The sequence below is a fragment of the Cynocephalus volans genome, chromosome 1, assembly GCF_027409185.1.
Source record: "Cynocephalus volans isolate mCynVol1 chromosome 1, mCynVol1.pri, whole genome shotgun sequence".
Lineage (NCBI taxonomy): Eukaryota > Metazoa > Chordata > Mammalia > Dermoptera > Cynocephalidae > Cynocephalus > Cynocephalus volans.
Window position 1 is genome coordinate 57265105 of NC_084460.1, and position 553903 is coordinate 57819007.

Sequence of the window (553903 nt, forward strand, 5' to 3'; positions counted from 1 at the left end):
CAGTCCCTCCTTGCTCCAGAGCTCCCCCCACCCAATCCCATGTCCATCCCTTTCCCTTCCCAGGTGCTGAACCTCAGTACACACCCTGCACCCCAACCTCTGTCTCAGGCCTGCCCTGAGAACTGGCTCAGGATGCTTTTACAGGAGGCAGCCTCGGTGGGGTCAGCCAAGTGCCCCTACTCCTTGCAGGGTCCCAGACCTGGCCTGCCACAGGCTGGCCCCCAGGGCTGGCTGGCCTTGCCTTTGGGCTCACGGGCTCTGCCCAGTGTCCACACCCAGCGAGGGCCAATGTCACCTGACCTGAACTGGCTGAGGAAGGGCCCAGCTGGACAGAGGTGCAGGATCAGTGTGAATGAAGAGTGGAATCAAACAGCCTGAGTGTTTACTTCTTAAATGCATGATGGGTTCTCGAATATGCAAGAGAAACAGCAGCCCCCACCCCTCCCAGGAAGTGCAGCTCCAAGCTAGAGAGAGGAACGTCCGTCCTGAGCGTCCCCAAGTCTCAGAAGTGCCCTCAGCAGCCCTGGGCTTTCTTCTGTGATGACCGAGGCCCCTCCTCCATCCTGCTGGTGAAGAGGCTCTGCATCGGGGGTGTGGGCTCTGTGGCTTCTCCCCTGCTCCCCCCACCCCAAGCTATCCAAGCCTGAGCCGGCCAGGGAGGCCCCAGAAGGGGCGGGGCCTCAGTCCTACTGGGAAGCAGGTACTGCCATGCAGCTGTGTCAGGGGCCATCCCAGGGGCCCGGCACTGTTTGTGAGCCCACAGGAAGGAGGAGCTGCCACAGCCCCAGGGGCAGAACAGCCCAGGCAGTGAGGCACAGGAGGACAACTGTGCCACACACACACCCCTCCTGGGAAACTGCGGAGGCACCTCACTCTCTGCTCCCCACCAGGAGGCAGGACCTGGCTCTTACTTCCCCACCCCCACAGCCCAAGGTACCATGGTTCCCTCCAGCCAGGGCCTTTGCACTCTGTTCCTGCCGCCATAGCACCTCCCTCCTGTGGTGCTGAGAGTGCATTTACCCAGCCTCTGCGTCCTTAGCTTCTTGAGGAGAGAGCTGGGACTGGGTAAGCCAGCTAACCTACTGCTGCACATAGGCCTCACACTATGAATGCAGAGATGAGTCCAGCCCAACAGCAACAGGCCAGAGCCAGCCTCCAGCCCTGCGTCCCCCCCAGCAGAAGCCCTGGCAACCCCCCGCCCCTATGCCAGCCCCATTCTCCAGGGCAGCCCCCAAATCCTGGCTCTCTCTGCTCATGGGATGGGTCTGCTGCAGGGGCCTGAACCTGCTGTCCTCCAACCTCCACCCACCCTGGGGTAGTGCTCTGCATCCTGCCCAGGCCCCAGGGGTGGCACCAGCCCTCACCCCACCCAGCTGTGCCCCTGCTCAATAACCCCCAAGCTCAGGATTCAGAGCAGGCACCTCACTACCTCACATACAGGGCAGCTGGGCTCCTGAGCCCTCACCCCACTCCAAGTTTTCTCCCAAGTTTGTTGTGCTCCAGGTCCTGGGCAGGCCCCTCAAGCTAGTCCTCTGGCCCTCGGCCTTGACACCACAGTCTGTTTGAAGCCTGTATGAGGGGCTATCCCAGGAGACGTCCACAAACTCAGCGCTGGGCCCACACAGGTGCAAGAGCCAAGGGGAGGGGCGGAGCCTGCAGCACAGGTGTAAGACAAGTTCCAGATTCCTGGGGCCAGCTGGACTGAACAATCTGCCCACATCTCCCACTGCAGGTCCTGCCACTGCCCCACCTCTGTCCTGGGCCCACCGGCCTCCTTGCCCAACAGCATCAAGCACCGTGTCTCAAGGTGCCTGCAAGTACCATTCCCTCTGCCGGGAAGGGCTCGGCTGCCCCTCCCCTACCCTCCTTCCTCAGATCTCAGCTTAAACTTTCTAACCCCAACCACTCCCGTCAGCCTCTGGACTGACCCCTCCGCTGGAAGGCAGCTCTTGTCTAGTTCACCACATGACACCCTGTGCCTGTCCCAGCTGTTTGCACACAGCAGCTCCTCGACAAACTTGTGCAATTAATAAACAGACAGAAAGGGGCAGAGTCCAAGTCAGAGCCATCCCTACGTCTGGGGGGCACGGAGCGCCCCTCCTAGTCTCGCTCAAGGGCCCCTCCCAGCTTCCCTGCCCAGCTCTGGGTCCTCTGAGCACCTCATGAAGGCCAGGTCCGGTGTTGTTGGCCTCAGTCTCCCAAACAGCACTCATCACAACACTGCCACCCCAGTCACCTTCATGAATCACGAAACACCAAACCCAGTCACACTGCAAACCCACCAGGGGCTGTCCTCCAGACTGAGCTGCCCCCACGGATCTCCCCAGACCCTTTCAACTGCCAGGGCCTGAATTTCCCGAATGGCTGGCTGACCTCCCCCTCCAGGTGGTGAGAGTTGGGGCTTGGGGCCTGTGTGAAGAGGAGAAAGCTAATTTCCACCTGGGAAAGGAAGCCAGGCGCCTCCTCCTGACTCACAAGCAAGAGGTGTGGCAGGCCATCCCCAGGCACCTGACAGGAACATACTGGGGTTCTCCCAAACAGAAGTTCTTGAGCAGTGGGACCCAGCCTCTGCCTCCAGCTACTGGAGACTCATCCCCAAACAGCAGCCCTTTACCCCCCACCCACCCAAATAAGTCTCCCTCTCCCCCTGCACCCCCCACCCTCCCACAAGCCCCTGCCAGCAGCAGGTTTCAGGCTGGGGCTGGGGAGGCAGACGCAGGTTCCAGTGCCACGAGAGCTGCGAGGGGAACATGCGCGGGTTCCCCGGCTGCCCGCAGGCTGTAAAGCCCTTGAAGGGCCAGGCTGCAGGGCTCCAGGCACATAGCAGCTCAGGGTACCATCCAGTGTCCACAGCTGGGGCAGGAGAATGCCGCTGGGGCCCTCTTCGGTCTAGAGGGAGGCACCCAGGAGACACAAGCAGACGATCCCCCACCAGTCCCGGCTGAGGGTGGGATTGACCCCATCCAGACCCCAGTCCGCGGAGGGGGGCACTGTGAGACAGCAGTTCCAGAACGGGCTGGAAGTGCAGGGCCCGCCATCCGGCGCACCCGCTGGAAAGTACAGGGCAAACTGGACCAGGCAGGGCCCCTGTCCTGAGGGTGGTCTGGGCCCCAGGGGAGGGGTCACAGGCCTGGCTCCAGGACCCGAGCGCGGGGCCTTTTAACCACTCCGATCCCAGGCCAGGCTGGAGAGCGCTTCCTGGGACGACCCAAGCGGACAAACACCACGGGACAGAGCCGGACTGCAGGAGTCGGGCGAGGTGGGCGGTGGAGGGGGAGGGACCTAGGCGGGGAGGGGCGGGCCTAGCAGGGCTGAGGGCGGGGCCGACGCATCCGCCCCCGTGACGTAGAGCGGCCCCGCGGTATAAGTGGGCGCGTCTGCGCGTGCGCGTCCGTCGCAGCGCGGCCTTTCGCGGTCTCCCGTGGAAATGGGCTCCGTGGCCTAGCGTCTCGGCCCCTGTCCCGCCAGCGGTGATCGCGCGCCGAAGCCGTCGAGGGGTCGCCGCCGAGGTGAGCGCCCGGGCCGGTGCGCGGGTGGGGACGAGCGGGCCCGAGTGGGCGGTGGGCAGGAAGCGGTGGCCCCACGCGCGCCGGCCGGACGGGGGTCCGGGGATCCGGTGGGGGCGCGGGCCGGGGTCCCGGAGGGCTCCTCCAGGGCCGGTGGCCCGGCACGGCTCCGGCCCGGTTCCTGGCGCCCAGGCCGGGCCCGCGCACAAAGCGCCTTTGTTCCGCCCGCGCGGCCGGTTCAGGCTGGTTGGAGCCGCCCGCACGGCGAAGGCGTGCCCGAGAGCCCCGCCCCGGCTCGGTAGTCACACCCGCTGGGCGCCTGGGCCGGGCGGCCTCGGACGGGGGAGCAGCCCAGTGACCCCGGGGCCGCGCGCACCGCGCAGGTGTCCGCAGCACGCAGGCAGGAGCATGGCAGCCATCCCCTCCAGCGGCTCGCTCGTGGCCACTCACGACTACTACCGGCGCCGCCTGGGCTCCGCTTCTAGCAGCAGCTCCTGCGGAAGCGCTGAATGCCCTGGGGAGGCCCTCCCCCACCACCCGGGTGAGTGCAGGGTCCCCCTCGCCCGGAGAACCGCGAGTCCCACGGGGAGCGCAGCCGCGTGACCCACTTTGCCCCTCTCAGGTCTCCCCAAGGCCGACCCCGGTCACTGGTGGGCAAGCTTCTTTTTCGGGAAGTCCACGCTCCCGTTCATGGCCACGGTGCTGGAGTCCCCAGAGCACTCGGAGTCCCCCCAGGCCTCCAGCAGCATGATCACCTGTGGCGTGGTTCGCGAAGCCACGAGGACGCAGCGCGGGGACCAGCCCAGCAGATCCAGTGCTGGGCCCCCGTCCTGACCAGTGCCAGGCTTCCGGAGCGCTCGGCCGGCAAAGCCCCTCCCCGCCTACCCCCCCAGCCCCGCCCCGTAGACTAGGCAGGCGCAGTAAGCGAAGCACTGGGTTTTTTGTACCAAAACAATGCCAAAAAGGAAGGGGAGAGAGCTCCCTTCTGTGCTCCAGGCCACACGCCAGCTTTCCACACACCCGAGACTGCCTTGCACCACGTGGAAAATAAACTCCAAGCAGCCAGCAGCGCCTCCGTGGTGTGTGGGTGAAATATGTGGTCCCAGGGGTCTGTTTGAGAAATTACTGAACTCCCTTCAACCTCCTTCCTTCCTGGTTGGGGGGCTGGCCCTGCTCCCAGGCCACCTCTGAGACGTGGCCCAGGTTTATGAGGGTCGAGCTGTTCCATGCCAGCAAGACCCAGCCCAAGAAGGGTGGGGTGCCTTTCTGCCTCTGGGGAGCCTTGGCCAGCGGGCAGTCCTGGATCTGGACAAGGAGACCTCCAGGGCAGCCACCCACCAGGCGGGGTCCCCTACCCTGGCCTGGAGTGAAAGGAAGCTGGGCCTCTTAGACTCAGGCCCGGCCCTGTGGCCACAGAGGGCTGCTGAGACTCTGGCTGTGAGCTTGGGAGCCTCAGTGGGAGGGACCTGCTGCAGCTTAAAGGTCAGAGGGCATGGAAGCTGGGGAGAGTGGTTCCATCCTCCTGGCCTGGTGCAGGGAGGCTTGGAGCCCAGGGTGGAGGTGGGGGCTCAGTTGGTCCCCTGGTGTAGGCATCCTTAACCAAAGCAAGGGTGGAGTCAACTCACTGTGTCCGCACGCCTCACACGTGACCAGCCGAGATGGACTCAGGTTTCTTGGGGGGCAGCTTGGCGAGGGGTGGGAGTCAAAGAGATGGGTGGCAGTTTGGTGTGAGGTCAGGAACACAGTGGGTAGAGGGGACTCCTCTCCTGCCACCCCACCCCCATTCTGCTCTATAAATAACCGTAAGAGTCCACTGGAAGACATCTGTGTGGCTTGTGGCCCTGTTGGCTGAGCTTCCGTCCTGCCTGACCTCAGGTTGTGCAGACAGTCTGCAGGGTGGGGCAGGCTCCCAAGCCAGGCAGCCAGTGCTGCAGCCGGGTGGGGCAGCTTTTTCCCACTTTGGATGAGCTCAGGACGGGGAGGGTGTCCCAAAGTGTTGTCTGAGCCCACTCAGTCTTTCTAGTCACAGTGTCCAGACAAGAGCTGTGGAACCCCTGGAGGCAGCTGCCAATGTTTGTGGCAGGAGGCTGGGGACTGCCTCCTGGGCCCTGGACAACAGCAGCAAAGCTCCATTGCCTGTGGGCCCCTCCCTGCCTGTCTTCCTGAGGAGACCCCAGACACAACTGTGAAGCCTGGAGAACTGGCAGGGGCCTGGTGGTGAAGGAAGAGCCCCGCCAAAGCTCAGTTCCCACCATGCACAGCCCCGGAGAGGTCTCAGCCCTCATCCTGACTGAGCTGGTGTGCTAGTGTTGGGTCCACCCTGTTTGGAAAGAGGGACAGCCCTGGCAGCTGGAGGATTCTGGAGTTGGGATCAGTTGGGGAGGGTTGGCACCTTCCATGAGCTGGTGTCTCCAAAGGGGTAGTTGGGAGTAAGGAGACAGCTTTGCCCCAGACTGCAGCGGTCATGTGATGTGGTCTCAATGTTCGTCCCCTCCAAAGCTCATGGGGGAGTGGGATCCCCAGTGTAGCGGTGTTGAAAGGTGGGGCCTGTTGTAGGTAATTGCCTCATGAGGGCCTTGCCCTTATGAATGGGTGTGGATTGGTGGCTTTATAAGCCCTCACTGTGGGGGCCGGCCCGTGGCTCACTCGGGAGAGTGTGGTGCTGATAACACCAAGGCCACGGGTTCGGATCCCATATAGGGATGGCTGGTTAGCTCACTGGGTGAGCGTGGTGCTGACAACACCAAGTCAAGGGTTAAGATCCCCTTACCGGTCATCTTTTTTTTAAAAAAAAAAAAAAAAAAAAAGCCCTCACTGTGTGATACTCTGTGTCTCCACGGGACTCTAGAAAATCTTCACTGAGAAGAAAGCCCTCATCAGATGCACCCCTCAACCTCGGACTTCCCAGCCTCCAAAACTGTAAGAAATAAACCTTGTCTTTATAAATTACCCATTTTCTGTTGTAAGCAACAGAAAATGACTAATACAGTGAGCTTCCCCCTGCCTCGGGACAGGGCAAGGCCCATGGCCAGCGCTGGCTCCCCTGGGAGAGTCCAGAATGTGGAGGCTAGCCTGGCACTGGGAACTGAACCTTTGTCAACTTCTCTGCTGGGGAGAAATGTCAACTTCTCTGCTGGGGAGAAAAAGTATCTTTTCTTCACTTGTCGCAAGCTTCATGGCTGAGACCCGTGTAGCAAAAGGCAGGTTAACAAGAGGGTGGGTCTTTCCCTCCCAGCCCACTCAGGCTTACGTGCTAATCTCTTGTGGAAACACCCTCAGAGACACACCGGAAAATAATGCTTTCCCAGGTTTCTGTATATTCCTTCCTCTAATCAAGTTAACACCTGAAATTAACCATTGCACCACATGTGCGAGGTGCCCGGTCAGTTTTTCTCAGTGGGCTGTAGTAGCTCCATAAAGTCAACCTTGGTTCCTTAAAGTTACCTGGTCATACCTGAAAATGGGACAATACAGCTGAAGCCTGGGTAATATACCCAGTGTTACCAATTGTGTCCTACAACTAGGAGAACAAGTTCTTTAAATTTTATGGAATTAACTGTATTGCCATAAAAATAACACTAATAGTTTCTGAAGTCTGCAGTAATCAGCTAGGGAGAAAAAGACATGTTTCATTTCATCTTTGTTCACAAAGTTGTATTTTACCAAATCGTTGTAAGCTATTTATTTTCTTTTAAAAAGAGGAAAGTGAAAGTGAGCCAAAACGCCGGGTACTGATCAAGCTTCGTTAAAGGAAAAGAACCTGCTGGGCTGCGCTCAAAATGGAGGGCAGCAACCGTCGTCGGGGTGGGAGAGCTTATATGGGCTGGAGGGCACCAAGGGCTGGCTGAAGCAGTGAGGGAGGGGCATCGCGCCCATGCGGAAGCTAAAGGGTTTCTATTTGGCAGAACTCATGAGGCTTCTCCTAAAGGGAAGGGGATAGGGATTGGTGGCCATTTTGTGCTTGGCCTTGCCTAAAATGGTGCTGGTTATGTTCAAGATCTATCAGAAAGGTTTTCTTAAATCTGGAAACTAAAACACCGAAGAACCAGCAATGCTTGAAACAAAGTCGTATTTGTTCTCATCAGTTCATTCAGTCCCGTGTGATTAATTGTTGCTCTGGTGGACCTTGGGATGGCAGTTTCATGAACCCAACAGTTTCTCTGCTAGAGTTCTGGAAATTTTTCCCAGTCAAGTGGCACAATCTTAAAATCATCAGAAACCTGTGTTCCAGAGTACTTGTCAGAGTCTTCTCCATGGATCTCCTTGAAGAATTCTGGAATGTAGCTGATTGCAGATGCCTTCAGAAAATCGAAATAAAGGGGCTGGCTGGTTAGCTCGCTTGGTTAGAGCATGGTGTTGGTAACACCAAGGTCAAAGGTTCAGATCCCCTTACTGGCCAGCTGCCAAAAAGAAAAAAACCAATAACTGAATTGCAAAAGACTTGAAATAGCCATGGTTAAGGATATGAGAGTTCATTATATTAATGACACACTTGAGAGGGAAATTGGTTATTTCTGTGACATACAACATTTTAACATAACCAAAATCGTGGCTGATAGCATTATACCAGGACATATCAGATTTCTAGGAATTTCAAAGTTTGTGCAATGCTCATGTTAATAACATGCCCATAAATATAACCTGAAGAAGGTTAACACCACTTTCTATTTAACAGTGGTTCCCATATAACTTATCAAATAAGCCAAATTTAACATCTGTCTTTTACAAGCTGAGAGACAAATTCTTTTGAGATATTCCATGGGCCCTTTTGAAAACTCCCAAAGTTATTTCAAGGTCAAAAAGAGTTAATTTAGAATTTGATTTTTTGCCAAAAATGTCAAAAGGTTTAAACACTTGATTAAATATAATCTTATCTATTTAGTCAAAGTGACAAAAGATTTTTGAAGGCAAGTACAGAAGTTACATGGCTGTAAACAAAACTTTGCTCTTTTAGTGTGGAGAAGACACACATTTCTTAACTGATAAGACGACAATGTGACACGCGAGAAATCATCTTACAGCATGAGGCGGTCGCATCCCTGGGTCCATTACTTCAAAGAAAGCCTTTCATGACATCAGATTCTAGTTTCACATCAGTGTGCTGCAACATTAAAGCTAATATTTTCAAAGAACCTTATAAATGAACCCTCCCAGTCTTAGCCAGCTCTGACTACACAGGGTAAAATCACTCTTCCACAAACCTTTTACAATCTTTTCTTCAAATATCCGTCATCCTTTTTTTTTTCTTCCTGCATTTTTTTTCCCTCATTCTGGAACAACCAGTCATTCTGCTTTAGTACAGAATTAGTCTCTTTTCCTTAACAAAAAACACAACCTTCATACCTTAAGTTTCCTTACTAAAAATATAATTTTCTTTGCATGCTTTGCATACAGATTTATTTCCTTATTTCTAATAGTTTTAATTACATATATTAATTACAATTTTTAACCATTAGTAACTTTAATTTCTAGTATAAACTAGGAAATAAGCAATTGTGAGTTGTGTGTCATACCAGCATTCTGCCAGTGATCAGCATTTCGTAGTTTCTGCCAAAACACCTCCCCTAGTGCAGGTTCTCATGTTTATTAACAGTTCCAAGTGTAGTTTTCCTACACCATATAAAAGCAAGATGCCCAATGTATGTAGACTTAAATTTATGCTTAGTAATTAATATTTCATTATTTTATCTTACTTAGAAATGACCCAGACATTTAATGAATCTATTACGTAATATAACAATAATTTTTAAGGTTGCAAGTAACCAAAAAGATTTTGGAAGCTGTTTTTTTCCACTGCTTGGCCATCAGTTTTTTGTTTCTGTTTTTGTTTTTTTGTATTTAATTTTTACTTTTTTAATTGGCATGTAATAGTTGTACATATATATGGCATATAATTTGATATTTGGATGGAAACTTAGGTAGACATTTTATAAAACAATTCAACTTTTACACCACTTATATTTACCTAATTCACTTGTTTTTAACAATTATACTTGGACTGCTCGTGCACATTTCATGAGGCATTAGACAAAGCTAACCATTATCTTATTTTTCTTGTTGACAAATCACGCAAGTATGAAGAATATCACAGAAGCAAAGAAATTAAAAAGATAAAAATGGTTATTTTCCCTCCCTATTCTTTCCTGCAACAGACATGCACTGACAATTCGTTTTTACTGTGCATTCTGCCCTTGTGTTGGATTTATAGTTTTATGACCTTAAACATCTAATAGAGGTAACATAAGCTTGCTTGACTGTTAAACCCTGGAAGGAAAAAAATATGTATCTGCATTGTATCTAATGCTGACAATTCTGAAGACACTCCTGTTTTTATTTTACCAACAATCTTAAAACTAGTTGTTATTTGTCAAAAATATCCCAGATTACATGAACTTTTAAAAAAATTTGGTTTATTTTCTGTATTTCCGAGAGTTTTAGGAATACTCAGTTTATATAAGCGTTCATATATCTCTAAGCCAATCTGAACAGAACTCCTTTAAGGGACTTTATAAATTAATTTGGTAATACCATCAGGAGGTAGAAGAATATCATGTAAACAAAGTATATATTTACATAAACATAACAGGCACAAACAGACCTTATAGCTTTTTTTATAAAAATTTATCAGTAAAACCTAGTAATACAAACTCAGTGGTTTATCTCCACCTATATTTTTATCCAAATCATGTTTCCAGCAAAAATGGGACAAGTTAAGATTACCCACATATGCATGCTGACAATCAATCATGTGAAAATTGGGGGGAAAAAAGATTACCCATTCAGATGGCTAAAGCTTTTTTCTGATACTTGTGGAAAAGTCTTCTAAGTTGTTTTGATTTGCCCAATTTCCAAATAGTTTCTTTTTTCCTTCTGATGACAGTTGTCTCCCACAAGATAACTATTAGGTTCTAGAGGAGACGGTAGAAATTTTATATCTCAAAGGCACAGAGAAAGCAAGCTGTCTCAGGAAGTTTGGGGGCACATTTGCCTGTCACTAGAGCTCATCCCACAGAGGCGAGTGGCAAGGAGCTGGCTGGCATTGTCATTCAGTCCACTTCCAATTCACCTTTTTCATTTCCAGCTGCAAGGGTTGCTTCCGGGGGACCTTGAGTCCTTTGAGAGCAGGGCACTAAAGTTCAGGTGCCTGGGACATTCGGGCACGGTGGACAGAGGGGGAGGCTGGGGCTTGAAGGACATGTGGAGGGTTCACAGGAACCGGAGAGAATGTCAAAGGTGGCAAAGGAGGAGCAGGTGGAAAGGGAGGTCCAACAAGGAGGGGTGGACGGGTGAGCAGGGGTTTGAGGAGGGTTTCCTTGGCTGAGAAGTTCCCGTGGGAGAAGCAGGGTCTTACAACACATTCAGCCTGAAATCAACTTCCAGTGAAGCTGCCTTCTGACCATAGAGCTCCTTAAAAACCTTTCAAATACCCTGTTGTCAGGTTTCAGTTGAAACAGATGATAAATGTGATTCCTGGCAGGACAGAACTCCTTTCACACGACTCAGAACCCAAACCAATAGGCCCTTTGACAACCACAGACAGAGGAGAGGCAGCCCCTGGGATCTGGAACCCCTCCCCAGGACAGCCAAAAGAAGGAAAAGACCTTCATTGCCAGAAGCGGGTAAGAGTCCTTTCCAGGATGAACCAACCAGCAGAGGCTGACTCTACAAAAGCCCCTTAGCATGGAGACTTCTGACTACAAACTCCTTGGAGAGCCGGTGCTGTGGGACAGGAAAACACGGGGCTCCTGGCCTCTGCTGCTGGTGGCCAGTGCAGGCTGACACCTGCTCCCAGCTGGCAGAGACCAGAGATATTCTTGCTGGTCAGAAGCAAAGCTCCCAGGATAAACTGTGACAAACAGGAAAGACAGCTGTCCCGGGAGGGAGAGCATCAATGAGAACCCAAAACTGAATTTTCGCAAGAGTCACAGCCCAAACAACGTGCTCCTGCTGACATAAATTTGGAAAAGGAGACAAGTTTTTACCTTTCACTCCAATGGGCACTGCAGAGGGATCCAGGAGCTCTGACCGTGGTGAGAATGCTCACTTCTCTCTGGCTTTCGGTCAGTTGTCCCAGGATCTCATCTGCAGGCTCCAGAGCGAGTGGGGTGTCTCAGCTGCCCCTCACTGGGAGCCAGGATCGGGGCGGAGGGGGAGAAAAAGTATCTTTTCCTCACCCATCACAAGCTTCATGGTTGAGACCCCTGTAATAAAAGAGAGATGAACAAGAGGAAAGCATACAGATTTATTTAATGCAAGTTTTACATGATACGGGAGCCTGATGACCCAGGGACATGGAACGTGTATCTTCACAGGCAGTGGTGCCGGGTGTGACAAGAAGAGAAGGGTGCGATCTGATTGTGACAAGTGGGGTCTCAGCAAGGCTTGGTTGTTCAGTCTTCTTGGCATCCCCATGTGACATTCCTTCCCTCTGGGTACAGGGCAGGACACCTGTCACATGAGGGTCTTCAGCAGAGAAGGGAAAGAGAAGGTCAGAGTGACCTTCCTAGGATTTATGGCCTGTGGCAGGGAGGACGTACAAGGGGCAGGGGAGAGTGGCCTTCCCACTTCTGCTGTCTTCTCAGTGTGCCATGTCCCCTGCATACTTCCTGCACTCCATCCAGCGGAGGCACTGGCCCTGGATCCAAGGTCCAGTATTGCCTCCGCAGGCCCCTCCTCTGCAGGGCCCAGCCATGCCACCACTGTGGCCGCTTAGAGCGGGTTCTCGTACATGGTGAAGCTGGACAGCCTCTCCCGCAGGGCTCTGAAGCAAGGCCTCTGCTCAGGGTCCCTGGACCAGCAGGAGAGCATCACCTTGCGCACACTGGGCGGGCACTCCGGGGGGCAGGGCATGCGGTAGCCAGCGTCCACCCTCAGGAAGGCCTCGTGGTTGGACATGCCTGCAGTGGGTAGGAGGAAAGGATCTGGAAGGTCAGCACCCGCCTGCCCACCCTCCACCCAAGGAGGCCACCTGCTGCCACCATGCCCTTGGTGTTCCCCAGCATGCTGTCTGCTTCTAAGGCCCTCCCTCTGGGCAGCGGCTCCAGGAGGCAGCCCAGGGGTGGACATTCCTGCACTCCCAGTGAGTGGTGCAGGTATGGGGTCCAGGCCCCTGGAGGCTACCCAGGACCTACCCTGACCCCACCTCCTCCACCCTGCCCACTGTTGGAGCACTGTGGGGCCGGTACCTGGGTAGGGCATCTGACCCCTGCTAAAAATCTCATGGAGGAGAATCCCGAAGGACCAGATGTCAGATTTGGTGGAGTAATGCCCTCGGGAGAGCGCCTCGGGGGCCGTCCACTTGTAGGGGATGTTGTGGTCATGGGAAAGGTAAATGTCCTCCTGCAATCACACAGGCACTGGCAGGCCATGGCGCACCCCTCCCTCACAGCATGGGCAGGCTTGGGAGCACGGTTTGTGTGGGCAAGGGTGTGGCCACACTGCCTGGAATGTGGGCTTTGGTGACCCACGGTGTGACCCCCTGGTGGCCATCCTGTTGCCAGTGCTGCTGGGCCAGCGGCTTGGGCCCAGGTGCCAGAAGCGCTGCTGTCCCTGGGATTCTGGGGAGTGTGGGGTGAGAGGACAGGCAGGTGACAGAGCTGCGAAGTGCAGATGCGGGGAGCATGAGGCCCCTGGGTCACGTCAGAGGGGCCCGAGCTAGGCCAGCGTGGGCGTGGACCGGCAGCAGCTGCATGGACAGAGCCCAGCCCCACCTGCCGCCCTGTCAGCCTCCAGGCACTCGACGCCCAGAGTGTACTCACTGCAGCTTCCCATCTCTTGCCCCCACCCACACTGGGTCCCAGAGGGTGGGAAGCTGTATCTTGCCCACAGCTGAATCCCCAGCTCCATGCACAGAGGAAGCCCTGCACCCTCCGCCTCCAGCCTGCCAGGGCCCTACCTTGATGAGCCTGGCTAGCCCGAAGTCCCCGACTTTGCAGATGTTGTTTTCACCCACAAGGATGTTCCTGGCCGCCAGGTCCCGGTGGATGTAATTCTGTGACTCCAGATAGCACATGCCCTCAGCCACCTGCGAAGCAATGTCCACCAGCTCCGAAACGGGCAGCGCTTTCTTGTCAGACTCTGCAGAGCAAGTGGAGGCCAGAGTCAGCTGCCGAGGCAGCTACCAGCAGGCAGGCTCTGGCTCCTCAGCTTGCAGGAGGGCTGGGGCAGAGAACAGTGGACTGGCCACAGCCTTCTGAAAGGCAATTCTGTATCAATAGTCTAAGAGCGGTGCGCCCGTATAGACCCTGTGCCCCAGCAGTTCCCCTTCTGGGAATCTGCAGTAAAGCTACAGGAGCTCAGACAAAGGTATGACTAGATGTGTGTCACGGCATTATTCACACTTTGAAACTCTGAAAAGGTTTAGCAACAGGAGAATGGCTAAAGAGCTGCAGCTTGTCTGCATGGTAGTGTGTATGAGACAAATTTCATTTCTTAAGAACGTTCAACAACATGGAAATTGCAGTGATCAAGCTTATTATGTGAAAAACGTAGGATATACACAATGTTGCATTCAGAGTGTTCCAGATGCTAGTGATGAAGTAGCATCTAAAACAGCTAGATAAACAGCTCTATCCCTAGGTACGTACACATGCTTACTGGCTGTCATTCATCCTATACTGCAACATTCATTCCCACTTTAGCATCTCTGGAAGTAGACTGAGCATCTCGATTAACTGGCAGCGACTGTCTGGTGTTGGTGTGAAAGTAAATAGTGGAGCTTCTTAGAGAGAAGTCTCTGAGTGGACGAGATGCATTGTGTGTACGTCTGCATGTGTTATGGTGTGTGTGCATGTGTCGGCATGCACGTGTATAAGTTGGTGTTTATGTGTGCAGGCGTGTGTGTGTGCATGTGTCCATGAGTAGGTGTGTGTGAGTGTACAGGCGTGTGCTCTGCAGACGTGGCTCATGGGCATGTCGAGGTGTGTGCATGCTCAAGTGCTGTGGGAGGGATGTGTGTGCTAGGGGTAGAGCACAGCTGAGGGCTGAGGCAGTCTGCAGGCTGCTGCACTGCCCCCGCCTTTTCACAAAGTGGCCTTATCCACTGCAGGTGCAGGAATTCTGAGTGGGTTTTCATTTGCACTTATCTGTATTTTCTCAAATTTTCACAATGAGCAGATGGTAGGTTTAACATACCCTAAGTCACTTCTTAAATGGACACGGTGGCAGGCACATCCGAGAGTTGCCTGGCTATCTTGCGCGTGGTCAGGGGTTTCTCTGTGGGGGTCTCCCCGTGCCTCCTGCAAGCCTGGGCCACTCTTCCCCCAGGTCAGGAGCTGCGCACCCTTACCCACTCACCCCGCAGCAGCTCGAGCAGGCTCCCCTCAGGCATGAGCTCTGTAATGATGTACACGGGGTCCCCCACGGACACAACTGCATACAGTGCCAGGATGTGTTTGTGACGCAGCGTCTTCATGGCCTGGATCTCCGACTGGAGCATGTGCTGGTGCAGGAGGTTGTCTGCCGGGAACAGGCAGCTCGTGGTGCAGCCTCTGGCCCCAGTGCCTCAAGGAGAAAGCCAGTCCCTGGGCCCCCCACACCAGCTGCTCAGGAAACATGGTGTCCTGCCCAGGGTGGGGGCCAGAGCCATGCAGCCCACTCCCCCACACCCCAGCCCCCAGCCCCAGTGTGTACATGGGGTTCTGCCGTGCCTGCTATCTGCTCTCACCACACCCCACTGTCAAACGCCTCCTGAGCCAGAGCTTCAGAGCAGGTACATCTGCCCCCCACTGTCTTCCTGCCCCCTGAACCCCTGATTCCTGTCCTGTGACATCTAGACCTCTGGGGGGGCCCAGGTGACTAGGTGAAACTTTTCAAGTTTCCAGTGATCTATCTATTTTAATGGCTTTCCATTAGGTTGAGAATTTAAAATTTCCTTTTGAAATAAATGCATTTAGGTAAAAACAGATGAAACTGAAAGAAAACTACTCCCTCGGTGCTGCTGTAGGTGCCATGTGGGGTGCTTGGGGGTCCCACCCTCAAGCAGGGTGAGACCAGAAGTCCCTGTGGCCAGCTGGTGCATGGTCAAGTGGAGCCCCCGACCTGGGCCACTCACCTCGGGAAATCACCTTAATGGCCACTCGGACCTGGTCTTTCCAGAGCCCTTCGAAGACCTCTCCAAAGTAGCCAGACCCCAGCTTCCTGCAGAGTGTGAACTCCTCCCTTGGCCTTTCCCAGTCGTCCCAGTGGGGAAGGGGCTCGGGCTCATGCTGGAAAGACAGGCGGGGATCACAGGGCAGGGAGAGGATATGGACCCCCACACCCCTGCCCAACCTTTAGGAAGTGCGGAGCCTTGATTTATCCTCAAATCCAAGGCCGTGTTCATCTTGGGAGGGCCCAAGTGTCCCCCATGTGGCAGGTCTCTCCTGGAGCTGCCCCCAGCCTCTGTCCCCTGCCATGTCCTGTGCACAAACACCACTCTCATCGCCTGCTCTGGGCCAGTGACTCCCATGCGGGGCTCCATGTTTGCAGGGCATGTGATCCTTGTCCCCAGGCTCTAGCTGGTCCAGAGAGACCCGGAGCCTGACCTCTCCCAACCAGGGTAGGAGAGAAGCCCAGCCTAGAGGGGCAGGTCTACTGGCCCACCAAGCCCCCACCCCGTTCTGTAGAACCGTGGCTTCCCTCCCAGCGGGTCAGCAGGTCAGGACCTGCACCCATGCGCCCGGCCAACCACTCCCAGCAGGAGACATCCGCCTGTGCATGCACCACCCTGCCTGACCCGGAGCGACCTGCCATGAACGGGCGAGCGTCTGGGGCGGCCCTACCTTCTGACAGGGTGCGGTCAGCTGCAGGCCGTGGGACAGGCTCTGGGCCTTGTGGTACTCCACGAGCTCGGGCAGGCTGCGGAAGGACACCGCCTGATTGAGGTGCAGCCGGTCCCCACGTCGCCAGATCTTGTAGTGCCGCACGGCCTGCGTGTCCCGCACTGGGGGCGGAGTGGACAGAAGAAAACTCACCCCGGGCTCCTGCACCTTGCCCCCGCGGCCACACCTGCTCGGAGTGCCTGGGTCCCAACCGTTGCTGTTGGAGCTTCCTGGGACAAGGCCTGCCATCCCAGGGACCTGCCACTCTGAGGTCAAGCGGCAGAGCCCTTCTCTGCTCACAGCACACCCCCAGGTGCAGGGTCATGGGCAGGATGGGACACCTGCGGGGTCCCTCACAGGTAGTCAGTGCTTCCCAGGACAGCATGAGCAAGCTGGCAGGACAGGACCTCAGAGAACCCCTTCCCCTCCCAGAGAGAAGCTCACAGCCCAGGGAGGTTCCTGCCATATGACTGCTCCCAACAGCGAGCCAGACCCGGGCCCAGGGACAAGCTGCCTGTGCCCACTTGGGGGAGGAAGGTGTCAGAGCTCCCTGGAGAAGAGCCAGATGTCACAGCCAGAGGGAGGCCGGGCTCACCACATGGCCAGGAGAGTTCAGGGACAAGGAGCCCGGCAAACACAGTATAGGCGAGGGGGAGTGCAGGGAGGCTGTACCCGAGAGCACGTAGTCAGCACCCGGCTTCCCGCTGACCCTGATCAGGAAGGCACCTGTCACGTTGCCCTCAGCCTGTAGCCGGTGCTGAGCTTCCGAGCGGGAGATGCAGCCGAAGAACCACCTGCCAAGGAGGGGCGGCCTGAGCCTGCACTGACCCTGACCCCACAGCTAACCCCCACCCCGCCATTCCTACCTGCCACCTCAAGCCCCCAGCCCTGACTCAGCTGCCCTGCAATTCTGTCCCTGACCCAGAGGCCCCTTCTCTGCCCATCACAGACCCTGAATGTTCCAGATGGCCAGTTCCAAACACCAGGAAAGGCCCTAGTGACCCACCCATCTTGGGCAACCCTGTCTGTGAGTCAGATCCCCCCAGGACATGCAGTCCAATCATGCAGATATGCACCCCCCAAAACCTCTGGTGTGACATTCCGGGACCAGGGCAAACACACCTACCCTATGCTGAGGGACTTGGGCTGGAAAGGGCGTCTGAGTAGCAGGGCTCTGGGTGCTGCCTCTGCACACTCATAGATGTGCACACGCACATGCGTGTGCACACAGCCACTCCCATGCATGCACTCACGCACGGACATGCACTGATGCACACACACCCACTTGCACAACATACTTGCACAGGCACACACACGCTCACGTGTGCATCCACACATGCACACACGTGTGCTCATGCTGCACACATTTTCACACATGCACACATGTGTACTTGTGTGTGCACACGAGTGTGCACACAGCGATGAACACTTGTGCACTCACGTATCCACACTGCACACATTCACACACATGCACACATGTGTACTCAGGTGTACACACTCGTGTGTGCATGCGCAGTGATGCACACTTGAACACTTGTGCACTCACAGCACACACACGCACGAGCACACATGCACACATGTAGCACTGGCACACACGGGCTCCCAGCTCAAGGACGTGGATGAGCCTGGACTGTGGATGCAGAGTGGGGCCTGCAGACTCTCCAGGTGACTTGTGCCCTGCCCCTGGTGTGTCTCTGACTTCCTCAGACGCTGTTGGCACACGACCCTACACAGAAGACCACTGCTAGCACAGAGCCCGTGGGGGTCCACCCCCTCTACAATCCCCCACCACGCCTCCAACCACCCTGCCTCCTCCTCCACCCTCATGTGTGCTGGGTTCTCAGGGCTTTGCACCTGCCATTTGGGCCACCTGGGACCTGGCAGCCGTCTGTACGCCCTGTTGCACCCTGCTCCGGCCCCGTCATGGGACCCTGCCTCCACAACTGCCCGTCCACAGCTTCACCTGCCCGCTGGTCTCCTCCCTCCAGGTGGTGACCACAAACACGTTCCTGACACCCCACACAGCAGGTGCTCGACCAGCACTAGTGAGTGATGAGAAAGACAGGGACCTCGTGAGCACAGGCAATGGGGATCCCTCCCTCTGGGCCTTTCCCAGCCCAAGCTCAGAGCAGCCGCAGGTGCTGGGGTCCTCAGGTGGCCATGGACACACCCATGCTAGCTGCCCCTCTAGTCCTTGCAGACCTCAGGGCTGCCACTGTGAAAGTGACAGGAACAGCCATGGGGGTGGCCAGGGGTGACAGGCAGGGATGCCAGGGGGATGCCCACCACAGTGACTGGCTCAGCCAACTCCCTGCATCCACCTCCGGGACAGGCGTGTCCCCGTGGCCTTCCCACTCCCTTAACTAGGTTGCACATCTGGTTTCGGCTGTTTGGAAAGTAAGCAAGCTTCACTCCCACACAGACCTTGTCACTGACAGCCTGCCCCTGGAAGCCCACACAGGACCCTTCTGTCCTTTCTAAGTACTGGCAGAGCCACACCCATGATCAGAAAGTGACTGTGGGTGAGTACAGGGGAGGGTTCCATGTCCTCCAAGGCCCCCACCCCAGATGACACAGTGACAGCCCAGTCAGCGCTCCTGGGTGCTGGGATGGTGGGTCCAGAGACAGGACCAAGCTGGATGCCCAGCATTGACAGAAGGCACAGGGAGATGGAGCCAGGGGTCCCTGCCCTCCTGGGGCTCCTGGAAGCCAGCCTGCAGGCCTGTGGAGATCTCAGGGCCCCAGGATACTCACGGCTCTGACTCGACAGTCTCCTTCTCAGCCAGGTAGTTGTGGGGCACATAACCTTCAGCTAGAGCCTGGCCCGCTGCATCCAGCAGGGTGGCCCACCACCACTGCTCTTCCTTCCTGGCCACGTGGAAGAGGTCCCCTGCCTGGAAGCTCAGCTCCTCATCCGTCCGGGCCGTGAAGTCCCAGAGGCCCACATACTTGGGGCCCGGGTGAGCCTGGCCCCGGGACGCCATGGCGGGCACAGTGGCAGGACTGGGCTGTAGGCCCACTGTGGGCTCTTGAGGCAGGGAGGGTGGGCGGGGCGTCCCTGACGGGCCATCACCCATTTCCTCATGATGAGGAGGCAGCCAGGCCAGCCACACCCAGCACCCATCAGGAATGCCTCTGCGCAGCCTCCCGAGAACACCCCAGCAGAGCCCCCACGGTCCTCACGTCCCCCGGGGCCAAGCCACGCCGGGACTCACGCCCAGCTATTATGGAAACCTGCTGGCCAAGCAGCCACATGCCAGACCCACGCCTGGGGGAACAGGGAGGAACAGGTGGGCACTCAGGTGTAAGGAGAACCCAAGGGCCCCCCCTTGGAGTGGGTCTTGGAGCCAGAGGAGGAGGGGAGGGGAGAGATGCACCTCTGAGGTCCCTTCCAAACCTCAGAGGCACTGGAGGATGAGCTGAGCAGGCGCCTGGTACACGCAGAGCAGAGCGCATACAGTGCTGCCCCAAGACGGTCCCCTCCACCTGCCCAGTACCTCCCCTCACCCACGGAGCCCACTCCCGTATGCTGAGCAATGCCGGAAGCTACAGTGGCCATGCTGGCAGGACCTGCCCTCAGGAAGGGGTTGGGGGTACAGATCATGACATGAGATCACATCTTGATGCCCGTCTGCCCTGGAGGGGCCACCACAGAACAGCCTGCTGAACCCCTACCCGGCCCAGGGCAGCCAGAGAGACCAACAGGGAGGGCCGGGGACCTGGGTGGTAAGGGCAGCAACACCAAGTAAACATGCCAGGAGAACTTCCTGGAAGAGGCGGTCCCAAGGGTCACAGGGGATCTCTTAGGAGGCGGGAGCCAGAGGGGACGCAGCCAGGCTCCTCTGGAGGTGACCCTTGGCTGAGGAAGCAGGCACAGCCCTCCCTGGCATGGACACGAGGGGGCGCTCCATGGACTATGTTCAGTGGCCTGGAAGCACAGGCACCACCAGGCCCCCTGCAGCCTCCACCTCCTTCCTCCCGCCCTCCAGGGCCCCCAGGGCCCCAGCTCCTTCTAGCTTGCCTCCCACCCCTCCCCCACCCATCCCTAGCAAGCCCCCATTGCGACCTTCCCCCAGCCTTTGCCCCACCTGCCCTCACCCCACCCCCACTCCCACTCCCAGTAAACCCATCCGAGACTCAGCCCAACTCCCTCTCCCTGACCACCTGCCCACATTCTGCTTACCCCGCAGTGCCCACCCAGGGAGCTCCTGCCCAGGGGCCTGGAAAGGGGCAGACCAGGGAAGGACAGATGACCTGGGGAAAATCGCATGCTAAACTCTGCTTATCCAAACTTTCTTTTTATTGAAAAGAGAGAAAATGGCACTGTCCTTCACTCCATTTCGAGATTAAGAACAGGAACATGGATTATTCAACAAGCTCATAAATGTTCTGGACAGCCCAGCTCTGTTCTGACCAAGGTGGGGAAGGGACAACAGAAGGAGCTGCATAGAGGTCAGAGGTCAGAGGTGGGGGCTGGGGGAGGGGAAGCTGGGCGTTGGGTTGGTCAGTGTCTGTCAGGCCCAGGGGGCTCCATAGCAACCCCCATCACCACCATGCCCCACCTGCCACTGCCCCCTCCTCCTTCACCCTCCAGCCTTGGGCCTCTGGCCCCAACCTGTGTCCAGGGGGCCTTGGCGCATCGCTGGGTGCAGACATGAGGGAGGTTCTGTCTCAGCCACACCAGGAAATGGGAAAGTCCCCAGCCCGGCCCCTCCCAGAGACCCAGGAGCTCCAAACCGGTGGGACAGGTGCTGATGCGTGGCCCAGGAATGCGCTGGTGCCCCAGACAGGCAGGCCTGCTTCTGCAGCCTGGTCACCTCTAATCCCAGCATATTCCCTCCCACCTGGGCCAGCAGTGCCCATCTCAGCTCAGACTCAGGAAGCACAGAGCCCCCAGAGGGTACAGACGATGAGGCTGCTTCTCCGTTTGCTGGGGAAGCACCCAGAACTGGCCTCGCCTTCCTGGGCCGGGTGCTGGAACCAGCCCCTCCTCTGGGCTCTCTCAGGACACAGTGGGACATCAGGGCCTGAAGGCCAAGGCAGAGGTGTAGCCCAGCTGGCTGGGGCCCCAAGAGGTTTGGCCCAAACCCCCTTGCACACCAGCCATGGGGGTCGGTGCCAGCCCGCAGCCTGGTGTCCAAGGCTCTAAGGGCCTCCTGCCCGCTCTTGGCTCTGTCTTGAGAGGTGGCCAGGCTGATCTAGGTCCACAGAGGGCCCGTCTCCACTGCTCCCCTGCTCATGCTGCCCCGGCCTGTGGTGTCCCTTCCACCGCCCCCTCCACAGAGCCCCCATGGCACCAGCCCTGCACAGCTTCTGTTCTCTGAGACTCTGAGCATCCTCTTCCCTACCTGGCGGGTCACTGTGCACTCGGGGGTCCCATTTCCAGCTCCCACAGGAAGGCCTGTGGTCAGTGGCGATTAGCTCGTTGGCCTCCGCAGGTGCAGAGCTGACCCTAAGCTCCATTCCCTCTAGGGGATGCTGCCAGAGGTGGCCCAAGCCCAGGACACAGCTTCCAATCTGGGGCTCCCAGGAGAGTTGGGGCAGGGTCTCAGAAACCCAAAGGCAGGCCCCACCAGTCCCTGTGTGCCTGCCCTGGTTCACCCCCAGCCCCCTTGCCCTCAATTTGTCTCTTAGTGACTGAACTGGGCTTGGGAACGGGGTCAACTGTGCAAGTCTTTGCCCAGCTCCTCACTTGGTGGCCTCCCGAGTGTTCATGTCTGGACTTGTGAACGTTCTGCTTATCCCATGCTTTCTCCCAGAGAGCTTGTTGTCATCCAGTTGCCAGCACACCTCAGCACCTATCCCCCACCTCCACCCCCGACCCCCGACCCTGCGCACCCAGGAGACTCTGCCTCCCTGACCACTGCCCACTCTGAGAATGACCTCACAGTTCACCGCCCTGGCCGGGCCTCCCCACGGCCTGTCCAAACCCCTCCCTCTTCACACCCAGCCTGTCCACTCCATTCAGCCCAGGAGCTCCTGCAGCCTGGCCAGGTCCTGCCCCCACCCCAGGGGACACGCTGCATCTGTGTCCCCTGTTCTGGGCACCGTGATGCCTGGGGTGGAGGCCTGGCCCATGTGGGGTCAGCTCTAGCCAGTGGACTGCCCCCATCAGCTCCAATGCCTGGTTCTGGGTTCAGGGGATGAGCAGTGTGTGAGTGTCTATGTGTTTGAGCCAGTCAGTACCCAGTTATCAGGTGTCACGTGCATGCATGCATGGGTTTGTGCCTGTGGAGAGGCAGAAGATGGTGCTGTCCCCATGTGCACAGCACCTTGATGCCCGGGGTCTGCCTGGGAGCCACAGCACTGGCTGCTTCAACAAACCCCCAGTGAGACTTCAGAGAAAACAGGGCCTCTCACTCTAGACCCTGGGAGGGAGTCAGCAGGCCCAGGGCAGCAGGTGCAGGCACAGAGGCCTCTCTGCCCAGCGTCTTCCTGAAGTTCCACCAGTCTCTCTCAAGATGCCAGGGACACGGGTCACATGGGGCAGAGGACATCAGCCCATTCCACTAGTGGGGTGAGTGTCTGTGGCAAATGAACACAGTCTGCGTGTGTCTGAGTGTGTGCACGTGCATGTACATGTCAGCCAGCATCAGTGTGTGAGGCCCACAGCCAGAGGCTCCATGGGCTGGTGCGGTTCCCAGCTGTACCTTCATGTTGATGGTAATCGTTGTCCTGGGGGCGTCACCCTGCAGGGAGGAGCAGCCGGCCCACAGCCTAGCGCCCAGAGCCCTGGGTCACATGAGGCTGAGGTGGAGGCGCCTGTGCACGGCACCCAGCCTCTCCTGGAGCATGGCAAAGGTGGGCCGCTCCTCAGGGCTGCCCTTCCAGCACTCCAGCATGAGCGCATAGACCTCCGCAGGGCAGGCAGCCGGGCGTGGCAGCCGGTACCCTCGAGCGATCTGCTGCAGTGTCTCGTGGTTGGTCATTCCTGGGGAGGGGGCCAGTGAGAGGAGCCAGGTGGGCACTGCCTCAATTCTGCCTGGGGGTCGCCATGGAGACTTCCCAGCCCCAGCCTCCTGCATCACTGCTCTGCCCTTGGCCAGTGGGTGGCCTTGAGGCCTGGAGCCCTCTCCGGAGTCAGCCATAACCAGAGCAGGCTGGGCCTCCTCCCTCAGACTAAACTTCCCCACAAGGCCTTGCCTCCTCTCTCAGATCAGCTGCCCAGGGCAGGTGTGCCTGCTTCCTTGGCTGCTTTGTGACCCACCTTCGTAGGGACACTGGCCGTAGGTGAAGACCTCATAGAGCAGCACACCGAAGGACCAGGCATCTGACTTCTGAGAGAAGATGTGGTAATTGGCCGCTTCGGGCGCCGTCCACTTGACAGGGATCTTGGAGCCGCTGCTCGGGGAGTAGATGTCATCCTGGGTAGGGGGAAGCCAGCGGTGGGCAGGGAGCAAGTGGTGCCACCTGCCTGTCCCTGCCACCCCAGGGTTAGGGCCTGGAGCTCCACTGACCTTGAGCAGCCTGGCCAGGCCAAAGTCGGCCACCTTGCAGGCGAGGTTGTCACCCACAAGCACATTCCTGGCAGCCAGGTCCCGGTGCACAATGCGCCGCTGCTCCAGGTAGCCCATGCCCTCGGCCACCTGGCAGGCAAAGCTCAGCAGCAGAGGCAGGCTCAGGGCCTGGCCTGCAGGGCCTGTGGGGTGGATGTGGCTCAGAGGCCATGCATGACAGGGCAGGAGCCTTACGGGGCAGGGGCGCCTGCACGGGTCAGCTCACCTCTGTGCCTGTCTACTCATCTCTGAGGTTGGGGGAGGACAGCACCATCCCCTAAGGCCGCAGGGGCAACAAGAGGGACAGGAAGAGGGTCCTGTATCTACCAGGGATCACTCAGTGGCTACTCGGGCCCCCAACAGAGAACAGGTGCATGGAAGGGCCAGAGGGGGAAGGGACCCCCCAGCTGGACTCCAGCCCCGCCCTGGAACTGCAAGGCTCTGACTGTCCCTCAGTAAGCCCAGGCCTGGCCCGGACCCCAGGCTCCAAACAGGGACAGTGCCTGCAGCCTGGGCCATCTCCAAAGACCCTCGAGGGCTGACCGGGCAGGCCAGCAGGCAGGGCACTCACTGCCCAGGTAGGCCTGCAGGCTGCCCTTGCTCATGAGCTCCGTGACGATGTACACAGGCTCCCCTGCTGAGCACACTGCGTGCAGCCGGATGAGCCGCTGGTGCTGCAGGCTCTTCAGCGTCTGGATCTCCTTGGCGAGGTCGGCGAGCTTCATGTCGGCTGTGGGAGAGGGCACCACTTGAGGACCCGTCCACCACCTGCTGTCCCCGCCCCCTGGCCAAGGCAAGGCCTCACCTGATTTGATGACCTTGACTGCCACAGGCACGGAGCCCAGCCACAGGCCTTCCCACACCTCCCCGAAGTAGCCTTCACCCAGCTTCCTGTGAAGGGCAAACTCGGAGCGTGGCCGTTCCCACTGGTCCTGCCCCGGGGGCTTCTGCGGGAAGGGGGTGTTTAGTGCCTGCCAGCTGCTCCCCAGGAAGCAGAAACGGACAGGAAGGCTGGGAGGGTGACCCACCCTTCAGGAAGCCTGGCCAGTGTTCAGGAGCTAACTGCTTCAGGCACCTAAGTAGCACCTGTGCCCGAGACAGACATCAGTCCACAAACACTCATTACTGCCCTTGGCTAGGCTGTCATTATGAGACCAGAGAAACCAGGTTGCTGCCTTGGCCCTGGGCAGGATGGCTCATCAGGGACAGTCCTGGAGATTCTGCAGCTCTAGTCCAGGTGCAGCATCGAAGGGTCAGCATCTCCTCCCACAGCTTCTGCCCTTGGGTCCCGGGACAGCTGTGGGTTCCTTCCTCAGCCAGCCCCTGCCCCTCTCCCTGCCGTCCAGGAATCCCCAGCATCCTTTCTCCACTAGCCTTAGAGAAGGAGATAAAACACCTGTTGCAAGCAGAGTCTGGCCCTGGGTCAGGGCCCAAACCAGCTGGAGAAATCACTGGGACGCTCCAGTGCTCCCAGCTATGGGCAGCACCAGAAGCCAGCTGCTTGTCTGACTCCCCCAGTGACTCTGAGACAGGGTCCTGAGGTAGCACCCAAATATAGGTGTCTCAGGCCTGGCGTGGGGCAGCCTGGCAGGTGGTAGGGGACCTGCAGGGGCCCACCTGGGGTGTGCAGGGCTGCAGCAGTGGGTTTCGGATCAGCTTCCAGTTTGCCTTGTAATAGTCGAGCAGCTCCTCCAGGCTGGGGAAGAGCCGGCCCTTCTGCAGGTATAGGCTGCCGTCAGCCACCGTGGAGATGCGGTAGTGGCAGACTTTGGCCCGGGTGCGGACTAGGGGGTGCAGAGATGGAGACCCCTGCCTCAACTGCAGCCTGCCCCAGACCCTCCCACCACCCTGATAGATGATGGGCACACCCCACCTGAGGGGCCTGGTTCAGCTCCATTCTCAGAGTCCCTGAGAGGGCCAGACCTGTTGGAGGGGGGTATGGGTGTGGGCAGCTGAAGGCCAGGGGGGGCGCACAAGAGGGGTCCAGTGTGCACAGAGTAGGCGCTTAATACATACTTGTTGAGTGAATGAGTCCATGACTAAGTGAATGAATGAAGGAAGAAGGAAGGAAGAAGGAAGGAAGGAAGGTATGAGTGAAAGAGTGAGTGAGTAAATGGGTGAGTGAATGAGTAAATGAGTGAATGAGTGAGTGAGTGAGCGAGTGAATGAAAGAGTGAGTGAATGAGTGAGTGAGTGATTGAGTGAATGAGTGACTGAGTGAATAAGCGAGTGAGCAGTCAAGCAAGTGCAGGGGACTTGGTGCTGCCCAGGGACCACCCCCCCAAGGTCAAGGGTGACTGGCCTGGTTGGTGCTAGGCAAGATGCCCCACTGGAGGGACATAGGCTTGAGGGTCACCCACGTACCTGACAGTGAGTAATTGCCAAGGCTGCTCTCGCTGGGCCGGATGAGGAAGGCCCCTGGTGCATTTTCGGGGGATAGGAGCAGCTGCTGGGCCTGGGCCCGGCTGATCCCACTGAAGTACCAGCTGCAAACGGCAGGCACAGCAGTCATCTCCAGGTCCAGCACTGGGCGGCCCTGGCAAGCATCAGGCTCCATGCAGGGGGCCAAGCCCCAGCTGTCTCACCATTTCTCGGGGAGGAGGTATACCCAGTGCCCGACACTGGGGTCCCAACCCAGGGTCATCACATGCCCCAGCCCACACTGGCCCTTGCCTCCTGCTGGGGAGGCTGAGGAGCAGGACTGCTAGAGCCAGCACCGAGCTGACTTGGCCACCATCAGGCAACCTGTGCTCTGCTCCCCGCAGCTGAGACTGTCCACTCACCTGGATCACAGGCTCCCTGTCAGCCCTGCTGCTAAGTGCCTCCAGTTCCCTGCTTATAAAGTGACCGCAGGCCCCGCCCCAGGCGAGCAATTAGCCCTGACCGCAGGCCAAGCAGCCAAACCTGAAGTTTTGCGGAGTCCCTGCAGGTGTCCAGGGGGAACAAGGGGCCCTGGCGAGTGGCCTGGGGGCACTCACTGGGCTGTAGAGGACCACAGGTGCTGCCTGGTTGGGCACAGCCCACCTGACCAAACAAGGCTCAGTGATGGAGCAGCCAGGAAGTCCCGGGGGAGGCAATCTGGGCCAGGCTGGTCAGGAGGGCAGGAGAGGCAGACAATGGGGACCATGGGGGAGAGGGGTGCTGGGGCAAGGCCTGAAGCATCCTTCATCCCTCTCTGAAGGACTGTGCCTAGAGCAGATGGCCCGAGCTCCCTGGCCCTCTGTCTACAGAGACGCTCCCTCTGCAAAGCCACTCAGAGCACCAGGGGGCAAGGGGGCTCCTAAGTTCTCATTCCTCTGATTCCTAGATAGGAGGAGCCCACACCTGAGGGTCCAGGTGGGCGGTCCACTGTGCCTCACCAGGTACAGCTCCCTGGCTCCACTCATTCTTGGAGCCAGAGACATCCCTGGAAGGAAGACCAGAAAGCTCCGGCCCCACACGCTGGCAGGTGTCTTTGCTCCCCGAGGCCCAGGCTCCATCCTAACTCAGCTTCCTCCTAGATCCTCCCATTTCCATGACTTTCCAGGGACTCAGCAGCACCAGAAGCCACAGCTGTGAGCACAGCCCCTCACCCACCCAGATGAGGCAGCACAGCTGAGCAGGGTGGAGCGGGCTCTCGGTTCTGGGACCACCTGGGGGGGCGGGATCAGGAGGGACCCTGGTGGGCTCCAGTATGACACTGAGGGAGTCAGCTCAAGAAAAGGGGCTGGACAGGCGGCAGGGGCACAGGACAGGGCCTCGTGGGAGTGGGGTAGACAGGCCTGTGCTCCACCCTGGGGAGCTCAGGGACGATGGGGGAGTAGAAACTGACAAGGTCCTGGCTGGAGACAGGGAGCTGAGCCCTGAGAGACAGGAGGTAAGGTCAGAGGGCAGCTGGATGTAGGGAGCGTCAAGGACATGGCCAGTGCTGGGCTGGGTCACCAGGTGGACTTGGGCCCCCTGAGACGAGACCAGGCTGGGCAGCAGGCTCGGGGGAAGGCCACAGACTTGCTTTGGGAGCCAAGATACAGCTTCATGAGGCTGCCCCATTCTATCCATGGAATGCCTCACTGGGCAGCCAGGGCCCCTGTCTTCTGGGGTCACTGCAGGGAAACACGACCCTCTCATGTGTGAAGGGGCTCTGGGGTCCCTTCCCAGGATAGCACAGCTTTGGGGAAGGAGGAAAAGTGGGGTCTCCCCAGCACACACCCAGCCCTCCCCTGGAGCCCCACATCAGGGCCTAGAGGGAGGCGGGCTGGCCCTGTGCACATCTGAGCTGGGGGATGTGGCTGGGGTCTCACCCTGGGGCATGGGGCCAAGTGTCTGGGGCTAATGACACTATGTATATGGTCAGCCCTTTCATCTCCAGCAAGGCAAACAGTCATTAGTTCTCCTGTGAGCAGCCCTGCCCTCCCCACTGCCTTGTCCTGCCCTGCCAGCAAACGGCCTCCAGGAGCTGCTCGAGGGGTCTGCCCTGCACACCTGGGGTGACTGTGAACCCCTTCCCCATCAGAATGGCTACTGCAGCCACCTATTGTTCAGAGCAAGCCAGGCAGGCATGAGGGGAGGGCCTAGAGCTCCTCAGAAGGCACTTTCCTGTGACTCTGGCTTCACCCACCACATGCAACCGCCCAGGAGACCGTGTGAGTGCCAAGGAGAGGCTGGAGGTGACCCTGAGCAATGCTGAGATACTGTTCTGTAGAGGACAGGCCAGGATGCAGGCCTGACCCAGCTGGGCACAGGACCAGGAGCAGCTGCCTGAGCAGCCCCACTGGGCAGCCAGAGCTGGCTTTTACTGCACCCATTCCCCAGCCAGCTTCTGGCCTATTCCTGCCCAGCATGCTTCCCGCCACACGACACCTCCCAGAATGCTGGTGCTGAAGGAGGCACTTCTGCCCCCAAGGTCCCCCCAGCTGGGCCAGGATCTGCCCTGTCTTGACAACAGGGATTCTAAGAGCCATGAAAACCGGGCTGACCAACGACATTTAGGGAAAAGGCAGGCAGGGGCCACGTCCCAGGATTTGGGGTCAGAGGCTTGAGGTGTCCAGCACCTTGCAGCAGGGCCCACTTGGAGCTGGCACACAGGGGTACCCAGCATGTGCCTGGGCCAAAAGGTCATCTCCTCTGAAGAGCCTCTCAGGAGAGCCTCTGCCCTCTGTCATCTTTCCTCCATGATTGCAAGCTGTTGTGGAAACAGCCTGGCAGCCATGTGGCCACTCTCTGCCTGCGGACTGCCCCAGCCCCGGGGGCCCCAGGTACTCCGGTGGGAACGGGTGGGTTCCCCCCACCTGTGCCCACTCTCCAACTAAGCCCTTTGGGAGCAATCCCGCAGGCCAAGGCCACATCTGCCCTACGCCTGGACCCAGCTGGGCATGGCTGGATGAATACAGATAGGTGAGTGGGGCAGGTGAACACACTGCTCTGATCTGGCTTATCACCCCTGCCCTCCAAGACCCCAGACCCTGCTCTCCAAGCAATGACCACTCAGTGAACACTGTGGCCTGAATCCCTGTGGGAGAGTGGGAGGGCCTGGCCAGCCAGGCAGGGTCCTGGAATGACCACCATGCTGGGTGCCTGGTGCATCCAGTGGACTGGCCCCTGGACCTGACCACTCCTGTGGGAGTCTTGGCCACTCCGCATGTGGCTTTCCCCTCCCTCTGTGCAGTGTCTGGGTGCAGTGTCCTGTCACTGAAAGAAGGGACACATGAGTGAACCGACATGGACATGCAATCCCTGACCCAAAACCCTGCCTATCCCTGACTCCCCAGCCCTGAGAGCGGCACACTCCAGAGGCCGAGATACTCACGGCTGATCTGAGAGCGTCTCAGGGGTGGCCTCGGCTACGCAGGTGACGGGCACGAGCCCAGTGCTGGGCCGGCCCGAGAGCCTGCGGGCCAGGATGTAGTCGCCCTCCTCCCTGAGGCCGCAGAGCCTGTCCCCTCGGCTGACGCTCAGCTCCTCAGCGTCCCGTGCACTGAAGTCGTGGAGTACACGGAGCAGCTGCGGCGGTGGCGTGGGGCAGCCGGGCTCGGCAGCTGGGGCCGGGCACCCGGGTGGGCCATCGTCCGGCTGGCCCACCGGCCAGAGCTTGTCCCAGAAGAAAGCCAGGAAGGTCAGCCGCGTCCTGAGGAAGGGCTCCATGCCCCCAGGGGACGCCGGGCTGCGCTGCCCGCAAAGGTGCACGGGGAGCCGAGGACTGCGCCAGGAGGAGCCGGGGCTGGGGACGCCCCACAAATGCGAATGCGGGGGAGAAACTGGAAGGGCCGGTAGGACGGCCGGTGTCGGAGAGCTCCCTGTGCGGCGTCCCCACCTGGCACAGGGGTGGCAGGTGACGCCGACCCCCGCAGCCACTCCAGAGGGCCCCTCCCCCGGGCGCACACACACACACACACACCCCCCCCCCGCCTGCTTCCCCGGCTGGCGCTCACCTGGCAGCAGCCCTTGGTCCCGGCCACAGCGACAGCCCCTCCTCTGTCCACCTGCAGGGTCTTCTCCGCGGCCAGAGCAGCCTGGGGACGGGGCAGGAACGGCTCCCGGGAGGGCGTGCTCGGCCCTGCGGCAGGGAGACCAAGCGCACTGGCGCGCGGAGTCCAGCGTGGGCAGCGCTGGCAGCGGCCGTCGAGCAGGGAGCTGCTGTGTATGGAACACGGCCTGGTTATTTAAATGCTATCAGATCCTTTAACAACACAAAACCCGCATGCAGGGCAAACCCCACCATGTGCTGGGAGCCAGTGAGGCTCACACTACAGGAGAGGAGCTCCAGGAACCCTGGTTTTCACGCAGTGAAATGCACTCCCTGTGCCAGGCCCGCAGAGCACAGACAGGTGCACAATGATGATGGGATGTTGCTTCTGAGCCACTCCACAGCCACTGTAGGGAGGAGGCCCCAGCTCAGGGATATAAACTGGGAGGTCAGCATGCAGGGCTGGGTCCGCACCCGCTCCTCAGTCCTCTCCCTCAACAGCACTCGCAGGCGGAAGCAGACTCCACCTGCCACCCAGGTGAGCCCCTAACTTGGGGCGGGGGTGGCAGGTGGCTCCCATCTGCAGGCTCCTCCTCCCAGTGTTCACCCCTGCCCCAGGCCCTTTAGCCTGAGTGGCCTTTACTGAGCTCCACACCCCATTTATGATCACTGCAGACCCTTCCTTCACATCTCACACCCATCAATGCCTGAACGTCATGGTTTGTGGTTGAACGTGACCATCAAACAGGTTTGACCATCATTCAACCAATGAAAAGCCACTTGTAACACCAAAGTAAACGGTTTGGATCCCCTTACAGGCCAGATGCAGAAAAAAAAAAAAAAAAGCCACTTGCCCACTGATAGAATTTGGATGCATTGCTCCCCCAAAGCTCATGCCAAAATCTGATCCCTAATGTATCAGGAGCTGTTTAGGTCATAGGGTGCGGATCTCTCAGGAATAGATTAATACCAGGGGTGGGGGGTGGGCAGGTGGTGAGTTCTCTATTAGGTCTCATGAGAGCTGGTTGTTTAAAGGACCCTGGCACCTCTCCCTTGCCCCTTGCTCCTTCTTGCCATGTGATCTGCTTATACCCACCGGCTGCCCTGCCATTTTCTGCCACGAGTAGAAGCAGCCTGAGTGAGACCCATGCCAGATGCAGCTCTCCCAGAATTGTGAGACAAATAAACCTCTGTTCTTTATAAATTACCCCATCCCAGGTGTTCTGTTAATAAGCAGCAGAAATGGACTAATACACCTTCCTGTTCTTGAGCTGCAGTTCGACTTCTCCCTGACAGGCATCTGTGGGAGCGGGGCGTGAACTGCACTGTGACAGCGATGCCATGGGCTGGTCCTCTCTGGCCCTCTCTGTCAGAGGACAGCAGGTAATGGCCACTCTCCTGACAGGCTAGAGCCCACTAGGCTTGGGGCAGGCTCTGTGTGATTGGGACTCATCCTGCTGGGGGACAGTGATCTTCAGAAAAAGATAACCACAGATAGAAGTTAGGGAGGCTCTGGAGGGGCCCTGAAGTCTGTGCCCCACCACTGCATGTGGGGAGCTGAACCCTTGACCTAAAAATTTAACTTTTAAAAAATTAGATGGGAAATAATAGAAAAAAGGGGTGGGACCAGGGAGAGGGCAGAGGTGCAGGACATACCGGGCCCTGGAAAAGGAGGGGGTGCTGATCTGCCCCCACCCCCTTCTCTGCGGGTGGGCTGCAGGGCTTGGGGGAAGGGTCTTCCTTCTGCTGCTTTTTTTATCCACCCCCTTCCCAGGTGCCACCTCCCCACTCCACCCTCAGACAGCACCCCCTTCTCCAAATAACCCCGCTCTCCTCCCTCAGACCCCTGAATAAAAAGAACAATAACAGTAGCTGGCATTTATTGAGTTAGAGCCCAGGCACGGAGAGCAGGGCAAAGACAGCCCCTGGCTCCCTCACCAGGCCCAGCATCCTGGGCAGGGAGGGTGGGCTGGGCACAGCCAGGGTAGGACCTGGAAGAATCCGGCTACAGGACAGACTGGGAGGAGCTCGGGGGCAAACACCCGGTCCTGGAAAAGGCCCCGCCCTGACCTCCGTGGGGGTAGCGAGAGGGACAAGAGGGGGCGTTTCCTCTCTCCTCTCTCCTCCCTCCTCCCCACGGCCAGGCAAGGAGCCCCTGGGGTGTCTGGGACTGACCCGGAGCTGGCTGCGGTGGTGGAGGGCTGGGTGGCGACCCCAGAGGTCGTGAGAGGGACGGGAGGGCCCAAGAACTCCTTCGATGGACTCTGGAGCTGTGGAGACCCCGTTTATCCAGACCCGGATCGGGGCAAGAGCCTGGGCAGGCCCCGGGTGGGGGGAGGATCTCCGCGTCCTGCGCACAGGGAGCTGCCCGCTCGCTAGGGTGACACCCACTACCAGTTCACCGGTCACCCCCAGAGGCGCGGGGAAGCGCTGTGCCCGCAGGACGCCTCCGGGACGGGTCCCTGCGCAGAGGGGCCGCGCACCCCGTCAACACTTCTCGGCGGACCTGCGTCGAGCCCGGCTCTCGGCACAGCCACCCGTGGCGGCTCCCAGGCAGGGCGCGGGGCCCGGGACCAGAGACGAGAGCCCGACGGCGCGACGTCTCCGGGCACCCCTCCCAACTCCGGCCGGGCCGGGCGTCACAATGGCCCACGGTCCCCGTGGCAACCGCTTGGGCGCCGCCGCGCGCTCAGCTCTGGGCACGGAGGACCTCAGGCTTCACTGCGCTGCGAGCAGTTACGTGCGCCGGGGCCGGGGCGGCGGGAGGCGGCAACGGGGCTCAGAGCGGCCCTTCACCCGCAGTTCACAGCCAGCCTCTCTGTGCTTTTCCAACCGGGCAACACCCTGACCCCAGCAGAGGCAAGCTTGCCCTCCATTGGAGAAGGCCACGTGTCTCCAGCCAGAGCAGGACACAGTCAGGGGCCCTGGGGTCCTGGTCTCAGCATACTCCTCACCGCAGACACCTCTCTGCTGTCCCCAGGGGCCTATTCTGGGCCCCTGCCCCCAAAAGGTCAAGGGTTGGCCTCTCAGGAGTGAGGCAGACTTGGGTCCCAACTTTAACACATACATACTTGTGTGGCCTTGGTTAAGTCACTCAATCTCTCAATTCTCTAACTTATCCAATCTCCTCCTCCCCTCACCCCGTGTTGCTGTGGCAACCTGAGATCCAGGGTCTGCCTCACCTCCCTGGAGGTCCTGCAGCAGCCAGGGACACTAGCCCTTCCCCAGGGAGCCCCGGCAGCAGGGCCAAGCCTGCTCCAGCCAAGCCTGGGACAACAGCCACACCCAGCCGTGGGGGGGGGGGCAGCCCCTCCCACTGACCCCAGAGCTGGGAGCCTGAATCTGGGGAGGAGGGAGGAGGGTCAGCTCTGGGGTCAACAACTGGGCTCAAACCCTGGAAGAAGTGCAGGTCAGCATGCTGTCTAGCCTCAGGCTCACCACCTGTGAGAATGGTGGTGGGATCTTCATGTGGCTTTTCTTGTGGGGTCAGTGAGCCCATCTCCCACAGTGGGGCTCGGTAAGTAGGAGCTATGTGACACATTTCTTGGAGCTGAGGCTGGGCCACCCTCCTCCCACGCTGGCCGGACACCAACCGGCCTTGTCTGGGTGGGCCCTGTCCCTCTGCTCTGCAACTGCGGTGAGGTCTGGAGGGTCCCCAGGCAGAATCCTTGGGGGGTGCAATCCACAAATATCCTCCAGGGGGGTCCTATGCTGCTTGGGGACACACTGAATCCTCTCCACAGTCCAAGGGGCACCAGCCCTCTCCAGGCCACACAGCTGGTCAGTGACTGGGGTTTCTGTCCAGGCCATTCTGGCCCCCAGCCACTGTCTTGGCCCTATCCTGTCTCATCACAGCAAATGACAACTTGGACCCTCGGCAGAGGTTTTTTGCCCCTCAACATCCACTTTTGTCCAGATCATCAGCCTGCCCATCTGGCCCTCCTTGCAACCTCTTGCCAGAGAGATGTGCCCCCAAGGAGAGGACAGAAGGCCCAGCACTGGGCAGTGGGCCTGAAGCCACCCCACACGCTGCCCCGAGTGTGTCCATGGTGGGTGGCAGGGGCCAGCCTGACATGCAGCTCACACCCAGCCTTTCACCCCCAGCTCCCAGACAATGAACTTCCAGGTGACAGGCCTGGGCCTGGACAAGATGAAGCTGGACAGTTCTCAGTCTTTCCTGGACCGGGAGGTGACAGAGGAGATGGAGGAGATGGAGGGTCAGCAGCTGCTGGAGCCGGAAGCTTGGAGGACCTACATGGAGCACCGCAACACGCTGCGTGAGTTCCTGACTTCGGACCTGAGCCGCCAGCTGCTCAAGCGCCACCATGCCCGCATGCAGCTGCTCAAGAAGTGCTCCTACTACATCGAGGTCCTGCCCAAGCACCTGGCCCTGGGCGACCAGAACCCACTGGTGCTGCCCAACACCATGCTCCAGCTCATCGACCCCTGGAAGTTTCAGCGGATGAAGAAGGTGGGCACAGCACAGACTAAGATCCAGCTCCTGTTGCTCGGGGACCTGCTAGAGCAGCTGGACCGCGGCCACGCCGAGCTGGATGCCATGCTTGAGTCGCCTGACCCACGGCCCTTCCTGGCTGGCTGGGGGCTGGTGGAGCAGCAGCTGGCAGACTTGTCGGCTATCATGGACAACTTCCTGACCATGATGGTGCCCGGGCGACTGCACATCAAGCACCGTCTTGTGTCCGACATCAGTGCCACCAAGATCCCGCACATCAGGCTCATGCTGAGCACCAAGATGCCGGTCATGTTTGACCGAAAGGAGTCAGTGGCCCACCAGGACAGGGTCAGCTTGCGCTGGTTTGTCACCATCCAGCCGGTGGCGCTGGAGCCGTTTGAGCTGCGCTTCAAGCTGCTGGACCCACAGACACAGCAGGAACGCATGCAGTGTGGCATCATCCCTGTGGCCACCTGCACCTTTGACATCTGCAACCTGCTACCCAATCGCTACTACAAGTTCACCATCAAGAGAGCTGAGAGCTACACGCTGGTGTATGAGCCCTGGCGGGATAGCCTCACCCTGCAGACTAAGCCGGGGGTCCCTGAAGTGCCCAACCCCAGTCGGCTGGGTAAGCCCAACCCACCCCTGACCATACCTTCTGACAGATGATTTTCTAATATTTATCCACTAATAAAGAGGAATATAAACATATGCACAGAATTAAAGAAACAAACCTACTTACATTTTCAAGGCAGCAGCAGACAGACACACGGGTGTCTTTCCTGACTCGGCCCTGCCCACCCACAGGCCCCAGGAGCTCCTCTGCTCCTGCTCTTTTCCAGGGGGAGCCCCAGGCTGGACCTTCCAGGACAGATGACCCTTGGAGCCAGAAGCACCAGCCCTTGGCACCTGGTTGTCACTCCAGTGAGGAGTGCTGCTGCAAAGGGCTCTGCCACCTCAGCCCCAGCCCCTCCCACACCATCATCATCAGGCTCTGACTGTCTTTACCTGCCTCCTAGGCTGGGTGCTCCCTGAGGGGGATGACACTCCAGGGTCCTGTCCAGCACCCCCAGCTTCGTTGGAGCCAGGGTACCCGAGGCCCCGAGAACATTTTATTTTTAAAATAAACAAAAGATAAGTCTTGTCTTCCCCCCAAGAGAAGATGAAGTTCATCGGCACCCCCATTCGAAGGTGGGTGAGGATCCAAGGCAGGGAGCCTCCCTGAGATGCCAGCCAGTGCCACGGCTCCCATTTGGAGGCCATCCCTCCAGCCATTGAGCCTCCTCTCCAGCTGCTGGTGGTCCAGCCCCATGGGGGTGACCAGCCCCCTTACTGCTGCCTGGGGACCCTGGTCGTGTGACTTCCTGCATGTTGCCCTTGGTGATGGCGAGGTGGATGCAGGCTGCTTGGCCGTTTCCAGGTTGAGGGACAGCAACTTGTACCCTGGCCAAGGCAGGGGAGGGCTGGCACAGGGAAAGGGCCCAGAGGCGCCCCAGCACACCCACGTCCAGCTCCCTGTCCACTACCATGTGCGCCACGGTGGTCAATGGATGGCAGGACCTCTCAGATGATAAGGTCTGGTGGGGAAAGGGTAGTCAGGGACAGGGAACCCCTCCGCCATTGATGGGGGGTTGGAGAGAGGCATGCGGTTTCCAACTGTGTCAGGAAGGCCCCACACCCTTCCCCCCAGCCATGGTGGGCTCAGCCTGGGTGGAGGTTCCCCTCCCATGCTCCTCCAGCCGCTGACCCCTTGGGCGCTCCTGCGTGCCATTCAAGGGGTAAAACCAGGCTGTCACACTCTTGTGATCATGTGGCTGTGGGGGATTCGTTCCTGGGCATCCCACAAGATAGGGCAATCCTAGGGGCTCAGGTGGAATCGTCATGTGCCTTGGAGATCACATGCCTGTGTGTGTGCATGTGTGTGTTGGAGGTGAGGAGAGGTGGCAGAAAAAGCCAGGGAACCAGGAATTGGGTTCGTGCTGGGTCACATCTACCCCACCAAGAAGGGGCAGACTGGGGTAGAGGTTTGCCAAGGGAGGTGCACATGGGTTTGGGTCATGTTGCACCGACTGGTGGACTAACCGGGTCCTGGCGCCTCCGGCCCCCAGCCATGCCTCGCACCCTCCCATCAGCAGGCCCAGGAGGCCATGGCACGGAGGCCGGCTACAGGGGGGTGAGACTGTAGGTCCCCGGCTCCTCCCCACCCCCCGCCCCTCTCCACCGCGGCCCTTCTTCTCAGAAGTCCTCCCTGACTCCAGGCTGGTGGGGTCGCGACTCCCCCCTGCCTAGGGGCACGGCTCATCCACAATTACAGCACATTCCCTACAAGTCCCTATGCTCTTCTAGACAGTGCCCCTCTGGCTCACTATGGAGGCCACTGCGCGCTGGCCAGGGCCCTGCCGTGCGCTTCCTGCGCACTGCAGTGCTGTGGCACTGGACACTCGGCCACAAACAAGCCAAACGCTGGGAGCACCCAAGTCCCAAGCCAACCTGGAGGGGCAGTGTGGTGCCCAAGGGTCCTGGGGAGTAATTTCAGACCTGCGACCAGTCAGGACATCGAGGCAGGCAGCCTCGGGGATGCTGGACTTGCCCCACAGGCTGCCTTTGGGCTAGCTCAGCCTGGGGACAGAGCACAGTTGGCTGGGTGCAGCCAAGGCACCTGGACCCTGCTCCCCAGCCGCAGCGCGTCCTTGCCAAGCCGCCCACCCAGCTTCCTGCATCCTGGCACACACCCACTTCCAGCCGCACATCCTATGAAAGAGAGTAAGGCCTGTGAACCAAACTGACTCCATTTTCCCTGCAGAGGACACTTTTGTTACTTTTCCACTCCTCAGTCATGAGACCCCTCAGGGCAAATGATTACCCCATGGGCTGCCCAGATAAAACAGACTGAGATAAGAGAGGAAACAGACCATTTACTGAGTTGCAAAACCACAATAATTGTAAAAGTTACAGACTAACCTCCCCAAGGCTTGTTTACAATAATTGTAAAAGTTACAGACTAACCTTAAGACGCCTTTAGGAATTCCCACCTGTGCACAAAGCATCAAGGTGAGTGCTACAATAACCCTCCTGGGGTGACAATGATGAACACCACTGCCTACTGAGCATGCACCCATGACGCAACCAGGAAGAACAGAACGGACCACCTCCAGTGACGCTGGCCTGCCACCCTTTAACTCCTTTCCCTATAAAAGACCCTGAACAGTTCCCCTTGGGGGGCTAGCTTTACTGTCACTTACCCTCCTTATGCATAAGTTTATCTCCTCTTTTAATAAAGCATTGCTTGCTTTACTGTTGGGTACATTGTTCATTTCTATGACTTTGGAATCCGAGAGCCTAATTTAATCACTGGTAAAAATTGGAAAGCTTTGGGCACTGGAGAGGACTCTAGCTGCAACAGGCAAGTGGCCACTGGGACTATTTTGCTCCCATGTCTCTACTGCTGGTAGATCTCTCCTGGAGTCCCCGGCCTAAATTCTGACAAGGCAATGCTTTATTCTCTTTACCTTTCTCTGATTTTCTGAGCCCTCTTCTGTTTGGTTGGATTGTATCCACGTCTGTATAGGTGCACCATGGAGGGCTCCTGGCTATGCTTTGTTTTTCCGATTTAAATCTAGTCGATACTTTTCTTCTTTATGCTGAAAACAGTGGGGAGAACTGCTTTTATCAATTACTATAAATGGAATGGGTTGGTCCCGCCGATTAGAATTAGGCTAAACTGGACCCCACTGCTCCTCTTTTCTCTTTGTTTGCTTGGTTAGACATTTAGTTGAGTACCAGGAATCTGAATAAACCTTTCAATCCTTGCATCAGCTTTTGGACTTTCAGATCATTTGTTTAAGGCGAGAGGGCAAGCCGAGCCTGACCTGTCGGTAACACCTATACCATCAGCCATGGAATGGGGTGCTGCCATGCCTCTCCACACACTCCTGCGTCCAGCATGCTGTCCACAGCCAGCCTCAGCCTCAGCTGCCACTTCCCAAGCCAGACAAAAATCACCCCTTTTTGATCTCCAGCCAGCATTCAAAAGACTCAAAAAGAAAAGCTTTCAGAGTAGTCCTAATAATTAAGTTGATTCCAAACATATCATGTAGAGCCAAAAAAGAGATTAAAAAAATAATTGGAATGCAGAAATCCAATTTGTAAAAAAGTCAGCATCACCAGGCAGAGGGGTCTGCAGGAGGCCACAGGTGGCAGCCCCTCCTGGCGTAAACAACTTGTTTGCAGCATCGCTCAGGGCTCTCCCAGGCCGCAGGGAGGGTAGAACCATACTGAGATGAGAGAGCTCAGCTTTTCCCAGATGAGAAAGTTCAGCTTCCGAGCGGCCCCTGAGGCCCAGATCTGGGGAATGCACAGCGCAGGCGGGATGCAGGAGGCGGGGAGGCGGGGCCCCGCAGGAGCACTGCACAGCAGGCTCCTCACATCTTCACATTCCTGGAGCAGGGGCGAGGCCAGGCTGTGGGGGCATCCACTTTGGTTCTGACCTTCCCCTGCTTGGTAGGCGGCCCCTAAAGGACACGGGGCAGTGGTGGCAGAGAAGGCGGCTCTCTCTTCAAGGGAGGTCTCCTTGCTCTGAATGTGGGCTGAGGTTCCTGTTCCAGTTTTAAAACACTGGCTCTTAAATTATTTAAAAATAGAAAATAAAGCTGAACTCCACGGATGGCTCCAGTGTGATTACAGAAGGCATCCAAAGATCGAAGAGCAGTCTCAATGGGGAGACTCCTTCCTGGACCCAAAACTTCCCAGAGACAGCAGAACATTCTCATGCTGGTCCAGAGGAAGCCTCAGCCACCCTGAGGCTTCCCTGTCACCAAATGTCCCAGGAAAAGCAGCACAGCCGGGAGCAAATGGGATTCACCCCAACCCTTTCTTCTTCCTCCAAAGTTTACCCACAAAGAAGTGGGTCACTGCCCACCCTAGGGCCAAAACCAAGAAGGCTGCTCCTGCCTGAGGCCAGCCTCTGCGCCCTACCCAGGCAGGCAGATGAGAGTGGCAGCTGACGGCCTGAGGTGGTCAACAAGGCACGTGGGTGTCTGCTGAGTGGCCCCCCGAGCCAATGGCAGAGGAGGGCTTGGGACTTTCCCTTCACGGTCCTGGCACCTTGAGGGCTGTGGGCGGGTGTGGAGGGGTCTTCAGGAAGACAAGGCTGGCCTCCTCTGGACCCGCACCTGGCCAGCAGGCACAAGGCTCTTCTGGGCCTCACAAAAGTCCAGGAGACGACTCCAGAGAGGACAGCAGCGGAGGAGGAAGTGGTCTCCTGTGAGGGGCAGGAGTCAGAGGGGCTCCCAAGTCCCAACCCGAGAAGATCCCCCCACCCACAGAGAGAAGCCCTGCCCCCAGCCACAGCTCTCACCGATCAGGCAGAGCCCCTCCTGGGCCCGGGTCATGGCCACGTTCACTTGGTTGGGGTCCACGATGAAGCCCAGAAACTTCTTGAGCCAGCTCTTGGTCGGCCGCTGGTCCATGTCACTCTTGGGGCAGGTACGGACGGTGCTTACCAGCACATAGCGCCACTCACTCCCTGGGGAGGTGGGGAGATGAGGCCCTGCAGTCGAGCTAACCCCACCCTCCTGACCCCCGTCCACGTGAGCCCCTCCCCCAAAGCCAGCCTCACCCTGGCTCTTGGTGATGGAGGACACAGTCACTCCAGTGATGCCCTCCCGCAAGAGGCCCTTGCTGATCTCGGTGGCCTGTGCATTGTAAGGTGTTAGGATGGCGATGTCCCTGGGGTCCACTGTCCTGCCTAGGATCAGCTGCTTGGTGATTCGGACCTGAGGGGCCAAGGAAGGCAGGTGAAACAGATATTGGTGCCTGTCCTGGGGAGCCTTCTTGTTCCCTCAGTGCCTCTACCACCTCCTCCAGGAAGCCCTCCCTGACCCGTGGGGTCCCAGGGAGGGTCTCACTGACACTCACCACCTCTGCCACCTCCTCCTGGTTGGCCTTGGAGTTCTCGTTCCCTTCATCTGTGGACACGAGCAGGCTCTGCTCATGGCCCTGCACATGGCCAAAGATGACTGGGCAGCTCTCCTTGCCAGCATGGCCTAGAACACTGGGTGGCTGCTTCAGGCCCTGCCAGGTCTTCAGCTTCCTCTCATAGAACTCCATGGAGGGGAAGGCACAGATGCCCTCGTGCTGTGGAGCAAGGACATGAGCCAGGGGGAGGGCCAATCTCATCGCCTGCCTTGGGCTGGTGCATCTCTAGCCCTCCATGGACACTCCCTGCCCCCAGCACACCTTGGGCTGAAGAAACTGAGACTGGGGCAGGCTTACCATGCGGTACTGTGTGTCCAGCATGTAGGCATCCCTGTGGTACCGCTCGAAGAGAGACCGGTCCAGCCCCAGGTTCTGCAGCTGCTCGTTCTTGATCACAGGCCGCAGCTGCTTGTGGTCACCGAGGAGAACCACCTGGAAAGACAAGAAAGCATGGCCCTGACACCCCTGGACCCAGAGGCATCCCAGCCCCTCAGCCATCTCTGAAACGCATCACTCAGCTCTGCACAATCCCAGCTCCCAGGTGGGGGGCTGCATCCACGGATAGCTGCCTGGGTCCCAGCTCACAGCTGCTGTCACCTACCTTCTTGGCCTGGGAGAAGCGCACCAGAGGGATGAGGGTTTCAGGCTCTGTGGCCATGGCTGCCTCGTCAATGAGGATCTGCTGGACATCCAGCTTTCTGAGGCTTGCCAATGCCGCACAGGAGCACGTGCACAGGATGACCGTGTGCCGATCCAGCTCAAACTTCCGTGCCTTCCCCACCATAATCCTGTACAAGATGAGGTCCTCCATAGAGAAGATTTCCTCCTTCTGAAGCCGGGCATCAAACTCCTTGATGTGTTTCGAGTATGGGTTGGAGGGCTGTCGGATCCGGTGGTGCAGGCTGATGCTCCTGGGCAGTGTGTGGCGGGGGGGGGTGGGTTATAGCCACAGTAAACCCCCATCCCAGGCAGGACCCACTGGACAGTGACAAGACCTCAGGCCTCTCCCCCCACCCACCAACAGAAGACAGACAGCCTGCACCTGAGGGCCTGGTTGGGCCTCCCCTCCTGAGGTGTCTTCCTGGGCAGGCCCCGGCTGCCCACACCTGGCACTGGGAACTCAGTGGCCTCAGCCTGTTCGCTGTACACACGGAGTGGCTTCAGTTCCTCCCTCCTGCACAGGAGCAGTCCTGAGGTAGGTGGGGGCATGAATGACTGTCCCTCTGTGCCCTGCATCCCCACACAATCCCCATGTGGCAGCCTCAGCAGACCTGCCATGACGTCCACCGACTTGTTGGAGGGTCCGCAGTACAGGATGCAGGGCCCCCGCAGCTGCTGCTCTCCATCAGGGGCACTGCTGGGCTGCACCTGCTCCTGGTTTGACTTGTGGAACCAGAATATGATGTGGAGGCCCACGACCGTCTTCCCTGTGCCTGTGGCCAGAGAACAGGGTGAATGAGCCCACCCCCACAGCCCATCTTGCCGGGGATGGCATGTGGCTCCCCCGCACATGGGCCCCACCTGGGGGGCCCTGGATGATGGTGAATGGCTTCTCCAGTGCCTCCTTGATGGCCCCATTCTGGCTGGGATTCAGCTTGTGGCATCCTCCAGGGATGTCGTAGGCTTCTCGCTCCAGGAACCTGCGGGGAGTCACTGGAGGGGTGGGGGGCAGGCCACCCTGAGCACGTGGGATGGGGGCAAGAGGGAAAGCTGGTGGGAGTGGCGCAGACCTACCTCTGCAGAGCAGCTGCTGGGGCACAGGCTGGCCCAGGGCAATGCTGAGGACCAGCGGGGACACCCCCTCCAGCTCGCGCACAGCTTCTTCCTTGCGGCTGGGGTGAAGACAGACAGGGAAGTAAGCAGCACTCTCCCAGGGAAGGGGCTGCTGCCCCACGGGCCACCCCTGCCCAGAAAAGCAGAGCCCTGGGGCCCTGTGAAAGCCACTCACAGGTCGGGAAGCTGCTTGGGCAGCACCTCCACAGTGAACTCGGTGCCGAGCCTCAGCACCTCTTCCGGAACCTTCTCCGTGGCCATGTGGTGGATGAAGAAGCACACCTGACTGAGGGCCTCCTGCTGCTCTGTCTGGCCCTCCTGGTCCCCGTGCTCTGTAACCCCGTGGGCCACCCAGGTATACGTGCTGGGGTCGATGCTCAGGAAGGGGCGGAGGCTGCTGGGCCCACAGGGCTGGCTGGCTGGGGGGGCCGGCAGCCCCTCGAGCCGGATGCAGAGGTAGCAGCTTCTGAAGTTGATGTTGATGCACTTTTCCTGGAGAAAAGTGGAGTCCAGATGGAAGGCACCCTGCAGCTGTCCCTGCGGCGTCCTCTCCGCATCCCAAGAAATCCTCACATGCTGCAGCGTGATGGAATCATTCTTGGTGACCGTGTTGGTGACCGACTCCAGGGCACAGAACGGCTCCCACACGTGGGCATACTCGTCCACATCGCGGTACTGGTCCCGCGACGCCTGGTGTGCGTGGCATGAAAAGCAGTCACCAGGCCTCCCCACATGCTCCAGGCAGAGGCTAAGGCCAGGCACCACAGTCCACAGCTGCAGGGTTGGCACCAGGAAGCCATGCTGCAGGCTGGCGCTGAGCTGCACCTGCAGCGTGTCCCCCCTGCCCAGCTCCTGGACCACCTCCAGGAAGTGGCCGCAGTGGCTCTGCCGCACCTGTGCCAGCTCCCGCCTCTGCGGCTCTCTCTCACCCTGCTCCTGGATAAGGGCAGCTGCCTCTGGCCAGCGCTCCTCCTGCACCAGCTCCAGCAGCTGTCTCCACAGGGCTGCGTCCATGGTCCTGGCATGTGGGTCGAACACGGTGCCAGGCAGCAGGGAGGGCAATTTGGATGCCTGCACTGAGTAGATGCGGCGGCGCCACACAAGCTGCAGGCCTGGCCGGCTCACCAGGGCACGGGGGTGTTCAGCCAGCTGCAGAAAGCGGTAATGGACAGGGCAGGGGTCAGGCAGGGTCTCTCGGTTGGCAGGGAAGAGCAGCTTAAAGCAGCGGGTGCCCATCTCCACGTCCACCACGAAGCCCAGCTTGTCACGAGGCTGGGCCTTGAGCTGTGTGGCCAGGTGCAGGCTGTAAGCCTGCCGCTGATAGCTCTGGGCACGTGCAAGCTGGCGGCTGAAGTCCTGGCAGAGCCCCTCAATGTCCCTGGCAGAGTACGCAGAGCCCCCTTGGCCTAGTGCCAGTAGGATCTGCCGCTGCAGGACCACGTCCAGGTACCTGCGGATGGGTGAGGTTGCCCACGTGTACCAGTCCACCCTCAGCGAGTAGTGGCCAACCAGCTGCCTCTCACCCTGGCCAGAGCAGCCAAAAACTGCGCGGGTCAGGGCCTTTCGGAAGTCGAGGCTCGCAGGAGCCAGTGAGGGGTGCATGTCATCCGTGGTGACCAGGTCCACCATCTGGTCATAGTCGTGGGTGCGGGCAGCAACCTGGACGTGTCTCCACAGGGAGCCCAGCACACGCAGCTTTGTGTCGGGGGGGCCAACACCTGTGTAGCCACGCAGGTGGTGACGAAGGTGCAGCGACAGGGGCACCAGTTCCCTGTGCTTCTCACACACGGCCGTAAGCTGGTGGCCACTTGGTGGTGGCTGCCACCTCAGCGGTGTGACTGTGCGCGTGTATTCACTGCCCAGCAGGAATCCAGCCACGAGGCTGTTGAACTGGACCATGTACTCTTTGACCATGGCGTGCGCTGCACGGAAGCCCAGAGCACTGTCCTCATCCGGCTGCTCGTAGTGGCAGGCAGCCTGCAGGCGGCGCCGGCGCAGTACCCGGGAGAGGTAGTAGGCAGCCGCGATGCAGGCCTCCACAGAGTCCAGGCCAGCAGGCAGAGTGAGGCCGCCCCCTGGGTACCCCTTGATCATCTCCTCAGCCTCCTCATAGGACAGCTGGTGGTCAGAGCAGACTATGGAAGGTGCAAAGCGCAGGCTCTTGAGCTGGTCGCTGCCCTTCTCCACAGTGAGCAAGAGGGAGATGGTGAAGCGGTCCTGGCCGGGCAGGAGGCTGAGTGCATCCCGGCAGAGACTGGCTGGCAGCATAGGCACTGGCTCCCTGTCGGGGGCATAGAAGGCAGTACCCAGCTTGCGGGCCTCCACGTCCAGCGTCCCATCCCTGGGCACGAAGCTGGCCACGTCAGTGATGTGCACTGCCACCTCGTACCTAGGGCCCAGGTCCCGGACACTGAGAGCATCGTCCAGGTTACGGGTGCCCTGTGGGTCCACTGTGAAGGTCAGGAAGCTGCGGAAGTCTTCTCGGTGGCCGGGAGCCTGGCCAAGCTCTGCACGGTATTTCTGCAGCACCTTGGAGACAGAGGCTGGGTCTGGCAGGGGGTGACTCAGGCCGTACTCCAGGTCAAGGACCCGGAGGCCCTGCTCCCAGGTGCTGGCTTCAGGCAGCACCTCCAGGATGATGCCCAGGGGATAATAGAAGCACTCCCGCCACAGGACGATGCGGACCCAGAAGAGCCGGTTGCGCCGGCTGTCAGCTGTGAGCCTCTCGTATCTCACGCGCTGCACCCGGCCCTGGCAGAAGCAGTGGATGGGAACCTGCAGGGGGTCCTTCATCTCAGCCACAAAGATCTTGGTCACGGAGAAATCAATGGGGATCATGATTCGGGGGTCCCAATCATCCATCCGGCACACGAATGCCAGCTCCCGCTTCCTCCGCTTCAGTATGCCCAGCACGCGGCCCTGCAGCCGTCCCGCTGGGCCCCTGTCGCTCGTGGCTCTGCTGAGGACCTGCACCAGCACCTCGTCCCCAGTGAAGGCCATCCCGCAGTTCAGGCGGCCCCTGACCTGGATGGGGCCAGAGCCTGCGTCATCCAGCGGGACGGCCAGCGCCCGCTCGAAGGTTTCCTGTGTGAAGGCGCAGCGGCGGTACACCTCAGGCTCTTTACGCAGCAGCTGCTTTAGCACAACTGAGGGCCGGCTTGTGTACTGCCGGGCCTGCTGCGGGGACTCGAGCCTGGTGACAGTGTCCAGCAGCCCGTCCTCCCCCACAGTCACCGTCACCTTCTTGCTCTCATCCAGAAGCTCCTGCAGGATGGCATCATCGGCATTGAGCTCCCCATCCGAAGGCCAGAAGTCAGACTCCAAGTCCTCGGGGTCCTCAGGCTCCCCACCCTCTGTGGTGGTTGCTCCAGGCTCCAGGTTCTCGTGGGCAGTGCCCTGCTTCGTGGGGTTCTCTGCTGAGGCTGCTTCCCCCGCCTCCATCTGCACTCGGGCTGCCTCCCTTGTTGCTTGGCCCCCCACAGCCATGTCCCCTGCCTCTGTCTTCACTGTGACTGTGACCCCCCGGTCTACAGCCTCCGGCAGGACCTTCATCACAGCTGTGTGCTCCGGGGCCGGGCCCCTTGCGGCCTCCTCTGGGGCAGCGTCCCGAGACGCTGCCACACATCCCTCCTCTATGACGGCTGGGGGCTGCTGGCCACCGCCCCAGTGGTGCCAGCGCTGCCTCTGGGCCACGCCCTGCTCAATCTGCTCTAGTGACAGGCCCTCGGGGCAGACGCTGTGGTGCTCCACGCACTCACGGATGAAGCTCTTCCAGAGCTTGCTGCAGGCCCCGAAGGAGCAGAGGACCACGGCGTCCCCCACAGCCACCAGCTGGGACTGGGCACGGGTCAGGACTGTGTTGAGCACCCGGGCGTCTGTGAAGAACTCCACGGTTGGTGCCCCAGGGCTGAGCAGGCTGTCGTGGTTGTGGACGGTGCTCAGCACCACAACCCGGAACTCCCGCCCTGGCAGTGTCTCAAAGCTGCCCACAGACACCTCGCCCAGGTGCTTCCTCCTCAGCTCCTGCCGCAGCGCCCTGACCTGGGGACACAGCATAGGCCTGGGATGAGAGGCAGCACACGGAGTGATTGTGCCCCCAGACAAGGGGGTGATGCCCCCACCAAGCCCTGCAGCCAAACGCGTGGCTCAAGCCCCACATCAGCCCTGCAAGGAGAATACTGCTGCCCCCTCTTGCAGATGGGGAAACTGAGGCAGAGGAGGCCAATGGAGGGCTCATGGGTCCATTAGCTCCTGAGTTTCCCTGGCAGAGGTTAGCAAGGCTGTCACGGGGGGCTCACCTGGGCACCGTGGGAGACAGCACAGATGTGTCTCTGCTCCCGGACGCCCCAGCAGTGGGGCCAGGTGTTGTAGACCTCCTGTACTTTCTCCACAACCTGGGAGATCTCAGCCAGGTTGAGCCAGGACGTCATGGACATGTCCCGCTCAGGGCTGCCAGCCACATGGCAGAACATGAGTGGGTAGTGTCGGGGGTGGCGTGGGACCTTGCCACTGGCTTGGATGGGGGTGCCCTTGGCCATGTAGAAGTGGCGCGAAACGAAGCTGATGATGGCCTCAGTGCAGCGGTAGTTCTCATGGAAGATAAGGCGGCTCTGCTGGGCAACCTCGTGCACCTCCTGCTGGTAGTGCAGGAAGAGGCGGTAAAGCAGCGTGTGCTGGGCTGCCTTGCCCCTGGCCACACTGAAGAGCCGGGGCGTGACCTGCATGTGATCGCCCGCCAGCACCACGCGGGTGCCGGGTGAGGCATAGCCCAGGGGGGTGAGGGCCTCGCACTCCAGCATCTGGGCCGCCTCATCAATGAGGATGTGTGAAAAGAAGCCAGGGGGCACCCTGAGCTCGCGGGCCTGGGAGGTGGTGGTGACCACCACACGGTGCTGCTCCAGCTCTGCCCCTGTTGGTGGGCGGAAGGCACGGCGGTCCTCAGTCAGGCAGCAGTACCGTAGTGTGGTGGGGTCCGTCTGGCTTGGTGGGCGGTCCGTGTACATCACCCGGAGCGGAGCCGCCTCAGGGTGGCCGCTGCTGACATAGCTGTGGAAATACTCCTGGATGTAGATGTCGGCGGCACTGTGGAGGGAGAAGGTCGTGTGGACAGACAGATCAAACAAGGGGCAGATGCCTTGAGGTCAGAGCCTGATGGAGAGGACTGAGGACAGCACAGAGAGCCTTGTGGTCAGGGAGGGCTCCTCAGAGGAGGTGCAGGAGCTGGCCACAGGGAGAGGTAGGGAAGGCACAGCAGAGGCCATGGCCCAAGGCAGCGCAGGGTTGCCAGAGGCTGGAGTTGACCTCAGATACAGCTCCCAGACAGCTGTGAGCAAGCAGGCAGCAGGCGCTGGAGCGTCAACCCTTGGGAACAGAGTCTAGCAGCAAGAGGCCAGGGAAGAGCTGTTGGCTCACTCAGGCAGACCACGCCCTTGCCCCTGCCAGCCCCTCAGCTGCAGAGACCTGCCCACCTGGCCCAGGGATATGAGGCCACTGTCCTGCGCTCTTCCCCCCACCCCTGTCCTGGGCAGGGTACATCAAATGATGCTGGGGAACTAAGAAAACCACACTGGCCAAAGAGGAACTTTCTGATTGAGACAAAACTCTGTGCTTCTATAAAAAACAAAAAAAGGAAACTTGCCCCAGGAAATGCTGGGGGAGGGGGTCCCAAGCCACACCCCTCCCACCACTTTCTGCTTGGTCCAGGGACTCTGTGGAGGCCCCCACAGCCCTCAACCCAAACAACAGACACATCCCCCCAGGGTGCCCCAAACTGGGCTTGGTAAAATCTGGGGCTGACCGGCTGTCGGGGGAGTCCCTACAAGAGTCAGAGGACTGGGACATGCCCTGGACAGCAGCTACCTGCCGTGTGGACTGGGAGCCAGAGGCCACAGGCGGGGGTATGGGCTCACCTGTTGGTGTGTGTGCAGATGAGCACCTTGGTGTGGGGATGCCGGATGACCTCCAGGGAGGCCATGGCCAGTGTGTAGGTCTTGCCAGTGCCAAAAGGGCCATAGATGAGCAGTGGGGGCACGAGCTTCGCGCCCCCAGGGCTGCCCCCGGCAATGAGAGCCATGGCCAGCTTCTGCTTGCGGTTTCCACGTAGCGAGGGCAAGACAGGCCGAGGGCGGGGCAGGGCACAGGTGGGCAAGTCAGGCACCACCAGTCTCTCCTCGGGCAGCCTGTCCACTGCCTGGTGCCAGAAGCAGAAGGTCAGCGGGTCAATCTGGAACTGCACCTCCAAGCTGGGGCTGGCCTCGGGCTGCAGCCCCAGGGCCCGGCAGCAGTTGGCCGGCAGCAGCAGCCACAGCACCTGCTCTGAGCTGGCCCGTGTCTCCAGCTGCACCTCGAACACTGTGTTGTCAGGCGCGGGCACAGGGGCCACGAGCGCTGTGCTGACCGCCCGGCTCAGCAGGTAGCCCTGGTTTGTGTCCGGTGTCATGGAGGAGGGGATAGGGACCTCAGCATAGAGGGCTCCTGGAGGCGCAAAGAGCATGCCCAGGGCTGGTGTCTGCAGTGCCGTCTTCAGGGACACCTGGCCCCGCAAGGCCAGCCTGGCAGGAGGACCTGGGTCAGCTCACAGGGGCCACAGCCAACAGACCTGGCTCCAAGTGCACAGTCCCAGCCACCCCCGCCCATGCCTGCCTGCCTGCCCCCACTCACTGGGCTACCAGCTTCTGCTGAGCTGCCTCCTCCTCAAAGAGAAACTGGTGCAGCCTCTGCCGGTAGTTGGTGCGAGAGATGGGGCCTGAGGCCAGGCCACTACGGCCAAACTCCAGGGCCAGGGCGGGAGCCTTGTACTTGGCCATCAGGGCAGCCTGTTCAGCTGTCCGCTGCACACCAGGCACCACGCGGCGGTTGCCAATGTGCCAGCACTCCGGCTCCTCGGGGTGGCTATGCACAGGCCTCCCCCAGGTCCCTGGGGAGTGTGCTTGGCACAGTTGCAGCCCCAGCTTCCGAAGCAGCGCTGGCCGGCGGCCAAAGTCGAAGACCACCCACTGCTCGAAGGTGCCGAAGGAGTGGGTCTGCACCTGCACCCCTACCTGGAAGTTGGCCGGGGAATTGGGCACACAGAAGCGTTTCCCCTCTGCATAGAGCCGGCCTGGTGGGAGGCAGTGGGCCACCAGCCAGAAGTCTGCTCCTGGCTCCTGCTTGAGTAGGGCCACATGTAACAGGGAGTCCTGGGACAGAAGACTGGGTGGTGAGGGGGGCCCCGGACCCTGTCCCACCCATCAGGGCCCAGGATGATGCCTCTCCCCACCCCTGGAGAGGCAGCTTGAGCGGAACAGCCAAGCTGCAGGGCTTGGACTCCGGCCCCCTACTTTCTGGGTGTGTGACCCAAGCAGGTGGCTCGGCTTTTCTGAACTTCAGTTTCCTCCTCTACAAAGTGCGGTTGGTGAACCTGCCTGAGACCCTGCGGATGCTGAGTGGGGCCAAGTGGAGCCGAGAGGTGACCAGCCTCTTCACCCACTCTACCCACTCTCCAGGTACCAGACACTCCATAAAGTAACCTAGAGTTGGGTGCTCTCATGATCAACATTTGCAGGGAGGAAACTGAGGCAGAGAGACCAAGGGACTAGCCTCAGGTCACACAGACACTGAAAAGCAGTGACCCAGCATTGGCTCCAGATCCCAGCACTCCGCATCAGTCTGAACTGTGGTCCTTGCTCTCCCAGGCACCCCTCCACTTGGGACAGGGGCTGGCCAGCAAGTCCGGAGACCTCGGGGGCTGTGCTAACCCTCACCTCAGAGTGGATGGTGAATGTCCAGCTGTGCTGGGTCTTCTTCTCCCGGCCCTGATGCACCAGGGGCTGGTTGCAGGTGATGGATACCCTATCGATGGTCTCTGCCAGCTGCACAGGAAGCCAAGCCTTCAGCAAGATGGGCCGGACCTGCTCCCCTGCTCCCCCACCCACTCAAGGGGCCTGCACTCACCACCCAGGCCTTGCTGCTGCTGCACTGGTACTCGGCCAGCAGCCGCTCCTGGTAGGGCACCAGCCCATCGTGCCAGGCTGCCTGCTTCCGCAGCTCTAGGGCCTGCACCCTCTGGACCCATTCCTCCAGCTCCTGTGTCGAGTGTGCCTTGGTGCAGACATCCCCATACTCACAGAGGTCAGGCCTGGGGGGTGGGGAGGTCAGCAGGGCCACGCAGAGGTGCAGCCACCATGGCAGGCTCGGAGGCTGGAACCCCCTTGGCCCAGTACTGGCCTGCATGTGGGTGCAGGAATAGATTGCAGGACAGGGGCACGTGGGGGCAGGGACTTCATCTGTCCAGTCTACTCCCATGTCCCCAAGACAAGGCCTGGCACAAGCAGTGCCAACAAAAGACCTTCCTCTCCCAGGTCCTCAGAGGCTGCCGTGGTGTCAGCCAGCCAGGCAGAGGGGACTGCAGGTAGCAGGGAGGCCCCAGACCCACTGAACCCTGGAGTCCCTGATTCTGGCTGATGATGGGTTCATCCCCCAGCCCAAGCTCCAGTTGCACCCATCCTTACCTTGGGCAGAGCTCAAACTTGGAGAGCCCCATGGGTGGGGAGCGGTGCTCCCAGGGCACAGCCTGGTCAAAGGCCACCATCTGTGCATGCTCCAGTGATGAACAGTGGTTCTCAAAGGCCTCCTGAGAGCCGCAGGTGACCAGGCAGGCCTGGCAGTACAGCTGGACCCTGGGGGGCTGGCCACGGGGGACTGTGCACCGGTCCCCCCTGAGGGCAGGGGGCGTGAGCAGGTCCCCCCGCTGGAGCCCACCCAGCCGCTCGGCCTTCCACACAGCCATCTCCACAGCACTGTGTGCATACTGGCAGCAGGCTGCCCCGTGCCGGCAGGGACGCCCGCACCCCACGAACATGCAGTAGGCCAGCCGGTGGCCACACCGCGGCTGTGGCCGCACCTCCACCACCTGGTGCTGGCGGCGGCCCTCAGATCTCACATGGGTCAGCAGTGAGGGGCAGGGTCCGTGCTTGGGGCACCGCCCCTGGGGGTCCACGGGGCACAGCTGTGGGGGGCAGTGCCTGAAGCAGTGGGAGCAGAGCAACTGGAAGTGACCGCCAAACTCAGCAAGGATGGCATTGGCCGCCTCCCCTGGCCCAGCCTGGGCCCCCCCGCCCTGCACAGCGGCCTTCAGCCACAGGCGCTGGAGGTTGTGCTTGCGCTCAAAGGTCCAGACCAGCGCCTCCTCGCGACTGCGAGCAAAGGTACACTGATTTCGGTGGCGCCAGCAGCCACGCCCGGGTCTGTAGTAGGGACAGACCTCATAGCGCGAGGGCCTTGGGAAGCTGGGCCGGCAGCCCACCTTGCGCCAGACCTTACTCTTGGGGGCATGTTTGAAGCGGGCCAGCAGGATCTCCTGGGGGCAGCTGTGTGCCACCCCATGTAGGATGTAGGTGCTCTCATTGAGGCGCTGGGTGCAGAGGGAGCAGCCCAGACACAGGTCCAGCTGGGCGCACAGCCTGTCCAGAGGTGGCCCCTTGGTGGCCTTGGGGCTGGTGGGCAACAGGCGGGACCCTGGGGGTGCCATCTCTGACGCTGGCCTGGCGCTGTGAGGCGGTGTCTGAGGCTCCTGGGCTCAGCTGGTCTGCTGGGACTGCTGACCCACGGTGAGAAGTCTGGGACAGGAAGAGCAAGGTCAGGCAGAGGCCAGGAGGAACATCTCTCCCTCCCCCAGGCACCTGCCCATCAGATGCCCAAGAGCAGCAGCACCTGGACCTGGCCAAAGCCCCTCCTCTTCTGAAGGGTATCAGTGCTGCATGTGGGAGAGAGGCCGGGCAGAAGCCCTCACAGGGTGGTTCCTCTGGGCCCCTTGCCCGCCCCCCGTGGTCCTGGGCAGTCACAGGCCCCCCAGCACCCCTTTTTATCTGAGAAGGCAGCTGGCTCCTAGGAACAGTGCACCCCACACTCGGATTGGGTAGGGGTGGATCCCAGAGGGGGCAGGGCACATCAGAGCTCCGGCCCTGGTCGCTGGGAAGAAATGGGGATGCTGATGGCCGGGAGGGTTCTAGCTGGTCCTGGCCCCAGCTGGGATGGGGAAGGGACAGCTCCCTGCAAACACGAATGACCGGCCGGGTCTAAAGGGAACTTTCAGGGGAACTCTGGGAGCTACACAGAGATGAGTTTCAAGAGGAAATCACTGGAGCTCAGCCCTGAGTCTGAGAGCCCCGCCCCCACCCGCACTTTAACTGGGAACTTCTGAGTCCAGGTCCAGAAAGGTGGCAGACCCGGGTCCCAAAGCCGGCGGCTGCGGCCAGTGAGGACCCCAGGAAAGGGCTCCGGGCTCGGGCTGGGAGACACCGGGAGGGGCACTGAGGTGGCAGGCAGCCGGCCCGGCCTGTCCGCGCCGCCCGGGGGTCCCTGGGCTTCCGGGCCTCCCCTCGCACTCCTCTCGCCCAGCGGGGCGCCGCCCCCACCCCCACGCCCCGCCCGCCGGGGTCTCCGGGCCCCGTCCCCGCCACCCTGCCCGCCGGGGTCCCCGGGCCCCGTCCCGCCGCCGGCGCTCACCCCGCGCGCAGCCCGGCCGCCGCCCCGTCTGGCGATCACTTTCGATTCTGCCCCTGGGGCGACTCGAGCTCTGACGCCCGATCGCGGAAATTACCTCACCCCCCCGCCCCGCCCCACCTCCGCCCCCTGCCCCGACAGGGCCCCGGCGCCGCCCCTGAGTGACGGCCGAGCCCCCGCCACGGCGCGGAGGGCACCCCGAGGTCCCCAGAGGTCGACCCCGCGCGGGATTCAAACCCGGCCCTGCCCGGCCCCGGCCCGCAGAGATGCCAGCGGGTGTGGGGGCGACCCCGGGCGACTGCTGAAGGCGCCCAACCCTGGGAAGGGGCAGGCTCCAAGGATTGTATCCAAGCCCTCGGAATGCACCAAAGAGGTTTGTACTGTGCCAGAGCCCAGAAAAGGTGAGGAAACCCCGAGACCCCACCAGCTCCTCGCCTCACTCGCGTGACCTCGACTTGGCTGTGGGTGCTACCATAGGCCCCACCAAGACACTGTGGTCACCCCAGGCTGATCCCTTGCTTAGCCACAGCCTTGGCTCTCACACTCCGCACCATCCCCTCCACACTGAAAAGGGCTGAACTGAGTGACCAACTTGATTATGGTGGGAGTGGCTGAGTGTGGTGTCCAGGGCCGGGTCATCAAAGACACCTCGGCCTCCATTTGCTCTCCCAGACCCTCACTCCGGGGGATGCTCAAGCAGCCCCATGGGGAGGCCCGTGCCTGTGGGGTCAGGTCTTCTGCCAGCCCCAGCCCCAGCTTGACTGCTGTGCCACTCCAGGCCATGAGGTCATAAAGTTTTGGGTTGATTTGTTACACATCAATAGACAATGATACACCACATCTGTCTCAACCCAAACTCAGCCTCCTGTTGGGAGGGGTGATGGTGGGAGCACCCTATCTAAGTTGGGAAACCCACTAGGTACCCATCGATAATCTCACCACGAGCCTCCACACACAAACATCAAAATAGAGGACCTAATAGAAGAAGAGATTCCATAAATAACAGCAGCAGCAAGCAACCTAGGGGTAAGCTTAACAAGAAATGCACCAGAAAATAGAAATGTTCCTGAGAGACGCAACAGAACACTGTCAAGAGTGGCGTGGAATGCTGCACGCTGGGACAGGGAGGTTTAGCATTACATCGAGACGTCAGTTCTTCCTGAATGTACCTATGAATTTAACACAGTCCCGGTGAAGGTACTAAGAGTAATCAGGGGTGGGATAAACAATCTGCTTAAGGTTCCTTTGGAAAAGTATAGCGTAAACAAGCAAGAATGGTCAGGAAAGTTATTAAAAACAAGAGCAATGGGAGAACTGGTCCTGCTACATTCTAATGCACATTGTAAAGCTACTCAGATTAAGTCTGAGCACAAATGGATGAGCAGACCAAGGGAGAGTCCAGAGCAGACTGAAATGCACTCAGAAGTCTAGTATGTCATGAAAGATGGCATTTCAGATCACCAGAGAAAGATGGCTCATTCAACAAACTTTGTTAGAACATCTGGTTAGATCTCTACTCAACACCTTACAACAAAATAAAATAGCAGATAGATCAAAGATTTAAACAGGAAAAAATTAATAAATCAGCCATAGAGATACTAGAAGAAACCAAGGTAGGATGTGTTTATTAGTCATCCTGGAGTGGGGAACCCATTCCAGGTGAAACCCAGCTCCAGCACAGGGTGCCCTGGAGCCGGCTCGAGCCTTCTCAGAGCTTGATGATTCAGGTTGCAGCTCGAAAAGGCCAGGAGTGCCATGCCATTCACAGCACGGATGGCGACAACGCCAGCAATGGGCATTCTTTTCTTCTCAGAGAACCAGTTGTTAAACAATTACCAGCGCACCACTGATAAATTCAACGACACATAAATAAAACGATTTTACAGGAGAAAAAAGAAAAACCTTCAACAGAGTCAAAAGCCAAACAGAAACTGAAAAAAGAAAATGCAGCTCACACCACACCTGAAAATCCAATCTCTCTAATGTATATTTTAAAGATCTTACAAACTAAGAAAAAGACCCACAATCTAAGAGGAAAATAGGCAAAGGACGTGAACCAATTTTCCACCAAAAAAGGACACAGAAATTGCACTAAATGCAGTGAAAATGTTCGACCTCACTCTGAGGCAAAAGCAGACTGAAGCTGCATGGTAACATGTTCCACCTTTCCCACAGTAAAGGCTGCCTCCATTCCAATCGCAACAGACCGGGCCCCCCATGCCTACCATAGAAAGGAGGCGTCTCAGATACTCTGGAATGGAGGTTTCTTCCAAGATGCCTTGCTAAAAAGAAAACCAAGGTGCACACAATGCACCTGGACTAAAAAAAGAACAAAAAATACCTAAAGTACGAAATGCTGTTTCAGAAAGGGGAAGTGAGCTGCATGCAGGAGGGAGACTTCCTGTTTTCACTCTACCCTATGCACCTTTGATTTTTGTACCAAGCGCATATCATCCTTTCTCAGACATAAATGAAACTGAGTACGAACCGTGGAGCCTTGCACAGAGTGGCCTGGGAGTGCCGTGGGAGTTCTCCAGCCCCTCTCCAGTGGCACTCACACTGGAGCAACATCCCCTTCACTCTGGCCTCCAGATCATGTAAGTGCTGATGGCACTTCATCATCCAGCCCAGACTCTTCCCTGGGCCCCAGATGCCCACATCCCTCGGCCTCTGCAGCATCTTCTCTTGAGTGTCAAGTGGGCATCTCACCCTCTGCTGACCTGAACCTCTCTCCTCCTGCTCCCCCAACAGCCTCCTTGTTCCAGCAAAGGGACAAGACCATCCTCCAGGAGCCCAGGCTGCAAGGAAGCAGCCTGGACTGTTCCTCACACCCTACATCCAACCATCAGCAAATGCTGTCACTCAAAATCAAAGGTGAGCCATAACCCAGGGACTCCCTCCAAGCCTAGAATCCTATAGCAGAATGCCTAGAGTCCCTGCTCCCACACTTCTCCCCATTATGAACACAGAAGTCCTTTTAAAACTGCTCAGGGGCCGAGCCCGTGGCGCACTCGGTAGAGTGCAGCGCTGAGGGCGCTGCGACGCTCCCGCCGCGGGTTCGGATCCTATATAGAAATGACCGGTGCGCTCACTGGCTGAGTGCCGGTCACGAAAAAGACAAAAAAAAAAAAAAAAAACTGCTCAGGAATGAATACCGACTAATATGTGCAGAGGGAAGATGTCTAGAAAGGGACGATGTTTGCAATCACTGTAGTAATAGATCAGACACCGCCTGAGCCAAGCGATCAGAGCTCACATCACCAGATAAAACTGACCTCTCCAGCCCCCAATACGAGGCCCCCAGGAAGTCACAACCTCTCCTGTGGTTCCTGCCAGAAATTCAGGACCTCAACCCAATCATGAGGAAACAGCACACGGAGCCAAAGTGGGGAGCACAGGGGCCTTAGACTATGAAAACACACATATATGTATGAAGTTATTGAACAGTTAGCAGGATTTTAACACAGGCCAGGTATCAGCAATATTGTGTCAATGTCAAATTTCCCGATGTAGTCATTGACAGTGCCCGTGTTCTTAGGAAACATACACTTAAGTGTTAAGGGGAAAGGGGCCTGATGTCTTATTCTCCAACAGTTCAGGAATAAAGGTATATGTATGTATATAATAAAGCATATAGGGAAAAGTGTAAGCAATTTGTGAATCTAGACAGAGTATATAGTTCTTTGTACTATTTTTGCAACTTTTGTGTAATTTTGTTTAAATTATATCACACCAAAAAGTAAACAAACTATCTGCCAACACGCCCCCAGCTTCATCTTATCTGTGGAACCAGGCCGTCCTCATCCACATTCCCAGTCTTGCCTCGCCCTCTGCTGCCAGTGCCAGCGCCTGAACCCGGCAGAAAAGCCCGAACACCCTCCCCAGCATCCCTGCACAGTGTGGAGGTCCCCACGGCTGGGGGGCCCGGCTTCAGTTTACCTGTGACAGCAGCAGCTCGTGTCCACTCCACTGAGTCCTAGCGGCCTCTGGTTACGACCCACCTAGGCAGAACTTAACACCCTGCTCCCAGCCCTCTCAGGGCCCCCCCGGCCCCCTCCTCATCCCGGCCCAGGAGTGAAGGAAGTGACTGAGTGGGAGGGTGGGGATGGGCTGGGGCGAATTCTAGTCTCAGCAGTGTCCCGGGAGGGTCCTAGCTTAGCCCTGGGGGGAAGGGCACAGCAGTCCTTCCTTCTGAGCTGTGGGGAGAGGTGTGGGGGCCGCATCTCCACCGGCAGAGGGACCAGCTGGGGATCTGAGGGGGGTTTGCCCCAGGATCTACACCCCCTTGGTCCCCCCAGCTGTGCTCTCCCTCTGCCCTCACCATAGTGTCTCTGTGCCACCCCACTGACCACCTCACCCCCACCCTGGACTCTGAACCCTTCCTGGAGCTCTCAGACTAGACCTGGAGCAGGAGGCCTGGGGGATGGGAGTTACAGAGCTGGGGGGAACCCAGGTGAAGATTTAAAAGATGACCCCAATAGGGTCCTGGCCCACTGCCCTTCTCTGTCTGTCCCTCCCCCACTGCCCTGAAACTTGACCCCACTTGAGGTCCCCTCGTGGGATGTCCCCAGGTACCCACAGCCCCTTGGTGGCCCTCTCTAATCATTCTGGGTTCCCCCACCCCCACCCCCCCATCCCCTGTGTGGCCAACTTTCAGATGACTAGGGGGAGGGGCCACATTCCAGGGGAGGGGCCACACCCCGGATGAGGAAGGGCAGGGAGGATTTGCAGTGGTCCCAACAGAGTGGGGGAGCCTCCTGCTGGGGCTGGGGTGTTGTGGTCTGCAGCTGGTGCAGACCCCGCCTGGCCACTCTGATCACTCTGTCCCTGCCGAGCCCGTGTGCTCCACTGGGCAAGGCGGCAAAGGCTCAGAGCACACGGCGGCCCTCGGGCCAGCACCCTTTCCACCCCAGCGACCTGGAAACAGAGATATGGCCCGCCCCGAATGGCGAGAGATCCAAGTCCACACTTCTGGCCTCCAAGTCTCACCCTTCACCGTGCAGCCCGCCCTTCACCTCCCAGGGAAAGTCCACTTGCCACAACGCCTGGGACTGGAGCCTCCAGGACCTGCTGCAATAGATGGGGCTGGCTGGGGATCTGGGGAAAGTCCCTCTCCTGCAATCCAGAATATGCAGAACACAGCCACAAATGTCAGGACAGACCTGGACGGATGGACAGAAAGCCCAGCAGCCCCACATGTGCAATTGGCTGATCTTCATCAAGGCCCCAGACAAGGAGGGAGAGTCTCCAACACAGGTGCTGGGACAACTGAGTAAACAAGGAGAAGGGGAAACTCAATCCCCTGTCACTCAGCACACGACAGATGGACCACCTTCACATTAGAGTTCAACTCTAACACTTCTCGAAGAAAACATAGGAGAAACCTTCACATCCTTGGGGCAGACAAATATTCCTTCAAAAGGACATGAGGGGCTGGTCAGGTAGCTCCTTGATTAGAGCGCAGTGTTATAACACCAAAGTCAGGGGTTCGGATCCCCATACCAGCCAGCCACCAGAAAAATAATAAATAAAAATAAAAGAACATGAAAAGCACTAAAATAAAGCAAAAAATTGATAAGCTAGGTTTCATGAATGTCAAAAATGTCTGCTCTTCAAAAAGACACCAGAGAGAAACATGAAAAAGGAAGCCACTGACAGAGAGAAAATATATTCAAAACACACATACAGGATGACCTGTGTGCAGATCTATTAAAAAATCTTAAAACCCAAAAATTAAAAGTGCAGTTTTTAAAAATGAACAAAATATTTGAACAGACACTTCACACAAGAAAATATATAAATGACCAAAGGCACGTGAAAACAGGTCAGCGTCAAGTCATCAGGGAAGTGCAAATTGAAACCCAATGAGATGTCATTTCACACCTGCGCGACGAGGAGCCCAGAGGCTAGAGACATCACAGGTCAGGGGACGTGGAGCAACTGGAGCTCCCAACAGTGCTGGGGCACACAAATGCCTGATGTGGACGAGCAAGGACTCTCCTTCACGCTGGTGGGAACGCGGAACGGTGCAGGCACTTTCTTACAAAACTAAACATACTCTCACTGTAGGACCCAGCAATCGTGCTCCTAGAATTGACCCAAAGGAGCTGAGAACCTTTGTCCACACAAGACCTGCACACATGTTCACAGCAGCTTTATTCATAATTGCCCAGACCTGGAAGCCACCATGATGTCCTTCAGGAGGTGAATGGATAAACTGCAACCCATCCAGACATGGGATGTTACTCAGTGCTCCACCATCTGTGGAGCCCTCCCGAGCAAGGGCGGTGGGCTGTTCCCTGCTCCTGTGTCCTTAGCCATGAGTGCTGGAGCCTGCCCCTGGGGACGTCACGAAATGGGTACAAGAGGTAGGCTTGAATCTTGCGGCCTGTGAACCCCATAACAAGATGTGTTCAGAGTGGACAGTGTCCCAGGGGATGTTAATGAGGGGTACAGCCCTCTCCAGGGGTGCAGGGGAACTGAGGCCATGTCAGCACTTGCACGACTGAGAGAGACCACAAGGTAGAGAATGGGGAGTAGGACAGAAGTGGGCTGGAGGCCAGAGCCAGGAACAAGGTGGGGGACAGGCACAGGAGGAGGGTGTACGGCAGAGGTAAGGCTGCAGGAAGATGGTGATGCCTCCCAGGGACTGGAACAAGGGCAAGGGGAGAAAAGCAGCGATTCTGTCCTGGACCCACCAAACCATGAGTGTGCACAGGGAGGGGGGCCGATGTGTGTTGGTTCTTTACTGCAATGGAATACATGCCTGGAAAGCACCCACATCAGAAGGGTGGGCTTCCAGAGCGGACCCTTGTAACAAGCACTCAGACCGAGGTGGAGCACGTCCTTAACCCAGCACTCCCTGCACCCCTCCAGGACCCCCCAAGGGGAACTGGTGCCCTTTCAAAGAACACGTCACTCCACCTCGTGGAAAGTGCCAAGCTTTCCTAGTGGGGGTCATGCGGCGAGGACCTCTGCGTCTGCCTCTTCTGCTCAGCAGAGTGTCTGGAGGCTCCCCTGCGACTGGGCGTGCGCCAGGCCCTACAGCCCTGGGGAGGGGGCAGCACTGGTAAGAGAAGGATCTAGAACGGCGCCCCAGTGGGGGAGGGGCCAGCATGAATGTGAGGGTTTGCGAGCTCCCAACCAAAGGCACAGGCCCCACTGGTGGGTGCGCCTCTGACTCCAGCCTTGGATCAAGGCTCAACTTAGATCCTCCAGTGATTCGCAGGACACTTTTGAAACCCTCACCAGGAACTGAACTCGCCGGTGCCTCCATCCTGAACTCCAGCCTCTAGCCCGAGGAGTAAGTCTGTCGACTACGAGCCACCCAATCTGTGCAGTTTTGTTACAGCAGCCGTGAGCCACATGCCAGGCCTCCCGAACACTCCGCATCACAAGTCCTGCAAATGGCACCTGGCGCTATCAGGAGAAGTTTTGGCCTTGGGACACCCTGAAGGGTCCAGGGCCCGATCACCGCTTACAAGGACGAAGCTGCGGGTGCAATGAGGACCTGGAGCAGTGAGCCTGCACTGTCTGCTGCGGGTGAGGCTCTCACAAATCTAATTCGATTCTCTCCACAGACTTTCATTACCAGAGAGACACACAAATTATGAAAAATGTTTTTTATTTCAAATTGAAGTACCAAGCAGATACTTGAAAACAACATACAAAGTAGAACCCAGCCACTGGCCTTCCCCAGATACCGAGCAGGCACCAAGAGAGGTTCTCGCCCTTCTACAAACCCAAATCCAACCCCATCTTCACAGAAAACCACACTAAAGGCAGCCATGAAAACCCGCATCCTGTAGGTGGAGGGTGGTGTGCTGGGGCAGGTGCTGGCGACGGCCTCCTGACGAGAGGCAGGCAGCTCCTTGAGGAGGGGTGGCCACCGGCCTCCTGCCCCACTCCAGGCCCGGAGCCCTGCCAGGAGCAGCTTCAGAGGCTGAGCTGGCGGCAGTGCCCGAGAGCAGCCTCAGGGGGGCACTGAGAATGGCCTCCCACCGGCAGAATGAGGGGCTGAGAATTATTTCTGAAGCTGGTTTGTACTGCCCTGAACCTAACTTTATCTTCCAGCATCTCGGTGCCTAAGGGGCAGGGGCAGAAAAGGTCCCACCCATGTTCTTAAAAAGAAAGAAAACCAACCCACAACCACTTTTAGTTCATTTCACCAAGCGGCTGTAAAGGCAGAAAGCGCATTCGACTTTCACAAATAAAAGCCTCCAAAGGTCACTGGTTCCCAGGCTAGAAGCAGTTTTATTAGTGACAGTTTTGAATACGGTCAAGCTGGTGGGGAGGCGCCGCAGGGCCAGCTAGGCAGCGCCCATACCTCCTGGCCCCCCTTGTGCCCGCAGGGTCACGCTGCCGCAAGTAACAGACTCACACCACAATAAAAATGAGTTTTAAAAAAGGAGTATGTACGCAAACAAATAAAGTAAACACGCTGAAACCAGCTGACTCATGACAACAGCCAACAGAAATGTAACAGAAGAAAAAAAAAGGACAGAACTCCAGTAGCTCGACATGGGGCAGGGGGAGACGGGACAGGCCCTGTCCCAACAAAGGAGCTGAGGTAGGGCCTGGGGCACTTGATGGATGGAAGGATGGACAGCTGGATGGACGACCAGTTCCCTCAGACCAGTGGAGTGAGACAGCAGCCCCCTCCTGCTGCGGAGTCTTGGGAGAAGGGACTTCGGCTGGCAATACACTGGCAGGAAGGTCTGGGGATGGCTGGCCTGTTAGGATCGTCTGGGACACACCCTGCTGGAGGCTGCAAGAGGCCTGGGCTCAATGTCCCCTCAGAAGTCAGCCTGGAGGGCAGCCCCCACCAGGTCTTCCTTGGGACTCTAAAACCAAATCTGCAAACAACCTATGGACACAGCCTCTCATGGAGCATCATGGTCCCTCCTGCACCAGCTTGTCCTGGGCAGCCTCCCCAAATGTCCTGGGATCTCCCTGGGGACAGGGACCACCGAGTGTGGCCAGAGGGTACAGATCCACCTTGCAGGGGGCACGTGAGGGGTCCACCAGCAGGCAGCACACAGGGGCCACATGGGGGGATGCGCCACCCAGGACCTTCAGCCCCTGGTCAGTTGCATTTGCAGGAGCTCCAGAACCCACCCCCAGAGCCAACTGGGAGGCCTAGGCACTCTCCACTGTTTTGGTTGAAAATGCTATAAATGTGACTCTTCCTAGAAGCCTACTAAGCAATACACTTAAAACACCTGTAGCACACATTCCATGGCACCTGGACCACCCCTGGTGTGTGCAGCCCCTCAGCCACCTGAGCACCTGCTGGGGGTGAGGGGAGGATGGGGCCTGCCCAGGGTCTACAGCCCAAGCTCCAGGTGCATGTCCCCACACAGGCAGGAGAACAGGGCGCCAGCCACACTAAACCTACAGAAAACTGTGGGAAGAAACCAAATCCATAGGATCCATGGGTTTCCACACTTGGGTACGGTTCCCAAGACATGTGTTAGTAACGTCCTCCCCAAGCAGGCTCAGACCCTGTGAGGGTCCCAGGGGATCCCAGACTCCGAGACCTCAGTGACTCAGCCCCACCCACTTTAGCAGGCCCAAGGTCCAGGAGCACCTGGCTGGGCTCTGGCAGCACCAGCCCATGCTCAGCTCCCTGCCACCAGCTGCACCCCGGCCACCGCCTGCCATCATCCATCTGGCTCCTGATCAAGGCCCAATGTGTAAACAGTATCAATAAGCAACAGATGGAAAAATATATTTCCCAGAGAAAAGGGAGAGGAAGTTTAGAACCTGAAGACCGACTTTCTAGGTTGCTGTCCCTTCTTCTGTTTTGATTCGTCCTGATGATTCCTCTCTTTGGTTCAGCAGCCTACATGACCCGCCTGCACCGAGCCAGCCCTGCGGCCTGTGCCATGCTCCCCACCTGCTGGGGCTGAGGAGAGGCAGCTAGCCCTGTCCACCCCCGAGGGGCCGTGCCCTCCTCACCAGCTACTTCTGCTCATGGTCCTCTGTCACGGCGGCCACCTCAATGGTGGCTGTGTGCTCCTCAGACCCCGTGGTGGCCCCCGTGGGCACTGTCACAATGGTGCTGCCCCCAGGTGATGCCTGGGCCACGTTCTGCAGGGTGGGGCCCAGGCCAGGCAGGGTGAGCAGCTGCAGTGGGCTGACCACCTTGAGCACTGTGCTGCCATCCTGCATGGCGGCTGTGCTCAGGACTGTGAGGCTTGACGCGTCCGGGTGGATCTCCACTGTGCTGGGGAAGGTGGAGCCTGAGGAGGCCAGGACCGTGTAGCCCCCAAGCAGCGGGGAGGCCGGCGAGCTGGCGGGAGGAGCCTGAGGGGAGCCCTTGCTCAGGATGGTGGACGGCAGTGGGGACACCATTTTGCTGAGTGGCACGCTGGTCAGCTGGGAGACAGGCAGGCCCGGGCCTAGGGCAATCTGGGCAGACTGGGTTAGCACCTGTGAGGCAACGGCAGCTGGTCCAGATGTGGCTCGCGCGAGCCGGGGTCGCTTCATGGGGGGCGGGAGGGAGACGGGGGTCAGCGTCATGAGCACGTTGCTGAGGTGCTGGGACTTGTGCTTGAGTTCCTTAGCCCGGCGGCGGTGTTCGTCACACTGCTGCTCCAGAGCTGCAGGCGAGCAGGGACAGAGAGCGTCACTGCTGAGAATGTGGGCAGGCAGGCACACCACTGGGCAGGCCACTGCAGTGGCAGCCCAGGTTAGCCTGCCTGACAGAACCGAGCCAGATGACCACGTGGCCACCCGCCAAAGGTGAGGTCGGTGGGAGGCAGCCCTCAGATGACCCATGGCCCGGAGGGGGAACACACTGTCTGCCAGACCCTCCCCATCTCTCAGACAACCCACTACCCGGAGGAGGAACACGCCATCTTGCCAGACCCTCCCCATTCATTTTAACATACTGATTTTAAGATAGTCCCTCCAAAACTTACTCCCCACTGTCACTGTTGAGGGTGGGAAATCCTATTATGGTAACTGAAAGGTAGGGACTTGAACAGGTGATTGGATTGTCAGACCTCGCTACAGTGAATGGGTTAATAATGGTGGTCAGGGGCATGGTTCTGAGGGCTTGAAAAAGAACACGTGAGGAACTATTGCTCCACCATATTCACCATGTGACACCCTGAGTCACTGTAGTCACCACCAGGACAAGACTCGCACAAGATGTGTTCCCTGGACTTTGGACTGGCCAGCCTCCAAAACTATAAGCAATAAATTTTATTTTCTTTATAAGTTACCCAGTTCTGAGTGTTTTGTTATAAGCAACAGAAATAGACTAATACAGAAAATGGATAACAGAGAAGTGGGGTGTTGCTTATAACAAATACTTGAAAACATGGAAGCAGCTTTGGAATTGGGTAATAGGCAAAGGCTGGAGGAATTTGAAGGTACAGGCTAGAAAAGGCCCAGTTGCTGGTGGGAGTTTAGAAAACAAGAAAACCAGGGGAAGTTTGAAATGTTTTAGAGACTGGTTAGATGGTGGGGAGAAGAATGCTTATGGAAATATGGACAGTAAAGACCACTCAAAGGAGGTCTCAGATGTAAATGAGAAGGGACTTACTGGAAACTGTGACAAAGATCAATCTTGCTGTGAACTGACAAGGAACTTGGCTGCATTGTGTCCATGCCCTAAGACTTTACGGAAGTTGGAAATTAAGAGTTGTGAGCCAGAGTATTTGGCAGAAGAAATTTCTAAGCAGCAAAGCATTCAGAAAGCTGCATGGCTACGTGTAACAGCCTGTTCTGAGTTATGGCTGCAAAGGCATGACATAAAGCCAGAATCTAAAAGAAAAGCAGAGTGTAAAGATTTTGAAGATTTGCAGGCTGGCCATGTGGTAGAGAAGCAGAGAGCATTTTCAGGAGAAAAATGCAGTGGTGTTAAGAAGATTAGCACAAAAGACAGAGATTATCAAGAGAAGGAAGAAAGGCCCTGAAGGCATTGCAGAAGCCCCAAGGGCCAGCCCTTCCATTCCAGGCCCAGAGGCCCAGGGCCACCTCAGGATGCTGCTTCCTGTGCTGCTGCTGCTCATGCCGCACGTGCCTCACATGCCTTGGCTAAATTGGCCTCAGGCATGGCTGGACCTGCAGCTTTGGAAAATACAAGCCGGAAGCCTTGGTGGTGTCCATTTGGTGTTAGGTCTGCAGGCTCATAGAATGCCAGAGCTTTGAAGGCTTGGGAGCCTCTACCCTGCTTTCAAAGGATGTATGGAAAAGTCTAGGGGCCCATGAAGGGATGTGTCACAGAGGCGGATTCACTAGAGCAATGCCGAGGAAACATGGGATCAGAGTTGCAGCAGAAAAACCTCAACAGTGCCATGTCTAATGGAGCCATGAGAGCAGGGCCACCATGGAGACCTCAGACCTCTGGAGCTACCAGAGTGGGACAGCAGCCTGGGAAAGCTGAAATGTGTCCTGAAACCAGGAAAGTCATAAGAGCGGAGCTGCCCAAAGACTTGGGGACTCAACTCCTGCACCAGCATGTAGAGGATGTTGAACATGGAGTCAAGGTACATGATTCTTCAGCTTTAAGATTCAATGCCTGCCCTGCTGAGTTTTGCACTTGTTTAGGACCTGTTACACCTTTCTTTTGGCTTGTTTCTCCCTTCTTGAATGGAATATGTACCCTATGCTTGTCCCACCACCATTGTATCTTGGAAGTAGATAACTACTTTTGATTTCACAGATGGGACTTTGAACTTTGGGCTTTTGAGTAGAAACAAGACTTTGGGGATGAAATGAATATATTTGTATGGGGGCCAGGAGCAGAATGCCTTGGGTTGAGTGTCCCCCCCAAAACTTGATCCCCACCGTAACTGTTGAGGGTAGGAAATCCTATTACGGTAATTGAAAGGTGGGGCCTTGAAGAGGCAATTAGATTATAGGACCACGCTGTAGTGAATGGATTAATAACAGTTGTCATGGGTGCGGTTCTGAGGGCTTTAAAACGAGAGTACATGAGGAACTATCTCTCTGCTCCACCATATTTGCCATGTGATACCCTGAGTCGCTGTAGTCACCACCAGGACAAGGCCCTCACCAGATGTGTTCCCTGGACTTTGGACTTGCCAACCTCTGAAACTGTAAGCAATAAATTTCATTTTCTTTATGAATTACCCAGTTCTGAGTATTGTGTTCCAAGCAGCAGAAACTGACTAATATACTAGAGAAAGTTGCTCTTGTGATATATGAAGACAAAAATAGGCCAAAGCAGCACATACATAAAGCATGCTTTAAACACGCACACACAGTGAACACACCATGAGTACAAACTCCATTTGTACTCATAAAAATTTGCAGGCTGGCCATATGGTAGAGAAGCAGAGAGCATTTTCAGGAGAAAAATGCAGTGGTGTTAAGAAGATTAGCACAAAAGAGATTATCAAGAGAAGGAGGAAAGGTCCCTGAAGGCATTGCAGAAGCCCCTGCGGCCAGCCCTTCCATTCCAGGCCCAGAGGCCCAGGGCCACCTCATTGCCCTTTCTGAAAGACCATGCAGAAAGGGCACCTGGTCACAGAGACAGGCTCAAGCTCTGGTGGGGTCAGGGCTGGCTGTTTTCACTTCTCTGTCACTGTTTCGTAAATAACTTCCTTTTTCATGATAGAAAAACCTGTAAGCAGAAGTGACGTGTGCTCTGCAGGAGGGCAACATCTGATTGTAGTCACCAGGTTTTACTGTCTTTTCCTGGCTGAAACCTGTGTCCTCCCTCCCTGGGTGCAGGAGAAGGAGTTTCTGTCTGTGGCTGTGGCTCAGGGATGTGTGTGTGGACACAGCCCAGCAAGGCAAGCCACGGACTACCTGCCAGGTCCCGAGCATACTGCTCCCGTGAGCGGTCCATCTGGCACTTGTGGCTGGCCAGCACTTTCTTCACCAGGTCCAGCATGCCGAAGTTCTGCACGATGTTGTTGAGGAGGACAGCATCTTAAGGGCAAGGGGCACACATGGTGAGGACCCCTGGGGCTGGTTGCAGCAGCCAGGGGGAACCTGGAAATCCCGCAAACGACCACCACCAGAAGCCCAGCATTAGCCTCTGTCCATGGCATGGAAGGGCCTGGGGGAACAGGGCCCACCCCGCAACCCTGCAGATGCTGCTGGCTCAGCAGACACAGACCCCTCACCTCGCAGCTGCAGGGGGGGATCCTGGACTCGCTGCTGCAGGCCTTTCATGGTCTCCACCAGCTCCTGGTGGAACTCTTGGACGACCTCATCCAGCAGGCCGGCATCTTTCAGCCCCCGCCAGAAGGCAAACGTGTCATCTGCGAGGGAGGGACAGGGCTCAGTGGGCAGAGGCTGCCCACGGTGGGGAGGGCAGAGCACAGTGCGAGTTCATGCTCAGGAAGGTCAGCCGCACCGGGCACTGTGTGGGGCCTGCCTCAACCCAGCCATGGCCATGGCGCCAGCGTCCACTGGGTCAGCTGCTGAGCTCACTGCCCAGTGCCCAGGATGGCAGTGGCCAGAGCTCGAGATCAGGTGGACGGCTTCTCCCCACTACCACCTTCTCTGCGAGGACCCCGCCACCCAGCCCCACACTCATGCGAAGCCCATAAGGAGGGATCCACACCTCCGACAGCCGTGGTCCAGTCACCAGGGTCCTCACAGGTCTCGATGGTGATGGTAGCGGGAGACCCATTCACTGCAACCCAGACAGAAGCACAGTGAGCACCCGGACGGGTGCCCCGCCAGTCCTCCTCACACCAGCTCTGAGTCTCTCTTTTTCATCCACTTTCACAAAATTGACAAGCACTATACATACTGGTTCAGCCAAAGGATCACTTGCCTTGCATTTTAAGTTTTTTTAAAATCACGGACATCTTCAGATAGGAGCTAAACAACAGACACCCTCCAATGACTGCAGACTGTAACCAACTGTAACTGTGTGGCAGCAGCAGCTGCAGCGGGCCGGGCCAGGACGGGCCATGCTGTCCTTGAGGCAGGTGGCCCCGCACACCTACCGTCGGCCGCGGCAGGTGTGAGCGGGATGTACTCAGCCGAGGTTGGGCTGCTCAGGGACACGCGTGCTCCCGAGAGGTCAATCTTGGTGCTGCGGCAGGTGTTGGAGCAGACCTTATCATGCTGGTAGAAGTCCAGCTCCCCAGAGTCCATGATCTTCCTGAGACAGAGAATGGAGACAGAGCACCCCTGGTAAGACCCGGGCCCAGACACCTTGTCTACCCACCCTGAATCGGGCTGCCCACCTGCGTGGGAGGCAGGTCCCAGCAGCAGTGCTAACCAAGGCTAGGCTCCTGTGCAGTGGGAGTAGGCTACCCTCAGCACAATGCTCTGAGTGTGGGGACTGGCTGCAGATGAAGCAACCACCCCAGGCTGTCATGTGGCTGTTCTGTCCACAGGAAGGAGAAAGAGAGCACTGGCCAGCAGGTGACCTGGAGACGCCTGGCTGACAGTGTGGGATGTCCTGCCAGCCCAGCCCCAGGGGAGCAGGCCCACAGTTCACAAAGGACATCACAGCGCACCTATACCATGTGTGACCCAGGTCTGAGCAGAGAGGCGAGACGCATTCCCAGGAGAAGACTGGCCTCTTTGGAAGGCACAGAACAGCCAAGGAGAACGAAAGAAACCCAGGAGGGCGCTGGGATCCATGGTCACTCCCCATCACCACCTTTACCTGCCAACACCTGCTGCTCCTAGGACCCTCCTCTGCTGCCTCTCCTGGAGGTCCTGGATCTAAGTCCAAGGTGTCTCAGCCATCCCGCCTCCACCATAAAGAAGTCAGAGGCTCCAGTGCCACTCAGCCTTTGGGCAGCACTGACCTCAGGCCCAGGTTGGGCTGGGCTCTCACTCAGCTCACAACGTACCTCCCCTGGGTGGGGTTCTCCACAGCTATGCCACTAGCCATGTCAAGAAAATCAGAGACTAGCTCAGCAGGATGGGCCCGAGAGCTGTGGAAAAGGACCCAGGCTGGTCACTCCCAGGCCCCAAGCTCTGCCTCTGGTGGTGCCAAGCAGCACACCTGCTCGGGAACCCAGGTGGAGACCGGGCCGCCGTGACCTGTCCCACGGCGACTGCACCTTCCAGGCACATGACCAAGACTGGCTCACAGTTTATGAAGAAAGCAAACCACATGTGGTCATTCACCAGCCACGCATGTACTCCACATTAGTAACAGTAATGAAAAACTCAAAGATAAAGAATAATGTCGTTATGCTACAAGACTAAACCTGCCAACTGCCTGGTGAACAAACACAAGATTATGCCTTTAAGTCTTCCACAGAGAAGAATCGGTGGGAACTAAAATGAGATTTGACAAAAAATTCTAGAAGTCCCACAGTGTCACTGCTGGTAGGGGTGTAGGGTGTGAGTAGGTGTGGCCACACGCCACATCTAAAATGAGTCTCCTCTTCAAAATCCAAAACCAAAGGAGAAAGCAGCAGCCGCGGAGCCCCCGCCCCCGGGAGGGCCCACCTGAGCATGATGCCATTCATACGGATGGCTCTCTTCCAGTCCTTCAGCGTGGACTTCCCCGCCAGGTGCACGAATTCCTTCGGGCTGATCACATGCTCATCATACTGTGGAGGGAAGCACAACCATGTGGGGCCGGGCCCAGTGGGACAAGACGCCCCCTCCTGCCCGACCCCCCAGCCACAGAAATGCTACTAAACACTAGGGTAAAACAAGTGGCTGCAGCAGGAGCCGGCTCTCTACCTGTGGGCCTGAGACTCAACTGCTGCCACTGGCTATGGGGGACTGCACGCCCGGCAGTGGCCCCACAGCCACGCCTTGTGTGCTGGGGTCGCTCACACCATGCAGAAAGCGGGATAGTGCTCTCTCCCTGCAGACCTTCCTAAGGGCAGTTTATTCCAGTACTACATACACATATTATTTCATAAAACAGCAAAAGGCACAAGCTTATAGACTGACCTGTGAACAGCGCCCAGCCCAGCCTGCTCCTAATGCCACCTTCCACACACAGGAAGCACACAGCACCCTGCTCTGCTCTGACACACATATGCATCCATTTCAAAGCCAGAGGAACCCCCCAATTTCCTGGGTGTCTGCACTCTCTCTCTCATTGCCCCAAGCCACAGACAAGAATACTGCATCCAGCAAGCCCCCCATATGCCCATGACCAGCTGATCAGGGAGACCAGGTGGGCGGAGTCTAGAATACCCCCCAGCCACTGCCTGCGCCTAGTAGGAAACCCATACCTACCAGCCTTGGCTGCCCTTCATCCACCTCTGGCCATTGTCACTGCCCAGCTGGCCTGCATGCACCAAGACAACTGAGCTGCACCTGCAGGCCTGTCCCCACACCTTGGGCATCTGCCCGGCCCGCTGTCTTCCATCACTGCCTTCGTGTGGGCCAAAGGGTCCTCCTGCCACCTCAGACTTCTCTCTCCTCGTCAGGAAGGTGCACCCTCCACTCTCTCAAGTGCACATCTGGGCTGTCGGACTCCAGAGCTCACGTGAGCCCCACCTGATCCTGCCACGGCCCTGTGTGTTGTCTTTAGAACAGCCCAGGACGTCACCATCAGGGACTCACCCTTCTCTCTTTCCACCCTCACACCGCAACACTTCTACCTGGAAACTTTCCCTCTTCCTGGCATATTCAGAATTCCTCTAGTGATGATGTGCTGGTGGCAAACTCAGTTTTGTCTAAAACTGTCTTTATGTCTTTATTTCACTCTAATTTTTACAGATGACATCATTCTGCACAGTTACTCGCGGCACAGTGAGGACCTCTGGCTCCCGCGCTGCCATCAGGACTTGGCTGCTGGTGGGATTCTTGCTCCTGAGCAATCAGTCTCTGCTCTCCGGCTGTTTTTAGCATCTTCCTCATCCTTGCTGTTCTGGATTTTCATTATGATGTTATTTATAGTGAATTTCTTTTTTATTTCTAATTTTCAATTTTGATATAATTTCAAACTTACAGAATAATTGCAAGAATATTCCAAGGAGCTCCATGATGCTCCTTTTTCAGATTCACCAACTGTTTACATTTGGCCCCTCCGCTCCCTTGCCCTTCATTCATGTGTGCATGCACGTGCAAGTGAGCCTCTCTTCTGAACTGCTGAGTGTGAGGTGGAGACAGCAGGCCCCTTTACCCCTAAGTACTTGTACATATTTCCCAAGAACAAGGTCCTCTCACAGCACCACAGCATGATTACCATCAATGTACTATCTAATCCACAGTGCACATTCGACCTCACGGACTATCCCAAGGTTAGTCTTCATCACTGTCATTCTGTCGCGGGACCCAGCCCTCACCTGCTGCGTGCACGTGTGTCTCCTGGACTCCTGCAGTAGGAATAGCCTCTCGGCCTTTCTTTGTCTTCCTCGGCCTTGACTTGTTTTAAACACATGGGTTGGGTATTTTATAACTGTCTCTCAATTCATGTCTGATGCTTTCTCACGAGTAGAGTTGAGCTAAGAATTTTTGGCAGCAATACCACAGAATTCCTGCCCATTCTATCAGGAGGCACGAGACAGAGGATTCACAACATCAGTAATTGGCTGAGGTGGCACATGCCTGGTGTTCCTGTGCTTGCAATTTCCTCTGTGATGAACACGTAAGCAGTGGGGGCACGTGAGGCTGGGTTAACATCCTGCCCCCCCCCCACTTCCCACGCCTGTCCTCCCCTCCTGCCTTCCACGTGGATCAGCTGGCACTGCAACATAAGAGCTCCACTTCTCCCTGCACATTTATTTAACCTAGGTGAGTGACATGAAATACTTGGCAACGAACAGGGACTCGACTTTCATTTTACCATGAGGAGGTTAGTCTCTCTCCGCTCTGCTATTTTCACAATGTGATACCTGCCACCACCATCACCAACACCAAGACCCTCACCAGATGAGTTCTCTGGATTTTGGACTTCGGACTTCCCAGCCTCCAAAACAGTAAGCAGTAAATTTCATTTTCTTCATAAACCACCCAGTTCCGTGTACTTTGTTATAAGCAACAGAAACAGACTAATATAGTCCATGACTGTCACTTTTCTAATGTTAGATTGTCCCAGATGGAGGCAGTGGAAGTCTTTCCTGCCTGGGGCCTGCCATGCTCATGGCCCGAGGACTCTGTCCTTCCTTGGTTATGAAGTCCTCAGCCTCTCTGTCCTTTCCTCCCAGAACTCAATAGATGTGTTGCACTGTCTTTTTTGTTTCTGTGGACTATATTCTGGATAATTTCTTTAGTTCTATCTTCAGCTCACTGCCTCTTCAGCTATGTCTACCCTGCTATAAAAACTACCCACTAATATCAACTTTCAATTCAACTTTTCGTTTCTGATTATGCTGCTGTTAAATCTCCTCACACTTCACTCATGTTCAGGCATCTCTTTTATTTCTTGAGATGAATTAAATGCCATTATTTTACATCCTGTGTCTTGACACTCCAGTGCTCAAGGTCCTGGGGGGCTCTTCTGTCTGCTGCTTCCTTGTGTGGACAGTGTGCCTGCTGGTTCTACCATGAGCTCCTCCTTTCCTTACAACTTTGTCCGTGGAAATTACTTGAAACTTGGGATAAAGGTGAATCCCTCCAGAAAGGATGTTTTCATCTGCTTCTATTGGCCCTGGCAGAATTGCCAGTCAGGAGCCTCACACAACTGCACTCTCAGCTTGGGCTTTCAGGTCACACAGGCCATGCACAAATCCTCAAGAAGGTGTTCCTCCTCAACTCAGCACTATGGCTGGAGGCAAGAAGTCTCCTTGCTCAGGGGAGAGCGTTTGTGTTATTAGTAGTTTACCCCTGGAGATACCAGCGTTGGAGGGACAATCCCCACACCCAACACACACACCTTGGGGAAGCCCCAGCCTCCTCTTCTATCTCCGCCCTGGCGAGGCTGAGCGACGTGGCAGGGTAGAAGCTCATTCGGGCTACACCTGCCTCGCCAGTCCCACCCCTCCTTGGGCCCTGCGCCTGGCACTTCCTCCTTTTTTTCCAGTTTAAGGTGGCAGCTAGAAGATGCTTTATGAACATGTCTTCACTGGCATTCACAGCTATTTCCAGCACAGCTGGGTCTGGCCCCTAATCTGCCACGTTGCCAGGAAGAGAACACCTCTCCCATTTATCTTACCCTTCACCACTAAATGAGTCTTTTCCAAGCGTACCCGTCGTTCAACCTGCAAGGAAAGCCAGCTCCTCCATGCAGTCACAGTGCTCTGCACATGAGCACAGCCCTCTGCAGTCTGCCCCCGCGGCTTCACACCAGTAACAGGGGCACCTCCCTCTGAGGGCTTTCCTGTCGTGCCCAAGCTCGAATCCTGTCTGTCCCTGAAGCCTCCTCTGTTCCCAGGCACATGGGACCCTGTCTCCTTGAATGCCCTCATTACAGCCATTGCCCCCCAGAGCAGGTGCTGCACTGCAGCCCCCACACAGGTCAGACGCCTCACCTGAACACACTTCACATTGATGCCAGGGCACACGAACTTCCTCCAGATCAGGTTGGCTCTGCTGTCTCCACAGGTGATGGGGTACACAATCTCAGCCTCCAGGCTCTCCCCCTCGTCAGCCACCTTCACTTCTCAGGGGCATGTGAACAAGGAAAGGGTGAAGACAGAAAATCAGTCATAGACTCCTGCAAATGCAAGGAGAACAGCCACCAACCTGGAAACCAAAAATTAAGATCCAGGAAGGCCCAAGACAAAGCCAAGGAGAGTGGAACAGGCAGGGTGTTCTCACCAGTCCTTAGTGTGGGCTTCAGGTAAATTCACAAAGTAGATTTGATTGACTATGGTAATATTAATATAATTCCATTAAACTATGGGTGAACTGAAGAGAAATTTAAGAGAATAAAATCAAACTTTACTTGAAACCATTCTAGGAAAGCTTAAGGTTTTAAAGATTCTAGGTCCTTTAATCTTAGGCAACAGAAAAATCCCAAAGGTGTTACAAAAAGTGTTTAGTGCCATTCACTGATAGTTAAGTAAACAGGTACAGGCAGAACAGCAGGTACAGAGACAAAAGCAAACAAAATCATATAGATGAGGCTGCACAATTTGGGGCTAACCTGCTTCCCCCAGGCAGGGCTGTCATTACAAACCCAGGACGGGCTCCTGGGTGGGCCCTGGAGCCTGGCCCTACTCTCCTGAGGGCATGCGGCTAGAACAGCCCGTGTAGGGCCTCAGTTACTCCCACACCATGACCCATCCTTGCAGCAGTAGGAGGGCAGGCCCCCCACTCGAGGCAGCTTCCTACCTAGCACGGCTTCCTTGAGATGAGAGGAGGCTGTGAAGGCAGCGGCCGCTGCGGCCGCCGCACTTTCTGTTTCCATGTTGTCTTCGGTGAGGTCACCCCTGGTAAACAGAGAAAGCATCAGGGTCCAGCACCCATTCTGTGGCACCCAGCATATGGCAAGCCTTCCCAGTGACACGGCTCTTCGCATGCCTGCTGCTCTAACTTACTCAGACACGGCCTGGCCGCGCCAGACAGGGGACCGTGTACGCACAGCCACATTGCTGCCTCATGAGGGCACAGTTCTCTGTTTTGTTTGCGGCTGTGTTTCTGGAGTCTGAACAGCACTCGCAAGTGAAACCAGCATGATGGATGTGTGGAAGCAACAGATGCTCAGCGGGAATCCTAAACCTCCATTTTGGTCTTGAATAAAGTTTTTTATTTCCATTATAATGACTTCATATGGTTAAAGAAACCATCAGAAAACATGAAATTTTAGGAAGAAAATTCACCATGGCCTAACCTCATCCTATACCAATAAATTATAGACAAATCAAAATGTAAAGGTAAAAGGTGAAATCATAAAAGAATTAAAAGGAAAAAAGAGAGAATTATTTTTTTTCTAGTTTCAAAGTGATAAAGGGTTTTCTTACATGATACAATACCTAGAAATATGGCTGGCCAGTTAGCTCAGTTGGTTAGGGTGCAGCCTTATAACACCAAGATAACTGGTTCTGATCCCCATACTGGCCAGCTGCCAGAAAAAAAAAAAAAAACCTGGAGGGGGGGAACCCTAGAAATAGTGATTTGCCTCAAAAAAATAAAAGTAAAGACTTTTAATATAGAGGAAAAAAACATCATAAATAATTTTTTTAAGAAAGAAAGAAAGAACTTGGGGAAATGTCTACAGCATATATAAGACAAATGGCTATTTTCCTGATATTGTGTGAAGATGTCCCACAGAGCAACCAAACAACTCAACAGGAAAACAGGTGAAGACCACGACCAGAAGCCTTGGAGAAATCTGTAAAGGCGCCTCATTACACATAGGAAAGGCAAATAAAAATTACAGTGAGACACCACAGTCACACACATGGTCCACAAGATGGACACACATACAGACGAACATCTGTATGTGACAGTGCCCTGCAGGGACGCAGGGAGTCTCCTGCTTTGTTGGCAAAACCTATGAGGAGGCTAATCTACCTACAGCCTAGGAGGCACGTGCCTTTGGCCCAGCACCCCCACTTCTAGGATCAATCCTGCAGACTCCACCACAGCTCTCAGGGAGATGTTACCTAACTGACATGTGCAGTTCAAACTTCATTTGAAAAACTTCGGCTTAAAGTGAGAGACTGCACACTGTTGTCTCTCAGTAAAGTGCTCCTGTCTTCCCATCAACACAGGCAGAGCCATGGGCAGGAGACTCCCCTTCCAGACCTCAAAAGTGAAGAGCAATCCCAAGTTCCTCCCCAAACAGATGTCCGGAAAGGAAATCAGTGCCCACAAAGTAATCAACTAGCTTCTGCTTCCCCTTTCTCTAAAAACATGTAGCAAAAGTGAATCTCAACTTCCAGCTGGCAGGATAATAGGTGTAATTCCCCACAAAAAAAGAAGAGGATCTTCAGGTCCTTGGAGATAAACCAGCCTCAGGTGCCGCCTCAGAGGAGAAGGTGCACGTGGCCTCTCTTTTCCTGCACAAGCCTCCAAGCGGCAAGGGCGGTGCCTGGGCATCCTACAAGGCAGCCATGGACTGGAAAACGTCTTCTGATCCTGTTGTGCCCGGCTTGACTTTGGGCCAACCTTCTGACCAGCATTGACTAACAGGATGTGCCAGGCCCTGTGAGGCCTCGCAGCTCCCTCTCTGCTGCTGGAGCCCCTACCTGGAGGACATCCCCAGCAGGCCAGAGCAGAGGCCCAGCTAACCCAGCACACCACAGGAAGTGGCGCCGTCTGCTGCTTCCAGCCACCAAGCTGTGTGGTAGTTTGTTATTATGCAGCAAGTGTGACAAACACTGAAACGGTGCCACAAGTGGGGGCTGCTATCACAAAACCTAGACACAGGGGCTAACTCTGGCACCAGGAGAAGGCGGAGGGATGGCTGCAGGGCCACACACGCGGTCACTGAACTGACAGAAAACATGCCTGATGAACCTGTGCATCTCAAGAGAGAACTTGAGGCAGAATGCAGGAAGTGCCGGGCCGGCCTGTGGCTCACTCAGGAGAGTGTGGTGCTGAGAACACCAAGGCCCCGGGTTCGGATCCTATATAGGGATAGCCGGTTAGCTCACTGGTTGAGCGTGGTGCTGACAACACCAAGCCAAGGGTTGAGATCCCCTTACCGGTCATCATTAAAAAAAAAAAAAAAAAAAAAGAATGCAGGAAGTGCCGAGTGGCTTCTTTCATGTCAGATGACTGTCCTCCTGAACAAAGAAGATACAGGGGTTCCGGTGTCACGCCATCTCATGTCTCCAGCTCCTCAGCTGGCAAAAGATTCTCAAAGTAAGAAACGGCTTCGGGTAGAGACCAAATCAAGGGTGTGACTGTGAGATCCTCTGCTGAAACCTCAGCAAGTGCTGAGGCCATGTCTGGCCAAAGGGCTCCTAACAATCTTCAGGGCCCTGCCCCAAAAGCAGAGAGGCCCATCCCAAGGACTGGTGATGTGGCTGCTAAGCAGGACTGTCCACCTGGGGCCTGTCCTATCTGGCCTACACTGAGTGTTGGTGGCAGGGTGGCAGGATGGCAGGGTGGCAGGGCAGAAGGGCGGCAAATGGCTCTCAGCTTCAGTTCTTGGGTCTTGGATCACATGATGCTACACGCACACCCAGACCTGGCCACAAGGTTTTATCACTCTTTCCATCAAGAGACAGTCTTCATTCCATCTTTGACCCTGTGCTTGGTCATGAGACGGGAGGCAAGTTTTTCTCTGGAACTCTGAGAGGACCAGGTAAAGAAGCCCAGGACGCCTAGTCAGAAGACAAGAGACCTGGCAGAGCGAAGGCACACCATCAGCTGAGGCCACCAGGACCACCAGCCTGTCGACCCCCAGACACATGACTGGGGCCATCAAGGCCATTGGCCTGTCAATGCCCAGACACGTGACTGAGCCACCTGGGCCACTGGCCTGTTGGCGCCCAGCCACGTGACTGAGGCCACCAGGACCAACTGGCCCTAGCTGTGCCATCAGCTGGCCAGGCGAGCCCAGACCAGCAGATCCAGCAGCCAACTGATGTAACTGTAAGAAATAGTAAATGTCTTCAGCTACTGAGGTTTGGAGTGGTTCCTTACACAGCAAAAGAGACGGACACGATAATAAACAAGGCAGGTGGGGAACTGACCTACTGTTTCCTCTCTACTTCCCACTTTTCTTAAAACAGAGTTAGCTTGAGTTGTAGAATGTGAGCAAACTTATCCCAGAAAAACACGCATATTTAGTGCTGCTAAAGCAAAGCTAACCCACAGCAGCCACCTTCCGCAGTAGAGACAGAAAACAAAGGCAGCCTCGTAGACACCAGATTCAGGGGATTGCGCCAGCCAATGCTCCTGTGTCTGTCACTGTCACCAGCTGGCAAGACAGCCCCCGGGGACAGCTCTGAGCTCACAACTGTGTAAGCAAATAACAGCCCAGGGAAGAAAGTTTCCGGGAGACTTTTATTACTAAAATGTCTTTGTTTTTCAGTAAAAATGTATTTAATGTTGAAACCTACACATTTAAACGGGTAACAATGGTATCCTGATGCCCGTGAGTTTTCATGTGGACCTCTGGGGGTGTGCGAGTCTGAAGTGTGGGTACCTACACAGGAGGACAGCGAAGCCAGGGAGCAGGGAAGATGACTGCTGGGGTGAGGGGATCCCACACGACGTGAAAATCGCCCTGCATTGGTTGGATTAGTAAAACATCCCTTCTGTGGGACAGACCCAGCTTCATTTAGAATTGACCCCAGGCATCAAGCAGTTGCCATAGCAACCTTGACCCTGTGAAACCCAGTGAGGTGTCTGCAGGAACCCAGCCTAGTCTCATTACGCCAATTTATGAAAAAGAGACTTTTCTAAGTGAGAGACCAAAGGGTTGTATGAGGACCAGATGTAATAGATCCTGGTTTGGACAAACTAGCTGTAAAAGTCACTTTGGTGACATGGAGAAATCTAAGTTTGAACTGAATTAGAAGAGGTGAAAATTTAACAACATGGAAAGATAAGAGATCATTACGTAAAACCAAATCAGAATAAAAGCAGCATGCATGGTATGGTATGACCTCCTGGAGGGGTGTGAGGGCTTCTGGGATGCAGAAACATCCCATTTCTTTTTTTTTTAAATGATGACCGGTAAGGGGATCTTAACCCTTGACTTGGTGTTGTCAGCACTATGCTCTCCCAAGTGAGCTAACTGGCCATCCCTATATAGGGATCCGAACCCATGGTCTTGGTGTCAGCAGCACCACACTCTCTCAAGTGAGCCATGGCCTGGCCTGAAACGTCCCATTTCAATGGCCCCTGTTCATGTCATGCTAACTCATTAAGCTGGACATGTGTTCCTCGGACACTTTTCTATCTGCACATTACATTCAGTAATAAAAAGCTTTAAAGAAGGAAGAAGTCATATATTTGTGTGTGACCAGAATACCCAGAAGGGCCTGTTCTTGGGCATGAGCAGGGCATCTCTGGGCAACAGCAGCCTGGTCTCTTTTTGTTTCTGCTCACCAGTACTTTATAATTTTCTACAATATGTATTTTGTAAAAATAAATGAGTTATTTTAATTTTTTAAAAACTTATTGTAAACTTCCCAGTAAAATGGCAAATTAAACATACACATCTAATTCTGTCCTAACCCTAACCCATTAAAACAACAAAGGGAGCAATTCTCAAAGTGCAAGCCCAGGAGCACATGAGCGGGAGACATCTCAGCAACGGGCTTTCGAAACCAGGGTAAACAGCACGCACTGCCATGGTTCTCACTGAGGAACGGAAGCTGGCCCCGGGACAAGATGACCACAGACTCCATTTATACCCCAAATCCTCAGATCCTGGGAACTGAGCACCAGCTACCTCTGCAAGCAGGAATGACAGGAACCAAAGTGAGACTCGGCTGCAAGCTAGGGAGTGAGAAGCAGTTCCATCCCCAGATGCCCTGCCCCCACCCGCAGCCCCACCTGAGAGGTAGAAGCAGGCCCCCTGCCCACAGGATCCCAGGCATAGCTGGGCACAGGCACCATCCTGAAAGGGGAGCCATGTATGGACTGAACTGTGTCACCCCCAAAGTTCATATGTTGAAGGCCTGATCTCCAATGTGACTGTATTTGGAGATAGGGCTTCAGAAGATAATTAAGGTAACACAAGGTCTTGAGGGTTGGGCCCTAATCCAATAAGAAGCAGAAGCCATCTCTCCCTGCTCTCCCTTTCTGCCACAGCAAGAAGCTGGCCATCTGGAAGCCAGAAAGAGAGCCCTCCCCAAAACTAAACCCTGCCGGACTTTGACCTTGGACTTTCCAGGCTCCAGACTGTAATAAAATAAATTTCTGCTGTTTAAGCCCCCAGTCCATGGTCCTTTGTCAGGGCAGCCGGAGTCGACTAAGACACATATTCTCTAGGGAATCTGACCGGCCCAAGAAGAAAGACCTAGAGATTATGATACTGAAGGTTCCCAGTGAAGGGCTGAATCACAACCCCCACAGCAGTGGCCCACAACATTGGCTCCAACTGGGAAGACTCCAATGCAGGGCTGACCCACCCAGGGGCTCCTTCTACCCAGCACCTGGGTGGGTGATGCAGCAGCTGGGCTCAGCAGAGACCAGAGCATCTCCAGGAGGTGTGGCGTGGGCTCCTCACAGCATCCCGGGCACCAGGAGGAAGCCGTGTGGCCCTTTCTGACCAAGTGTCACACTGTATTCCTGGCAGGCTGCCCCAAATCTAAAGGGACTTGGGCACTGCAGAGCACATGGGATGGGAGATGGTGGAAAACACCATCTGCCAACAACACATACGCAGAAAACATCTAAGATGTGCACCGAGATCCTGACAAAGACCAAAGGAGGATTTAAGTGGGAAAATCCAGTTGGAATGTCCTACTCAGAAACTCCTGTCTTTCCACAGACATGGATGGCCCTGTGCTCTGCCAAGGGAGCAAGGGGACCACACACATCGAGCCAGGAAACCACCAGCCTCTACATGTCAAGTCCAGTATCTACACCCCAAAGCAAAGGAAAGAAGGAGCCCTGAGGCCGGTCTGCCCGCGCAGCAGCTACCAGCAAACCATGCCCCTTCAGAAGAAGATGAAGCATCACCCACAGCCTGCAGCTGGGTCCTCCTGACCTGCTTCTCTTCACCCTCTCTACTCACAGAGACTCTTGAGTCCATCTTAGAATAATTATAAGTAAAGAAAACCTTGAAGCTTGCCCCTACACTTGTAATGCCAGCCGTTCCAAGCATGACCCACCCCGAGCCCCTGACGTGACCCTCAGCAGGGCCAAGGCTCAGTCCTCACCCGTGAGGGGCCAAATTGGTCGTCACCAACACAGTCTTCACCTCCTCGACACCACCGCCGTCCACTGCGGTGTCCGGAGTTGTCACGACCACCACCTCCTCCATGTGGACGCTCACATCCGGGGTCGCCATGGTGCAGCTACGGGGACACCCGGGCCAGCGGCCTCACTCCTCCAGGGTCCCAAATCCTGGATGAAACAAGCCAGAGTCCAAGGTTACCGGGTGGTCTCCACGTCTGCACAACAGAACCGTCAGCAGATGGCACCTCTGAGTGTCTCAAAGATCCCTCTAAATCCCAAACTATCCCTTTCTGACGAGAAGGGCTACTCCGGGCACTGGTTCTGAAGGTGGCACAAGCACAATCCACCTGTCCTTCCCCCTGAATGAGCCAAAGTCCCTGAGCAGAACGCACGGAGCTGCTCACTCCCTGAGGCAGCACAGCAGCAGGACAAGGGAGACAAGGACTGCAGGTACAACCTCTCTGCAGGTGAGTTTCCTGGTGCTCACTTTTTCCCCCCGTATACCCTGGTCTAAAATTGAAAGGCAGCCCAAATACCAGAACTGAGGACCAGGTGCAGATAGAAAGCACTCATGGAGAAGTGCTCTCTCTGGTCTGGGGAAAGGGAAGGGAAACCCACTCAAGACAGGGAGAGGCAGATGCTCTGGTGTTTTTAATGACCATTTCCATCTTTGCTGACTCTGCCCTCCAGCAAGCCCAAGCCCCTGCTAAAACCCTGCCATAGTGGCAATGGCCCAGCAGGCTCCTAAACTTGAGGGAGGGGATCTTCCTCCAGACCAGAGGAATGGGGGTCCTAAGAGCATAAGCAGTCCCTGTTGTTCTCTTGCACTCCGTCCTCTTCACTTGGCCCAGGGCACTCAGTCCCAAGATGTCACAGCACAGAGGGGACACAAAAGCCCCTGGTTTCCAGGAAAGGGCAAGGGAGGAGCCCTGGAGGCAGAGCACCAGGGAGACTGCAGAGAGGAGAGAGGTGCAGATGGGACCACACACAGCCATATATGAACACCGGGGTCACCCCAAGACAGCCCATGTGCAGACCTGACCCTAAAGGCAAACCAAAGATTCTGAGAGCTGACCTACAGGGTAGACCACCACTCAGGTCTCAGACTGCCCCAGACGGCACCTACAGGGCAGATCCAAAGAGCACTGCCAAGGGTGTGAAAGCTGAACTGACCACAGGAAGAAGGCTTCTAAACTGGCAACCTGAACCCAACCAGGTCACCTTCCTCCTGTAACAAAGACGTTTACATTCTCTGTGAGACTTAGACAAGACCCAGAGTCTTATTACACAGTATTCAAAGTGTCCAAAATATTTGACATGTAAAGAGCCAAGAAAGTCTGATTAATTTTCAAGGGAAAAAACAATCAATAGAAGCCCATTCCAAGAGGACCACTGGAACCAACAGAGATCTTAAGGTAGCTACTATTCCATGCTTCAAGAGTGAGGCCAGACACTCCTGAGCCAAATGGAAAGAAAGTTATAATCAAATGGACATTTGGGAATTAAAAAATATAATAACCAAAGTAAATGGTTCACTGGACGGGCTCCATGGCAGAATGATGATGACAGAGGAAGGGGCCCATGAGTTCAAAGTCCTGAACAGCAGAAAGAAGGCTGGAAAAACAAAATGAACAGAGCCCCAGGGGACGCACAACAGCACTGACAAGCTGAGCATTTGTGTTCCTAGAGTCCCAGAAGGACAGGAAGAAAATACTGAAAAAGCATCTGAAGAAATCATAGCCATACACTTCCCATTTTTCCCCCTCACTTCCCAAATTTATTGAAAGACATAAACATACACATTCAAGAAGTTTGGCAAACCTCAAACAGGATAAACTCAAATCCATGCCCAAGTTACAAACAAAGTGCTAAAACCAAAAGCAAAGTAAAAACTCTCAAAATAGTCAGATAAAAAATTCTCAGGGGCCAGGAGGCAGGGGTGACATTTTTAATGTGCCAAAAGAAAATAATTGTTAACCCAAGATTCCACAACCAGCAAAAAGACCCTATAGAAATGAAGGCAAATAAAGACATTTTCAGACAAAGGACAATTAAAAGTGCTGGTCACAAGCAGACTCGCTGTGAAAGAAACGCAAAGGGAAGGGACATTGTACCAGAGGGAGACCCAGAACTTCAGAATACAAACAAGAGCAACCAGAGTGGTCAACATCATAAACTATTCCCCTCTTGGGTTCTTTAAATATATATAACAGCTGAAAGCAAAAATCTTAACACTGCCTGATGAGGTTTTCAGTACATGTGGACATATAGCAGCTGCAACACAACAGGGTGACAGAGTCTGTGTGGTGGCATGGCTGCCACACCCATGGGAAGTGGCACAATATTGTTCTACATAGGCTGTGAAAACTTAAGTCCTTCAGTAGGTAAGTGGATAAACTGACAGCTTACATTCCAGACAATGGAAAATTATTCAGAGACAAAGTCCTGGAGGAATCTTAAATGCATATTACTAAGTGAAAGAGGTCAATCGAAAAAGGCCGCATGCTGTACGATTCACTGTATGACATTCTGGGAAAGGCACAACTATAGAGATGGTAAAAAGATCACAGGTTGCCAGCAGTTGAAAGAAGAGATGGATGAATAGGCAGAGCACAGGGGACTTTTAGGGCAGTAAAACTATGCTGTATGATACTGTAACAGTGGATACAGATACATTCGTCCAAACCCCCAGAATGTACAACACCAACAGTGAACCCTAATGCAAACTTTGGACTTTGGTGATTATGATGTGTCAATAGGGGTCATGAGTTGCAACAAACGCACACTCCTCAGGACACTGCCCATAGGGAAGGCTGGAGAAAACAGGCATGGGAACTCTGTGCACTTTCAGCTCAATTTTGCTGTGATCTACAATTTCTCTAAAAAATGAAGTATACTGATTTTTTTAAATTAGGCATATGTATTATAATGGATGAATAAAGAACATAACAGAGAGTGAAAAGACAAGCTACAGACTGGAAGAAAATACTTGCAAACCACATGTGCAACAAAGAACTTGCATCCAAGAACAACACAAAGAACAACCATAAGAAAACAAACCACCCAATTTTTAAGAGGGCCAAAAGATGTGAGTGGATGCCTCACCAAAGACGACAAAGGATGGGGACAAGCACATGAGAAGATGCTATACACCACCTAACCCACGGGGAATGCCAGCTGGAGACTCATGATGTACTACTACACATCTTTTGGTACGGCTTGTAAAAAGTCACTGCAAAAACCTGACAACACCCAGTGCTGCGAGGAGGCAGAGCGACTGGAACTGACACACACTGCTGGCAGAATGCAAAACCTGCGTCTAAGGGCCGGTCCATGGCTCACTCAGGAGAGTGTGGTGCTGATAACACCAAGGCCACGGGTTCAGATCCTACATAGGGATGGCCAGTTAGCTCATTGGCTGAGCGTGGTGCTGACAACACCAAGCCAAGGGTTAAGATCCCCTTACCGGTCATCTTAAAAAAAAAAACAACTTACAGCTACTCTGGAAAAGTTCAGTTGTTTCTTATAAAGTTAAACGTGCTCTCACAATATGACCCAGCTAAATCCCACTCCAAAACATGCACCCCAAAGAAACGAAATCCCACTCCTAAACATGCACCCCAAAGAAACAAAATCCCACTCCTAAATATGCACCCTAGAGAAATGAAAACTTACGTTTGCTTGAAAACTTGTACAAATTTTTATTCACACTTGTCAACTGGAAATAACCCAAATGCTGTTCAACAGGTGAATGAATAAACGAACCACAGTACGTCCGCAAGACAACACAATTCAGCAATAGAAAGGCACAAACCGCCAACATGCACAACCTCTTGACTCTTCAGAAAATATGCTGACTGGAAAAAGTCAATTCCAAATGTTATATACTGTAGGAGTTCACTTACATGATATATATATACACATTTTTTTTTTTTGGCTGGCCAGTACTGGCATCTGAACCCTTGACCTTGGTGTTACAACACCACACTCTAACCAGCAGAGCTAACTGGCCAGCTGTCTGATATTTTCAAAAAGACAAAACGGTAGTGAAAGGGAACACATCAGTGCATGCCAGTGGTTGGGGGAGGAGGACGTGACCATCAAAGGACAGCATAGGGGAGATTTTGAGAGAGATGGAATGTCCTGTATTCTGAATGTTGGGGAAGTTATTCAAATGCATACGTGTTATAATTTATAGAACTGTACGCCAAAAAAAAAAAAAGTCATTTTCACCATTTATAAATCTTTTAAAAAACTAAATTGGCAAAAAAAATGCTATTGCACCCTCATATATATAGTTAATTGATTTTAAGTAAGGGTACCAAGACCATTCAATGGGAAATGGGAAGTCTTTTCAAACTATGGTGCTGGGGCCGAGCCCGTGGCACACTCGGGAGAGTGCGGCGCTGGGAGCGCTGCGACGCTCCCAGCGCGGGTTCGGATCCTATATAGGAATGGCCGGTGCACTCACTGGCTGAGTCCCGGTCACGAAAAAGACCAAAAAAAAAAAAAAAAAAAAACTATGGTGCTGGACAACTAGATACCCACATGCAAAAGAATAAAGCTGAATTCTTACCTCACACCATATGCAAAAATTAACTCAGAATGGATCAAAGACCAAAACCTAAGAGCTAAAACATAAAACACTTACAAGAAAACATGGAGGAAAATCTTCATGACACTGCATTTGACAATGATTTCTTGGATATAACACCAAACGTACAGGCAACAAAAGAAAACACAGAGAAACTGGACTCGTCAAAATCAAAAACTTCTATGCATCAAAGGACACTATCAAGAGAGTGAAAGACAACCCACAGAATGAGAGAAAATATCTGCCAGTCATACATCTATCTACTAGGGGATTAATATCCAAAACAATAAAGAACTCCTACAACAACAAGAAAAACAACCCAATTTATAACATGGGCAAAGGACTCGGAATAGGCATTTCTCCAAAAAATATATGTGAATGGCCAACAGATACGTGAAAACATGTTCAGCATCACTAGTCATTAGGGAAATGCAATTTATTAGCGCCACGCTCTAACCGGCTGAGCTAACCGGCCTCTCACTTGCAATTTAAAACTACAATGAGATGCCACCTTACATCCTAGAATGTGAAAATAAGCGTTGTGGATGGAGAGATGCTGGAGCCCTCGTGCACTGTCAGTAGACAAGTAAAACGGTGCAGCTGCTACGGAACAGTCTGTTCCTCAGAAAGCTAAACACAGAGTTCTTATTTGATCCAGCAATTCCACTTCTAGGTATAGGCCCAAAATAACTGAAAGTAGGGACTAAAACAGATACTTGCTCACTAGTGTTGGTAACAGCACTGTTACCCATACGCCCATCAGCAGATGAACAGATAAATGGATATAATCTATCCATACAGTGGAATATTACTCAGCCTTAAAAAGGAATAAAATTCTGACACTGCTACAACAGGGATGAACCTTGAAAGCATTATGCTAAGTAAAAAAAGCCAGACACAAAAGGACAAATACTGTATGATTCCACTTAAATGAAGTACCCAGAATAGTCAAATCCATAGAGACAGAAAGTACACTAGAAGTTATCAGGTGCTAGGGGAAGGGGGAAGGAGAATTAGCATTTAATGGGCACAGAATTTGTTTGGCATGATAAACAACTTCTGGAAATGGATAGTGGTGATGGTTGAACAACACTATTAATATACTTAATACTACTGAATCATACACTTAAAAACGGTTAAAATGATAAAATTTATGTTAAGTATATCTTACCACAATAAAAAAACGTTTTAATGCTATCACAACAGCATGACTTATTAGGACTAGATACAGGCTAGAAAAGTAGAGAATATAAAAAATTTCTAAAAAGAAAAACTTTCAGAACTTCTTTTACATCATAGTAATTGTTAACATGTGTGTGATGTCACCTGTGTCTAGTACTGCACCAATTAGTGTACCCAAGGGCAGGAGCCAGGTCCATGGTGCCCTGGCACACACGGGTGCCCTCCACACCTGAGTGAAGCCGGAGGGAGCTCCCAGGGGACAGCGCCCACACCCCAGCCTGGCCTGGCCATTAAGCCTTCAATGCCAGAACCAGCCCAAACTGAACAACCAATCACAAAATGTGCCCTCAAGGGCTCAAGGCTTTTGCTAAGTCACTCTCAACGTACAATATCTAGCACTTGGACATTTTTAGGAATGTCTGTGAGGGGAGAGGAGCAATATGCAGGAGAACACAAGTCTTCAGACCCTCCATTCCACTTACACACCCTTCGTCCTGGTGCTCCAAGGACCTGTAGGCCCCACTTCTTCCTAATTGTGAATGGATCTCCAAACACCAAGATAAAGGGCCACAGGCAAGATAAACCAGAGAAGGGAAGTGCTATGACTTCCAGGGCCACCAATAGCAAGTGACAGTCAGTCTCTGAAGCAACCCCTGACCTAGAGATCCAAGGAGCCCAGAAATGTAGGTGATCTGAACAGGATGGAGTTGGAAGAGGAGGGGGTGGGGGTGAATACTTTCAAGGAAACGCATTCTCAAGGAAAAAAAAGAGGAAATCTTATGGAGCTGGGAGCCCCTTGCGGAAAGACCAGGTGTTCCTGGGGCCAACAGTGAGCAAGGTCTAATCCACGATGTGGTGAGAATGAGCTCTGGAGGGGAGAACTTGGGTAAGCTGAGGTAAGAAGAAAAAGCCGAGAGAACATTCCAGAGCCAAGAGAACATTCAATTAGGAAAGACACATTAATTTTACTGCAGAGAACACAATAAAAGGATAAGTGGAATACTATATCTAAACACAAGAACTAAAGATTAGATGCTAGGGACAAGAAAATACTCCCATTTTCCTGATTTAGGAGGGTATGGAAAATGAGCAATGGAAGGAAAAGGAATTATAAAAAAAAAAAGAAAGAAAAAAATCAGGAAAAAATATTCTAAAAATTCAGAATGTCCTCAAACATAAGAAACCATTTACGGGGCCGGCCCGTGGCTCACTCGGGAGAGCGCGGTGCTGATAACACCAAGGCCCCGGGTTCGGATCCCATATACGGATGGCCGGTTCGCTCACTGGCTGAGCGTGGTGCTGACAACACCAAGTCAAGGGTTAAGATCCCCTTACCGGTCATCTTTTAAAAAAAAAAAAAAAAAAAAAAAGAGAGAAACCATTTACTATCACTCTAATTTAAATCTAACAGTAGGGGGCTGGCCAGTGAGCTCAGGTGGCTACAGCGCAGCCTTACAACATCAAGGTCACGGGTTCCAAGCTTTAGACAAACATGTCCCTCTTTTTATGAGGGTAAGCCCACCAGGGGCAATGAAAGTCATACTTCAGGGGCTGGCCCGTGGCTCACTTGGGAGAGTGTGGTGCTGATAACACCAAGGCCACGGGTTCGGATCCCTATATAGGGATGGCCAGTTAGTTCACTTGGGAGAGCACAGTGCTGACAACACCAAGTCAAGGGTTAAGATCCCCTTACCAGCCATCTTTAAAAAAAAAAAAAAGTCATACTTCAACCAAAAGCTGCAAAAAGGCAGGCATCTACCCTATAACTGTCCTCACCCAAATCTTCAAAACCTTGCAGAACCTGAAGTGTAAATGCACGAAGCTGAATGCCAGCCTCTCCACGGCAGTGGCACTGAATGTTCAGGGAACACACACGAGATACTTCATGGAAAATTGTTCAAGTCTTTGATACGATTACGTCCAGACACAGACCATGCCCTACAGCGATTATGCACATTCTCTGCTGTGGGAGCCCCCCACCCACCCAAGGGGAGCCAGAGCACACTCTAGGCAGTCCCGAAGCTGAGGTCCAAACCCACTCTGATCCCAAGGCTTGGGTTCCTTACTAGTATTAATCAAACACCGAAATAATCTTGAGGTAAATATGAGAGGAAGAAAAAAATATATATATATATATTTTTGGTGGCTGGCCAGTAAGGGGACAGATTTTTTTAAAATAGCATTCTTGGGCATAAATACACAAAAACAATACTAAAAATGTTAGTGTGCTGTCCATCAGTACATCAGATTCCAAGATGTGGCTCTCCATGTCTTCTGGACAAATGGAAAATACTCTACTCTGATAAAAAGACCACTGGAAACAGCAGAGGTCACAAACCACTGGCCCAGGGTGGTTTCCATAGTGTCTGAAAAAAATTTAATTAGTTCATAAACTCAAATTTCCAGCTTCTCTTGAAAAACATCAGAAGAGGTAAGCCCTGGAGGTGTCCCCGGCAACCAGGCCGCCACATCCCGCCCAATGTTAAGCACGCGGCCCCTGTGCACGTCCCACTGTCTTCTGGCTCCGAAGACATTTGAGCAGCTTCCCTCCCCAGTACGGGTGTAAAGTGGGTTATTCAGGCCTGAGCGTGGGTTCGCCAATGTTCTAAACTCACAGAAGCACTCACATGCTTGCATCTGAACACACACCCGCCCTCAGTATGTCTCCTCAAGAAGTTTTAAGACACTGTCTATGAAGAAACGATTTCTGAACCATCAGTCAGCTTTATTTACCTTGTTCTATTTGGGCTTTACTTAATTAACTTGATTTTAACTTTAATGAAACTGATGTAAGTGCAACTGTATTTGAAGTGTTAGCAAAAAGTCAATCAACTAAATTAATGATAAAGCTAGCCCAAGTATGTCACAAGTCACTAGTGACAAAGGGCCCAAATTTCTGCAGCTCCCACCTACGGGTGCAACAGGACAGGTTTCACCAGGAGGCTAAATTAACACAGCTCCTGCCGGTGGACCCTGCAAATGGGGGTCCGCATCAACACGGTTGCCTCCGATGGGTCTGTGCTGACCTCCCATGGGTCCCTATTGATGCCTCCATGGGTCCCTATCGACGCCCCCCCCGCCGTGGGTCCCTATCCATGAGTTGCGTCCCCCCCCCCGTGGGTCCCTATCGATGCCCCCACCTGCGTGGGTCCCTATCCGTGAGTTGCGTCCCCCCGTGGGTCCCTATCGATGCCCCCACACGTGTGGGTCCCTATCCATGAATTGCGTCCCCCCGTGGGTCCCTGTCGACACCCCCCACGAGGACGCCCGCGCCCGCCCGCGGCGCCAAGATGGAGGCAGGAAGCGTCGCGGCCTTCGCGCGCCCGCCCGCCGCCCTCGCTCGCCCGCCTGACGCGGCCCGCGCCGACGCCGCCGCCGCCCTCGCGCGCCGCCGCCCCTCCCCCGCCTCCCCTCCCCCCGCCGTAACGTCCTGACGCTCCGCAGGGACCCCTGACTGGACGGCGGCGCGCGAGTGGAGCGGGCCTCGCCGCGGGGGGGCCGCGGGCGCCGCTTACCTGGGGCCGCGCCGGGCCTGCTCAGGCGCCAGGCGGGGGCGGCGGCGGCGGGGGCGGTGGGGGCGGCGGCCGCGGGCTTCGTTCCTTGTTGGGGATTCGGCGGCGGCGGCGGCGGCGCGGGCGCGCGCTTCCTAGTGACGCCGGCGGCGAGGGCGCGCACGCACGGGGCCGGGAGGGCCCGGCGACATATTTGGCGCTCAGTGGAGAGGAAGGCGGTGCCGTGAAGGAAGGCCCGGTAGGTCGCGGCGCGCGTGCGCGGACGAGCTGGCGCGGGCTTGGGCGGGGGCGCGCGGCGAGTGGCAGATAGGTTCCGCCTCACATGGTCTCGGCGTTCCTACTCCGAGCGCGACCGTCCTTTATTTTGTGCAGTGAATTTGGGAAGGGCTCTGAGGCTTGTCACTGCTGATCTGCACAGTGCCCCGCGGGCTCATCTGAGCTGTGCTGTAGCCACGAGCCACGTGGTGGCTGAAATGTACGCCAATGAAAAGCAGACACCTTCAGCCCCTCCGTTGTCACTGGGTCCCGAGAGCCTCACACAGGTAGCTTAGGGTGCTCAGAATTGCTCCTTTTTAAGGTACGAAAGGCTGGAACGTGAAGTCCTTGGATTTTGCTCTACGTAGAAAGCTAATCCTCACGGGGCAGACGTGTATTGAACTCCTTCTACCGACGGAGATGATGGTCGTGACCTTGGCCCTCCCCTCCCTGCTGGATCCCCCCTCGCCCGTGCGGTGGCTGAGACTGTCCGAGACTACAAGAAGACTGCGGGCTGTCAGGACGGTCAGTTCCCTGAGCTCTGAAATGTGGTCATCACCATTGCTCTTGCTGTTAGCAGCTGCCAGAGAGAACTAGGGAGTCGGATAAAAGGCTGCGGATCCCTGAGTGCCCCCACTCAGGGTGACAAAGTCGTCAGAAAGTAGGTAACTAAGGCTTGTTTAGGACGCAGCGGTGAACTTGTGGTCACGCTCCAGGAGGAAGGCCTCCGCAGGACATTTCCCAGAACAGAAGATTCCAAGCCTGTATTAACTTTCTGTTGCTGCCAAAAAATTACCTGAAACTCAGTGGCTTAAAAATAAAAATTTATTCTCTTACTGTTCTGTAGGTCAGAAGTCTAGCCTGTCTCACTGGGCTAAAATCCGAGTGTGGACAGAGCTGTTCCCTTCTGGAGGCTCTAGGGAGAATCCCTTTCCTGCCTTTCCAGCCTGTAGAGCTGCCCACAGCCCTTGACTCTTGGCCCCTCCCCCACCTTCAAAGCCAGCGATGGTGGGGAGTCTTTCTCACTGTTCAGTGTGACACAGTGATGGTGGGGAGTCTTTCTCACCCTGTTCAATCACGACACTCGTGATTACATTGGGCCCATCTGGATAATCTAGGATAATCTCCCTGCTTTAAAGTCGGCTGACTAGGAACCTTCATTCCATCTACCACCTTCATTCCTCTTTTCCATGTAACCAAGCACATCCACAGTTTCAATGGACTAGGACGTGGACATCTTGGGGGCACTTATTCTGCCCTTCACGATATTTATTAACTATGAAGGGAAAGATAGTAATTTTAAAGTGGAGAAACCAGGTCCACGTCACTAGTAATAACACATGCTGACATCAGGAACCCTGTGAAGTCGTCCATGAGAAGGAAGCATCATATCTCTGGTACTCTCACCAAGAATGCTTAACTCCAGTCCAATCATGAGAAAACATCAGACACAAATTGAGGAACATCTGGCAAAATAAGTGGTCAATGCCCTTCAAAAGTACAAGATCATAAAAGACAGAAAGGCTGAGGAACAGTCAAACACTGGAGGAAACTAAGGAGACGTGACAAGTGCGATGTGAGATCCCGGACATGTCCATGAGGAAACTGGAGAAATTGCGTACGGTCTTTGGCTCAGTTAATAGTAGTGTACCAATGTTAATTTCCTGGCTTCAACAATTGTGCTGTGGTCTTGTAAGATGTCAACATTAGAGGAGGATGGGTGAAGGGTTTATGGCAACACTCAGTATCTGTCTGTTTTCTGTTACATATAATGTAACAGAATACCTGACACTGTAATTTATAAAGAAATGAATTTTATTTCTTACAGTTTTGAATGCTGGGAAGTCCAAAATATAGGGGTGCATCTCGTGGGGGTCTTCTTCTTGGTGGGGCTCTCAGCACAGCCCCAGGTGATGCCAGCAGACATACATCAAGGTGGCAGGGGCTGGGTATGAGCCCTCTAACATGCTCATGCACTCTCCTTATAAAGCCACCAGCACCACTCCCTGATGATTCGTCAATCCTAGATTGGATTAATCATCCGGAAGGTAAGGTCCTCATGATCCAATCACCTCTTAAAGTCCCCACATTTCAACTACTGTATTGGAAATTAAGTTCCAACATGAGCTTTGGAAGGGATAAACATTCAGACCACAGAACCCTCCCTACTATTTTTGCAACTTTTCTGTAAGTCTAAAATTAGTTTAAAATAAAAAGTTAAAAAGCATATATTTAACGAGCACCTGTGCCAGGTATGGGGACTTCAGGTAAACATAAGAGAAATCCCCAGCCTTCTGGAGCCAACTAAGCATGTCAGGGAGTGACCTAGAGCTAGGCAGGGGTGGGGGTGTGGAGGGGAAGAAGTGTAGACTGAGCAGTCTGGAAAGGCCTCACCAAGAAAGTGGCACTTGAGGAAAGCCCTGGAGATTGTGAGCAATCTGGGGTGAAGACGAAACCCAGTCCCAGCCCTGGTTTCCCCACTTGCCCTCTGCAAGCCTTATCAACAGGTCTTTATGGGTCCCCCACCCATACAAACTGGAAAGCCCTCTGGGAAAGTTTACAGGTTGCATCAAGACAAGCCCCCAGGATGACCACGCCTGTCCACTGGCCCAGAATTTAGGAATCTACATCACCTGGGATGGTTTTGGCTGCAAGTAATGGAAAGTTTCACCTCAAACTAGATTAAACACAGGAAATGTTTCATGTCCCATGATGGGGGGCGATTAGAGGCAGGTGAAGGCCTTGTGGCAGCAGCACCAGGTCCTGCTGTTGTCTTGGCATCATCCTGGGAGCCACCCACCGTCAGTGATGACAGGCAGCTGTCCCAGGCAGGCACGCGTGCGCAAACACACGCACCCGGCCTCCCCCTTGGGGTGTATTGGCAGGACTGGGTCATATACTCATTTCTAAACAAGTCACTTCCAAGCAGCCAGATGGGCACTGTGGTTCACAGAGTTGGTGCTGGAGTTGGCTGTGCCCAGTCTCAGGGAGGAGCAGATGCTGGAAGGCAGCCCACAGTCCACTTAGTGGTGACACACCTGTTAGCGTAGAGAGGTGTTCCCTACAGTGTCTTTGTAAGAATAAAAAATTGGAAACAACACAAATGTCCGATAAGGGGGGACTGAGTAAATTCTAGCACAGTGTGACCCATGGACTCTGGGGTTTCCAAGACCCTGTTGGGGGATACCGTGACCTATCTGCCTTTTGCACTGTGATACCACTGCCCTGGTGGTGCAAACACTGGGTGGGGACACCACGGCAGCTCCATGTGGACCAGGCTGACCCAGCAATACTGTTCGCCTGTTCTCCAGCACCCCCAGGGAAAGGGAAAGGCATTTTACCTTAGAATGTCATTGATTAAACTGTCAGACTCACTAATTTTATTAAATCCCAAGCCCTTTGCTGTATATGGAAATTGGATGGGTATCTCAAGAATTGTTTGAGCTGCAGGCCAAACCAACCACTGTGACCGTGGAACCTATTTTTACTTGAAAGAAAGATTAGCAAACTCTGGTTATTCAGACTTCAGCATTTGGCAGACATTTTCTTATTTTTTCCCCCGTATATTTACTTTTTATTGAATTTGTTACTGTTACAGAGTTCTTGCACTACCAAACCACGCCTGAGAATTCAAGGAAACGGTACTCTGGACAGCCTCATCCACCCATCATACAGTACACTAAAACTTGATTCATGTGTATTTTGATAATTTCACAATCTTTTAAAAAGTTATAACAAGAGTTGGAGTTTAAATCTGCTGCAGGTCTTCAGATTTCTAGCACAGTATGCCAGTAAGTAACACCTCCACGCGTTCATCTTAGTTCATTCCTCAATAACATAACCCCCTATATAAGGTCTTGCTGAAAAAAAAAATGCATACTTTTCAGGGAAAATATGTGGCTCAAGGTCCAAGAGATTATTTGTAAGGTTTTTTGTTCCCAAATACAGTTTTCAGTTTAACCAGGACTCCCATTGTTTCTCTTTCAATCATCCCACCTCTCCTTAGCTGGCCCAGCTATCTACCCACATACATCAGAAGTTAGGCCACCCACCTGGCAGACACTTTCTTAAAAAGTGAATCTCAGTTTGTGACATAAAAAGAAATACTGTTTAATTGGCCTTCACCCGCCTCCTGGCACAGGCCTCCTAAAGCCCTGGAATTTCCCAAGTGATGGGGGTGTCTTTGTTATGCATAAGGGGCCTCAGCTCCTCACGCCTGACTTCATGCTAATGTAGTGACTCAAGAGGACCCTTGCCAGCCTCAGGATGGGATTGGTCACCAGAAGGACCTGGAGATTAGAGGATGGAACTTTCAGCCCCTCCCACTGCAACATCCGGGAATGGGTGGGGCTGGAGATTGAGCTCTATAAAAACTCTCGAACCAGGGCTTTGGAGCGCTTCTGGGCTGCTGAGCACCTTTGGGCTGCAGATCGCACCCAGGAGCTGGGAAGCATCTCACTCCCGTGCCTTTCCTGCACCCCTCTCCCACTGGCCTCTTCCTGAGCTGCACCCTTCGTAATTAATAAGCCGGCAAGCATAACTGAAGTATTTTCTTTAGTTCCATGAGCCCTTTTAGCAAGTTATCAAACCAGAGCAGGATGCTGTGGAAACCCCTGATTTACATCCAGTCGGTCAGAACTATGGGTGGCTCTGGACATTGGGACTGGCTTCTGAAGAGTGGGCAGGTTTGTAGGATTGAGCCTTTTTAACTGGTGGGATGTGACACCAACTCCAAGTAGATAGTCTCAGAATTTAATTGAATTACTGGACACCCACTTAGTGTTCAGAGAATTGGAGAACTGGTTACTGATGTGAAAAAACACCACATATTTGGTGTCAGGGGAATAATAAAAAGCCCTCATACTTCAAGGAAGGCAACTGACTGTATTCGTTATCAATGATGAAATTTGAGCTTTCAAGTAAAAATTAAAATTCCGCCATCATGAACTTGAAGGCTTCCCAGTGTTTTGTATTTGGGTTGGTGCAGATATTAACAACGTTCCAAAAAAAAAAAATTGTGATGAAATGTGTGGACATTTGGAAGTTCTGCTTAACTCAGAGTGAACCATAGTTTTCTGAATGACCGCCACATGGCATTACAAAACCACATGTGGGTGAAAGGTGCATTCAAAGCACAAGACGGACCCATGGACTTTAACGTGACAGTGTGTGAAAAGTTCACTGATGCAGTGTCAGATTCACACCTCAACCAGCTTTGAGAACTACCCTCATCAGGATTTGGTTTAATATTAAAGAGCGAGCTGTTAGGGCCAGCCTGTGACTGACTTGGGAGAGTGTGGTGCTGATAACACCAAGGCCACTGGTTCGGATCCCTGTATAGGGATGGCCGGTTAGCTCACTTGAGAGAGCGTGGTGCCGACAACACGAGGTCAAGGGTTAAGATCCCCTTACCAGTCATCTTTTAAAAAAAATAAAGAGCTAGATGTTAAACTCTCTTTCCTTTTCCAGCTACATATCTATGTGAGGCCAGATTTTTTTTATATACTTCAACCATTCTCACTAATTTCCTTTAAATATCATTTTTTCATTTAAAAATGTTATTTATGTTAACATGTGATGTGTGTATTATTTTTTAATTATCTTTTTTGAAATCTCTCTGTTTTAATTTTTTTTGCTGGCTGGTACAAGGATTGAACCCCTGGACCTTGGTGTTATCAGTACCACACACTAACCCACCGAGCTACCCAGCCAGCTCTCTCAGTTTTAATTTTTATTTTTTAATTTTAATTTTAATTTTTAAATTTTTTTAAAAGATGACCGGTAAGGGGATCTTAACCCTTGACTTGGTGTTGTCAGCACCAAGCTCACCCAGTGAGCTAACTGGCCATCCCTATATGGGATCCGAACCCGTGGCCTTGGTGTTATCAGCACCACACTCTCCCGAGTGAGCCACGGGCCGGCCCCAGTTTTAATTTTTAACGTGGTAATGACCCATACAACCCAGATAAACAAAAGTCCTTGGGGTCAGCCATAAGTTTTTAAGATTGTTAGTTCATGAAACCAAAAAGTTTGAGAAATTTTCTCAAAAGTTTGAGTTTTCCTCAAAAGTTCTAGTACATCCATAAAATAGATGATATGCAACCCATTAAAGAGATGTCTCTGAAGACAGAAATGCTGACAGCTGACCACTGTGTCCAGTTCTCAGAAGTCTGAACACTCACCCACTTCAGCACCACAGACGGACGGAATCTTCTCCACGTGGAAGGATGTACATCATCAGGATTTTTGTCTATAATTTACAGTGAACGTGTATTACATTTGTAACTAGAAAAAAGGTTAATGTAATAAAATAATGCCTACTTGTTTTCCTCATAGTGGACACAGTGAAGATTAAAACACATCTGAGGGGTCGGCCCGTGGCTCACCTCTACACAGCCTCACCTCCTGTTGTATGACAGGGCTGGGGGAGGTCCTGGCTGGTCAGGGCTCTGTACAGAGACCCCACCTGCTTTGCTGGAAACCCCTGTTTTGGGGAGACCCCCATGGCAGCCCCAGACACCAAGAGAGCACCAGCTGTGTCCAGAAAACACAGAGCCTGTGTCCATTTTTTGCTGCTATAGAGGAATATCACAGACTGGGTAATTTACACAGAACAGACATTTATTTCTCACAGTTCTAGAGGCTGGAAGTCTGGGATCAAGGTGCCAACAGGTGATGAGAAAGACAGACAGACAGAGACACAGCCCACTCCCACGAGCCCCTTCCATAGCAGTGTCAATCACCCTTGAGGGCAGGGCCCACACCACCCAACACCTCCCAAAAGGCACCACCCCTACCCCCACTGCACCAGGTATCAAGTTTCCAACACATGCATTTTGGGGTACACGTTCAGACCACAGCACTCTAGTCAAAGCTTTTGACATGGTTTTAAAATATGTCCACATGACCACAGAGGAGTCTACAAAAGTAAATAAATAAAGTCCACAAAGTCTTTGATGTCCCTCCTCTTGGCAGGTGGAGGGTGGGCATCCCCGGTGGCTTCCTGTGCCACTCCGAGGCTAATTTGCGCATCTTTCCTCTTCTCTCTCGATGGCTCACTCTGGGGAGCCAGCACCACGTCATGAGCCGTGGAGAAGGTCCATGCACCGAGGGACTGAGGCCTCTGCTGACAGCAGTGTGAGGGAGGCTTCCGGGAAGGGATCCTCCAGCCCCTATCCAGCCTTCAGATGACCGGAGCCTCTGCCAACGTCCTGACTGCAGCCTCCTGAGAGACCCCACACCAGAACCACCCAGTTCCTGAACTCCTGACTTGCAGAAACTGGAGATACAGCTGTTTCCAGCTACTGCCTGGATGATTACTCACATGGCAATAGATGCCCAGCACAGCTCTGAGTGGACTCCCAGCATGAGTCTCACCTTTGCTTTTCCTTGCTAAGAAAACGTCTGATCAGGCTGTGAAGGGTTCCCCATCCCCACCCTACGCTGAGGCTCTGCATGGTGACTGTCTCAAACACCTTCTGCCCCTACCTGCCCTAAAAATCAAGCCCTGGCCTGTGACCAACAGCCTGGTCTTGTGGGGATGCTAGGGCCCATGTGTACTTACATGTGGGGTGCACACGTCTGCGTGCCCAGAATACAGACATACAGAACTCACGCCTTATAAAAACATTTTCAACATGTGTCCCTTCTCCCTGCCCTGCTTTTCTCTCCTGCAGATTTCTGACACCTCTGTGTCTTCGCAGGCTGAGTGTCCTGGGTTCTGCTTACTCCCCTCTCCCTGGACAGGAAGTCGGGATGGTGAGCATGCCTTTGAGCCTGGGAATGTCACTGGGACTGCCCCAAGAGAGGAGAGAGTGGGGTCTCCCTGGGTCATGGGGAGCAGCACCTTTCCAGTGCCTGGACTTGACTTGGGCATGCGGCCTGAGCATGGGCAGTGTGGACATCCACGACCAAACATGCCACCCGCCCAGCAGTGGAGTCCCGCCAAGCGCCCCCAAGTGGCATGTCCACCAACGTGAGTCAGAGCATCTCCTTGTTCTTTTAGTTACTCCAGGCCCCCATCCTGGGTCCAGACGTGCACCCGTGAGCAGTCGGCTGCCAAATGGTGCATGGGAACAAGTCCCCAGGGGTCTTGTGGCTCCCTGCAGCCCTGAGGCTCAAGCCTCAGACTCAGACTTGTCAGGCTGGAGGGTCCTGGGCCAACAGGAAGCTCCTGAGAAGGCCCAGCGCCCAGAGGGAGAGCAGGGAGGGCCCCACACAGCGGCCAGACCCAGGCCAGCCGCACCCACGCCCCTGCCCCCACCTCCCACAGACCCTTTGGGCTCCAGAGAGGAAAGTGGGCTTGTGTGTCCTCTACGTGCTCATTTCTTAAAATGGCCCCTGCCATTAGAATGATTCATGATGGTGCTGATAAAGTCAAGATATAACCGTCTCTGGTCAGAGAAGCACGTGGAGCACACATCACTCATGCAGTGCACTCAAGCCGTTCCCGACCCATGGGTGCACGACACACATTGGGACAGTTCAACCATCTCTTAAACACAGATTTTTTTCTTTAATTGTTCATTTGGTTTAATTTTTAAGCTCACTGACTACGAGGACGAGGTGGGTGCATGTTTCACTAGGCTGCTGCTAGGGGAGAGCTGCTAGCCTTGAGGAGTCTGACCAGCAGCTCGCTTTTTGCTTTCCTTTCTGAGTCCCACAAAAGTCACATGTGGGCACCGCTGGGTTCCATTCTGGCTTGTTGCTCCCTCTGGAGGCTGTCTTGGTGGGGACCAAGAGAGAGGACAGTGGCTCCTACTTCCCCTGCACCCACTGCAGAGGATCAGCATCCACCCACACTCTTAGCTTGCCCTGTTGGACCACTGGCAGTGCCCCTCCATGGCATTTTGCAGGACAGAAGCTGAGGGCATGGGGGGCTGCAGCGACCTGGTTTTGGGGACCCGGCTCTGGGTCATGAGAGAACCTGGAATCTGCCCTGCTCACACATTACACCAAGTACACAGTCAGCAGGGACCCTGCCCCCGCACTCAGCTGTGGGGTGGGGCTGCCCTAGAGAAAAATAGGGGATGCTACAGTGGCAAAAAGACATGGCCCCTCCCATGTCCAGGCAGGTGACCATCCTCAAAGGGTGGCACTGGGGCTCTGGAGACACTCAGGGCTGAGGGAGGGGAAGGGACCCAGCCTAGAGGGTTGCCGGCAGGAGAGATCTAGAGCCAGGCCTCCCATCCCCAGGCCCCTCTAGCAAGGAGTTCCACCAATGGATCAGGTGGGAGGTGGGGTGGGGGCCGGCTTGAGAACCCAGCTTCCTGTCCTTCCAACATTTGAATCTGCAGGCAGCTGGTCCTGTGGAATACCCCCTTGGGGCTCCCCAGGAGGACTTGTGCCTGCCACCCACTCACACCTGGCGACACCTGCCTGGGGGCTGGCCTGAAAGCCCAGTAGCCAGGAGGTTTGTTCTACTAGAGAGGGCATGGGAGTGGCCAATACTCCAAAGGGCGCTACCAGACAGGGTCCTTCCCGGCATGTGCAAAGCGCTGAGCCGGGAGAGGCGGCAGCAGCTGTCCATGCTGCACACAACCCTCTCACCTCCGCTGCCTGCTCATGGGTCCCTGGTGGAGAATGCCCACTCCCAGCAGGCTCAGGCAGGCCCAGGGTGCCCACCTCAGGCAAGGTGGTCTCAGAGGACGCCTGTGCAACTGCATTAAAGAGTGCTGCAGCCCCCATCCACCCGCCAGTTCCAAAAAACTCTGCTGCACACACAGGATCCCAGGGCTTGCCACAGTTACAGGGACTTTGCCCCCACAACGCCCAGTGATCCTCCTCCACCCAATTATTTCTCCTTCACTCCCCCCAGCCCCCTCCTCACGGAAAGGCAGGTGCTGTTGCCTTTGCCTGTGGGCTGCAGGGAGCTGGTTCAGAGGACGTGGGGACAAGGTGCAGACAAGGTGCCACCGCTGCTGGGTTTATTAAGGTCACCACCACATCCTCCTGGTGTTTGAACTGAGGGACCCACAGTCCCGGGGCCCGGCCAGGAAAAGACCTCAGTCAGTGACCCGCCACAGGGGCTGGACAGCTCAGAGTGCGGAAGGAAAGCGTGAAGCTGGGGGAGCGGGAGAGGGGCGGGGCGGGAACGAAGCTGTATCTAGACAGAGCAGAACAGACAAAACCAAAACCAAATGAGCTCGCGCCTGGGATCCGGGTGCGCCGTGTCCACAGCCCCTCAGCCGGACATCTCCTCCCGCTGCTCCTTGTTCCTGCGCACCTCGGCCGCGTGCAGCTCCTGCGGGGACAGGCGGGCGGGGGCGCGCGGGCGCCTCAAAGTGTGGCCCAAGCGTGCGACGGGGTCTCCCTAACCCAAACCAGAACCCGAGACCTTGTGACTCAGGGAATTTTGGGGTGTGCACGCAGACCGGAGCTGGGGGCAGTGGAGACCGCGCCCACGGGGCTCCGGACAAGGCAGGGCCTCGCCTCACCCCAGGTGCCACGAACAGGACAGTGAGTCACTGCAGGGGGCGGGAGCGCGGGAGGCGCGGTGGGCAGGGGCCGGCGAAGGATGGGCTCCCGGGAGCCTCCCTCGCCCCAGCCTAAAGCAGCCAAATCCCCTTCTAGCTAGTACCCGGGACGCGCCTCCTTCAGAACCCTTCAAAATTAACGAGTTTACCGCTTATTATTGCCGCTATTGACTGTGTCGCACCAGGACCAGATTCGGGAGCTGACTCGTGCAATAAATGCTGGGTGAGTGACCCCCGCCTCCCTGCCGACCCCGCCCTGCCCCCGCCCCCGCTTGCCCCGGCCCCGCCCTGGCGCACCTTCTCGCGCAGCCGCTCGCGCAGCGCCGCCAGGTGCGCCTCGCGGATCTCCCTACTGAGCTCCATCTTGTGGTTGAGCTTCTCCTCCGCCAAGCGGCTGAAATTGCTGCTTCCCGCCAGCGCCTTGTGCAGCACCTCGCGCTCGTGCTCTCGCCGCTCCGCCAGCTGCTTCAGCACCTGCGCCTCCTGCGTCTGCGCGGGCCGGCGGACGCGGTGAGCGACCCCCGCCCGCCCGCCAGGCGTCCCAGCCTGCCCCGCGTCGGTGGGTGTCTGAACACCCGGGAACTGTCCTGGAACAACCTCGACCGTCGCCGGGCCCGGGGTCAGGGCATCCCGCTTCTGCCGCAGAGGCTCGCTCTGCCTCTCACCCTGCCCTCCTGCCCACTGGACACGTGTCCTCAGAGAGCTCGGGCCTACGCTGTCCTGCCGTCAGGGAGGGTGACCACCTGGTCCCAGTTTGCCGGGGTTTACCGGGCCTCGGCCCTGAAAGGTCCACTTGCCCGGAGACCCTCAGTCCCAGACAAACCTGAGGTGGCTGACCCTTCGCACCTGTCCTTGGCCCTCAGGCTGCCCCCTCCTCGCTAAGCTTAGAGCGCCTGTGCGGCAGGGCCGCCCCTGTCCTGTTCGTGGCCTTCCAAGGCCCAGGAGACGTTGACAGGGCGCAGCAAATCCTAAACTCGTGGGCTGCAGGTGCTCGATACACACTGGGTTCTCAGCTACCAAGCGGGTGCTCAGGGGCGTGAGGGGTTCCCCAAGGCTGCTGGTGCCGCACTGCCTGGCCCTGCTAAGGGAGGAGCTGCCTGGAGGCCCTTGGGAGGAGAGCAGGAAGATGCTAGGCTCCCATGAGCAATCTGAGTGGCTGCTGGGCCCTCACCATGTCCCAGTCGCCACGAGTTAACCCTGCAAACCTAGGGCCCCACGTGTCACTGGGACCTGCCCAATGGGCCTGGCTCCAGGACAGACTCCCCAGAGCACGTTGTTCTCTCTGTGTGTTTGTCTCAAAAGGCCTGGTGTGGGGGGAAGGGGAGGGAAGGGGGCCTGGAGCCCGTACCTAGTTTTCCCAGGGTCCTTTGGAGTTCCTGAGCACGTCCCAGCTGAGGGTCCTCAGATGTGAAGCCCTTCTTCCTCACCCCCCTGCCCAGGAAAAGGACACCAGCCCCAGCCTCACGTCCCCACGGCCCCTCTTGGGACCACACCATGAGCCCTTGCTGGCCGCGACCAAGGGTGCCACGCCCCTCCCAAAGGTGTCGGGATCCTTTTTCCTCTCCATCAAATTTCCATCTCTCAAGAGGAGGTCTGTCATGAGGACTTTCCCACCCAGGCCGATGCCCTGACCAAGCAGGGGGGTTGGAACACCTTGTGCTTCTGGGGCCCTGGCCACCTTCGTCAGGACTCCTGGGCTCGGGAGGGTCTCCTTGCCTTCCTCCGCTCCTCCGCTGCCTCCAGCCGCTTCTGCAGCTCCTCCAGGGAGGCATCCTTCCTCTTGGGTGGGGAGGAGAGCACAGGGCTCTCTGGGGACAGGTCAGAAGGGGACTTGAGGATAACCTCGAAGCTCTGTCCAGAGGCCCGTTTGTCCAGATGCTTCACCTCCATGTCTGCAGGGTAAAACCAGACAGGGCTCAGGAGGCTGGCCGGGGTCGGGGATGGGGGGTGCTGAGTGGGAAGGTGTGCTGCTCCTGAGGGACTCAGGCCTGAGCCCCAGGACTGCCTCCCCCCCAGGTCCTCCCTTCCCAGAAGCTGGGGTAGGCAGGCACACTCACCCCCATACTGGTAGATGGTCTTGGGGTGCGGCTGCGAGTAGAAGCAGGAGCAGATGAGTGACAGCACAGACAGCTCCTTCATCTTCTCCTTGTAGGCTGCGGGTGTGAGCCAAGGTGAGCAGGCCAGTCCTGCCCAGCCTCCCCTCCCCGTGGCTGCCTCTGCCTGTCTCCCTGGGAGACACAGAACTCTTTTCTGGGTTTCTATGTCTCTGACTCTCTACATCTCCTCTCCTCTGGCTCCAGATTCAGGCTCTGTCTTCCCTGGTGTGTCTCCCTGCATAGTTCTCTCTGAGCCTGTCTTTCTTTCTCCACCCTCTGCTGCCCTTTTCTCTGTCTTGGCATTTCTATTTATCTCTGCTCTGTCTCTGTCTTTTGTTCTGTGTGGTTCTCCCTGCCTGCTGTGGCCCGAATGTTTGTGTCCCCCCAAAATTCATATATTGAGATCCTGACCCCCAAGGTGATGGTATTAGGAAGTGGGGCCTTTGGGAGGTGATGAAGTCATGAGTGTGGAGCCTCATCAATGGGATTAGTGCCCTTATAAAAGGGACCCCAGAGAGCTTCCCCCACCCTTTCCGACATGTGAGGACACAGTTGGAAGATGGCTGCCTATCCACATAGCAGGATGTGAGACCTCACCAGACATCACATCAGCCAGCACCCTGATCATGGACTTCCAGCCTCCAGAACTGTGACAGGGAGAGATTTCTGTTGTTTACACACAGTCTAAGGAATTTTGTCATAGTAGTCAGAACAGACTAAGATTCTGCCTCCGTCTGGGCCTCTGTTCATCCCTCTCCACCATCTTTGTATCTCTCTGTGTCTCTGGGGGTGTCCCTCTGACCCTGTCCCTCTGTGTGTATCTCTCTGTGGTTCTTGGTCACTGTGTATCTTTCTGATTCTCACTTTCCTCTGCCCCCATGTACTCCCTTTCCCCTCCTTCCTCATTTTCCCCCATTCTGTGGCTCAGGTGGACAAAATTAGCCACCACCCTCCTGACTGGGACAAGCACAAATGTGAAGCCTCTGTGGGCAGCATTTGGCTGAGCTTTAAACTTGGGTCTTGGATGGACCCTCCTTGTTCCTCCCCATTTACACTGGTGGTAGTGTGGCCATCCCGGAATGAAACCAGGCCCTCACCGGGCACATACTCGCTGCCCATCCCAGGCCAGGCTTGGGCCCAGACACAACCAAGGACAAGAGAAGACAGCTGTCCACTCAGCACCACAGCTCGCCTACCTGCCAGTGTCCTTGCTGCCCAACTGGAAAAGGAGGTAATCCTGCTACTATGGCCCTGAGCCTTGTCAGGGGAAGGGAAGATGCCCGCTCTCAGAACGGAAGTGATTTAGTTATTTTTGGTCTGTTCACGGTAAGCCACACACTGCAGTAGACACATTGGCCGGTTGTTGCACTAGTGAGTAACAATCCTACGAGCCCAATAGTCACCCCTATGCAGCAGGGACTATGCTGGGGCTCAGGTCACTGGGGTGACATGACCAGTGTTCCTCAAAGTGCAATCCTGAAGACCAGGAGGCTCTGAGACCTGTGCGCCTGCCTCCTCTCTGGAGGAGCCGGCATGGGTCTCCAAGGAGCCACACCACCAAGAGGAAGTTCTGCTTCCTTGAAGGGAGAAGCATGCACAGTACCCACCAGCATCCTTCTGGGGCAAACAAGAACTGGACAAGCTGCCCAGATGGACAAGGAACCTTTTGTTTTAGACAAGATTTAAAATGTTTTTAAAAATTTTTTATGTTTAAAGTTGACTTGGCATGTAATTGAGAAAACCGTCGATATAAAACCATCACAGCACAGAAATTAACAAGCCTTTCATGGCAAGCTGGGCCCTCACGTGACCAGAGCAGAGAATGGTCTTATTTGATATAAATTTCCTGATGACCCAGACTCCTCTGAGGAGAGCAACACAGAGCTCAGGAGGCTGTACAAAGGGGCAGAAAGGCACCCAGGGTCGGCAAGCACAAGGGGGAGCCTTGGAGGCACCACACCTACGGGGGTAGGCATTGTCTTCAGGAGGCTGAGGAGGGAGGAGGTGAGAGGATCAGGTGGGGGCAGGCCTCAATGGGGACTTTGGCCTGACTTGTCAAGTTTTACTTTTTTCAAGAGCAAAATCTACTCATGTATTATTTGTATTATTAGAAGTTAATTTTTAAAAGGAGGCAGGGGCTATATCCCAGGATATGTGGTGAGGGAGTTGGAGGGTTACAAGCAGTAGTAGTTGGAGGGTTCAGTAGTAGTAGGCCAGGAGCATCTGGGACATGTGGTGGAGCTGGGCAGGTGGCCAGACCTGTGGTCAGGAGGAGCAAGAGAGTCTGAGCTAGGGTGGGACAGATATGGGTCCCGGAAGGCCAGGAAGGAGCAGACTCAGCCAGTACCCACCTCCCTGCCAACAGACCCCAGACCCCCAACCCTGACCTTTCAGATCATCCTTCCTCATCGTACATCAAAAACCCTGAAGGGGGACTGACCATTAGTTCAGTTGGTTAGAACGTGGTGTTGTAACACCAAGGTCAAGGGCTTGGATCCCCATACTGGCCAGCTGCCAAAACAAACAAAAACAAGCCCTAAAGGGGTTTACCATACAGCCTTACTGGCCAGGATCCAGGGGCTTGACAGCTGCACCAAGCCCTGCTCTGCCTTCCACAGGAGAAAGAGCCACAGGTTCATACAGAGGAAGGACAAGTATAAGGACAAACGCCAGGGAGGCTCCCATCAAATAACCATCACCTCAGCACATGGGGCAGCTGGCAGCAATTCAGGGGGGAGGATGGTGAGCAGGGGCAGGTAGGAGCATCTGCACGCTCAGGAAAGGGGAAAGGGATGGGGGCTGGTGACATAGGCCAAAGTTCTCACAGGTCATGGCTCTGCCCGGTGAACAAGTGTCTGACTGGGAAGTAAGGGACTGTGTCCTGTGGCTGTAAACACAGACACAGCTCAGCATCTGATGGTCATGGAGATTCCCCAGTTTGAGGAGCTTCCTTCCCAGAAGAGTGGTCTTCAAGGAGCCAATGGGACAGGGCACCTGCAGACAGCCCAGCCTTCCAAAGTCATCTCCAGGAAGGGAGCCCATGGCGGGCACCGGAGGGCACCAAGGACCTACAGCCCAGCCTCAGTGTGGGTCTGGGGCAGCAGCTGGACAGAGCAGCCCCCAGGTGCGGAGGAGAGTCCCATTCTGCCCAGAGCCTGTCCCAGCATCTCTGCGGGCGTCAGGGGGAGGGGGCGGATGAAGCCCAGATGGACAAGACTGCCAGATAAGGTGTGTCAGTGACGCACGCGGTCCCCTCCTGGACGGGTGCAGAGGTCATCTCGAGCCTCCAAGGCCCCTGGGCCTGCGGGGCGGGACACGCGTGGGTGGGTGGGGTTTCGCGCCGAAGGGTGTGCTTGAGGGAAAACCCGGTTGGCGAGGGAGGGCGGACCGCGGCGACCCGCCCCCAGGGTGGGCTGGTGCGGGTTTGGACAGCGGGGCGGACGAGAAGCGGGTGGGAGGCCGCCGGTCCTGCAGTCGCCGGCGCCCCGCGCAGATGTGAAGCTGGTCCCGCGCGGCAGCACGGAGCGGAGCGTCCGCGGGAGGGGGTCACCCGCCAGCTCACCCGCGCCCGGTGACCGCCCTGTGCGGTGCCTGTTCCTCCGCCAGAGCCCCGCGCCTGACGCAGGCCAGGAGGCCCCGGAGGGAGCTTTTTTCTAGGGCGGTGGGTCAGAGACGGGACAGATCCCCCCGCCTCCGGTTCCTGGGAAGGTTTGGAAACGGCAGCAGCCCCTCCCCCATCCAAGCCCCGCAGCGCGAAGGGCGGTCGGTGGCTCTTCTGGCCAGAGCAGGTGGCCCCTGCGTCGCAGAGGGTGGTCCCGAGCCTTCCGCAGTGCGGGGCAGGGAGGGTGGCGACGCGAGGTGCGGGCGAAGCCCCACTCTCTCTAGGCTCGAGCCGGTTCTGGCCTCCCTCCCCGAGGCTAGGGGCTCCCGCAGAGGGTCCCACCCTCTCGCCGGCGAAGGCGCAGTTGGACCAGGATCCAAGGTCGCCGGGAATCTCAGGGGACCCCCGCCCGCATGTGAGGGGCTGCGCCCCCGCGCCCGACGTCCCCACCCCGGGCCGGTCCCTGCCGCCGGCCCACACCAGCCCCCCCCCCCCCCCCCCCCCCCCCCGGCGCCGCCTCCTGCCTTGTGGAGGCCAGTTTCCCAGATGCCCGGCTCCTGCGGGTTCGGCCCAGCCTCGCAACGTGCAAGGTCCGCGACGGGAAAACGGAGTCCGCAACCGGCCCCTGCGTCGGTAGCGGCCAGACAATGGCCTCTGCTCGGACCCGCCGCCGCCCCGGGCGCCTACCGGACACGGTGCTGGCCATGGTGCTGGCGGCGGCGGCTGCGGAGGCCGGAGGGACGCGGGCGGCGGCTGGCGGCTGGAGCTGCAGTCGGCGAATGCTGCAGTGCCAGTGCCGGGGAAGGGAGGGCGGGAGGGCGGGCGGGAGAGAGAGGAGGGGAGAGAGGAGAGAGGGAGGGGAGAGAGAAGAGAGGGGAGAGAGAAGAGAGGGGAGAGGGAGGGGAGGGAGGGGAGAGAGGGGAGAGGGAGGGGAGAGAGGGAAGAGAAGGGAGAGGGAGGGGAGAGGGGGGAGGGGGAGGGGTGAGAGGAGAGGGGGTGAGGGGAGAGGGGGGGGAGAGGGGCTGGAGGGGAGAGGAGAGAGGGAGGGAGGGGAGAGGGAGGGAGGAGGGAGAAAGAGGGAGGAAGAGAGACAGAGGAGATGATAGAGAAGGAGGGGAGAGAAGGGAAGCCCCTTGCAGAGGCAGGGGCTGCAGCCCTGGGGGAGGGGAGGGGGGGGAAGGCAGCCAGCTGCAACAAGGTGCCCATCCTCCAGTCACTCACAGCATGGACCCACAGCTCCCCCAGCTTGGCTTTGCATGGCTTTGTGGGATGGTGGAGATAAGCCCCCATTCTCCAGGGCAGGTGCAGTAAGGGCAAGGCAGGAGGGGCAGTTCCCACTGTGGAGGGGCGGGGGTTTGCAGAGCTCTTCACTGAGGCAGCTGGAGGCTGGGATGGCACCTACTGTGTCCAGGTCTATGTTGAGAGTTATGGGCCACAGGGGATGGGCGCTGGCCTAGAAGGCCTGGGATGGGCACCTCCTCTGAGGGTGAGGTTACAACAGGGCTTTGAGGTAAGGGAGAGGCAGGTTCCAACCTCAGCTCTGACATTCACTTGCTGTGTAACCAAGGGCAAGTTTCTAACTTCTCTGGGCCTGTTTCTTGGGTGTAAGGTGTGACACTGATGCTAGTCCTGGATGATGGAGGGGAGGGAGAGGTGCCAGAGCTGAGTGTGTGCACTTAGTGACTGGGGGCCAACTGTCCTGTCTGCCCTTCTCCTCTTAACCCCCAATGGGAGAGCCTGGCAGGCAGATGAAGTGTCATTCCTGTTTTAGGAATGGAGCCACTGAGAGGGAGAGGAGCAGTGCTTGCTCCACAAGCAACTGAGTCATAGGGCCAGGAATCAAGCTCTAGGAACCTCAGGAGACTTGCACAGAGATGAGGCAGGCACAGAAAGACAAAAGTCAGGGACAAGGGCCGGCCAGTCAGCTCAGCTGGTCAGAGCATGGGGCTGACAACACCAAGGCCAAGGATTCGATCCCTGTACTGGCCAGCTGTCAACAAACAAGTTAGGGACAAGCCTAAGGACCAGAGGTCAGCCTGGAGCAGGCCTAGCAGAGGGGTCAAGAGCACCCCATGTCCAGACACATTCTAAGCTGGCTCTGGAGAGTCTGCCCCCCTGGTGTGCACGACTGGGATTGTGACTATGGTGGATTTGATGCCTGGGATTAGGTTACATTGTGTGGCACAGCAGACCTTAAGACAGGAATATCATCAGGTAGAGCTGACACAATAAAGGGGGGGAGGTGTTTTGTTTTTTAAAAAGATGACCAGTAAGGGGATCTTAATCCTTGACTTGGTGTTGTCAGCACCACGCTCTCCCAAGTGAGCTAACTGGCCATCCCTATATAGGGATCCGAACCCGTAGCCTTGGTGTTATCAGCACCACACTCCCAATTCAGCCATGGGCTGGCCCCCTGACTTATTATGTTTAAAAACAGAGTTTTCTCTGGATGGTTGAATTTGGAGTGATTCAAAGCAAGGAAGGTTCTCCGTGGTTGAGATGAGGGAACCACATGGCCAGGGTCTGAGAGCTGCTCTCAGCCATCATCCAGCAAGACAATGGGACCATGGTCCTACAGCCATAAGGAAGTAAGTTCTGCCAACAAGAAGAATGTGCTTGGAAGCAGGTTTATCCACAGAGCCTCCAGATGAGAATTCAGCCAGCTGACAAGTTGGTTTCAGTCTTGGGATACTGAGAACTGTGAGTGAATAAATGTGGATTTTTTTTTTTTTTTTTAAAGATGACCAGTAAGGGGATCTTAACCCTTGACTTGGTGTTGTCAGCACCACGCTCAGCCAGTGAGCGAACAAGCCATCTGTATATGGGATCCGAACCCGGGGCCTTGGTGTTATCAGCACCGCACTCTCCCGAGTGAGCCACGGGCCGGCCCAAATGTGGATTGTTTTAAGCTGAGTTTGTGGCATTTTGTTATGCAGCCATGTCAGACTAATACAAACACACACAGAAGTGTTGGCCCCCAGGCCCATTCACAGGAGCTCAGCCCTGGGAAAGGGTAGGAAGGCAGAAGAAGCATACAGAGTTGTTCACAACACTGGTGCTTATCCATGACCTCTGTGTTGGTCACCGCACCTTAGACGTGGATTGTTAGGGTCCTACAGATGGACTCCAGCTCCAGGTGCTGGAACCCAGGTGCTAGGATCAAGAGGAGTATTCCCCCCTGATACACTCACAGTCTTCTCATGTGGATGGGGTGGGACTCACCAGGCAAGCTCAGGGGACTCATTGTGACTTTGGGCACATCTTCTATGAGCTTCCAAGTCCTTGTCTAGACCACAGGGACCCGCTGTGTGGGAAGCCCCTGGTGTAGTGCCAGGAACACAGTAGGTGCACACAATTAGTGCACACAGGAGGCAAACAGAGTAGGGCTACTGAATGTTTGCCCAATAGGTTACCAGGCCTTGGAGCAGATTTTGACTTCTCACTGAGGTCAACTGCAGGAAGTCTGTGAGCAGCCATTTCAAAGATGTTTCACAAACTGAGATTTTGCATATCAGACCTCCACACTGATCTCCAGAAACTAACTCTGGCTTTTCCTAGGAGGAGTCCTGTACCTTGGCAGGATGCTCAGTCATCCAACATACATCTGTCAAGCACCTATGTACATCAGGGCCAGGATACATCGGTGACAAGAAGAAAACGGCAGGGGTACAGATGTTCCTGACAGCTCCAGGCCAGAATTAGTTCTCCTATGGTAACCGGCAACCAATAGGCACCAGAGCAGACTCAGAGCTGCCCAGCTCTCACCAAGTCCCTTCCACTATAGTCCTATGCAACTCTCATGAGACCATCCCCCCTCCCCCCACCAGGCAGGCACTATTTCATTCCTGGATGGAGCAGGGGCCTTTGGACCTGCCTCTTCTCCTTGCTCCAGCCTCAGTGGCTACTTTGAACTCCTCACACACTGGAGGGTCTATTACTTGTGAGTTGCTGCTTATGCTTTCCCAACCCTATTCCCAGATCAATCTGCAGGGCAGCCTTCTCTGGCCTCTAGACAAGGTCAGGTCCTCTACCCATTACTTCCTTCCTTGTACTCATTGTGGTTTGTAACACAATCTCGTGTGTGACTGCTTAACATCTGCCCTGTGGGCCAGATGGCATTCTGTCCACAGCAGGAATCCCACAAAGCCTGCCAGAGCAGATGCTCAATTCAGGTTTGTGTCTTGATCAAGATCCCTGTCTGCTGAGTGAGGCTTGCTATGGTCGGCCTTGGTTCCCCCCATCCCTCCCGCCCCCCATCTCTCAGGGTTACATTACTAGGATGGCATTTATATAATTCACAGGAGTCTGAGCAGGCCACATTAGAGCCCCCATCCGTGACGTGGGGCCATAATTGCCTGTTACCCAAGCAGCACACGAGTCATTTCAGGCTCTCAGGGACCTTAGCTCCAGTTTTGGCCCAGGAAGTCCAAGTCTCAGTATCCTGGCCTCCCCTTCCTTGGGCTTCTGGGGGGATGAACTGCATCTCTCAGGAGATGGGGGGTGTGGAGGTGAGGCGGGGACTGCTGGCTCCTCTGAGGGTTTGGGGCCATCTGTGAATCATTTTGTGCTTCGTTTTCTTGCATGTAAAGTGTGGAAAATCAAAGAACTTATCTCAGAGGTCATTAGGAGGAAAAATGTCAGTGCATACATGGATGGTACTGAAACCTGTGCCTGATGCCCACTCAACAAGTATGCGAGGCTGGGTCCTTTGTCTTCTCCAACTCCCTGCCGAGAGCCTAAGATAGACGCCTTCCAGTTCCTTCCCTGGAACAGGCGCGTGGGGGTGGATGCCAGCTTGTACCAGGGGCTTCACACACACAAGCATGGCACACGTGCCGTCAGCAGAAAACGTCTGGACACTAAGTAGAACCGAGGAGAGGCTCAGGAACAAGCACTGCCTGCTGCCCTAGGCCCTCACTGCAGCGTCAACTTCTTCCTGGTGACCTTGGGACATGCTGGGGTCATCTGCTGAGGCACACATCTCTGACCACTGGCTGACCCCACAGAACTGTGCAGACCCCTCTCTCCTGGCGTCCCCCTGTTGACTGTCAGCTGGTGCTAGGTGCTGGGGACTCAGAGGGCCCGCCCTGGCCAGTGGGGACGCTGGCCGGGAAAGAGGCTGGACTGAGGGGACAGTAAAGAGAGGAGGCGGTGAGGGCGCTCAGGAGCCACTGTGGATTTTAAGGAAAGCGATCGGCTCGAAGTCGAGCCGTGAAAAGATGCCTCTGGGTGTTGCGAACAGAGAGGGGGGAGCCTCGGGAAAGCGAGGAGCCTGTGCAGGAGTCCGGCAACGGAGGTGGCGTGGCCTGGGGGTTGCTAGTGGCATGTAGACCCTGGTGGGGATGACGACTTGAGAGAGGGCGGGACCCCAGTTTTCTGCCTGCGGGCGACGGACGTGCGGGTCACTGGGCTCAACGGAAGAGGCCGGGACGGTGCCCGGCACAGGACTACTAGGCGCCGCGCGGCAGCCGGACCCCTCGGCCGGGGAACGGTTTCCGCAGGGAGCACCGCGCCGCGGACCGGAAGTGGGGGCGGAAGTGCGACGCGTTCGGCGCCGGCTGCGCGCCCCAGCCCGCCAAGTCCGAGCTGCTGGTACTTCCGCGGAGACACGTGAGCCGAGAGGCGCGGGGACGCTGCGGTTGGCTCTTCGTCTAGACACTGAGGCCTAGAGCAGTCGAGTGAGTCGCCGGGGGCCGCGTTGATTGGCGTCCCGGGACGCCCTCTAGCCACGTCAGCCGCACCTGGTCGCCCACCTGGGCGCGGCGGGGAGCGGAGGGTTGTAGCCGGGTCCGGGAGTTCTGGAGCCCGGCCTGTCGCGCTCCAGTGCGCTTGGAGCTTGCGGACTGCACTTGCTGCTCTGGCAGCCGGGCGTCGCTGGAGGGCGAGGCAGGGCCCGCTCAGTGGGGACGCAGCAGGCTTCTCCAGGGGAGGGACATCCTGAGGTGACCGGTACAGTGGCCTGGTACCCCGGAAAGGCTGGCTGCAAACAGAGTCTTGTTGTCTTCCCCGTGTCTGTGCCAGACAGAACAACCTTTTGTGCCATTACCACACGCCAGCATCACTTACTGGAGCGGCTGAGACCCTGAGATGTGCAAAGGCGTTTTGTCACACGGACCCAATCCTCTGTGCCCTCCTGAGAACACGCTGATATGCCCAAGATAATTCTGAATGGTGTGACGGTGGACTTCCCTTTCCAGCCGTACAGATGCCAGCAGGAATACATGACCAAGGTCCTGGAATGTCTGCAGAAGGTAAAGGGGCAGACCCTGAGGGATTGGTACTGGGGGATGGGTCAGCATGGGTGGAGCTTCAGCAGGGGCCTAATGTACTGCGACCTTCCCGCCCATTCCAGCCTGGCCCTGCTGCGTGAATGGCAGTGTTCTGTCATAAATAGGGCTGATGTTCTTGGTGGGGTAGGAGAGACAATAAACAAGCAAACAAAAAAGATAATTCCAAATAGTGGCAGGCTTGGGAGTGCCATGGGGGCCTGCCTCTCTGAGGAAGTGGCGTTTGACCGATACTGTTTGACGAGCAGTGGCCGCCATTTGAAGGTCTGGAGGAAACGTGGCCATGTAGAGGGTCAAACTGGTGTCCAGCCCTCACTTAGGAAGGTCTTTGGCGCTCAGGGTAGTGCAGGGAGGTGGAAGGGCAGGGTAGGTTTCTTTCTACTGGGTGTTGAGGTGCCCTCTTATACTCTGCTCACTACCCCGCCCCCCCCACCCAGTTCCCCAGTTAGGCTCACATCTGAGACCTTGTATGTAGGACATCAGGTTTCATTCAGATGGAATAGTGCAAAAGCCTGGATTTAGAACTACAGAACAATTTCCTATTTTGAGACTTGGCACCTAATTAGTCATCTTGCTGTTTATATTAGGCTGAAAAATACTGTCACATTTTGGGTAATGCTCTGCAAATTGATTGCTAATGAGGGCTGAATTAATCTACACCTTTTGGGTTGGGGATGGACTTATCCATGGTTCCATGAGGCCTTTGCCATCTGACGGTGGGCTATGCATCTGAGGAGAACTGTCTCTCACTGGTTGTCGGGGCTTGCCTTGGGGCGGGTTTTGTGGCCTCACTTGTCTCCCTGCTTCCCCATGACCCCTGTTCCCGATCCTGTTCAGAAGGTGAATGGCATTTTGGAGAGCCCCACAGGCACAGGCAAGACGCTGTGCCTCCTCTGTGCCACGCTGGCCTGGAGGGAGCACCTCCGAGACACCATCTCTGCCCGCAAGATTGCCGAGAGAGTGCAAGGGGAACTTTTCCATGATCAGGCTTTGTCATCCTGGGGGAATGCTGCTGCTGATGGAGACCCCATAGGTGACCCTACTTCCCAGGCCTCTCCAGGCCTTGTATAGGGTGGTCGGGAGGGTATGGGGCTAGGGCAAGTACACCTGGGCTTCTTCCATCTCTCGAGCAGAGCTGAACAAGGAGAATTTTGTAGCTGCCAAATCATTTGTCAACATCCTGGGTATAAACCTAGGGTTGGGGCTTTTTTGCTGAATTAGGACACAGCAGATACCCACTTAACCCATTTCTGGTGCTGCGTGTGTTAAACACGTACATGGGGACGTTGTCTCAGAGCCATGACCTGTTGTGTTTCCTCGTGCCCGGCAGCTTGCTATGCAGACATTCCAAAGATCATTTACGCCTCCAGGACCCACTCGCAGCTCACGCAGGTCATCAGCGAGCTTCGGAGCACCTCCTACCGGTGGGTTGCACAGGTTCATCCTGCCTCAGGGTTGTGTGGTGGTGTCAGGTGAGGGCTGGGCTGTCTCCGGTGCCCATTAGTTGCGAGAAAGCAGCTTCCAATGTACATGTTGACCTTGGGCTGGCACCCTGAGCCCCTTGCAGGTGCTGTGTGCCATCTGTGGCGTGGGTCAGTATTGGCCATTTATGCAGTCTTGCATGTGAAGGGGGAGGAGGCTCTGCCCCTCATCAGAGCCCAGCAGAATCTCGGTGTCCCACCCTGGCTCCTGTGAGTGGAGGATGGACAGCGGGGTCACTGGAAGCTCTCTCAGTCCCTTCTGTCCAGTTTCCCCTGGCTTGCCGCCTTGTTCTCTCCCTTGGTCCACTCCCTCTGGTCACTCATGCTGCTGGACTGCACCATGGGCTGTCGGTTGGAGGCAGCTCCTCCTCAACCCCACGGTTCTTTCTTTGACCAGGCCCAAGGTGTGTGTGCTGGGCTCCCGGGAGCAGCTGTGCATCCACCCTGAGGTGAAGAAGCAGGGGAGCAACCACATGCAGGTGGGCTCCTGGGGCACCCCCCCCGCCTCCTGATTCTGCTGGGTGGGTCCTGCTGGTCTGTTGGAGCCCCTGGCTGTGCTCCAGCAGATGCTGACCCCTGACCCCATGCCCCCTGCTGGGGTGGGCTAGGGTTTAAAGTGTACCTGGGGGGCAGTGGGAGAGGAGGGGGAGGGGCAGAGTTTGGCCCTTTCTTGGCCTCTGCTCCAGCCTTGCTCTCCGCCCTTCCTCTTGCAGATCCACCTGTGCCGCAAGAAGGTGGCGAGTCACTCCTGTCATTTCTACAACAATGTGGAGGGTAAGAGCTGCTCGTTAAAGCTGCTGCCGCCAGTCAGCTCACTGTGGGCTTGGGATGCGGCGCACATGACCTCTTAGGGCTGAGCTCGGGGCGCCACAACCTCCTTGCTCTTGTCCTGTGTGGCGCCATTGAGGCTAAGTGTTCATGTGCTGTCTTCTGTGCTATAGCCTGCCAGCAAAGCTGGCCCTCGCTCAGCGTCTAGGAACTTGGATTTTGTGAGGGCTCCCACCATTTCCCGACAGAAGGGGTTCTCTGCGCCTGAACCATTTGTGCAAACAATGGGTTTATGATGAACACCTGCTATCTCTTCTGGGAGGCTAGGATTTGGGTGCATGCCTGGCAGTGGGTGCCTTTATGACCAGCCCCCAATAAAAACCTGGTGCTGAGTCTCCAGCGAGTTTCCTGGCTGACAGCAATCCACACCTGTTGTCACAGCTCATGGCAGGGGATGAAGCCCGTCCTGTAAGACTCACTGGGAGGCTCTGGAAGCCGCGTTTGTTCTCCCTTGACTTCACCCCCTGCGTTTTTTCTCTTTGCTGACTCAGCTGTGTGTCCTTCTGTTGTGATAAGTTACAGCTGTGCGTGCAGCTCTGTGCTGAGTCCTGGGGGTAGTAGCCTAGGGATGCCCACAGCTGTCTCAGCCAGAGATGGGGTGAGTGAGTGAGCATGGGGTTAGTGACAACAGCTTGCCCAGGTGACTGCAGGTGCCCACGGCCTGTGAAGAGCCCCAGGTCGGGGGCTGGCACCAGTGTCCTTCCTCTAAATCTCTGCTATTCACCCACATGCTACCCGTCATGTCTGTCAGAGAGTTCTGGGGCTCATCACAGATGCCCAGAGACAATAGCAGGGGGCACTTCTTTGCAGTGTGGTCCTCATGGTTTCCTGTAATCTGAGGGGTTGCACATATGCAGTCAGGGTTGCCTGGCTAAGAGTACAAGCTTCTGTGGGATCAGGATTAGCTGTTTTCTTCCTCAGGGTTGGGATTATGATTCTAACTCAGAGCACAAGGGCTCAGGTGACACGGCCTAGAGCACTTGGTGGTTTGCTGTCTGCTCTGAAATTTGTTGAGTGCCCAAAGCACCAGAGCTGAGGCCCCTGGAGCTGCCAGTGGTGCCCTGCCAGAGGCCTGAGCTGCAGGTCCCCCACAACCCAGCACCAGTTCCCTGACCCTTGGAGAGATGGAGTGGAGCATGGCCCTGCAGTAAGGACCCCATCTTGCCAGGAGAATGTTCTTCATTGCTCTCTTGTCTGCTGTGTTTTTTGGTCTGGCAGCACTGAGCACTCTCAGTCACCTTGATATGTAATTGTCCAGGCCTGCCGGCTGGCCCTGAGAGGGACTCTGTGCCTGTGGTATGCCCCCAGGTGCCCTGATGGTAGCTGCCCCCTCTGATCTCAGAGATGTCTAGAGGCTATGTGCCAGAGGACCTTGGGGCAGCACCCATGGAAGGGCTCCAGCCAGCTTTCCACAGCTGCCTGTGGGTCAGCACTCTGGGGGCTCATTCCCTCTGCCACCCCCTCCTGCATAGGGTCCTGAGCAGAGAGTAGCTGGGAGTCCAGGGGAGGGGCTGGGAGCCAAGGGGAACTTTTGGCCCACAGCTGTGGAGGCCCCTGCACTGGAGACCCCATCCTAACTGCCCCAGGCTCTTTGTGGCAGGGGAAGGAGCCATCCCAACTGGCCTGGTGGCCCTGGCTCCATCTGTCTGCTCCACCAGAGCTGTAGGCTCAGTCCTAGAAGCCACAGACCAGAGACCAGCCCACCCTCTGTGGCTCTGGCTCTCTCGCTGCCCAGCCTGCTGGGGGGTCACCTAAATGTGAACCCGGGCATCTTTGCTGTGTCTGTCCCCTGGACAGGCTTGAGGGGGTCTCCAGCACCTGCTCAGCCCTGCCATCTTTGGAGTGGGCTGCAGCCCAAGAAGGGGTCCGAGAGGAAGGGGAGGCGTTTGTGTGGGCAAATGAGAGAGTGGAGAGCTGGAACCCTGCCTAGCCTGCACCCTCTAAGACCCGGGGGGTGGGGGTGGGGTAACAACAGCACAGGGCAGTGTGCTGATTGGCTGATCTGTTGCTATGGTGCTGCTGAGGCAGGAGCCTTTCCTGGGGGCATTTTGGGGTTGGGTCACCACTGGCATGTGTGTGTGTGCACATGTGCACGTTCTGGTCTCTGCCACTAAGGGTTAGGCCTCATCCCTGCTGCTGAGGGGGTCCGGCACCTGCTGGGGGTGGACACAAGCAGCCACTTGGAGCCAGGAGCTGGAGGGAGGCCCCATTTCCACATGTGGCTACCCTGAGACTCTGGGATGCTTGTCAGGAGAGGTCCCTGGTCTTGCTTGCTAGGGCATGGGGCCTGGGAGTTGCTCCCCAAGCAGCTCCCCAAGGATTTCCTATGGCTCCACTTTGGGGGCCTGTGCCCTGGGGGTGGGGAGAGGCAGAACAGCCCCTCTTCCACAAATCACTGAGGTTCTTCCTGCCCTGTGCCTCACAGCCAGCATGGGTGTCACCTCTCCCCCAGAGTGACAGAGATGCAAAGGATTACTCAAAGCCCATTTCTTCTGATCAGTGAGAGGCCCGAAAACAGTTACCCCCAGGCATAATTCTTTCAAGAGAAGAAAGATCCCAGGAATAGCCCCGAATCATGTTCTCTCTTCGTTTTTATTCTCCAGGCAAGAAAGTTACAGAAAAGGAACACAGGTGGTTACAAAAAGAACAGTAAGATATTTGTCATAGCAACAGTCATTAGGTTTAGCTGCACCAAGGATATCTGCCCTTAGAGCCAGCAATTTTGCTGTGTTACAATTCTTTATCTACAACAGAGACTTTAGCCCAGGGAAAGCGTTCTGTCTTTCCCAAGCTTAACACTTCTATGTGCAATACCAAAAAGTCAGGCTCTGTGAAATACATGTGCTTATAAATGTTGGTATTCTCCACACATGGGTGGTGCCTGTTCTAAGGCTGCCATCCTGGGGAAGGGGATGGGCCCCCACTAGGATTGAGGGGCAGGGTAGGTTCTGCCTCTGGTGCCCCTTCCTGCCCTCTGCCTGCCTGTGCCCTGCCTCAGGTCCTGGCTGTCCTTTAGGTGGAAACTCTGGGTCTGTCTTAATTGGTGGAGAAGCTGAGCAAGAGAAGGTAGCACTAATCACAGGACAGGCTTCTCCAGGGGCTTATGGGAGATGCTTTTGGGCTTGTGGCAGAGTCGGGGGTTGTCCACAGGAGGGCTGGGTGTGGTGACCACTCCTGTCCTGTCATGGGGCTGTCTAGGGGTGAATAGGATGCTCGAGACCCTCAGAGACGGTCTTGGCATTTGTCTCCGTGACTGACCCACAGCCTCAGGCCAGTGCCTGCCTTCTTGGATACAGAGCAGGGCTCCTTGAGATCACTTTGGATAGGGGCCTCCCCTGGGGACCTGAGACCCACCAGGCAGGGATCTCTAGTGAGTCCTCCACACTGTCCACTGTGTAGGAGCCATTCTGTCCTGGGTGTCCCCTGGGGCCTAGGGAGACTCAGTGGGTCTCCAGGGTGTGTGTTTATTCCTGCCTCATATCTGCAGAGAAAAGCCTGGAGCAGGAGCTGGCCACCCCCATCCTGGACATTGAGGACCTTGTCAAGAGCGGGAGCAAGCACAAGTGAGAGCCCTCCTGGCATGGTGGCTGCTGCTGTCCCTTCCACAGCCAGACTCTCCCATGATGTGTAGAGGCGTGGATGTATTACTTTCCTTTTCCCTTTTTGAATTATGAAACTAACAGTTTTTTAGGAAGCCGTTCTGAGGAACGTAAAGTAGAAAATGAAGCCGCCTTCTCCTTCCCTGGCCCCCAGTCCACTCCCAGCTGGCCACTGAGCAGTGTGGACGGGCGCTTGCTGGTGTTCCGTGCAAGTGCAAAAGCATGCACACAGTCTTGCTTGTGCTGCTCATTCTCTGCGGAACTCTTCTTCACTGCTGTGTCTTGGACAGCTTCTCACATTGCTGCTTGTAGCCTGGCCTCATTCCTTCTGAGGACAGCAAGTCTGTCAACCTCTGACAGCTTCAGGGATTCAAATTGTGATAAGGCTTTCTTACCCCTAGGGGAAGAAGTTCTGCATTTTCTTGTATTCCTGTATTGTTTTTGTTTTTGATGACCTCTATCCAGGAAGAGGGCTGGGTGTTTTGTTTTCATGGTTTAAATAGGTGATGCGTCCACCCAGTTGAAAATCCACATGGCTCCTCACCCACTGAGGCCCCACATGCAGAACAAGGCTCCTCCCCAGTCAGAGGACACGGCTGCCCCTCTCACACATCCCCTGCCTAGGGTGCTTATGGAGTCTTCTCTCCCTCTCCTCCCAGAGTGTGCCCTTACTACCTTTCTCGGAACTTGAAGCAGCAAGCCGACATCATCTTTATGCCGTACAATTACTTGTTGGATGCCAAGGTGAGGACTCAGCCTGTGCATCTGGCGATTCCTGACATACAGGGGGTGTCCCTGGGCTTGGGAGGAAGGGGCCTTCTGAGCCTTTGTATGTTCAGGGCCTCAGAGTAGCAGGCATGGGCAGGAGGAGGGAGGACCTGCCTCCATCACTGGTCAGGGTGTCAGGACCCGGCCAGATGCAGCTGTGAGAGCCCACGGTTGGTGATCTGAGCAACCTGGGAGTGAGCAGGCTGGTGGAAGAGAAGAGGCCACTGGGCTGTGGCCAGCAGCCAGGATTTGGCTTGGTCCTGACAGTTGGGCTCAGCTTCTTTCTTTCGTAACAGACTGTGGGAGGGGTTTCTTTTCTCGTACAGGTCTGTCTGCACATCTTTTTGTGCCTCTCTCCTTTTATTTAACACAGGTGGGATTGTGCTCCATGTGTTTAGCAACTTGTACTTTTGCATAGTAATGACATGGTGGAGATCTTCCTTTCTGGGTCCCTTTGTTTATTCATTCGTTATCTCAAGGCCCCCCCCCCCCCCCCCCCCCGTGCTGGGCACTGTCCTAGGTGCAGCAGTGGAGAAAAGAGGCATTGCTTGCATTGGATCTCTGATTCCAGGGAGAGGTAGACGAGAGAGAAAGTGTGTGAGCTGATGACACTCCAGGGCTGTGGGGGAAAGTGGAGCAGAGAGAGAGGGTGGAGACAGAGCTGGAATGGGCAGGGAGGGGGCGAGGGGAGTGGTGGGGCAGAGGGGAGGGCAGGCCGCTGGGAGGGATTTGAGGCACGCAGAGCTGCTGCAGTTCTCTAACTCAGTGCTTTCCATGCTGGCTGCTGTGGGAGCCACCTGGAGAGAACACAGGCTGGGGCCCGCGTGGGAACCACAACATCACAACTAATAAGCTGATTTTAACATTTACACGGAAATGCAAAAGGTCAAAGAGTGAGACAGCTTTGAAGAACACAGTTGGAGCACTTATCCCTCCTCATTTGGAGACTTAGCACGAAGCCTCGGTGGGGGAGGCAGTGTGCTCTGGCTAAAGACAGACACACAGACTGGCAGAGCAGACAGTGAGTCCAGACAGACCTGCACACAGGCAATACTTGGTTTTCGAGAAATATGCCAAGGTAATTCAGTGGGGAAAGGAGAGTTGCTTTTGTTTTTTTCAAAAAATCGTGCTGGAATAGCTGGATATCCATTTGGAAAGCAATGAATCTTAGCTATTATTTATTTATTTATTTATTTATTTCAAAGATGACCGGTAAGGGGATCTTAACCCTTGACTTGGTGTTGTCAGCACCACGCTCAGCCAGTGAGCGAACCGGCCATCCGTATATGGGATCCGAACCTGGGGCCTTGGTGTTATCAGCACCGCACTCTCCCGAGTGAGCCACGGGGCGGCCCCCTTAGCTATTATTTAAATGTAAAAGCTGAAACTAAGAGTTCTAGAAGGAAATGTGGGGGGAGGTCTTTGCAACTGTGGGGTAGGCTGAGATTTCTTAGCTACACACAAAGTACTAGCCATAAAGACAAAATAAGAAATTGGACTTCACAAAAATTTAAAATCTCAGCTCTTTGAAATGGTTAGGAAAATTAAGAAAATTAAAAGGCAAGTCACAGGGAGACTTTCAAAGGGCACCACTGGGAGATCCCCAGGACGGAAGATTGCCAGTTCTGCATGTGGGAAGGTGCCCAACCTCACTGGTCATTGGGAAAATGCAGATTAAAACCACAGGGAAATAATACTGCATTCCCTTAGAAAGTCGTAAAATAGCAAAATGAGGATGTGGCATGGCTGGAAGACTTATCTGCTGCGATGGACATAAAATGGTGCAGCTGCTCTGCAGACAGGCACGCACCAGATAGCCCAGCTGAGAGGAGGGAAAACCGTGTCCAAAGGCTTGTGTGTGCACATTCACCGGAGCTTCATTTACAGTTGCCAAAACCTGGAAGCAAGCTGTGTGTCCATCAGCTGGTGAACAGGCAAATCATGGGATAGTTGGTCTCTGAATCAGTGGCTTCCACATCCCAGAATTTAGCCGTGGACCGAAATATTTGGGAAAAAAAACAATAAAAGATAATACAGATTTTTAAAAATTACAGCTTAACAGCTGTTTACATAGCATTTACATTGTATTAGGGATTATAAGTAATCTAGTGATGATTTAAAGTATGCAGGAGGATGTGCATAGGTTATATGCGAATACTACGCCATTTCATATCAGGGTCTTGAGCATCTGTATTTTGATATGCTCGGGAGGTCCTGGCACCAGTCCTCCATGGATGCTGAGGGACGACTGTGTGTCCATAAAGCAGAACACTACCGACAGGAACGATGAGTGGCCAGGTCCCACAGCGTGGAGTGGATGAGTCTCAGACGTGCTAACCCATAGACGCCGACACGGGACGACCTACTATTTGATTCCATTTATGTGAAAAGGCAGGTGAGGTATGGAGGCTACACAAGGCACACGCGTCAGAACTCAGCTGTACACTTAAAGTGGTCATTTACTGTGTGAACATTAATCTTCAAGTTCAGTTATTTAAGAAGAATACCAATGCTGGACCCAAAGACTGCTTCCATCATGCTCAGGGGATAGGGCCTGGGCGCTGGGTTTTTTAATCTCCCCAAGTGTGCACTGAGGCAGAGAACTGCTGGGTTGGACCTACTTGGCTCCTCCCCTTCTGTAGCTGCCTGGCTGCTGTGGCCTGCGACTCCTACACCTTCCTTGGCCATGGTGTTGACCATGGCCCAGGCCCCTTTGTGCCATGTGTGAACGTTTCCCCAGGACAGACACCTTACATCAAGCTGCTGGTTTAGGTTAGGTAGACATTGCTGAGTTGCATCTAAAACCAGCCTTGACCAGTTGCTGCTCCTGATGGTCAGGTGTGAGAGGGCCTTTTACCTTGTCTTCAGCAGCAGTGTTTGCAGTCAGTGCTTGCAACATTTGCTGCCTGCTGTGTGCCTCGTGTCCCTCTCTTCCCGGCCTCTGTGAGCCTGCGCTCTCAGTGGGCCCTGTCCGCTCAGCTCCAGCCCTTTGTCTCTTCCCTTCTTCCTTGTAGAGTCGCAGGGCACACAACATTGACCTGAAGGGGATGGTTGTGATCTTTGACGAAGCTCACAACGTGGTGAGTCTCCACTGGCCTTGGTCCTAAACGCCTCCCATTTCTCCTGGCTGCTTTGTGGAGGAGCTCTGTCCAAACCCCAGTCCCCAGGCTGTCAGGACTGCACATAGCTGGTGCTCCTGCTGCTCCCTCCCGACCCCTACTGTGGTCGAGGTGGGCCAAGCATGTACCCCTCAGGCACAGGGTGCGCATGCTAGCTCCTGACACGTGAGCCTGGCCTGGGGCTGTCTCTGCACTTCGCTTCTGTGCCAGAACAGCAGCAGCCCCTTGTCTTCCTGTAGTATCTCTGCCCTGCAGTATCTCTGCCCTACAGTATCTCTGTCCTTCAGGCCCCTTGGCCTGAGCCTTGGGAGGGCTGCTAGGCAGAGAGCCACTTGCCCTGGTGGTCACAGCAGCAGGAGCAGCTTGCAGAGCTCCTCCTGGCTCCGGTCATCCCTTGTCACCAGCACTCCCCCATGACCCCAGTCCTGACTCTGTGGCCACTCTTCAGGGCTGAACATTTCCAGGAATGGGTGGGAGGACGGCTCCTTGGACCAGCCACACCCAGCCACCCTGGACTGCAGCGAGCACCCTCAGCCCCAACTTGGTTCCAGGCAGTTGTTCCATGGGGGATGGCGGACCTGTGTGCCAGGCCCTCTGACTTGAAAAGCCAGAAACCTAGATTTTTTTTTTTTTTTTTTTTTTTTTTTTTTAAATTTTTTTTTATTTAAAAGATGACCGGTAAGGGGATCTTAACCCTTGACTTGGTGTTGTCAGCACCACACTCAGCCAGTGAGCGAACCGGCCATCCGTATATGGGATCCGAACCCGTGGCCTTGGTGTTATCAGCACCGCACTCTCCCGAGTGAGCCACGGGCCGGCCCCAGAAACCTAGATTTTAATGGGAAATTTTCTAATTATGAAGTGTTGGCAACTCAAGTAAAATAATTGTTAAATATTTGTGTGGGCCACAGTCATCTTTGGACCAGCTTGTGACATGTCCTTAGAGATCCCGGTTGGGGCTTTGGGCACCTGGTGCTCAGCTTCCTGTACCTTCTGCACCCTCCACCCTCACCCTGTTCCTGCTTCCTGGAGCCCCTTGCTCTTGCCCTGCACTGCCGTGACCCACGTGCTTGGGCTCACAGGAGAAGATGTGTGAGGAGTCGGCATCCTTCGATCTGACCCCCCATGACATGGCTTTGGGGCTGGATGTCATAGACCAGCTTTTGGAGGAGCAGACCAAGGTGGTGCAGCAGGGTGAGCCCTGCCCAGCGTTCAGTGCGGACTGCACCAGCTCAGGTGAGTTTACAGCTGGGAACCAAAAACACCAACTGAGAGATGGCATCTCATCCACCCAGTGGCCAGAGCTGCTTTGAGGTTGGAGCCTGCAGGCTGCTGTGTGTGGCCTGCCGGGTGCCTTCTGTTGAGATCGGCGTAGGACAGCATCAGCTTCTCTAAGGCTTCTCAGGGTCAGGATCCCATAGAACAAGGAGAGTGGTATCATCCAGTAGTTCTGGCATTTTCCAAGACCCTATGTCCTTTCCCAGCCTTTGTTTACTTGCCTTCTACTGTGTAAGATTGGAAAACCAAATTTATTCACTGTAAGGGCATTTTCCAGTGACCTATGAATCCACTACTGTGTATAACTTGCTGTTCCATGGATTCTTTCCAGTTTGTGTGTGTAAGCATGTTATGCAGCGTGATCATGGCATACATAGAAACCTTTTGTGGACGTGTCCATATTTCTGCGTGGTTTCTGTTAACAGCTGACTAGGAGTCCTTCTTTGCTCAACCAGACCACATTTTAATAGATACTTAACTGGTTGTGGGATTTTAACGTTTGTAGGCAGTGCTGTGTGGGTGTCTTGAGACATTCTGCTGTGTCCTCTGCTGGGATGTGGGGGTCTCAGTGTGAGTAGCCTCAGCATCCCTTGTTTTTCTTTAACATCATACATGTGAACAGACTCCTCAGGGAGGCAGAGGCCCCTGTGGTGGGACCCCTCCTCGCCCTCCTCTCCCAGGGTCCCCCAGCCCTCCTTTGATGATTCACATGTCTGTGTTGATAGAGAGGGTTTGTAAACCTGGTGTTTGTTTGTTTAGCACAGAAGTTCTCAAGCATTTTGGCTTCAAGACCCCTTTACATTCATAAAAATTATTGAACTTTGTTTTTGCAAGTTATGTCTGTTGACAGTTACGGTACTAGAAATGAAAACACGAGGACTGGCCGGTTAGCTCAGTTGGTTAGAGTGTGCTGCTGATAAAAAAAATGAAAACAGAAATTTAAAAATGTCTGCTCATTTAAATAAACCACTACATGTCAGATTAGTTTCCCAGGGCTGCCATAACAAAGTACCACAAACTGGGTGCCTCAGAAGAGCAGAGGCCCCAAGTCCAGATGCAGGGCTGCCTGGGTGAGCTCAGTTGGTTGGAGCCTGGTGTTATAACACCAAGGTCAAGGGTTCAGCTGCCAGCTGCCAACCAAACAAAACCAGATCAGATGGCCACAGGGTTGCTCCTGCTGGGGGATCTGGGGGAGACTTGTACCTTGCCTCGTCCAGCTCCCGACAGCTCCAGTCTCTGCTTCCATCTTCACATGGTCTTCTCTCCTTTGCGTCTGTGCCCAAATTTCCTTTTCTTATAAGGACGCCACTCATTGGGTTTAGGGCCACCCTGATCCACTATGACCTCACCTTAACTTGATTACATCTACAAAGACTCTGTGTTCCAAATAAAGTTACACTGACAGGTACCAGAGGTTACAATTTGAATGTATGTTTTTGGTACAATTCAACCCATAACACATGTTAACATAAAAAACATTATTCCTGAAAAACATTTTATAAATGAGGAGTGGCATTGTCTTACAGTTTTGCAAGTCTTTTTTAATATGTGTCTTAGTAAAAACAGTGGGATTCTCATAACTCTCTCTGCTTTTGATCTGATGCAGTATCATGAAGTGTATTAGTTTCTACAGCTGCTGTAACAAACCACCACAGACGTCATGGCTTAGAGCAACACAGGTTTTTATCTTAAAGTTCTCAGAAGTCCAGAAAGGGCCGTCAGGCTGCGCTGCTTCTGGAGGCTCCAGGGGCATCGTTTCCTTGCCTTTTCCAGCATCTGCGGGCTGCTGTGTCCCTCGGCTTGTGACCCCATGTCCTTCTTGCTCATCTTTCCAGGCTCATTGCTCCTTCTCTGCCTCTTTCCACCTACAAAGGCCCTTGTGATTCTGTTTAGGGCCCACCCAAATAACCCAGGAAAGTCTCCCAGTCTTGAGATCCTCGACTTAATCACATCCATAGAGTCCCTTTTTCCATGTCAGGTGACATATTCACAGGCTCAGGGATAAGGATGTGGACATCTTTGGAGGCCAGGATTCTGCTTCTCACATGTAGCCTCTGGAAAATGTATATTCATGAGAGAATAAGAGGGAAAAGGTCAAATAATTTATGATGATTATTAAAAGTAGCATAGTATCATGAAAATAGGTTTGGCCTTGCAGACCTATTGAGAGGGTCCCAGGGCCACACTTGAAGAGCCGCTGGTTTGATGGGAGGGTCAGATCACAGTGTTGCTCTGAGCTTAGTCTGTCCTGGTGGGGCCTCCCTCTCGTCCTCTGCCACACATGGAGGAGCCATCATTTGCTGAACTGTTTCCAGTGAGTGGATCTCTAATGAATCAGGGCCACAGTCAACACCTAAGTACCTGCCTGCATCTCTGAGTAAATAGGTGAGCTTGTCCAGGACACGTGGCTACCTAGACATGGATTGAACATCTGTACTGTTCAGGGAGTAAGGACAAGAGAAAGTATGTGTTCAGTTCAGACGCACTTTTTCCCTGAATATTTTCAGTGTGCAGCTGTTCAGCTCCAGGGATGTGGAACCCACTGGGACAGCGTGCCAGCTGTGCTTGTGCTGTGATTGTTCTGTATGGTGTGCTAGCTGTGCTTGTTCTGTGCTGTGGTCTTCTTCCCTAGGGACTCCTGTTTTCTGTGTGTTGTGCCTCCTCTAACTGAGTTCAGAGCTTGTCACTCTCTCAAACCCTTTTTGTCTCTTCATTTGTCTTTGATTTATAAAAGGTTCCCCATCACCTTTTTCTCTTAAGGCACTGTTTGTGGCATGTGTCTGGTTTTTTTTCTTCCAATTTAATCTTCATTTTTAAAATACTTTTTTGTTTTCCTTCTAATTCTGTAGAGTTCTGTCACTTTTTCTGAGTTTTAAAAATATGACTTATGTTGGTTTTTGTCTTATATACCTTTCTCCTAATGTCTCTTAGCTTATCTGAAATGTTTATTTTTTATGAAAGTTTACTTTGTAATAATTTCAAACTCATAGGTGATGTGCTAGTATAAAGAACTCCTTTTTATTCTTTTTTTTTTTTTTTTCTTTTTTTTAAAAGATGACCGGTAAGGGGATCTTAACCCTTGACTTGCTGTTGTCAGCACCACGCTCTCCCAAGTGAGCTAACCGGCCATCCCTATATACGATCCGAACCCGTGGCCTTGGTGTTATCAGCACCACACTCTACCGAGTGAGCCACGAGGCCGGCCCCCTTTTTATTCTTTAGCCAGGTTCCCACTTGTTAGCATTTTTTTATTAGCATATTCACTGTTACAAATCATACTTGTTCTTTATGCCCCTTATCCAATCTTTCCACTTCCCCCTCTAATAAACATAGATTTGTTCTCTCCCTCTGAAGGATTACCTGTTTCTCTGTTGGTTTGTTGCCTGGATGATCTGTCCAGTACTGAGACAGGTGTGATCAAGTCATCCCATTATCATAAAGCAGATTTTTCTATCACTCTGGAGTGTACTTTGTGGGCTCTTCTTTTTTTTTTTGGTTTCCGCCGGTGCCTCTCCTTATGTCAGTGCAGTTGAGAGTCTGGCGTGCCATCTGCACGGTGGCTATGACTGCTGCTATAGAGACCAGCTGCTTTTGAGGCAGCTGAGGCAGCTGTGGTGGGCTGCCCTTGAGGAGATGGTGTTTCTGGTGTGCTCTTCACCTGGCTGCTGCTGGGCTCGGTTTCCCCTGGCTCCCGCCTTAGGGCCCCGGTTTGTTAGCATTTTAAAGACTTTAACAACTCCACTTGCTAACACCTTGCTTATTCTTCTTTCTGTTGAGAAAGATTATTTCTTTTTCTGAGTCCTTCAGAGGAGGTTCCAGAGGGACCTGTATCTTAGTGTGCATTTCCTGAGAATGGGACACTCTCATTTGTAACTGCAGTATGATGATCAAATTGGAAGATTAACATTGACACTATATTGACAGACCTCATTAAAATTGTTCCACCTGTCGTCATTGTAGCCAAAAATGTGACAGAATAAAACATTCTGTCTGAGAACGGTCTGCTGTCATCTGTCCTTAATCTCAGGACTGTCATCTGGGACAGTGTCTCAGATTTGCCTTTTGTGGCCTCGATATTTTTGAAGAGAAAGGCTAGTTATTTTTTTGACTGCCCTGCAAGCCAAAAACCAACATCTGGGCTCTAGTTAGTGCCGTTATTTCTTAGACTTTTTTCAGTCCGCATTCCTTCGCATCTGCTTTTGAGACTGGCCTGTGTGCTTGGTCTGCTGTTGCGCCTGGGGTCCCCAAGGAGCTGCCTGTCCTGTCTCTGCAGTCTACTTTCTCTGTTTTCAGGCTGGACAACTTCATAAATCTGTCCTTGGGGTTATGTGGCTTCCTCTGTCACTGCCGTTCTACTATTGAGCCCATTCACTGAGTTTTTTATTTTGGCTGTTGTGTTTTTAGTTCTGAATTTCCACTTGGTTCTTCTTTACGTATTCTATAAACCTGAGGTTTTTCTTTAAAACCCTTCTCAGATGATTCCACCATCTGTGTCATCTTGGTGTTGGCATCTGTTGATTGTCATTTCTCTTTCAAATTCAGCTCTTCCTGTGATTTCTATTTGTTTGTTTTCATGACAGGTAATTTGGGTTGCATTTGGAGTACTTTGTTATGCGACTCTGATTCCTTTTTTTAAAAAAGATTACCAGTAAGGGGATCTTAACCATTGACTTGGTGTTGTCAGCACCAGGCACTCCCCAAGTGAGCTAACCGGCCATCCCTATATGGGATCCGAACCCATGGCCTTGGTGTTATCAGTACCACACTCTCCCGAGTGAGCCACAGGCCAGCCCCCGACTCTGATTCCTTTTTAAATCTGTTTTAGCAGGTGGTCTGCCTGTGTAGATTCAGATGCACACCCTGGCCCTCTCTGGTGGGCTGTGGTTTAAATGTCATCTTGGTCTTCAGAGCCATTGTGGAGCTGCTCTTCCTGGCTGTAGTGGATTGAATTATGTTCCCCAAAACTCACTGAAGCTTGAATTGTGTCCCCCAAGTTTTATGTTCTAGAAACTTGGCCCCCACTGTGACTGTTAGGAGGGTGGGAAATCCTGTTACGGTGATTGAAGGGTGGAGCCTCGAAGAGGTGATTGGATTGTGGGACCGTGCAGTAGTGAATGGATTGAAAATCGTGGTCAGGGGCGTGTTTCTGAGGGCTTTAAAGGAAGAGAGAGGAGAGTCTGTCTCTTTCTCTGCTCCACTATTTTGCAATGTGATACCCTGCCATTACTGTTACTACCACCAGGACCCTTGTTAGATGTATTCCATGGACCATGAACCGCCCAGCCTCCCAAACTGTAAACAAACAAATTTTGTTTCTTTATAAATCACCTAGTTCTGTGTATTTTGTTATAAGCAGCAGAAATGGACTAATACAGTGGCCCACCTGTGTGCTGCCCAGAGACCAGTCTGCTGTCCAGGCAGTATCCCCACTGGGCACCTCAGGGGGAGACGGAGGGGCCCAGGACTTTATACAGATAAAGAGTCCCTTGCTCCACCCTCCCCCAGACCCCCATGCAACTGTCCAGTTGGGAGTGGGTGGCTGCCTCTCTCCTGACTTTGGCTGAGTGCAAGGTGGGGGTGACCGGCCGGGCTCCCTCCTGCCATCTCTAGTTGCCGTTCATTGGGCAGGAGGACACCGCCCTTTGCTGATGTTTGCTTAATGTCGGTGGGTTGGTCGGTGCCTGATGGGGCAGGGGTGGCCTGCACGTTCCTCATGGTGTTCACCTGGAGTAGGGTGGATGTGATAAGAGCTCTGTCCAGCAGGGCTGTCCTCTTCCTGGTCTTTCAGCTAGAGAGAATGGGCTTTTCGTGGGGCTGTTTTTGGTTTGTGCGTCTTAGTGTTTCTAGGTTGCGAGGACCCCTCCGTAGCACAGAGGCCAGGTTATATAGTGTGCAGAAAACAGCACCCAACACCCACCCAGGGCCACCTTCTCTCCATCATTCAGCATCTTCTGTCAGTTGCTTTATGGGCAGGTTTTTTGTTGTAGTAATTAGTGGGAGAAATACAATGGGATGTGCTTCCTCCGTCTTGTTGGGGACTGGAATTCCAGTTTTTATCCCCATCCCGTTCTTTTCCTTACATTTTATTTATTAAAGAACCCAGGCCATTTAATCCGAGGAGTCTGAATCTTGCTGGTGTGTACCCGTGGTGTCATCCAGCACATTCTCTGAGTCTCCTGCCTGGCTGAGCCGGACTCAGGCTCGGTCAGACCCTATCTGGGGCTCAGCGTGTGGCTTTCATCCCTTCTCATAGTCATGTCATTGCTGCTCAGTGCCTAGGTCCATTTACTGTCAGAGGATTGCAAGACAGCGATGTGCTAGCTCTGTTGTCCAATTCGTCAGCAGGAGTAATGTTATAAAGACACACTTCCCCTCCTCAGCTATGTGGTGACACCACTCATGTAGGAAAAGCAGGATAAATCCTCGATTTTTTTCTCCCTTTATGTTCTCAGTTTTCAAATTTGGCCATGTGAATCTGTTTCCAGCTTTCTTGTCAACTTCAGGAGCGGAACAGTTTTAAAAAATATCATCAGTGAAGGGCCGGCCTGTGGCTCACTTGGGAGAGTGGTGCTGATAACACCAAGGCCCCGGGTTTGGATCCCATATAGGGATGGCTGGTTTGCTCACTAGCTGAGCGTGGTGCTGACAACACCAAGTCGAGGGTTAAGATCCCCTTACCAGTCATCTTAAAAAAAAAAAAAAGAAAAAGAAAAATATCATCAGTGAATACATGTATTTAAGTATGTTTGCTTGGTCTCAATCCGTTGTCAATCTCATTGTCCTGTCTTCAGGTGCTTTCATGCTGGCTCCGCATTCTTCTGACATAGCCCCAGTAGTTGTGGATGGCTCCTCGCCTCTGGGTGGCAGGACATTCCACACTCACGATCACACTGTTTCTGTGCCTCCTCAGTGGACAGAGCTAGGAAGTGCGTTCATGTGCATGGACATGTTTGTGTGTGTATTTCTGCAGAGAGAACACCTCTTTAGCTCATGCTGCTGTTTCTAGTTCAAGTTTGGGCTGCAGGATCTCACGTGGCCTCTTCTCACATCTGTTCTGCACACTGGGAATCCTGGTACTCAGGGCACAGCTGGTGGAATTAGGATGGCCCACAGCTGTGTGTCTGCTGCTTTTTTCTCACCCAGGGCTGAACATAGAGCCAGAAGACCTTGTGAAGCTGAAGAGTAAGTGCTGTCCTTCCTCCTCCTCATGGCAGGGTGAGGCCTGCCCTGACACTCCCTTGCCCTGCAGTGATCCTGCTTCACCTGGAGGAGGCCATTGATGCTGTCGAGCTGCCCAGAGAGGACAGTGGCATCACCAAGCCAGGGAGGTGAGGGACAGGGAGCTGACCCCTTGACCCCAGGCCCCGCCTGAGCTAGAGACAGAGTCTTCACACATCAGTGAGAGCTGTTTTCAATTTTCAAGACCCAGGAGGGCTGCCAGCCTTTTATTTGGTCCTTGAGAACATTGGGAGCAACTGCGCACACTACCACACATGGAGCTGCTGAAGCACTCTCTGGAGGCTCCCCTCCAGGCCTTTCCTTTACCCTGGCCCAGCCCGTTTGCAGCAAAGGTCCTATTAGAGCAGGACCTTCTTGTTACGGGTCAGTGTGGTCACCCATCCACCCTGGGGCTCCAGGGACCAGCATGTTCTGAATGTTCCGCAGGCCTCCAGTCTTTGCAGCCACTGGGGCAGCAGTACTTGTCTGTCTTATAGGCAGATGTGGGGTTTTGGCTGGAGCTGTGTAGTAGCTGTGCTCGGTGCACATCCCATGGCCATGCTGGGACACAGGCTCAGGTCTGGTGAGGGCAGAGCATGTTCCGGGGGGCCTGGGCTTCCTGCCTGCTCCCCGAGCCTGTCTGCTTCTGAGCTCTGACCTTTGCAGGGCTCTCAGGGGTTTCCAAATGGAGTCGAGCTCCTCAGCCTACGCCTGCACCATACACCCAACCCCACCCACAGCCCCCATAGGGCCCACCATAGCTTCTACCGCCCACCCCATCTCTTTCCAGTGCTTTTGGGGACCCTGCCCAGAGCTACAGCCTCCAGGAAGCCCCTGACGCTCACCTCCAGACCCTGGCCCTCCCCTCTGGCCTGTGGCCCCTCACCCTACTGCTCCCATTTCCTTGGGATGTGGCACTCATGCCGGACCTTTCTCTTCTCCCCCTGGGAGGCACCTGAGGGCAAAGGCTCCTCCCTTCAGGTTCAGCCTCCCCTGGAGGGTTGAGTTTGTTTCTCAGTGAAGGAGACTTAAAGCCGTTCGCCTTAGCTTCCCAGAGCCGCAGCCTAGTCCCCTGCCAGGCTCAAGCTTGTTTCCCCTCCTTTGCAGCTACATCTTCGAGCTATTTGCCAAAGCCCAGATAACATTTCAGACTAAGGGCTGCCTGCTGGACTCGCTGGACCAGATCATCCAGCACCTTGCGGGACGTGAGTCTCCCAGCCCGCTGTGTAGGGAGGGTCCGGCCAGTGGTCTCTGATGCAGACACAGCAGGAGTTGAGGGTCTGCTCCATGTCCACCGTCAGCTGTCAGCAGGAGTGTGACCCACAGAGCCTCCCCTTTCTGTTTGGGACATTAAGGCATCAGTGCTGTTTGTCCTACTGTTGTGCTCTTCCGTGGAGCATGTTCTGGCCTTGCTGTCAGCAGCTTCTCACGTAGCTCTGTCATTAGTCCCTTTAGGGAGGGCCACAAGTGGCCCATGTGGGTTCAGTTCAGTGAGCTGTGGGCCCTGCCAGCATCTCCCTCACCCCGCCAGAGCCTTGCTTCCTCGCAGGGTGTTCCCATGTGGTGGTGTCCCCACGGCTGCTCTGCAGAACCTGCTTCTGCTGAGCAAGGTCTCGGGGAGTGTGAGGTGCAGGACCCAGCAGGGTCTTTGCTGTGCTCCTGGATACTGGGGAAGGGTGCTGCCACACTTACTTGACCACAGAGCCTATCTTTGAGCTCCACTGACCCCTTGGAGACTCCGTCCCCATTTGGCTTCTCCCCGGCAGGCTGGGAAGAGCAGGCCAGCTGCCCTCCCGTAGCACATCCCACACCCAACGCTGGGGGCCTCCCTGCTGCCGTGCGGGTGTCAGCCCCTGCTGCCCTTTCAGGTGCTGGAGTGTTCACCAACACAGCTGGATTGCAGAAGCTCGCAGACATCATCCAGGTAGGCCAGCCTGGGGCTCTGCTCATCCCCTTACCTGATGGAAGATGGGCAGGTGGCTCCATTTCCTGCTGTACTTCTTACTGATTCTAGACTCAGGGACAGGACAACAGCCCCTACACCATGTGTCCAATTAGCAAACCCTTAGGGCTGTTTCCTCTCACCCTAGATACAAACTACTGGCCTGTCAGGGAGGAGTGGCCAGTCATGCCCAGAGGGCCGGGTGGGGACCCCACTCTTCAAAGGCAGGCCCAGCAGCTCCTGCTACCTCTCAGAGGAGTAGTCTGGGGACACCTGCTCAGGGGAAAGACAGATGGGAGCCCTGTTCTGTGAGCCTACCACAGAGAGATGACACCCTACCACAGAGAGATGACACCGACTCTCCCCCTCCCCAGCCACGTTCTGCCCAGCAGCACCCCATGTGACGTTCTGCTGTCGTCCTTAGGCCCAGCTGAGCTGAGCTGAGCTGAGCTGTAGATGAGCCGGGGCCTGTTTTCCCTGGTGGGAGAGCTGCCTGGCGGGGCAGTTGGGACCAGCACGCTTTTTCAGGTGTTCTGGGCAAGGTCTTGCTCTCTAGAGTCTGCTAGTTCTTTCAGAAGCCGACCCTCAGGAGCCCTGATTGTGGGGCTTTGGTTCTTGGGGCACTGGAGGCCCTGGGGTGCTGTGCAAGGTCTTCTGCCACCCTGCACCTCCCAAGCCACTTGAGGTCACGGCAAGCACAAGAAGACTGCTCAGTGTCTGGTCCCTGGTCCTGGGCACTGCTCGTGCTTGGGGAGGCCAGCCATGTTCATGGTGCAGCTGCTGTGTCTGTGCTGCTGGGCTTAGAGCTGTGGCCCCAGGAGAACCAGCACTGAGCAGGGGCAGACCTGGAGTGTGGCAGGGGGGTGGGCAGGAAGGCGGCTGGACAGGGCTCAGGCCTGCCTCCCCCATGGCCAGCTCTGACAGGTGGTGTCACAGCCTCAGTTTCCTTCTCTGTGAAGGGGGGATTGGGCCAGAAAGATAGCACTACCAACGCTATGCTGGTGGGGCTGGGCTTTGTCCTCCCGGCACTTCTCCAAAGGCTCAGTGGGCATCTTGGGCACAACTGCTGGCCATCTGGGCAGCGAAGACCCCTCTGTCTGTGGCTCCTGGTTGCCCACAGCAAGGCTGCTATGCCATCCTCCTGGGGGTGTTTTTGGCCCCTAGAACAGGAGGCTCTGCTCCAGGAAGGCCCGCCTTCCCTCTGGTCTCCTGATCAGTCACTGTGGTTGAGCAGGCCAGTGTGTCAGGAGCAGCTCCAGGGAATCCACTCTTTCCCTTCCCTGGCAATCTGGCCAGCTCAGCCATGGCCCATAGCCAGGTGAGGCGAGCCCTGTAGCTCCCAGGACTGGAGGATGGGTACAAGCTAGGCCGGCACCCTCCCCCTGGAGTGCGGTTCTCTAGGCTCCCGTGGATGGGGAGGTTTGTCCCTCCTCCACACTCTCCGGATCCCAAATATCACTCACCCCTTAGTTTGGAATTTCCTTTGGCTGATGCTCTAAGGAGCTCCTGGCAGACGACTCGGCCCCCTGACCAGCCCTGGGGTATGCTTGGCCAGATTGGAGCTGGCGTGTTCCTTTGGCAGGAAGGTGTGGGACTGAGCAGTCATCACACAGCTGCTTCCTGAGTACTGCAGGCATCCGGTGCTCCTCTTGGAACATGGGCATGCTGGGCACATGCGGCCTGTCCTCAGAGCTGGGAGACCACGGGCCACCCCCAAGTGGAATGGGCACAGATGGCCCCAGGATGAGGATCTGGCAATGTGCAGTTGAACTGAAGGCGACCCTGGAGGCACAGGAAGGGGTGGGGGCCTGAGACGAGGAGTGTAGGTACATTGATGGTGCCTTAGCACAGCGCCCGCTTGTGGCAGTGGAATCCAGTTCCTGTTATCCAGTCCCTGCAGGCCAGTACTTTGGTAAAATGCCAAGCCTCGTGTTTGGACAATGAAAACAGCTCTAGAAGTTTCTCCTGTGCTTACATCATGGACTGCACCATCTGAGGCACATACCTCCACACATAGACTATGCACATGCACACGCATACACAAATCCATGAATGTACCCACACGTGTGTGCTTGCAAAAACAGGGTGTGTTGCAGGCATGTCACAGGTGTGTCGCAGGCATGCAATCAGGCATCCTTCCGTCAGGCGTCCTCCAATCTGGGCCTCCTCTCATCGGGCAGCCTCAGCTGTGTGTCTGGTTCTCGAGTTTGCTTTCCCACCGGACAGTGCATGGGGAAATCTCTAGATCCAGGTGGCATCTCTAAGTCTCTGTGTTCTTTTAACTGAAGTGTGGTCTGCAGTTTGGGCATTACCTAGTTTGCTTCTCTGTTTTCCCGTGGGTCAGTCATTTCTCACTGTTCCCAGTGGTGCCTCCTTGAGCCCGCAACAGTTGTCTCTCCACTGGAGCTGCTGTGCCTGTCACCAGGCTCTGATGTCAGCGCCTTTGGTGGCTGAGCTGTTCTGCTGAGTGGAATGCACACCCCCTGTTGCGAGTGTCTTGTGCATGTTCTCTGCTCCTGTGTGGTTCCTTGTCTGTGGACTGTCTCCATGTGCCCGTCCTGGTGCACGAGGTATCCTTTCCCTGTGGACTTGCAGGGCTTCTTCATCAACCCACACGCAGTGCCCATGTCTCTACTCCTCCCTTGCTCGTCTTTGTCCACTTTTGTGATGGGCTCAGTGAGCAGAGGTTTCCTTGTGTTGGGACGCCTTATCGTGCAGGCTCATGCCTCCTGGCCCAGATGACAGTGGCTCTCAGCCTGCTCTGTGGAGTCAGGCCACTAACTCACCTGGAGGGGAAGGCAGAGGTTGACTTGTCTCCCACAACAAGCAGGTGCACGCATCCTGGCCGAGGTGGCCTTGGAGTGCTGATGCCATGCTGCAGTGGTCTCACTGCATGTTTTTGTTTGCTGTAGCTTTGTGGTAAGTCTTGATGTTGGCCAGAACAAATTCCTCCTCATTGTTCCTTTTAAACTTGACGTTTTCTCCACCAGGTGAGTTGTGGAGTTGGCTTGTTTGCTCCTTTAAGAATCCTGCTGTGATTTTGATTGGGATGTGCTGAATTTTCTAGATAATTTTGGGGCCCGGGGTCACAGAGGTGAGGCCCTGGAGGCCTGCTGCACTCGCTGGGTCTCCCAGAGAGGAGGGGATGGGCAGGCGAGTTCCTGCCCTTGGCGTGGGCTGTGCGAGGGGACATTGTGGGTCAGATGATCCAGATGATGCTCCTGAGTGTGACTCTGCAGAAGAGCAGGCAGCGTCCAGTGCTCTTGTGTGCTGGGCCAGGGTCTCTTGGTTTCCCTGGGCACACCCTGGGCCTGCTGTGCCTCAGGCTCCTGACATGGTATATGCCTTCTCTGACTTTCAGATCGTGTTCAGTGTGGACCCCGCCGGGGATGGCCCCAGTTCTTTGGCAGGGCTGGGGGTCTCTCAGTCCTATAAGGTAGGGACACAGCAGGACCAGGGGTCTCACAGTCCTATGAGGTAGGGGCGTTGGGGGGCGGGGGTCTCCCAGACCTATGAGGTAGGGGTGTGTGGAGGGGTGGAGGTCCCACAGTCCTATGAGATAGGGGCACAGGCTGGGGCTCTTACCGTCATGGGGGGTGGTTCCTTCAGGACATGCGTGGGGCAAGGGGACACCTGTCCACACTCACCCCTCCAGGTGCATATTCACCCTGACACCAGTCCCCGTAGGACGGCTCAGCGGTCAGATGTGTGGAGTGTCTCTGCAGCCAGAAAGCAAGGTACAGGGCCTGGGGGCTGAGACATACTCCCTGCCTGACCTCTATATGGCACCTGGCACCCCCACGCTGCGGCCCAGCGGTGGGTCTCCCATGCTGTGGGCCCGGCCGCCTCCTGTGTCCAGCCCTCTCCAGGGCTACTTCCTCACTCCCCTTTGAGAGTCAGAGTTACTAGAACTGGAGAGACCTTGGAGAAGGCCTGATGGCTCTGTGACCTGCCCAGAGTCACCCTGTGGGTGGTGGCAGAGTCAGGCATGCCAGGCCTCCCTGCCCCACTGGATACTCACTCACACCAAGGTGGGTCAGTGTGGACCTGCACGGCGAGGCACGGCTTTCATTCCCCTCTCAAACCAGTGCCTGGCTAGGCCTTCCAGACTCTGCCCTGTGCTGCTGGGAGACCACTCCCCAGGCCTCAGGGCTGCATCTGAAGGGCAGGCTGTCTGACTCTGCTGCCCGAAGACCCACAGTGCATGCAGGCCTCACCCCTGCCTCGTCCCCATACCTCCTTGGTGTCATATGCGTCTCATGTCTGGAGTTGGGGCTGCTGGGCTATTGAGGGTGGTCTGTGAGTGCCCCTCGGCTTGGTGTCCCTGGGCTCGGTGATGGGCACTGCAGTTCTTGGTATGCAGCACCCCCCCCTCCCACCCCACCCCACCCCACCCCACCCCACCCCACCCCACCCCCCAACCCACCCCCAGCGCCCTGCACAGCATCCAGGTCTGTGCCTCTCCTGCATTTCCCTGCGAGGCCTTGCGTCTGGCTTCTGCCCTGCCTTCTTGGTGAGTGCTTTGCCTCGAGTTGCCGTCTGATTCATGGCCCTATGGCAGGAGGCTGCCCAGCAGAAGCAGCCCCTGTGCAGCATATGCAGATCAGGGAGAGGAGGGCTGGGGACATGGCCGGGGGCCCAGTGTGGCCTCTCCCGGCAGGAGACCAGTGCCACCTCACCAGCATTTGTGCCTGCGGTGGCCAGAGCATTAAGGGGGAGCTCAGGTACTGAGGGGCTGAGATGTGGTAACCCTTTTCTTCCATCTGCCTCTGAAACCATGTGACTTCTCGGAAGTGGCTGCTCTCTGGGTTGAGTATTTATGAGAATCTAGTTCATGGAGGTGGACTCCCCCAACTCCACCCTTGGCAGCAGCAGGAGGTGGTCTCCCCAGCACGGGGCAGATTTGATCCCTGTGAGCGTGGAACAGCTTGGCTGCAGAGAATGGTTTTGCCTATTTGAGGAATAAGCCGTCATCCCTGCTGACCCTAGTCTTTACTTTAGAGTCAAATTTAACGTCATGCTATTTGTGCTGTTTTAATTTCCACAGCTTCTGGAGGCCACTGGGAGTGAGTGGGAGGCAGGCGTGCCCCGGCCCCTCCCACGGCTGCCCTCAGCCAGCAGCCAGGCACTTCCAAGAACAAGGCTGCTTGGTCCTTGCTGACCTTTCTTTTTCCAGAGAGAGCATCTGGGAGCTCACACTTCCTCTCGTAACCTGCACGTGGAATGTCAGGAGGTGGATGCTGCCTCCTTCCTGTGCGCTTTTGGCAGCAGGGGCTTCGTGCCGAGCCACACGTCACATTTCCTCAGACGTTTGAGGCTGGGGCTGGTTTTGGCTGACCTCCCTCGAGCTGTCCCCAGTGTCCTCCCCGGGGGCCTGCCTCCTGTTACTGGGCCCCCGAGGGAGGCCCCAGCAGAGCTCAGCTGAGGGCAGGCCCCTTGTTCTGACACTGCGTGTGCCAGGCCATGCAGCTGTGGGTGGTTCATTCAGGTCCCCATGTCCACTCCTCATACCCCGTCTCCCCTGCCAGGGAAGGTGCTCAGCTACTGGTGCCTCAGCCCCGGCCACAGCATGCGCGAGCTGACCCGCCTGGGCGTCCGCACCCTCATCCTTACCAGCGGTACACTGGCCCCTGTGTCCTCCTTCGCCCTGGAGATGCAGATGTACGGGCTGCCCTGCCCAGAGGCTGGAGCGCTGGTGATGCCAGTGGGGTGGGGGTGGGGGTGCTGGTCTGGGCGCCAGGGGTCCCTGTGAGCCTTGTGTGGCCACTCACTGTCCACTCCTCTGCCCTCCCACAGCCCATTCCCAGTCTGCCTGGAGAACCCACATGTCATCGACAAGCACCAGATCTGGGTGGGGGTTGTCCCTAGAGGCCCCGACAGAGCTCAGCTGAGCTCTGCATTTGACAAGCGGTAAGGGTCCTGCTCTCTGGGCCTAGCCAGGCAAGGCAGCAGGGAGTGGGGTCTGAGCCCTGTGACCCTCACGGCAGCGGCCTCCCTGGCTTGCAGGTTTTCCGAGGAGTGCTTGTCCTCCCTGGGGAAGGCTCTGGGTAAGTACCGCTGCACACAGAATCTGTGGCCCTCGGGAAGCCCTTGCCCCTGGCTGTCCCCATCCTGGGCCTCCCACCCAATTCTGCGGGTGGAACCAGTATGCCCAGCCCCTGTCCAAAAGCTGGCACGGGCCTCTCTGGATGTCCAGCCACCACCCTGACCACGCCACTGCGCTTCCAGGCAACATCGCCCGCGTGGTGCCCCATGGGCTGCTGGTCTTCTTCCCTTCCTACCCTGTCATGGAGAAGAGCCTGGAGTTCTGGCGGGTTCGTCACCCGTGTGTCTTCTTGTGGGGTGGGAGGGAAGCCCCCCAAAAGGCCAAGAGTCTGGGCTGGGTAGGCAGGGCAGGGCACAAAAGGCTGTGGACACAGACCCTGGCCTGCCCAAGACTGACGGGTGGAGTGAACTGCTACCTCCTCTCACAGGCCCACGACCTGGCCAGGAGGCTGGAGGCACTGAAGCCGCTATTTGTGGAGCCCAGAGGCAAAGGCAGCTTCTCAGAGGTGCGCTCGGCCAGGGCCCTGGGCCTGCTGGTCACCCTGCCTCTGCTGCCCCTCACGGCCTCCCTGAGGTTGGCTGCTGGCCCTGACTGGGGGCTCTGGCTGGGTCCAGCTGCCTCTTCAGGGTCCCATGCTTTCTTCCTGCCCTGGGTGTGTTGCCTCTTAGAAAGCAGCTGACACACACCGTTTGGGTGGGTGACTCTAGCAGCCAGCCCTTGTATCTGAGGCGCTGGGGGTGACCTTGGCTCTGGGCTCCCTGTGCTTTCTGGGAAACACTGAGAAGTTGGGCCAAGGACATGGCTGAGGCTTGGGCTGACCAGCCTCTCCCTCCAGGTCATCGATGAATACTACAAGAGAGTGGTTTCCCCGGAGTCCAGCGGGGCCACCTTCCTGGCAGTGTGCCGGGGCAAGGTGAGCCTCTGCGTGTCATCCCCACACCTGGCAGTCTTTCCCTCGTGGGAGCCCCCTCCGTCAGGCCCCACATCCAACAGACACAGATTGGGAGGGAGCCACACTGCTGGCCCTCCTGGGCCTGGGACTTGCTTGTGGACCAAGCACAGGCAGGATGGAGGAGGCCCTGACCATGGGGAGCTGGTTGTGGGGTTCTGGTAGCTGTGGGCCCCAGGTGGCGGACCTGACCCAAGGATGGAGCTCCTCCCCCACAGCTGGGGTATGTGGCTATGAGGGTCAGGTCCCTGGGCTTGGGTGGAGGCAGGAAGGGCAGAAAGCCCACTTCCCCTGACAGCTCCCTGGCCTGCCCCCCAGGCCAGCGAGGGGCTGGACTTCTCAGATGCAAATGGCCGCGGTGTGGTTGTCACGGGCCTTCCTTACCCACCCCGCATGGACCCCCGGGTTGTCCTTAAAATGCAATTCCTGGACGAGATGAAGGGCCAGAGCAGGGATGGAGGCCAGGTGAGACACCACAGGGTCGGGGCTGGGGGCCAGGTGAGAGACCATGGGGGTGGGGGCTGGGGCAGGGAGACCAGGTGACCAAGCCCCTGTCCCCCACAGTTCCTCTCTGGGCAGGAGTGGTACCGGCAGCAGGCGTCCAGGGCTGTGAACCAGGCCATCGGGCGGGTGATCCGGCACCGCCACGACTACGGGGCTGTCTTCCTCTGTGACCACAGGTGCGTGGCATCAGGTGCAGGAGGCAGGGCTCCACATGGTCACCTCCACATCTCCCACTGTACCCTTGGACCCTCCTTCCACATGTGGGGCCCCGTCACCCAGCAGCCTTTGGCCCCATGGGGTCACAGCGTGGGGCTCCTGCCCATGGACGCTAGTTCTTCACTTTAGTGAACTGGGGACACGGAGCTGATGGTCACACCCTCTCTCCAGGTTTGCCTACGCCGATGCCAGAGCCCAGCTGCCCTCCTGGGTGCGTCCCTACGTCAAGGTGTATGACAACTTTGGCCACGTCATCCGAGATGTGGCCCAGTTCTTCCGTGTCGCTCAGAAAACTGTGAGTTCCCAGTGCCCACCTGGCCATGCCGTGACTCCCTGGTCAGGGAGGTGTGTGGGGCTCTCCCCTGAGGAGCCACTGAAACAGGCAGGGCCCCCCACCCTGTGATTCTGCAGATGCCTGTGCCAGCCCCCCGGGCAGCAGCCCTGAGTCTGGGTGAGGGAGAAGGTGCTGTTGGGGTGGCCGCCTGTCCTGCCTCCCTCCTCTCCACCAGGAAAGCCAAGAGTCTGGACCTGCACATCCCCAGCTTGAAGCAGAAGCCCTCAGGTGCGTGTGTGCAGGGCAGAGCTTGCCTGGCACCATGGGTTGCCTCCTGGTGTCTGGGACGCCCCAGTGGACTCTGCTGCCAATACCATAACTTTGTTCCTGTAGGATCACCAGCTGCCAGGGACTCCGAGAGCAGCCTGTGCGTGGAGTATGAGCAGGAGCTGGTCCTCGCCCAGCGGAGGCCTGCAGGGCTACTGGCTGCCCTGGAGCACAGCGAGCAGCGGGCTGCGCGGCCTGGGGATGAAGCCCGTCCGGGCGAGGAGGAGGTGCAGGGGCCTGGGATGGATACCTCAGGCACCTCCCCACTCAGCCCTGTAAATCCCCTCCTGGGCAGACGGGATCTCAGTACCTCCTGGCTGTGTGTGTGCCCTATGCCCTGCCTGGCGCTTTGCTGGTGCCCCCCACAATACTGGTTCTCTGGTGGGTCAGCTTGGCACAGTTCACTTGAGGTCTGGTTCCTGCTGCGCCTAAGACTGGTCTTTCTCCAGACCCAGGGTGTAGGGGGAGCTCGAGTTCCTTCTCCCCTGGGGCCTGTGCCCAGAGCCCATAGTGTCCTGGGCCTGACCTGAAACCTCCTCCCTGCTTCCCACCTTCCCTCCCACTCCTGCCCCACAGCCCCCGGAGTGAGCCCCAGGTGCAGACAGCAGGCATCTTTTGTCTCCTTTCCTTTCCATCAGCCCCAGTTAGAAAACTGTTTTACCTGAACCCGCCCTTACATGCTACTGCCTGCAAGCCATGAGGGTATGTGGCTTGACTTAAGAAAGGGGCTGAGTCGCAGCACAGCCACCAGGGCTCAGGCATGACTCGCACTCCTGGGACCTCTGTCCATGCTGCGGTTAGGGCTCCTTGGGGCCCCCAAAGGTGTGGGTCAGGACCACGGCTGTGTCCTCTGCAGGTACACAGTTGCTCCACGCCGTCCTGCCAGAATGAGAAGAGGCTGGTGGGTGAGCAGAGAGGAGGAAGGAAGAAGGTCAGGCTGGTGAGCTGCCCGGTGCGTGAGCCGTCCCGCAGCCTGCTCTGGCTACCACAGACACCCCAGGAACTGATGCCTTGGGCGGCCATGATGTTGATGTGGTCCGAGGGGCTCCAATTTGCAGCTCTGTCCATAGGAGTCTTGAGAGCCCCTCTGCCTTCCCAGGTGGAATCTGGCCCTTGCCCATGGGCATATTTGGTTTGGGACCTGCATCTGCCCATAGCTCCCACAGCTGTGGTAGGCAGAGTGTGGACACTGACCTGTCCTGTGTGAGGAGAAACAGTGTGTTCCCAGCCTCAGATAAAGGCAGCAGAGTCACAACCTGAGCCAGGAAGCCCCTTGCCTGCTGGAAAGTCCCAAGTGTGGTTGCCTTTGTCCATGTCCCTTGGCTTCTGGGAAGAACTGGGCAGTGCCCAGGGAGGACTGGTGCTGTCAGGAAATGGGCTGGCTGCCAAGGAGCCTGTGAGCACAAGGGTGGGGGTACCTGGACTACCTTTGTATTGGTTTCCCTGTGCCCCTGCTGGTCTGGGCTGTGCAGGAGAGGGGGTGTGGCACGTTGAGAAGCCCCTCACTATGAGCCAATGTCCTCGTGTGTCGGCTGCAGTTATACCTGCTGTGGGGCAGGGAGCTGGCAGAGAGCACACTGGCTCTGCTCCTTTGCTGCTCTCAGGACTTTGGTGAGCAGAGCGTGGCTGTCCTAAACCAAGGCCAGGCGTCGATCCCCTGCTGCCTCTCCTGATGGCCTTCACTGTGAGCTGTGACCCTAGACAGGCCTGGCCCAGCTGTGCCCTGAGACTGGGGCTTGCTTCTCCCACAGCTCCTCCCTGCTCTCCACCCAGCCAGCCAGTCTCACAGGCAGCATTCCCTCTGCGGCAACCCTGTCTCAGGGATCCCTGGCCATGGCTGTTGCTGCCCTAGGGACTGGGAGGGATAGGACTGGCCCTGATGGGGCCTTGGCCATGTGCCTAGCAGGAGGAGCCAGCAGCCAGTGCACAGGAAGGCAGAGCCAAGCAGTTCATGGTGGCTGTGAAGCAGGCGCTGAGCCAGGCCAGCTTCAGCACCTTCACCCGGGCCCTGCAGGACTACAAGGGCTCTGATGACTTCGCGGCCCTGGTGGCATGCCTCAGCCCCCTCTTTGCCGAGGACCCCAAGAAGCACAGCCTTCTCCGAGGTGCCCTGCACAGGCCACCCACCCAGGGTAGCACCACAGCTGTGGGGTGGGGCTACGAGGACAGCTGGGCAGGGCCCCCAGGGCTCAAGGTTGTTCCTATTCCCTAGAAAAGGTGCTTGGTGGGCAACCCATGGTCCCCAGAGCCCCCAGCCCAGCAGCCATAGCGGGTAGAGCCCACAGGCCCAGACACCTCTCCCTGACAGGCTTCTACCAGTTTGTGCGGCCCCACCACAAGCAGCAGTTTGAGGAGGTCTGCTTCCAGTTGACCGGCCAAGGCTGTGGTTACCAGCCTGAGCACAGCCTCCCCAACAGGCAGCGGGCAGAGCCAGGCCTGGACCCCCTCGGTGAGTGGGGCCTAGGCAGAACCCTCAAACTCAGACCCGGAGGGTAGGGTGGCACCTGGTGTCCCTAGGGTGGTGGGGGTGGGCATCCCCAGGCCCCTGCTTGGCCTAGCCTCCCTGTTCCTGCGTGGGAGTTGATAGGGGTCTCCATAGGGTAGCACCACTGTGGGGAGAGCCCTGCCCCTGTTGTGCAAAGACCCCTGGTCCCTCCACCTCACCAGCACACACAGTCCTGGGACCAGGCCTGCCAGGAGAGTCCTGCATCTGGCTGGTCAAGTGCACATGCCAGGGGCCTGCCCCCTCTGTCTTTTTTACTGATGCAGTGGAGTCTTGTCACCTCCAGAGGTGGGCGCTCCTGCTCCTGTGCATGTTAATGAACAGACCACTGTAGGGATTACTCGAGTTCAGTATCCCTCTGGGTGACCCAACTTGTCAGGAAGACTCCCCCATCCCCTTTTGGGCTCAGTACCCAATGGGGTGTCCTTATGTCTGCAACTCCATGACTCAGCTCCTAAGCAGTGCTTCAGCCTGCCTCCACTATCCCAGCTCCCCCAGCTAAGGGATGAAGCCCTGCCCTGCCTCCCCCCACCCCAGGAGGACAGTCAGGGGTTGGCCCTGCTATACCTTAGCTACCCCAGTGCCCCTGCCCTGGTCTGAGAAGGGTTGTGATGCCCAGTCTCCCTCTACCAGACCTTCCTCCTCAGGATTGACTGTGTCTTCTGTTCCCATATTTTTTCAGGAAAGGAGCCTGACCCCAAGCTGACCTTGCCCAAGGGCACAGCCAGGCAGTTGGACCCCAGAGAACACCTGAACCAGGGTGGGCCCCACCTGTCCACTAGGCCACCCCTTGCAGGTACCTGGCTCCTGAGCTGTGGGGCCTGCAGACCTGGGTGGGGTCCTCAGTCCTTGAAGAGTCTCATGCTTCACAGTTTGGCCTGAGAGGCTTCCGGCAAGTGCCACCAACAGAGCTGAGGACCATTGTGGGAAGGGGTCTCCTAGGGGAAGGGGAGGCAGAGGTGGGCAGGACTCTCTAGGCTCCTAGGCCCCCAGTGTAGCCTCCAAGCCATGCTACCTCTGTACCAGGGGATTCCAACAGCTGTCCACAAGTGGAGTCCGGAGCCTTTGGAGCAGAAAAGCAGAGCCAGCCTGCTGTGAGTGCCTACCTGGCGGACGCCCGCAGAGCCCTGGGGCCCAACGGCTGTGGCCAGCTTTTGGCTGCACTGACAGCCTACAAACAGGACGACAATCTTGACAAGGTCCTGGCTGTGGTGGCTGCGCTGACCACTGCAAGGCCTGAAGACTTCCCCCTGCTGCAGAGCAAGTGGCCCTGAGGTGGAGGGCAGTAGGGTGGAGGGCAGGGTGGGGATTGAGCCAGGTGTGAGCGAACCTTCCTGCAGGGTTCAGGATGTTCGTGCGTCAGCACCACAAGCAGCGCTTTCTGCAGACCTGCACAGACCTGACAGGTCTGCCCGCCCTGGGCACCGAGCTGCTAGGATCCCGGGTGGAGAGCCCCACCAGACCTCCCAAGCTCACCTGCGGGGCTCCCCCACCAGGTAGGGGTCCCTGCCTGGGTGCTCCCCCCACCCCTGCCCTGTCACCTCTGAGCCCCATGCAGTCCCAGGCATGGGGAGCAGAGAAGCACCAGGAGCCCCTAGAACTCACTCCTCTATCTCCAGGCCCATTACAATCACAGAGACCTGAGAAGACCCAGAGCAAGATCTCATCCTTTCTTAGACAGCAGCCAGCCAGGGGTGTAGGGGCCAGCAGTGCTGCTGCAGGGCCTAGCTGGCCCCTTGGGCCTCCCCATGGGCATGCACAGTCTAAGTGGGGTGAGTCTTTCATGGTAGGGCTGCAAGGACTGTTGGGGGTGGGGGCACACCGAGCTGCAGTCTGGCGAGCTCACGTGGGCCCCTTGCAGCAGGCTTTGCGTGCCGGGGCTGTGGGGCGGAGGACACAGTGCCCTTCCAGTGCCCCTCCTGCGACTTCCACCGCTGCTGGGCCTGCTGGCGACGGCACCTCCAGGTTGGCGCCCAGCCCCCAACAGTCCTGCTGGGCGTCGGTGGCCAGCAGGCATGTGCAGCAGCCTGGGTGTCTCCACAGGCCTCTAGGACGTGCCCAGCTTGCCATGCCACCTCCAGGAAGCAGAGCCTCAAGCAGGTCTTCTGGCCAGAGCCCCAGTGAGCATCTGTGGAGACACTCAAGACACTATGAGGTCTGCAGAGGCTGAGGTTGCCCCTGACATGGCTTGAACGCTTGCCTGTCCAGCCTGGTGTGGGTCAAGAGCCTACCCAACAGGGAGGCCAGATGGTGCCCAGGCCCACCACAGGCCTCATATGGGCAGGGCCATGGTTTGTCCCTGAAGCTGTAGTGGCATCTGGGCCTGTTTGTGAGGAGCCAAAGCCACGTGGGGTCTGGGTTGGGTCTGTTAGAAGGTGCTTCCCCAGAACTTCCCCTGGCTGCCCCAGGGACATCTTGGCAGAGCCCTCAGCCAGGAAGGAGGGGCCTGCCTGACCAGTGCACCTGTTTTCAGTCTGGTGATGGGGTTCTAATAAAGCTGCTGGCAGTGTCAAGGATGGTGTCTGCATGACCTGGGCTGGTGGTGGGGTTGGAGGGTGCCTGGAGAGACAGGACATGAGCCAAGGGTCCCCTTCCTGTCCCCATCTGGAAGTGGCCATGTCACTGGGGAGGGAGGAGTTCCTGCAGGGGTGTCGTCAGGCTGGTCCTCCCCCTGCCCATGTAGGACGCTGCCTGGCAGCCAGGGTGGGGCCATGCAGGTGTCCTGCTCTCCACACTCTGGTGAGGACCATGTAGGAACCAGAGGGGCATGTGCCTGCTGTGTCCTGGAGAGCAGAGAGGAGGGGCAACTGAACCATACCACCTGCTGCTGCTGCTGCCGAGCTCACGCAGTGTCTGTTCAGAGCCGCAGGGGGTGGGGGGAGGTGGACCGAGTTACTGGCCCAATTTGAACCCTGAGCAAGGAGACCCCACCTCCCCCAGCCCGGTACCAGGCACCCCCAGCCAGAACATGCAGTGCCAGCCATGCCCACCGGGCACCTCCACCCACAGCTCCAGCTCAGAGGGCCAACTGCCACAACCCTGGGCCTGGCTCTCAATGTGCAGCTCTTTCCACAGCTCCCTGTGCACCAGCTTCCCACTTGGCACTTAGGGGCCAGATGGGCCAAGTGAGAGTAGTAGGGAGCAAGGTCAGCCTGCACCCGTTCCCAGCCCACAGGCATGAGACATGCCAGCTGGCCTCTGGGAAGGGCGTACAGATGCTTTGTGGAGGCTCCCCCAGGGGTGGCTGAGGGTCAGGATCCAAGCCAGGATGGAGCCTCACCTGGTGAGCCCTGGGAAGGCATCTTCAGCACACCCCTACCCCTCCCAGCTGCCTGAGGAAGGAGATCCTACTTTCTTTGACACTGGGAAACTGAGGCCCAGAGTTTAGTTTTCAAGAGGTCACACAGAAGTGGCAAACCTTATCCCTGGGCCTCCCTTGCCTCTCCCAGCCCAGCTCCTCTGACACAGGCTGCTCCCACCCCAGGGCCTTTGTGCTGGTCCTCTGGCCTGAGCACCTTTTCTGGGCAGCTGTCCAAGCCCACGTCCCACCGCTATGCTGCACTCCACACAGCTCACATCTCTCCTATGTGTTCAGTGCACAGGATTCCTCTTCTGTTCCATGAGCTCCCCAGGGCCCAGAAAGCAGGGCATCTGGTCCCCACCAATGACTGTGGGAGCAATGACCCTACCCCCACCTTGCCCTGACCCTCCTGTGGGACGAGGAGTGTGAGCACGCAGCCCTCAACTTTGTCATCTTCCAGGATCTCTCCTTCAAGAGACTGCAGCAGGCCCTGGTGGGCTCCGTTGCCACTGAGGGAGGGCTGCATGGCCTTGCAACTGAAGCTGCAGTAGCAGTTCAGAGCTCTGAGAGGCACGAGATGGGGTGTTGCCTGCAGCCAGGACACTAAGGCCAAAGTGCAGAGTCCGCGCACACTCTCTTCCTGTGTGCTGAGCACACATGCCCTGCCTCACCCCACTTATTCTGCAGCCCTCCCACCACCAGCATGGGCATCATCCCCAGCTACACCAAAGGAGCCTTTTTCTGTTTCTTATGAAGCTGTTTCATAAAACTGGTTGTGCCCCTGTCGCCTGTCTGCTGAGGGAGCAGGGACACCTCGGTGGGAAGCCTGGCCTGCTCCGCCCAGGTACTCCCACCTGAGGGTCACTGGGGACGGTCAGTGGGTAGCAGGTGCGGCAGAACACTGGGCAGTGCTCCCAGAGGCCCCCTGCCTGCTGTGCAATGGGGTCAGAGATGCCCAAAGCTCATTCATGCCCCCCATCCCATTCTTTGTGGTTAGGATGGTGTGGAGGGAAAGTCAGGACCAGGGAGGGTCTCACTGTGCTTGACCAGTAGTGGAGGCCCAGCTGGGACAAGGCAGCCTTAGCCTATCCCTGTCCCCTTCACTCTGTCCCCCTTTTGAGTTCTTCCAACTCCCAACTCACAGGGGATTTCCCTAGAGGAGACCAGCTGAAGACCTTCCCCAGGTCCTGGGGCATCCTGTGTTTTGTGGGAAGCATGGCTTTTCCCTTCTGGTGCAGCTCTGAAGCCTCTGGGCCCATCCACCACATCCTAGGGGGCTGGCTCTGCCACCGTCCCCTCCAGTGTAGCTGGAGGCCCTGGAAACCAACCTACAGGACATGCACAAGGTGCTCCCAGGCATGAGGAGGGCACACCTATAGCTGGACACATCCAGCCCCTCTCTCCCCAACTCATGTCCCTTCCCAGCAACTCCCAGGCCCTTGGGGATGGTCTGGTGTGATGTAACCCTAGGATGTGGAGCCACCAGGTCCCTGGGCTGTGACCAGGCCACTTCCCACATCCCCAGGAAGGCAGTGCCTGGACAGAGCCTGGCTCCAGACCTGCCTGGAGAGCTCCTGCCTCTCACCTGCCCACCAGCCGCTTGGGAGTCCAGGATGGCAGCTTTGTGCTGCAGCACTGCCTGCCCAGACAGTGGGGACTCAGCCTCAGGCCACCTGGAGACCCGGATGGACTGGAGCCACTCAGGTGGTCTTTATTTTGCCCACACTCACCCTAGCCACCACGTGACACAGGCAGCCCCCCGCCCATGGCCACTACAGGCAGAGCACTTGGCGAGGACCTGGGTGCTGCCAGGTCCAGTTGGAGCAAAGGGAAGGGCCTCTGCTCCCAGGAAAGGGTGTTCTGGATGCCTTGTCCCCAGACACAAAGGGCGTGGGGTTGGGGGGAGGGCTAGGGCACCTCTGGGGACCCCACAATCACCACCCAGCTGGGAATGCAGGCCCAGCAGCACGTCACTGACACGAGCCCCATGGGGACCCAGCCTGTCTTCCCCTACACCCCATGCCCAGGCCCTTCCAGTGGGGCCCAGGGCACAGCCTGAGCTGGCTCTGTCCCCACAACCACCCCCCAATCTGCCTGGGGGTGAGGGGTTAAAATAAAACACCCACCCTGGTACAACCTCCATGTCAGTTACCCACTCCCTTGGGGATTAAAACAAGGTGCTATTGGGCCAGTGTGTGCATGTGAGGGCATGGGTAGGGTTCCCTAGCCCTGTCCCAAGGCTGCATCAGAACCCAGGCCCCCCATCTTTGGGGACACAGGCCAGGTCTTCAAGGGGGAGAGACCAGTCCCCAGACCACCACTAAGATCACAGGAGGCAGAGGCCAGCCAAGGTCACACCGGCCTCTGTTGGCAAGCTGGACAGGGCAGCTCCAAGAGCTGAAGCTTCGACACTCCGGAAATCCCCATTTCCAGCCAGGTCCCCTTCAGGCCCCACTTTAAGACTGGCCCCCAGGGCAGACCTGGAGTTGGGCAAGCCCCTGTGCAGAGTGGCTGGCCCAGCTGTCCTGGCAGAAGCCTCTGGGTGCCAACACTTTTCCAGATACAGATAAAAGTTTGTCTTAGAGAAAACACAAAGCAAGTAAAAAACCAAAGGGCAAAGCAAATCCAGCCCCAGGCTTGGTGGCGCAGGAACCAGCAGGGTGCGCATTCCCCCAGCACCAGGGATGAGCCATCCAAGGCAGCTGGGTGGCGCGCTTACGTGATGTCCCTCTGACGCGGTGGCCGGTGGACATTCCGCACGACACACTTCACCATCCACTCGATGCCCTCACGCACCCCTTTGCTGTGGAGACAGGTGTGAGTGAGGCAGGGCCAGCCTGGGTCCCCAAGATCCCCACAGGGCGAGGGCCACTCACCCCGTGAGGGCAGAGCAGGCCTGGGTCAGGCAGTCTCGCCTGCCGATCTTGCAGGTGCAGTCACTGAATGCAGTCTTGATGTCAGGGATGGAGAGGCAAGTCTGGGGGAGGCAAGGCCGTGAGGAGCAGCCCCCTTGCCCTGGCCCCAACCTGCCTGCTGACCCTTTGCCCCAGGAAATGGCTCAGGACAGAGCTCAACCAGGGTTCCAGTGTCTCTCACACTGAGGTCACAGTGGTCATGACACCAAGCTCTGCCTGCCAGCCCACACACAGCTGGTGGTACCCAGGGATGACTTCAGACATCCACCCAAGGCCCCAACGAGGGTACCACCCAGGAACCTGGCATCACAGGAAATGGGCCACGGACAGGGATCCCTGAGCTCCAAGTTGGGGAGCTGAGGGCCAAGGCCTGGGTTGTGGAGGACACACCTGGTGGCCTGTCGTGTGGCTGGTGTGAGGAAGGGTGGGACACAGTGGAGACAGTGATGGGGGGGAGGGTCTAGAGTCATGTGGCTGCTCTGCTCACAGACCCCTGCCCAGCCCTCACAAAGCAGTCCTCCTCCACCCCTTTCCCTCTGAGGGAAGACCCCTACCCTGTACCAGATGGCCCTCTGGTCAGTGGCTTCAGGACAGAAGGGCAAGGATCACAGAAAGAGGCCCGTAGGGAAACGAGGGGGTGGGCCTGCAGGACAGGGGGACCAGAGCCTCCCCAGGTTAGACAGGCAGTGAAGATTTACACTAGCCCTCTGGACACCCCACAGCCACCATGGCCACAGCAGCTTCTGTGCTGTGCCCCCCAAGGGGGGTGGCAGCGTCACCTTGGAAGGATGGCCCCCAGGTTCTGGGGGACGGGGTTAGCACAGATACTGCCCCAGAATGCAGCAGAGATAGGTCAGGGCCAGAGCCATCCTCCACAGGAGGCAACAGCTTCTCCAAGTGCAGCTTTCATTGCCCCCCCCCCCCAACTCCTGGGACAGGGCACGGCTGCCCCCAGAGGGAGAGAAGGCACCCACCCCACAGCCTCCAGCCCTCCCTCGGGGAGAATGGGTGAGGCGTGGCTGCTGCCCTCAAGGGGAGAGGAACCACGTACGGAAGCTGGAGGTCCTGGGGCTGCCAGTGGGGCAGGTACTGGGCTTGGGGGGTCCAAGGCATGTGCACACCACATGCACCAGGGGACACACGTCTGTGGGGACTCAGGGACTCTGGGTATGGGGCTTACCTCCACATCCTGCTTGTTGGCCAACACCAGGATGGGGACACCGTCCAGTGCCTCGCTTGTGACCACCTTCTCTGAGGAGGGTGGGAGAGGTGGGCCTGGCACCACGTACCCTCATCTGTGACCCACCCTGCTAAGGGCCCCACAAGCACAGGCACTTCTGACCAGTCACTGGGTGAGCTTCAGACATAAGCAAGGTCCAAATCAGACCCGACTATTCCTCCCAGCCCTGCCCCAACGCCCACACTGCCCACACCTCCTGGGCCTCACTCACCAAATGCTTGCTTGGACTCTGACAGCCTCTCCTCATCGGTGGAGTCAATGACGTAGATAACACCGTGGCACTCTGCATAGTACTAGAAGGAAGAGGCGGAGCTGGGGCTAGAGCCACCAACCACCCTGCCAAGGGCCAGCTCGGCCAGAACACTTACGTCCCAGCCACTGTGAGAGGCCCACAACAGGAAGGGGTGGGCAGATCTTGCTGACCCTGGCAGGAGGGGTCTGCCCCTTCAAGGCAATCTCCCCTACCCACTCCTGCTCCCAAGAACCCGCCTTCATCCCTTGGCCTGAGGGCAATCAGAGAGACAAAACAGAGGTTGGGGGATGGAGGGACCCAGACCACAGCCTAGTCCCCATGGGGGATGTGCTTGTGCAAGGCAAGGTGCAGCTGCATGAACAGCGGGCTACTGACCAGCCACTGAGAGGCCATGGAGTGCAAGGCCAGCACCACCTACAAAGCAGGCCTGTCCCCATTAGGGTAGGGTGATGATCACTGGGGACAGGCAGGCACAGGAGGTACAGACCCACATGGCCATGGCACAAAACCAAGCCAAGGACTTGGTGAGTACATTTCTGTCAAAGGACACAGTTTGCGGGCCGACCCCGTGGCGCACTCGGGAGAGTGCGGCACTGGGAGCACAGTGGTGCTCCTGCCGCGGGTTCGGATCCTATATAAGGATGGCCAGTGCGCTCACTGGCTGAGTGCAGTGTAGCCGGTCACAAAAAGACAAAAAAAAAACAAAAAAAAAAAAAAACAAAGGACACAGTTTGCATCCATGTCTGCCACTTCGCCTTGGTGCTATGCCAGCTCTCCTGCCTGGCACCAGGACATTCTGCCACCTGGACAGGACAAGCCAGTGGTTGGTGTGAGGTGAGACACATTCACCCCCAAAGGTGTAAGACAACCAGGGAGGAAAAGCCCGCAAGCTTCACAAAGTCCTAGGGTATAAGGAACAGGCGGTTCCAGGAGCCCCCACCCCAGTTCCAGACGAGCTACTGCATCTGCACTTCCTGTAGAGCAGAAGGAAGCCCAACGCCAGGCTTCCTCCTGGGCTCCACAGGCAGCGAGTCTCACACACACAACTCCTCTGGCCTAGAGACGGGTCTGGTGCACAGGCTGCATCTCCAGGAGGGGCTGGGAAGTGGGCTGGCTGAGACCCAGGAATTGGCAGGAGTTGAGGATTTACAACAAGCTCAGTGAGAGAATCCCCACGTGGCCGCTGTGGCCCTGACTAGGCCCTGGCAGAGACAGGTGCTGGGCCATGGGACCAGTGGCCACGGTTGCCCATCACACCTACCAGGCACAAGGTGGACAGCCCAGCAGTGGCCACAGTGAGACAGGAGTGGCTACAGAGGCTGTGTGAGCAGGACCAGGAGGCTCCAGACCCCAATGGAGGGGTCTCACCTGTGGCCACGTGGGGGGTCATGCACAACCAGTAGAAAGAGGGAAAAGCCCAAGCATGGCTCACAGTGCATGGGTGGGCCAGCCAAAGGTGGAGAGCAGCTGCCCTAGTCTCTCTCAGGCATGGCTTTGAGGGACAGAGGTCAGGGAAGGTCCTCCCTGGGCACAGCATCAGGTAGCCCGCCTGGTCCTGCTTGTGTGTGAAGTGGTGGCCTGAGGCTGGCACATGTACAGGCCTGGTCAGCAGCACGGGCACCAGGATGCCTGAGGTGGACATGAGCGGTGGACGTGGAGAGTGAAAGCCTTAGTTCCCATCTCAAGGCCCACCAGCACACGTGCTGGGGACAAAGAGACCTGTTGGCCCAACATGGTAATGCAGTGCTGGACGGTGGGAGAGCTCAGGCCTAACGGAGTGCTGGAGCTGCTACCCAATGCCCGCCCAACAGCAGCAGCATGCCTGAGCCTGCCAGGGCACTGCCCCCCCAGGAGAGCAGGGGGCCTGGGTGTGAGTGCATCTCCCCAGCAACAACAGGAGCTCCCCAGAGGTGAGGTGCTATCTGTGATCCGACACATCGTCCTATTGGCCTAGGAGACTCACGTCACAGTGAGGTACCCATGGGCTACCTTCACGGCATGTACCCCCTGGGGCAGCTAGGCCAGGGGTCCTAGGACTCTCCCAACTGGAGAACTTTCTGTCCTTACGAGTGACCCACAGTGGTCTCTGCTGCCTCCAAACTCTGGGCTCAGCAGGACTGGGAGTCCTGGTCACCAAATGAGCATACACCCAGCAAACCCGCTGAACCACAAACCACACTGCCTCAAGGAGCCCACCAAGATGGCACCTGGGGAGGCTTGACCGCCAGGAGGAGGCTACAGCCTGGCAGGAGTGGCAGCAAAGCAGAGGGGTGGGCAAGGGTGTGGCAGCCCCAAGGCTGGCTGCAGGTGGGTGCAGCCACCAGCTCACCTCTCTCTTCCAGTTTCCCCTTAGGAGAGGCTCCAGGACTAGGAGAAGCACAGATGGGCTGTGGCCAACACAGGTCGTAGTGTGACCTTGCTGCCTAGTGACAGGAACTGCACCCAGTGGACAGCCTTGCAGTGGCTCCCATGGGACCCATTTTGGCTGCAAAGAGCCACCTGCCCAGGGCAGCCCATGCTGATGACCCACCAAGCAGCAGCAAGAAGCCCTGGCCAGCTTGGCCTGACATGGTACAGCTGTGACCAGCAATTCTCCACTGCTTCCCACTGGGCTGGCCACGGCCCCACTGACCTCACCACCCAAGCTTACCTCTCCCCCTTCCCTGTTTTACATCCTCCCCACTGCCTTCCTGGGGCTGATCCTCAATAAGCAGCCAGTACGCCAACCTCTGTCTCAGCATCTGTGCTTGAGACCTGGGCTGTGACAAGAATGCCATATCTGCATCTGGTGTTTGGATAAGCACACCCTAACTTGGCTCATATCAGAGTGGCCTGGGGCAGACACTGCCCACCTGGCTTCAGAGCAGGAGGGGACACTTTGGTGGGGCCCAGGAAAGGGCAAGTGGGGTCAAAAGAGAAATCAGGATCTGGGCACTCAGTTCTAAGCACAAGCAGCAGCAAGCATCAGGACAGCCAAGACATCTGTCCCCAGCACTGGGCTGCACCAAACCCATTGTACCAATCTGTGGGTGAGGGAGCTCCCAGGGGGAAGGGGTTGGGTCTGTCCTGCTCAGTGCTGCACCCAGTGCCTGCCACAGGCTGAGCTGGAGACAGGTGCCAGACTGGGGTGTGTGGGGGTTTGTGGGGCCTCAGAAATGCCCAAAGCTTATGTCAAAAGAGGAGGCATTTGCTGTCCCCATGATGGGGAAGAGGCCACCATGAGGAAGGGGTGCTAAGCTAGAACTGAGAGTGACCCATCAGAGACACATGCCCTGAGCCTTCCCCACACCAGATTTTTGCCATTTTTGTCTGCGTCCTGTGGTAATCAGCAGTAAAACCTCTAAGCCAAAAGGAAACAAGTGTGTCCTCACTTTTGGGGGAGAGTCCCCCACTTTTTCTCTTATCTTGATCAAGAAACACAGAGTAACTTGACCTGTGTTTTTTCCTGCAGGCTTGAGCCCAAGCCAGGGCTTTGAACATTCCCAGGCAGTCATAAAGACGTTCAGACTGTTCCCCCAAACACTAGAGAAAAAAAACAGTCCCAGCTCTGAGCCATGTTCCTTACTCCCTCCTATGAACTCCACACCCTGACCCCCTTGCTGCAGACACAGCTAGACAGAACAGCCCTTTCTCTCACGGTCTGACACGCTGAGGCACTCTGTATGTAAGCTCCCCTGATAAATGCTTTCGACTGATCACCCTGGCTTTTAACACTTTGGAATCCTGGGACAGTTGGGAGCACTCCCTTGTGGGAATTCTTTGTCATTGCTTTTGGGGCGACTCCAGCTGCAGGCCTGGCTGGGATGAACCAGGGAGTGACAGGAAGCTGGGACAGAATCAGGGAGAAAAACCTCAAGAACAAGGTGGGCAATGGAAATGGCACAGGGGGCAGGTGGTGCCAGCCAGGGGGCACACATGGCATCTCTTACCTTGTCCCACAAAGACTGCAGTTCTTCCTGCCCCCCTAAGTCCCAAAACATGAGACGAGCCTTTCCCACGTCCACAGTGCCGACTGGGGAGAGTAGAGAACAGGCAAGGATCATGACACTGGTCCTTGACACACCAAGCCCCGCTCTCCCAGGGGATGGAACCAACCACGTGGTGCTACTCCAAAGGGGCTTGAGCAGAAGCCTGACACACAGGGCTGTGGACAGTGCAGCAGCCTCTGGGGCACCGCTTACTGTTTAGACCCACGGTGGTGGTGATTTTGGTCAGGCTCATTCCCTTGTAGTTCTTGTTAAACCGGGTTTTCGACTGCTCCAGGAAGGTCTGGGGAGAGGGAGGGATGTGTGAGAAAGGGCGCGGTTTCCAGTGTGTTCCCCAAATATCCCTTCTTGGGCCTGTTCCTTAAAAAACCAAATAGCATTATCTTGCTCTTGGAAAAGCTGGTGGCGATGCCCTCCGCTCGCAGGAGGGGTCTGGATTCCGCCCGGGTGCTCAGTATGCAGCCGGCGATACACGACCAGAAGGGGACCAGAAGGGTACCGGGGGGGAGGGCGGGGTTCTGCGAGGGAACAGCACGCACCGTCTTCCCGGCATTGTCCAGGCCCAGGATCAGGATGCAATACTCGTCCTTCTGGAACATGTACTTGTACAGGCCCGACAGCAGCGTGTACATCCTGCCGGGCACCCGCGGGCCGTCACGGCAAAGCCGCGAGCGCCCGCCCGCGCCCCGGCTCCCTGTCCCCTCCCCGTCGCTCTCTGAGCCCCTGTGCTCGGGCCGGGGCCGTGCGCCTCCGGGACACCAGCCAGCTGCCAGCCCCGGCCCGCCCTCCTGCCCCTGGAGACCCCGCGGCGTCCTCGGAGAGAGGGGGGGCGCGGGGACGGCGGCGGCGCGGAGCTCCCGGTCCAGGCCCCGACCCGCCCGCCCCTCGCCGCGTCCGCCGGGAACCGACGCTGACCAGACCCGCGCCCCGGGCCCACCTGCGCCCGCCCGGGCCTCGGAGCCTCCGCGCTCCTGACCCCACCAATCCCGCACGGACCCCGCGCAGCGCCTGACGGGACGCCGGCCGCAGGCGCAGAGCGGAGCGGCGTCCCTGCAGCCCCTGCGCCGGGCACTTCCGGCGGCAGCGGCGCGAGGCCGGAAGGCGGCGCCGGGCCGCTCTAGCCGGCGAGGTCGCGGGCTCTATGGCGGCGGTGGAGGGGGAAGCGCGTAAAGGCGGGGACGCGGCCCGGGGTCGCTGAGGCCGGGCTGAGGGCCCCCGACGCGGGAGCGGCGGCGGCTGTCGGGAGCATCTGCGGGCCCGCAGGGATGGACGAGGAGAGTCTGGAGGCGGCCCTGCGGGCCTACCGCGCGCAGCTGCGGCAGGTGGAGCAGGCGCTGGGCGCCGGCCGGAGCTCCTCGGAGCAGGAGGACCTTCTCCAGCTGCGCGGCGACCTGCGGGAGCTGATTGGGCTCACTGAGGCCAGCCTGCGGGCCGCGCGCAGGAGCCGGCTGCTGGCCGCGCCGGGCTCGGGAGAGGCCGAGGGCGCAGGGGCGCCGGCGCCCGCGGGTGGAGGCCTGGCGGAGGAAGCGGTGGAGGGCGGCGGCGGCGACGACGACGACAGCGACGACGACGACGAGGGGCAGCTGAGCGGGACCAAGGTGAACGCCCCCTACTACAGCTCGTGGGGCACTCTCGAGTACCACAACGCCATGGTGGTGGGCGCCGCCGAGGCGCAGGACGGGTCGGCGGGCGTCCGCGTGCTCTACCTGTACCCCACGCACAGGTCCCTGAAGCCCTGCCCGTTCTTCCTTGAGGGCAGGTGCCGCTTCAAGGAGAGCTGCAGGTAAGGCCGGGCTCGCTGCGGTGCTACTCGGGGTTTCTTGGGTGGCTCAGCAAGTACGGAAAGACTTCTGTGGAAAAGACGCACCAGAGTGCAGCTTTTAAAAATCGATTTTTTGGGGGGCCGGCCGGTGGCTCACTCGGGAGAGTGCGGTGCTGATAACACCAAGGCCCCGGGTTCGGATCCCATATACGGATGGCCGGTTCGCTCACTGGCTGAGCGTGGTCCAAGTCAAGGGTTAAGATCCCCTTACCGGTCATCTTTAAAAAAAATAAAATAAAATAAAAATAAAAATAAAAATCGATTTTTTTGCGGAAACTTGCGGACCTATTGAGGCCTGTCATCCGGCTTCGTCATTTACCAACACTCTGCCGAATTTGTTCACCTCTCCTCATCCTACTCCCCCCCCGACTATTTTAAAGTAAATTCCAGAAATTACTGGTGTTTTCCACCTATAAATACTTCAGGATGCTTCTCTAATCTAACTAATGCGGATGTTATTTAAAAAGTAACCTGCGTGCCATGACAGTCCATCGGTATTGGTGGGGGGATTCGTTCCCGGACCCCCGCAGATACCAAAATCTGCAGTGGCTCGCGTCCCTTACATATGTCTAACAAGTTCATTCATATTCAAGTGTCCACAATTGCTGCCATGATGTCTTTTTTTCCTTAAGTGCATAGCTTTATTTTTGCTCCTTTTGTCTCTGGTTTATTTCACTTCACATAATGTTTCAAGGGTTCATCTGTGTTTCAGCATGTATCATAATTTTGTTACTTTTTATGGCTGAGTAACATTCCATTGTACGGCTATGCCTCCATTGGGTTATCTGTTCATCTGGTGATGGACACTTTGATTGTTTCCACCTTTTGGCTGCTGTGAGTAATTCCGCCCTGAAATTGGCTGAGTCCTTGTTTTCAGTTCTTTTGGGTATATACCTAGGAGTAGAATTGCTAGGTCGCAGCTGCCAAACTGTTTTCCACAAGCGACTGCACTGTTTTACATTGCCACCAGCCATGCGCAAGGGTTCCAATTTGTCCACATCCTCACCAACACTTGTTATTTTCCATTTTTTTGATAATAGTCATCCCAATGAGTCCGTACTGTTAATTTCATTGTGGTTTTGATTTCCATTTTACTTTATTATTATTATTTTATCAGTACCACTTTCTGGCTGCTTAGCTCACTCTTAGTGAGCCCTACATTTTCTTGAAGAGTAATGATGTTGAGCATCTTTTTGTGGGCTTATTGACCGTTTGTATGTCTTTTGAGAAATAGCTTTTCAAATCGTTTGCCCATTTTTGATTTGGTTTGTTTGTTTTTCGTTGTTGAGTTGTAGGGGTTATTTATGTATTCTGGAAGTTAATCCCTTATGAGATATATGATTTGCAAATATTTTCTCCCATTCTTTGGGTTGTCTTTTCATTCTCTGTATGGTGTCCTTTGATACACAAATGTTTTTAGTTTTTTTTTTTTTTTTTTAGTTTAACAGACATTTATTCCTTCAGTTGAACAACACAATTTTTTTTTTTTTTTCAGTAGAAAGGAATTTAGGTCTCAAGGTTTTATGAACCCGCTACAAATATTTTCTGGATATCAACTAACAAGAGCCTTTTGAAACCCTCAGAGAAAATAGGAGAAAAACTGGTTCAGGGAAACCAAAAAATTTGAAAGAACTGGGGCAATTCCTCTTCTGTATTTTCTTCACACTCAAATTCACCCTGGGAAACAGTAGCCTTGTCTACCTGAAGACATGATGAAAACATAACTGCAACAAAATGCGGTGGTATGCCTAAAGTTAAGGTGGGCACACAATTGACGGCCAAATTGTGGAATAGTAAGGATTTTGATGGTTTGATCAGGGATGTGAAAAATAACCAGACAACACATAAAGGTTAGACTGGAAACCATGAACTTGTGTTGACACCAACTATGACTTCTTAGTAGCCTTATGGGAGTGAATAAAGTGGGCTGGCCCAAGATGATTTGTAAGAATGACTGGACTGAGCAATGTTTACCCAACCACAGTTTCTCCCCTAATGTGGTTAGAGGATTCATAAAGGTCACAAATTAGTATTACAGATAAGTATTCAAGAATCTTGTTTAAAGCTGACTTCTAACCTCACACACTTGAAAGTTACTTATTAACGGCTACTGGCACTGATTACTAGCTTACAAACCTTAAGGTAAATAATTCCTACTTATCTAATGCTTAATTTCCATTAGCTTCAACATATATCAGTGTAAATACCACTACTGAGTACTATGCATTTAATTCAGGATTCTAGATTCCATGGAGTCAGGAGATTGAACCAGGAGCTTTTACTTTTTGTGTGAACTTAAATGGTACTGTGGAGACTGAGACAATTTGTTTAGGTTAATCCAGATTTGTTTCATTTATGAGAAGCCTCTTGCAACAGGTTTATTCAATCCTGAAAATGGTAGCATTTTAGAAACTTTTCCTTTCAGTTGCACAAAAGAACACTGGGTTAAATCTAAAACTGTGGGGTCCACTTTCCTACCTATGACCACGACATAAGGCTAGGATATCCTCACCCTACAAATTTCCAAGCTAAATCCAACTTTAAAAGTTTGTACTTGGGCCGAGCCCGTGGCGCACTTGGTAGAGTGCTGCGCTGGGAGCGTGGCAACGCTCCCGCCGCGGGTTCGGATCCTATATAGGACTGACCAGTGCACTCACTGGCTGAGTGCCGGTCACGAAAAAACGACAAAAAAAAAAAAAAAAAAAAGTTTGTACTTGCCAAACTCCTAAACACCATCTACTTGAAAAGTAAACCAGAAGAACACTGCATCACTCCAATAAAGCTGAAGGTTTTATCACATGCACCGAACAAATCTACAGGGCTAGTTTCAGCACTCCTCTTTAAAGAATTTATTTTACACCTATTATACCACATAGCATGTTTTAAACACTGACATATAACTCCCCAATAAGTTAAAGCAAAGACAAAAGTTTCTTATTAGAAACAAGATACACCATCACTTATAGTCTTCAAACATTATTGCACTTTAACTTTCATAATTTGACAAAGCATTCATGAAAAAATCTGCAGACTAGTTTTGACAAATAACACCTTTTAAGCAGACATGACTGTCCTAAATTGTTTATTAGGTATGAATTTTACAAGCATTACTTATGTTAGCGGTAACGGTGCAGCTGGAGAGTATTGCGCCTTCTCCAAGCTGCACGGCGAGAACCACCAATAGTGTGGTGGAACTTGTGGCCCTTTCCAAGGCCACGACTTTTAAATGTTTTTAGTTTTGATGAAGTCCAACTTACCTATTGTTTCTTTTGTTATCTGTGTTTTTGTTGTCAAACATGAGAAACCATTGCCTCATCCAAAGTTATGAAGATTTTCACCTGTTTTCTTCTAAGAGGTCTATAGTTTTAGCTCTTAAATTTAACTCTTTGATCCATTTTGAATTAATTTGTGTAATGATGTTAGGCAAGGGTACAACTTCATTTTTCGAAGGTGGATTTCTAGTTTTCCCAGCCCTTTCCCCAATGAATCATCTTGTCTCTCTTGTTGAAAATCAATTGACCATAAATGTGAGGGTTTATTTCTGAGTTTTCTGTTCTGTCCCATTGGTCTGTGTGTCTGTCTTTATGCCAGTACCACAATGGCTGTTTTTTTGTTTTTGTGCTGGCTGTCTAGTACAGCATCCCACTGTTTTCATTTCTGTAGCTTTGTAGTAAGTTTTGAAATCAAGAAGTGGTAGTTTTCCAACATTTCCTCTTCTCTTTTAAGATTGTTTTGGGTTTCAGGGTCCCTTGCAATTCCATATGAATTTTAGGATCAGCTTGTCCATTTCTTCATAGAAGGCAGTTGGAATTATGATAGGGATTACACAGAATGTGTAGATCAGTTTGGGGCACACTGCCATCTCAGCAATATTAAGTCTTCTATTTCATGAATGCAAATGTCTTTCCATTTATTTAGGTCTTTTTTGATTTCAACAATGGTTTGTAGTGTATAAGTCTTGTACATTCTTGGTTAAATTTATTCCCAAGTATTTTATACTTTTTGATGTTATTGTAAATGGAATTGTTTTTCTTAACTACGTTTTCAGATTGATCAGTGCTAGTGTATGTTGTATGCTGATATTGTATGCTTTGTGGAATTTGTTTATTACCTATAACAGGATTTTTTTGTGGATTATTTAGGATTTTTATATATATATGATCATGTCATCTGCGAGAAGAGATAATTTTAGTTCTTTGTTTCTAATTTAGATGGCTTTTTTTTTCTTGCTTACTCGCCCTCACTAAAACTTCTAGTACAATGTTGAATTAAAGTGGCAAGAGCCGATATCTTATCTTGTTCCTGATCTGAGGGGGAATGCTTTCAGTCTTTCGACCATTGAGTATGATGTTACTAGTGGGTTTTTTGTAGATGCTCTTTATCAAATTGAGGAGGTTCCTGTCTATTCCTAGTTTATTGAGTATTTTTATCATGAAAGGGTGTTGGATTTTTTCAAATGCTTTTTTGCGTTGGTTGAGATGATCATGTGTGTTTTTCTCTTCATTCTGTTAATAGGGTGTATCACACTGATTGATTTTCCTATGTTGAACCACCCTTGCATTCCTGGTATAAATTACGTTTAGTCATGATATATGCCTTAGTCCGTTTTGTGTGGCTGTAAGAGAGTACTTGAGACTGGGTGTTCTATAAAGAAAAGAGGTTTATTTGGTTCATAATTCTTGTGGCTGGAAAGTCAAAGATTGGGCAGCAGCATCTGGCAAGTACTTCAGCCTGCTTCAATAAGGGGAGCAGATGTGTGCAAAGAGATCACATGGCAAGAGAAGAAGCAAGAAAGAGAAACCGAGGAGGCCAGACTCTTTTTAAAACAACCTGCTCTTGAGAGAACTAATCTATCCTGTGAGACCTAGAATTCACTCATACCTGTCAAGGGCATTAATCTATTCATGAGGGATCCACACCTTCATGATCCAGACACCTCCCACAAGGCCTTATCTCCCAATACTGCCACATTGGGAATCAAATTTCAACATGAGTTTTGGCGGGGACAAAACACATCCAAAGCATAGCCGTGTATGATCCTTATAATATGCTGCTTGATTCAGTTTGCTAGTATTTTGTTGAGAGTATTTGCATCTATAATCATAAGGGATACTGGTCTGTAGTTGTTTTGTTTTTCTTCCTTTGGATAGATTTGTCTAACTTTGGTGTCAGGGTAATACTGGCTCGCAGAATGAGTTAGGAAGTGTTCTCTATTTTTTGGAAAGAATTTGAGAAGGATTGGTGTTAATTTTTCTTCAAAGTTTGATAGAATTCACCAGTGAAACCATCCGGTCCTGGACTTTTTTATTGTGGAAAGTTTTCTGATTACTGACTCAATTTCTTTATTTGTTTTAGGTCTTTTTAGATTTTCTGTTTCTTCTTGAGTCAGTTTTGGTAGTTTATTATCTAGGAATTTATCCATTCTGTGTAGGTCACCTAATTTGTTGGCATACTGTTGTTCATAGTATTCTCTTATAATCCTGCTTATTTCCATAGGGTCAGTAGTAATGTCTTCATTTTCTCTCCTGATTTCAGTAATTTCAGTCTTTTCTTTTTTCTTTGTCAGTCTAGCTAAAGGTTTGTCATTTTTGTTTATCTTTTTTGTTACTGTTGATTCTCTATTGTTTTTCTATTCTCTGTTTCATTTCTTTCCAGTCTAACCTTTGTTTCCTTCCTTATGCTAGCTTTGGGTTTAGTTTACTCTTTGTTTTCTAATTCCTAACTGTACAGTTAAGTTACTGACTTAAGAACTTTCTTTTTTTTAATGTAGGCATTATAGCTATAAATTTTCCTTCATAGCTGGCTGGTTAGCTCAGTTGATTAGAGCATGGTGCTGACAACACCAAGGTCTGGGTTTGATCCCTGTACCAGCCAGCAAAAAAGAAATAACACTAAATTTTACAAAATAATAGATCTCCCTCCAAACACTGCTTTTAATGCATCCCATAAGTTTTGATGTTGTGTTTTCATTTTCATTGATCTCAAAGTATTTTCTAATCTCCGTCCTGATTGCTCTTTGACCCATTAGTTGTTTAAGATTGTGTTGCTCACTTTCGACATATCTGTAAATTTTCCAGATTTCCTTTTATTATTGATTTCTAATTTCATTTCATTGTAGTTAGAAATTTACTGAGACTTGTTTTTGTGGCCCAACATATGATCTGTCCTGGAGAATGTACCGTGTGCACTTGAGAAGAATGTATATTCTGATCTTGTTATGAGAACTTTTATAGATATCTAATTGGTTCATACTGTTGTTCAAATCCTCTATTTCCTTATTGATCTTTTATTTGGTTGGTCTATCCATTATTGAAAGTGTGGTACTGAAGTATCTGTTATTGTAGAAATGTCTATTTTATCCTTCAATTCTCTCAGTTTTTGCTTCATATATTTTTGGAGCTCTGTTTTAGGTGTAAGTTTATAATTGCTATATCTGCTTGATAGATTGACTCTTTGATCATTATATTATGTCCTTTTTGTCTTTTGTAACAGTTCTTGACTATTTTGTCTGATTTTAGTATAGCCATCCCAGATCTCTTTAGATCACTATGCGTGGAATGTCTTTCCTTTTACTTTCAACTTATTGTCTCTGTGTAAAATGAGTCTCTTATAGGTAGCATAGAGTTGGATATATATATTTTTTTAATCCATTCTTCCAATCTCAGCCTTTTAATTGGAGAGTTTAGTCCATTTACAGCTAAAGTAATTACTGATAAGGATTTACTTCTGTCATTTTACTATTTGTTTTCTATATGTCATATCTTTTTTATTTCTTATGTCCTCCATTAGTGCATTCTTTGTTTACTTTTTCTAGTATGCATTTTGATTTCCTTCTCTTTTTCTTTTCTGCATATTTTTTAGTTATTTTCTTAATGGTTACCTTGGGGATATGATTAACATTTAAATTTATAACAATGTAGTTTGAATCAATACCAATTTAGCTTTAATAGTACACAAAACTCTTCTATGTAGCTCTTCCTCCTTATATTGTTACTGTTAAAAATTACATCCTTATACATTGTGCATCCAGAAATATTGATTATGATCATTGCTTTTCCGCACTTTTCTTTTAAATCATACAGGAAAGAGAGATAAGTTATAAACCAAAAATATAATAATACTGGCTTTTATATTTACTTATGAACACTAGTTACCTTTACCAGTGCTCATATCACCACTTGAGCTACTGTCTAGTGTTCTTTTGTTTCAACTTGCAGAACTCCCTTTAGCATTTCTTGTAGGGCAGGTCTACTACTTATGAACTCCCTTAGCTTTTGTTTATACAGGAATGTCTTGATTTTTCCATCATTTTTGAAGGATAGTCTTGCCAGATATGGAATTCTTGGATGACAGGGGTTTTTTTCTTTCAGGACTGTACATGTCTTCCCACTGCCTTCTGTCCTCAATAGTTTTTGATGAGAAATTGTCTGTTATCTTTTTTATTTTTATTTTTTCCTGGCTGCTGGCCTGTACAGGTATTGAAACCTGGGCTTTGGTGTTATCAGCACCATTGGCTGTTAATCTTACTGAAGATCCTTTGTACATGACAAGTTACTTCTCTCTTGCTACTTTAAAGATTCTCTGTCTCTGGGTTTCAATAGTTCGAATATAATGTGTTTCAGTGTGGATCTCTCTGAATTTATATGACTTGGAATTTGTTGACTTCTTGGATGTGTAGATTAATGTCTTTTATCAAATTTTGAAAGCTTTGAAGGCCAGGTGAGGCCGCAGCAGACATGGAGGCCTAGCACCTGGGTGGCATGTGGCCCCCAGAGTCCGTCCTCCCCATTAGGCAACGAGCAGCCAAAGGGAAGGGACAGCCAGACAGGCAGGAAGCTGCAGCTTAAAAGGGCAGCCCGCATTAGGTCTCTTCTCCCTCCATCATAGGGCCTTCAAGTGCACCTCTCTCGCAGCCCACACGCACCTTGCCTCCACCCACCGCCAAGTACTGCCGCCTGGTTAAAGTGCTGATTCTATCACAGGCCTGCCCGCCACCCTGGGCTAGGTGGCCACCAATTCAGCAGTGCTGCTGGGCTGGGCCCACAGGCAGACTGAGGCCAGTGCCCCACAGCTGGTTCTTGTGCCACCCGCCAGCACCACTACAGCAAGGCTGTGGCCAACCATGAGGACAGCCCCAACTTCTTCAAGGTGGTGGAGGGCTTCTTTGACTGTAGTGCCAGCATCATGGAGGACAAGTTGGTGGAGGACCTAAAGACCCAAGAGAGTGAGAAGCCAAAGCAGAACTGAGTGTGCAGCATCCTGCGGATCATCAAGCCCTGCAGTCATGTGCTGAGCCTCTTCTTTCCCATCTGGTGTGACGACAGCTCCTGGGAGGTCATTGAGGGCTACCAGGCCCAGCACAGCCAGCACTGCAGGCCCTGCAAGGGAGGTGTCCATTACAGCACCAATGTGAGTGTAGATGAAGTAAAAGCTTTGGCTTCTCTGATGACGTGTAAGTGTGCAGTGGTTGTTGTGCCATTTGGGAGTGCTAAAGCCACTGTTAGATCAATCCCAAAACTATACTGACAGCAAATTGGAAAGGATCACCAGGAGGTTCACCATGGAACTAACAAAGAAGGGTTTTATTGGTCCAGGCATTGATGTGTCTGCCCCAGACATGCGCACAGGCCAGTGAGAGATGTCCTGGATCACTGACACCTGTGCTAGCACCAAAGGGCACTATGATATTAATGAACATGCCTGCATTACTGGCAAACCCATCAGTCAAGGAGGCATCCATGGACACATCTCTGCTACTGGCTGTGGTGTTTACCATGGAATAGAAAACTTCATCAATGAAACTTTTTACATAAGCATTTTAGGAGTGACACTGGCTTTTGGAGAGAGAACATTTGCTGTTCAGGAGTTTGGTGATGTAGTCCTGCACTCCATGAGATATTTACATCATTTTGGTGCTAAATGTGTTGGTGTTGCTGAATCTGATGGGAACATATGGAATCTAGATGGTATCGACCCAAAGGAACTATATGACTTCAAATTGCAACATGTATCAATTTTAGGCTACCCCAAGGCAAGGATCTATGAAGGAAGCATCTTGAAGGCCAACTGTGATATACTGATCCCTGCTGCCAGCGAGAAGCAGTTGACCAAATCCAGTGCACCCAGGATCATTGCTGAAGGTGTCAGGGGCCAACAACTCCAGAAACTGGTAAGATTTTCCTGGAAAGAAACATGTGGTTGTTCCAGATCTCTACTTGAATGCTGGAGGAGTGACAGTGGCTTACTTTGAGTAGCTAAAGAATCTAAATCATGTCAGCTACAGCCGTTTGACCTTCAGATGTGAAAGGGATTCTAACTACCACTTGCTCATGTCTGTTCAAGAGAGTTTAGAAAGAGAATTTGGAAACTGCAGTGGAACTGTGTCCATTGTACACACAGCAGAGTTCCAGGACAAGATGTCAGGTGCATCTGAGAAAGACATCATGCACTCTGGCTTAGCTTACATGATAGAGCATTCCGCTGGGCAAACTATGCATGCAGCCATGAAGTATAACCCGGGATTGGACCTGAGAGCAGCTGCCTATGTCAGTGCCATCAAGAAAGTTTTCGAAGCGTACGATGAAGCCAGCGTGACCTTCACGTAGATGCATCACACAGTGTACGGTGAAGCCAGCATGACCTTCACGTAGATGGATCTTGACTTCCTCACTACTCTCTTCATCTGTAACTTCTGCAGGCCTGTCACAAGTTTACATGTAACCAAAGAACTCTCTCTCATGCCTCATTACATACAGACACTGTTCTCAGCAAGTCAGTCCATATCCACCCCATAAGAAAGAAATTAAGGTTAGAGGATCATGTATGAGCTGATGAGTGTGAAAGTAGAAATCACCTAGGCCAGAGAGCCACTTGGGTATTTTGCCTTTAAATGAAAAGGCTCTTCCCAGCAGTCAGTGCTGTTGCGAGGGAAGGCTCAGTCAGGAGCAGCAGTTACTTGCTTCTTTTGCTCTGGACAAATCTGGGACATGCTGTGACTTTGACACATTTAAATAATAGATGTGTGGCTGTTATGGCCAACGTCCGACGGGTAAAAGAAATTTGCCCACGAGAACCGTGTAATAGGAAAAGGAAAAGAGTTTATTTCTGGCAGCCAGGGCTAGGCAGGCCAATCGAGGAGCGCAGCCCCGAGTTGAAACCTCTCGCAGCTTTTAGTTTTAGCTAGGCGGGAATTTTTCGCACCTGACACAATCTAGCCAATGCAAGCAAGCCAGCGATACATAAGCTAATTTTTGTGGGTAGCCCTGTAGCCCCTCCCCACCCTAGATTCCCCATAGGGACTTTTCAGGCTAAAATGGCAGAGCCACCTAAAATGGCATTGGACATGCTACTCTGTTTATTCCCCCATTTATTTTAGCAAGCGACTTGTACAGAAGCAGAATGCATATGTTAAGGTCAGTAGGGGTTGGGGCGTCCCTTAACATGGCATTTTCAAAAGGTGGCATGATCCACAAATGAGTTATTGGTATTTTACAACAGCAAAATAACTACATTTTACAGATTGCAAACAAAAATAAAAGCTGTTTGTTTTTATGCATTTTATTCTTTTGGGGTAAAATAAGTACATGCTGCTGTAATAAAATTGCCTTTAATCACTTAACAAGCCTGACCTTGATTCAAGCAGTGAATGCCTATAAACATGATGAAACAAGTTGTATTTTTATAACATAATATAGTATCATTTATAGCTTATCAGTCATGTATTGTTCAGCAAAAATAAAAAGCCTGGTGGAGAATTAAGTTATATTCAGACCTGCAAATCATGGAGGCTATTTTTGTTAAGACTGTGTGGATTTTGCTAACTGTAATTATGACACACAACCTAAAGAATGCAGTATCCTCCTTATGTTAATTAATTGTTCTTCTCTTTTGAATACCTATAGTGTTGACTAATTGAACAATAATTCAAGTAAAGTGTCCCAGAAAGAAGCCCCTTGGGTTCCCTGTTTGGAGTCTGGCTGACTCTGAGTATTACCAATGGCCCAGACCTGACCTGACTCCTCTCCTCTCAGAGGCTTTACATCCAGCACCCAGCTAACAGTAGGCTGGAAAACAACTGTGGGTTGACTATTTTGTTTGGGAGTTATTTGGCCAGGCCCTTTTGAACAATAGTGTCCCAATGAAGTACTAGGTATTATTTATGTAAGAATGAAGAATGGGGTTTTTTTGGTTTTGTTTTTTAAACAGTACCCTTTCAGAAATTTCTGACTACTTTGTAACTGCATGACTTGGCCTGGTGATAAAAGCTGTTATTAAAAGTCTACTTTTTTAAAAAACAACACATTCAGAAAGTTTCCACCATTATTCTTTATATCTTCAAATACGATTTCTGTCCCTTTCTCTTTGTCCTCTACTTCTGGAACTCTTGCTGTGCATGCTACTAGTGTGCCTGCTGGTGTACCACAGGTCCTGCAAGCTCGCTGTATTGTTCCTCATTCTTTTCTGTTTTTCATTTGGATTAATTCATTTGACCTGTGTTCAAGTTCACTGTTTCTTCTGCATGCTCAGTCTGCTGTTGAACCCCTCTGATGAGTTTTTTCATTTCAGTTATTATACTGTTTAGATTCAGAATTTCTATTTGGTTCATTTTTATAATATGTATTACTTCATAAATATTCTGTGTTTGTTTAGACATTGTTCTTCTGTTTTCCTGTAGTTCATTATCCATGGCTTCCTTTAGTTTTCTGAGTATGCTTAAGACAGTTAACTTAAAGTCTTTGTCTAGTAGGTCAAATGTCTGGGCTCCTTCAGGAAAAGTTCTATTAATTTATTTCCAATGAATGGACATACTCTCTTGTTTCTTGCATGCCTTGTATTATTTTATTGGAACCTGGACAATTTGAATATTATAATGTGGTTTCTCTGAAAATCAGATTCTCCTCCCTCCCAAAGTGGTTGTAATTTTTCATTTATGTAGCCACTTGTCTAACCTACTTTTGTGAAGTCTGTATTCTGTCATGTGTGCTCATTGAAGTCTCTGTTCTGTTAGGTTAGTGGTCGGCTAGTGTTTGTTGTGGGTTTTGTTTGTTTTTTTTCTCAGTTGGCTGGCTGGTACAGGGATCAAACCCCAGACCTTGGTGTTATCAGCACCACGCTCTAACCAACTGAGATGACTAGCCTCAGCTAATGATTTGACAAAGATTTCCTTAAATGTCTGGAGTCAAAAATTTTAAAAAGTAAAGACCCTTCCATTCTTTGCACATGGCTCTACACTGGGCCCTCCTTTGTTGCCTAGCCAGGCGGTTTGGAATTCGTTCTCAGCTTTCACTTCCTGCCTATGTGGAGGCTAGAGATAAGCCAGCAGTGAAAGTTCAGGGTCTTCCCAGGTGCTTCTGAGCCCGTGTCTGGCCCTGGGTGTGTACATGGTCTTCTGGATTTCCAGTTGTACACAGGAGCTTTCCAAAGCCCTGTTCCCCCACATGACTCTTTCCCTAGCCTCTTCCTTCCTAGCTTCTCTGTCTGTTGCTGCTTGCTCCATCTGTTATCTCTGCTCCAGGCAGCTTCTGGTAGTACATGCCTTTAAATGTTTTTAATAAATACTACTTCAGAAGCTGCCCCGGCCCTGAGAGAGTTTCAAGGAGATGAAGCCAAGGCAGCCCTTGAGTCGACCCTTGGAGCCACCGGGAAGGTTACAGTATACAACTTGGGAAAAGTCTGTGTCATCCCCTCTGATACCAGCATCCCACATCAGGAACAACAGGTGGCCACTTTGTGGGGAATAGCAGATGGTAGTCAGATAAGCATAAACTGTTGTAACACTCTGTCACTGAAATTTAGCAGATTCCTACCTCATTAAACATTGATCTAGGGCCAGCCCATGGCTCACTTGGGAGAGTGTGGTGCTGATAACACCGGGGCCACGGGTTCAGATCCCTATATAGGGATGGCCAGTTAGCTCACTTCAGAGAGTGTAGTGCTAATAACACCAAGTCAAGGGTTAAGATCCCCTTACCGGTCATCTTTTAAATAAATGAATGAATGAATGAATGAATGAATCAATCAATCAATCAAACAAACATCTGATTGTTAGATTCCAGAGTTATGAAGAAGTTGATTATGATAGCTTTTGACAGATTAATTGTTGCTTCAGTGGAGAGACAGATCCTTGGAGATTCTCCACCATTCTAGTGATGTCTATCTGTGTTGTTGAGTTTTTAACTGTGCTTTTTAATCTTAGTTTCTTAGTGGTTGCTTTGGGGGTTGCAGTATGTGTCTTTAGCTTATCACAATGTACATCAGATTAATAAGACTGACTTAATTCTTTATGGCAGTTTTTCTGTGACATTTCTCCATTTCTCCCTCCGCCTTTTTGCTTTACTGTCATACATGTTACATCCGTGTATGTTATAAAGTCAACTGTTCAATTTTGTAATTATTGCTTCAAACATATTTCTTAAAGTAAAAAAGAAGAGACACACACACACATGCGTCTTTTTTATCACCAGTGTGTTTGCTGTGGCTGGTGTTTGCTCTTCTCACCTGTGCACTCGAGGCACTGTCTGGTGGGATCCATCTCCTCTGAGGGGCTTCCTGCACAGCTTCTTATGGGGCAGGGCTGGGGCAGCAAGTCCAGTGTGTTTGTCTCGGAATGTCTTCATTTCATCTTCATATCTGAAGGATAGTTTTATTGATACAGAATTCTTGATTGACAGTTGTTGTTTTTTTTCAGCAATTCAAAATGTCACCACACTGCCTTCTGGGCTCTGTTGTTTCCCCTGAGAAATCGTGTGTCAATCAAATTGTCATTCTTTTGAAATAAAGTTTGGTTTTTTTTTCTTGCTGATTTCAAAATGTTCTCTTTGTCTTTGGCCTTTAGTAGTTTGTGATGTATCTCCCTGTGGATCTCTTTGCATGTATCCTGTTTGGGCTTCAGTAAGCTTCTTGGATCTGTAGATTAATGTTTTGTTTTACCAAATTTGGAATTTTCACCCATTATTTGATCAAAATTTTTTTCTGTTTCTCTCTCATCTCCTTTTGGGTCTCCCACTGCATTGTTGGTGTGCTTGATGTTGTCATGTAGGTCTCTGAGGCTCTGTTCGTTTTTTCCCCCCAGTCTTTTTTTTCTTTATTCTTCAGATTAGGTAATTCCTATTGATTTTTTTCCTCTATCATCTCACATCTGCTGAGTTCATGTAGTGATTTTTTTTTTTTTTTTAAATAGGCTTTATTTTAGAGCAGTTTTTGGTTCTCGGCAAAATTAAGTGGAAGGTACAGAGATTTTCCGTATACCCCTGGCCTCACACATGCACAGCCAACCCCCCAATGCTATCACTCTTTTGCACTGGAGGGCACATTTGTTACAATTGATGAACCTACATTGACACGTCGTTGTCACCCAGAGTCCATAGCTGACTTTAGAGTTCGCTGTTGGTGTCATGTATGGTATGGGTTTTGATGAGCGTATGAGGACATGTATCCTCTATCGCAGTACCATGCAGAGCACCTTCACCTCCTAAAAATCTTCTGTGCTCCACCTGCTCATCTCCCCTCCCTCTTACATCTAGTGAATTTCCTTTCACTGATGGCACTTTTCAACTCTGGAATTTCCAGTTGATTCCTTTTATATAATTTCTACCTCTTTTTAAGATTTCCTGTTTCTCAAGCCATTATTGTATTTTTGTATAATTCTTTGAACACACTTATAGTAGTTGCTTTGAAGTCTTTACTAAATTCAACATCTGGCCCATTCAGAGTTAGATTCTATCAACTGCTTTTCTCCATAAATATGGATCACACTTTATCCTGTTTGTTTGCCTGTCTTATAATATTTGTTGAAAACTAGACGTTTCAGATGATATATTTTATATCTGGATTCTGAATTGTTTTCTTCTGTTTTTTTGCTTTTTTTTTTTTTTTTGTCTTTTTCGTGACCGGCACTCAGCCAGTGAGTGCACCGGCCATTCCTATATAGGATCCGAACCAACGGCGGGAGCGTAGCCGCGCTCCCAGCGCCGCACTCTCCCGAGTGCGCCACGGGCTCGGCCCCTGTTTTTTTGCTTTATTCTAACTAAGTTTTCTGGACTTAAACTGCAAAATCTTTCTCCCCCCACAGTGTGCAGCTTCTGTTATTTCTGCTCAGATTTTTAAATTCATTTTTATTTTTTAGCCTGGCTTCCTCATGGTTGCTTCTGTGTCTGCATAGCTTAGTGGTCAGCCAGTGATTTAGGATAAGGACGTGCTCAAATACTTCTAGCCCAGAAGGCCCTCCCCACTGTTGGCCAGTCGAGCCGAATGACTTAGAGAGCACATTCCAAGCCCAGCAGTCCCACTCTCTGCCTTCACTTTCCCTTGGAATCTCTTGGAGCTCTGAACACATGCATCAGTTTCCTGTGGAGCCAGAGATGGGAGTGAGCTGAGCCCTTCCGTGGCTCGCTCATTCTCCAGGTGTCCCTATTAAATATCTGCTGTCCCATGCTTACCCACCCCACTGGGATCTAACCTGAGATGATCAGAGTTGTCAGTTTTCTCCATCAATTTTTATCTAGTTCACCACTTTTAGCTACAAGGCTCTGGGTTTTGCCCTCTACCCTAGTCCACCCTCTCTGCTGCTGGTTTTTACAGCAGCCTTGAGCTAGGAAAGCTCTCGTGCTGCCTGACCAGGGGTGAGGCAGGGCATCTCCTGGTGAGAAGGCATCTCCTGGACCAGAAGGCTGCTCTGGTCCATACCTGAGCAGTTGTCAAGAATAACTCTTCTCAAGTGTGTTGTCTGCTTTGGTCAGTTTCCAGAACTCTGAATTGGCAAGTTTTGACAGTTCTGTCCAGTTTTAGAGTTGTTTTCCTGTGGGGATGATTCAACCACCTCTACCTAGCCAGAGCTAGAACTCAGAACCTTCTTTATAGTTCTGAATTGCCATTTTCAGGTTTAAGTCTTCACATTCTGGAATGTATTTCTGTAAATGTAGGCCATTGAGTTGGGGCCTATATGAAAGCCCCCTTTTTCCTTACAAAGCCCGCAGTTCCTCCCCCGGCTCACCTGCGAGGCTTCCTCTGTCATTTGTGCAGGGAGCTCTTCCTGCCTGCTCTCCTTTCTTCCGTGGGTCGGTGTGCCCATTCTCTTAGTTTTACATTCATTTTATGGATATGCCATTAATTTAACTACTCTCCGTGGTTGGAAACTTATGTTATCGTCAAGTTTCTCATATTTTAACATCCTTGTGGCTAAATCTTGGCCTACGTATTACTTCTTCAAGATCACGTCCTAGAAGCACTTGCTTCTGTTACGGTTTCAGATGTTGAAGATTCCTCCAGAAAGGTTTGATTAATTGATGCTCCATGTGTGTTGCAGGGATGTTTAATTGAACTCACCTGTGGGTTTGGGCCTTCCCTTTTGAAACACATTCTTTTCATCCTCAGTAGAATGGAACTGTCCAGCCACAGTCTCCGCTGCAGTGCACTTGGGGCGCTGGCAGTCACTAGCAGCACCTGTGTGCTGTCTGGAACCCTGGCCTGGGGAAGCACCTGAGGCCGTCTTTGCCTGCCAAGGGAGATTACCAAAACTCCTGCCTAGGAGAAGAGCCCCGGCTCCATGTCGTGGAGTAAATGCCAGTCCTCAGTCGGTCTTGTGGGTTAAAACGATTTCCTTTTTAAAATGATGGCACGGGAGCAGTAGGGGTGGTTAGTCTCTTCATGTCTTTATTTGGCAAAGTTAAAGGTCACAGTCCGACGTCTGTCCCCACATTTCCTCTTCGTTCTCTCTTTCTCTGTCTCAGTTTTGGTTTTAACTTTACTGGTTCACTGATATCTGAAAGTCAAGGCACCACTGTTACGGCTGTGCTCTCCTAGTTGATGTGGGGAGGACTGTCCTGTGAGCACACACACACCCCAGCACATCTGCCTTTATTGCCTGTTGTGTCTGGGGCTTGGTGTCTGGTGGAGAAGTGGTGGGACGCTGTGATCACAAGGTCGCCTGCCATGTTGTTACTGCAGCCCAGAAAGTAGTGAGCAACAGGAGACGTCTTCTCATAGTAACCAAGCCCATCCTGAGAGAGAATAAGTGTGTGTGTGTGTGTGTGTGTGCGCGTGCGTGCACGTATGTGTGTATGCATATATGTGTGCGTGTTTGTGTGTGTGGTGTGTGTATGTGCATGTGCCATATGTGTAGGCATATGTGTGTGTGCATGTGTGTTTAGTGTCTATGTGAGTATGTGTGTGTCAGAATATGTGTGTATCTGTTGTGAGAGAGAAAGAGACAGTGTGTATGTGTACATGCTTTTGTGTGTACATTTCCCTGCTGTTCTCCTTTCAGGGCAGTGCCTGGGCAGGTGGGCTCAGTGCTCCTGGGTTTACTTGCCCCTGGTGGGCCATGTCTGAGCCTCTGTCCCCTGTGGCCCTCTCTGCAGGTTCTCCCATGGGCAGGTGGTCTCTGTGGATGAGCTACGCCCCTTCCAAGACCCAGACCTGAGCTCCCTGCAGGCTGGCTCTGCATGTCTGGCCAAGCACCAGGATGGCCTCTGGCACCCAGCGCGGATCACTGGTGAGGCTGGCCGTGGAGGCCTCCCTGGTGGATTTTACTGAACCACAGGGCCCTTCCTGACTGGTGGCACCTCCCCATCCAGGCTGCTGACCTGAAGCCCGTCTCTGTCCTCCCCTCCCAGATGTGGACAGCGGCTACTACACAGTCAAGTTTGACTCGCTGCTGCTGAAGGAGGCCGTGGTAGAGGGGGACAGCATCCTGCCACCCCTGCGTACAGAGGCTGCAGAGTCCTCCGACTCAGACAGTAGTGATACGGGTGATGCCAGCTATGCCCGAGGTATGACTGCAGCAAGGTGGCTGTGCCCAGGGGGAAGGGGGTGACGAGACAGCGTGTGCAGGGCCTGGGGTAGGTCTGAGACCCAGAGAAGCAGGGACCCGGCCTTTGTTTTCAAGGAGTGTATGCGCAACAGTGACAGTCTCACTGATGTGAGGCCATGGCTGTCCATGGTGGGGAGGAGTCACTGATGTCACAGCTGCCCAGGAAGTCACAGGGAGTGCCCAGCTGACTGGGTGTGGCATGCAGAAAGGGGCCGCTGCTTCAAATGGCCTCCCAGACTTGGGGTCTGGGTGCCTTGGTGGATAGGGGTGGAAGGGATTCTGGCAGGCAGAGAGTGTGTCCAGACAGCCAGGGCAGAAGTTTTAGGAAGGGGAACTGGGGGCAGTGGTCAGCTCTTCAGAGGGTCTGTCAGGATGAAGATGGAGAGGTATCCCTAGGGATCTGTTGTACGAGTTGGTGGTTTCTGAAGCCCCATGTCCATGGTGATGGGGGGGTGAGCCAAGGGAGTAAAGTTGGCGACACAGCCTGATGAAAATGGAGAGGAGAGAGGCAGGGGCTGTGGAGAAGGGGCCATGCAATGGCCAGGTCGCCACCCCGAGGTGTGAGAGGGCTGGAGCCGACTGCCCATTGCCATGTGCCCACAATAGACCTGGGCGGCCAGGAGAGAACCCAGGGTGTGGGGAGTTGGGGCCCTGCCCAGGAGCTGAGCTCAGGGCGCTACATGGAGTCCTCTGGCCTGGCCAAGTCACTGTCCTCTCTCTCTCGCAGTGGTGGAATCAGGCACTGTGGACACCAATACCTGCAGCTCTGCCTTCGCTGGCTGGGAGGTTCACACTCGGGGCATCGGCTCCAGACTCCTCGCCAAGATGGGCTATGAGTTTGGCAAGGGTGAGTGCATGTGCCCAGAGAGGAGAGGGGCCATCCAGAAGCAGCAGTGCCAACCCTGTGTGTTCCGTAGGTCTGGGCCGGCATGCAGAAGGCCGGGTGGAGCCCATTCATGCCGTGGTGCTGCCACGAGGAAAGTCACTGGACCAGTGCGCGGAGATTCTGCAGAAGAGAGCCAGGGGCAGCAAGGCTGGCGCCAGCAGGACCCCAAAGTGCTTGGGAAAAGGGCACAGGCCTGGGGGCCGCCTGCCCCCTAAGAACATGTTTGACTTCCTGAATGAGAAGCTGCAAGGCCAGACTCCTAGGGCCCTGGAGGCTGGGGTGGCTGCCCCAGGGAGGAGGGGCAAGGACATGTACCATGCCAGCAAGAGTGCCAGGCGGGCCCTGAGCCTGCAGCTCCTTCAGACCGGGCAGAAAATCGAGCAGACCCAGCGGGACATCCGCAACATCCAGGAGGCCCTTGCCCGCAATGCTGGCCGGTAAGTGTGGAGCCTAACTCAGGACAGAGGGTGGCCTGGGGTGACCATGCCCACAGGGCGCATGCGGGAGGTCACCTGACCCAAGAGTGGTGGGCTAAGTCTAAGGAGGATCTAGACGTTGGAGGATGGGCAGTGGCCACAGCAACCTGGGGGCTTGGTGGCAGTGGCCCAGAAGCCCACACTGACTGGCAGACCCCTCCCTAGGCACAGTGTGGCAGCAGCTCAGCTGGAGGAGAAGCTGGCGGGAGCCCAGCGGCAGCTGGGGCAGCTCCAGGCTCAGGAGGCAGGCCTGCAGCAGGAGCAGAGGAAGGCGGACACCCACAAGAAGATGACTGAGTTCTAGAGTCCCCATGCACACCGTGGACGGGGTCCTGGGACCCCAGCTGCCCTTGGGAAGACCAGCTGCTGCCCTGAACCTAGGGCGCCACCTAAAGAGGGGCCAGCCACTCCCAGGCTAGCCCCCTCAGCCTTTGTGCTGGCCTGGGGCGTGTGCACACAGCTGAGTGGACATGGGGCTGCAGGGTCACTTCCAGACACTTTCTTACCCACCAAGTCCACTTGCCCGTGTCTGGGGCATCTCCTCAGCAAGGACATTAAAATGATTTCGTCGCAGTGTCATTCCATGGAGACTTGGCTCGCTGCGGGGTCTCTGGGTAGAGCGGGATTGCGGCTGTGGCAATAGATGGGCCTTGCTGGATGGGGCCTGTGTGAGGCCACTGCTCCTTCCCAGTGCTGGAGGGCACAGGAGGACCAGCATTCTCCCTTCTCTCCCTCCTGACGGGCTGGTCAGAGCCCAGTGTGCCCTCATGTTGCCTGACACCCACAAACGGGCGGAGCTCGGTGCTGCTTAGGTGGCTCAGACTGTCGTGGGAGGAGCCCTTGTTAGTGAGGCAGGCAGACCTGGCTGGGTGAATCTGGGGGTTCGGCGCCAGTCCTTGGCAGCCGCTGACTATCCAGTTTGCCTGCTCGACCATCCTCATCGTATGCGTCCTTCTCGTGTGTGGAGGGCATAAGTTGGGTGCTCATAACGGTCTCGTCTAGACCTCGGGCGGTGCTGCAGTCAGTGGGTGAGGTTTCACTGGTGGCTGCAGTGGCAGCGGTTGCTGGGGAGGTGCTCCCAGACGTGGGGGCAGGAAGTGAGGTGGGGAGCTCTGCTGAGAACTGCACAGACACCTTCCTGGTCTGCGCTAGACAGGGCTGAAGAGGAGCCCTTGGCCTGTGGCCTCGGTAAGTGACTCTTCGGTCTCTGCCTGGGCAGTGCCCCAAACCCCTTGGTGCCCTCCTGGAGGCAGTGGAGGGCTGGGGTCTCAGGCCTAATCCCTGCTGGGTCAGGCCATTGGAACCTGGGTGTGGTGGAGTTAGCCTGGGCTCTCTTGTGAGAAGCACTCTTCCTGGATCTGGGCAGACTGGCCCCGACTTCCAGGAGACCACCCCCTCACCCCCTAACTCCTGCCTCCTGCCATACTGTGCCAATTGTGGGCCCCCACCCCCAGTAGCTCTGCTAAGACCCCAGGAAGGGGACAACTCCTATGGCAGAGACAGTCGGGAGGGAGAGGAGAAGTGGGGGAGTCAGTGCCCAAAACAGGGCCCTTCTGCGTGCTGACCCTGCCCTTCCAGCTCCTCAGGGGGGTGGACTCTGTAGTGAGTGGCCTGGGGGCATTACCTGCGAAAAATGGGTCACACCTTGAACAGGGGGTGGCTTCTGGTGAGGTCCGTGGCCCGTTGTTCACAGGCCCAGCGGTTTCCCTGGGTTTTGGGTTTGGGCTGCAGTGACCACAGTGGGACCTCAGCCAGGCAGTGCTGCCTGGCCCCTCCTCACTGGCCACGCTTGGCCATTACCACAGTCACCCTCGCTGACTTGGATGGGGCCAGGCAGAGCACACCTCCACCACACTTGCCTCACCAGGAGTCCTAGCCAGGGGCAGGAAGGTGGGCGCCTCTGTGGGAGTGAGGGCTGGGGTGCCTTGGGGTTTCCTGTGTGCTGAGTCAGAGCCAGAGGGGAGGAGCCCTCCAACAGGGTGAGGTGTGAAAGTCAGACTGCCAGGTAGGTACCTGATCCCCTCAGCCAGACCCCAGTGCCCCTCCCTCTTCTGCCCCCAGGCCCTGGCTGCACAGGATGGGGCCACAGGTGCCCTTGGCCCCTCCTGCTCTTTGGGTCCTAGGGTTCTTCACCCTGCTCCTCTGGCTGTGGGCGCTGTGCACAGCCTGCCACAGGTACGTCCATCCCAGCCATTGCGGGGCCTGAGTGGGGAGGGGCTCCAGGCAGGTGCATGCCCCTAGCACTGCACGTGCTTCTGCACTGGGCCTTGGACCAGGAGCTGATTGCCCCTGCTCCCCAGCTCTGCCCCCCTGCCCTGATGACACTCTTGCCCCCAGGAAGCGGGAGCAGAGGCAGTGGACCAGGCCGCAGGGCAGTGAGAGGCATGCACAAGTGGTGAGTGCCAGGCTGTCCTCGGGGCCTGGGCGGGGCTGGCAAGGGACCGACCAGCCTTCCTTGCCCCCAGTCACCGCTGAGACAGACCTACCTATGCTCCCTCAGCAAGTCGGACACCAGACTGCACGAGCTGCACCGGGGCCCACGCAGCTGCAGAGGTGGGCAGAGCAGGGGAGAGTGGGGTGGGGAGGCGGGGCTTGCTATCCGGTACCCCAACCCTCATGGCCAGACCTGCTCCTGGCTCCTGAGTCACTTCTGCCCTGACCCTGCCCCCAGCCCCGCGGCCTGCCAGCATGGATCTCCTGCACCCACACTGGCTGGAGGTGTCCAGGGACACGACCAGACCACAGGCGGGACCCTCCGCCTTCCCACAGCAGGAGCTGCCCTGGGCCCCGCCTGCTGACACCGCCACTACGCCCTCCGTTGGCCCCGAGGCCACCTATTCCAACGTGGGGCTGGCTACAATCCCCAGGGCCAGCCTGGCAGCCAGCCCTGTGGTGTGGGCAGGGGCTTGGCTGACCAGCGGCTGTGCTGGGCCTGGGGCCAGACCCGTAGTGGCTGAGTATGCCTGCATCCAGAAGCTCAAGGGGACAGATCGGTGCCCCCAAGAACCACACCAGGGAAAGACTGAGATGACGCCAGCTGCTCAGGTAAACTGGACTAGGGTAGGACATGGCACGTGGGGCTTGGCAGATCTTTGACAGGTTGGATGGTGCTGACCCCTCCCTGGGTGGTCTTTCTCTCTCCAGGTAGACATCTTGTACTCCAGGGTCTGCAAGCCTAAAAGGAGGAACCCAGAACTCACCATGGACCAGCCAGACCCCAGTGGCAGGGGAGCAATTCTGGCCCCAGAGAGTCTCTTGGCCCATGAGGCCCTCCCGCTCAGGGGCCAAGGCATGAACAACGGCCCCCTGGAAAATGTGTATGAGAGCATCCGGGAGATGGGGTTCCCTGAGAGCCTAGAGCCTCCTAGCTCTGTTAGTATGAGCGGACATATTCAGGGCATCAAGCCCCCCCATCGCCTTCCACCTGTCTCCACCTAGGGATGGGTTGGAGACCCTTCCCTGCTCTGAACACTCAAGTACAAATGTTCCTTTCTCCGGAGTAAGGCGTACCCTCTCCGCACCGCTGACAGCGTAGATCCCAGATCCCAGGACTGCCAGCCTATGAGGTCCTGGCAACAGCAGTGGCCAACCTCCCCGGGTTCTAGAGAAGGCCCGCATCTAAATAAATCCCCATGGCAGGAAGATGAACACGTCTACCCTTCTTGAAAGCTAGGGGGGTTGGGGTCGGGGTGGAGAGTTGTCTGGAAGGATCAGAGACCCCCTTTTGGCCTTGGGAGCGGGCCTGGGCCCTGTCACGTGAGGCCATGCCCCAGCCGGGGCTGGTGGGGCCATGAACTCAGTGATGGGGAGGGCGGAAGGCAGCGCTTGTGGCGGTGGTTTCCAGGCCGAGCCGGTCCCGGCAGGCAGTGCAGCCCGCCGGCAGGGTGGCCCCCACGGGGTGGGACTTGGACCCTGAACTCCACGGGAGGGCTCCACCACCCAGTCCCTGCGTGTTACGTAAGGGGTGGAGAGGTGGGTCTTCGTGCGTGAAAGAGTAACATGCTGCTGGGAGACGCGCCAAAGAGCGCGGCCCCGTCCCAGGTTCCGGCAGCCCCGCCAGCACGCCTCGAGGGAAGCCGGCCCTCCGCGAGGGCGGGAACACGCGGGCGACCGGGGCTGGGCGGGGACGAGGGGCAGTCAGCGAGCGGTGGCACCGGGACTGGGCCGGCTTCGCCCCCCTCGCCGCGCGGGAGCGACCCTGGAGGGGGCGGGGCCGCGGGACGCAAACCAATGGGCGCGCGCGCCGGGGCCGGGGCGGGGCCGCAGATCGCGGGCCAATGGGCGGGGGGGGCCGCGCGGAGGGGGCGTGGCCGGCCGGCAGCCTCCGGGCGGCGCGGCGCGGGCGGCGGCCGGATCCGGGGTGGGGGTCGGCGGCCCGCCCAGCCCGGCCCGGCCCGGGGCCGCGTCCCAAGAGCCCGCCCTCGCCGCTGCAGCCTGGGCGTCCGGCCGGCCGGCCATGGAGGCCGAGCGCCCCCCCGCGCCGGGCCCGGGCTGCGAGCGTCCCCCGCCCCGCGCCGCCGGCCTCGACCCCGCGGCTGCGCCCGCCCCGGACGCCCGGACGCCGCGAGCCGAGGCGCCGTGGCTGCGTGCCCAGGGCCAGGGCCCGCGCTCCGCGCCTGTGACAGGGCCCGCGCCGCCGCAGGTACCGAGCCCGTGGCCGACGAAGTTCCTCCCGCCGCAAAGATGGCGTCGGGCCCCGCGCCTCGGGCCGGGCGGGGGCGGGGACGGGGGACCGCGTCCGAGGTCCCGGGGCAGGCGGGAGCGGGGGGCCGCGTCCGAGGTCCCGGGGCAGGCGGGAGCGGGGGGCCGCGTCCGAGGTCCCGGGGTTGGGTTGGCCGCCCGGGAGTGCTTCCCGCTGCGGGCCGGGGGCGGGGCCGCGCGTCCACACCGGCCGCAGCCGGTTCGGAGCGGGCCTAGGGGAGGCCGGGCCCGGCCACCTCCGCTGAGCCCGCCCCATCCGCAGGAGCCGCCGCCGCGGGCCGCCGGCCGGGGCGCCCCGGGGGCGGGGGCGGGGCTCCTGACGCCGTCGGCGCACATCCCGGTGCCAGCGCAGAGGTGAGCGGGGCCGCCTCCCCTGGCCAGGTGGGCGTGTGCGCACGTGCGTCGGTGGGTGGGGCGCGGAGACGTGCCTGCCCGCCCCTTTCCAAGGGAGGCCTAGGAGGAGGGCAGGTCGGGGTCCCGAACCTCGAGCTGCGCGGCTCTCTGGGGGTGGGGCAGAAGTGTTAAACGTGCTTGGGTCCCAGACCGCCCGCCCCATCCCGGGGGCCAGAGCGCAGGGTTGAGAGGGGGTGGCTGTCAGTGTCCGCGCAGAAGAGACTGCGCAGTCGGCGTGGGAAGTCCCTGAGGCTTCTGACCGCTCGTTTCTCCTCCCCACCCCTGCCGTGCTCTGAGCCTCGGGCTGACCGCGCGGGCAGGGGCGGGTTCTGGTCCGGCCCGCTGAGACCTGGGGACCCGCTTGTGCTTCAAGCCCAATCTCCCCCCGGCTGCTGCCGACTGCTGGCAGCTCCCGCCCTCCCAGGCCTGGCTCTAGGCCTGCAGCTGCCGTTGCACAACCCTGGTTAACGTGTGATGGGGGGAGGGCTGGGCCAGGCCCGGCCCGGCCCCACCGGTGGGGCCTCAGACCCCTGTTCAGCACGAAGGTCTGAGTGAACTACGGTGGAACAAAGGCCGGGTTGTAGAGAACTCAGGCTTCAAGGAGACCCCGGCTCTGTTCCTGGTGGTTCCTGGCGATTTTCGGCTCTGCAACCCGAGCTGGGGGTGGAGCCAGGCCTCCCGCCCAGCGCACCAAGGGTGAGGCAGCCTGGTGTGTGCACACGTGCCCAGGCCTGCACGTGTATGCTGGTCCAGGGGAGGGGCCTAGAGCACTAGCCGGGCCCCACCTGCACCCTGCCTCCATCTCCTCCAGAGCCAACCCAGGAAAAGCCCGGTTGGACGAAGTCATGGCGGCCGCAGCTCTTACAAGCCTGTCCACCAGTCCTCTCCTGCTGGGGGCCCCGGCTGCAGCCTTCAGCCCAGGTGAGACAGCGGTCTGTGCTCAGAAGTATGGCTGGGGGCAGGACCCAGGACCGCTGTTCCCTCTGGACCCTACAGTCACCCAACCTCTCTGGGACAAGCCGAGCCCTCGGGCTTTCCAAACATGCCTCTTGAGTTCTCTTTCTACAATGGACGTTTGGTGCTGGCCAGTTAGCTCAGTTGGTTAGAGCATGGTGCTCATAACACCAAGATCCAGGGTTTGATCCCTGTACTGACCAGCTGCAAAAAAATAAAAAGTAAAATAAATCAAATGGATATCTGGATCCTCCGTGCTCCTCACTGAGGCCAAGCTGTGGTGCCCCAGGCCTTCCAGCCCCACTTGGCTGGCCACACTGCCCCAGCACCACCTCCCCAATTCCCTCACTACCCCCCGCTGGCCCCACATGGAATGTGTGTCTACCCTTTCCTGTGTAGGGAAGGCTTCTCCCCAAGGCCTCCAGGCCGATTCTTTCTGGCCAAAACCTCTTCCAAGAGGCTCTCTGCCTCCCAAGCTCACCTGGGAACAGATGATCAGGTGGCAGCTCAGAGATAGGAGCTCACTGGGGTCAGCAGGCCGCAGTTTCTGCAGAGCAGCTTGAGCCTGCCCAAGGTCCTGAGCATGGTATGTCCCCACAGAGTCCAGTCTGGCGCCCTGGAAGGAGGCCCTGGTGCAGCCACCAGGCAGCTACAGCAGCAGCAGCAACAGTGGAGACTGGGGCTGGGACCTGGCCAGTGACCAGTCCTCTCCGTCCACCCCATCGCCCCCGCTGCCCCCTGAGGCAGCCCAGTTTCTGTTTGGGGAGCCAGCCCTGAGGAAAAGGAAGGTGAGCTTGGAGACAGCTCTCTGGGGGGTGGGAAGGATTCAGGCAGCTGATCCTGACCACTGGTCCCTGTCACCCCAGAGCTCAGTCCAGGTCATGTTCCAGTGTCTGTGGAAGAGCTGTGGGAAGGTGCTGAGCACAGCGTCTGGGATGCAGAGACACATCCGCCTGGTGCACCTGGGGTGCGGTGGGGCCTGGGGGCTGGGCCGGGGTGGGAGTGGGCCAGGCCACCTCTTCGGGTCTCAGCAGCTGTGTCCTCAGCAGGAGGCAGGCAGACACAGAACAGAGCGATGGTGAGGAAGACTTCTACTATACAGAGCTGGACGTTAGTGTGGACACTCTGACCGATGGGCTATCCAGCCTGACTCCGGTGTCCCCCATGGCCTCTGTGCCACCCGCTTTCCCCCGCCTGGAGCTGCCAGAGCTGCTGGAGCCCTCAGCCCTGCCCAGCCTGCTACGACCACTGGCCCTGCCCCCGTCCCCCATGCTGAGCTCTGTGGCTCCCCCTCGGGCATGCCACAATGACCATGCCTACCAGGTGGGTGGGGCCACAGGTGGCAGCTGGGGACTGAGCTCAGGGTGCTCTGGAGGAGAGTGAAGTCTTGGCTGTGTCTCCCCCCAGGGCTGCCTGCCACCCACCCGCCTGGAGCCACAGGCCACAGAGGTCAGAGCCAACCTGAGGTGCGTGTGACAGGAGGGGCTGGGGCAGGTGCCAGGCAGGAAGGGTCCTGGCCCAACAATGCCCCATGTCCCCTGTGTATCCCCCAGGAAGCCCCGTGGTGATGCCAAGAAGTGCAGGAAGGTGTACGGCATGGACCGTCGGGACCTTTGGTGCACGGCCTGCCGCTGGAAGAAAGCCTGCCAGCGGTTCCTGGACTGAGCCCACCCACCGGTGCTGACACCTGGCTTCTAGGGCTTTTTAAAGGAGAAAATAAGCTACCACCTCTCCTTCCCCCACCCCTTTATCCCCAGTGTGGGGCTAAAGCAGCTCTGGGAGAGCCCCAGGGCCTAGCCTCTCCCAGCTGCAGGGTCTACTTTTTAAGGGGGGAGGTGGGAGTTGGTGACCCTGAACCCCCACAGGTGGGGGTAGGAGGTCCCACCACTCAAAGTGCCTCTGAAGAAACCAGCTTTTTGCACTAAAGCCAAACCACAGCGCTGCCCCTGGTCCCTGGGGTGGCTGCCCTCCCTGCCTGTCGGCCCCTGGATTTGCCAAGGATGTTGACAGGCCCAGCTGCAGGGGCCAGTCTGCAATGCACTTTGAGGGGTGTCGGGGAGGGGACTCCCCTGCTCGCACTTAATGCGATGGTTTGAGGGCCCTGGGGCTGATATGTTACCATGTTTGCAAAGCTCAGGTGTCTCACGTCTGGGCCATGCCAGGCGAGGAGAAAAATTAAAGACTTGGGGTTTTTCCAGAAGCTGCGTCTGCTGTCTGGGGGGAAGGCCATGGGACTGGGCCCTTTGGTGGGAGGCTGGCAGCAAGCCACAGAGGGCTGGGTGGTCACCCCCTGGCTACCTCCACCCAGGGTGAGGCTGGGGGAGGGGACAGTCTGAAACATACAAGAGGCATCTGCTTGGAGCAGCAATTTTCCAATTTATTGAAAGTGATCACTTTGCAAGAATGTCTAAGCTAATCCCGTCACAGAAAGGAAACCAGCAGGCAGGCCCAGAGTACGCCTAGGCAGACTAGAAACCGCGAGACCCACTATAGAGAAGGTAATGTTTACCTGTCCTGTGGCTACAGAGAAGCAGGACAACAGAGCCGTGACTTCCCACCAACTGATTACAAAAAGTCTCCTCCCCCAGATAATAAACACATCTCCAATAACAAGCACAGGTTTATAATAATTAATATAAAGCCAATATAATATAGATTATTTCCAGAAAAAACTCAACAGTCTTCAAACACTGCCCTTTTTTTTTTTTTTTTTTTTTTTTTGTCTGTTTTTCTTGACAGGTTGAAAGCATGTTGAAAAAAATAAATATTTAAGAAAAGCACACACACAGCACCCTCACTACAAGTAGTTCTAAAAGGGTCGCATACAAAACACAATATAGGATCTAAAAAATAAAAATCACCATTAAATATGGCTTTCTTAAGAGTTGCACGTGTCACAAAATGAGCTAAAATAAGATTATCTCTCATAATATTGCAAAAAGTTCCAGTTTTTGCATTTTCTTAGAGTTTTCTTTTTTAAAAAGGAAGATGTGCAAAGTTGGAAGCAGTAAGCTGTGTCCTTTAAGTCAGGTCCCTATTGAGTCCTGGCAGTCAGTGTCTGTTTCCCCAAACCCAGAGAGTCCAAATATACAACCTGGTCAGGATCCAGAGCTTGATACAAAAAATCATGTGGTTTCCCTGCCCCCACCCCTCCAAATACCACCCCCGACAATGGACTGTGTTCCACTCTGGTGCTGCAAACACCAAGATACAGACAGACACAAACAAAAACGTGAAATGCAATTTACACATATTTTCTTCTTCATAAAAAAATATTTATTAGTTTGAACACTGATTTAAAAAAAAAGTCACATTAAAAAAAAAACCTTTCATGACGTGTCCTTTCCCTCCATGCCTCCTGAGTGATGGATGTGTTTGTCTGGATCTGAAACTACAGTCTCCAAGCGAGAGTAACAAACCTGCCACACAGCAAACTCGGGGAAGGTGGTGGGAGAGGAATTGGGACCTTGGTTTTCCAGTACAGTATTGGTTTTAAGGAAGGAGATGCCTCTGTGGCACCGACAGGGGACCCCCAAAAAGGTCAGCAAAGGCAGTAAGAACTGGAAGCTGGCGGTCAGAAAGAGCAAGATGTCCTGAGTGCGGAGGCAGAGGTGCCATTTGGGGGAGGTGGCCTGGGGGTCCTAGGCAGGATGGCCTGAGAGGTGGGGATTGGTACAAAACTCAGAGACACGTGTTGGTAGCAAAGGTCTGTCTGGTTGGCTGCCAAGCGCATTTTATAAGAAAGTAGGTCTGTTTAGAAAAGGGGTTTAAAAAGTGGGGGGAGGTACAAAGTTCTGAGAGCCCTCAAAGGGGCCCGAGCAGGGGTGGAGGCTCGGCTGCAACTCAGGGCACTGCCCACTGGAGCCGCCCCAGAGCCCACCTGCCACAATGAGAGTGGGCAGTGAGCTTGCCCCACTGCTGTCCCCACACTCGTGTGGAGGGGCATCTGGCCCTCTTGCTTCTAAGGACTCCCGCTTTGAGGTGCTCATGGACCCCCAGCTGACGGGGTGTGCAGGAAGACTGCCAAGAGCACCCGCTTGTAACGGGTGGAAGTGGGGGCTAATATATTTATTTATTTATTTATTTTAAGATGACCAGTAAGGGGATCTTAACCCTTGACTTGGTGTTGTCAGCACCAGGCTCTCCCAAGTGAGCTCACCGGCCATCCCTATATAGGGATCCGAACCGTGGCCTTGGTGTTATCAGCACCACACTCCCAAGTGAGCCACGGGCTGGCCCGCGGGGGCTGATTTAAACAAACAAAAACAAAAGCTGTGACTTCTCCCGTGTGGCACAGGACCTGCAGGACAGCACGGCCCTGGTCCCCCAGGCAGCAGCCGGTCAGGGAAGCTGGTACTCGGGGTGCATTATCAGGGGACAGTGCTTCACACAATGCCTGAACCTCAGTTACACTTCTGTGGGCTTTTCCTTTTTCCCCTAGAAAGGGTAGACGTGACCATAGAAAAGCTGGTAAATGCCACTCTGGTTGACAGCCTGGAAAGAGAAAATAAAAGCTGTCCCTCGGCTGGATACTAAAGCTTCGCACCCCATGGAGTCCTTGCATGGGGGGGGGGGGTCCCCGAGGGAGGGTGGAGGTCAGCCCACTTCCACCTCTCATGTGGAAGCACAACACCCAAAGTGCGTAGTGCCGGTGGGCTTGTACCAGAAAGAGGCAGTGACAGAAGGAATGTCTTCGCATCAAGTGCTGTCAAAGACAGCCCCGGCAAAGAAGAGGACAGGCTAGCACGCTGGCCGGCAGGTGAGAGTCTGGGCAGCCTGCCTGCCCCGGACCCTCAAAGCCAGGCAGTGCGCTTTCACTTGGAGGAAAGGAACATGTCGTGAGCTCCTTTGGAAATACGGCAAGATGGCTGGACAACGACAAAGGAAAAACAACCCTACATAATTGTATCAAGTGAGAAAATAATGCCAAAGTAATTTTATGTAACTACCTCGATATGTCTCTGACTACTTATCAGTTTGTTTGCCCCTCAGGTGTAAGCAGTGCGCAGCAGTTAGGAACTCCCACCTCCAGTGTTTAGCAGCAGCAACGGCTGGGGCCCGGCTCCAGCCCGGCCCAGGAGGGTCAGCAGGTATGGCCGGGCTGGGCCGTGGGCATGGAGAGATGGGTGGAGCCCAAGCAGACAAGGCGGCCGAGGTTCTCCAAGGAAGTGCACACAGAACAGGAAGCTGAGGCCTCGCCAAGAACACCCGGTGTGAGCCTGCAGTGGGGAACATGGGGGGCCAAGGCCTGCGAGGAGCCCAGCCACCTCAGCCCCAGCTGGGCTGCTTCCACCTGAAGATAGCACCTGGGGCTCTCAGCTCCAGTGGGGGTTCTGTAGCTGTGTTGTGTTAAGCACCAAAGCCCAGAGGTAAGAGGGTTGCAGGACTTGCCATGCACTGGACCTGTGTTCTACAGGCTACCACAGGACAGCAGGAGCCAATGAGGGCAAAGGGCCACTGCGGTGGCCACAGGCAGTGACCTGGCTGCTGAGGGGGAGGAGGGATGGGGAAGGCAAGAGGGTGGGCTTGAGCAGTGCCCATGGCTGCACCAGGTGCACACAAAACACCCAAAACATACTCAGACCTGTGGCCTCGGGGCCACACTTGTTGACCTTGACCTGGTCACTGGACTGTCATCCCAAGTCAGGGAAGCCGCAGGGAGCTCCTTCGATGTCCTGAAGGAAGCGCCCCAGGTACAGCTTGGCCCCGCCCACACATCTGCAGGCACCTGCTGAGGACTTGGGAGCACATGCTCTTACTTTGCTCAAACCCACCCTGTGCCCACCTCACAACTTTGCATTTGGTCCCCGCTGGGGTTGCGCCTGCCTCTTGGCCCACAGGGCTGGTTTCTGGGGAGGGGGAGGCAGAATATGGGGGGACCTGAAAGAGGGGCTGTGAGAGGGGTCAGCATGGCTCTGTCCCCAGGTGACTGCAGAACCAGTGAGATGCACACACAGGTGCACAAGGCGATGTGGCCACCACCGCCCTGGACGGGTGGGGCCCTAAGAGATCCAGGTAAAGTCCTTGTCGGGTTCCCCTGCGGGGCTGCGGGGCCCCTGTGGTGAGTCCTCATCATCCTTATCATCCCCCAGCAGCACATCCTCCTGGGCCAGGCCCACATCGTCCTTCCACTTGGCCATGTCCTCGTCCTCGTCCTCTCCCAGCTCTTCCTCGCCCTCCCCTCGGGGGTCGTCGGGGTCCTCCAGGTAGGGCCCATCGCCAGGGAACAGCGCCTCTGGGGAGCCCTCGCCGGTGCCACCACCACGGTCCAGCGGCCCCATGCCACGTCCGGCACAGTCAGCACACACACCGTGGCGCCGAGAGCCATGCCTGATGCCCACGCTGGCGGCGGACATGAACACGCGGCTGCACACCTTGCACACGTACTTCTTGTCCTTGCTGTGCACCTGGGGGACAGGGCAGTCAGTGAGGGGTGAGGTCCCCTCAGGGTGAAGATGGGTCTAGTCACTGCCAGGCCCTGCAGGGGCATCCAGGAGGGACAGCCTCATGGCAGGGACCTGGGGGTGACAGGTCTGCCCATACCCCTGAGCCCTGGCTGTGGGGACCCTGCCCAGAGCCTGCATGGCAGATGCACCACAACATAGCCCTGTCCCCAGGGGATGCTGGGCCCTAAGGGTAGCAGTCTCCTCTCCCCCAGCCCTCTAGCCCCTAGCTGGGCCAGGTCTTGGCTTTGTCCAAACCCCCCTGACAGACTGGGCTGAGGGATCACCTCTCTGGACAGGAGCTCACTGAGCACCTCCCATGCCCGGGCCCCAGACGTTCACCCTGTGCAGAGCCAGAGGGAGCTGGCACGGCTGCCGGGCGGAGGCAGAGATGTGAGAAGACAGAGCCGGCTCTGGCCTGGGTCCTCGGGGTAGGCGATGGGGAGCCCCAATCTGCCTTCTGGGAAGCCCAGTCCAAGTGGCATCTCAGTGGGGGGCAGGAAGGGAGCCACGGGCAGAGAATGGTGGACGGAGAGGTGCTGGGAAGGAGTCCAGGAGGACGCAGAGCTGGGTGGGGGCAGGGGCGGCCCACACCCCGGCCTGGCTGCTGTGCGTGCTCCTCAGCCTCCTGCCCCCATGTGCTTGTAGATGGAAAGGGGCAAGCCTCCCACTCTCAGGATGTTTTGAGGTCAACTGAGATAGGCAAGGAGAGAGATTAGCAATTAGGGTCAGAGGAGGAGGTGTGCAGCCAGAGAGGGACGCAGCGGTGGCCCTCGGCCAGTGCTGTGCCCGGCAGGGAGAAGGAGCTGCATCGGGAGAGGGGCTTCAGGTGGGCAAGACACAAAGGTGACACACTCCTGGGGGGTCATCATCATAAACATACTACCCATCTACATCATGAGAGGAAGGGTTTCCTCTGTCCCTGCAAAGACTTCCTGGCAGGTGGTCATGGTGGCTGCCTCCTCGCCGTCCTCGGCTTCCCAAACTCATGGGCCCAAAGACCAAGAATGGCCCATCCTCTCCTTTCAAACCTGCCCTCCTCAAAGGCAGGGTTGCCACTAACTTCCACAAAACCGTGAACCATGAAGACCTAACTACTCAAATGTCTGCTGATAGAGCGTCTTCAGGACAATTTGTGAGGTTGGCAGCATGGCCTGGGATAGGTTGTCGTGTGGGGGATGTGAGGCTTTTGCAGACAGCTGGTGGCCCTCGGAGCTGGGGCACCACCGCCAAAGGCTTCCTTGAAAGTCCAAATGCACTAATTCTAGGAATACAGCCAGACAACTTGGTATCCAGGACCATTCCTTTGGGCTTTTTGGTTTGTTTGCTTTTCTATATTTTACACCCAAGGCTTTCCCCTACCCTCCTTCCAACAAAAGAACAAAAATTCAAGACCAAGACACAGTGGAAATTGTGTCCCCAACAGTGCTGATCTGGCACAAGCAGGCACAGGGAGAGCTGGAGTGAAGCCAGTGTGCCCACCGAGACTCCCCTCGGCCTGGGGCTCCCATGTGAGTGGAAGGCTGTGCCAGGACACTGGGGGAGGTGGCAAGGGGTGTCTCAGGGAGCCATAGGCGCCTCTCGGCCGGGAGCAGGTCAAGCACTGGTCCAAACAGACAAATGCTCTGGAAGGAAGTGAGGAAAGGATACTGGGTGCCATGGCAATCTGTCCCCAAGCCCTGGTGTGGTTCTGGAGCACAGTGCCAGCACGCACAGACCCTCAGCCCTGGCCACCACAGTGGAGCCTGTGCCCAGCTGCTCTGCCCCGAGCGGACGCATGGAGGGGCCAGGAAGAAGAATCGTCAGTGCCCACAAATGCTGGGTGGTGAAACTGGAGGTCTGGCCAGGCCAGTCAGCCGCAAAGCTGCCTTCCAAGGCACGGTCAGGGACCCCAGAGAAATTAAGGGGGAGGTCTACTTCCAGATCCCCTTCTCCAAAAAAGGCAAGCCCCCATACATTTTAAGTAAATCTTTCAAGGAATTATGAGCTCCCGTGAAGCCCAGGATAAAGATCCCAGCCCTACCCAAGGTGAGCCAGCAGGCAGCGACCTTGAAGTTCAAGCAGGAGGTTCATTTCCTAAAACATACATTCACTGAAACAGTGCAGTTTTGCTAAAGACATAACAACTCATGTTGCTTAAATGTTTCAGCACCTATTAGTGTAAGAAACAAGATATTCTCTTTGAACAGGAAAACGTAGGCATACAGGTATGTATCCCTCTGAGTTTTTATGAGTCATTTTGTGAGGTAAGTCTTGGTGGCTTACTAACTGGATTAAGCAAAACCAAACGCACAACCAGAGAAAACGAGGATCTAAACCAGCTCCCCGAGACCTGAGCAGCTTTGAGTGGACGTGGGTCTGCCCCCACTGTGGCCCCAGGGCCCCTCTAAGGTCTCCTCCTCCTCATGTCTCCCACCTTGCAGGGAACACCCAGGAAGGCCAGAGCCAGCCCAGAGCACCGTGCTCCGCCTGGCTCCCATGTCCACCCTGAGACACAGGCATCCCCTCAGCCAGGCCCAAGGTCCCAGCCAAATCCAGGTCTCAGTCACCTTCCAGGGAGCTCCCTGAGGCGTCTTTACCTTGAAGCAGTACCAGACACTGGGCTGGAAAATCAGAAACAAACCGAACCTACGAGTGTAAAGGATGAACTGGAGGACCCCACAAAAAGTCAAACCTGAACTGGACCCTGGAAGTGGAGGGTGGGAGGCCCGGCTGGCAGGCTCTGGTCACTGCACGGAGGGCCACCCATCAAGAGCCAGCCCACCCCCCACGACATGGCCCCTCCAGACCTCTCTCACCTCCTGGTGGGTTTGCCCGTAAAGGTCAGTGTGTTATCGGGGGAGGGAAAGGTCACGTAGACAAGCCGGTGCACCCAGCTCCCACCCCGAAGACAGCTGCTGACACTCCTGAGATTCCTGAACTCACAGCACTGCCCCAGCAACCCTCCCCAGCCCACACCCCACAACCAGGGCCGCCTCCACCACCTGTCCTCAAGCAGCTAAAAGCCCAAGCCCGCCACGGCCCTGCACCCCACCCCTCAGCATGCTGTCCTGTGGCTCCCCCAGCTTTCAGGGGCTCGTGGGTCTGGGTGGTCCTTTTCACCCTCCAAGCAGTCTGTGCTCCATCTGGCCTTGCTGTTTATCTCACCCATCTGGGACGTGCTCTCCCTGCTTTCTCTAGCAAATCTGCCTCCTTGTTTCCGGGAGAACTTTTCTCTGTCATTTCTTCACCAAGCACATTCATCCATCCAACATCCGTCACCCCACGACTACCCGCCAGGTGCTGAGCTCCAGGCTGGGCATGGTGGGCACAGACAGATCGTCAGACACAGAGACCAGGGTCACCACCCGGATACAGGGTGGGGCGAGGGACCTGGGGGTGGCGGAGAGCTTGGGGGGGTCCAAGCAGAGGCCTGGCTGGAGCAAGGAGGCCAGGAGGTGGGCAGAGTGGCAGAGCAGGGCGGAGGCCCCTGTGCTGACGCCTCTCATTGCCTTGCCCGCTGCAGAGCAGACCCCATTTCTGGGGTGCCCTGGCATTCCTCACCTCCCAACAAGGGCCCGCCGCCCAGAGCGCAGAGCTGGCCCCAGGCCGCCTGCCCCCACCACAGCGCTCACCAGCGTGTGCCGCTTCATGTGCTCGCGCCGTGTGAACTTCTTCCCGCAGATCTCGCAGGGGTAGGGCCGCTCCCCGGTGTGCGAGCGCATGTGCCGCTTCAGGATGCACTGGTGCATGGCTGAGAAGCTGCAGTACGGGCACTTGAACTTCTTCCTGATCACTGTGAACTCGTTCACTGAAAGACAGAGACCGCAGGGCATCAGGGTGGCCGGCCCCTCCACCCTCTGCACAGACTGGCCACCCGCTGTCACACGGAGCAGCCTTGGGGAGCACGGGCAAAGCCGAGGGGCTGGCCCAGGCCCAGGGTCATCTCTCCACGGAGGACGGATCAGAGCCCCGGCAAGAGGAGGGCAGCAGGGGTGGGACAGCCATCCTGCACACATGTTCTCTGTTCAAATCCTCCCTTCTTCCCACAGACCTCCCCAGAGTGCCAGGTGAGGCACAGCCCGGGCAGTGTTGGATCACACAGCACCTCCCTGGGATGCAGACAAGAAAATAAACACCACCCAGCAGCCAGGCCCAGGAGCGCACAGAGGCACAGGAGGAGCAGGGACTCGAGGTCCTGGGCCCTTCTCACTGGATGGAACTGGCAAGTCTGTTGGAAAAATAACCAATGGGCCAATAGTAGAGACCCCTCCCCACCGTCTCTCTGAAGTGTGCCCTGGAGCCGGCCTCAAACACTTGAAGGCCCCCCAGTGGTCCCTAGTGCCATTCTGCTGCTCTGGCCCCCACCACAGGAGTATCGGACTTGGAAATGGCACCAACCAGACAGCACCAGGCAGCAACACCAAGGGCACTGGCCCCTGTTACCACAGGTCCTGGTGATGTCAGTGAGACCCTCTGCCAGATCTACTAAGAGCCCTGTGCACACTCATGTGCTGAGAGTTCTTTTACTCCAGAACTGCCAGCACCCCACAATAGCCAGACAGTACCGGGCGAGCATCAGGCCGGCAAACACGAGCACTAGGAACGGGACAATCGTCCTGCCAGTCCTGGAGCAGCCCTCAGAGACAGAGGGATGCCTCACACCCCAGGATGGCGTGTGTGCCAAGCCGGGCTGTGCGGGCGTTGTGACAGCACACAACCGGGGCCACTGCCCAGAGCCTGGCCGCCCATGCACCTTACTGTATCTGGCACGTGAAAGGGACTCCAAGTCCTTACTGAGAGCCAAGGACACAGCTCCCCAAGGCTTCTCCCTCCCAGGCCCCTTCATAAGAAGTAAACGATTTCCTTACATTGGGAGCTTTTAGCTTGTGTGCGCACTGGCCTATGGCAGGGAGCTGGGGATGGGGGCCTGGAGGGTGGCAGATGGAGAGGCTGAGACAACCACGGTTAACAACCTAACATCTGTTTTTTGGGTCTCTCTTCTCTGCATAAACATATATATATATACATTTACAGAACTGGAATTGTAATATATACACTGTTGGATAGAACATCTTCCACCTAACATACTGTGACCACCTTTTAATGCTGATTTTTAACTCTACAGCTTTCAAATGTTGAATACGCCATAATTAGTGAGTAGAGGTACTACTGTTGTACACCTAGGTTGTTTCCTTTTTTACCCTTGGGAACAATGCTTCATGAGGTTCCTTCAGGGGGATCTTTGTACCCATCTGTTACTTCCTGAAGACAGATTCTGAGACGTGGGACATGACACTGCTCTCTTGACTAGTTGTCCCCATATGCCACCCCTGTATCTGGGCCAGGGCCTGGTGCAGGGCAGGTCTGCTGAGGCTGTGCAGCACCCGCAGATGGGCACATCCCCACGGCAAGGCCCTCCCAAAAGGCAGGCCCAACTGAGGAAGTTCGGTGTTTGCTGGGAATATCCACTTTGTTAAACTGTAGCTCGTCTGTGTAGCCAAGACAGGAAAACCCCTGTCTCGAGCAGGAACACGGACATATGACAGGCAGCCTCTGACCAACGGGGAACACAGCACAGCTGGCAGCTCCCGAGAAGGAGGACCTTGGCTCTCCCCTGCCTTTCCCCTGACAACCGGACCCTGTGCCCCTGACCCAGTCTCTGTGAATTATGCAACACACCTGTGGCTCCTCCTCCCTGCCTCGCCACCCACCACGACAGCCACCTCCCATCACCACCCCAACAGAGCAAATGCTCCACACACTATAAGGCGGAAAAGGAGAATGAGGAAATGAGTTTTAGATTATTTTCTTTCAAGAAACCTTTTTAAGACGTATTCAGTTTGTATTCCGCTTCTAGAAAAGCGAAAAATAAAAATTCAAATTATCCTATGTTTAGCTTTCTCTATTTAATAATTCAGGCCCCATGTTAAATAAATACTTATCTCTGCACGGAAATGCTGTAATTTTTCCCCTAGAAAAACAATTTAGAACAGATGTGAGCATGACTCATTAATAAGCGCACCCTAGAGACTCAGCTGCAGGTGGTCCTCTTACAACCTGCGCTGTCCGAAGTCACCCTGTGAGGATACATTCTGGTATTTTCTTCATGTATTATCTTCCTGTCACTGCCATAGCAAAGATCACAAACTGGGTGTCTCGAAACAACATAAGTTCTCCTCATGATTCTGGAGGTCAGAGGTCTCAGATCCAGATGTGGCAGGGCCACGTTCCCTCCAGAGGCTCCAGGGGAGGATTCCTCCGGCCTCTTCTAGATCCTGGTGGCTCCAGGGTCCCTGAGCTTGTGGCTGCATCACTCCAGTCTCCGCCTCCATCTTCACGTGGCTTCTCCTGTGTGTGTGTGTCTTCTCTTCTGTCTCTTATAAGACACGGGTCATTGGATTTAGGGCTCATCTGGATAATCCAGGATGTTCTCATTTTGAGATTCTTAATTTAATCACATCTGCAAAGGAAATAGGGTCGCCTTCATAGGTCCTGAGGCTTGGGACATAGACATATGTTTTGGGGGTCACCATTCAACCCATCACATTTAATCAACAGTACTGCAATTGCTGAGGGAAATTTTCATTGGCCATTATTATCAAAATAATTTCTTATGGGCCGGCCCGTGGCTCACTCGGGAGAGTGTGGTGCTGAGAACACCAAGGCCACGGGTTCGGATCCCATATACGGATGGCCGGTTCGCTCACTGGCTGAGCGTGGTGCTCACAACACCAAGTCAAGGGTTAAGATCCCCTTACCGGTCATCTTTTTAAAAAAAAAAAAATAATAATAATAATAATTTCTTATTGGAAACAACTACCATCTTCTATAATTCATTTGTGATTTATGGTCTATATATCTCGAAAAATTTTTCAACATCACAGTTTCATTCTCAAAAACACTAACAAAGCTTTAGAAGTCCACACGGTGAAAGAGTAATTGAAATACATTAAAAAGCAAATTAAATTGGAAAAGATACTTGCCAAACTGTCCTAAAAAACTGAACCTTTAGGCCTAGAATCAAGTGTTCTCAGGAGGAACGAAGCGGGTTTCCCAAGTGAACAGCAGAGAAGAAAGTTACAGAGGCTGGGGTCGGATTATCTAAAGTACGAAGCTCAGCGATGCTTGGCTACTATTCTACAGAAACGTGTCCACACTACTGTTCACAACTCAAACAATCACGGACAGGCACACGCCCCACCTTCACCCTGCCCTGAAGTCGGCTCCACAGCCACGTGTCCTCAACCTTTCCTCTGTCCCCACACTGCACACTTCTGACTGTGGGAGAATAGGACCTGTCATAAATAGCCTCTATACAAGTGAACACTCCGGACCTTTTCATGGCAGTGCTGAAGACAGCCAGAAACCACCAGTGAGTCAAATGGGACTGCAGGTTGGTGGATGTGGCGTAGAGAGAGGCAGGTTCCTGCAGGACAGCATGCCCACGCCACTTCCAGAGTCTTCAGTCATGTAGCCATCCTGGATATTTAATTCTTCGTCTGACTGTAATTTTCGTTGGCTTGTTTGGCAGCTGGTGGGTACGGGGATCTGACCCCAGTGTCATCAGCTCCACGCTCTAAACAACTGAGCTAACTGGCCAACCTGTGATGATAATTTTCAAAAGACTGTACTTCCACTGCATTGCAGAAATGGGTCCAAACATGAATCATACTTTGCTTTTCCATTTACAGATTTATAAGGCTGTCACTTATTTTGTGTTAGAATATGATGAAATTATGATGTGTCCACATTATCTTCGAAAAGGTTTTTTGAAACCTTACATAAAGTGTACATATCTTAAGCTCAATGAATTTTCATCTATGTATCAATCCTCAGACCACCACTCACATCAAGACGTTGCACACGTGCCCTGCCTTGGGAGCTCCCCTTGGCCCCTCCCAGTCAACCCCCCAGGGCAGTGACTGCCCTGCCCTACGTGACCACACGTCCACTCTGCTGCTCTGGGGCTTCTCGTGTGTGGGATCACGTGCTTGTGTCTGGCTTTATTCATTGATATCAGCCTGCGAAAGTCACCCACGCCCGCCGCTGCCTGGAGCAGGGTTTGTTCCTGTCTGTCGCTGCATCACATCATAGTCCACTGCACAGCTGAACCACCCAAGCTGCTGCGCAGACTGCAGTCGGGACAGCAGTACTCGTACAGCTGTCAGTGTCTTCTGGTGGACGTATGCTCTCACTTGTGTTGGACATACACGCAAGACAGATCACAGGGTATTTGTATGTGTAGCTTTAGCAGATACTGCCAAATAGTTTTCCAAAGGTTTATGATTCATCTAAATTAATTTTTGTGCTTGGTGAGAGGTAGGGTTCAAGATTCATTTTTTCTCCATGTGGATGTCCAACTCACTCAGCACCATATGTTGCAAAGAGCATCTGCTCCCACTGCCTTGCAGAGGTGACACTGTGGCATGTCAGGTGGCCACACATGTCAGTGTCTGCCGCTGGACCCTTTGTTCCAGTCTGCTTGTCTGTTCTTGCACCAATACCACACGGCTCAACTCTGCAGCTCTAGAAGCCTTGATATCTGCTTATGTCAACCTCCAGCCCTCTCCTTCTTTTTCAAGATCATCTCAGCTGTGTTAACCAGGGCTTTTATTTTCTGTGTCCTGATGCTTTGACTTCTGGGGCCTTGCTAAGCCTGGAAGGACGGCCCCTCCCAAGGCTAGTCAATCCTTAAAGACAGTAAAGTTCTGGCCTGTAAGCCCACCTTCATACACAAACCAAACTACCCAGAGCACACCCCCCACCACCTCCTCTGTGGGGCTGTCACACTCAGGGTCACTGTCCACCTGCCCTGATCACCCCAGGGCTGGGAGCCAGATAACCAGGGACAGCCGCTATGTCCCAGAGCCCACTGAGGTTATTCAAACCAGCCAGTGCTAGGCTTGCTCCCCCCTTGCCTGGTTCTCCCCGCAAAGACCACTTTGAAGCTCTTACCCACATTCCCTCCCCCTCTGGCCGACCCTGGTGCTTCCCTGGGTGACACCCGTGGCATGGTGTGCCTCCTATTTCTTGGGACCACTACTTGTAGTGAAACTTCTTCCTTCACTACAGGCATTTCTGTTTGCGTGTCTTACCACACCTGATTAAAACAAATCCCAGGTGCCCTTAGATCACTGTCCTAAATCCTTTGCATTTCCAAACATATTTAGAAGGAGTTAGTCAATTTACAAACACACACACATGCACGCACACACACACACACACACACACACACACACACACACACACACTCCTCCCTGCTGGAAATTTAATAGGGATTGCATGGAATCCATATATTAATTTGAGGAGATTTGATATCTTAGTGATACTTTATTTATTTATTTAGGCAGCTGGCCAGTATGGGGATCCAAATCCTCAACAATGGTGTTATAACACTACGCTCTAACCAACTGGGCTCACCGGCCAGCACCTATCAGTATTGAATCTTCTATTCCATGAACATAGTATATCCCCCTCCATTTACTTCCATCTCCTTTTGCAGTTCTCTGTGTGAAGGTCTTACACATTTTTTGTTTGATTTATTCCTAGGCATTTGATGTCCTATAAATGGGACTTTATTTGTTTATTGCTAATGTGTACAAATACAACTGACTTTTGTATATTAGCTCCATATCTAGAAACCATTAGAAATCTAATGGTTTCTAGATTCTTTTGGATGTTCTAGAAACATAACTATGTCTTCTGCAAATAATGGCAGTTTTACTCAATCCTGACCAATCTTTTCTCCAATCATTTCTTTTTATTACTTTAGTGCACTGCTTAGGATAAGGGGTCGGACTAGGGCGGGGCAAAGGCGGCATCTGCCAGAAGACCTAAGAAGGCACCAGCTCTTGGGCACTCACCCCATGCACACACAGCCCCAGCAAGGATTCCCCCATCCAAGCTGAATTAAATGGTGATGGGGGAGGCAGCTTTGTTTTGTTCCCAAACTCAGAGGCAAAGTAGTCATTATTTCACTATTAACCATGATGTTAACTACTATTTTTGCATATACCTTTTTATCAGATTAAGGACATTTCTACTCCAAATTTGCTGAGAATTTTCATCATAAATGCTACTGAATTTTATCAGTGTTTTCTGTATCCATCAAGGTGATCATAGGGGTTTTTCTCCTTTCCTCTGCTAATGTGGTGAATTGCACAGATTGATTTCCAAATGCTTAGCCTTGAGTTCCTGGAATACGCCAGCCTGACCATGAGGTACAGCTCTTCCTCTTTACCGTTGGATTCAGTTTGCTGAAATTTACTTCAACAGTCGTGCCTCCTATGCTCTCAGTTACAACGCCTGTAGTTTTCCTTTCTTGCCGTGCCTTGTCAGGTTTTGGGATTAAGTTTATGCCAGCCTCATCCAGAAGCTTGGAGAATGCCCCTTTTTCTAGTCTCTGGGAGGGTATGTGTACTGTTGGCGTTACTTCTTCTGTTAATGCTTAAAGAACTCACAAGTGAAGCCACTGGACCCTGGTGCTTTCTCTGTGGGGAGATTTTTAAATTATTAATTCAATTTCCTCAGTAGATCATAGAACTCTTGAGCTCTTCTCTTCCTTTTTGCTTCAGTTTTGGTAAATTGTGCTTTTCGAGGAATTTACCCATTTCCTACAAATAGTCGAATGTATTGACATAAAGTTGTCTGTAATATTCTCTTATTATCTTCCCAATAATCTGTAGGATCTGTAGTAATGATCTCATTTTTAACTATCACTGGTGATTAGCACTTCTTATTGGCCTCTTTTGAAGGAGCTTACCAGTTTTAGTAATCTCTTCGCACACTGGCTTTTGGTGTCATTTGTTTTTCTTACATCTTCTTTGTGCACCTGCATCCTCTTTCACTGGTATCATGCTCTTCCTCCTACTTTCTTTAGGTTAGTTTGCTACTCTTTTTCTCACTTCTTAACATAGAAATTTGGAACCTTTCTTATTTCTTAATAAGTACAATTAGAGAAATACACTTCCCATAAACGCTGCTTTAGATGTGGCCTACACATTTTGATATGGTCTATTTTCACTATCATTCAGTTCAAAATATCTTATAATTTTCCACTATGACTCATTCTTTGATTCATGGATTATGTATGTTGCTTGACTTACAATCATTTGGGGGACAGTCTAGATTTCTAATTTCAGTTTGCCAAGGTCAAAGAACATACTCTGCACAATTTCAGTCCTTTGATATTTGCTGGGCCTGTTTTATGGCCCTGGTTGGTCTATTTTGGTAAATGTGTCTTGTGCATTTGGAATAGCCTGCGCTTGTTTGGCATAATGTTCAAACTGGGCTAATTATGTGGTTACAGACCAGTACCTCTGTGAACACAGAAGTAAGACTTGTAAGCAAAATATTAGCAAGTAGAATGCAAAGACACAGAAAAAGAGTAACAGCTTATGACCAGACGCATTTATTCTAGGAACTCAAGGTTAATCTCACACCTGAAAATTGTGTTCAAATCTTCTCTGTCCTCATCGAGATGTTGTTTGCTGTTCTCTCAATTACTGAGAGAAGAGTTTTTAAAATCCCCAATTATAACTGTGAACTTATCGATCTCTCCCTTCAGTTCTGCCAACTTTCATGTCACATGTTTTAAAGCTGAGCTACTGGAAGCATGTGCATCAGGACTGGGGCACTGTGAATTGACCCTTGGATCGTTATGCAATCCCCCCGAGTAATACTTCTTAAAGCTTACTTTGATATTAATATTGCTGTACTGACTTTCTTTAGCTTAGTGCTTGCTTTATCTTTTTCTATCTTTTTGCTTTAAACCTTTCTGTATCCTTATCTACAAAGTATGTCATTTATTTATTATTTATTTATTTATTTATTTTAAAAAGATGTCTGGTAAGGGGATCTCAACCCTTGGCTTGGTGTTGTCACCACCACGCTCAGCCAGTGAGCCAACCGGCCATCCCTATATAGGATCCGAACTTGTGGCCTTGGTGTTATCAGCACAGCACTCCCCCGAGTGAGCCATAGGCCGGCCCCAAAGTATGTCATTTATAAAAGGCAAATAGTTTTATTTTAAATCAGGCTGACAATTTTTTTTATAGGAGCATTTAGTTCATTTATCATAATGTAAGTTTTAAAAATTTTTTTGGATAGCTTATTTATTCTTTATTTTTTTATGAGGAATAAAGTTTATTGAATACAAAGAATTCACAACATATTTCTGTAGGGTAATCAATTGAGTCATCATATTTGTATATGACATTGTTCCAGATGCAAGGGGAGACACTGCTGTTGATTGTTGAGAAAGAGAAAGTAACAGGATAACCAGACAGACATTTTTCTCAGACTTGCTCTTTTCTCAGGACTACTATACCACACCTTTTCTTCTCTGAGGGGATTTGGCACATGTTCTCTATTGTGTCTCAGATTGATTGCTTTGAGGTTTCTCTTCCAGAGAGTGGAGCTTGGTGGTCAGTGTTTTGCTGCATTGGTCTACCTCCTCAAGAACTTTCCTAACCACTGTGGGTTTGCTGTGCTCTGTTGCATGCCTGGTTGTGGAGTGGCCTGCGGCCCCCATCTCAGGACCCCCAGCGGCAGCAGCAGCCTATGATGTAATTATTGATATAGCCGGGCTTAGTCTACCATCTTGCTATTTGTGTTCTGTTTGTCCTTTGTGTCTTTTGTTCCTTATCCCTCCTTTCTTGCCTTTTCTCAAATTAATCAAGTACTATTTCCTTTTTTCTCTTCAGTAAGCCTTTGAATTACACATTATTTTACTATTTCAGTCACTTTTAATTGTGACTACACAAAGAACGAAGACCCGTGCAGCAGCAACCTCACCTGACCTCCATGCTGTCAGTGCTGTGTCTACTTCTGCTTACATCTAAAAATCTCACAAAAAATTATCATGTCGCTTGAAGCAGTCAAGATTCTTTCACGTTACTCACCCCTTCGCCCTCTCTGGTGCTTTTTTTTTTTTTTTTTGTCTTTTTGTGACCGGTAAGGGGATCACAACCCTTGGTGTGGTGTCGCCCGCACCGCGCTCAGCCAGTGAGCGCACCGGCCATTCCTATATAGGATCCGAACCCGCGGCGGGAGCGCCGCTGCGCTCCCAAGCGCTGCACTCTCCCGAGTGCGCCACGGGCCGGCCTCTCTGGTGCTTTTTACCCCTTTCTGCAGTTCTGTGCTTCCACCTGGGTACATCCTCTTCCGCCTGAAGGACCTGCTCCAGCACTTCTTGCCCCCTGGCGAGACACTTCCTTGGTTTTGTCTGTCTGTCTGCATGGCAATGAGCTGCACACAGCCTTGGGTTGCGGAGAACATCTTTGCTGGATGTGGAGCCCCGGGCTGGCCGTGTTCCCCTCCAGCGACCCAGGGACACCACCCACTGTCTTCCAGCCCCTGTCAATTCTGTCGAGAAGTCAGCTGTTGGTCTTCTCGTTGCTCTTCCGGAAGGAAAGTCTTTTGTCTCGGGCTGCTTTTAAGATTTTTTTCTTTTTATCCTTGGTTTTCAACAGTTTGACTAGAATGTGCCCAGAGGTTGTTTGCTGTTGTTGTTGTGGATGTATTTTGTTTTGTTTTGACGTTCATTCTGCTTAGGGTTTCCTGAGCTTCCTGAATCTGTTATCTTTCATCAACTTTGGAAAATTCTCAGCGACTGTCTCTTCAGATGTTGCTTCTGTTCCTCCTTCTCTCCCCTCCCCTTCTGGAAGCCCAATTACACATACATCAAACATTTTCTTTTCTTTTCTTTTGGTGGCTGGCTGGCATGGGGATCTGAACCCTTGCCCTTGGCGTTCTCAACACTGTGCCCTACTGAGTGAGCTGACCAGCGAGCCCACATTAAATATCGTCACTGTGATCCATGTGTCTCTTTGTTTTTTTCCCTATTCTTTGTTTTATTCTTTGAGTTTCAGCATGGATATTTTCCATTGACCTGTTTTCCAGTTGACTAACTCCACCTTCTGTTATGTCCAGACTGCTATTAAACTATCTAATAAATTCTCAGTTTCAGACACTGTATTTTCAGTTCCAAAATGTTCACTTGACTTTTTATAGATTCCAATTCTCTTGAAATTCTCTATCTTTTAATCTATCTTATCCACCATTTCTGCCATTTTTTTGAATATGTTAGTCGTAGATATGAGGGTACTTTGAAAAATTCATGGAAAAATAGAATTAAAAGACAATATGAATTTTGCATGAACTTTTTGAAGTACCCATGTACCTTCAAGTCCCTGTCTGATAGCTGCAACATCCGTCTGTTCTTCCTGGCTGGTTTCAGTCATCTGGTCCCGTTATTTGGCACACACTGTAACTTTCTATTAGACACTAGACACAGTGAATAAAAAAGCAGGGCATGCTGGATGACATCATCCTTTCCCAAAGAGAGTTAAGGTTGTGTTTTTGTCTCTGGCAAGCCGACAGATTCTGGAGAATTACCTTGATCCTGGGAAGCTTCCTTTTAGCTTTTAGGGATGTTCTGATTCAGTTTCGGTTCGACTACTAAGAAGTGAATCTTACTTCAGGCATGGCCTCTCTGGGGTCTCACCGGAGAGCCCAGGTGTCTCCCTAATCCTTCCACCTTGCCTGGTCTTGGCTTCCAGCTTGTGTCCCAGCCCTGTACTCCTGTGGAAAACCACCACACAACACGGCCTCCCAGGCTGTGTCCTGCTGGGGTTCTCGGTGTGTTACTCTGCTTGTGCATGTGGCTTAGAGGCTGAGGGGGCTTGTATATGGGTCTGGGGGCTCCTTTCCCCTCATTTCTTCCTTTTATGGACTTGGCCCCTCAAGTCCCAACTACTTTAGCTGCCCCGAAGAGCAACCTCTGTCTCCATAGCATAAAAACACGGCTGCTTTCTACTTAGGCTCTCTTTCCTGCCCTGATGTTTGGGAAACCTGCCAGAGGTACACCCGGGGAGAAGAATGGCCCGTTATGTGCCCCTCCAGCCTCTCAGGGGCTGCAGCCCTTCAAGTGCTGCCGCACTGGCTGCCTTCCAGGAGGGGTGTGTGTGTGCACGTGTGTGCGTGCGTGCGTGTGTGTGTGTGTGTGTTGTGGTTTTCTGTTTTGGTTTTTCTTGGTTTTTCAGATCGTTTTTGCCTGGAGAATAAGTACAATACAAGCTAGTCATGGCTGAAACTGGAAGTTCAAAAAGTTTTCTTGAAAAGTTTTCTTTAAAACAAATTAATGCCTATTTTATTAGCACCTGACAAATTGCCATACTGACAATGACCAAGATTGCATTATATATATTTTAAGTACAGTCTAAATTAATAAGTCAATATTCCCCAAGTGAGTGGAAGTCTTAACATCTATAAACCCACACACACGGCTACTGTGCTGACTGGTACCTAAGTCTGCGAGGCCAGCCATTCACATTTTGTGGAAATCGTAAGTATGCCAAGAGCCCGAAAGGAATTTGTAAACATGGAGCAAGTTTTGTGGTAGTAAATAGAACTATAGAAAAAAACCAACCTTTTATTATTGAAATTCCATTTTCAAGAAAAGTTAATGTTAAATATTGATAAATTAAAAACAAGGAAACTCTTTCAAATCAATTCCTGAGCCACAATATTTCAATGAAAAATTCAATAAAATATAAGAGATGAAATATCTAAATGAACTTGCTGAAAATCTAGTATGTTGGATGGCTGCACAGTTGTAGCAGAAGCATTAGATGTGATTTTTTTTTTTTTTTTTTTTTAAAAGATGACCGGTAAGGGGATCTTAACCCTTGACTTGGTGTTGTGAGCACCACGCTCAGCCAGTGAGCGAACCGGCCATCCGTATATGGGATCCGAACCCGGGGCCTTGGTGTTATCAGCACCGCACTCTCCCGAGTGAGCCACGGGCCGGCCCGGAGAAGCATTAGATGTAAGAATGAAATCAGGCCACTATCTACCCTAGAAACATTTCTCACGTCCTTTATCACTCTACCATCCATCGCAAACCTGTTTCTTTTAGTTATATGGAAGCTGTCTAAAACTTTTACATTGTTTTCAAAAGTCAACCAAACCCTTTCAGCAGAGCAGCACCGAGGGAACTCCACAGCGCAGGTCCCCTTGCTGGTCACCCACAACCAACCATGCCCTACACCTGGGAAACAAGAGGCCAGTTAGCCACCAGCCTCTGACGGCACGTCAAGAGTTATTCCCTCTTTTTTTTTTTTTTTTTTTTTGTCTTTTTCGTGACTGGCACTCAGTCAGTGAGTGCACCGGCCATTCCTATATAGGATCCGAACCCGCGGCGGGAGCATCACCGCGCTCCCAGCGCTGCACTCTCCCGAGTGCGCCACGGGCTTGGCCCAAGAGTTATTCCCTCTTGATGGCACGCAGCACCCTGGCCTGTGGACTCTGAGCCTCCATGTGGGAGAATCTCCCAGCCATGCTGTCCCAGTGTTTCTTCTGTCATCGTGTGCCAGGTTTAACACATAACATCTGACACCCAACAGCCTTCCTTTTCTCTAGAAATGACATTCAAACTCAAGAAGGCATTTACATGAAATAACGAGGCACCTGCCATCTCAGAAGGGGTGACCTACATGGTCTGGTCTCTTAGACCATGCAACACCACCAGGGCACGATCACCTTTGTGATAACATCCTGAGCCGCTCTAAAAACCCGACTCCCTCCATCTTCAGAAACGCATGTCACGATCACAGAGACTTGCACAGCTGGGCAGGTGCGGGTAGACTGGACTGGTCACGCTGAAGGTGGGGACAGCCTGTAAAGGAGGTGGGGGCTGCTGTCAGACAGACAGGGAGGGGTCTTCCTGCCTGGATGCAACTTCCCCCAGACACCTGCCCATGCTGCTGGAAGGCACATCTGTTTATTCCAGAACCTGGAATGCAGAAGCCTGTTTCCTTCCTGAGCCCACTTGGCATGGGGAAGACCCTGCCCTGGGTTCCTGGGGCCCACCAAGTGCACAACCACCTGCTCTGATAAACAACCTGACATTGCACCCAGTACATCCGACAAGGTGGGCAACAACAAACACCCAGTGTCCTTTCTGAAAAGAAGCAGGTTTTATCAGTTCAGCATCAGCACCCAGAGGCATGTTCATGAGCAGGACGCACACCACCAAGGACGTCTTGGCCGGGCTTCGTCCTTACACTGTTTAGAAAGTAAGTGGGTCAGAGCTATTCGGCTCCAGTTCCCATGGCTGGTGGCATGTCCTGCCCCTGTGCTCCTCCTCTGCCCCCACGTGAGACAATCCTGAATGATCCTGGTCACCTTGACACTGGAGGTTCGCCTGCCCCACCTGTCCACCAGCTGGGCATTGAGAGGCTTTCACCTGGCAGCCAGCGGAGGATTCGAGAAGTGGCCACTGTTGAGGCACATGCTGACACCCCGTCCCAGCTCCCCACAGGCTGTCCCTCCCTGACATGGCTTTGCAGTCACCTAGTCTCCCTGCCTGCTGCACACACATGCCAGCTCCTGTACCCGGGTGGCTGTACGCAGGTGGCCACCTGAGTCACCTAGTCTCCCTGCCTGCTGCACACACATGCCAGTTCCTGTACCCGGGTGGCTGTACGCAGGTGGCCACCTGGACCCCCACCAGCACGCTGGCTGCAGCAGGGAGGCAGATAAGAACGTCTGTTCCAGCCCACAGACATGGGCATGCCTCAGGCCTGTCCTGCCTCGAAGTCATCACGTGCTGGAGGCTCTCTGCTTCCACAGGACATTTTCTTCATGGGGCTTGTTTGCCCACTTCAGGGTGAAGCCGTCAGCACCTGAGGAGCTCTGGGAGAGTCCATCCATCTGGGCAAGCCTGTGGGAGGGATGCCGGCCACCCAGGGTTCTGGAAGATGGCTCCTCGGGTGTCCTGAACGCGCCAAGGCCCCTGCAGAAACCCACCCAGGTGCCGACTTGAGCCAACTCCAGAGAGGACCGCTCAGTCCAGTCTCCAGGTCACGAGAGGTGTCGATCTAGAACCAGAGACAGACAAGTTACAGACCATGAGGACTGATGAACTCAGACAAGACATTTAGAGCTGAGACACTCTGTCACCTCTTACTCACCTGGGGTCCCTGTCCAGTCACTACAAAGACTACCCGTCACTGGCCATCTGGAAAGGAAGGCTACTGTTAATTCTCAATGAACGGACACTCAAAAGAAAAATCTGCATTAACAGAACACCAACACCCTCCACCAAAACTATCCTGTTAGAATGGACTCACAAAGGAACAGCATTGAATTAATTTCAAAATCCAAAATATGTGGTTAAGCTCTTAAAGAAATTATTTTCTTCAGAAGGCAAATAATCCTAACAGACCTTTCCTTATGTAAGTGACCCCTGCGACCTCAGGAGCAGGAAGGAGAGCCCGTTTTCCATCTGCTCTGGGTGGGAGTGGCGGTCAGAAAAATGCCATAACCCTGGACACAGCTCAGGGTTAAGAATTGAGTGTTTTTGACCTACTGCTATACGAGTCAAATGTCTTCATGTTAGGAAATTATTTCTAAAAAAATTTCGGAGAAGTATTTTAATTTAAATGTAAAAACCCACTTAACTTCATACAACACGTTGCTGAGGGAGGGAAACAGTTGTGACTGCAGAAGCTAACAGCTGCACTAACCAAAAATGGGCTTTCTCTGCACCTGGCTGAGCCAAGTGTGCAGGAGAGGCTGCCTGGAAGCAGAGCCCTAAGTCCTCAAGACGAGGCTCCTACTGAGCCCATAGGACACATCGAGCGCACAGGGTGCTGCAGCGCTGCGCCCAGTTGGGACCTGCTCACTGGACAGGCAGCGCCACCCTCGAGTGTTGGTCTGGGCGCCCTGGGACACGGCCAGCCGCCCTCAGGTCTTACCTGGGCTGGGGGAGGCAGTGCCGGCTCCATGGGCTCAGTCTGGTGATTCACCAGAAACCATCCTGTGGCTGTGGGTGGGAAGGAGGGTGGATGGGCTTCCACCCTGCTATTGGCTTCCCCCAGAGTGACCCGGGCCCTGGGAACACAGGAAAGGAGTCTCACCCACGTGAACGAGCCCAGCTGTGGGTTTAGAGACTTCCAGAAGTGCCATCCATCTGCTGTGGTGCACAACCGGCCAGTGACGGTGCCAGGGCCTTGTTGGAAGCAGTCTTGTGGGTACTTTCACCAGCTGGTCAACCCCAAACACCAGGGGTCTCTGCATGTGACTTGTCTGGGGTGAGGGGTCTCTCCCAGGACCAACATCATTTCAACAGAGGGTTTCAGCAAAGAAACCTGGAGCATGCACACCCTGGACTTGAGAAACGACCTTCTGACAAGATGTGTCAGCCTGCCTGTGTACCTACAAGTGCAGGAATATCTCCACACAATGCTCTTTAGTAGAAAATTGTTTAAAATTCCGGTATCAAGTTAAGGGCCCTGATCCATTTTTTTAAACACCATCAGGATATACTCTTTAAATCTCAACCCAACAAAAACAAGCTGCGACCATTCTCCACAAAATGCCTCCTGGATGTCTGGCCGGGCCTGCGGTTTAAGGGTCGGGAAGAGGAAGCCCTCGTTGTCCAGCTGCTCTGTGGGCCCCATCACCAACTTTACCAACAGACGTGGACACTAAGAAGCCACCCCCAGGTCCCTTGATCTTTTCCTCCCCTTAACGAATGGAGTGAACTTGGCATGTTCTTCCATCGAGACACGGCAGCACTGCCCATAACTGTTAGAGGAATCATTGGCTGTTTTCCAAAAACAGTGACAACGGCCAACATGCCACCATACTCGGGAGTGACGCTTGTAACATTTCTGGTTACCGTGGATGTTGAGATGGTGTCACAGTCATATGAGGGACTCATCCTCCTGGACCCACCGTCAGCTGGTTTTGTCTTCAGTTTGTCCACATGAGATCAAAGCTACGGTGTTCTTATGGTATTTTCATGTGTCAAGGTCCCGGGCACATGAATGGACACCCACAAGACAACTCACAACACAGAGCCCTGTTCTGAATTAAAAATGATTCTTTTCATGGTTTCTATGCAGTGAACAATGGCTGTCAACAGGTAGGATGTCAGCCACCTGCTGAGAAAGTGACAGAGTAAAGGACAGTCAATCCTGACTGAGTCAAGAGGAGAAGCATGAGAAGGACTCGTGCGGCAAAACCAGTTAGAAGACTGATGACCTCGTGATGAAACCACCACCTGTCGACTTAGTGACCAAGCCAATATTATCAGTCCTATGAAAACAAGGAAACAATTTCAGTTTGACTGGAATGTTCCAGAACCATCCAGAAAGGACCTCTGAGCATCGGCTGTTCTGTGCTGTTTGTGCACTGCCTGTCAATGGTTCTCTGGATTTAAAAATTTGCAATTACTATCCCATTCTTCTGCAAAATTGCCATGATCAGAGCACGATACACAACCACGGTGCATTCAGGACCATGGAGAGTCAGGTCGGGACGGGATCCAGACACGGCACAGCATGCACAAAGACACACACGTCCACTGGGGTGTGTGCCCCACAGGCACCCCAGAGGTCGTGTTAACAAAAGGCTCAGTGCCAGAAAAAGCTCATCACTAACAACCACATGTGGAGGTCACCGGTCACAACACAAAGCAGAGCCCAGACACAGCGGCCAGGGCACCCTGCATCCCCAGGCCCTAAAACCACGGTGCAGGGGATGAGCTTCCTCCCGTGGCCACCTCTTCAGAGCTGGCCGGAGCTGAAGCATGCGACCCCTCTGCCACTTCCGCTCCCCAGTGAAGGGCGGCGAAGCTTCTGCCCAGGTGTGAGGCCATCTTTCCTTTCTTCAAACATGTTTAGGGTCTCCCAGGTGCACAGCACAATCATTCTAGAGGAGGAAACAGCGTAGGACGGCCCCTCCATGTGCCCAGGGCTTGGGGCACATTTCCAGAACTGCAAGGTAAGGTGGGAGGACCACAACATTTTGGGAAATAAAGGTTTTTTTCTCAGTATTTCCATTCTTAGTTTTAGTGTATGCCCAGAAACAGGCAGACATCACTTAGCATGTCAGAAAATAATGTTTTAAAATAATCCATTCCACCACCACGTTCTACGCCCCTCTGCACACCGGGTGGGTGTCCACCTGCTGGGCAGGTGTCTCGGTCTTCTGCACACAGTCCAGTCAACTAGCTCACAGCCCAACCCGCGAAGGATCCTGCCAACTTCTAAACCCAATCTACGGAAAACGAAAGAGCAAATTTCTTACGAGAAAAGTGAAACGTTTAGATATTAAATACAAGGAGGTTAAAACGTAACAGAAATACCAAAATACCAAATCCACTAGCTGACTTTGCCGGGAATTAGTCGCAGGTGCACCAAGACTAGAACGAGGTGGGATTTTATTTCCCGGCTGTCAGTTATGTCTGCACAGGGCGGAGAACCGGCCGGGGGGCCTCACGCTGTGCCACGAGCACGCCGGGAGAGCGGGGCAGCCACCCTAACTCCAACTCCAGATTCAAACATGCTCAGCACACAGCGACTCACACTGAAAAGTCCGCCAAGCAAGGCCCCATCCTAGGGGTGCCGCCACCCCCACCACCTCGCTCAGGCGGTACCACCTATGGCAAGGGGGATGGGGGGGCCCCCATTTTCCAAATGAGGCCTAAAGATGTCTTCAAAAGTGTGCCCAGCGTCAAATGGCTTGTCACTGCCTGTGAAACAGCCAGGGGTCTGACTTCGTGGCCAAGTCCTATCAACTGGCAGTGGCTCCTAATCAGGAACATGGAAATAAAGGGAGCAGAGCCATTACTTTCCACTTTCAGTCTTTATTGGCCATAAATGATGTGCATCACTATCACCCCAATATAAAAACTACAAGGATATTACAAGAATATTTTAGTGCCCACAAAAACAAAGTTGTACAAATATTATTTTTTAAAGCAGAGTAAAAATCAAAACAAAGACATAATTCCCAAAGCTCCAACATGAAGATGAGTGGTGGCAAGTTTCCTTTACTTCATTCCATGGAACTCAGGAAACAATGTCCACCGCACTCATGACACATGCTCGGACCCTGAACCACCGGGGATGGGGCACCTCTCACACCCCCAGAACTCAGCACCTCCAGTTTGGGGGCACCCACACCTCCCTGACAGAGAGAAACAGGGTCTCGTCTCAGTCTCTCTCAGCCATGCCAAGCACCAGATAAACACAAAGTGCCAGAGCCGAGGTTGGTACCCTGGGCATGGGGTGGTCAGTGGCCTCCCCAACAGCACAGGTGGCTGCCACAGCCACACAGGCACTGTGACCAGGCAAAGCAGCTCGCATTGGGGCTGGCACCCACTGGGTCTTTAACTGTGAAAGCAAAATCCCTCCTGACTCACCAGGGAAGGAGGCCAGGGTAAGCCTGCTGCCCAGAGGCGGAACCTTTAGGCACAGCTTGGGTTGGTCTGTCATTTGTAATTAAGCTGGAGACATTTAAGTTTAGACACAACACCCAACTCCTTAAAAATTCACATGTGACCAGCATCTCCTAGTGCACACGACATGGACGCATGTCTGATTTCGGCTTTCCTTCCCACCTCTCCCACGAAAATGAGTCGTGCACAGAACAGGCACAGAGGGGCCAGCAGAGGGAGCCCGAGCCCATCCTTTCCACCCAAGGACCCTCTGTTGCCTTCTGCGCCATCCCTCGATGACTCACACAGAGCTCCCGGTCTCCAGTCTGTTTATCACTCGTGTGCACTTCTAAGCCTGGAATGAACGAAGCGTTCCAACAAGCACGTGGCTGTCTCCCTTCCCACATCCCTGTCAGCCACACAACTCCCTCCTGACACTGTAATGCACATGGCCGGCCGGCACCAGGTGGCCTGAGAGGCCAGTCCAAGCTGTGACGTGGACTCACCACCTCCCAGAAAAAGGGAGGTCAGAAGGCAGCCACTATCCATGGCCGATCCTCCTGAATGATGGGCCACACCCCCGTCCTCCACCCCATCTCAGTCTGAGACTCGCAACTCTGAACCGTCACCATCAAACCAAAGCAAAGCAGCACACGGGGTCTGCACTTACGAGACAGCGAGTGGGCACCTTTGGGCAGGTACTCAAACAGCAGGGAGCCGTCATCCCCGAGCACGTCGGCCTTGAGAGACAGCAGGCTGTTCTTACTCATGAGCGCCGCCCGCAGGTTGGCCACTGCAGTCACCTGCTGGAGCGTGTCCTCCTTCTCCGGGGTGAGGGGCGGGCCCAGGTAGCTGGCTTCTCCTCCCAGGATACCCTCGTCGACATGTGTGTAGAGCTCGGCCCTCTCCCCTCGGCTGTCCGAGCTGCTGGCTTCGGTGACAGTCAGGTCTGCATCTGGCGGCAGAGGAGACACTGGTCAGAAAATGCCCAGGTTGTTTCAAGACTCTCCAAGTGGGAAATGAGATAGATTTAGGAGGAGGGCAGTGAGCTTCCTGACAACCCAGCTGCTTCCTGTGGAGTGACACAGAGTCCAATCCAGTCCAGGAGCCAGCACGCCTGCCCAGAGTGCCACAGCAGCCTCAGTGTCTGTCCCAGGAACCCAGACCCCTGCTACCCCCAGGACAGCAGCAGAGTCACAGCAAGGTCTCAGGTGGGAGCCCAACTCAGAACAATGGGGGCGGGGGTCACCCACCCTGGATGAGGGACAAAAGCCCTGGTGCCAGGTTCTGCTCCAGGGCTGAGGACATGAGGGGCCACGGTGTTTCCGTTTCTCAGAGAAGAGGAGGCACTCAAAATGGATCAGTTACCGACCTAAACATTAGAGCTAAAACCATAAAACGTTTATAAGGAAATCATGATCTCAGAAGTGGCAGGGGGTTCTTAGATATGACACCAAAAGCACAACAAAATAGAGAAATGGGACATTATCAAAATTAAAAACATCTATGCTTCAAAGGACACTATCAAGAAAGTGAGAAGACAACCCACAGAATCGAAGAAAATACTTGCCAGTCATATATCTGATCAGGAACCCCACCCAGACTACACAGGAACCCTACAACTCCACAGTGAAGACACCAACTACCCAATTTAAAACTGGGCAAAAGAGGGCCGGCCCGTGGCTCACTTGGGAGAGCGTGGTGCTGACAACACCAAGTCAAGGGTTAAGATCCCCTCACCGGTCATCTTTAAAAAAAAAAAAAAATGGGCAAAAGATCCGGCTAGACATTTGTCCAAAGAAGATGTAGAGACAGCCAACAAGCGCGTGAAGAGATGCTCAGCGTCATCAGTCCTCGGGCAATGCATATCAAACCACAGCAAGACACCGTGTCACACCCCCTAGGACAGTTCGAACCCAAAAGTCAGAGGGTAACAATGTCGGCAAGAATGTGAGAAAATTAAAACCCTCGTAGCTGCCGGCAAGAGTGTAAAATGGTACAGCTGCTGCAGAAGAGTGTGGCCATTCCTCAAAAGGTCAGGTGCAGTTACCAGACGGCCTGGCAATTCCACTCGCAGGAATGTACCCAAGGGAAATGAAAACAGACATCCGCCCAAAAGTCTACATATGAATGTTCATAGCCACATCATCACAACAGTTAAGAAGTGGAACCCAAACATCCATCTAGCAACGAATGGACACACAAAATGCGGTTATCGTTCAGCTATGTACGGAAATGAAGCAATGACACCTGCTGCCCCAAAGACGAACCTTGAAAACATGCCCAGCGAAAGAAGCCAGACACAGAAGACCACATGTCATGTCATTCCGTTTCCACTAAATGTCCAGAACAGGCAAATCCACAGAGACAGAGTAGACTAGTGGCTGCCAGTGAGAGGGGAGAGAGTGGGTCTCGGGGGTGATAGCTGAGGGCGCAGGGTTTCCTTTTGATGTGATGAAAACGTTTTAAAACTGACTGTAGTGACAGCTGCACAACTCTGAATAATACTAAAAAACCTCTGGATTGTACATTTTGAACATGTGAATTATCTTTCAATAAAACTTACTTAAGGGGCCGGCCCGTGGCTCACTCGGGAGAGTGTGGTGCTGATAACACCAAGGCCCCGGGTTCGGATCCCATATAGGGATGGCTGGTTCGCTCACTGGGTGAGTGTGGTGCTGACAACACCAAGTCAAGGGTTAAGATCCCCTTACCGGTCATCTTTAAAAAAAAAAAAAAAGGGCCGAGCCCGTGGCGCACTTGGTAGGGTGCTGCGCTGGGAGCGCGGCGACGCTCCCGCCGCGGGTTCGGATCCTATATGGGACTGACCGGTGCACTCACTGGCTGAGTGCCGGTCACGAAAAAAAAACGACAAAAAAAAAAAAACTTACTTAAGAAAACAGAGGCAATGACCTTGAATCGTTATAACTACTATTGAGTGTCCAGGGTCATGCTGGGGTGGGCCAAGGCTTGAATGAGAAGCCAGGGAGACACACGGGGAACAAAAACACCCCGGCTGGGCCGAGCCCGTGGCGCACTCGGGAGAGTGCTGCGCTGGGAGCGCGGCGACGCTCCCGCCGCGGGTTCGGATCCTATATGGGAATGGCCAGTGCACTCACTGGCTGAGTGCCGGTCACGAAAAAGACAAAAAAAAAAAAAAAAAAAACACCCCGGCATGTGCTGACGCCTGCAGACCCAGGCGCAGAAAGGGAGAGCTGCTGCCCTGTGATGGTGGCCCTGAGCGTGGGGAAACTCGAGGAGCAAAACAGAAACATTGGGGACTCGCCCGCCAGTGTGTGGCTGACCAGGGACGGAGCCGTGCGCAGGCTGTGCGCTGGTCATCCTAGAAAAGGGGGTGCTGGGGAAGGCAGAGGGTGCAGGAGGAAGCTGGGCTGGTCCCACGAGGGTGACAGAGCCTGTCAGAGGGAGGAGGTGGAGCCAGCCCAGGCAAGGACAGCAGCTCAGGCTTCAATCCTACGTGAGAAGGTGGAGACAGCCAGCCCCTGGGCCTTCGATGTGATGTTATAAAATGTCCTCAAAAATCGTGCCCGAAACTGGTCTCAGCTCCACAGCAGGCCTCTGTGAATTGAAATTATGATCTGGGGACATTAAAAACCAGGAGAAAAATTCTGAATGGCCTTGCAGAGGAGGAGTTAGCGGTGCTCTGACTTCTTTGGGCATGATGCACTTTAGAACTACCACCCTGGCAAGAGACAACTGGGGGTCTGGGCAAAGGTTGCACAACCTCTGGATGCGGGGACCCTGGATCACAGTGGAAGCTTTCAGACCCTTCAGACACTCTAGTCCCTCGAGGCTGCAAATGCCTGATGCCACTCCCCCGACACAGTTCCATCCTGCCAGGACTCCTCTCCTGAACCAAACCCCAGAAATGATTTGCCACCATGGGGGAGAAGACTGCACTAGCCTGAACACGGAGCATCCTGGAAGGTGGCCTGGGCCGCTCTTCCATTGTGAAAGCACCGAGCCAGACCGGAGTCGGGCCGAGAAACAGCCACATGCGGCATCCAGACTGCGGGGTGGGTACCATTCAAGGCTCCACGCAGGTGGGTCTCAGCATAGGTGCAGGGCGTGGGAGATGGGCTGCCTCCTCCCTCGCAGGTCTGGAGCCAAAGTGTGGCCATCACCCAGGGGACGCAGCTCAGTGAAGACGAGGATGGAGGGCAACGCCTGCCCCAGGCCCCCCACAAAGTGCATGGTGAGTACCAAGAGAGAGATGCCCAAGAGCCCAAGAGGGGACACCGGGGGGACGACTTCTAAGGGCCCTTGGGCAGGTGTTGGGTGGGCTCCGAGGTGGGGGGCCATCGGTGCAGAGCCAGGCACAGCCAACCCAAGCCCTGGACAGCGCAGGCAGGAAAGCTGGGGGCCTTGGGGCTGCACATTCCTGAGACTAAACCATGAGGGGAGGGGGCACCAGAGTTGCGCACAGGAAGGTAAGGGGACCTGTGAGGCCATAAGAAAGAGGCTGGGGAAGAAACTGGGTATCCCCACCCCTGCCACGCAGGACAGGCATGACCTGCACGTGTCCTGGGGCCACTCGACATCCAGCCTGGGAGTCGGCTGGCTGCACACAGAAATTAACTGAAACCCAACCGCTTTGTGATACGCCTTCAGGCTTGCCAGGATTGTTGTGGCTACTTCTGACTTCTTTTGGAGGCTTCTGAAGGATATTTCCTGTTTTTTCAAACTATATGCCTTTTTATATTTTTCTGCCAATTTCTCAATAGTATATCCGTATTTATTTTGCATTTCTAGCAATTAACTATACAGATTAAATCAAAACTTAAATTACGGCTCTGTCTTAGTCTGCTCAGACTGTCGTAACAATGCCACAGACAGGCAGCTTAAACAACACAAGTTTATTTCTCATACTTCTGGAGACTGGAAAGTCCAAGATCAAGGTGCCAGCAGATCTGGTGCCCTGGCTCACAGACACCACCTTCTGGAGTGAGCTCACACGGCCTTTTCTCGGTGTGCACGAGCAGAGAAAGACAGCCCTGACATCTCTTCTTATGAGGACACCAGTCCTGTCGGATCAGGGTCCCACCCTTGTGACCTCATTTAACCTTAATTACCTCCTTAAAGGCCCCTCTCCAAATGCAGGGGGCTACACTGGGGATTAGGGTGTAAACATATGTATTTGGGGAAACACAAACATTCAGTCCATAACAGGCTTAAAACTAAAAAGCATTGGATTTTAAAACCAAATTTTTAATTTAAATTACATTAACAATTTAAGTTAAAAAGCATATTGAAGAAATCAAAAACAGAAATCAGCTGGGATCTATGGATTGAGCGTCCAGGGGAGATGGATCTGCTGTAGGTGGTGACGAAGGCGCCCAGGCAGGAGCGCCACGCCGCCCGCGGTCTGCACCCAAAGCCGCTAGCACTAGCCAAAAAGACGAAATCATGAAGAGGATTGCAAAACACATTGGCCAACCGCCCTGAGACAAAACAGGCTGAGTGCCAGAAGGTCCACCATGTGTAGGGTGACATTAAAGGGATTTTTAAAATCTCCTTAACTGAAAAATTCCCAAATGAATATTTAAGATTCAGAAAAGTTACCATTATTATTGAAAACCAAAACCAAACATGCCAGTAAAATTGTCACAACCACCTTCAACAAATCTGTAACTTTAATACATTCAAAGAATTGGCACTTGAGCAAACTCCGGTGAGTTTCAGTGGTGTGACTTAAAGCCCAGAGCAGAGTTTTGTGATAAAATGGATAGAAGTGTCCCCAAGATTCTGTGCTCCCTCTGCAATGAAACAAGAGTGATCCATGTTCCCCAGCCCTAAATTAATCAAACACATCACAAATTTATTAGTCTATCTAATTTATTATAAGGTTAAAACCATTATTAAGAAATCTTTAGAGAAATAAAGAAGGAAACAAGGAAACAAGCTGAACAGTCCTGAGAGCCACCACCACCCTGGGCAGGTGTTCCTAAGCCCTGCCAGCGAGCGCTCAGGAGACAGCAGCAATGTCTGCAGGTTTGGGGTGAAGCGGCGGCTCCCCACTCTCATGGATAAGGTTTCTTCCGTCCTTTCAAAAGAGGCAGCAAAAGCCCCATCCATGATAACAAAACCAGCATAGGATTTCTGATAGGATTTATTTTTAGAAACAGAAGGGACAGGACACTCACAAAATGACAGGTGGTATGTGAACCTGTCCATAGAGTGGAGCGAACAGCAGAGGACATCCTATGGCTCAGGCCTTAGGCCCTACCAGGGTGGTGAGTGGCACGTAAAACCACACCCCACTGTGTGGTACTGAGAGGTGGGGCACTTGGAGAAGTGATTAAGTTATGAGGGGACGTCCTTGGGAAGAGGATTCGAATCAGCCCTTCACATCTGTGGGTTCTGCATCTGTGGATTCAGCCAACCACAAACCAAAAATATCCTGAAAAAAACTGCATCTGTATTGAACATGTACAGACTATTTTTTCCTGTCATTATTCCCTAGATAGTACAGTGTAACAACTACCTACATCACACTTACACTGTATTAGGTATCATAAGTAATCTGGAGATGATTTAAAGTATACAGGAAGATGTACATAGGTTATATGCGAATGCTGCATCATATCATATCAGGCACTGAGCCTCCATGGGTTTTGTTATAAGGCTGTGCTCTAGCCACCTGAACTAACTGGCCAGCTCTCATCCCTGGATTTTGGTGTCCTCAGGAATTCCTGGATCCGATTCCCCACAGATACTGAGGGATGGCTGAAGTGCCCTTACAAAAGAGGCTTCGGAGAGCTGCCTGGCCCTCCATCTCCTCTGCCAAGTGAAGCAGAGAGCAGCCCTCAACAGACACCAGCCCCACCGGCGTCCTGATCTTGGGCTTCCCACCCTCCAGAACTGTGAACAAGAAATGTCTGTTTATAAAATACCCAGTCTAAGCGACTTTGTTATAGCATCCCAAACAGACTATGATGGCTAGTCTTTGGGGAATTTATTACCCTTCCAACAAGGAAGGGAAGGAACACAGTGCCCAGGTGGGCATGTGTCTGAGGCTGAGGCTGTCCCCAGCTCCACCCTGCCCTGGCTAGGACACAGACAGAGCCCAGGCCCCGTGGGAAGGGCCCTTCACAGACAGGCACAGTGAAGGCAGGCCTGGCTGCTGCAAGCTCACAGTGAGGCTTCACTAGACCACGGCTGGAGTTCAGAAAGAGAGACTGAAGAACCGTTATGACAAAAATGAAATTCCACAAACAGAATAGGCAGCTGATTTTTACATTACAATATTTACATTACAACTAATCCACGTGTAGAGTTTGACGTTGTGTAAGATCACAGAATGTGCTTTTACTGTTGTTATGGAAAAGCTAAAACCATTCAAAATATTCAAGGAGGCATGTAGCAGATACAGCAATTCTATCAACCAGTAGTAACAACAGCTGTTTTTAAACAACTTAACATTTAGAGGTTAAAGCGAAGAACCTAACTCCAAGCAGATCCCAGGTGGCAGGTGTCCACTGCAGGATCCAGCCCTCCTCAAGGACCAAGCCTGAGGCGGGTGCTGTCCTCACAGGCCTGGGAGCCACGAGGAGAACTCAGCTCTGCAGCTCCCAGAATGTTGTCTCCAGCCCTGCTTCATTCAGCCAGCGTGACAAACACCGGACCCCACTCTCCCCAGAAAACAGCTCCAATGGAAGTACAACATTTCTGGAGTGTGGAGGCCCCAAGGGCCACCTGTGTGAGCCTTCAGAGCTGACCCTGGCACACAGAAAACTTCACGAAGCTGCCGGAGCTGAGCCATGCTGCCCAGCGAAGAGACTGAAAGCCTCACTCACCTGCCCATGTTTTGGCTCTGAACAGACTTAGACTTGGTGACTTAGGAAGAAAACTTTAGTGATGATGCTAAAAAATATAACAAACTGAGTGGCAAATGGGGTGTGAAGTCGGTTTTGTGAGGACATTGCTGGTGGCTCCAAGACCTCACTGATCCTTCCAGCAGCTCCGCCTGCTGTCTCCCTCCACACGGCCACTTCCTCCACACAAACATCACCGGCAGCATGACTAAGCATGACCGAGCCCCACTGACAGTGGCAGGTGGTCCTGGGTGGGGACAGTCTCAGAGACACCCCAACCCCCATGCTCAGCTCTCTCTGTAAAGGAAGGTTCTGGAATAAACACCACATTGAGGAGGTCAAGTGCCTAATGCAGGCCACCTGCCGCCAGCAGGGCTGGCCCGGGTCCAGTGAGCATCTCACAGGACCCAGCGTAACATCATTTACAAAATGCTCATCCACATGCCAAATGTGTAGGCCCATGTCGCAAAAATGGGTTGGGTTCCAAAACTCCCAGATACGTTGGTAGTTTAGAATGTTCTCTCTGTCCTGAACCACTGCACACACTCGCGCGCACACACACTCCCACACACACGCCGCCCTCTCTGGGACCCCAGGCACGTCTGGCAGTGCTTGGCCCTCCTGGCCCCACTCCCCCTCTGCTCCTGACAGGCCACACCATCTGTGTTCAGTGTCATCCCTCCCCCAGGGTGGGGACAGCTCTTTGCCGAGTTTTTCCAGGGTTCGGTGGAGGCATCACTGTGCATCCCAAGTGCCTGGATCATGGTGAGGTCCTCGCAAACAGTTTTTGAATGAATCGTTGAGCAGAAGGGAGTGAAGGAGAAGCCCTCACGCCAGGCCTCTCTGCCCAGAGAACCTTGAGGTTACTCTGAAGTCAGGGGCCTTAGACAGCTTCTCACCTAAAAAGCAAAACAGCCAAACACAGGTTCAGTGTTTCTGCTCATCTTACCTTTGAGGGAGAAGGCACCCCGTTGTGCCATTTTGAATTTCTAAGTATATGAACCACAGTTGTCACAGCTTGACAGGAAGGCTCCTGCCGGGCAGTTCTGGGGATCCCAAGAACATGTAAGCCTGGCCTCTGAACGCCCCTGACCTCCCCAGGGTACCCCAGGACACCCCTGCTGGGGTCCCTGTGCCTGGCTCTTCTTTTGCTCCCTGATGTTGCTCTAGCCATGTTTTTCTGCTTTTGTGAGGGTCTTCTTGCCCTAGGAGATTAGGGAGGGACCCCCATGCCCTCTGGCTTCCTCTCCAGGCTCCCTGGGGCCATGCCCACAGCAGGGCAGATGGGGTCCCCCCATAAGAAAGCGTCATTCCAGCCATGCTCAAGAGGGGATGCTGCAGGCGGGTGAGAGCAGACACCCTCCTCTGGACAGAAGAGAAAATGAGACTGTTTGCAATAAGACAGGAAGGCCGTGCTCCTGAGGGGCTCCCACTGTGGAATCTGGGGCATTTCACACATGCTTGTGACAGCCAGAAATGACCACACACCACTGTCCACAGCAATGGAAACAGGCACCGAAGTCACCTGCTGATACAGACTTTTTAAATAAACTAAGTAAACAGGATTAAAAATATCGAAACCTAACTGTAAAGGGCTAAACGTTAAATATAAAGATTGATTCTAGAGTAGAAACGTATGCTCTTTCCCTCTTCTTCTAAGTGATACATTCTAACATTTTGAAAATCTATCTCCCTTAAAATCTTTGGCTGAAAAGATATAATTAAAGTAAGCAGAATTTTAAAAGATTAAACTAGATCATGCCGTGTTGGTTGCAAAGTGAGGTATAAATAAATTATGGAACAGGAAAGGCAACGTTAAAGCTGAGAGAGAGACTTGTGGGCTGGAGGAGCTGAGACCACTCAGCTGTCACCAAGCGGGGGACAGAAAAGCAGGAGGGAACCAGGGTGTGTGGGGATGGGGGAGACAGCCTGGTCTAAAGCAGGCATTCAGATTATAGGATCTCTCAAAATCTTCACTCTACAATTATCAAAAATGCCTGCAGTGCGTTTGAGAGCATTTCTGCAGAGTCCACGGGCTCACACACCCAACAGGCCGTCCGGGTACAAACACTAGCACAACAAAACCTCTGGAGCACTCCCGACGAGTAGAGACTGGGAGAACTCTGGACGCAGTGTTCGCCCACAGACTCTGTGCCTCTCCCGTGGCCACAGCTCATGCCACACCTCATCCTAAATTTTATAAGCTATTTATGCACCACCTTTCACTACACCTCAGGACCCATGCAAAATAAGGCTTAAGAAACATAATTATGTAGAAAAATGCTTACAGATGTATTTTGTCTAAAATTTTACCTTCTTGCTGTATAAGTGGTTAAAATTTATTCTTTATTTCTAAAGTGTCATGTTTCCTTATCCAAGCTAAAATCAAGTTTCCTCATTTACTATAGCTTTCAAAGGGTTTTCTCATCAGATAAGAGATTCTCTTTCGTTTTGAGTATGCATGCATATAGTTAGTTAGTTAGCCAGGTAATTCAATGGGTGAAACACAGGTTTTTTGGCAAGTGGTGATGGATCAACTGGACAACCAAATGCAAAGAGTGAACCTGACCTGCCAGCCCGCTTGATGAGAGTGAAGTGTTATAACACCAAGGTCAAGGGTTCGGATCCCCGTTCTGGCCAGCCGCCAAAAAAAAAAAAGTGAACCTCAATCCAACCTCACACCACATACAAAACCCACCTTGAATCATAGATCTGCATGTTACATGGAAATCTATAAAAGCTCTAGGAAAAAAGCAGAGAAGAAATTCTTTGTAACCTTCAGCCAAGATTTCTTAGCCAGGACCCCAAAAGCATGAACAATAAAAGAGAAAAAAGTTGACAAATTGAACATCACCAAAATTTTAAATATATGCTCCTCAAAAGACACTGTGAAATGAAAAATGAGCCAAAGACAGAGAAAATATTTGCAAGACATATACCTGAAGAAGGATTTGTAACCGGAATATATAAAGAATTCTCACAATTCAGTAGTAAAAAGTGAGCCAAAGATTTGAATAGATGCTTCCCAAAGAAGGGGGTGGACGGTGAGCAGGCACATGAAAAGACGCTCAGCACCATAAACTGAAACGATTACACCCAATTAAAACATGGCTAACAGGTGCGAACAGACGAGCAGCTAGCACACGCGAGAAGGACCGCAACACCCCTCACCAAATAAATGCCAATCAAAATCCAAAAAGAGGTGCCCTCTGCACCATCCAGAATGGGTGAAACTTAAAAGAGGAACAGCAGGCACTGGCGAGGACGTGGAGCACGTGCGCCACACACACCGCCAGTGTCATCACACACCCACTTAGGAAGACCACCAGGCAGTTCCTTGTAAAGTGAAGTGTGCCCCACCCCATGACCCAGCAATCCCACTCCCAAATATTTACCTAAGAGGAATTGAAATATGCCCCCCCCCACAGACTTGCACAGCAGTGTTCACAGCAGCCTCATTCCTAACAGCCCCAAACTGGAAACATCCCAAATGCCCATCAACAGGTGAATAAACAAGCAAGTTGTGTCTCAGCCCAACACAAGAATATGACCCAGCAGTAAAAAGAACGATTTACTGATGCGTGCAATAACATGCCTGGACCTCGAAAACATGTTGGGAGTTACAGATATGGAGGACAGATAGGAGGAGGTTAAGGATGGGGGAGTCCACCTGGGGGTCCTCGTGGGGACGGAGCTGGTCAGTACCTTGGCTGAGATAATGGCTAAACAAATCTGCACAGGTGATAAAAATGCATAAAATTGATCACAAACAAATAACAGTGGAGAAATCTGAATAAGGTCAGCAGACTGTATCGATCTCAGTATCTTGGTTGTGACATGGACCATAATTTGCAGGGCGTTACCACTGGGGAAGCTGCATAAAGCACACCTGCGTGTGAAGCTCCATATCTCAAAGTAGAAAAAGAAAAAAAGGTTGAATAAAATGAGCCAGATGCAAGAGTGCACCCACTGGTGACGTGGACTGGGAGTGACTGTCTCTGGCACAGGGAACTGCAGGTGATGGAAATGGTCTCTATCTCGATCACAGGGGTGCATGTTTTTGTCAAAGCTCATCAAACGCCACAAGAGTGGTTAAAATGTAAAAGGCAACACACAAGACCACTCCCATTCTCAGCTGGGGAGCAGGATGGTGCAACCCCCTGGAAAAGTTTCCTATAAATCTCACACACCCCTTCCCTAGGACCCAACCTCTCCACTCCTAGTATCTACTAAAAGAGATGAAAACATGCATCCATGAGACAGGCTTGCCACATGTTCACAGGAGCTTTATCCATAATAGCAAAAACAACCTGGATGCCTATTGACGCAAGACTGGAATACTACGCAAGAGTGAAAAAGGCACAGGCTACAGGTAGCTGCAGCAGCACCCATCAGCCACAGACATGCCGCTGCACGAGAGAAACCTCATGCAAAAGAGGGCATGCGGTGCGACTTCACTTGGATGACGTGCTGAACGGCAAAATCAATCTATGACGGAAAAAGTAAGGTTGGGGTCATGGGGGGTGGGAGGGTGGCAACTGGCTGGAGGCCTGAGTGGCTTCCCGAGAGAACGTCCTGACCTTGGTGGGGTTTAGGTGTGCTCATTCACCAAAACTCACCAAAAGCTACACTTGAGATCGGTGCACTTCTTAGTATGTAAATTGCACCTAATATGTAAACACATTGAACTCTAATGAATGATACACCTGCTGAATGAAGTTTTAGGATAAAGTATACTGACATCTACCACTTACTCTGAAATATATTGAAAAGTAAGATGGGTTCTTGGGTGATTAGATGGATAAATATGTAATAAAACAAATATAACAAAATGTTAACAACTGCAGAATCGAGGCAGCAGGCACGTTCACTGTTTCATTTTTTTCAACTTTTCTCTAAGAGTATTTTCCCAAAACAATGTTAGCAGTAGAAACAAAAAACTATTTCAAAGTGTACATTTGAAATCTGTGCAGTTTATTGTAGGTATATTATTCCTCAAAAATAGAAAAGAGAAATGCTAATTTTCACCAAAAAAGACCTCTTATTACATGCACACCCCACGTGGTAAGCTGCTGATGTCACCCCTGGAGATGCCCACACCCTCATCCCCAAGCCTGTGAATATGTCACCGAACATGGAAAAAGGGACCCTGTGGATGTGATTAAGTCAAGGATCTTGAGACTGGGAGACTGTCCTGGGTTATTTGGGTGGGCCCTAAACAGAATCACAAGGGCCTTTGTAGGTGGAAGGAGGAGGGGCCTGGAAAGAGGAGCAAGAACAACACAGGACCACGAGCCGAGGGACGCAGTGGCCCCTAGACGCTGGAAAAGGCAAGGAAACGATGCCCCCAGAGCCTCCAGAAGCGGTGCAGCCTGCCAGCCCTTTCTGGATTTCTGAGAACTGTAAGATAAAAACCTGTGTTGCTCTAAGCCACGAAGTCTGCTGTGGTTTGTTATGGCAGATGTAGAAACTAATACACATTGTGACCTAGAAACATCTTGAGGTGTCTGCCAAGAATAGACACACCCAGAAGCACCAAAAGACAGGCATGGCGGGTCCGAGCAGCACTAGTCATAGCGGCCCAAACCATGCACATCAGGACGAGGAAGGAAGGGTGCGTTCGCCCCACGGAACCTCACGCGGAAGCAGCAGCAGGCACAATGGGGACACACCAGAGACTCACTGGTTTAAACATTCAGATGCAGGCAAAAGCACCTGGGTCAGAAAAAAGGCCCACATCAGGGCGGGAGTCACCTCCAGGAGGTGTCCCCAGGATGGACGTGAGCGGCTCTGGGCACTAGTCATGATCTCTTAACAACCTGAGCAGTTGAGATTTTTCCACTTTGGTGCTGTGTACGTTACACCTCAATTTAAAAAGTATTTGCAAAAAGTGGTGGCAGGGTGGGGGGGCCCCCAGAGCCTCAGCCAGGACCCCCCACTCCCACCCTGATGACCACATCCAACCCAGCGAAGACCACCGAGCCGCTGCTGAAAGTGCCCTGGGTTGGGGGGGCGGGGGCATGAGGGCCTCAGCCACGCCCCTCCAACGTCCACATCCAGCCCCTCCATGACTGAGCTGCCACCGGAAGCCCCCTGGGCTTCCCTGCAGAAATGAGGAGGGGGCCACAGGCCTCGACCTTGCTCCCCCCAGCACCCTAACTCCCTCCCCTTTCCCTCTCTTCCTCCTCTTCAACTGGTCTGCAACACACCTTAGAATGTAAAATAATAGTAATAATTAATTAACTAATTAAAAAAGAAAAGAAGAAAGTGGTGGCACATAAGTTTTCAAATGAACACTTAAAAATTACCACTAATTTAAATGTCAGTTTACAAGCTACGTTCTCTAAGTACTTTTTCAATCTGAATTATTACAAATTATACAAAATTCAAAGAGAAAACCCACCATCCTGACTGAAAATTCCAACCTGACCAAGCCTCCCTTTCCTGCGAGGCTTGGGGTGCCTCATCATGGCTGCCACACAGACCAGGTGGGCTGGGTTCTGTCCCTGCTCCGGAGAACAGAAACCCTCAAGTTCAGATCACAACAGGGTACAGAAAGATGGCTGCACATCTGTGAACCTCACGAGGAGCAGTGGCACGCACGCAGTATGGTCACCAATGACACTCAGTGCCATAGCAGGGGAAGGAACCAGCACACGTGACACTGGAGCAGAAGGGAGCTCCTTCCTTCAGGACCCCCACCGACAAGGTTTGCCTGGACACCCATGATGGCTCACACCATCTACAAAACTGCATCCCAGCAAAAAATGAACTATCAAAATAACCCGCCACAAAAAAGTGTCGTGCAACCCAATTGGCACTCCACTGAAATCACCTTCCTTGCCCCATGTTAGGTCCTGAGCTGAGCTATGGGATGAGGTTTGCTCCGCTCACTGGGCATCCTGGAAGCATGTCCATCTGTCCATCCTTCCTTCCTTCCGCTCGAACCTGGCCCAGCCCCACACACAGCTGCCTGTCCATCACCCCAGGCCAAGCTCAAATCCAGCTGCTGGAGCTGCGGATGGCTGGGCCTTCCTGGGTGGGGCATGACGGTGGCATGCCCCCAAGTTGACCAAGTGCCCCCAGTGAATGCACAAGCCACTCGGCAGTGCCTACCTCAGTTTCCTCTTCTTGAAGGATGGGAAGGCTGGGTTGGGTATCTTAAGAGCCCTTCAAGGGCTCACCATTTATGAATTCAATTTCTAGAAAATCCAATGGCAAAAGACATTTCCATCTGTGTGGTAACGAGGCTAGTCTATGCCTGAACTCAATCCAGGGCAGCAAATTCCAGAAGCACAGCCTCGGGTCATGCACTGGTCAGTCAGAGCTGCAAAAGCGGAAGAGTACGGGCACAAGTCCCCCACCCCAGGTGAAAAGTTGCTTCTTGCTTACAGGGGATGTCAGAAGGTCTGTCCTGGATCCTGGGCTCAGACTGCTACAGGACTGGCCTGTCTGGCTCCCACATCAACAGTGCTATTCCCTCCTGAACCGGCATGAAGATATGCCGCACTTTCCCACGGCTGTTGCCTCAGGCAGAGCCCTATTTCTTTTTTTTTTTTTTTTGACCGGTAAGGGGATAGCAACCTTCAGCTTAGTGTCGTCCGCACCACTTTCAGCCAGTGAAGCTCACCGGCCATCCGTATATAGGATCCGAACCCGCGGCCTCAGTGCTAACAGCACCACACTCACCCGAGTGAGCCACGGGACCGGCCTCAGAGCCCTATTTCTCCACATCCTCAACAAAATAGTTCCTCTGAAGAGTGTGGCTGTCTGTGTCCAGGTCACCAGCTGCCTCCCTAACAGATGGCAATGTGGTCCAATCAGAACCAACTCTGGGTAATTCCAGTTGACTCAGGGTGTGGAGAGGGATCCCGGTCCAGCCCCACAACTGACAGAAGCACCTGATGTCTTTTCTTTCAAACCTTCCACCCAAAAAATACAAAGGCCATAGTAAGCACAACGGTTTTCTCTAACAGGGGTGATTGAATCTGCCATGCTCTTGGAATGACAGCCATGGAATGACAGCCGTGAAAAGGCAGCCTCTTCCACAAACACTGCTCAGGGAGCTCGAGTGTGTGGGGACCTTCGAGTTCTCTCGGCTACGGGGAGGACTAAATTCTCCTGTCCACAATCAGATCACAGGACTCCACGTGAGTTAACCCACAGACACCTCACAAGGTCACGGCTTCCACACACAAGTCCTTTCATGCTCACATGTGATCCAGGATGCCTAAGACAGTCCAGGAGGGGATGGTTCCACTTCCCCACCTTTGTGGAGAGGGGGAAGGGGACACCAGGAGGTGACACCAGCCTCCACTCTCTCTGCTGTCAGCTCCTACTTCATCCTCAGGGATGAGCTCCTACGGGCTGAGAACAGCTGCTCTCAGGTCATAGGAAGAGAAACTTTGGGTCCTGGCAAAGGCAGGCTGAGCCCAGTCCAGGGAGCTGTGGAGGAGCCCCCACGCTTAGAGATGGCACCACCCACGCCCCTTCCCAAGCAGGAAGGAGGCTTCCAAGGCACGGATGGTGCTGGAGCCTGCAGAGACCGTCCGTCGTCTCCCAACTGGAGCTGTTCTGTGGTCCCAAAATGTCATAAAAATCCCAATATGTCAAGTTCCACCCTTACCAAACTGAAGTACAAACATTCACAAAACCCACAAACTTTATTCTAGCTACAGAGCTTTATTCTTGCAGAACCTTCCAGGGTTGTGTGTGGGACATTTGGTTGGCGCACCTGGGCTGCTCCTTTACCAGCTTCTGAACTAGGAGCTACAAATCTGCCACATCAGACCTTCATCAACAACTTGGCCACCTCACTGGCCTCCCGCTCAGATGAGGGGGGTCGACCGGAGTCTGGGGAGGCTGAGGATAGTTACCCCATAACATAACTGCACACAACGAATGCGCACATTTTAATGCTCGGGAAGTAAACTTCAATGGACACTGTTTCTTGGAAGCTGCTGACTTAGAATGGGATTCAACTTTTTCATGGAAAATCGCTCTTAAAAGCTAAAAGGCCCAGGGTCAGCATGAGCCAAGGGGGGGACACACAGAGGGGACAGGGCAGGCAGCCCCTGACAAGGGGCCAGGCATCCAAGCGACTGTGTTGAACACTCCAAATGAGCACAGTAACCGCCTGACATTTTTCTTTTTTTAATTATTAGCACCGCACTCTCCCGAGTGAGCCACGGGCCGGCCCCATTTTTCTTTTTTTAGAAAAGGGCTTTTTCTCCTGTAAATGGGACAAGAATAAAACATACTCTTCTCTAAGATGTAACAAATCTTAAATGAAAACAAGCTGACCACCATCGAGGATGACAATTTACATTTCCAAATCCCGGTCTGAGGGCCAGGTAGAGGACGGAGGCACGGGGGATAACCGGCCACCATAACTCGGGCAGAATTCGTCCTAGGCACGAGCCGGCCACCTCACGTCCTGTGTCTAAGCAGCTCAGAATAATCCAACAGAAGTGCTTCACAGTTGCCTTGGTAACCCAAAGGATTTAAGACTAACAAAAGTACACAGCCGAAATCACTTGTTGGATTCTAAAAACACCTTCTGCTCGACAACTGCATTTAAAACATTCAACCCACAGGCTTAAGGAGCTATTTCTTAATATGCTATCAACTCCCATAACATAAAGGCCTCCAGCGTTGTCACTGCTGGGTGACTTATGGACAAGGTGTCCTGGGACCGTCTGCACCGATGACCAGGACCCTCCCACCATCTGCAAACGTCAGAATGCACTGGATGAAGCCTTGTATTCCCCAGGGACCACTGCTTTTCAGGTTTTAGTCGGAGCTGGCGAGAGATTATAAACAAAGTGATGAGCAGACAGAGACTACTGTCTTGTGAGCCTCTCTGTACTGACAACTAGCAGGGAATAAACGATTTTTCTATCAACTCAGAAAAATCTGATTTAGTTGAGTTAAACTCCAATGGTTGGGGGGGTTGCCCCCAGAGGACATCTGATAATGTCTGGAGACATTTCTGGTTGTCATGACTGGGGACAGGCGCTACTGGATCGAGTGGGTGCAGGCCAGGTATGCTGCCACCACCCTACGGTGCCCAGGATGGCCCCACCACAGAGAATGACCCTGCCAAGATTGAGAAATCCTGAGTTAAACCAACTTTTACTGAACACCCAGGAGTCTGGCCCTGCACTCGGTTCTGAGGACACAGAGTAACAATGAAAATGAGGATAAATAATAAAAGCGACAGTGTATCACAGCAGAAAGGTGGCTCCCAGGGGAGGTGGAGCAGACCGGGAGGAACTATTTATGGATACAGTGTTTCAGTTTGGGATGATGTAGGGTTCTGGAAATGGACAGCAGGATGGTTGCACACAACATGAATGCATTTAATGCCAGTAGATTACACACTTAAAAATGGTTAAAATGGTGAAATTTACATTGTATATATTTTCCCACAATCATAAAAGCTACAGTGTATCCAGGCTTCACTTTCCTCACTAGCCGGCAGCCTTACCACGGTACCTCCCTAACCCACTCACTCCCAGCCCGGTGAGATCCCTCAGCTAAGGAAGAGGAGCTGGGGTCACCGAGGGGGGCCCCCACCCTGCCCCAAGAACCCCAAGAAGCCTTCTAGGCAGGGGAGCAACCAGCCCTCCCCCATCGAGCACACAGGCATGCTGTGCATTTCTGACATTTTTCAGGGCCTATGACCCCACGGTGTGCTGCCTTGTATCCAGCTCTGTCTGGTGGATTTCTAACCTTCATCCTGGAGGGGCCTCCCCACGGAGGGCACTTGCTAAGAGGCCACCATCCCTGCTCTGATCAAATACCCTTCCTTGCCCTGGGCTGCACCAGCAGGGGGCAGGGGTAAGCTCATGCTCGCCTGCCACTAGGAAGGACACCCCATAGGCATAAGTGTTACTATGTGCTCAGCACTGGCAATAGCACCTGGTATTTGATAAACAATTTATGAGTTTCGTGTCTGTCTCCCAGACTAGTAAGTATCATTCAGGTCCTGAGGATCAGCTTCAACAAAGCTGAGCTTACAGCCCCTTGCAACGAACACTGTGAATTAAATGTGGTACCCAAAGAGAGACCCTCTGCATTGTGCGGGAACGGTCCATGGCTATAAGAAAAAAACACCATCTATTGGATTGAACTACTGGAACCCACACTTACTAGCAAAGAGGAAATACTCGTCCCCTTGCGGAAGAGGCTGCATTATGGTAGCTCCTTAAGTCATCTCAGGTCAAGCTGAGGTACCAAGAGCAGAACACACTCATGTGACATTTCGTTCCACAGTCACGACAACTACAATACGAGAGGAAGAAGGCCACGAGATGGAAAATCTGGAGCTGACGGCCACTCTGGTGAACGGCCAGCTTAGTTACCCCAGCCAGTGCACGTGTGAGAGAGATAAGACCCTGCACGCTGAACCTCACCCCACACCTAGGGCTGAAGGCCTTCCCTTGGGGATCACCCCGCCCCCAGCTCAAGTCCCCTTGGCTTCAGAGGAGCCCCACCCAGCGGCCTCTGTGTGGGTAATGCCAGTGCTGTGCTGATGGGGACAGACATGCAGGCCGAGGAGTTGCTCTGGCCTTTGAGATGCATTGGTCACAATCCCTGAGGTCACACCAATTGACTGGGAAAGGCAGTGACCACAGAAAGCCACCAGTGTGAGCCTGAAAAAGCGCCATGCCATCCACACAGTGAACAGCCACCAGGCCACTGACACACAGTGACCGGAGAGGCTGAGCCCCACCCATAACAAACAAAAGGCTTACTTGTGTCTCGGCTGCTGAATGGCCACCCCGGTGCTGGAAGGAACGAGGGCACCGGGGAGCTGGCCCGGCTGTCGTCCTCCACCTGCTGAGTGATGTGACGGACAGTCTCTTTGTTTTTCCGATTCTTCCTTCGGCCCGTGGGCTGCCAGCTGTCTGTGGCACCCTGCTCTGAGAAAGAGTTCCGTATCGCACAGTCCTTGGCAGAAGGCAGCTCACCCCCTCCGTAGTGGGACGGTGAAATCTTTTCCTCCTTGATGTGCAAAGACCCGTAGCCCATGTCCCCAGGCCACGGCGACTGTGAAGAAACATCATCGGAGCCATCGGCCTTGGGCTCCTGATCCTCCTTCCCGTAGCTGCTCCCTCCTTCATGGCAGCTGGCGATGGCCGAGTCTCCGGAAGAATTGGCGGGACTCGTGCGCCGCGCCAACCACGGAGAGATGCTCCTTCCAGCCATCACAGCCGAGATCAGCGCTTCCGTGCTGCTGCTGGATGAGGCCCCGATCTCGAACTCCGCAAGTTCGTCGGAGGCATCCGATTTGATGCTGATGTCCAGTGCGGCCTTGATAAAGTCGTGGCATGCCTGCACGATGTCCGTCATTTGCAGGAAGCTGGCAGCGGACATCACCTCGATGACGTTCCTGCTGGTGAGGGCCAGGTGGGCAGAATACATGAAGTCGATGATGGCCTTGAAGCCCTGGGCAGTGACGATGTCCAAGTGGGTGACTGTGGCCTGGTCAGATGTCTTCTGCACCTGGCAGTAGAGCGTCTTGAAGTAGCGGCTGCTCCCAAGCAGGACGTTCTTGTGGGCCTTGAAGACCTTGCCCTCCACAACGACACAGGCATCACACAGCACTCCGTGCTGCCTCTGCTCGTTGAGCTCACGCAGCAGGTGCCGGTAGTGGGATGCGATCTCCATATCTTCCTTTCGGTTGTTCATTGGGGAATCCTGGTGGTGCCTCTTCTACAGACTCTGCAGGGGTGAGAATGGAAGAGTTACCCACACGCTCAATGTAGACAGATGCTGTCAAAAGCAGCTCAGGCGGGCGCGATGTGGAGGCGCTACCTCACGCACAGCCCCTGCAGGGCATATGCCATGCGGGGACCCCAGCCGTGAGCCAGGACTGAGTGGACACGAGGGGAGAACTGCCCACAGCATTAGTGCATCCGCAGGACCAGAGCACAGGTGTGCAGACACACCTGTGCCTTCACCTGCACAGGGCAGCAAATGCTGAGAGGGGTCCACGTGTCCCCGGATGGGCGTCTGAGGTGAATTTCCAGGCTGGAGACTAACCATGGCCATAAAGGGCAACAGGTCTGGAATAGGATCCTACACACAGCTATGAACATATGCCAGAAACAGTGAAAACACTGTCAATAGGTGAAGCAACTTCTTACCCAAAATGAAAACCGAGGTCAAATAACCCATGCTGTGACTTCCATCCCTCACACTCGAGGAAACATCCTTTAAAGAAATTAAAAAATAAAACTTCCTGTGCAGAGAAACCACAGAGCAATATGAACTTAAAGCAGACATGCGCAGCTTTACCCCTAAATATTTCCAGAAATCTGAGCTCAAACCTGCTCCACAGGCAGGGAGATTCTGGCTTATTGCTGGAACCACCTCAGCCCTGAGAGGTTTCCTGTGCCCGTGGAGCCTACGAGAAGCCATCAGAATCTCCCTGTCACTCCCATGTCAAGAGGCCCTGCTTTGTAGAACCTTAGGAGACCCTCCCCAGAGTTTCTCCTTAGACCCAGTTTTCATGACCGTTCTGCCTCATTTGTTTCTTATTGCTGCCTATATTCCTTTCCTAGGGCTGCCATAACAAAGGACCAGAGTCGGGGGATTAAACAACAGAAATGTATTCCCTCACAGTTCTGGAGGCTGGAAGTCTGAAACCGAGATGTGAGCAGAGATGGGAAGGCCCTGTTCCAGGCCTCTCCCACTTCTGAGGTGGCCGGAGATCACTGGGGTCTGTGTGGAGGCATCCCCATGACCTCTGCCTTCGTCTTCAAGTGGCATTCTCACTGTGTGTGTGTGTGTGTGTCCAAATTTCCCCTTTTTACAAGGACACCAGTCATATTGGGATTAAGGGCCCACCCCAATGACCTCATCTTAACTAACTGCATTTGCAATAACCTTATTCCAAATATAGTCACACTCCCAGGTACTGAAGGTTAGGACTCCAGCATGTGAATTCCTGGGGGACATGTTCTACCCGTAACACTGCCTGAGATAAAGCCATCAGAGCTGGACCTTTCCACATCACTAACTCCATTTCTCCAGCTGATCATCAAGCAGTGGCGCTCACCTGACATGCCAAAATGTGCTTAATTAGAGGAAAACCACACTGGTCAAACGTAGGGACAGTCGTGTCCTTCCCTCGAGGGGCCATCCCAAACTGCTGAATGCAGCCCCCTGGAGGACAGGCTGGGGCTTAGCTGGTTCTACCTGGTGCCCTTCTCCACAGACTCAGTCTGTTACCACACACACCTTCCTCCAGTCATCACAGAACACGTTCAAAAGTCACCTGAGATCTTTAACACTCCCTCAGGAGAAAAGCGGTCCCTCTGGGCTTTCAAGGCAGAAAAGCATAAAAGGCTCTCATTCCCTACCTCCCACTCCGACTGCCAGGGCCACTATCCCACCTTTGAGGTGGGAATTTCCTAGGCTCTCTTGCAGCTGGGACCCATGTGGCAGCTCGTTCCAGGAAGGCTGGCCACCCCTGATCCCCACCAGCTTCCTCCCAGCCAGGGCAACATGGTGTGAAGGCAGACATGACACGCTGGCCTCAAGACCCTGTGACGTCCTGCTAAATGAGCCCCTTCACCTTGATTGAGCGCCTCCTGCAGCCAGGAGCTGTTGAGGCACTGAGGCTGTAGCCAAGAACAGAGACCCCTGCCCCACCCCAGACCGGCCCCCAGACTCGAAGGCTGGAGGTAAACACACGACTTCTGCTGTGTGTCAGCCCTGCTGTGTGGTGTGCATGGCTGAGCTGGCCACGAATATGGGCCACCAGTAAAGAGAAAAATGAATAATGCTCAGAACAGATTGTGGAGTTGGGGGCGGGGGTCGTAGCTCACAGACGACACCAGCAGTCCCCCATCTTGAGTGTATCAGGGCCCTGTACGGTGGGTTGTGACCCGGGGTGCTAACCCTCATTCCAGAGGGTCTGATTTGAGAAGACAGAGACAGGGACAGGCGTTTCCACTAGCTGTAGCCTTGTTCCTCACATGTGGCTTGACAGCCCTCAGATTAACTGGACTGAGGGACTTTAACACACCTCATATCCAGGAAACGATCATTTAAACTCAAAGGATCTGTTTAATTCCTGGAGTCCACTCAAGCGACACCTGGTTGCTGGCCCTGTGATGGGAACCCTCACAAGCTTCGGGCACTGTTTCCAAACTAGAAAGTTGTGTGTTTCATCATCTGATTCCTGCATGAATAAGATGTCCCTCTACTCACTGGGAAAACAGACCCTTCAGGAATTAGGGAGAACGAGGAAAGGGACGGAAAAGGCCAGGGATGTTTTACAGGAGCAACAACTACCTCATGGGGCTTACCTTTCTCAAATGAGTTCAGCTTAAATCCAAAGTTCTGAAACAAGCTGTTATTTAATCAGGGCAGCTCAAAATCAGTTATGTACTCACAGAGGTTTTATAGCAAGAAAAACAATAAAATTTTCATTTAGGAAAAAAGTTAGTTGAACACCAAAAAGAAAAAAAGTGACAATCTTTAAAAGAGATTAGTCAGCTATGGAAATATCAAGGGTACACACAACCTCTCCATGCTGGGGAAGTTTTAGGAGACTGTGTGGTGATCTCCCAGCATCACACAATGTTCACGGTGTCACATCAGCCTCGTTGTGGCAGAAGACTGCCCAACGGCCTACTTCCCAGCTGTGACCCTAAAAATGGAAGCACCCTCACGACTTGGCGAGTCATCCCAGGTAATGCCGTACAAGTAGGAGGCAGACGACACTAACGCACCTTGCAACAGGTTCTTGTAGGAAGACGGCAGAGCCTCTGCCTTGCCCTGGTGGAGTGTCCCACCTGATCGAGACATGCCTGCTCACGGGACACACACCTGTGGACCGACCACCTTTTCTTCATCTCTGCATTACCTGAGCAACTTACACAGGATCACAGGGCACTCTCATGCATTCAAAGGGCACGTGTAGCACCTCCTGTGAGTGAGGGGCCCTTTCAGAGAGGAGCTTACAATCCACGAACGGACACAGACATCAAATCACTGTAAGGGAAGGTGCTGGAGAGGAGGCCAAGGCGGCCGGCAGGGGCCTGCTGCTGCACTGACGTTGACCGCACGAAAGCTGTGCAGATGCCGTCTCAAAGGTACCTCCTCCTCTCCACTGTTCTTCCCAAAAGCCTTTTCTGGTTTTTTTTCTGTAGGTTCTCTAGTATCTGTTTTATTTATAGCTCACCAATTTCAACAGATTCACTTATGAAACAGGCTTCGGCATAACCACATTGGCTGCCAAGACAACTTGAATCCACCACATCCCAGAAACAAACTCCAAAAGTCGTGTCACCCCCAACTGTGTTGGGGAGCACAGGGACTTGCTAATCACTCTGCCCCAGCCAGGGACAACCAGTCACACAACAGACAATGCAGTTGGTCGAACAGCACAGACAATGGGATGGTGGCTGCAGCCTGTCCCACCAGGGCCAGCCACCTGCCTGACACTTCTGCTTCTGTTTCAAATCCCAGCAGTCACCAGGAAAGACAGACGTCATCTCCACACTGCATGCTCAGAAACTGAAGCTGAAGGATACTGAGGGCTTGCTCACGGCCTCAGACTAGTGCATGTTGAGTTCAAAACCAAGCCTGCACATCCAGCTCCACAGCCCAGGGCTTCCGCACACCTCGCGATCCTGTCCTGGCACCAAGGACCGACATCATACCCAGTCTGCCAACTCCCCAGCTCAGCCTCTGGGCAGCAGGCCATACACCCCCGTGTCCAGAGAGGAAGCCACCTGCAAACCTGATCACTCTGCTCTGAGTGACGAGTCACCTTTATCAAGTCAACTAATTAATAGCACCAAGCACTCGGCATCCCAGCCACTAGCTTCATCTTAGTAGTAACAGCACATTCCAAAAGCTTCCTTCAACCAGCAACCTTCAGGTAAAGGGATATCAACAGAAAGCTATTTTTTAAAATTATAAGCAGAAGCTATACTATTGAAGACGTAAATTTGTTATTCACTCCAGCTCTTTCATGGGGCTATTAATGCTTCATGGGTAAAGGCCAAATAAATCACCATGTCTTAAAATGCACAAGAACCATGAAATCTGAAGACTGCTATGAATATATTTCATTTGCTATACCGTGTGTTCAAAATGTTAATTTAGGGAGCAGAATGGGGTTATTTTTTTCCCTTTGTCCCTAAGGAGTTCTACCAGGAAGGCTATTTGTTCTAATAAAAGGGTAAAATACTGGATGTAATCTAGATCTTGTGTTTGTGACGTTACCAAACAGACGGACGTCAGCTCTGTGCAGGGCACACGCAGGGCACGCGGCTGTCCCTGGCTCAGTGTGCAGCGACCGCGGCCTTGGGGAGCCCCCTGCTGGCCCGGCCATGCAATGGCGCCGCGGTCAAGAAAAGCCCCACTCGGCTCTGCAAAGACTTCTCGGGGTAAACGTCCCTGCCGAACGTCAGCTCAAAATACTTCACCACATTCAGACGTTTTTACCTCTGACTTGTAACTTCTGCATTTCACTTAGACTTAATTTAAACACTTTATTTAAATGTTTGCTTAAAATGTAATCTAACAGACAAATCATTATTTTATTTTTATTTTTTTTTTATTTTTATTTTTTTTTTCCGTGACCGGCACTCAGCCAGTGAGTGCACCGGTCAGTCCTATATAGGATCCGAACCCGCGGCGGGAGCGTTGCCGCGCTGCCAGCGCAGCACTCTACCAAGTGCGCCACGGGCTCGGCCCCAAATCATTATTTTAAATTGGAAGCGAGATGCCCCTAGCTCTAAGCCCAAACCATTCTGCTCCTGGTCGCCAGGAGCCAAACAGCTCCCGGCAGGTCCGGAGGGCTCCTGGGCAGTGGGGAAACCACGGCAGAGGCCAAGGCCAAGTTTAACTCGACAAGTCTAAAGATTGCTTCATAATTATTTTGGTGAAATTTTTCAAATGGGCAAATATTTTGAACAGACACATCACAAAGAATATACATCAATGCTAAACACAGACAGAGGCTCAGCTTCTTCAGCCATCAGGGAGATACAAACAAAAACCACACGAGATGCCCCTGCACGCCCATGAGAATGGCTGAAGTTAAAAAGAACAACCACACCAGGTGTTGGCGAGGATATAGGGAAGCTGGCACCCTCGTGCATGGCTGGCAGGGATGCAAACAGGCAGACACTCTGGAAAACAGTCTGGCAGCATCTTCAGAAGTTAAACGCCATGTGATCCACCAATTCAAATTCTAGGCACCTACTCAAGAGAAGTGAAAACATACCTCCACATACAGACTCATGCACAAAACTTCACAACAGCTTCATTCAAAACAGTCAAATTCTGAGGGCCGGCCCGTGGCTCACTTGGGAGAGCGTGGTGCTGACAACACCAAGTCGAGGGTTAAGATCCCCTTACCGGTCATCTTTAAAAAAAAAAAAAAAAAAAAAAAAAACAGTCAAATTCTGGAAACAACCTAAATACGCATCAGCAAGTAAACAGATGAATACAGTGTGGTAAATCCAAACGACAGGACACTGCTCGGCCATGAGGAGGAACCCACAGGCTCCTCACCCTGAAGTACCTTCCTCTGCAATGCCCCCCGACCCTGTAATGCCACCTGCCCGCAACAACATGGGCGGATCTCAAAATAATTATGCCGACTGAACGAAGCCAGACACAACGAGAATGCGCAATTCCCGTTATATGAAACTCCAGAAAATGGAAACTAATCTGTGGTGACGGGAGGCAGGTCAGGTGCCTGGAGCCGGGAGGGACAACAAACAGGCTCAGAAACTTGTGGTGAGGGGACGCACTGCACCTCGATGTGACTGTTGGTGTCACAGAGCACACAAACTCATCCAGCAGTCCTCTTTAAACAAGTGCACAGTGCTATATGTAAAATACACCTCAACAAAGTTGATTAAAATTGACTTTTAAGGAATATTCTTGTTCGAATGTCATCCTGCACTTATCTGTCCAAGGAACTCATTGCCATTTGTTATGGGTTGAATTGTGCCCCCCCAAAAAAATTCATGTTGAAGTCCTATATCTCAGTACCTCAGAATGTGACCTTATTTGGACACAGGTCGTTGTGGATATGATTTGTTAAGATGAGGTCATTAGGGTAGGCCCCTGATCCAACGTGATTGGTGCCCTTACAGAACGAGCACCCACCAAGGCCAGGAGGGGCCTGGAGCAGATGCTTCCAGCACCTTCTAAGGGGCAGGCACTGCCAACACCTTGGTCTCAGACTTCCAGCCTCCAGAACCGTGAGAATCAATTCCTGTCATTTAAGTCGTTCAGTTTGTGGTCTTTGTTATGGCAGCCCCAGGAGACTCGCACACCAAGGAGCAGCCTGGCCACAGGAGCCACAAAGACACACACGTACATGGGGCAGTGCTCACTCTCACTCAGAAAAACCCTTCTAGCCAGCTCTGTGTGTCCCACGGAACCAGGCAGCCCTTGACCACCTGACATCACTTCCACACACTGAGGTGTTTAGATGTTTCCCCTCTTCTGAAAAATTCAAGGTTAAGACACAGACAATGTGAAATTATTGTATAAATTAAATTTTGTACACATCATATTATTATTGTTCACGGTGATTTCTTAAAATTTAAAAAGGAGCTACTAACTGGAAAGAAATACACCAAAAAATGTTAACCGATGTCATCATTAGACGCTGAGGTGGGGTGGTATTATCCAAGTTTTCTCTGGTGGGAAGAAATTGGCACAGGTGCCTGGTAGAGAACTTCAGGCGAGATCTTCTGATGACGTGAGCCTGTGGCCGACCACCCGCCCTGCCCTGGATCTGCAGGCTCAGCACCCAGCCCCTCCCCGCCTGCCCGCCCACCCACCCGCCTTTCTCAGTTCCTTCACCTCCACCCCGGCCTTGGCACGCCTGGGCTGCTGCCACCTCCTCGGCCTTCCCAGGCCTGCCTAATGTCACTTCCCTCTGTGTGGTGCATCCCCCCCAGACCACATACCTCAGTCCCCAGCGCCCACGCAGCAGGATTGCAACAGAAACGTGCCAAACAGGCCAGAGCCAGATGACTCCAGAGGCACAAAGGGTGCTGTGGGGGCACAGGGAGGGGGCAAGGACCAGCCCACAGTCAAGGTGGCAGATGGCCTCTGAAGGAGCCCATCCCTGGGGTTCATGGTCTCTGGTCACACAGAGCCTGAGCCTGTACATAAGAAGCACAGCTCTTCAGCTGGACAGTGTGGAGAGAAAAAGGCCCAGCTGCCCCAGTGTCCCAGCCAACCCGGTCAAGGTGCCAGACCACTGAGTAACCCACCCTGGCCACCCCAGCCCTGCCCTCCCAAGGACTCAGGGCAGAAGAGCTGTCTGGCTGAGCCCAGATTCAGAGCCTGGAGAGAGATTGAAGTGGCTGCTTTAGCCCCTGTGTTTTAGGATGGTTTGGACAGTGGCAAGAGATGGAGGTGGTCAAGCACATGGCCCTTGGAGGAAAGTCTGGCAAGAATGAGCAGGAACTGGTGGGAAATGGGCTGGAGAAGCGTCTGCGGACGGCACATCCTGAGGATGAGACCCTGTGTCCAGCCATGTGCTGGGTGGGTGAGGGCTTTGCAGCCTCAGAGAGGCTGGGGCACCCAGGAGTCCACAGGGGCAGCCACCATCAAGGGGTCCTGGGTGCCCTGACTTAGGTTCTGGAATGTGGGGGAGGGACCCAGGATCCCGGGAACAAGACTCAGGCAAAGAAGAGGACAGAGAAGGACCAACCCAGGAGGAAAGGCCAGGCCCAGAGCCACAGGAGAGCCAAGGCCCCTGTGCCTGGCGAGGCTTGGGAACTTCCAGCCTCTTTGCCTCGGCTGCTGGGAAGTTGGTCAGGGAATTTCTTTGTTCCATGGGGTGGGGGAAAGAAAGGGGAAGAGGCCACTGTCTGTGCTGCATGCTCCGAGACGCCTCCTTTGGACTGGAATCTGCCTCTGGGCCGACCTTTCACCTCCAAACCACACTTGATTTTTATAGGCAGCTAAACTCCTACTGGCTCACTTAGGCTACGGACAAGGAGGTATCTGGCCATACGTTTTAACAGGCCAGATTCTGCCAGAGATGAAGAGCCCTCCTCCTCTAGGAAGCCCTTCTGGGTGCCCTGGTGGGCACAGCCACATTCCTCATGCTGGCAGCACACATGGCATCTACACTACCCAGTGCACTGCCCTGCCCTCCGCTGAGTCTGGGGTCCTCTTGGCCCAAGGACCACAATTCAATGCGAGACAGGCTCCCCACATACCCCTGGGGTCAGCAAAACTGTAGTTCCTTTTTCACATTAAACCTGCAATATTGAAACTTTACATTTTTTTTTTTTTTTTTTTTAAGATGACCGGTAAGGGGATCTTAACCCTTGACTTGGTGTGGTCAGCACCACGCTCACCCAGTGAGCGAACCGGCCATCCGTATATGGGATCCGAACCCGGGGCCTTGGTGTTATTAGCACCGCACTCTCCCGAGTGAGCCAGTGAGCCACGGGCCGGCCCTAAACTTTACATTTTTAACTCAAATAAATATTTCCAAAATGTCCATGTTCCGTGCTAACAGAAGTAAAATGAGATGGGAAATTCCTGATCCTGGGTGGTGGGCTTGAAGGTGTGAGGCCTCAGGATGATGTGAAGATTCAGGGAAGCGGTGGAGGTGCTCCAGGTCGCAGTACGGAGCGTGAGACCACAGCACGCAGCCAAGACTGCATCGGTCACAGCCGGCGTTCAGCAGCAGTCACTGGCTGCCACAGGTCAGACTGAGCCCCCAAAAAGGCACACTGAAGCCCTAACCCCTAGTATCTGTGAATGTGACCTTTGTAACCAAGTCAAGATGAGGTCATTAGGGTGGATCCTAACCCACTGTGACTGGTGTCCTTATGAGAGGGGAATCTGGACACACAGATGCCCAGAAGGAAGAGGACACAGGGAGAAGAAGGAGGCGGATGCATGACCACAGAGGCAGGGACTAGAGCCACGCAGCCACCAGCCCAGGGATGCCTGGAGCCACCAGGAGCTGGAAGAGGCTGGAAGGACCCTCCCCAGAGCCCTAGAAGGGAGTGGCCCTGCCCACCTTGATCTCAGGCTTCTGGCCTCCAGAGCTGGGAGAGGATGACCTGCTGTAAGCAACCCTCTTTATGGCACTTTGTCACAGCGGCCCTAGGAAATTCACACACAGCCACATATCAACCTTTATAAAAATTATAAAAATTATGACTTTCTTAGAAAGAAAGCTGAAACAAGGCAAGAAAACTATTTCTGTACATTTTAAGTCTGAGATATGCTGTAACTTGAAATGTCCCGACCATCAAGAAAAAAACAAAACAAAACAGAACCTAAGTAAGAAAGTTATAATACTGGCTTAAATACGGGCAACGCCATGCTCTCAGGGAATATGATGGGATCTTTTTTCCTTAAGTTTTCATTTTGAAACACTTTCCAAATTATGGCAAGACTGTGAGAATGACTCCGAGAGCTCCCCCATGTCCCTCACCCAGATACACTGTTTTTCAACATTTTGTCACATTTGTTTCCATCCAGCAACGTGACAGTGATGGAATAAAGATCAGTCAGAGCAGTCCCTTTTTCCTAGATGTGGTACTGCTTGAAAACCAGAGAAGCCACATATGAATGCGGGTTTGGTTTGTGAACGGCAGTTGTGGGTCTGCACGGCCCTGAGCAGGGTTTGCTCTGGAGTCCAACAGCTGGCCTGGCTCCGTGTTCCCAAGTCCCCGCTGTGTCTCCCGACATGGGCACAGACCCCTGAGCTGGTAAACGCTCATCAGAGCTGGATAAATGGATGGACGGTGGATGCACAGATGTTGAAGGAATGATCAGCAATCCTGCATGCAGCGAAGGCTCCACACAGATGAATCGGTTGTCACCACTCAGCTGCCTCTCACTGATGTGTCCTCGGTTTCCTCCACCTACATGGACATCGACACAGACTGATGAGCTGCTCACATGGCCCCACAGAGCGAGCGCAGCAGCAGCTAGGGGCCAGGCTGGCTGTGGGATGGTGGAGGCCGGGAGCACCTGGTGGGGTCACGGCCGGGGGGGAGTCAGCCCGACCAGCCCGGGGGCTTGGGGCGCAGGAGAGAGAGGCCAGGGCCTCGTCCCCGGGCAGGGCCCAGCTCAGGGCAGGGCCACCGCCTCACAGTGCAGTCCCTGCCTCGCTGCTGCTGAGACCTGAGCTCCTCCCACGTGAGACGGAGCTGCTCCCAGTGAGGGCACCCTCCATCCGGAGCTGGGCTGGGACAGGCTCCAGGGCCACAGGAAGAAATAAAACATGGTGATTCATGAGAGAAGAGCTGGGAGTGGCCAACAGCAGTGGGCTCGGGGCTCGTCAGGGCAGGGTGGCCTGATGCTGAGGCCATAGGGTGACCGGGGCTCTCCAGGTCTCCTTATTAGTGCCATGGGGCACTGAAGCATGTGTGGAGTGTAACTGAAATGGGCACTAATGTGTGAGATCTGCCCAAGTGGAGCACAATTGTCCATGGCCCTGGGTGGCCACCCACACTGGGCCTCTCCTGGCGGCTTTGCTGTTCGTCCTCTTGGGAATTGTGTTTGTGGGCTCCATAGCGCTGGCTGGCATGGTGGGCCCCAAGCCTCCCTGCACCCCACTGTCATGATCAAAGGAGCAACAAAGTCCACCACAGGGTCTGAGCCTCCCAGCCCATGACACAGGCATGATCCCCTTCAGCCAGTCTCAGCAAATCTACCCAGTGCTCTGCTTCAGAGCCTGGATAGGTGGAGGGGACACTTGGGGACCCCTGGGCTGACAAAGGCATTGCACAGTCCTGGCCAGGGTATGCTGGACACATCCCATAGTCTCCTCACTTCTGTTAAAATCAAAGTTAATCCCGACACTGCCAGTTTAGCTAACCTTGATGTCAAAACTTTAAAGGGCTCTGGGCAAGGCCTAAAATAAGCCAAGTGAAAAGTACTAAACTCTGAAGACAGATTTCAAAGAAAAATCTGGGGCCGGCCCGTAGCTGACTCAGGAGAGTGTGGTGCTGATAACACCAAGGCCCCGGGTTTGGACCCCATATAGGGATGGCCGGTTTAGCTCACTGGGTGAGCGTGGTGCTGACAACACCAAGTCAAGGGTTAAGATCCCCTTTCCGGGCATCTTTAAAAAAAAAAAAAAAAAAAGAAAGAAAGAAAGAAAAATCTGAATATATGAGGTTGGCAAAAATTAATGTAAAGTCCTAAGTGCCCAGAGATGGTGGAGATGCACCAGGCCCTCCTGGAACCCAGCAAGACACAGACACATTTGCATCTCTGACCCGCTAATTCTACTTTGGGACCCTACCACAAGGAAATAACCCAAAAAGCTAATCTGTTCCAAGACGTCCCTAGCACTGCTACGTCCGATAGTGAAAAGTAAGAAACAACCCAACTGCCTGACAGAAAAGGACAAGACTGAGATGTTGATTGAGTTAAACCCAACTGCAGATGCATTACACGTGCCACTCACGCTGACACCAGAGGTCATCAGAAAGCAGACGGAGGTGTCCACCCAGAGCCAACCCTGCGTGGGAAGACACCACTGTCCGGCACGAACCCGTGCAAAGTCTGCCTCTCCTCCTCTTCTCCCAGAGGAACCAGAGAGCAGTGGGCTGGAAAGTGCCACAGGGAGCCTGTGCTTAGACCTGCTCTGCTCCAGCTTCTCACAAACTTTCCCAACAGGAAGGTGAGCAGTCTGTCTCCTCAGGTCCCAGAGCCCAGAGGAGGGGCAGGGACCCCACAGCCTGCCACATGAGTGGGATGTAGGCCGTGGTCTCACCTGGAACCTTGGAGCTGCTCTGGGGTAGGGTCTCCCCTAGCTGGCCTTTGGCCCCTGCCCCTCCCCTCCCAGAGAAGCTGCCAAAGCCCAAGCCCCACCCACCCACCCGATGACATCTCAGAGCAGAAGGAAATTCCTCTGCAGGGTAGTGGACAGCTCTCACAGGGCACAATCATCACTTTTTCTGATTAATGCCAGGGAGCCCACCATGCCGAATGCTACAGGCAGAGGCAGAGTGCCAGGGAACATCAGGCTGGCCAGGAAGGGAAAGTGCATGGGACAGACCAGGGCCAGCATCACCACAGGTCACCTTCTGGGCCCCCTAAGTCCCTCACATAGGCTGAGGCTGGGCCAGCAGACGCTGACCCTAACCACTCCAGGACCCGGCAGGGATCCGCACTTACTAGGTCCGGCTCTGAGCTGGGCAGTGGGCACGCAGCAGCAAGGACAGTCAGAGGAGACAGACCACAAACAATCCTGCAGCCCACGCACCCACTTACGGACGAGCTCCACCCCTGCTCAGAGGAGAGTGACAGCTGCCTCATTGGCATGGTACACGTGAGGACTTCGGGGCACTCAGCAGGTGAGTTCACACCAGGCCACGTGAACAAGCCCACTTTCCTCCCCTACAGTGCCTACAGAACTCCAGCGTTTTCCTCATGAGACAAAAATTCTAGAATCAGGCCCCATATCACTACATAGTACATCCACTCTCACTTTTCCAGAGGGACCAGCTCACGTATCTCTCAGGCCCAGGGGTTTGCTATGAATAAAAATGATTTATCTAGGAGAAAAAAACTACAGTAAGAATAGCTCTTGACTCCAAACAAACTGAAAAGCACACATTAAAATATTCAAAAGAAATGACCCTGCAGATATCAAAATAAGGTTTCGGTACTGACCCACCAAAGTGGCAATCTTTTTGTTATAAAACCTCTCACTAAGGGCCGGCCCGTGGCTCACTTGGGAGAGTGTGGTGCTGATAACACCAAGGCCACGGGTTCGGATCCTATATAGGGATGGCCGGTTAGCTCACTTGGGAGAGCCTGGTGCTGACAACACCAAGTCAAGGGTTAAGATCCCCTTACCGGTCATCTTTAAAAAAAAAAAAAAAAAACCTCTCACTAAGAGAAAAACTACAAATTCGGGCAAAATTACACATCTACTTTTCCCACATAAAAAAAGAGAAGCAAAGGTAAATTTAACTTGCGTTTTTAGTAAAAACTACATGAAAACCAATTTAAAATAAGAGAACTGAGACATTTCTGTTAGGTTAAAAAACTCCACAAGATGTTTCTACACTTTATTAACCAATTAATTTAAATCAAACTTATTTTGAAAAATCCATACATCTCCTTAACAAAAGGCGCACACATCTTTAAAATCAGGCACCAAAATATAGAAACTACTAGTGCTTTAAAATACATTGAGCTGGAAATTCCAACATAAACATCTCTGTCACACATCAGTAAGTACCCCTCCCCCAGCACCTGCCCGGAAAGGTGAGTCCCAGCCCACTGGCCTCTACCTGCTTCTACCAGCCCAGCCCACTGGCCTCTACCTGCTTCTACCAGCCGGGGGAAGGGCACTAGTTCAAGGTCACAGGATTGCAACCAGCCAGTCTACCACAGAGGAAATTCTACAGGACCAACAACTCGAATTCTTCAACAAATAAAAGGCATAAAACAAAGAGGGGACTTTCACAGAATGAATGAGATTTCAGAGAGTGGCCACCCACGTGTAGAGAGGGGGCCTGTCCCAACCTTGATTCAAATAAACCAACAATGAAAACACATAAGACAGTCTAGGAACACCGGGCCTGGCTGGGCATTAGGGACATTAAGAAAGTATTTGGTGCCTAATTGTACATGTCAGCCATACACAGTAGACACTTGAAGGCAAAACTAAATGTCTGAGATGGGCTTTAAAGTACTAGAGAGAAGAGAAAAATGAGGGCAAAAAAATGACACAAGAATGGAGCAACGAGAGTTGTTGCAGCTGGGCAGCAAGGACGTTCTCTAATTTTGTGCTTATTTTGTATATGTTCAAAACTTAGTCTTAGCTTCCAGTCAAGATGGCGGAATAAACTGTCCCCAGCATCACTCTCTCCCACAAATCAACCAATTTACAACTATAAAAAAGCAACAACAGCCAAGCCGGAGCTGCTAGGGCTCAGGGGAAGAGGAGGGGAGACCCATGGAGTGCTTGAATGCAGGAGAACACATGATGAGAGAAAGAAAAAACCACTCAGACCATTTCGTGCTGCAGCTGCTTTAAGGCTGGAGCTGCTGAGCGCACAGAGCAGGAGCCGGCAAAAGCCACAGCTGTGCCCTTCCAATGAAGTCACATGGAGACTGCAGGGGAGAAGAGGGCCTTGGTGGCCCCAGGACAGCAAAGCCACTAATAGGGTTCCCATGGACCCACATAGGAATGAGGAGCCAGAACAACTGAAAAAGGAGCTACTCAGAGGCCAGTGAGTCATGCAAAGGACCGGTGCATGGCCCATCCCATGGGAAGTGTTTGCAGTATGGGTGGTGGAGGAGATGGGCCCGCCAGGAAAACACTGGGGCATGGCAAGGACAGGTGACTGGCACCCCAGTCAGCAAAGGAACACTCAGAGGAGACTGGTCAGGAATGCAGAATTGCATGGGGAGCAGTTTGACGAAAAGACTCAGGCCCAGATCAGAGTTTCTACACAACCCAGGTGCACCAGGTCTCTGGAGAGGCATTAGTTCCTATAAGGTCAACCATTAAACCCTGAGCTGCACAAAAAGACTTCCCTAGGGAATCAGCAGCAAAGCAGCAATTTAGCTCAACCACAGAGCTCAAATGCTGGTCCCCACAGGAAGTCCCCCCATTTTAGAAGTAAGCAAAGGACAAAAAATTAGTTCTGGCCCAGGCACACCACCAGCGCCTTCAGCCTACCTGGGGACCTGAGGCATGGATCTGGGGATGGACTCCCCTCCCACAACCAGGCACACCACCAGCACCAAGGAGCATGCCAAAAACATCACCTCCATGCGGTGGCCCACCACAGCCACCACAATAACCATGGCTGCTGCAAAAGTGGCTAGATGCCACAACCACCGCACAGATGGTCTGCCAGCCGCTGGAGTGCATTGACACAGGAGAGTCACCAGCAGAGACCAAAGAAAAGAAGAGGATGTCTCTCTCCACAAAGCCCATTTCAGAGTGATAGAATCAGCATCTGCTCTATGATAATACGGGGGGACCTGATCACACCTCTCAGCATTGGACAGATCATCTTGACAACAAATCAACAGAGTAACCAATATTCTTTCAGAAGGAGAGAAGAAATCTAGGGTAATTAGAGGGGAGAGGGAGAGGGGGATGGGGAGAGATTGGACAAGGGGCATAAAGAATAAGTAGGATTTGTAACAACATATATGCTAGTGATATTGATTTGATCAACATATGTCAACATTGAACCCCCAAAACATGTATAATCAATTATGATTCAATAAAAATTTAAAAAAACAAAAACTTAATTTTAAAAAATCTGACTAGGTGATAAAGGAAGGACAAAACTTTCACAAAATTGGGAACATGCGTAATCAAGCGGCACAACTGCGCAAGAGGGAGTCACGTGTGGTGTCTGATCCTACAGACTGTCAGACTGTGGTTCCAATCCCATCCTGTCTGCAGAGGGATCTGCCTCACCATGCCCCAGGTGGGGGCTGCTGTTCGTGGGTAACCCTGAGGGGCAGCAACCCCTGCCCTCCCAAGAAGGCTGCCCCCCAAGGCTTCAGGTGTCTGGGACCGCCATTTCCACATCCCTCCATGGCTGTGGCAGGCACTGAGAATGCTCTTCATCGAAATGGAGAGTGTCAGACCCACCACTTAAGGACAGGCTGTGACGCGTTAAAGAAACCAAAGTCTTCTCAGTGTTGATGACCATATTTCAGCGGTTGCTATCTTCTGCATTTTCCTGCGTCTTGCTGGACGTGTTAGAAAAGGCCAAGACACTAGGTCTGAGCTGGTGGGACAAGTGGGTGCAGGTACAATCAGTTATGCAAACAGGGTTGTCCAGATGAGGGGCCTCAGATTCTGCTGTGGACAGGGGCAGACACCAACAGCCATGATAACTCAGCTGCCCCCAACTGCCCACCTGGATGCCCCCTTCTCTGCTCACCGCCTCCCAAAAGTGCCTGATCCCTTGTCCCTCCCCAACCCCCTCCCCGCACCTGTCTCTACAGCAGGCTCATTGACAGTCAAGACGCTTGATGCCTCTCTCTCTTTGCAAACACCCTGCCCCTGCCCAGACGCTGGACCCAGTGGAGAAAGGGCTTTGTTCACTGCTGCATCCCCAGGCCAAGAGCCCTGCCTGCCACAGGCTCAGGCTGCAAGCAGGTTTGCTGGGCTATCAGTTAACATGGTGGTTACTGGCCACCTCTGCTGTGAATAGGAACACCATCAGGACACAGAAGCCATGAGAGGTCACAGCTGGTGATGCTCAGGGAAGCCTTGATAAATTCTGGGGTTGGGAGCATCTGTGCACAACGTGTCATGACAACGTAAGCTCTGCCGTATTAGGGGCTGAATCGTGTATGCCAAAGTCCTGACCCCCAGTACCTGCACATGCAACCTTGTCTGGAAATAGTCTTTGCAGACATAACCAAATTAATATTAGCTCATGGTGGATTAGGGTGGGCCCTAACCCAACATTACTGGTGTCCTTAAAAAAAGAGGGAAATTTGGACACAGACACACATAGGGGAGAAGACCACATAAAGACAGAGGCAGAAGCTGGAGTAACATGTCACAAGCCAAGGACTGCTGTCAATACCTGAAGCTAATAGAGGCAGGAAGGACCCTCCCCTATAGCCCTGGGAGGGAGCAAGGCCCTGCCTGCACCTTGATGTTGGACCCCCAGCCTCTAGAACTGAGGGAGTTAAATCTCTGTTGTTTTCAGGCCACCCAGTCTGTGGAACTTTGTTATAGGAGCCACAGAAAACTCACAAAGCAGAAACCTAACTCACACCTATTGCTCCCCAACTGGATGACAGGAAAGGCCACCTGAGATGGGCGTTAGTGGTTTTTATCCAGGACTCACACAGTCCCATCCACCAGTGCCCTCACATTCCAGTTCAATAGCTCTGTGGTAGGGCTGGAAGGTGCATCTCCATGAGGCTCTGCGAGTCTGTGGTGAGAGTCACTGAGCAGTCCACCCTTTCACCTGACAGGTGTAGCGTGTGCTGCCCAAAGCCATGTGGGAGAGCATGTGGCAAAGTTACTCGCAACCCAGAGTCAGGGCCCAGTGGCCCTTGTCCCTGCCCTGGGTCAAGTCATGGTCCCCTTCCTGGTGGGCTGCACAGGCCTTTGTAAGGAGCCAGACACAGTGCCCAGGCCACTCTGGAGGTAGCTCTGCAGAGGAAGGGCGGGCCCTGTCCCCTCCTAGACCCCAGAGGGATATTCTGCACGCCATGGCAACACCAATGATGGCTTCTGGCCAACTCATGGGCAAATCTCTACCTATTTTAACAGTTCTGTGTTTACTTTAGAGAGTATCAAGAAAAATACAGCTAAGAAAAAAAAGAAAAGAAAAATGTAACTAAAATATCAAACTCATGATTTCATGGATAGTCTTCCTTTTTAAGCGAAAATCAGTTCAAGTAAAAGTGAGAGCGTTATAAACTATATTAAGCAAACCTAGGTAGCACACAGGTAAGGTGACAGGTGAGACTGCACCCTAAAGAGCAAGATGTTTATGGGCCTCTGAGGAAAATGAGGTAACTGAGTACATCCCGGTGTTGAGCTGGCCACCGCCAACCAGAGCAAAGGTGCACTTCATGGCATGGACTCTTCCTGACCTCCTGCTGGGGCTTGGAAGTGCCCTGGGCACAGCTGGAGGCTCAGGCATTTGAGAACATCCACAGATCTGCTCCTTCGTGAGAACTCTGCCTTGGTCACCCAATGCGGCCTCCTGCAGGGAGGTTTTACATGGCATGAGGCCTCTTTGAGACCAGAAGCTCAGGGTAGGATCTCAGGCCAAAGTGCACAGTTTCTTTGAATGGGTAATAACCACACACAAGTCCAGTCTAAATATAAGGACCACCTTAGAAGCTGAGCATCTCTGGTCTACAACTGACCAGGACGGTTCCCCTTGAATCCTCCATGGGCCTGCAGACTCTGCACTGAAATCGCAGACATTGGAACCTCCCACCATCCCTTCACCCAGTGTCGCAGACAACTTCCACCACACTGGAAAATGCAAAATAGCAAAAGAAACCCCAAGGGCAAGCCAGAAGGGGGGAAGAAGCAAAGGCATTAAAAAAACCACCTTCCGACCTCCCAATGTTCGCTACATCGTCCAATCAAATTCAGTGAGCACATGTGGAAACGCCTTTAACTAAATGATACTGATGTCAAAGACACTGTCACCTTTTCCTGCTTGTCCTCATCTCCTTCTGCCAATAACGTGAGAAAAACAACTGGAAATGTCAAAATGAACCCAGCACTGAAAACCATTCCGTTCAGCAGCACCTGGGCCCTTCATGGCATTTATGTTTAATAGTGTGCCTGCTGATGATTTCTGAAAGGACCATTTGTTTGTTCTTCAAAACATCCTGAGGTCGAAGAAAAGAAGTCTTCACACAAAGTAAAATAAAACACTACAGGTATGTTCCTATGTCACCACAGGCAATGGGACATAACCATCTCATCACAGGAAAACACACAAATTTCCTACTTAGGAAGTTACGCATGTACAACCAAAAAAGAAAGCAAAAGTGACAGAACATAATAAACAGCACACTTTCAGTAATATAAAGGTGAACAGAAATAATTTAAAGTGCACTTCGGACAAGCACCTCAGCTGCTATTTGACAAGCACCCGTGTGGATTCAAATATACAGATTCGCTCAGTCTTCCTTATGAAATCAAAAAGTTTAAATGGACACACAGTCAGTGATAGTCACTTCAAATCACAGGAAATAGCCCCTTTGTGCTTTTACTGAAAGTTCCCAGAACACGAGACCATTCTGCAGCCTCCGCCCAAGGTCTCACCAATCAGGACCCAGTCCCTCACTCAGGACACTGCAAGAACAAACACCTTTAACATCCTCTTATCTGAGAAGGTTTTTACAGGAAAAATCACCACCTGTAACTTTTACTCAATGGTGAATCTTTACTATTAACATTTTAGAAACAGATGAACACAGCTCTGACCAAGTGGAATGGACTCACATCTGAAGCAGGAGGAGAACTTTAAATGCATGTACACCGCCAGCCAGCAAAGCCTTGCTCAGAGTGGCGTGTGTCAGTGGGACCAGAGGCAGCCAGGAGGGCAGGACACAGCGAGAGCACGTGCCCTGCCTTCTGAGTCTGGACGTCCTGAAATAACCCCCAAAACATCGATCAGTGCACCTAACCTCTTTCTGCGTGACACAGATCCCAAAGGAGAATTTGGTGAAAGCTTCGGACACTCCCCAGAGCGGACATGTGCACACAAGTGCAAAGCTGGGCCTTGGATTTGAGGGGTCTTGGGCCCCAAGAGAAGAATGCAGATGCCATTTTATATTTTAAGAGCTGTGGGGTCCCTGACCAGCCACCACGCCTGGACTCAGTCCCACAGGGGGTCAGCAGCTTCCTCGCCCTCCCATACCTGGGTTTGAAGAGGCACCTGTGGGAGGACAGAGTATCAAGTCAATGGCTGCTGCTGAGGAAAGTCAGCAGCAACACCCCCCTCTTCCCCAACCGCCACGAGCGTGGAACACAGCCCAGCCTGCGAGCACAAAAGGTGAGGGAGTGGAACTTCGGGTGCCTGAGGACCCTCGGCTAGAACAAAAGACGACACGCAATACTGCATCCTCGACACACTCCCCAGAACAGCTCTTCTTGTTTCCACGGATCCCATCCCTTCTCCTCTGTCCTGATCCTGTCCTGGCCTTAGTCCTCTCGGGACTTCATGACGTTTGGCCAGCAAGACTGCTTCATTTTCTGCTGGCAAGAGGAGATGCCAACCAGGAAAGGGGCCCCTCTAAAGGGCTAATGTGAATGGCCAAATTACATTTGAAAAGGGGGCGTTTTGAGTGTGGAGGGTAGGTTTTAGGTGGCACGAGGCCTCTTTAGAGACGAGAGGCTCAGGGTAGGGTCTCAGGCCAAAGTGCACAGTTTCTTTGAATGGGTAATGACCACACACATGTCCAGTCTAAACATCAGGACCACCTTAGAGTCTCTGATCTACAACTGATCAGGCGGGTTCCCCTTGAATCCTCCGTTGGCCTGCAGACTTTGTACTGAAACTGGAGAGTGAAGAACGGGCTGAAGAGGCAGCCTCACCTGGCAATCGTCGCCTTCTCTAGCCAGGTCGTTCTCTATCTCTAAATGAACTGAGTAATTTCTTTTTCAAAAATTCCTAAGCTGGCTTTGAACTACCTAAGTAAAAGCATACTGCCGTTCACAAACTTCAGTACTTTAAATGGGACAAGAAAACAAAACAAACCTATTTTAAGATTCAAATAGGGCTGCCCCAAGACAGGAAAGGCTGCAGACTGCATGGTCTTCAAAGCTCATCTTAGATGAGCATCTGGTAAACCCACGCAGGTGGCGCTGTCCTGTCATGCCACACAAATTCTGACCACTCTTCCTCCTTCCTCCCGTCTCAGGGTCTGGAGGACAACCCAGTGGTCATAACCCCACCAAAAACTACAAACACTCAAGGACACCTGCCATTTTCCTCCCTGGTTCTACTGGGTGCCCTCGAGGATGGCATCTTCAACCACCCCATCCACTCGTCTTGCCACAATCAACACGCCTCTCTCACCCCCAGCTCCCTGGGCCGGTCTTCCCCACTCTGCCCCATAGCCCTGCATGCTGTCCCTCCAACAAGAATGGCCTTGCTCTGCTTCTCAACCTCTGCGAGCGGCTGGCTGCAGTTGATAGGAGGACTCTGTGTATGTCTCTAGACGCCTATCTGTCTGCCTGTGGCCCTCCACAACCCAGAAACCAAGCTATGGGTGTTCACCTTTCCCCATAGCTCAGGGAAGCACTGATCTCTGCAACTTTCTGTGGGATTGTTTCAGGGAAGTAAGTCGGTTGGGAAAGCTGCAGTCAATGCTGCAGACAGGTGAGCGCTTAGTGGGAAGACTTCCTGGTCTTCTGCCCAGCTGAGAGCCACGGCCTTGCTCTCCGTGCCCCCACAGATACGCATAACTGAACACTAAGAATGGACAGAGTCAAAGATTGCAGGTCAGACCCTCTGTCTGCCAGGTGACCCACACTAAGAAGGTGACCTGCCCAGGTGTATGCACCTTTCTCAGAGGCAGCTCTGAATACTTGAGATTCTTTGCTCCTCTATATGTAGTCCAAGAGGCAGAGATACCTCTTTACAAATCTCTCCACAGAAGAGCACTATGGGGACCTCATGTGCACATGGCATGTGGCAAAGGGAAGATTTTCTATTATGTGCAAGATCTCTCACTTTGCCATTGAAAGGAGAGAGATGAAGTGACAGGGAAACAAAAATGTCTTACACCCGAAAAGCCTCTGTACCCCATGCAAATGTGACACTGTCCAACTTTTATGTAAATGAAGATATTTTCAAAAATCTATCATTCACACACATAGGTGTATCTTCTCCATCTGCTGGGCAACTGGAAATGACAAGACGTTAGAAAGTTAGAGGCGCCACTTGGCTGGGAGGGAAAGCAGGAGAAACGGGAGGACACCTGGGGGCATGGACATGCAATGAAGGGTGTCAGGAGAAGAATGGCCTCCCAGATGACTTTTCCAAAAAGACAATGAGTGTTCTCTGAGTGTGGGTTCCCTGGCAGGGGCTGTGTGTGCTGAAACAAATGTTTCGCCAGGAGCAAACTGAAACTGTAATCAATTCTCATGCCCACCCCAGAACCGATCAGCTCCCAGACCTCCCTCCCTGCCCAGCCCTGCCCCGTGGCTGCGATCCCTGTCTGCAAAGCAGAGGGTAGAGTATGATTCGCTCTACAAATACTGGATGCTGCCAATCCAGGCACCACGGGTCCGGTGCTGGGGTGGGAGGTCTCACTGTGGACACCCTTCCACTTAGGTCACCTTGAGAGACTCAGATGCCCCCTCCCCACCCAGCAACCCATACTCTGTCCCCCCCCAAGCTCTCAGGCCCCATTTCTCACTAGCCTCTGTTACCACACCAGGTCACATCAGCGGTTCCTGTGTGCCCTCTGACCCATCCAACAGACCACCGGCCCCTTTGCGGGAACTCTGTCCTCAACCTGGCTTAAACACTCGTCCACAACAGGTCCTCAATTATGCTAAAGAATGGTCATGAACAAGAAACCCGAGAATGTCTCTCTAATATAACTCAAATAACACACGTGTCAAACACAAACACTTTGTAAATGCTGTTGAAAAATATACTAATGTTTTACAACTTTCTATTCTAAAGTACCTAGGACAGTAATTTTTTAATCCAAATAATGATGTTTAAAAATGCTTAGTAATTTTAAAATCTAAATTACAGTTAAATGGCACTGTTGATATTCAACTATTCAACAGAAAACTTTGCATAGATCATACTTCAGCCAAATTTGACGGTCTCACTAGTTTTAACCCTTTAATAGAAGAACTTTTTAGTTTGTTAGAAAAGGTTCTTTTTCCCAACCATAAACAATACCGCAGGGCACATTCTGTCATGACAGGCAAGCAGAGCGCCAAGCCTGAGTATGTATGTGGAAGGCAACAGAAAGGGAGACACCCTTGATCCATGATCTGAGACCCCTGCACTCCACACAAGTCCACGGCCAACACTGGCTACATCAAAGCCAGAGCCACAAGCAGAGAACAACAGGACCACAACTGGGACTTAAACAAGTCTGCAGTCTCAACAGAGATTTTTAATCATCCATTTATCCTTAGGGGTCAGGCCATTCAAGCAACCTTGTAGCAACAAGAATAATCTTTTCTCCCCAGGGCAGGGGACAGATTCCCAGGGTAGTTCTCAACAGTCTACCATCACTCAAGACACTTTAAGGTAAACTACGTTAAGTCAGAAGAAAAAGCCTGCTTTTTTATGAGTGTGAGTTTGGCCAGAACATGAAGCCCTCAGAACAGGGACACAGCCGTGGCAGATGCTATGACACTGCACATGGGCAGCAGGAGGAGCAGAGGTCTCTGGAACTCTCCTCCCATGTTAACACACCACAAAAGTAATGCAGTATGAGGAATGAGCCCACGTTCACCAGCTCATGGCGCCTTCTAAATGCCATGCACTAAATGGGTCTCCTCCGTGCTCAGAGGCTGGTCCAAGACCTCTGCTAGAGAACAGGGCATGGGAGCTGCACAGCTGTCCCAGAAACACAGACCACAGGGACAAAGTGCCCCAATTTCCCTTAATTTGAAAAACCCCACATAAGGACAATGTTGGAAAGTTCACTCAGTTAAAATTTAATTTGGTTTAACAGTATTTGTAAATAATACACTGTCCGACAATAACAGAGTGCCCACACTCCAGGGCAGTTGCTCTAAACCATTGGAGCAGTTTCCCGTTTCACGGCATTCACCTCATGACTTCTGTGCTACTGTGTAGCCGAGGGGCTCAGGAAGTCACCAGGGCAAGTGGTCAGCCTGATCCTGGTATAACTGAAGTGGGGACACAGAGCAGCCAAGGGGGCTGTGCCCTGCGGGTTACAGTCCACCAGCCCTGAACACAGAAATGAGGAGGGACTGAGGTCTGAGCACAGGAGCAACTTATTTCACACACAAAACAGCTAAACCTAAACAGAAATTATCTCATCTAAGCAAAACAAAATTCTTACATCCAGGATGATGTCAGGGAGAGGCTTAAATTAAATGTTGTCCCCAGGCTGGCCTGAAGGAAGGGCTGAATTTTGGATTTCTAAATATCCCACAGTGAGTGCATTTCCCCACTCCAAAGAAAACTCTCACAATAACCCTCACCCCTCTTCCCTGCGTTAAAGGATATGAAAATAACTACTAGCCTTTTAGGGGACACAGTGTTTAAGTCCCTGCTTAAATATGCACTAATTTCTGCCTAAGTGATCCCCTCCTTTGCTTAATTCTTTCTGCTATAACAAGGCTGAGGTGCCCCAAAGTTTTCAGTTCAAACTATCTAATACTGTTATAAAATATATCGTGGCAGGATTCTACTATAACAAAACACTATCGTTCGCTTCATTACTCATGCGAAAAATCCTCCTTTTGATGAACAAACGACTTTCCGCTTTCACAGAGTGGAAGTATTGCCTCGCACGGGCGACGTGGGGCCAGCAACAGAGACGCATCCACAAGTCTGTTACCCGCACGGGAAGTTAGCCTCGATGTTAAATCCAGTGATACAATTGATACAATTAAATACAACTGATACAATTAAAATGCACAGGTGCCTGCACCCAGCCCGCTTGCTGACCGCCTTCCCTAGTTAGCATTTCTCTAAACAATGCTGGTAACAGTCTTGCCACTGTGACCCGCGCCAAGTGCATCGCTGAGACTGCAGCACGGGGAGCGGGAGGAAATTCTCTGCGAATCTCAAACTTTCTTTTGTTTATATTTCTTCGGTATCAGAAAATCTGTGTCTTCACCCCATTTGATATGTCCCCGGGCACCACAGCATGCGGCTCGTTAACCCCACAGACAGTGAGTTTGTCAGCGCGGCTGGGGAGCCCCACCAGCCAGAGCCTCCGCGGCGCAGAAAATCCCATTTGCCACCGGGATTGAGTTGTCAGGCACCGACTCGCGACCCGGCGGGGCTGACGCGTCTGTTGACGGAGAAACAAAGACGCGGCTGGCGACGGACCCGCTGCCCGGTGCCCCGCACCCGGGTCACAGCGACGAGCGCGGAGGCCGGACCCGCGCGCTCCAGGGAGGCCACAGCCCCGGCCCTCGGGGACCGCCGCGCCCACCTCCCGCAGCTGCGACTCGGGCGACCTCGGCGCGGGCGGGTCCGGGGCGGGGCGGGGGCGGCGGGGGGCGCCGGGACGCCCCCGTTCTGCCTCCCGGGGCCGGGCGTTGACGCAGCAGAAATTACCAGCTGGAAAATTCCCCTTGCGGAGGGGACGGGGGAGGGACCGCGGCGGCGGCGGCAGGGGTAGCGGGAGGTGCCGGGGGCCGGGCCGGGGCCGCACCGCCGCCGCCGCGCGCAGCCGGAGGGACCCCGCGCCCCGCCCGCCCATGCCACCGGGCTCAGGGACCGGCGGGGCCGTGGTCTGCGCGGCTGCCGCGGAGCCGCCACCGGGCGCCGGGAGCCCCGGGAGGGCGCCCCCGCCGGGCGGGGCGGGGCGCGGGGCGGGGGCGCGCCCGGCCCGAGCGGCCCCGGCGGAGCGGCCCCGGCCCCGGCCCGGGCCCCGCCGACGCGATGCGCCGCGACGCGCCGGCCGGCCGGGCCGCGCGGACAATGAGCCGGCGCCGCTTACCTGTGACCCCATGGGGCGCCGGCGAGCGCGGGCGCCGCGGCCGCCGGACCGGCGCGGGTGATCGCCGCCGCCGCCGCCGCCGCCGCCGCCGCCGGGCGGGCGCTGCGTCCGGGCGGGTCCGAGCTGCGCGCTCGCCGCGACCGCGGGTCGGTCCGTCCGTCCGTCCGGCTGGCGCGCGCCCCCGCGCCCGCTCCCGCCCCGCGGCCCCCGCCGCCCGCGCGCGCCCCGCCCGCGGACCCCGACCCCGCCCCCCCGGCGCGCGCCCTGCCGCCGCTGATTGGCCCGCGCCCCGCCCCGCCCACGGCCACCTCCCCGGGCCCCGCCCCCACCTCCCGGGCCCCGCCCCTCGCCCGGCCCGGGCCCGCGCGCCGCCGCGGGGCGGGAGGGGGCCGCGGCGGGGTCGGTTCTCCTGCGGCGCCCCCGGGGGCGGTCGGACGGCGGAAGTGCGGGCTGGAGCTCGCTGGGCATTGTGGGAAGCCCCCTCCCCTGGGCTGGACGGGGACGGGGGCGACGCTGTGTGGGGTGCCCGGGCTCCGGCGCCCCTTCCCCGCGGGTGTCCAGCGGCTCTGAGAGCGCCCCGATGGGAGAGGCGGGCCCGGAGACGGCACCGCCGCCCCTCCCGGATTGTGAACCCTGGCAGTGGCCACGCGCCTGTTCCTCGGGGGCGTGCGGGTCCCCGGTCGCAGCTGTCCCCGCGCCCCGACGCGCCGTTGCGCTGCGCGCGTCTGGCGAACTTAGCGAGTACTCAGCTCGTTCAGGCGGCTCCGAGGGCCGCGCGCTGTGCAGCCGAAAGGCGCTCCAGAGGCTGTCCAGGGGCCCTGGCCCGGCGCCTTCGGGGAACCTCGGCGCACCTTGGTGCGCGGGCCACGTGGCGGTGCACGCCTCTGGGGCTTGGATTTGGCAACTCGGAGCCCCGGCGGCCGCGCGTCGGTCCTTCCCGTGATATCGTCTGCCCCGTGGGGGCGCGGGACTCCGGGAAGGGGCGGGAAGCAAGCGACCCGGGCCTTGCCCCGCACCCCCGCCCGCCCGCGGTCGCCGTTCGTGCTGCCCCGGGCGCGGCGGCTGGAAGGGAGGTGAGCTGTGGCCAGCCCGCCGATGGGGAGGCGCCCCAGCCCTCCGCGTCCTGCCTCCCCGCCGGCTGGCGCCTCGGCATTCCTCGGGAGGTGGGAGGCGGCGGGCCGCTAGGATGCTTTCTCGGGACGTGTAAGGAGGCATTCACAGGCGGCAGTGGGAGGGAACGCTCCTTGAGTGAACAAGGGCAAGGCGAGGTCTGCCGGCGAACCATGCAAGCCTCAGACGCTCCCTCAAGGCTGGCCGGTTCCCGGAAACGGCTATGCAGACCCCCGCCCCATTCCTTTGGAGTCCACCCCGCCGGCCGACAATGCCTTTCTCCTGGAGGACCCTCTTGGTCACATCCCCTGGTCTAAAGCAACAGGCCCAAGTGTCCCTGGCCCTCGGGAGGTGGTGGCTGGGCACAGCTACCTGAGGAGCGGCTGCCTCTAGGCCTCCAGGAGGGTCTGGCTGGTCACAAGAGTCCCCTGGCCCAGCCAAACCAGGGAGGACCAGAGCCCTGAGCCTTGCCCCAGAGACCTCAGAGAGAGCCCTCAGATGGCAGGGTGAGATGGCAGGACGCCCCCACCCCCAGACACCAGCGAGGGGAAAGGAGTTAATGGTACGCCCTGTTCATTGTCCATCCGGGAATGGAGAGCTGCAAACACTGCCTCACCAGAGCTCACAGTGGTGCTCACTCATTGCTCAGGAGGCTTGCCCATGAGAACCAAGCCTCCCTGGCACCGCCACCAGGCCCGAGCCACCTGCCAGGCCAGGGCTGCTCCTGTGGGCAGAAGTTCTCGCTGAGTTTAGAAGCCCCCTGTCTCCAGTAGCACTACTAGTGACTGATGACCAAGACTCCTGTCTTTTCTGTTCCAAGAACCAACAGAAGGTCGAGCCATCTTCACTGGAGATGAAGCCAATACATCAAAAATGCAGAACCAAGAACAATCCCCGAAAGACAGAGACAGAGCCCTGGATTAAGCTGTGTCTAAAGCCCACCCTACCGCCAGACCATTATTGATCTGTGAGCTAATAAACCCCTTTACCATTTTAAAATGAAAGGAACACACAAAAGAAAAACAGCAGCAGCTGCATGCATCCTGTCAGCAGAACTGCGGGGGCGTGGGGGAGATCCCATAGCTGGACTTCCTCGCAGCCACCTCGTTGGGCTCTGATGGGAGATGCCAGCAGCATAACCCCATGAACCCCACCTTTATCAGCGCCTGGCATCGGATAAACTGCCACTGCGATTAGACTCGGGCAGAGGCCAGGCTGGGTCACAATGCCTCTTCTCTTCCTGGGGTTCCCTGGGCCCTTGTACATGTGGCGCACTACACCACACCCTGAAGCCTGGTCACAGACCCAGGGAGGGACCTGCCGCCTGACAACCAGCCGGCTCCTCACAGAGACTGGCAGCTCCACCTTGGAGACATCTCTGGGAACAGGAGAGGATGGGGGTGTGGGTCTGGCCTTGGGGGCACTCTTTGACCAGAGCACCCCAGCATCCAGGACCGGGAGGACCAGAATATGGGCATCTGGGAGGGCCCGGGGGCAAGGTCGAGAGTGCCAAGTGAACTGGACATGGTCCCTGCCCCTGCTAAGTGGGTGGACTAGCCCAGTGCATAGACTGCTAGTCAGGGCTTTGTGGAGCACACTTGTCCATGCCACATGGCACAATCATTCCAGAAAGTCACCCAGCCACCTGTGTGAGCATGTCTGGCACCTGCCCAAGGGACCACCCCAGGCCTGTGAGGGAAACCAGGGACAGGGACTCAGGACCAAGGTGCAGAAGCTGGTCAGGCCCATGGATGTGCCTGTCGGTGGCAGCCCTTCAGAATGTGCCCCCCATAGACTCCAGAGACCTGGGATAACTCACCTGGAGCCACAAATAGAGCCATGTGCCAGGCATGGCCCCCGAAAGGGTCCTGGCACAGTCCCTGCACTTACAGATTCTGCAAACCTGTGCTCACAGACCCCGGCAGCACTTGTTCTGCCAGCTGGCACCTGCCCTCCACCCCCACTGTGTGGCTTCAAGGGGGCAGAAGAGCTGAGGGGGGAACCCAGCCCCATGCCAGGTGCTCTGACACCACCCAGAAAGTAGGGACCAAGTTTTCTCAGGGACCCAAGATCCTCATGGGTCTGCTTTTGTGAGGGATGGCCTGGGAGGAGCTCTGGGAAACATTACAGAAGAAGAACAAATATCCCTTCACATCTTCCTTCCTAGTGTCCCTCTGGGCAGCCCCTCACCACCAGTTTGCCAGGGTCTGCACTACCACCCCCATTGTCCCCAAGGCAGTGTTTCCTCATCCACCCCCAGCTGGGTTTTCTGTGGTTGTCTTTGTCTCAGTCACTGGTCAGGGAACCTGCCTGTTTATTCTCCAGCCAGTGGTGTTGCTCAGTTGTCCCCATGGCAACAGTCTTGAGAGTCCTGCCCCCTCCCAGGGAACTGCCTGGAACCTGTCCCTGCCCTCTCCAGGCCTCTGCTGGAAGCCCAGACACAGAGAAAGGCAAGGTCAGGCAGGGGAGGGAGTCGCCCGCTGTGGCCTGAGGATGCTGGGGCTGCCCAGGGAACCGCCCACCACACGTCATGCTGGATCCTGTGGGTGATCTGGAGGCTGGACCTGGGCTGCAGCGGGGCCCCACCCATGGCTGGGGTGGCCATCTTACCGAGGCTGGAGCGAGGTGGGCCTCCTGGGCATGGCACCACCAGGTCTGGTGCCAGCTGGCCCTGCCCTCCTGCCCAGTCCTCCCCGAGACCACCCTCCAGAGCTGCTCCAGAGCCAGGGGATACCTGCCAATCCCGTGGCTGCCCCACCCCAACTGTCCTCCAGGCCTGTGCCCCTGCCAAGCCCCAACTGCCGCTCCAGCTGCCACCGCCAACTGTCGACCCATCTCCATTCCAAGTGCTCACTCACCCCCAGTCGTCCTTCCAAAACGCCACTGCTAACTGCCAGCCCCTTCCTCCCGAGCTCTGTCTCCCACCACCACTTCCAAGCCATGGCACCAGGGCTCTGCATTCCAGGCCTTCCCACCAGGACAGAGGCCAGGCCAGAGGCCAGACCACACCTGCTCTATTCAGGGGGGAGGGCAGACACTGAGGTCCAGAGACAGGAAGAGCTACCATTTGAGGGCAGAGGCAGAAAGCAGGAGAAGGGGCTGGGGTCCCAGGGCCCAGCCCACAGAGAGTCAAGGGCAGGGAGAGAACAGGCAGAGCAGACAACCCCAGTGCCAGCCACACAGCCAGGCCCAGCACAGGAATGGAAAAGCAGCCAGGGCTCAGCCTGAGTAGGCCCAGGGTGCTGTAGGGGTAGAGCCGGGGCCTGTCCCGTGGGTCTTTTCTCTGAGGGTCTGAGAACAGCTCAGCCTGACCAGGGACCCTGGAGGGTCCCAGCAATCGTCGGGAGAACACCTGGTCCCACTCCCCACTAGGCCTCTCTCCAGGGGTCCCCACCAACTTTCCACAGCCACAGGTGGGTCCAGCTCTTGGGTCTCAGCTGTGTGAGGCTGGCCTGGGCTACCTCCTGCTCCACCACCCAGCACCTGGACCAGCTTAAGTCCCTTTAGGACCTCACCTCTGGCCACCTCTCTGGGTCTGAGCCCTGGTTCTGCTGCCCCTCTTCCCACCTTACAGCCCCTTTCCCCTTTCGTCCCAGTGTTCCCTGTGAGGCCTCACTGCCTCTGGGGATTCTAGTCCCCATCTCATCCCATGTGGCAGTCCCCAGCGCTCATCCTTCGCCCAGCCCACCAGACTCTGTCCCCAGTCTCTGCATTGTCCTGGGCACACAGCAGGTACCCTCAAGTCAATCTTCACCGGGCCTAGGGGAAGGCACTGCTGCTCTGAGCAGGTGCCTGGGGTTGTAATTCCATCTCAGGCAGGATCTGGATCAGCCAGTCAGCACCAGGCAAGGTGACGGGGGCCGGGGCCTTGGTCCCTGCTGAAAAGACACAGCTACTCCCAAGGGGCCTGCAGCCTCGGAGGGCTCGCATTGCAGAGGCTGATGATTGCTCTGCAGATAGCCACAGCAGGTGAAAGGGACACCTGGTTCTCCCTGGGGTCCCCTCCGGGAGCTGCCAGGCTGGGCAGCCAACCCTCTGGGCTGGAACATGACAGGGCAGGTACAGGGGGCTACATAGGCCTGTTGGGTCAGGCTGGCCCTGGGAGGAAGGGGAAAGACAGGCAAGTTTGCTGAGCACCTATTGTGTGCCAGGAGTCTGCCAATGTGGGGAGCAGGGAGGGGAAGTACTTGCCCAGGGTCACGTGGCCACCTCCTATGCTAGGGCCTGGGAAGGGGGGAAATGAAGGTGACTGTGGCCCCCAAAGGCCCCCGGGGTGGGAGCTCTGCCCTGCCCCATAAGGTGCAGCCCCTTCCCTCCCAACAGAGGAGGTCTTCAGGGTCTCCTCAGTGGGCATGGAGAGGCCCAGCCCTGGACAGCGCCAGCCTGTGGCCTCAGCCTGCTCTCTTCACTCGCTCACTCGTTCAGGTAGCACGTGTAACCTACCTACCTCCATGCTGATCTAGAGAGGCAGTCAAGACCCTACGTGTTCTTGGGGAGCCAGTCAACAAACAGGCCAGTGGGGAAACAGCAGCATTCACGATGATAAGAAGGAACTGGAAACAGGGCTCCCTGGAGAAACGGCTGGTTGTGGGGGCAGGGCAAGGAAAGACAAGATGCGCACCTGGAGTTGTGGGACAGGATGCAAAGTGACAGGGCCAGAATCAGGGATGCTGGTGCCTGTAGGAGAGACAGCCTGAGCTGAGTGAGCCCAGCAACAAGATCACGGGGCGCTGGTTTATAACCCAAAGTGTGAGTACATGCTAACACAACAAAATGATGACCCACAATTAAGTGTAAGAAAGACACAAGCCTTCCCTATGGAAGAATTGCAGGTGGCATCTGTAGATTCTCCCCTCCAGTAGGTGGAGATTAACCCCACGCACACCTCAAGTGTGGACTGGGCTTAGGGACTCCCCTCTAAAGAATACAGCCAAAAAATGGTGTCTCCTTAAGTGGAAACACCTGGCAGGCACTACCTCAACCAGGTGAGCCAGGTTAGCATCACCAGGGGGCCATGACTTCAGGTACCCCTGTTATGATGTGGCAGGAAGGACCTCTGTGAGATCCCTCCCTTAAGCTCAGGATCTCACGAGAAAGCACATCAGACACACCCTCACCGGGAGACCTTCTACAGAACACCTGACCAGTGCTCCTCAGAATTGTCAAGTTCATGAAAAACGAGGGAAGCCTGAGAAACTGGCACAGACCAGAAGAACCTAAAGAGACAGGACAACTCCAGGCATTATGGGATCCTGGGACAAAAGAAGAAAAACTAATGGAAAAACTGAAGAAATCCAACCACAGCGTGGAATGCAGTTGGGAAAGGTGCCAGTGTTGATGCCACAGTGATGCAAGTTGATACAGTGACAGGGACCAAGCTGAGTAGGGGCACACAGGAGCTCTCTGTAGTTTGCAATGATGCAACTCTTCTGAGATCTAAAATGATTCCAAAATAAAGTTTGTTTTTTACATGGGAAAAATTGCAAAATCAAGCATACAATGAGAGAAACCACCTTCTGTAGGCTCTGATGTTGGAGAGTTAGCCTATCAGGGTCGAGCCCAGATGCTCATTTTGTTTTAAGATTTGGAGGGTCAGGGTGCTCTTGGGTCTGCTCAGCCTCAAAGCATATGTAGGCTGCTGGGGCCACAGAACAACCAGGGTGGGACGCTCCTTAGCAGCACAAGACAGCTGGTCCCCGTGTTCACATGTGATGTGAACTATGAGATCTCACTCCACACAAAGGACTCGCTCCGTCACTGTGCTGAGAGACTCGGCTGAAGTTCAGCCTGGCTGTGGCCTGCACTTGTTGTGTCCCTAAAGGCGACCCCAACCCCACGCTGAGTCTTTGCCCAAGAAAACGCAATGCTGCCAAACTGCAACATATACTTTATCCCAACCCACGTTGCCAAAGCATTTTCAGTGATTTTCCACTGATCCCTTCTGTAGTTTTCCGTTTCCCCCCAATCCCTTTTTGTCCGCTCCTGCCACTTCCCCAAAGCCCCTTTTGTTCCCTCTCTGTTCGTTTAACAACCTTGGTCACCCTCTCTGGGCTCAAGCTGTGATTGTCGGTGCTGGAGCCTCTGCCCACTGCAGTCGTGGGAATGACATCGGGCTGCCAGTGCTCTTCCTCATTGGCAGTTCCCGCGGGCTCTGCCTGTGTCTTTGCATGCATGTCTGTGTTCCTCTTGGTGCGTGCTTGCCTGTGTGTGTATGTGCGTGTGTGTCCATGTGTACCTGTTCACAGGTGACACTTGTGTTTGTGCAAGAGTTTCTGTGAGTGCATGCTGTGCACATTTGCATGCACTTTCCTATCTCCCGCATGTCTAGTGCTGTCTGCAAGCCAGGCCCCATTCTAGACACTGGACAGGAAATGGTCCTGCCCTCAAGGGGCCTCACCCCATGGGAACACAGCCTGGAGCCCAGCCCAGGATCTAAGGTGAAATGCACCTCCAATGGTGAGGTGGGCTTGGGGCAGCTTCCTGGAAGACATTCTGCTTGAGCAGGGCAGGGGCATCTCCTACAGACTGAGCCCCAAGTGTGCTCAGGAGCAGTGGAGAGGAGGCTCAGAGGCCTCTCTGGGACCATGTGGGATGAGCCAGTCCCCAACAACTGCCAAGCTGGGGCTTCTGGTCTTTTCCAGGGCTATTGGATGCCATCAAAGACTTTTGAAGAGGAGACAGACTTGATCTAATAATGATTAGTCAGAGAAATTGTTAGGAGGTAGGCTGATGTGCCCTGGGCTTGAGCAGAAGTGGGGGATGAGGGAGGAACCAGAGGAGGTGCCTGTCTCTCTGCTAAGCTGACTGTTCCCAGGGCTGGGAGCCAGAGAGGACACGAGTGTGGGAGCCATGCAGGTGCTACTGGCTCAGTGAGAGGACAGAGGCCAGGGCTGCAGGTTCATCATGGGGAAGGAGAGGCCAGGGGAGGCCCCCCCAGAGGAAACCAGAAGGAGTGGAGCTGGCTTGGGTCTGTGTGATCCCTGAGGTGCAGAGGGGCTGGGGTCAGGGGAGGCCATGGGGCATTGGGTAACCTTGGGGCATTGGGTAACCTTAGAGCACTTCTCCCTCTGCCCCACTGGGGGTCTGTCCCAGACTCCACTTGTGCAAGTTTCTTCCAGAGGATGAAGTCACAGCATCCTGGTCCATGTCACCCCCCACCTCTGTGGGGGTTTGGGACACCAGGATCTGCTCTCTGGGCCTCTGGGTCCCTACCAAGATGGAGCAAGATGACCTCCAGCCCTGGCTGGGAGGACCAGCCCCCACTGGACACTCCCATTACTCTTGCTTTCTCCCACAGCTCCAGGCTGAAGCCCCCACCTCCCCAGAGACTGCACACTCCTCCAGGTCTGCACAGTCTGAAGAGAGAAGGAAATGTCTGGAATGAAGATAGGGTGTCGCCTGTCCCTGCCCTGCTGATGCCTGCTGCACAGCCTCGGCCCCACATCTCTCCCCACCCATCCTGAGCTGCACCTGTGGCTGGTTGTCCCATGCCCACCCACCCTGCTTTGGAAGAGAGAGGTGGACCACTGGGGTGACACCTAGGCCTGCTCAGCCTCCATCCATGAGCCCAGATCCTCCACTCACACCGGTACCCAGCCTGCCAGTCCCAAGCACAGTTGCCCACTGCGGGCTTTGCACCTACCATTCCCTCAACCTGGAATGCCTTTCCTGCCCCTGCCCACTGTCCTAGAGGACCCACCTCCAACCCTGGCTTTTGGCCCACCAAGCCCTTCTTGCTCAGGGATCCCACAGGACCAGATCCCCAGGCCCTGCCTGCACTTTCTCTCCATCTTTCACCCTCCCCTTCTTGTGGTCATGTGTGTCCCTGAGTCCTGAGGGCCCTCAAGCCATCCTGGCCAGAACTGGAGTCACCCACCAGCTGTAGTCAGCTGTGGCACTAGGTACGTCACCCAGTTCACCGAGTATCAATCTGTACCTGATAAACCTGCCTCATAGGGCAAAGCCCTCCAAAATGCTTCCTCTCCTGTTGACATTATGATCACAGGGGAGCTTAACAAACACTGGCACAGATGGGCAGCACTGGGAGTGTGTGGCCGGGAAGAGCATGGGATGGGAACTGAGAGGGCTTTATGGCTTTTGGGCATTGTTTACATCTTGGATACCATTAGGCACTTCCTTCCTGTTGGTATTTGGGCTCAAATTCATCCCTGGCTGCTCCTGGGTGCCCTCTGGGTTGATGGACCCTGGGAAGCCTTCATGTTGGGGGAAAGGAGCCTGGTCCTGGGGGCTGGGTAGACACATGGGCAGCTGCTCCACCCCAGGACAGGCTCAGGTAGGGTCAGAGGAAAACCCAGGGTGAGGGGCTAGAGGGGGCTTGGGGCCTTGGCCAAGGTCTTGGTGGGGGGAGGGGATGCTCTGCCCAGGGGTGCGGTTGCAGGAAAGAGTAGCCATTCCACCTGATTTGGCTACCCTGCTTTAGGGACCCCAGGTCCAGGGGAGCTCAGAGCTTCCTTCTCTTGGAGCCATGCAGGGAGGCTGTCACTTGGGGGTGGGTGTGAAGCTCCAGGAGCCAGGTTCCCTGACCCCAGCTGCCATGGCTAGTGAGGCTCTGGTCCTGCCTCCCCTGGGGGGTCCTGGTGCCAGGGTGGTTTTGAAAACCAGAGACTGGAGGCTTTATCAGACCACAGGTTTTCCTGAGGAAGGAAGGGTGGGTGCGGGCCTCCAGGATGGGCGCCTCCTGTGGGAGGACCCAGCCTAGTGGAGGGTTCACATGACTGCCCATCTCTCCTGGGGGGGAACAGCTCCTCCCTGGGAGACCCCAGTCCAAGACCCAGCCCATCAAAGACAGACTTCAAAGGCTGGAGAGACCTGGTCTGGGGCCCCTGGGGGGGGAGTACACATTCCCTGAAATCACAGCACATTCCAGCATCTTCTTGGGGGTGTCCATAGCACCCCCCATCAGAAGGATCCATGACTAGTACTAGGGATATGCCCAGTGGAGATCCACACTGGGGTTCACCAAAAAACACACACAAGAACGTTCAAAGCCACCTTATCTGTAATAGCCCCAATGTGGAAAACCCAGATGCCAATCACTGCCTGTCCCACAGTGGGATGCTCGACTCCAGGCCCCTCCACAGGCAACCCTTGGCAGCCTGCGGGCCACCAAGGATGGGAGGCAGAGGCAGGGGAGGGGCAGAGCTGTGCGGCCTCAGCTCAGAAACAGGCAGGGGGACCCACACAGGCTGAGAGGATCCAAGAGCTTGGGCTTTGGGGAATCCATCGGTGGAACCTGAGGGGGCCTCATGGGGCTGGCAAAGGCCCGTTTTCTTGATCAGGGTGCTGGCGGCAAGATGTGATCAGTTTGTAAAAATTCATTAAGCCATATGCTTACGATTTGTGTAGAGTTACATGCTGCACACGAAAAAAACCCCCTCCCCTGACCCCTTCCTGCGGGAGGAGCATCCCAAGGCCCTCAGCTTCCCTCCCTGCCTGTCCTGCATCCTGCCTGGGCCAGCCCCTCAGGCGACCTCCCTACCTCCAGGGAAGTTGCCTCGGTCCTGGGCTGGGAGCCAGGGAAGGCAAAGCTATGTCCTGTCCAGACCCTCTGTGGAGGGAGGGGTGAGCACAGCCCCTGAGGGGCTGGGGAGGGGCTGTGGCTTGGGGCAGGCTCAGCCAGGCTGACTGCCCAGGGCCTGCTCTGCCTTTCTTGGCATGGCCAAGAGGAGCCACGTGGGGTGGGGGTCCCACAGCTGTGCAAGTGGGGCTGGTGGATGTGGGGCCCATCCTGCTGGAGCCGGGACAGGAACTAGGGACCACTGCCACCTACTTGGGGGTGCCTGCACTCCCCCCTCCCACCTTGGGTGCCTCTACTCCTTCAGTTTCTAGGGGCCCTGGGGCTATTTTTAACTTGGCTGAGCTGCCTGAGCTGAAGGTGGATGGAGCCCTGGGAGGAGGGAGAGCAGAGAGGGCCCAGCAGCTGCTATCCTGCCCCCACCCCTCCCAGGGTTCAGGCTTTCCAGGGCGGACTGGTCATTCTTGACCTTAGAGGATAAATAACAATCCACCTCACAAACGCAAGGAGTCACACATGGAGGCCACCCACGTATCCTGAGATTCAGACACACACACCTGGTACTGCACCCAGACTCCCCCCCACACACATACATTGCCAGGGATGGCTCAGGAACATACCAGACTCACACGCACTGAAGCTCGTGTGGATGCAGAGCCCACACTCAGCACACACAGGTGGGCACAGAGGCCCAAAGACCACCAGCTGAGTGGGTACCAGGAGGACCCTCAGGTCACATGGAGAGGCTGATATGGGGGAGGGGCCTGAGGATGGAGTGCTCAGCCGTCTCTGTCTTCACTCCCTGAGTACCAAGCCCATTTCCCTGCAGCCCACTGTGGGTGCTAAGTTTCAGCATCCTTCCTACCCTGTGACCCAGCCTCTGCCTCATTCACCCTCACAAAGGGAAGGCTTGTGGCTGGAGCCTGTGCTCAGCTGACTGGCATCCCCTCCTGCCCCCCATACTTGTCCCCACACACTCAGGACAGGAAACCCCAAGAGAGAGATTGAGCAGCTGTAGGGGAGCAGCTCACGGAGAGACTGACCTCAGTTTGCTGCACTTAGCCCTCCCCTTCCTTTCCCTGCTCCCCACTTTCCCTCTCCTCCTCCACCCTTGGTTCTGTGGAACAACTGCCCCCTGACTCCCACTGGGGAAATTGGAGTCTGTCCTGGAAAAACCCCAGGTGCTGGGCTGGGGGACTGGTCCAGGAGGAAGAGGGAGGTGGGAGACAAAATTGAAGGGCAGTGACTGACTTCCAATTCCCCCCACCCGACACCCTCACCTCCATACCTGTAGGCCCTGGGGTAGCTACAGGGAGGGATAGGGAGGGGGGAGTAAGTGGGAGTGGGGGTAGGGAACAGGATATCCTCTTGGCAGGACACAGGACACCAGACCAGAGGTTCCCAGCCCCAGTCAGGGCCACAGGGGGAAAAGGTCACTGGGGCCTGAGGCTCCTCAGTTCCAAGATCTGCCAGTAGTGCCCCGATGGCCAGTCTGCATCACCTTGAGCAATGGCCATGAGGGGTACAGCAGATGACACAGTCCCTGACCCATCCCCAGGCCCCACCATGGCCAGTCTGGCGAGGAGCTGCCCCACACCCAGCCCATGGGGCCCACAGTGCATGGGAGAGATGTTGCCCTGGAGGGGAGGCCTCAGTATAACCCTGGCCCTCCCAGAACAGGAAGCCAGGGACAGGCCAGTTGTAGTGAAGGCCATGGGGGCCCCCTGCACCTGCACAGCCCTCCTGGCTCCCTGGCCCTGAGCCTCACAGTTGGCTAGCAGACGATCTGCTCGCTGGGAGATAAGGGTCCCAGGAGGTGCCCAAAAGCCCTGATGGAGAAGGACTTCCTGTGGTCATCACACCAGGCCTGCCAGGATTCATGAGACCCCTCCCTGTTTGGGAGGCCAGGAGGATCCCACTCCTCCTCCCTCACTAGTCCTCTGGATGTCCATGGACACTCTGCCAGTCTGTCCTAATTGCCTCAGCAAGAAATGATGCTCTCTTCTAAAAGCAACCATAAAAATGAACTATCTCCACACAGAGCTTGAGTCTGGATTTGCCTCTGTTTCCCTAAGAGTCAAAATTACCAAAGAAGATGTCAAGCACAGAGCAACCACGTGACCCAGGATTTCTACTCCTAGGAGTCATACAGGAGAAATGCTTACCCCAGAGAGGCATGCTGCAGAAGGGACACACCTCTGCCGAGAAGCCTTGGCCAAAAGTGAGCCTCCATCTTCGCCCCCTTCCTCTACCACCTCCCCTCCTTGTGTTTCTCATGGTTCCACTCACAATCTTTACATTTTTTAAAAAAGTTTTATTGAAGTATAATTTATGTGTAATGATACTGCCCAATTTTAGCTGTACCATTTGGTGCGGTGCTTTGACAAATGTGTAGTCTGGAACCATCTCCATGATCATGGTATAGCACATTCCCATTACCACAAAAAGCCTCCTAGGCCCCTGCCAACAACTGACCTGCTTTCTGTCACTAATTTCATTGTTTCTAGTATCTCACAAACCCAAAACCAGGCAGTGTGTGGTCTTTGGTGTGTGGCTTCTCCACCCGGCACAGTGCTTCTGAGGCTCACTCTGTGTGTATTGGGAGTCCACTCCTTTTCTTCCTGTTCCCGTTGCCAGTTGATGGATACTGGGGTTTTCCAGTTTGGGAACATTATTAATAATGCTGCTATGAGCATTTGGGGACAGGTCTTTGTGTGGACATGTCTCGTTTCTTTTCGGTAAATACCTAGGAGTGGGCCATGCCTTGTTTTCTAAATCTTTTTATTTGTTTGTTTTTGGTCTGCCCCACGGCTGTATATATCCCTTAAGGGTAGAAGGAACCTCACCTGTGTCTCTCCCTGCCATGACCAGAGCCCAACACAGTTTAAGAATATTCTCAACAGCTATTTGTCCACTGAGTTAATGAATGAATGAATAAATACGGAGCTGGAGGCAATCGAGGTGATGATGACGGGGACCCCGGCAGACAGTGATGGTGGATGCTGGCACTGATGGGGGTGAAGGTGGTAGTTTGTAGTGGCAAAGGCCTCATGCTAGAGGGAGCTGCCTCTTTAATTCTTCCTTGGAGATGTCAGGTACTAATATCCCAAATTCACCTGGGGAGATGTCACGGGGCTTCTGCACCTCCAGTCACCAACTCTCAGGGCCACACCTCGGAGCTTGCTGTCACCAACACCCACATGCACGCTCTGAAATGACTGTTTCCACTTTTTCCCTCTGTGGCCTCAATCCCCACCCCCCAATTATCACATACTTGCCTCTTTGCACCAGGCCCTTCCCTCCAGGGACAACCCTCCTTTCTTCCAAACCACTGGCCTTCCCCTCTCTACAGCTTCCTTCTTATCCAGTTTAGATATTGTGGTCCACTGTTACAGTAACTCTCTCACAAACACCTGAAGTATTTGAATTTCTGTCCTTTCATAGCATTTATCTGAGAACCGCAAGCACCTACTCTCTCTTTGCCAACAGCTGAGCCACTGCTCATTGTTGGGAAAATTAACCTGGGAAGACTGGTGCCGATAGAAACCCACACCTCCACGCTCTGCTCCTCAGGCCGTCCACACTGCCTGCCTCCACACCTGGGGAGCTACAGACATCCCTCTGTACTGGCTTTTCCTACCACTGGGCATATTGTCTCTTGATCTTCGTGTGTATTAAGCTTTTCCCTGCCTTCTGTGTCATTCCCACAAGCACTGACCACTCAATCCCCTAATGCCCTCCACACAAAAGCAGTGCCTCTGTGAATGCAAACAGCAGCCTGGAAATTTCTGGCTGAGAATCTTTCAGTGCTTCTTAGGAGAAGTGGCCTCCTTTCAATCTCCTCACCCCAGTCTGCAAAGCCCTACCTATCTTCCCCACCTCCATCTCTAGCCTCATTCCGGGCCCCTGTCCCCAGGGTTCCAGCCACACTAGCCTTGTTCTCATTCCTCCAAAATACCAAGTTCCGGGCCGGCCCGTGGCTCACTCGGGAGAGTGCGGTGCTGATAACACCAAGGCCCCGGGTTCGGATCCCATATACGGATGGCCGGTTCGCTCACTGGCTGAGCGTGGTGCTGACAACACCAAATCAAGGGTTAAGATCCCCTTACCGGTCATCTTTAAAAAAAAAAAAAAAAAAAATACCAAGTTCCCCAGCCCTAGGGCTCTCCCAGGGTCAGCCCCCACTCCACGGCCTGATTCACAGGCTATTTCCGACCCCTCTTTCTGGTCTCAGCTCTTGATCCCTTCCCCTCCCCCATGTTGGCAGCTGCTGCGTATTTGCTCCCTGCAAAATCCTCCTTTGGGTTCAACCCTTACTTGTGCTCAGCAAGCTCCCTGAGGGCAAGTATTAAACCTGCCAATGCTTGGCTGCCAGCACAGCAGACCCTCAACAAACCTCTGCTGAATAAAGGACTCTTAGTGAGGATGGTGGAGGGAAGGTGGGGAGTGACCTGGGGTCATCACCAGGTACAGAGAATGACCAAAGCAGAAAGTAAGACCTTCATCCTGCCCTCCTGGCATCCAGGGCAGGAGGACATGAGCTGCTGGAAGGGGAAGCCCACCCTGGAATCTGAGGCCCAGCCTAAGGGACCCGGGAGACTCCAGCCACCCTCCTGGCCCCTGCCCCCATGCAGGTCCACAGGCACTGCCTGGGACTTTCCAGGGAGCCTAGCCACTGACCAGGAGTGGCCAGGGCACCAGGCATTTCCTGCGTGGCTCCCGTGGCCCCAGCTCCCAGCCCAGCCTCTTCCTCCCACGCCCCAGGGGCTTTCCGCACAGCTTGAGGCCTGCTATTTTTAGCTGAGGGAGAGGGACCAATTCCTGGCCCCGTTGCCACCCCCACAAGAGCCTGGGCCAAACTGGGACTGGGGTTGTGCCCCAGGGGGTTGGGGGAGACTGCAGCCTGGCAGCCCCTCCCTTCACCCAGTCCCTACATCAGACACACCTGGGTAGCTGAGGTGGAGGTGGCCAGGCAGGAGGGGACGGCTCTAGGCTTGGGCTTCCAGCCCAGTGGGCAGGGATGCTCGCCTTGGGGAGGGTGGGCCCAGGGCCTGGGTGGGCTGCTGCCCACTTCCTGCAGCCACACCCCAGAACTTCAAAGGCCGCTGGTGGCCCTGTGGTTACTCCCACGCAGCCAGAGAGACTGGGCAGGCACACGCACCTCTGGCAGCCGGCCCTGTTCCGGGCAGCTTCAAAGTGATGGGGGTGGGCAGCCCTGCAGTTAGCACTGATTCCCAGGGCTGGGGTAGGGTACAGAAGGGGGCAATAATGGGGATCTTGGCAGAGCCCCTTCTCTGCTCCTTCATCCTCCCCCCCACTGCCATCCTGGGTGGGGTCAAGGCAAAGGCCCAGACACTTTCCTGACCCCCAGATCCTGTTCTGGAGTAGGGGTCGCCTGGGGGTGTGCCTGCATGTCTGTATAATGCATGTGGGTCTGGGTGGCCTCACCCTGGAGTTCAGTCCTTGCTAGAAAAGCCACAGGAACCAAGGTGGGGGACACCCCTCCAGGGCCCCTCAGGACAGCCTCCCTTCCGTCCTCCTCTGCTCCCTCCCTCCCTGCTGATGGCCTGCGGGGGAGGGGGGACATAGGAAAGAAGGGCCTGCCTGTCTGGGCCTGCCATGGGGCGGCCCCTGCCCCCACGCCCGGCTGCGGTGGGCTTGACCTCGCGCCAGCTCCCCGGGGACCGGGTAGGCTGGGGGAAGTCCGGGGAGCGGGGGCCTCGGAGTAACCGCCCAGAGTCCAGCACCGCTGAGAACATAGAGTGCAGGGGAAGGAGGTGGGGGGAGGAATCTTTCAGGGTCCCCTGGGGTCAGCTCCGGGACAGTTGCCGTTTTTAATCTGCACGGGTGACTTAGAAGGAGCCGCGAGAGGGCTGTAACCTAGATCCGCTCAGAAGCGCGCTCGGGAGGTTCGGGGCCAGCGCGGCCCAGGACCGCCCCTCCCCCAGCCGTGCGCCCGGAAGGCACTGGGGGCCATGCGCGCAGTCCTCGTCCGCACTTACGGGCAGAGACCCGTCCGAGGTCCGTCGGCAGCCTCGCAAGGTCCCGCCCTGCTCCGGCCTGGCTCTTCTCTCCCTTCACTCTCGGGGAGCCGAGGTCTCCAGGGACCACCGCGCGGCCGCAGAGCCCGGGGCTTCCTTGATCTGGGGTCATGAAGGAGCCCCAGCCCAGAGCTCATAGCCCTGTCGCCTGGCCTTTGCGGAAGCCACCTATCAGCCCACCAACACTGGCAGGTGGATGCCGTGCGCCCCAGGAAGGCAGGCCTTGCGGGGGGCCGCCGTCTCCTAGCTCTGGACACAGGAAGGGTTCAGCTCGGCTCGAGCCTGGGAGAAGTAACTGTCCAGGACCAGCCAGGGCCGCGCGGGAACACCCCCTCCCCGCCCCTCCGCGACACGCCCCGACCCAGCGGAGAGGAGCCCCGAGCCGCAGGCACGGTGGAAGGCGGATGAGAGGGCGCTGGAGCAGGGACCCCGGGTCACCCCGCCGTTCTGCAAGGGCCGCTGCGTGTACTACTACCCTTTCGGCGACACCTTACGCGCCGCCCCACCACCCTACAGAATTTTTCCGTGATTCCACTACCTGGAGGAAACAAGAAAGGGGGCAACCTCTGTGCCCCACCCCCCGACCTCCGGGATCCTGGTGGCCCTCGTGGAGTCAGGCTCTCCAATCAGGAGACGATGCCAGGACCCCCCACCCCCCCATAGCCGGTCCTCCGGGTCCCACGCTAGCGACGCAAAACGCGGCGGATCCAGGAAGTGCCGAAACCCTGCTCTTAGGCCAAGGGCCGATTTACCCTCACCCCTTCCACCCCCCTCCCCCGGGCCCTGGTTAATCTCCCCTCCTCTCCCACAGCCAGGGTAGACTGTCCGAGAGCCAGGCCGCAGTTTCTATCTGGTCACCGCGCGGGCGGGTGGCGCCCGGGTCCCACAGGTGAGGTGTCCCCAAGGGGCAACGAGCGCGAAAAGCCGGGCCGGAGCGCCCGACTGGGCGGAACGGGTTCTGCACCCAGCCGGTCGGCAGCCGGGATCGGTCAGTGATCCTTCAACTTATGCACGCGCCGCCCCGCGCGCTGCAGGGCCTGCAGGGGGGGCTCCCGCACGGCCCGCACCGCTTCTGGGAAAACAGTGCGGCAACATCCCTTGGCGTTAAGAACACGCCCTTTGACTCAGCAACACACTTTTAGAAATCTAGTGCATAGGAAAAGCACCTCAAGGCAAGGGTCCTCGGACTAGGGTGCCCACTGCAGCCACAGGTGCATTGGAGAAAGGTCTAGAAACCCGAGCAGGGGCACCCGGGCGGGAGTGTGCACTGCAGCCGCCGAGCAGTGAGTATGCTCAGTACCGTGTCTGTAAAAGTAAATGACAGCCCCTCCAAGAGACTGTGTGTGTGTGTTTGTAGGGAAACAGAGAAGGGTGTGAGAGGACACAGTCCAGGTTAATAACTTGGATACCTACAAGGGGTCAAAGAGGGGCTGTCAAGCCAGCTGACCTCCAAACATACAATGACCCTTCAAAATGTGTGTACGGGGCCTCAGAGACCATCCGGGGCAGGACGGTGCCCTGAATAACCCCAGGGGGACTGGAGCCTGCAGAAATGGTGCAGACTGTGCCCTTTCTTGGGAGAGGGTGGTAAGCCAACATCAGACGGGACTGCAGGTCTCTTGACCCCAATCCAGGCTTTACCTTTATGTGGGCAGCAGTGTGGCTGTCCACCCCTCTCACCACCTGTCAGTACATGAAGGCCTTGTCAAGGATTCCAGAGTGAACCTAGCCCCTTCCCATAGGACAGGGGAGAAGCTCTGGGGAAAGAGTCTCCTGCTAGTGAGGGGGGCACCAGAGGCTTAAGCAGCAGGGCTGGGCAAGGGCAGGGAGGACAGTGACCTCTTTCCACCCCCTCCTCTCCACATACACACAGCACGGTCACCCAAAGGGTGTGTCCTGTGTGGTCATAGGATTTCAGTGTGATTGAAGGCTCACAAAGGACAATTTATGGCTTCTTCACCTTTGGGCTGGGTGTTGGGGAGCACTCTGGTGAGGGGGGCTGCTCAGCAGTGTCCTTCATCCTGCGTAGGAGAGACACAGAGACAGAGGACAGGCCCAGCAGGAAGCCAGGAAGGAGAGGGCTGCGCCTGCCACTCCCCCACCAGCCCCACAGTCCTCAGGGGTGCTGGGTAATTAGTTCTCTGTGACTCCAGATGTTCAGCAGCTGTCTTGGCCATTTCCGCCCCTTCTCCTGACCCCGCATCCGCCAGGAAGTGTCCCCTCCTGTCCTTGGGCTCCAAGCCACCCCCACCTTCCCTGCACCCTATTTCCTGAGCAGAGGCGTTTGTGCAGACTCAGCTCCCCCTCCCACCAGGGCGGCTTCAGCTTTCCCAAGGCCTGGGCACTGCTCCCTGAGCCCAGAGCGGCTCGGTCAGCTCAGGCCAGACTAGACACTCTCTGCCAGGGGCTCTGATCCTGGCTCCTGCCCTCCAGCCTCTGGGACTGGTTTTCTCTCTCTCTTCTGTTTCCTTCTCCAAGTTTGGCTCTGCTGACTCCTGCAGCATAAATCAAGGGCCTCCTGGGAAGCCAAACAGAACTAGGCAAGGAGGGAGCATTATCTGTGGGGGAGGGGTGCATGCTCCGTTGTCTGCCTGGAGGGCAGTGGGTGGCTGAGGGGGGCTGCCTCCACAAACTGATAAGCAGGGACACTTCCCTAAGTAGATGGGGGTGGGAGGCACAAGAAGTAGCTGCTGCTGCAGCTGGTCATCTGGGGGGCTCTTCTGGAGATGGGACAGCTCCCTTCCTGTCACATGCTTTCCTGTCTCAGCAGAGCTGGTGGTTCTGGGGCACTCGGGCTCCCATGGACTGGTGGGGTCAGGGGCCAGACCAGACACAGGCTAAGGCATGGAGCCCGAGGGCCAGTGGCTCCAGCCTGTTGACCTTTGCCCCTCAGAATCCGGTCTCTGGCTCTCCCCATACTCCTCCCCCAAGCTTCCTGTTCTTTCAAGGAGGGTGGGGGTGGGAGTTAAGGGTAGGTGGGCCTGGCTGAAGAAAACTCCATTTCCAAACAAGTCTCAGAGCAGATCAGGCTGGGAGACTGCTCCCAAGAAGGTTTCTCCAAGGATTTTTTCCTGGGGATTCAAAACAAAATCTGACATGTCCTATACACTCTGCAGACAATTCTCCAGGACACCTGTCACCTCTGCTGTGATGGCTAGGTCTTCAGGATCCGCAGGGTCCAAACTGGGGTGGGAGCCCTCAAAGCAATCTTCCTCACACACTGCCTGGACCTGGGCTTAGGAAGCAGGGACTCAGACCCCCAATCAGGTCCTCTACTCTGTTGTTGGGGGTCACTCCTATACGAGTGGCACCTGTGAGTCCACCCACCCCCCGTCAGCCAGGGTAGACAGCATCTGAATTTATGAAAGAGGTTCCTGGGGAGTAAATGCCCCCCATCCTCCCCCAACGTTTCCATCTCTACCCCTAACACAATGGCCTCCTGTCCCCACAGGGCCAGGAATGCACATTTCAGGACAAGGACCATCTATTTCTCTGGGAAACTCTGCCCATCCCTTGGTCCCAGGTAAAGGACCCCCTGGGCTCCCTCCTGAGGCAGGACCACCACAGCCCTGCTGCTGCCCAGAACCCAGTGGAGAGGAGTGGGATGGACCCTGACACACCCTCTTGGTCCTCAGCACCCCAACATGTGATAAAAGCTGGATGGCAGGTAGCTGGGTGTTTGTGCATGTGTCTGGGGGTAGGATTGACAGATTTAGCAAAACAGCAAGATAAAAACAGGATATCCAGTTAAATTTGAATTTCAGATAACTTTTAAAAGTTCTCAAAAAGTTCATAGAAAGATTTGTATTATCTTTTTTTTTTTTGAAGATGACCTGTAAGGGGATCTTAACCCTTGACTTGGTGTTGTCAGCACCACGTTCTCCCAAGTGAGCTAACCGGCCATCCCTATATGGGATCCGAACCCGGGGCCTTGGTGTTATCAGCACCACACTCTCCCAAGTGAGCCACGGGCCGGCCCTTGTATTATCTTTTAATTCCATTTTTCCACAAATTTTTTTGAAGTACCCGCGTATAAGTATGCCCCATGCAATATTTGGGACATACTTATACCCAAAAAGTATTTTTTGTTTATCTGAAATTCAAATTTAACTGGGTATTCTGTCTTTTATATGGAAACCTAGGGTGGGGGGAATAGTCAGCCCCCATCTCCATCACTCATCTGTCAATCGATCCCTGTCCTCCTGGCGCCAGTCCCCTAAAGACAGCAGCAGTCCTCAATTGATTCCCAAAGCTGGTAGGGGCAGTTTAGGCCACACAGTGCCCCCAACCCAGACACAGAGCAGGAGAGCAGAGGGGGGTTGCAGAGGCCTGGAACCCCCACTTCTCCAAAAGGCTGCAGTCTCTCAGGCTTGGCTTGGATTGCCAAATTTCCTGGTTTTAGCATTTTTGTGTTTCAGGTCTGGCCAACTGTTGAGTGGGACCCTGCAGCTCCGCCCTTCCCTGGGGCTCCCCCTGCTGGCCTCTAACCCTGCCCCTTCGCCCTCAGGTGGGCTGGCCCTCTCCAGTGCAGGAGAAAAAGGGGAACCCACCAGAGCACTCCAGAAAAGAGGAAGGTACAGCTTGTGGGGTGGTTTTTTTTGGGGGGGGGGAGCTGAACCAGGGGTTGAAAAAGAGGAACCCCAGCCAGGCAAGATCCACCTGAAGAAGGTCATTGTTACCGCTAGTGCCAGAGAAAAGAGGATCCAGAAATGGCGGGGGATTTCCAGCCTGCGCTCACCCCCTTTCCTGAGAAGGAAAGAGTGGAGGGGTGGGGGCTGGCAGGCCGTGAGCAAACACCGCCTCCTCGCCCCAGGAGCAGCCCGGGTTCTGGCTCTCGAGGGCGGGGGAGGGTACCCTCAGCAAGCTGGGCACAGGGCCGTGGGAAGCGCTGCGTTCTTCCTAGAGAGACTTGGCATCCTGCAAGAAGAAGTCAAGGCTATGTACTTCTGGCTTGTCTGGTTGTCCATCTTCATTGCAAGCTGGAGGAAGGCAGGTGAAGGGGCTCCTGGAGGGGGTGGCGACTCTGGGGTCCTAAGGTGTTGAGGGGTGGGCTGGGTGGGGCAGAACCGAGGCCCACCATGCCAGGGACCCTTTGTGTGCCCATCGCCCTCGTGTTGCCTGTTCCCCCGGCAACGGTGACTCACAAAGCCGGCCCGCGGCGGAGGCGGCCTCCTCTCGGCCCTGGAGGGGGTCTGGGTCACAAAGGCCACCAGGGCCTGCCCCGGAGGAGGCATGCCCCAAGACAGCCCTGCACAGTGCTCGCCCCTGCAGCCACGACCCCAGCCCGGCGACCGGGCGTCGGGGCGCCCATGTGCGTCGTGTGCTTCGTGAAGGCGCTGGTGCACGTGTTCAAGGTCTACCTGAGCGCCAACTACGCTTACAACTTCCGCGGCTGGCCGGTGGACTTCCGCTGGGACGACGTGCGCGCCGCAGGCGCGGGGGGCAGCAGTCATCGCGCGCTCACGTGCGCGGCGGCCGCGGCGGGCGTGTGGCTGCTGCGCGACGCAGCGCTGGGCGAGGACGTGCCGGGGCGGCCGCCGCGCGGGGCGCGTAGCCAGGCGCAGTGCCTGCTGCAGCAGATCCGCGCGCTGCCGGGCCAGCTCGCCAGCTATGTGCTCGCGCACTCGCTGGGCCGCTGGCTCGTGTACCCTGGCTCCGTGTTCCTGACGACGCGTGCGTTGCTGCCGCTGCTGCAGCAGGGCCAAGAGCGCCTCGTGGAACGCTACAGTGGCCGGCGCGCCAAGCTGGTGGCCTGTGACGGCAATGAGATTGACACCATGTTCATGGATCGCCGCCAGCACCCGGGCAGCCATGGCCGCGGCCTGCGCCTCGTCATCTGCTGCGAAGGCAACGCTGGCTTCTACGAGATGGGTTGCCTGTCGGCGCCACTCGAAGCCGGCTACTCAGTGCTGGGCTGGAACCACCCGGGCTTCGGGGGCAGCACGGGCACACCCTTCCCTCAGAACGACGCCAACGCCATGGATGTGGTGGTCAAGTACGCCCTGCACCGCCTGCACTTCCCACCCACGCACGTGGTGGTCTATGGCTGGTCTATTGGCGGCTTCACCGCCACCTGGGCCACCATGACCTACCCGGAGCTGGGAGCGCTGGTGCTGGACGCCACCTTCGACGACCTTGTGCCGCTCGCGTTAAAGGTCATGCCCCACAGTTGGAAGGGGCTGGTGGTGCGCACCGTGCGTGAGCACTTCAACCTCAACGTCGCTGAGCAGCTGTGCTGCTACCCTGGGCCAGTGCTGCTGCTCCGGCGAACACAGGACGATGTGGTCAGCACCTCTGGCCACCTGCCCTCCTTGTCGCCCGGCGACGTGCAGGGCAACCGTGGCAACGAGCTGCTGCTGCATCTCCTGCAGCACCGCTACCCAGCCGTGATGTCGCGTGAAGGCCAAGCCGTTGTGACCCGCTGGCTGCGCGCCAGCAGCCTGGCACAGGAGGCCGCCTTCTATGCGCGCTACCGCGTGGACGACGAGTGCTGCCTGTCGCTACTGCGCTCCTACCGCGTGCGCTGCGAGGAGGAGCTGGAGGACGAGGAGGTCAGGGGGCCGCACGGGCCTGCCTTTCCCTGGCTTTTGGGCCAGAGCCTGAGCTCGCGGCGGCGCCGGCAGCTTGCGCTGTTCCTGGCGCGCAGGCACCTCAAGAACGTGGAGGCGACTCACTGCTGCCCGCTGGAGCCGGAGGACTTCCAGTTGCCCTGGGAGCTGTAGCTCGAGCACCGGGGCTTGGGTCCATTCCCCTCCCCATATCCCCAACCAGTAAAGCTGACCCTGTGGGGGCATCCTGACCTGGTGTACGGGGAGAGTGGGCAGCTCATCTGGACCTGGTGTTCTCCGTTCACTGGCCGCTGACTTTCCTTCCGTTCTTCCTTGTGCTTCCTTCCTTTCTTTCTCTTGCTGCCCCTAGCACTTTTGGACGCCTGTGCCCAGCTCCTAAAGGGAATGCAAAGATTAACCTGACCCAGTTTATGGCAACGCTGTGTTGGGACTGGATCACCACAAGGGTGATGGGAATAGGGGCTGGGGGGCCACAGGATGGCTCCTGGAAAGGTGATACCAGCTGACTGTTGAAGGGTGTGTACAAGTTGCCCCCTAGCTGTGAAAGGACATTTGCATTGAAAGACTATAAAGCAGTTCTTAACAGCTGGAGATTCTCAGGAGTATGATCCTACTCATCTGTAGTCTCCCATCTCCAAGCTCCTGGTTCTATAGGAGAGGGCTCAAAGAGGGACTGTAGACCTCGAGTAACAGGTACACACCTGCACTGGCCACTTATTACTGGGTGTCCCCTTGAGCCAGTCCTGGGCTGGGCTTTATTCCTGGCTCTGGGATGCAACACAGAATGAGAAGCAAGGCCTCTGCTCACTGCCATCTATAGTGTGGTCACTTCTCTATGGTCTGCTCTGAACTGCATGAATCAGGGACTATTGGCTGTCCCTGTTGTCCCCAGCCCCTGGTTGGGTTGAGCAAGAACCTATGGAAAGAATGGAAGGTGGTAAGTGAGGAAGACATTTCGAGTACCAGAGCAGGATAAGGCCATGATAGCAAAGCACCTGTGCAAGATACTAGAAGGACATCTGCCAGGAGGCGAGTCAGGTGAAAGAAGTGGGCAGTAGGAGGGACTTCCATGCCTAGGGATCAGTACCTGCAGAGTGGTGGCCTGGATGGAAGGGGTGTGTGTGTGTGTGTGCGCGCGCGCGCGCGTGTGTGTGCAGTGCAATGGGATCAGATCCACAAGGGTTTGAATACCATTTAAGAATTTTCCTCAGAGGCCAAGTAGCAGCAAAAGAAGGGAAGCTGTGGGACTCTTTTTAGCGGTTACACGGTTCTCCTTGGAAATCAGGCAAACTGTTGTTCCAGAGTCTCCAGGTAGCTCCCAATAGCTGAGTGACCTTGGGCAAGTTACTTTAAACTCAGATCCCCGTCTGCAAAGTGGGGAGGGCGCAGGACCTGGCTCAAAAGTTGCTGTGAGAAGGGAGTGAGACAACACACGGGTGCCGCGGGGCTCCGGGCTCCCCGCAGACGCGCTGGGCCGCAGGAATTCAGGAGCCGAGACGCGTCCACCGGGGCCGGGCAGCGCGGAGGGCAGCGGCGCCTGCAGAGCAAGAGGACGAACCGCGGTCTCGACTTTTTCTGTGCAACTGACATACAATAAAAAATCCCCATAAAGAGGACGAACTAAAGAAGAAAACCAAAAAAAGGCTTACGGGGGGGAGCTGACCCCCAAAGTCAGGGGGTCGGGCCCTGGAGGGACCTCAAGGGGTCTGAGCCTGACTCGCTGAGCGCGCGACCGTGGCACTCATGGGTAGCGTATACAGGCCCGGCTTCCCCAGCGCCATGTCGGACGGTCCTCCCACTTCCCACCTCCCCTGTGCTCCTGCTCCTCTGACCGTTCTACCTGTGCGTCTCGCTGGTGGAGCCGACCTCGGCGGGGTTTCCTCAGAACCCTGCTTCTCTTTCCGGCTTCGCTAGCAGCTTCGGCCTATCAGGATGGAGCAGACAAACCGGGACTGAGCCAAAAACACTCTCATTGGACGCCGCCCGTGGAGGGCGGGACGAAGGCGGAGCACACGCCCGAGCGGAAGTGGGCCGTCGCGTCGCTGATTACGCAATGCGCCGGTGGCCGAGGCGGTTCCGCTGGCTGGTGTGTATGCGACGGTCAACTCCCGGTGCTCGGCTGCTGCCGCCCGCAACCTTAGCCTCGACGCCAGCTGCGGCCTGGCCGCCGCCGGAACATGGACCCCGCAGGCCAAGGTATCCGTCGGGCTCGGTGCCTCCGCCGCAGATCGGGCCGGACCGCCCCGCGTCCCGGACCCTCCCCGGGCTCGTGTCCCGGATTCTCGTTCCCCTCAGCCCGTCCGCCAGCCCCGAGGCCCCTCTTCAGCTCCCAGGCCCCTGATCTCGAAGCTCACGATGGTCGTGGTGTGCATCTCTGCCCCCGGCTCGGACCGCTTCCCGGCCGCTCTCCAGCGGCTCTACTGGCCTCCCCTGGGACCGCGCGGCGGTCCGCGTCCCCGGCGCCCTCCCTTTGTTCCCAGAGCGTGGGTTTCCTCCCTCCAGGTAGCTCTCTTTATGCCACTCACCCGCCGCCCGGCCCTTGCTCGCTCCACCGCCCTCCGTCTCTGCGCAGGGCCCTCGGGGTCGCTCCATCAGGGCTGGACCCGGGCCGAGGTGTTGTGGGCGACTCTCGGGCAGGGAAAGGCGGGTGAAGCCGTCCTCGTTTCAGCGCAGAGCCCCCGGCGTGGCCGAGCTGCTCGGAGCCCAGCTTACCTAGGGGTTGCCTCGAAGGTGGAGTGAGTCGCGGGCACACCCAGCGTGCCAGGCCTGTCTCCAGAACAGACACCCCGAACCGGAGGAGACGGCCACTGCGGGGCGCGCAGCGGGCCCAGGAGGTTAAAATCTTAAGAGGATGGTACAACTATGTTTTCCATTCTGGGGCTCTGGAGAGGGGATGCAAATTCCCACGCTGAAATAACTACACTGGATAAACTCAGGTAGCTTTTCTGTTTGTCCTGTAACACCGTATTAATCAAGCAACAGAATTCCTTGGTTCTGATACATTATGGAGGTTTTTCTACTTTTGAGGGCTATCGACAAAAGAGTTTAGCATCAGAAACCTCCGACTCTGTTAAACTCAGGAGGCTTTTCATTGTTTAACTTGCACCTCTAATTTAATTAAGCATCACAAGCACTAGATTTTGATCATAACAATGACAAAACGTTGCTGAGCTCTGTGTGCCTGACACCATCTTAAGTCTGTTTCTCAAATGATCTTTTACCATTTTCAGAATAAACTTTTGAGATTGGTCATTGTATTATCCCCATTTTGTAGATAACTATGCAGTGTTAGAGAGCTGGGACTCACCTGGAGTGAAGGGCTCTAGCTCTCTAATTCTGCCTATGGCACCAGCCCCACGCTTATTCTCTGTAGTACCTTTGGTCAGTACGACACTTTCCTGGCCTCATTCTCTTCTGTAAATCGGGATGTGAACGGCTTCTACTTGCAGTGGTGTGGTGAGGTTGATATCTTGTAGAGTGATTTAAAGTGCCTGGCACATGTAAGTGCCCAGTTTCTATCTGGGGATGATTTCCATGGGATTCAATTTTAGCTTCATAGGCACAAACTGTCCAAGAGCCTACATTTATTTTTTTTAAATGAAAGAAAAATTATAGAGATTTTAAGGCACTTACTGAACTCAAGTGTGTTCAACACAGTGTATACAAATGATGAAGTAAAATCATATGGGTTGATCTCAGTTAAAAATCAGATTCATCCTGGCTGGTTAGCTCAGTAGGTTAGAGGGAGGCCTTGTACACCAAGGTCAAAGATTTGGTTCCCTCCACTGGCCAGCCAAAAAAAAAAAAAAATCAGATTCTGTTGGTAAAAAGTGGATGTGCTTCATTTAGTAAACATATGTTGAGCATCAAGAAAGTGCACAGCTTCAGCTGTATGGGACATGCAAAGGGAATGAGATACAACCGGCTACTGCTTATCCTTATGTGCTATCTGTAGACTTTCAGTGCAGACAGGAAGATGCATTTAACATGAAGAAAAATTTGAACCTGATCTGGGCATAACAGAGGTATGTGGAGGCATTGTTCCCCTCTGCACTCTCCACATGCTGGTGGCCTCCTGGCTGTGGGATGGGGATTGATGACGAGATTAAAGGGACTTTTGTTTTGCCGACTCCCTGCAGGGGCTGGATGACTATGCGTGCTCCTTGTATGTAATTTTAGCATGTGTCCTGGCAGATGAGTTAAGTAGAAAGTGATGCTATTGGGCCGAGCCCTTGGCGCACTTGGTAGAGTGCTGCGCTGGCAGCGCGGCGACGCTCCCGCCGCGGGTTCGGATCCTATATAGGACTGACCGGCGCACTCACTGGCTGAGTGCCGGTCACGAAAAAACGACAAAAAAAAAAAAAAGTGATGCTATTGTGTTTATAGCCATATTGGGTTCCTTCACTCTAAAAAATGGAAGATCTTTTAGATTGGGTTACTTTCTTCATAGGGAAGGTTTTGTGTCTCAAGACAGTATCCCCACAGGGGAAACCAGAGTTAGAGTTTGGCTGTCTTGCGCCAGCATTTCTAGTGGTCTGAAGCAGCATAGGTGGTATTGGCTTTGTGTCTTGGGTGGCCTGAGATGTAGCTGCCCTTAGTGTAATGCCCAAACTGTCTTCACAGACCTTTTGGAGAAGAGGTGGTGTCAGTCTCCACAGCCTCCCTCACGCCCACCCTCTTTCCCCAGCCACCTGCCCTTTCTTTCTAGTGGAGACCTCTACCCTATTGACTTCCCCCTAATTTACTTGATGCTTTCTGATCTTATTTTGTCTCTGGCAGATATCAACCTGAATTCTCCTAACAAAGGTCTGCTGTCTGACTTCTTGACTGATGTCCCTGTGGACACAGGTGTGACTGCCCGGCCTCCTGCTGTCGAGGGCCTGACGGAGGCTGAGGAGGAGGAGCTCAGGGCCGAGCTCGCCAAGGTGCTGTGGCTTGGTAGTCTATCATGGGGTGACTGTGAGTCAAGGCCCTCTTGGGTCAGTGAGGGGCCAGAGCAGTTGCTGTGCTTTGGGGGAATTGTCCCTGGGGGGTCCCACCCTGTTCTGTGTTCCCACTGATTACTTTGTATATGCCTAGTTCCATGTATTGGACTCAGAGCCACCTGGTGGTGCAGACAGGGCCTGACCTTGTCCTCCCCACTCTGTGCCTGGCACTTTGTAGGTGCCCCACGAGAATTTCCACCCAGGGATAGCTCTCTGAGCATGCCACTGGCTGAGAGTTTCTTTTGCGACCTCATGAATCTATCTGCCCTGGTTATTAATTTCCCTTTAAAAGTAATTATTTTGTAAAGAGTGCTTCATATAATCTTTAGGTGATAGTTCTTTAAGAATAAAATAGGCATTAAGAACAAAAGCCTCTAAGCATTATTTATATTCAAACCAATTGCCACAAGTGTTTCTTTTCACTCTGTAATACAGAATTTAACAGTGACTCATTTCAGATTCCAGAATATGGGGAAATGAACTTTCAGAGTCTGGAGCACTGCTTGTTTTCAGCCTCCATTCTGTCTTCAGGGGCGAGACCCACCCCTCTCAATATGCTTGGACCCAAGCCTAGGTCTGAGCAGAGCGAGTATGCAGCTGAACCTCAGCCCCAGGGCCAGGTTTCAAATCACGGGGGACATAACACAAGAAGATTAAGAGAAAAGTAGGAAGAAGTCCAAGGAGACTTTGCTTTACATTTTATTTCAGAATATTTTGGTTTAGAAACTAAAACCACAGGGTTTTCAGAGGTGAACTGCATGGTGAAGAAGTTCTGTGTCACTTAAAGTGCTCAATTTTCATGCTCCCCAAGACAACTAGACCACATGTCCCTTAGCCCTGTTGGTCACTGGACCATAAATGGAGCACTCTGGCCACTGATTGTACTTAATTGTTGGGTGACTAATAGTAGTTTGGTCTTAGATAATCCTATGTTTTTAAAGTTATTTCTTGTTTCAACTATTGTCTAAAGCAAAACCTAGTGATTTACGGGGCTCTTAGCTGTTTTTTAGTGGCTTAGTCCAAACGATCACTTTTTTAAGAAAGGGAATTTTTTTAGAATAGCTATTCACGTAGGTGTTGAAAATATTGAGAACTCATTTGAAAGTGGTAAAGCTTTAAAAGCTTTAGGGAATGCTTCTTTTAGAAGACTTTCTTTCTTTCTTTCTTTTTTAATTTAAGACCTGAAAATATTTAAGTATTTATTATCAGGAATCTTTCTGTTACCCAACTCAAACTGCCTGAAGCAAAAAAGAGAGCTTAAATTTTTGGCTTGTGTAACTGGCTTTTGCCAAGGCCTGGAGCTGACCTCAAGAACACAGATGTTATCATAAGGGCCGTGTCTCTGTCTCTGTCACCTAGGTCTCCATTCATCCATCAGCTCTGCTTCCTTCTCACTGCATATGGAATTCCCCCATGGGTGCAGATGGGGTCTGGCTGCCAGCAGTTCCAGCTTCTGTTGTCTAAGCCCACACCCAGAGCCCAGAGGGAAAAGGGGCTTCTCTGTTTAACACCCATGCTCCGTCCCAGGGAGGAGCTCTCACAGACCTCGCTTGGTCTTCTCAGGCCAGTCCTTGCCACCAAGGGTGGACATAGTGATTGGTTGCCCCACCAGAGCCACCTGGTTTGGGGGGATGGGACAGTTCACTAGAAATTAGAGTGCTAGTACCAGATAAAAAGAGAACAGATGTCTGTCGTAGACTCTATTCCTAAGACAAGTTATGTTTCTGTAAGCAGAAAGTTCTTATGTAATTCTGAGAACCCTCACTGCAGTGTGTATAAGGACGTTAGTCACTTCCTCCAGTAGTGATGGCTCATCATGTCAGCTGCATGCTTTGCAGGTGGAAGAGGAAATTGTCACTCTGCGCCAGGTCCTGGCAGCCAAGGAGAGGCACTGTGGAGAGCTGAAGAGGAGGCTGGGCCTCTCCACCTTGGGGGAGCTGAAGCAGAACCTGTCCAGGAGCTGGCATGATGTGCAGGTCTCTAACGCGTAGGTACCTGCCCTACAGCTAGGGTTTGCCTCTACCCTTCAAGGGTGTGCCTTGTGGGTGGAGAGTTAGCACTTGGGGAAGGAGTTCCTTATAGCTATGGGGGGATTGAGTGAGCCTGTTTGGAAGCAGCCAGTAAGAGGCCTTGACTCCCTTGGTTTAATGTAAAGGAAGTGGTCATTTCTGCCCTGCTGACGCCCACCTGGACTCCCTGGTCCTGCATAGGGTGAGGTCGAGGTAGGGCACCCTGTTCTCAGGCAGACTGGAGAGTTGTTTTTCCTGCCAGCTGGAATCTCTTCTCATTCTTCTGAATAATTCACCACAGACTTTCTGTTTTTAGCTATGTGAGAACTTCTGAGAAACTTGGAGAGTGGAATGAGAAGGTGACGCAGTCGGACCTGTGAGTGCCTGTGCCTCCAGCCCCTCCCCCCCCACTCCTCAGGCCCAGAGAGACTGCACCCCTGGCACAAGCCTTGTTTTGGTGTTTGCTGGCTTTTTTTTTTTTTTTTTTTTAAACATAGGTTTTTCTCTTCTCAAGTACAAATGAAACTGTCCTTTAGACTCTTGTGGAACAGGGTGCAGTAGCTGAAAGAAATTCACCCAGCCACCATACCACACTGAAAACTTTCCTCTGCCTGACACGCGTCCCTTAGATAACAGGCTGGAGATGGGCTTGGGCAGCATCTCTGACTAGTCGATGTTCCTTGGCTGTCAACAGTGGGCAGGTGGTCGGCCTGATTTTGGTGGTGGCAGGTTTTTGTTTGGTTGTTCTTTTTGTTGGTGTCCTCCTTCCTTCCTCTGCAGACTTACTCCAGGTGTTGGGTTCTCAGAGCTTCACTTGTACTTCAGGGGTGGTTCTTGAATGGGAGGCGGCATGGGCTGTGCTGGTGGGATAGTGAAGCCAATGGTCTGAGAGGCGCTGCACCACCAGTCCCATGGAGCGTCAGCAGAGCGAGAGCTATGCGTGGGCAGCTCCATGTGTCTGTTGAAGCCATAGTTTAAAGTGACTTCTGATGTTTTGAGTTTCTCAAACTAGATGATAGTACTTTCTTTATCTGTGCTTCAATCCGATTATAAATTCTTTGAACTGGGTAGGGGAATATTTAAAAATAGTCCCTGTGGGATTTTTCAGTCTCTTGTTTAGAAGGAAGTGCTGTCGTGGTTGCCATAGAACAGGGGCAGAAAGTCCTTCCATGTTTGGGCTGAAAGGAAGTGCTTGCTTCTGAGCTTGTCTTGAAGGTGCTTGGGGACAAGTTCGGCTCACTGTGCATGAAGCCTTTGCAGTCTGGTGTCACAACAGGGGGCAGGTGCCGGGAAGTGCTGACTGTTTGTGTGCTTTGATACAACAGCCAGCTGTTGCCCTGGGTATTCTAGGAGCACTGGTGGGCTGCGTCTTTAGGGTTGCATGCAATGGTGACTTTACCGGGAAGCAGATGTTCCTTAGGTTGAGACAGTGGCCGTCATCTGGGTGGTGTGCACACCAGGCAGACACACAGTGCAGACTCAGTCTGAAAATAGTCTTAGGAGACTTCAGTGCTGTTCTGTAAAACCACCTGACGTAAAGCTGCTGAGATTCTACTCAGATAAGTAATTTCTCAAAAAGCTTAGGACACTTGGAATTCTGAGCCCTCTGAGAGAAACCTGTGGCTTGGCGTGGAAGTGTGTGGCTGGTGTGTCCCCTGGGAGGGGCCATTCCCCAGAGATCTCACCCGTGATTCTGTGCTGGAAGAGTTGTTAAAGTGGTGCTTCCAGAGCTGGAGGCATTTCCTCATGATAGCCTTGGAGGAGGGTGATACAGCTCTGGGACAGCATAGCTGAAAATGTAAGTTTCAGGGGGTGGGCTGCTGGCAGGTGGATGCCATGGGGCTTGCTTGCTGACTTTCCTGACCTGTCTGAAGGTTCCTTCCAGCTAGCACCCTGGAGGATGGAGCGAGAACATGGCCCAGGAGGTGCGGTGAGCGTCTGTGCTAGTGCACGGCCCTTGTGAGCTGAGCTGCTCCATCTTCCCAGCTGACCACCTGCTTTGTGTGTGAGAGCCACTGTGCCCTGTGGGTTGGAAGTGATCTCCTCATGTTCTCTTAATGGGCAGATCTAGCTGAAAGCCCGTGTGCTGAGAGTGGGTGCCCTGTAAGCCCTGCAGTACTAGTTTGCTTACTCAGTCCTTTTGGCTGTAGGTGACAGAAAGCACAGCTAAAGGTGGTGTCAACCAAAAGGAAGGTGGCAGAACTCACCTGGCAAGGAAGCCTCTGCTCCCAACTTTGCAGTCCAGCAACAAGGTGGTCCAGGTGTGGGTCTTACTGGACTAGTCGCTATGGCCAGGGAGCTGGTGTCCTCTGGCTGGCCAGGCCTGGATCACTTGCTCACCCTGAGTGAGGGTTGGGGCAGCCCCCAAGAAAGGTTCCAGAGAAGTTGGAGAAGGAATATCCACCAGATGCTCATGACTGGAGGACATGTTCACTGATTAGTGGGAGGAAACTGCTGGTATCCAAGGCTCTTTTCCTGAGAGGTCTCAATAACTCCCAGAGGGGTGCTGGCTGGGGCGGCAGGCACAGTTATCTGGGCGCAGTTATCTGTAGTCAACTACAGCTGGGCCCAGTTATCTGGGTGCAGATGCTGGCTCTGCCCTCAGCCCCGTCACCTCCTGAGCTCACCTCCCCATCTGTGTCATGGGGTGAGAACAGCCCCTACCTCCCAGTTCACCGAGGAGCGTATGTCCATGTGTGCAAGGCCCTTGGAATGGGTCTGCAGCACTGTGAGCCCGTGGGAGGGATGGGCACCCAGGATGGGGCTGAGAAGAAGAAAGCAGAGGCCAGGGCCACAGGTGCTGGTGGGGACCTGCTGCAGGAGGAGAAGAGCCTGTGAGGTGCTGGTGGTGGCCTCGGGCCATGCCTGTTATGCCGACTGCCTCTGGGGCATCTGGCTATGGAGGAGACTCGCTTGGGACCCCTCATTTCTACATCCAAGAAATGCTGATGGGCTCCACAGCCCACCCAGGGTGTACGTGTGGTTTTATAGCACTGCGGGGACAACAGTGGCTCCTTGTGTGCGTGGGGAGGGTGGTCACCCTCGTGACCTTCCTCCTTGTTCCCAAGGCAATGCTGGGCACGGGGGCTTATCTTCTCTCCAACTCAGTTTCCCCAGCTTCACCCTTTGGTTACAAATGCAGATTCTGTGAAGTTTTTTCTCTAAATCCTCTGTTTCAGATTGTCTTACTTCAGCAAATCACAAAATGTTAATATGGTTTCAAGTATTTGTTACTTCAGGGAAAATTGAGGTTGAGGATGTGTATTTCTGAAACTAGATGCTGCAGGTCACTAGTGCACCTGGTGGTAACAGAAAATAGCCCTGGCTCTAGGTGCGCAGAGTCTGTTTCTTGCAGATGGTCTTGCTGGACTTGGCTTTGGCAGGATCATCTGGCTGGGCCATGGTTGGGGGCTCTGGCAGGCACTATAGGTGAGCCCAAGAGCAGGTGCAGAGCCTTTCCTCGCGGGCTGTGCTGTGGGGGTGTGCTGCCAGCTCTGCCTGTGGCCTGTATCACCACAGTCTTGTTAGACTGTTGCGGTGGTAGTTGGGGGCGGCTGGAGGGCAGCCTCCTTCAGTGAGCAGTGGATGGGGAGGAAGGGTGCCTAGTGTGACCTGGTGGCACTGACAGGGACAGAGGAGCCCGTGTCTTTTCGGGAGGCCTGTCTCCCAATCTGTTATTCTCTCGAGGCTTAGCCAGGTTTGCTGGGAAGACGCTCTTCAGGTAGGCCCGGGTGCTGCAGAGGTGGCCTCGGATGTCCCGTCTCGACTCAGCCTCAAATTCCCTGGCATCATGCGTGAGGAGCTGTGGCCCAGAGGCTTTGGGTTTGGGTTTTGGTAGTGGGCTCTGTCGTGTTGGAGGCTGTCATATCTTTTATTTGTGTGGCAGCTGGACAAGGGCCGGCAGCTTCAAGCGTTGACACTCATGGTGGGCCCCAGAGTGTCCCTCTTGTCCCTGCATACCACATCCCGCCCACCCTTTGCCTGTCCTGCTGATGTTGCGGTCATGGAGGCCCAGCTTGGTGTGGTGCGCCTGCATGGGGGCGGATGCTGGAGAGGGTGGAAGCAGAGGTCTTCACCGCAGGCCAAGACCATGCTCTTGCGCTGTGAGGGGTGGTGTGAGGATGCAACTGTCCCGTGCTCTGAAAGGACATTGTACAGCCAGCATTGGAGGGCGGCGGGCTACTCAGTCTGGAGGAGGGAGGCACCCCACAGGGCACGTGTCAGAAGGGTGAAGCTTATGCCCCCAGGGCAGCGGTTGGACTTGGGTTTTTTCCCCTGAGGGACTGTCTTTTGTCAGAAGAGGAAGGGGAAACTTTGAGCTGATGTTGGCTAGGTCAGGGAACTAGAGGATTTTTCTGGCTCCTGCCGCTCTGACATTGCCTGCCTAGGCATGCAGCCCAGATCCAGGTGCCACAGTGGGCCTGTCTCCTCTGTGGCAGCTAGGCATTGCGTTTTCAAGGTAGTCAGAGATGCCATGAGAAGACAGGCAGGCGGGCTGAGCTTCAGGTGGAGGCAAAGGTGAATTGTTAAGATAAGAGAACGAAGTGTCATCGCAGGGTTGGGTGACTTGGCCATGTTGCTGAGCGTTCAGTGCAGTGTGCCACTGTGGTGCCCCTGGGGGCCAAGGAGCCCTGGTGCAAGTCCCCTCCGTAGCAATTGAGTGGTTGCTAGCCACCTGCTCTGACTCCTCCCCTTTCCCTCCCCACGGCTGCTCCTCCGGTGCTCTCTTTCCTTGGCCGTGGCTTGCTCCTGCTATTTGGTTGGTTTAACTGGTGTGTCTTCTTCCCAGCTACAAGAAAACTCAGGAAACTCTCTCGCAGGCAGGACAGAAGACTTCTGCTGCTCTGTCCACGGTGGGCTCTGCCATCAGCAGGAAGCTCGGAGACATGAGGTAAGATGCCCTGGCCCCTGCCCTGAGGGCTGGTCGGGGCCAGTCCAGGGTGAAGTGCTGGAAGCCAGCCTAAAGCCCACGGGTGTGGCCACACCAGCAGGGACCAGTCTGTACAGTCCCTTGTTTGGGGGATTTCTCTGCCCCCTTTTGGCTGCCTTTTTGCCATTTCTGCATTCTACAGGGGGCACTAGTTTCATTGAGAAACTTCTGGTGCTTGGGATTGGTGAGGAAGGATTCTTTTTTCAAGCTTTATCGAGAGGCAGCTACTCTGACCTGGCGATTGGGATCAGGGTGGAGTGTCAGTTTGGACAGACCTTCTGTGTGTTGCTTCCTCGGGGTCTCGGAAAGTGTGCGGTCAGATACCAGAACACCCCAGCTCTGTGAGGTCTTTCCCAGAGGCTAGGGGGAACCTTGTTGCCATCAGAGGTGCCTCAGCCAGCAGGGTGGGGGCCAGGGTGGGCGGGTAGCTCAGCACTTTGGGGCTGCACACGGCACCAACCTGCTCAGTCTGGTGGCCGTGCATGCCTGCCCTGCGTTTCTGTTCTCGGCTCACTGGCCATTCTTACTGGTTCTCCTCTGGGGCATGGCGTGGTGACGAGGGGACTGGGCCCTGGAGCCAAGGCCTGGGTGTGAAGCCAGCTGTGCCACCTCCTCTAGAGCCCTTGGGCACAGCCCTCCCTCACTGGGGTATGAAAGCCATGGTGTAGATTGTCACCATCACCAGCATCCTGGCCCTGGCCCCAGGTGCCACCTGCCCTACCTGGACTCCTCACCCATGCTCAAGACCAGTCCCCTCACTTGTGGGTTTCAGGGAATGCCTCCCTGTAGCCCCCACACCATCCTGATAGTCAAGGATATCCCGACGGTGTTGCCTGTGGGCTGGGCGTGCTGAGGAGGGTGCTGACCCCTTGCCTCTTCCCTTCTAGTGTCTCCACAGGATTCACAGACACGTGTCTCTTCCTTGGGCTGGCACCTCCCTGTCTGCCTTGGGTTAAGCATGTCCCATCCCCTGGCCTTGGGGGACCGAAGGTGAGGGCTCTTTTGCACCTCGCTCTGTCCTGGCTGCTGGGCGGAGGTGAGGACACAGACGTCCACACACCCAGGGGCCTGCCATGCCATGCAGAGAGATAGCTTTTGCCCACGAGCTGTATTCATCTTTTATTTTTGGTTGAGGTAATCACTCCCCCTCCAACTCTTTATTTTGAGAAGTTTCAAACCTCTGGAGAAGCTGCAGTCAGTACATGTGTGTGTTTCTGCTGCGCACACTTGGGGCTCTGGCCATTCTGTGGCTGGGGTTCCTTGCAGGCCGCTGAATGGATGCAGGGCCTGTCAACCACAGCTAAGCTCTGGGCCCAGGAGGGTCCCCCCTGAGCTGCAGCCGAATTCAGCTTTGAAGGGCTCTGAGTTGGCAGCAAGGAGGGTCCACTGTGATTTCCTCGTTAGGCTTTGAGAAAACTCACTACTGTCCTCTGGGACGCTTCCTTTGTCCATCTGCACTGTGTGGTGGTAAACCTGGGGACAGTTGCTAGTCCACTGGTGGCCTGTCCTCTCTCCCAGGTACTGCCATGGAGGGTGAAGTAGGGCCATGGTGGGGAGAGCTCTACATTGGGCTGCTGCCTGTTTCTTGCTGAAAATGCCGGTCTCATGCAGAGCATTTTAAGGAAGCAAGAAGTGTCTGCTGTGCCTAAATCGTGAATTCCACTAGGAGTATTCTCTTGCTTTTAGTTTCCTTGCTCATTTTATGTAGTTTTACTCTACTGAGTTTGTTAAGGGCAGTTCTTTGTATGGCTGGGTTTTCTCTGGAAGTACAGGAACACGATCCCACTTCTCTGCTACTTCTCTGACAAGGAGTGTAGCTCCTAGTCTCTCTTCAGAGGCGTGGGATTTGCTGCTGACTCTGTGGCGTTTAGCCTCAGGGCTGTGGCTGGCAGGGAACGGGGTTCTCTCACAGTGACACTGAGCTGGCTGTCTGTGCACCGGGCCCCACGTGCTGCGTGTGGGTTTGCACACGTGCTTCTCCATGCGCAGGCCAGCTGGGGCAAGCGGGGTCCTCACAGTGTCAGAGGAGCCAGCTTTCTCTGGCTGGCTGGTCGTGTTCAAGTGCCAAAGGGATGTCTTGTTTGCTGGTGTGCCTTACCCCAGGGCACCTTTTGGTTTGTGTTTGTGGTAGATCGTGAACTCTGACATCTTGGGTCCCTTGGTGGTCACAGGCAGGTTCTGAAATCGTGGCCTGTTGACCTCCTAGTTTAGAGACTGAGGTTGACAGTTCACCACTCCTTGAAAATGAAAGGCAGGTTCAGGGAGGTTCATATATGAGTCTAGGATTGGACGGTCATTAGTGGGCCCTCCTGATCATTGGGTCCAGGTCCTTTGGGACAGCTGCCCAGTGCCCATGTCCATGATGAGCTTGTCCTGGGGCAGCTCTGGTGCGTGTAGTGATGGGGAGGGGGTACAGGGAACTGGATTTGGGTTAGAGAGTGATTCACACTAGGGTCAGGTCACCATTGGGCTTGGTGACCTGGGACAAGGCACCTACCCTCCCTAGACCCTAGGCATTGTCAATGAGCGTGTGTTGGCTCTTCAGTGGTTCCCTCTGTGTCAGAATGGCCACCTTTTTTGGCTTCCAGAGTGTTAGAGGTGGGGGGCCTGCTACGCAGTGCAGGGTGGCTAGCTGTGTCACCTGCTGAAAGCTGCCCTGGGACACACATTTTCAGGTCTGTCATCTATGGTGACGGAGCCTGGAGCAGAAGTACTTGGCCCCAGGGTGTTCCAGGTCCTCTTATTGTGCTAACGCTCCCCTGCTGCTCCACTTGTTTTCCAGGTGCTATCTTTGGACCTCTTTGGGGCTTCTGCCTTCCAGCTCCAGACAGAGCGTAGACAGGGGTCCTTTGTCTGGTACTCATGCCCACACCAAGGAAGTGGAGCCGTGGGGCTGGTTGTGCACTTGTGAGAGCTTCTCGCTGAGTCAGGACTTGGGGAGGTTAGGACAGGGCTGCAGGTCCTGCTGTCCCTGATGGTGGAGCAGTCACAGAGTGTCCTTCCCACATGGGGTCCCCTGCTCGGGCTTCAGGAGCTTGAGCAGAGGGGCTGGGGCTCTTGGTGGAGGGTCTTGGGCAGGGTGCTGGCGTCCCTTGCTTAATGCTGCATTTCTTCTTTTCTCCTACTGCCACCTTTTAGGGCCCACCCATTCGCACACTCCTTTAGGTAAGGCTGACCCTGGACACACTATGGAAGGCTTTTCTCTGAGTCAGGGCAGGGTGGATGCTGGGGGTTCCAGGGGAGGCTGTGCTGGTTGAAGGCGGGTGAGTGTGGGGCCAGGGACCTGCCCCTCCCCAGGAGAGCAGCACCAGCTGGGAGTTGCTGCTCTTGAGGCCATCAGCCAGCAGTGTGATTGATGCAGAGGCTCCTCTCCTGGCCTCCCCAATGTGTGTCCCCTCTGAGTGCTTCACACCTGGGAACGCTCAGGCCACCTGCTTCTGAGTCAGTGAGTGCCTGACCCAGCCTCACTCAGTAGCCACCCCTGAGCCAGTTCCTGGAAGGAAGCACTTTCACGAGGAGGCTGTGCTGCCCTCCAGCTGCTCAGTTCTCTGTGTCTTCCTTCCAGATGTCCTGAGAAGCAGTCCTGTCCCTTCAGGCTGAGCTTGTCCCACTTGTTACCTGAGAGGCCTTGGATACTACTTCCAGTGGTCCTTCCCCTTGTGCTGACTAAAGCATGCTCTTCAGGCCAGCCTTGGCCCCTGTCACATGCGCTTCTGGCTGGTACTTGGAGGGCTGGAGCCAAATCCAGAACAATCAGTGATTTTAAATATTTTTACTTAACTTGATCTGGTTGTGTCTCTTTTGCCAAAAGATCACTTAACTTAATGTGAAGTCAAGTAAGGGCACTTGAAGGCTATTTGTACCGAATTTGTTTTAGAAGCCCCGGGCCTGTGTCTCCTTACCATTTTCCTAAGTTGAGGCTCTCCTTTAGCAGGGCCACCCCACCAGGCGACTTTGAACGCTCCCCATGGAGCCGGGAGAGGTGCCTTGGTCGAGGTTTCCTTCTGGGGCACTGTGTGGAGGGGCCAGCAGCTCGTTCCAACTGTGCTGGGAGTGGGGGTTCCACCACTCCCCGCTCTGCTGTGTGTGAACAAGCTGAGAACTCCTGCTGGTCTTGTTCTTGGTGTTAATTCTTGCTCCCCTCTCTGCTTCTACCACGCTTCCAAGCAGCAGCTACTCCATCCGCCACTCGATAAGCATGCCGGCCATGAGGTAACGTATGCTGATCTCCTTTGCTCCAGAGTCGGGGTGTCTCTGGACGGGGGTTGGGGCAGCTCCTGCTGGTCACATTTTGCAGTTATGTACCTCTGAACCAAGGACTCCATTCCTCCTGTAGGTAGATGGCTGGGAAAGACCCCTCTAGGCTGACGAGGAACAGCTAGTGGGGGTGAGGCTCCCACCCTGAGGCCACTGAAGGAGACCATTCTGCCAAACTGGACCCTGTCCTGAACTTTCCAAGTCCAGGCCCTGGCTGCCTGCAGGGTCAGGCCAGGGAGGGGTAGAGAGGCTTGCACACAGACACTGGTGTTTTCCGCAGCCACTCCCACTCAGGAGGCTGCAAGGGCATCAGCGCCGTCATGGAAACACCTGGAGCCGTGGTCTGCTGTTCTGTGCCTGCTCTGTCAGGCAGAGCACTGCTTGTGAGAGACACTCTGGCTGGGCCTCCTCGTTGACATCCTGGCCTCCAGATGACTTGGGGGAGGAGCCCTGGTTGTGCACATGGGGTCAAATGGGATGGGGCTGGCTGCTCTCTCCTCTGCCTGCTCGTCACTCTGCAGCCCCAGAGTTGTCCTTGGTCTTCCTCTCATTTGACTTCTCTGAGAGAGAGGTGTGAAGCATGCTGGGACTTTTCACGCCCCCAGTATGAAGGATCCAAGGGTGTGTGTGCATTCAGGGTGCAGCAGAGATATGCTGGGTGTCCCGTCCGCTGCTTGGTCAGTGTCTGCAGCTTCCCCTCTGGCCTCAGCCTGTTCCCGTGGCTGGTGGGCATGTTGGCTGACCTCAGTTTTGACCTGGGGAGCCTCCAGAATGACCTTGGCTGGGCTCTGCATGGGGCACCCCCCACCCTTTTTTGGTGTATCACATTTCTGCAGTGAGATTTCAAGATGTCAGGGGTCCTTCTGGAGGATGACCCTAACCCTGAGGCCCTCCAGAGCTGGGAGGGCAGCACCACTATTTGCTTTTTGTACTGACTTCTCTCCTCTTCTTTTAAAGGAACTCTGCAACCTTCAAGTCGTTTGAAGACCGAGTTGAGACCATAAAGGTAATTGTACCTGGACCCTCTGACTCTCTTGATGGGGTTACTTATGTCACTTAATTGATTTAATCATTGTAGTCTCGTGTACAGTTGTTGGAGGTGATACTGAGAAGTTTCTTGTATGTTTTACTCAACTTCCTCCAACGATGACATCTTTCAGACTGTAGTGCAGTCTCACAAGCAGGAGGTGAACAGTGATATACAGTCAGGATGCAGAGCGGCCTTCCCCAGGGGCCCCTCGTGGTGCCTTTTATCACCATGCCCACCTTCCTCCTGCCCTTCCCCCAGCAACCCTAACCATTACTCTATTTCTATAAGTTTGTCATTTAAAGAGTGTCACATAAATGGAAGGACCATGCAGTGTGTGACCCTGTGGGACTGGCTCTCTCTGCACTCTGAGTAACTGCCTGGAGAGCCAGGTTGTTGCCTGTCAGTGACTTGTTCCTTTTCACTGCCGAGAAGTGTTCATGTCACATAACATGAACATGTAGAGAATTGAGCACAGGCCTAAGGCCTGCCATGTGTTACGAGCTGTCTCAGGTTTTTCCTTCCTGGTCTTTTCCCTTCTGTAGTCCAAGGTTGTGGGTAGCAGAGAGAATGGCAGTGACAGCCTCTCTTCCCCAGCGGGGAGTGGTGACCAGACCCTGCCGGATCACACACCTTTCTAAGCCCGCAGTAGCTTCACCCAGCCATGGACAGCGTGCAAGCACACCCTCCTCATCATAGCCAACCACAGCTCCGCGCAGTGCAGCTGCCAGCAAGGGCGGACGGACAGCTGATTTTGAGGACAGGCGTGCCCATCACACGTCAATGTGGCTGCTGCGTTCACATGAGTTAGAGAACATTCTCTTGTATACAGACGTTTTACACTAAAGTTCACAGACGAAATGGATCACTGTGCCATCCTTCCTAGGGGTGCAGGAAGTGGACAGGTAGGAGGGTCCAAAGGGGTGCTGGGCCCAAGCTCCCTTTGGGGACCTTGGTAGCTCATCACAGTGTTGCAGGAATGAGAGGGGTCAGAAGTGTAAAGTAAGCAGCATTTTCTGACCCTTCCTCCTCCTCCTTCTCCCACCCCCCCAACTCACGGAAGGAAATAGCCACCCAGAAAACCTACCTGATCTGCAGGTAAGGTTGAACACGAAAACTGTCCAATTTCTGAGACCCCCAGAAAGTAAACTGATCATCAGCAGCTGCCTGATTGTCACACTAATGATCTAGCTTTAACAAAAGCAAATTTATTATTTTTTAAGTGCAGTGGACTTTTCAAATATTAAAATTAGGCACAGCAGCTTTAGCCTCATAGTTAGAGAATATTATTTCTTTGGACTCAAGCTGAAATACAAGCCTTACATCGCCTTATGCTTTGTTTATAATCTTTTTATATATAAAAATGAAGGTTCTTTAATGAGTTTTCAGCACTATGTAGAATTTTACATCTAGCCCGAGTGGCAGCCTGCCTGTACTAATTGGTGTGTTTTAATTCATGAATGCACTCTATCCCAGTGTACAAAATGTACTTCTCTCTGTGACTGTGGCAGCTCCCACTGGCTCCCCAACTTTGACCCAAAGGGCCCCTCGCCTCTGGGGGTGGGAGGGGCCAAGAGAAGGAAAAGCCTCTGTCTTTAGCTCCCTTGAAAAGAGATGTACCCGCCCTTCACAGACTATCTTCACATGGGCCTGGGTATGCACTGGTGGCACTGGTCAGTGACTCCACTGTTCACTGCACAAAGGACGAGAAGCAGAACCAACCTTGCAAGTTGGTGGGGGATGGAGCATTGCGATCAGCTGGAACTTGGGTGTCGCCTTTTCTCAGGTGCTACAGAGATCTCTTTCCTGTTTTTAAACTGCCACACCTGGCAGCTCCTCTCACACCAGGGCCCTGTGTGCTGGGAGGTGTGGTCTATGGGGGCAGCTCTGTGCCTTCATGGCTCTTAGCAGGGCACTGAGACCTTGCCCGCTGTGTGCATGTCTGCACACTCCCTTGGAAGGAGCCACTTGACTTAAGGTGTCTGGTTTGGTAAAACGGGACATGTCCTTGGACAACCAAATGTCCCCAGCCACTTCAGACACTTGGGGGGCTGCCCTCCACACACGAGCAGGATGTAGGGACAGAGCACTGCTCGGGATCCTTTTTCTGGGTTGAAACCTGTCAGTGGGGTGTGGTGAGAAGGCAGATTGCAGGGTGGTAACAGGTGTATTTTCTCTTTATAGTCAATAATGGTAATTTGTCAATAAAGCATTCCTTTGGGGAAAAATCCTCTTCAGCTTATCTGGTATGCCTTTCAGGATGGTGATGAAAGAGTGGTAAATAAGCCAGCACATGAGTCTCCTGCCATCATGAGCCTACACCCTCGGGAGAGGCAAGCGGTAAACATGATCTCAAATACAAACTGTAAATCTTCAGTGCTGTGGGGATGAGCAGAGCAGGCCCTGAGAGAATGCAACGAGGAGAAGACTGGGGGATCCGAGCCGAGGCCTCTGAGGAAGTGGTATTGGAGCTGAGTCTCGGAGGATGGGCAGGAGCTTACCAGGTTACAGGTTGGGCTGGGCACCCCAGGGCCTTGCCAGCCAGACTTAGGACTGGCCCACGTTGAAGGCCCTCCTGCCCCGTGAGCACTGCCTGCCGCTGCAGTTGAGCAGTTGTAGTGTAGAGCTCTGGGCGTTGCCAAGGCCACGTGCTGTCCCTCTCGCTGTAAGGCTGGGTCACACCCAGGTGCAGGGAGCCCACTGGGTGGAAGTGGATATTGTATTGAATAGGATCCCGCTGCTCGGGTCAGCACCTGACAGCCATTGAGGGGGTTAGGTCACTCCCTGCTCACAACAGCCCTTCCGAGGTGTGATCTTGTCCTACAGATGAGGGGTCCATTTGAAATATCAGAGGGTAACAGAAGCCCCTAACATGCCTAACAAAACAAGGCAAGTTTGGAGGAGTTGGCTGGGTCAGAAGATGAGCTGAGGTGGCACAGATCAGCCTCATACTGGTGGTCTCCAAGCTGCAGACACCAGCGTGGGCAGTGCGAGGCATGGTGGGCGAGTGTGCATCTGACAGGAGGGGTCCCCAGGGTGATACAAGGACTGCTTTAAGTGTTTTAAAGTAATTTATTTACAGGATTCAGTAGTCAAAACTGGATCCAAAGGCATGCTCAGAAATGGGCTCCTGTCCCTCCCACCTCTTGATGACCCCTATCACCCAATCATGTTCCCAGTATTCATGCCAAAGCAAGCAAATATGAATGTATTCTCATTCCCTTCCCGTTGTTACTCAAAAGGTGGCATACAGTGTGTATTAGTTTACAAAGTACACTGAACTGGGTGATTTATAAAGAAGATGAAACTTATTGCTTACAGTTTCTGAGGCTGAGAAGTCCAAAGTCCATCTGGTGGTGGCAACAGTGACCCAGGGGTCTCACATTGCAAGATGGTGGAGCAGAGAGAGCAGAGAAAGAGAGACTTTCCTCTTTTAAAGCCCTCCAAACCACTCCCTTGATCACCATTTTTAATCCATTCACTACTGTACAGTCCTACAATCCAATCACTTCAAGGCTCCACCCTTCAATTACTGTAATAGGATTGTCCACCCTCAACAGTCACCATGGGGGCCAAGCTTCTAATACATAAAACTCGGGGGTCACAATTTAAGCTTCAGGGAGTTTTGTGGGGACATAATTCAACCAACTACACAGTGTTCTGCAGCCTGCTTTTCCTTCCTAACAACAGGGTCTGGAGTGCCCATGGCGTCATCTGTAGAGACCCTTGGGGGAGTATGTTCTGCACTGCCCTTGTACTTTGCATGTGTCTGTTCCTGCTGGGGAGTTCTCGTTAGGAAGCCCCTTTAGTGGGAACATTGGACCTCCTTTGAGGGTCAGAAATAATGGGGCTCACCCCAGATGTAATAGCAGGAAAAGCTAAGTGACCTTGAATAGTATGGTACACACTCTCTAGTACAATAGTGAGCTGTCACCAGCAATGGGTGGACAGCAGTCTCTGTCTGCAGCCAACATTTACCCTAATTTATGTTGGAAATGGGTTTCATGTGGTTTTTATTAAACAGTTATTTTCCTTTACATATTTGAATGCTATAAGCAAATATTTTAGGTGTCCTGTGGGTAAGAATCTGCTATGCTTTTTGGGGTACAAGGTGAAGCCAATGTGTACCCAGCCCTCAAGGACTTGCAGTTCTGTTTGTTGGGGGAAACAAGGTGTTCCCCTGAGTAATGGGCTCATGTTCCATGAGGTATGGAAAAGTGCTGTGGAGCTTTGGGGCCTGAAGTAGGCAGAGCGGGTGGAACTGAGGGCACAGCTGAGGGGCTAGCTCTGGTAGAAGCAGTAAAAGCCGTGGCCTCAGTTCCCTTTTCTCAAGCAGGACAGTGGCGCTGGCTCTATCTGATTAAAGGGCTTAAAGCCATGAAGCACTTAGCACACAGGGCCTGACACTGGACGTACGTGTGAGACTCCAAAACCACAACCACTGTCAACTTTTGATAGGTATCTTTCTGTCTTATTTTCTCCAAACAGGTTCACTAGTTCATTTATAAATGTATTTGTTATCGCTTTTTATTTTTGGTAGCTGGCCAGTACAGGGATCAAACCCTGGACCTGGGTGTAAGCAGCACCATGCTCTAACCCCTGAGCTGACTGTCCAGCTCTGCACTTTTTATATATCATGCATCTTGCACATTTTACTTTCAGTAGCTATCGCAAGCATTTTCTATACTCTTGTGTAGCTCTTGTGTACATCTTTAATAACTACAATATTCCACTTGAGTGTGCATTTGGGCAGGTTTCCATTTTCGCTATCGAACTCATGAACATCTAGTGCATATACCTTTTTCTGTATTTGGAAACACTGTCTTAGGAAGAATGTCCCTAAAGTGGAACTACTAGGTCTTGGAAGGACTCATTTAAGGCCTGATTCATTCATTCTTGCAGCTCTCAGCACAGGCGGAACACAGCTTCAATCTGAATTGGTACCTGGCCCATTTTGTTTTCTCATTTCTCAATTCTGGCCCAAAGTACTTCGTTCTCTTGAATCAATAGAAATAGATCAACCTGTACTTCTGCTTCTTGGTTTTCTTGGCTGCCTGCTTGATGCTGCACAGTTTGATGACTGCTAGGAGGCTTTCTGAGGTCTCTGCTACTTACAGGCCCTGAGCCTGAGACAAGACTGGCATGACATCAGTGACGTGAGATGAGGGCCAGAGCATGCTGGAAAAGTCTGGATTCTATTCGGTGTGTCATGGGAAGCCTTGGATATTGAGCGGGAAAAAAATAAGCACCGGAGTGTTTTTCCTCTAATCATGTTCAGCAGCAACACAGAAGACCTACTTCTGTGGCCAAACACATGAGGATTTCTCTCCACTGGCAAGCAAGCTGCAGTGGACACCAGCTGGGTGTCCTCCAATTCAATTCTGGTACTACCTTTCTGGAGACAGCGTTAGATCCCAGGAGTTGAGGGCTCAGTCCCCAAGACTACCTCCTCCATTTCTGATGCCAGTCACAAGCTAGTTTCACCTGGGCTTCTGACTGACTGGCTGTAAATTGGGGCTCCCACATCCCCCTCGGGTTTGATTAAGTTGCTGCACAGCTCACAGAACTCAGGGAAACACGTTTACCGGCTTATTTTAAAGGATAATACAAAAGATACAGATGAAGAGATGCATAAGGTGAGGTATGGGAGAAGGGGCGTGGAGCCTCTGGGCCCTCCCTGGGCACCACCCTCCAGGAACCTCCGTGTGTTCAGCTATCCAGAAGCTCCTCAAACCCTGTACTCTTGGGTTCTTATGGCTTCATTAAGTAGGCATAACTGAAGCATGGACAAGCATGTAGAAATGTGATTAGACAAAAAGGACATGATCTAATGTTAATAGACTGAGGGGGGAACCGAGCAAGGCCTGTTTAGATTCTTCTTGGCCTCTCTGCAGCATTCCTTCCTCCCAGGTATGGGGTGGGGCCCCTCCTGAAATGACCTACAATCAGTTAAGGTAGGTCAGAGGATTTCTTTATGGCCAGCTCCAAGACAAAAGCGGGGGATGGTTAGAACAAGTCAGGAACTGTGGGTGAAACCCAAAATTTACATATATCACAGATGTCGTCTGGTTTATGTTTTAAAAAGATGACTCCGCTAGGAAATGGTCATCAGGCAGGAGTGGAAGCGCGAAGGCAGGAGCACTGGCTGCAAGCGTCTGCTCCCTAGCTCCTGGGATGGAAGTGGCACATGCCCGCACGTGTAGCACAGCGCAGGCTCTCAATAAACGGCAGGACGGCTACAGCTACAGGGAGTGACGGGAAGGGTGACCAGCAGGTCTTCCCTCCCTCAGCGGGTCAGTGGAGCAAGGGTTGTACCCAGAGAGGGAGTTGGAGTGGGAATTCGTTTTCCTGACCGTCCATGTCATTGTTTGGGGTGATTCTGGGAGGGTGGCTGGGCAGTGGCGTGGCATTTCAGCGACTGGACAGGAAAAAAGGAAGTCTCATGTCGGCGCTTCAGGGATGAGCAAACGTCAGTCCCACGACGGAGGTTCGGGTGGGAGTGGGAGGAGTCGGTCTCTCCGCCATCTCCCACTTGCTCCCTCTCCAGTTCTCTGATGAGGACAAGTACGTTTTCTCAGCCTTACGTAAAGCTCTGAGCAGACAGCTGCAAGGCAAGCCCCGCACCTGTCCTAACGCGGGGGGCCGCGGCACCTGCCCGGCTTCGGGAGGGCTGGCTCTGCCCCGCGCCTCGGCCGCGCCCCCGCCGGCCGGCCAGAGCTTCCGGCTCCTCGGCTGCGAGCTCCGCCCACCGATCCCGGGGCCTTCGCCTCGGGGCTGTCACTCGGGGATCACACTCGGGGTTCGCTCCCGCACGGCGCTCCAGAGCCTCTGCCCCGGCTGCCATCGGGCTCCGCCCCCGCACGGGCGGGGCCTCCTCACGGCGCTCCGGGCGCACGCGCGACCAGCTCCGCACGGATCCAACCAGCCGGAGCGCACGTCCTTCCGGGGGCGCGCGCGTCGGTGCGCGAGCGTGCGCGTCCCCGCCGTCTCAGCCGGTTCTGCTCCCGCACCCTCCGCCGCCGCCGCCGCCGCCGGGATCCCCAGGCTGAGGAGCGCGTCGGCCGGCTGCCTAGCAGCCCGCGGAGCGGGAGCGGAGCCGCGGAGCCGCGGACCGGCGGGCGGACAGGTGAGCCGTTGCGGGCCAGCGGGAGGGCCTCCCTTGAGGCCGGGGCGGGCGGCACGGAGTGCGCGGCCGCGGGCCCGGAAATGGCGGCGACCCTGGGCCGGCGGTGCCGGGGCGCTCGCAGCGGGCGGGCTCTGCCGGGTCCCGTGAAGCCGCCCGCCCGCCTCCCGCGGGGCCCGAGCGCGCGCGCGGTGCAGCCCGGTCGCCGTGGTCGGAACTCGGGCCGCAACGCGTTGCGGTCCGCCTTTCGGGCGCCGTGGACTGCAGGAAGCACCCGCCTCTGGCGGGCGCGCGACGAGGGGCTGAGCGCCCGATCACTCGGCCGCGGCTTGCGCGCGTCGGTGACCGGATGGAGGTCCTTCCGTGTGCCTGAGCAGAGGCCGCCGGGGCGCGTGCCGGGGCACCGGGAAGGGGGCGCGCCCAGCTTGGGTCTGGTCTTAGGGCCGGGCTCGGCGGGCGTTGTCACCGGCCGTTGTCAGACGTTCCTCCCCTGGCTCACGTGTCTGTGTCACTCTCTGCACGCTGTCGCGGTGCTCGGAGACAGGGCTCTGGAGCTCTGAGACTCCGCGTTCCCTCGTCCGCTCAGCTCTCTCAGAAGTACCGCCGAGGGCCAGGGTGCGCATTCAGGCAGGCGGGGTCGGAAGCCGCGGCTAAGGCGTGGGAAGGGTCCCTTTCCACCACGTCGGTGCCGTAAGACTCCGGCGGCACCGGGCCGGGCTCTGGCCGCCGACTGTGCCGGCCTCGGCTGTGCAGCCGGCGTGGTCTCCGAATGGAGACCCTGGGGTTCCTGCAGGGTCTGAGAGCCCCCACCTCCCTATGACCCCTTCCCTGACTCACTCTGCCCCTGCCGCAGTAGCCTCCTTGATGGCGCCTGAGCAAACTCCCGGGCGCCGTCCTGGAGTCTGCCGGACGCTCTCCCCAGCGCCCTCCCGGCTCTGTGCGGCACCCCCGACCACCCTCCTCTCACTCCCTGCCCTTCACCTCCTGCTCCCTGTCTCCCTTCCTTACTCAGTTTTCCCACAGCACTTGATCCTTCTAAAGTACCATTTAGCATGTTCATCATACTTAACATTTTACTGTGTATGAGGTAGGGGCCGTGGGGAGCCGGTTCTGTACAAAGAACAGTTGCTGGGCACACAGTATGTGTCCAGTGGCATGTGTTGAATGAGTGGAAACGGGGAACTTGGCAACAGCTGCGCGATGTGATGGCCTTGTCACCCGAAGTTATTGTGGGCTAGTACTGGGTGCGTGGAGCTGCAGGGGTCCTGGGGGTTTGTGGTGAGAAACATATATGCCCTTGGGACAGAGAGCCACCAGTTCCACCTGCTTACTGGGGAAAGGACAGCCAGTTAAAAGGTGTAACTTTGAATCTATCATTATTTCAAAGTTAAAGCTTTTTAAAAGTCAGATCTTTTAGAAATTTTGTCTTTGGTTACCCCCGTCCCCGCAAAAACCCCGAAAGGCTGGCCAGTTGGTTCAATTGGTTAGAGCACAAGATGAAACGGTTCAGATCCTTGTACCAGCCAGCCACCAAAAATAAAAATAAGTAAGAAATAAGCAACAAAAGCAAAAAACCCTGAATAAAACCATATATTAGCATTTGTACTTTCTTGTGATATTTGGTAGCTGAGTAGGGTGAAGAGGAGTCGTCTGCCTGGCTCTTAATTCAGAAGAATTACGCGAGATTGAGCTGTCCTGATATCCTAACCCTGAGGCTCATTAGCTGTGGCTCTGTGACAGAGCCCAGCAGAACCTGCTTTGTGACTGAAGGACTCTGGAGTCCTTCAGAACCTTACCTCATGCCCACATTAACTAAGAGTGAGTGGGTTTTCTTGCTTTCCTGAGGATGATTCTTGTAATGTGGTTCAGGGATTGAACAGGTGCTGCTCGCTTCTCAGTCCTATTTGTTCTTGAGCCCCCTCACTTGCAGAGGGTGGGTGCCGCTGGGCTCAACTGTAGAGCTACCCTGAAGACCAGTGCCTTGCTCAAGGTCTCACTGTTAATAATTGTCAGGCCTGGAACTTGAACTCAAACCTTGTGTACCATGTTTCTTCTAATTATTCATTGACCACCTGTCTGACAGCACAGTACAGAATCCCATAATAAGCTGTTAATGGTATATTTTCGAGTCCAGATGTAATATGCTCACATTGGTGCCTGGGGTATAGTAGAAGCTCAGTAGGTTTTGTTGAATGAATGACCAAAATGCAGTGGGGCTGGGAGTCATGATAAGGTAGGATTTTATCTTAGGTGGGGATTTATTTCTGAAGTCAGGGAGTAAGATGAACATGATATGCAAGGTTTGGAATACATAATGCTGTGGGTAAATGGTATTAGCAAATGGAGGCAGCCAGTTTTTTCCAGTAAAGAAACAGACCCCTGAGTCTTCAGGGGATGGGTTAGAAGCCATTTGTATGGAAATGAAGTGTGATGACAAGTCATGCACAAGAGGTAGAGAAGACACCCTCAGCCCTCATGAGTCTCCAGGTGTTCTACATTGGGCTGTTAAAACCATAGTACTCTTAAAATGAGACTTACTGTATTCTGATTGGAGCATTCTTTTGCTGTGAAGTCTTGATGTGTCCAGGGAGCTTGGTCTTCTGTCGGACACACCTCCTGCTCCTTCACAGTCCTTCTCTCCTCTGTATGTCAGCAGAATCTGCGTTAGACTTTCCTTCCTGAAAGAGGATAAGACTAGGGCTCACGTGATTCGGCCCCTTCTGTCTCTGAGCCTCCGGATTCTGTAAGATGAGGGTAATCGTACCTACCTTGCCTGCCTGTTGGAGGAGCAAAGATGATAAATGGAAAGATATCTTGTCTGCTGCTTCCTAAATGGAAGTGACTAAGATGCTGAAAAATGGTAATAGTCTTATTTTATGAAAATGCTACCCCTAATCTGAGAGCCAGGACTAGTATACCAGGGCCACGTCAGATAATGACATCCTCTCGAGAGGATTAGCAGTTACTCTGTTATGAGTCACTGGCAATTCAACCCAGAAGATTTAAGGATTAGACTACCCAACAACCTTTAGTGTAGCTTTTGTCTCTCATCACACTTTGCACTAACTTTGAGTGCATTGTGCGTTAATGAAAGTGTGTTCTTTATTCTTGGTAAATGGCAGATACTTATTAGATATGGGTCTTTAGAAGTGAAAATTGTTTTAAATTTTGAGTTTTGCAAACATTGATATTTCACATTGAAATAGCAGAAATGAAGTATAGTATCTCTCTCTAAAGAAAGAAATAGTGAGACCAGGTTTTCTGTCTTGGTCAATTTCCTCTGCAGGACGCACCTGTATACACTAAAGTTTCACTTCATTCCAGAATCATTCTATGTCTTACATGAATTCTTTTTAAAGACTTAGTTCTGTCACAGAGAACTTTGTCATTTATTCCTGAGGTATTAAACACGCAGATGTTTTTATTTTTTTATACATTGTGAGTGCCAGAAGTATTCCTTGAATATGTAAATATGGATGAACTTTATTCATCATCATGGATTGTTTGTAATTTTATTGTCCTTTTAGTTCTACACTGAACATGTATCACCAGCAAAAATGGTCATTTACAAGGTGAAATGTACAGAGCAGCTTGGTGTCTCCACTGCTGTGTTCTGAGGTTATAAAGTCACAGTCCTGGCCAGTCACAAGATTGGAATGCTGATTTGTAGCCCCATATCAGCTGTGCCCCACCCGCCTCTCTCTCTCTGATAGAAGTGTGTCCAGCTTCTCAGAGAGCTCTGCCTGCCTTGTGCCTCTGCTTTTTCACCAAGTGGAGTGGAAATGCGCTCGAGTGAAACCTACAGAATCAAAGTATCCTGTCTTATTCTAACCCTGAATTGCTTCAAGGGCCAGGGGCCAAATCCAGGTGCTGGAGTTCAAGACCATGGGCTCCCCAATTGACAGTCAGTCCCAGTTAGAATGGAGGCAAGACCTGGTCAGACAGAGTTCTCCAGCCCTTGCTAGGCTACAAGCCCTGGGCGGGAGAAGTGACCAGAGCTCTGCAGAGGGAGTTTGTGCCACTGTGTGGGTTTTATTTATTTATTTTTCTGTTATCGGGAGGGATTAGTAGCACAACAAATTCTTGGTTTTTAGCAAGGCACTCTCATTGGGTTTTTCTTTGTTAAGTAGAAGTGTTTTTTTCTTTTTTTTTTTGTGAGAGGGTTTCTCTAAGACAATGAAAGAAATTCTGGGTCAAAGAGTACAAACTTTTATGATTTTTGCCATATAGTAGCAAGTTTACATTCTCTCTGGCAATGTAGCTGTGTTTTTTCCCTTTACCACATGCAATTTTAACACTTTATATGTTGCTGCTGACTTAGCTAATGCTATAGGGTTTGATAATAACTTTTTTTTTTTTTTTTGCCGTGGTAATAAATGTTGACAGATTGCTTTTGATGTGTCCTTCAAAATAAGAAATTTCTGGTCGAAAAGGACTTTTTACAAGGTGTTAAACCAGTCAACTTTTGTTTTTTTAATTAATTGAAATAAAGAAAGTTGTATTCCAGATAAGGATTTTCACTTGGATGTATTCATCTTATAGTTTTAATCATGAGGCTCATTACAAGGAAATTAAAAAAAAATTTTTTTTAATGCACTCTTGACTATTAAGGTTACAGTTTAAGGATGACAGTTATCTATGAAGTATTTCTTAACTTGTCTGAGCAATGTTGCCCTCTCTTTGAAACAGTATATTTTCTTTTGAAATTCACTGAGAGGGTCCCCCCACCCCCTGAAATAGCAAACACTGTGAAACCTTACTATGGTTTGTTGAATAGTCTGGGCCAAGTTTGCTTAAAGTGCATGAGCCATACTCCCCAGGACAGCCATGCAAGGTAGCTGTTAGCCAGTTTCATAGATAAGGAAACTGAGAGTTACATATATTCCCCAGTATAAAGGTATAATATTGAAGAATCAGCACAAATAATGCCATCATACATGTTAAAATACAACAAGCAGAATTTACAAAACTACCTCTTAGAATGCCGTTCCTGTCAGTGCCATTTTCTCTTGCATCATCCTGCCTGGTTGGGTAATTCTAACTGATTGTACCAATAGGTGCGATTGTTGCATCCGTCTTCCTGGTCTGTAGTACTGATGTGGTTCCCACACTTGTTTCATCTGTCCCTGCCTTTTTCCTTTATGAAAATTTATTAATGAAAATATTTTCAGACAACCGTACTATAACTCACAGCATCTGCAGGGGCCTCGAGTAGGCAGCCTGTCCAGCTGGCTCTTAACACCATCTTATCTTTAGGCAGGTAGACTGAAATGCATAGCGTTAACAACATAGGCATCCTCTTGAACCTGCTCTAGTTTAGGAGAAATATGCAAACATTCATAAGTGTCTGTGATTTGTCCCTTTTATTTGTGGCATGTCAAACTGGTCACAGGGTAGCAGTTTGTTGTGAAGCAGACCTGTGTGTGGCAGACCTGGGCGCTGCACCTGGAGTAGGCTAGTGGTCTCTTGTCTTATACTCACCTCAGAGTAACTTCCCAGCTGATTGATAGCTATCTCCTCCTAAAGCCTTAAACTTAGGACTTCTGTATTTTTAAAAGGCAGATGATGACAATAAGGCAAATTAATAAACTGGGTTTTTAAGTTAAGGAAAGCACATTTTACATCTAAATTGCTATGCCACAATAATTAATATTAGTCTGCAAGCTGAGTTTTAATTAAAATATAACCAACAAAACTTTTATTCAGTTTTATAAACTTTGTCTATACATGTATTTATTTTATTAAAAAATATGATCAAGGAGGGTTAATACAGTATCTCATTCAGAAAAAACTTGATGTACAAGAAAAGTTACTTGTGATCAGGTCATGGAAGAATTACTCCCTTTTGTAAAATGGTTACTGAGAGTCAGTCACAACGTACAGTGCTTGGGAGTCAGACTTGGATTCAAATCACAGCCCTGCCAATTCCTAGCAGTGTCAAAGCAAAATGCTTTGGTCTGTAAGGAAATTTGAATGAGGCTTTTTGTTAGATTTGCCAATCAGGGAAGACCACCTCTCAGCATGAGAAGTAAGTCTGCCCAACAAGCAGAAGCAGCAAAGAGGTTTTGTAGTGTAAGTTTAGGAAATTCTAAGCAGTAAAACAAATTCCAGACATTGTATGAAGATGGAATGGGTAACTGACAAGGACATACTGAACAAAGAGTTTCTAGGCCTTTCACAATTTTTATGGCTATTCTAGACCACTTGACTCCTAAGTTAATTCCCATTTGTTTAAAATACAGTGGGTTAACAACCGTCCTGCTGTCCCAGGGCTTCTCCAAACAGTGTCATACACAGTTATCTAAGTAATGGGTATCTTGGTGATAACAAACTTCTCAGAAAAGAGTCTGCTTGCCAAGCAGTAAATTCTTTCTTTATTTATTTATTGTTATTTAATATTTAATATTTTTTACATTCTATGATGTTGTAAAGCAGTTGGGAGGGAGGGGGAGAGGGGAAAGGGGAAGGAAATAGGATGGAAGGAGGAAGGAGGAGGGGAGGAGTCGAGGCCTGTGGCACCCCACTCATTTCCCCTGTGGAAGAAGCCCCCTGAGGGGCTTCCAGTGGTGGTTTGGTCATTGCTGGGCTGGGTGCAGATGTCAGGGGGGTGTGGCTAGAGCCCTAGCCCCCTACCACCCCAGCTTGGGAGAGCCCAGGGCACTTCCTGTGGCGGCTGGGTGGTTGCATAGAGACATACATTTTCCTGGCTTCCAGGGTGTCCCCCGTCCTCCCTGCGGAGCTCCCAGTATCTGTAGGTCACAGGCGACAGAAGCCAGGGTGCAGCCACGTGGGCCACCTGGAGCAGATTACAGGGCGCTGTGAGGACTGGACTAAGCAGTAAATTCTAATGAAGGGTCAGCTTCTTGGACTAGAAGAGCAAGTCAAATCAAATTTTAAAAAAATGGAGTCACTGTGGTTCTTTTATTCTCCTTTCCTGGACTCTTTTCTTCTTCATCAGCAGAGAGACCAAGTAGGTTGCTCAACCTTCCTGAGCCTCAGCCTTCCCATCTGTAAACTGCAGATTGTAACAAAAACAACTAACGTTTACTGTGTGTCTGCACTGTTGTAAGCATGTCACAAGAGTTCATCTCAGGCACACCATGCTAGATTACTTTTATTTCCTTTTGGCAAAGAGGAGATTGAGACATGGACCTGTTCAGTAACTTTCCAGGTTGACAGAGCCAGGTTCCAGCCCAGGCAGGTGACCCCAGAGCTGCCACCCCACCCACTGGACTGGGTGCCTGTCTCAGGCTTCTTAGGAGTATTCAGTGGGGTGCAGACACATGTGCCCCTAAATGCCTATACATAGTAAACGTTGCCAAAGTTGTAGCTGTCCTGTAGGTAAAAATTACAGCACTTATAAGTCCTGTCACAGTTGTACCATTTTGAGGTGCATGTGTGTGTTCTAACTCACTGCCTCTAAAACTGGGCATGTCCCTCAGTTGGCTTGTCATGGTTTAATCGGTACACCTTGTACTTGGTTGCTCACTAGCTTTGATGGAGTCATTTGATTCTAGTTGTAGTGCAGGGAGGCAGTCACTCTGAACCTGAGTTCCTCTACTGCAAAGGCAGTCTACGTGTGAGAAGCACTGGCCAACCTTCTCTCCAGGGTGAATTTCTCATGGCAGCCCAAGGCCAGGGAGTCAGTGCAGGGTGGCTCTCCTCCAGTTATGTTTCAGAATGTGTTCCCTTAGAAATGCAGGGAACACCCTGAAATCATCTGTAGCATTTTGTGTTCTGACTTATCCATGGTGTATGTGTAAGCTGCCACTTTGGAATCTGCCCTGTTGGAGCATCTAGTCAGTCCACTCTACAGTGGAGATGATGGAGCTGCAGCCGGGGTCAGGGTGGGTAGCTCATTTGATTCGTCAGTGTCACAAAGTAAACAGGGCAGAGTAAATATGGTATTGCTAGTAGTATTGTGGTTATACTTATTATGAATTTATGCATTATTTGAGGTTGAGGACTTGAATGTTGTGATGATCTCCTCCAGATAATAACAAAATTCTACCTGGCAGGCATCCACTGGAGTATATTTGTAGTTAATTAATTGCTAGTTGTTTTATGCCCTTTTTGCCGTGATAGAAAGTACCTCTGGACTCTCATCTGGCTGGCAAGCCTCAGACAGAGTCTACAGAGAGCCTGCGGGGGGCAGCAGACGCCTGCCTGGGTTGAAAAGTACCTGTGACTTCAATATCCTGAGAGTTTAGGTGTAGTGAGGTTAGAACACCAACAGCCAAAATACCCTAATGCTTATTAATTTCATGAAGAATACTTTGTACAATGTCTAGTTTCATATTTACAGTTGGGACTATCTTAAGGTTTTCTGGAATATTTTTGGTCATAGTAATGGTTCTATGCTAGAGTCTTTTTTCCCTAGCACGTGCACACGTGAGTAACTTTAATGCCGGTACTGTGATAACAGAAATGCCACTTGTGTCTGTATCTAGGGTGCTAGCTTGTTCTAGTCTCCCTTTACATGGAGAGATTCACGGTTGGATTGAGCAGTGGCTGCCCAGGCATCGTACCCCGCAGCCTTGCTGGTGTTGCCCCTACTTGTTTCCATGTTGTTTGCACCATTAAAGGTGATGTGCATGTGGACCGGGGAGATGAGGCTGGAGGTGTCTGGGCACTGGCACCCAGGAGGGCGTGTTGGGCCCTTATTAGAGGACCAGGAGCATTGTGGTGGCATCTTACAAACTGGTTCGTAGATAACTTCCTCTCTGAGTAATAGGTTTTTTGGAATGTTCAATTTAGTCCCCTTGTATTTAAACACGTCTATAGTTACTTTGCTCAACATCTGATCTCTTTTTCCTTTTTGAATTATCATATTCTTTTTTTTTTTTTTAAAGATGGCCAGTAAGGGGATCTTAAGCCTTGACTTGGTGTTGTCAGCACCGCGCTCTCCCAAGTGAGCCAACCGGCCATCCCTATGTAGGGATCCGAACCTGCGGCCTTGGTGCTATCAGCACTACACTCTCCCAAGTGAGCTACAGGCCAGCCCTGAATTATATTCTAAGCATCAGTTTACTAAAGAAAATTCTTAGGTTTCTGGACATAAAGCACTACTGATAAAATTAATTCAGCAAACATGTACTGAATGCTCTGCTAGGAATTGTAGCAGTAGCTCAGCTTATAAATTAGAAGGTCTTTCAGGTGCTGGGTTTAGTTTTTGTTTCTTTGTAGCTAAGCATATCCTTGGAATGGTGTTATAATTTGGTAAACCAAGTTTCTGGGCAAGGGTGTGGCCTGGGATTAAGGCAATTTGATTCTTCCTCAGGTATCTGCCTGTGGCATGTGGTGGTCAGTCTTGTTTCCTTGAGTTAATTTTGTGAATCATGAAGGCAGTATGTTAGTTTTCTTTAGTAAGGAAATACATGGGCACTGTCTTTGTGAACAAGCACAGTGAGTATTGTTGATTTTTTTTTTTTTCAGAGTAGACAAATTCAGAGTTGTGTGTTCAAACTGATTTTTTTTTTAGCCTTTTTACTGTGTTCTGTGTCCCTGTCCCCAGCAGGCTCTTCCCCTGCCTGACCCACTTGTTGAGTTATCCTGTGACAGCTGATGTTTACCTGGTTCGTCTGGATTTTATGTAAAGATTCCCCAGAAGGTCAGAAGTAATGCCAGTGTATTTCATTTATAGTATTTTTATTTTTAGCAAAGTTTTTCCCCTACAGGGTAGGCCATGGGTGTATACAGCAGGGCAGCAGTAACCTGTTTCACGCCCCCATCTGCATCTTCTCTCCCAGAGGTGTTTGCTGCTTTGTCATGTCCGTGACCTGTCACATGATGCAGCACCTGTGTCCTCCTCACTGCAGGGTGACTGTCAGTCTTGGTAATTCCGTTCTTGTTCCTTTGTGTCCTTATGTGGCGTAACTTTGTTGAGTTCCATCAACAACGCACGCCATCTGTTGTCTCCCTGACTTTAGGGTGATGGCGTTTCACCCTCCCTTCCTCCTCCTCTGGCTTCTGCCGTCTGTCCTTTCTAGAGTTGTTCCCCACCACAAGGTTTCTAACAGCCTTTTTCCAACGATTGCCTGCCTGCTTCCCTAAAACTCTTCTCTCTCGGGCCGGCCCCATGGCTCACTTGGGAGAGTGTGGTGCTGGTAGCGCCGAGGCCGCGGGTTCGGATCCTATATAGGGATGGCCGGTGTGCTCACTGGCTGAGCGTGGTGCAGACAACACCGTGTCTGAGGGTTGCGATCCCCTTACCAGTCAGGAAAAAAAAAAAAAAATAAATAGAAAGAAAGAAAGAAAAGACTTTAAAGAAAAAAAATATATTTGGGCCGGCCCGTGGCTCACTCGGGGAGAGTGTGGTGCTGATAACACCAAGGCCCTGGGTTCGGATCCCATATAGGGATGGCCGGTTAGCTCACTGGGTGAGCGTGGTGCTGGCAACACCAAGTCAAGGGTTAAGATCACAACAAAACTAAAAGATACATTGGCTCGCATGCGCACTAAACACACACACACACGCACACACACGCACTCACGCTTACAAAGAGTGCTGAACCACACCCAACTGGACCCGAGGGGAGCCTGAGCCTGACCAAATCAGTACACGTGTGGTGTCCTGACTCCCAGGGTTTACCTTATAATTGCTCTTAAGACCCTTCTTGTCTTCATAATGGAATTCTTGTATTAAAACATGACTGTTTTAAGTAGTATTATCTAATGGTAAGTGTAGAAATACCAAAGAATCTGTAGCTTTTGTAAAAATTTTGCAGATGGCCTCAGATAGTTTCAGAGGTTTCTGAATAAAGGATGCTGAAAATGGAACAAAATAGAGAACCCCCAAATAGACCTCACATGTGCAAGTTTGGAGTAAGCCAGAGGCACCTTGTAGGTCCCAGGAAAACGTGGGCCATTCTGTGGGTGTTTCTGAGACTTGAGGTGCTGGGCATCGCTCAGACAAACAGGTCTGTATCTCCTGTCATGCCCAGATCAACTCCTGATAAAGCAGATTCCCTATGGTTGACAAAACATCAGAAGCAAGCAAAGGAGAATATACTTCTGACCTTGGAAGTCAGGAAGGATTTTTTGAATAAAAACAGGAAAGGGGAAAAAATAGGTCAATAAATTCAGAAAGATTTGATATATTTAATTACATAAAAATTAAGAACTTGTAGGAGAACTGTTGTACAACACTGTGCATATAGTTAACACTACTGTCCTATTCACTTAAAATTTGTTAAGATGTTGAATTTGATGTTATGTTTTTTACTACAATTTTTTTTAAAAGAGCTTGTGTTCATCAAAAGACACCATAATAAGTAAAAAAGAGCTGTGAGCTAGGAGAAGAAGATATTTGTAACATTTATAACCAATAAAGGGCTGGTGTCCTGGATGCATCCACTGAGGGCAGGCCCAGAGAAGCCGTACAGATGGAACAAACTTGAAACCGGTCAAGACGCTCACCTCAGCAGTCTGTATGGGAAGAAGAATCAGGCTCGGACGAAATTGGGAAGCCAGGCAGGACCAGTCACCACTGAGGCTGCAGAATGACAGGGAGCCCCTAAACTCATGCTGAGTGTAGATTGGTGCAGTTGTCTGACATTGCTCATCAAGTTGAGCCTGCCTGTTCTCTGGGCCCAAAAGTTCCACTTTTAGGTGCACACCCAAAATAATTCTTTCCCAACTGTTTGTGGTGAAGGACCAGATTTTATTTTTTTAATTTCCAGTCTGTCACAGACTGATGATACTTTTGTAAGCTTCAACAAAAATGACCACTAGAAAAAAGAATCACAAGCAAAGCATACAAAATATAAGGCCAGCTTTTTTCTTGTTTTATTTTCTAAATGAGCATAAGTAAAACATTGACTTTTTTTTTTTTTTTTTTTGGTGTACAGTTCTTTGAGTTTTATACATACAGATTCATGTAACCAATACTGTAGTCAGGGTACAGAACAGTTCTGTCAACCACCCTCTCTACACTAACTCCTGGCAACCACTGGTCTGTTTTCTGTTGCTATAGTTTTGCCTTTTTAAAAATGTCATATAAAAGGAATCATAGAGTGTGTGACCTTTTGAGACTAGCTTCTTTCACTTGGTGTAATGTATTTGAGAGTCATCCAAGTTGTATGGGTAAGTACTTCATTCCTTTTTACTGCTGAGTGGTATTCTGTTGTACAGCAGCACCACAGATTATATCCATATACTAGGGGAGGGACGTTGTTTCTGGTTTTTGGTGATTATACATACTCATGTACAGGTGTTTTGGTGAACATTAGTGTTCACTTCCCTGGGGTGAATACTTAGGAGTGGAATTGTAGAGTCTTGTGTATCCCCCCAGCAGTGTGTGAAGGTCTAGTTATTTTGTGTTCTCACTCGCTCTGGGATAGCAATGGAGAGCATACTGTGTGTCTTTCAGAAAGCCCTCCCATGCTTGGCAAGTCCCATGCATTTCAGAAGGTTGATGTACCCCGGGATACACTAGCTTTGCAAAATGTGTCCCTTTTTGTTTATTTTTTGAAGGTAATGATTGCATTAGTCGGGGTTCTCCAGAGAGACAGAACTGATAAGGTAAGTATTTCAGTATATGAGAGGGGTCTTATTAGGGAAATTGGCTCACATGATTATGAAGGCTGAAGAGTCCCACAATAGGCCGTCTGCAAATTGGATGCTGGTAGCATGGCTCAGTCCAAGTCTGGAAGCCTCAGAACCAGGGAAGCCACTGGTGTAAGTCATGGAACCCAAAGGCTGAAGAGTCTTGCCCCTTGTCAACTTGATGTCCATACTTATCTCCTTAAACCATACTTAATCTTCAAATGGGACAATAACAACCTAATAGTTCCGCCTAACATGATGTACCTATTCTGCATACAGCCAAAAAAATGAGTTACTCTTTACTAGAAGAGGAGGTAAATTATTTAGGTGATGTTTACTCCTCTGATATCCCATGACTTAAATACAAATACTATCATGTAAAGTTAACAGTATTTAAATATTTAAATACTGATATAAGGTCAGTAAGTCTTATATGATAGGGATAAGAGAAACAAAAACAAAGATAATTGTTTAATATATATATACACACAGATGTGTTCTTAACAAAATAGGACAGTTACAGTCCTTGTTTCTATAACTCGTCATGTGGTTGAAGCTGGTATTTATAACTACCTTCTTCTACTGCCCATTCTGTGTTCCCTTTGCCTTCAGTGAGTACCTCAGCTGGTTGTAGTTCTTTACCTGGTGGAGTGACCCAAACCTTCATCCCTGAAGAGTCTGGGCCATTCGTAGGCTTGCCTGGATTGCGTTGTTCTAATTTCCCATTGACCTTAATCACAGGGCATGGTAGTAGTAAGAGACGCCCTAAGGGGTCTCCTGTATTTCAGATACAGTCTTCCTCAACTCTGTTGTGAAGTTGTAGTCCAGCTTCCTCTTGGTAGTCTGGATTAGTCATCCCTTCTTTGCCTGTTGACTCAGAGGAGTGAGGTGCCCAAAGTGGGCAAGTGGCAGCATAAACTTCCTCTTCATTGGGTCATTGTTGTGTCTCCTGGTGGAAGCATTCCTCCCTCTGGAACCAAGACCTCTAGGACAGTAGAGCAGAAAATTAAAAGAACAGGAAGCAAAAATTTTGCCAGTGTATCACTGGCAGTAATGGTGAGTAGTGCCACTTCCATTTCCACCCCTTGATTCCTGGACCCATGAATCCTGCTATGGGAGAAACAGTACATATATTGGGTGCTGATTTAGAGCATACACAGTCCTTTGGAGAACCTTGCCCCAGCCCTGCAGGGCATTTCCACCTAGCTGGCACTGTAACTGACTTCAAAAGGCCATTCCAGGGCTGAGCCCGTGGCGCACTCGGTAGCGTGCTGCGCTAGCAGCGCAGCGACGCTCCCGCCGCGGGTTCGGATCCTATATAAGAATGACCGGTGCACTCCCTGGCTGAGCGCCGGTCACGAAAAAAAAATAAATAAATCCCAGCCTTAAAAAAAAAAAAAAAAAAAAAAAGGCCATTCCACTGTTCTATCAGACCGGCTGCTTCAGGATGATGGGGAACATGGTAAGACCGGTGGATTCTGCAAGCATGAGCCCATTGCTGGACTTCTTTGGCTGTGAAGTGAGTTCCTTGGTCAGAGGCAATGCTGTGTGGAATACCGTGATGGTGAATAAGGCATGCTGTGAGTCTACGGATGGTTGTTTTGGCAGAAACATTTTGTGCCGGGAAGAAGATCCATATCTAGAGTGTCTATTCCAATAAGGACAAAATGCTGCCCCTTCCATGATGGAAGTGGTCCAGTGTCATCAACCGGCCACCAGGTGGCTGGCTGATCACCGTGGGGAATGGTGCCATATTGAGGCTCAGTGTTGGTCTCTGCTGGAGGCAGATTGGGCACTCAGTGGTTGCTGTAGCCAGATAGGCCTTGGTGAGCAGAAGTCCATGTTGCTGAGCCCATGCATAACTCCATCCCTGCCACCATGGCCACTTTGCTCATGAGCCCACTGGGCGATGACAGGGGTGGCTGGAGAAAGAGGAACTAGTATCCACAGAACAGGTCATTCTATCCACCTGATTATTAAAGTCCTTCTCTGCTGAGGTCACTCTTTGATGGACATTCATATGGGAAACAAATATCTTCACATCCTTTGCCCACTTAGAGAGGTCCATCCACATACCTCTTCCCCAAATTTCCCTCTCACCAGTTTTCCAGTCATGTTCCTTCCAAGTCCTTGACCATCCAGCCAAACCATTGGCTACAGCCATGAATCAGTATATAATCACAGATCTTGCCATTTTTCCTTCTGAGCAAATGCACAACCAAGTGCGCTGCCAAAACTTCTGCCCACTGAGAAGATGTCCCTTCACCACTGTTCTTCAGCAGTGTCCCAGAGGGACTGTAGTGCCACAGCTGTCCACTTCTGGGCGGTACCTATGTGTTGTGCAGAACCATCTGCAAACCAGGGCCTAGCCTTCTCTTCCTCTATCAACTGATCGTAGGGAACTCCCCCCACAGGTGCAGGCTGGGGGAGAGAAGCAGCATGGCAGGAGTAGAACCATGGACATGGGCCACTTCACGTAACTTACTTGTGCCTTCAGGACCTGCTGGGGCCCCATCACATGTATACCACTCCCATTTGATGATCGAGTGCTGCTGTGTATGCCCGACATTATGACTTGCTGGGTCAGATAACATGCAGTTCATGATGGGCTGCTCAGGTCACATGGTAACTTGCTGGCCCATAGTCAAGCATTCAGTTTCTACTAAGGCCCAGTAGCAGACCAAGAGCTGTTTCTCAAAAGAATAGTTATCTGCATATGATGGTAGGGCCTTGCTCCAAAATCCTAAGGGTCTCCACTGTGATTCACCTGTGGGGGCCTGCCAAAGGCTTCAGACAGCATCCCTACCTGCCACTGACACCTCAGGGACCATTGGGTCTGCTGGATCATGTGGCCCAAGGAGCACAGGAGCCTGGATCTGTTGCAGAACAGCCTTCTTCTGTTCTGGCCCCACTCAAAACTAGCAGCTTTTTTTTTTTTTTTTTTTTTTTTAAAAAGATGACCGGTAAGGGGATCTTAACCCTTGACTTGGTGTTGTCAGCACCACGCTCAGCCAGTGAGCGAACTGGCCATCCGTATTGGGATCCGAACCCGGGGCCTTGGTGTTATCAGCACCGCATTCTCCCGAGTGAGCCACGGGCCGGCCCAAAACTAGCAGCTTTTCAGGTCACTTTTTTGGTCTGGAGTAACACACCCAAATGAGGAACACATTGCTTCCAAAATCCAAGTAGGCCCACTAGGCTTTGTGCCTCTTTCTTGGTTGCAGGAGGGGCCAGATGCAACAATATATCCTTCACCTTAGAAGGGTTATGTTGACATGCCCCACACCATTGAACCCCTGGAAATGTAACTGAGGCAGAAGGCCCCTGAATTTTAGTAAGATTTATTACTTGCCCTCTAACATGTAAATGTCTTACTCATGAGTCCGGAGTAGTTGCTACTTTTTTCTTTTTTTTTACTTTATGTATTTGTTATTTATTTATTTATTTATTTTTATTTTATTTTGTCGATATACAATGTGATTGATTATTGTGGCCCATTACTGAAACCTCCCTCCCTCCTCCCTCTCCCCCCTCCCTCCCAACAGTGTCCTTTCTGTATGCTTGTCGTATCAAGTAGTTGCTACTTCATGCTCACTAGGTCCAATCAGCATAATGTCATCAATGTAAAGGACCCGCATAATGTCTTGTGGAAGGGAAAGGTGATCAAGATCCCTGAGAACTAAATTGTGACATAGGGCTGGAGAGTTGATGTATCCCTGAGGTAGGACAGTGAAGGTGTATGGCTGGCCTTGCCAGCTGACAGCAGACTGCTTCTGGTGGACCTTATGCACAAAGATGGAGAAAAAGACATTTGCTGGATCTGTAGCTGCACACCAGGTACCTGGTGATGTGTTTGTTCAAGCAAGGAAACCACATCTGGTACAGCCGCTGCAACTGTAGTCACCACTTGGTTAAACTTACGATAATCCACTGTCATTTTCCAGTATCCACCTGTGTTCTTCATGGGCCAAATAGAGTTAAGTGGGGACGTGGTAGGAATCATTACCTGCTGTGGGTTAAATGTGTCCCCGCAAAGATCATGTATTGGAAACTTGACCTCCTATAGTGGATTGAATTGTGTCCCCCCAAAACTCCCTGAAGCTTGAATTGTGTCCCCCAAGTTTTATGTATTGGAAACTTAGCCCACACTGTGACTGTTAAGAGAGTGGGAAATCCTATCATGGTAATTGAAAGGTGGGGACTTGAAGAGGTAATTGGATTGTAGCACCATGCCATAGTGAATGGATTAAAAATGGTGGTCGGGGCATGGTTCTGAGGGCTTTAAAAGAAGAGGAGAGTCTGTCTTTCTCTCTGTTCTCTTGCTCTCTCTGCTTCCACCATCTTGCAATGTGAGACTCCTGGGTCATTTTCACCACCACTAGATGGACTTTGGATTTCCCAGCCTCGGAAACTGTGAGCAATAAGTTTCATTTTCTTTATAAATCACACAGTTCCGTATACTTTGTTATAAGCAACATGAAAGGATTAATACAGAAAATTGGTACCAAGGAGTGAGGTGTTGCTTATAGCAGATACTTGAATATGTGGAAATGGCTTTGGAACTGGATGTTGAGGAGAGGCTGGAGGAGTGTGGAGGACTCAGAAGAAGACAGAAAGACAAGGGAAAGTTTGGAATGTCTTAGAAACTGGTTACGTGGTGGCAAGCTGAATGCTGATAGAAATATGTACAGTAAAGACCATTCTAAGGAGGTCTCAGATAGAAATAAGAAGGAGTTCATTGGAAACTGAGGCAAAGATCACCCTTGCTGTGAACTGGAAAGGAATTTGGCTGTGTTGTGTCCATGACCTAGGACTTTGCGGAAGTTGGAACTTAGGAATTGTGAGCCATAGTATTTGGAGGGAGAAATTTCTAAGGAGCAAAGCATTAAAAAAGCTGCATGGCTACTTCGAACAGCCTATGCTGAGTTATGGTGGCAAAAGGCATAACATAAAGCCAGAATTTAAAAGGGAAGCAGAGTGTAAAGATTTGGAAAATTTGCAGCCTGGCCATGTGGTAGAGAAGCAGAGAGCATTTTCAGAGGGAAAATTCAATGGTACTAAGAAGATTAACAGAAAAGAATGCGATTATCAAGAGAAAGGGGAAAAGGCCCTTAAGGCACTGCAGAAGCCTCTGGGGCCAATCCTTCCATGTCAGGTGCCAAAGCCTAGGGAGAGAAAATGGTCTTGGGGGAACGGGCCTGAGGCACCCTCCACCAGTTCGATGCCCAGGACCACCATGGGAAGTTGCTCCCCTCACCAGCACCCTGGCTACTTTGGCGGCTCCAGCTGTGGCTAAGTTGGCCCTAGGTGTGGTTGGGCCCGCAGCTTTGGAAAATACAAGCGGGAAGCCTTGGCGGCATCCACATGGTGTTAGGTCTGCAGATTCACAGAATGCCAGAGTTATGAAGGCTTGGGAGCCTCTACGTAGATTTCAAAGGATGTATGGAAAAGTCTGGGGACCCAGGAAGAGATCTGTCACAAGGGTGGAGTCACCACGGATGGTCTTCATTAGAGTAATGCTGAGTGAAAACATGGGGTAAGAGAAGCAGCAGAGAAACCCCAACAGCACCATGTCTAATAGAGCTGTGAGAGCAAGACCTCAGACCTGTGGAGCTACCGGTGTGAAACGCCAGCCTGTAAGAGCTAAAGCATCAGCTGAGACCAGGAAAGCCATAGGAGTGGAGCTGCCAGAAGACTTGGGGACCCAACCCCCACACCAGTGTGCAGAGGAGGTCGAACATGGAATCAAGGTACCTGATTCACCAGCCTTGAGATTTGATGCCTGCCCTGCTGGGTTTCAGACATGTTTGGGACCTGTTACACCTTTGTTCTGGTCTATTTCTCCCTTTTTGAATGGGAATATGTACCCTATGTTTGTCCCACCATTGAATCTTGGAAGTAGATAACTTGTATTGATTTCACAGGTGGGACTTTGAACTTTGGTCTCTTGAGTTGAAACAAGTTAAGACTTTGGGGAAGAAATGAATGAATTTGCATGTGAAAGGACATGAGTTTTGGGCGGCCTGGGTGGGATGTAATGGATTGAATTGTGTCCCTCCAAAACTCCCTGAAGCTTGAATTGTGTCCCTCAAGTTTTATGTATTGGAAACTTAGCCCCCACTGTAACTGTTAAGAGAGAGGGAAGTCCTATCATGGTAATTGAAAGGTGGGGCTTTGAAGAGGTGATTGGATTGTAGCACCATGCCATAGTGAATGGATTAAAAATGGTGGTCAGGGGCATGGTTCTGAGGGCTTTAAAAGAAGAGTCTGTCTTTCTCTCTCTTGCTCTCTCTGCTCTCTGCTTCCACCATCTTGCAGTGTGAGACCCCTGGGTCACTGTCACCACTACCAGATGGACTTTGGACTTCCCAGCCTCAGAAACTGTAAGAAATAAATTTCATTTTCTTTGTAAATCACCCAGTTCTGTGTACTTTGTTATAAGCAACATAAATGGACTAATACACCCCCATTGTAAGAATGTTAAGAAGGTGGGAAATCCAATATGGTATTTGAAAGGTAGGGCCTTTAAGAGGTGATTAGATTGTGAGGACTGTGGCCTTGTGAATGAACAGATCCATTTGTAGAGTCATGGGCGTGGTTTTGATGGCTTTTTAAGGAGAGCGAGTGAGAAAGCTCTCTTTCTCAGCCTACTCTCACCATGTGATACCCTGAGTTGCTGTAGAGAATCACCTTGCCAGGAAGAAGGTGCACCCTCACCAGATGCATTACCTGGACTTTGGACTTCCCAGCCTCCAAAACTGTTAAGAAATAAATCTCATTTCTTATAAATTACCCAGTTTTCTGTTATAAGCAACAGGAAAGGACTAATACAGTACCCCTGCATCTTTCAGGTCCTTAATAGTAGCACTAATCTCTTCAGTCCCTCAAGGGATACAGTATTATTCTCAATTTACTATTTTCCTAGGTAGAGGCAGCTCTAGTGGCTTCCATTTGGCTTTTCCCACCATAAGAGTCCTACTCCACAGGTCAGGGAACCAATATGGGGATTCTGCCAGCTGCTAAGTATGTCCGTTCCAATTATGCACCTGGAACTGGGGAGATAACCACAGGATGGGTTCAGGGACCCACTGGACCCACAGTGAGTCAGACCTGGGCTAAAACTCCATTAATCACCTGGCCCACATAAGCCCCTCATCTAATTGGAGGGCCACTGTGGCGTTTTGGGACTCCTGGAATCAATGTCAGTTCAGATCCAGGGCCCAGTAGTCCCCGAAAGTTCTGATTATTTCCCTTTCCCCAGTGCACAGCTACTCTGGTAAAAGGCTGCAGGTCCCTTGGGGAAGGTTGGAGAAAGATTAATAGTATAAATTTTTGGTACTGTACCAGGGTCCTTCCTCAAGGGGACCCAGCCACCCTTTCATTCAAGGGGTTCTGGGTCTGTAAACTGGCTCAAGTCTGGGAATTGATCGAGGGGCCTCTGTTTTTATGATTTGAGTTAGACTTTTGTTCCCTTGACCTTGAAGTTTTTTGCTTACACAGATCAAGTAAGAATTTAGTAGGCGTCCTGTCTATTTGACTTACAGGAACACCATGAGTAACTAACCAACGCCATAGATCTACATGAGTCAGACTATTCTGATTGTTGCTTTGCCTCTGCTGTCTGTTATGGCAACATGCCCACCTTGTCTTTGTTGGTTAAGTGCCACCACTTGGCCCCTGCCAAACTGAGATCCAATTAGTCCCATTGCATTTAAGTGTTCCAATTGCTTGACTGCTGTTCCCACTGTAAGGTCCGGTCTGCAGAGAAGAGTGATCACAGAGCTCTTCAGGGATATGGGGCTCCTCTCACAAATCTATTTCTCAAGGTATCAGTGAAAGGTATGTCTTCCAGAGCCTCCCAGGGTGGGTTGGTAGGTTTTATGTGACAAATCCACTCTAGCATTCCAATCTTCCTAAGCCCCTGAATCCCTTCCACTATGGTTAACCAGGGAACGGGCATCTCTAACTCACTCACAGTGGGCTGTCTTTTTGATCCATCTTTCAGCCAGCCAACCAAACTGGTAGCACCTTTCTTGACTTCCTGAGCTGTAACATTAAAGGCAGAATCTCTGCTTCGTAGGCCCATATCAATAAACTCAGCCTGATCTAATTTTATGTTCTTTCCACCATTATCCCACACTGTTGATATCTGTTCCCATACATGTTCTCCAGGTTTCTGCTTGTATTAAGTTAGGAAACTCAAGTGGTTCTTTTGGAGTGTAATGCACCTTATCATGGGTCATACTTTGTATCTCACCTTTAGGGCAGGCTGGGGACTTGACTGGTGTAGTCTAGAATCAAGGAGGGGTGGTGGGGTGGGTCCTGAGGAGAATCAGCATTGTCTTGCCTAGTTACTATTCGGGAAGCTGTTAACTGTTTCCTTAGGCAATGCAGAGTCAATCCCGCAGACAGGTGGAAAAGCCGCTGTCTCTGGGGGTGGGGGTGGGGAGTTCATTTTTAGCAAACCAGACTCCTAAGGATTTAGGGGTTCTGTGTCCCCAGGCTCATCAGGATCTTCCCACACGTGGGCATCCCAACTTGCAGGATCCTGTTCTTTCCCAACCAGTGCCCTTGCCTTAGCGTGGACACCCTGTGAGGCTGAGAGCTCAACTGCCACTGAAGTTAAACCCGTCCCATGGGAGGGCTTGCATTTGATTTTCCGCAGTCTCAGCCCTGTGGGTGTTAGAGAGAAGATTCTTGCCTAGAGCATACTTAGACACTTTCAGGTCATCTGCCTGGTGCTTGAGCTGAGAATTTGCATCTCTGAGCTCTTCCTTTCCTCACTTTGTCAGTGATGTGAGGAGCAGCCAGCCAGTACTCAAGGGTGTCATGTGCAGAGTCACTGAATCCCTTGCCTTTTGCAAATGGTGAATCAGGAGTATCAGATGGATTTATTCTGCATATCTCTGTAAACAGTTCACGCCATGGACTGTCAGTGCTCTCAGTGTTATTAGAAGTTGAGCTGTTAACATGTTTAGGTCTAAAGCCCTGAAACCAATCTAAGAAATTCATCTTTAAGATTCTGTTTCTTTAGAACCAGTCCTGGTGCCAAAATCTGTATCAGGGTTTGTTACCAGACTCAGATTCGGCTGCCTGCCCCCTTGAAAAGGAAAGAAAAAACTCAGAAGTCAAACGGTTGGTGTTAGAAAAGCAGATGTATTCAGCTGAAAGAGATGGTAGGCTATCCCATCTCAAAGATTTGCATTTACTGAGGAGTTTTTAAAGGAAGTGTTGAGGGAATGGAATGTGGGAGATGAAAAGCAGGAGAGCAAGAGACGTGAGCTACAAGGGGTTCATGTCTATGGGTCAGGTACAGGGTCTTGCCAAGGCCTCGTCTGGTTTCTGTTCTCATCTTTACTCTTATCTCACGACCCTGCAAGATTTTGATTTGCACAGGTGTACTTGGCTGGTGCCCAAGGTCAGCTTCAGTCCTTTGGCCTTATTTCTCAAAACTCTACAAGTCTCAAAGAAAGAACTGTTAGCTTTGCAGAGTACTAATTAGCTTCTTGGCCTTGTTTTCCTACTCATCGAGTGAGATAAGAAAGTCAGAGGATGGGAAGCAAGAGTGGAGAGAAAAAAAAACTGTCCTTTTAAAAATCCCCCCCCCAAGAAGAAGATATAACAGCCACAATTACTTGAAGTTGATACAACAAGCAAACAGAAAGGACATTGTTGGAGGGGCGGGGGGGGAGGGAGAAGGGAGGGAGGTTTTGGTGATGGGGAGCAATAATCAGCCACAATGTATATCGACAAAATAAAATTTAAAAAAATAAATAAATAAATAAATAAAATAAAAATAAAAATCCTCCCCCCCTTTGCAGCCCAGGCAGCTTTAGGTCCCAACATGGCTTCAGTCCTGCTAACTCCAGCAGGTTCTCCAGAGAGAGAACCAACAGGATATGTATATAAATATATGACCGGAGATTTATTAGGGGAATTGGCTCACGTGATTATGAAGGCTGAGAAGTCCCATGATAGGCCATTTGCAAACTGGATGCCGGTAGCCTGGCTCAGTCCAAGTCCAGAAGCCTCAGAACCAGGGAAGCCGATGGTGTAATTCTTAGTCTGAGGCCAAAGGCCTGAGAGCCAGGGATGCAGCTGGTATAAGTTCTGGAACCCAAAGGCTGAAAAATCTTGAGTTCGGATGTCCACAGACAAGAGAGAAGACTATATCCCAGCTCCAGCGGAAATAGAGTGAGAGATTTGCCTTTTCCTCTGTTTTTGTTCTCTTTGGGCCCCCAGTGGATTGGATGGTGCCTGAAGGCAGATAATTCCTACCAATTTCTCTCATGCTAATCTCTTCTGGTAACACCCTCAGGGACACCCCCAAAATAATGCTTTACCAGTTTTCAATATATTCCTTACTCTAGTCAAATTGACACCTGAAATTAATCATCACAATGATATTGCTAAAGAAGCTCCAGACTGCAGGTTGGGACTCAGCCGTCCTGGAGGAAAGATGAAATAACCCTGTGAAAGTGGTTCATAAATTGTAGCAAGAGCAGTTCAGGTAGATATGGCTGTTCACCAGATCTTGTCATGTCTCAGGAATCCCTTTGAAATTTAGTTAAAACAAGTTAGGAAAAATAAAAGGTGATGTGCTACTTCAAACAACAGGTGATAATCTCCCGGACTCATCACCCCAACAAAATATAAAGACATCAGAAACGATCGGACCCAGTTGAAGACTAGTCATCAACTCAGCAGCCCTGGAATGTCACTGGACCTCAAGGCTGGTGTCAGAGGACACTGGATTCCCCCCATGACACTTCATGGGGCCCACTCGTGGCGTTGAGTGTGGAATGGTGTGCCTGTAGCTCCAAGTGTGGGGTGGTGGAAGGAAGCGAGGGATGTAGCAGACGGAGACCAGGGTGTGGGAGAAGCCTGCGCTGGGCATCAGGTTGGTGCAAAATCAGGTTCTTCCATTCAGCTTACAACTTCCAGGATCGCATTTTTTTAGCGTCTTCTTTTTTTTCCTGTATTGGGAAAATGCTTATTTCTTCTAATCATTAAAGTATACTCATATTTTACCTTTTTTTTTTTTAAAGGTTTCTCATATAAATGATATCATGCAATATTTTTCTTATTCTTCTTTGGCTTATTTCACTTAGCATGATATCCTCCAGGTCTACCCATGTTGTGGCAAGTGGTAGTAACTCGTTTTTTAAGGCTAAGTAATATTCTCTCTATATATTTGTATATGTATATGCACACACATTTCTTTATCCATTTATGCACTGGTGGATGGATATGTAGGTTGTTTCCATATCTTGGCTATTGTGAATGGTGCTGCATTGAACATGGGAGTGCAGGTATCTTTACGAGGTAGTGATTTCATTTCATTTGGATATATATCCAGAAGAAAGATTGCCGAGTCATGTGTTAAATTCTATTTTTTTTTTTTTTTTTTTTTGTCCTTTTCGTGACCGGCACTCAGCCAGTGAGCGCACCGGCCAGTCCTATATAGGATCCGAACCCGCGGCGGGAGTGTCGCCGCGCTCCCAGCGCCGTACTCTACCAAGTGCGCCACGGGCTCGGCCCTAAATTCTATTTTTAATTTCTTTAGGAACCTCCATACTGTCTTCCATGATAGCTGCACCAAGAATTCTGGTTTGACATGTTTTTTTTTTTTTTTCTTTTTTTTTTTTGCAGCTGACCGGTATGGGGATCTGAACCCTTGACCTTGGTTGTGCTCTAACCAACTGAGCTAACCAGCTAGCCCTGGTTTGACATGTTTTTATCTTAGCATTTTTTTTTTTTTTTTTTAAAGATGACTGGTAAGGGGATATTAACCCTTGACTTGGTGTTGTCAGCACCATGCTCACCCAGTGAGCAACCGGCCATCCCTATATAGGATTCGAACCTGTGGCCTTGGTGTTATCAGCACCGCACTCCCGAGTGAGCCACGGCCGGCCCTATCTTAGCATATTAAAGATATGCGTTAGACAATGGTCTTCTGGCTTCTGTGGTTTCTGATGAGAAGAATGTCATTCAGATTAATACAAAAGGTCTTCAAAAAATTCATGGGAAGACTTATAGCACCTTTTAATTCTATTTTCCCATGAACTTTTTGAATACTCTCATGTCAGTTTTCTCTGGCTCTTTTCAAGATTTTCTCTTGATCTTTGGTTTTCAGCAGTTTCACTATGGTGTGCCCAGGCATGGTTTTCTTCATACTGATCCTGTTTGGGTGGGGCATGTTTGTTTCTCGAATCTTTAATATTTTTTCTTTCATAAAATCTGGGAGGTTTTCCACCATTATTTTTCAGCTAAAGGTGTTTCTGCCTCCTTCTCTCCTTCTGGACTCCAGGTATGTGTGTGTTGGTTTTTGGGTGTTGCCTCACTGCACACCAAGGCTCTATTCAGTTTTTGAAATCTTTTTTCCTCTGTTCTTCAGATTGGATAATTTTTATTGATCTTCATCAGGTTCACTGTTTCCTTTGTCATCTCCATTCTGCTTTGAAGCCCATCTGTTGAATTTTATTTCATGTATTGAGTTATTTTGCAGAATTTCCATGCGGTTATTTTTTATAGTTTGTGTGTCTTTACTGAGATTTTGTCTTTTCACTCCCTGTTTATTGTGTTTTATATCCTTGAGCATACTTACAATATTTGTTTTAAAACCTTGTCTGCTAATTCTAGCACCTGGGTCACCTCAGGGTTGGTGATGGTCTTTTCTTTTAAGAGTGTCTCATATTTTTTCATCTTCTCATGTTGAGTGATTTTAGATTCTACCCTGAACTTGGTAAGAATGAAGAGAACATCTACTGTGTCCAGCCCTGCTTATACTGTTGCTGCCTCTAATTCATTCTGTACTCTGCAGCGAGAATAATCCTAAAACAGAAACTAGGGCTAGCCTGTTAGCTCAGTTGGTTAGAGCATGGTGTCGATAAACCAGTGTCCAGGGTGCGATCCTTGTACTGGCCAGCCACCAAAAAAACAAAGGAAAACAAAAGCATTGCTTTAGTCCATTTTGTGTTGCTATAACAGAAATACCTGAGACTGGGTAATTTATAAGGAAAAGAGGTTTATTTGGCTTACGATTCTGAGACAGCTGCATCTGGCATGGGCCGCAGACTGCTTCTACTCATGGCGGAAAGTGGCAGGCAGCCGGCAGGTACGAGCAGATCACAAGGCTAGAGGAAGCAAGAGAGAGTGAGAAGGTGCCAGAGTCCTTTAAACAATCAGGTCTCGTGGGAACTAATAGAGCAAGAACTCACTCATTAATCCCCCCTGCCCCAGGGAGAGCATTAATCCATTCATGAGGGATCTGCCCCCATGATTCAATCAGTTTCCAACACTGCCACATTGGGGATCAGATTTCCACATGAGTTTTGGAGGGGACAACACATCCGAACTCCATCATTCCACCCCTGGCCCCTCAAAACTCATGTTGCTCTCACATACAAAATATAATGATTCTATCCCAACAGTCCCAAAAGTCTTAGCTTGCTCCAGCACCAACTTAAAAGTCCAAAGTATCCTCTGAGACCAAAATCAAAAGTCCTTCCAGCTGTGAACCTGAAAAACAAAACCAAATTTATCTACTGCCAAGATACAGTGGTGCAACAGACATTGGGTATACATTCCCATTCCAAAAGGGAGGAATAGGCCAAAAGAGAGGAAAAACAGGCTCCAAACAAGTCCAAAACCCAACAGGGCAGACATTATGTCTTAAAGCTCCAAAATAATGTTCTTTTCACTCAAAGTCCTGCATCCTGGGCACAATTGGGCATCTGGGCCCCCAAAGCATCAGGCAGCCTTGTTCCCACAGCTCTGCCAGATACAGCCCAGTGGGCCACGCTGGTGCCTGTGGCTTTTCCAGGCCTGCATTGCAAGTTACCAGTGGCCCCGAAGTTCTGGGGTCCTGGCGGCAGCCCCGCTGCCTTGGCTCTACTAGACATTTCTCTGGTGGGGGCTTTCTGTGGGGGCTCTGACCCCACTTTCCTGCTAGGCATTGCCCTAGTAGATGGCCTCTGCAGTGGCTCCGCCCCTGCGGCAGGTCTCTGCCTGGGCTTCCAGGCTTTTCCATACATCCTCTGGAATCTCGGTGGAGGCTGCCACACCTTCACTGCTCTCACGTCCTGCTGGCCTGCAGACTTAACACAGCGTGGATGCTTCCGAGGTTTCAGGCCTTTACTCTCCAGGGCTGCTGCACGAACCACACTTGGGGCTGCTCCACGAACCACACTTGGGGCTGCTCCAGCCTGAGCAGCTGGGATGCAGCGAGCAGGATCCCGAGGGCAGCTGTGCCCCAGGTCTGTCCTCCAGGATAACTTAGTCCTTCTAGGCCTCAAGGCCTGTGATGGGTGGGGCACCCTTCCAGACTTCTCAGATGCCTTCAGGGCTTTCCTCTCATTTTCTCTGCTGTTAGCATCTGGCTGCCTCACCACCAAGATAATGTCTTTAGCAACCAGTTTATCTGCTTCACCCTTGCATTGTTCTCGGCTCTCTGATTCTTTACCGCATGGCCAGGCTGCAAAGTTTCCAAATCTTTATGCTTTGCTTCCATTTTCAGTTCTGGCTTTGCATCATGCCTTTGCTGCCATAACTCAGAGCAGGCTGTTAGAAGTAGCCATGCAGTGTTCTTAATGCTTTGCTGCTTAGAAATTTCTTTGGCCAAATGCTCTGGTTCACAACTCTTAAGTTCCAATTTCCACGAAGTCCAAGGGCATGGACACAATGCAGCCAGGTTCCTTGCTATGGTGTAGCAAGGGTTATCTTTTGTCCAACTCTCAATAAGTTTCTCATTTCTATCTGAGACCTCATCATCTACACAGCCTTTACTGTCCCTATTTCTATCAGCATTCTGCTCGCCATCACATAAGTCTCTAAGGCATTCCAAACTTTCCCTCGTCTTTTTCTCTTCTAAGTCCTCCAAACTCCTCTTGAAAGAAAGTGAGCCAAGGGCCGGCCCATGGCTCACTCGGTAGAGTGCGGTGCTGATAACATCAAGGCCACGGGTTCGGATCCTATATAGGGATGGCTGGTTTGCTCACTGGCTGAGCGTGGTGCTGACAACACCAAGCCAAGGGTTGAGATTCCCTTACCGGTCATCTTTTAAAAAAAAAAAAAAAGAAAAAGAAAAAGTGAGCCAAGATGCCAGGTACTGTTCAAGCTTTATCAAAGAAAAAAAATTGCTGGGCTGTGCTCAGAGTGGCACAGGGCCCATGGCTGCCCTGAAAATGGTGGACAGCCCAACAATGGGTTTGCGAGAGTTTATATTAGCTTTTGGGCGCGAAATGTATGCGGGAAGGGACCATTAAGTTGATGTAACAGGGTGGAGAACTGCGCCCATGCAGAAGCCGGAAAGTTGTTTCTAAGTTGGAGGCTTCTCTAAAGGGAAGGGGGGAGGAGAGGGGAGGAGGTGGGCAGCACCATTTTGTACTTGGGCTTGTCTAAAGTGGCGCTGGTTATGTTGCAGATCTATTACCTCCAACCTTTGCCCATTACCCAGTTCCAAAGATGCATCCACATTTTCAGGTATGTGTATAGCAACACCCCACTCCTCAGTACCAATTTTCTGTTTTAGTCCATTTTGTGTTGTTTATAACAAAATACTTGGAACTGGGTGATTTATAAAGAAAACAAAATTTATTGCTTACAGTTTCTGAGGCTGAGAAGTCCAAAGTCCATCTGGTGGTGGCGACAGTGACCCAGGGGTCTCACATTGCAAGATGGTGGAAACAGAGAGAGAGAGAGAAGGCGCCAGAGTCCTTTAAACAATCAGGTCTCGCGGGAACTAATAGAGCGAGAACTCACTCATTAATCCCTCTGCCCCAGGGAGAGCATTAATTCATTCATGAGGGATCCGCTCCCATAACTCAATCAGTTTCCATCACTGCCACATTGGGGATCAAATTTCCGCATGAGTTTTGGAGGCAACAACGCATCCAAACTCCATCAAGCATTAACTAAGTGCCTGTTTCCATAAAACTGTTCTCGGAGAATTCTAGTGATAATGATTTGGGGTGTCTTCCTCCACAGGACTGTCAACTCCCTCGTGTCAGGGACTGTGTCTGCTAAACATTGCTTTGTTCCCGGCACCTGGCATGTTGGGAGTATTGCCTGCCACTGTTCTGTAACGTAACTGTCAGTAGCAACGGGAATTATGCTGGTAGGGTATCTGCATCAGGAACACATCTGTTTATGATGGACTCAGTGGACTTCCTCTTAGCACTGGAGAAACTTATGTGCAAAGCACAGGATTTTGTTTCTATGTCTGTTCTTTGGTATGAAAATATTTTGAGTAGTTATTCCACATTCCATGATAATTTAAATTTTCCAGTTGGAAAAAAACCTTCAGAATGTGTCGAAGACATGTGGTTTGGTAGGCTCTGCGTGTCTGACGAGTGAGCTGTGGCTGTTGTTTGAAGTACCCTTCTGCCCTCAAGAAGGCCTAGTGCTTCGGATGGGCCAAGAGAGTGGTGGCAGCTGCAGTGGTCAGCATTCTGCACCTGGGAGGACTGTGTGTTACTGAAGGCCAGCAGGTCACAACTCTCCCAAGGGGGTGCCGTGCTTGTCTGTGGTAGTGGGCGGGTGTTCCTTCTTAGATGGTGTAGGAACAACCACTGAGCTTCTTTGCAGTAGCATTATTTTCATGACCTTTAGAATTTGTCTTCTGCTTTAAATTTTCCCACTTGCTGTGTGGTACCTTTTCAGATACATTACTGTAGAAAATAGGGAAAAAAATCCTTATCTAAAGTAAGAAGGGCTGGCCCGTTAGCTCAGTTGGTTAGAGCATGGTGCTGATAACACCGAGGTCAAGGGTTTGATCCTGGACCGGCCAGACACCAAAAAAACAAGTAAATAAATAAAGTAAGAAGAATGAGATGATATTGGATACTCTTGGATGGTTTCTATTAAAAATGCTATCACCTCTCACACAGCTTTTCTAGTGGATTTCATGCAAATAAGCTGGAGTTTTTGCTGTTCTCTCAACTAATCACTTCTGTGCTGCAGCAGATTTTTTAAAATTTTACCATCTTGATTGAAAGTGTACATTTAAAACATTTTTTTCTTTAGGCCACGTTAGTGTATTCATTCCTGCATCTTTACTTTGTATTTGTGCAAAGTTAATTTTGAGGACTAAAAAAAGTGTCACAGTAACTAACTAAGCCTATACTACACTAGTCCACTAGTCCATGGTACATAAACATAAGTGAATATCAGTGAAACCTAACTTCCCTTAATTTATTGTTTTCTTTCTTAATAAATGATGACCAGTAAGGGATCTTAACAACCATGACTTGGAGTTGTCAGCACCACGCTCCCCCAAGTGAGCTAACCGGCCATCCCTGTATAGGGATCCAAACCCGTGGCCTTGTTGTTATCAGCACCACACTCTCCCGAGTGAGCCACGGGCTGGCCCTTAACCTCCTTTAATTTAGAAGAGAACTGTTACTTGACCTCCAGAGCAGGGGTTACCAGTAGTGGTCTGCTTTCAAAAATAAACTTTTATTAGAACACAGCTCTGCCCGATCTTTGACACACTGGCTGCTTTTGTGCTTCAAAGGCAGAGCCGAGTACTTGGGACATACCCTTTACACAAAAAATTTGCCAATCTTGCTCTAGAGTAAAAAATCCTTTGAAGAATAACACCAAACTAAACCTAACTGGTAAAGTTTGATGCTGACTTTATTGACCAGTTTTCTCTTTTCTGGTGTTTAACTGCTTGGCTTTGGTATCATTAAATTAAACTTGAGCTGTCCAGATCCACTGCTCTGCTTTCAGTTTCATTAAAATATTAGGAAGGTTAGTCTCTCACTTTCTTGGTAAAATCAGAATAACTCCAAATGATGATATGGGTTTGGGGAGGAGTCTGTGTTGGGAAATTTGCTGGTTCTTAGGAAAATTTGGGGTTGACTAGACTCTTTGTCTAGACCCCTTTGATTGGCCTGTGGCCAAAACAGACCCCAGATGAAGGGCTTTCTCTCTCGCCCTGAGGGGAAGGGGTGCGGCAAGTGGCCCTGCTGGAGACTTCACAGTGGAAGGGGGACATCAGCACATGGGAAGAGGATTTTGGGTCTGCAGACTCTGGGGTTACTAAACAGTGCTAGCTAGGTAGGCTAGGTGGGGTTCTCTGCGTGAGCTAAGTGTCCCTCACAGCCCAGCACATTGAGCTTATGTGACAGGTGCTCACTCAGTCAAGGTGTCCTGATCCTTTAAAAATCCTTAGATACCTTTGTAAGTATGCACTGGAAACAAATCATTAAAAGTTGCCTTCTAGGAACGTCTTGTTATGAGAGGTCTTGTGGTTGCTCCTTCTGATTGATGTCAACTCCCAGGGTAACAGAATCTTATCTTCAAGATGTCCATCTGTCTGCCTCAAGGAAACAAACCTTCCGTGCAAGGAGTAGTTGAATCACCCAAAGACAGCTAGGACCTCCTCAGGCTTAAAGATGGTATACCATGTAGCAGATATGTAGGATAAACAAGTCTAGAGATCTAATGTGCAACATGAGGCCTATAGTTGATAAAACTGTATTGTATTAGGGAGTATTTTATTTTATTTTATTTTATTTTATTTTATTTTATTTTATTTTATTTATTTTATTTTATTTTATTTTATTTTATTTTATTTTATTTATTTTATTTATTTTATTTATTTTATTTATTTTATTTTATTTATTTTATTTATTTTATTTTATTTATTTTATTTATTTTATTTTATTTTATTTTATTTTATTTTATTTTATTTTATTTTATTTTATTATTTTTATTTTATTATTATTATTATTTTTTTAAAAGATGACCGGTAAGGGGATCTTAACCCTTGACTTGGTGTTGTCAGCACCACGCTCAGCCAGTGAGCAAACTGGCCATCCCTATATGGGATCCGAACCCGGGGCCTTGGTGTTATCAGCACCACACTCTCCCGAGTGAGCCACGGGCCGGCCCCATTAGGGAGTTTTTTAAATAAGTAGATTTTTGCTGTTCTTGTCACCAAAAAAAGTAACTATGTGAAATGATGATATGTTTGCTTCATTCTGGTAACCATTTTACAATCTATTTGTATCCCATAGCATCATGTTGTAAACCTAAAAATATACAATAAAATTTATTTTTTAAAAAAGAATAGATGGTATTTAAAAAAAAAAAAAAATCCTTTAACCTCTAGTCCTAGTTTTTTCAGAAACAGCCAGGTTACCAGATACTTATCTTCCAAAGAAATCCAGAGTCTTTTAAATAAAAGCATTTGTTTCACTTTCCTTGAACCAATGAAATTGCTGCTCCCTTGCCACAAGCACAGCCTGGTGGCAGGGGTCACATCCCCTGCTGGGAGACACGGAGGAACTGGACACTCCACACCCCCCATTGTCATTTTAGGTTTGTGGCATTTGTATTCTGATCTGTAGCCAGAGGTCCGTCCCACCCTTCAGTCTTAGTTCTTGCAAGTTCGTGGGTTTGATGCCTGACTACCTTCTTGTGAGTCCTGTCTTGGCTGGCTGGGTTTTATCACCAAGTCATTTTTTTCTGGAAGCTCTTTGTTCCCTAAGTTCTTGCATCCATGTGAACATTTGTCTGTTCTCTTATCTTTATGAAGGAGAACTTGGCTGATTGTAACGCAGTTGGGTCCAAAATTTTCAGACGTTGCTCTGCTGTTTGCTGACACTGAGTGTGTACAGATTTGTGCTACTTGAGTTATGAGAAAAAGCTGTCTCACCACATGTGTTAGTTTTTTAATCTCTGGGCTTGAGGAGATAAGTTTTTTGTTAAATACATATTAGCCTTTGAAGTTTGGATATAGTTACTGGCAATTCATTGAAACTAAGAAAATTGATTCTAAGGTTTTGAAAGTCTTTAATCTGTACTTGTTAAGAACCAAGTAATGTACCAGAATGATTGGTTTACCTAGTAACTAAGCTCAGTATATGTTGATTTTTCTTAGTATGGTTCTGTCTGAGACTGGGAAATTTTGACATTCAGTAATATCTGTGATATCTAGCATGCTCACCAATTTTTTGGTGGTACTGGTGAATCATAATTTAAAATGAGAAAGTTCCACAAGGAATTCTCTTTAGTAAAATTAAGTTGACTGCCTTTAGATGTCTTAGACATAGTCAATTACTTTTATAGAGCAGATGTGAAAGTATTAATTACTGATATTTTTCTGTGGATGGGGTTTAGTAGTCAACTATTTATAGTAGGCACTAACTGAGAATACAAAATAATTTATCAAATTTATATATTCTAGAACAGTTCCTGAAGACTAAAGCAATTACTTAGGGTAGTTAAACTTAGTGCCATGGCACTTCTGCCATGGATTGAGTGGGCACAATACACGGTAATGCAGAGCTGGCTGGAACGTGTTGCCTCATTGACAACTGTAGTGAAAGTGCCTGCTTTTCTTTGTGGCTCTCTTGCTCTGTGCTGGTCCAGCCCTTGGGGCACACATTCCTGTTCCCATCACAGATTGCTGTTCCCATCGACTTGCCCCAGGTCATGCAGCTGGAAGCTTTCAGAACTGGGCTTAGAATACTCACATCCTGATTCCAAAACCATAAGCTCTAGATGGCAGTAAAACTTGTTTTATTTTCTGCTTTTAGCCTCACACCTCACCCATCCCTTCAGGCTCAGGGGCATGGTTATGTGCCTGGCCCGTGGGCTCACATCCTGACCGGGACAAGTGACATCACCTCTTTGTGCTTCAGTCTCTCCATCTGTGACAGGGTTGTTCGTAGTACCTGGCTCATGATACTTCGGTGGGGAGCACGTTTTGTACCCTCTGCCACAACTAGCCAAGAGAGAGGAAGGGATCCCTGCCCCCTGTAGACTGCCACACTCAGAAGCTGGTCCTGCTGTGGAAGTAGGCCCTCACATGTTCTGGCCATCCCCCCCCCCTCCTCTCAGTTGTAAAGATCCTATTATTTTTAACCTTTGCACTATGTGTTATGATGAGGCCCGTGGAAAAAGGAGTGTGACCCCAGCTGTGTGTGCGAGTGTTGAGTAGCTCCTTGCTCAGCGACCCCACACCGCCACTCTTGCTAACACTGTGTCCTCCTCCTTCTGCAGAGGCACCTCCTCAAATGACTGTTTCATTTAGGAAGCACAATCTTGCCTTTATCCTACATTTGCTTAATGATGGAATTCTAGACTCAAGCTCTTTTCTCCATAAAATTCGGATCTGGTTTTGTGTTGGGGAGCTCTTGGTGGTGACCAGTATGTTTGAGCATGGCCTCAGGACTTGATCGGGCTAGTGTTCTTTTGGCTCTGCTTCTCAGATTTTTTTTAATTGACTTTTTCCTCTGTTTGCCGTATTCTTTGCCTTTTGAATTCCTACTAGACAGCTTTTCTCATGTTTTATGTTTTCTTTGTGCTGGCTCTTTTAAGACCCTTCCTGTGTTGTGTCTTCTGACAGTGCTTTGGCCTTCAGCCCTGTCAGCTATATTGGCTGCCCATCCATTGAGCGTGTGACCTCACTGTCAGACGCTGATATCCAAGGACGGTTGTATGCTCTTTGTGCTCCTCTTTCTTCACAGCTTATTGTAATTTTACAGAAATAACAGCCTCAATCTCTGAGGCTACCACAACTTAAAAATTTTGCTGCTTTTCCTCTGGGGGTTATCAACTGATTTTTTGTTTTGTGTTTTTAATGAATAGTTTTAGGTCTACAGAAAAATTGGTTGGAGAAGTACAGAGAGTTCCCCATGTGCATGCGGGCCACCCCTTGTTTCTATAAAAGCGAGTGGTTTACCTCACGGTTCATTCTTAGTGTTGTGCCTCCTGTGGGTTTTGACAAGTGTGTAATGACGTATGTCTACTATTACAGTGTCATGCAGGGTAGTTCCACTGCCCAAAAAATGCCCTGTGCTCTCCTTGTTTGCCCCCTCTCCCTCAAGTCACCGTTTCACTGTCTCTGTAGTTCATTGTCTCCAGAATGTCACAGAATGGGAGTCGTACAGTGTGCGGCCTTTTCAGACAGCCTCTTTCACTTACTAATATGCGTTTAAGGTTCCTCCACATCTTTTCATGGCATAATAATTCATTTCTTTTTAGCACTGAATAATATTACATTGAGTGGATATACCACAGTGTGCTTATCCACTCACTCACTTATTAAAGGACATCTTGGTTGCTTCCGAGTTTTGGCAATTACAAATACATCAGTTTATTTTTAAACAGTAGCCTGTAATTATACATAGATTGTTAGATTGGGAATTTATTTGTTTATTAATTTAATTTATTTATTTGGTGGCTGGCCGGTACAGGGGGGCAGTGAATTTAGAAGTTACATTCATACTCATTTTTCTGATATGTTGACCTCAGCTACTAGCTGCAAATAAGTGGTGGATCTGAGCAGCTCCTGGGCCTTGGCCTGTCACTGTTCCTTGAGCAGGTACAGAAATAGTTGAGAGACATTTGAGGTCCCCCTTTTAGGAGCACCACTGTGGAACTTCACCCCAACTATTTCCTGGAAAGGCAGTTTATTATTTTTTTGCTAATTTTAAGCAGTGGAAAAGTTAATCTAGCTAGTTACAATTTTATTTTGTTTATTTTACTTTTTTGGCAGCTGAGACGGCATGGGGATCCAAACCCCTGACCTTGGTGTTACGACACAGTGCTCTAACCATCTGAACTAACTGGCCAGCTCCTGCTAGTCACAGTTTTAGACAGTGTGCCCTTTTTTGTTGCTGAGGGCACACCAGATTCTCCACATTTATTCTTGTTTAAGTGGAGGGTTGGTAGGCAGACACGTCTTAGAGTGGCCAATTCCTGTTTTGGTCCTGATCCTGTTACTAATCATCAGTGTAAACTTTTATGGCTCATTTTGCGCATCTGGGCTCTTGTGTCATCTGCTGTAAGGTGAGAGAATTGAGCTAGACCATACCTGAAGACTCTTCTTCCTCCAGTATTGGATCATTTCTAGTTATTTTGGGTCTGGCCTTTGTGGCTGGTGGCAGTGTGCTGTGTTGTATTTAGTTGAAATCTATTTTGATAGTCTAGGCCAACTAAGCAAACTTCAATTGATTCCATAATTAGCTGTTTTTAATCGAGATCATTGTGGATTCACATGCAGGTAAGAAATAATGCAGATATACTTTGCCTAGTTTTCCACAATGGTAATATCTTGCAAAACTATAGTTTAGTATCACAACCTGGATACTGATGTTGATACAGTCCACCAATCTTATTTAGGTTTCCCTTTTTTTTGTTCTCATTTGTATGTGTATGTGTGTGTGCACACATGTACACACTCTTGTATTAATTTCTGTACAGTTTGGTCACCTGTGTAGGTTTGTGTACCCACCACTGCAGTCAAGATGCTGAACGGTTCTGACAACACAGGGACCCCTCCCTAACCCCTGGCAACCACCTGTCTGCCTGCCATTTCTAAAATTTTGTCATTTCAAAAAACGTTCTGTAAATGCAGTCATACAGTATGTAATCTTTTGGGATTGGCTTTTTTCTGCTCAGCATAATTCCCTGGGATTTGTCCAAGTTGTTATGTGCATCAGTCGTTTTTGTTTTGTTCTGTTTTGTTTGCTCAATAGTGTTCCATGGCATGTATGTACCACGTTTTCTTTAACCATTCATCTGTTGAAAGACATTGAGCTGATTTCTGGTTTTGGGCTGTTACACATAAAGCTACTATGAACACTCATGTACAAGTTTTTGTATGGACAACTGTTTTCCTCTCTCTGGGATCAATACCTAGGAGTGGAGCTACTGGGTCCTGTGGCTAATGTGTGGCTAATGTGTGGCCATACAGGTTTCCTAAGTTTCCTGGGTCTCTGTAATCCATCCCTCCCTCCACCCCTAGCCTCAGGCAGCCACAGACCTGGCTTCTGTCACTGTAGATTAGTTTGTATTTGCAGGGTTTAAATCTGGTCTCTTTCACTCAGCAAAATGCTTTTAAGATTTGTCTACATTGTTATGTACATCAGTAGTTCATTCCCTTTTATGGCTGAGTTGTGTTCCGTAGTTTGGATATTACTCATTTTGTTTATTCATTCACCTGTTTATACATTTCCAAATTTTGGCTATTACAAATAAAGCTGCTGTGAACATGTTTGTATAAGTCTGTGTGTGGACGTGTGTTTTCATTTCTTGTAGGTAAATACCATATGCAGCACTGGAATTGTTTGGTCATATGGTAAGTGTATGTTTAACTTTTTAAGGTACTGTCGATCTGTTTTCTAAGGTCTTCTACCATTTTACATTTCCAACAACATGCGTGGAAGTCCCTATTTGATGTCCTTACCAAACTTGATATAGTTTTTTTTTTTTTTTTTTTGGCAGCTGGCTGGTATGGGGATCCGAACCCTTGAGTAGTTCATCTTTTTAATATAAGCCTTTCTAATGGATGTGTTGTAGTATGTTGTGATTTTATTTTGCATTTCTAAATGACTGATGATGTTGAATAGCTTTTCAAGTACTGTTGACCATCTGTATATCTTTTTTGAAAAACTGAGTTTTTAAAAAGTCTTAATGATTGAGTTGTATAAGAGAACACCCGACTCTCAATATTGGACAGGTCAAGATCACATGTTAGATTACAAAGCAAGTCTCAACAAATTCAAAAAAATTGGAATTATTCCATGTATTTTTTCAGATCACAATGGATTAAAATTAGAAATCAATAACAAACAAAACTCTGGAAACTATACAAACACATGGAAATTAAATGGCATTAACTTAATGACATATGAATCCAAGAAGAAATTAAAGAGGAAATCAAAAAATGTCTTGAAACTAATGAAAATAATGATATATCATACCAAAACCTATGGGATACTGCAAAAGTAGTACTAAGGGGGAAATTTATCTCATTAAATGCTTACTTTAGAAGAATGGAAAAATGGCAAATAAACAACCTAACACTTCACCTTAAAGAACTGGAAAAACAAGAACAATCCAAACCCAAATTAGTAGATGGAAAGAAATAATTAAGATCAGAACAGAACTAAATGAAATAGAAACCCGAAAAATGGTACAAAAGATCAATGAAACAAAAAGTTGGTTTTTTGAAAAGATAAATAAAATTGACAAACCTTTAGCAAGACTAAGAAGAGAGAAGACCTAAATAACAAAAATTAGAAATGAAAAAGGTGATATTACAACTGATATCTCAGAAATACAAGGAATCATTAGAGACTACTATAAACAACTACACGTCAACAAATTTGAAAATCTGGAGGAAACGGATAAATTTCTGGACACATAGAAACTACCAAAACTGAGCCAAGGAGATATAGAAAATCTGAACAGACCAATAGCAATAAAAGAGATTGAAGTTGTCGGGGCTGAGCCCGTGGCGCACTCGGTAGCGTGCTGCGCTAGCAGCGCGGCGACGCTCCCGCCGCCGCGGGTTCAGATCCTATATAAGGATGAGCGGTGCACTCCCTGGCTGAGCGCCGGTCACGGGAAAAAAAAAAAAAAAAAAGAAGTTGTCAGCAGAAGGCTCCCAACAAAGAAAAGCCCAGGACCGGGCAGGTTCACTGCAGAGTTCTACCAAACCTTCAAAGAGGAATTGATACCAATTCTCTACAAACTATTCCAAAAGATTGAAACAGAGGCCATTCTCCCAAACTCATTCTATGAGGCAAACATCACCCTGATACCAAAACCAGACAAAGATACGTCAAAAATAGAAAACTACAGGCCAATATCCTTGATGAATATAGATGCAGAAATCCTCGATACAGTACTAACTAACAGAATACAGCAACACATACACAGAATTATACACCACGAACAAGTGGGATTTATCCCAGGGATGCAAGGTTGGTTCAACATACACAAATCAATAAATGTGATATACCACATCAATAAAAGCAAAGACAAAAACCATATGATCATCTCTATAGAGGCTGAAAAAGCATTTGACAAAATTCAACATTTGTTCATGATAAAGACTCTCTATAAGTTAGGTATAGATGGAAAGTATCGCAACACAATTAAAGCCATATATGATAAGCCCACTGCCAGTGTCATCCTGAATGGGGTTAAGAACAGGAACTAGGCAAGGATGCCCACTCTCACCACTCCTGTTCAACACACTGTTGGAATTATTAGCCAGAACAATCAGAGAAGAGAAGGAAATAAAGGGCATCCACCCTGGAAAAGATGAAGTCAAACTGTCCCTGTTTGTGGATGATATGGTCCTATATATTGAACAGCCTAAAGCCTCTATAAAAAAAACTTGGAGTTGATAAATGATTTCAGCAAAGTTGCAGGATAGAAAATCAACACACAAAAATCAGTAGCATTTCTATACTCCAACAGTGAACATGCAGAAAAAGAAATCAAGAAAGCTAGCCCATTTATAATAGCCACCAAAAAAATAAAATACTTAGGAATAAAGTTAAACAAGGATGTGAAAAATCTCCACAAAGAAAACTACAAACCACTTTTGAGAGAAATTAAAGAGGACACAAAGATATCCCATGCTTTTGGATCAGAAGAATTAACATTGTGGAAATGTCCATATTACCCAAAGTGATCTACACATTCAGTGCAATCCCCATCAAAATTCCAATGACATTTTTCTCAGAAATGGAAGAAACTATTCAGATATTTATATGGAATAACAAAAGACCACGCATAGCCAAAGCAATCCTGAGCAAAAAATAAATAAAGCTGGAGGCATAATACTACCTGACTTTAAACTATACTACAAAGCCATAATAACCAAAACAGCATGGTACTGGCATAAAAACAGACACATGGATCAATGAAATAGAAGAGAGAATCCAGAAATCAACCCACACACCTATAGCCATCTGATCTTTGACAGAGGCACCAAGTCTACACATGGGAAGAGATTGCCTCTTCAGCAAATGGTGCTGGGAAAAATGGATATTCATATGTAGGATAATGAAACTAGACCTGTACCTCTCACCATATACCAAAATCAACTCAAAATGGATTAAAGAATTAAATGTACATCCTGAAACAATAAAACTCCTTGAAGAAAACATAGGGGAAACGCTCCAGGAAGTACTAGTGGGTATAGACTTCATGAATATGACCCCAAAAGCACAGGCAACCAAAGGAAAAATAAACAAATGGGATTATATCAAACTAAAAAGCTTCTGCACAGCAAAAGAAACAATCAACAGAGTGAAAAGACAACCAACAGAGTGGGAGAAAATATTTGCAAAATATACATCTGACAAAGGATTAATATCCAGAATATACAAGGAACTCAAACATCTTAACAGCAAAAAACCAAATAACCCAATTAAAAAATGGGCAAAGGAGCTAAATAGGCATTTCTCAAAGGAAGATATATGAATGGCCAACAGACACATGAAAAATTGCTCAACTTCACTTGGCATTAAGGAAATGCAAATCAAGACCACTTTGAGATACCATCTCACTCCAGTTAGGAAGGCTAATTAATATCCAAAAGACTGAGAATGATACATGCTGGTGAGGTTGTGGAGAAAAAGGAACTCTAATACACTGTTGGTGTGACTGCAAGATGGTGCAGCCTTTATGGAAAATGGTATGGAGGTTCCTCAAACAATTACAGATAGATCTACCATATGACCCAGTTATTCCGCTGCTGAGAATATACCTAGAGGACTGGAAATCATCATGCCAAAGGGATACCTGTACTCCCATGTGTATTGCAGCACTATATACAATAGCCAAGAGTTGGAACAAGTGCAAATGTCCATCATCAGATAAATGGATAAGGAAACTGTGGTATATCTATATAATGGAATACTCTGCTATAAAAGAATGAAATACTACCATTTGCAATAACATAGATGGACTTAGAGAAAATTATATTAAGTGAAACAAGTCAGACACAAAGAGAAATATCACATGTTCTCACTTATGTGTGGGAGCTAAAAATAAATAAATGTACAAACAATTAAAGGTGCGGGGGGAGAAGACAATCACAACAATTTGTTGAACTTGTGAACAGATATGGTGTAGTCGGGTGCGGGGGGAGGAAAGGGTAAAGGGACACAAAAATCAACTACAATGTATACTGAGAAGTTAAAATTAAAGAAAGAAAAATGTAAGTCTAAAAAAAAAAGTCTTAATGATCGAGTTGTATAAGAGTTCTTTATGTATTCTGGATGTGAGCTATTTTTCAGATATATGTAATGTGAGTATTTTCTCCCATTCTGTGGCTTGCCTTTAAGTGTGAGTCTGTCTGGACTCTTCTGCTGTTGATCTGTGTGTCTGTCTGTTTGCTAAGACCAAATGGCCTTGATCACTGTGCACTAACAGTGTGTCTTGATATCAGGTGGGCTGAGTCCTTTAACTTTGTTCTAATTACCAATGTTGCTGTGGCTAATCTAGGTCTGATGCATTTCCATATACTATCAATTTCTACAAAAACACCTACTGGGATTAGAGTTAGGATTGTGTCAAATCTGTAGACCAATTTGGGGAGAATTGACATCATAACATTGAGGCATCTAATCTATGAATGTGGTAAATCTCTGTTTTTTTAAATCTTTTGTTTCTCTCAGTATGTAGTTTTCAGTGTAGGTCTCGAATTGTTTTGTTATTCCTCTTGATGCTGCTGTAAATGATACTTATGTATAATAAAACTTTCTAATTGGTTGCCGCTGTCAAATAAAAATACAATTGATTGTTTTAAATATTTAAGTATAATGGGCCGGCCCGGCCCGTGGCTCACTTGGTAGAGTGTGGTGCTGATAACACCAAGGCCCCGGGTTCGGATCCCATATACGGATGGCCGGTTCGCTCACTGGCTGAGTGTGGTGCTGACAACACCAAGTCAAGGGTTAAGATCCCCTTACCGGTCATCTTTTAAAAAAATAAATAAATAAAAATAAAAAAATAAATATTTAAGTATTAAACTTGTATCCTGTGGCTTTGTTTAATTCATTTACTAGTTTTGTTTTGTAGATTTCTTAGGATTTTCTTTGTAAACAACAGTTATCTGCAAGTCATCAGAAAGGGACAGTTTTTTGTCTTACTTTCTGACCTTCAGGCTTTTTATTTTTTGTTTTTTCCTTATAGCAGTGTTTAGGAACCCTAGAACGGTGATGAGCAGGTATCATAGTCATGTTCATGTTCTTAAGAGAAAGGCACTTAGTATCTCACCACTAAGCATGACATTAGCTGTAGGTTTTTTTGTAGATGTCCTTTATCAGACTGAGGAAATTTCCTTTGATTCCCAATTTGCTGAGAATTTTTAAAATCATGAAATTGGTATTGAATTTTATCAAATGCTTTTATGAATCTATTGAGATGATCATATGGTTGATCTCATTTATTCTGTTAATATAGTGAATCATATTGATTTATTTTGAAATGTTAAATCAAGCTTGCAACCCTGGAATAATTGCTTGATCATGATTTATGTAACTTTTTCTATATCGTTATGTTCAGTTTACTAATATTTTGTTAAGGATTTTTGCATCTTTTTTTTTCAGGGATTTTTTTGGTAATGTCTTTGTCAGGTATTAGTATCAGGATTATGCTGGCCTCTAAAAATAAGTTGAGAAAAGTTTCTTCCGCCTCTGTTTTTGAAAGTTTATCTAGGATTGATTTCATTCCTTTGATATTTGGTAGAAAAACCATCTGGGCCTGGAATTTTCTTTGCCAGAAGGATTTTTATTACAAATTCAATTTTATTAACAGATATAAGGCTATTCAGATATTGTTTCATCTTATGTCAATTTTGTGGTTTTTTATCTTTTTTTCAATTTTGGTAAGTTGTGTTTTTCAAGATATTTGTCCATTTCATCTGACTTTTCTAATTTCTTGGCATGAAGTTGTTCATGATATTCTCTTACTATCTTTTTTGTGCCTGTGGGATCTGTAGTGATGAACCCTCTTTCCTCTTGTTGCTGATTTCTATACTCTTTTTCTTGGTCAGCCTGGCTAGTTGTTTATCAATTTTTTGTTTGATTGTTTTCAAAGAACCAACTTTTGGCCTTGTTGAATTTCGTTTGTTTTTATTTCATTGATTTCTGCTATTATTTCTGTCCTTGCATTTCTTTGGGGTTTATCTTGCTAATTTTTAGCTTCATGAGGGTAGAACCTTAAGTCTTGGTTAATATGTTGTATTAGCATTTTCCATAGAAACAGAGCCACTCCCTTTCCATCTCTCTCCCCACTTCTCTCTGTGTGTGTGTGTGTTGTGTATTCCTTATCTGAAATGCTTGGTGTCTAGCTCTTTTACCTGCCTGTAATCCTGCCAACTGGGCCAATTGTCGAGCTAGGGCTGGGTCTGGAGCTCACAGACCCCTCAAGCCCATTCACTGACTGGGTCACAAATCCTTCACATGCCAGGCTGGGTCCCCATACCCCTCACACGCAGGTCTGTGAGCTAGGTAGCCGGCCAAAAGGTCCTTGGAGGCATAGGTTCGAGAGCATGGCCGCATGGGGCAGATGCCTGAGGGAGTAGACACCAGCCAAGGTAGAGGCCGCCCATGTGCACTAACTCCACCCACACACAACTTATTTACAAAGAATGTGCTGCACTACTCCCAGCTGGACCCAAGGTGAGGGGCCCTGATTAAACTATTCTGTTTTCCCAACACTTCGGATAAAAAGTGTTTCAGATTTTGGGATATTTGCAGAATACAGTACTCCCCCCTTATCTGTGGTTTCAGTTACCCATGGTCATCCCCATTCTGAAAATATCAAATGGATAATTCCAGAAGCAGACAAATCCGTGAGTTTTAAATTGTGCATGGTCCTGAATAGTGTGATGAAATCTGGAGCTCCCCTGCCCCATCCTGCCTGCTGTATTCACATAGCGCTTGTGTTCAGGTACCCTTTATTTTACTTAATAATGGCCCCAAAGTGCAAGAATACGGTGCCTAATTTGTAAATTCAAGTTTCATAGGTATGTATTATAGGAAAAAACATAGTATTGTAACTGTAGGGTTCGGCACTATCCAGTTTCAGGCATCCACTGGGAGTCTTGGAAGGTATCGCCCATGGGTAAGGGGGGACTGCTATACATAACAGTTCAGAATCCCTAATCCAGAAATCCAAAATCCTCCAATGAGCATTTCCTTTGAGCTCAAAAAGTTTCAGATTTTTGGAGCACTTCAGATTTTGGATTTTTGGATTTTGGATGCTTAACCTGTATCTATCTACCTATCTATCTGTGTAAAATTTTCTATGAGGAATTGCCTCATATGATTATGGACACTGAAGAATCTGCCATCTGCCAACTGGAGACCAAGGAAAGCAGGTGGTGTAATTGTAGACCAGGGAAGCTGATGACGTGAATCCCAGTCCAAGGGCTGGAGAAGACCGATGTCCCAGCTCAGGCAGACAGGAGGGCATATTCTCCTGTCCCCTGCCTTTCTCTTCTGTTCAGGACCCCCATGGATTGGATGATACGCACCCACATTGGGGAGAGCCATCTGCTTTACTGAGTACACTGATTCAAATGCTAATTTCATCTAGAATCGCCTTCACAGACACATCAGAAGTAATGTTTAATCTGGGCACCCCAGGCACAGTCAAGTTGACCCATGAAATTAACTATCATATATGTTGTATTTTATTATTTATGTCAAAATATTTTCCAGTTTCCTCTGTGGTTTATTTTTTGAACTATATGTTGTTTAGAAGTATGTTGTTTAATATCAAATATTTGAGGATTTCCTGGAGATCTAGCTCTTGGGTTTCTAATTTAATTCTATTAAGGTCAGGGAACATACTGTGTGTGATTTCAGTTCATTTAAATTTACTGAAACCTGGCCGGCCGTGGCTCACTTGGGAGAGTGTGGTGCTGATAAAACCAAGGCCACAGGTTCGGATCCCTATATAGGGATGGCCGGTTAGCTCACTTGGGAGAGCGTGGTGCTGACAACACCAAGACAAGGGTTAAGATCCCCTTACCGGTCATCTTTAAAAAAAAAAAAAAAAAAAGGGCCGTGCCCGTGGCGCACTCGGAAGAGTGTGGCGCTGGGAGCACAGTGACACTCCCGCCGCGGGTTTGGATCCTATATAGGACTAGCCGGTGCACTCACTGGCTGAGTGCCAGTCACGAAAAAGACAACAACAACAACAAAAATTTACCGAAACCTGTTTTAAGGCCCGACATATATCTTGGTGAATATACAATGTGAATGTAAAAAGAATGTTTATTATACAGATGTTAGGTGCATGGTAAATATCAATTAGGTCATGGATGTCAAAAGTGTTGTTCAGGTCATCAGTATTTTTCCTTTTTATTTATTTATTTATTTATTTTTGGTCTATTCTGTGAATTTCTATTTATTTATTTGTCTCCTATCTGTATGGGGATCCAAACTCTTGACCCTGGTGTTACACCACCTTGCTCTAACCAACCGAGCTAACCGGCCAGCCCTCAATCTGTCAATCTCTAAGTATTAAAGTTATAGTCGGTTCTTGGATTTTTATTCATTTTGACAATCCCGGCCCTTGATTGGAGTTCTTAGTCCACTGACATTGAATTTAATTATTGGAATGTTTAGATTTTTATCTACCGATTTACTTTGTTCCCTGGGTTATCTTGTGTTGCTTGAGTGTTTCTAAGAGTTTCGTTTTAATATTTTAACTTTTTAGCTCTACTTCTTTTCATTTTTTTATGTAGAGATTGCTCTAGGGATTGCAATACATGTTTTTTATTTTTTGTGGTCTGCTTGGGGTGGCAATATTGTAACACTTCATGTACCTGGTAGAAACGTTGCCCCTGTGGTACTGCTTCCCCATACTTCCTCATGCTGTGCGGTCTTATCTGCACACGTTACGAGGGGACTTGTAAGTCTGTGGAAAAATGGAATTAAAAGATAAAAATATGTACCAGCCAACTACCAAAAAGAAAAAGATAAAAATAAAAATATAAACATTTCTCAACATAAGCTCCATTAAGTTCAAGTCACTTTTGTAAGTGATGATACCAGTCCATCCCTAAAGAACTGATGGTCCTGGGAATTTAACCACATCAACACAGTCTTCTTTACATTATTAACTGAAGAAAAATGGCTGCCCTTTAAAGATTTTTTTAAGATTAGGAAACAAAAAGAATTCAGAAGGAGCCACATCAGGACTGTAAGGTGGATGCCTAATAATTTCCCATAGAAACTCACAAAATTGCCATTTGATGAGAGGAATGAGCAGGAACATTGTCTTGATGTAGAAGGACTCTCTGGTGAAGTTTTCCTGGGCGTTTTCTGCTAAAGTTTTGGCTCACTTTCTCAAAACACTCTCATCATAAGCAGATGTTATTTTTGGCCCTTCAGAAAGTCAACAAGCAAAATGCCTTGAGCATCCAAAAAAAACCAAAACCAAACAAACAAAAAACCCTGTTGCGAGGACCTTTGCTCTCAACAGGTCCATTTTTGCTGTGGCTGGACAACTTCCACCTCTTGGTTTAGCCATGGCTGTGATTGTGCTCTGTCTTCAGGATTGTACTGGTAAAGCCATGTTTCATCTCCTGTCACAGTTCTTTGAAGAAATGCTTCAGAATTTTGATCCCACTTGTTTAAAGTTTCCATGGAAAGCTCTGCTCTTGGGGCCAACCCGTGGCTCACTCGGGAGAGTGTGGTGCTGATAACACCAAGACTGCGGGTTCGGATCCTATATAGGGATGGCCAGTTCGCTCACTGGCTGAGCGTGGTGCTGACAACACCAAGTCAAGGGTTAAGATCCCCTTACCGGTCATCTTTAAAAAAAAAAACAAAACAAAAGCTCTGCACTTTTCTGCAGCTGATCTTGAGCACAACAGTTTTGACACTCATCGAGTGGGAACTGTGCTCAACTGTAATTTTCAAGTCAGAATTGTGTAAGCTGAGCCAGTTGAGATGTTTGTCGTGTTGGCTCTTGTTTCTGCTGTTAGTTGTTGGTCCTCTTTGATTAGGGCATGAACAAGATTAATTTTTTCCTTGCAAATTGATGTGGACATCTGCCTCTTCAGGCTTCATCTTCAACATTGTCTTGTCCCTTCTTAGAACGAGTTGTAAACTGCTAATTTCTTTGGGGCATTGTCCTCATATACTTTTCGTAAAGCATCAGTGATTTCACCATTCTTCCACCCTTGCTTCACTGTGGATTTGATGTTTGTTCTTGCTTCAATTTTAGCAGAATTCATGTTGCTCTAATAGTGGCTCTTTTCAAACTGATTTCTTATCCTTCTTAGTGCCTCAAACTAGATCCTGTTCACACACATTATAACAAGTTAGTAAGAGTTTATTTTGGTGCAGAAAATTTTTGCAATCCATGTTTAGCTTTTTTATAATATACATTTTCCATGAACTTTTTGAAGACTCTTTGTATAAACCTCAGGAGAGACAGTGTTTTGATATTTTGCTTGAAATGTAGTCTTATGGAACAAAGTCCATCAGCTTTGCACTTGGAATTTTCATCTAAACTTTTTGATATTTTCTTTTTCTTTTTTCTTGTAGATTAGCCTAACATGGCAGACCAGAGACAGCGCTCACTCTCTACCTCTGGGGAATCACTGTACCATGTGCTTGGGCTGGACAAAAATGCAACCTCAGATGACATTAAGAAGTCCTATCGGTAAGAAGCTAAGTGTGGGCCCCCATGTTCCCCTAGAAGGACACACAAGTTCTCATGTGGTTTAATGTGCATTTTACCAACAACCATTGTACATATTTTTTCCCGGCAGACTCTGTATTCATTGGCAAAGAGTTCTATTACATCTTTGTGTAGTGTGCTCCTTACACACTGTCCACAGTTGCACAGGGAATCAGGGTCTGAAACTATCAAGAGACCTCACAGGTACAGGCAGAGCTTTGGAATGACTTACTTGTTTTAACACTGTGATGACAGTGTCTCATCACCCTTGGTGGCCTTCCGATTGACGTGAAGAACTTAACTCTTCTAACAGACAGACATCATCATTAATGCAGACACTTCAGATAGTCTTCCTTTTGTGTTCTCAGTATTGCATAATTTATTAAACACATATTAAAATGCTGTTATTACACCCCTCTATGCTTTTCACTTTGATAAGTGTGCAGTTAGCCGGCTGGGACGCTAGGGGTCGGTAGTAGGGTTTTCCTTGATGCTGTTGAAAGTTAGCAGGAGTGACCGTCCAGGCTGTGCCCAGGCTCTCACTCACCTCGGGACTCCCTCCTCTGTGGATGGACCAGGGCGGGGAGGTTTGTCCTGAAATAATTGCAGAGATTTCTTTTGACCTTGACATTCTAGAACTCTGGAAAATCAGAAAGTGAAATGGTAATGGGTAATCATTTCTTCCACTGGACCCTCTGATGGATGGTCTGGTAGATGATCATGAAACGTGAGATCAAGATAGAACCAGGAAATGGTTGTGGTTTGCAGGAAACTTGCCTTGAAATATCACCCAGATAAGAACCCCGATAACCCAGAGGCTGCCGACAAGTTTAAGGAGATCAACAACGCCCACGCCATCTTGACGGACGCCACAAAAAGAAATATCTACGACAAGTACGGCTCGCTGGGGCTCTATGTGGCTGAGCAGTTCGGGGAGGAGAACGTGAACACCTACTTTGTGCTGTCCAGTTGGTGGGCTAAGGTGAGGAGAGTAGGTGGTGAGCTGCCAAAGCTCTGAAGGCACTGGGGCATCCCATGCCCAGCAGGGTTTCAGACATTAGAGAATCAGTGCATTTGATTCAAATACCCTACACTCTTGAGGAGTGGTTTCTGGGCATGTGGCAGTCTTTCCTCCAGCCTGTGTGCTGGGCCGAGGTCTGTAGCTGGCTCGGTGGCCTGCCTGTGAAAAGCCCAGATGCACAGACTCGAAGAGCAAGGTCTCTGCCAAGCAAGTTGTGTCACAAAATCGTCTTTTGTGAAAGAGTCTAAGTTCTTAAAAGGATAGAGGTAGTAGGAAATAGGCCTTTTTATCATGTTATAGATAGGTTTATTATTATTATTATTATTATTATTAGGGAAGACTTATTTGAAATCTAACTTCAGAATCTTTGACTTATGTATTATTTATTTGTTTTATTTTTTTGTTAACGTTTCTTTATTTTATTTTACTGCAAGTGTCTAACGTATATAAGGCCAAAGGGCATGAATTATTCAAAGGCCCTTTGCTGTAGCAAGCCCATCTTTTCATTTTTACTAGTCATCCCTCATTTCCATCTTTATAAATTACTTTTCTTTCTTTCTTTTTTTTTTTTGTTTTGGCTGCTGGCCAGTATATGAATTACTTTAAGCAACTGATCTCTTTCTGTCTCCTCTCTTCCCCTTTTGAGTTCGTCCTTTATATCTCCTCATCTGGGCAAGTGTTCTTAGTGTGACGTGTGCCCTCTGCTCCGTGTCCTCCCCCAGGCCCTGTTTGTCTTTTGCGGTCTTCTCACCTGCTGCTACTGCTGCTGCTGTCTGTGCTGCTGCTTCAACTGCTGCTGTGGGAAGTGCAAGCCTAAGGCGCCTGAGGGTGAGGAGACTGAGTTCTACGTGTCTCCCGAGGACCTGGAGGCACAGCTGCAGTCTGATGAGAGGGGTGAGTCCCTGTCCCAGGACCTGTGTGTGTGCGTGGGGTGGAGCCAGAACGGGCCCTGAATGGTGTCAACCTGTCTTGTCAAACAGGAGGGCACTGACACTGTGCCGCGAGTGTTTGTGGTGGCAGCTGGGACTATTGAGGTGTGAACGTGGACACTTGAGGTAAAGCAGGCGCAGAGAGCTGGCCCCGCCCGTGAACTGCGGTAGCTGTAGAACTGAGGGACCAAGAGGTGGGGAGGGCGGCAGGCAGATGGGGAGGGGCCAGGAGCCAAGGGCATGCGGTGACCTGGAGATCAGCAGTAGCCTCTCCCCTCCAAGTGTTTGTCCAGGTGACCAAGAGTTGTTGCAGGAGGACTGTGTTGCCGGGCACACGGCAAGGATACTACCCCCATGCGACGAGGTGTGCATGTTTGCTTTCCAGAGGCCACAGACACACCAGTCGTCATACAGCCCGCGTCCGCCACAGAGACCACCCAGCTCACAGCTGACTCTCACCCCAGCTACCACACCGATGGGTTCAATTAAGTTCAAGAGAAGCTGTGATCAAAGGCTAAATCAGCACCCGGCCACTTCAACCTTAGAATCATGAACTGTAGTCACAGAGATGGGGAGGCAGCAGCCCACCTGCCGTGGCCATGCTGGGGGCCCTACCCCTCCTCTATGCCCGCCCGTCCATCGATCCTTGATACATGAAGTGCGTAGCATGCAGTATTTAAAGCAGTGTAGCTACGGTCTTCTTCTGTTTTTTTCCTTTTTTTATAGCATGTAGGGGTTTATGTTCCATGTCTGTGTTGTGGACGTGCCGCGGCATGGCCGCATTAACCGGATGGTGGAGCTGCCTCAGGGCTCTCAGTCGGGTTGGTCCAGTGAGGGTTGACTGCAGCCACCAGGTGCCGCCCGGCCAGGTGGGCTAGGCAAGGAGGGGGCTGCCCCTTCCCTCCCTTTACCCTCGGGGGCCTGAGGCAGGTGCTGCATTGCAGAACTGCACCACCATGTTGGCTGAGGTGTCTGGAGACGGGGTCTGGTCTGCTCTTTGTGCTCCCCAGCTTCCAGGCCGCAGGTAGGACTCTGATCTCATGTCCTCCTGGACCCCACCAGCGTTATAGTCATTTCCATGGTGTTCGTGTTGGGTACAGTTTGCACAGGATCTCTACACCTTGTTTACTTGGTCTCGTGGCAGAGTTTTTCCTGTTGGTAAATTTGTATTGGCAAGTGTAGGAGGATCACCTTCTGAGATTGAAACCACATTCTCTGCTCAGTGTTTCTCGCCTGGGTCACGTGGAGTGTAAGATTCCTGTCTTTGGAGGTGTGTCCCTTGCCATTGTGGGAGAGGCCATTTGTCTACGTTCCTGTACCTTTCCCAGGCTGCCAGCTGGATTGATGGGGCCACGGTTTCTCTTCTCCCTTTCCCTGGGTTATCCTACACCTCTCTTCAAGCACACCTGTCTTTTTTGTAATTCTTCTTGGACCTTTAAAAACCACAAATGGTAGCACCAGCCCAATTAATCATAGAGGGGCTGCAAGTCTAGCTTGTGGGTGGCACGTGGCTGGCTGTGCCCCGGGAAGCATGTGAGTGTGCACCCACACCTGGTACTGGACAGCCCCCAGAACCCTCTCCCTGTGCTGCTGGAGCTCATTCTGCCCACTTTCCTCTACCTTTGCCCATCATCGATGATTCAAGCGTAGATAGAGACATTAGGTTCCTGAAGGAAGGATTGGCTGGACAAAGGTACTGTCTGGCCTCAGGAGGTTGGGTTCCAGAGAGGCCACAGTGATGCTCTCAGCTTGTCAGCCAGCACCTGGACCACAGAATCCCTTTGTGACCCATTGGAAGTTAGTCTCTCCTGTCTGTGTCCCACATCTATGGACGGTGCCCTGGGTGGGGGAGCTGAGGAAATGTGGGTGTGATGGCCAAGGGTTCAGAGCTGCCTCACACCCCCCGCACCTGCCCCTGGCCCAGTGGTGCAGACTCTGGGACCTGGTTTCTCAGAACTTTCCCTAGTGGCGGCTGCTCAGCATCTTCTGAATTTCCAGTAGAGACGAGGAATGAGGAAGGGCAACATGAGTACAGACCTGGATGTGCTTAGGAGAGTGATGCTAGTCATCAGGCTGCCCTGGGGCAGGTCCTGCATGGGCCCCAGCTGGATGCCAACACTAGGGCCTGGGGCAGTTCTGTTTGTCCCATCTTACTTTGTTTTTTGTTCATTAAAATGATCATGAAGATGATAACACCAAGGTCAAGCGTTTGGATCCCTGAACCAGCCAACACACACACACACACACATGCACGCATGCACGCGCGCGCGAGATCATGAAGACATTCAGCAATAGGAGAGAGAATGTGCACTATGATATTAAATTAGAAATAACTTGTTAAAGGACCTCTCCTGAAAGGATGAGAGATTCATTGTTTGAGCCAGCCTGGGACAAGCGAGGTGGGAAGATGGTAGGGTAGGGCTCTTCCATGCCAACCCAGCCCAGCAAGGATGAAGAACTCAGTCAGAGGTGCCGCAGGCACCAGGCATGGCTGGCTGCTGCGATTTTTCTGGGGATAACTTAGGGGGTGAGCTGTTTTTCCCCAGTATGGCCAAGAACTAGGTTCAAGGCTTGGATCTGAGGTAGAAAGCCTCCCATCTGGGGGCCCGCTGTCAGGTCTATGGGGGACAGTCCTGGCACGCAGCGCTGTGGCTGGGAGACTCCAATGCCCTTTCACATGTGTCAGAGTGAGCCCCTTGCCAGGTGGCTTTTCAGTCACAGAATCTGACCACTTCTTAGAAACTTGAAGCTCCCCAGGATGGTGGTGTGGAATGGGAAAAAGCAGCTGGTCTGGAAATGTGTTGGACCCAGTTTCTTGTAGAATTTGTAGAAACTATATACATCATGACAATGACAGTTTTCAAGGTGGTGATGGTGATTGCCCAAGGTCCCCAGTACCCCACGACACCCAGTCAGGGCCCAGAGCTCCTCCGCTGCCTGACCCCGAGGTAAAACTCCCTCTTTGTGCTTCACCCTATTGGTTTCAAGGCCCTGTCTTGATTTCAAGGAAAAAGATCTCTTGAGTTTTATTTCCCTTTTTTTGAGTGGACTATTTGCTTTCCTTTTAATAAGCAGAGCTGGTTAGTTCTGGGAGGCAGCCTGAGCCCCTTCCTGTCCAAGTGCTAAGGCAGGACGGCTCCCACATTCCCACAGCACCCCTGGTGGCAGTAACAGGAGCACCTCAGCCACTTACTCAGGGGGTGAGCCTGGTTGTCATCACAGAAAGTACTGTTGGATGGCACTGCTGGTGTATCGCAGGGCAGTGCTAGGGTGAGTGTGTGTCCAAGCCCCCTTCCCCGTCCCATGAGGAGCACCCACTGCTCTAGGTGCAGGCCGCACTGACTGCTCTCGAGCTGAGGAAGTGTGAGAGAGAGACTTGCAGTGCCACTTCATGGAGGCTGCTGCGTGCTGACTTCTGTTTCCACTCGGTGACGTGATCGTCTTGTCTCCCTTTTGGCTTCATTCTTTTTTTAAACTGCTTTAGATATTACTGCTCAATGTTTGTGAACTTTCCCAGTTCTCTGATGTTCATTTAATGCAGAAAGCTCCCAGTGGGGACCTATTAGTGAAAGAAACCGGAGCTCACGCTGTAGTTAGCAGGAAGTTTCATCTCCATGTCGGCTGCTGGACTTGGCCACAAGGCTCAAGTCCAGGAAAAGTCTTGCAGAATGAAACGGTCAGACTCTTCTGATGTTCTGCCCTAGAATTCTGCCAGTGGTGGTGCCCGTTGTCCTGCTGAGCCCGTGGTAGTCTGTTCCAGGTGATCCTCATGCCGGTGCATCCAACAGCACAGCTGGTGGCCTGGGAAGAGGCCCAGCACCTGGCAGGTTGGGCCCTGGCATGTAGGCTGTCACTGGAGGGTCCAGGGGCTATGGACAGAGCTCAGGGTGGATGCTGTCCTTCCTCTCTGGCTCTTGGCACATCCTGCTATGTATGGGGACAGCTTGTAAGGGGCATAAAAAAGTGACTGGTCTCATTCCTTCCCAGTATTCCAAACTGTGAGCCCATGTGGTACAGGATTGGCCTGTTTCTGTTATTTTGGTTGTGACTCATTCTCCTGTGGAATTGGCAAAAGCTACATTTTTACTGTCCGTACAAGCACGGTTTGTGTCCTCACATGCTGTGAGTGTGGGCTGTGATGTGTGTCCGTGTGTACATATGTGTATATGTATATACCATGCAACAGGTGTGTCACATTGATGCCCAGTGGGGAAGCTACAAGTACAATAAAAGTTGGCTCCAGAACGGCCTCTGATTTCTTGGCGAGTTGGGCAGGGACACAGGGTCTCCATGTGGTTCTTCTGGTGGGTAAAAGCGCCCTGTGCATGCGTAAGAGTGCATGTACCTGAGGGCACTGCCGTGGCCCTGCCAGGATCAGGCTTCTGCAGGGTTGACTGTCACAAACACGCTTGTCCCTGGGCCCTCTGTCATGCTCACCTGACCCACAGGTGTGTCCTCATGTGAAATCTAGGAGGTGACTGGAAACCCTTTCTTCCCTTGAAACATTAAAACCAGTTTTCTGAGCATCTGATACAATCAGTGACAAAGTTGCATGCTAACAGGCAGCCTGGGAAGGGGCTCTGTCCTGGCCAAAGGTTCACACTGAGGGTAGTCCACATGGGAGGGGCAGGGGCCACATGGCACCATCCTCCAGGTGAGGACGGGCCGAGGTCCTGCAGGTGGCACCTTTTGGTAGATTTCGTTTTTCTGGAAAATGGGGGGTAATGTTTCAAGCTTAGTGAGGGGAGGAAGTTTACACTGAAACATACACCTTGTTTTTAAAAACTAAACACAAATGCATGGAAAGCAGTTGTCCATGCGCTGGTTTCATCCCACTGCTGTCAGAGCCCCAGGCTGCCCCTGACCACCTGCACACATCTAACGGCCGGGCTGGCGGCTGCTGCGATGGTTTCACATGGTGATCTCCGTCTTGTATGTCTGAATGTTGACCTAAGATAAAGATAACTGTTGTAAAATAAATGTTTTCACTGCAGACCAGGTGTGTGTCTTATTTAATGGTCCCTGCAGAATCCTGATTCTGGTGAACCTTGCACTGACGTGGCAGCTGACCTTGGGCCCCTCATGGGTCCTTAGGGGCTGGGACCTCACTTCCCTCCTACCTGGTTAAGTGCGGGAGAAGTCCCTCCCCTTTGTTCTGTTTCACCTTTGTCTTCTGAATACCAAGACTGGAGGGAAAGAAAGGGGCCTGTTAGCTATGAGGTGCAGAGACAAAGGTGGTCAGACTGTGGGTGCTGGGACCCTCGTGCAGCATGTCCAGCACCCAGTGGTGGAATCCCTGCCTTGCAGCCCCTGGTTGGCTGCCCAGAGCAGGTAACATCTTACTTGTGCCCAGTGGAAGCCTGTGGCCTTGATAATCACACCAAGCCCTTGGTCTCACTGTCCCCTTCTGTCTACCTGGCTGGCCATCACCAACACCTGCCTGCCTCAGCCTCCAGGAACCTTCTCTGCCACCCCCTCACTGCCTGTTAGTGACCATCTCAGCTGGCCTCATTTCCAGGATGGACAGGCTGCAGCTGTTGAGCAGCACGCAGTGGGTACTGTTGGGAATGAGTTTCTGTCTTCTAATGTGTTTCTGCCTGATCCTGGGCCTGAGCCCTCGGCCACACCACAGTCCTCTGTCCTGAGCTGGCAGCAGCAAGTGGGGTGGGGAGGGGATGAAGGCAGAGGACACCTGGACAGCCTGGTTCTGATGCATTCCCTGGAGCTGTGGCCACCACAGCTGGGCCTTTGCTGTGTGCTGACCTGCGGGTAGCTTGGTCTCTGTGTCCACCTTGTGTCCTGGCCACTCGTGCAGGCTTCCCAGGGTTGTCCTGCTGCCTGCCCTGCCCAGGTAGCAGCAACTCCTCCACCCCAACTGCCTGCACTGTCCTCTAGCCGGTGGTGACCGAGCTTGTGCCCTGACATCTGTAGATCCTGTCCTTCCTGCTGTTGAATCTCTCCCAGCCCTCCAGGAGTCACGGTCCCCAGGAGTGTTCTGAGATTCACTTCACCCCACCACCTTGCGGTAGCTCTCACGGCCTTTGTGTCTGTTTTCCCACCTCTGGGTCTGGGCTCCTGAGCAGGAGGCACCACCTGTGCCTGAGGATGTGTGTGTTCCTGGGGGTGCTGTTCTGCACACACTATAGCGGCGGGAGGCCTTGCCTGGGGGCGCCTGGGACCAACCCGAGGCTCAAGCCTGAAGACCCTGGCATTGAGGTGGGAGAATCCACCCTGACCTAGGAGATCCAACCACCTGGCAGACTGCAGGTGCCACCTTCCACAACCTTGTGATTGACGTCCTTCCTACGGGTTAAAGCGTTGGCTGGACCCTGCCCTTGTACCTCTGCCCCCTCAGAGGTAGGGGTGCTGGGTCCTCCTGTGCCCTTGGTCTTAGCTCAGGGCGAGGTAGAAAGGTCTCAAAACTGAAAAGCTATCTATCTATTATTTATTTATTTATGATGACCAGTATTTATTTATTTATTAAAAAATGACCGGTAAGGGGATCTTAACCCTTGACTTGGTGGTGTCAGCACCACGCTCTCCCAAGTGAGCTAACCGGCCATCCCTATATAGGGATCCGGACCTGTGGCCTTGCTGTTATCAGCACCACACTCTCCCAAGTGAGCCATGGGCTGGCCTTTGAAAAGCAATTTAATTGAAGCTAATTTTTAAGATATTTTGGTGAGAAAAGCAGCATTAAAATACTAATGATAATGTAAAGAAACCTTGAAAGCCTCTATTCAGACCTAAGAAATGTGAAGTAATTAGATTCATATTTTCCGTTAAAGAAAGTAAAAATGACAGCATTGCAGATCAACCTCTACCTCTCTCCCCAGTTCAGTGTCCCTTCCCAGGGGTGGCCGCTAACATTCCCACTCATTTCTGCCAGTGGTTTTAAATCTTATCTACCAGTGTCAGCTGCCATAAGTACTACGTACCATTGGCTTATAAAGTTTTACATAAGTTGTACTACACTGAACTAAATCAACTGCAATATGAGTTTTTCATTCAATGTAGATTTTTTTTGTTTGTTTTTTTGTTTTTTAATCGATCGATGTGGCTGTATCTAGGTCTGGTTCATTCATTTAACTGCTGTATGTGAGTTAATCTCAGCTGGCCCCTGATCTTACTAATTGGTCACAAGGTGTTTAGTTTATCTCTGCTGAACCAAAGCTGCCCGAATGTCGCTGCCGAGAAGCCTGCCCTTGACTGACGCCCACACTGCCCTGCAGAGTCGCCCCTAGGTCTCCCCTCTGTCCCCCACACCTTCCTGCTGGCCTCGGTGTTGTCCAACGTATGTCCTTTGGTCTTCCGAATGTCCTTAACTAGGCGGAATCCATGTTTATTAGTTTCAGTAATTTATATATACTGTTTCTACAGACAAATAGCAAGTAGCAATATGCCTGAACGGACATACAGGTGGCGGGCAGCGTGATCTGGGGTCCCGGGACCATACCTGCCTCGCGCCGGCTGCGCACAACCGGGAGGAGCACGAGGGACCGACCCCCTCCCTTCCCCCAGCGCACAGCGCCTTCCGCGCCCCCCCAAGAGGCTGGTTCCGGGAGCCGGCGGGGCCCGGCCGAATGGCGCTCCCTCTTGCTCAGCGAGCCGCAGCGGCGAGTCCCTCGAGGGCGCAGAGAGGGGCGCGGGCAAGAACGGGGGGGGGGGACCCGTATGACCGGACTCGCGGGGGGTTGCGGGGCGCTGCAGGTTCCACGATACGCGCGTGGGCTGCAGGTCTGGAGATGCGCTCGGGGTCCTTTGTCACCGCCCGAGCGCGGAGCGGCGTCTCCCGAGCATGTGCAGCGGCAGCTCCAGGGGCGTCGGTCCCTGGAGGGCCCCCACCGGCGAGCGCACGTCCCCTCGGCCCCAAGTGGGGCTCCCGGCTCCACCGTGGGAGGCCCTGTGCAGTCACGTGCTGGCGGGGAGGACCGTCGCTGTGGGGCTCCCGCCATCCTCAGGCCCGGCCGGCCGCCCACTCCAGGTCCGGAGACTCAGCTCGCTCCTGTTGCAGAGGGACCCGCTGCTCCACCCCAGAACAAGACTTGCTGGAACCCCAGTTCAGCCGCGGACTCCGCAGAGCTCCGAAGTCTCTCCAGGCCCTTAAGCCCCTAGCGCGCTACCACTCTGTCCTCCCAGACCCGGTGCCAGCCGCGACACAGGGGCGGGTCTTGACCTCCCGCTGGAAGCCGGTTGGTGACTAGACGCGCCTCGGGAGATGTCACGGCTGAAGTCGTTGTTGCTGCCGACTCTGTCCCTCGCCGGGCCCCACCCTGGGTCAGCCCCATTCTGATCCTAACCCAAGCACGGCTGAAATCCATCTGCTCCCTCGGCTCCCTCTGCTGCCCCTCCTCCAAGCCTGCTTCCCCCACTGTTTTGCTTAGACTTCTCCATGGCTTCCCAAACCCTCGACGTGACCTTGAAGTGCCTGAAAATCCCCTAAGCCTCCTGCGCGTTTCTGGCACCTCCTGCCTCCCACCTGGTGGGGGAACCTGTCCAGCCCTAAAGGTATTTCATCCAGAATTCCCTTTTCCCAGGGCTCAGCCTGGAGCATTGGGGTCTACAACAGGTGTGGGCCCAAGATTCTAGACACCTTTGCTGGATGCTTCCTGACTCCAGGTGGCCCAGCTCAGGCATTGTGTAAGGCGGGGTCCTCCCCAGTCCATCCCAGACTCCAGATGCTGCGGAGGATAGCATGCATGATAGCCCATGTCAACGTGACAACCACTTGTGCCTTATGCTAGGGCTGGACTTACCCCTGTGGCACGGGGCACCTCAGGCTTCCCATCCTGCCTAGCCTGCACATCCATTGTCACCCTATGTCAGCTGCAGCTAGGGAGGGGCAGCATCTCACAGGCTGACAAACCTGAGATTGACCTGGAGACTCACCATTCTCAGGTTGGACAGTCCTGGAGGCACTGCCCAGGGGCAGCAGGCAGAGCCGGGGCAGGGGCCTTCTCCTCAGGGACCCTCACCCCGAGCATCACAGGAACTTCTGGCCAAGTGCAGGGAGGGGCTCCAGGTCAGCATCCAGCAGCCCCCACCCTCACCCCCGCTTGGGCCCTGAAGGGCATCTCTGGGCAATGACCCCATGCTCACCACTCTCCTGGCTCCTCCTCCAGGGCGCCTGCCCACTCACCCCTCAGCCTCCTCTGGGCCCAGAGCTCGGGTGCCCTGGGGGAAGCACAGGGCAGTCTGGCTGCCAGCCCCAAATCAGTGTCTCAGAGGGCTTCCCAGGGGTGGGCTTCTCCTTCCCTGAGGAACACGGGCCAAGTCTCAAACCTGTGCTCTACATCTCTCCAAGGGACACTCCCAGTGTCTTCCAGGAGCTGTGTAGAGGATTTGTTCCCAGGAAAGTCTTGGCTCCTGGTCCTGTTTTCTGGGACCGGGGGGCTTCTGGGGGCTAGAGGGGTTGGCCCCCGCCCCCCACTGGCACCCTGAAGACCATTCCCCAGGGCTGTTCGGAAGGTGGCCCACTTCTGACACCCCACAGGGCCCTGGCAGGAAATGGGCCCAGGACCATGGCCTGTGGCCTAACCTGTGGCCTAACCTGACCAGGCCCCAAGCTGCCTCGCAGTAAGGAGACCTGAGCCTGAGGCTTTCCAGCAGCACCACAGCCTTCGTGCAGATGGGGACGATAAGGTGAGCCCTCAGGTTCAGGCCTCCTGCCTCCAGGCTGTTCCCTCAGCACCACTGACCCTCCAGAAGAGGGAGAAGCTAATTGGGATGGAGGCAGCTGGGCCCACTCCTTCCAGTCCTGTGCTGCATCATGCACACGTGCACACGCATGTCTGTGGGTGTGTGTCTGTGTGCCATGTGGTGGTGCTGGCACACATGTGCACATGTGATTTTGATGTTTCTCTGTGAGCCAACCAGTCCCTGCCCATCTCCTCAAGATCTGTCTCCCCCACTCTGCATCTGGGCATCTGGAAAGACCTGACTAGAAGGACTGGTTCCCCAGCCTCAGGCCCAGCGGTAACCAGGCAGGGCCAGCTTGCTGCAGCCTGCAGGTGCCCAACACAGAGCGTAGGAGTGTGAGTGAGTGAAGGAGTGGGGAAAGGGGTCCACTCACCAGGGTGGGGAGAAGCCCCTCCTGCTGACCTCCGGGCCCTGCATCAGTCCTCTGTCCTTGGTGCCTGGCTGCCCCTTGGACAAGCCTCCCGCCTTTATCTGCCCGCCATTGGCCTGGTCTCCACCCAGCGACTTCCTGTCCCCGCCCCATGACAAGCTTTTCCATGACAAGGCCTTTGTGAGGTGGGGGGGGGGGAACCAAGGAGTCCCGGTAGGCAGGAAAGAGGCAAGCACCAGGCCTGAGGGATGGAGACAAGAAACTGGGGATCACTGCCTTAGGACCCTAACCCATCTGCCCTAGCTCAGAGATCATGGCCCACACACGCCCTGTGCATGCATGTGCACATCTACATCATGGACACCACACCCAGGGAGGATCACCATGGAGAGGACATCTGGAGGTGACCGGAGAAGTCCACCCTCACCTCAAATCCAGGAGCCACGCAGACAGGGCTGGACGTGGGTGTCTGGTCCTCAACAGCGTAGCTGGTCCGCTGAGGCCCCCGCCACCTCCTTGCAGCTGGGGCTCCAGCCACTGCTCACTCCCTCCCGCAGCTGCCCCCACACACTGATTTCCGCTGGGTCTCTTGATGGTACAAACGTGGGTGGGGGGAAGTGGTCACAGAGACTGCCTCTTGTGAGACCCAGAGCCCTCAATGGCCCTGTCACCGCCCAGTCCAGACCAGGTGGCCACTAAATGTGTGGTTCTAGGAACCCCACTAGGAGAGGCAGGAGCTGCAACCTCCAGTTCCGCCCTCTCCTTGATCTAGCACTGACGCCTGGTCCAGCTGGGGCGAAGACAGCCCCTCAACGCTCTTCCTCTCCCTGGTGGCCCGCCACCCTGGGGGACCCTCTCCCAGCCAGGTCCCGTCCAGGATACCACTCCTGGGCCCTAAACAGTCACTTCTTCATTTTTCTAAAGGCTTATTTATTTTATGAAGTATGTAGAATAAATACATTGGTAACATTTTAAATTAAGTTTTAATTAAATCGGAGACTTTGTACTCTGCCACACCGGGCCAGGTCAGGCGTCGGGAGGCGACAGGGCGTCTCAGTCTGGCGGCTACCCCGTGGAGGCCGCTTCCTCCTCGTCGCTGCCATCGGGGGCCGCATCGGTCCCAAAGTAGCGGTCGCCAAAGTTCCCTGGAGAAAGCAGGGTGTGTGGCGGGGCCTCCGGGACGCCCCCACCCTGCACCCCCGTGCCCCCGCACCGCCTCACCAATGCCCGGGATGATGCGGAAGAGCTGGTTGACGCGCTTGTCCACGGCCGTGGTGATGATACGCACGCGCGGGAACGCATAGGCCACCGAATGCACACCCATCTCCGCCATGAGCAGCGACAGCAGAAAGATCTTGTCCTCGGGCACATCGTGGTCCTGCGGGGAAGGCGGGTCAGTCCCAGCTCCGCAGGCGCCACCTGCCACCCCCGGGCCACTCACCAGCAGCACGCGCACGGCCATCATCGCCGCTGCGCCCGTGGATACCGTGCAGTCCATCAGGATCACGTGGTCGTCACTGATGTCCTTGGGCAGCCGCAGGTAGTGGAGCTGTCGGTGGCCACGGGGTCAGCGAGGGCTCCCGCTGGGGCTTCGCGGGGTCGCGTCCCCAAGCCCTCGCCCCCTGTCCGGCACCTCGGGCTCGCCAGTGAGCTGATTGGTCTGGATGAGGATGGTGCCAATGCGCACGTCCTTGCACACGGCGCGCAGCGCGGGCTCCATGGTCTCTCCAGCGCGCAGAATAGACACGCCGGTGATCTGGAGGCGAGACTGAGCGAGGGGACACCCACCCCGCGCCCCCGCCCCGTCCCCGTGCGCCCACCCCACCCCGCGCCTACCTGCTTGCCCGCATAGCACTTGCCCGTGTAGTCCCGGCCCTGAGGGGTCTGCACGACGCAGTCCTGCGCAGAACCGGGTGGGGACGTCCGTGAGCACGGAGAGCCAGCGCCCCCGACCCATCCCCGCTGCCCATGCTGCTCCTCACCTGGAAGGGCAGGAAGGAGAGCGCGTGTTCGATGAGCAGCCGCATCAGCCTCTTGGAGTAAAAGATGAACTCGTCCCGGCTGGTCTCCTTGTCCCTGCGGGGCGCCCACAGGTTCAGCAGAAAGTGGGCCCGCAGGGAGTCGCCCCACCCCGCGCCGCCCCGCAGGTGGGCCCGCACCTGATGATGGTGTGCATGCCCCGCACCTGCGGAGTGCTCTTGAGAACACTTAGCGTCCGCGGCAGGGGGTGGCACTGGTGCGCAGAGGCCAGCGCGGCCCTAGGGACAGAAACCAATTGGGGACACTCACGAAGGGGCGTCTTCTCTCAGAACCGCGCCCTCCCGCACAGGACGGCTGCGCGTCACCGTGGGCTGCTCAGTTGTAGTGGGCAGCAGGATGTGCAGGGTGGGGGATTGGCTGCCTTCCTGTGGCTGATCTAGGGGGAGATGCCCCCATCTTCACTGCCAGGCAAGGGTGAACGAACACAGTGGAGGCGGAGCAGGTGACCATCTGGCAGAAAGCCAAGGAGGCTGGAGTGTGAGGTGTACCCCTCCTGAGCTCAGGCAACGGGAGGGTAGTCTTAGTCGCCACAATAGGCAGCTTGTCCCCCATATCTCCCTGAAGAAACAACTGACTTTTGGGGTCAAGCCCTGCCCTGGCCCATCCCTCTAGATGGTGTGTGGCCCCTCAAGAGAGGGAGACAAAACTGGCTTAGTGCTACCTGGCTGCCCCACCCTGTTACCCCGAGCCTGGAGAAGAAAGACCGGCAGGAGCAGGGGTGGGGGAGGAGCAGGCGGGGGCGGGGCCAAAGGTGGGGCGGGGGCGGAGCCGGGCAGGAGCAGGTAAGGGGTGGGGGCGGGGCAGGGGCAGGCGAGGGCTGTGAGGAGCAAGTGCGGGGCGGCGGCGGGGACACACAGCAGCACCACAACCAGAGCGCGCTTTGCTCACATATCCCAGCGCAGCTTCCTCTGCTCGCCAAGTGAAGAGGGAACGAGGCAGGAAACGGGGTTTACAGAGAGAAGGAAGAACAGAGAGAAGAGCGCTCAGTCGGGGAGGGCGGGGCGGCCCCCGCGGCGGCTCGGGCGGCCACCAGCTGGCCTGACAGGAGGCAGAAGCACCGCCCACGCCCAGCCCCACACTTCCGTGGCTGACCAGGGAATGGAAAATGTAGCCGCTCGCGATCAGGCGCTTTCTCAAGTGTGAAACCCTGGAAACTTTTTTTCTCAGAACAAAGACTTCAAGAGGAACCTTGCGTGCCCTGGTCTTGGTGAGGGCCAAGCTGAGACTCATGCGGGGACAGGAAGCAGGGGCAGCCGGCACCCGCGCCTGGAGGCATTTCCAATGCACAGTGAGCTCTTGGGGCACCCAGTGTGCGCGTGGGAGCTCTCCCACCAGGTGGCTCAGCCTGGAGCAGCCCAACTCCATAGAAAGCCCAGGAGAAGGGCGAGATGATGGGACACACCCCAGCCCAAGCTTCCTGCCTGGGCGCAACACTGCTCCTCCTGGCCTGAGGTGCACTGTGGCTTGAGGACAAAACTGGGACACAGCAGGGCCTTGGTGGGCACAGAGACAGTGGGCTGGCCTTCACCACCACCCCAGGGAAAGTCGACTGGCCTGGGGAGATCAGGCAGGGGCAGTATGACAGGTCCTGGAAACGGATCTAGGGCATCTGCCTGCCTGGGACGCATCTGTGATCACTGCCCTGGGGCCTGGCAGTGCTGGCCAGGACAGCTATGTTCTCTGGGGTTGGACCCCCCAGAGAAAGTCCCACATGGGAGAGGGGCCTCCAGCTAGGTCCACCCCACCCAGGATCAGGCGCTGTGTGACCTTGAGGAGGTCAGTTAACCTCTCTGTGCCACAGTATCCTCATCTGCCCAGCAAGAGGAGGCAAAAGCAGTGCTGGGTCCACTCCATACCACAACCTTCTGCATCTGGGGGAGGGTTGCCCCCCCCCCCCCCCGCCTGGCTAGGTGATGGCCCAGACCCGGAGCTCCGTGTGGATGTTGGAAATGCCTCCATCTGTGCAGACAGCTGCGGAGTCTTACCTGACGCTGAGTTCACGCTGCGGCAGCAACAAAGGGAGACACAAGGGAACGGGTGACGCATCAGTGACCACAGCAGGCGGCCAGGCCACCCCCACCCGGGAATGGATACCATGGGAGGTGGCATGCTTCTAAAAGTTGCTAACCTGGGGACCACTTGGGTCGGGACCCGCAGCTCAAGGCTGCAGTAGTCAGAGCCAGGACCCCCAGGCTCCACTCTGCAGGCCTCTGGCCTCCTCGGCCTGTTAGAGAGCACACCCAGAGCTGGCCTGGGCTCCGAGGCCAAGCCACAGAACACCCAGGGCACGGGGCTTCTTTGAGGATTGGGAGATCATTCCTATGGTGACCCAATGAGAAAAAGAGGAGCCACTAGCCTGACGTGGAACTTAGCGCTGAACTCACAGTCATGTGCCAACAGGAGAGCAGGTCACCCTGTCACCCCGAAGAGCTGGGGCCTGAGCACCTGCACCTCCCACACCTGCTCAGAGAGCCCAGCCCTCCACCCAGCACAAAGGGCTGATGAGGCTGAGCAAGCAGGCCCAGGGCACTTGAGCCGGTACTGGGCAGGGGACCGTGAGCACACAGGTGTGCAGAGAGCAGGCCGTGTGGGCAGTGGTGGCAGAGGAGGGGGGTGGGGCCTGGCGCTTACCTCCTCCAGCTGGCTGTGCACGTGCTGCACGATCAGGTCGATGGCCACTGTGTTCCCGCTCCCTGGGGAAGCACAGGGAGGGTGATGTGCAGGCCGGCCCCCCCATACCCCGCGTGGACCCCCACAGGCTCACCTCTGGGCACCACGATGTCCGCCAGGCGCATGGTGGGCTGGATGTGCTGGTCGAAGGCGGGCTTCACAAATTTATTATACTGCTTGATGACACCCTCAATGTCCCGGCCTCGCTCGCTGATGTCCCGGCGCAGCCGCCGCACCAGGCGGATGTCAGAGTCCGTGTCCACGAAGATCTTCATGTCCAGGAGCTAGACAGGGACCACAAGCTGGTGAGTGGGGCCAAGGCCTGCCCTGTGGGGCCACCCAGGAGGAGCTGGGCACCAGAAGTGCCAGCATAGTGACCCTGGACCAGCTCCTGCAGCAAGACCTCCTGCTCTGGGCACTGGGCCCATGGCCAACTGCCTGCAGGGCACCTTCTGGGCCTGGCCATCAACCTGTGCCCGTGTGTGGGGTATGTGCTGACGAGATGGGCGAGCACTGTGCTGGCTACTTTACTTTGCTCCATGAAGCTCACGAACACATAGGGGACTCAGGCTGGGTGAGTTCAGGGTGTGGCCCCACACTCAGCACACAGCAGGTGGCCTCTGAAGGGGCTGTGTGGGGTTTGGGGGCCAGGTGTTGCTATGTGCTGGACAGTGGGGTCCTGTGGGCCTGAGCCAGGGGCAGGGCCTGGGCCCTGGGATCAGGCAGACCTGGACCACACTCAGCTCTGCCCAGGAGGCCCACATGACCTGCAGCCAAGCCCTTCCAGCTCACTGCCTCAGGATGATGTTGGAAGAATGAGCAGAGCACGGAGAGGGGCGCGCGACCCCACCACACTTGCCCTGTGGTACACCCACAGCTGCCCAGGCTGGACAGTGCCCTCATAGCGTGGAGGCCTTGGGGTCAGGGAGGCTGGGGACTTCCTGGAGGAAGTGTGTTCCAAGACAAGTCAGCGGGGGACAGGGTTGCTGTGAGTGGGGTTCCCAGCAGGCCCTCACCTCCAGAAGTGTCTTGTCGGCAAAAGCCATGATGCCCTCAAAGATGATGACGTTGGCACCGTAGAGTGTTTTCTGCAAAGGAGCCGGGAGCTGCTGGTGCCCAGCTTGTGCATTGGCAGCCCCCTCCGAGGTCCCTCAGCAGCCCCGGACCTACCCAGTCCTTCTTCCGGCTGTGGGTGGTAAAGTCGTAGATGGGCACCTTGACACTCTTGCCCTGCTTCAGCTTCTTGAGGGTGGAAACAATGAGGTCGAAGTCGAAGGCGTCCGGGTGGTCAAAGTTGAAGTTGTTGTGGGCGGCCTGCTCCTGCTGCTGCTTGGTCAGCACCTGCCAGGTGGAGGTTGCAGACAGCTGCAAGCACAAGTGGGCCCCCTACCCATGGCCAGCGGGCAGGGGGCCTGGGACCATGGGCCTGCATCTCTGGGGAATGTTTGGGGGAGCTGGGCAGGGGCCATACCTTATAGAAGGAGTCCATTGACAACAGGACCACCCAGGGCACGTCCAGGGCCTCGATGATCATCCTGGCCACGGTGGTCTTCCCAGAGGCACTGCCGCCTCCTAGGCCTGCCAGGAAGAGCAGAGACCCCTATGAGCAGGAGCAGCTGGGCTGGCCGCTCAGGAGGGTCCCAGAGATGCTGCCCATGCTGCCGCTGCCTGCAGGAACAGGGTGGTCGGAGCCCTCTCAACTAGGCTGCCTGACTTTCCTCTCCTGCTCCCCAGGCCAGCTGTCAGAAGGCAGACAGGCAGCACAGGGCAGAGAAGATGACGGCCCGGGCATCTGGAGGAAAGTCCTGGACTTGTGCCGTGCTCACCAATGACAAAGGCCTCTTTGGACTGAGTTCCATGCTCATTGTACCAGGGTGGCCGGCCTGCCGTGTAGATGGTGCGCTTGCTTGTGCGCAGCAGTGGTGGCTCGGACTTGCACTGGCTGGTGGTCCGCTTCCGGGGCGAGCGCCCAGTGCCCACGGGTGGCAGGAGTCTGTCCAAGGACTCTGCATTGCTGCTGAAGAGAGGGGCATGCTCAGCCTCAGCACAGGCCTGGCATGCCCGTCCATGGGGAGGACCCACCGGGCACAGCCGAAGTGGGCACGCCCAACTGGGGGTGCACAGAAAACTCGCTCATAGCTGGTCCACTTGGGGACCTTGGGGGTCCTGGGGCCACTGGATAGACAAACCCATGTAGCTCAGCCTGAGTACAGGGCCTCAAACCATCACTGTCCACCCAGCAAGGACAGAGGTCAGAGAACAATGACAAGGGAAGATGGGGGACGCAGTGTTTCTGGACCCTCCTCCTCCGTGTGGAAGGGGTGTCAGCCATGCTGGGCAGGACCCTGCCCCCAGGAGACGCAAGGTAGGCACGTGAAAGATAGGCAAGACCCCTGGAGGACCTTGTCTCCCGCCCCAACCCAGGACACTCTGGGCAGCCCAATCACTGCCACCCTGCAGGGTGGGTGCCCGAGGAGATGGGAAGGCAACGGTGAGCAGAGGTAAGGCCAGACCACTGTGGACACACACATGTGGGGCGAGAGGCCACTCCATGCATGACAGGGCTGAGGATCTCAGCCAGGGACCTGATCCACCTGCTGGTAACAGGAGGGCTCTGAGCAGGGTGGCGCCATGACTTGGCCTCGGGCTGTCAGAGTGCAGGATGGACGGCAGGAGGCAAACACAGGCTGGGAGACCTACGGGAACCCACTCGTTCTTGTGGTCAGCCCTCCTGGGCCCCCAAGACAGAAATCTCCAGCATCCTGCACACACCAGGAAGAAGGTGCCACCCTTTCTGGGGAGAGGCAGAGCCCTGCAGGCTGCAAGGCAGAAACTTAACCCCAAGAAGGCACAGACTGTGCCTGTTTCAGCCACACTGCACCCCTCGTGCCAAGCTGACATTCAGATCCCAAAGGCGACAGGCGTGCCGTTACTGGCCACAGCCTCAAATTCCAGGAGGGGACAGCTTCTGGGGAAGCCTGATGTGGCTGAGTGGTCCTCTGGAAGGCAGCACCAACCTGGCGCCTGCTCGGCCTGTTCCGAGAGGCTGGCATGTGGCACCAGGTATACAGATGCCATGGGGACCGACACGGGTGAGGCAGAAGACGCTTGTGGCCACCGCCTAAAAGAGAAACTGGGCCGGTCACGGTGGCCCCAGCGTCACCTTTTAGGCTTGCCTGAGAGATTCTTGGGTCAGTGGCTTGGCCTGGCAGGTCATGGCCACTGAATTAGGGCAGAGCCCCCAGCAGGCAGGCAGGAAGTCTATGGAAACAGCAGCTGGAGGTGCAGGACAGACTCCTCCTAGGGTGCTTCCCATGCAGCATTGCTTGTCCCGCAGCCTGGAATCTCACAATGAGGGACGCTGCTCGGCATAATAGCCAAGCCTGAGAAGAATGAGGCAGGTCTGCAGGAACAGCCAGGGAAAGGCATCCTCAGAGCACAGTTACGTGACAGAAGCAAGTTGCAATGACATGATTGTGTTCATATGAAAGCTGGTCAACAAAGACGAAGAACACACGTACCCACACACGCCTCTGTGTAAGTGCGTGTGTGAGATGTGTGTGCACATGCCAGTCATAACAGATTGCCCTGGGCACCAAAATTTGGAACAGGAACTTCTTTTTTTTTTTTTTTTTTTAAAGATGACAGGTAAGGGGATCTTAACCCTTGACTTGGTGTTGTCAGCACCATGCTCACCCATTGAGCTAACTGGCCATCCCTATATGGGATCTGAACCTGTGGCCTTGGTGTTATCAGCACCACACTCCCAAGTAAGCCACGGGCCGGCCCCTAGAACAGGAACTTCTGTCACGTTTGAATGTTTTATAAGCACATGTCCCTGGGCAATAAAAAACCAAGCCACGGTCCATCTTTGAAGCTCACTGTCACTGCTACAACCTGCTGTATTGGACCTGGCCCCCAGTGCAGAGCTTCCCCAGTACTGGCCCATGGCCAAGACAAGCATCTTCCTGTCTCTGGCGGGACAAGTATCTCCAGCTTGGGAATGCTGTTGTTCCCAGCAGTATGGTCCTCCCAGAGCACCCAGCAATGCCCCAGGCCAGGAAGACACTGTCTTTGTGCGCACACGGGGGTGGGGGTGGGGGTGGTGGTGGTGGTGGTGGTGGTGGTGGTGGTGGTGGTGGTGGTGGTGGTGGTGGTGGTGGTGGTGGTGGTGGTGGTGGTGGTGGTGGTGTTGTTGTTGTTAGTGGAAGGCAGACACTGAAGCCTAACACGTGACAAGCTCTCCTGGCAGCTCTCAAGGGCCATGAGAACGACATCCAAGCATCAAGAAAACCACCCATCTGTATCTGACAAGGAGCCACGCTGTGCCTGTCCTCGGGGGACAAAGAAGACAGGTCTGCCTGTTTCCATGCCATTGTTAGGAGAGCGCAGGGCAGTGAGCACTGGGAATAATTAGCCGGTCTGCCGCGTTCAGCCTCCCCTGTGCACTGGGCCTCCCCTCTGCGGCTATGGAGACAGCTCCAGAGCTGAGCGCTGACACTGGCAGCGACTAGCACAAACAGCACCAGCAGCACCCAGACGACTGGGCAAGGGGGGCCTGGAGAGACGCTGCTCCACTGTGCACTGAGGCCGGAGCAGGTGGCAACAGCATGGCTGGCCACCAGTGTGTGGGGGACATGTACTCCCATGGTGGTGGTGAGGGGCCACCTGCACCCCCTCAGGGATGACGAAAGGCTCTCAGCCAGGAAGGGTGGTGGGACTCAGCCAACACAAGCAGCTATGTCCCTGGGTCCCTGGACGCTGCTCACATGGGCACACGAATCCACCAACAGCAAACGGCTGGCTGTGAGGTGCCCCCTCGGGGAGATCATAGCAGACTCCCTCAGGTTCCACCCTAGAGGTTGCCGAGCCCATGGCAGCAGCACGTTCCCAGCAGACAGGCCCTCTGGGAGGGCCTGGAGGCCACGTGGGTGGAGAGCACATCCAAGCCATCCACTCCCCTCAGTGCCTAACCCCACCAGGGAGGAAGAAACCAGCACTGAAAGTCTGATTTGCAAAGGAGCAGGGCTTGAGGCTGAGTGGTTCTGTGCTGTCTCCGTGCCTCACCCAGACTTCAGTGGTGAGCATGCTCACACACACGGCTGGGACTGACGGGGGATAGAGGCTGGACAATGGAGGCCCAAGGCTGGTGCTGTGCTGCCCCCTTCCCCCCATTCTCACCTGTAGTCTTCTAGTGGCCCGGCCTTCCCAGTGGGAGCCTTCAGCCCCCCCCCCCCCCCCCCCCCCCCGCATTTGTGACTCTTCCTTATCCTACTGAAGTAAAAACCACCACTACCTTGGATCCCCCTGAGGCTTGTGCTCTGACAGCCTGCTGGGAAGAGTGCCCACATGGCGGGAACAGTTGCAAGCAGGCCAGGGATGATCTCCCCAACAATCTGCCTCATCTCAGGCTTGCAATGGCCCCACAGCAACAGGCTGGGTCCATGCCAAGCCCAACTCCACTGCCTTCTCCAAAGCCAGTCTCTGTCTCTGACAGCCAGAGACAAAGTCTCTCCGCATTGCTCACGAGAGGTATCCCTGAGAGGGAAAAGTTGCATAAAAGACTTCGTTCCTTACTCAGATGGACATGGGTGCTTCTGCCCACAATGACAAAATTTAATTTCAACCCACAGAATTGTGAGCCACAGCAGACACAAGACGCACACATAACCAATGACCCCAAGCTCTGCCTGGCCATTTGCTTCCTGACATCCACAGCCACACACCACACAGGTCACAGCAGCCAAGACCATAGAGATGGGCTCTCCTCACCAGCAGGGACTCACCTGCCTTCTGCTCCAAGGGCCCAGCACCCCGAGATCCTGATTCCAGGGTAAGCTGTGGGGCTGCTCATGGCCAGAGATGCAGGTGGGCACAGGGGTCCTGGAGGTGGTGCTCCCGGACAGTAGGTGATCCAAGGGGTGTGCGTGTGGGGCTTAGGCGCTGGCAGTTATGGGAGGCATCACCATCTCTCAGACCCACAGCAGCCCACCAGGACAGCTTGGAGTTCTGGCCACCAGAACTGCCCCATGGGTGGGACCACTCCTTTAGGCAGCACGACAGGTGAACGGCCAGGTGGGATCAGACCCCTGCCTAGCGGAGGCTGCCTGCTGTATGGTAGGGGGGACAGGGCAGCCGGGAGGCCCCAGGAGCCCCCACCGTACTGAGGAACAGCACTCGCTGCAGGTCTCAGAAGCCAAGGCCACAGGCATAAGAGGATCACCTGGCTGGGGGCTTGTGCGCCTGATATTAATAGCACCGACTCTGCATGGCATGGCCTGGACAACCAGGCCAGCCCTCTGTGTGAGCTGCCCCTCCCGTGCACTGGTGGGCACACTCGCCCAGCCCAGGCCTTGCTGAGCACCACTGTGCTCTGACACCCTTTCCAGAATTCCCAGGAAAAAGCTCCAGCCCCTGGCCTGCCTGGGCTGCAGAGCCAATCTTTGCACAGCAGGACAGGGAAACTGGAAGTGCCTCTCAGCCAGGTTACCTGAGTGTCAGTGCTGAGCTCTGGGCTCCACCCCTGGCCCCAAGGTGCCTCCTACAGGCATAAACAACTCTGAAACTCTACCCTCTGCAGCATCCAAGAATAACCATCCCGCCCTGCCCCCACCTCACCCAGTGCTCAGCAGTCACCTGGGGACACAGCCCCTCCCCCACCCACAGCAACAGGAGGAAGAGCTGATTCGGCTCCACCCTCAGTGAGTGAGGAACAGCTAATAATCTCTTTACTAAAGTCAGTAAGTGCATCTGCTCAGAGGTCCCAGCTGGCCCCAACCTTCTCCCAGGGACGGAAGAATCCACCCTGGGTGTCAGTTCCTATCACAGAGTCTCTATGATTTGGCTTCCAGTCCCGACAAAGGGGCAGGCAGGCACTCCGGGAAAACGGGAGGTTCCGCACCGGGCTCACTGTGCTGGAGGCAGCCTCCCCTGGCCACCTGGTAACTGCGGGTGTGTCTGCCTCCCTTCTGGGGCACCTGTAGGCAGGACTACCCTGTCTGCCTGTGTCCCCAGGAGCTTCACCCTCCTGACTCTGCTCCCAGGTGGCTGTCCCCGGTAGGAGTGCAGAGTCAGGGCCCCTGGGGATCACCCTGGCATGCACCCCGGGTGCCCCAGCTTGTTAGGACCTGGGGGCTGGGCAGGAGGCGAGGCTGCAGCCCTGTGCTGGTCTAGCCAAATGAGGTACGGGCCCAGGAGTGTGGGGGCTACCTGAACCGCCAGGCCCTGCCACAGGCGACCCAGCTCAGGCCAGGCTCGGCAGGCACCCCCCGTGACCAGCGCTTGGTGGAGCTGGAGTATTGGCCACAGAGGCCCACGAAAGGGAGAGGCAGGCTCTCCTCGGTCTTCCTGAAGTAGGTACCTCCCACTCTCCTTACTGTCGTCCTCCCCAGGGTCGGTGTGCCCTGGCCCTGTTTCCTGGTGTTCCCAGACTTGTAGTGCGCAGACACCCGCCCCCCATGGGCCAGGGACCACGATTCAGGCAACACTTCCAGGACCAGCCACACTGGCGGAGGCGCCTTTCCGCCCGAGGCTCCTTGCAGTCCCGGGTGTCCGGGCTGCCCCGCCACCACCCGGCACCGCGCGCCCGCTGCCGTCTGTCCGCCCCGGGCACCGCCGCGGGGCTGGCGCACGTCCCCTCCTCTAGGACGCGCAGGCAGGCGTCATCGCGAGAGGAAGCACAGACGGCGCGGGGGCCACTGCTCGCGACCGTCCCCGCTGTCACAAGGGTCGAGGCGGACCTTCGGGGACGGCCCGCGGGCACGGGCACGACGAAGAATGCGAACGGGACTGAAAGGCGGCAGGCCCTCCCACCACGCCCAGGGGACCCTCCCTCCAGCGCCCACTCACGGCCCCGGAGGAGCAAGCGGGCCGAGGCGGCCCCCGCGGGACCCTCCCCCTACTCGGGGCAGGCGGCCTCGGCCTCCCTCGGTCCCCGCGCCCGCAGCCGGGGGCGCTACCAGCGCCCTGCAGGCGGTTTCGCACGGCCGGCGTGGGGCACAAGCTGAGGGGGCACGATCCGCGGGGACAAAAGCCGTGGAGACAAGGCCGGCGCGGGGCACGAGCCGCGGGGAGCTCACCGGGCCGGGCCCGCGCTCGGGCTGCACTGGGGCCCGGCAGGACGCGAACGGCTCCGGCCGCCCCCACCACCCCGCCGGCGCCCCCTGCCGGCCCGGCCGCGAAGGGTCCTACACGTGCGGGGCAGGACCCCCCACACCGGGTCACAACCTCGGCCTCAGGAGGGTCCTACCCGCTCAGCGCTGACCCGCTGGTCAGCCGGGGGCGCAAGACAGGCCTCCGCCCCAGCCCCAGGCCCCTGCCCGCCACCCCCTCGGGGAGCAGGGGAAGCCGGCGTGCAAGAGACCAACCCAACGCCGAGCGGGGGCCGCGCGCCTACCGGTCCTCGCATGCGGCCTCACTCTGCTCCGTCGGCCTGCCCGGCGCGGGCGCGGCGTCCGCAGAGGCAGGGGGCGCAGCCATGGGGTCGCAGGCCGCTAGCGGGCCGAGCGGGGGCGGGGCCGGCGCGCGTGGGCCGCCGGGAGCTGTAGTTCCGGCCCCACGGACTACACGTCCCAGGAGGCCACGGGGCGGGGAGCGCCGGGACTCGCCGCGTGGCCGCAGCCGGCCTCGCGCCACCACAAACTCAGCCGCACAAAGACCTTGGAAAAAGAAATCAATAAACATTTATTTGATACAGTTGTTCTTAATACATACAGTGGATGGTCCGCCCCCGCGCCACTCGGGGCCAGGGCGCGGGGCGGGGACAGAGGGTCACAAGGCGGGCCGGGCCCGAGCTCACCGTGAAAACGTCTCGCAAATAAACACTTTGTAGATAGAATATATACGTATATATGCGGTTACAGGGGATAGCTGGAACCTCTTTCGAAATGCACTTATGTACTGAGAACCGGCATTTAAAATCCCAACGCATAGGACGCGTGGCCGCGGGCAGCGGCGAGACCCGCCGCCCTCGGAGCCACCGGGGGCAGGGGCGAAGGTCACGCCAGGGACGCCTGAGCCACCTTTTCACGAGCAAATAAAGTGCATCCTATCGTGTGACACGTCAGCCCTCGAGCCAGCCCTTGTGGGCGCGCTCCTGTCCTCGGGGCGACCGGGTGCGCTGAGCCAGAGGTAGATCTGCAGAAGGGACCCCCCACCGGGCCTCGGGCAGGGCCGGGCCTCGGGCAGGGCCGCGCCCCGGGGTCTGCCAAGCTGGTTCCTCCCACCGAGGGCGTCCGTCGAGGCCATTATGCCGACCCTGCTGAGCCCCGCCCAGGGCCCTGTCTCCTTGGAGGAGGACTCTGCAGACCACCTTGCCACTGCCCCTCGCCAGCCGCCGCGCAGGAAAGGGAGAGGACAGCAGGGAGGGACGGACGGAGACTCCACCCAACAGCCACTTTTGGCAGCAGCCCCCCAAGCCCACTTTAAAGACAAAGAAGGGGGTTAAAGTGCTAAACATCAAGTTATCCAGGACCCCCCTCCCACACCAGGGACTACCTGTGGGCTTTGGGGTTGTCCTGGAAACACCGTTCACCAAAAGCAGGCCCCCCTCACCTCTCTGCTCCCCAAGGGCCAAGTACCTGAAAGGCTAGGGCATGTGGCCACACTGCAGAGGTGTTCGAGCCCAACCTCTTCCTGCCATTGGTAACAAGGACAAAGTGCACCAAGGCTCCCGCCCACACCTGCCCCGCCTCCACCAGCTGTGCTCAGGGACACAGGAAAGAAAGCCCTCCTGCCCTAAAGCCGCAGCCCACCCTTGGACCTTTGATATTGGGTCACACCCATCCCTGCCCATGCCCCATCCTCGGATCTGGTCAGTGTGTGTGGGTAGGGGGAGCCTCCCTAGCACAGGTAGGACAAAGGAAAAAGCTGGAGACAGGAAGTGCACAGCAACTGAATCCCCAAAGCTCCCCTGGAACTTGTCTCCCTATTGCAGGTGACTGGAGCCCAGCTGGAGCCTCTTCTCCCTGCAGCTGGGTGAGGGCAGGAGCTGGGGGGCAGACAGGGTGCCCAGTCAGTACTGCTTCCCTGAGCAGCAGAAGACCCCCAGCCCCAGAGGCCCATGCCCTGGCCCAGCCAAGCCCCCAGACCCACTGTCGGCACCAGGAAACCCTTAGCACCAAAATGTCAGATTGTTGTTTTTGTATAAAAAACAGGATAAAAAAAAAAAAAAGGTTGTTACTTGTCACAGCAACAAGACTGGCATCCACTACACCCAGGAGACACAGACACACGGGCAAATATCAAAATTCACATCATCCAGGATCGGCTAGGCCGAGCCCTCAGCCCACCCCCACCCCCCACTGGAAAATGGCCCGTCCATGCTCCTGAGCACCCTCCGCCCTGCGACGCTGTCGTTTCAAAAGTAGGTCCCATGGAGGAGGCTGCCTGGCCACCTCCTCCAGGCACCCTGGACTCCCTGCCTGACCCCTGCCCAACCTGCAGACCCAGCTGTCCCCAGGACCCCAGCAGGAGCAGACAGAGCTCTGGGGCTGCTGCCAACCAGCTGTGGCCTTGGCCAAGCCCCTCTGCTTGCTGTCCTCCAGCTCCTGTATCAAATGGCCACACACCAGAAACAGAGGAGCAGGGAAAAAGGGAAAGGGGAGGCTCCCAAAGGGGCTCGGTCCCTGGGCCAACCTCAGCCAGGGGAAGTCTCCTTGCCACAGATCCCTGTCCCACATGCCCATGGGCCCAAGAGCCCAGACTAGTCTATTCCTATCCCATCAGGCTGCCCCGAGCGAGGCCTGCAATGTCAGAAAGCTGGCTGGAGGCAGAGCACGCTCTAGGGACCCTCTTGTCCCCAGAACGGCAGCTGTGTGCCCTGAGGCCCTGGGCCTCCAACTCCGCTCCTGCCGCCCTGCAGGAGGGAGAAGGAGAGTCCCTCCCTTGCCTGAGCAGGGAGCACTGCTGCGGTTGGCTGAGGAAAGCCCTCTGTTAGAGGGGCCACCTCCCCACACCACAGTGGCAGGGTCAGTGGGGTGGGGCCTGAAGCACAGCAGGGATTACATGAGAGACAGTGCAGGCCTGGAGAGGTAGAAAACAAGCAGAGGGACCAGCGATGGATGGACAAGGGCACGGGATGGCTGTCGGGTCAGCATGGCAGTGGTCAGACAAGGGGTCTGTCCTGGAGGTAGCTGGGGGTACTGGAGCTCCAGTGTTGGATGGAGGTGGGGCCTAGATAGTGGCAGCCAGGCCTGCTCAGGTGCCCTCATCAGCCCAGAACCACAGGTCACCAGAGATGCCTGCGTCTTGGGGAAGCCAAGGGGGGGGACCCAGTAGGGCCTGTGGAAGCAAAGATGCGGGACCGGGGTCTGACTGCTCTGCACTGAGCCCCTGTGGCGCTGAGGCCCCAGACCCTGCCGGGCCCACTAACAAATGTTCTTGCAGGAGGGTAGACCCTCCAGGCTATTGCACTTCTGCTGCTGGCCCCCGCACCCCCCAGAGCCCCTGTCCAGGTGTGCCCTGCAGCCACCTGAACAGAGGGCCATCTTCAGGGAGGGGAGAGTGGCTGGCTGCCCCCCTGGACGGATGAGTAGGCAGGGTGGGGGATGGAGAACTGGACAGGAGGTCCTAGAGCTAACTGCCCCTGCCCTGGACAGAGCGGGGCTTGGTGGCCAGTGTGGGGGCCGGATCCCCCACTAGCTCACTTTTCAGGTGACTTGCCGGCTCCCGCCTTCCGGCCCATGGAGCCCCGGGCCACCTTTTCTCTGCCTCCTGGGGGCCAGTCATCCCGGCGGGGGCCCAGCTTGGGTGTGGGCTCCTCGGGGGGCCGCTCTTTGGGCTTGCGACCCCGCTTCTTCCCACCCACCAAGCTTTTCTTTTTCTCTCTCTTGGGCACCACCGAATCCTGGCTCCGGTGTTTGGGAGGCGGGTCTGCTGAGGTACGGAACCAGTTCTGGGGAGAGAAAGGCAGTAATAAAGACCCGAGGACAGGACACAATACCAGGGCCAGGCACGACTGGGCACCAACACTCAAAGCTGTAGGCCCAGCAGCCTTTGGGGCCAGGCAGGCAGCTGCATTGAGGTGGCTGGGGAGCAGGGCACTTCCCAAAAGGTACCCCCCAAAATGGCTCCAGGACACGCACACCTCTCGGCTCTCCCAGGGAAGCCAAACACTACTTTGAAGAGAAACTGCCAGTTTCCTGACATTGGCCACTAGCTCAAACACACACGGAGCAGCCATCACCTCTCCACCACCCCACCCTGGCCCAGTCCCCCCACTGGGCCCAGCCCCTCTAGCTGCAGGCCTGGCAGGTAGCTCTCGCACCTCTGCGTGGGTCTTGAGGATGTGGTACTTGACGCCGCTCTCAGAGCTGAACTCCTTTGGACACAGAAGGCAGCCATACTTGCCCACCAAGTGGTCCCCCTGCATCAAACAGAACAGTCCAGTCCCCAAAGGTTGGACCCTGCCCCCAACCCTTGGAGGACCCAAAGTACCCAGAGATCACCCTGCAGCAAGACCACCAAATCACCCCTGCTGCTGGGGATTTGGGAAGTGAGGAGAGGATGGGAAGAGGCAGGTGCCCCGGGAGGCAAGGAGGGCTGCAGACCCTTGCCAAGGGTCTCTTATCCCAATCTAGTGTGTCCTCTGCCCAGCTAGGGTGACTACTCACACACACAGAGACGAGGAGCCCTGAGGGCAGGATTCAGGACCAAAAGGCTTGTTGCTGGGTATAAGGGATAGGGACGTGCCCTGGGCTGGCTTTTGGCCACTGACCAGTCTCTGGGTCTGTGGAAGAGGCAGGCCTATAGGGTGCAAAGTGGGGTCTCATGCTAATGTGTGGGGACCCTTAGTGCGAGTACTCTGGGAGCACTGAGTATGCCCTTGGCCATGGAGGAGGCCCCAGAACTGACCTTGCTGCAGCTGGCGAGGTGGGCCTTGAGGCCGGACACACTGGAGTAGATGGCTTGGCAGCACTGCAGGGGAGGCAGGCGTGGGCAGGGGTCCAGCGGGCACCACACAAAGTGCAACCCTGCCACAGCCCAGGGACCCCCCCCCCAGGAGTCCTTGGGTTTGGGCAGGCTGGGCATTAGGGCCTGACATTAAGGCCCCCTGTACGGATGTGGGCCTCCATCTAAGGACCCTGCAGGGGCTCAGGGTCAGAGATGGGCTGATCACGTCCTGATGGGTCTCCATTTCAGCCTCTGCTCCTGACCAGAGGGCCATACCTGGGCTCTCTGTTCCTGAGCCCGTCTCCCCAAGCCCACTCCACCAGCCCGCCCCAGCTCACATTGTTGGGGCAGCCGACGTGGCCTTTCTCCTTGACTTCGTTCTTCCATGCCTCCAGCAGCTGGGGGCTCAGTGAGGGGAGGCCTGGCCGAGTGTAGTTGAGCTGTGGAGTCAGGCACAGTACCGCATGAGTGGGGCCAGAGGACACTCCCACTGTGCCTCAGTAGCAGGCATCATTAGCCCCTCCACGGTCAGGGGTAGGCAGATGGCCTAGATGACAGGAGACTCTGGACATGTCCTGTCCAGAGACCAGGAGGCTGGAGGCCTGGGGTAGCCAATGAGGAGTGACCGGGGCCCCAGCACTATCTGTGGTGCTTGATCCGGCAGCTCACCCGTGCGGTCTCAGGCACGAGGTCGTCCTTCATGCGCCGCTTGGTCCAGTCGCGGGCTAACTCGTCCTCTGCAATCTCTTGCAGGTGGAACACGGCAACCTGGGCCGATGTGCGGCGGATGCGGCCGCTTGGGGTCCGCTCCACGCCCAGCAGCTCCTCTGCCTCTAGCGGCTTGTCTGTGGGTTCCTCAGGAGGCTGGAGGGCAGGGTGAGCCACAGTGAGGAGCAGGCCACACTGGCCCCAGAAAGTGCAGTGGACCCAGGGGGTGTGGGCAACACAGGCAGCCCAAGGGGATGTGGAAGCACCAGGGTCCCAGGCTCACACCCTCCCACCGGCTGGGACACACGCAACTCACAAGGAGAGATGGGGTCACACGTGTCAGGCAGCACATGGATATGCATGTGGCACACAGGAAAGAGAATCATGCCACAACACAGGGCCACATGAGAGCTACAAGGATACAGGACTAGCCCACTCACCGGGGCTGTGTGCTCCGAGCGCATGTGGTAGTCGTGGCCAGCCTTGGAGCGGTAGGTCTTGCCACAGTGGGTGCATGGGAACGAGGGGCTGTCCACCTCACAGGGCAGCTTCCCGCAGCGCCGCTGGTGGTACTGGTAGCCCATGAGGCTGGAGAAGGCGGCCCCACAGCCCTGGGGGATCAGGCGTCAGAGGTCAGGTAAGTGGCCAGCGAGATGCCAAGCCCCATGCCCCGCTGTGTGTGCCTCCACTGACCTCCTGGGGGCAGCGCAGCCGCCCCATCTGCTTCAGCACCTTGCGCAGCCGGTCTCGCTCCTCTTGCTCGCCCCCCTCAGAGGCCTCGGTGTCGGAAGGCTGGGAACAGGGTACACCTCAGTGCTCCCACTGCTAGGGGGCCGGGGGCCTGGGCCCTGCCCCTGCCCCTGCCCAGGGGTGGGGGCCACAGTTGTCCAAGGTTAGACATGGGGAGGCTGAAGTGGCAGTGGGGTGAGAGATCGGAGCTGGGTCTGTCATGTACCTTGGCACTGTGCTCAGCCATGGTGTGGTAGTTGAGGCCAGCCTTGGACTTGAACTGCTTCCTGCAGTGCTGGCACTTGAGGGCGTCCTGCAGCTGCAGACATGCCCAATCATGAGAAGCCTGGCCTCAGGGCTGGGGCGCAGGGGGCTCCTCCCTCCTGGAACATTCTGGGGCAACCTTACCTTCTGACACACTTCCATGTGTTTCTTGAGCCCCACGAGGGTCTTCCGAGTGACCACATTGCAGGTGGGGCAGACAGCCTCCCCCCGCTCATGGATGGCCCGCTGCCACTGCTCCTCAGGGCCACCTGTGGGGCAGGGCTGGGGCCTCAGGGGCTTGTGGGGGCTCCTGGATGCCCTGGACGCCAAGTGCAGAATCCGAGGTCCACACTCAGCCCCCCATCCCTGTGTTCTGGATCCACCCCACAGTCGAGACCTGCCCTGGGCCTCTGCCAGGCAGCCCCCACCTGGGGCTGGGTGGGCCACAGGGGCCGGCGCCTCCTTGCTGACAGTGATGGGGGCGGCCAGCACCTTCTTCCGCACGTCTTCGGGGCTCGGCCCCTCCTGCTTCTTTGAGCGGTGAACTCGGGCCTTGTCCTCGGCTTTGGCCAGGCCTATGTGCACACACAGGGCAGGGCAGGAGGTGTGGGCTGTAGGGGCTGGCACACATGTGGACAGGCCTCGCCCCAGAGGTGCCCAGCTGGCTGGGGTCTCACCTTTGAGCCCAAAGGTCCCTGAGATGGACGGCTGCTCCCCTGTAAACTTCTTGGGTGTTTTCTGTTTCCTTCCTGACTCGGGGGAGAGAAAGCAAGGGCCAAGATTCTGGTCAAATAACCATCAGGAGGCCAGAGCCACCCTGGCCGCTGCCCCCGGGCTCTCCTCTTACTGTGCTTTGTGCGCTCTGGGTCCTCTTCAGAGGTGGGCACAGGGCCTGCAGCCCGTAGCACCTCTATGTCCCCGGAGGGCCTGCTGCCTGGCAACAGGGAGCCGCTGCTGGGGTTTGCATTCAGCTGCAAGGCTGCACTCTGGCCTGTGGTGGATGGACCATACTCCCTGTTTTCTGGCCTTGCCTGCTTGGATGGGATGGGGCAGGCATCCAGGCTGTCCGCAGACCTACAGGGAGCAGGTGAGGTGAGGGCCAGGAGGGCCTGACCTTGGGCCTCTTAACCCCCAGGCTGCAGCCGAGGAACACCCCAAGCTGGAACAACTGCCCGTACCTTTTCTTGCCACCATTCCTCCCTGTGGCACGCGGTGCTTTGTTCTCAGACTTGGTCAGCAGTACCATTTTGCAGGGCGGTGTGTGTCTGCTGATGGCAATGGGCCTGCTGACCGTTACCGGCTTGCTGACCACAATGGGCCTGCTCACTGTCACTGGCTTGGTAACTGTCATGAGCTTTGTGACTGGCATGGGTTTGGTGACCGGCACAGGCTTGGTGACTGGCACAGACTTGGTGACCGGTATTGGCTTGGTAACTGGCACAGGCCTTGTGACTGGCATGGCCTTGGTGACTGGCATGGGCCTACTGACTGTGACAGGCTTGGTGACTGGCATAGGCCTAGTGACCGGCACAGGTTTGGTGACCGGCACAGATTTGGTGACTGGCATAGGTTTGGTGACTGGCACGGGTCTGCTGACCGTAACAGGCTTGCTGATGCCGATGGGTTTGCTGACACCCACAGGTTTGCCAATAGTGACAGGTTTGCTTACTCCAATGGGCTTGCTGACCCCAACAGGCCGGCTGATGGTCACTGGCCGGCTAACTGGCCCAGGCTTGGGGGCAGGCAGGGGTCGGTCCATGTGGTTCCAAATCCGGTGTTTCTCCAGCTGGGTCTTGGAGGTGAATGCAGCCTCGCAGAAGGGACAGGGGAAGGCCAGCCTATCTGAGATGGCGCCCTGGGCAGGGAGGGCAGGTGTGGGCTGGAGCCCCACGGTCCTCTGCCCAGACACACCCCCAGGCCTCCTCTTCCCCAACCCACAGCCCCTTACCCCTTGGCACCGCTGGTAATGGTACTTGAGCCCGTAGATGCTGGGAAACTCCAGCCAGCACCCCGAGTTTGGACACTTCACCCTCGAGTGTGCCTTGAATTCATCTTTCCACTGGTTCATCAGGGAGAGCTGGGCGTGGGGAAAGGCCGGGCTGCTGACCCCTCACAGGCCTCTGCTATCCCGAGCCCCAGACTCAGAGCCCTCCCCAGGTGTTCATGGCACACAGGCCACATAAACCTCTCAATCTTGGGACTGCAGCCAGAATTCAGGCCACCCTGAGCAGTGGCCACCAGACCTGTTCTAGAAGCCTGACCAATGGAGTCCACTGGGACATTATGCATGTCAGAGACTAAGGCCCCAGGCCACACGAAGCCCACCAGGCCAGTGCTCATACCCGGAAGTGACCTCAACAGGGAGACCCCAGCATTAGCCCACCCTGGCCCTCAGGGAGCTCACAGGAATGTCTCGGAGGGCCTGGTTCTCAGCTTTTGGCCGTCCCTTTTTCTTCCCTTCCATCCTGACACAGGCTGGACTTCCTGGGTCAAAGCAGAGTGGGGCTTGGCCAGGCACTGTCTGTCCACTGCGGACCACCGGCATCCCTGCAGCACACAACACACCAAGGCTCAGAGGCTATGTGGCCTAAGGGGCTGGTCAGTTCTGGAGCATGCCTTATTTCCCTAACACCAAGGCACAAGGGGCAGGCCAGCTTGCAATAAGAACCTAGAGCCCAGGGCTATGTTTAAGACAGTCCCCACCCTAGGAAGGCCCTCAGAAACTCAGGTGGCCAGGCTAGGTGCCCAGAGACTGGATACTGAAGGACACAGCCTATTCCGTCTGCTAGCTGCCCAAGACCATCTGAAATGGGTTTTGGCCCTGAGTCCTCTTACCCAGCTTTGGTGGGTCATGCAGCATGGGAAGTCGAACCTCCTTCCGGCCACCATCCTTCCCGGGTCCACTCCTGCTGGACCCCTGGAGCCGGCGGCCTCCTCCAACACAGAATGGATCAGTCATCTCTGCAGAGCACATGGATAGGCCTGAGGCCCGACAGGTCCAACTTGCAATGTGCCTTGGGGCTGCCCTGGAGCCCTGCCCACTGCAGACAGGCCCTTTCTGGCCCAGGAGGGGAGCCTTGCTGTGCTTTTGGTCATGTGGGAAAAGCAAGGTGGGCTTCTGATCAGGGTAGAGGCTGACAGCTAAAGTCTCCCCAAATAACCCAAGAAGCACTAGCCGCTTGGAAAGACCTAATCCTGTCCTGAGTCCCCCGCCAGCTTCAACAGACTCCCTCTGTCCCAGGCACAGGTCCCAAAATGTGTCAAGATCACACACCTCTCGCTGGGTGGGGGTGTGTCACCAGGAGAGGTGGCCTGTGCAGGAGGCAGGAGGCTGACAACATCCCTCCAGGGCCAATTATGACACCATTAATGGCTGCTGGATCACAGGCCACCCGGCCCGGGCACTTTGGGGACAGCTTCTCCACAGGGCTCTCGCCCTTCCCCACCCAGACCCAATGTACTGTCAACCTACCCAGGCATCCCCCTGGATCCTTCTACCCAGACACAGGACAGCAAAGGTGGGCGCTGAGGGCTCCAGCCTACTCCCCAATCACATGCACCCCTCTCTGGTGGGCAGACAGAGGACACCACCAGCACCCACCTCTGGCCCCCATGCCAGCCAAGCCATCTTATCTGACCCTCTTCTCAGCCTTGTCCCCAGCCAGGGACCCACCACCCAGACAGAGGTCTTGTGCTTGGCCCCTAGACCACCCTGGCTGACTGACCTCCCCTCACCTGCACTCTCGAGCCCCTGGGTTCCCTGCCTATGGGCCCACCCACACCACTTTAGCAAAACAAGTCACGGCGAGACCAGGCCCAGGCCGCAAAGTCCCAGGCTCCGGAGCCTGCCAGGCCGCTGGCCAGAGAACACCCTGAGGCCCAAGGACGGGCCTCCGTAGCCTGTTCTTCTGGGGGATCCCACAACCTGAGAGAGCACTGGGGAGCAAGAGAGGGCCTGAGCCCAGCCCGGTTCAAGGTCCTCCCACAGGGACACCCAAAGCCACAGAAGAGGGTGGTACCGGGGAGCAATGTGAGGGTGTGTGAGCCGATGACTCCTCCCCTGACAGTTCCTAATCGATTTAGATCAGAGGGGTTGGTAAGGAGCTGCTGTATCCCGGAAGACCAGAGGGCCGAGGTCAGAGGTCAGGACAGCCACTGCCCATTGCCAAGGAGGATGGCAGCATGGGGGGGTGAGATCCTAGAACACCCAAACAAAGTTCTCTGGACATCCTCACTTTGCAACTTCGAAAACAGAGTGGACATGAGTCGCCCCAGCCCGATGACCCCAGCGGCCTGGGGTGCTGGTGCCTGCTGAGTACCCCTCCTACTCTTTCTGAAGCCTGGGACGAGACTGCAGGGTCGGGGGCCTGAGGCCAGGGCCGGCCCTGCAGGCAGAGCCCTCCTTCCCTCCCGGGCCCCCGCCTCGTGCGCCAGGACAGAAGGACGTCCACTGTCCCAGCAGCCCGGCAGGGTGGTGGCGGCGGCGCCCTCGCGGGGGCAGGAGTCACGGGTGGCGGACGCCGGCCCCGGCGGGGCAAGCGCGCGGGGCGGGCGGGGGGCGCGCGCCCACCTGTCACCTGCGGCGGGCGCGGGCCTTGGCCTGGCCCCGGAAGGGCCGGTGGCCGGCGCCGGGGCGGGGGGGAGGTAGTGAACCAAAATGGCGACTTTTTCTGGAGAGGGAGGAGCAGGAGGGCGGCGCCGGGGGCGCGGGCGCGGCGGGGGCGGCGGCGGCGGGCGGGGGCGGCGACCGGGCCCGGCCTGCGCGCGCGTCGGGGTCTGGGCGGGCGGTGCTGAGGCCGCGGCGGGCTCCGGCGGGGGCGCGGCGGGCGCTTACCTGCGGCGCGTGGGCTGCGGCCGGGCCGGGCCGGGCCGGGGGCGCGGGGCGCGGGGTCCGGCGGCGCAGGCTGCGCGCCGCGCTGCGCACATGCGCGCTCCCGCCCCTCCCGCCTTTGACAGTTTCACTGGGGGGAGGGGGCGAACTCTCGCGGTATTCCTGCCGCGGACGGCACCGGGGAGGGGGCCTCGGGGAGGGGGCGCGCGAGAAAGGGGCCCCGGGGAGGAGGCGCGGGGAGGGGGCACCCGGCCTGCTGTGCCTAACTAGTGATCCTTCGCCTCCTTCGGCCGGGCCTCCAGTGCAAGATGGCTAGTTATGCTGCCCGAGGACGGGAGGCGTTTTGTGGAGAGTAGGGTAAACTGAGGCACGATATGGGCGCTAGGCATTGCCCCCAATCCGGCCCGCACGGATTGAGGCGACCCGACGTCACCGCATCCTGGCCCGGGGACAAGAGAGAGGCCACCATGCCCCAACACTTTGACCCTCCTAGCGCCGGGGGGGGGGGGGGGGGGGGGCGGGGGGGGAGAGGGACATGGGCAGGCAGGGCAGGATTGGGCCTCTTTCCAGCTGGCCCCCGCGGTCACCCTTGTGATTCTAGCCACCATCAGGGTCGCCTGGCTCCTGGCAATGTTGGGGCAGCTTGAGACTATGGGGCTTTATTGGGGCCACTGACCATCGGATCAACCTTTCCCTGTTTTGGGCACGGTGGTCCTCTCCTCGCTCTCCCAGAGCCTGAGCTTCTGCAGGGGCACCAGCCAACGAAGCAGATAAGGGAGTGAATCTCCCCGTAGAATGCTGGCTGGTGACACGGTGGATCATGCTGGCTGTTGACCCCAAGGGAGCCCCATCTGCCAGGGAGTAACTCAAGCCTCTGGAGGGAAGAGAGAGGAGACTTTGTGTTTCACCTTGTGCCCAAAACATTTTTTTTAACCATATGTGTACATTACTTTTACAATTAAAACTGACTTTTAGAAGCTTTTTAATACCCCTTCTCACATTCCACAAACATTTTGGACTCCTCTGCACTGGTGTGGGCTGGAAATTTTTAGCTAGGAAATGGAGTTACAAGATACACCCCTTCCCTGGGGCCTTTCCTGCCCTGCCCGCCCCCCTCCCCCAGCAGCCACTGCACTGCTTGGGGACAGGGCAGAGAAGACAGCAGCAAATTTGGGGGCCACCTTCTCAAAGGGAACCTTGGGATCTGTTTTGCTCAAGGCAGGATGTCTGTGGAGGATCCACTTGGTTGGCCATTTGCTTGATAATCTGAGCCAGAGAGGCCTGTGTGCACCAGCCTGTCACCCAAGGAGGAAGGGGACAGAGTTCCTCAAGGCCAGGGTCATAATGTCCTTCTCTCCTTGACCATCTCCACCCTGGGGACAGGACCAGCAGTGTGCATCCCCCGAGGTGCATCCAAGGTCGTCAGGTTTCCCTGTGTAAGTCTGGGTGTCCACACATGGGACATGTCAATGTCTTTCGGTAGGTGTGTGCCTAAATGTGCATCAGGCGGCACCCACGTTCGGACACCATGGCATGAGGGCATATCTGCATGTCTGTGCAAGGTGAGATCAATGCCTGTCTGTAGGCTAGTGTCCGGGTGGATGTGTGTGTCCAGGCTGTGGCACGTCTGGGCGTCAGGGTGCCAATTTATGTCTGTGTGTAAATATCTGTATGTCAAGGTGTGAGGGACCAGTTGTTCTGTGTGTGTCCAGAGTCAGGGTGCTGTGTAATGTAGAGAGTGTCTGAGTGTACTGGTGATGTGCTGTGTCCCATGTGTTTCTGTACCACAGGGGGTCATTATGTGTCTGTTTTACGGCTTGCGTTTGCCTAATTTTGTGTATTTGTGGGCTGTTATACATCTTTGTGTCTGTGCATCTGGCAACTACACGCATGTGGTTGTGTGTATTGGGAAGTGTTGTGTATCTGTGTTGGGGTATGTTGCTGTTTGTTAGTGTTGGTGGCTTATCTCTGTGTTCCTGTTTGTGTGTCCGCTGTGTGTATGTGTGTGCTGGGGTGCGTGCTGTGATCTGTGTGTTTCCAATGTCCTGACATTGCCCTGTGAGGGAGGCTGAAGCCCCCAACAGATGTCCATGTCAAATCCCTGAACCTGGGAATGGGACCTTATTTGGAGAAAGGCTCTCTGCAGATGTGATTCAGGATTCTGAGATAAGGAGATTGTCATGGGTTACCCAGGTGGGCTCTCAAGGCAAGTCTCCTCATGAGAAGGAGGTGGAGGGAGATCTGGAGTGAAGTGTCCAGGTTCTAGGACTCCCCGAGCAGCCACCAGAATCCGGAGGGAGCACAGCCCTGCTGGATCTGGGACTTCTGACTTCCGGAACTGAGAGAGAACAAATTTGAGATGTTTTAAGCCACCCTGTCCGTGGGCCTTTGTCACAGTAGCTCCAGGAACCACGTACAGTGCAGCCACGTACAGTTGGATGTCAGGATGTCGTGCCCAGCATTGCGTGACTTCCAGGAGGTGTCCTGGGGTTGACAGGCAGCCCCTGCAGGACGCAACACCACTGCCCCCTGGTGGCTTGGCTGCAGGTGGCTGGGTTGGACACCCCTTCCTCCCAGATCCAGCACTGCCATTTGAGAACCAGGTTTATTTCTGATTTTTTGTCAGAGTATAAAAAAGTGAGCACAATAGAAGGAAGATGAGACAGGAATGCTGGGGGTGGGTGGGGAGGCAAGACAAAGGGGAGAGGAGCAGTAACGGGAAAGGGCCTGCAGACAAAGTCTGATGGCACAAGGCAGGTGGGGATACTCAGGACAGCTGGACAGGGATGAGGGGGCTCCCCATGGGGTGGGGGCACGCTTGATGAGAGGTACCAGGCCAGCTGCCCAAATTTCACTTGGGACCTGCAATGACTGACCTTGAGCCCAAGGGCAGTTCAGGATACATAGAGGGAACGGGGGCTCAGCCTCATCTGTCCCTGAGATTTTCAGAGTCCCCAAGGGCAGTTGGGGAGGGCAGAGGAGCAACAGAGTGGGGTCTGTCAGGTGCCTCCGGCACTGTCCCTTTGCCAGGCAGCACCAGCTCCAAGCCACTCAGTGAGGGGCTGCCCAGGCTCCTGGCCCTTGGCACAGACTCTGGTGTGACTTCCAAGTTTTCCTGGGAAAGCAGCAGTGGGAATACCCACACATGACTATGTCTCAAAGGTGGTCTCCACGAACCTGGCAGCCGGGCACATGCTAACAAGCAAGGCTTTCCCAAACAAAAGGCCAGAGCACTGCTGAGCTGGGTGGATGCTGGGTGTGGAGTCCCCTGGCCAGAGCTGGAGTCCTTGTTGTGCCATGTCTGTCTCTGGGGCTTGGGCAGTCCCGGATCTCTGTCGGCCTCAGTTCTTGTCAATAGACAGGGTGTGGTGAAGGTGTTTTTAAATAGCGAGTGAAAGCACTCAGCAGGTGCCCAGCCGAGCGGGCAGGTGCTGATGACCATCACTCTAGATGGTGGCTTAGGTTTCCTGGGCCCTGGCAGGGGCAGGAAAGGGGTACAAGCCAAAGGGAGCCTGGACAGTTTATCCCACCTGTGCGGCCAAGGGAGGGCGCAGAACTGAACGGCCAGGTGGACAGAAACATGGCTCAACAGGCACTGGAACCATGGGGGTCTGACATCTTGTGGTGAAGGGAATGTAAATAATCAGGCTCCCTGGGAGTCTGGGGGACATCCAAACCCCTACTCTGGCTCTAGGCAGCTGTCCCCAATGCTGCCAGCAGCACCAGGGGGTGGGCTTGGGCTCAGGAGGAGGGGCCACATGCAAGCAGCTATCTGCCCAACCAGCTGCAGGGCATTGTCTGGAGTGCCCAACCAGAGGCTCCTGGAGGTGGTGATCCTGGTCCCGCCTGTCCGTTGGTCTGGATTTGACCACTAGGGCATCCTGCAGGGTCCAAGAGGGACTGCCTGGCCAGCTCTGCCTCATTCTTTGCCGTGGGCTTCGGTCACAGTGCTGGGGTCTGGGGTTCAAGCCTGGGCAGCAGCTAGGACGTGCTTCCGAAGGAAGCTGTGGGTGGATGGGGATGACACAGGGGTGGAGCCCTCGACATCATCTGCAGTCTGGCCCTTACCTGGCTCCCCGGCCACTCTCCTGAGGTCATTCCATCCACCCTGCACTCAGGGAGACCTCTCAGCCCAACCCCCCCCCCAGGCCTCTCTGGCACGCCTGGCCCCTCCCACTGACCTTGGCTGAGCAGCTGCAGGCTCCGCCCCTCCTCGCGCACCTGCAGGCGGAGTACCTGCTGCAGCACCTCCTGTCTCTGGGCCTCCTGTGCCAGCCCCATGCGCTGCAGCTTCTCTGCATTCAGTCGCAGCAGCGCCCGTCCTGGGGAGTGAGGAGAGGGGCTGTGCTGAGGCCAGAAAGAGCCAAGGCAGAGACGAAGAGGGCAAGAGTGGAGAGGAGGGATAGGGAGACAGGGAAAGAGACTTCCTGGGAGAGAGGCAGCGGAACGGGGTGGAGAGCAGAAGACAGAGACTGAACATAGAAAAGTCAGGTGAGGAGAGAACAGAAACTGGGAGAGACACTCGAGGCAGATTCTGCAGAGAGACAAACACACAGAGCAGAGGCTGACACGGAGGAAAGGTAGGCTGAGGCTGGAGGACAGGCACCCCGCCCGCCCCAGCCACCATGGCCATGCTGTACCAGTGATGGCATGCTGGGAAAAGGCCTCGACGTAGACGAGGTAGTTGTGGGGGCAGTGCTTCTTGAGCCATTTGCAGACGTCCTGCTGACTCCACAGGACCACGGGTCGCGTCAGGCCGCCCAGCGAGGGGCTGGTGTGGTACAGGCCATAGTGGTCAGAGTACAGCTGGCCCTGCAGGGGAGGGGGTGGCAGGTGGAGTGAGAGTGGCGGATCTAGGAGGGCAGGGGTTGAGGCGGGTGGGGTGGGTGGGTACCTGGGGGGTCTCTGTGCCAGGCTGCTGCAGGAGCTTGATGGGCCTGCTGCCGGCAGCCCTCTGGCTGTGGGAGTCGTGCCACGTGAGGCTAGTGCCTGGCGTCCGAGGCCGGTGGTAAGGGATGCTCTCTGCAGACACTGTGTGCTCCAGGAGGGTCCGGCAGAAGCTGAAGTGGGCAGTGGCTGTGTGCAGGGGTGGCTGGTCAGAGCCATCAGGGCCAGGGCCAGAGGCTCCTTTCCCTGAGAGCCAGCCACCTAGCTCATCTCCTCTCTACAAATGACGGGAGCCATTTCCCCAATGAGGGGTTCCCAAGCCCTGAAACTCTGAGGGAAATGTGCATCACTGTCTTGAGGACCCCACCCAGCCCAAAGATGAAGAACTGGAAACACCCTTCCCCTTGCAAGTCCATAGCCCACCCTCTCTGGAGCAGGATGGATTCTTCTTAGATCACAGGACGTGTCTACCAGGGAGCCTATGACCTATAGCCAGGTGAGAGGGCTATAGGTCATAGGGCTATCTTGCAATTGCCCTGACCTCACCCTTTCCTTGGACTGGCACACAAGCCTTATGTGCCAGACCAGGGTGTACACACAGGACCTGTCTCTGAGGAAAGGCTGGCCCCCGTGTCTTGGGAGGCCCTCTGTGGTGGGCAGGACCCACTAAGGGCACTCTCTGCCTGTCACCGTTGAGGTGCCCAGGTTCTACAGTCATGCCTGGTGTTTGAGGCTTGGCCCCTGTCCCGCCCTGCTCACTGACTATGACTCTGACAAAATGCCTGAAGTCTGGGCAAGTGACAACCGAGATTCTCCAAACACATGCTGGGCTTTCCTGCTGTGCCGTCTTCCACAGGGCCCTGGCCAAAGATAGCGCTGTGTGAATGGTGGGTGCCCACTGGGCATGTGCTATTCAGAACAAGCATGTAGTGGTGCAGCCCCAGCTGGGGGACCCACGGCGATGCCCTGTGCTCCGTCTTCCCACACCAAATTTATTACACTTGTCACATTTTAATTTTATCATGACTTCTGGGATCACTGCTAATATGAGTCTGGGGAGGACAGACACCCTGATGGGACCCCTCCAGGGTGAGATTCTTATGTCTTGATCAGATCTTGGTGCACAGGAGACACTCCAGCCATGTTGTGAGTGAATGACTGCTCTGCGTGGTGTCTGCAAGTCAGCAGAGCCTGGGGGGACAGGAAGGTGGGCACAGACTTGCCCATCTTTGCAGCCTCCAGGCAGTGACTCAGCAAGGCAGGACCAAGTTCCCAGGCCAGAGCCCTTGCCCGCCCCCAACAGTAAAGTAAGAGACCCTCCGTCCCACAGACACAGCCACCCTCCCCTCACTGGGAAGGGGGCTTGATGATGAGTCTAGGAGGTCTGAGCAAGATGGGAAACCCACATCCTACTCCCCCATCCTTCCACTACTGTAAGACTCCTGTGACTTAGCACCCCTTCCCCCATTCTTGCAACTTTGGGAAACCGCACCCCAGGTGACTCTCAATTTGAGGTCTAGCGTTAGAGAGTGTGGCCAGTGTTGCCACCGCCCCTAGGTAGCCTCTAGCACTCTGGGAAAACACTTATTCCTAGCCCGCACCTTCCAGGGCACAGGCGCGGTGGTCTCAGGGCTTCGCGGGGCCTCTCTGGGGCTAGGGCTAGGGCTGGGGCTGGGGCGCGGCGCTCCGGGGAACCAGTCTGACACCTCCGCCCGCGCCGCACCTGCCCGGGGCCAAGCAGGCCCGCCCATTTCCTGCCCGCACTCAGGGACAGCGCTCCGTCCATCCGTCCGTCCGTCCCTCCTAGACCCAACGTCAGAATTCCAGAAGGAAATGGGGCCGGGGGCACCCGAGCCGGGCTGTGACCTCGGCCCCCTCTCGGCTCCACGGCGAGGGCTGGGGAGAGTTTTCCCTGCGCGAAGGGAAAGGTGACCCCAGTGCGGTGCCAGCCTGGAGACAGGAGCCCGGCAGGTCACCCCCCCATCCCAAGCCAAGGGCGCGCTGATCCCCGAAGCCTGAGGCCGACCCCCTCCCCTGAGCAGGACAAAGGCCACAGGGACCACCTCAAGCTGGGGCTTACCCCCGGCCCCCGCCGCCGCCTCTCGAAGCTCTTCGGGTCCCGCCCCCGTGCCTTTCGGTCCCCACGCCCCCGCCCGCGATGTCCGTGAGCCCCGGGTCCAGCCCCGCTCACCGTCCACATCCCGGTGCTCCCCGAAGCCGGCGCGCACAGCCCCGGCGCGGCCTCGCGGGGGGCTCAGCTTGGACCTCAGCTCAGCGAACATGGGGGCCCGCGGCGGCCGACCGCGCACACGCCCCTCGCCGACAGCAGGGCGGCCGTTTGGCCGGCGGGGAACGCGCGCGCCGCCCCGCCCCGCCCCAGCCAGCCCCGCGCCCGAGCCGGTCCCCGCGGCCCGCGAGTCTGCGCGGCGAGGCACCTGCCGCCGAGCCCCGAGCGCCGGGCGCGCTCCGGGAGCTCCGGGCCGTGGCGGCGGCGCGCGGGTCTGCGCGAGCAGAAGGCGTCTGCCCGGCGAGGGGCGTCCGTGCGCACCTGGGCGCGGCCCCCTCCCGGGCGAGAGTCCCCGTGTGCGGCCGGGTCTTCCGAGGTGGGCGCGCGAGGCACAGTCGGGTCCCTCCGTCTGGGGGCGGGGTGGGGGCGTCCTGCCCTCTCCTGGGGTACCCACCAGGGTCCAGGCCAAGGGCAGACAAACCTTCCCAAACACTCGCCTCGCTCTCCTACCTCGCCCACTCACGCACGCACTCACGCATTTACTCAGGCACGTTCCAGACCCCTCAGGTCTCTCCCTCTCGAATGGATACCTGCTTGCCCAAAGGAGCCAGCTTGACCCTCTCCACTCCCGCCCCACTCTGAACTCCAGGGTGCTCTCCCCTCTCCGCAGCTCTAGAACCTGGCTCAGTGCCCAGCCATGGTGGCGGTGCAGCGCTCAGTAACTAAAAGGGGCTTGGCTGGGGGCAGTGCACGAACTCCAAGTAGGCTGTAGCGGGCAGGGGGGATGTCTGTTCCAGGACCCCAGGGGGAAGTACTGGGGCGGGCTGGGGCTAGGGAAAATGTGGTTGCCTGGTTCAACAGAAGGCCAGGCTTGCAACTAGCTGAGTGTTGCCTTCTTTGCCCAAGAGCCTGCGTGATGCCCCCAGGTGCATGTGGGGGCTAGGGGATGTCTCACAGCAGAAGAGGCAGAGGTGCACGTGGACATGCAGAAACGCATGAACAGAGTAGAGTCATGCACGTGATCTGACCTGTACACACGCCCCACTAGTACACACAGAATTCACCCACATGCTTGTGACCACCACGTCCACATAAGTGTTCCTGACAGGTCTGCTGCATTCGTTTGTTTTCCTCAATTAGCTCTCCAGGAGCTGGGGATGTGGCTGGGCTCGCCCTCACCAAAATTTTCAGGGCATGGTGGGGGGTGTGGGGTGGAGCCCCCGTGTGGGCCATTAGAGACGGGTGCCCGACCTGGGGCCCAGGAGCCTGAGCGGCGAAAGCGGAGGGCAGCGGCCTGCACGCAGGTCGCACGCACAGACAGGTGTGCAGCTCCGCTCAGAAGTGACCAGGGCCCGAAGGGCGGCGTGGGAAGCCCCGCGCGTCCTGCTCGCACAGGCAGGTCCCCCGGAGTTCGTCGGGAGGTGTAGCCGCGTGACGCCCGGCCACAAGGCGGCGCTGCAGCGTCTGCGCCCTCGCCCGCTGGACCCGCAACCTGGCCGCGGCCGGAAGTCGTCAGCGGCGCGCCGGGGCTTCCGCCGGGGAGCCCGAGGCGGGCGGGGCCTTGCGCCGAGAGCGCTTTGCTTCCGGGGTGTGGGTGACGGGAGGCCGCGACTCCTTTGACAGCGGAACCTCGTCCCCTGCCTTCCCGGCTTTGGCCGTAGTCGCAGCCATGAACAAGAAGAAGAAGCCGTTCCTGGGCATGCCCGCACCGCTCGGTTACGTGCCGGGACTGGGCCGCGGGTGAGGCCTGGGGCGGCCGGGGCCCGGGGCGTGCGGGCGGGGTCCGGGAGCGGGGTCCGGAGTGCGCAGGCGGGGGCGAGCAGGGGACCGAGCGCGCGTGCGGGGTCTGGAGGCGGGTGGGGGCCAAGGCCGCTCTTTGGTAGGCTCTCGGTGGTTTGGCGTAGTCGCTGGTGTATGTGGTGGGCTTCGGGGCCAGGACAAACCCGGGTGGGAGTCCTACCTGAGGCCCGGTGGACGTGACTTGGGGCTTATCTGCGTGTCGGCTCAGCCCCGGCGTTCGGTCTCTAAAATGAATGACAATCTCGCGTGCAGAGTGAGGCGGGGAAGAATCTCTCAAGTGTAATAGTAACAGGCGACCACCCTCTCCAGGCCAGCAGACCCCTCCTTGCCTTGAGCGCGGCTAACCCTTTCTCCGTGGTCTGGGCTGGATTCCTGTGTGGTGGCTCACAGCGCCCCGTTCTTTCCCCTATGGCATTGGTCCTCATTTGCTGCTTGTTCAAATTCTCAGCTCCCTGGAAGAAGGGATGGCATCTGTAAGGCTTGTGCCTGGTTCCCCTATTTGCCGCATACGTTAACGTCATAGATTGTTGCATAGATAAGCAGTCTCGTCATCCTTTTTCGCTCTTGATTTGATTAGGAAAAGTACTGGGTTTTTCTTGGTCGTGTTATAGGAGAACCAGTGGGCTGTGCACAAGACTCGTACTGACATCATCTTCAGGTGGTATTAGTATAAATAAGTACAAAAAGAACAGATTTGGAACTTAGGGGTTCCAGAGGTCAGGGGACACTCTATGGAATGAATGTACCAGGTTTGGTACATTCTATGGAATGAATTTGAACCAGGTTTAGGAGGAGAGTTGGGTTTAGGTATGTAGAAATGTGGTACGGGTAGAGGAGAAACTGGCATTTTGTGTGCGGGCAGTTAAAAAAAGAAGTCAAGGCATGGAGGAGGACCAGGAAACAGCAAGGAATCCAGCGTGAGTGGAATGTGCAGCAAATGGGATGGAGCAGGTTTCAGGGTTCTTGAACGTCAGGCTCATCAGAGAGACATCAACACTTCAGAAGGCCTTAGAGCTGTGTTTTGGGGAGAATCACTGGACATAGCATGAGTTGAAATAGGGAAGCGTGGATACCTAACTTGGTTCCCAGCTTTGATGGGAGTCAAGGTCTGGGAAGGAGAGATTTTGGAGGTGGAATCAGCAGTATTTCGGGTCAGGCAGGATAGAGAAGGCGGAGAGGGAGGCAGAGGTGATGTCGTATGCCTGCCTCGGTGCCTGGGACAGCAATGCCGTTATCACTGAAGCAGCCCAGAGCAGCTGCACGGTGAGCACAGAGGGAAGCTCAGTGTGAGCCACGTTGGGTTTGAGGGCCTTGTTGGAAGTGGAGCGGAGATGATCAGTAGGTTTTGGTGGGAGGTAGGTCTGAAGGCATGGGCAGTCGTGTGGAGGAGAAATGGAGGAGCCTGGGGTGGAGAGGGATTGCCTTGGTAACCTCCTCAGAGTGGGTCTAAATGTTCAGGCAAGGAGAGAAGACCAGTAGTATTTGAGAGCATGGTTTGAGAGTGCAGTTCACGGCCACCAGGATCTTTGCAGGTTTCGCAGAGGTGTCAGAAAAAGGGGTGTTTTTAAGATGACTGCACGTCGAAGGAAGAGTGCAGGAGCAGGGTCATCCTGATAACCGGTGTCTCGGGGTCTCCTGCAGTGCCACTGGCTTTACCACCCGGTCTGACATTGGGCCCGCCCGGGACGCCAATGATCCTGTGGATGATCGCCATGCACCGCCAGGCAAAAGAACCGTCGGGGACCAGATGAAGAAAAACCAGGCTGCCGATGATGACGACGAGGATCTGAATGACACCAACTACGATGAGGTAAGTTGTGGGGCTTTGTGGCTTCTCCAGCTAGTCTCCAGAAGGGCTCACCAGCTTCCTAATCCAGGGTGCTGTTGGCGTCTGTGATGAGTGGCTGGTACATTTAATAGTACAGCTGCCCACGGGACATCTTCAGTTAATTGGTGTTCAGTCATTTGAGGTTTTTTTTAGATGTCTTCTAACAGATGATATCTTTCTTCTGAGAAAGATTTTTTAAATAATTAAAAAATTTTTTTTTTAAAAGACGACCAGTTAAGGGGATATTAACCCTTGACTTGGTGTTGTCAGCACCACGCTCTCCCAAGTGAGCCATGGGCTGGCCCTAAAATAATTTTAATTTTGAAATAATTTCAAATTTGTAGGAAATTGCAAAAATAATACCAAGAAAAGATCATAAAAGAGTTTCTGTATACCCTTCACCAAACTTCCTCCCATCTTACATTACCTTAGTACAATTATTGAAGCTAGGACATCAACATTGACACAGTACTGATAATTAATCTGTAGATCTTACTTGAATTTCACCAGTTTTCCCATGAATGTCCTTTTCTGGCTTAGGACCCAGCCCAGGATCCCCTGTTACACTTTGTTGTCTCTCCCCATTGGGATGACTCCTCCGTCTCCCCTACCCTTAACACTCGCAGAGCACTCATCAGTTATGTTGTAGACTGTCTCTCAATTCTGGTTTGTCTGATGAGAAAAATAATTTAGCAAGTATTTTACAACTAGAGATGTTCTCTGTTTCTGCTGGTGGGGTTGTACTGGAGGAAGAACTGATCCCTGTACGTATGTTGTCTGGTTCTCAGTTTAATGGCTATGCTGGGAGTCTCTTCTCAAGTGGACCCTACGAAAAAGATGACGAGGAAGCAGACGCAATTTATGCAGCCCTGGATAAGAGGATGGATGAAAGAAGAAAAGAAAGAAGGTAAACAGAAATTACTGCCTTTCACACTGTGTGTATCCATCTTCTTAAAAAATGTCTTGTTTTGACTTGTTCTGAACTTGGAGAAAAGTTGCAGGGGCAGTGTGTGTGTCTGCTGAACTTTAAGGCCACTCAGGTCTTGGTGTCTGGCAGCTGCACTTGCATGAATGCTGGGCTGCCTTTGGGCCTGGGGACTGCAGTAGAGAACTTAAGAACGCTAAGTCTGGCTTTCCAGAAAGCAGCAGAATTTGGGGGATTACTTTGGCTTTCTCTTGGGGTTACCATCTTTGAAATGGGCATAGTGGCTTTGATTAATCTATATTAAGTAATTTGGAAATGAACCGAAGATGGCAGATGAACATCTAAATCTTCTTGGATAGGTGGTTGTGGTATGGGAAGCTTGCTCCACATGCACTATTGTGACACGACCTCGCAGGGGTCAAGCGGGGCCGTAGGAGTCGTAGAACACAGGGAGCTGGAGGGAGCCAGTTGCCATGGGCAGGCATTCTGTTCTTGGGTGCCTTGTTGGAGATAAGACTGTTCCTCTGCAAGACCTGTTGCTTTCTCTGAGGGCTCTGAGGTGGGCATCTTGCCCTGAACTCTAGTTAGCAAATCTGTTGTGCTGATATCCCCTCAGTGACCAGTTGCTGTGGTAACTTCCTGAATTCTCTGTCCTTGTTCTGGGGAAATTTATGTCAAGTGAGCACATGGTGCTGCAAAACATAATGAATGATACTACTTTGTAAGTTTTAAATATTTCTTATTATAAAAATAATACATTCTCATTATGGAATGTTGGGAAAGTGAGATTAAGTATAGTTAAAAGTACAGTATTTATTTTTATGTTTTTGGCAGCTGGCTGGTATGGGGATTTGAATCCTTGACCTTGGTGTTATAATACCATGCTCTAACCAACTGAGCTAATGAGTTACCCAAAAGTATAGTATTTATTCATAAGCCCGGAAACTGACAGTTAACATTTTGGTTCATTTTTCTCTTTTTATTGCTTTTTATACATGCAATTTTGTAACTTCTCATGATGTGTGCAGGATTTTTAAGTTTTTTCAAGATCATTATAGATGAGTGAAGTACAGTTCTTCTGGAGATTTTTTTAAAGCTCGTTATTAAATTGATACGCATAAATTTATATCTGTAGTAATTACGTGTGAATGGTTTTGCATTTTAATGATTTGATTTCGATTCTGTGGAGCTCATTCGTTTTATTTTATTTATTTTATTTATTTTTATTTATTTATTTTTTGTGACCAGCAAGGGGATCGCAACCCTCGGCTTGGTGTCGACCGCACCGCACTCAGCCAGTGAGCGCACCGGCCATACCTATATAGGATCCGAACCCGCGGCCTCGGCGCTCCTCGGCTCCCGATTGAGCCACAGGGTCTGCCCGGGGCTAATTCGTTTTAAAAAACAGCAAGTGATATGGACACATATAGAAAGTCATCATGTTAAGTGTTTTTAAGAAGTGATTGACTTTTTTAAACTTTTTATTCTGAGAACTTTCAAAACACACCTCACCTATGTAGAAAGAGTACTGTGGTGAGCACCATGAGACCCACGTGGCTTCAGCTTTTGCTCCCAGTTGGCACATTTGTTCATTTGCATCTACGGGTATTTCTTCTGGGTCATTTCAGGGTTGGTGGGTACAGCACTTCACTCCTCTGCACCTAGCACCTGTCTCCTACATGAGCATGGTGCCTTTATCACACCTAGCAATGTGAACAGTAGCCAATCCCCATAATATCACAGAATTGCTTTTTTCCAAACCAAGATGCAATCAGGATTCCTCCTCATGTCATGTCTCCTAAGACTTTAATTTATTTATTTATACATATATATTTTTTAAAGATGACCGGTAAGGGGATCTTAACCCTTGACTTGGTGTTGTCAGCACCACGCTCAGCCAGTGAGCGAACCGGCCATCCCTATATTGGATCCGAACCCTTGGCCTTGGTGTTATCAGCACCGCACTCTCCCAAGGGAGCCACTGGCCAGCCCCTAACTTTTTTTTTTTTTGTTAGTGAATTTCTGCCTGTTTTCATTTGGTAGGTATTTGTGTTATTAGATTTGTGATTGTATCCATAGCTATCTTAAGGTATATTCAATTTAACTGCTGAGAGCGTGGGATTGTTCTTTTTGGTGATTTAATTAAGGCATGTGATAAAGCAACTATGTTTCACGATGGGTTTCCAGTGTTTGTGACTTGCACATGTTTTATTTCCTAGGGAACAGAGGGAGAAAGAAGAAATTGAGAAGTACCGTATGGAACGGCCCAAAATCCAACAGCAGTTCTCAGATCTCAAAGTAAGCAGATGCAGTGGCTTGCTGTTTCTAGTGCACTTAACCAGCAGAGAGCCAGAGTGCTTTTCACTAACTTTGCTCTATATGTAATTCAGAGCGTAGATTCTTGGACCAAGAAAGTCCTCACTTGAGTATGTTTAGTTTTATGTATATGTGTGTGTTAAAAAAAACCCTTTCCTTCCCCTACAGTAAAAAGTGGGACAATTGAACTTATTTTGTTTATTATCTTAACTCCATTCATGCATAAGTTTTTCTAAACCACATCCTCTGGGCTTTGACAGAATAATTTACATTTTAGTGAAGTAGAGCAGATCCAATAGATTGATTTTTTTCCCCCCAGTAAGAGAAGTAGAAAACCATTTTTGCATCAAAATCCCTTGTAAGGCTACTTGGTTCATATCAACTGGATGGTCTGGAGGCTAGGGGTGAGGGAGAGTGTGGTTCGACCTGTGCCTGTGACGTTCTGCTGGAGAGTTGATGTTTTGGGGTTGTCCATTCCAGAGGAAGTTGGCGGAAGTCACAGAGGAAGAGTGGCTGAGCATCCCTGAGGTTGGCGATGCCAGAAACAAACGCCAGCGGAATCCCCGCTATGAGAAGCTGACCCCTGTTCCTGACAGTTTCTTTGCCAAGCATTTACAGACTGGAGAGAGTCATACTTCCGTGGATCCCCGACAAACTGTGAGTATAGGAAAGAAAGCGAGTAGGGTTCCTTCCGTCTGGTTAGATGATTGGTGACGGGGTGGCGGGTGGTGTGGATTAGGCACTTCTGCAGTTTAGTAGCTGTGCTGTGGCTAGGTCTTTCTGCACAACCGTGTGTACGTCAGGGCACAGTGGAAAGAATTCAGAGAAAGTAAGGTTCTTCGGCATGCAGATGGAAGCCAATGTTTCATCCTTTCTCACCCCACCCCCCCCAGCAATTCGGAGGTCTTAACACACCCTATCCTGGTGGGCTGAACACTCCATACCCAGGCGGGATGACACCAGGATTGATGACGCCCGGCACAGGTGAGTTGGACATGAGGAAGATTGGCCAAGCGAGGAACACCCTGATGGACATGAGGCTGAGCCAGGTAAGAGCTTGTCACACAGTGTTTTCCTATAGGTGGCATTTAAAATTTTGTTTTCTTATTATAAAACTAATACGTGCTTGGTTTTTTAAAAAAAAAACCAAGAAACTCAAAACAGAAACATGAAAAGCTTGTCCTTTGTAAGTGCTTCGTCATGAGATAAGCAGACCTGTGACAACGTAAGATTCCCTGTCCCCTTACAAAGAGTGGTTGGGATTCTGCATGCATGTGGGTCTGTGCATCCACCTGTAGGGCACACAGGCACCGTGCACACAGAGTGCCTCAAACCAAGGGCCAGCCCGTGTGGCATGCCTGCCCTCCCCTCAGAGACCTGGGCCCATTGCGCGTGCATCCTGTAGATAAGGCTTACCATCCTTCCCTCTGTAAAAATGTGAGTATTTTTTTCTTGCATCCCTGTAGGTTGTCATGTGGCCTGTGGGGAGCATGTATGTGCTCTACTTTAGAGACTGGGTGCTCCAGATTACAGTGAGGTTGAGAGCCCTTTCTGGTTCTGAGATGCACATCAGAAACTATGAAGGAAAGTACAAGGGTACTTCACACAGTTTCTGGAAAAATGGAAATAAAAGATAGTGTGAGTCTTTCCATGAACCTTGTGAAGACCCCTTGTGCTTTCAAATTTGTTTACATAGAAATTAAAAACATTAGCCCAACAGAAAACGCTATAATGTCAAAAGAACCAGCAGACTGGGACAAATGTCATGCACGTAAAAGCCAGTTGCAGAGTAGTGTGTGTAATTTTCTATTTGTGTTGGAAGAAAAGTACATCCATGTGTAGATGTATTTGCACATCCCTAGAAAATGTCCTGAGTTGCATGCTGTAGAGGTCACCACTAGGGGATGAAATGGGGAGCTTCTTTTTAGATTTTTTTATGGAAAAATTTCACACATACTTAGAAGTACAGAAAATAGTATGATAAACTATTCAGCCATTACCATTTTATGCAGCGGGAAACTTAATTTTCACTTAATCTTTTACTATATACTTTTCAAAATTTTATCATGAGCAAATATTTTATAATAAAGGCCTGTAACATTTTTAAAATTGCACGTTTTTGTGTTACTAAATATGTGTCTTGTTTACATGTGTCATGATTTAGTCTTTGGTGGACCTTTGGTGGGGGGGGTTTCTGCTTCTTTTACTATCACAAATCATGTTTTGATGAATTTATGTGCTTCTGTGTTTGTATGTTTAAGTAAATGTTTCCGTAATATCTTTGAAGTGGATTGAAGTGGAATTGTTGGATCAGAGTATTTTTCACCGAATACCAAATTGTCTTCTAAAATGTGTTGTTCCACCCTCATTAACACCGGGTGGGTGGGCCTGTTGGGTCTCCCCTGCTGAGCCTTCATTTGATTTGCATTTTTGTTTGGGGTGGTGTGGAGTGTGTTTTCTTGTGCTGGTCTCTGATGGTCCTGTGAGACACCTGCCTTGCCATGTGTCCATTTACCTTTCAGGCTTGTTTCAACATAGTCACTCTTTACATTGTATGTCGTTTCTCTTTCAGGCTTGTGGAATGCAGAAATATTTACTTCAAGAACAAATTTTATCATGGTTATTTTTTGTGATAAAATATATATAACACAGAATTTGCTATTTCAACTTTTTTTTTTCTTTTTTAAAAGATGACCGGTACGGGAATCTTAACTCTTGACTTGGTGTTGTCAGCACCACACTCTCCCAAGTGAGCTAACTGGCCATCCCTATATAGGGATCTGAACCCATGGCCTTGTTGTTATCAGCATCACACTCTCCCAAGTGAGCCATGGGTTGGCCCTTATTTCAACTGTTTTTATCTTTACAAAAAAGGAATGTATATTTTAAACATTTTTAAGTGTATGTTCAGTAGTGTACATGAATTTGTGCTGGTGTGCAACCATCACACCAACCATCTGCAGAACTTTTTCATCCTCACACTGAAACTGTCCCTGTGAAACAGCAGCTCCCCATGCCCCCACCCCAGCCGCCTCCATAAGTGGAATCTACAGTATTTGTCCTTTTGTTTCTGACTTATTTCACTTAGCACAATGTTCTCAAAGTTCATTCATGTTGGAGCATGTGTCAGTCAGAGTTTCCTTCCTCTTTAAGGCTGAATGATAGTCTGTTGTATATGTAGACTGTATTTTGTTTTTTCACTCATCTGTCGATGGACACTTGGGCTGCTTCCACCTTTTGGCTATTGTGAATAATGGTGCTGTGAATGTGGCTGTACAAACATTTATTTGAGACCCTGCTTTCAGTTCTTTTGGATATAGATCCAGAAGTGGAATTGCTGAAATATGTGGTAATTTTATGTTTAACTTTTTGAGGGACTGCTGTACTGTTCTCCACAGCAGATATACCATTTTACATTCCCACCAGCAGTGCACAGGGATTCTGACTTCTCCGTGTTCTCACCAGCACTTGTTACGTTCTTTCCCTTTTTCCCCCTCAAGAACAGACATCCTGATGGGTGTGAAGTAGTATCTCATTGTGGTTTTCCTTTGCATTACTGATGGTGACCACCTTTTCATGTATTTGTTGGTCATTTGTATATTTTCCTTAGAGAAATGTCTATTCAAGTCCTTTGCCCTTTTTTTCTTTTTTTTGGCAGTTGGCTGGTAAGGGGATCGGAATCCTTGACCTTGGTGTTATAACACTGCGCCAACCAGCTGAGCTAGCTGGCCAGCCCTGCCCATTTTTTGATTGGGTTTTTTTTGTTGTTGTTTATCATGGTAATTTTAAAACTTACAACTAGAGAGAATAGTATAATGCAGATTTTAAAAAATGAGTTAAAGTTACTAATTTTTATGATTTCTGGGTTTCACTCATTCTTCGAAAGGCCTTTTTTTTGTCTTCTTAGGTTTTTTCTTGGAGCTTTTAAGGTTTCATTTTTTAATATAAAGTTTTTTCCATATAGAATTTACTTATCACAAACGGTTGTCTGTGAGTTAAGTTAAGGTGGTCCTCCTTTCCTTCCTGACTTCCCACTTGTAGTCAGGACTGTGGGAAGGGCCCCAGTGACCCTCTGAGCATTTGTCTTGAGTGTTCCTGGTCACATCCAGCTGACTCCCAGGTTGGCCTGTCTCATAGGTGTCTGACTCGGTGAGTGGACAGACTGTAGTTGACCCCAAAGGCTATCTGACGGATTTAAATTCCATGATCCCGACCCACGGAGGGGACATCAAGTGAGTGCTTTGAAGAGTGGGAGGGTTGGGATGGGAACTCTTATTGCTTAGAATGTTCTGTATTTTATTTGGGAAGTATACAGTCAAAATATGGTGTAGATGTTCTAACAAATATTTAGTAGAATAGTTTGGTTTTCCATTTAAAATGTATCTGTCTCCATTCATTGTGTACATTGGATGTTTTACAAATAATATTTCAAGTCTCTGCTGGTGCTGAACTAGAAAGCAGCTTGATGATTGTGCCTCACGTATCCTACCTGGACCTTCAGTACTCAGAATTTGTCTGCAGGGATGCTGAGCAGGCTGGGAATAGTGCTGACTAGAGGTTTCAGTTGGTTTGTGTCACTTGGGACATCAGAATTGATAGTTCTTATGTTGTGTCTGTGAAGTGAGCCCCTTCTTTCTGGGTCTAGGTCTGATGCTGGGTGCTTTCTCACTCCTGTAGCGATATCAAGAAGGCCCGGCTGCTCCTCAAGTCTGTTCGGGAGACGAACCCTCATCATCCGCCAGCCTGGATTGCGTCAGCCCGCCTGGAAGAAGTCACTGGGAAGCTGCAAGTAGCCCGAAACCTTATTATGAAGGGAACGGAGATGTGCCCCAAGGTGAGGCATGTTGTAGGATGTTTTCCTGAAGGCTGTGTTATTGGTGGCTCCCAAGGACCCAGTATGTTTGTGCCGGGCAGGGTCCTTGCAGGAGTAAACTCAGTCAGAGCCCATCTGTTTGCCTTTTGGTATTGAAAGTACAGATAGTAACCAGGCTAGGACGAGGATGTGAAAGTGGGAAGGGGTTTTTTCTGCTTGTTTTCACATGGAACAAAGGCTGATCCATTAGTTTAATAACAGGATAACCTTAACTAGAAAGAATTGAATCGGTTAGCTCTTCACCCCTCGTAATTGAAGAAACCTAAAGACTAGTGCTAACTTTTAGGAGAGTATTCTGACATTTTTGTTTTTGGAGGTAGAGTGATTAGGCAAGCTTTAAAAAATATTGTGAAGCCCTCTATGTGATGCTCAAATCAAGATAATTGTACATTCAACAATATACAATGTAATTGTATTTCGTGGTGCTTTACCAATTCCTCCCTTATCCCGTCTCACCTCCCCCTTTCCCACCTCTGGTAACGTCAGTTCTTTTCTCTTTTTGAGAGTTCAGCGTATTGTTCTGGTTGTTGTATGTTTGTTTATTTCTTTTTTTTTAAATGTATTTGTTTATTTTTTAGCTCCCACTTATGAGTGAGGACATGCAGTATTTCTCTTTCTGTGCCTGCATTATTTCACTTAACATGATTTTCTCTAAGTTCATCCATGTTACTGTGAATGGCAGAATTCCCTTCTTTTTTATGGCAGAATAGCGTTCCAGAGTGTGGATATGCACATTTTCCTTATTTAGTCATCCGAAGATGGACTCTTGACTACTGTGAATAGATCTGCGATACAAATGCCCATGTATTTTACCATGCAGACTGGGACACTCTTGGTGGTGAATGGGGCCACAGGAATGACTGCCCTGGACATCAGCACAGAGCAGAGCTTCTAGGGCAGACACACAGCCTCTGCTTTGTTCGTGGACTTATCCTGCAGGACAGATTGTGTTTTTTTCACAAAGTAGTATGTGTGTGTCCCCTCAAGCATATGACAGCCACATTCCTGAGTGCTACAGGGGACAGGGAGAGCCCTGGTGCAGGTGTGTTTGAGGCCTGGCTGATTAACTTTCATAAAATCTGGGGGGTACTTGCTGCTCCATCGTGGCTCCCAGTCTGTACATACCCTTACTGCTCTTTTCTTTTGCCCTACAGAGTGAAGATGTCTGGCTGGAAGCAGCCAGATTACAGCCCGGGGATACCGCCAAGGCTGTGGTGGCCCAAGCTGTCCGTCATCTCCCACAGTCTGTTAGGATTTACATCAGAGCAGCAGAGCTGGAAACAGACATTCGTGCAAAGAAGCGGGTTCTACGGAAAGGTGAGCCTCTCTTTGAGGTGCTGTAGGCAAGCAGGTGCCCCTGAGACTGTGGCCTGAAGGACGCACTGTGCTCCCTATTCCTGGTGCCCAGCTCGTGCAGAGCAGCTTCTCTGCTGCTTGGCTCAGGCTTTTGGCAAGAGTCGTTGAAGAATTGGTGACATTTTCCAGGCCTGTACCTGGCTTGAGTTGCCTCTGCCCCTGGACCCTCCATGGGGAGGGACACCGTGGTGGGGGGGGGGGTCCCATCCTGGCTGAGATGCTTGGGTAGAGACTTCATTCCTGCCTTTTTCTGGCTGTGTGACCTTGAATGAGTTGGGCAGTCACTCTGTGGTCCTGGTTTTTCTCGCCTACAGGAAGAGAACAATAGTAGTTCAAAACCTGCTTCTCGGGGCTCTAGAGGGCTGAGTGAGATGGCCTCTCTGAAGGAGTGTGCTGAGCCAGTGCCTGGCACATAGTAGGCCCTTTGTGTGTGTTAGTTGTTTTTTCTACTGTCTGATGTGGTATGATGTGCTCTTGCAGGGGGTAGTGTGCCACTTGGTTTTGAGTCTGAGCCAACTAGGTGGTCACCAGAGCTGCAAACCGAGCTCCTTTGTGCAGCTGTGGAGAGCAGCTCATAATGCCCAAGAGGCAGCATGTGCCGTCAGCCCATGGTCAGATAAGTGAGGGATGGTTTGCCTGCCAGGGAAACCGATTGCTCGGAAGTGCTGCTGAGATAGAGCTTTTGTGGGTGGGTTGTTCATTTTTCATTGCTGTGGAACTCATAAGAGGAACACTATTTATCCCCTCCCCAGAATTATATAGAAGATGCTGCTTTCAAGCTTTGCTCCAGAACAGATGCTAGTCAGAGGGCTGTTCTGGAGCAAACCTGTGCAAGTGGCTTATTCTACCTGGATTTGTAGCATTGGTGAAATAAGGTATATTTTGTGGAGTCAAAGGCTGTTTTCAGTGAGAGGTGCCAGCTGTTGTTTTTTCAGATGTGTATGTGTGTGAGCATTAGGTATGTCGCGTTAGGGCTCCTGGGCCCGTAATCAGGGCCACACAGGCAAGGGTCTCTTTGGGAGAAAACCCTTTATCAGGTAATTTCTGCCCATTCACTGTCTGTGTTTGTTAGAAACCAAGTTTTTTTTTTTTTTTAAAGATGACTGGTAAGGGGATCTTAACCCTTGACTTGGTGTTGTCAGCACCACGCTCACCCAGTGAGCAAGCCGGCCATCCCTATATGGGATCCGAACCCGTGGCCTTGGTGTTATCAGCACCGCACTCTCCTGAGTGAGCCACAGGCCGGCCCTGTTAGAAGCCAAGTTTATGTGTGACCTGTGTTCTCCAGTTCTCCCTGACTGTACAGGCATTCGTGCATATTTATGCACATGTGCATTCAAATGTGTTCCTGTCTGCCAGGTCTGGTTTCTCAATTGCAGCCCAGCTGCCCACTGAGTGCTTAGAGACAGTCACTTATAATGAGTCCAGGAGCAGAAAGTTAGCACCTGTGTTGGTGTGTAGAAATAAATTTATCTGTTTTTCAGCCAGAAAAATAGTTCTTTGATGAAAGGCACTTTAAACTGTGGGTAATTAGCATTATTTATTTGGGAAGCTCTACTGAATTCCCCCTGCCACATTTGATGAATGGTCATGAATATCTTTGTGGCCACTCCCTGTTCACCACCAGATTGTCTGGGCTCATTTCCAGTGGGTTTCGGATTTGGAGAAGGGAGCATGCTTGTGGAGGTCGGGCCTGCGGGGAGAGTAGAGAGATTGTTTCCAGAGTCGTCCTGGCAGAGAAGTTGCGCTGAAGTGGGAAGAACTCGGAATCACCAGCCTGGCCTTTGCTCCTTATCCTGGCCCTGACCTGCCACTTCACTCAGAGTGTTTCCAAAAGCAGCATTCTTTTTCCGGGGTGCTGCCTCATTTAGTTTGGTGAACCCTTAAAAGGCAGCCATTGCTCCAAGGGTCTTTTTTTTTTTTTTTTTTTTTTTTTTTGGTGACTTGCTGGCCAGTGGAACCAAATCCTTGGCTTTGGTGTTACAAGGTGACGATCTAACCAACCGAGCTAATCAGTCAGCATCAAAGGGTCTAATTTTTTATTTTTATTTTTATTTTTATTTTTTTTTTAAAAGATGACCGGTAAGGGGATCTTAACCCTTGACTTGGTGTTGTCAGCACCACGCTCACCCAATGAGCAACCGGCCATCCCTATGTGGGATCCGAACCCGTGGCCTTGGTGTTATCAGCACCACACTCTCCCGAGTGAGCCACAGGCCGGCCCAAAGGGTCTAATTTTTGAAACTGAGGTGACAGCTTCCTCTGTCAGTGGCGCAGGACAGCTGCTCTCACTTGGGCCTGGCTGGATGTGTCTTTGTGCTCTCTGGTCACATGGCTGAGCTGATATCATTGTCCTTTGTTGGGAGAAGAGGAGTTTTGGATGCTGGTTTGAGACCCAAGGAGTCTGAGTGACCTTGATGTGGTGCTTGACCTTTGAGCTTCAGTGTCTTTTCATCTGCAGAAGGGAGGAAGATTTTCAGGGTCAGAAGGTGTTGCGGCCTGTGAGCAGTGTGCCCTGGAGGGGCCAGGCCATTGGCTGCTTTCCTTTGACTACCTCTAAGATGACATAGCTCACCATGATGTGTGTGAAGTGTGTGTGTGAAGTGCTATGTTACTCTGCTAATGGACACAGACGTATGAAAGTGGATTTATGTTTACACCAAAACCACGTGCTCCAGCCCATGAGTGTGGCAGCCTCCAGTGGCCGTCACCAGCGTGTCCCTCTGGGAGCACAGGAACAGCACAGCCCTCGTTCACTGAGTGTCCTCCCTGCATGGTCATGTGGCCACAGGAGGTTGCATCAGCCTCTGTGTGGTCATGTGTTCTCTGCAGTTGTATGTAGTGTTCAGAATACTATTCCCATCTCTAGGCTGACTTCCAGAGCACGTGGTTCTCTTACATACGTTGACCAGCCTCAGTGCTTCCTCTGCTGCTGCTTATAAAGTCAGTCTCCTCTGAGGTGGTCTCAACGCAGTATGATATCTGACCCCTGAGAAGCACCTTGGGAAGTACCCAGTCAGTCAACAGTGTTTTTTTTAGCTGATGGGCACTACAGAGATGTGCTGGCTCTCTCTCAAAAAGTGGAGACAGAGTCCTGGGGTCATTATACCCATCTCTGCATGAAGTTGACTCTACAAGTTCAGTTCCACTGGAATATTCTGTCCTTTATAGACTATATTAACTTGGAGACAGATGCAGGGAGAACAGAAATGCAATCGTGTATCGTTCTCTCTGTGCTGGGTCACCCTGCTGCACATTAGAACTTTCTTCTTCCACTGCTGGACCTTCTGCCATCACCTGGCCTGGTCAGAGGTCTTTACCCAGATGGGTGACCGAGAACAAATCTTTGTTCCCAAAGGGTTGGGCCCATGGTGGTTTTGCTTCTTTTGGCTGCTGTCATTCCCATTAACTTGTACTCTTGGAAACAGAAACACTAAACTGTTAACTCAGGACCTTCTGGCTCTAGGCATAATCTCTCCAGGGTATGGCAGCAACTCAGCCTTGCCTTGAGAGTCAGGGTAGCCTCTCCGGCCAGGGCTGGTGCATGAGGAAGCCTGAGGGATGGTGGAGCATGGTCCTGTGTCCTGGTCGACACATCCTCCCCTAGGACTAGCCCTTCCACCAGCAGGGTTCAAAGAGGTGGAGATGGGACTTGTAGCTGGGGGAGTCACTTGGACATCACTGCCTCTTCCCAGACCTGTGCATTATGGCTGTGCGGGACCCAGCTGTACAGATTGGCTTCTGTTCCCAGCATCTGTTACACCCTGTGAGGTTGAGGCCCAGTGTTTTGGAATGTTTCTTTCAGTGGTGCTCCAGGTGCTCAGGAGGCGCCCGCTGTCCTGCCAGGCCACCACTGCATGATGGGCTTGTGGTAAGGCTGAGTCCTCCGTGAGTCAGTGAATCCATGTAGATCTGTTGACATGTGGGTGGCCGTTGAGAACCTGATCCTTGGTTGGGGGCACTTGGTGCCAGTGTGCTGTGCAGAACCATGCAGTGTAAACCACAGCGCACGTTTTCCTTCCCAGCCCCTTGACCCTAAGGAACTCCCCAGGGACCTAAGTGAGGGTCACGGGAGGGAGGTGGCAGGCAGCTTACCTGCGTGTACCTGCCTTTGCTCCACCTGTCTCTTCTGTGCCATTTTTGCTTGATGTGGGCACCACTGCATCTGCACCACCCGTGGCTTGGTCTGTTAGATGACACCTGGTTTGTGGTGGGCAGCAGGTTGCTCAGTCTGTGCATATCCCTCAGCCCTGCCAGGGCCTAGCAGCCAGCCAGGAGCTGTTTTTCAGCAGGAGAGCATTGCTTTCTTCTGCAGGCCTGGAGCTGGCCTGTCTTTCCAGACATTCCTGGAGGCTGGCACAGTTAGATCAAGTGTTGTTGGATCTGTAGGGTCAAGAGCAGCCTCTTGCTGTGCAACCCGCCCCCTGCCCCCAGGAAGTCTAGGGTACTTGGGAAGTAGGGGAAGGGCACCTTGAGGTGCTGCTATAGGAGCAGCAGCCCCTTCACAGCCCCACTGAGGGCAAGCCCTTGAGGTTTGTGGGGTATCCCTCTGGCCCACTCATCTTGGGCATGTCATGTATGTGCTGCTTCCTGCTGGCCAGGTCCAGGCAGCATAACATTGTTTACTGGGGCCTGGTGTGGAGTGCTACCGAGCAGGCTGCTATCTGGATGGGCCATAGGAGAGGGGAAGGGACATCCCCATAGGCAGCTGCCCTGATGGTGTGCACAGGGTGCTTAGAGAAGGGAATTGTTTCTACTGGTGAGTGGGGCTTAGAGAGAGGCTCAGGGGACCACATCCTGGCTTTGTCCAGCTCCCCAAATGACCCAGTCAGTGCCCTGATTTCATATGAGAAATTTTGTGGTTCTGCACATGCTGCAGCATTAAATCTTAGGTCTGTTTTCAGCAAGGTTGGCCTGTCTGTTTATGAGAAACAAGATCCTTTGGGGGCTGCCCTAGAAGCATTCTTGTTTTCTGACTGTGCCTCAAAACTCGGGCTGGAGTCCCAATTGTGTTCTCTGACTGTGGGGCTCAGAATTTCCCTGGCCGCCAAGGGGCTTTAAGGCCTTCCCTTAATCCTCACACTGCAGAACTCTGTGTTTATCTGCCCTGTATTTTGGGGGTTTTGATAAACGGCATCTGAAGAAAGTGCTGTGCTTCTTAAATGAAAGTTTGGAAGCTGTAGGTTGTTGCAGCTTATTCTGTGAGTCTGTCTCCCTTCCCTGATGTCACTCCTCATCTGTGTGGCTGAACCTTTGTCGTCATCCTCCCCTTCCCTCCCCCTCGGGAGTAGGAAGGGGTTAACACTCAGCCACCCCTAGGTAAGCAACAGCCTGGCAGACATAGATTCCAGGCTTGTTTCTGCTTTCTTTTCCTGTGCTTTTGCTCACTGGCTCAGTTGCTCACTCACAACCTGTCCAGCTGGCCCTTCTTGTAGTATGCATTGTTTTCTAGTATTAATTTTCAACCATGTAGAAGGTAGAGACTGTCCACAGCACTCTGGGCCACCCTCTGCGTAATGGGCACCAGCTGTGTAGTCTCCCCCCTCCCCCATGGGTCATTGTAAAGCACGTCCCAGAGAGTGTACAGATTTCATCGATAGATGTGTATCATGCCACATATAAAATAATGACAATAGTTTCTTAATATTATTAAATGTTCATAGCATTCAAATTTTCTTAGTTATCACATTTACACATATCACGCACTCAGTATGTGCATATGTACATGCACATGCACCCACATGTTGGTTTGAGTCAGGATCTAAACAAACTCAAAACATTGCCGTTTGGCTGATGCATCTTTTCTAGATTCTTTAAAGGAATGAGTCATTTCTCCTATAGATCCTATGCATCTGCATTTCGCTCCTAGCAGGTGTGAGAATGTTTAACACGGGTCCTCTCTCTCCTGGATCCTCTCGTAAACTGGAAGGTAGATCTGGAAGCTCAATCAGAATCAGGTTTGATTTTTTTTTTTTTTTTTTTTTTTTTCAAGAAAGCGTCAGCAACAGTGAAGTTTCAGGAGGTGCATTGGCTGTCACTGCTCCTCTTTTGTGAGGGTGAGGTTGAGCAGCGGCCCCAGTATCCTCACGGAGTTCTGCACAGCCTGTCTGCTCCTGTCCTTAGCAGAGGTGGGAGATGCCGCCTGCCCCCTTATTTCATTAGGGTGGCAGCAGATTGGTGATGTGACAGTTCTGCTACTCTCTCCTTTTGTCGCCAGAATTCCTCTAAAGAGAAGAACTTTCCTGTATCCACTGGTTGGTTAACAGAATAGATGCTTGATTCGTTCTCCTCATTTATCAGTGTTTAGAATAACCACTTGGTTCTCAGGCATTCTCCAGAGTGACTAGTGGTCTTCTCTGGCACTGCTGCCAGCTCTCAGATGTGGCCGTGTTTCTCGGGCTTGAATAGATGCAGTGGTAGTTCTGCTTGGCTCCAGTCTGTCCCACCATTGTCTAGTGGGAGTCCCTTTTAGTTTTCTCTCAAAATCTTTTTTTGAAGTTTCAGGTGTTTTTATTTTAAGGGAAAACACAAAACAGGTTTTTCTGACACTGGTCATTTTTTTCTTCTTAAAAATATTTTTAATAAATTACATAAATGTTAAGCATACAGTTTGGTGTCTTTGCAAGTGCATGCAGCCAGCAACCCACTCTCTACCAAGACAGAGAACATTTCCATCACCCCAGAGAGTTCCCTGGTGCTGCTCAGTCAGTCCTCATATACCACTGTCCCCCTCTGTGGCAATCACGTTCTGATTCCTTTCTCTAAGATCAATTCTGCCTGCTCTCAGACTTGATATGAGTGGAACCATGCAGTGTGAACTCTTTTGGGACTGGTTCTTTTCACTCAGCACGTTTTTGAGGTTTGTCTATGTTGTTGCTCATATCCTGAGTCTGTCGATGTGACCTGAGCAGTCTTTACTGCTTCCTTGTTTTGTGCAACAGGGTGCTCCATGTTTGTCTTGTTGGTGTCTGCTCCAGACCTGAAAGGACCCATACACAGGGCAAGTCTGCAGTCCTGGACTGCCACCAGGGGAGAGTCCATTTCACCCTGCTCACAGTGCTTGTTCATGACATGAGCCTTCTGCTTTTATTTCCCTTTCTGAGAACTGGTTTCTTGTTTGACCTTTCCCAGCCCTTGAGCATGTTCCAAACTCGGTTCGCTTGTGGAAAGCAGCCGTTGAGCTGGAAGAGCCTGAAGATGCCAGGATCATGCTCAGCCGCGCTGTGGAGTGCTGCCCCACCAGTGTGGAGGTGAGTTTGTTGGGCTCAGGGCCAGCCTCGCCCCGCCAGGACCTGAGCCCAGGTGCAGTGTGTGGGAGTGGCACAAGTGCTGCGCTGAGCTCAGCCAGGCTGCAGTTTCTGGGAGCAGCGGGCAGCTTGGAGTGCCAGGGTGCTGCTCTGTGACGTGGCTCTGGGCAGGGTGGTCAGTGGCTTTGGTTAGTCAAATTGCTGATGGAAGTGCAGAGCAGAATCTTCCCTTGTCCCTGACTACCACAGAAAGCTCTGTTGGGCATCCTTTCAGGGGCCGTTCCTTCTAGATCAGCCCAGAGTTTGTAATTGAGAGCTGAAGGGTGGCAAGGGGATAGAAAACATCGCTGTATCTTTCTGCTAGCCCAGCATGAGGTCAGCTCTTTGCCTCAAGGCTAGTGGAATTTCTTTAAGCATTCTAGTTCACAGCATTCTGTGCAGTGATTTTTTTTTTTGCAACTGACCTGTGCAGTGATTTTTTAGTTTTGGTTTTCTGATACATAGTATGTCTTTAATTATCCTAAGGGGTATTGTGAAATTCTCCAAACAAAATTAATCTTATTTACATAAAAATAAATAGAGCCCATGCACATTTTTGGCATGGAATGTTGCAGAATCAACAGTGCTGGGGTATGAGAACTCCAAAAGGCTGAGTACTCAACTGTCCTTTTAGCCCGTGAGGGCAATAACTGTGCTGCTCACCTACTGTCCCAACACTGGGTATCAAGTCTCACACACTGTTTACATTTAACCAGTGTTTAGAACATTTGACCGAGAATCTTATCAACTTTCCATGCTAACCAGTCTCATTAAATAAGTCAGAAGCATAAATAAACTGTTGATCAGGTGAGAAATACTGCTATGAGCATTCTGTGGGCTGTTGCAGTGGTCCCTTAAGAACTTTTAGAAGGAACTTCGTGGAGGTGCTGTGGGCCTGTTGAGGGTGGCTCACCCTCTGACCAAGGGCTTACACAGGGCACTGTCATCTCGGCACACTGTCCTCTTTCTGGTGTCCCCTCTGTATAGCTCTGGCTTGCCCTGGCGAGGCTGGAGACCTATGAAAATGCCCGCAAGGTCTTAAACAAAGCACGTGAGAACATTCCCACAGACCGGCACATATGGATCACGGCTGCCAAGCTGGAGGAAGCCAATGGGAACACGCAGATGGTGGAGAAGATCATCGATCGCGCCATCACCTCTCTGCGGGCCAACGGCGTGGAGATCAACCGTGAGCAGTGGATCCAGGTAGGCTACATTCAGGTGTCATGGTGTCTGCATTAAAAGTGTATGTCCTCCTGGGGGCCAGCCCGTGGCTCACTCGGGAGAGTGTGGTGCTGATAACACTAAGGCCACAGGTTCGGATCCCATATAGGGATGGCCGGTTAGCTTACTGGGTGAGCTTGGTGCTGACAACACCAAGTCAAGGGTTAAGATCCCCTTACCGGTCATCTTTTAAAAAAAAAAAGAAAAAAGTGTATGTCCTCCTGCATGTCCGAGTCTCAAGCAGGGTGAGGCACTAGCTGGATGGCACTGGAGCATTCCCACACTGGCAGGAGGAGGCACTGGTGTGGCCGTGCCCTAAGTGGTCCGGTCACCCACCACTTGTGATTGCTCTGCATAGACTCCAGACCTTGAGCGTGTCTTGGGGTGACTACTGCTGAAGCACTTTCCATGTATGGACATGCATGACTAATACTACTCTGCTAGTAGGAGTAATATGACCTGAAACAGAATGACAGAAAGTCTTATGGCTTCTTTTGTTCTTCCCTGTCTTTGAACTTTTTCTGTAGACTTAAAGCTAGAGAAGTCTCTAAAGATTGTCCAACCCAACTTCTAGGGCTTGGATCCCCTCTACTGCCTTCTTCTGAGGAGTCGCCCACTGCCAGAGCTCTCTGTTGTATGGCTCTACCTGGTGGAGGGCCCTTCTTTATGTGGACCTGCCCTGTAACTCTTCAAAGCTGCATTCTGTTTGGTGGGCCCCTCTGTACTGGAAGGTGGTCCTCTGCTCCCTAGATCTTCCTCCTTTGGTGCCTTCTGCTGCTTCTGTCATGAAGACTGCTCCCTGAACAACCCTAGCTGTCTGTGTCTGAGCCGTGTGCTGCTGCAGCTGTTGTTGGGGGTGCTGTTCCCCCTTGGGCTCTGCTCTCCCCTAGGGATGTTGCATTGGCTTTGATGCTGCTTCACGTACCTAAGTCTCCCCAACCTCCTCTTGCTCAGCTCCTTGGCTTTCTTTCTACATGGGATGCTGTTAAAACCATGTGGGCTCTTTCTGTGCTTTGGCAAATTTGTTCTTGTTTTTTCAAAATGTGAGGTGCAAGGTCTCATGTTATTTGTCTCTCTAGAATTTAACCATCTAGGTTCAACTGCTTTATTTCTTTAGTCTTTTTTTAACTGTGTTGCTTTTTTTTTTTTTTTGCTTTCCATTCCATTGCGTAGATCCAGGTTCCCAGCTGGTCTTATCATCCTTCTGCCTGAAGGACTCTAATTTCTTTTTTTTCTTTTTTTTTTTTTTTTTAAAGTTGACCGGTAAGGGGATCTTAACCCTTGACTTGGTGTGGTCAGCACCACGCTCACCCAGTGAGCGAACCGGCCATCCGTATATGGGATCCGAACCCGGGGCCTTGGTGTTATCAGCACCGCACTCTCCCGAGTGAGCCACGGGCCGGCCCCAGGACTCTAATTTCTTACAGTGCAGGTCTGCTGATATAAATTCTTTTAGCTCTTATGTCTTAAATAGTCTTTGTTTTATCTTTGTGTGTGTGTGTATGGTTTTTTTTTTTTTTTTGGTTGTTGGCTTGTACCTAGATCCAGACTCATGATCTTGGTGTTACCAGCGTCTCACTCTCCCAAATGAGCTAACTGGCCAGCTCTTGTCTTTGTTTTTGAGGGGTATTTTCACTGGATACAGAGTTCTAGGTTGATGGTCCCTTTGAGTAAGTTGAAGATACTGTTCACTGTCTTCTTGTGTGAGTTATTTCCAGCAGGCATAATCTTTGTTTTTGTTCCTCTGTACGTAGTGTGTCTTATCTCTTTTTTTCTTAATTTATGGCTATATTTACGATTTTTTTGTCATTAATTTTGAGTAGTTTGTGATATGATGCCTTGGTGTAGTTTTCTTCATGTGTCTTGTTTGGTGTTCCTTGAGCTTCTTGGATTTGTGGGTTTATAGATTTCATCAAATCAGGAAAATTTCTGGCCATTGTTTCTTCAAATATCACCCCCCCCACTATCCCCACCCCAATTTCAGAGAGGGCCATTGGCCACATGTTCATTAGGCCACTTGAAGCTATCCCACAGTTTGCTCGTGTGCTGCTCATTTCTTAAATAATTCTTTCTCTTTCATTTTTGACAGTTAAGCTCTAATTAACATTTCATAAAACTCACCCATTTAAAGTGCACAGTGCAGTGGCTTTTAGTGTGTCCAGAGTCCTGCTGCCATCACTACCACCACAGTCTTGGAACTTCCTCATCACCCCAAAAGGAATCCTCTACCCATTAGCCGTCACTCCCCTAGCCCTAAGCAGCCTTTTTTTTTTTCTTCTTCTTCATAAACTTGCTTTTCTTTTCTTCTTCTTTTTTTTTCCTAATAGGAAGTCCATAGATAGTCTAAAATAGAAAGTTTTATTTTATTTTATTTATTTATTTTTTTAAATTTTATTTTGTCGATATACATTGTGGCTGATTATTGTTGCCCCTCACCAAAACCTCCTTCCCTCCTCCCTCCCCCCTCCCCCCCACCAGTGTCCCCTCTGTTTGCTTGTCGTATCAACTTCAAGTAATTGTAGTTGTTATATCTTCTTCCCCCCCGGTTTTTTTTTTTTTTGTGTGTGTGTGTGTGTGAATTTATATATTAATTTTTAGCTCCCACCAATAAGAGAACATGTGGTATTTCTCTTTCTGTGCCTGACTCGTTTCACTTAATATAATTCTCTCAAGGTCCATCCATGTTGCAAATGGCAGTATTTCATTCGTTTTTATAGCTGAGTAGTATTCCATTGTGTAGATATACCACATTTTCCGTATCCACTCATCCGATGATGGGCATTTGGGCTGGTTCCAACTCTTGGCTATTGTAAAGAGTGCTGCGATGAACATTGGGGAACAGGTATACCTTCGACTTGATGATTTCCATTCCTCTGGGTATATTCCCAGCAGTGGAATAGCTGGGTCGTATGGTAGATCTATCTGCAATTGTTTGAGGAACCTCCATACCATTTTCCATAGAGGCTGCACCATTTTGCAGTCCCACCAACAATGTATGAGAGTTCCTTTTTCTCCACAACCTCGCCAGCATTTATCATTCAGAGTCTTTTGGATTTTAGCCATCCTAACTGGGGTTAGATGGTATCTCAGTGTGGTTTTGATTTGATAAACTTGCTTTTCTACTTTCTTTATACTGTTCTTTTTCTGGACATTATATATGTGGAATCATACAACACATGGTCTTTTCTGAGCAGCTTTTGCATAACAAGTTTTCAAGGTTTATCCATGTTGTAGCATGATGTATTGAAATCCTTTGGCTACTTTTAAATTGGGTTGTCTCTTAATTATTGTCTATGTACTATTATTGTCTATTGTTTTATTATTGTGCTGTATTGAGTTGTAAGAGTTCTTTATAAATATTCTGGATATGTCACTTATTAAATATATTATTTGCAACTACTTGCTCACATTCTGTGGGTTGTCTTTTCACTTTCTTGATTGTATTGTGTGTACCACAAATGTTTTTAATTTTGTATATCAAAACTATGTGTCCAGTTTATTTTTTTTTGCTGATCGTGCTTTAAGATTTAAGTCATTAAAATTTACTCCTATGTTTTCTAAGCGTTTTATTGTTTCAGCTCTTACCTTCACGTCTGCGATTCACTTTTAGTAATTCTCACATGTGGTGTGAGGCAAGAGTTCACTCTCGTTCCTTTGTGTGTGTGTGTGTGTATCCAGTTGTGGCAGCACCTCTCTTCTTTTCCCTCACTGAATGGTCTTGGCGCCCTTGTTTTGAGAATCAGTGATCATAAATATAGGGGTTTACTTCTCGACCCTCAATTCTATTCCATTTATCTATATGTCTGTCTTTATGCCAGCACCACACTATTCTGATTACTGTAGCTGCAGTAATTTTGAAATGGGAAGTGGGAGTCCTACTTTGTTCTTTTCAAGATTGTTTTGGGTATACCTGGTTTTTTTGTGTTTTTGTATGAATTTTGGGAAACTTAGTATAGTTAGTTTCTGCAAAAAATCCAGCTGGAATTTTGATAGAAATTGCATTGAATTTGTTGATCCATTTGGGGAATATTGTCATCTTAACAATATTAAATCTTCTGATCCATGAACATGGGATGTCTTTCTATTTCTTTAGGTCTTTAGTTTTTTTTAGCAGTGTTTTAGTGTACAATTCTTGAGTTTACTTTGTTAGATTTGTTTCTCAGTATTTTTGTTATTTTTGATGTATTGTAAGTGGAATTGTTTTCTTAATTTTATTTTCAGGTTGTTAATTATTAGCATATAGATGTAGTTGATTTTTGTGTATTGCTCTAGTCCTGTGACCTCGCTGAACTTGTTTATTAGTTCTAATTGTTTTTTAGTGGATTCCTTAGGATTTTCTATGTACAAAATCATGTCATCTGGAAATATAGTTGCACCTCTTCTTTCCCAGTCTGATGCCTTTCATTTCTGGTCTAATTGCCCTAGTTAGAAACTCCAGTATGACATTGAATACAAGTGGTGAGAACTAACGTCTTTGTCTTATTCCTGATCTTAGCAGAAAAGGTTAATCTTTCCCATTGAGTATGATGTTAGCTCATACAGCTTAATTGTGCTCTGTTCATGTTTAAAAACTTTTCTTTTTTCTCTTAGTTTCATTTTGGGATAGTTTCTATTATTTTGTCTTCAAGTTCACTAATCTTTTCTTCTGCAGTGTCTGACCTAACCTTTATCTCATCCAGTATACTTTTCGTCTCAGATTTTTTAGTTTTCATTTCCAGAAATTTCTTGCATTTCTCTCCTTAACTTTTTGAACACATGGAGTACACTTATCATAATTGTTTTAATGTCCGTATCTACTAATTCTAACATGGGTGTCACTTTTGGGTTGATTTTGATAGATTTTCCTTTTCTTGTTATAGGTTGTATTTTCTTATTTCTTTGAATGCCTGGTATCTTTGGTTTGTTGCCAGACATTGTAAATGTTACCTTGTTGGGTGCCAGATAGTTTTGCATTCTTGTAACTATTCTAGAGCTTTGTGTCGAAATGCAGATAAGTCACCTGGAGATACTTGGATCCTTTGTGTCTTGATTTTATGCTTTCTGAGACAAGACCAAGCAATATTCAGTCTAGGGCTGATTCTACCCAGTGCCTCGTGACTCTTGGTGTTGTCCAGTCTGGCTGGTGAGAGTAGGCACTGCTCTGGGTCCCATGTGTGCTCCACGGGCTGCTTCCACTGGTCCTCTCAGACAGTTCTTTCTGAACACTCACGCACTGATCAGGCTCAGTGAAGACTTGTGGGACCCTCTGCAGTGCACATCTTTAGGGTTCTGCCTCTGTGCTTTGCTCTCTGCTCTTCTTCTTGGTCTCCTTGGGCTCCCCACCATCTCTGCTCAGGGAGTCCCCTGGTCTCCTCCTGGGCTCATCCCTCACTAGGGCCTGGATACTCCCCAGGCAGTGAGCTGGGGCACCGTGGGACTCACCTCAGCCATCTCCTGTGTCTCAGTCATGCTGCGTTTTGTTACTGGATGTGCAGTGTCTTGACAACCACCGTTTTGTCTGTTATGTCCAGGTTTTCTGGCTGTTCCAGGAGGGAGGGCCTTGGCTGGCAGTGTTTTCTCTATCCTCTGAGAGCTTTTGGAGACTGATTTTGCACTTCAGAGGGCTCACTATGCCAGCTCTCTGAGCATCCTGTGGATCCTCATATGAACCCTGGTGGCTGAGGTATACAGAGCAGAGGGAGGGCCCAGTATACCCTGAAAGTGCCCCTCCGAGTTGACCCCCATTCTTACGTCCCCTTCTGGGTGCTCTTGCTTGGCCAGTAGGCAGTCCCATCTGTTCTGCAGTCTGTAGTATCCATCTTGTTGAGAAGAGTGCTGTATCCTCCTGCAGACTCTGGCGCTGAGAGCCGGACCCTTCACTGAGAAGCACCAGAGTGCAGAAAAACAGTATGAGCTAGCACTGTGTTCATTTTAATCTTTCCTCAGAGTTCATCTGCTCCTACTAGCATATGCCAGAATGTTATAGAGGAATCTGGATACACATCAGTATTACATTCAGTTCTTTTGAGGTTGTTGTATAAGTTTCTCATAGCATCCCGCAAAGAGCATGATGCCTTTCAGGTGTTTTGTTTCCTAAGCAAGTCACCGTTTTTTGTTTTTTTTTTTTTTGGTGGCTGGCTGATAAGGGGATCTGAACCCTTGACCTTGGTGTTATCAGCACCAGCTCTACTGAGGTAGCTAACCGCCCAGCCCACGGATTACCATTTGTTGATCACCTGCTGTGTGCCACGCTGTCTCTGTCTGCATGTTTTCTTACTGTGATGCCTGGTCCTTGCCTTTGCACTCCCTCACCTCCCATCACTCCTGGAACCTGCCACGCTGTGGAAAACTGTTCTCAGAAGCCTTGGCTGCTGCCGCCGGACTCAAGGTCTGTGGCATGTAAACCCTTGCACTCTGCTTTCCTTTCATCTCGCTGGTCTCCTGTCCCTTTTCTTTGCTGGTTTTCCTTTTCTTCTCAAATTCTAGATAAATGCTGACAGCTTGTCCCTTAGCCCCATTTCTAGACTTTTCTGTGCTTGCCCCACTGCTTGGAGTGGTGTCTGCGTGCCAGGAACCTCCAAATGTGTACTGTGCCCGGGGCGGTACCCGCAGGCTCAACTGTGCACACCTGCCTCCCTGCATCCCCAGGGCATGTGGCAGCACTGTAGCACCTCATGTCTAAATGCCCACAAAACCAGCTGGTCTGCAGGTGGTACCCCCTTCGTGCCTCAGGAGCATCATTGGCTCCTTTCTCTCACACATATCTGTTCACGCACAGTGCAGCTTTATGTAGAGCCTGAGTGACTGTTCTGTCATGAGCTGACCACCACCCTGCCCTGCACAGGCAGTGTCTCCTGATGTGTTTCCTGCTGACGCTGCATGTGGCGGCTGAGAAAGTCTCATCCAGTCACTTGTTCTGCAGCCTAAATCCCTGCCTACCTGTTTGCGGGCCCCAAGGGTCAGGGCTCGGAGTTGTCACTCCCTGATGTGTCCCCATTTGTCTTTCTATTTTTTTTTTTTTTTTTTTTTGGCAGCTTGCCAGTCTGGGATCTGAGCCCACATGTCCTCCTTACCACCGGCCTCTTCGCTGTGCCATCCAGGCCTTTGTTCTTGCTTCTGCTCCCTGCCTGGGAAGCTTTTCTCATGCTTGCAGGGCCCTGTGCTCTGCTTGCTCCTTTTATGAGGCCTGCTCCATGCCCTGACCTTCTCCATGTGTGTGTGCACACCTGCACCTGGTTGCTGTAATGGGCTCATCCATGTCATCATGGTGGGGCTGGCTCCCACTCTTTCCCATTTGCAAGCAGTGCTGTGAGTGTCCTAGCACATATATCGTTTTGCACACATGGGAGCATATTTGTAAGATGAACTCCTTAAAGTGGAATTTCTGGGTCAAAGATGTGCATGTTTCACTTGGATGGAGTGAGATTGCTTTCCGTAGAGGCCGGGGCTTATGTGCTGCTCTTTGGCAGTGTGATGTCCATTCCCATCTTTACCAATGAGCAAGTTAGCACACGTTTAGATGTTTAATTACATCTTAAAGATAAGAATGGCTTTTAACTTCTCTTCAGATGTTTAAAAGTTGTTTATATTTTTGTTTTCTGTGGACTGTGTGTTTATGTTCTTTGCAGTGTTTTTCTGCTGGGTCACTGGTTTCTTTGCTTGTTGATGTGTGAGAGACTTCTTTTACTCCCTCATACCTTCAGCCACACATTTCAACATCTCATGCTATAGAACTTCGTGTGGCTTCTCTCTGCACATCCTGAAATTTGCTTTTCTAGTGTTAGAAGTATGTTCCTAAAGTCAGGAATACTTTCCTGCTGTTCGGCCTGCCTGATGGAATGCCCTTGTGATTGGTCAACTGTGTTTCTGTCTCATATCCTGTGCACCAGGCTCCCCTGACCACAGGTCTGTCTTTCTGGGCCAGAGTGTTTCCTTCTTTGGTTAATTTCAAGTCCTGAATTCCAGCCCAACACATAAAGGTGTTTGCAAACTTGTCTTTTATGGCTATTTCTTTAGCATGGGAACCTCGTGAAACCACTGAGTGGCCTAATGTATCCTTATACCCAGCAGGTGTTTATTTGAGGTTTGTTGGGTCAACGGATGGGACTCATTCAGTAACTGGTATTGTTGAGCACTTGTGTACTGGGTGGCAGGGATGGATGGGCGCAGTGGTAGACAGGACAGGCACAGCTGGGAGAGCTGTGTGGGGTGCCCAAGCCTGCTCTGCTGCAGCACTATCCAGGAATAGCGTGCTCCCTGTCAGGTGCCTGCAGCTCTGCAGCTCTCAACATTCAAACAACTGAATTTTTGTGTCCCTCTTTCAGGATGCTGAGGAGTGTGACAGGGCGGGGAGCGTGGCCACCTGCCAGGCGGTCATGCGTGCTGTGATTGGTATCGGGATCGAGGAGGAGGATCGGAAGCACACCTGGATGGAAGACGCTGACAGTGTGAGTCTGGCTACATGGGCATTTGTCCCTGACGTGGAATCTTTGTGGGGAGCAGCAGGCATCTTAGACTAGTAGGCTGTTTTGAAAATCTTTGTGTGTGTGTGTGTGTGTGTGTGTGTGTGTGTGTGTGTGTGTGTGTGTGTGTGTGTGTGTGTGTGTGTGTGTGTGTGTGGTGGCTGGCTGGTAATGGGATCTGAACCCTCGACCTTGGTGTTATTGCACCATGCTCTAACAACTGAGCTAACTGGCCAGCCCTTACAAACTTATTAATACACTTATTTTAAATGTAGTTGCAGTCATCAGGAATATAGAGTTTTCTGTTAACCTCAGTTTAAGTGAAAAGCTGATGTTTTGAGTCCAAGCTTACATGGGGAGTGGTCAGCCTGGAGCTAGGTGTGGTTGGACTGCAGCTTTCTTAGTTGTTGATGTCTAGGACATCTGGGTTGTCTCTTATTCCCTGGTTTCTACTATAAATTGCATTTCAGAAAACATTTTGCATATAAAGCTTTTGTCTTTTTTGGGATTATTTCCTTAGAATAGGTTTCCAGAAAAAAGATTATGTGCCAAAATCGATGAACATGTTTAAGGTATTTAATACAGATGTGGTCTTCTCTCTCTCCCTCTCTTTTTTTTTTTTAAAAGATGACTGGTAAGGGGATCTTAACCCTTGACTTCGTGTTGTCATCCTCTCCCAAGTGAGCTAACCAGCCATCCCTATATAGGGATCTGAACCCATGGCCTAGGTGTTATCAGCACCACATTTTGCCAAATGAGCCACAGGCTGGCCCTTGAAATAAAAATTAATTTCAGATGCACAGGAATTCTTACGCTGTGCAATTCACCCAGATTGCCCATATTACCCATTTTACTGCTACTGCGCTCTCTTCGCATGCCTGCCCCTCATTGTTTTTTCCTGAACCCATTTGGGAGTAAGCTGCAGATGAGATGCCCCTTTACCTGTGAATACTTTGGTGTGTGTTTCTTTAAAGAGGACATTCTTTTAGAACTGGCTGGTTAGTTCAGTTGGTTAGAGTGTGGCCTTGTAACACCAAGGTCACAGGTTCAGATCCTGTACTGGTGAGCTGCCAAAATATAAATTAAAACAAAGAGGACAATCTCTTATACAGCCATAGCACAGTTATCAAAATCAGGAAGCTAATGGTGGTATGGTACTACTATGTAATTTTCAGACATTATTCAAATCTTACCAGTTGTCTCCGTGTCCTTTTAGCAAAGGAAAAGAACCACTATGTTCTGTTTAGCAGCTGCGCAGGGTCACCTCCTCAGGTTGGTCTGGAGGAGAGCTTTGATCTGTTTTGTTTTTCGTTGACTCTGAATTTTTTTTTTTTTTTTTTTTTTTTGTCGTTTTTTCGTGACCGGCACTCAGCCAGTGAGTGCACCGGTCAGTCCTATATAGGATCCGAACCCGCGGCGGGAGCGTCGCCGTGCTCCCAGCGCAGCACTCTACCAAGTGCACTGCGGGATCAGCCCGACTCTGAATTTTTTGAAGACAACAGGACAGTAAATTTGTAGAATCCTCTTTGGTCTGGATCTCTGTGATGTTTCCTTGTGGTTGGGTCTTGTGTCTTTGGCAGGGATGTTGGGTCCCCTGGTGCATTGTGTGGAGGTCAGGTGCCCATTCAGTTCTGATGAGCTGGTTCCGGTGGTGCTGCCATATTTCTCCACTGTAGGGTTACTGTTTTCTCCTTTGTAGTTAATAAGTATTTTGTGGGGAGACACTTTAAGACTATGTAAATATCTTGTCTCTCCAAACTAGTTTGAGGATCCATTAATAATGTTTTGGCCTGAATCAGTTATTACTGTGGTGTTTGCCAAATGGTGATTATCTGAATAATCTACATTTTATTAGTTGGAATTCTACCATAACGAGGAGCTTCCCTTTATCCTTCCTTCTGTGTGTATTTACTTCTTTACATCTGGGTAGACTAAGGATTTCTCCTTTCTTCTGCGCTGTCTCTCAAGTCTCACATGTGGTATGGAGCCCAGGTGCTGGCTGTGCAGTCTGCAAACGGCCTTCTACATACTAAGTACACACTTCGTTCATATGTGATTTAGGACACTGGTCACAATGGTGCTGGTTTATTAAGATTTTCATTATGTAATATTTAAGACATAAAAAAGTATAAAGAATAGTTTAACAAACATCCAGATAGTCTCTGTACTGAAAGAAAATTCCTCAGGATGCAGAAGAATCCCTGCACCTTGTTATTCTAAATGCAGAATTAAATGCTTTCCTTGTCTTCTATTTTCATTATTGCTTTTGAAAACCTTGGACACCCTCGGGGGCATCACCCTGCAGATAACAGATTGTGTGGCAGAAGCCCGAGAGCTGTTTTAGTTTTTCTTTCTTTTTTTTTTTTTTGTCTCTTTCACATACACAGGAGTAAGCACAGCTGTTTTTCAAAGTGCTTTGTGAGGCTGGAGCAAGAAGTGTGGCGTGTTCTCTTAGTACTCCCACCCGGGGACTGGCCCGGCCTCACCCCCGAGATCCTGTGTCAAGTCATTTGATCCTGGGGGGTGTTAAAGCCATTCTTGGGTGGTTGTGAAGGCCAGATGAGAGGATGGAGGGTCTGGAAGGACTTTGGTCAGAAGTTACAGAGAGGGTCACAGACCAGTTTGCTCTGTCCAGGGTCTGACCCTTGCTGGTGCCCTCCCTTGACCTAGCACCTGAGGCAGAGCCTGTCCTGGTTCCCATGTGGTTGAGTCAGATGGAGGCTGTATGGCTCAGTTATCGGGTCTGAGTGAGGAGATCTTGGCTCCACCCTGCTCCTTTTTCTCCTCCACACCCATTTCCACACCGGGGGTCATGAGCACCAGGAGGCTTGCTGATGTCCCTCTCAAAGAAGGTATCTGTCCATCTGGGCAGTGGTCTGGGGTGGCCCAGGTGCCCTTCCTGTGTGGGGACTTGGACAGACGCGAGGCATGTCCACATTTGCACATTCACAGTTGCAAGAAGTTGTTCCTGTCCCAGTTCCTAGTGGCCTTTCACTTACCTTCAGATGCAAACCCCTTCTTTCTGCTAGAATACTTCAGTGTCTGTGGGGTGTGGAGCCAGTGATGTCTCTCAGGGGCGGTGCCCGCAGTGCTGTGTGCGCTGGGTGAGAACAGGTGTCTGAGCCTGTGCCAGCATGTCTCTGTGTCTCATGATTGCCGCAAGAGATCAGTTAAACTAACACCTGGGTGTTTTGTCCCTGTGACTGGCTTCCTTGTTTTGTTGTTTGATGCTAACCAATGAATAAAATCACTCTTGAGTACAGGAAGAGAATCTGAAGAAAATGGAGCAGTGTTTATTGCAGTTCTGTTTGAAAGGATGGTTTTTTTCTTTCCGTGTATATTCACTTGTCTTTTACAGGTTTCCAAAGAGTATAAGTTCTATAATGGAAAATATATACTACTAATTTTTAGTACACTGAGTTGTGTGTGTGTGTATGAGAGATGTTATAACTGTTTTATTTTATTTATTTATTTTTTTGGTGGCTGGCCAGTCCAGCAATCTGAACTCTTGACTTTGGTGTTATAACACTGTGCTGCAACCGGCTGAGCTAACTGGCCAGCCCTACACCAATTCTTAAAGGAGAAACCAGAGTGTGTGATGCGCAGTTACAACTCGTGCCTACAGGCCGAGGGGCCCGCGGGCAGCCCTGTGTGCTTGTTTCAGCGTTGGCTCCCCAGCTCCTCAAGTGTCCTGTCCTGAGTCGTAGTTCTCATTAGGTCAGTGCCGTTGTATGCTTTCTAGCAGATGCTGTCACTGCGGGCATTGCTCCACTTGTTCTGTGGCCAGCGCTGGGCCACTATTCTCACATCTGTCTTCCTGCTCTAGTGTGTGGCCCACAATGCCCTGGAGTGTGCACGCGCCATCTACGCCTATGCCCTGCAAGTGTTCCCCAGCAAGAAGAGCGTGTGGCTGCGAGCTGCATACTTTGAGAAGAACCATGGCACCAGGTATGTGGTAGGACCCCCTGCCTTGTGTACTCGTTAAACCTCACCTTCTGCAGACCCGTGGTGCCTCCATCTGGAGTCTGGCCCTCTGCAGTGGTGGGGCAGCTAGTGACTATGGCAGAAGTGTTCGTGGCACTTGGGACTTTGCAGCCGGGTCAGTCTTTAAAGCCCCTTCTGCGATAGGAGTATCCCTGTTTTAGAGTTGAGAAACCAAGCCAGGGGCCTGTCCCGGCCAAGTGCCTGTGGCTCAAGGAGTGCCTGGGCACAGGCCCCGGGCTGGAGCTGGCACAGGCAGTGCCTGACCACTGGCTGCAGCAGCGGGCGGAGGTGCATCTGGGCCCAGGCAGGCGTGTTCTTCATTTAAGCTGTGCTGGCTTTGGATTTTGGCTGGGTTTTGTGCTCAGAGGAGGTCCTCAACAATTTTCTTTGTCTTCCTTAATTGAAAAAACCTTTTGAATCTGCCTTATTGGCTGTAAATGCTGATTAAGTTAGGCACTGCAATTTTTGTTTTAAACGGGCAGCTCTCTGAGGGCAGTGTGCTCACGTCCCCATATACCCTCCATCCATCCCCTCCTGGGCCTTTGGTTGCTGCCCCCTGTACTGGGTGGGGATGAGCCTTGCTGGTTTCACTGGGGTGCAGCTGGGAATGTTGCACCCTTGTTTTATTTATATATATTTTTTTCTTTTCTGGCATTGTGTAATCTCAGTCTTTTCAGAGGATCTTTCCCTGTGTGCTACTGAAGCTTTGGCCCCCTCCCCACCTCTGAAATGACTGTGATGGTTCATCCTGTAGAAGGTCACCTGGGACAGTCTTAAGTGCAGAGGGTTGAGACCTGCAACTGCACAACCTATGTGTGCACCACTGTCCTTGACCCCTGGACTTGAGTCCATTTCACTCCTGCTGTCCCGCCTGCTCCCTGGTGCTGACACACAGAATGACGAGGGAGGCAGGAACACTCAGGTCTGGGACTCTGAGCGTGGTGTTACTCTGCTAGATTCACACTATGCAGAGGAACTGTGCGCTCACTGGTCTTGCTGCTGAGTACACTGAGGCAGGATGGTGTGAGCAGGAAACAGTGGGACACTCGAGTGTCCAGGGGCTTCACACCTGATACCCAAGGCTGGCAGTCACCTTGCTCAATAGTGACCTAAAATCACTTTCTTCCAATAAGGCCATTTTTTTGGATGCCATAATAGACTCGGATCGTAATCTTTATCAGTGGATCCAGGGTGTGCTCTGTGGTTTGAGATGAAAAGGTCCCTGTTTCCAGACCCTGAAGTTATCACTGCTTACAGGACACATGGCTATAAACGGGTCTCTTGTGAAGTTCCTCTGTCAGGCTGTGCTATTTAAACAATGCGTTGCTTTGTAGAACCCTCTTCAGTAGTTGATTTTAGAACCTTTATGGAGAAAGAAGATTTCCCCATACTCTCCCCATTGTAAAATCTGGTAAATCATTTATAGTGTCGAACTTTGGAGCAGTAACTGTTTTTCTGGTACCCACACCATGGCTGTGAGCACCCTGTGTGCTCTGTTTTATGGCCCTGGCTCTGGTGACCAGGGCCCTCTGTCTTACAGGGAGTCCCTGGAGGCACTCCTGCAGAGGGCCGTAGCCCACTGCCCCAAGGCGGAGGTACTGTGGCTCATGGGTGCCAAGTCCAAGTGGCTGGCGGGAGATGTGCCTGCAGCAAGGAGCATCTTGGCTTTGGCCTTCCAGGTGGGTGAGGGGTGCCTATGCTGAGGGGCCTGTGCACATGGACCCCGCCCTCAGCTGATGCCTGAGAACTTCCCATGTGCACATGCCTTGGGATGTACTGTGGTTGGGATGTATGGGACCCTCAGGGCTACAGAGCCTGGGAGCAAGATAGATAGTCCATCTGGTAGACACTTCCCTCGTAGTCCCCACCACTTGGTGTGACTGCAGGCTGGACATTCCAGGACACAACACAGGATTGCAACTGGGCCAGGAGGGCTCCTTCCGTGATGGAGCCATGTTCACATAGCAGCCCAGTCTTACCTGTGTCATAAGGTGTATAGCTCTTTTTAAGCACCTTATTTTTATTGTTGTGTATAATGTCCTGATACTTTGTGACAATATGCATGTTTGTCCAATAGTTTTGCAGCATACTTTTTTTTTTTTTAAAAGATGACTGGTAAGGGGATCTTAACCCTTGACTTGGTGTTGTCAGCACCACGTTCTCCCAAGTGAGCTAACTGGCCATCCCTATATAGGGATCTGAACCCATGGCCTTGGTGTTATCAGCACCACACTCTCCCAAGTGAGCCACAGGCCAGCCCTTGCAGCATACTTTTTAATAAGCCATAGAACACTATGTAAATGTCAGTCTGTTATTGTAACCCAGGCTAATGTAATCAAGTTTATCCGTCCTGGAGAAGATGCTTTGAGAGGGGATGGGCCAGAGTTTAGCCTTCTGCCCTTGCTGCCTGTTTGAGAGAACTCAGAGCAGGCTGCCTCGGTGCAGCATCTTGCCTCCACCCGTGACCTGCAGCTGCATGCTAAGACCCCTTCTTCAGGGAGGCAGCCTTCCCTGGCTGTCGCTGTGATCATCTTACACGTGGCCAGCGGGTGGCTGTGCAGATTAGGTTCTGTCTGGGCACCAGCTCTGAGGAGGCCAGGGGCACTATCTGTGTGTCCACTAGAGCCTGGATGTGTGCAGTCCATTCCCTCCTCTGGGAGTCCTCTCTATACCCCCAGAACACCCTGGGCTCCCTCTGTCCTGCCCACGTGGATACACTAGGACAGCTGCTTCCTGCCTACTGAGCTCAGGGGACACAGCGAGGGTGGGTGTGGCAGGCACACACATGTAGGATATGAGTGACCCTGTGGGCTTGGAGAGGTTCTGCATGGTATGGTGGGTCCTGGAGATGATGGCTCTGCTGCCACTGGTGTTGCTGCTTGAGTGTGTGGAGGCTTTGTCTCTGCAGAGTGAAAATGGACATGAATGTTTTCAAGGAAGTCTGGATTCCTGTGTTGGGGTCTGCGCTATCATCTCCTAGCCTGGGAAGGAAGGACTTCGACTAGTCCATTCCTGCAGCAGAGGGAGCCCAGCTCAGCTTCCAGGCCGTCTGCTTTTGATTAAGTGTGATCTAGCCTGGTCACTTTTGCTCTGAGCCTCCTGACGATATTGCACTTACATTCCAGGCCAACCCCAACAGCGAGGAGATCTGGCTGGCGGCCGTGAAGCTGGAGTCAGAGAACAATGAGTATGAGCGGGCCCGACGGCTGCTGGCCAAGGCGCGGAGCAGTGCACCCACCGCCCGGGTGAGCAGGGTGGGCAGCCATCCTGGGTGCTTGTGCACACATGCGACCCAGTGCCTGGCTCACACGGCATCAGGAAGGCATGAGACGTGAGAAGGCAAACTAAGGCCACAATACTGTCTCATGTTACTTGACTTTAAAACACACTCCTCTGTGAGGGCTTCTGAGAAGCTCGTGTAAAAGTAGAATTAAAAGATAACATGACTCTCTGAAGACCCCTCATATTCATCCCTGCCTTCTATGTACATGAAAGAGCCATGAGACGGCTTGCAGAAGTACATGACCTGCAGCAGGGCAGGCAGTGCTGAGGATGAGCTGTGGTGGGAGCCTGCCTCTGCATGACGGCCTGTCTGCCTCGCAGGTGTTCATGAAGTCTGTGAAGTTGGAGTGGGTGCTGGGGAACATCGCGGCCGCCCAGGAGTTGTGTGAGGAGGCCCTGAAGCACTATGAGGACTTCCCCAAGCTGTGGATGATGAAGGGACAGATCGAGGAGCAGGAGGAGCTGACGGAGAAGGCGCGGGAGGCCTACAGCCAGGGGGTGAGCCTGCCTGACCCTGGGCTATAGTGGTGCAGCTCTCACAGGAGGAGCCCCTGGCAGGTCATCCCCCCACTACCCCCGAGGAGATGTGGAGGGCTGGTGGTCAGTGACTCATGTGGGTCTCCAGCCTAGTCCTGTGCTTGTCCTACAGAGCTGTTCATGCTGTGCTTGGGAATTCTGGGGTACGGCACACCTGAAATAAAGGCTGGTGTGTACACACCCCATATGCACGTGTCCACAGCACAAGTGCATATGTAATCCCACGCACACTGCTTGTGTACACAGCATAGCCGCACATATAACCCCCACCCAACACTATGCACATGTACACAGCACAACCACACATAAAACGCCCCCACACACTATGCACATGCACATGTACACAGCACAGCCTCACATGTCACCCCACACACTCTGTGCACATGTACACAGCACAACAACACATATAACTTCCATACACTGTGCACATGTATGCAGCACAACCACACGTATAATCCCCATACACTGCGCATGTATACATAGCACAACTGCACATATAACCCTCACACAGACTGTATGCATGTATACATAGCATAACCCCCCACCCCGTATGCACGTGGACACAGCACAGCTATACGTATAAGGCCCCACTCACAGAACATGAAGTGGCATGGGACACAGGCAGCTATGTGGTGCTCTCCACAGGTTAGAAGCCAGCCATGGCTGTGTCACAATCCTTCCTAGGTACCACCTGAAACCCTCTCTTATTTGATTTGTTGGCCGCAGTTGAAGAAATGTCCCCATTCCACACCCCTGTGGCTTTTGCTGTCCCGGCTGGAGGAGAAGATTGGGCAGCTGACCCGAGCACGGGCCATCTTGGAGAAGTCTCGTCTGAAGAATCCAAAGAACCCTGGGCTGTGGTGAGTCTTGGGGGGATCTGGGCAGCCTGGTTGTTGGCCCAGTTTGCCCTGCAGGTGGGCCGTCCTCACTTAGCTATTTGTGTGGGGGTTCTTCATGCAGTTTCCAGCCCAGACTTGTGGAAGGTGGGGCAGTGGGTGCTAGACCTGAGGAATCACAGTCTCTGCCTTTGGATACTTTGGCCTAGACACTGGCATGGGGCTCTTTAACTTGTGCTCTGATGGAGGTGTGGGGGAGCGAGGGGTTGAAGATGCCTGGCTCAGGGCGCAGGGCTGCAGTGTGAGCAGAGGCTCCTGGTGCTCCTCGTGCTGGGGCGCCCGATCTCCGGCCTCGTCTGTGCTTGTTCTGGGTGTGTACACTTGCATCTGGATAACGTCAGGGCGTGATGCCTCATGTCTTCTCTGATGAACGAGCTCTGCTATACAAAGAATGGATTCCAGCTGGTGCTGGTACTGAGTCAGGAGCCCAGAAGCAACCAGAATGCAGCTGGTTTGTCATCATGCTGTCGTAGGTGGGTGTTGGACGTCCCTGCCCCTGTCCCCTCAGGTTGGAGTCTGTGCGGCTGGAGCACCGTGCAGGGCTGAAGAACATTGCCAGCACACTCATGGCCAAGGCGCTGCAGGAATGCCCCAGCTCCGGTAGGGCTTCCCAGACGGCGGGGTGGCGTTCCTGAGGGAGTGGAGATGGTATTAAAATGTTTTGTTTGTGTGAATCATTTCAGTCAAAAGTTTCAGCGATGCTCGGTCATTGAGACATTTGGACTAAATTCTCAGCCTCAACATGGGAGAGTTTGATTTCATGTTCTGAAGTGCTAACATTGTTTTTTTTCTTTAAAAATTTAACTTTTGTTATTTTATCCCAAGTCTATAAATAAACTTCAGAATAATAAAAAAAAAAGAAATAAAAAACATGCATACAAAATGAGACAGAAGAAAATTTTTTAAAAATTTTAAAAAAGAAATAGAAATCACCTATAATCCAATTAAAATCATACTGTGCATTTAGATTTGTACCTTTTTTTAAAGCTGAAAAATTTTGTGAGAATTTTCCATTCTCATTAACCGTTGGAGAACATAAATACTTCAGTGGCTTCGTAGAATTATTTGTGTGGATATGTCAGAAATACACCACTCACCTGTTGGCCAGTTGTTGGATATTTAGGTTATCTCCAATTTTTAATCTGATATTTCTTTGAGAATACCATCTTTCTATGTCAATTCGTTATAGTAAATTCTTAGATTTGAAATTACTGAGTTGTAGGATTGAAACTGTAAAGGTTGTTGATACTTCCAGCCCAGTAGCCCCAGAAGTTGTGCAGTCTGTGCCATCAGGGCTGCTGGAGTTCCAGGTGGGCAATTGGGTGGGAGGGGGCTCATGGCCTTTGTGACTCATGGGGAGGTCTAAGCCATAGTCTGAGGACGTCCTCAGTTAGAATCTTTGCAGGCCCCTCTCAGGGCAACCTGTGTAGGGTGGTTACATTTCTGAAACCAGAGCTGAGAGGCTGAGATGCAGATCTTTGTTCTGAATTTCAGGTATCCTGTGGTCTGAAGCCATCTTCCTTGAGGCAAGGCCACAGAGGAAGACCAAGAGTGTGGACGCCCTGAAGAAGTGTGAGCATGACCCCCATGTGCTGCTGGCCGTGGCCAAGTGAGTGGGTTCCTCCTGGAGTTGCTGACCTTAATGGGGGTCCTGATGGGGCCTTTTGTTGGTGCCTGGGAACAGGGTGGGGTTCCTCTGGTTCTTGGTGCCTGGAGGACCAGCTTTGTTGTGACAAGTCGCTTTTCCTTTGATCTTCTGAGACAGGCTTATCTCCAGGCAGAGGCCACTAGATGTGTGCTGCCCACATCACTGGGCTTCTGTCCCAGACCCCCTGGGGAGGGATGCTTTCCCCCCTCCCCCGACTCCCCAGGCTCCCTGGCTGTGAAGAGGTCACTGCCTCTCCTGAGGGCACCCTGCAGTTGTGGTTTGGCTCTTCCTCTGTTCCAGGTGCTCCTGGCGGGGCTGCTCTCTTTGCCTCTGCCACTCTTTAGAGTTTACCTGCACACAGCCTGGGTTACAAGACAGAAACAGATTTTCAGATGTTAGTCCACACAGAATTTAAGTAATAAGCAAAGCCCCTGTGACACGAGGGGCTTTAGCCAAGAAATTTGTGTTCATTGTGTTAGGGCGGGAAATCAGACGCTTTCAGCTTTGTGATCCTGGGAACAGCCCAGAGCCTGGGGGTGCGGAGATGGACGCACTACAGGCTGTTGCATGGTTAAAGGGGAGGAAGAGGCCAGAGAGAGGCCTTATGTCATGATCAGTGCTGCAGCACCAGGCTACCTGGGAAGACACCTCTGGAACCATGAAGGGCAGCAGCATGGGACCATGCGGCAGAGGGTGCAGGCTCCCTGTGCTCAGTGTGGGCATGGTCCTGTGACTGAGTATAGCTGTGGCCAGTGCGTGCAGGGCCCTGAGCCCACGGGTCTCTGGTCCCTTCTAGCAAAAGGACGATGGCCTGAGTGTAGGTAGGGGGCTGGAGGTGACTGTGTGGGGGTGAAGGGGTTTGTCAGGAAGAACCTTGGTCTCCCACTTGGGCTCCCTCTTGTTGGGGGTGGCCTCCCGTCCCCTGCCCCATCCATGGCAATGCATGGAGGTGGCCTTCCCTGTGCCCGTTATTGGCCCTGTGTCACCGCTTCTCCACCAGCTCTGGGTGGCTGTGGCACTTGGTGCCTAGTGGCCTGGTGCAGCCACCCTCGGGCTTGGCGCCTTCACAGTCCTGTCTGGAGCCACGTCTCCAGTACTTGGGCCGTGGCAGACAAGAGAGGTTTCCCACACACTTCTGGGCTTGCTTTGTGCCTGCCTAGGGCTCCCACCATCCTGTCCCTGTGCTGCCACCTCCCACAGGAACTTATATGTGACACTGCAATAGGGCAGCTATAAAACCTTGTAACAGGCTCTGCTAAAGTAAATACATCACTTCTTGCTGTTCCAGGCTGGGGCTCCGTGTGTCTGCTATCTGGGTTTGTGTTCTTTATCACAGTTTATCTAACACCAAGCAATTAAGAATACCACAAGGCTTAAAAAACAATCAGGTTATCAGAGCATGAAATTATTCTGTTTGGTAACTGAGACCAGCCCAAACAGCCGCCTGGAATGGAGTGGTTATTTGTGCATCCGTCTGGCCACAGTGTGAGGTGGAACTGGGCAGAGGCTGGAAGCAGCCCAGAGTCCCAGGCCTATCGAAAGTATCCACTGCACCATCCTCCCACCCCGCCGTCCTGCCTTCACCAGTGGGTGGGGAGGGTACCCGCAGAGAGCCTGATTTGGTTTTTGGTAGTCCACGCTCATGGCTTCCAATGCTTGCAGTGTCTCAATAGTCTAGCAGGCATGATGAGCGTGTGTGCTGTGGTCCAAGGGCCGTGGGCTGCAGGCCCCAGGCCCCCAGTGCTGACCAGAAACTGTGTTGTTAGTGTTTGCTCGGGAGGTGGAATGGGCAGAAGATTCCAGCAGATGTCTCAGTGATGAGCAGGCTCAAAGCTCACCTGCCTTGCCCTAATCAAAGCCTTAGTTTAATTTTTTGTCTGGTTTAGTTTCATCCTTGTATTTGACCCAGAGGATAATAATTTTAAGGAGTTTGAAGACCTTGCTGTGTGTGTGAATGTCCTCCCGCCACCCTGGTCATGCCCACAGCCTTGCAGGTACCAGCGTACAGACACTTACTCTGGATTCTTCTGGAATAGGCTGTTTTGGAGTGAGCGGAAGATCACCAAGGCCAGGGAGTGGTTCCACCGCACGGTGAAGATCGACTCAGACCTTGGGGATGCCTGGGCGTTCTTCTACAAGTTCGAGCTGCAGCATGGCACTGAGGTGAGGCCCCACTGGCCGACTAGCTGCTTGGTGCCTTTCTGTCTGTTTCCTGCACCTTCTGTCGGGGCGTTCCCTCACCCCCTGGGGGGCTCCAGGAGGTGGCCAAGACCAGCAGGACTCTGCACTGGGTTAGGAGGATGGTCAGGTGTTGGGGAGGAGCACAGATTTTTTGATGTGTCTGCCTGTACAGCTGTGTTCTGGCTACAGCCTTAAAGCCCCACATCCTAAAATTTATTTATATATTTATTTTTAAAAGATGACCGGTAAGGGGATCTTAACCCTTGACTTGATGTTGTCAGCACCATGCTCTTCCAAGTGAACCAACTGGACATCCCTATATAGGGATCCAAACCCATGGCCTCGGTGCCATCAGCACCACACTCTCCCAAGTGAGCCATGGGCTGGCCCACATCCTGAAATTTAGATGCTCGATGCGTTTTAAGTGGCCTGCTAGCATATTTAATGAGTTGTGTTGTGAGGTCACCTTAGAAATGGTAATGGAGTGGGGTTGTGGCTTTCAGGGGAGCCTGGGCAGCAGTCACCCCCCCCCACCCCCCCCCAGCCAGGCATTATCAGAGCTCTGCTCACAGGGCCTGGGGAGAGGCCAGGCTATCCTGGGGTATTCCCCAAGAAGTAGGAGCCAGACCATGTTGAATCTGGTAAATTCCTTGTTCAGAGAAGGTGGACATTGGGCATCTGTTTGAGACACAGACTTAGGGAGCCTGATTCACTTGGCACCTGTATGCCGAGGCCAGGGGTCCCACTAATGAGATCCGTGCTCCCCAGGAGGAGGGGCAGTCTTGAGGAACACACTTGCAAGACAGCTTTCCTTCTGGTGTTGGGAAGGTGCCAGGGTCCTCTCAGGGCCTGCCAGCTGGGGTTGGGTGCTGCTGGGGCCGAGTCTGTATGGGGAGGCAGGTGAGAGGCCGTCAAGGTTCACTGCTTGTGGTCCCTGCCCCCAGGAGCAGCAGGAGGAGGTGAGGAAGCGCTGTGAGAACGCGGAGCCTCGGCATGGGGAGCTGTGGTGCACTGTGTCCAAGGACATCACCAACTGGCAGAGGAAGATTGGGGAGATCCTGGTGCTGGTGGCTGCCCGCATCAGGAACACCTTCTGATGGCCCAGTCTCTGTGGGGTGGGTGTGGAAGGGCCTCTGGGCTGTCTGTCATCCTTCATTAAAGGTTTTTTATGCAGCATGTCGAGGTTGGTGACCTGCTGGTTTTATTGGGTCCCTTCCTGGGCTCGTGATACCCCACTTTGGCCTCCACTCTGTGCTGAGGTGTTGTGGCCACCCTTGCTTGTGTGCAGGCCTGCAGCAGATGGCCTGTGTCCCAAGGCACTGTTGAGCCACCAGGACTCACCAAGATTTTGTGGAGAAGGTGATGGGAATGCAGGTATTCTAAGGGGAATGTATGGGAATAGCTGGAGAAAGTGTGGGTCCCGTGTCATAGGTCTGCAGGCACGGGAGGTCAGAAGCTGCACAGGGACCAATCTGTGAGCAGAGTGAAGGTGCTTGCAGGAGCACCATGGTCCTCCCCAGAGTCTGAGTGCAAATAGCAGAGCCTGACTCTGCCTGGGGGGTGTTCCATGCTGTGTTTGGTGTGTGTTGAATAAAAATGTCACCAGTAAGAGGTTTTCTCACTTTTACAGGTGAACTTATTTTTGCTAATTTATAATCAGCAATTTTATCCTAAAGCACTTGTAACTGTCTTCATTTCTGGATTGAAAATTGTATTACCTGGGAGACTAGCTTCTTTCTGCTGTGTGAGGATAAAGGACTTCCTCAGGCGTTGGATCCATGCACATGTGCGTTCAATTAAGAACCAGCCGGTTCTCTTGAAAGGGGGCATGAAGCTCATGGCTAGTCCAGAGGCTGTGGGTGGACAGTCTTTCAGATTGGCCAGGGAGGAGAGGGGTGGTGAGAAGGGTGGCCGGCTGAGACCGCTTTCTGAGAACAGCTGTTGCCCCACAGTCCTTGTAAGAGAAGAGTCCAGGGGGCCTGTGTGTCTCGTGGTGCTGGAGGCTTGAGGCTGGTGGTCAGTCCCTGGCCCGCGGCTCAGCCCTCCTGCTCATGGCAGTGGCCTGCCCTGCCCTCTATGGGCAGGAACAGCTGAGGTTAGGGAGCACTCACCTCACTTGTCTGCACCTGGGATGGGGGTTCTGGGAGGGAACCTTGAGGAGCAACCCAGGACATGGGACCAACTGCCCAGTGGGGGTCAGGACCTGATGGTTGGTGCTGGGCAGATAACCTGGGGCGGGTCTAGCTCATGCATAGTCTGTGAGTCTGGGAATCTTTCCTCTCCTCTCCATTCTGAGAGTGGCTGCAGGAACTTCATGGATGTTTTCATGCAAACAGGAGTTTCCTTTGATCTCCCTTGGAAGAGGCATGAGTTAACCTTTGAGTTTACTCTGAGAAGTGAGTCCTGCGGCTTTTTGGAGTTTGACAGCCAGCCCAGAAAGGGCAGTGACTTGGCTTCGACCACAGGTGCTGGTGGCTTCTGTGCCCTGAGTCGGGGTCTGGCTTCTTGGCACTTTCTCTAACCTCAGAGCCGAGTGCAGTCGACTGCAGGTGGCATTGAGGAGCATCAAGAGGTTGAACAGAAAAGAATGTGTCAGGTACATTCAGATCAGGCTTCCTGTAGGGCAAGTTCCAGGGTATCTGCATTATCCACAGATAAATGACTTTCTCGTCTTGTGTGGGAATTTTTTCTGATGCTTTCAGGTGATCAAACTACTGTGAATCACTCACTGACTTTTCCCTGGGGAAGGTGTACTGTAGCTTTTCTTCCACTAGAATCTTCTCAGCCCAAATTAAAGGTGAGTTTTGTTCCAGAGGCTGCTCCTTTTCTGAAGTGTCTTCTGGGTTGGTGCTTATACCTGGCACCATGACCTACCCAATTATAGACCCCCACAGCCCAAGAGGGGTGAGGCAGGGCCAGCGGTGGTAACCCAGGAGGTCCTGTTTCTTGGGACCTGCTAGAGCAGGATCCTCTGGATGTCAGGGTACACGGGCTGGCAGCTCTGTGGAGGGGGGTTAGTGGGTGCTCATCAGCTTCTCCTGGTGTCCCTCTGCCACCATCTCGACCTTACACTGCCCTCTGCCCACTGGGCACCCCACCCTTGTGAGCGGCCCTGGATCTGCAGGGACAGGCAGCTGCTGGGCTCCAGGTCAGGTTAATTGAAGCGATTGGATGGGGGTGGGGAGAAGGAGGGGGCAGAGCTGGGATTGCGTGGCCTCCCTCCTCTCTCCTCCTGCTCCCTCCCTCCTTGTTTGGAGGAGCCAACTTCAAAAGCCCCATCCGCCTGCCGCTATCCTTCCTCACTGCAGTCCGCAGTCTGTCCAGGGAAGCCCTGTTGGCTGGAGTTGGACCTGGTGTGGCTGCGCGAGGGCCTGCCGCATTCACTACCCAAGGACCCCAGGACCATGTGCGTGGCCCGCTGGCGGGTGTGAGGGCGGGAGACACCCTGAGAGGCCCATGGTGAGCAGCTTCGGGCCTCTGGGGAGGGGTCTTGGGCTGAGGGGCTGGGAGTGTGCACAGCCCGGGAGACACTGCTTGTCCTTCTGTGCCCCATCGGGGAAGTCCCTGGTTGGTTCCCGTCACCATGGCCTGGCTGTGGGTGCTTCTGCCCTGGTCTTCCCGGCAGCTGGGGGAGGGAGTCTCCTGGTTCCGGGCCACCCTGTGCTCCCACGCTGGGCCGAGGCTGACCTTTGGGCTTCGGGCAAGGTTGCAGATAGGCCTTGTGGGGTTCCCTGGGCAGCCAGTCTGTCCACCTGAGGGCAGAGCAGGTAGTGAGCTTCCCTCCACCAGCTCCAGCGGGTCAGCTCAGGAGTCATTCTCTTGTTCTCACTGTGACCTCTGGCCCACAGTAGGCAGAGGGGTGACGCGGCAATTCTGAACCCACCAGAGTTGGCTGTGCTGTCTTGGGGGGTTCAAGAAGGGGTCACGGCAAGCTGCATCTGCTCTTCCAGCCACTGCTGGTGGGTGCCCTGACAGGAGCCCCCGCCCCCCCTCCCTGACACCCTGCTCCAGGCGAAGGTTGGGGTGCTGCTGGGAAGCTGAGTCCTGTCGTCTCGCTTGGTTCACATGATTAATTTTCCAGCCCAAGTAGGCTGTCAGACTCCAGCCTGGAGCCGGTTTGGGAGCTGGCCCTTATGAGTGGCTGGAACCTGGGGCAATCAGCTGTTCCTTTGCTGTCTGTTTGAGCTTCTTCCTTGTGAGAGCCCGTCCCCTTCCTGGCGGTTGGGGAAAGCTGTTGGCCAACGGTTGGGGCAAGATGTGATGGCCCCCTCCTCCATGACCCTCTCTCCCCTTGTCACCTCTGGGGTTTTCCCGCCTTCCTCTCCCAGTAGCTGGGAGGGTGGGGGGGTGATTGGAGGTCTGAGCCCTTGCCCCTCTCCCAGTTGATGGGTGCGCAGGGGGGCCCCAGTTCACATGGCTCTGTGAGCTGGCTGTAGCAGAGCCACTGGATGGGGGATGGGCATGCCTAGCAGAGTGGTTCTGCCCCAGGCTCCTGTGGGGAGGGCAGAGCCACAGATGGGGGACCTCTGTGCTGTGGGCACTCGGAGGGGAGCATTTGGTGGTGGTGGTGGGATCAGTGTGAGGAGAACCCAGCGCTGGAAGGGGCAGTTAGGGTGGTCAGGACATGGCCAGGGGCGAGGCTGTACTGGGGTGACTCCTGCTGTATGGTCCTGAGAGCCGGCGGTGCTCCAGCTGTGCACAGCCAGGTAGGCCCTGCCCTCACAATCTTTCTGGAACTCACTCCCTGCCAGCCTCACTCCCACGCAGACCATAGTGCCTGGCCCCTCCTGCCTCTGCACCTGTCCTCTCTGTCTCCTGGGTCCTTCAGGGCTCAGTGAAATGGCCTCCCCATCACTCACCACTCACATGTTGAGCGGTCTGGTTTGTGGGCCTGTTGTCTCTTCTGTAAAACGGGCAGGGATTTGTCCTGCCAGGCCCCTGCCTAGAGCCTTTATTCAATGGTGAAATCTCTGTTTTATACTATCTCAGTGATTCCAGGGATGGGGGAAGGGATGCCTCTTCTGTGGCGGCTGACACAAATGCCTGCTGGGCTGCTCCCTGTGTGGGTCTGGGCGTCTAACCCTAATCTGGTGTCCCCTCCAGGTGCCCCCCAAGCCCGTGTTCTGGGCGCTCCTGCTGGCGCTGCTGGGGACCGCGCCAGGCCATCCCCAGCCCCGCGCCTGCAGCGTCCCCGACGTGCTGCGCTACTACCGCGCCATCATCTTTGAGGACCTGCAGGCCGCGGTAAGGCGGGTCGGGCCGCGGACCGAAGGGGCTGGGCCAGGCTCCAGACACCTCCATTTCATTCAGAAAAACCTGACTGAAGCCGAGGCCCCCGGACGGCGGGGACGGCTCGGGGCCTCCTGCAGCGCCCAGAAGGTATGGTGCAGGCGCCCCCACCCACGCCCTCCTCCCCCAGCCACCCCCGCCCAGCTTTCCACGCTTCCCTCCCCAGGAGCACGGTATCCTACTGTCCATCGCGTCCCTGGGTCGGACCCTGCGCCGGGCGGTGGCCGGGGCCCGCCGCGGGGCCCTAGAGAGCGCGGCGTGGACCGTGGCCATGCGCACCGAGGCGGTGATGCGGCGCCACTGCGGGACGCTGCGCCAGGTGTGCGTCCCCGGGTGCGCGCGGGTCCAGGCCGCCTCCCTCCCCTGGGAGCTGGACGCGAGCTGCGGGGGGCGGGCGCGGGGGATCCTGCGCACCTGCTGACCGCCCCGTCCCCGACAGCGGAGCTGGCGGCCCGAGACGCGCCCTGCCCGGCGTCGCGGCGGCCGGAGGCGGCTCCTGCTGCGCGCCCTGGACGCCGTCGCCACCTGCTGGGAGAAGCTCTTCGCGCTGCGCGCCGCGGGCCCCGGGGGCTCCTAGCGCGGCCCGCCCCTGGCCCTGCCCCGGCGCCCCGCACAGGGCGGAGGACGAGCGGCCCTCGGCGCAGCCTGGGGACGAGCCGCGTTTGGTCGACGTTTTGTTGGCGGCCTCGCCCCTCCCCTGACGGAGCCAGCGCTGCCCGCAGGGCCGCGATCGTGGAGAAGCGAGCCACGTACGGCCGCAGGCGGGTCCCGTAGGTGGCCTCGCTCTCCGCGCGCCGAGCGAGGCCTCAATAAACGGAGCTGGTGCTGCGGGTCCGGTTCTTCTTCCCTGCGCCTGCCTGGCCGTGGGCCCCGGGCCGTCCCGGCTTTGCGCCTCGGTGGGCGGCGATGGCGTGGGGACCGGGGACCGGGGACCGATACTTCCCGGCGCACCTGGGCGGGGGCGGCGCGGCGCTCCCAGTCGCGGGCGGCAGGGGGCGGGCGCGGGACGCTGGACGCGGCTCCGGCTCAGTCCGCTGCTCCAGACTAAGTCTCGGAAGCGGGATGGGGGACTCCTGAGACCCCATTGGGGCCCTAAAGCGTCACGTATCCGTCCTGCTCCACTCTGGGCCGGGAGAGGCAGGGGGAGGGGAGGGGAAGGCTGAGCTTGGAGAATTCGGAGCAAAACAACCGGATAAAGGAAACGGTCCCGAAGGGAAGGGAAGCTGGAGCTGCTGGCCCTGGCTGCGAGCTGGCCAGGCCATTTCCTGCTGCTCAGCGGGGGAGGCCATCGCCGGACTCCAGAGACTGGAGTCCCCAGCCCCCTCTGTGGGGCTGGCCCGGGACCCAGCCTCTGGTGCCTGGAACCCTACATTTGCTGGCAGAGTGTGGACCCACCCTGGTTCTCCCACCCACAGCTGCATAGGCTTGGGGGTGTGCTGCCCCCTCCCTGATCTCGGACCACGGAGGAGTGGGGAAGTAGAGCACCTGAGGCCTGTCATCATCCCCCTCCCTGGCAGGAAGAGGGACCCAGGAGGCACTGAAGCCAGCCTGGCCTCTGGTACCCTGTCAGAACAGAGGCCCGCAGGAGACACAAAAAGGTGGTTGGTGGGGGGTGTCAGCGTGAGCAAGGAATTACCACAAAAGCTGGCCCTGACCCAGCTCCCCCTGTAGGTGTTAATGCATTTCTTTTGAGCAACAAGAACTATTGTCCCTGCTTTAAGGATGAGGAAACTGAGGCACAGGGAGGTTACGGGACTTGCCCCAATTGACCCAGCCAGGGATGTGAGAGCTGGAATCAAACCCAGGCCCTGAACATGGTGCCCCGAGTTCGCTGCCCAGAGGACAGGGATCTGACCTTTCTCGACTTCAGTGTGCCTGTGTGTCACCTTCAGCACCCCTAACAGACTCCCAGGCTGTGCTTTAAGTGTTCCAGATGCAGTTTCTGCATCGTGCACTCCATGGGGGGCAGTGTGGGCAGGCGCTGGGGGAGTGGGGTGGGGGGTCCAGCCCAGGGCCAAAGTGCATGGGAGAGGAGCTTGGATTTATCCCAAGACAGTGCAGGCAGTGGAGGGTCCTCAGCAAGGGGGAGGGAGAGTGTTAAACCTGCAGCTGTGTGGATGGAGGTGCTGTGTGGTTGAGGTGAGGCTGGAGGCTGTGGCTCCTACCAGGCTACAGGAGGGTTGGTGGGCCTGGGCATGAAGGGGCGAGGGGGGTTCCGGGTGTCCCTAGGTCCTGGCCCCAGTACCTGGGTGGGTCCTCATCTTGAACTTGGGAATGCTAATGGGGAGTGGAGGTGTGTTTGAGGTGCCCAAGGGAGCTCAAGAGCCACAGACAGGGACGGTGTGTGGCTCACGGTGCTGGTTCGGGGCTTGCTGGGCTGTGGCCAAGTGTCGGGGTGGGGGGTGCAGGGAGGCTTGGGTGGAGCATAAGGTGCAGGGCAACAGAACATAGCTGGTGGGGACAGCTGAGTTAGGGGCTGCAGAAGGTCAGTAAGAGAGTCCAGGGGTATGGGCTGGGTACAGTGACAGGATGATGCAGGTGCCACCCAGGTTCCCCATGCCTCCTCTTTCCAGGGGCAGCTGGCTTCTTGCACTTGGATATGCCCCAGCCCCAGGTCCCTTGGGGACATCACACCTCTCCTAGTGGCACCTGGGCACGGCCTCCTTGGCTGCTCCACAGCCTCTGCCCACCCACAGCTCCCTTCCTGCTGTTCTGAGCCAGCAGAGGCTGGGGAGGTGGATGGGTAAAGGACAGCCCCCACCTCCCAAGACTGAGGAAACTTCAAACAGAAACCGCAGCCTCCTGGGGGACAAAAGGAGGAGCAGAGGCCTCAGAGTTCTGAGTCCAGGACCACAACCACATGGGTGGGTTAGAAGCTCCTGTTTCCTGGCCCCATGGTTCCTCCCTGCAGGGTCCTGCCACAGTCCAGCCAGGGGGCCACCTTTCAACCCACTACAGTGTCTTTCCTCATGCAGGATGGAGTCAGAGTGGGCTTTGGGCTTCTGGGTCAAAGTTCACTTGCCAACCAGACTAGGTCTGGGGGAAGGTGCAGAGCCACATGGAGATACTCAGAGCTGCCAAGAGCCCCAGAGAACAGAGAGGAAGCTGTACTCCGGGATGCTCGGCTCCACTTTAATCTCAGCACAGGTCCCTGTGGCTCCTTCGTGGCTCCATGAGGACAGAAGCATGTTTTTTTCACCATGGCACACACCGGCACCTGGGTACACCAGCACCTGGGCACACCAGCACCTGGCACAGGCTGGCACATGAGCTCCTCAACAAATGTTTGCTGGCTGGAACTGACCAGAACCAACCCGAAGATGGAAGGAGACCCAATGGATGGGCCCGTGTGTCCATGGACTGATGCCACTGCCCTGCGGGACACCAGGCCACGTGGCCTGAGCCTGGCTCCTCTGTAAAATGTGTTTCTGGGTCGGGCCCACACAGTAGCGTCCCATCTCACACACTTGCCTTCTCAGGGCTTGGCTGTTTCCAGGGAGGTGGTGGCTGTGCCCAGAAGGAGGAGTTGTGCCAGGGTAGCAGATGGGGCCCGCAGGGCACTGGCCAGGGTTGTGCAACTTCCCGCAGCCCAGGAGCCAGCCCCCTCCATGTGCAGCATTGGGAGGAGGGGCCAGGCAGGCTTTGAAGGGAGCCTGGGTCCCACGGCCTCCCTAGACTGGGAGCCTTTTAAAGAACATCTGGAACTCAGGCGACTGACAAACTAATGTCTGGATTTCCAAACCCAAAAGTTAATCCTGACTTTGCTGCTTGTGTGTTCCCTACCCTGCCTGGCATGCTCTCTCTCTCCCCACCCTACCTCCCACCTCCCACCTCCAAAGAGGCGAGGGCCATGCCTCTGTATGCCCCCATGCACTCCACCCAGTCCTGAAATTTTGCTCAGCTGGACCTGAGCTGAGCAAGGGGGAGTGGAGGGAGGTGGTGGGAAAGATGGACATGTGTGAATGCCTGCTGTGCCCAAGGCCTGTGTGAGGACAGGGTGGACCTGCGAGCATGGAGCCACAGCTGGGAGACAGGCCTGAGTGAGCTCGGTCCCACGCCTGGAGCTGGGGCTGGAGGCTGTGGGCACTCTGGACAGAGAGGAGGAAACACCTGCACCCAGGCCTGGAGGAGTCCTGGCCTTGTAGGCCCTGGGCCCTTGCGTGTGTCTGAGGTCCTGCGCCTGCAGGTGTTTGAGTAGGCTGCCCGCCCCAGCTGTGGCTGACTCGGAAACAAACAAGGTCCCCCATCCCAGGAAGCACAAACTCACTGCAGGGAGTGGTGGTGCCAGGTGCTTGGGCCCATTGTCCCTGCCAATGGCCTTCAGGTCCCTGGAGGAGGCCCGGGGACAGTCCCCATCCTGCCCCCTCCTCAGGAAAAGACCCAGCTTTGTAAACACAGAAACAGCCCCCCCCCCCATTAAAACCCGGAAAAAAACAGCAGGGAGGTTGCACCTGCTGGGGGAGGTGAGGCCATGTTTGGGGGGAAATGGGGAAGTCAGGTCCTTGGGGGGGTGGGGCAGACAGCGCATGTTGTGGGGGAGGTGGGATGTCCAGGGGTTCAGCGCTGACTCCTGGGTGGCCTCCAGGCTGTCTGTGGAGGGGACACCAGCCTGGCTCAGTAGACTCCTGTGGTGGGCTCATCACCTCCTTCCCATAGCCCAGTTGTGACAGTTGTGGGTTGGGGAAGAGGCGGCCAGGGCTCCCCACCAGGTGAGCAGGCCCTGTCCTCAGGCCGCCCCCGGTGCCCCCTGCCCGGCATAAGGCCAGGGGTCGGGGCTGCAGCCCGAGATAAGCGCCGCGCCCACCGGCAGCTTCCTGCGCTTCCTCCCAGCCCCGCCATGCACGCCGCTTCCTGTTTTCTCGCAGGCGGGCAGGCATGGGAGACGGGGCTGCCCTGGGAGACCGAGGTGGGTGTCAGAGCGGGCTGAGACAAGCTGAGAGCCTCAGGGCTCCCATCCTCCCCTCTCCAGGTCCTGGACTCAGGGCCCCCTCCCCGCACTCACACACTTGGCCACGACTCTCCTGTAGGCCTAGATCAGATCCTGCTCCTTGTCCCCACACCCCAGCCCAAGGCAGGAGTGGTGGGTGTGCTGAGCCATTCCCTGCAGAGCCTTAGTTTTGGGGTGCCTGTTTGGGATTGGAGGTCAGCCGCTCTGTATCCCTCTTTCTGGGTCAGCTGCTCTAGCACATGGGTTGGAGATACTTAACCTATTGCCCAGACTTGGTCTTTATAGAGATACAATATAATTGTAATTTTAATGAAAACACACATCCACACAGAACTTTGCACACAAGTGTTCATAGCTGCAGTATTCACAGTAGGTGAAAAATAGAAACAATCCAATTGTACATCAATTGATGAGCAGATAAATGAAATTGGTATAACCAGACAACAATGGAATATTATTCAGTCATGAAAAGGAACGAAGTCTTCACATGTGCTGCAACAGTCATGAACCTTCAAAACACCATGCTGAGTGAACCAAGCCAGACACAAGAGGCCACTGTGGTATATAATTCCACTTACATGGCATGTGCAGAACAGGCACAGCCACAGAGATCTAAAGCAGCTTAGTGTTTATCAGAGGCAGGAGGAGGGAAGAAAAGGGAGAAACGGGTTTCTGTCTGGGGTAATGAAAAGGCTCTAAAATTAGTGGTGCTGGCTCACAACCGGAATCACTGCACTGTACACTTAAAATTTGTGTAGGTCTTATAGAATGTAAGTTAAGTCATTGGGTTTTCTAGAGTGTCTGTCCAGTTGAGTGGAGGGGCTGGAGGGAGGCCACAGTCCCCACACACGCTTTCCCTCCTCGCCTGCCCCAGCAGGGTCTTGTTGGGGTCAGGTGTGTGGGAGTTGGTGTCCCCAAGGGTGTCCAGGTGATGACTGGATCTGCTGTGGAGAGGGGTGCACCACACTTGCCCTCAGCCCCCAGTTTCCCTGAGCTCTACCCTGGGCTGCCTGCTGGGGAGGGTTAAGGCCTTACTCTGGAGTGACCGGCAGGGCTGTTAGTGGGACAGGGGAACTATGGCTAGTGCCAGGCAGGACTGCTAGAGTTTCCCGCCAGGAGCTAGGCTGCCAGGGTCTGTTCCTGGCGGGCCTGACTCAGCAGGAGCAGGGGTGGGGACTTCCCTTCTCGGACCCTCAGAGAAGGAGGCAGACAGGGCAGGGGTGGAGGTGGTGGATGGGAGTGGGGGTGAAGCCAGTGCCCAGGGCTGGAGCCACCCAGGCCCTGGGGCTGTGGTCCTGCCTAGGAGGAGAGCTCCTCAGGCAGGGGACTGGGCAGAGGGTCCTGCAAGGAGACCCACCCGTACACTCAGCACCCATCCACCACTGCTGAGGAGCCGCTGTTGGAACCAGCTGCCCTTGATGGGAGCCTTTCAGGTTTTCCTTCTTATCCTGCTCCTGGGTGCTCCCAGCCCCTGGTGCCAGGACTTGCTCCAAATTGGGCCCCCCACTGGCCTCCCACCCTGGCACTTGGGGAAGGGCTTCTAGGAAGCAACCCACTCTGTTCCCTCCTCACACAATGGGGCCACACTGCCACCTCAAGTCACCCTTGAAGCTCCCCACTCCATTGGCCTGGAGGGACAGACCCTCTGGGTGGGATGGTGATGAGGAACTCAGAATGGGGGATGTGTCCTGGCCATGGGAATGCTGCTCTGGGCTGCACTGGGGCCATGTCTGTCCATCCAGCACTGTTCTCTGTGTGTGTCTATGGCTGTTGCAGGGTTGGGTGCAGGTGGGAAGATGCCCTGACCCAAGCAGGGAGGTACTTGGGGGTTGTCCACTGAGCCATCCTCTCTCTCCTGCCCTGATGGGGGTGGTCCCACACCTGGGGCAGCCCTCTACCCACCTGGGGCATCTCTCTCCACCTTTGAGTCCATCTCCTGCCATTCTCAGCTTGTGTGTTTGTCCCTTCTACGTGTCTCTCTGTCCCTTTGTCTTCTCAGGGCTCTGATACTGATGGGCTAGGGACGGGGGGCCCAGCTGTGGTTCCCCCTACTCCACTGTTTGAGGCGTGGGGTTCATGCCAGTCAACACAGATATGATGTCACTCAGCCTTCTAGAGGCAGGACACCTATAAAACAGCCCAATCCCTCCCCCCTCCCCCCATGGGCACACACATCCAGCCACAGGCTTGTCACACATGCAGTCACCCACAGGGATGGTCACACAGGCACAGCTTTGTGCTACACTGACAGTCACACACACACACCTGCCACACACATGCAGAGCCACAGACACCCACGCTCAGGCCACATGGGAGACTGAGCTGAGTGATTTTTCCACATCAGGGTTGTCAAGGACCAGCTGGACTCCTGCCCCCACCCACTCCAGGGGTATGCTAGGGTAGGGGGCTGGGACAGGACAGGCCCCTCCCACAAAGGAAGGGGACACAGGAGCCCTCCTCTTGTCTTAGAAGACCTGTTAGGCGCTGGCAAGTGTGTGAGTGTGCAGGGGTCCACTTCTGGGGGTGATTGTTCCAGCCTTCTCTGAATACATGGGCTTGTCCAGTGATGGGCCCTGGGAGGACCAAAGCGGCATGGAAAGAGGGCGTCCTGTCCTCCTGGGAAGGGCACAGGGCTGATGTAATGAGGCTCCAGAGTTGGGGGGCTTAAGGTGTGATGCCTGGCCCCCTTGCCCGGGTCATCGACCCTCTGTCTCTGAGCAGAGCTGGACAGGTCGCCCTGGGGAGCAGTGTCTGTGTGCCATAGTGCTGCCCTTCCTGGGGCACGCTGGGGTGAGAATGACTGACTGCCCCGTGCTGTGTCTGCACACAGGTTTCAACCTGCCGGCCTCCCTCTCCGAGGGGTGCTGTCTTGGGCAGTCCCTGGGCTTGGAGGAGGTCTGGAGGAGGGGTGAAGATGATGAAATCAGGGTGTGGGTGTGGGGGATTGTTGGCTTGTCTGACCCCCATGAGGCTTGAGTTAAAATGGGGAGTGGGGCCGGAGGGGAATGGAGGGCTGGGAAAGTGGGGAGTATGAAACCCCAGACCTCCCCCCTCCTATTCTGTCTGGAGGAGTGCTGCGGATTCGAGCTGGGAGTCAGGCTCCCTGGGGGAGATGAGTGTAGAGGAGAGGCCCAAGCGCTTTATTATGGCCTCGCCCGGTGCAGGGGGACCCAGCTCCCCGCTTCTCCTTTACAGCAAATAAACATCGCTGTTCCTCGTATTAAAAAAAGCCCGTGTTCCACTGACGCTTTTGATCACCGAAACCCGTTGGAAGAAAATGCTTAAAAGTTTAATTAAAAATTAAATATGTTGTATTATGTATATAAAAAGGCAAACTGAAAAATATGATCTGGTTCTAGAAAATACACTGCAGGAGGATTAGGCGCTTCAAAATCTCAGCCCTGGCAGGGCCGGCCCAGAAGTCCTAAGCCTGGGCTTCCTGGAAAAGCCCGGGACAGTCGAGTCCCCTGAGGGCGGGCGGCCCGAAGCTGGGGAGCTGGCGGGTTGGGGCGGGGGGCGGCGTGGACACGGCGGCTTAGCCCGAGATGCACGCGCTGTAGTAGACGGCGCTGCTGGCGTCGGACAGCGCCGAGATCAGGCTGCTCTCCTCAGGGCAGGACATGGCGCGTGGGCCCAGCTTGGCCAGCGCCACGTGGTACGGGAGCCCGGCGGCGTCGGGCCGAGTCCGGCTGCAGTTGAGGTACTGGTCGAACTCGGTGAGGTCCACGTCGGCCCACAGGTCAGCGGCGGGCCCCAGAGGCTCGGCGCCCTCGAGCGGCGGGGCCTCGGGCGGCGGCGACAGAGGGCCGGGGTACGGGCCCGGCGCGCCCAGGGCGCCGTAGTAGAGGCCGGAGAGCGGCGCGGCGGGAGGCGCGGTCCTGAGCGCCTCGGCCAGGGGTGCCCCGTAGCAGCCGCTGGGCTCCCGGGGCAAGTCGGTGGGCGCGTAGGGCGCGCGGAAGGTCCGCGGCGCGCAGTCCTCGGGCGCCGCGGGCGGGGGGAAGAAGGCGGCCTCGCCGGGGTCCAGGCCGTCCATGGGCGAGCGCTCTGGCGTGGGCAGCCCCAGGCCGTCGAGCTCGGCGCCCAGCGGGGGCAGCTCCCGGTAGGAGCGGGTCGAGCCCGGCGCCGGCGGCGGGGGCGCGAGGCCCGGGAGCAGGAGGCCGGGCTCCAGCCGCCGGGCCTTGCGCGCCTGCTTCTTGCGGCGCGGCCGGTACTTGTAGTTGGGGTGGTCGCGCAAGTGCTGCACGCGCAGCCGCTCGGCCTCCTCCACGAAGGGCCGCTTCTCCGCCGCGTTCAGCTCCTTCCACGCTTTGCCTGCGGGCCGCGGGCGCCCGTCAGTGCGCCGCCGTCGGCCGGGCCCCGCGTGCGCCCCGGGCGCGCCCCCAACACCCGTCTCCGCCCGCAGCCGAGCGCCCCTTTCCGCCCGCGCCCCCCCCCCCCGCGCCCGCCCCACGCTCACCCAGCATCTTGCTGAGCACCGCGTTGTGCAGGTCCGGGTTCTGCTGGGCCAGCCGCTTGCGCTCGTCCTTCGCCCACACCATGAAGGCGTTCATGGGCCGCCGGATGCGCGACTCGTCGGCCGTCTGGCGTTCCCCGCGGCCGGCCGGGCTGAGGCCATAGCGCCCGGGCTCGGGGCTGTGCGGCGGGCTGCGCGGCGGGCTGGGCGGCGAGGCGGGAGCGGCGGGCGCGGCGAGGAGGCCGCGCGGCTCAGCGGCGGCCCCTAGCCCCGGGGCCCATGCACAGTCGCGGCGGGCGGGCGGGTCGTCCTGTGCGCCGTAGCCGGGCGGCGATCTCTGCATTCCAGCTGGGCGCGGCCTTGGCGGAACGGAGCGCGGGAGCGCGGAGGGCGGGCGGCGGGCACTGCGGAGCCGGGCGCGGAGGGCGGGCGACGACAGGAACGGCAGCGGGGACGGCGGTGGCCTCGCGCCGGGCGGGCGCCCAGATATAGGGGCGCGGGGCCAATCCGAGGCGGGGCGGGCGGGGCGGGGCGGGGCCGCCCCCTCGCCGGGGGCGCCCTTTCTTCTCCGTCAGGGCCGGATTCCGCCTCGGCCTCCCCCAGCCGGGCTCCCCCTCCCCGTCTCTGAAGGAGAGACCCCTGAGTGGGAAAGAGCCTCTGGTAAGGAGAGTCCTCAGGGGGCTGTCAGGCCTTCAGAGCTGAGTGGCCACCCCACCCACGAAGTCAGACCCCCGGGCGGTAATTGGGGAAGGGTGGCAGTGTCCAACTCGGGCTGCCACCGCTCCCCCCACCCCTCTACAGTGGGAGGAGGGGGCCTTGTTTTAACAGAGTCCTGGGGAGGATGCAGTCCCGACAGCCGTATGTCCTCCCTTGAGTCTAGCTCAAACCTAAGGTGGGGGGGAAGCGCCCCGTCTTTTGGGGGAGTGTGCTGTGATCCCAAGGGCTGTTCGTGCCCCCAGTCCTCCACACACGTGGAACTTTCAGCACTGAGGACTTGGAACACCTCCCCCAAGCCTGTCTGTGGAGTTAAAGGAGGAGGTGGTTCTCCCAAATCAACTCTGGAACAGGAAAAGCTGGTACCGGGAGGGAGAGTGGAGGATAGAGGGGTGCAGAGCCCATCGGGGTGGGGAGCTGGGACTGGCAACAGCTGGCTCCTCTGCCCAGCCCAGGCCACAGCTACAGCAAGAGAGTGCGTGGAGCTGGACTGGTGAGGCAGGGAAAGGCTGGGGAGGCTCGGTCCTTCCTGGGGGCCCCTCCCCTGGGCCATGGGACCTGGAAAGGCTTCCAGAGGCGCTTCCAGCTTCCTCAATTCTCACTGTTCCTATCTCACCCTATCAGGAGGGGTTCTGGGCTCCAGAAGTCTCTTTGCCAAGTGTGGTTCTATGGAGGGAGAATTGAGTGTCTTCAGCAGCCGTCCAGGTGGGGTCAGGATTCGGCCCCCCTTTCTGCACATCCACTCTGAATGTGGGGAGCTCTGTGGTTTGAGGCCACAGGGTCCGTGACCCTTGGCCTGTGGGGCTGGGACTCTTGCTGTCTCCCTGGTGGCCCCTCTGGACAACATACAGTCAGCTTGTGATCAGGTGGATAGCATGTTGGTCCTGTTGCACCCCCAGTGGCTATTCTCAAGCTGCCTCAGGGCACTCCTGCTCTGGGGAGAGGCCAGCACCCCTACAGGGGTCCCTCAACCAGAGGCATAGCCAGTGTCCAGCCCATCCCCATGTCCCTACATCTCATTCTGCCATGTAGGGTCTCGGTGGTGACCATTCATCACCAAGGCGATAAAGGGCTGGGCTTCCCAGGCTGGTCTCCAGATCTCCCCTGGCCTGCAGGTCCCAAACACCTAATTTCGGGACAGAGCCAGGGCTGGCATCTTGTGGGCACTTGGGTCTCTGGCTTTTCTCTGGAGGCTGGAAAGGGTGGAGGGCACCGGGATGGACAGGCTTTGGCTAGGGGTGTGGTGTGGGGGTGGAGAGCTGTGAGAAGACTCCAGGTTGGGGGATGGGTCACCCTCAGCCAGCGCTTGGCAGAGGCTACCTCTACCCACAGCCTTAGGGGTGCAGTCTGGGGTTGCCAGGGCCTGACTCAGCTTGGGCAGTGGCTGGACTGGGGGGAAAGGAGGCCTCCGTGATCCTGCACAGCAGCCTACATTGGGGTGGACTTGCAGTTCCTGGGGGGCGCTGCCTGGCCCCCTGCAGCTACTGCAGCTCCAGCCGTTCCAGCTGCTCCAAACACAGTGTGGGCAGCACCAGCATTACCTCATCCTCATCCCTCCACCCCTGCAGCCGCCTCGCCTGGCGCCAGCCAGTGGTCCTCCCTCTTGGCAGAGCTGTGTGGGGACTCAGGTGTCCGGCTGTCATGTCCTGTGACCTGGAGCTGGGCAGGGAGCCTCTGAGGGTGCTCTCTTCCCTCTGCAGGGTGAGGCTACCCTCCCCTGGCCACCACTGTCCAGATGGAACAACAGGGGTAGGGACTGCAGTTGGGGTGGCCCTGACCCCAGAGCCGCAGGCTGTGCAAGGGCTGGAGTGGGTGTGGCTAGCTGTGCTGGGGGAGGGGCATGGGTGTGTTCGCGTGCGTGCATGTGTGAGTGTGCGTGTGTGCACGTGTGCACCTCAGTCTGTGTGTATGGTCTGTATGTGCTGTGTCTGTCTGCCTCGGGGTGGGGTGAAGTGGACCCTAGTGGTGAGGCTGCCCAGCGGCTTGGGAGCCAGACTAGCTGGACTCTCCAATGAGATGGGGACCCGTGGGTTGAGGACGGGGGTCCTGCTCAGTGAAGTGTGGTCCTTAGCACCCAAAAAAGGAAGGGTCCCCAAGGCTTCTCTGGCCAGTGATCGGCAGCCCCAGTTCTGTCCAACGCTGGGGAGACTCACGAGTGCAGGGGCGTTCCTGTGCCTCTGGAACCCCACCTCAGTCGGGCCTGGTCCAGGGTGGCTGCTGCCCACCCTTGCAGGGGCCTGTGTGTAGCCCCCAGCTCCCAGACAGAAATGCAGAGTGGGGGGCAAGTTTTCTCTGCAAGTGTGGGGCTGGCCTGGGTTTTGAGTGCCCTCCACCTGCTCCCCTCCCTCAGCCTGGACTGGACCCCCAGCCTCTGAGTGAGGCCTGCAAAGGATGCTGGGTAGTCCCCCTCAGTGGCTCTGGGTGGGGGCTTGGCTTGGCTCAGCTCCGGGGCCGGGGGTGGCGGGACCTCCCAGGCGCTGCCTGGGCACAGACCTCCCAGGCTCCCACCAGCCCGGCCCCTCGGGCGGCTGCAGCAGTGAGGCTGGGACCAATTACTGAGTCCTGCGGGGCCTGGACCAGCCTGCTTCCCAAGGGTGGGGGTGGGGGTCCCTGTAGGATGTGGTTCCAGGTGGAGGGGGACTCTGGTCTTCTGAGACCCTGGCTCTGGAGCCAGCCACCCAGTTCAGATCCTACCTCCTGCCTCTCCGAGCAGAATCTTGTCCCCAGTTTGTGGCTTCAGGCCTGGACTGACCTGGCACAGCTGAGGCTGTAGGATCCTAAGGACTGGGGCAGAGAGATTCGAGGCCAGGTCAGCCACGACCTCTTCCTTGGGGTCAAGGCCTCTGGAAGAGCAACCTGATGCCTCAGAGGCAGGTGGAACGTGTGTGTGTGTGTGTGTGTGTACATGTCTCTCGGCCAGTTAAAGGTTTGGTTTGGGTGGACACGGGGGCCCTTGCCTAGGGACAGTGGATTCCCCTAGCCCCATGCTTTCCTGGGAGTCAGTCCTGGTGTGCTTGGAGCCTCTGTGCTTTCCTGGGTGTCAGTGGGCGTGTGGCATGAGCAGGCTGAGTGCTCACTTGGGTTTGGGGTTCGGGTCCATGTGCCTGATTTGCTACAGTCACGTGGGCCCTTGAGCTGAACACAGAGCTGGGTGTCGGTGTGGGCACTGGAGTGTCAGTGTGCTTTGGGTGTCGGGCTGTCAGAGGGTCTGTGGGTGTGGGTGTGGGGGCCATGCAGGGGCATGTGGGCTGGGGTCTCAGGTGTGCTGCGTGAATGAGGGGCTGTTGCAGGTCTGAAGGGTGGTATGCAGGGCATCCTGTGGTGTCGGGATCTCGTCTGCCCCGCTGCTGTGGGGCCAGCAGGACTGAGTGGGTGGGGGCTTCTCTGGGCCGAGGGGCATGGGGGACTGTGGGGGTGGGAGTGCTGAGTGCAGCCTGTGACCTGAGGGTGACAGCAGGGGGTCAGGTCACGGGCTGTGGGAGTGGCTTCTGGGGGTGCTCCTGGGGTCTGGTGGCTGCTGCAGAAGCTGCTCCTGATTCTGGGGGTGTTGTGCTGTGGTGGGCACACACCTATGGTGTGATTGCCAGCTGTGGCCACATTTAGGGGCACTGGACGAGAGTGGTGGCATTGGGTATGTTGTGTGAGCCCTGGGGGCTGCTGCGTCCTCTGGGTTGCTGCGTGCTGTGTGGGCCTCCCCGCAGTGCTGCTCGGCGGGGGCTCCATGGGAACCAGGCTGGGGGGGCCCAGGCTGCTCTAGGTTTCTGTGGCAACGGCAGGGCGGGGCCAGGAAACAGTGGCTCAGGAAGGAAGGCTGGCCTTGCTGCGAGGGAGCTGAGGGAGCCAAGGGCCAGCCCAGGCTGCAGGCGCCAGACTTTCTGTCCAGCGCCCCAGCCCCTGCAGGCTGGTCACTCCCTCCTGAGTTCCGGTGGCCCCACCCCTGGCCCCACCCCCATGCCACCTGTGGCCGTGGCCGTGGCCACTGCTGTGTGTCCGCCTCTCCAGATCTCAATGCCCTGGGCCTGGGTCTGTGGGAGTCCCTGACTCCTGTGTGCCCTGGTCCCCTTGGTGCCTCCACGGAGGCATGGGGGGCTCTGTGTGCCCCACACCGCACACGTGTGTTGGCACGCTCAGGTGCCCTGGGACCCTCGAAGGTGGTACCCACCCCGACTTCCCTATCCTTGGCTGGCACGGCCCCTTTCCCCTGCCAGGCCGGGCAATGGGGAGAGAGGGAGGTCAGGACAGGAGAGAGGGAACACCCCAGGTGGTCACCTGCCCATTCAGCCACAGCCAGCGCTGCAGGGTAGAAGGCTGAAGCTGTGTGTTTCTTTTCCACTGCTTGTTCCGGCTTTGGAGACAAGTGGCTTTGGTGGCCCATCCAGCTGGGGCTGCCAAACGGGTGGGGGGCAGGTCTGTATTCTCGCGGATCGTCCACCCCTTCTCACACAGGGACAGGAATCATTCCTTTGTCCATCTGTTTGTTATCAGCACCTGCTGTGTACCAACTCTGTTCCAGGAGGTGGGAATTTGGCAGAGAGCAGAGATCAAAACAGACCCAAGCCCCTGCCTGTGGGAGGCCCCACTCTGGTGTGGAGAGACAGCCAGCAAAACCCACAGACAGTTGGAATTTGGGGTGCCAGGTATGGGGGCTGTGTTGAGAGTGCTCACTGCACAAGACAACTTTAGAGCCAACTCTGAAAGGCAGGTGTGGTGGGACATGGGGTAGTGGGGAGGAGTGTTTTACACAGAGGGAGGAGCAGGTGTAAAGGCCCTGGTGCAGCCCATTGGTGTGGGGAGAGCCAGGGGTGCAGAGAGCAGGGAACCAGGGTGAAGGAGGACGTGGGAGGGTCTCACTTTTTTATGAGTGAGACTTGGGGCCTTGGGAGGGTGTGAGTAGAAGGAGTGATCTGATCTCGCTTTCCAGGCGTCAGTACAGCTGCTGTGTGAAGATGGGCCTGTTCAGGGCAGGAAGGACAGATTCACCACTGGCAGAGAGGGGCAGGGGGTTCTGCTCTTGCAGGGGAGCCTGGCCTGGCCCCCACTCTAGCTGCCCTGGGAGTCTCCCTGGTCTTTCTCCTGGAGGGCAGGGCAGGGCTGGCTTGCCTGGGCTCAGGGGGCACTGCCTCAGTGACCCCTGTTGCCCTGCTGTGAGGCAGACCTCCATGCTTCACCCGTAGCCCCTGACCCCTGGCTGCTTGGAGCCCCTGGGGAGGGGGTGGGTGGGGCAGCCGCCAGGCTGGCGGCCGGGCGGGCTGGGAGGGCGGCATTTCTGGGAATTGTGTGGGGGAAGCGTATTGTTAAAGAAGCCTGGAGCAGGCCAGGGCTGCCACTGGCCTCTGGGGGATGCCTCCTGCCTCCTCAGTGCTGCCTCTGGGGGAGGGAGTTGGGCTGGGGCCAAGGCTATGGGCTAGGCTGGGGACTTTCCGAGAGACGCTACCCTGGGCGGGTGGCTCTTCCCATTCTGCAGACAGGGAGACTGAGGCCCCCATGGGTTGCTGCTGCCATGGCAAAGCCAGGAGTGTGGGCTCAGCCCCCATGTCCTGCATCCTGGACAGAGTGCCTCTTGCTGGATCCAGGTCCCTCAGAGGTCACACCCTAGGGAGGCCGTGGTGGAGCCAGCTGGAGTCACGGCTCCACAGAGCCTCGTAGGGGGTGCTGCAGCCCCCACACTGGGATGGGGTGCAGATAGGGCTGGGTGCCTAGGCTGGGAAAGGTGCCAATGCCAGGGTGGGGCTGGCCATGGGAAGAAGGGGCTCCGTGTGAGTCTGGCGGCAGAGGTCTTCCCACCGCGATCCCCCTCAGCCAGAGGGGAAGCGTGGATGTCGGCCACTGGGGTCACGGTCGGCTTTGGGCGGGCGGGGGGCAGGGGACACAAATAGAAAAATAATGGCCTGAGCTTCCGATGTTTCCTGGACTAGGATGGGGGAGGGGTGAGCCTCTGGGCCAAAGGTGCAGCTGGCCCCGGGGGTGGACCCTGGGCTGCCCCTAGGCCCTTGTTAGGCCATGTCTCCCCTTCAGACCTCCAGGCTGGGACATGTCCCTCTCAGAGCCCCGGGACAGGCCACATTGTCCACCAAGTACTCCTGAAGGCAGAGCCATGTACCTGTTGCATAAAGACATCAAGAGTGGGAGACCCCCTGGAGGAGGAGACAAAACCTCTTAGGATAAGCCAAGTGGGGCTCAGCCATGGGAAGGTGGCAGGCGGGGTCCTCCCTCCACCTGACCCTGTCCACCTTCCTTCTTCCTTCAGACATCACCTACTTCCTGAGCACCTATCAGGAGCCAGGCTCCATTCTCAGGGCTGGGTTTGTGGCAGAGGGTGGGATGCACAGGCTTTGCCCTCAAGAGAGCATTCTCTGGAGAATAGGTGCATCACAGACCCATGTGCGGGGTGGCTCCACCTGTGTGTGCGTGTGCACACGCCTGAGACCTGCCAAAGAGGAAGGAAAATTCTTTAACTGCAGAGGGGCCAGGTGGGGTCTGGAGGGAACATGCCCTGCGGGGGTGAGTGCCCACGGGAGAATCGTTGGTTCTGATGTTGTTGCCTTCTGGCTGCTGCTTCCTGAGGGCACAGGAGGGTCTGGTGGCTCCGGCAGTTCGTTGCGAAGTTCCCAAGGTCGACGAGGTCCAGGAGAGGCCTGGGGTGTGCTGTGAAAGCTTGAGCAAGGTCCTGGAGATGGGGCACTCATAAAGGCCCTGGGACCAGGGACTTCTAAGGCAGGGAGATGAGAGTTTCGAGGTCAGCTGTGCCACAGCCCACAAGCGATGCCTCCCTCCAGGACTGACCACTTCCTCACCCTGGCTGGGCAGCAGTGGCTCTTGCTGGGAACTGACTGGACCTCCCTGGGGAGGGCCAGTGTCAGGCTGGTCTGTGGCTCGCTCCCACCACCTAGAGGCCACCGCTCCTCACAGGCCACTGGGGCCAGCCACCTTCCTCAGCCCATGGGGCAGGGTTGCTCCACCAGACACCAGGCTCCCTGATCACTCTGATGGGTTCACACCTGTCCCCTGCAGTGGCTGCTTCCACTCAAGATGGCACCATGTTGGGGTTGGGGGTTCCTGCTGTTGGGGAGAGGCTGTGGCCCCCAGGTCCCTAGGTCAGAAGTACCCCACCCCTTCTTCTACCCACTTCCACCTGTCTTGTCCACTCCTTCCTCCCCATCACTTGCCCCTGCCATGGGCCAGGCCACCACTGGCCCATCCACACCTGCCTGACCAGGCTCCCCAGATGCTCAGTGCAGCCCCACAGGCTGGGCTCCCTGCTGGACACCCTCCTGCAGGGGCCCCGACCTCCCAGCCACCATCCTCAAGGGGCCATAGCATCTTCGTTTCCCCATTTCTGCAGCCGCAGTGGCTCCTTATGAGCTCTGTCCCGAGAGCCCCAGGAGGCGAAGGCCCCCCAGACATCATGGGAGAGGATAAAGGCCCCAAGCAGGTGGTTCAAGCCTCCTCTACTCTGCCAGACAGAGTCTGGGCTCCTCCCCAACCCTGTGTCCCTGTGTTGGAGCCACATAACGTGCAGCACCCAAAATAAAATTCACAGGATTACAGAGGAAACCCATCATACTAACACACAGGGATGAAAATACATCCTCACATTTGAGACATAGAAATCCAAGCGCTTCCTCACTGACTTGTTGAGTGACAAGATGTGGTGTTGGGTTGACCACCGCAGTTCCCAGCACAGTGAGTGTGAGGCCTGGTGGCAGCAATGCTCACACGTGTGAGGTGGCTCTGGTTTGTGCTGTGCTTAGTCCCAGGCTCTGCTGACCAGATAGGGTTTGTGGCCTTGTTCATGACAGGAGGAATGATACGTTTCTGCTGGAGGTCAGCTGAGAGGAGACAAGCATTCCCTCCCACCCAGTGTCTCTTCCATCAGAGAGCTGGTCCCTGACCCCCTGGACTCCTGGCTGATACCCTTGCCTACTCTGCCCTCCCACTCATACGGCCCCTCCACAGTGCCTGGCTGCCTGTCTCTGTCTCAGCCGCATCTCCACAGTCTCTGTTCTACCATGGCTTCTGTCCCTCCTGCGGCTTGGATAAGGTTGCTCGGGCTGGGATACAAACTCCATCCCAACTCCTAACCCTGGGATACCCTCTGCACCCCTGAAACAGCTGCCTAGCCTCCTGAGCCTCTCCCTTCCTCTGGGCACCCACTGTTCCTCATCCACCCCGCTGGCCTGTGGCCGCACCTCTGACCTGTACAGAGATATCACAGAGGACAAAGACCTTAGGCCCCCACCCTCACCGGGAGTGCAAGGGGTAGGGTCTTTGTTCTTAACCAGTGCCCTAGGTGATGCTTTGAGAGTCACTGTGCCAGGGTGTCATTGCGGCTGAACACGTTCAAGTGAGCCAAATATTTAGGAGCATCCTTCACTCAAAGTCCCTCCATTGGGTTGGTCTGCCTGGGCAGGTCAGGGGGTGTCCAGGGTGGTGCCTGCATTCCCTCCCAGCATGTGCTTGTCCATCCTGTGGAGAACCCAGACGGGGTCTGGCCTCACCGCCGGCTCCACGATGGCGACGTGCCCTGGGGATGCTGATGCCTCAGCTGGGTCAGGTGTCTGCACAAATGCCTCTGGCAGACCGGGGATGCTTCCAGGGGGTCTGTCCTGGCCCTGTCTCCTTTCTGACTCTCATCTTAATGACAAAGATATTTTGGGGTCACCTGGACACGCACATGCCTTCTCTGCTCTCCATGCTGACCATCTGGGTTTGCACTTGCTGCCCAGGAGGGCCTTTCTTGCTCCAGCCCTGTTGGTGTCTCAGGAAACTCAGTCCTGGTGCTCAGAGGTCTCCCCCAGCTCGAGGGTGTGTTCCCCTTTAGGTGGTCTCTGCATCAACTCACCCCCATCTGTCCAAGAGGCCTGTGCTCCCATGGGCTGGCTGGGCAGCCTCCATGGATGGTGGGGAGCCAGCTTCGAAGACCATGCAGCCTGGATCTCCAAGGCCAAGTGTGCTTGTCTCTGCACAAGGGCAGCCCCAGCACTGGTTCCACAGGACCCCGGCCAGCTCCTTGGTCTGGTCAGTTATCAGCCATCGAGAGTGTGGTTGAAGGGTGTGTGGTTCCAACCTCCCTTGGTGCCCCTGGTGTGGCTGGACCCTCAGCGGCTTTGCACGTGTTCAAACCATGGGATTCTGGCCATGAGAACTTGCTTGGTTGGGCTGGGCTGGGCTTAGAGCTATGGCCCCAGCTCACAGTGAGGGGCAGAATCAGAGGTGGCATGGAGACAGGAGTGCTGTGTTCATCCATGACAGCCTCTGTCTTGGAAAAGCTTTGCTCCCTACAAGGAATTTCATGCTTTTTCCTTATGATTAAGTTGAATCTCATATTTGACCACATTTCCCTTTTCAACTTGGCTGCTGGGAAGCTCAACTCAATCATATCTAATTAATGCTACTAAGAGCCCAAGGCACAATCATCCCAGGTCATCTGGACATCCCACCTGCCACCTGGCCTCATGGTTCCTTGGCCTGAACTTCAGTGCCTGTGGTCCCCACAACACTGAAGACACCAGTTCCCTGGCCTGCATCCTCCCTTGGAATCGTGCCTCCTCCAGCAAACCACTCAGCATGTGCATCTCTGAGAAGGTGCCCGGCATTGGTGGGGATTCTGGAAGTATCAGTCCGTTTCTGTTGCTTATAACAGAATACCTGAAACTGGGCAAGTTATAAATAAATGAAATTTATTTCTTAACGGTTTTGGAGACTGGGAAGTCCAAAGTCCAGGGAATATACCTGGTGAGGGTCTTCTTGGTGGTGACTCTACAGCGACACAGGGTGTCACATGGTGAGAATGGCCTCAGCAAGGGAGATAACCTGCTCACTCACTGTCCTTATAAAGCCATCAGAACCAGGACATAAGTCATTACTCCGTGAAAGATCAATCCACTGATCCGATCACCTCTCCAAGGCCCCGCCTTTCAAGCACATGATAGGATTTCCCACCTGGGCGCTGTTAGGGTGGGGTCAGGGCTCCAGCAGTCAACTTAAAGGGACACACTGGCCCTGCGGGCGGCGGCGGCGGCGAGAACTGTCGGTGTGCGACGTGAAGCGCCTCAGTCGTACGACGGCAGCCTTGGGAGACGGACGCGACCCCACGCCCATCACGGGCGGGGGACTGAGGGACAGGACGCCGCTGAGACCCCGCGAACCGGGCCTAGCCACGGCCGAGCGCGCAGGCTTCGAGCGGCGCCCCCAACGCTCGGCGCCCCCAACGCTCGGCGGCCCGCGCGGGGGATTGTGGGACTGGGGGGGGGGGGGTCTCCGGCTGCGCGTCGGGACTACGACTCCCAGGGAGCCATGCGCTGCAGGGGGGCGCCTGGGAGTTGTAGTTCGCGTCAGGGCGGGCACTCGCGAGGCGGGCGGGGCGGGCGCGCTCGGAGACTACGCGCCCCAGGGTGCAGCGCGCGGCCGCAGGCCGGGGGTTTGAACCGAGGGTCTCCCGCCTGCGGAGGGGCTGCGTCGGCGGCGGCGGGCGCGGACAGCGGCAGCGGCGGCGGCTGGGCCCGGGTCCGAGCCGGGCGGCGGAGGCGGGCGCGGGGCGCTGCCCCCGAGGCGGTGATGGGCAAGGAGGAGGAGATTGCGCGGATCGCCCGGAGGCTGGACAAGATGGTGACCAAGAAGAGCGCGGTGAGGGGCGCGGGCCGCCAGGACCCCCGGCCAGCCCTGTCTCGCACCCCCGGCGAAGGCCGCGATCGGCCCGGACCACTCCCGCCAGGCCGAGACCCCGCCGCCTCGGGATCGGTCTCCCTCCCTGCCCCTAAGCGCGGACCCCGACCCGGCCCCGCCGCTCGGGCGCCCCCGCCCCCCGCCTCCTCGCCCACTCCCATCCGCGAGAGTTTGGATTTTGACGCGGACCTCCTTCCAAATGGAGCCACAGTGCCGCCCCCTTTGCAGGCCGGCTGGGGGCATTTCTTGGCTGGGGGGCCCCGTTTTCTTCCTTGACTCCACCACAGAAGAACCAGGCTTCTCTAATAAATTCTCTCCCTTCCTTACCCAGGACTCGGCCAGCAGCGACTTGGGTGTGGGTAGATAACGTAGAGACCACGGGAAAGAGCCCGAGTGCTTATGTAAGATCTAGGAGGCCAGGCGAGCCCGCCTGGGAGTGTCCTGGGGCTGCAGCCTGTGGCCCGCTGGGCTCGGTTCGGCCTGGGGCTCTGCTGTCAGGCGGCCAGTGGGGGTCCAGGTCCAGTTTCATGACCTAGGCAGCCTGCACAGCATCCCACGGCAGCACCCTGAGCGGTGGTACCTGCCTTGTCGGGGGTGGGGAGGGGCCCAGGAGGTCCCGAGTCATGCCTGGCTGGCTCAGTACACATGACCTGTGCTCTCCCACCCAGACAGCGAGCTCCTGCCGGGCCAGCCCCGGGTGGTGGAGGCTGCGGATTCATGGCGGGTGCAGCCACCCAGGGCTGTCGCCTGCAGTGGAAATTTGCCGGAGGGCTTTTTGGGCTGAGCGCGGTTGAGTCTGGATTCCTACAGACTAGGGTCTACACCAGGAAGGGGGCAGGTTTTCACCCACACATTCATATCGGAAGCAGAGGCTCCCACCACTGTGTTCACATCCCTGGGAGGCCCTGAGCAGCACGGAGTAGGGGTGTGGGAATGATCTGTAGCCGTTTCCAGAGGTGATCAGAGAGGAGGAAGAACAGAAATGATAAATGCCAGAGTGGGGGTGAGCAGAGGTGGGTCATGGAACCCACAGAGGGCTGAGTTGAACTGGGCAGAGCCGAGGGAGGGGTGGGCGTGGGCAGAGGCCCCAGGGGAGAATGAGGAGGGGGAGGGGCTCCTGGTGGGCTCCAGCACCTGAGAGACCCCTTGGGGGAGTTGGAGGCCTTGTTTGGGGGTTTAATGCCTCTCTGGTTGTGAGCCACTGAAAGCCCCATTGCCTGATGTGCAGGACTGTCAGGGAACAGTGCCTTAGCTCTGGCGCCCATTTGTCCCCTCTGAGGAAGTCACCTCAGGGCTGGGCCTGACTTTGGGAGGGGGTAAGGAGGGGCTGCAGCCTGAGCAGAGATGCCCAGATTGGGTGGGCAGGCGCAGCCCCTTCCACTGCTTCTGGGCTGAGGACACCTGAGTGTCTGGGTCAGTCATCTCTGACTCCCTCGTGGGGTGGGGACGTTGCAGAGTGACTGTGGGTCTGTGGAGGAAAGGCACAGCAAGGGAGGAGGAGGGGGGTGCTACCTGGCACCATTGCATTTTTAAGAAGGGGATGCTTCACTGAGGAGGTGTCCTTTGAGCAAAACTGGAGGGACAGGGGCACAAGCCCTGTGGTCATCCTAGGGAGGCATGTTCTGGGCGGTGGAGCAGCTGGTGCATAGGTCCTGGGGTGGGTGGCTTGGCACCCTGGAAGAGCATCCGGAAGCTTCCTGGAGTGGAGGTGCAGCCTGTCTGTGCCCAACCTCATGGGGATGGGGCAGAGGAGGGAGGTTGGGAGGTGTGTTGCAGCAGTCCAGGCGAGGGCTGATGGCCAGCTTGGGGGTAATTTGGAGGCCTGGAGGGATCATGGATGATGAGTGGGGCTATGGGCCTTGCTGATCAATGTTGGCTGTAACTGTGGCTGTGGTGGGTTTGGCCTCAGCAGGGACACCCTTGGTCAGCCCCTCCTAGCTGGTGGGTGGGGCACTTTGGAGAGAGACTGCCCTACCCACGAGGGCATGGATGAGACCGGGTGAGCAAACCTGGAGCTCCTCCTTTACTGGGTGTCGGCCTCGCTGCAGGGGAGGGGCTGTGGCCCTTGAAGGCTCCTGATCTGCATTGGGGGGTTGGCATTTCCGTTCCCATGGTTTGATTAGTGACCTGATGTGGTTACAGTGAGGTCAGTGAGGCTGTTGCCACGGATGCGGGTCGTGGATGTGACTGAGCCTGCAGAGCCACTTCCCTTCCCACTCCTGCCCTGGGGTGGGCAGTGAGGCCCTGCCTGCTGCAAGGACACATGGGCAGAGCCCTGGGCGTCTCCAGGTGCAGGCATTGTGGCCGCCTTCTGACCCCAGGTGGCATCTCCAAATTGTCACTACCTTGTGACGCCCCCGTGGGCAGGAGGAGGTGGGATTGTCCAGTGAGGTCTAAAGTCTTTATGAAGGTCCTGTTCTCCTTGCAGGAGGGAGCCATGGACCTGCTGCGGGAGCTGAAGGCCATGCCTGTTACGCTGCATCTGCTCCAGGTAGGTCCCTGCCTGTCTTGGCCCTGGGACAGCGGTTCTGAGGGCACCTGGCAGAGCTTCTCTGTGCCCCCATGCCTTTTCCTGAGAAGAAGGTCCCTTCTTTTCCCTGGTCCTTGTTGAGACGGGGAGGGGATGTTAACCCAACCTTGTCCATGATGGCTGAGTCTCCTGCTGTCCAAATATGACAGTACCATCAGGAGGGCTGTCTGCCCCTGCTCTGTGGGAACCACCAGGTGCCTGCTGCCTCCCAACTCAGGCCACTTACCTTGCAGTCTACCCGCGTTGGGATGTCTGTCAACGCCCTGCGGAAGCAGAGCTCGGACGAGGAGGTCATTGCACTGGCCAAGTCCCTCATCAAGTCCTGGAAGAAGCTCCTGGGTGCGGGTCAGGCAGTGCGGTTGAGTGCTCGGGCAATGGGCCCCCAGAAGCGCTGACCTTTTGCTGGTCAGCATAGTGTAGGGCCACCTGGGAGTGGGGTGGTGACAGACCTGGACCAGGAGGCACCCAGGTTGGGGCTGGAGCAGATTGATGAGTGCCGTGTGACTGGCTGGGCAAGGGTGTGTGTTGGGGAGGGGGCTCCCTCCAGGCAGAACAAAGAAGAGAGCCAAGGCCAGGACCTGGACTGGGCTGGGGGCAATCACACTGCAGAGAATGGCACGGCCTGGATGCTCCAGGGAGGGCGGGGGTGAAGGCCTCACCACTGGACCCCGGGAGGAGGCCTTCTCATCCTGAGCTCTGTCCACACCCTTGTGAAACAGAGCCATGCAACCTGGGCCTCTGCAGTCCTGTGTGGCCATTGGACCACCCGTGGCACCAGCACGTCCTGGTCCCCAGCGCAGGCCCTGGACCTGTCTCTGCTCAAGGCTGGGGTTTCAGGAGAAGCCTTGTGGGGGCCATGCTTGGTCTGTCTTGCCAGGACTGGCAGGAATATGGACCCCAGAGAGGCCCCACAAGTGGCGAGCTTAAGTGGGGCGTGTATGGGACTGCATAGGCTGATGGGGTTGCTGGGGAGAGAGGGTCCCTTGGCAGGAAGACTTGGCGGCCTCCTGGTGTCTTGCTCCGCTGGGGCCAGTGGTCTGGCTGATGCTGTGCCTTGGTGGTGCTCTGCTGCCCTCCCTCCTCCGCCTTCCCCTGACCAGCCCCTCCCCCTCTTTTTTGGCAACTGCAGATGCTTCAGATGCCAAAGCCAGGGAGCGGGGCAGGGGCACACCTCTGCCCACGTCATCCTCGAAGGACACTGCAGAGGCCATGGATCTCAGGTAGCACACTTGGAAGGCATGTGCACACCTCTGCCTCCTGGCCTCAGTTTCCTCAGCAGAAGAGTGCTGATGTTTGCGCACCTGATGCAGGGGCTCTCTCCAGGGGGCCACGCACAGGGTTAGTTAGTCTCACACTGGATGCTATGTCTCACAGCTGAGTCCCTCCTGCCATGACCACCTGAGCCATGTGCTGTGTCCCTCTGGCTTTTGTGAGCCACCCTGGTGTCTTCCTCTGCAGCAAGCTCCTGCAGATCCTGAGCGGGCCTGCAGGCACCTCCTGTCCACTTCCTCCATGATGCTGTGCTGGATCTGGTTCTTGCTGACCTGTGCTGGCTGCTGCCCCAGGAGGGTGGTCAGAGCCCTGTTGCTGTGTAGACTGGGGGTGCTCACTGGGACAGGCTGTGGCCGAGAGGTTGCTTAGTTCTTGCCTGGACTGGGCAGCAGTGTCTGTGGGCTGGGCCTGGCCAGGACAGGCTGAAGTCTGGGTTTATGGCATGACCGTGAGACTAAGCTCAACTCCACCCTGCGCACATTGATTCTCCCCCAGGAAGCTGCCTCTTCCACCAATTTCCACAGGGGGCATTAGGGAGGGCCAGGTGGATGCAGCCTGGTTATCAGGCAGCCCCATGTTGGGGCCCAGCTGAGACGGGAGTCCTTGCCCTGTTTTACACATGCCGAATGGGGCACCTGCGACAGCAGCACCTGGCCATGGGCGACCCGCCTTGTCTTCCCCTGGCGGCTGTCTTCCTCTGCCTATTCCTGATCTAGTAGCAGCTGCTGCAGCTGTCGGTCCAGCAGTGTTTGCAGTGTGGCCTGTGTCCCTGGCCTCCCAGATGAAGGGCACCCCAGAGGTGACAGGAACGACAGCCCACTCTGACCAGTGGCGATGCTGCCCAGGCGCTGAGTGCTGGGGTCTGGCATCTTTTTCTGTTTGGGATGGTGCACCCAGACCCACCAGGGACCTCAAAGCTCACGCTCCTCTGACCAGCTGGGTAGACCCCACGGGCAGGCTGGGTTGGGCTGGGTTGGAGACAGGCAGGGTCACGTCCTTGGCCGGCCTATCAGGGTGGAGCAAATGATGTGGGAGGTAGGGACCGTGCTGTGACCATTGCTCTTCGGGGGCCACTGTCTCACCTAGGTACATGTGGCCTTAAATCTGATCCTAACAGCTCTGTCTCTCTCTAGCCGCAAGAGGCCAGAGCTGCCCAGGACACCATCAACCCCGAGGATCACCACGTTTCCCCCAGTGCCCGTCACCTGCGATGCTGTGCGCAGCAAGTGTCGCGCGATGCTGACCGCTGCCCTGCAGGCAGTCCGTGAGTGTCTGGCCGCCCTGGCTTCTGAACACACACTGATTCATAGGGCGACCTGGGCCCCTGCCTGCCCCAGGGGCCTGCTTCCAGAGGGCGGCCTCCCCCCTCAGCCTATTGTTGTGGCCCCAGGAGGGGACAGGGGGTCCTTGGGGACACCAGAACTCCTGGATCCTGGGCAGTGTCCCCTAGGGACATAATGTCCCCTCTACTGCCAAGGTGATTTGCAGGCAAGAGGGTGGAGAAGCCAGTGGGGCAGCTAAGTCAGGGCTCCTTCTTGCAGATGACCATGTGGCCATTGGTGCGGATTGTGAGCATCTGTCAGCCCAGATTGAGGAATATATCCTTTGTGTAGGGGCTTATGGGGCCAAGGATTTCTGGTGGAGTCAGGAGGCCGCTGGTCCCAGCTCCCCCTGGTGGCTGCTCAATGCCCACGCCTGGATGCTGGTGCCCTCTCCGGGCAGTCAGCTGCCCTTTCCTGGGTGGTCGGGCAGCCTCACCCCAGGAGGGCCCTCCCTGGACTGACTGATGGGCTGATTCTGCCTGCTGGTGAGGCTTTGGTCCCTGAGGCCAAGAGCCGGCAGCTGGGTCTCAGCCAAGAACGGGTCTGGTAGAGGCCCAGCCCTGCGGCCCTGCAGCTCACCTCCAGGCCTGGGTGGGCGGCCTGACTCTGGTGTGGGTTGGCAGAACATCCCCAGGCCCCCACTCCCACCATGGCCCCCAGCAGGGTGGGTGGAGGGCAGTGGCACTGGCCTCATGGGTCCTTAAACGCCTGCACGCATCTTCCGGGACGTTGGGAACACAGACATGAAGTACAAGAACCGTGTGCGGAGCCGCATCTCCAACCTGAAGGACGCCAAAAACCCGGACCTGCGGCGGAACGTGCTGTGTGGTGCCATCACGCCCCAGCAGATTGCCGTGATGACGTCGGAGGTGAGCCCCACTAGAGGGACTGGGGCCTCCCTGTGGAGTCGTGGGCTAAGCACTTGGCCCCCTGCCCCAGGAGATGGCCAGCGATGAGCTGAAGGAGATCCGCAAGGCCATGACCAAAGAGGCCATCCGTGAGCACCAGATGGCCCGCACGGGCGGCACGCAGACTGACCTGTTCACCTGTGGCAAGTGCAGAAAGAAGAACTGCACCTACACACAGGTGAGTGGCCGCTGGTGCCCCTCCTGGAGCCCGCGCCTGTCCCTGCCCTCACGCCTGGACATGGTGCCAGGGCTGTGGTCTGAGTGTTATTTCTCCCTGAGCCTCTCCCCTGACCCAGGACCCTCGGGCCCCAGTAAGCAGTGTCTCCGGTGGTGGGTCCCACTTGTTGTGGGGTGGTAAAGCTGGGGGGCCCAGCCCAGCATGGAGGGGCCACGAGGAGCATCAGTGCTGGCAGGAGGCAGTGTGGTTGCTGCCTGGTGGTGGTCACAGGACCCTCAGACCTTGCCACGGAAGAGGACCCTGAGGTGCTGTGAGGAGACTGTGTGGACCCCAAGAGATGTTGGGGGATCTGGTAAGGAGAGTGGGTTGTGGCAGCCTCTGCGCCTGGAGGACGGAGCCTGTGAGAAGCGCTCTGTCTGCCCCTGGGGCTGCTCGGGGCCTGACTCACTCCCCCGTCAGGACTGGCCCTGCCTGTGGGGTGAGTCTTGCCCGTGTGCTTCCAGAAGGCTGCCACGGCTACTGGGGGTCCCTGTTAGTCCCTCACCATGGGGCCCTTCCTGTTGGGGTCCCTCCTGCCCTCAGCTGAGGGCCCAGGTGGTGGGAGGCATTTCAGGCCCACAAAGGCCCTCTGCTGTGGTGGACCACCTCCTCTGTCCCCAAGGTTGGGGTCACTGGGCAGCCTCAGATCAGGTCACTCACGGGGGCCCAGAGGCTGTGGGGTCAGCACTGCCCAGGTCAGGGACACCCTCTGCAGCAGAGCCTGGTCCTTCCTCCTGCAGGTACAAATCCGCAGCTCTGATGAGCCCATGACCACCTTTGTTGTCTGCAATGAATGTGGAAACCGCTGGAAGGTGGGTGGGCGGGCCTAGGTGCTCCTCCCAGAGCCCTCTCTGGAGGTGGGGTGGCTCTTCCTTTGTGGGGTCTGCAGTGTAAACCAGGGACAGCCATGTCCAGGCAGCCTGGGGGTGGTGGGTGGAGACCCCAGCCCTGGGCCAGCCTGTCTTGCCCCCCCACCCTGGGGCAGCACGCAGGGCTACACAGTTGACACCCCTCCCCTTCATGCAGTTCTGCTGAGCTCTCCTGCAGACGTGCTGCATCTCCAGGCCACAGCCTGTCCAGAACTCCCTGTGTCCTTGGCCGACACAGCTTCTCTGGGGACCCCCTCAGAAGGTGGCACACCTCGCCCCCAACATGCCTGCCTGGAGCGCACCTTTCTGCCCTGTCTCCTCGTTATTAAATGTTTCTTTTTGCCATCTTGCTGTCCTCAGCCCTTGCTCTGGGTGGGCCATGCATAGGCTTCCCCGTCCCCAGTGTGGCTGGACAGCCCTCCTCCCTGGGGTCAGGCAGTGTCTGGGCGTGGCACTGGTGGGGGCAGGCAGTGGGGAGGAGCTTGGCTGGCTCCTGGAGAGGTTGCTTATGCTGCATGGTTTGGGGATGCTGGGGTGGCTCTGCCTGTGGGTGTGCTTGTGTGCACACATGCGTGTGTGGGACAGGCCCCACTAAGCTGGCTGTGTGGGCAGGTGGGGAGGAGCCCATGTGGGGTCTTGGTTAGACCACCCTGCCCATTGTCCTCCCACCCTGCTCAGGCATAGGCAGCCCCTGGCCCAGGTCGGAGTGGGGGTGTTGGAGCCCTCAGGCAATTCCAGCTTCCAGTCTCTGAGCCTCCCAGTTTGGGGGATGGAGTAGTGAGCCCTTGCCTCGGGGCCTGTGAGATGGTGAACACTGTGATCTGTACCAAGGACCCTGGGAGAGGCTGTCCCTCAGTGCTCTACCCCGCTGGCCTTCCTGAGGTGCTCTGGGGTCACACTGCTCTGACCCCACTTGACAGGAGGCCAAGGCCAGGGGTCCCAAAGCCACAGCCACCCACTGGGGCTGCTGCTGAGGAGAGGCTGGGTGGGGGCCCAGGGCATGGGAGGGGGCAGAGCAGCCACTGGAGCTCCTGCCCCTGGGCCAAGGACACTGCTCTTCAGCTCTGAGGATGGGACAGTTCCTCATTCTTTTATCTCCCTTAAACTTAGAAACAAATAGGTGAGACTTTTGCTTCAAAAATATTTTCAATAATAAGACATCCTATTTTTTGGCGGGGGGGGGAGGGAGAAACGGAGATAAATATGAAAACTTTTTTTTTCCTTTTTTTGGATAAAACACAGTAAAGACATGTTTCCAGGTTTAAAGTTCATGAACTTATAAAACAGAGATTGGGTCTTATATCATCTTGAGCCTGGCTCTGAGGTCCCATATCTAGTTCTGAGGCTCTGGGTCTGACTCTGGGGTGCCGTCAGCTCAGGTAGGACGGTCTCCTCGGGCACCGGCTGCCCGCCGAAGAGGCCTGCAAGGCATACAGTTGCAGAGCCTCCTGGGAGGGCCTTTTCTTTCTGTGCAGGAGTCCACTCTGCAGCACTGGAGCACTGGGCTGGCCAGGTGAGAGGCTTCCTTCTGGCCGTCCTGCACCTGGAGTTCCCACCGGGCCATGTGAGGGAAGAACCAGGGGACACAGCACTTCCCATGGGGTCTGGCCTGATGTCCAGGGGTGGGGGCCTGCAGGCGTGTGCCTGAAGGTGCACTGACACACACACCTGGAGGTGACCCAGAGCCTGCCCATGGGGGGTCGAGTATCTGTGCTGCAGGCCTGGCCTATGCCTCGGAGGACTGCGAGGCCCCCTGGAGCAGTAGGGAGCGGTAGGTGGGGGAGCTGAGGAAGCGGGGGTAGGAGTCCCGGTGCATGAGCGTGTAGATCTGCAGCTGGGCATCATCGAACGTGTGCGCGGATGGCTCCTGCATCTTCTTGTTGATGCCCTCCCGCACACGGGAGTCCAGGCTCACCTGTGGGGCAGGGCACTGAGGTCAGGGGCCCTGGGGGGCGCCCTCCCCACCCTGCCTGCTGCAGGCTGCCCTGCCCTGCCCCCCCGCACCTCCTTGGGGGACAGGATGGACACGTAGTCCTCGTAGATGAGCCGCGCCTTCTCATCCACCACGTGCTGGCTGGCCTCGGCCTTCAGCTCCTCACAGGCCAGCCAGAAGAGCATGTTCTCCTCGCTGTATTCCGTGCGCAGGAATGCCCGGAACACACTGCGGCCCGCTGGGCTGTGCATCAGCTTGTCGAAGGACTGAGCCCAGCTCTGCACCTCCTCAGGGCTCGGTGCGGTGCTGCAAGCATAGGGGCCAGGCCGTGTCAGGCCGAGGCCCCTGGCCTGAGTCCCCCCAAGGCACACAGAAGCCACTGGACTCACCATGCCTCACAGCTGGGGAGCGGCTGCAGCTTGCTCTCTCGGGAGGCCTGCCACGCTCGCTGCCGCTCCTGGTTCCTAATGGCAGAAAGGTGGCACTGCCCTGGGCACACGTGCCACCACGGCCACAAGTGGGCCCTTGGCAAGTGGGCAGACATGTGACATGGACCTGGCATGTGTGCAAGCCTGCTGCGGGGAGGGCAGCCCTGGAGTTGGCTCTGTCACACCTTCCTGGGAGGGGGTGTCTGCTGTCAGCCTCTCCTACTGCCCCCCACTGACCCTCTTGTCCAGGTTGCTGTCCTGGCCACGGTGCCCAGGCCACAGTCTTTGCCCTCTTTTTTCCAGCAATTGACTCGTGGCCCCTGCTGCCTGTTGCCCTGTGGGACCCTTCAGGCTCCTGGAGCTCTTCCTCCTCCCTGGCCTGCCAGGCAAAGCCCTGCTTCTCAGCCTGACCTTGGCCCGTCCCTCTCTTGCCCCATGTCAACATATCTGTGGGCTGTTGTGGGGTGAGCGCCCCATGTCTACACCGGTCACGTACTGGAGCCTGGCCCCTGACTCTCTCCAGGGAATACCTGTCAGTGCTGGACCCATCCAGGCCAGAGCCAAATGTCCTGACAGAACCCAGTTCCCGCCCCCACCCCTGGCCCTCTCAGCAGTGGCCTCACTGCCTCCCAGGACGCAGGGCCCAAACCTCTTGCCCTTCCCCACCCTGCTGCCCTGTGGCCCCCGTGGCCACTCTCCCAGCAAGCCGTGACTGTTCACTGTCACCCCACCCTGCTGGCCTGTGGCCTCTGTGGCCAAGCTCCCAGCAAGCCATGACTGTCCACTGTCACCCCCACTCATTGTGCCTGGGCTCAGGACTCAGTTGCTCACCGGTCAGCTGACCCCACACTGGGTCCCCAGATGCTGTCCTCTCAACAGTCATGGGCCCGCAGCCTGAAGAGATCCAGTCCTCCCCACTCCTAGGAAGTCCTGTTACCCCAGGAGGGCCCACTCCTGCCCTCACTTGGACACCCCAAACCCCTGGCACTCTGCACACTACTCTGGGAGCTCTTTTTGCTGCCAGGGCCAGGTGCCCCCTCACCCATGTCCCTGCTCAAATGCCCCCTCCATCCACACATGCCTGGGAAGGTCTGGGCGGGGTCGGCTCACAGTGGCGTTGGTATGCATGTGCTCAGTGAACTGGCATGTGTGCATGCAGCAGGCCTGGTGCCCGCACACTGACACACCCTTGGCATGCCAGGTAAGGGGCAACACACACACAAGCCTCCTGGGGCTGCCAGTGCCCAACAGTCCCTGGACAGCACCCACCAGAGGGCCTGGGAGCAGCCCCACTGCCCCCTCCTTACTGCCCCCTCCCCGCACAGGCAGGCTGTATGCCCGCCCCACGTACCAGGAGCAGCTGCAGCAGCAGCACCAGCAAAGGCAGCAAGGACTGCGGCCAGGGGCCGCCGCAGGGGCTGCACCATGGCTGGACATCGAAGGGGGCTGGTCCGCCTCCTCTGGCCCTGTGTGCTGGGGGAAGAGGGGGCCACCTCAACCTTCAGGCCAGAACCCCCCAGACCATGCCTCTCCCTGACCCACCTGCTGGTGGCCACACTCCCAGGGTCTTGACCCCTCCCAGGTGTTCTGGAATCTTCCACCTCCTTGCAGCCCCCAGCTTGCCCCACTTGTCTAACCCAGGGAAGCAGAGGTGAGAGGGGAAGTCGTACCTGCTTCTCAGCCTCATGCGGGGTGGGCATGGGTGGGTGGAGGAGATTGCCCAGGCTCCGTGGTGCCAGCTCCGGGACCCTCACCACAGCCTGGGGGTCTGGGGAGAGGGACCAAGGTTCTGACTGAGAACCTGAGACCCCAGCTCCTGCCTGTGCCCTGGGAGGGTGGATCCCTCCTCCCTCTCTGAGCCCTGGCTGGGCCTGCTCCTGCCTTCCACCTCCAGACCCAGCTCTGCCCCAGGCTCCTACCCCCATCCCAGCTCACAATGGGGCTGCCAGGGGGTCCAGGGTCAGGGAGGACGCTGCTACAGCAGCTTCTGGCCCCTCATCCCAGACCAGGCCCCTGATGAGGCCCCCACAGAAGGTTCAGGGACACCCCATCTGCTCAGCCCCTGGGAAGCCGGAAGACTGGGTTCCTCTTTCTTGGTTTCCGGCTCCCAGCCCCTCCCATACGGGCCGGGGCCTCAAGAGTCTGGGGCTACAGATTGGTGGGTGGAGGGGGTGGTCAGACATCCTTCAAGGGTGCTTCTGTCCAGACTCTGGGGTGGGGAGGTGGGCAGAGCTCCTCTCTACCAAAAGTCCAGATCTGTCTGTGGGCCTCGGAGGACTCTGGCCTGTTCACCCTAGACTCAGCTGGGGGCAGAGGCTAGGCCTGCAGCATAGAGGATCTGAGTGGGGCTCAGGGCAGGACTTCCTGAGGGGGTGGGGAGTGGGGCAGGGCACTGGTGAGGAGGTACATGGTTGGTTCTACAGTCCTCACTGCCCTGACCCCCTCCTCCAGCTGGCACCAGGATTTCCCTCCCTCTGCCCACCATTGCGGAAACCACTGTGGCCCCAAGGCCCCACCTTAGGGTGCGCCAGGCAGGGAAGCGGGGGTGGCTGCCAGTGAGGGCGCCCTGCTCCCCAGCTGGAGCCTCGCAGTCTCTGTGAAGGGGGCGTGGTGGTGGTGGGTTGTGCCTTCTGCAGTGGAGGTACACTGGGGGCACCGAAGCTGTAAGAGGCCCCCCGCGTGCCACCTGAGAAGCCGGCCACAGATCCCAGCGTCCATGTAGCAAAGGCGTAGGGTGGCCAATCAGCGCCCTGGAGGCAGTTTTGAACGCCTCCCCGCCCCTTGCCTGTGCCCACTCCTGCCCAGGTGAGGGCCCTCTGGGCCTCCTGCGCCTTCCTGCACGTCTGCCACTCTGTCACCCTCCTCATTGGCTGGGAGGCTCACGACTTGATTCCACTTTATTTTCTCATTTAATTTTCATCCTCCCTGCCGCCCTACCCCTAGCTTGTGGCCTTTTAATCCCGGTTTCCCTCCCTGGCCTCTCTGCTCAGACGGGACAAGACTGAGTTCTGCACACTTGGGACACCCACCGCCTCTGGGCCCAGCATGCAGAGGCCACTTCCCTGACCCAAGTCTGGGAGCAGGTGCAGGATCCCTGCCTGGCTTCCTTTGAGATCGTGGGTCCCACAGGCTCCCAGCAAGCAGAAGGGGAAGACAGAAAGCAGCTCCACAGCTGGGCTTTCCTTTAGGGGTCAAGTTTCTAGGAGAGGAAGGGGCGTGGCAGCCTCTGAGGTCTGGAAGCTGTACCCCAGATGGGGCTGTGACTTCCCCAGGCAGCCACCCTTCCTCCTCACACCCCCACCAGGCCCCTCCCCACACCTTCCTTGGCTGCCACCTCCAGCCAGCTCTGAATTGGAGCATGGGACCTGTCCCGGTGTGGGACCCGGGTGATGAGGGCCGTTTGATGCAGAGGTGGGAGCCAGCCTGTTTTCCCAGTTGCAGGCCCTGGACCTGGTCGCCTATCCTTGGACCTGATTCAGGATACTCACGTCCCCAGGGTACCCATGGGTGCCCTGGGCTGCCTCCTTTCTCTCCTGGAGGGGTACAGGATCTGAAGTAGGGTCTTCCTGCTCCTCACCCTGGTATTGGGGGGCTCCTTCCCTCCCCACCCTCATGCTTTAGTCCCCAAGTCTGGGATGGGAGAGGCTGGACAGGCAGCAAATCTGTTCTCTGGGGACAGGCTCCCTTGGGACTGCCTGCTGCTCTGCTCCACAGAAGGAAAAAGAACGTCCCCGAGCCTGCCCAGTCCAAAAAAAGAATAAGAAAATGTGACAATCCCAGAAAAAAATGTCATAACCTTTGGGAGGGGGGTTGACAGAGGGGTTCCATTCGCACTTCTGATCCCACCCAGTACCTTTTCTGTCTGCCACACTCTCCACTTGGCTGGTGGAGGAGCCCCAGCCCGGCCCCCTCCAAGGCAGGGCAGCCCTTCCTAGTCCCGGTGACTCTCACCTCTGAAGCGGTGTGGCGACCCACCAACCTCCTTCCTCTCTCTTTCTGCTGATAGGAGGAGGAGCTCTCTGGAGGGGCCTGTCTTCCTCAGGTGCCCCTTCCTCCAGCCTCGACGCCCCCACCCCTACCTTAAGGAACTCGCCATGGCTTCCCACTCACCAGCGACCCAAAGGCGGGGTGGGGTCGGGAGGGGCCAGGTTCGATCTGGGCCCCACCCTGGCTGCCGAAGGGGCGTGCACTGCAGCAGCAGGGACTCAAGTCAGACGGCAGGAGGGACTCCTGCGGCGTCTGGGGGGAGGCCGGCGCCAGGAGTCCTCGATCGGCTGGGGCCAGGGGCGCAGCGCCTCCCCTAAAGCTCGCCAGGCTGAGTGGCTGCCAGATTCAACGGGGCTGGGGCGGACACGGTGTCCCGCCCCGGCCCCTCCCACCAGGCTGCGGGGGGGCGGGAGACACGGAAACCTGGGCTCTTCCGGCCCCCACCTTTGAGCAATCACTTCCCCAGGCTGCGAGCTGCAGAAAAAGGGGAACCCGGCTGCAGCGCCCCTCCCCCACGCGCGGGGGGCGGGCGCCAGCGCCTCCGCGGCCCAGGTCCACGTGGAGCCCGTGGCGGGACTCCGTGGGGCGCGGCCCCGAGGCTCCCGCCCGCGCCGCCCCGCGCCCAGGCCAGGAGGGGCGGCCGTCCCCGGCGCCGCGCGCGCACTCACCGGCCGCGCTCCCGTCTGCTCGCGCCGCCGCCGGTCCGCGCCTCCGAGTGCGGCCGCCCGCGTAGAGGGCGCGCGGGGCGCAGTGCGCAGGCGCCTCGGCCGCACTTCCCCGAAGCCGGGGGCCGGGACTTCCTAGTGCCGGGAGGCGCCGGGCCCGCCCCGCCCACGCGCTCCGCCCCGCCCACGCGCTCCTCCCCGCCCCGCGTTCCACCAGCCGGGTCGCGAGCGGCGCGGGGGCCCCCATGGTCGCTCGGGGTGGCCCGGGGGGGGGGGGGGGGGGGGGGGGGGGGGGGGAGGAGGGCGGCCTGAGCTGGCGCTGTAGGTGGGGGTGTGGCCGTGACTCCCGCTCTGCTTAGCGCGACCATCCTGGCTCTGCCGTCCATGTGGGCGTCCACGAGACTTCGGTGTGGGGCCCCAGCTGCCACATGCCGGGCTTGGGTGACAAGAAGCCGCTGGAGAGGACTGGCCGGTGGTCATGCCTGGCCAGGCCGGCCCCTCGCCTCTCTGAGCCGCGTCTGTCACATGGGTTTAAGAGCCTGTCGCGGTGCTGCGGGGGCTTCCAGAGGAAGGGCGAGGTTCCTGTGCCGTGGTGCTGGTGGGCACTGGGGGTGCCGGCTCTTGCATCCGGAGTCATACCGAATGTCTCCCTTGAAGCCTGGCTGAGTCCCTGTCGACCCCTCCCCTTGTCCGAAGATATCCTAAAGTTTAAAGCCACACTGTCCCCTCTGTCACGAATACCCTGTTCCTCTGGCCAGCTCTCCTCATCTTTTGTGACTCCTACAGATGTAGGTTAAGTTCCTCATCCCAGCATGCTTTGGCCCAGCGTCAGGGGAGTGGTCTGCGGAGTGTCTGTGGTCCCCCTGGGCCTGGCTTTGTGCAGCTCCTGTCCTCCCCCATACAGGCACTTAATGGTTGGGGTTCTGCTCACAAAATGCCACCAATCGCACCAGTCGTATGTGCACACGTTTTACAGAACTGAGAGGCAAAGGGAAGTGGAGATTTTACACGTGCTCTTCATTCCTTCAGCAAGTATCATTCCTTCATAAGTGTCCCCTGTGTGCCAGGCAGTGGGATCCAGCAGTGAGCAAGACAGACCAGCCTGGAGCTGACAGCTGGGGGTGGGGGTGGGGCGTGGGGAGCAGACAAGAAAGGACTGGGTAAAAGGTGGGGAGGGCTGGGGGACCCTTGCTGAACAAGCAACGGGAGAAAGAGCTCAAAGGGGGAGGTCAGAGATGAGGGGCCCTGGGGGTGGGCTGCCTCTCGATGCTGTGTGCCCAGGGGCCTGGTCACGTGACTGTAGAACCCTCTGGCTGCCATGTTCGCAGGCTGGTCAAGGCAAGGCAGAAGCCAGGAAGCTTGTCTGGACAGGAGGCTGCTGCTTCCTATTAAGCCTAGATAATAATCCTGAGAGGTAAGGACAGGTGAGGACACAGAGGCTTCAACAAAGACGGGCTTGCACCTGGCAAGGCCACACAACCAGGCTGACCCTGTAGTGGTTGGTGTGGCGTCTCTATTGTGGGGAGTGCAGATGTGGGCAGCTGGCAGTGGGCGGGGGTCAGTGCCTTCCCTCCCCTCTCGGGTCACTCTATACCCCTCCCCCTGGCCACTCCCCCGTGTCCTCTCGTTCCTTGGGCCTATTTTCTCCTCTTCTGGCCTCTGCCCATTGGCACAGAGCATCCCTGAAATCCATGGAAGGAACCCAGGTGAGTTTGGAGGTGACAGCAGAGGTGGGCTCTGCCCCCCACAGCCCTAGTACACTGAGTCTTGTGCACAAGCTTTGCTCTCCCACAGTGCTTTCTACAGGCAGAGACATTCTTGGCCACCTTCCCTAGCCTATGTGCAGACTAAGAGGTTCTCCCTGGGAGGGGATCCGAGGGTGTCGAGGACCAGCCTGATGCCTGGCAGAGCTGTCCATGAGGCCACCACCTCGCTGTCCTTCTCAGGGCGCTGTGTGTTTCTGTCTGGGTCACTCTGTCCTTGCAGGCCTGCCTGTAGAGAGTGACCTCCCTATGTGGGGCTCTTACTGTGTGTGGGACACTTCACCAAGTGATACCCTTGACCAGCCCTGTAACTCCCATATTAAAGAAGAAATGGGAACTCAGAGAAGTAATGAAATAAAACGTGATTTTACTAAACAGATGAAATCATCCCAGGAACTCAGCAAATCCCCAAGACAGATTCCTGGGGTCCAGACTGCGTGGAGCTTGGCCAGAGGAGACCAGGTCTGGCTGTCTGCAGAGGCCGCACATCAGGGTGTGAGTGGCTGCCGCTCCTGGACAGAGACTGCGTCCCCTTTGCTGTGTACTTGCCCCTGCCCAAGCCCACCTTCTCCCTGCCCCCTTCCCACTTCCCTGTCTGTCTGGGAGCGCTGCTGACTTGTGAGTTCTGCACGGTCTGGGCTTGGATCAAGGCCATGGGCAGAAAGGGTGAAGGGTCAGGTGCAGGGGACAAGAGCTGCCTGAGGGGACAGAGTGCAGGTCCGCATCCCATGGCTGGGGGTGAGGAGGGGCACTGGCCGCCACTGAGCAGGATTCCTCACTAGACCCCAGCTCTGACCTCTGCCTCTCCTTCCAGATCTGTTCTCTGCTCCAGGAAGAGCCAGCGGGAGCCCCCTGGCCAGGGGAGGGGTTTGTCCGAGTCCCGTGCAGCCTGCTGGGTGGGGGCTGAACGGGAGGAAGTTGGAGAGGTGGCCCAGAGAAGTCCTAGGGTTTGCAAAGAGTAAGATCTGCCCAGAAACCTGGGGGCTTCTCAGAGTCCAGAAGTTTTGTGGGATGTCGGTTTGTTTGTCAGATGAGACTAGGGCAGTTTCCTTCTTCCTGTGATCTGTGTACGCAGGATGGGGGGCAGCGGGGGGACTGAGGGGGACATAGGAGGCTCTTCAGAAGGGAAGACTGGAGCATGGGTTTTCCGTCTGGGGCAGCAGAGGCCTCCCAGAGGAGAGGTCCCCTTCCTCAGTTTCTTGGATCTCTGGGTGCTGCTAGCGACTCTCCAAAGGCCAGCTTTGGCTTCTGCCTAGAAAGCCACCCCCTCTCTGACCCCCTGATAGGGTGACCTGCACTTGGGACTTGCTGAAACAGGCTCTTCCTCCTGTCTTCCCCCAGACTGGGGGCCTCCCATGGTCCCACAGGCACCAGGTTGTCTGATTGGGGGCAGCGTTGTCTCTGACCCCTATTACTTGCATCTCCCTACGATGCTGGGGAAGCCCCACTCCCTGCACCTTGATGTGGGAGAGGCAGCATCCCCACTCTCCCCTTCTCTCCGGAGGACCTGGGGAAGGAAAGCAGAAAGACCAAGAGCCCTCGGAGAACGAGCACTTTATGTGGGTGGGAGGGCCTTGGTCGCACACTGCCCTCACCGCGGGAAGATACTGCCATCAACGTCCTCCTCCAGGATGGTCTCCACGCGCCTCCGCTGCGGGGGAGAGGGGCTGGGGCCCGGCGTGTGGGGAGGCGGGGGGGCCCCCCCTCCGCCCCTTCCCGGGCTTACTGTCACCTCTTGCCGGTCCAGGGGGTCCGGGATCCTCGTGGGCTTTAGCTGCGGCGGCAGGAACACCTCGAGCCGGATGGCGGCGCGCGCGGACTTCTGCTGCCGGATGAGAAGCGAGATCGCCTCGGCCTGCGGGTCCCGGAGGTCGCCGAGCTGACGCGCGCATCGCCGCGCCCGGCCCCGCCCGCGGAGCGCCCTGGCCTGTCCCCTCCCTTTGCCCCCTCCTGGAGGGGACCCCGGCCGGGATTCCCTTCCGGTGTTTCCCCCGCCCCCGGGCCCTCGCCTCACCCGCATGCGGGCGTAGCGCAGCCGCAGGGCGCGGACTCTCCCGCGGGCTTCGGCCGCCTTGAGAACGCCGAGGAGCCTGTCCTGGCGCTCGGAGGGCAGCTCAAGCGCCTGGGTCCACGCGCGCGGGTCGGGCACGCGGCACCGCAGCTCCACCGACTCGCGCGGGAAGATGGAGGCGGCCGCGCCCACGTTCTCGAGCAGGTCGCCGAAGAGCAGGTGGCGGCGGCGCTGCGCAGGAGGCATGGCCACCAGCCGCTCCAGCGTCAGGGTCGAGCCTGGAGTGGGGGCTTTCGGCGCGCTCTTCCCGGCTCGCTCTCGCGGGCCTGTGCGCCCGGCGTCCTCCTTCGCCGGCGGCTGCATACTCCGGCGGCGGCCGAGGGAGAAGGGGACCGGTTGGCGTCTGAGCCGGCACGGGCCCGGCCCCACCGCGCGTTCTGACTCTGGGCCCGCTGGACGCTCCGCAGCCGGCCTTAGGTCCCGCACTTCTGGCTTTTTGCACCTTTGCCCACGTCAGCACAGACTCCTGCAGTCAGCTAGAACTTGCGGATTGAATCGGAGTTTCAGGAAATATCCCTCCTATCCGACGTTGTGTTTGAACCGAGAAAATGCCGAACAACCCTCTGAGTTGATCTCAGGTCCTACCCAGGGGTGGACCCCACATGGGATGGCTCTGGGGGAGGCCTGGTAGACCTTAGTGTGCCCCGTGGCCTCCAGCGTCCCCCCACCCAACTGGAATCCCAGGGACTGGTGTGGTCTGTCCTGCCCCTCATTGGACAGGCGACCTTCAGCCTTAGTGTTAGGGGCGTGGAGGGCACTGCACGGGCGTTCATTACATCTGGGCAGATGTGTGTGTGCAGGTTTGTGTGTCTGTTGGGTGTGTATGCATCTGGGCCTGTACATATCTGTGTGGGTGTGCGTGTATGGGAGGTCTTTGTGGTTACGTGTGTCTGTCTGGGTCTGTGTGTGCGCACGTGCATGTGTACGCCAGGAGGTTCAGAGCTGCGTGGACAGCTGGCTCACTGCAGGGGAGCTCCCATCCTCCTGGCCTGTCCCCTGCTTGGCCTAGATGAGGGGTAGCGCAGAGCCCACGGAGGAGATGACAGAGGGGGGAGGACCCCAAGCCCCAGCCCACAGCGCCCCACCCGGCCTCGGGCCAGGTACTGGCTCACTGTGAGAGGCAGAGCCACGGTCTAGGCGTCTGCTGGCCTCCCCCGCCACCCACCTCCCCTGCTCTCCACTCCCACCCTGTCCTGAGCTCCAGCAACCGAGGGCTCGGCACACCCCTCTGTCCCCACACCCTTTACCTTCTGTCTTCTCCGTCGGTCGTGAACCTCCGCCTCAGCCCTGACTCTCTGTGGATTGTTGACGAGGTTGCCCGGCAACCTGGAGTCCCGTCCATCCCCCCACCAGGCGTGGGCGGGGCGGCCCACCCGGAGGGTCGTGGGCAGAGCCGGGTCCTGGAGCTTGGAGCCCTCCCCCACCGCGGGGGCCACGGTCGCTCCCTGAGCACCGTGGAGGTGACCGCCGGCCTCCCAAGCCGGGGTACGTGTCTTTTCCCAGAGGCCGCAGGCGCACCGATCTGGGGGCTGTGGGCCCGGGTTCTTGGCTTGGGGCACTCAGTCCTTTTGCCCTCGGCATGCCCAGGAAGCCTCTTGACCCCAGCCGCTGGTGTTCACAGGAAGGGAAAACTGGGCCAGAACTCAGGACCCTTCACCTCTTCTAGGGCAAGTTTGGGATCTCGGGTCCAGGGGTCCCCCCAGACCAGCCCTGGGCTTTGTTGAACCCCAAGTGTCCAGGTCTGGGGTCCTAGATCCCAGATTTCTCTAACCTATTTGTGCATTCCTTAACTTTACAATATATAATTTTGTAACTAATTTTTTTTTTTTTTTTTTTGGTGGCTGACAGGTAAGGGGATCCCAACGCGTGGCCTGGGTGTTCTAAGGCTGCGTGCTAACCAACAGAGCTAACCGGACAGCCTACTTCTCAATTTATTAATTCTGTAATTTGTTTATGCATTAATCGATGCACTCTAGAATTTGTTGATTCATGTGCTCAGTCCACAGTTTAAGTCAGGCTAAGATTAGTGCATTAAGTCCATAATCTGTTAACATACCTGTTACTTCTACAGTGTATACCTAACTCTCCCCTTTATTCATAGATGAGCCTGCTGAGGCCCACCAGTGGTGCCTTTCTGGGAGTTTGGAGCCAGAAAGTTTGTGGGCGGGATCATCCTGGCCTGGGGGTGCGTCTCAGCTGAGGTTCTGGCCTTTCTGAAGGAGGCTGTTGACTGTCCCCATTGTTTTTGGAAGCTTGCGCTGGCCTCTTGGTGAGAGGATAAGCTGTGTCCTGAGCCTGCACGCCCATCCCCACAGCTGGGTGGTATGACTGTCCATCCTTTCAGCCCCTCCCTAAGCCTTTGCCCAAGCTGTCCCCCACCAAAGCCCTTCTCGATGCTGCCCCTCCCCTCCTGCTTGTGTCTTTGGGGTGTGGCCTGGGCTTCAGCACCAGCCTGGGGGCTTGTTGAAGAAGATCCCTGGCTCCTGAAGAAACAGAGAGGGTTTGAGGTGCTCACCTGGCAGGCTGCCTCCTCCATGCAGCCTTCCTGGATCCATGAAGTCCAGACTGGGCCGTCTCGATGCTCCCACAGGGGTGAGTCCTTTGAGACAAGGATCTGGGCCTTCCTCTCAGCTTACAGAAGTCCAGGCTAGGGGCACACATAAGTGAGGAGCTAGCTGGCTCCTGGCAGTGGGTTGGGGGTCACATAGGGAGTACAGGAACATTCTCTTCTCCTTCAAGAAGGGACTTTCCCTCTGTTTTTCCCTCTGTTTTTGTAGGATTGAAAACCTGATACCCTTTTCCCCCTAATTCCCAACAAGGTACTCCGAGGGCCCAGGGCCTGCCCAGCTCACATTCCTGAGCACAGCTGATTCTACCTGCTTCTCCACACACTGGCGGTTCTGCTGGTTCTGCTGGGAGGGAGGTATCCCCTGTGTGTTTGGGGCCTAGCAACTGTGAGGGACCCATAGGGTGGATGTCTCTCATCTGATGAGGGTGGGTGTCACTCATCTGTTCCTGTGCCCAGGACTCGAGTATTTTTCAAGGACTGACAGAAATGGTGAGATCTAAAAGCATGTTTATTGGTGCTAAGGCCTGAAAATAAAGCTTCAAAATCAAATTAATAGGCTTTCTTAAATGACTATAAAATTTAATATTGTATTGAAAAGCTGCAACTCAATTCTTTTGTCATTGTATATAAATTTTATAAAGTTAAAATCACAAGGACAGAGTAATTTATTTTGATAAAATTTAGAATTGTTAAAGTCCTTTCACTGTGTAACAGTCAAATGGCTGAGTGTGGCCTGGTGACTGAATTCCCTGGGGGACGTGGTTTCATGTGGGGCTGCCAGATCCTCTGCTTTATTCCTGTGCCCTGTGCCCAGCGAGGGTGGGAGCATACGGTGAGGGGAGCAGACAGCGTGCCTGCCCAGGTGGTGAGGGCTGAGCTGGTCTGCCCTTGGAGTCACTGGGTGAGTGTGAAGTGTGTTTGCCCCAGTGTGCCTGTGTGAATCTCACTCCAGGACCCAGGCCTGCCCAAGTGCCCATGGACTCCTTGTGCAGCCCGAGTCAGGCTTTAGCCATATCTGTGACATGTGTTCCGTGCTGTCATGCATGTAAGTTCTGTGTCTTGGGGTGTCTGCATGATTTGTTCTGCCTGCTTGTGACGTGTGTTTGAGGTAGTCTTGCTCTGACACACGTATTCTCTCCCTTACCACATGTCCTCTGCTGTCCTTTGTGTGACACATATGTTTTGTGTCAAGCCCTTGCTCTGCCTACACCTCTCTGAGGGGGCTGCCCAACTTGCTGGGTTGAGGGAAGCACAGGAGTCCTGGTCTGGGGTCAGGAGAAGCTGGGGCCGTTCCCTCTGCACCGCCAGTCCCCCTTTGTGGAGTGCTCTGGGCCTCGGGCGGGGCCCTGCCAACCCCAGGGAGTGTAGTCGGCACCCTGTCCTGGCCACCCTTGGGCCAGGTGACCAAACCTGTCTTTCCAAGGGTCCAGGTACCTGCCTCCAGCTGGTTTCTGTGCTGGGTGCCATTGGACACACTCTCACAGGCTGTCTGCTGAGGCCAGAGCTCACAGGCCCAGTCTGGCAGCAGCGTCACTAAGTCACAGCCAAGGCCATGCAAGTGAGGATGCCAGGGCTGGTGAGGGCAAGGGCAGGATCTGTGCAGGTGGGGCAGGACAGGCACAAAGGAGGGAGGAGCAGGTCCAGGTCCACATTAAAGGGACATGCGTGTTCTGTGGTTGTGAACGTGTCAGGGCAGGACAACAGAACACATGGGATGCACGAGGGACACGTTACATGTCTGGGAACACCCTGGACCTGCAGGGTCCCCATAAAAGGCTTGAAGCCTCTCTTTATTCCTGGAAGGACAGGCAGGGCTGAGTTGGGGGCAGCCTGGGGTGTGGCAAGTGGGTGGTTGCTTACTGCCTGGGCGAGGGGGACCGGGTTGGGGATAGGGAGCCGAGTATGACCAGGGCTGGCTTGCCTCTTTCCCTCTTCTTGCTCTCTGTCCTCTTCCCCTCCCCCTCTCGTTCTCCCCTCTCCCTGCCTTTTGTTTGGGCGGCTGGCCAGTGTAGGTATAAGAACCAAACCCTGGACCTTGGTGTTATCAGCAACACGCTCTAACTGAGCCAACTGGCCAACCCCTCCATCTCCCTCTTGACCCCTCCATACCCCCTTCCCCCCTTGTTTTCCCCCTTCCTCTTCCTCTCCATCCCAACCCCCCATCTTCCCCCTCTATGGCTGCAGGGAGGAGGTGGGTGAGATGACCCGGGTGGCATGTGTGTGTGGAAGGGGAGGGGTATGCAGCTGCAGGGACCAGTGCCCCGTCTCCACCCTGCCCTGACCTCTGACACTGGCTCCTGGACTTGGGGCATCAGGTGGGGTTCCTCTGTCCCCCTTGCCTACGGGGTCTCTGCCCCCAACCTCACAGTGCCTACAGCCTCCCCTTTCCCAGGCAGGGTCTTGGGCTGGGAGGCAGCTGCAGGCCATTAGGGAATAAGGTTCTGTAGGTGGGCAGGTGGGCACAGGCAGCTGGGCAGAGGGTCTGGGGTCTCCTGCTCAGACCCTCATGAGCCCAGCTGGGGGAGGGGCTGCAGAAGTCTGAGCCTACCTGAGTTCTTACCTCCTCTGGGCTCCTGAGGTCAGAAGGGTTGTGCCACAAGCTTGGCCTGGAGAGAGTGTCTGTGCATATGTGTGTCCCCCGGTGTCTGAAGACTTTGGTCTGTGCCTGCCTGTTCCCACAAGTGTCCATGTACTCTCTGCCCACGTGCCTGCATGCACCTTGGCAAGGCCTTGTATGTGCGTGGCCCATGTGTTTGCATATCACAGGGAGTATGCATTTCTGAGCATGTACCTGTGTTTACCCATGTGCCTGTTAGGGCATTTCTGTGCATGTTTGCAGGAATGTGTGTCCTTTGAGTGTCTCTGTGGTTGTGCCCTGTGTCTTCACACGTGCCCTGAGTCTCAGCTGCAGTGAAGATGCAGAGATAAGTCCTGGGGGACAGGTTGGGATGCTGAGTCTTGGGGTGTCAGCATGCTCTGTCCTCTCCTGATTTGCCAGGTATCCTAGCGACGCTGCTGCCAGTTGCCTAGCAACCAGGTCCCCATCCTTGGAGAAGGATGCTCTGAGCAGGGTCTGGGCTATGGGTGAGAGGTCCGGATCTTCTTCAAAGCCCATGCAAGAAGAACAACCCCAGGATTGGGTGGGGTCTGGTGACTTAGCTCAGGGGTCACCCACGTGGCCTTGACCTGTGACCTTTCATCTCAGTGGACTGCATGTGACAGCTGTGCTGGAAAGGAGGCAGCTGCACAGGAGCCATTAAACTGTGTGGGTGCCAGGAGCCTGTCTGTGGGGGAGGGATGCTGAGGCATAGCTCTGGGACCCAGCCATGACGGAGGTTCCCCAGTATGTCTCCAAACGAGCCTGGGTTCAACGCTGTCTCTGCCACTTTGACAGGTGGCTTCACATCTCTGAGCTCAATGCTCTCATCTGCCCAAGGGTGATGTTGATGGCAAAGGCCAGGTGTGGTGGGAATTAACGAGCTTGTGTTCATGAGGGGCTTGGCAGGAGGCAAGCACAAGGAGCACACAGTAGGTGCTGTGCCAGTCCTGTGTCCTGGATCCGGGTATCCTGTCTGCTTGTTTACAACAGGGCTCTGTGCTGCTGAGAGCTGGCTGGGTGGGGGCACTGCTGAGTGCTGACCACCTGCTTGCCTGCTGTGGCTCAGCCACCTCCTGAGAGCCTGGCTGAGGGGTGCTGTTCTGGGCACAGAATGCCAACCAGGCTGGTTTGGGTCAGTCTGTCCAAGGCTGTGTCTCTGCGTATGAGATGTGGTCTCCATGTCTGTGTGTCTGAGTCTGTGAATGTGTATTTCTGTGCATCTTCTGAGTCTGTGTTCCTGTGTTTGAGTCTGTGTGTCCTTGTGTCTGTCCTCTGGATGTCCCTGTCCATGTGACCCAGCCTGTGTGTGTATCTCTGCAGTCTGTGGTCTGAGCTTTCTTGTTTATCTCCTTATGCCTGTCCCCATCCAATGTGGGGCCGGATGGCCCTGCGTGCGGTGACCCATTTCCCTGTGGCACCCCGTCCAGCCTGCGAAGCCCCTCCCTCTCTGGAGCTGCAGCCTCCTCCCCCTCCCCCAGATCCTGGCTGCTGCGATCTGATCTGGCTGCTGCGTCTGGTCTGGTGTCTACTGAGGAGAAGGAGCAGCCGCTGCCGCAGCCCTGTCCAGACCCCGTGCTGAGGCGAGGAGGGGACCTCCTCAGCCTTGCTCTGCTGCTGTCCCTGTCTGCCGGTCAGCTGAGGGTTATATCTCAGTGGTCTCAGCTTCCAAGGAGGTTGCTGAGGTAAGGGTCTGAGCCGCTGGAGGTAGGGTGGGGGCCGCGATGGTGCAGCTGCTTGGGCAGGGCTGGGAGGGGCAGGAGGAGTTCAGCTGTCCAGCGTCCCAAGTCCCAGCTATTTCCGGGCATATCTCAGTGTTTTGTGTGCCTGCGTGTGCATGAAGGCAGGTTTGGGCATCTCTGTGTGTTCACACATGTGTCCCTGCCTCCCTGTGCCTGTGAGCACACAGGCGGCTGTGTGTCTGTGGTCCCTGTGGGTGGACACGTGTCCTCCTGTGTGACTATCTCCACGCAGACCATGTGTGTCTGTAAACCAAATGAGCTGATGTCCTTGTGGGAGCATGTGTGTCTCTGTTTTGTGTGTCCCTGCCTATGCACACATGTGTACCTGTGTGTTCTTGTGTGTGCACGTGTGCCTCAGTGTCTCTGGCTGTTCATGGGGGGGTCCACGTGCTGCTGGCTGCGTGTGTCGTGCTCTGAGGCCTTGGCAGGGCATGTGTCCAGCCCTGTGGTTACTTGCCCCTGTGCTCTGTCCCAGGTGCTGTACCCAGTGGCTTTGAGGGCATCAGCATGGAGTCCCTTTTCGCTGCCCCATTCCTGGAGATCCTCTATGGCAGCCAGGACAACCTGTCCCTCCTGAGCCCCAACCACAGTCTGCCGCCCCCCCACCTGCTGCTCAACACCAGCCATGGTGCCTTCTTGCCCCTGGGGCTCAAGGTCACCATTGTGGGGCTCTATCTGGCTGTGTGTGTTGGGGGGCTGCTGGGGAACTGCCTCGTCATGTATGTCATCCTCAGGTAGGCTGGGTCCCCCCAAGGTCCCCATCTGGTGAGTCCCACAGAGCTGCAGAGGGAAACTGAGGCAGTGGGCTGTTTTAGGTGAGCCTGACCAGGTGGTGATTACCCACTTCCCCGATCAAATTCCTTCTTGCCCTGTCCAGGGGGTGGGGTCAATCCTGAGGCCCTGGATGCTCAACTCCCCGGGGAAGGGGACCTGATAAGGGGGAGAGAGGGGAGGGGAGGGGGCCTGCCCTGCCCTCGTCTGTCCCAGGAGGAAGTGTCACCACCCTGACCCCTGGTTTGAGCTGCGGGCCAGGTACCATGCCAAGCTCTCCATGTGAATGACCTCATTGGATTCCTCAGCAACCCCATGAGCTCTTGTCAGCCCATTCCTCAGATGGGCAAAGGGAGGCACAGGGCTGAAGCCCCTTCTGCCTGGCCCCATGGCTCCCTGCTCACGGCAGACATCTGTGGCTGAGTCCACCATCAGCTGTTCTCAGAGATGGGAAAGCTCATAGTCAGGGTCGGGGGACATGACTGGGGGGCGGTGCTGGGGTGGGCAAAGAGCCCTTCCCATGGAGTGTGCATTGGGCAGGTAGCAGGGGGGAGGTTTTCCTGGGCAGAGGAAAGGATGGACCCCGAGTCCATTCAGATGGGAGGGAATTAAAGGGGCCTGAGGACAGCAGCTGGGGTCTTGAATGCCAGGTTGGAGGGACTTGTTCCTCAGGCAGTGGGAGTCTCGGAGGTACTTGAGCAGGAAGATGACAAAGCCATGGACTTGATCCTCATCAATCCAGGAGGTATTTCCTTGACCAGAAAGAGGTGGTTCTGAAGCAAGCACTTGGGGCTCTAAAGCAAGTGGTCCCTCCTTATAACCTCAAAGGCCCCCAGTCAGAGGAGTTAGAGTAGGAATGGAACTGGTGGAGGCAAGACAGGGGCAGTGGGGGTGTCCAGGCCTTGCCTCCCCCACCCTGTCCTCTCAGTGTCCCCGAGCAAACCCCATTCCTCCCTGGGCCTTGTTTTCCCCATCTGGAAAGTGAGGAAGGCAGACCATATAGCACGTGTTCATACATGTATGTGTACAGGTATGTTGCGTGTATGACAGACAGTCACTCAAGGGGTGGGAAGAGCAGCCACCCCTTCCCCAGTGCTGACCCTCATGTTCCATGACCCACATGCCCCTTCGTGGGTCAGAAGGGCAGCATCTGGGGCAGTCCATGTGCCTTGACACCTCCTGTTATTAGTGCTTCTCTACTGTGTCTCTCCTTTGTACTAGGGTATTTAAACTCTCAGAGCTACTTCCTGGATGAGAGCAGACAAGGAAGGTTGTCCTGCTCACCGGAGTCCCCAGAGTGGTGCTCAGGAACTGCTGTGGCCACTCTGGCGCAAGAGGCAGCACACAGAATGTTCTGAGCTGGTGGATGGGGGCAGTTGCCCCAGGAGTCAGAAACACTTGGTTCTGAGCCCCACTCTGCTTTTTACCAGCTTAAGGCCTTGAGAAAACAACTTAGATCCTCTGAGCCTCATTTTCCTCCTCCATAGAGTGTGGATCAATCTTTTTTTTTTTGGTGGCTGGCTGGTATGGGGATCCAAACCCTTGACCTTGGTGTTATAACACTTTGCTCTAACCAACAGAGCTAACTGGCCAGCCCTTTTGTGAATCTTAGATAAAATTCATGTGAAGAGCTTGGCACAGGTGTCTGCCATTATCACTGTCATTGTTGTTGTGTTATTTGGTCATAACTGAGGCCTCTTTATGCTTATTCTTAATCCCTAAGAGGCAGAACTAAACCCCAGGTTCTGCCATGGCAGCTAAACTGACATGGAATATTGTCATTTCTGGTGCTGCCGCTGCCATCACCATCACCATCACCATCATCACCATCATCATCACCATCGTCATCACCATCACCATCTCCATCATCATCACCCCAACTGTCTCAATCGTTAATTCATTCAACAAATATTTATTAATCAGCCACTATTTTTCCAACCCTGTTCCAGGTGCTTGTTTAGACCCCATTAACACCTCTCCTGTCCCCGTTGCCATTTCTAGTCTCCATTGCTAGACAGTGGTGTGGACTGGGAAGGCCTTTGATGTGCTCTTATAGACTCTGGCAGCTGTGAGGCCAACATTTGAGTCCATGAGGGTTCTTGGGGGAGGCTTGAAAGGGAGGAGGATAGGTTCTTTCTCTATGATTCCATGCAGAGTCAGGTGTGTACTCTGGTACCCTACGTGCCCCAACTTTTCCAAAGCATACCAGTCTTTAAGGTTTGGAACACTTTTGTGGGTGAGAATCACTTGAGGAGCTTGTTAAAATATTTGCTCCCAGGCTCCATCCCCCGAGACTGACTCAGGGGGCCTCAGGTTGTATCCAGGAGCCTGCTATTTAATAAACTCCCTTGGGGACTCTGATGTCGAGGGACTCAGAGCTGGTGCCTCTTGTGGTGGCCAACAAGATGAGCCTCTTGCCCTTTGTTACCAGGTCCAGCCAGGGTGGCCAATGTAGCCTTTCTTCTCCCTGTCCTCTCTGCAGGCACACCAAGATGAAGACAGCTACCAACATTTACATCTTTAATCTGGCCCTAGCTGACACTCTGGTTCTGCTAACACTGCCCTTCCAGGGCACAGATATCCTCCTGGGCTTCTGGCCATTCGGGAATGCCCTGTGCAAGACAGTCATTGCCATTGACTACTACAACATGTTCACCAGCACCTTCACACTGACCGCCATGAGTGTGGACCGCTACGTAGCCATCTGCCACCCCATCCGCGCCCTTGATGTCCGGACATCCAGCAAAGCCCAGGCTGTCAATGTGGCCATCTGGGCCCTGGCCTCTGTGGTCGGCGTTCCTGTTGCCATCATGGGATCGGCACAGGTTGAGGATGAAGGTCAGTGGCGTGGCCCCCTCCCCTCACCAGGCTCCCTGTGGCTCCTGGGGGGCCCCTTCCAGCTTACCCACCTGCTGTGTCTCCAAGGGACCACGCTGACCTTGTTTCTCTCCTTACAGAGATCGAATGTTTGGTGGAGATCCCCAGCCCGCAGGACTACTGGGGCCCCGTGTTTGCCATCTGCATCTTCCTCTTCTCCTTCATCATCCCTGTACTCATTATCTGTGTCTGCTACAGTCTCATGATCCGGCGGCTCCATGGTGTCCGCCTGCTCTCAGGCTCCCGTGAGAAGGACCGGAACCTGCGGCGCATCACTCGACTGGTGCTTGTGGTAGTGGCTGTGTTCGTGGGCTGCTGGACGCCTGTGCAGGTCTTTGTGCTGGTCCAAGGGCTGGGCATTCAGCCGGGCAGTGAGACTGCCGTGGCCATCCTCCGCTTCTGCACGGCCCTGGGCTACGTCAACAGCTGCCTCAACCCCATCCTCTATGCCTTCCTGGATGAGAACTTTAAGGCCTGCTTCCGCAAGTTCTGCTGCACATCTGCCCTACGCCGGGAAATGCAGGTGTCTGACCGCGTGCGCAGCATCGCCAAGGATGTGGCCGTAGCCTGCAAGACCTCTGAGACGATACCACGGCCCGCATGACTAGGCGTGGACCTGCCCATGGTGCCTGTCAGCCCGCAGAGCCCATCCACGCCCAACACGGAGCTCACGCAGGTCACTGCCCTCTAGGCTGACTCCTGAGCCCTGAGCACCTGGAGCCTTGGGTGGGCTTTCTCTTTGGCCCAGGGACGCTCTGTCCCAGAGGAGGACCTAGTCACACCATGGGACAGTTGAAAGCATTAGGGCTGCCTCCGCAGCCCTCATCAGACTAACATGGCCCTCCTACTGCAGGGCTGAGGGGAGCACAAGGACTTTGCCCTGAAGCATCCACTGCATCGGGGGACACACCTGACTGCAGCTCACGCACATGCTCCTGTGCTCCATGTGACTTTTCCTTGGCCTCTCCCCCTGCTGTCAGCTGAACACTGTGTGCTCTGGTGGGCACACCCCTAAGGTGTGACAGCGGCTGTGTAGTCACGTGTACCTCACGAGCTGCATGCTGTCTGCATGGCAGGGCTCCAGCTGCCTTCTGCCTTGCTGTGTCTCCTCAGGGCAGCTGGAGGTGTGGTGCTGCCCGCAGGGCACAGCAGGCAGCATTTCTTTGGGGTGGGACTCACCCTGAGCTGGGAGCTGCCAGCTGGAGAACCTTTTGGCTCTGACCCCACCAGGGTTGCCCTAGGATGAGGGTCCAGGTGGACCATCAGCCCCTGGCTGGAGGCCCTGAGGGGGTCTTGGGTCTGCTGCTCCTCTGAAGGTATCCTCATGCTACACAGTGCAGGCTGTGGACATGGACTTGCCCACCCCTGAGCACTGCTCATCCCTGACTGCAGCTCGGCTCTGGGCCCAACTCCCACTTCCCTTCAGCAGACCAGTGTGAGGCCCTTGCCCCAGAAGCTTCTCAGCAAGCCTGTTCCCTCCAGAAGTGCAATGAACTGCCATGCCGAGGACCGTCCCTTGAGCTCTGCTCTCGGTGTGCAGGAAGAGGCTCACGAGGAGTGCGGTGTGACCATCATGTCTGCACAGCTCCATCCTGCACAAAACAGAGGCCCCATGTGCCTGGTCCTGGCTGCTCTCTGTTCAGGGCAGGGTGGAGGAATGTGCTCTGTTTGGGGTCCACACGTGCTCCCAGGACGCTCCCTCACGGTCTCTCCTTTCTACTTTGCTTGAAATCAGAGGTCAGTTGCTGCTCAGCTGGAAGGAGGGCCTGGTGGCCTTGGGTGGGTTGCAGTCAGGATGTTCTACTCTGCACCGTGACCACCTGCTTCATTCACCAGCCTCAGTGTGTCTCCGGGTAGGGCCTGAGCTTGCTGCCAAATCTGATGACAGCTTTACAATACAGAGCTGGCCCGAAAGGTGGGGCTTGGCAGGGCTCACTGGAGACAAGCTGCAAGGACTGTCAGGGCAGTAGGGGCACTGGGGGGGGGGGGGGAGGTTGTCTCTGTACCTTGGGAGATGCCCTGCGGTGGTAACCCAGAGAATCACCCTCCATGATCTGCAGACAGAAGCTGCGGGTTGGTGACTTTGCAAACGCTCTTCCTGCGGATGAGCTATTGAAATACCTGCAACACTGAAAAGATGAACTTTTTCACTGAGACCTCAGCCAGGTGACCTCAGGCACCTGCAAAGAGCAGGAAGCATTGGCTCTGCCTGAGCCACAGAGCCTGGGCTGGCTCCTCCCACCCCGGAGAGCCCTGGCTGTGGGGATTGTTCCTGGGAGGCCAGGGCTGTCTCTAAGATGCAAGTGGCTCTGATAATGGGAGCTGCCCAGCTACAGTGTCTTCTTGCCAGGGCTAAGTGATGTGTGAATTTGTGCTGGCGTAACATGCATCTTCATGTATTTATGCATGCGACAAGTGTCACTTTCTGTGCATGTAGCCAACCCTGAATCTGCCTTCAGGGTCATGTAGGAGTGCTGTAATAAACACTTGCTCGCTGACCCGGGCACTCTCCTTAGGACAAGGTGTTTCCGGCTCCTGCTGTGTGGGGACTGGCTGTTAGGAAAATTTTTCTTGGGTGGCTGGGAGGGGGCTGTGGGACCCAGATCGATGGGCCCTCCCACCCGCTGTGCTGCTCAGCAGGCCAGGCTCTATCCTTCACGGAGGGTTCCCCAGGAGACTCCAACTTTGGGGAAATGTGAAACTGCCCATGGTGTGTTGGGCAGGTTTTCTGCAGCATCAGTAGCTTGTCACTAAACCACCACCAACTGCACCTTCCTCCTGCCCCCTGGAGAGAGGCTCCTGTGGCCCCGTGGGTGGATGGCCCTCCCACCTAGGTCACAGGCTTTTCTTCACTGCATTTCATCTCAGCAGACCCCCTACCCCTGCCCACTTTCCCTTCCTTCAGGAGATCTGAGGGAGCTTTGGTGAAGGATGAACACAACAACCTCCTCTGGTGGCCGGGCAAACCTGTGCGACAGGGGTCACCCCCTGGCTGCTGTGTGGGCCCAGTTCAGGCTAGGTTGACCCTCCAGGCAGATGACTCTGTCAGGGTGACTTTGGAGAGAATGGCATGGGTGTGCTAAGGTTGAAGTGTTTGTTTCCTGGGCTTGGGCAGATGGGCCAATGCGCGGCTTTACAGAAGTTTTAATGATGGACACTGTCTCAGCTCGGGTTGCTATGACACAGAATGTAGACGGGGCGGCTTACAAGCAACAGTCATTTATTTCTCACAGTTCTGGAGCCTGAAAGTCCGAGATCAGGCGCTGTCATAATCAGTTCTGGTGGGACCTGCTTCCAGGCTGCTGAGGGCCGTCTTCTCGCTGCGGGTGGATGGGGCCAGGCAGCTCTCTGGGGTCCCTTTTATAAGGGCACTAGTGCCATTTGTGAGGCTGCACCTGCATGACCTCATCACCTCCCAAAGGCCCCACCTCCTAACACCATCCCTTTGGGGGCTAGGTTTCGGCCTATGAATTTTGGGGGGACACAAATAGTCCATAACAGACACATTGCTGTTAAAACAAAATTTTAGCATCTGGGGAAAATTTGGAAGAGACAGGCCACAATGTGGCAGTTACAGTGCCCGAGTCGCCCAGGAGATAGTGTGGTCCCGGTGGAGGGGGCTGCTGACGGTCCTGCCTCATGGGGCACCGCCCAGGGCCAGGACCCACAGCCAAGCAGGGCGAGGGTCCTGGAGAGGGAGGCGCTCCCTGCTCTCTGGTGTTGTGACTTACCCGGGCCCCATCCCGCTCCCGCCGGCCCGCCTTTATCCCCCACCCCCGCCCCGCAGTCTGGCCCTGCCCCCACTTTCTCCCCCACCCCGCCCCCGCCCCGCCTCCAACCCCGCTGCTGGGCGTGGTCTAGACGTCCCACTTCTCTGAGCCTCGGTTTCCTACTCCCGTGCAAAGGGGACAGCAGAACCTTCCTTGAGGGGTTGTGGGCAAAGGCTGGGGGCCTGGGGAGGGGTTGGGGGTCCCGCTGGACCTCAGGAAAGCCTGAGTTCACCAGCTGCTTTGTATTCCACCCACCAGGGAGGTCTGGCAGACCCAGCTGTGAGTCCTCAGAGGGGCTCTGGGTGGGGATGGCAGTGAGGGTTGGTGACTGGAAGGAGGGCCAGGCTCTCCCTGGGACCAGGAGCCGCTAGTGGTGGTGGGGGGCGGACATGGCAGAATGAGCTGGTCAGTGTGGCCCCCTTCCTGGTGCCCTACCCCTGTATCAGGAAGTGCGGTAGAGGGATGGGGGTGCGGGTTGGGGGGTAGGGAGAGGCCAGTGACTGACTTAGGCAGGATCCTGGTGAGAACTCTACCCTCTCTCATCTGGCCTTGGCTCCCCAGTCTTAGGGGTCTTGCTGAGCCCTGGATGAGGACTCTCCCCTTGGCTGTCCCTGATCTGCCTTGCTCCCCACCGCAGTGTTTCCAGTGGACAAAACACAAAGGGGGAGGGGAAGACTCTGCTGCTCCAACTGCTGGGGCCTGAGAACAAATGGGGGGGGGCGTGGTGGGAGACCCCATCCCGGGCGAAGTGGTCTCTGGCTTAGCCCTGCACCCTTCCCCCAGCTCAGCGCCTATCACCCTCCTGCCTTTTGTGTGTTCACACTCGCGCACGTCACACCTGGCTCTGGCACCCGCCCTGGTCCAGAGTGCGTCTCAGCTGTCTCCTCAAGAAGCTCACAGGCACAGCAGCGGCTGCGGATGTGGTAATTAGGCTGCTCTCCCGAGGTGTGACTGCGGTGCAGTGAGGACTCAGGTCCGGGAGCAGCTTGTTCTTCCCAGCGGGGTGTGGGTGCTGGTGCTGGTTCAGAAACGTCCGCAGCCCCTGGGTGTGGGCTGGACTCGGTGACTCACTCCTAATCCGTGAAATGTGGTGGGAGGGCAGTGAGTGCCTTCGGGCTAGCTCACAAAAGGCACGCTGGTCCTCTGGGTGCTCTCCTGTGAAGCCAGCCACCATGTGGTGAGGATGCTCAGAGAGCCCCGTGGAGAGTCCACTGGGAGGAACTGAGGCCTTTGCCATCAGCCGTGTGGGCCGGCCTTCTTGGAGGCAGTTCCTCCAGCTCCAGTACAGCCTTTGGATGGCCAGAACCTTGGCCAGTGTCCTCACTGAAATTTCATGAGCCACCCTGAGCCAGAACCACCCAAATAAGCCACTCCACAGGAGCTGTGAAATAATAAATGTTTTAAGCTTTTGGAGAAATTTGCAACGCAACAGTAGATAACTAATACAGTGTTGCTAGGGAAGGTAACTCAATGGAGATGACATTTGAGTTGTTTTGAGCTGACCAGAGGCCTGAGGCCTGGAAAGCTGGAGTGCCCGCCCTGGTGCACCTTGTGGGGTGGCGGATGGCCTGCATGCAAGCTGAATAGACTGCTCAGAGCTCTGCGTCATGAGGACTAAAGTCACCCCAAGCGACTCACACCAGCTGGGGGCCACAGGACCAAAGACTGGGAGTCTGGCCGAGGCCCACCAGGAGGTCTTCAGGGACCTGTCCTGGCCCCTCCTGCCTGGCAGGCAATGGTCTCTGAGCAGCGTGCACCTCAGAGTTCTCTCCACTCCTGAAGTTTCAGCAGCTCCTGCCAATCCAAGTGGCAGATGGCCTGTAGACTGTGGTGGCCAGAGATCCTGGCAGAAGGGCCCTGTGTTCTATAGCATGACATGAGGGGGCCATAGGCCACGGGGGGGCAAGGTCTGGTGAAACGTTTCTTGGGCTCCAAGCTGTGAGTGGACCTCGAGATGTCATGCAATGCGGTGTCCTTGGCCATTGCGGTAGCGTTTGGCTTTGCTGCCCAAGGCACCCACACTCTGTCCCCTCCCAAGCCTATCTCTGGAGGAGCCCGAGTAGGCCTGACTGTGGACACAGTGCTGGCCCCAGCACGAGAGCACAGTTTGGTTCCTCCCCCTCCAGACACTGACGTCCATCTGTCTGTCTCTGTAAGTGAGAAGATGCAGGATGCCTGTTGTGCTGAGACCTGGGCTCCACGCTGTCCACCCAGCAGAGACACAGAAAGGGATGCACCCATGGTTGTCTGGTGGCCAACCTCCAGGGGCCTATATCTCTCCGCATGAAGAAGACAGGGAGAGGACGTGAACTGGTGGGATGTCCCCCGAGACAGCTGCTTTTCCTGGAAATGGCTGGAGTGCTCAGGCCCCTCGGCACCGGAGCATGGTGCGGAAGTTCTTGCGGAAGCTGTCGTCTAAAAAGGCATAGAGAAAGGGATTGATGCATGAGTTGGCGTAGCTGAGGCTGGTGACGACGTATGACATGCTGATGACCAGCGAGGTCTGGGGCAGGTCTGTGGTCAGGGCCACAACAGAGGCCAGGTGGAAAGGTGTCCAGCAGAGGAGGCACACAGCCAGCACAGCCAGGACCAGGACGGTCACCTTCCGTTTGGCCTTGCCCAGAGCCTTGGCACTGGAGCGGAGCTGCACAGCCCGCAGCCTGCGCAGCAGGTCCAGGTAGAGCACACAGATGGTGCACACGGGCACCACGAAGCCCAGGACCAATGTGTAGATGCGGCTGGCCTTGAACCAGGTCCTCTCGGGCCATGGGAAGCTCAGCCCACAGCTTGGGACCTGCAGCTCATTGCTGTAGACACTGGCAAAGGAGAAGAAGGGCAGGACGAGGATGGTGACGCCCAGCCAGACACACAGGCTGGCCACCTTCGCCCCCCGGTGGGTGCGCCAGGGCACGTGGCGGGACCGTACCGTGGCCAGCACCACCAGGTAGCGGTCCACACTCATCATGGCCAGGAAGTAGACGCTGGAGAAGATGTTGTAGTGGTCAAGAGCCAGCACCAGCTTGCAGAGCAGCTCCCCGAAGGGCCAGCGCTGCAGCAGGTGCTCGGCGATGTTGACCGGCAGCACCAGCGTGAAGAGTCCGTCGGCCACGGCCAGGTTCAGGATGAACACGTTGGTCACCGTCTTCATCTGGGGTGCCCTCAGGATCACGTAGATGACGGCCGTGTTGCCAGCCAGTCCCACAACACAGATGGCAGAGTACACAGCTGGCAGGAGCACATAGAGGGTGGGCAGTGGCTGGGGGAAGGTGGCGTTGGGCCGGGTGCCGTTGTCCTGAGAGAGGTCGGCTTCCGTCGTGGTGGTGAGGGATGAGCCTCTGCAGTCGGGGGGCTCTAGGTGCCCGGTGGCCTGCATCATGAGGTGGGACCACTGGCAATTCGTGCCCTTGGCAGGTGGGGGGTGTCTCAAAGTCAGGCGTCTGGGCAGGGGCCTGTTTGTGCTGGATTCTGGGAGAGAAACAACCAGAAACACCTCAAGTTCTCTGTCAGAGGTTGCGGCCACTTTGTCAGGCCAAGGACATGCAGGGTACTTCTTTCCACCTCAGTCCCAGGGCCAGAGAGAACCTGGTAGCGGCCTCCTCCAGCCTCCTCCTGGGCGGCACTTTTGGCATGTCCATTCCTTTCCCCAAGCCCCCACCTTCAGGGAACAGCCTGACCACCCTCCTGGGAAGAGGAAACCCAGGTCTGCCCACCCTAGCTCCACCCCAGCCACCCCCTGAAGCACAGTCTAAGTAGAATCAAGGCAGCCCCTCCAGAAACACACCTTGCAGGGGCAGCTCCAGCCCCTCTGCGTCCGGAGCAGCTTCCTTCAGCAGTCCCGGAGCCCGCACCCTCGCTGGGAGCTGCAGACCCTGCTTGCCACCTGCTCTTCTCTCCACTGACCTGTTGGGTGCCTCATGCCCAGAAGTTGGTGGCCTTGGTGGCTCTCGGTGGCAGCCAAGCACAGACAGCAGCAGGGATGGAGGGCTGAGGCGTGTCCCCCACTGACAGACCCCCAGCCGGGGTCCCAGCCCACCAGCTCGTGGGCTTCCAGGACCTGCCGCTGGACGCCTCAGCCCCTGCTGGCTTCCCGAAGCGAAGCGAGGTGGCAGCGCCGATGCATGAGGAGGGAGGGAGGCGGGTCCCACCTGCTGACGTGGAGCTCGGTAGGGGGAGCAGCTGCTGTGGTGTCGCTGTCCCATCCCAGGATCTCCTCGGCGCTCACACACCCGGGCGGACTCCTGCGTGTGTGTGTGTGTGCGTGTGCATGTGTGTGCCTGCATGTCAGGAGGGCTGTGGGCAGTGGACGCCGAGGGCATTTGCACCTCTGTCCCTGGGTCACTAAGGACCTGGGCACCCTTATCTGTGCACGTGGGTGTCTTGGGGGGTCCTGATCCTGTGCGTGTGCCTGTGTGTGCATGTGTGTGTGTGGGCCTGTCAGCCTGCATGGGGTTTTCTGTGGGTGAGCTCTGGCTGTGTTTGAGGGGTCTGTGTATGTACTTGGCTGAGTGTGGGGTTTGGGGGGCTGTGTGCCCTCAAGTGGAAGCGGAACTTGTTGACTCCAGACAACCCAACTTCTTTTTTGTCTTTTGCTAAAAGAGGAACACAGACTTGTGCAAAAACCAGTCAGGCTGTGGAGGCTGCAGAGAAAGGAGGTCGCTCCCGCCCCCGCCCCCAGCCTCCTGCTGGGGCGTCTGCATGGACAGGGAGCGCTGCGCTGCTCTGGGCTGGTCCTCACTGTCCTCCCACCTCCCGTTTTTCCTCCTTGGCTGGATGCACCCTGGTTTCTTCAACCCCAGCCTATGGGTAGCCCCTCACAGCCAGCTTCTCGCAGGAGAGTTTCCTCCCAAGTCTATCGGTGCCCACGGCCCGGGTCAGGACCAGAGGTCCTGACGTCACCAGGTGGAGGCGTGTCCATGTGCCCTGTGGGTGGTCCCCAGCCCTCCTCTGTGTTCTGTGCGTGGATGTTGAGCCCAGAGGCAGGCATGGGAGGGTGAGAGCTCAGTCCGAGGTCAGGGTGGACACTGGGGTCTGAGAGTGTGCCGGGGGAAGCTTGTGGCTTGTGGCAGCTTTTCACGCGGGAGCTTTTCACTGGGCTCCATGAGGTCAGGCACGGCAGTCAGCAGCCATGAGGAGAGACTGTATCGGGCCAAATTTCATGATTTAGGGTGTTTGTGGGATGGGGCGGGGGTGCTAGGTCCATTCACAGCTCCTGGAAACGAGACGCAACAGAGAGGGGGTCAGGCCTAGTGCATGCGGCCTCGTCCTTCTTGACCCCCGTGCCCCAGGTGGTGGTGAGGGTGCGGGCTGGGCTGACCACAGCCTCAGCACTGGGCACGAGGGGAGCAGGCCTCTGTGGTCTTGGCAGTGGGGCTGACCACACTGGGCCTTGCTGGGAGGCGCTGAGGGGACCCCTCCCTCCCTGTACATCTTGTGGATGAGGACCCGGGGAAGTGTTGGTGGGAGGGACGGGGACCAGGCAGGGGATAGTTGGTGGGAGGGGTGGGGACCAGGTGGGAGGTGTTGGTGGGAGTGGTGGGGACTTGGGGCAGCATGGGTGGGTGGGGCCTGAAGGGGTTCCAGATGTGGGTGCTAAGCTCATAGGTGCATTCAGCTGAACTGGGCTCAGGACCCCAGGGATGTTGGCTGTAGTTGCCAGGCCACCCTAGCACTAGGGCTGCGGGTGCGGGGGCCCCAGATGCCTATTCCTCGTCCCCCAGAAGCCCCTCACCTGTGCCCCACTGCAGCCCCACCATCCAGTCTGGGGATGCTGCCCAGTCTTTGCTCCCAGCCCTTGGGCTCAGAAAGGTGGCTTTGTTCTGTCCCAGGGTTGGGCATTGTTCCAGCCACTGTGAGCATCATTCTGTGGAAGTGATTTCCATTTTCAGAAACGAATTGGCCTTTTCAAATTAGTCCATGAGGCACTCTCAGGGTGTGGAGAGGAGAGGCAGGGAGGGAGGGGGCCCTGCATCAGCTCAGTGGGTGGAGGGGTTTGGGGCCAGGCTGTGTGGACCCCAATGGGGGAGTCCTCCCCAGCGTCAGGGGTGCTGGAGGGTGGAGGGACTGGAACTTTGCTCTGTGTGGCTGTTTGTGTGTGGGGGTCTCCCAGGGACCAGGGAAGCAGGGTCCAGAGGCATTGTGCCGTCAGGGATGGGGGAGTGAGCTCTAATGGGGCCCTGAGCAACAGTGGAGCTCAGTGGTGCTGGCTTTATTCTTGTCATTTCATGTATGTGTGGCAGCCACCCTCCACCTGTCCCTCAGAGTGCCCTGCACTCAGTCTGTGCACCCATTCACCCACACACATGTGCACATGCACACACATAGCAGACATACACAGACATACAGACACACGTGCACACACACGTTATAGTGGACCTACAGACACAGACGCTCATACAGACATGTGTACACATGTGTGTGCAAACTGACCATCTCAGCGCAGTCCAGGCAGGCCCTGGTGGGTGGGATGGGTGCTCTGCCCTGCAGGCTGGAGTCTAGGCCTGTCTGCCGGTTCCTTGTCCCCACAGCTCTTGAGGACAGCCTGCAGGCTGCAGCTCATACCCCTGCAGGGTACATGCTCCAAGAGCACCCAGGCTGTTAACACCAACCAGAGGCCTGGGCCCCAGCTGCCTCTAAGTTGGTAATTGGGAGGCTTTGCTCTTTGGAAAGAGACAAGTGATTCAGGGCTAGTTTCCCCCAGAATGGGAGGCGGATTCACAGGTTCTGCAGGGAAGCAGAGAGAGCACACTGTATTTGTAAAACTAGGAGGGAGCCATTTGTCACGTATAGATTCATGATCCCTGCATGCCACCGCCGCCACTCTCCTCCACCACCAGCTGGCATCAAGCCGTCCACGTGGGAGGTCCCCCTGTGCAGACAGGGACCACAGGTGCCAGGCCACTGGGGGGAGGTCTTGGGCTCATGGAGGGTGAGAGGGGCCTGGGGCAGCCAGACCATTCCCACAGGGGCTTCTGCACAGCCACGCCCCAAATCCCTGGCCCTCAGGCCCTGAGATATTTATCCACTGTGCAAACATTCACCCAGGAATACAGCAGTGAATAGAGAAGGAACATGTCTGCTCTCACAGGGTTGACCCTTCAGTGGGGGAGGCAGACAGTGAAGAAATTAATGAAGTGTACGTCAGAGGAAGGTGAGCTGGAGGAGGAGGTGTGGGAGACCGTCCAAGGGTGAGAGTGGGTGGAGCCGGGGCCTGAGCAGGCTGGGTAAGGGGCCTTGCCCTGGGTGGATGTTGGGGGGCGGGAAGTTGGAGGTTAGGCTGGCGTCTGAAGTCCACAGGCTGTGGGCAGCACCAACCCTGACTGAAGCCTTTGGGATGCGGGGGTTTGTGGGGTGCCGAAGCCTCTCTCAGCCTAAAAGCTGGTGCGGTGGCGGGGGGGTGGTGGTGTGCCTTCTTCCCCAGCCTCGTGTAGGCAGCAGGTCCTGCCTCAGGGGACCTGGCTGCAGAGCTTTCAGCGTGACTTAAACACGCAAACAGGAAGGAGGCCGATTGCTCCCCAGAGCCCCAGGCAGCACCAGGGAGGGTTGTTTAAACTAATTACCAAAGCTCTTGCCACCTTTGCCTTCACCCACAAGGCCCCATCCAAGCACAGGAGCGATGGGAGGGGCTGGGCCCCAAGGGGCTATCTTCAGCAGTGGCTGCACCCCCTCCTCCCAGGCCCCAACCATCAGGAACAAGCCCTGGAACGAGCCTGCCTATGCTCAGAGGCCTCCAGGTGTTGTTTCCACCCGGTGGCTCAATTCCAGAAGGCTTTTCCAAGGAGATGTCACTGCACCTGGCCTTGGGAATTTGTCCCTGGGTAATCTTGGCACACAGGAAGTCGTGGTCAGTGTGGCTGGAGATGCAGCCTCTGTGATGTGGAGGGCTGGGGTCTCACCCTGCCCCTGGCGCGGGGGCCTCTGAGTCTCCAGTGGGAGGGGTTGCTCAGGCATGTTAGTGGGTGTGGACACGTATGTGGGTGGGCAGGAGTGTGTGTATGTACTGACACCTTCCACTGGTCCCTGCAGCAACAGAACCCCCAAAGCCTGCCAGACGGGCCCAGGAACATCAGAGAGCTGATGCCTGGTGGTCTGGCTTCACTCGTCAGTCTGCGAATCCTCGCTGAACCATCCTGGCATAGGCACGGCTGATTCATGCTCAGATTCAGGGCTTTTGACTTCCTCATTGGCTCCTATGGTGTCGTTGTGACTCAGATGTGAGATGACCCTGCAGGTGGGCAGTGCTTGTCTCTCCACATGGGGCTCAGGCCTGCACAGCTCGGCTGGCTTCTGAGCCTGGGGAGTATAGACATCAGCTCTGGGATGCTCCAGTGGCCAGACCTATTGTCACTGGAACAGGGTGTCTCTGTCTGTGGGCAGATAAGGCAAGGGTGGGTAGGCTGGAGGAGAAAGGCTGGGGCGAGGTGGCTCCCAGGCAGGGGAGAGCAAACTTGGGCTGGCAGTGGGAGGGGCCACAACAGTGGGCCCTGCAGGGGGAAGGGAGCTTCTGGCCCTGCTGTTCAGTTCCTGACTTACTTGCCTGGGACCAGCCCTGTGCTCAGAGGACCCGTGCTGTCATGAGCCTGTTGCAGAAACTTCAGCTACCCATGAGGACTGGTTGATCCTAGTGCTCTGAACATAGTACACGCACACACACAAACACACAGCTGCACACAGGTCCCAGCACACACAGACGCTAGCACACACATGTGCACACATACACAGATGGCAACACATGCACACAGGTGCACACAGATCTCAGCACACACACATGCACACAGATGCCAGCACATGCATGCACACGTGCATACAGATGCCAGCACATGCATGCACACGTGCATACAGATGCCAGGGTACACACACACGTGCATGCATATAGATGCCAGCACATGAACACATGCCCTCCCACACACTGTCGTGCACTCACATCCTATGGCTGCATGAACTCCAAATGAATTCTGATCTGTGCATCGCCACGTCCTGCCTGCCATGGGGGGTGGGGCTCTCCTGGCATGGTCACTGAGAGACTGGGGCCTGAGCAGGGGAAGCCTGGGCAGCAGTGTAGGGCCAGACCTGGCTGGAGAGGGGTCAGGTAGGGTGGGACATTGGAGATGGGAGGATATGGACGGGGCAGATGGGGAGCCCAGCAACCCTGTTGCACAGATATTGGCACACACATGTGTGTTTCCTGACCTGTGTTCACAGCATCTTGCCCATAGGTGCTACACCCACACGCCCTGTCCCATTTGCTCATGCTGGGCTGAAAGGGGTGTGTGTACACAGATCCACACACAGGGCTTGTCGATGGGCTTCTGTGTCCCCCTTAGGCCTGCACACGCTGCAGCACGTGGTACTGCTCACATGTCTCGTGCACATGCCCTGAGCATCTCCGCATTGTTCAGAGCCTGGGGGGGGCACCTCTCACTAGGGTTGGGGGAACCTATCCCACTTGCCCTGGCCGAGGAGCCTTGGGAGGGGCACTGGGTGGGCAGTGCAGCAGGAGCTGGCTGCTGCAGGGCTAGGAGGGCCCTGCCCATGCCTTCTCTGTGGCCCCTGGGCCAGTGAGCAGGGCTCTTGCTGTGGTGGAACCTCAGGCAGGCCATGGCTGGGGACATGGAGGGTGAGTTTGTGTAACATCTGAGGATCCCGCAGAACCTGATGCTGGGAGTGACCCTGTGCTCTGTGGGCTGCACTGGGCTGGGGCAGCAGTCAGCTGGAGGGCTGCTGGGGAAAAGACCCCAGGGAGGGGGCGCCCTGACCTCTGCCTGTTGAAGTCTCTCCCTCCGAGTCCCTGTCCTAGGCACAGAGCTGGGCATTTTGCTGTAAAAGCCAGGACTGGAGGGGGTACCCTCAGCCTGGGGGCCCAGCCATGGCCATACCCCACCCTGAGCCTCCTGCTGGGGGCTGCACTGGGTCCCACCTTTACCCCTCTGCTGGTTCATGTAACAGACATCCACACGCCCCACCTGGCCCAGAGGAGCTGGGACCTGGCGGGAGTAGGGGAGGCACCTCTGTCCAGGGCTTGTGGGAGCACCTCTCTCGCCACCTCCCTGGCAGCAGGTGGGAGAAGGGGCTGGCCTTAACCTAGGCCCAGGCAAGGAATGCAGCTATACCCAGCCTGGAACCTTTGGCCAGGCAGGGGTGGGCTCTGCTTCCTGAGTCTGGGATGGGGGCTTGTCTGAGGGTCTAAGCTGGATGGGGATGTGAGGGATGGCCCAGGTCTGGGAAGCAAAAAAACCTTCATGGGTCAGAAGGGACCTCAGTTTCTCCATTGGTTTTGGCCCTTTTGGTAATGTGCCCTGATGGACACACACATCTGCTCTCCCTGCCCAGCCTTCCACCCTGTCCTCATCCCATTGTACTCAGCCCAGGGCACTGGGGCAAGATGGAAGGGACTGCTTGGGCACATTACTCAGGGCTCTGGTGGCTTCCCTCCTCCATCACCAGAGACGGCAGGTGGAGGAGCTTTTAGCAGGAGAGGAAGAACTGGCAGAAGTAGGTTTCTAAGTCTCGAGGTTGCCATAGCAACTGCATCCCTGGTGAAGTTGGGTGGCCATGCAGACATGGGTATGATGTCCATGTGCCTGAGCTAGGCATGTGTGGGAGCCATGTGGTCAACTCTGTGCTGGTGCCATGGCACATGTGTGCAGTGAGGCAGGCGTGGCCCAGGGGAGGTGTGGTGCAATTGAGGTTTGTGTTCTGGTCAGGGCTCAGGTTTTCTTGCCTGGGACCTCAACCTCCATCCAGTTCCAAAATGTGGGTCTGCAGTGGGGAAGGGCAGGATAGCCCTGAGCTAGATCTGGCCCAGCCTGTGTGCTGACCAGGGTTCCTGCCTTGTCTGTGGGGTCCTGCAGCAGTGAGGTCAGTGGTTAGAGTTCGGTTGTGCAGGACCCATGGCCACTCTGTTATTTGGTAACCAAGGGGGTGGACAGAGGTTTGGAATCTAGCTAGGCATCTCCCCTCCCCTCACCCTCATGATTGCAGTCTCAGTCATTAACAGACAAGTCAGCACGGAGGGGGACCTGCGCGGTGTCCTCTGCTGGGTACTGTGGCCATCAAGCTGCCGCCCTGAACCAGGGAGGGAGAGGGTGGGTAGGGCACCTTGCCTGCTGCCCACAACTCCTTAATGCTTGTAGCTGTGGCCTTAACAATTTTAACACCACGTTGCCGTCTTTTTGGCTTCTGGAATCTTGGGCTGATGAGTCTTTGGGCTCTTTGGGGTGACCCTCCCACGAGCCTGGGGGAGCTGGGACCTCATCCTGAGCTGGGGCACATACTAGGCCACATCATCACCCACCGTGTGTTTGCTGGTTGATCTGAAAGGGCAGGTAGCCTCGGAAGGACTGGTGGAGGAACTGGCCATGTTCAGTTCGATGGCTTTTTGATGCAGGAACCAGGGTGCCGGGCTGGAGGTCCCCGGAGGGGAGGTGAGGACACAGGGGCTTTGCCACTGCCCTCCTGGAGGGGAGTGGTGTCCAGACAAGCGTGGGGATGGGGGACAGGGGAGGGATGATGTGGGGGAGATCAGCCACCACCTGCTTCACAGGGGGCCTGAGAGACCCTTGGTCAGCTTCAGGTCACCTCCTGCCTGGGTCAGGGTCCCCTTCCTATTCCCAGAGCCCCCTCCAAGGACTTCTGTCTCCCTGCTGGGCTTGAGGCCAGCTGGGTAGTGCTGTGTCTGTGCTGTGCCTGGAATGTGGTCACTGTGTTTTCCAAGCTGCGTCTAGAGCCCAGGATCCTGGGGGTCCTTCCTACCCAGGCCTCATTTTGAGGTTTGAGGAGTTACCATGTCCTGGAGGAGGCTGTGTGCCCCCTGCCCAGCCCAGTTGAGGTGAGGTGGGCTTTGTGCCTTCTGTCCAGGGGGAGTCACAGCCAGGGCCCAGCCCCACCCACTCCCCTGTATGGGCAAGTCACTGCCTGGCTCTCCTGTTGCCATGGCAACTGGGGGGGGGGACACAGTGAGCACAGGATCCAGTGTCTGCATTGGCCATGGTCTCTCAAGAGCCCCACCCTGGTGCCTCTGTGACCTCTGATGTCCCCTCCATGGGAAGAGAGTGACTAGCAGTCCTGGCCTGTCTGTCCTGTCCAGATATTAGCACCAAATGCCCTACATCCCAGGAAACCCCTGGTCCCAGACAAACCACTTATCAGTGGGACCTGCCTGACGGAACCAGAGAGGGTGCTTCTCTGGGGGCAGCTGTGCTGGGCATGAGAGTGTAGGGGCCAAGGGAAAAACCTCCCCTTCAACCCCCTGAAAGTTCGCTGGAAAATAAACTGATAACACAGGTTAATAGGAAGAATAGGCATAACACATGCCTTCTAATGTGCTGGGGAGGGCGGTGCATGGGGAGTGATTTCTCAATACCCTAGTGGGTACAGAAGCTCATACACCAGTATGCACAGGGCAGAGGGGACAAGGGGATGCAGACGATTCTTCTGAGGGACAGTAAATGATTGAATGGGATCTGAGTGAGCCTGAGAGGGTCTGTCCAGGTGTGATGCCCTTCCAGTCTCTCTCTCTCTCTGGGGGTTATTCTCTCCTGTATTGGATGAGATTCCTAGGGAGGGGATCTTAAGACAATTGCATTTATTCCAGAAAAAGTCTCTCCCTGCACTTGGGGTGAGGGGAATAAGACAAGGTTAGAGGGACCTTGATTCTGAGGCTCTTCAATTTTCAAAGCACTCAGAATGCCAAAGTGCCATATTTTGGGAAGTAGTTTTCTGCACCCCAACATTTCCCTGTTTGAAACTTCCCCAGAAGTTTTACATGCTAAAAGCTGAGTTGATGGCTATGGAGAGAAAAAAGTTGAGTTAGTAGCTGAGTGGGAAGGGATCTCATTAAACAGGTCTCCTGTTCCTAGGAATAGGTCAGTCTAATTAAATAGTTGTGTCTCGTTCTAGGAGATGACATTGCAGTTGGATTTAAGACTCTCAAAGTTAATCCTCTACATATGATGTGGGCAAACAGATCCTTAGGAAGAGGCATTCCTAAGAAAACAGAAGAAAGACGGAGGTTAATGTTTGGAGCAGTCTATAAGCTAGTTTTTCTAGAGTCTCTGGAGCATCTTCAGTTGAATAGGCTGGCAGTGGCAATCTGACAGATATTTTCCTGGATTGCAGTTTACATGTACAAAGTTTGTCCAAGCGTAAGTTGTTAACGATGATTTTTCTTCAAAGCCAAGTTGACTTGCTTCAGCCTGCAGGGCCTTGGAAAAAACACAGCTTTAATTTCTAGTAATTCCAAGTCAGAAGTGTAGGAGAAACACCAAAAACCTTAGTTTGGAGACCCACACCAGATATCGGAGGAATTTAAAATTCAGGATTCAGTCCAGATAATAAAAATTCAAAAGCAAATGGGCAGGGCTAGAAATTAACAATAGGTGCCATATAGAATCTAATAACAGGTGCACTATAGAATCTAACAGGTGCACTATAGTTTCCTTCTGAGACATAATTTTTCTCCCTCTATGTCCCCATTTTTTACTAAAGATAAATCACAGTAAGATCAATTTATTCGCAGAGTAAGTTTTAGTCTTATTGTACTCGGTCTGATTATTCACATAAAGTTTAGGAATAATGGTGATTGACCATATAGGCTATTTTAAAGTTGGCTTTGCTGGAGACTTTTAGTAAAAAATCTTTAATTAGACTTTTAAAAAGCCTTTTAAGGATAAGGAAGCCAAGCCAAAGACTTGCCTCAGGTTCACCTGCGGTACCTGGATGAACGTCTCTCTTGAAGTTTCCCAAAATATCTTAAGGTTCCTGGGCCTATCAGAAAGTGAGATTCTTTACTTACCAAAAGTCCAGAAATCTTGTAAGGGATCAGTGTAAATAAGGTACCAGGCAAGTCTTTTCCCCAAGTTTGTTAGCTTTATAAAGTCAACCCTAGTTTGTTAAAGCTGTCTGGTCATATCTGAAAATACGACATTCCAGTCAAAGCCTTGGTGAAATAACCACTGTTTCCAATTGTGTCCTGCTACAAGAGGAACAGATTCTTATTGAACTTATGCAAACGTCTATATTACCATAAAATGGAAACACTCATGAATAGTTTTCTAGAGGGATCAGATGGAGAGAAAAGTAAATGTTTCAGTTTTGCTCACAAAAGCATACTTTACCAAATTGCTGTAAAGCCTAAATAGCACCCCCCCAAATGAAAAAAATTCCTTAAATCTGGAAAACAAAAGGAAAGAATTAGCAATATTTCAAACAAAAAGTCATAAAAAAAGTCATTTCAGTCCTTCATCACCGGTTCAGTCCCATGTAATCAATTCTTGTTCTGCCTGATGTTAGGTTAGCAATTTTATGAGTCCAATCGTCCACTTGGATACTCTCAAAGTCATCTGCCCTCCTATACTCCCCCAACTCTCTGTCCCTGACCCTCCAGAAGATCTTTAGGATCTCTGGTCCTTGATTTAAAATGCCTCTCCTCCAAATCCAGCTCCATTTACTCAGTAACTTTCTTTAGCTCAGGAGAGAAACATTTGTAGGAATTAGTTTTGGTTTTGGGGTGCTCATTCATTAGTGGTCCTTTCCCTTCCATGGACAGCTCTTGCTTTCCTGTTTGTCTTGTTTTTGTGTTCTGAGAAATTGGTTTGACTTTCCACTTGTTGGGGGCATGCGAGTTATTGGGCCTTTGTGTGCAGATGGCCGACTAACAGGTTGGAGCTCCCAAGAGTGTGGCTGGACAGATATGGGGGCTGCACCACATCTGTGACTAGTGTGCCGAATTCTGCCACCTCAGAGGGAGCTGTCCAGGTCTTTCTTCTGGCTGTCTTTGCAGTGGCTCTGGGTGGTGGAAGGCTGTATCTTTTGTTCCCTCTTCGGAGATGCCTCATGCATCTGTGGTTAAGGCCGTAAAAAGCTTATTAGTTTTGGTCCTAAGTCACTTATTAGATATATCTTTAGTTTAGAACTTTGGTTTATATTCAGAGTGTAATAGGAACTTTTTAAGAAGGCCTTCTCTCCAAAGTATACTCAGAAAGAAAGAACGCAGTTTATCAAAACATTCTGAAGACAAACAGATCTAAATCTAGAACAGAGCAATCTTCTGATGTTCATCTTAGTTAGAAACCTGCCCCCTGATATAAAGGAGAAAACTGAAGATAGTGCAATTGGGTAGACACATCAGCCCCTTGATACCATTCAGGCCGCAACCCAGTTCTTTGGGGAATTAAAACAACTGTCCTTGTCTTACAAATTGAGTCTGTGCAAAACAGGAATGGGCCTCTAGAAGCAATTCAAAGCCATCTATCCTTACTGATCCCCAAATCTCACCTATTCATCTCAAGATGCCTGCAAATACTGTAAAAAATCAGGTCACTGGAAATTAAACTGTCCTGAAATTAAGAAAAAGAAGGAAAAATGTAATAGTAATTACTCTAGACCTCTGATAGGAAAATATGCACCCCCCCCAAATCCTTCCTGGTGAAAATTTGCATTCTTTCTGTGTGTTTTCAGATGTAAGATTTCTACCCTGTCTTACCCCAAATTATCAGTTTTGAAATGCAAACTTTAGGGAGATGATTCTCATAAAAAAAGAAAAGAAAAGAAAAGAGAGAGAGAGAGAGAGAGAAGAGAAGGGAACTATTTGGAATCTGACAAATGAAAAATATTAAAAAGCCTTTTCTACTGATATTATGAAAAGCTTTAGCCCTATGAGCAGGTACCCTTGACTTGTTCCATCTTTTTTGTCAGAAACACAATTTGGATAAAAATATAGATGCTGATAAGCTAGCGAGTTTATATTACTATGTTTTACTGTCTCATAACTAAAGTTTTTAAAGTGAAAAGCCATAAGATCTTTGTGTTTTTCTGTGTTTGTATGTCTACATGGTATAAAATCCTTTAAAGGAGTTCTGTTTAAACTGACTTAACAGATAATTGAGTGGTTATATAAATTAAACCTACAGTACCTAAAGCAGCTGTAAATACAGAAACTAACCCAAATGCTTTTCAAGTTTATGTAATGTGGGTAAATCTTTGGTAAATAAGACTTATTTTGTATTGCTGGTTTAATAAAAACAGCTGTGTCTTTTGAGTTATCAGCAACCCCCCCATGTATTTAGCTTTAGGGTTCTTGCTTTGGTGATGACTGCCTGACATGTACATGCTGTCAAAAATGGTTAATAGAGAAAAACTTGTGATAAACCAGAAATCTGCTCTGACCGAAGTCAGCTAAGTTCCTAAAAGACTTGATGGGTCTGGAACGGGATAGGGTTTTCAAATGAGCCTTAGTAACAAAAGTACACCAAAGCAAAACTAGAGTGGGTCTTCTCTAGAATCACGAGATTTTCTTATAGTATTGATAAGAGTTAGTAAAAGGTGTTTCGTTTTGTTTAACTGTTTGAGTGATCTCCCTAAAAAGAAAAAAGAGAGAGAGATTGGTGTCTTGTCCAGCCATTTCCCGGGCTTCACGCTGTCTTTTATCAGGACTTTAATTACTTGGAGAGCTGAGTCCTCTCTATTAATATAGCTGAGGTTTTCCCTACAAATATGAAACTTCCTATACTTGCCTTTGAAGTCTTTTAATTATCACTCTGGTTAATGACTGATACAGTGATCTGTGATTTTATTTATTCAAGTCTTTAAAACTTTTTTGACATTTTTGACAAACTCCTCCAAATCAAATTCTAAATTAAGTCCTTTTGACCTCAAATTAACTATGGGATTTTGCAGTTGGGCCCCTGGAAAGCTCAAATAATGTGTCTCTCACCTTGTAAAAGAGAGATATTAAACCAATTAGGCTTATTTGATAGGTTAAGTTATATGAGAAGCACTGTCAAATAGTGAGTGGTGCTAAGCCTTCTTTAAGTTGTATTTATGGATATGTTAGTGATAGGAGTGCTCTAAAAATTGAATGAGATTCCTGGAAATCTAGTATGATAACAGTCATAATCTTGGTTATTGTGTTAAAATGTTGTATGCCACAGAAATAACCGAGTTTCCTTGTCAATTACTGGTTATAATGAATTTCATCAGATTCTTAACTGTGGTAATTCTCAGTTTTTGTCATACATGGTTGCTGTTCTGATTCTTCTCTAAAGAGTTTGCAGTCAGCTACCGTCCAAAACTGCTTCTTCGAAGAGATTCATGGAAAAGACTCTGACAATTACTGTGGAATATAGGTTTCTGATAACTTTATATACATTAGACTAGGTGAGAATTTGCAGCACTCTAATGAACATACTGATGGGATGTTAAAATTGCTAACCCAACATCAAGCAGAAAAAGAATTAATTACATGGGACTGAACTGATGAAGGATGACAATTTTTTATATTTTTGTCTGAAACATTGCTGATTCCTTAAATGTTTGGTTTTCCAGTTTTACAAAATCTTCTTTTGTTTTAAGCTATATATGGGTTATGGTGATTAGGTAAAATACACTTTGATGAACAAAATTTAAAACGTTTGCTTTTTCTCCCTACGTCATCCTTCCAGAATTCAGAAACTATTCATGAGTATTCTTATTTATTTATTTATTTTTATTGAATCATAATTGATTATACATATTTTTGAGATTCGATGCTGACATATGTTGATGAAATCAATATTACTAGCATGTATATTGTTACAAATTGTACTTATACTTTATGCCTCTTGTCCAATCCTTCCCCATCCCCCTCTCCCTCCTCCTCCCCCCCTCTAATTACCTTAGATTTCTTTTCTCCTTCTGAAAGAATAAAGGTTACTCTGTTCATTTGTTGCCTAGATGATCTGTCCAATGCCGAGAGGTGTGATCAGGTCCCCCAATATTATCATAGAGCAGATGCTTCTTCTGTCACTCTGGAGTGGGCTTTGTGGAGAGAGACATCCTCTTCTTTTCTTTGGTCTCTGCTGGTGACGCTCCTTGTGTCAATGCACTCCAGTAGTTGGTGGACCATCTGCGTGGTGGTTGTGGTGTCTAGCCGCTTTCGCGGCAGCCATGGTTACTGTGGTGGCTGTGGTGGGCCACCCACATGGAGGTGATGTTTTTGGCATGCTCCTTGGCACTGGCAGTGTGCCTGGTTGTGGGAGGGGGGTCTGGTCCCCGGCTCCATAGCCCGGGCCCCCGGGCAGGGCCCCTGGATCATTCTTTGATCTGTTCGATTTTGGTTGGTTTGGTTCCTGGGGACTCTGGCTAAGGGCATATTCCAAACTCAGTATTATTCCCCTGATAGTCATAACAGTAGTCTCCCTGTGTCTTACATTCTCTCAAAAGTTTTAACCGTTTGTATTCAGCCATCTGTTGAATGTCAAATGGTCTCTTTTCAGTTGGAATGGCCAAAACTCAAAGAAATGCATGATAATTTGGACACTGTAACCTATGATGATATGTTGAGACTGGAAACCCAGAATGATGGTGACTGAGAGTGGCACTATCGCCCTAAGTTTTGGTCACACTTTCTCCTAGGTGAGAGCCTGACCCAAAGGGGGAATTGTTAAATATAAGCCCAAGGGCCATTGTTTTGGACTGAACTCCTGCTCTAGGCCCGAAACAGACCAGTTTTTCCCAAAAACAGGAGATTCCAGTCTACCTGAGTCCCCTCTGCTTTAACCTTTACAAAAAAGTAACCTGAAAGGACCTGATGATAACCACTTAGCTCCCCCATTGCTCTGCTTCCTTGTTCCCACCACGCACAACCCACTGTTCTGCCATTGCCAGTGGGCGCTGTCATTGCACCTTGCAGAATGGCGGCTGCCCTGGTCCATGAATTGCAAATTTGCTGTGATTTTGTCTCTTGAAGCGGTTGGGGTCCCCCAGAGAAGAACATTGGAGGCTAAGGTGGAGCTCTCTGACCGTCTTCCCTGCCCACTCCTATGTGCCCTGAAGGCCCATGGGGTGTCTGGGGTGCTGTCCGAGGGGCACCGGGGGTCCTGCCTGTGGCCTGGGCCCAAGACTGCTCTGCTGCACAAACTGTGCTTGTGGTGTGTGGCCAGGGGACTGTGTGGCAGAGCCTGGGTGGTGAGCCCTGTGGACCTGCGCTCTAGACCTGGGACAGTCAAGAATGCTGTGTGGCCTGGACAGTCTCCTGAGGGGGACGAACAGGTTGTGGTCAGGAGTACATGCCTGGAGCTAGGTGTATCCTTGCTATGTGACCCAGGGTGAGTTATCCAACCTCTTTGAGCCTCCACTTCCTCATTTTTGAAATTGAGATTATGATTTTTTTTTGCCTTACAGTGTGGAGTGGATCAGATTGAGATGCTGCAGGCTGAGAGCTTCATGCAAGATTGCATGTGTCTGGCTGGTGCGTGTTGCTGCAGGGAGCTCCGTCTGCTGACCCATCTGCCCGTGCTGTTCTGGACCTTGTCTGGGGTTTCAGCCTTGGGCCCGGGCAGCTCAGATGAATGCCTGGAGGAAACACTGACCTCAGGTCAGCTGTGAGTAGGACAGGGGGCTTGTGAGGGGCAACAAGCTGCAGGCCACAGGAGGGGAGGGCTTCTTAGATGTGGTGTGTGTGGGGGTGATTCTCAGGCTGTGCAGGAAACTCCAGCCCTTGGCCTGTAGTGTGGGGTTCTGCCATGGAGGGGAAGCACATCATAGCCCCCTTCTTCCAGGAAGTCCTCCTGTTCTAAGTCTGCCCAACCACAGAGGGACAGCCATTTCCCTGGGCTAGGGTAGGTGAGCAGGTTCCCTCCAGCGTGAGGCTGAGTTGGGTTCTATGCAATGCAGTCCAATGCTGCCCCCCAGTGGTCAGTTCTGAGCACGCTGCAGAGGAGTTGGGACAGTTGCAATAGGGGTGGGGAGAGTGGGGTGTCCTGTGACCCCCACTGGGTCCTTTGGCACCCTTCCTAAAGAGTAGCCCGGACAAACCCAAGGGAGGCTTCAATGGTGGGACATCAGGCTTGGCGACAGGACCACTGTGGCTCATCTGCGAGTGGGTGGGAAGGCCCTGGGTTCTGAGAATTTGTCAGTCCCTGCCCCCTAGGAGCTCCACTCTGCTGTCCAGAGACCTGAACACACAACCGTGATCTTTGTTATGCTTGAGACTTGTCCTTCGACAGTCCTGACCTTGATGGGAGTCTGCAGGCTTTCTGGGCATCTTGTGCTGAACTTCTAAGGGTGAGAAGGGGGGTGCCTGGGAGGGTGGAGGAGCCACATGGGAACATGAGCAAGGTGTAGGAAGGGGGTGAGGCTAGAGGGCAGGCAGGGCCGGACAGTGGAGCAAAGACGGGAACATGGGACTTCATTTGCAGGTAGTGGGGCCACAGAGGGTTTTAGGCAGAGGAATGACATGCTGTATTTGTGTTTCCGAACAATTGCTCTGGTCACTGCTTGGAAGGTGGACAGAAGGATTGAGGCTAGAGGCAGGTGACCAACCAGTGAGAGCCTGGCCGTGGGAGAAGGGCACTGGCAGGCAGGGCTGGGTGACAGGCTGAGCATGGGGTCGTCATGTGGAGGGGAATCATGGATGCTGGCACCCCAGGGGATGAAGCTGGTTAGATCTGATGTTGAGATACCTTGGCTGCAGTCTCATGTCTGCCAGTTGCCAGCTGTGTGACCTTGGAAAGCCAGTCTGAGCCTCAGTTTTACATCTGCACGGTGGGGAGACCAACCCTTGCTTTTGTGAGGGTGAAACAAGATACTGGTAGGTCAGAGTGCGCTGGAATCTAGGAAGCACAATCCACCACCCATCCATCCACCCATCCACAATCCACCCATCATCCACCCACCCATCCACCCATTGTCCGTCCATCCATCCATCATCCACTCAGGTAGCCTCACCCAGCACCCTGCCCTCTGTGGACTCTGGCTTCCTTCCTGATGCCATCTTCCAGCCCCAAGGGCCCCAGGGATGCCATTCCAGTTCTGGGCAGTGGGGCTGGGGGAGCTGCAGACTGGTGACACCTGCCCTGGTGGGCTCGATGGAAGTGACGCTCGATGGAAGCTAGATTAGCACTTGGGATGTTTGCTGTGGACCGAACCTGGAGGAGCAGCAGGTTCTGGGAAAGATAGTGCTTCCCTACTGGGTGTGCTGAGTCAAGGGGCTGTGGGTGTCCTGACAGAGCCTCCTCTGTCATTGGAAGAGTGCAGAGATCAGGGAGAGCGCCAAGTGCTCTGGCGTAGGTGGGTGGGTTCTCTTTGGGAAAGGAAGCAAATGTGAGGTGAAAAGAGGGTGGTGGGCAGAACCCATGTTGGGGAAGAGGAGCCCAGAAGAGAATTGGAGGAGGAACGGCCAGAGGGGTAGGAGGGGATCCGCAGAGCCTGGTGCGGCTGTCTACATCCAGGCATGGGGCTTGGGACAGGCCCCCCCCCCAGGCACCCCAAGGGCTGCAGAGATGCGGAGAGGGGGTCCTTGACCCCAGCAGGAGAGGGCTGTGCCTCGGGCTGGGGTGTCAGGTGCAGATTTTGGGAAAGCCATCATGCGAGCTGGTTTATAGGGGACAGCATCACGGATATTGCAGCTGGCCTGAATTAAGTGAACTTTACATCCAAACAGAAGTAGGATGATGACAGAATTCAAAGCAGCGATTTACTCTCGACTTGTAAAAGAACCAAGTCGACTCTGCAGAATGAATTAAACTCAGGGTACATGTCTGCATATGGGTTTCAGAAGTACGCAGATATTCTTGATGGAGAAAATTAGAACTTCTGTCAGAGTGGTGTGTGCTAATCTTATAAGGAATGATTTTGTCTGTGGAATATTTATGTCTGTGGTTCTCCATCCTGGATACACAGTTGGGTCATCTGGACCATTCACAAAATCCCTGGAGCTGGGCCTCCACCTGCACTCCCCAGGTTCTGATGTTCTTAGTCTGGGTTGGGGCCTGGGAATAGGTGTTTTTGAACATGCAGCTGGGAGCGGAAACCATGGCTTACATTGTATTTCAGACATGGCTGGGATGTGAGTTTTCTACATGGTGGGGTCTCCCTACCAGGATTCTCAACTCTTGGGGTTGAATCCTTTGAGAATCTGATGAAGGCATGGGACCCTCTCCTCAGAGAAAGGCATAAAAGTCCTCATCTAGTTTTAGCGGATTCACAGATTGCTGAAGCCCCTTTGACCCCCACCCCCATAGATTTCTTCTGCCAGTTCATATTGGATCAAATTGTCAATGTGACAACAGCGGTTGCTCTATTTGTCTACTGCCTCCACATTTTCACATACTTTTAAGTTAGTTATTACCCATGTTTGCGAGATTTGTGAGAATTTGTTAAGCTCTAAACCACAGGCTCACTTGCAGTCTAGACCGTGTGTTCTGGGCCCAGGCTGCTGGGCCCAAGTCCTGGATCGCCACGTGCCCTGGCAGATAGCTCCTGTCTTGGTGCTTCCGTTTCCTTGTCTATGGGAGAATGGACAAGCCCCCATCACACGAGCTGAGTGAACATTGTGTTTGTCTTTGGTTCACCGTGGGCACGTCTGGAGCCCTGAGCCCCGTGAAGGAGGCTGGAGGGGGCAGGGGCCCGAGGGGGAAGCTGGGGTCACCTATGCTTTGTCCAGAGTAGCACCCTTACCTCACCTGGGACGAGACCTTTCCCAAACTCCGGCCACTTCTTATGGCTCCCAGCACTTGGCCACGTTGAGTGGCCTGAGACAGGCCCTGAACCCTCTCCCGTAGGGGGCAGCAGCTGCTGCTGGATGGCTTTGGTCAAGGCTGTTTATTCCAACACCTGCCTGGTCCGGCTTGGGTCGATTGATGGTGGGCCGTGAGGAATTGAACCACCCTCAAGGACTCCACCCTGTGATGCAAGGACTGTCCCCTCCCACCCAGAAGGCATTTTGGGTGAAATTACCACTAGTCTCATTACGCAGCTGAAGCAGGAAGGGCAGCCGCTGGACAGACAGGACCCTCCTGACCTGGCTTTGTGTTTGACTTCTTCTCTGGTGTCAGCCTCTCCTCTCTGGGCCTCAGTTTCCCTTTCTGGGAGTCATGATTGTGTCACTTTCAGCCCTAATATAGACTTGCTCTTTGTTGTTAGTCAAGTCCTGCGTAACAGGTTCTGAGATTTCAGAAAATTTTTAGTGTGGGAAAGTAATGGGGAGCTTCTTGGGGCCAACTCACAAAAGGGCATCCCAAACCCACCACATGCGTCTTTTTCTTCTCTGTAACAGCTGTGTTGAGCTGTAACTGACGTGATAAACTGCACACATTTAAGGTGGCAGTTGTCTGTTCTATGTACACCTGCGTATACGTTCATGAAACCACCACAGTCAAGGCCACAAGCACCCATCACCCCAGAAGTTTCCTCTGTGCCTTTGTCATCCCCCCCCACCTCCAGGCAACCACCAATCTGCTTCTGTCACTATAGAATTAGTTTGCATTTTTATTTTTATATAAATGAAGTCGTGCAGTGTGTACTCTTTCTTTGCCTGGCTTATTTCACTCCGCATAACTCACTTATCAATAGTTCATTCCTTCATGTTACTGTGCAGTATTCCACAGAATGGACATGCGCTTTCAGGATACCTGGATTTATCCATTCACCTGCTGATGGACATTTGGGTAACATTTGAATATAAATGTTCATATGAACATATACTTCCTTTTCTTTCATGTAAATACCTAGAGTGGAACGATGAAGCCCCGTGAAGGGATGTCTAACACTCGGAGGGGCTGCCAGTCTGTTTTCAAGGTGATCACACACCGTCTTACGTTCCGCCAGCAGCGCGGCAGCTCTGGTCGCGCCACGTCCTCCGCAGCTGGTCTGGTCAGACTTTGGCAGCGTGTGGTGTTGCCGTTAGGTCCTCAGCATGCACTTCCCTGGCGACGCCTGGGCTGGGCCGTCTCTTTCATGTGCTCACTTGCTGTTCGTTTGTTTTCTTTGGTGAAGTGTCTGTCTGTTCACATCCTTTCCCCATTTAAAAAAATTTAGTTGGTTGTTATTATTGAGTTTTGAGAGTTCTTGATATATTCTGGGTGTAAGTCCTTTATTAGATAGGTGACTTGCAAAAGTGTCTCCCAGTCTTGGATTTTTCTTTTCATTTTCTTGACAGCATCTTTTGAAGAGTAGAAAGTCTTAGTTTTGATGAAGTATAACTTATTTATTTTATGGATTGTGATTTTGGTGTCCTATCTAAGATTTTCTCCTATGTTCTCTTCTAGAGTTTTTAGTTTTAGGCTTAGTGTTTAGGTTTATGATCCATACTGACTTAAATTTTTGTATGTAATACAATATGGATCAAAGTTCATTTTTTTTGCATATGGATGTCCAACTGTTTTAGCATCATTCGTTGAAAACAAAACTACCTTTGTATATTGAGCTGGCTTTGCAGCTTTGCTGATATCAATTGACCATACTCATATCTGTGGGTCTGTTTCTCATCTCTCTAATCTTTCCTGTTGATCTATGTGCCTATTTTTGTACCAGTACCACACTATCCTGATTACGACAGCGTTATGATACATTTTGAAGTCAGATGGTGCCAGTCCTTCAAATTTGTTTTTTGTTTTTCCAAAGTTGTTTAGGTTATTCTAGGTTCTTTGCATTTTCTTTTTCTTTTTTTTAATTATAAATGTATTTATAATTGTTTTATATTCTAAGATGTAGTGGAGCAATTGGGGGGGAGGGGGCGAGGGGAAGGGGGAGGGAAATAGGGTGTGAGGAAGAGGAAGGAGGGAGGGCATGGTTGAGGCCCATGGGACCCCCTCATTCTGGAAGGGGAGATGGCTAGATGCAGATGTCAGGGGGCTGTGGCTGAAGCCCCTGGCCCCCCCACCCCATCTTAGGAGCCCAGGGTGTTTCCAGTGGCAGCTCAGTGGTTGTTGCTGAGCTGGTTGCAGATGTCAGGGGGAGGGCATAGCTGAGGCTCTTGGCCCCCCAACATCCTGGCTCAGGAGCCTGGGGTGTTTCTGGCGGTGGCTTAGTGGTAATCACTGGGCTGGTTGTGGATGTCGGGGAGGCGTGGCTGAGGCTGTCAGCCCCCCACCACCCCTGCTCGGGAGCCCAGGGGGCTTCTGGTCCTTCTAGGTGTTAAAGGTGTTCTTTGGTGGTATTAGACCTTTACTAATTAATATCAAACTTTGTCTCTGATCTGTGGGTATTTTGTTTTTCTTTCAGTTCTCTGTTGGATTATTTGCTGTTCCCACCACTTAAACTGCACTGGAACTAGTTTCTTGTCCTTTGGTTACTTCTAAAATGGCGGACCTTCTGTGGGGACCAGCACTTGAACCCTGTGGTTGAGCTAAATTGCCGCTTTGCTGCAGATTCTTTGGGGAAGGCTTTTTGTGCAGCTCAGGTTTTAATTGTTGACCTTGTAAGCACTTTCGGGTCTTGTGAGGTCCCATACACCTGGGTTGTGTAGAAACTCTGGTCTGGGCCTGAGTGTTTTCAGCAAACTGCTCCCCCTGCAGTTCTATATTCCTGACCAGTCTACACTGAGTGGTCCTGAGCTGATTGGACAGCAGATCAGCTGTCCTTGCTGTGCCCCAGTGTTCCCTGGGGGGCTCGTCTCCCCCACCGCCTGCACTCCAAACACTTCCCCACAGAACGGGCCATGCGCTGGTCCCTTGCGATGACTCACTGACCTCTTTTTTTTTTTTTTTTTTTTTTAAATTTTATTTTGTCGATATACATTGTAGCTTATTATTGCTCCCCATCACCAAAACCTCCCTCCCTTCTCCCTCCCCCCCTCCCCCCCAACAATGTCCTTTCTGTTTGCTTGTTGTATCAACTTCAAATAATTGTGGTTGTTATATCTTCTTCCCCCCCCCCCCGGTTTGTGTGTGTGTGTGTGTATGTGTGTGTGTGAATTTATATATTAATTTTTAGCTCCCTCCAATAAGTGAGAACATGTGGTATTTCTCTTTCTGTGCCTGACTTGTTTCACTTAATATAATTCTCTCAAGGTCCATCCATGTTGTTGCAAATGGCAGTATTTCATTCGTTTTTATAGCTGAGTAGTATTCCATTGTGTAGATGTACCACATTTTCCGTATCCACTCATCTGATGATGGGCATCTGGGCTGGTTCCAACTCTTGGCTATTGTAAAGAGTGCTGCGATGAACATTGGGGAACAGGTATACCTTCGACCTGATGATTTCCATTCCTCTGGGTATATTCCCAACAGTGGGATGGCTGGGTCGTATGGTAGATCTATTTGCAATTGTTTAAGGAACCTCCATACCATTTTCCATAGAGGCTGCACCATTTTGCAGTCCCACCAACAATGTATGAGAGTTCCTTTTTCTCCGCAGCCTCGCCATCATTTATCGTTCATAGTCTTTTGGATTTTAGCCATCCTAACTGGGGTTAGATGGTATCACAATGTGGTTTTGATTTGCATTTCCCGGATGCTGAGTGATGTTGAGCATTTTTTCATATGTCTGTTGGCCATTTGGATATCTTCCTTAGAGAAATGCCTACTTAGCTCTTTTGCCCATTTTTTAATTGGGTTGCTTGTTTTCTTCTTGTAAAGTTGTTTGAGTTCCTTATATATTCTGGATATTAATCCTTTGTCAGATGTATATTTTGCAAATATTTTCTCCCACTCTGTTGGTTGTCTTTTAACTCTTTTAATTGTTTCTTTTGCTGTGCAGAAGCTTTTTAGTTTGATATAATCCCATTGGTTTATTTTTCCTTTGGTTGCCCATGCTTTTGGGGTCGTATTCATGAAGTCTGTGCCCAGTCCTATTTCCTGAAGTGTTTCTCCTATGTTTTCTTTAAGAAGTTTTTTTGTCTCAGGGTGTATATTTAAATCCTTAATCCATTTTGAGTTGATTTTAGTATACGGTGAGAGGTATGGATCTAGTTTCATTCTCCTGCATATCGATATCCAGTTATCCCAGCACCACTTGCTGAAGAGGCAGTCCCTTCCCCAGTGAATAGGCTTGGTGCCTTTGTCAAAGATCAGATGGCAGTAAGTGTGTGGGTTGATTTCTGGATTCTCTATTCTATTCCATTGGTCAGTGTGTCTGTTTTTATGCCAGTACCATACTGTTTTGGTTATTATAGCTTTGTAGTATAGCTTAAAGTCAGGTAGTGTTATGCCTCCAGCTTTATTTTTTTTGCTGAGCATTGCTTTGGCTATTCGTGGTCTTTTATTGTTCCATATAAATGTCTGAATAGTTTTTTCCATTTCTGAGAAAAATGTCTTTGGAATTTTGATGGGGATTGCATTGAATTTGTATATCACTTTGGGTAGTATGGACATTTTCACTATGTTGATTCTTCCAATCCAAGAGCATGGAATATCTTTCCATCTTCTTGTATCCTCTCTAATTTCTCTCAGCAGTGGTTTGTAGTTCTCATTATAGAGATTTTTCACCTCCTTGGTTAACTCAATTCCTAAGTATTTTATTTTTTTTTGGTGGCTATTGTAAATGGGCAGGCTTTCTTGATTTCTCCTTCTGCATGTTCACTATTGGAGAAAAGAAATGCTACTGATTTTTGTGTGTTGATTTTGTATCCTGCTACTGTGCTGAAATCATTTATCAATTCCAACAGTTTTTTTGTAGAGGTTTTAGGCTGTTCGATATATAGGATCATGTCATCTGCAAACAGGGACAGTTTGACTTCATCTTTTCCAATCTGGATGTCCTTTATTTCCTTCTCTTCTCTGATTGCTCTGGCTAGTACTTCCAACACTATGTTGAATAGGAGTGGTGAGAGTGGGCATCCTTGTCTAGTGCCTGTTCTTAAAGGAAAAGCTTTCAGCTTTTCCCCATTCAGGATGATATTGGTAGTGGGTTTGTCATATATGTCTTTAATTATGTTGAGATACTTTCCCTCTATACCTAACTTATAGAGGGTCTTTGTCATGAATGAGTGCTGAACTTTATCAAATGCTTTTTCAGCATCTATAGAGATGATCATATGGTCCTTGTGTTTGAGTTTATTAATATGGTGTATCACATTTATTGATTTGCGTATGTTGAACCAACCTTGCATCCCTGGGATGAATCCCACTTGATCGTGATGAATAATTTTTCGTATGTGTTGCTGTATTCTGTTTGCTAGTATTTTAGTGAGGATTTTTGCATCTATATTCATCAAGGATATCGGCCTGTAGTTTTCTTTTTTGGTTATATCTTTACCTGGTTTTGGTATCAGGATGATGTTTGCTTCATAGAATGAGTTTGGGAGATTTGCGTCCGTTTCAATCTTTTGGAATAGTTTGTAAAGAATCGGTGTCAATTCCTCTTTGAATGTTTGGTAAAATTCTGCTGTGAATCCATCTGGTCCTGGGCTTTTCTTTGTTGGGAGCCTTCTGATAACAGCTTCAATCTCCTTTATTGTTATTGGTCTGTTCAAATTTTCTACGTCTTCACGGTTCAGTTTTGGGAGCTTGTGTGTGTCCAGAAATTTATCCATTTCCTCCAGATTTTCAAATTTGTTGGCGTATAGTTGTTTGTAGTAGTCTCGAATGATTCCTTGTATTTCAGATGAATCAGTTGTAATATCGCCTTTTTCATTTCTAATTTTTGTTATTTGAGTCTTCTCTCTTCTTTTTTTTGTTAGCCATGCTAATGGTTTGTCAATTTTATTTATCTTTTCAAAAAACCAACTTTTTGATTTGTTGATCTTTTGAATTGTTTTTTGGTTTTCAATTTCATTCAGTTCTGCTCTGATCTTAATGATTTCTTTCCGTCTGCTAACTTTAGGATTGGATTGTTCTTGTTTTTCTAGTTCTTTAAGGTGAAGTGTTAGGTTGTTCACTTGCCATCTTTCCATTCTTCTGAAGTGAGCATTTAATGCAATAAATTTTCCCCTCAATACTGCTTTTGCAGTATCCCACAGGTTTTGGTATGATGTATCATTGTTTTCATTAGTTTCAATAAACTTTTTGATTTCCTGCTTGATTTCTTCTTGGACCCATATGTCATTAAGTAGAATGCTGTTTAATTTCCATGTGTTTGTATAGTTTCCAGAGTTTTGTTTGTTATTAATTTCTAGTTTTAATCCATTGTGGTCTGAGAAGATACATGGGATAATTCCAATTTTTTTGAATTTATTGAGACTTGATTTGTGACCTAATATGTGATCTATCCTGGAGAATGATCCATGTGCTGATGAGAAGAATGAATATTCTGAGGTTGTTGGGTGGAATATTCTGTAGATATCTGCCAATTCCAATTGGTCTAGAGTCTTGTTTAGATCTTGTGTTTCTCTACTGATTCTTTGCCTAGATGATCTGTCTAATATTGACAGTGGAGTGTTCAGGTCCCCTGCTATTATGGTATTAGTGTCTATTTCCTTCTTTAGGTCTAATAGAGTTTGTTTTATAAATCTGGCTGCTTCAACATTGGGTGCGTACATATTTATGATTGTTATGTCTTCTTGATGGATCAGTCCTTTTATCATTAAGTAGTGTCCCTCATTGTCTCTTTTTATGGTTTTTAGTTTAAAGTCTATTTTGTCAGATATAAGAATAGCCACTCCAGCTCGTTTTTCTTTTCTGTTTGCATGGTAAATCTTTTTCCATCCTTTCACTCTTAGTCTGTGTGAATCTTTATGGGTGAGGTGGGTCTCTTGTAGGCAGCATATAGTTGGGTCCTGCTTTTTGATCCAGTCAGCCAGTCTGTGTCTTTTAATTGGGGAATTTAAGCCTTTAACATTAAGAGTTGTTATTGAAAGGTGTTGATTTATTCCTAGCATATTATTGGTTGTTTGGTTGTCTTAGGTGTCTTTTGTTCCTTGCTTTCTGATTTACTGTTTGGTTTCTTTGTTTGTTGGTTCCTTAGGTTGTAGATAGTGTTTTTGTTAGCTTGTTTTCTCTTCATGAATGCCATTTTTATTGTACTAGCGGGTTTAGATTTTTCTTAGGTTTTTATGGCAGTGGTAGTTATTTTTCAGGAACCAAACCCAGTACTCCCTTGAGGATTTCTTGTAAGGGTGGTCTTGTGGTAGTGAACTCCCGCAGTTTTTGTTTGTCTGAGAAATATACTATTTGCCCCTCATTTCGGAAGGATAGCCTTGCAGGGTAGAGTATTCTTGGCTGGCAATCTTTGTCTTTTAGTATTTTGAAAATATCATCCCATTCCTTTCTAGCTTTTAGGGTTTGTGATGAAAAGTCTGATGTTAACCTGATTGGGGCTCCCTTATAGGTGATTTGACGCTTCTCTCTTGCAGCTTTTAAGATTCTCTCTTTGTCTCTGAGTTTTGCCAATTTGACTATGACATGTCTTGGAGAAGGCCTTTTTGGGTTGAATACGTTTGGAGATCGTTGAGCTTCCTGGATCTGAAGATCTGTGATTTTTCCTATACCTGGGAAGTTTTCTGCCACTATTTTGTTGAATATGTTTTCAATGGAATCTCCATTTTCCTCCCCTTCTGGAATACCCATGACTCGGATATTTGAGCGCTTGAGGTTGTCTGATATCTCTCTCAGATTTTCTTCCATGTCCTTGATTCTTTTTTCTTTCTTTTTGTCTGCTTGTGTTATTTCAAACAGCCCATCTTCAAGTTCAGAGGTTCTCTCTTCAACTTCGACAAGCCTGCTGGTTAAACTCTCCGTTGTGTTTTTTATTTCGCTGAATAACTTCTTCAGTTCAGCAAGTTCTGCTACATTTTTTTTCAGGACATTGATTTCCTTGTATATTTCCTCTTTCAGATCCTGTATACTTTTCCTCATTTCATCATGATGTCTAGCTGAGTTTTCTTGTATCTCATTCAGTTTCCTTAGAATTATCACTCGAAATTCCTTGTCAGTTATTTCAAGGGCTTCTTGTTCTATAGGATCTAGAGTATGAGATTTATTAACTTTTGGTGGTGTACTTTCTTGATTTTTTGTATTTCTGGTGTCTTGTTTTTGGTGTTTATTCATTGTGGCAGGGGGTTTCACAGTCCACCGGTTTGAGACTAATGACTAACTAGGATGTTGCTGTGGTTGCCAATTTGGTATGGCTCCCGCCGTGACTGCTCAGTTGGCCTCTAGTGTCTTGTGTGTGTGGTTGCCTCGGGTCTTGGGCTTCTCCGGGGATCCACCTTTCTGGTCAGCTTGTACTCTGCTGGGCTGGTGGATCACGTACCACAGGGTGTGTGATCTCTGTTGAGCTTTCACTTTCTGTACAGGACTTCTCCCCGTTCCGTGTGCTCTGGCCCAGGCTGTTAGATTGTGCAGTGGCGACCCCACCGGGTGTGTGGTTTCTGTCGAGTCTCCGCCTCCCTGGCCGCACGTCTCCCCCCTCTGTGCACACTGTGCTGGGCTGGGGTGTGTCTTCTGCACCCCTCGTCTATCAGCTGGGCCTTCAAGACCCTGCTCAGCACCGCCTCGCCCAGGAAGTCTACCAGGTTTCTGCTAGGCACAGACGACCAGTCTCTCTGGGTGCCTTTGTAGCACTGTGTAGATCTTTCTCGGGTCTTGTTCACCTTTGTATCCCCCCGGTATAAACCGAGTCTAGTGCCCGCCTGCAGCCTGCTCTCCGGCAGGTTCAAGCGGACCTGGGAACTCTCCTACCACACTATTCCCAACCAGAAATTCGTTAGGCTTTTTTCCAAACTGGTGGTCGCAGAGATGGTATCTGCCTCCCAGTAACAGGAAGTTTACCGGGGCCGGAGTCCAGGGTGTGGTGGAGTGACAGTCGGCCCGCCCGTACTTCCTAGCCCTCCCAACACTGGTCGGGACGCCCCACACCCCCAGCCCCGCCAGAGAACCGCGGAGGGAGTGGGAGAGGAGGCCGGCCCGCAGGGTCCGGAAAGCCCCGTGCCAGGCCAAGCAAATGGGCTCAGTGATGGCCGAGCAGGGCGGAGCTGCCCGCACCTGGGAAAATGGAGGCAGCACCGGGGCAGTGAGTGGCCTGGTGGTGCAGGCGGGAGCCGCGTGGGCATCCACCCCCTGAACAGAGCTGTGCCAGGGATCACTCACAGTGCTGTGCCAGGTCGGGCGCTCGCTCTGTCTCTGGTTTGTTGCCTTCCGTGTTCTCGGCGCTGCCGCCTCGGGCTGTTCAGTCGCGGCGCCGCTCGGGCGCTCCCAGGAATCTTCTTTAATGCCGGCCTGAAACCTCGAATCCTGAATAGGGCAGCTGGCCGCCTTCAGTGCGGCCCCAGCCTCCGGGATCCTGGCTGCATCCACAGCAGCCCTGGCGCCGTGTTCCCTGTTTCAAGACTCGCTTTTGCAGCTAAGAATCAGTTCTTTTCCTGCTCCACACTTCAAAGCTGTTGCCTGTAAATGAGGCAGCCTCTCCTGCCGGGGGCAAAGTGGCGTTGAGCCCCCACGACCGGCCAGCAGCAGCAGTCCTCCCTTAAGAGATGGCCAGAGGAAGGTCCACAAGTTTCCCGGCTGCCTGAGGCCCAGTGGCCACCTTTTCCACCTCAGCTACTCCGCGCCAGCCGCTGCAGCCGCCGCCATCTTGAAACTCCCCCGACCTCTTTTTTTGAGTGGCTCCTTTTTTCAGTTGTTGTGGCCCCTCACTCCTATGTGGGTCCACGGGAACCCTGTCAGTGGTCTTGCTGTCCTGGGGGCCACCAAGGTCCTCTTCTTCTTCTCCCTTGCTGTCTCCAGGCAACTTCAGATGAAGGGCACAGCTGTGGCTTCTGCCAGCTCTTGCTCCGTGTGCTCACAGGGCCAGCCTTGAAGTGGTCAGGCTTGCAGTGGAGGAAGTGATCCTTTTCCTCTCTCATCGTGGCTTCTCCCACCTTCATGCGCTCCATAGGTCTCTCCTCCGCTTCCCCTGAGCTCTAGTGGCCCCAGCTTGGCTGTCGTTGCTTTTTAATAGTTGTAAATTGGTTGATTTGTGGGAGATAGTGATGCTGGGACCGCCTATTCCACAGTCTCAACCATAAGCTGGTTCTTTGCATTTTCATACAAATTCTAGAATCAGCTTGTCAGTTTCTACAAAAACGCGTCCTACGATTTTGAGTGCATTGAATCTGCAGATCAGTTTGGGTAGCACTGACATATTGAGTCTTCTGGTCTGTAAATACAGCATCTCTCCTCTTTTGTTTACATATTTAATTTCTCGCAGAAGTTCCATGGTTTTTAATGTACAAGTCTTTCATATCTTTTGTCAGATTTATTTCTAGGTATTTGTATTTTTTGATGCTATTGTAAATGGCATTATTTTTTATTTGATTTATTGATTTATTTTTTATTTTTCATTTTATTTTTTAAAAGATGACTGGTAAGGGGATCTTAACCCTTGACTTGGTGTTGTCAGCACCACACTCTCCCAAGTGAGCTAACCGGCCATCCCTATATAGGGATTCGAACCCGTGGCCTTGGGGTTATCAGCACTACACTGTCCCAAGTGAGCCATGGGCTGGCCCAAATTTTTTAAAAATTTGATTTGATTATTTGTTGCTAGGATATAGAAATCCCATGGATTGTTGTGTATTGATTTTGTGTCCTGCAACTTTGCTTAACTCTAGTAGCTTTTGTAGATTCCATCTGACTTTCTACACAGATAATTATGCTGTTGGTGAATAAAGACAGTTTTGCCTCTTTCTTTTCAGTCTGGATGTCTTTTATTTCTCTTTCTTGCCTATTGGTCTCTTTAGAACCTCCAGTCCAATGCTGAGTGGGAGTGGTTAGGGTGAACGTCCTGGTCCTGGGGAGCAGCCACCTCTTCCTGTTGACTATGGTTTAGCTTTAGGCTTTCACATCAGACGAGGAGTTTACTTCTGTTGCTAGTGTGCTGGGAGTCTTTGTCAGAGGTGGGTATTGGATTCTGTCAAATGCTTTTTCTGTGTTTACTGATATAACTGTGTATTTTTCTTTTTTAGTTTGTTAATATGGTGAATAACATTGAATTTTTAAAATGTTAAACTAAACTTGCATTCTGGAATAAACCCTACTTGGTCACGATATGTTATTTTTTTAATATATTGTTGGACTTATTAGAAGTTTGTTAAGAATTTTTTCATCTATGCTTATGAGGGTTACTGGTCTATGTTTTTTTCCTCGTGATATTTTTGATATTAGAGTAATGTTGGCCTCAAAAGCGAGGTGGGGTTTTCTGGAAGAGTCCAGTGCAGCTGGCGTTATTTCTTTCTTAAATCTCTTGTGTATCCCTGATGAAGCCCCAGGGCCCATCCTCTCCCAGCAGCAGCCACCCTGGCTGTCACCGGCCCCTGTCATGGGCAGCTCCCCAGGTCTTGCTCACGGCACTGTCCTCAGCACCATGCTAGTGGCCAGTTGCAGGAAGGGAACAGATGTGGGGTGGCCCTGGGTGGGGAAGGAGCAGGGCTTGCTGGGAGTGAAGGGGTCCCCCAGGGACAGAACAGGCTGCCCTGGGCTCCCACCCACTGGTCCTGCCTGAGGGTGCCGCTCTGGCCTTGGGTTTCACCTCAGCTCTGGCTCAGTGACCTCCATCCTCTCAAGGATACTTCGGCCTCCTGGTTGCCCATCAGCCCTGAGACCTCCCCATCCCCAGCTTGGGCAGGGCCCAGGCCCCACTAGCCTGGACCTTCCCACAATGTGTGCTGAGGGAGGAGGTGCAGAAGGGTCTGTGGGGAGGGACTTAACAGGTCTCAAGTGCCTCAAACTAACCTGGGCCCTCCGGAGGCTACTGAGGCCTCAGCAGCTTCCCAGATGGGCAGGGGCCATGTGGAGTTCAGAGAGCAGCACTTGGGTTGTATCTACATCTTGAAAGAGGAGAGGAGAAGGCCAGGGGTCTTCTGAGGGTGGAGAGGTGTCTGGGCAGTGGGAGACTGCCTGGAGCCAGAGGGACAACAGATGAGGAAGGTGCCCAAGCAGAGGTGCAGCAGCTTGGAGAGCTTGGGAGTGGGTGACCAGGGGGGCTTTAGGGGGCTGCCATTTCTAGGAGGTCTGTGCAAAGGTGTTATCCCTTGAGCGGAGGGAGCTTGTGTGGTGTGCACTTGAGTGTATGCATGTATATGCATGGATGCACACATGTAGGCATGCACAGGTGTGGTGTGACGTGTGCATGCACAGCTGGTATGTATGCATGTGCACATGTAGGTGTAGGTGTGTGATGTGCATGCCTGTGTATGTGCATGCGTTTGATGTGTCCACACTGTGTTGCATGTGTGCATGCATGTGCATGTGAGCATGCGCATGCCTGTGTGTATGTGCACATATGTGGTGTGTCCACATGTGCACCACACACTGTGCTGGGTGTGCACACATGTTGTGTGTGTTGTGTCTGCTCACACATGTGCATGTGAGTGTGTGCATGCCTGTGTGTGTGGTGTGGGAGTCCTCCCTGTGTCCCTCCCACCAGCCTCTTCCTTCTGTGTCTTCTCTATTGGCTGCCAGAGTGATCTTTCTAAAGTTCAGTAGGATCATCTTACTCCCCCCAAAAGTCTTCAGGTTCTACCTGTTAAGGCATTTATGAATAAGTTGATGTGATTGCATATGGGACTTGCCTCAAGGTGACCCTGTGAGTGTGGGTGAGGGATGCTGAAGGACAGACAGACAGGAGGGTCCAGGGCTGGTCTTTGCTGGAGCTTGGTGCTGGGCATGTGGACAATTCTGTGCTCTTCTCTTTACTTTTGTGAATGTTTGAAATTTTTCAGGAAAAATTGGGAAAAACTTTGAAATGTCAAAACAAATTTATTGAGTGTCCTATTGGTTCCCTCCAGATTTCTTTCATTATCTTTGAACTACTTTATAGGTCTGTAATTGTGGGAAACTGATAGTGATTCAAGCAATTCTTGTTCATAGAAATGCGAAGGAATTTTGTCCAGTGGATGCAGTTGATTACTGTGGATATTGACCAGTTTTGTATCTATTTACAAATTCCTGTCAGCATCCTTGATTGCCTGTATGAGTTTAAGTGTCTGTGGTTTGAATTCTCCTTTGAACTGAGTGGTGACACTTGACTGCTTTTTTCTTTAATGAGTGTTGTGTGTTAAATAGTATCCCCCAGGAGAGATGTTGAAGTCCTAACTCCCAGTACCTATGAATGCGATCTTATTTGGAAGTAGGACTTTTGCAAATGTAATTTGTTAATGTGGGGTCATAGCGGATCAGGGTGTCCTTGTAAGAAGAGAGAAATTTGGACACAGACACAGGAGTCATGGGGGAGAAGGCTGTGCGAGGACAGTGATGGAGACAGCAGTGATGTGTCCACAAGCCAAGGAACGCCCAGGCTTGCCAGCAGCCACAGAAACTGGAAAAGGTGAGCAAGGACACCCCCCCCACCACACACACTGCCCACGGTGTTTGGAGGGAGTGGCCCTGACAACACCTGATTCCAGATTTCTGGCCTCCAGAACTGTGAGAGAGTAACCTGTTGTTTTTAGCCACCCAGTTTGCGGTCCTTCATTCCAGAAGCCCCAGGACTGATGGAGTGCAGAAGGCGGGGTGCTCCAGAGGTAAAATCATGAAGGTACAGTCATGATGCTTGTGTCAGAGATTTAATTTGTCTCGTGTTGGTTTTAACCCTGGGGCTGAGAGCAGGTATGTGTGACCCTCCTGCTGGGAGTCCGCCTAGAGGACAGGGCTGAGTGGAAACGGTGCTGGGTATTGGAGGTGGAATTTCGGTGCATTTGTGCTGGACCATGGACACATCATCATTCAGCCCACAATGGCAATGGAGTGTGAGCACATGTGTACCCACGTGTGTGCAGATTCACAGCAGTATAGATGCACGGCAGTGTGGACCCTGCAGCAGGTCTCAGAGTGGATATGGTCCGACTGTCGCCACATCTGCACACTGCTGCACTGAGGTGTTTGGTGGGGCCTGTGCCCCTTCTGGGCAGGAGGCTGGATGCCCATGTTGCTGGACTGTGGACAGTTGTCCATGGGACTGTGAGCTCCAGCCAGGTGGCTGGGGGAGTGGGGGTCACGACCTCCCCTGTCCCAGGCCCGTCCAGGCTCCTCTCTCTTGTCCTGCAGGGACCACACTCACCACCCCCTCATGGCCCTCCCAGGGCCCTTGGGGGCTGGGGAGATCAACCACATTGGCCCCCCTGGGCCCTGGGTGAGCCCCGACAGCTTGCTTCAGCTCCCTTTGGGGGTGCAGGCAAGTCAGGGAAGGACCTGGCACTGGGTTATTTATTTGTTTATTTTAAATCAAAGCACAACGGACACACCGACCAGGAGAGTGTGGCTATGGCCCCCCACGAATGCGGCATTGGGACGCTCCTGCAAGGGTTCAGCAGGGTCTGGGGGGGGGGCCTTGGCACTCTTCTCCTCCCTCGTCCACCAGAGGGTGGCAGCGTTGGGTCACGATGACCCACCTGGACCCCCTCCTGGGGATTCTCACCAGAGAGACTTTATCTGTTCTGGGGAGTCCCAGAGTGCTCTCAGGAAAGGAGGCCACTACCTGTGGCCCAGCCCTGCCCCCAACACTGCAGAATCACTGGGCCACCCCCAGGCCCCGAGACTAGCATCTCAGGTTGGCTACAGGATTGGAATTTAAAGATGTGCTTTTAAATATTTTAATATCTTAAAATATTTTATTTTTTTGGGAAATAGGTCATACATACAGATGGTTCAAAAGGCAAATGTTTTAAAAAAGAAATAATAGTTTTTAAAAAGGCACGGAAGGAGACACAGTGACAGGGTGCATAGCACAATGTGCACTCCCGCAGCGGGGGACTTCACGCTGTGCCTCTGCCCGTGAGACCCTGCGTCGTGTAGGGCCATCTCAGCCACAGTGTGGCTGCCCCTACCTGAGGAATCCCTTACTGATGGACATGCAGGTTGTTTTTGACTTTTTTTCTCAGAACAGTATCACCAAAGGTGCCCTTGAATGCGTGTCGTTTCCTGGGGCTGAGCATGTGTCAGGGCAGATTCCTGGAAGTGGGCATACTGGGCATAAGGGCGAGTGCGGTTCCAACTCTGCAGATCTATGGCCACACTGCCCTCCCCGGGGCTCACTCTGATATCCATCCACAGCAGTGCCTGCAAGTGTCTGTTCCCCATGCCCACCCAATATATCTGTGTTTTGGAACCTTTGGATCTTTGCCAATCTAAGACGTAAAAACAGAAATTCTCTGCTGTTTAAGTTTGCAGTTATCCCCTCATGAGTCAGTTTAAACAAATTTTTCTTTGTTTAAAAGTCATTTTTCTCTTGTTCTGTTTATATCCTTTATGCATTTTTATTGGGTTATTGGACTTCATCTTATTGATTTGTTCAGGCTCTTTACATATTAAGGTCTTTATCCCTAAATACTTGCAAATATGTTTCTAATTTTGTTATTTGACTTTTGTTTTTGCTTAAGGTGACTTTGCCATGCAGAATTTATTATTATTATTATTATTATTATTATTTGAGGTAATTGATCTTTTACGATTTTGGCTTTGTCACCTCATAATATTCCCCCTACCCCTAAGCTTTGTTCTAGTATTTTTATGGTTATTTTAAAAACTTTTAAATGTTTGCCACATTCAGTATTTACTTTGGTACAGGACCCAAATTAGGATCTGTGTCAGTCAGGGTCCAGGTAGGAGGCAGATGTCACCCTCAAATTGGAAAACTCGAGGAGAGCTGAGTAAAGAGATGAAGTATACTTGGCTGCAGAGGGACAGCCTCTGGCCTGAGTGGGCACAGAGGGCTGCATGGGGGCTGCCCAGCAGGAGCCAGGCCTGTGGGTAAGGGATCCTGTGGGGAGGGTTGGGGAAGTAAATGTCCCCACCCTCCCTCTGATCACTTGGGTTAGTTGGAGAGCTCTCTATTGGCCAGTGCCAATCAGCAGCCAGGAGTCAGGCAGCCCACAGGGTCCCTACAGGTCACCTGGCACTCTGGGCAGGGTGGAAAGTGTAAAGTGGGAGGGCCAGATGCTGGACACATCCAGTCCAGGCTGCTAGGTGTGCTCTGAATCAGCACACTGACTTGGGGAACAGGCACTTCTGGGAGCTCCCCCGGGGACTTGGACACAGCCCCCAGCGGTGCAGGGTGGGGTTGTGAGTTCAAGGGCTCAGGCCTGTGTGGGTGGAGGCTATGGAGAAAGGCCAGTGTGGGACGAACTGACCAGGCACTGCTCAGGACAAGGCTTTGATCCATCTTTCTGGCCCCAGGGCTGTCCCTGGTGAGCTCTGTGGACCTCTCTATGTTGGTGTTTTGAGGCAGGGTGATACTGGAATGCTGGGGTGGATGGGGCAGGGAATGTAAGGGTGGGGAGTGCAAGGGAAGCTGTTGGTGTGCACAGGGTCCCCATGAGGGAGGGCACCATGCTGTGCCCATTCATTCATTCATTCATCCAGCCAATACTGGTGAAGCCTTGCTCTAGCCAAGCTTTGGACCAAGGCTACGAGGGTCCAGACATCAGTGGTTATTTAATGAGTACTTACTGTGTGCAGGCCCCTTGCATTTACCTTCATGAGCTTATTTAATTCTCACAACAACCCCATCCTCTTGATTAGGAGACGGGGTTCAGAGAAGTTAAGTAACCTGCCCAAGGTTGAACAGTACTGAGATTCAAACCCAGGACTGGCCTACTCCAGGGCCCAAGCTCTTTTCTGCTAAAGTGCACTGCTGTCTCCAGAAAGTCTCACAAAGAAGGCCAGGCTGTGTCCATTTTTGGGGAATTCATCCTCCACTGGGTGGGTGGGGACTGATCAATTCTTGACAGCTAAGAGATGAGTCCTGAGTTAGATGTGCCATCCATCCATCCATTTCATCCACCCATCCACCTATCCCTCTATCCACCCATCCTTCCACCCACCCATCCATCCAGTCTTCCATCCACCAATCCATCCATCCATCCATCCATTCATCCAGCTCACGTGTGCGGAACCCTTGTCAAAAAGTTATGATGCTCCTTGACATAAAATTCAACATAAAAACAATATTAAACCATAAAATCAGTGTAAGAAAGTCCCAAACATTGCCAATTTCCCCCAGAATGACTACTTGGGCACTTCTGGAAAAAAAATGCCAAATTCTTAAGACAGTTGTTTTGGTGCCCTGCTTTGATGGTTCTCTAAACACTTGGTCTGACTATTAGAAATTCAGTGCCCAGGTAGGTGGGGCCCCCATAGGTTTAGATCCGGGAGAAGAAGTGGGTGTTTGTGGTCAGCATGACTGCACAGTAAGAAGAGCTTGGCTGTGGCCTGTGAGCAGAGGGGCTGCAGGGCTTGGGCAGTGTGGTATGTGCTGTGTGGAGGGGGTGACCCTCACAGTCCTGTGGCTAGGTTGGGGAGCCCAGGAGAGCTGTCAGATGTTCATCTTGGGACACCTGGCAGGAGAGAGGGGGGTGTCCTCCATAGAATGGTAGAGAGAAATGGTGGGCAGAGGCCCAGTGGGCAAGCAGTGTCCACCCTCCAGATAGGCCTGGGTCCAGGATCCACAGGAACCCCTCCCCCAAATAAGGCCATGAGCCCCTGGCCTGGGGTTTTGGGGAGTAGAGGGCAGAGACACATTTTGCTGGTGGTAGGTTGAATTTGGGGCATCCTGGGGAGCTGATCAACTGCTTTTCTTTTTTTTTTTTTTCTGACCAGTGAGGGGTTCGCAACCCTCGGCACGGTGTTGTTTGCACCACGCTCAGCCAGTGAGCACACTGGCCACCCCTATATAGGATTCGAACCCATGGCCTTGGTGCTACCAGCACTGCATTCTCCCGAGTGAGCCATGGGGCCGGCCCTGACCAACTTCTTTTCTAACCCTGCAGCCCACCATCCTCATTTGCCCAGATGAAGGGGTTTCCAGGACTCTCAGTTGCAAAACGAGCACAGTCTGGCAAAGCAGGATGAGCAGGTCACCCTTTCTTCCTGATCAGGCTGAGCAGTTGCCCCTGTGTCCTGGGGGCAGGGAAAGAAGTCAGGTCAAAGTGCAAACTGCACCAAACCAGGGAGAGCTGTGGACAGAGGGAAGCCCACCAGAGGTGCTGGCCTCCTCCTCTAGGCAGAGCTGGCCCTTCAGCCACCTGGGACCTCCTTGTTTCCTGTCCCAGGACAAAACCCTCTGTACACCTGGGCCTTGCCCTCCCTGTGATTCCCTTGGGGGAGGGAGGGAGGAAGGGCCACCAGTGCTCTGCTTACCTGGATGGAGGCCTGAGGCTCATTTCTCCTCGCCTGTGCGGGGGCTGGATTGCTCTGCATTTTCATGGTAAGTCTGTTTTCTGAGCTGTTGTTGGAATCCTGGAAGCAGAGAAAATGCATTTTCTCCATCACTTTTCCTGATGTGACAAGTCCTGTAAAACCTATTAAAGCCTTTAATGAAATCCCTGCTCAGAGCCGTGCTGTGGGTGAATGTGGAATCGGAATTGAAATTAAAATGTTTTTGTAGTTTGGAGGCTTTGCCTAGAAAGATATTAAAGGGACAGCTCACCTCTCTGCCACCCTTCTCAGGCTAAGTGGGCACAAGCCTGGTGGCCCTCTGACCCAGTGTAGGAGTCACAGGCTGGGCCGAGGTGCTGGCTGGATGGGGGGCAGTGGCTGCACCTGTACCTGAGGCTCCTTCTCCCAGGCCCCACAGGGGATGCCACAAAGAGGAGGCAGGTGCACCTGTGGTGGCCACTCAGGGCTGGACATCACATTTACTTGTAAGCAGACACTGTCACCAAGCTCACCAGCTCTCGGTCTGGAGGGAGACAGACGCCCTGGAAGGGGAAGAAGGGAAGGCGAGAGCGGCGAGGGCTGTGGGGTGGGATGGGCTGGTGCAAAACAGAAATGAGCCAACTGGGATGGGGTGGGAGCATTGTCCCAGACAAGGGAGCTGCACAGGGAAGCTGGGGAGGTCCTGCTTTATAAGACCTGCTGTTCTCCTCAGCTAAGTCCTGCCCTTGGGACTTCAAACACGCTCAGGAGTCTGAAAGAACAAACCAGAGGCCTTTCTCAGCCTCTACCTCGTCAACGGCCGAGTTCTGGAGAGCCTCTGCTCGGGGGCTCCTCCTCCTCCCTGTCCACCCCCAGCACCGCCCCAAAACGTAGAGACACCAGGCACCCTTCCTGGTGGGAGAGGCTCGTACATGATGAGCTCAGAGACTTGGTGCTGCACAGGAGCGTGCACAGATTCAGCCACGTGAAAACACACTCCGGACAGTAAAAGGTGCTTTTCTTTCCTGTTTTCCAAGTTGGAAACGCTGCCCTGTTCCTTCTATGGTGAAAAGGGGTTCTAAAGATACTCAAAACATTTAAAAAGTGTGCAGCAGCAAGGCACTGTGAGGCTGCTGCAGGAAGGGGCCCAGGCCACTGGGAGGGTGGGGAAGGCGTCGCAGGTACGGGCCGTGTGGCACGTGTGAGGCAGCGGGAGCGGCAGGCTGGGCAGGAGCAAGTTCATGGATCAAGGTGCAAAGGGTCATGTAACACATGCAGGCAGCTAGAAGTCTCCAAAACACAGGGAAATGCTTACAAGTCAATAAGAAAGCTACAACCGAAGAGAAAAAATGGATAATAGGGCGGGGCAGAGACGAGTTTCCAGAAGAGAGTGGAGGTGGAGAAGTGGTTTTGAGGACCCTGCATGCTGCCTCTACCTTCCCCAGACAAAGAGTGGCCCTGCGGGTCCTAAGCTGCTTCTGGGAAGCAGGAGACCCTAATTTTGGGGTGGGGAAGCCATGTAGATGGGTCTCCACAGACTGTACAGGGCAGAGGCATCACCGTTCCCCGGGGAGCAGGAGCCTCTCCCACCTCTGTGACCATCTGCCCTGGTGGTTCTGGATCCTTGGCCACCAAATTGGGAACTTGAGTGTGTGGTATCTTCATCCTGTCCACAAGGCTGTCTCTCCAGCCCCAGATTGTATGAAAAGATACTCAACCTTGTTAGACACCAGGAAACACTGAAGTTTGGCAAAACTGAAAACTCAGATACGCTGATCATGGGTGGGTCCGTGTGAACTGGTGGGCTTCAGGCTGTGGCAAGAGGGTGATCAGCACGAGCCCTGGAGAGCCTCCGCTGTGACACCAGCAGCAGAAGACAGGACCATTGAAAATGTGCTTGGAACAGCAAATAGTGGACCTCAGTGTCCCTCAGCAGGGAATCACAGAGGCGTGGTTTATCCATTTGATGTAATGCCACACAGGGGTTAAAACCGGTCAGGTCAACTCAGATAAACCTCAAAAGTAATGTCAAGTGATAACAACAAGTTACAAAGTGTTTTGTTGTGTATGGTTGCGTTCATGTAAACTGAGAAAATGTTACGCATTCTTTTCGGATGTGAGAACATTCAGGGAGATGGTACAAGCCGGTTATAGAGGCTGCCCCCTCTGGAGAAGGTGGTGCCGGCTGAGTGTTCATCATCACCTGTGTTTTTGAACATTTTTGTGCTTAAAAACGAAGCAACAACAGATTTTGGCAGATGGGATGAGGGGGCAGCTGACGGAAGTCACCCCCAGCTGGTGGAGATGGAGCTGGTGGCTGGGCAGAGGGAGGACTTTCAGGATTCCTGGAAGAATTGGATTGTAGGAAGAAGAAGAGCTGGGGAGAAGGGTTGGGAGGACCACGTGGAGGCTCCAGCCTCCACCTCCTCAGTGATAGGGAGGCAGGGCTGGGGCCCAGTGGGTCACATGGAACCAGAATGGCACTTCCAGGAACCTTGAGCCCAGGTGGGACATGCAGCTGTGTCACACCTGGTGGTGGACGAGAATATGGGCAGATGAGGCAACATGTGGCCTAGGGAGGGGTCAGCTCCTCTCTGTCCAGGCCTCAGGCATCAGGACCTGGGTCAGGCAAGAGATGGAGCCCTAAAGCAAGTGGGTGCTGAGGCACCTTCGCCAGGTGTCCTAGAAGATGGTTCACGGGTGTTAGAGTGTTACAGGCTGGTTCAGACACGGAGAGCTGTTTCCTGTGGCTCAATAAGTTTATAATGAACACAGTTAAACTTTTATTTATGGCACAGCTGCTAATTGCACCATAAACATTTTTAATCAAGCAATTGCTGTTTACTCATTGCCAATCAGCTGGTTATCTAGCTAATTCTCTCCACTCTCCTGTCTTCCTTGTCCCAAATCCTGCTGTTTCTAGAGGCTCCTCCTGCAGCTGTCATTCCAGACCACTGCCCGGCCCCACCTCCTGGCAGGTTGGCCCCCTCCCCAACCTGCCCCAGCCACTCCCATGACCAGCCCCAACAAGAACGCTGTCCCTGCTGGGCTCTCCTGGCCACGCTGCATATGTTGTCCTGCTGCACAGCTGCATATATATGATGGGAGGCTGCTCCCCGCCCCCCGCTGCCTTAACCCCAGCACCCCCCAGCTTGCCTGGAGGTCTCCCCACCCATCTTTCTACATGACCAGGAATTACATAAAGCTCAGCCCTGTGTTCCTGTCATCACTCCTTTCCTGAAGGAGAGGCACGTTCCTACATGTGACTGCTGCCTTGGCTGTCGGCTGTGGGTGTCCAGCGCCGGCTCCAGCACCAGTTCACACCTTTGTTCATTTGCTCAGCCAGTCATGCCACCTCTTGTGTGCGGGGCATGGTGTGAGTTCCCTCCCTCCATGTCCCCTCTGCTGGGCTCGCCCCAGCATGAGCCTGAGCTGGGAGACCCTCTGGGTAAAAGGAAATCCCACCTTGTATCCAGCTACTGGGACACCTACCCTCCATGAGACAGCAGGCTCCTTGGCAGGTGAGGACCAGAGTCTTAGGATGTGTGTTCTGCGTGCTCAGTAAGACCCACTTTGGGGACATCAGCATTAGTGGGCATGTATGTTAGTGTGAGTGCACACGTGTGCATGTGTATATGTTTAGGTGAGTGTTTACATGCATATATGTGAGTGGTGTATGCTTGTACATGTGCAAACACAAAGGCGTATGTGAACATATGTGTGCACGTGAACAACATGTTTATGTTCATGTATGTGCACCCATGTGTGTGCATCGCATACATGATGTGTTTGTGTGTGTAAATATGCACTCAGGTTTATCTGCATACATGTGTGTATGTGTGAGTGATGTATGCACGTGTGTACATGTATGCTTACGTGCGTATGTAAGTGTATATGTGCATATAAGTGGTGCATGTGTGTAAGTGTGAATGGTGTGCATGCACATTCATATGTGTATATGTGTGTGGGTCATGTGTTCATGTGTGTATATGTGGAGCAGAAGAGTGCTGGGCACACACCATGGGTGCACATGTACTCACCTGGTGGGCCCATTCAGTGGGAGGGAAGGGGCCTCAGCCTGCATCAGGTTCCAATGATGTCTCCCCAATCTCCCCTCCCTGGATCTAGCAGGAAACTAAACCTCTGCCAGACTCAGTCTGAGGCTCTGCACACACCCATACTCACCACTCTCACATACATGTTCATGCATGCACACACACACGTGCACTACATGCACATACACTCACCACCTCCACACATATGGACACACTCACATGTACAGATGTACATGCAATGTGCACACACACACGAGCACCTATATACATGTGTGCATATAAACACATGTACCAGTCACTCATGTACATATAAGCATACACATACAGAGACCACACACACGCAAACTTCTGTGGGCATCTATACATGTGCACCTATACGTGTATATGTACATACATATATATGCACACCACTCACATGTACATGCTACATATTTACATATGAGCACATACATATGAGCACACACATACACGTGTACACACACAGGAATACACCACCTTCAGTGTCACAGACCTGGACATCTGGCTTGGGGAGTGTTGGGTTGCAGTTGGCTTCACGTCCTTGTACATGTTCTGTGTGACTGCATGTGCATGTGTGTTGCATGTGTGTTATGTGCACTGTGTGTGGCTGTGAGTGCAGGCAGCTATTTTGGGGTATATTTCACTGGAGGCACTGAAGGTATAGTGAGAAAGAAGGGTCTGAGCTCAGACATGCCTTTTTGCCTGGGTCAGCCTATGTTTTCCTACATGGACATGAGAAGGTGGGAAAGAGGAATATTTAGGGGCCCTTCTCCATCCCTTAGGCCTTGGTTTCTGGCCCCCTCAGGGCAGAAATTGGCTGAGCACTTCCTATGGGCAGAGCTTCTGAAACATTCCTCCAAGGACTCGGCCTCCCCTCGATGCTGGGGATGCAGCAACGTTGCAAGATTTGGGAGGAGGCTGTGCTTGCACAGGGCTCTCAGGAGCACAGGGAGACTAGGCCTACCCCACCAAGCCCTTTGCTTTTGAGGTCCAGCATTATTAGAGCCCTTCCAATGGACGTTAGCTGCGAGGAAAGGACACCAGGGCCCCTCCCCGACAGGGGGCTCACTCCTAGGGAAAGGGAAAGACTAGGGTCCAGCACCGGGCCTGGAGGCTTGTGGGCAGGAGACTAATCTCTGGACATTGGGGGATTAGTGCTCTGAGCCCTAAGGCTGTGGGTCTGTGCATGCTCACACTGATCAGTCACTGACCCCAGGCCCTGCAGCAGCCTGTGGGATGGGGCTGTGCCCAGCAGGCAACAGCAACAGGACTGTGCAGGCCCAGTGTTCCACGGGCCTGTTCCACAGCAACACCATGAGGCCGGTCACGACTGGAGCAGCACTGCCCATGGAATGGTAAGGCTTTCTGGGAGCTCCTCTCCACCAGGCTTTGGGAGCAGGACTGGCTTCCTTTGGACTAAGCCCCTAACATGTTTAGATAATTGGAATGTCTGTTGGAGGAGGGGACTTAAGAAAGAAATCATCAACTTGGTGCTAAAAGGGTTTGGAGGCTTGCACACTAATTGGAGAAACAAAAGCGCCACGACTGTGTTTCTGTCTTGAGCTGATGAAGGGGCCATTCATACCCACTCCTCCTTCTCCGGTGTTTCCTGGTCATTTCCCTCTCAGGGTCCAGGACAGGATCTGGCCTGGGCCTGTCTTGCGGGTCTCCTGGCTGGGGATGGGGGGGAACAGATCTGTCATAATTGCGTCGAGATGTGGCAGGTGCACAAAGGGCTGTGGGATCTGGCATTGTCCTGGGGCCCCCTTGTCAGCACTGGGCCTGGCAGTTTGTGGAATGTGTAAGTGGACCAGGAAGCCGGGCAGCTGAGGGCCTGGCGGGGTGCCTAGGACCTACGTATGGATGCTGTGTGTGTGAGAGAGACTAAGTGCCCTGTCTCATCCCACATGGCAGCCTTTCTGTGTTCCATCCTGGGGTTGGACACACCCTGGTTTGAGCTGGCCCCTTCTGGCTATGTCCATCAACCCCCAGCCCCAAATCTGGTAGAGGGCTCACCTGGACTGTCAAGGAGCTCCAGCCCTGCCCTGGTGTCTGCTGGGTTAGGGTTGGTTTGGGGGATGGGCTGCGGGCTTCTTGGACAATATCCCCCCTCCCGTTTTCAATCAGTTCAGTTAGTACAACTTTAAAGCAATTACGGAGAATTAGTGGTCAGGCTGTTGCAGCGGATGTTGAATGCCCTGAGGCCCGCCTCCAGCCCTGTTCCTCTCCTCCCCCAGCCTGGCAGCTGCTGTGGGCACTGGGCCTTGCCCAGTCCCTTCTGTCTCCTGAGATCCAGCCCAGGCCTCATCTTCTCTCAAGGGTCTGAGGCAGCTCAGGGAAGAGACTATGAGACTGGGCCTGGAACTGGGAGGCCAGGGAGGGCCTGAGGAAATGGGCCAGCTTCCCTCCAGGCCCAGGCCTGGTCTGCCCTGAGGAGGAGACAGGGATGGATGCTGGGTGCAGATGTGGGGCACTGACCAGCAGTGTGGTCCCCATGGCCCCTGGGAGCCCTCGGCCCGCGAGACCCTGGGCCCTTGCGCATGGCAAAGGCCTTCTGAGCCAGCTCTGGAGCCTCCTCTGCCTAGGGGCGGAGGAGGTGACCCCCTTAGTGAGGCAGACACCATGCCCCTCCCTTAGTGCCCTCTGGCTGCTCGCGTGGACGGGGCGCCAGGGCAGGTGCAGGGCCGACTTTGCAGACGGAGCCCTTTGTGTGGCAACCCCATCTTCCGGCCTCGCCCCTCCCCACTCCCCCAGCCTCTCAAAGAAGGCCTGTTCTCTGAGCCTCCTCTGTGACACCAGCCGCAGCCTCCCTCTGATGTGTGTGGGGTCATCAGCAGCCCTACCAATGTCCTTCTTGCATGTGTCCACATTTATCTGGCACTTTCCCTGAGCAGATGCCAGGTAAGGCAGACCACGCTGCCCCTCACCTGTGCCTGATGTCGGACAGATCAAGACAGTTACTTGTGCAATTCCAGCAGTGACAAGGGCCTTGGGAATTGCTCCCAGGAGGCTGTGGCCTAATCTGGAAGCTTTCCAGAGAGCAGCTTGGCAGAAGGACCCTGGGGAAGGAGATGGCGGGGTGCAGGATGGGAGGTAGAAGTGGATCCAAGTGTGGCAGAGTCCAGGGGAGAAAAGGGGCAGGTCCAAGGCCTGCATCTTTATCCTGAAGTGCAGGGTGTAACTGGGGTGCACAGGATGGAGGGGTGGCTGCTGTCAGGTGGGGCAGGGAGGCCTATGTGAGGAGTGGGGAGGGGCTGCTCCCGTCTGTGATCCAGCCGTGCACACTGGGCTCATTACACTTGGCTGAGCACATGAAGGTATCCACTTCCTGTGTCCCCATGGAGCTGGGCAGGTCTGCATCACGGGGCCACTGAGGAGGGGATGTAAAGGGTTACAAGGCAGAGGGCTCCAGACTTGGGATCTCACAACCCAGCCAAATTCCATTAGAGGCTGTGGGACTGCCCCAGAGTTGCTGTGAACCATGAGCGTCACACACGTTCAGGTCAGAAAGTACGCCAGATGCCCCACACCTAGTAGGACATCATCTCAGATCCCGGTAAATTGTCATATTGTCACATTGAAGACATTCATCTAAACCTCTTTTGTGATTCTGTATGTTTGGAGTTGGAGGTGTGGGGCAGACTCCCTGGGGGCCTCTCCGCAGAGAGGCTGCTTCCTGCCCCCACCGCCAGCTCTGCCGAGGCTTCTACACAGGCACAGGATGCCTAATGGCCAGGACACACTCTTCCTGATGCCTGCTGTTCCCATTATAAGTTTTCACTTCCTGATGAAGCAATTTCTAATATAATGGTTCCACATTGCAGGATAAATGTGAAAAACCACCACATAAAAGCAAAGAGGTACAGATACACTGTATCGTCATCTGCAGAGGGCAAAGTAACTGCAGGCAGTTTGTGGCTGACAGACTTAGTGAGGCGTGGACAGATGTGGGCCAGGCCATGCGGGAGAGGCACAGAGAGCAGCACGGGCATCAGAAGGGTGCAGCGTGGAGACCACTCCCGGGGGAGACGCGGAGCTCCGACTGGCCAAGGAGTCTGGGCAGACCTCTGGAGGAAGGACGCTTGAGCTGAGGCTGTTCTTCACGATGAGCAAAGGGAGTGTCCTTGCTATGGCCAGCACCTGCCAAGGCCTGGGAGCAGGGACCCCAGAGGCCCACTATGAGGAAGACCTCACAGTCTGAGCTGTAGTCTGGCCTTGTGTGGGGCAGCGTGGTGGGCTCTGGGCTGAGGGGGAAGTGGGATGAGTGGGTGGGATGGGCTCCTGCTTGGCCTGTGTCCAGCACACGCTCACTGGATGGCAGATGACAGGGGCCGGTCCACAGGACTCTCTCATGGCTGAGGGTCTAGACCTGAAGCTCTTTGTGAGGATCAGGAATGGTGAATGCATTCACACACGTGCATGCACACATGCACACAGAAAGCCTCTGTGCAGCTCTGCTGCTGCCACCTGCCTCAGGTTGGGGCCATTTGGGGTGACTACTGCTGTTTCTCCCCACCCGTGGGCTCCTGCTTTGAGGCTACAGATCCTGGGGGACAGGAACATGCTCTCTGAAGGCAGAAGGCCTGGGTTCCAATCCTGGCTCTCCTCTGGACCTCAGCCTCCAGCCTGTGGACTAGAGGGACATTGGAGTCTCACTCACAGGCTGCTGGAGAGAGGAGGGGCTGGCATCAGCGATGCCCTGGGGCTGCTGAATGGTAATGGTGTGGGCATTACCCTTACAAGAGCAGGGGCAGCTGTCCTGGTGCTGGTGCTCCAGGACCTGGGGGTGGGGAGGATGGGTTCCTGGCCCTGAAGCAGGGAGAGGCTCTGTTCATGGGTGCAGTGGGGTCACTTTCCACCAGATGGGTTGGCAGTGCTGGGCTGCTGGAGTTCCTTCCTGTGCTGACCGCCCATCCCTATCCTCTCTGTGCCAGACTCCTGAGAGACCAGTGACTGGGCAGAGTGGGGTCAGGGTGGTGATGGTAAGGCAGCAGGGTTGTAGCGGCTGAGAATGTTCACCTCTTGCCACGGTTGCACGTTGTCACTGTTTTGTGCAGACTCAGATGGGTCCAGCACAGTGTTTCCAAGGAGACTTGGCAGCCATAGTACCTGAGCTTCACACAGTGGCCCCCACGCCTGGGTCCTCTGCAGGCCATGCTCCCAGTGTCCTGTTCCTCAGTCTGGCAGCCCCTTCTTCAGAGCTGGGGCCTCTGGCTCCCGGGCTCAGGTGGGGGCTCACATCCCTCCTTACACAATCCTGCTCATTTCTCCAGGGTGGGGGCCTACGGCTGCCCTGAACACAGAACTGTCACCCTGAAGTCACCTCCTCCTTGCCCTTCTCTGCAGCACCCTGCTCATGGCCAGTGCACTCAGCCCCCCACCCCTGCGCCCTCTGTGGGATTTGCATACAGGTGCACAGGGCAGTTGAAAAGTGGGGATGGGGCTAGCAGCACCAGGCACAATGGCCACTGGGACGTGGGTGTCACTCACCTACACCTCCTTGGGGCTTTGGCCTTGCTCCTTCACCGGTGGGGTGGGGTGGACTGTGGTACTGGGGTCCTATGGGGTGTCTTTGCTCTGCTCCTGGAAACTTGGTCAGTTTAGTCACCATCGAGCCTTAATTCCTTGTGATAATTGGGGATCTGGGGGTATGGGGCTCTGTGTAAGGAGAAACTGAGGCCCAGGGTGTGCCCATAGATGAACAGGGTAGGCTTCCCAGGGTGTCCACAGTTCGGGGGTGTCCCGGGTGGGTGTCCAATCATTGGGGGACGTCCCGGGTGGGTGTCTGCATGTCAGGTGGGTGTCCCGGGTGGGTGTCTGCATTTTGGGGGACGTCCCTCATGGTCTGCACATTAGGGTGGGGTTTGTGGCAGTTGCAGGGGACTCTTTGCCCAGGCTACACAAAGGTCTACCCTGAAGGCCTTTTGGGCTCCCTCCAAATGGGGTGCTCAGCCAGCCAGGATGGTGAGGCTATGCTGATGGCCATCAACAGACCCACGATGTCCACTGTGTGCCTGAAGTGCTTTCATTATTCAGCGATGGTCCAGCAAATATTCCATCTGTACAAAGGGCTGAGTTTAAAGTGTACGGGGGATGTTCACCCGATTTCTGTAATACTGACCTGGTATCATTGCCTCCTAAGAGCTTGGAAGCTTTGTGGATCAGAAATGCCCCATTCTCCTGACTACCTCAGGTCCTGGATGGTCCCACCTCAGTGAATGCTGGGCCAATGGCGCCCACCTCCCAGCCAGCTCTGGGCCTCTACTACCCCCAGCTGTGCTCCTGGGGTGGGGGTGGCATGCTCTATCAGCTGTTCCTTTTTCCTTGCAGACTCAGGGGTGCCCAGTGTGTGGGGTTGGGGTTGACACTGGCATTCAGGGCTCTGGGGTGTGTGTGTGGTGGGCATCAGGGAGGGAGGGGCACACAGGGTTCTGGGCTCAAGGGGCACAGTGGGTTGTTATACCAAGGCCCCCAGTAAGCCATACCCATGTCCACGCTCAGGTGCAGCACCTCCTGCTCTTACCAAGCAGCACCAGCAGACCTGACCCACCCATCCCCCATTTGCCCCCCCTCACTCAGGGGGCTCAAAGCTGGGCTTGGTGGGGGCCCGGAGAGTCCAGGGCTGTCTCATCACAGCCTCAGCCAGCAGGCTCAGGGCTCCGGTGTGTGTATGTATATGTGTGAGTGCGTGTACATGTGTGTTTGTATGTATATGTGTGTATATGTATGCAAGTGTGTATGTGTTATGTATATGCAAGTGTGTGTATATATAAGTGTGAAGGTGTGTATATATGTTAGTGGTATGTGTATATGTGTATGTGAGTGCATGTATGTGTTTGTATATGTGGTGTGTGTGTGGTCTATGTGGTGGGGTGGGAGGGCTGCACAGGGCTCTGGGATTTGGAGGTATCCAGAGCCTGTACTGGGTTGGGGTATAGGGATAGGTGTGGCCTTGGGACCCTGGGCAAAACTGCTAGCCCTGGCCTGGTTCAGGCCCACTGGCCAGTTGGGTAGTCCCAGGCTGACCAGGCCCAAAGCTCTGGATGCTCCATGGCCGGTGTTCCTGTTGTTCTCCTGGCAGATGTGTCCTTCAGGCACCTACCCAGGACCCCTCTGCTACCCCAGCTCGCCATGCCCCTACACACCCAGCTTTGCTCACATGCCCACGGCTGCCCCCTGCTCACTCCAGGCTGGGATCCCCGTCCTGGCTCTGCCCTCCCTTTGAAGCCTAGGAGGGGACCCTTCCTTCCTGGAGCTTTCACTGCCTGAGGTCCAAGCTGAGGAAAGGTGCTGCCAAGGCCTCTCTTGGGTTTGGAGGGCTCCAATCCGGCCTTTGGTGCTAGAAGTCCTGGGCTGCAGTCCCTGCTCTGCCCAGGAAGCTGTGGGCCCTCTACCCTTCTGGGCCACGTCTACAAGTCAGGAACAACCCTGTGGACCCACGGGGGACTCCACAGATGAAGATGCCCTGTGCCCCGTATGGTGGGAGCTCCTCCGTTCCTCCTCCTTGGGGATGGGACTTGTGGGTCGAGTGATCCTTGGGAGGCCCACCCTGGCTCCCTCAGCAGGGTTTGGCCACGAAGGTGCTTGGGGAGTGTTTGTTGGGGTGATGGAGGAGCTGCCACCAGGGTCTGTCACTCCCACCCTGTTCAGGGAGGCAGCTGACCTTTCCCTCTTCTGGGTCCCCAGCTGGGATGAAAGGGCACTGGCACAGGCACTAGAGCCCCTGTGGTCAGCTCCCACTCCTCCCCAGGGCACTGCATGTGAGGCTGGGACTGACCAGGGCTGCCCCTTCACTCACCTGGAAGCTGTCCTGTCACCCGAGTATGGTACTGGCCCCATGCCAGTGACTGGTCTGCAGCGCTGGACATGGCTACATCCATCTAAGGTCTGCACATCCTGAGCTCCAACTGGGGCATCATGGGATTGAGACATAGGAAGTATTTCTTCCAATGTGGCCAGGCTAGCATGGCAGTTGCCTCTGGAACTCAGCCTGCAGCTGGCCAGTGCCCATCCATCCACCAAGCTCTGTTCCCGAGACTGCAGGTTCTGGGCACTCAGGTGAGGGTCTTTCCCTTTTAGGGCTCTGCTGGAGGTGCCCTTCCCCATAAGCCCCTCTTGACATTTGTGGGCCTCACTCTCTATCCGCTAATGAGTGGACTCTGCCAGCCCAGCCTGCCATGGCAACCGCTGCAGCCTCGCTCTCTGTCCAGGCGCCGGTGGCTTTATCTCTGAGGCCATCTGTTCTGGGAGCACAACTCGAAAGCCATTTAAACAGAGCCTGGAGTGGAGCAAGGCACTGAGCCCTTGTCCTCACACGAGTGTGCGCTCACGCTCATGCACACGCTCACACAGAGAAGTGTGACCCCTGCAGGGTGGAGGACAAAGTTGGGGGCTCCCACACGCTGCCCACCCTGCCTGCTCTCCCTGAGCAGGCTCCCAGGAAGCCCTGGCAGTCAATCTTTCTCCTTTTCTCTATGTCCTTTACCTCTCGGTCCATCTGTTTGTCGCCTCTCCTCTCTGCTTTGTCTCTTCTCTGTCCCCACCTCCTTCGTCCCCTCTCCTGCCTCTGTCTGTTTCCATCTCTGGGTTTAATACCCTGACCCTGCTCTCTGGCCACCTCCTGGCCATTGCCCCTGTTCCTTTGGTTTTTGTCTCTGTCCACCTCCTGTCTCTCCTACTGGGTCAGCTGCTTTTTGCCCCTGACTCTCTTTCTGTCCTGGCAGGGCCAGGTCACTGGGGGTTCTCACCCCTGCTTCTCCCCAGACGCTCCTAGAACAATGAGGCAGGGTCCTGTCTCTCCGCACCCCCGGCCAGCACTCCAGCACACCCGCGTCTCTTCCCTCCCCTCTTCTGCCTCAGAGTGGCCAGTCTCTCAGCCTCCTGGGGCCCCCAACACCCAGGGAAGTGAGTCCTCCACTCACCCTGACCCCAGCCCCACTTTCACTGAGTGGGCTTCTTCCATCCACACAGCCTGTGCCCTTGCCTGACAACCCTTTCCGATCAGGCCTCCCTGTCGGGAGCTTACGTCCCTCCCCCCAGGATGCTGTGGGCAGTGTCCTGGGCCCAGCACGGAGCCTCATCACTCCTTCTCATCTACTTGGTGCTGGATGTTCAGCTGCCCTGGCCCTGCTGGCGGCTCTGAGCTCCACAGCACCCTGATGCCAGCATAACATGCAGGGGGCGGGAAGGCAGCCTCTCTCTGGAAGTGCTCCCAGTACTTCCTGGGGTCTGACCTAGATTTCTTGTGCTGCAGAGAGATGCCTCCTACCATGCTGTGGCAATGACTATGACCTTCCTTTTCCTGGGGTTCCTGGGACTGGGTTATTGCTGAATCTGCTGTGAGCTGCCTATAGACCCTAGGACCCTTGGGCTGGGCAACCCCAGAGGCCTAAGGGTCTGGCAACCCAGGTCCTTGGGCTGGCTTCTGTCTCCAAGTCAATCTGCTCAGAGCCCCGACTGGTTGCCACTCAGCCCCAGCCGACCCGTGGGATGGCTCATTCTAAGGTGATGTCCCCCCTTCTGCATCTTAGCAGCAGGCTGGCCTGCTCATGGCTTGAGTCATGGCTTTTGGAATCCCTTTGGCCTTAGGAAGGTGAGGCTGTGACCCAGGCTGGGAAGGCATCCTGAGTCTTTGAGCCCTAAACAGTGCTGAGGCCCTGAGGCTCTGAGAAGCCCTGGACAGGCCCTGGGTGGTGGCAGAGTGGGTGAGGAGTCAAAAAGGCAGATCAGAGGGGCTTTTGGGGTGCACATGTGGGGAATGCCCTACGACAGTATCCCTGGGCACCAGTGCTGGGCCGGATGGCTGAAGGCCAGCAGCCATAAAGCACTACTCTTTTGGGTAGCCAGTGACTCCTGGAGCCCAGAACAGGCACAGCAGGTAGGACCCCTGCTCTGTCTGTGGCCACTTCAGCTTGTGGACACAGCACTGGGGCCCCTTTGGAAGTCTCAGTGAGAATAGAGCTTTGGTGGGTGATGTCTGGAGGTCTGCACTTGGGCCAGCTGCAGCCCTGCTTCTGGGTGAGGGGGAGGTGCCATGGCCACAGGAGCCCCTGAGTGAGGCTGGGCTGACTGCGGCCCTCAACAGCCAGGCATGTCCTAATCATGGGCTGGACTTTCCCAGGCTGTGGGGGAAGCCCCTGCGGGGAATGCTCCTCAACTCTCCACAGTCCTCCTTAGTGGGGCTGGGGGCCATAAGGACCTCACCTTCGAGAAGAGCCCTGATTTGTCCACCTGGTTCTGAACATGTTCATCTGAACAGCTTTGTTCTGGGATGGATTACGAGGTCCTTGGTTCTATTAAAAGGAAGCAGCACAAACCTTTCCTGGGTTTCCCACCATTGCTACTTAAAATGATCAACCTTAGTTACCTCCATCCAGAAAACCCATTCTCCTCAAAGGTAGGTAGTCCCCCCAGGCAGAGCCAGCAGGAGGTACAAGGGCATCTGGTAGCTGAGGTGCTGAGAGGAGCCCACAGGGCATGGAGGAGTGAACTGGTGGCAGATCCCGAGCAGTGAGTCAGTGCCAACCCCTGCTGGCCCTGGCTGGAGTCCCTGTGGCCCTCATGTGACAGATGAGGAAACTGAGTCAGAGAGGTGGGTAACCTGCCCAAGTTGCTTTGCCCATCACAGCATGTCAGTCACCAGCCAGGAGGAAGAGACCGAGAACCCAGTGGGATACCCACCCATGACAAAAGATCAGTAGCTGCCTTCCCAACATTTATCCACTCCCGTCCCCATTTACCCCTCTTGCCCCCGTTTATGCTCCTGTCTCCATTTTCCCCTGCCTGCCCCATTTTCCCCTCTCGCTGGCATTTTCCCCTGTTCTGCTTCTTCTTTCTTTCGCTTTTGTCCTCACTGTTCTCTCTTCTAAGTGGGATGACTCACCTTTTATTTCAAGCCCAATCTCAACCCTGAGCCTTTGTCTGGGAACTGATGTCCTGGTTGACAGTCACTGGGTGACTCACAGATGCTCTGACGTCCACAGGGAGCCATGGGTTCCCACTATTCTGATCTTCTACCCACCTTCCTCTGGCAGGAGGTGCTGCCACCCACCCAATAGTCAGGCCAAGCTCTGGAGTCCCTCGTGGCTCTTCCTAGCTCCCTCCACACCCAACTTGGGTGCAGCCATGGCTTTGCAGTCTCCCTTTCGACCACCTGTGAGTGCCCCTATTGCCGATGTGAACGTTGAACGTTTGTGGTTCCAGGGCTGTGAGAAGCAGGCCAGAAAGGAGCCCAGATCTGCCTCCTCCAAAGCTCTGGGCCTCCCTACATTCCCTGTCTCCCCTGCAATGCTGCCAGGATGAAGTGACCAGCCTGGATTAGTCCATGTGATGGGAGAGAAAAGCCACAGGCGGTACCCAGGCCTCCACGTGTCAGGGATAGACACCTGCAGCATCAGGACCAGGAGGTGACCCTGAGCTGCCTGAGGGTGAGTGGGGGCTTTCCCCAGCATCAGAGGAGGCAGCAGACTGCACAGTGTGGCCACGTTCATTGTTCCAAAGGTCCCCAGTGGGCAGCAAAGTGTCCTAGACATGGGGTAGAGCAGGAGGAATCATCCAGAAAAAGCCTCCCCCAGCCCCACCCTCACCCCTACCCCCACTCCTTGCTCTGCCTTTTCCTCCCTGAACATCCAACTCTCTGCCCTGTGGGCCCTCCTGAGAGGTGAGGAAATCCTGGTGCCCCACTTTTCCTCCCCCATGCCTACCCCCAAGACTTCTGCTTGGGGTCAGGTGGTGGGAGTTGACCACAGCTCAGGAGCCTCAGGGGCCTGCAGTCTCGGCAGCCAGTGGTTGTACTGCGGGGAGGCCGAGGCTCCCCTAGACCCAATCCCACTCTTCTCCAACCAGACTCATCCCCACCAGGTTTCAGGCTTGACTTAGTCTGACAGTCCCATTCCCGCCCATAATGCTTCCCTTCCCCCAAGGGAGGAGGCAGGAGGAGGAGGGAGTGTCTTCAGAAAGGGCCCTTCCCCTCGCTCACCGTGAGCCTGTGAGTGTGAGGGAGGGGCTGTCTTTGCCTCCCCCTCATCCCTGGCCCTGCAGGCGGGGCCCGCATTGTCTGGGGCCAAGGCCCATTGTGTGGTGAGGGGAGCCTCATTGGCAGGCGGCTGGGCATCGGTTTGTGATTTTCTGCTCTGTGGTCTTGATTGGCTGGATGCAGTGGGGGCTCCCCAGGGCCCTGGGACACAGAAGTTTGTGCAGCAACTTTCTCCAGCATGAAGGGAAGTGTGTCCAGGCCCTGAGAGGAGGTGCATCGCTTGGCCAGGATGATGCTCTGTGGGACCTTCCTGGGTGCGTACCCCCTCTCCCTGCCAAGTCCCTCACACCCCACCCGGGGCCTGTTCACATGTTTCTGCCAAGATGTCAAAGGGAGTAATTAGCTGTGTGTGTCCCCCCTTCCCTGCTCAGTGCTCTTTTCTGGGCAGCTGAGGAGGTGACAGACACACGTTTCCTCCTGAATTGTGGCCAGGGCCCCTCGGAAACCGGCCTACACCTCCCCTTCCAGCAGATACTGTGGCTTGCAGAAGGCTGACGGTGCTGTGAAGGCTGCCCTGTGAAGATTGGAGGTGGGGAGGGGGGAGGGTGTGCAGGTGCCAGCCAGGCCTCCTTCTGTGAAGCACCCGCCCTTCAGGTCTGCCCAGCAGGCCAGGTGCAGCCAGGGGTGTCAGGAGCCCCCAGCCGGGCAGTGAGGCTCTGTGAGGAGGTGGTGAGAGACTGTGTGTGCCTCCCATGTCTTCACAACAGATGTCCACCTGGACCGACTGTGGCAAGGGGCTTTGGCTGGGCCGCTCGTCACACTGAAAGTTGCTGGGTGTGTGAGCGCTGTGTGCGTGTGAGTCTCACAAACTGGTGCCAAGTGTTTGTGAGTGTCTGCGTGAGTGTGAGACGGGGAGAGTGGCTCCTGGTTTTGTTTGCTCCATCTGCCAGGGCCTGCCTGGGGCAGCGCCCCCCAGCCCTCAGCTGTTCTATACAATATTAATGCTGACCATCTCGCTCCGCACACAACGGCCCTAATTGTCGTCTGCAGCATTAAGGCAGGCGCCCATCTGCGGGGAAGCTTTCAGAAGGAAACAAGAAAACCCTCTCCCCCAGCTGGTCACCAGAGAAGGTGGTGCCAATTACAGATGCAGAAAGTTTAGACCAAAATTACTTGAAAGAGTTTTTATGAAGCAAATGAACTGACACTTGGAATGTCTGTGTGCAGATTTGCACAAGTAATTACACTTTATTTGAAGTGATCTTACTGGCTAAGCGATCGTCAAGCCCGCCTCCCCCAGCGCACACAAAGCACTTTCTCAGGCGGCTGCCACTGCAGGTT

The 553903-nt window shown here is 53.7% G+C and overlaps 27 protein-coding genes and 1 pseudogene across 77 annotated transcripts; 14 read left to right on the forward strand and 14 right to left on the reverse strand.

The window, feature by feature from the left end:
- The first annotated feature begins 3378 nt into the window (after nt 1–3378).
- On the forward strand, nt 3379–4571 carry PPDPF (pancreatic progenitor cell differentiation and proliferation factor). The gene is made up of 3 exons (XM_063114576.1): nt 3379–3509; nt 3890–4047; nt 4129–4571. The coding sequence occupies exons 2-3, from the start codon at nt 3915–3917 to the stop codon at nt 4338–4340; spliced, it is 345 nt and encodes a 114-aa protein (XP_062970646.1). The 5' UTR covers nt 3379–3509; nt 3890–3914; the 3' UTR covers nt 4341–4571.
- A 7644-nt stretch (nt 4572–12215) lies between these two features.
- PTK6 (protein tyrosine kinase 6) lies at nt 12216–19290 on the reverse strand. The gene is made up of 8 exons (XM_063079799.1): nt 19061–19290; nt 16979–17100; nt 16268–16428; nt 15559–15712; nt 14802–14963; nt 13402–13583; nt 12692–12845; nt 12216–12403 (listed from the first exon to the last, which is right to left on the reverse strand). The coding sequence occupies exons 1-8, from the start codon at nt 19288–19290 to the stop codon at nt 12216–12218; spliced, it is 1353 nt and encodes a 450-aa protein (XP_062935869.1).
- Nucleotides 19291–23043: 3753 nt separating this feature from the next.
- SRMS (src-related kinase lacking C-terminal regulatory tyrosine and N-terminal myristylation sites) lies at nt 23044–29922 on the reverse strand. The gene is made up of 8 exons (XM_063097943.1): nt 29588–29922; nt 26167–26288; nt 25420–25586; nt 24608–24749; nt 24374–24532; nt 23764–23945; nt 23514–23670; nt 23044–23237 (listed from the first exon to the last, which is right to left on the reverse strand). Exons 1-8 carry the CDS (start codon nt 29920–29922, stop codon nt 23044–23046), a joined length of 1458 nt encoding a protein of 485 aa, XP_062954013.1.
- A 4436-nt stretch (nt 29923–34358) lies between these two features.
- Nucleotides 34359–35369, forward strand: FNDC11 (fibronectin type III domain containing 11). Its single transcript, XM_063089595.1, has one exon. It carries the CDS (start codon nt 34359–34361, stop codon nt 35367–35369), a length of 1011 nt encoding a protein of 336 aa, XP_062945665.1.
- Nucleotides 35370–39835: 4466 nt separating this feature from the next.
- On the reverse strand, nt 39836–51216 carry HELZ2 (helicase with zinc finger 2). The gene is made up of 17 exons (XM_063110308.1): nt 50939–51216; nt 50382–50565; nt 50192–50299; nt 49110–49627; nt 48359–49000; nt 46748–47531; nt 42625–46490; nt 42411–42508; nt 42198–42329; nt 41948–42109; nt 41719–41866; nt 41278–41587; nt 40974–41108; nt 40617–40835; nt 40318–40474; nt 40057–40224; nt 39836–39960 (listed from the first exon to the last, which is right to left on the reverse strand). The coding sequence occupies exons 1-17, from the start codon at nt 51214–51216 to the stop codon at nt 39836–39838; spliced, it is 8034 nt and encodes a 2677-aa protein (XP_062966378.1).
- Nucleotides 51217–60596: 9380 nt separating this feature from the next.
- On the reverse strand, nt 60597–89923 carry GMEB2 (glucocorticoid modulatory element binding protein 2). 2 transcript variants are annotated; one of them, XM_063096869.1, is made up of 10 exons: nt 89841–89923; nt 80531–80717; nt 74073–74170; nt 73268–73395; nt 69342–69445; nt 67874–68031; nt 67483–67554; nt 67040–67177; nt 66720–66842; nt 60597–63535 (listed from the first exon to the last, which is right to left on the reverse strand). In XM_063096869.1, exons 2-10 carry the CDS (start codon nt 80659–80661, stop codon nt 62895–62897), a joined length of 1593 nt encoding a protein of 530 aa, XP_062952939.1. In that variant the 5' UTR covers nt 80662–80717; nt 89841–89923; the 3' UTR covers nt 60597–62894. The 2 variants fall into 2 exon arrangements, with proteins under 2 accessions (XP_062952939.1, XP_062952931.1); XM_063096861.1 differs by having other exon boundaries at nt 66717–66842.
- Nucleotides 89924–100275: 10352 nt separating this feature from the next.
- On the reverse strand, nt 100276–106970 carry STMN3 (stathmin 3). The gene is made up of 5 exons (XM_063112812.1): nt 106952–106970; nt 102625–102720; nt 102284–102459; nt 100865–101056; nt 100276–100335 (listed from the first exon to the last, which is right to left on the reverse strand). The coding sequence occupies exons 1-5, from the start codon at nt 106968–106970 to the stop codon at nt 100276–100278; spliced, it is 543 nt and encodes a 180-aa protein (XP_062968882.1).
- A 4834-nt stretch (nt 106971–111804) lies between these two features.
- On the forward strand, nt 111805–146103 carry RTEL1 (regulator of telomere elongation helicase 1). Its single transcript, XM_063093441.1, is given in 36 exon segments — nt 111805–111942; nt 112286–112515; nt 113389–113584; nt 113882–113975; nt 114430–114511; nt 114746–114806; nt 118348–118423; nt 119119–119203; nt 122242–122307; nt 123429–123582; nt 130768–130806; nt 130874–130952; nt 131950–132047; nt 132711–132766; nt 136146–136220; nt 136440–136521; nt 138313–138445; nt 138581–138694; nt 138791–138831; nt 139013–139098; nt 139258–139335; nt 139666–139743; nt 140098–140244; nt 140344–140459; nt 140671–140794; nt 140911–141061; nt 141167–141327; nt 141957–142052; nt 143007–143205; nt 143409–143549; nt 144286–144399; nt 144630–144863; nt 144944–145099; nt 145223–145383; nt 145386–145568; nt 145647–146103. Coding segments are annotated over 35 exon segments (3939 nt in total). The 5' UTR covers nt 111805–111942; nt 112286–112413; the 3' UTR covers nt 145728–146103.
- Nucleotides 146104–148590: 2487 nt separating this feature from the next.
- ARFRP1 (ADP ribosylation factor related protein 1) lies at nt 148591–156374 on the reverse strand. The gene is made up of 8 exons (XM_063098320.1): nt 156236–156374; nt 155838–155931; nt 155494–155581; nt 155242–155324; nt 151271–151352; nt 151000–151070; nt 149781–149881; nt 148591–149707 (listed from the first exon to the last, which is right to left on the reverse strand). The coding sequence occupies exons 2-8, from the start codon at nt 155928–155930 to the stop codon at nt 149620–149622; spliced, it is 606 nt and encodes a 201-aa protein (XP_062954390.1). The 5' UTR covers nt 155931; nt 156236–156374; the 3' UTR covers nt 148591–149619.
- On the forward strand, nt 156370–176879 carry ZGPAT (zinc finger CCCH-type and G-patch domain containing). Its single transcript, XM_063098309.1, has 6 exons — nt 156370–157081; nt 174478–174611; nt 174733–174888; nt 175657–175776; nt 175847–176252; nt 176457–176879. The coding sequence occupies exons 1-6, from the start codon at nt 156564–156566 to the stop codon at nt 176593–176595; spliced, it is 1473 nt and encodes a 490-aa protein (XP_062954379.1). The 5' UTR covers nt 156370–156563; the 3' UTR covers nt 176596–176879.
- Nucleotides 165566–166725, forward strand: LOC134379058 (glutamate dehydrogenase 1, mitochondrial-like; annotated as a pseudogene).
- A 1749-nt stretch (nt 176880–178628) lies between the features above and the next one.
- LIME1 (Lck interacting transmembrane adaptor 1) lies at nt 178629–179792 on the forward strand. Its single transcript, XM_063075257.1, has 4 exons — nt 178629–178686; nt 178792–178844; nt 178963–179336; nt 179436–179792. The coding sequence occupies exons 1-4, from the start codon at nt 178676–178678 to the stop codon at nt 179727–179729; spliced, it is 732 nt and encodes a 243-aa protein (XP_062931327.1). The 5' UTR covers nt 178629–178675; the 3' UTR covers nt 179730–179792.
- Nucleotides 179793–180671: 879 nt separating this feature from the next.
- On the forward strand, nt 180672–184539 carry SLC2A4RG (SLC2A4 regulator). The gene is made up of 8 exons (XM_063100561.1): nt 180672–180933; nt 181255–181346; nt 182197–182306; nt 182940–183127; nt 183206–183306; nt 183386–183662; nt 183747–183805; nt 183893–184539. Exons 1-8 carry the CDS (start codon nt 180748–180750, stop codon nt 184002–184004), a joined length of 1125 nt encoding a protein of 374 aa, XP_062956631.1. The 5' UTR covers nt 180672–180747; the 3' UTR covers nt 184005–184539.
- A 194-nt stretch (nt 184540–184733) lies between these two features.
- ZBTB46 (zinc finger and BTB domain containing 46) lies at nt 184734–257039 on the reverse strand. 4 transcript variants are annotated; one of them, XM_063109120.1, is made up of 5 exons: nt 256973–257039; nt 230590–231559; nt 211666–211944; nt 192397–192572; nt 184734–188746 (listed from the first exon to the last, which is right to left on the reverse strand). In XM_063109120.1, the coding sequence occupies exons 2-5, from the start codon at nt 231524–231526 to the stop codon at nt 188342–188344; spliced, it is 1797 nt and encodes a 598-aa protein (XP_062965190.1). In that variant the 5' UTR covers nt 231527–231559; nt 256973–257039; the 3' UTR covers nt 184734–188341. The 4 variants fall into 4 exon arrangements, with proteins under 4 accessions (XP_062965190.1, XP_062965164.1, XP_062965180.1 ...); XM_063109094.1 differs by having other exon boundaries at nt 211666–211950; XM_063109110.1 differs by lacking the exon at nt 256973–257039 and adding an exon at nt 237169–237215 and having other exon boundaries at nt 211666–211950.
- A 17734-nt stretch (nt 257040–274773) lies between these two features.
- Nucleotides 274774–280815, forward strand: ABHD16B (abhydrolase domain containing 16B). 5 transcript variants are annotated; one of them, XM_063107194.1, is made up of 4 exons: nt 274774–274941; nt 277110–277181; nt 277294–277325; nt 278166–280815. In XM_063107194.1, exon 4 carries the CDS (start codon nt 278737–278739, stop codon nt 280378–280380), a length of 1644 nt encoding a protein of 547 aa, XP_062963264.1. In that variant the 5' UTR covers nt 274774–274941; nt 277110–277181; nt 277294–277325; nt 278166–278736; the 3' UTR covers nt 280381–280815. The 5 variants fall into 5 exon arrangements, 3 of the variants coding, with proteins under 3 accessions (XP_062963264.1, XP_062963263.1, XP_062963265.1); XR_010024319.1 differs by lacking the exons at nt 277294–277325; nt 278166–280815 and adding an exon at nt 278077–278157; XR_010024315.1 differs by lacking the exon at nt 278166–280815 and adding an exon at nt 278077–278156 and having other exon boundaries at nt 277110–277325.
- A 1476-nt stretch (nt 280816–282291) lies between these two features.
- Nucleotides 282292–299665, forward strand: TPD52L2 (TPD52 like 2). 16 transcript variants are annotated; one of them, XM_063090850.1, is made up of 9 exons: nt 282292–282423; nt 285007–285152; nt 287051–287199; nt 287538–287597; nt 292011–292112; nt 295290–295316; nt 296319–296363; nt 297366–297414; nt 297981–299665. In XM_063090850.1, the coding sequence occupies exons 1-9, from the start codon at nt 282405–282407 to the stop codon at nt 298074–298076; spliced, it is 693 nt and encodes a 230-aa protein (XP_062946920.1). In that variant the 5' UTR covers nt 282292–282404; the 3' UTR covers nt 298077–299665. The 16 variants fall into 16 exon arrangements, with proteins under 16 accessions (XP_062946920.1, XP_062946929.1, XP_062946944.1 ...); XM_063090859.1 differs by having other exon boundaries at nt 296322–296363; XM_063090874.1 differs by lacking the exon at nt 295290–295316 and adding an exon at nt 293039–293141 and having other exon boundaries at nt 296322–296363; nt 297981–298068.
- A 4733-nt stretch (nt 299666–304398) lies between these two features.
- DNAJC5 (DnaJ heat shock protein family (Hsp40) member C5) lies at nt 304399–357766 on the forward strand. Of its 2 annotated transcripts, XR_010023915.1 has the most exons (6): nt 304399–304561; nt 351436–351553; nt 352340–352553; nt 353315–353486; nt 353573–353647; nt 353907–353995. XR_010023915.1 is itself a non-coding variant. In XM_063101093.1 (5 exons), the coding sequence occupies exons 2-5, from the start codon at nt 351447–351449 to the stop codon at nt 354008–354010; spliced, it is 597 nt and encodes a 198-aa protein (XP_062957163.1). In that variant the 5' UTR covers nt 304399–304561; nt 351436–351446; the 3' UTR covers nt 354011–357766. The 2 variants fall into 2 exon arrangements, 1 of the variants encoding a protein (XP_062957163.1); XM_063101093.1 differs by lacking the exon at nt 353573–353647 and having other exon boundaries at nt 353907–357766.
- Nucleotides 357767–364554: 6788 nt separating this feature from the next.
- Nucleotides 364555–376842, reverse strand: UCKL1 (uridine-cytidine kinase 1 like 1). 14 transcript variants are annotated; one of them, XM_063077797.1, is made up of 16 exons: nt 374087–374158; nt 371477–371703; nt 370127–370314; nt 369772–369878; nt 369471–369641; nt 369317–369388; nt 368395–368584; nt 368262–368323; nt 367616–367632; nt 365750–365848; nt 365573–365666; nt 365427–365489; nt 365224–365358; nt 365032–365139; nt 364812–364968; nt 364555–364735 (listed from the first exon to the last, which is right to left on the reverse strand). In XM_063077797.1, the coding sequence occupies exons 2-16, from the start codon at nt 371614–371616 to the stop codon at nt 364656–364658; spliced, it is 1683 nt and encodes a 560-aa protein (XP_062933867.1). In that variant the 5' UTR covers nt 371617–371703; nt 374087–374158; the 3' UTR covers nt 364555–364655. The 14 variants fall into 14 exon arrangements, with proteins under 14 accessions (XP_062933867.1, XP_062933864.1, XP_062933869.1 ...); XM_063077794.1 differs by lacking the exon at nt 367616–367632 and adding an exon at nt 366519–366538 and having other exon boundaries at nt 374087–374157; XM_063077799.1 differs by having other exon boundaries at nt 365224–365346; nt 374087–374156.
- ZNF512B (zinc finger protein 512B) lies at nt 370254–387778 on the reverse strand. The gene is made up of 18 exons (XM_063077790.1): nt 387727–387778; nt 385728–385853; nt 385297–385439; nt 384841–384969; nt 384071–384747; nt 383740–383966; nt 383570–383641; nt 383321–383467; nt 383037–383161; nt 382855–382947; nt 382593–382691; nt 382340–382510; nt 381861–382055; nt 381530–381631; nt 381153–381215; nt 380566–380664; nt 377796–380193; nt 370254–370317 (listed from the first exon to the last, which is right to left on the reverse strand). Exons 2-17 carry the CDS (start codon nt 385849–385851, stop codon nt 379942–379944), a joined length of 2718 nt encoding a protein of 905 aa, XP_062933860.1. The 5' UTR covers nt 385852–385853; nt 387727–387778; the 3' UTR covers nt 370254–370317; nt 377796–379941.
- On the reverse strand, nt 387466–394892 carry SAMD10 (sterile alpha motif domain containing 10). Its single transcript, XM_063098034.1, has 6 exons — nt 394802–394892; nt 392618–392799; nt 392364–392535; nt 391905–392045; nt 388134–388212; nt 387466–387913 (listed from the first exon to the last, which is right to left on the reverse strand). Exons 1-6 carry the CDS (start codon nt 394890–394892, stop codon nt 387466–387468), a joined length of 1113 nt encoding a protein of 370 aa, XP_062954104.1.
- A 1494-nt stretch (nt 394893–396386) lies between these two features.
- PRPF6 (pre-mRNA processing factor 6) lies at nt 396387–438594 on the forward strand. The gene is made up of 21 exons (XM_063093247.1): nt 396387–396577; nt 398279–398447; nt 399254–399372; nt 401610–401688; nt 402187–402363; nt 402600–402755; nt 405844–405938; nt 406384–406540; nt 407734–407896; nt 415067–415185; nt 416209–416427; nt 424749–424871; nt 428713–428834; nt 430411–430549; nt 431996–432115; nt 432474–432650; nt 433416–433549; nt 434094–434185; nt 435080–435194; nt 437270–437396; nt 438359–438594. The coding sequence occupies exons 1-21, from the start codon at nt 396507–396509 to the stop codon at nt 438509–438511; spliced, it is 2826 nt and encodes a 941-aa protein (XP_062949317.1). The 5' UTR covers nt 396387–396506; the 3' UTR covers nt 438512–438594.
- Nucleotides 438595–440997: 2403 nt separating this feature from the next.
- C1H20orf204 (chromosome 1 C20orf204 homolog) lies at nt 440998–443280 on the forward strand. Its single transcript, XM_063098120.1, has 4 exons — nt 440998–441114; nt 442518–442793; nt 442870–443022; nt 443143–443280. Exons 1-4 carry the CDS (start codon nt 440998–441000, stop codon nt 443278–443280), a joined length of 684 nt encoding a protein of 227 aa, XP_062954190.1.
- Nucleotides 443281–451039: 7759 nt separating this feature from the next.
- SOX18 (SRY-box transcription factor 18) lies at nt 451040–452447 on the reverse strand. The gene is made up of 2 exons (XM_063086932.1): nt 452108–452447; nt 451040–451962 (listed from the first exon to the last, which is right to left on the reverse strand). Exons 1-2 carry the CDS (start codon nt 452445–452447, stop codon nt 451187–451189), a joined length of 1116 nt encoding a protein of 371 aa, XP_062943002.1. The 3' UTR covers nt 451040–451186.
- Nucleotides 452448–463291: 10844 nt separating this feature from the next.
- TCEA2 (transcription elongation factor A2) lies at nt 463292–470946 on the forward strand. Of its 2 annotated transcripts, XM_063099480.1 has the most exons (10): nt 463292–463444; nt 465912–465974; nt 466247–466352; nt 467143–467233; nt 468419–468549; nt 468827–468883; nt 469322–469476; nt 469547–469693; nt 470473–470544; nt 470759–470946. In XM_063099480.1, the coding sequence occupies exons 1-10, from the start codon at nt 463376–463378 to the stop codon at nt 470765–470767; spliced, it is 900 nt and encodes a 299-aa protein (XP_062955550.1). In that variant the 5' UTR covers nt 463292–463375; the 3' UTR covers nt 470768–470946. The 2 variants fall into 2 exon arrangements, with proteins under 2 accessions (XP_062955550.1, XP_062955560.1); XM_063099490.1 differs by lacking the exon at nt 468827–468883 and having other exon boundaries at nt 469349–469476.
- An 838-nt stretch (nt 470947–471784) lies between these two features.
- Nucleotides 471785–477702, reverse strand: RGS19 (regulator of G protein signaling 19). Of its 9 annotated transcripts, none has more exons than XM_063102570.1 (10): nt 477618–477684; nt 477073–477423; nt 476281–476495; nt 476030–476161; nt 475479–475623; nt 474633–474730; nt 474314–474435; nt 472924–472998; nt 472606–472840; nt 471785–472516 (listed from the first exon to the last, which is right to left on the reverse strand). In XM_063102570.1, the coding sequence occupies exons 6-10, from the start codon at nt 474660–474662 to the stop codon at nt 472328–472330; spliced, it is 651 nt and encodes a 216-aa protein (XP_062958640.1). In that variant the 5' UTR covers nt 474663–474730; nt 475479–475623; nt 476030–476161; nt 476281–476495; nt 477073–477423; nt 477618–477684; the 3' UTR covers nt 471785–472327. The 9 variants fall into 9 exon arrangements, with proteins under 9 accessions (XP_062958640.1, XP_062958632.1, XP_062958623.1 ...); XM_063102562.1 differs by having other exon boundaries at nt 475992–476161; XM_063102553.1 differs by lacking the exon at nt 475479–475623 and having other exon boundaries at nt 475992–476161.
- Nucleotides 477703–480968: 3266 nt separating this feature from the next.
- Nucleotides 480969–481751, reverse strand: LKAAEAR1 (LKAAEAR motif containing 1). The gene is made up of 3 exons (XM_063087751.1): nt 481392–481751; nt 481110–481232; nt 480969–481028 (listed from the first exon to the last, which is right to left on the reverse strand). Exons 1-3 carry the CDS (start codon nt 481749–481751, stop codon nt 480969–480971), a joined length of 543 nt encoding a protein of 180 aa, XP_062943821.1.
- Nucleotides 481752–488862: 7111 nt separating this feature from the next.
- Nucleotides 488863–492607, forward strand: OPRL1 (opioid related nociceptin receptor 1). Of its 5 annotated transcripts, none has more exons than XM_063099449.1 (4): nt 488990–489089; nt 489724–489753; nt 491605–491964; nt 492084–492607. In XM_063099449.1, exons 1-4 carry the CDS (start codon nt 489077–489079, stop codon nt 492605–492607), a joined length of 927 nt encoding a protein of 308 aa, XP_062955519.1. In that variant the 5' UTR covers nt 488990–489076. The 5 variants fall into 5 exon arrangements, with proteins under 5 accessions (XP_062955502.1, XP_062955511.1, XP_062955519.1 ...); XM_063099466.1 differs by having other exon boundaries at nt 488990–489074; XM_063099432.1 differs by lacking the exon at nt 489724–489753 and having other exon boundaries at nt 488863–489089; nt 491609–491964.
- A 5528-nt stretch (nt 492608–498135) lies between these two features.
- Nucleotides 498136–499146, reverse strand: NPBWR2 (neuropeptides B and W receptor 2). Its single transcript, XM_063087172.1, has one exon. The coding sequence runs from the start codon at nt 499144–499146 to the stop codon at nt 498136–498138; it is 1011 nt and encodes a 336-aa protein (XP_062943242.1).
- Between the last annotated feature and the right edge of the window lie 54757 nt (nt 499147–553903).

Coding starts and splice junctions, on each gene's coding strand:
- NPBWR2 (XM_063087172.1), bottom strand. CDS start 499,146: ATGCAGGCCACCGGGCACCTAGAGCCCCCCGACTGCAGAGGCTCATCC.
- DNAJC5 (XM_063101093.1), top strand. CDS start 351,447: ATGGCAGACCAGAGACAGCGCTCACTCTCTACCTCTGGGGAATCACTG. Junction 351,554..352,339: donor GACATTAAGAAGTCCTATCG/GTAAGAAGCTAA, acceptor TGTGGTTTGCAG/GAAACTTGCCTTGAAATATC. Junction 353,487..353,906: donor GCTGCAGTCTGATGAGAGGG/GTGAGTCCCTGT, acceptor TTTGCTTTCCAG/AGGCCACAGACACACCAGTC.
- ZGPAT (XM_063098309.1), top strand. CDS start 156,564: ATGGACGAGGAGAGTCTGGAGGCGGCCCTGCGGGCCTACCGCGCGCAG. Junction 175,777..175,846: donor GGGCTATGAGTTTGGCAAGG/GTGAGTGCATGT, acceptor TGTGTTCCGTAG/GTCTGGGCCGGCATGCAGAA. Junction 176,253..176,456: donor CTTGCCCGCAATGCTGGCCG/GTAAGTGTGGAG, acceptor ACCCCTCCCTAG/GCACAGTGTGGCAGCAGCTC.
- PPDPF (XM_063114576.1), top strand. CDS start 3,915: ATGGCAGCCATCCCCTCCAGCGGCTCGCTCGTGGCCACTCACGACTAC. Junction 4,048..4,128: donor GGCCCTCCCCCACCACCCGG/GTGAGTGCAGGG, acceptor TGCCCCTCTCAG/GTCTCCCCAAGGCCGACCCC.
- C1H20orf204 (XM_063098120.1), top strand. CDS start 440,998: ATGGCCTGGCTGTGGGTGCTTCTGCCCTGGTCTTCCCGGCAGCTGGGG. Junction 441,115..442,517: donor GGCTGACCTTTGGGCTTCGG/GCAAGGTTGCAG, acceptor TGTCCCCTCCAG/GTGCCCCCCAAGCCCGTGTT. Junction 443,023..443,142: donor ACTGCGGGACGCTGCGCCAG/GTGTGCGTCCCC, acceptor CGTCCCCGACAG/CGGAGCTGGCGGCCCGAGAC.
- PRPF6 (XM_063093247.1), top strand. CDS start 396,507: ATGAACAAGAAGAAGAAGCCGTTCCTGGGCATGCCCGCACCGCTCGGT. Junction 401,689..402,186: donor AGCAGTTCTCAGATCTCAAA/GTAAGCAGATGC, acceptor TGTCCATTCCAG/AGGAAGTTGGCGGAAGTCAC. Junction 424,872..428,712: donor GGATGGAAGACGCTGACAGT/GTGAGTCTGGCT, acceptor TTCCTGCTCTAG/TGTGTGGCCCACAATGCCCT.
- STMN3 (XM_063112812.1), bottom strand. Junction 102,460..102,624: donor GACCATCTACCAGTATGGGG/GTGAGTGTGCCT, acceptor TTTACCCTGCAG/ACATGGAGGTGAAGCATCTG. Junction 100,336..100,864: donor GCGAGCGGCTGCGCGAGAAG/GTGCGCCAGGGC, acceptor CTGTCCCCGCAG/GAGCTGCACGCGGCCGAGGT.
- SOX18 (XM_063086932.1), bottom strand. CDS start 452,447: ATGCAGAGATCGCCGCCCGGCTACGGCGCACAGGACGACCCGCCCGCC. Junction 451,963..452,107: donor GGTGCTCAGCAAGATGCTGG/GTGAGCGTGGGG, acceptor CGCGGCCCGCAG/GCAAAGCGTGGAAGGAGCTG.
- HELZ2 (XM_063110308.1), bottom strand. CDS start 51,216: ATGGCTGTGTGGAAGGCCGAGCGGCTGGGTGGGCTCCAGCGGGGGGAC. Junction 50,300..50,381: donor GCAGCAGCAAGGCCTGGGTG/GTGAGTGCAGGC, acceptor CTTCCTGTGCAG/CTGGCAGAGACCATCGATAG. Junction 42,110..42,197: donor CATCATCCAGGGCCCCCCAG/GTGGGGCCCATG, acceptor CTCTGGCCACAG/GCACAGGGAAGACGGTCGTG.
- SAMD10 (XM_063098034.1), bottom strand. CDS start 394,892: ATGTTCGCTGAGCTGAGGTCCAAGCTGAGCCCCCCGCGAGGCCGCGCC. Junction 392,046..392,363: donor TTCCCAGCATGCCATCACTG/GTACAGCATGGC, acceptor CTCACTCCCCAG/GACGGGCGCTGCTGCGACTG. Junction 388,213..391,904: donor CCTGCAGCTGCTCAGCCAAG/GTCAGTGGGAGG, acceptor CCCCGGCGCTAG/GAGGGTCAAAGTGTTGGGGC.
- ZNF512B (XM_063077790.1), bottom strand. CDS start 385,851: ATGACTGATCCATTCTGTGTTGGAGGAGGCCGCCGGCTCCAGGGGTCC. Junction 385,440..385,727: donor GCATGACCCACCAAAGCTGG/GTAAGAGGACTC, acceptor TGTGTGCTGCAG/GGATGCCGGTGGTCCGCAGT. Junction 384,748..384,840: donor ATTACCAGCGGTGCCAAGGG/GTAAGGGGCTGT, acceptor CTCCCTGCCCAG/GGCGCCATCTCAGATAGGCT.
- TCEA2 (XM_063099480.1), top strand. CDS start 463,376: ATGGGCAAGGAGGAGGAGATTGCGCGGATCGCCCGGAGGCTGGACAAG. Junction 465,975..466,246: donor TTACGCTGCATCTGCTCCAG/GTAGGTCCCTGC, acceptor CTTACCTTGCAG/TCTACCCGCGTTGGGATGTC. Junction 466,353..467,142: donor GTCCTGGAAGAAGCTCCTGG/GTGCGGGTCAGG, acceptor TGGCAACTGCAG/ATGCTTCAGATGCCAAAGCC.
- GMEB2 (XM_063096861.1), bottom strand. CDS start 80,661: ATGGCGACCCCGGATGTGAGCGTCCACATGGAGGAGGTGGTGGTCGTG. Junction 68,032..69,341: donor ATGAATGGCATCATGCTCAG/GTGGGCCCTCCC, acceptor TCTCTGTCTCAG/GAAGATCATGGACTCTGGGG. Junction 63,536..66,716: donor TGCTCGGGACCTGGCAGGTA/GTCCGTGGCTTG, acceptor GCTCGCCTGCAG/CTCTGGAGCAGCAGTGTGAC.
- OPRL1 (XM_063099432.1), top strand. CDS start 488,863: ATGGAGTCCCTTTTCGCTGCCCCATTCCTGGAGATCCTCTATGGCAGC. Junction 489,090..491,608: donor GTCATGTATGTCATCCTCAG/GTAGGCTGGGTC, acceptor TCCTCTCTGCAG/GCACACCAAGATGAAGACAG. Junction 491,965..492,083: donor GGCACAGGTTGAGGATGAAG/GTCAGTGGCGTG, acceptor CTCTCCTTACAG/AGATCGAATGTTTGGTGGAG.
- SRMS (XM_063097943.1), bottom strand. CDS start 29,922: ATGGAGCCCTTCCTCAGGACGCGGCTGACCTTCCTGGCTTTCTTCTGG. Junction 25,587..26,166: donor TGGCAATTACTCACTGTCAG/GTACGTGGGTGA, acceptor TGCACCCCCTAG/TCCGCACCCGGGCCAAAGTC. Junction 23,238..23,513: donor CGGCCAGTGTCCCTACGAAG/GTGGGTCACAAA, acceptor CCCCCTCCCCAG/GAATGACCAACCACGAGACA.
- RGS19 (XM_063102627.1), bottom strand. CDS start 474,662: ATGCCCACCCCGCATGAGGCTGAGAAGCAG. Junction 474,436..474,632: donor CGCATGAGGCTGAGAAGCAG/GTACGACTTCCC, acceptor CTCTTCCCCCAG/CACACAGGGCCAGAGGAGGC. Junction 472,517..472,605: donor CCATCCTGTCCCCCAAGGAG/GTGCGGGGGGGC, acceptor CCTGCCCCACAG/GTGAGCCTGGACTCCCGTGT.
- FNDC11 (XM_063089595.1), top strand. CDS start 34,359: ATGAACTTCCAGGTGACAGGCCTGGGCCTGGACAAGATGAAGCTGGAC.
- ABHD16B (XM_063107193.1), top strand. CDS start 278,737: ATGCCAGGGACCCTTTGTGTGCCCATCGCCCTCGTGTTGCCTGTTCCC.
- SLC2A4RG (XM_063100561.1), top strand. CDS start 180,748: ATGGAGGCCGAGCGCCCCCCCGCGCCGGGCCCGGGCTGCGAGCGTCCC. Junction 181,347..182,196: donor ATCCCGGTGCCAGCGCAGAG/GTGAGCGGGGCC, acceptor CATCTCCTCCAG/AGCCAACCCAGGAAAAGCCC. Junction 182,307..182,939: donor GGCTGCAGCCTTCAGCCCAG/GTGAGACAGCGG, acceptor ATGTCCCCACAG/AGTCCAGTCTGGCGCCCTGG.
- ZBTB46 (XM_063109094.1), bottom strand. CDS start 231,526: ATGAACAACCGAAAGGAAGATATGGAGATCGCATCCCACTACCGGCAC. Junction 211,951..230,589: donor ATTCAGCAGCCGAGACACAA/GTAAGCCTTTTG, acceptor CTCTGCCGCCAG/ATGCAGACCTGACTGTCACC. Junction 192,573..211,665: donor AGGTGCCCACTCGCTGTCTC/GTAAGTGCAGAC, acceptor TCTGTCTTTCAG/TGAACGAGTTCACAGTGATC.
- ARFRP1 (XM_063098320.1), bottom strand. CDS start 155,930: ATGTACACGCTGCTGTCGGGCCTGTACAAGTACATGTTCCAGAAGGAC. Junction 151,071..151,270: donor AGAGTCCAAGCAAGCATTTG/GTGAGTGAGGCC, acceptor CACCCTCCTCAG/AGAAGGTGGTCACAAGCGAG. Junction 149,708..149,780: donor GCCTGCTCTGCCCTCACGGG/GTGAGTGGCCCT, acceptor CTGTCTCCACAG/CAAAGGGGTGCGTGAGGGCA.
- TPD52L2 (XM_063090850.1), top strand. Junction 287,598..292,010: donor AAGGTGACGCAGTCGGACCT/GTGAGTGCCTGT, acceptor TCTTCTTCCCAG/CTACAAGAAAACTCAGGAAA. Junction 292,113..295,289: donor AGGAAGCTCGGAGACATGAG/GTAAGATGCCCT, acceptor GCCACCTTTTAG/GGCCCACCCATTCGCACACT.
- LIME1 (XM_063075257.1), top strand. Junction 178,845..178,962: donor GGGCCCACGCAGCTGCAGAG/GTGGGCAGAGCA, acceptor CCCTGCCCCCAG/CCCCGCGGCCTGCCAGCATG. Junction 179,337..179,435: donor AGATGACGCCAGCTGCTCAG/GTAAACTGGACT, acceptor TTCTCTCTCCAG/GTAGACATCTTGTACTCCAG.
- LKAAEAR1 (XM_063087751.1), bottom strand. CDS start 481,751: ATGCAGCCGCCGGCGAAGGAGGACGCCGGGCGCACAGGCCCGCGAGAG. Junction 481,233..481,391: donor TGCGCTACGCCCGCATGCGG/GTGAGGCGAGGG, acceptor CGGGACCCGCAG/GCCGAGGCGATCTCGCTTCT. Junction 481,029..481,109: donor ACCCCCTGGACCGGCAAGAG/GTGACAGTAAGC, acceptor TCTCCCCCGCAG/CGGAGGCGCGTGGAGACCAT.
- UCKL1 (XM_063077794.1), bottom strand. CDS start 371,616: ATGGGAAGCACCCTAGGAGGAGTCTGTCCTGCACCTCCAGCTGCTGTT. Junction 369,389..369,470: donor ACAGCCGGAAGAAGGACTGG/GTAGGTCCGGGG, acceptor GCTCCTTTGCAG/AAAACACTCTACGGTGCCAA. Junction 365,490..365,572: donor TCTCCTTCCTGCCCTTCCAG/GTGAGGAGCAGC, acceptor GGTTCTGCGCAG/GACTGCGTCGTGCAGACCCC.
- PTK6 (XM_063079799.1), bottom strand. CDS start 19,290: ATGGCGTCCCGGGGCCAGGCTCACCCGGGCCCCAAGTATGTGGGCCTC. Junction 16,429..16,978: donor TGCTGACTACGTGCTCTCGG/GTACAGCCTCCC, acceptor CTCCGCCCCCAG/TGCGGGACACGCAGGCCGTG. Junction 15,713..16,267: donor TGACCGCACCCTGTCAGAAG/GTAGGGCCGCCC, acceptor CTGTCTTTCCAG/CATGAGCCCGAGCCCCTTCC.